Raw genomic sequence first — 573133 nt, 5'->3', positions numbered from 1 at the left:
AATCTCAAACTAATTGACACGGATGACCATTGTTATCTGACGCAATTTTTATTCAATTCTAAATCTGTATTGGATCAGGGGGCATATTAAAAAATTATTTATCCGTAGTAATGCGGAATTTCAGCGGTACTGTTATTGAAAAATTAAAATAAATTTTAAATATCTACGGGCCAGCGAGTGAAAAAAATAAATAGAATATTATTTATTAGTCATATTAAAAAATGAATTAACATTGTGCATAGCCAGGAACTAGTCATTTCATAAATAGTGAATTATATAATAATGACAAATAAAAATTGAGAGAGTATATATAAAAAAATACCTAAGTAAAAATACGACATATTAAGGTGACGTATTGTATTTATGTCATACGTATCATTATTTATAAATTAGAATTATGAATCAGTTCAACTAAAATCTCTATTTTTGTGCAGTCAATTATGTCAGTATTCTTCAAAAATAGGCCAGGTTGTGCTTAAAATGTTAATCTTTGCGCAAACGCCCTTAAATTAGTTGAATGTTTGTTTTTATAGAATTACCAGAAAACTTAGACATTGATACTATTCATTACATTTTCTTAATTTGCCTTTGATGTTTTTTTCCGTTTTTCGACGAAGTGCCCCGGCAAGGGAGGAAGAAGGGAGAACTCCCCTCTCGAAGAGGAATTGTGGCCCCCCCCCGTGCGATCAAACAGGCAATCAAACAGGCAACAGGCCTCAGGCCACGAAGGGCAAATCTCACTTTGGAAATTCCTCCCACCAATTAGGTGGGACTCTCGGTCGCAAACGCGAATGTTTTCTATTCAAGATGGAATCACTGTCATCTTCTGCTGAAAATTTCAAGCTTCGAGTTCTAAAGTTCAAGACCTGTAAGGCTGGTTTTGATTATTTATATTGTTAAATATACATTAGCATCGGTTCTACCATTATGATGTGTGCGCAGGAAGCCGTGATTAACGAGGAAATTGAGATGGCACGAAAAAACCCGTGCACCTATTCAAGCACATAATTTTCTTCACAAGAAATTGCGCCCAAATTTGTTGGACATCGAAATAAATGATTAGGGATGTTTGCTCTTGAAAAATTGAATATGTATGTAAAGGATGTGAAATAAAAAAAAGGGTAATAAAATAGTATGACTCGAGAATAATAACTATAATGGGAAAAATGACTGAAGAAGAAAGAAGGGCACAGATACGTGCAGTCGATAGCCACTGAAGGTTATTGTTGTGACTTTCTGCTGTTCACCCGTTGCTGACTCTTGGTGTTTTGTTATGGCACATTGGGAAACTTAAGAGGCTTGTGTTGGAAACTGGACTTATTTCGATTAAAGAAATCCTGCATTTGTGGAAACCACGAAGAATTAATTGGCTGAATATTCATATATAGTATTTATTAAATGGCTATATCAACCTGCTTAATATTTAAATGCCAAATCAGTTTTTTCCTTGCCCTTATGAGTCGTCACTACTTCTTACGTTTAATTCGTCTTTTTTCTTTTATATTTGATAACATCATGTATAATTATATTTTAAAGACTTACAAGGAGTGAGTGGGAGAATTAATTGAGTTAACTGATTATCTGCATCTCAAGAATAAATCGAATTTTTCCGTGCTTTTAAAAAATAATACATTTTCTTTACACCGAAGAATATTTCGGTAACCTGCCGAGACTTTTTAGTGTAGCTATGAAAACTGAAATTGCATCATGCTTTTGGCATCTCTTGGTGCCAAAAAAGCTTCTAAAGGATAATTTAAGAAGTTTATTGGTTTACCTAATTTTGGTGAAAAAGAATGTTTCATCCTTCATGATCACTTAAGGTATTGCATTACCATTTTATTTTCAAACGCAATATTCTTTAGTTAACCGAAGTTGGTTTTATCAAACGAAATACCCTGGTTATTCAAAATTCCTATTCTGAAACACTCATTCTCTCAAGTGTATAACGGCGAACGAATTTCTCATCTTGTTATGGTGTGGTGACGTTTTCGAGTAGAGTAGTTAATTCTCATTTCGGTGTTAATATTTTCCCAGCCTATTGATATCTGAAGTGACTTTTCTGTTAAGGCTGTGAAAAACAAGGTCCCAATGGGTTTAGTGGTTTTTTGAGTCTCCACGATGTATAAATGGTATAAGTAATTAGTTTTCATTCCCCTGTCTTTAAAGTCCATCGAGGCTCGTAGGTTGTGTATACTATATTTACCGAGTTGAGGTTGATTTTATACTATTCCTGAAAACTACGTGTATTTCGCTTAGCGCTTAGTTACAGCGCACTTCATTAAAGCATAATCATTGTTTTCCACGCATTAGTCCCTACAAATATCTCTACTTTTTCTTCTTTTTACAATTAAAAATTCTCATTTTTTTCTCTCCTTGGGTTTTCCATCTATAACTGCCTTTGACATCCCATTACGCCTTTAGAATCTCCTCCTCCCGCTTTCTCTGTCTTCTTCCGATTTTCTCCAAAAACGTCCTCTCTTCCCCTGACCATGTTTAACTCTTCCCTTGCCTCTCTAATTTCTTCGTCCCTCTTCATCTTGACATTTCCAAAATCTCGATTCTACGGACATCTTCGCCCCTAAATGACTAGGTTTCAGAGACAGACAACGGAACGCTCATTATTCAAGTCATTACCCTTACTTTCTTCGTATATTTTCTACAATTCTCTCTCATCACTTTATTTTTGTGAATTCTTCATTTTCCTGCGTCATTTTTCTTATATATTGTTCGCATCCTAGCATTCTTCAAATCGCTGCTATGATTTGTGACCTCCATTAAAGATTAATATGTAAGTCTCCCAATACCTTGAAAATAATAATACTTCCGTTAACCTTATTTATATGATATTTCACTCTGTGATCGTTTCATTTACTTAACAATTGGTGCTGAACCCTCCTGGTTTAGAGGTTAACCAGAACATTATTATCTGCAAAACTAAGCTAGTTACTCTGCTGCCCGCATTAATTCATGCTCATGCCCAGCCTTGAAAGTCTGCTATTTCTTTGATGGTATGTTAAAATTACGAATGCTAATAGCTTTCTCTGATTCCCTATCTGTTTCTGCCAATACTAATACCCATCCGCCACTTTTGTTACTCAGTGTACAACAGACAATATTCCATTTGTGATGATATAAATGATGTACTCAACCCTGGACTTTCTACTATGCTCGCTTACTTCTATTGCCCACATAAATCAGTAAAGCATCAGGCATGGATTGTTGATATATTTAAACAGCAATGATTCATGCGGAGACCATGCTTGCAATTCCTCTTTGTAATTCATTTGATTGTTCTCTCTAAGTGGTTGTTTTTTGGGTTATCTATTATTTTATAATGAGTATTGGCGGAAATTACCATGATAATACGCCCAATCCTATCCAAACTGCTGTCAATTCATATTAGAGAGAAGGTCTGCCTAATGCTGTCCATCTTCGTGCTCTATTCAAGCAATCTGATTTATTTAGAGCAGAGGTCGCCACACATACAGGTCTCACAGACCGATAAATTTACAATTTTGGTTCCTGCGGTTTACTAACGCGATTTCTTTTAAAATGGTACACATATTTGTAAAATAATGATCATAAAGGTTCCATGATATTAAGAATGAATGGTAATTACACATTTTTGATTAAAATAAAATTTTTATTAGAATATGTGTTGCTGGTTGGTTGAAGTTGCTTCGCGAACTATCAGGGGTCAATCGAACAATGCACATGTGTACGATAGCCCCCAGCCTATTTTCATGTTCTGCACGTGAACCTTAAATCAACATTTTCCACCTCAATTTATCGAACGACTTTTGAAAATCCAACGAGTAAGTAAAGACAGTCCCGCCAGTTCTCATAACCCTTTCCATTAACATTTGTATGTCATTACCGTTCTGGCATCTCCCATTTATTTAAATCTCCCAAACCCAAACGGATATTCACCTATGTCGCTGTTTCTTCTTCTCTGCCGTTTCGCTGATTCCCCTCGGCATTAGATTCACCTACGTATTAAATTAATCATATTATTTCTTACATACTGTTAATTTACTATTTTCCGGATGAGTATTAATGTTAATGCATTAGAATTTTTTGCCTAACGCCTTCCTTGTAAATGATACTAATTATTCCAAACAATTATTCCTTCCATGCTTCCTTAAAACCATGAATAATTCAGTGGGGATATTAGCTATTCTGACTAGTATGTTAGCCTTAATTTTCAGTTGTGTTTTTCCTTCTCGCTAATTAGCATCTTTTAGGTGATGCTATCTTCATCGAAGACATATTCCCTATTTATACACCTATTATAGAGATTTAAGCTTTATTTTCACACAACATTTTAAAGACCTATTTACTATGAATTCAGTCCAATTATCCTTCCTACTTCAAATGAATCTAAATCGGTTCCATTATCAAACGTCGTGCAGTATCTTCCATAGTTGATGTAGTTCTTTTTTTCCATGCATTTCCTGGAAAATCTTTCAACTTCCTGTATAGGGCGACCATTTTTCCCTGTCTCTTTAATTTCTCCACGTCGTTGCGTCGTTCTTTCCGCTACGCTACCTTCGCCCTATTAGTTTTATGCCCCTGTAATATAATTCCTGGCATGCTTCTCCCAAAGTTCGTATTTACGTTCTCCTCTTTCCTTCTGTCTTACACCTAATCGCGTTTCCCGTAACCCAGGCTTCCTAATTCCCTTCGTATTTACCGTTCCTATTGTTTCCATCGTTGCTCTTGTTATCCTTTTTTCAAGATCTTCCCAGCTTAACTCTACGGTTCCCATTCCAGAACCCTCACTTAGAATTTCAACCGATTCTTAAATTCCTTCCTATTCAGTCGACTTAGAGTTTCCACAGTCCATTCTCACACGGTCCTTTCCCTTACAACATCCCTGAATTAAAAGTTACATGTCATAGCAGTTAAATAATTTGAAGAGTCGGCATTGAATTCTTGTAATAATTCGAATGGCTCACTCTCATCCTAAATATACACATAACTATATGGTAATATATTTTTTATTTCACGGCATTTTCCAAGGGAGCTATGCCTCTAGTTGCATTTGAACCAGTTTTGATTGTTCATTAACCCCATCTCTTTCCCTCAGCTTAGGTCATTCATTTTGTCTAAATCGTGCTCCCATGCCTCACTCCGTTATTTCCCTTCGCCTACCACGTGTTCCAATCCATCAAGTTTTTTCTTCCTTAGTTCACCGAGAAAGTAAACATTAATAGGTCTCCAGTATGTGCACCAAAAATATTCTTAAAAACGATGCCTGCGATATGGTGAACAGATATAACAGGAAATCTTATTCTGAATCGGTCTCAAATGGCTGCTCATCATCTACTGTTCCGATGAGCTTTCGAATTTCAAATTGAGTGGTTTGAATCATATCTCTTTGAGAAAATATCAAATTGATTAATTTTATTGGATTTTGTTTGAATTTTCTCGTACGAGTACTTTCAAGATAATTGAATGGATATCGTATTTTAAACGTAGTGTTTGTTGTCACTACATTATTGAATGGATATTATAGTAATAAGTTAAAATATTAAATATTCTGTTACCTAATTTTTAACCCTTGCATCTTCTATTTTCCTTTTTTAGTTTACTTCAGTCTTGACTTCCTGATGGTTTCTTTTTTCCGAAATGTCATAATGTCTTTTCGCCTCCCCAATTTTGCGTGTTATTGTAGTTTTTAATACGTCATTAGCTATATTAATATTTTTATAAATTACGTGAATTATGTTGTATGCGTCAATCATTCATTTTGCACCCGTATATGTTGACCTGAGAAAACTAAAGTAAAAGCTTACGTGAATCCAAATTGTTTACCATGGTTCTCATAACATTTCCTCGTTGTCCCCTCTTTATCCCCAATTTGTTATCTGAATATCATTTCATAATTACACAACATGGACGAATCTGTGGCAATAGCCATGGAACATTGTCATATATAAAATAATACTTTCGATACCTAAGAGAAAAAAAAAAACATTTTGAATCGCATGAATAATGATTTCGTGTTTAAGTCTCTCACGTCGTTACAGGTTATTGATCCTGGTATTGTTTCGTAGCAGTCCTCCAGACCGTATTCGTCTCTGCAAATCACTTTATAGTGGTTTGTGCTATTGCTTTTCATTGTTTGTTACTCGTAAATCACAATTGAATTTCCTTTGAATTACTTCTCTCCTTTTGTTCCTGCAATTGAAACCTTCAATGAATAAGTGTGCCTCTGAATGCGCCCAATTAGTTTTGTTCTTCTTGCCCCTATCTTCCAGAAATCTCTCTCTCTCTTTGCACGCCAATGAGTGGGTGATGAGAATTCCGTCTCGTCCATTGGTCTTTGCTCTGTGGCTGTCAGCGTCTCGGTACACATTGGATGCTATGGAGTGACCGCACAATATGGCGTTTAAATTTCAAATTACCATTGACTTAGAAAGGCAGGACAAGAATCTCTAATTCATTTCCTACTCCTCTAAGACACATCATCAGAGGGTGGGCGTGCGTATAATTGGTAAAATTATCATTTCAGTAACTGAAAATATGTGTTTAAAAACATTTGTTGCACTAAATAGTGTTTCTTCGTACTCTGTCGACCACCTAATGAATAGGTCCCACTCTATGAGGGTATTTGACTCGGTATTTGCTCCCGAATTTTCAAGATGCATGGTTGACGATAATTTCTGTATAAGGTCGCAACTCCAAAAATGCAGCAAAAGAGTTTACGACACTCTCCGAAGTGAAAAAAACCCTCTCGGGTTGATGCTACGTTCTCATTGTGATGTGAACACATTGGTCCTTGAAATAAGAGTGGGACTAAAGATGATGCCAGGTCTATCCTGTTAAATATATGGCTGCTTAACTGAGCCACACCCCATTGACCCGCCATAGACCAGGGTGTGGTGGGCAAACTTCCGATGAGCTAAATCAAACAGTACCAGAAAAGGAGCAGACGTTTTTCAACTGGCCATAAGTTGAACGGCATTCCGGCATCTTTAAAACCTTAGTCGTTTACACTTTTGCTTTCCTTGGTGAAGTTAAACAAGAACTACTCACTTTGAACTCGGTTGCATATATTTCAGGATTGCTAGTACCTGTAAGTTTGACTCGAGACCCGGTGTTGACTTCCACTCATTTATGTACGCCCGATATGTTCTGTAAAACGTATACATTCTTGTATGCCTTACCATTTGCCTAGTGACCAATCATTGTATATTTTCAGAGAAATTTGTTTTGGAGAAAAAACCAAACTTCCTAAAAATAGTGATTGTATAGTTACCTCTCTAGCCGTAGGAAAGAAAAACTGGTAGTTATCAAATGTATTTTTTTTTTTAATATTTAAGTTCTTTTCATTTTCTTTGCTATATTTTCAAGTATTTCTCCAGGAATAAATCACCTTTACAAGCTTAATAGAATTGCCATCTTGATCAAACAGCTTTGAAATTTTGACGCTTGGAGGCGATAGCATATACATGCGTTGCTACGATTTACAAAAGCTCGGCGAAGCACCTCAGATTTATAATGTACCAGGGAGTAGAATAGTTGCAATAATTCAGACTCGCCTACACCCGAGGTCAGGCGTCCCGTGCTCGCTTGTTGTATGGAGAGAACGTTGGAATTCCGTTGCATACGGTACAGGTCTAGCAGAGATGTCTTCGCTCGCGAACACACTCACACGAAACCACTCTCACCCAAGAGTAAAAGTGTCGCAACACGCTGTTTATACTCTTTTCGCCGTGTGCGTGTGTTGTTGGGCGTGTGGATGTGTTCTTTTTAGTGGACGCATCTCTGCAGAGCCTACGTGTACCCGGATTCTTTATACATACATTCACCCTGCCGCAAGCGAGCACAACGCACCTGACCGCGAGTGTAAACGAGTTTTAAATTATTGCTACTGCTATCGTCCCCAGTGCAGAATGAAACCGTGGTGTTTGGCTGCGCTCACATAAATCTCTTCCGTGTTCTGCTCACCACCAATTTTCTCCACCCTTTGGCACGCGTGTGCTTGGCTTAGTGATGCCGTAACGAATCCTACCCGGGACACTTGTGACTGGGCGCGGGTGTCATTTTGACGAGTTGCTTAGCCGAGCGTGACCTCAAACTTCCCCCTGATGCGCCGCATTGGTTTGATTAGATAGGACGCCCACAGCTTGGCTTTTCGATGCGGGGGTGCGGACGGCACATTTCATTTCGCCCCAATTAGGGGAATGCCGTTACGGAAGGGAGGGGGGTGGGGTGTGGAGACCACGCGCTCTTTCGAGAGAGTCTAGAAATCCCACGACTCCCCGTAAAAAGAATGCAGGGAGGTGAATGGCTAATAATATATATAACGGTCCTCTTCCTAATCTCTCTCTCTTTCTCTTTCCTCGACGGGGCATCCTCGGGGCACGGCCACACGGTTGAGAGGGGACTGGGCGGGGTGCAGGGAAGTGAAAAATGCGTGATGGGAGAGGGAGAGAGAGAGAGAGAGAGAGAGAGAGAGAGAGAGAGAGAGAGAGAGAGAGAGAGAGAGAGAGAGAGAGAGAGAGAGAGAGATGAAGGGTGGGAACGAGGAGGAAGGCGGAGGAGGATGTGGTCTCCGCGAGTGCACGAGGAGGAAGACGCTGATCTCTCGGAGGTGCTTCCCCCCTCCCTTCCTCCTCCCCCTCAAAGCTCCTAAGCGTGGCGACATAGATGTATTTTTTCCCTTCCTCTTCTTTTCCGCGTGGAAAGAGGGAGTGAGTGCAGTGGCCTATCTCACCCCCTAAATGGCTCCTTGTCTTGCTCGGGTGACGGCAAGAATGAAGGAGCTCGAGGAAGAGTGAGAGACCGTTCCTTTGGTTCTTTGAGTTTGCGAGCGCTTCCGAAAGGGGGGGGAGGAGGATGAAAAGGGGTGGTTGAGCTGGGAGGGCTCGGCGAAAGGTAGAATGGTGAACAAGAAAGACTTTCCTCTTCAGCATTGCCTTCCCACGTGGTCAATTACCGCTATTCCTTCCTTCGCCGCTCCACCGCCTTCTCCCGCGGAGTTACCACTCCACTCTCCCCCTCTTCCTCCTCTCGTTCCTCTCCACTCGGGCCGCTCCCACTCTCTCCGTCCCCTCACTCACTCTCGCACTTCCTATCCGCTCGAAGGCGCAACCTCTTACTCTCACTCAGGAAGTGTCGCGAACTCGCGTCCTTTTAGGATAATGCGTCGAGCGGACGTTGTCCGCAAGGCTACCCGACCACTACCCTAACCGAGAAGGATGCTTTAAATACAAATTTTGGTACGAGATTGCAATATGCTCATTATTAGCACTCTACTAACGGGTTAGGATACGTTTTTTTAACAGACTCTAGCGCCACCCACTAAATTATTCCCAAGTATAACCCCATAGGGCATATTAGAATAATTCATTCCTGCACTCAAACATCTATTCTAACCGATGCACACTTTTTAGCTCTCTTAAATCCGTTAAAAATGTATTAACTCGCTTATATCCATTATTTTCCTCCCTCAATCTCGCTTTCCCAACATTCTCCCCTCTTTTACCGTCTTCGGCATTCCATTTCCTCTCAGTATTCCCATACCATCCCTTCTCAGTAGTCTAGCACGATCGCGGACAACAGGCATATGTCCACTTGGATTTCCACACGCTATTCGTTAAATAACAGAAATAAGAAGGTGTGATAGTGTCATAAATATGTTTGCATTATGCTCTCGGACATATCTCTACTCAGAATAAGACACGTGAGCGTTTCGCATTTTGAGATTATCACTAATACTTGTATAATGATGTGCCCCCTCATAACTATGTGCCACCTCATTATGTTGACTCAGATTTCAAGTCGATAGATATAATCCTCAATTCATAAACTTGGCTCCTCTGTTTTCGGTCCTTCTTCCTGTTTATTCTAAGGAAAAGATAAAGATCCCTGTCGCGGTATGTTATGAAGAGTTCATTCCACTGAACCAGGGATGAACTTTTCCTGAAAGACAACTTTTTTCCTGTTCTTCAATAACTATAATTTCGGAGTTTTTGAATTTTTTTATTCTAGGGTTTTTGATGGAGCAAGGTGACCTCTTTATCAAGAAAATATATGCTTTTGAATGCCCTAGCAGTACTTCAGCGAAGGATTCGATACCTTTTTCAATTTGAATTTTGGCGTCCCCCCTCAATTATGTGGCTTCCACCCGCAGATGGTGACGCCTACGCCACTCGCAAGTTGCCGGCCAGCGCGCATTAATTTTTAGACAGCTCAACGTCCAATTAGTTTCCCTGGAACGTCTGAAAAAACATTTCCTTGAAACCATTCATCCGATAATTGCGTCCGTCCCAACATTGCATGCGACACACCCGCGTTGACCTGACGAAAACCGCTCCTTCTTCGATGGGTGTCTTTATCCTTGATTATTGATAATCTTTGATAAAATTCTGACCAGAAGCGAGTAAGATTCACGAGTATACGTATTTAAGGAATTAGGCTCGAAGCCTATTGATTCTCGAAGAGAGCAGGCAAAATTTCTACAAAGATTCGTGGCACCTAAGTTCTCTTGCGATACCGAGGGAATTATTATGGCACCAGATTATATTGGTAGATTCGACCACCGGGATGAAATAAGAGAGATGACTTAGTCACAGAGAGATCCAAGTACTATTTCTTCCCTCGCGAGATACGTAAACATTAATAAAATCGAACCCAATAACCTGAAAAAATCGAATTAACTTGAATTCGATGAATTGATCAAGCAGAACGAATATTGCACATATGACTGATGTCCTAACACACCCCGGCCACGCATCAGTACGGTGACTTGCGGGGTATTGTGCAGATGTAGATCCTTGGCCGCTGTTCAGATGTTCAAATTAAATCATGCGTCCGAATAACATTAGATAAAATTTCAAATTGCAAAATAATCCATGGTAAAATGTGCGACTTTAAGAGTGAGCTTCTTCCGTTTTTTTAATTCAAGAGTAGTAGTATCAGGATTCTATTTTTAGCCTATCCGAAAGGATGAGGGCATATGTTCATTTGCATCGAAGGGTCCCTTTCCAGTAAATCGTTGCATCACGACAAGAAGACTGGTACGTAGATGGGAGACGAAACTCCTCACTTTGTATTCGCCGCCGATTGCGGCCCACGGCACAGAAGGGTTGAATAAAGATCAGAATGGGATCACGTGGAGGAATGAAATGGAAGGACAACTGATGAAGATTGACGGGAATTCAGCATTCGATACTGTTGCCTCGAGTAGTGAAGAATAGCTATTCACATCCCAGGCGTGGGAATTCCAAAATGTCTTTATCTTTTCGACGTATTCAACTGATTTAAGAGAGTTAGTTACTTCTTGGAGCCTAGAATCTGTTTGCATAATATTTTAAATTGATATGTATCTAGTAAGTTAAGTCTCTACTTAGGACTCCGATTTTTGAACCTCACTTATAGAGCATCATACTATATATTTCCTCCTTCAATCTTCAGACAAAGGTTTCGCAGAGCATGCTTTGAATGCTTTTTCCCAATTCGAATTTCCTAGCGCATGCTTTGTCTTCTCCTTCGGATTCGTTTCTGATTGATTTCACCCATTCGACGGGTTTCATTCGCTCCCGTTAGCCGATTTCTGTTATGTAAATTCCATTGCGTGTTTTTCAACTTCGTGTATTTTCATTGTTCTACTACAATTCCATTTGATACAGAGAACACCAAAGAGAACTGTGATCACATTGGAAATAGAAGATGTATATTGTTCTACCCTGCCTTCGGAATTTATAGTCGTTCAACGACTCCACTCCTAGATCGCTGAGAGTCTGTTCCCACCTTAGAGAGAACAGATTTAAGATATTCTCTCTACATTTAAGACTCACTTCGATTTTTGTATCATTTGTGTTGTGTGCATTTCTGTTTCGATTGATTTATTTATAGACTTATTTATTAATTGCTGTCGGGGTCTCTCTCACAAATATAGGTATTGATTTTAAATGTTGCTATCACTATGAAATGTATTAATAACATCACGGTGACGCAAATATTTTCATAAAGTGTTGGATGAAAATGTTGAATATAGTTTGCCGAACATAAGGTATTCCTAAAATGTCCTTGATAAGCGGTGAATATCAAATTAGATACCCTAGGATTTTCAAGTATCTCCACAGGTTGTTTACCAATGCTCCTCGAAGATAGAGGACTTTTTTCTTGAGAGAGGCGGCAGGTTATCCGAGGGAATTCCTCCATCTTCAGTCATATAATTAATCTAGCGACTCAGAAATGTTTCTTTCTCCATTTATCTCATATCTAAAAGTGTGCATCGCTTGAAGCGCTTTACATGGATATGTTCCAATTTTATCATACAAGTTGAGAGGTGCATTTTTACATGCTTCCGAGCTGTGGATTGTTCGCTGCAACCACTTATTTTTACATGAAATATAGCAAGGATCGCGAATGAAACTTGGAAATCAGCCAATTTTCCAGGGATGGGGAGAACTGGAAGCGACGACCGCATGTTATATCAACTATGCTGTACATATCACGCCACATGAGAAGGTATAATAGGCGATGCGAGTGGCTAATGATGAAAATTTATCAGGATTGGTTGAGGGAAGGCTAAGGAAAACACAGAAAAGATGTTAGAATTAACTCACCGGTCATCGATGGTAGTTCTTGCAATCGTGGAAGGCAGAGAATGGGGAAATGCGCAGATAAGGATGCCGAATGATAAAGGGGCATGATAGTTGTGATAGAATAGTACGTAAAATGTAGAGAAATATGAGCACGTTAATTGGTCAGATGAAAAGAGATCCCCATCAATCCAATCATATGACTGATGACTATTGGTGCTGATGATAAGGGCCTAATTCATCAGGCGGAGGATGAAGATGGAGCTATCACACAGGTCCGGGCCTTCCCAAAGACATTCTCCGCAGACTTAAGGTAGTGGAATTCATACTCGGGCCACCTCCTTCACCTCTATACATCGACCCTGGCACCTCTCCTCCCCCCGGCCGTCTCCTCCCCTCTCCCTTCCCACAGAGGACAGAGTTACGTCTCGCGGAATGCAATTTGCCAACTCGCCCTGGGGCGGAATCCCTCCGCCGCCGGCCACTTCCCCCCCCCGGACCCCAACTCCTCCCTCGCATTCCCCCACTTCCTCTCCCTCGTGCATTAGTTCCACCCTCCCCCATTTGCACTGTTTCATCCCCCCCCTCCAACAACCCCCTCCACGCCACCTGTTCCACTCCTTCCCCCCGGCCTGGGGGAGGAACGGCGCGAGAGAATTCCCGGCCATCATCCTGCCTTTGGTTTAGCCCCTCTTCCTTTCTTTCTTCCCCGCCTACCTCCCCCGTGCCTCCCTTTCTCAATCTTCTCTTCGCCCTCGTCTTCCTTTTGTAACCCGCGTGCCTTTACTCGCAGGTCTTTTCCCCTCCCTCGCCCAGGCTCATTCCCCCTGCGCCGGCCGGCGCTCTTCCTCGGTCGCCGCCGCCTTCGCTGACGCCTCTTCCCCCCTTCACCTTCCCTCTCTTATCGGGGCTCGATCTGGGGATTTGCGAAATTCTCACGGAAACAATCGCCGAGCGCGCGAGCTATAATTATTTATGTGCTGTGGTGGTGGTAGGAGAAAGAAATGTTGAGGATGATCGCTAAGGGTTGCGTCACGGAAAGCGGATGCTGCGAACAGCGATGGGAAATTGGTATGTTGCGGAGAGAGGGTCGAGGACAAGCAAGACTAGAAAAGTGGTCCTTATCAAAGGCGTCCCTAAAAGTAGTCACTTCGAAGGAAGGTTGCATTGAATCCTAAAAGGGTTTCATGGGTCTGCCCTAAGGACGGAACGGGGCCTTTTTTATTAGCAGAGGTCTCCTGATCAGGAGCTTTGAGGACTAGAGGGCAGGGTTTACGTTTAATGACCGCAGGGCCCAGATTCGATTCCAGGTAAAGCCTTTAGGCAACCTCAGATTCATCCAAGTTGTGATGATTCGAGCTTCCCGGGGGAGACTGCAGGTGGCACACGGAAAATACTACCTTGATCAAAAATTTCCCGGAATTTATTCAATTCAAATAAAATTAAAAATACAAGTTTATTCATCTAAATCTATATTGTCCCCTTCAAAGTAATCCCCATCGACTGCAACACACTTATGCCAGCGCTTGATCCAATCCTCGAAACATTTTTTATATTCGGTTTTCGGTATGTCCATCAGTGCTTCCTGCGATTTTTCCATTACTTCCTCTCGGCTGCTAAAACGCGTTCCCCGTAATGGTTTTTTAACTCGATTGAACAGAAAGAAGTCACAGGGAGCCAAATCAGGTGAATTCGGTGGCTGTTGGATGGTATTTGTTGCATTTTTCGTCAAAAAATTACGAATAATGATAGCACTGTGCGACGGTGCGTTATCATGGTGCAAAATCCACGAGTTTTCTGCCCACATTTCTGGTCTCTTTCGGCGAATTGCTTCACGCAAACGTCTCATAACGCCCAAATAATACTCTTTGTTTACTGTCTGGCCTTCTGGCAAAAATTCATGATGCACTACACCGTTGTAATCCATGAAAACCGTCAGCATTGCCTTCTTTTTTGACTGAAAACGACGTGGTTTTTTTGGTCTCGGCTCATTTGGTGAACGCCATTCACTTGCCTGATGTCTGGATTGCGTGTCGTACTCATAAACCCACGTCTCGTCTCCAGTAATGATCCTTTTGATGAATGTGGGATCGGATTCAGCCTCGCAAATCACGTCTTTTGCGACGTCAACACGGTCTCTTTTTTGCATGAAATTGAGGTCTTTTGGCACCAACTTTGCTGCTACACGACGGAAACCCAAATCATTAACCACAATGTCTTGGGCGGATCCATAGGCAATGTTCAAGTCCTCCGCTATTTCTCTGATGGTTAATTTGCGGTTATTGACCAACATTTCTTTTACTTTATCAATTTTTTCACCGACTTTCGATGTCGATGGTCTGCCACTGCGTTCATCATCTTCGATTGACTCACGACCACTTCTGAACCGCTCGTGCCACTGGTAAACGACCGTTTTTTTTAGAGAATCGTTGCCGAAACACTTTTCCAACATTTCCAACGTCCGTGCGCCACTAAATCCGTTTTTTACGCAAAATTTAATACAAGTTCGTTGTTGCAAATTTAAATCAATTTCTGCAATTGTAAAAAATCGCCAACACACACAGAGATAGATGTACTCTTGGCTACGTAACTTTTGCAAATGTCAAGTTATGACACTAAGATTTAAAGGGAATATCAACAACAGATGTACCAATTTAACAAAAAAAACAGAACTCAAATCGGAACGATGGGAGCGCCACACGGTGGTTATTCCGGGAACTTTTTGATCAAGGTAGTATCTCCCTCTCCCATGCCTACCCTAATGCGTGAATGTCACACGCTTGGGCTTAGTATGAGTGTTGCCCTCACTTCACAAACCAAACTCAAGGGATAACTGTGGATTTGATTGATGATATTTGGATTTCGAAATGAGATTTCATGATTGGGGAGTACATGAGAATGGATTTGAGTAGGAATAGGGGTATATAAATCATAGAAGGTTTCGTTGAGAGGGCGCATTGGTAGATCGTGAGACCCTCAGTAAAGAGTTGGGAAAACGTAACATCTTTAGAAAATTGTGGCTCTTCCCAAGTACTTGAGCATACTCTTAGCGGTTCAATATCACGATTACTAAGAATCATGTAGCCTTTTCTGATTTACTTTTCTTACCTCAGCTTACATCCGCCCACTAAGATACAATAATGGCTTTATTTTGTCGCTGTCGCTCTCTTTACCCATGTCGCGATTTTTATTTGTGGCACAGTTCATGCGCTCCAAAGGTTCGTGTACTGGAATCACATAATCGTGAGTTTCGTATCGCGAAATCAGAAGAATAGTCATTATACGAGGGTCATCCGGAAAGTAGTACCCGTTCGTGCCGCATGAAGTGCTGACGACGCGAGTAGCCGCTGGACGAGGTCAGATAGCTTCAGTGGCTTGTCTGCCTTCTCTGAGCCAAGTTGCGTGACGCTAGCATTGCCTGTGTTGTTTCTGTGATTGTTTACAATGTTTAAAAAAATTGAGAACGCCGCCAGTTGTGAAGTGAGGGCAGTGATTAAATTCCTCAATGCAAGAAACGTTCGCCCATGTGATATTCATCGCCAATTAAAGGAGGTGTATGGAGACAATGTAATGGACGAGTCGTCTGTTCGGCGGTGGTGTCGCAACTTCAACATGGGGAGGGGGAACACACACGACGATGAGCGTTCGGAGAGACCGTCTGTCATTACAGACCAACTGGTGAGCTCAGTTGACGAATTCGTGAGGAACGATCGGCGCGTCACAATTGATGACATCTGTGAGCATTTTCCCAATGTTTCTCGAACAATTGTTCATGAAATTGTTAAACACCATCTGCATTATGCAAAAATTTGTGCAAGATGGGTCCCTCGCGTATCTCAATGAGCTGGCGGCGAAGGACTATGCAGCAGGAATACAGAAACTTGTCACACGTTATGACAAATGCCTTAATTTGCTTGGAGATTATGTTGAGAAGTAGTTTAAAGTATCCTCTTTCAAATAAAATTTTTTATGTTTGTTAATATTTACTTTTGTGTCTTTACTTCACGAACGGGTACTACTTTCCGGATGACCCTCGTAGATTATTAATTCACCGCGAGAATAACGTTGACGCGCAAGCATTACAATGGCCATCGTTAATCTTATTCTTAAAAAAATTTGTAAATAGTAAAATGCTGAAAATGCTCAATAATTTGTTCCGCCATTACTATATTCCTTAGTCCCTTAAATAAATTAAGGATAAATGACCTTTTGTTTTCACAATTAATTCACGGTACTCCAAATTACGACTTGATTCGTGACTGTTATTAGGGTTAGACGAGATAATTTTGATATTAAATGCGTGGCAAAAACCCAAAAATATAATGATTGATTTGTCTTGGGGGTCACATATTACCGGCACCAGGGGTGAGAAACATAATAGTGATCAGCCGAGCCAAGGTATTTATTTGTTAGTTAAAACAAAGCATTGTTTTTGGTTCATTCAAATCAGTAAATAAATGTGCTATTTATGCTACGTTTTGCCAGTATGGTTGCTCATGCTGAAAATGTTGCTGGATGACTCATCTTTTTATCTCATAAGTGAAAGTTGGTGTGTGAAAACCACCAATATGCTCGAGCTTACACTGTACTATTTCTCGGCATGATATCAATTTTTATTTCAGCATCAATGTGAGAGCTGGGACTTTCTAAAGGCCTGCTTCGGGCAGTTCTGCTCTGACACATTCCAACCATAGTACTTCCACGACCCCGCCACCCTCATTTACTTTTTTTATTACACATGTAGCGGATATTCTCCTAGATGAGCATCTTCTCAAATGGATCTCGTATACTATCTGCATATTACACGTACGTATAGATAAATCTGGACGAAATCACACCAAGCCTTTTACTTTTCCATTTAATTTTCCGACAAGTAATCCAATGAAGATTTCCTTAATATGGAGGCGCACAGTACCAATATGTGTACCCCATGAAGGGTTGAGATGAAACAGACGACCAAGTTCTTTTTCGTTCTTAGTACTTAGTTTTATATCGTCTATTTGACTCATATATTGTCGTGTTTCCCTCCAGTTTCGGTAAAAAATCAATTCCCAAACATGACGACAACAGAGTGGCCACCAAAAACTCCTTCGAATATATTATGATTAAAGTTTAGCTTTCTTCCTGTTTTCTAAAATTAAGGAAAAAGTAGTTAATCCCCAACTGATTCAGCGGTGAGGATTTTGTCGAACGTAGGTCAACCGGATTTCAAATCAGGTGGGAGGTGGTTTTTTGTATAATATCGTTAAGCACGCGGTGCAATTAGTATTATACACGTTGACACCTCGCCTTGGTGTTCATAATTGGTAAAAATTTCACCCATGCTACTCACATAAGAGGCCGCCGAAGACACTTATTGAAATACCGAATGCCGATGGCTGTTTGATGGCATGGATTCGCTGACATTGCGATTCCTCCATATTTCCCATACTTAAGTTTCATGACTTGCCGTGTCAAAATCCTGGCCATCTGAGCGCCTCAGTCACGAGAGGACTAAAACTTATTTACGTAGAGTTACTCTCTTTCATTTTTCCAGTCCTAGTGCATACATCTACCCAATACCCCGCAAGCCGCCCCTCGAAAGGGTATGCGGTGGGGTGGGGGTGGACAGGTCACCAACCATACATACTTGTACAAGTATAAGCTAATACACACATATATATTGGAATTATATTACCTTACGTACAAAAACACTCGCACATATACTCGTACAAATGTTTATTTTCAAGTAAACATATTGTGCGCTTGGATTTCACTTTGCGATGCTTGCGTATCGTGCGAGGGGAGAACGAATACTCAAATCTGTCGGCGACGCTATCATTTATTTTTTCACCGTGGTCGAATCCAATATAATTAGGTGTCATGATGGGTCCTCGACTCGAGCGTTCCATATCTTTCTAAAAGTCTTCAGTCTTGCTTGCTCTCTTCGTGTAACTTTAACCTTCAGGAAGGAGAAGTCTACTGGTGCTCAACTGATTCAAACAGCGCATTACTACCCTCTTCTTGGAGTAGCAGGGAATTATGTCTTTGGGATATCGGCTCCCCATGAGGGTTCGAAATGGTTTCATTTGTAGACATACATGTACCTGAGTGTAGCTGGACATGAATCCATTAAAAGTTTGAGTAAAAATAGGAAAGTTACGAAGCGAAATTCTTTAATAAATATAATTTACGTGGATAATTAATTTTCCCCTTGACTATCGTTTTTATGACAGTAGTCTAATATAATACCGTTGGCTGTCTATTGTAGTTATTTATTTCTCAGCCATGAATTTTATTTCGTTTTCCCAAAAAAATGTGAGCAAAACGAAGCAGGAACAACTATTTTTGTGGAAAAACAAGGTATTTTTCATTTCGAAAGAGTTCCACTGAGTGAAGCCCGACACCAATAATTTCACTAAGTTCTTGTTTATACCCCCGTGCCCCGCGAAATTTGTGTTTGATCAGGAATAAATTTTATCCGGGAAAGGTTTTAAGAAAGCCACCGCCTTAATGCATTCTTGATCTGCTCTGTACCAATCATATTGTAGGAATAAGGGGAGAGTTTACGAAGTGAGTTCTTTTTATTTTCACTCGAATTGGTCATCGAACTCCACCTTCGATTTTTCACCCCCGGAATAGTGCTGAGTGGTGAGGCGGAGCTCCATCAACCACCTTCCCAAACCCTCCCTCCCCGCTGATAATGTTTATAAATAGCTTTGATGCGCGGCCCAAGGCATTCATGTCGGGGAAGTCGTTGCAGTCGGAATTCCTCCTGGGTTCAACCGCATTCCCCTCCCTCCCTCTCTCCCGCGCAAGCCGCGAAGGGCACCACGGACGCCGCTTTTATGAGGAGGCGATAGTAAGGAGAGATCCTCACCCTAGGCTCGCGCCCCCTCCCCCTACACTCCTCCTCCGCACCCCTTCCTGCCCTCGCCCTTTCACACGCCCCACCCTCGGCGTCCTTAAATCGCCGATCCGTTTAAAATACGGGGCGCACTCTCTCTCTCTCACTCTCTCCCACGAGGACGCGACTGATATGATCGGAATTTGGAGGGCATCAATCCGACCTCGCGCAGATCAGAGGAATTTTCTCGCCCGATCCTCACCCGTGATGTTTTCTAGAGAGCGTCCTTTTGTCATTTCGGCGTTTCCTGCGAAATGCCTTGGGGATGCGAAATAATCTCGCGAGCTTGTACGCCCGAGGGAAGATAGCAGTGCGATCGAAATCTTTAGAGATATTTTCCTGAGGACATTTACTCGAGATGGAACTTATCATGGCATTCGTGGTTATTTGTGATAGTCAGACCACAGTTTGTCATTTGCGCTACTAGGAATATTTGGATAGCTAGGTATATATCGAATTTTTGGAAACCCAGGAAGGGTGAAGGGAAACCCGGCGTCTTGTCTTGTACTGGAAAGGAAGGCTCCCAGGGGTCCGCAGTTTAGGGTTTAAAAAACCAAGGGGAAATGTACCTTCGAAATGCTCTCGGTACGAGAGTTAAGTATTGGGATACTACAGAAAAATTCGCCACCACCAGAATCCGAAAACTTGCAAAGGGAAGTTAGCACTCTAGCCACCGCTACCAGCCCGATGTTCTGTTCTTTTGTATGAAATTCTGTCATTTATTTGTTGTTAAATATCGTATGTCGTTAAAATAGCGGGATTTTGTTACGTCAACAGCTAGTTCATTGATTTCATGTCCTTAATTATGTCGCTTCTATGAGTGAATATTAGTAAATTCAATTAATTTTAAAGTCTGAACTGGTTAGTAAAATATTAATTAGTAATAGTGAAGTTAGTAATATGTCCCATGGTGTAAAGTTTATCCCATTTGTCGACTTAATGCATTATGGAGTTTTATTCAAAGGAGCAAACATTTTTGATGTAAGGAATATGATGGCAGCTGGGTGACTTTTATTTGCAGCAGAAATATCTTGTTCAGAATTTTAATCACCTCAATTCATGCGTGGCTTTTAATTTTCATGAACCCCTCGTCATTAACTTGTCTTGAAGATCGTCATCTCCATTTTTCTCGGTGTTATTTTGCCTTTGCGAAGAGGTGAGTAATAATGCGAAAATTTCAAAATCAACACAATATTAGCTTAAGTCAAATAAAATTTACAAGGACAAATTAATGCATTTTTGGACATGTAAAAACAGCATAGTTCAGAATCTGTAAATATTCACTGTTATAACTTCTCCCACGTTCTTGCAAGTTTTATTCTTGAATCAAATGACTAATGTCTCCGAAATCTCTCTCTCTGATCGGACTAAATTCTTATTAAAGCAAGTAACTCACTCAAATGCAATTCTTCTCCTGCTCGTCATTTATGATGGATGCATAAGAAATCATCATATCTCAGTAGCGGATAGAATTCAGAATAATCTCGCTTCGTCAAATTTTCCTTGATTTATTCACAGCAGTTCGTGGAGCACCCTTAATTTACAATTTTCCGGTCAACCTTGACCCAAAAATTTAAAAATAGTTTTAGGTATTCGTCCTACAGTCATTTACACCGTTAAATTTGAGGCCATCTTTTTCAACAAGAGAACTTTAATGCCTTTAGCGTAAATGGAGAAAAACATTTCACTCTATTGCTCAAATACAAATGTTTCGCCCCAAAGATGAACTCCAATTCAAACTTGAGATTCCCACCGTCATTAAAATAGAATGTCATTATTCCTGTAACTCAATACTTTGACTAAAGAATGCCTGATTAGCTCCTCATGGAAAATTAAATACTTCTCGTATACACTGAACATTTAAAAATTTCCGAAACATGCATGATTTTGGTGCCTTTTTTCACTTTGCAGATTGAAAGCAAAACAATATTGTCCAACACTACCTGGATTTAAGGTCCATCCTATAAGCCAAACAATACCGTCTGTCTATATCTTCTGACTATGCCAAATCCAACCGTCGATACTTCCCACTATATACCATGCCTCTTGCATCCAAAACTTGATTAAAACCCAAGAAAGTTCACACTAATTTTCCTATTCTAGAATAAAATATATTTTACTTCTAAATTCCGTAAAAAGAGTCGAAAGGTTTTTAAAGTAAACAAACCATGCGGGAAGAAATAAATATCAACGACCGATAAGTGTCCATTTTTGCTGAGGAAAGTGCGTGAATAAGCGCGACTATAAATGGATGCCCACATCCAGAATATTAAAATTAAATACGATCTCTTAAAAATGTCTTTAAATATATATACAGGTACTGTATATAGATACCTGTACTTGAACAAATTTTCATGCCTTTTCTGTCAAATCTCCAATCACTCGTTTACATAAAATCCTTTAAATTACGAACAAAATTTTATCGTTCCAAATTATCTAAATCAGGATTTCTGTCTCAGCTCGTGGATTAACCATCAAAAGTACCGCCACTAGACACGGCGGTCCTCAGCTTAATGCCTGGCTTACTGTCCTCCATCCAGAGTCCGCCACATAAGGAATAGAAACTCCTCCTTCCGCCGCTGCTGGTGGAAAGTCTTAGTAAACCTCGGGGGTTTATCTAGCAGTATCTCAAAAGAGCTTTCAATGGAATGTGAATTGAATTATTTCCATTTAAACCATTGGAAATAAATTGAGAGGAAGAGGTGGTTTCGTATTTCCTCCTTCATTACTCATGGTTATTTCAGAGAGCACGTATCGTTTTGTCGTTTCACGGTCCCACGCGACGTTTTTTTTACGAAAAATTATCACGATATTTAGTCCAGAAACTTCTTCACAATATAAAATATTTTTCCAAGAAATGTGATGTAAATTTATAGGTAGACTTGACATGAAATGATGTATTACGTTTTAGCTGACTCAAATATGGGTTGTGCAAAACTATTTGATTACTCCGTAAAATTAATTGACGATTTACTTAAAACCTAAGATTCAATATGATTGTGAGGAGCAAATTGATATGTCAACAGGTTTGAATTATGTCTCTAGGAAAATTATTCGTAGTAATGAAATCCTACGAACTCATTTAATATACTCATTGGTTTTTCCTACCAGCCAGTATGCTCGAAAATATAATATTCAATCATGTCTGCGATTCTCGTATGTACCGTCACTTATTTTACTGAGGATCATTTGGAAAAGCCAAACATCTTGTGGCTTATAAGATGATTTTAGGAACAATTTTTTAATTTTTTGTTGAGTTGACCTTAATATACTAAGTTCTACTACCTATTTCTATAACTTAAGTGAAAGAAAATATGCTTGAGTAATAGAAACTTTGGTAGCACTATGATGTAAGATTTGAAGAATGAAATCTATAAACAATAAGGATTTAGAAATCCTTATCGGATAGAAATACAATGAGGATACAAATTACACGAAGGCCTAGGCTACCCCAAGAGAACATTTTGTGCATCTTTGCAACCAATAGAAATACCCAGGAATGGACTTCGTAGAGCTGCGAGTGCTGACATTAATATTCTATTAACGATTTTTTTACTGTGGCTCTTTAAGTTTCGACAAGTATCACCACAAATGTAATATGTAGGTATCGGTAAATTGCCGAATAATACAAGAGATTCGAAAGGGCACCACTTTTACCCGGTTGTTTCAGATCACAGGAGGGAACTAATAATCATCATTGTACGCGCGTTCATAATTTGCATGTGTGCATGATTTCGTCCAATCCGTCTTCCCCCACCGCATTTAAGAATTAAACTCCTTCCCCGCAGTAACCCGAGCGACGGCACGTCCGAGAGTAATAATGACTCGAGATATGTACGTATGTTGTTGCTCTCAAAACCTCTCACTTATTACGCGTCGTCGACGCATGTATCGGCTGAACGCGGTGGCCACGCCAGGCGCAAGGGACGGGTGGCCATTTCGAAATGAGGGATAATTTCATCCCTTCGCGGAAATAAAAAAAAAGATGAGGAAATCTTTAGATTCTTCCTTGATCACGACCTTCCTGCGAGGACGCTGTCGTCTAGATTATAAACACCCCGGCAGCGTGCTCTCTTTCGCCACTCCTGTCTCTTCTTCTTCACCGCCACTTCCAGCTGGAGTTCCTCCCGCCTCTTCCCTCTCCTCAACCCTCTCACTCCCCGTCCCATTCCCAAGTCCACGTCCCTTTCAGATGACCTTGACCTTTCTTCTGCGATCGTGGGGAATGGGGAGCTTTCTCCATTTCTCTCTCTTTCTCTCACTCACTCCCTGCACGCCCTTCTTGCTATTGCACTCCTGCTGACGACTAAGATCTCCCTCCTCCTCCTCCACCTCCTTACCCCTTCCCAAAAGCCACTCGCCTGCTCCTCCTCCGCGGTGAACTCGCTCGGACGCAATTTTGATCGGCACCACTGTCACCACCATTCACGGTCAGCGCCGTGCGCCGTCATAAAGTTATAACTAGGTTATCGCATAGTAGGTGTCGCAAGGAGGGAACCTTGATTGGATGTTTGTTTCGACGCCTATCGAGAACAAAATATTAAAATCATACCAAAGAAAATAAAATAATGTCGAAGTAAAAATATTTCCCGTAGGGATGGACTAAGTTGCCCCGGGACGATAAATGATATTAACCCAGGAGCAATGTGCCATGAGACGGACGTTGGGAATTCTTTCGCTGAGAATCACGAACCAGAACATCTCTGGAATTCATGATGACGAAGGTTTTTCATAGCTATTTAATAATTAGTTTCAGACGTGACTCTTGCGGATGTGTCGGATGGGTATTCATTGAAATGCGAACCCGTGTACTTATCCGCAAATCTCCCCATCATGGTAGATCAACAGAGAATGAAGATTTGAATGCTTTGTCTTATTTTTATGCGACACATTGTCGAGCTGCCAAACAGAGCGATACTTCATATTTGGATGCACATTACGAAGACGTAAATTTTGCAACGTTAATTTTCGATCCCGTTGCTTACAGAAAAGTCGAGTTGATGGGGATATCAGCGGCGATTACATACAGGAATTGTTGGAAGTCGCATGAAAGTTTGTGATTGTTCATGCTCTACACCCACAACCAACTTGTACGTGCACCACTACGAGTTCCCAAACCTCTGCGGCCGATCCGATAATTGAAAGGAGTTACCGCCGTGCCAGTAGCTTTCGAGTCGGCGAAAGTCGTTCGAAACGGAATGTTAAAAATCCTAAACAAATCACTATTTACGTGCTTTTTGCTTTGAACTTTAAATAAATAAATGAGAAATTAATAAAATTATCTGTAGTGATTTAGTTCTTGAATATTGAGTGAACTGTCTTCAGCTCTTCTCCAGCCGTAAATCGTACGTTGATAATAGCGTTGAACTTATGGACACGATTCGCCTTCCAAGTTCAGTCGATCTGGCATTCGATTCGAAAGAAATGGAGCAGTCATTAGTGTACTCCTGAGTAATATCGCCTCTATGGAATAATCATATCGACTACTAACATGTGTTTACTCTACCCCTGGACTAGCACGTCAATTTTAGCTTTGATAAAATTAAAAATAAATATTACTAATTAGCCGAAGACTAATTAAGAATACGTTCTGTATCCTGATCATGTAATCATTTAGTGCGTTGCGACCTCTCAAGTTACTCCGAATAGTTTCAAATTTAACACAATTTTCAAATATATTTGCAAGAAAATAAGTGATAACTTTTTTCATGCGTGAAAAGGACCCCACTCATCATAATTTTTTCTAGACTCCCTGTCGACTGGCGACCGCATCTTTGGGTGCTATAAACAGATTATATTGAGTCAAAAGACCTTCTCTTCCCTCAGAATCGTCTTTGGTCGACGGATATTAATGATTTTCCTCGAGAAAGTCAAATAACAGAGGAAAGACGGCTGAGAAGCTTGTTTGCGGGATATTTTGTATCCTATGAAGTTAGCTGATGAAATGTGGTTCGAATTCATTGTGTTTATCCAGTTTTGTAAGCATACAATATTGCAAACTTATAATTACTACGTCATAATCTTCCCCTAGAGAGGGTAAAATGTGCCTGACAATTGGGTGCTAGTGAGCGCTTAATGATTTAAAATTTTATTACTCATGGAAAAATTTGTCGGCTAAGCACTCATGGATGTGTACGAGTATTTATGTATTTCTTAAGTCCAGGTTGATTTTTCCTCCGTACTTGAGGGTTTCACATAGTATTGTGATGAGCTAAGTTATATACACTAGGCATTAAAAAATATTGCGCGGAAGAATAATCATGATAATATAAACAACAGAATGTGGTGGGAAATTTTATCTACCTGAGAATTTATATGCACATGAACTTGCAGGGGCTAATAATTCCACTGACTATAATTTTGGCATTAAATCACAATGGATTCATAACGCATTTTTAATACAATTCTTAAATGACAATTAACAATAGCCATTATTAAAAAGTTACAGCAATTAACATAATGAATTTCATTATTTCAGCGTTAAATAATTTGTTAAGTTTGGGCTGAATTACACGTATATACGTTTGCTAATTGGATGTTAAAACAGAAGAGTATAGCCTTTAAAGGAATCATATTTCAGGTTCTCTTCACCAAATACCCATTATTTCTCTCTCACGAGAAATAATGGGTATTTCTTAACTTTAGTCAGAATGTGAAAATGACTTTTCCAATCTTCGGCTTCAAATTATGACGTCAGATTTTCATTCGATCCACCGGTCCTAGTGTGGAGATTGATTGGAGAATTTTTATGATTCGCAATATATGTTAGAGGTTCTTCATATGAAAATAGTACCTTCAATATTTTGCCAAGTATGTAAAATTTTAGTATGAGGCTTAGCACTAGGTGAACTCTACCATCAACTACCAAACCGACCTTCCGGTTGATTGGTGTGTTTATGGTTTATTTATACATATATTTAATAAATATGTATATATTTATATTATACATATGTATTTATACTGCATATTAATTTATAATATGTATATATACTATTTCGCAGCTTTAGGTTTATCAGGGCAGAAAATTTGAGGTACCTAAAATTGGGAGATGTTTGAAAATTTTCTGGTCCGAGAAGCAAGATCCTACGCTTTGGTATCGGTCTGCGGGCAGTTGGTGGTTGAATGACTGGAGGACACTTGATTGGAGATTCCGTAACTTTTCGCTTGAAACGCTTCGAATGATAGATCATCCGGTGTCGAACATTTTTTGCCGTTAAAAATGATTTCTACCGTTAACACGTTGGTGCTGGTGTGGATCATTTTGGTCGATGTTTTTCACCGATTACTAACTGCATAAGGCTTAGCAATTCGAGATTAGTGAAGCACGTAGAGTTAATTACAAAAATAATTAATATATTTAAATATAATTCTCAATACATTTAAGTAGCTAAGGCTCTCGAGTCACATTCAAAGATAAATTTCCTGGAAGGCACAGTGCAATCGATTGTCACCTTTGGTGCATATCAGTTGTCCAGCATCTTGTAGAAACTATTGATTGCCGTGAACCATGATAACAACCACATAAACCAATAAAATGTTTCCGTTTGTTTATGTACCGTATAGCTTCCATTACTGTAATTTATAAAGAAAATGCATTTTTATAATGAGACGCTATTCCATACGAATTAATGAAAAGAAATATCTTACTATGCCCTGAGGTAATTGGTCTAGGTGAATGCTGTTTTCATGATATTACACGATGGCAGTGTTTTATGTTGAGAAATAGCATATTCATTTCACACAAAGGTCTGAAGAATGCCAAGAGAAATATCTAATGAACAGTTGTGAGGTATTGTAACTAGCAACATGTTATTGTCTCTCGTGTTGCGTGTTTTGAAATACTTGCTAGGTAATAGCAGTAGTGTTGCCATATTCGCACACTCGCGGTATCTATTGTCCTTCATCGAGTTTGAAAATGAAAAAAAAAATCATTCTCGTGGACGTAAAAGTAGATATAAAAATGAACGGCAAGAATTGCGGTGGCCGCAGCACAAAGCGACCCGAGTGCCCGCCACATCACGCCACGAAATCGTAGTCATTGGCGAGGAAAATCGTCCCTCGCGTGAACACGCACGCGTCGCCCCAACGGGGACTGTTTTTCCAGTCAACCGACCCGTAGGAGCGCGAGGGAGAAGCAGAGTGGATTGGTTTTCTGCATGCGTGTCCAATAATGACACGAATGCTAACCGCCGCGTCGTTCGACGTATCACGATCATGAATTAAGGATTCGAGCGAATGGTCAGGATACAAAGAAAAGCTTCCCGTTTGGTGAAGAGTCATTATAAACGAACGAAAAGCGTCACTTATTTGCTGGAAAGGTTGGGAGACGCCGGGAATTCGAAGATTACATGCACTACTTAAGCGTTTGGAAAAGCATACACCATTCGAGTTTAACGCTGACACCGAAGGAATAATCCTAACGCCACATTACATTAATCACTTTAAGAAGGGAAATTGACTGCAGAACCGAATGTTATATATGATCATTTTTATTTTGCACAATTCGAGACGGAAACAGAAGTAAACATTTCTTAAGGGGGAGTAGACTTTCCGAATGTTTTAATCGGCAATCAACAATTATTCAAATAGCCAATGACCTAATAATCCCTGCCACATGCTGTCGTAGCCGTTAGCGGGGTAGAATAAAAATTTGAATTTAGAGAAGGAATGTTTTCGGTGAACGGTTGGATTGCCGTTGAGCGCCACTAACTGACGTGAAAGTGAAACATTTTAAGGGATTGAATTTTTCTCGAGGTGATAATATTTTTTGAAAATATGTACTTACGTATTTAAATTATTGTTACCTCGTGGTGGCATTATTATAATGGTTCCCAAATTGTGCCAATTGACACCTTTGGGGTAAGCGGAACCACGAACCCAATGCTGCACACCAAATGTTTAATCATAGCTATCCACCTCCAGTGCGGAGCCCAACGGCGTGTGAATTTACACATGAGGGAAGGGGGTCAGTTCTTTTCCCTGTGCCGCCTATGGTTTCCAAGGAAGATGATTTGGTACTCGAAAAATGACATCGCTTGAGTGAAACTGAGGCTACGTCACCCGTAATCGAAATAGGGCCCTTCGGTCTGTAGCCAAACGCTCTACCAACCGAACCACCACAGTCTCAACACAACTTTAGTGCAGCTGTATTTTCAGGACGTGGAAAAATATACGGAGCAGATAACTTTTTTGGGCGTAATTTTAAAAAATTACTGCGCAAGAGTGTTAAATCCTAGGTATTTTACTTAAACACTGGAACTACCGTGATTATCGATTACCTATTCGAAATTTTATTCTTAAAAAACAGTGACAGTAATTATGCTTATTCGTATTTACTGAAACATCATAAAAAACAGCACTACTGCATCTACTTCACAAATATGGAACACAATGCAGTTGAAAATCGTACCGATTCTAGTTAGAATCTTGATTAAAGTTAAAGAAATCAGTTCCCAAAAATACGGTAATGATCAATATTCTTTTTAAAGTTTGGCGATTATCCTTAAAAAATCGATTTCGGAGTAATTTTTTGGGCATCGCTTCCCTCTCCTCAGTTTTCCCCGACCTCCCATACCCATTTTCCCATTCATTGAGTTGGGAGACTTTCCTCCGCTGACTAGCCCCCGTTCCTTCGTTCACACGGAAGGGGGAATTCGTCGGGGAAACTAGTTCTTCTGCATTCCGTCGAAAACTCGGCTCGAATGCCATCCTCCTCGACTTCGATGCCAGTGGACTCCAGTCGCTAATGACTGCAATCGCACTTCCGTTTTGGTGCTTGGTTGTACCGGCCAAATCTCCGCGAGAGCACACAAACCCTTTCCCGAGGAGTCATAATGAAGGGTACATGGGGGAAATTGAAAAACAGGAAGATTAAGCATTCTCTCGAAGGCTGGGCGGCAGTTGCCCCCCCCCCTCCTCCGTGACTCTTCACGCTTTCTTAAGGACACAAAGGTGATGCTCAACGAGTGTCAGTTTTGATGCATCGACGGAGTCTGATGATTTTTATGTGTAACCTTGGCATGAATATATCGGCGGATATGTTCTTTTCCATCCAAATTCATTCTCTCGTTTTCGCACGTTCGCCTTAGATTTTTTGTAGCAAATTTTCATCAGGAGGATTTCAGTAAACTTCTACGGGGAAACATCAAGTTCGTTTCACGTAACATAAGATTTCCCCGCACCTCGTTTAATCATCTACGCCAAACTTTAAAGTTTGACTCTGGAAACAACAGCCGATTCTTTCATTAACATTTTAGATATATTTTAAAATTATTGCTCTTACGATAAAGTGCATATACGATACCTGAGGTTGTGTTTTTGTGAAGAAGATCTGCTGATAGAGACGTGACGTAAAATTTATTTGGATGTCTAAAACATTGAGTTTATTTCCTCCAAATGCTGCGAAATTTTAAAATGTTGCGAAATTTCCACGAACATGAGTGGAAAAAAATAGCACCTTGGAAATATCGTTTCTAGGCTTATCGTTAAGGGCGCTCAATATTTGTCGATCCCGGGCCCAAGACATTCCGGGCTGGAAAAAACATCGCATCGAAGGTTTGATATCATTTTATATTTGGTTATCATCATGATAACAAAGAATGAAAAAATTCCGTCGAAAGACCAACATTTTTTTGTAATATTAGCTCATCAAACGATGATTAATTTTTTTAATTAATGCTATTCGAACATGCCAGTTAGTTATTTAATGAAGTATCTGAATTAACGAGTCATATGAGGATGATTAAAGGGTTAATTTCGTTTTTGAACCTCTTCTATACGTTTTCGGTCTTCCTTCCGCGTTGCTCTGTTTTTTTGTTACATATCAGCTTCAATCTTCGAAGCGCTCTGGAAACCTGAGAAAGTGTCTCCCTTTACTGTATCATTTATCTCACTCTTTTCAATCCATGAGCACAGATACTGCTTTCACTGCTGTGACATCAGTCACACGCTATCTCATAATCGATTTCCCCAGCGGATATTACCTTCATTAAAATTACCCCTCTGCTTCATTTAATACCTGCTCTTTATTTTGGTAATGTAACGCGCGAAGGTCTTTCTTTTGCACTCAGAAAACCGGGGATACAGGGTTCGTCCGGAAAATAAGTGTACTGAGCTCAGGAAAAAAAATTTATTACACTTTTACATATCTTAAGCTAATATTCCTCAAAATAGGACCCTTGTGAGTCGATACACTTGTTCCAGCGGCGTTCCCATTCCTGGAACTCTCCCGCGAAGGCATCATCGGGAACCTCTCGAAGACACGTCGTCACGGCCTCTTTGACGGCGTCCAAAGTCCCGTATCGCGTTCCTTTCAAACTCCTCTTTATCTTCGGGAACAGAAAGAAAATGTGGATCATTTTTGCAGTGATCCGCAAGTTGTGTCGCGATTTCCAAACGATTGAGTCTTGGATCATCACTGAGCACTTTCGGCACCAACTTTGCACAAATTTTTCGCATCTGTAATTGGTCCCTAATAATCTCGTGCACTATTGTTTTTGGCACATTACACTGCTCTGCTATCATCCGAACACTAAGACGACGATCAGAGTTCAGTACATCGCGAACTTTTCACACATTTTCGTCGGTGAGTGTCGTTGATGGGCGTCCAGGCCGTGGTTCGTCGTCGACCTCTTCTCTGCCCTCCACGAACATCTTGTGCCACCGAAAGATCATGTTTCTGGACATGGCTGACTCCCCGTAAGCCTGGTTAATCATACCGACAGTTTCGGTAGACGATTTCCCAAGCTTTACCGCAAATTTGATGGAATAACGCTGCTCCAAAAACTTCGGCATCGCGTTCCGTGACGTGGGTCGAGCGTGGAGGTTCGCGTTAACAGAGCTCCCCACTACACCACAGCTCAGAGCCGACTGCCTTTTTCAGCGTCGCTTGCCAACATACCCCCCTCCAATCGCAGCCCGTCAGAGCAGTGCTGGGCGCGCCTGGAGCGGCGGGAAAAAATCAGTACACTTATTTTCCGGACGAACCCTGTAGATTTACAGCTGTTCGGGTCCCGTTCTGCCCTGGACAAAAAGAGTCAAGAACCTGGAATCCGCAGAGAAGAACAAAGAAGAATGTCGAGCTGCAAATCACGATCTTTGAAACAGTTAGGTAGAGCGATTATGAAGGGAAAAGAATATCGGCGATGTCCGTTTATTCCTTCCAGTAAATGTATTCGACTGAGATCGTTGAGGCGAAGCAGGAATTCTTGAGTCGGAAGCATTCGGAAGTTTCTGAATCAGTGATTTTGATGTTTCGGACGGTGGATTCATTTTCGACTCCTTAAAAAGTCAATAAACTCCTTTCATGATTCAACATCCTTTTTCACTTTTCGCTTCTGAGAGGTACCTAATCGAATCATAATCGAAATTGCTGAAATATATCCGAATCTATCGAACTGACTGCGTCAAAAACTTCTCAGCCTTATTTTTTAACTTCAAAAATGCAAGAACTATGCAATTTTGTGGATTTTTCGCGTAGGAATTAATGGAAGTATAATAATGAAATTCATAAGTATTTATTAGGGGCGTTGATATAAAAAAATAAAACCCGTAGGCATTTACCTTTCCGACTTATACGAGAAAACTTTATAATCTACCTTTCAAACAGTGAAGAGCAGGCGATGCTTTATTGGGATTGCGAAGCAAACACATTCTAATTGGGACAACAGTTTTCAATGATTTTCGGCTTACATAATTCAGTTTGATGAAATCCCTCCGCTTAACATGTCTAAGATCAGATTTAAATTATCGGAAACTAAAGGAAACGTCAACGGAAACCATAAGCTTTTCAGCGTCTTATATTTTTTATATTTCGTATTTTACCAATAAAGTATAATTAACTCTATGAAATAAAAGTATGTCTATTAGAGAAAGGTTAAGAATGTGTGTGCTTTTATGAAACTATGTACACTTCTGGTTTAATCCCACCTTAATTGTTTAGAAAATTTATTGAATTTATTGGTGGTTGATTATAAATAATATCAACTGATTTTGGAACACCAGCTGTCTATACTCCAATCAATAACATTCGTGATCCTCTATTTAGTAAATTTAGTATATATTTTTTCTTATTTATCAGTAATTTAACAAATTTTCATTTCGCAAATAACTTACGGAGTGTATCACTTTTATAGTTTTTCCTAATAGGTTCACAATCTCCGAGGTAATTTTTTATTTTATCGTGAGAACACATGAATGCATGAAGTTTGATATTCCCTGGCTTTCTTGCTTTGTATTCAGTAAGGATTGAAAAGATACCATCGATTTGATGGCGAGTAAATGACAACTCGCCCGTGAAATCAATTTATTTCCATCAAACGCTCACGTCACTTCTCACCAAAATGTTAACATTTGCCCGTTAAAAGCGATTTTTCATCGTGAATTAACTTGCGAAACGTCTTACTTTCGTTGACTCCATTCTAAATTCCTTGCGTGCATGGGTTAATAATGCTTGGTTGATAACGCATTCTGCACGACCTATCTCAATGCCTAAGGCCACTCGACAACATGACCAGTCAATTGAAACGCTAAGCTAAAGTTCCTCCTGGAGCTTGGCCAATACTGTCTAGACAGAATTAATTTTCTACGCTCGAGAACCCCGGCACTTTCTGCATTTGAAATCGAGGGGGGGGAATAAAAAAATCACTTTACCAAATTGCATGATGGATGGGTACCAAGAACGTCAACTCGAACGGACTTGGGCCTTAACATTTGCATAAAGGAAACTTGAATTCATGGCCGCCGAGTAATTTCCGTTCTCAGGTGGAAAACGCAAGGCGAAATATTTCACGATTTAACGTTTCTAATTTACTTAACCTCGATTCCTTTGTTCCTCCTCCTTTTCCTTCCTTCCATTATATTCTTCTAAATTTGCGACGTACCGAGTGAGATGTCAGAATTGTCTGTAGCCATGTCCGATTCCATCCTTCTTAACTGCAGAAAATCATGCTTTGATCCACGGAGGATTGAAGAATATGAAATCAGGAGCGAAACGGTCTTTAGATAGAAATTATGTTGGCGAGTTTAAATTACTCGCATAAAAACTTGGGCCATAAATACCCGTGTCGGGTGGTACTTATATTTTACTGGCCATCCTCACGTTAAATCAATACATTCAAGTATTAAAACGCGAGTTCTTGCATGACTTCTTTTGTCAGATTCTTTCCTTATTACCAGGAAGTGACTTTCATGCTTGTGGAATGACTCAGTTTAATTCATGTGCAGCAATAACGCTAGTATATATTTACATAGTTAATGTATCATCTCGAGTGGCGGGATGTTTCTTACGAAAAAGCCCAATTAATTGAAAAGGTACGGCAAGACAAAAGTTGTGTGTAAGGATTTGGAATGACTATTGACGTTTCTCAGCGCGTCAAAAACAAACTATACGGGATAACCCAAACGTTTTATGGCCCAGGATTGATTTTTGTTTTTCAAGGCAGAATTCTTTTAGGCCAATCAATCAAAGACGGACCAATTATTAGTTAATGGTAGTCTTCTTTCAGGTCACGATGGTTGATTTTACTGGCTACGGAAGCTCTCACGGTACCCTCTGCGATATTAGACTCATTCATTCAGGGATGGTGCTGCCACTTCCCAGAATTCTACCTATAAAGCCACGCTGCCTCAATGAGCAGAAGAAATGGTTTCAACCCTGCGCCATCTCAATACCAACGGAGCGATCCCTACCGCAATGCTGTTTAAAAAAAACGCCAAAAATAATGGGTACATAGGGTCCATTAATTAACGGCTATCGGTAGCGTGCCAGTAAGTAGTGTCAATAATATCTACGAATCATAATATGTGATATGAAGTAATAAAAGAAGAGATCCGTGAAAGTCATGGATTGCCCACGAAGCCACGTAAATTCAACATTTTCATGGGACTTAGCTACTTTTAGCATCCTAGATTCACCCAAAATTTCCACAACCTCAGAAGGAGAATACTCTGCTCCATCAGGGGCACAGGGTTTATCTTTGCATACTTATACTACCCTCCGTTCTCTTTCGGGATAGGCAGCGTCAGAAAGCCTGATTTTAATATTATTTCACGAAAATCAACTGCTTCTTATCAATGTCCTCTTTGATACCCTGTGCTTTTCTATTTACTTATTTGCCTACGTCGCATTCACACAAACTCTTCCGTCCCCAAGATATAATTTCCATTGTCTTTGGAGTATCTTCAACGACATTAGCTCTTAGACTTCCTTTGCCTACCTCCTTCCTCTCCAGTTCTATATTCTACTCTTATATATCCGTTTGGTGATTTAATTTGGGGTATTGTGAGACGGTAACGCAACTCGAAAGGGTATATTTTCCAAGGTGCACTTCAGATTTTGGGAGTCGGTGATGTTCGAGAGCCTTACCCAGTGACACAGACACAGGCACAAGAGGGAATACCGTATTCTCCGAATGCCGAAGTGTGGGACCACCGTGGACTCCCACGCAACCCCCGTCACTCCTATTCCTCCGCTTCCTCATTGGAATTCCGAGGACGCAGTTTCGTCAAACGGTATCCGAACGATTGTCGCACATCGTCACGCGTCTCTCGGACCCATCCCGAAAACCGTTGGGTATCATCTTCAGCCTCGAACGGAATTCCAATATTCTAGTTGGCCAAGCGAACGAGGAAAAAAAAGGTCTAAGAAATATTTCACACGACAAAGACGCACATGCCCGAAGTCGTTCTCTTCACGCCATCGAGAAATGGGAAATAACTTACTGGATTGAAAAGGTCGCACTTTAAGTAAACTTCTACGGTTTCCACTATTCTTTGTGTTCGGTGGAGCGTCGGATGACTTAGGCGGGTATCGAGACCACCAATCTGGGCTGAGTGTCCTCGGTAAATGGGGGTTGGAGGGAGATAGTTCGAGAAGAAAAACGTTCATGTTTCTGAATTATATTTTTTCATCGTTTTCCAGAGGCTTCGAAATACTAACCCTCGTTTCTCTTGAACTTGTAATCTTTTATGCACAAAAACCGCAGCAAAAACTCACCCCCGATATGATCACCCCCCCAGATATAATTAAATCTATTAGCAATGAGGCTGCGCTTCAAAGTTAAACACACAGAATTTAGCATTTTAATTCAAAGAAAAAGATATATTTACTCATGTACGGAAAATTGAAAGAGTTTGGAGTATTATCTAAGAACCAAATATCTAACGTTAACATCGGAATCTGAAAGTTTAGACCCTAGTATCACGTGAATATCTTCCCTCTAGAACATAAGACACAGTGTTGAGGAAGCACGAAATAAATCAGTTATATGGTGAAGTTAAAAGAGCCTAAAGTCAACAGAGAAAATTGCATTCTACTCGTAAATGCTTAAAAATATTAATCGGCTGAGGATGTCATTATATGTCAAACACGTGAAGCATTCGTGGAATATTGCACAGTTGCAAAAAAGTAAGCTATTCATATTATGCGATCTCAAAAGGAATATGCTGAGGGAATGTCCCACACCAGAGAATTGGGAAATATATGTTTAATTGTTGAATGTCTCGGCGACCACATTGGTGGCATAGTACGTGATATGGCATCGATAGAAGTGAAAGTTCAAAACAATATCTCCCGAAGTTCTTCAGGATGTATTGGAATGATGCAGCACTTCTACCTGAGGTCCCGGGTCCGAATTCCGGAGGAGGTAGGATTTTCCAGGGCTATCCCGAGACCTAATTGGGGTACTACGTGTAGAGAGCACTTCCTAGTGGAGCACGCCGTCCATCGATTGGGACGATAAACCTGGACCCCTTGACGCCTATCGTTTAGAGGAGGCTAATGACGACACCGGGTTTCACGCCATCCTCCTCCATTTTCTGAACATCCTATCCTGACCAAATTACACACTTACTTGCCAATTACCCCTAATGGCGCGCATTATCTTGGCTTTCGGTCGCCTCACCTAATAACTGCAACTACTGCAAGCGTGTATTGCTGACTTGAGCGAACTAGGTGAAGGGTCCATCACACCTAAGATGCGAATGAATGATTTAATTAATCATGTAAAGGAATAATTCACGAAAGACCTCCGATTGGAAAAAAACGGCGAAACAGAGGAGATCCCTGGAACAATAATTATAATATCTCTCCTCGACGTTACAATTTCTTGAATATTAGAGAGTCGACTTCAGAAGGCATATTTTCCCAATACGCTATTTTGAAGGGGAGGAATAAATAATATTAATTACCGATTGACTTCATTAGTTCCTGTCCTGTAAAAGTCTTAAAATGCATCATCATCGGCAACGTAATGATATTTCCGAAGATCAAAAAAATGTAGGTTAAACAGTAAACGTGAAAGATTTGGGGAATCATATACCATGTGAGACAATTGTATCCTTTTATGGTATGCACAATTTTCCAAAGCCAAGGAAGAGGAAAACAAATAGATAGATATAATATGGTTATGAATGCATGCAACTCCATTAAAAGTATTTTTATTTATAAATGAATTAAAATATAGAGATCACATCCGTGAAAAATTGTTACGGAAAAAACAAAGCGACGTACAATTAGGCATAAAATATCTGAAAGAGAGGTAGCTTCTGGAGATTCAAAAGACTCAACTCCAGATTCGATCTATTACAAATGTTCGATTTTACTTTAAGTAAATACCAAGGAAATAATCCAAGTATCACGTTGATTTCTCAGCTCAAAAAATGATGATAAAATCAAACTGCCAGGGATATGGATTCAGGGATGCACTTTTCCCGTCACACATTTCCGAGCCACGGAACAAAGGAAAGGGAAAACAATAGCATTTTCCATTTCTTTCTTGTAAAATCCATCTATCTCCTTTTCCATCAAGGGTGTCCGTACTACTCCCCCCCCCCCCCCAGGCACACAAGATTTCGAGACTTGAGGTGGATTTAGATGAATGCGCCGTGTTAACTTTCAGCGGGTTGCATTTTAGGTGGGGGTGCTATTTTCCGTCCATCCCCTAATACGCACCTCAACTGCCTGGATCGGAACTTAATTCCGGAGCGTGCAGCCTCTGAAAGATCTCCGCTCAGTCGCAATAAATTCTCTCATCAGGTAGTAGTAGTAGTATTTAGGGGAGGCGACCGACAGCTGAGGTCATTTGCGCCATAGGGGATGGACAGGAAAGGATAAAGGGTGGAGAGATACCCGGCGTCGGCATTAGCCTACTCATAACGAAAGGCGCCAAGGGGTCCGCAGCTTAACGCCCCATCCGAAGGACGGCGCACTCACTCAAAGTGCCCTCCACAAAGCACCTCAAGTAGGGATCGGTATACCTCTGAAAAATATTCAACACCGCTGGGATTTGAACCCAGGCCTTCTGGGTGGGAAGACAGTACAGTAGTTCTCTCTTCAGTTATCTGAGTGTAATTACGGAGGCGAGGAAATAATACATTGTTAACGTATATCCCGACGCTGCAGTGCGTGTTCCGTGCTCATCACGGTCATTCACCGTCGTTGAATAAGCTGCCAACAGAATTATTACTCCCCCTTCAAGGTAATTGAAATTAAACCGACCGCATGAATGCTCGTTTTATTAATCCTCTCTTCCATTCACATTTTGGGCGTCCATAATTTTCACCGTTGCAACTTTACATATTGCACCTCATCTTCTTCCCTGGTGAATTCTCTCAAGACTTCTTTTTGCGCGGATCATCGTTGGGCTTTTATTTTAGGCGGGCAGAGAGGACATGTTTCCGGTGCTAAATGACTCACGCTTTCCGTCTTAAAGGATACCTACCCCACAGTTGACCTTGAGCCGATGGGCAGAGGGCGTGCAGGTTCTTCACCAGTGGTCCACCGAGGTGCCCACGACTTTTGAAAATGCCATTTTCATCTTCAACTATTCTCATCGTCACATGCGTTTCCTACTTTATTTGTGCTTCACTTAGACTAAAATCCTGATTGCGAAATCCATCAGACTCTAAATAAGCCATCTTCCTAGTGAGGCGTTTATTTTTTCACTTCATGGCACCCAAATTGTAGATGATTCCGAGTTCCACTGAGGATTAAGTGATGTATAATGCGTGTTTTATTCGGTCAAAATATCTCAATGCTAACTCGGGACTGAAGTAGTCATCATTTTATAAACAATGCTTTTCACTGAAGATAGCAACATCGGCCATAAGTACCCAGGCTAAACATGACTTTTTTAAAGGAAGAATCGAGGAATAGCTGGGATTGAAAATACATCATAAAAATTTCAATTGATGCATCTAGTTCAAGCGAAGATTTGACGTAGTTTTTTGAATAGTTGGAAGTTATTCGTCTTGATGATAAGGCCACATTAAATAACAACCCGCCTTGCGGAACGAGAATGTACTCGTATTAAGAGATTCCAAAGGCCTAGATTGATAATAATTAGCATGATGATTTATATACACTCTCTTTCGGTAACGCGCTCAAGGCTCACTGATGTTTTGAAGTTTATATAATACGAATTGAAATAACTGCGTAATACATAATACGCCAATTTTAATGATTTTACCGGGATGGTATTGGATCTGCAAAGACTTCTAACATAAATCAAGCTGGCTGTGGGTCTTCCTCATGATTCCTTGTAAATGAGCATTTGAAAATTTCTTGGGATTATCGGAGTTCGAAGTATTGAGGGCCCTGATACTATTCAGGCGGCTACCAAACGCAGAATTGAGTTTTACGAAGAAAGGACCACGATTCCTTGGAAGAGATAGGTGCTTAAAAAAACTTACCTCAGCTTAACCCTAAAACTTGTGCCTTACTATCCCCGATCTCGGCCCAGATTCTGATGCAGTCTATACGTGGAATTCATCAATTCTAATAACATCGTAACCTTCAGATGGGGCTGAGGCATTCGGTTGATATGGTGAGAGCCTGTGCTCACAAGGTTTTTACTTAGTAACCTACGCTTCGATATGTATTCGTGGGTGTATTACCTATTTGAATGCAGTATTTTTCTGTAAACAGTCGGTGAGTTAGTGCACCTGAGTAGATACTAATTCCTTCTCGACTGAGGCTCATCGCGTAATGTTCCTTGCTAAACCGAAGGTCGAGGACTCACATCCCTATCCACAGGAATCGTCTTACTGTCTTCTAGGGTATTTTTAGAATTGTCTAGAAGGTGCGGAACGAACTCAGCTGTCGGATTAATTAAAACCTCCGTAGACGATTCTTGTATTCAATTTCATGGACTCTGATTATGACTTTACGAAGTACGTAGTTAATAAAATGTTACAGCTGCATCTTGGGACTAGTTTCATCTTTGTCGGCTAGCAAAATTTGTCCACTCATTGTATTAACAGGTTTCGTGAATTTCACTCGCCTCACAGCGATGAAGCATCTACCACGGCTACAGCGCGACTCAGCCATAAGCCCCTGGAGCAGTTGGCGAAGAGCACAACGCTTTGTAATGAGCTAATTTAGGTCTGTAATCGTGAAGCTTATGCTATCCTATAAGAACTACGAAGCGCCAGAGAGAAGCTTCGGAGGAAAGACTAGGCTCTGCTATAGGGCTGTGCGATATGTCGGTACATGAAAACCTTGTTAATGTTTTGTATGTATCCACAAGGTCTATATGGGCCCTTGTAAGGAACCGATAAAGCGAGCGACCACAATAATTATTGTCAAAGAACGATATTGACGACACAGTGGATGACGATTGGGACATAGTAATGAGTCTATTATGGTGAATAAAGACGTTGTGAACGATGTAAAATATTGTCGTATGTTCCGGATGTACATCAGATAAAATGGAAAAGTGATACCGCGTCCTTTTTTGTGCCGAAAATGGAGATGGTATATCTATAGTTAATTATCTTATCGTCGATGGATCCTATGGACATTATTGTCGATGAGGGCTATAATATCGGTTTCCGATGAGGAAGAAATTATTTACGTTAGTTGATATCCACGATATTATGAATTATTCTCAATATGCCTGAAAATTAACGCCATCTAGTTATTACGTCGCACTGCTGAGGTCATCGTTTCTCCAATCACGTACGTTTCGCAACCATACTCGTACACGGCTCAATGTCAAGGTCGAAATTGTAATCGCCTGAGATTTCATTTTTTTTCCTCTCCAAAAGATTACCTTCCTGGCGACTGTTGAAAAATTCCCCCGGGGCTTCGGCGTGATCCTCAAGGAACAGGGAAATTCTCTCGGCCCCCTTCCTTCATCTTCCGGCCGCCCAAAAGTCCCCATCGCTGTGGAGTAACCGACGTCCTCGACGAGAATCGTCCGGTCTTTGTGGGTGGCGTAAGCACGGCGCTCAAAGGGGAGAGGGGCGAAGGGGAAGAGGAGGTATTCCCTCTTGCCCTTGGCGATCCCGCCCGAGGTCGTTACCGTCGTTGTTGGGTGGTGTGGGACGAGGCGGGCGGGAGGGTGCATGGGGTGGGGGTGGAAGGAGAGAGTGAAGGAGTGGGTGGGAGAAAAAAGAAGGCGAGGAAGAGGGTTGCAAAGCGAGAGGGAGGAAATAAATTGTACGTGGAGGGCGGAGAGGGAAGTCTGGAGAGAGACGTGCTAAGATGAGTTTTATGGAGGGGCCAAATTGAAATGGCAAGCCGGGGTAGGACGTTTACTTGCCAAGGGTTCGTCGGGTTGAGGAGGGACGAGGAAAGAGAAAAAAAGATAGAGGGAAACCCGGGAGTGCAGAGCGGCTTACATTGGAGGGACCAGAGCCATGGGGTACCCGGATGGAGAGGGATGATTTGCAGTCTATTCACCCGGGGATAGATTGTTTTCAAAAAGTCGCAAAGAGAAGTTGTCTTGTTGCAGATCGATTTCAGTCGATCTTGGCTCAAATATGCTTGAATCGGAAGGCAAATCGTGTTGATACGCTCGAAACCATCTACATAATTATGGCGACAGCTACTCAGAAATCAGCTCAAATAATATTCGAGCAAGAAATCAGTTAATAAATTAAAACCAGTTGCGTTTTAATACATGAGTAATTTACTTTTTGTTCGGATGAAAGAACAAACAAAATGTGCGCTTTGTATTGGTCCGATTTCGTCGAAATAATTGTTTGCACCCATTCTCACGACGGCAATTCGATCAAAGTATCGAACCCGACCGTTATCGGTAGTGAGCTCATATGGGAGTCAGGGAAACGTGAAAGTAGGAGTTCTACTCGGACTCTTGAGTGAGTTAACCATAGTGTTTCATCGCCACCATACACGATTAATAGAATCAATATATTCTCATCGATTCGATGCTGTACCAATGCTCACTCGGCAAAATCTGATACGGGACACTCGAGATGGAATGCGCTTCCTTATGTTAAAAAATTCATGGCACTGACTGCCCGTTCCTCACTTCCTCGTCGACCGACCCTCTTGAATACCGACTGCGATCTTTCACTTTCGAGTTTTCTTGAGAAAGACCATTGTAATCGAGGCCCTTCATTAAATCCCCTCAGACTTATTGGTATCATTTATTTCTCTAACGCTAATCCGAAATGAGACACTTGGTATTTCTTTTCATTGGATCATAGAAATGAAATGTCCAAAAGGAAAAATACTAGGACCCAAGCACCCTGATTGGAGAAAACCCACCTAGATTGGAATGAAAATTCGCGATCTCTCGGTTAACAGATGAGGACGAAGTTTTGATGGTAAATTTCGGAAATTTGTGAAATACTTGAAAGTCTTTCAGTGAGTCGATTGAAGCGATGACTCAATCCTTTTTTTCCCTCGAGTGACGCTCATCGTTGTATCCGAAAGGGAAAAGTGGTACGAATCCACCAACACTCTTCCCCTTTCCCCCTTCATTTCTCCTCCCATGATAATGACTTCGTCGAAATTGGGTCTGTGGCCGCCGGTGGGTGCGATGGAGTGGGGGCGTAGGAAGAGGAAGGACGTGCTCAGCAGAAGATGAGGGTGGGTGCGAATGTGTGAGTCCGGACATAAGGAATTGTTAGGAGTGCGCTCGCTGTTAGCCACATGTGGAGAAAGCGGTCGAAGGTCGAGGTCTTTCGGCGTCTTCGAGGGCAAGGTTTCCGCCTTTCGAGGCAATGGGTGGTTCACCAAGCGTTCTCTCCACGCGGGGTAATCGAGTACGCGTCAGCTGTAGGCGTAGAGAAAAACATAATTCCCATCTGAGTGGATTACTAATGCGATGCGGCGCGCTGTAACTCGCTTGAAATCCTAATGCCTGGGCTAGGAGTAGTACACTTTCTTGGTTTAGCATCAACAAACTCCTCCCTGGAATGGCATTTCGGGATTGCGGGCAGTGTGATAACTGAAGAGCATTAAAATGAAAACTCTCATTTAAGACTAACCTATATATTTTTGAGAAATGCTAGAAGTTAGAGTAGCTGGAAGCACTGAAGGAGAATTGATGTTTTTAAGTGTAGATGGAATGCATTATTATGCTGGTAAAAATTAAGATTTTGGCGTTTTCAATGCTATATTCTAATTTTTGCGCCTCTTCCATTTCTTCTGCAATTCACAAACCAATGGTCCAGGACAAGAGGCTCATCGACTCAAGCAATGACATTGCCACGTAGTAGTCAAGTTCAACTAATGGTTTGGATTCATCGTTAACATTTTAAGTCACTATCTCCAAACTTAACTTCATCAGTTTAAGGGCAAGAAGGAACTAGGAAAGCCTACATCAAATAATGTTGAGGGTTCTTGGCGCAAGGAGTTATCATTGTTTCACCGGGTAATATACATGTAGTTAAATATTTGCTTATTCCGATCAGATTTTCCTCAAATGTCTTATTCGAAGTTCTTCCATACGAAAAACTAATAAAACTGCATATTTTATTCATATTTGACTTGACAGAGATGAATGAATGGCATCGTGACAACAATGTTTCTAATCAACAGTAACACGGGATGTATGGCATCAAAAAATTAGCCATAAGACACTGTAGTATTGTTGCAAAAGATAGCCAAGCGGAAAACAGGGTCGCAATGTCACAAATTGGCATTTGTAAATGGAATGCGGTTATTCAATTTGCGTTAATTTATTAATTTTATTTCATTTGGAGAATATGTATGCTCGTCAAATTCCAAGCAACTGCCGGAGATGCCGCGAAGGTAACTTTTAACGGAGTCATCCGCTAAACGTGAATTACAATGCCGTAATTTGAGAGTGTAAAAATCATTCCCCTTGACTTGGATCCCGCTCAAGGCGATTGATAGTTACACTCTGAAATTGTTGCATTGTAGTGTATACTCTTAATTGCCTGTACTGGTGAATTGCTTGTTGAATGAATGATAGCTAACAGAATTCAGATATCGATAAAAATGTTATTTCTTAAGTTGGGTACGATACTCCTTCGATTGCTAAATACCAGAAAATTTTAACATATTAAGATCCATCGCTCTGCTGACTCCTCCCACCCCAGGAGTAAATGGACCATCATACATGCAATCAGAGGCAGTTACAATCTCATGCTTCAAGTTCATCGAGAAAGATAGCTCTGGAATTCAATTTTCGTATATGAACGCTGCTTTCTGTGTACGAGTAATGCACCCGAGCATGTCATGACCGTGTTGGCCGTCGTCCTAAACTGGAATTAGCAGAAAACACCACAGAACCTGCTGCGCTTCAGGCATCACAAGTTTCGTTTTTTTTTGTAAAAAACTCATCTGTTCATATGTTATCTTAGGATCAACACACTCTCCGCGAGCGTGATGTTTGGTACCCTTCGTAGGGCGTTGCGTTTGAGGAGAATGGGGGCGCCGGGAATTTTAATGCTGGGCAGAGATCTAAAACATGGCTTCCTGTCGGATGCAGGGATTTTTTTAACCTTTAAATTTTTTCTGCTAAGGTGTGATCAACAGCCAGCCGTGCGTTGATTTCTCCCCGGGAAAGAAACCTAGGCCAAGCGCGCCGCCGCTCATTGAAATCTCTGGGAATGTTTCAAAAATTCATCTCTGCAAACTTTTTGGTAACCCTACGCCACATTCCACCTCTTGGTTCCGATTGAAGTGTGGATGCGACGTTGACGAGTGGCATATTTTGAGACACGTAAATCATGCGGGCGCACCTGTGTCGGGCACATTAGAGGTGGCTGCCCCGCGAAAGGAAGAAGAAAATGTTTATGTCCCGAGGCGAAGGCTTCGAGAGGTAGTTAAGGAGTGTTGTAGGGGAGTGGAGGTTGACATACACCCGAATTTAGAGGGGGCTATAGCACGCGGAGGTAAATAGAAGGGTGTAAAACAACGGGTGAAAAAGCCATGTGGGTCGATGCAATGCATCGGGAAGTGGGGGGCGAGGTTTGGGGGGGGGGAGAGAGAGAGAGAGGAAATAATATTTCTTCGGCAGATCATAAAGGGTAGGGTAGGTTTTCCACGAAGTTCTAGTGAATAGAACATTGCACCCAATGAATGTTTTGATGGTCTTGTCCAAAGACATGCCCCGTGATTTTAACCTGGGACCCTCCGGTCCTAGACTCTGTATACGGAGCCGCCCCAACGCCAATATTTTTGTATGCACACATAATATTGCATGTGCTTAGTGCATTTTGGAGCATAGTTCCTCTCACCTTGCTGGGCCAACAAGATGGGAACACGTTGGGAGAAACCAATCTCATCCCGCACATCGTCTCGGAAGCCTTCGTAACATTGAAGACGTATCCTCGCCGTGTGCCAGGGTACATCCGAGCGTGTGACATCAGTACGTATTTTGAATCCCGACTTTTCACATCAAGAACGAGAGAATCGCGTGAGCACGGCCGGCAGGATTGACGGGAGCCATTGAAACCGATTTGTGGTTGAGGACTCGCGCAAACTCGTGGTGGTGTGAACGCGATCCGTGAGTGTAATCGATTGAAGGTGGGCGATACACGCGTTGTGTCTTCGCCGTCATGCCCTTCGCTATTCTCGTCCCGCATCATGCGAGCGGCGTCCGGGGCGCCTGCTCACGAATAGGGGCATGGCGATCTACAGCGCGAGATTAGACGGAGCGTGACAGCCTCGGATCGCGCATTCGGCACCCGCGGGGAATGGAGGGAATAACCGCGATCGATTAAAGATCCAACAGTCGTCCGCGTCCAGGGAGATGCGACCGTCGGCCCGGGGAAGGGGGGGTAAGAGTGGGGAAGCGGTGGGAATTTCCGAGGAGCACGTTTTTCGTCCTGCCGTCTCGATGACATGACACCGGGAAAGAAATCAAGAGGGGAGTGCCTTTGGGAGAAGATGGAGGAGCAGAGGTATGTAGAGGAGGGAAAAAAGAGACTCGACGGGGGGAGAGAGGAGAGGGACGGGGGGGAATGGATGGGTGGATGCTGGATCGCACGGGTGGATGGACGCTGGCGCCGTGAAGCGTGAGGTCAGTCGCGGAGCAGCGTGAAAAAAGGGGCGACGAGGAGTGGCGGGGGTGTGGGAGGGGCAGGGGATATTGTGGGGGAAGGAGTGGTGGGGGAAGAATTTGTGGGGGAATGGGTAGTGGGGGAAGGAAAGAGATGGTAAGAAGACGGAGAAGGAAAGATTGTTGGGAAGAGTTTGAAGGTGGAGGAAGATAGAAGGGTTGCAAGAGTCATGGTGGCACCAATGTGGCTGCCTTAGTAATTGAGATGCTGTCACCGCATTTTCAAATGCCTCATCATTAAAAGAAAAAAATAATTGATTTTTGTGACCCGTCTTCGATCTAATCTGTTCCCAGTCCATCAGGGGTGTGTTTAGGAGGACCACTCGGCGAGAGATCATTTTTAAAGACTCAATTACCTTCGAGAGTGGGAACTATTTCAATTCCCAACCCTTGACTTCGGCTTGAATGATTGGCAATCATTTTATGTCACTTAACTGCCTCGTTGTTTGTTCTCTGCCGTCCCATGTTTTTTGTAATTGCAGCCCTTGATAAACTGCTGTGGTTCACCTTACGAGTTTTTTTTCTTATTATCATTGTATTCCTTACTCTTCTCTTCTTTTTACTAACGCTTGTAAGGAATTCTTCGTTAGTCACTCAGTTTGTTCATTTGGGTTTCACATTTTCTTCGCTACAAATCCTCTTCAACCATTTTTTGCTGACATGCACAGCTCACAGCCGTGGAAACTTTATCGCTCGAGCAGTTTTTATGAAACTGTTCCTGCTATTAAGACTTGGGTTAATCGCTATGGTTAATTAGATATTTTATTAAACAATGGTTTGACAGAAATTCTTTTTGCCTTTGCGGTCTATAAATATATGGTTAAAACTGTTTAGAGGGATAATATTTACCTAAATTCAGGAATTATACGCGTTCGGTCTAAACCTGAAATTTTGTCTGATCTATTTTATGCATCAATTTTTGCTTATGCAGGAGTGCGAAGGTTGGGAATTTTTCTCAATGTAGTCATTTTCTTATGTGTATTTTATACGTGAAATCTACCACACCACGAAGGGTAAATTTGGAGCACTGATCTGGCACTGCGCCAATTTGCAAAATATTTTAAATAAGCTCCTTAAACTGCATGGTGACAAACCTTCGTAATTCAGCGAAGGGTTCATATCTTAGGGAATGTAATTTTTCTTTAGAAGTTTTGCACCTCACCCCCATCAAAGAAATTAACGTAATCATGCAAAACTTTAAAAGTCTACAATTGAGCTGTTTTAATATTGAGTTACGAAGCTTATTTATCTTTATTTTAGTCGATATCCTTGTGAGTGGTGATTGACACAAGTTCTTTCATATCTCCGAATTCATTGACCATTTCCGCCTTCAATCGTCAATCTTAAGATTGGGTGGATTGGCCCGAGGTGAGCGGGGTGCTCGACCGGAGATAATGTTTACAAAAGAATGGGGATCGCAAATGCTCTCTCTTGATCTATCTATCCCTCCCTCCCTCGTATCGTCCGTGATTTTCCGATTGGGTGGAACTCCAAGGAAATTACTTTCCCTTGGCAAGGCAGTTAAAAACTTGAGGTATGACTCGGACTTGAACTCAGGACGTTTCGGCTGCTACCACTACCAGAAAGACCAATGCTTCCAAATTAAATTTTGCGTTATTCAATAAATTCATGTTTCCGACGTAATAGAAATTTACAAATTTTCCGATACACCAAGTGAGAAATTATAATTTATATTTTTGGGCGACATCGGAAATTGTTGGATTTAAGTCTGGATCTTGAGAGCCAAGTGACATTTTACAGTTTCGAGCTCGTTAGAAATATAAGACGACTTTGTATCGAAATTTTCCCCTGTCCTCTTGGCCGCGTGAGAAAATGAAAAACAAAATCCCCTTCGTGGTGAAGCTGTGGCCTCATCTTCTCGAACACAAGTCGATCAAAACAAATAAAAACTAAAGGCTTATTCAACAAGTGGATTGTCAGGAACCTTTTTAGTACACCTGAAGAGGGTGTGGGAAGCGCCTCAGAATAATCAAGTGTGGTCATCCCAGCTGAAGACCCACGCACGAGAAACGCCCACGGAAGACGTAGGGCAGAGTTGATGTGGGAGGAATGAAGGAAGAGCGAATGTCTAACGGGAGAGCACGATTACTGGAGCCGTTATTCACATGAGGAACTGCAATTCATCTGAATTGCGAGAAGATCATATCCATTTGATCAATTAGTTTGTTGGAACGAAATGAGTATAGAGGAAGTGCATTAGGAGAACAATTGTGCTGTACGAGAGGCATTTACCAGGAGAGAATTATTGACGTGACTTCTCCGTAAAATATTGACATGAAGAGAAAGCAATTAAATTTGTTGGGGCTTTGATTTGGAGCGTAGCGTTGTATGGTTCCCAAACTTGGTGTTTGAGGAAGGAGGAATAGCGTGGGTCGGAGGCTTAAGGTGTGAGCATGGGGAAATAATAGAGAATATAATTTAGAGACATAGGAAAACAAATTGGAGTTTTTGATGCTTGGGGTTGGAAGGGAAATATTTGGGAGAAATTTGAAGGAGGTGGAAAAAGTATAGTTGGAGGAGATATTGAGAGGTTGTGGGATGGCTATGAAGGTGAAGGCAGAGATAGAAGCCTTTTTGTTAGAAAAGAGAAGGTTTGAGACGGATTGATGAGGCCATGAAGGAAATGATATAAGTCAGAAAGAGTTAATGTCTTTCTAAAGGGTAGGTCATTAAGGATTGCTCGGCGCTGCTTAATAGTGTCGAGGGACCGTCTGAAACCCACCTCTAATCGGTGGACAAGAGAAAATTCATAATTCATTTTGAAGATCATGTAAAAATGATAGCAATCAAAATGAAGCAGCAAAAACAGACAACTTAGAGCTTAACTATGGGTGCGGGTTATGCCTGCCACGAATAAAATATCATACATACATATGTACATACTGATCACGCCGCTCGTGGCCTTTAGGGGTAGCCAAAGTCAATGAAGCCACATTTAAACTTATTTTAGAAAACTCACTCATATTATAGCAAATTTCCCAGACTGTTCATGTGCATGTATATTTCGACTCCGTCAAATTCATACCATGGTTTCATACATGATCCATTGCTGACACAACCAGAGAACATTTCTTTTTTACTCGTATATTGCCGGTGCATTCCATACACATTTTTATGACCCACTCAATACCCTATCTCACCTATTTTTACAACAGTAATGTGAGTGGGGGTATATTTTTGTAAACCACCATTTTTCATTCGCCTGAGACAAGTATCAATTTTTTTAACGCATTATATACGTAAAATAATTGCAAATACATTTACAGTGTCAAATCCCCTCCTTATCAGGGAACATTTCTTGTTGTGGCCCGTAAATGTCGATTTCTTGTGGGCAATTTTTCTGTGGTAATTTCTCGAAAAGTAATTCCATTTCCAGGAAAAAATGAAGGAAAAATATTATAAGTTCAATAGACTTATTTCTAGTGAAAACTTCGCGTGTTTTCCACCGGGTGGGAGTTTCAGCTGCCGACGTTTTTGATGGTCAACTCAGCCATCGTCCTCAGCGCCAACAATGATCGAGTTAGCCATTGAAACGTCGGCAGCTGAAACTACGACCTGGAGAAAAACCCGCCAAGAATTCAATAGAATCGTGCGCTGGGAAAACATCCAATCTTTGCAGATGGTCATTCGAATAATTTTTTGGTAGAAATGAAAGATTCTTTGTGGAAAGCGAATTCTGAAATTCAATTCGCAGTGGAACAGTGGGATTTGCGCCTACGAAATGATCTTTGGAGAGAGGCCTTTCTCATTTAAAATATATTATTATCGACTGTGTTGGATGTTGGTCAACTTAGCCAGCAGAAAGTGAAAACTGTCTCTAAAATACCACTTTTGGCAACTTAATGTCCGTATTTAATGGTAGCCTTGCCTGTAACCTGGCGTTTTAAGGTCGCGTCTAAGTTGACGATATTGGTGCACTCGTGAAGTCAGTTGTCCTTGAAGTCTCAAAATTGACCTAAACCATAGTCATCAACCTTCAAGCTGTGAGTGAAGATGAAATTTTTCACGCACGGGCCTACAGACTCGAAGAGTCTAAAAGGACGTGAAAATTAAGCATTCAAGAGAGAGAAGGTGAATTATTTATCCAGTTCTATTGTTTCGAAGAGATGGGGACGTCCATAGGGGTCACCGGGATGATCCCAGAAAAACTTTATTGCATTCACCTACATATTTTCGTTATAATTAATGCTTTTTCACGGAATTTCAAATGAACAGTAAAACTCGTTTTACGGCAATGCGAAATCATCAGCTATATTTTTAAGCGGTTTATATCCCGGGGTATGAAGGAGAGCTTAAGAGATTTCCTGATAACCTCCCTTCCCCTACCTCTTCTTCCTCAACCTGCATGCGAGACCCCTAAACTTGTGCCTGATGGTGTCGATACCCATTTCAATACATTGCGCTGTTTTCCTTTACTTTTTAATTGGTTATTGTTTTTCATAACGTGATAATTCTTAGCTAACACGACGTTACTAATCCGGAGACCTTTATTATAATTACTATAATTTTTTGTCTTGCACTGTCTCAGAGAGGAATAATATCAGCCGTATCAGATATATCGAGCGATAGAGACAATATTATTCGTATCGCACAACGACTATAACGTATATCATACGCCTCACGTGTCCACATTTGGGCCTGAATGTTACAATTGACTCACATCGGCTATATTATGTCGTCCACATCGAAATATTGAAAATATTGTCCATATAGTGATACTACATACTACATATTGTGGCTATCAGATGATCTGGTTTTGTCGTTAATAGCTGTGTAATGTAGGAAAAGAAAATTGTCCATCGGGATCTTGTATTTATCGCCCTTCACGATGGGCTCAACTTCATTAAGGGGAAAAGGTTATGTCGATGTCAACTGTTGAATATGTATAGCTGTGAAGTCCACGAGAAGAGTGGCGTTGTGCCGTAGAATGTATGTGCGCGTATGATCTCGCTTATTAACCGCAGTTAGAGAGGAGGTGACCCCCATTCACCGGCCCACGCGACTCCTCGCTAGACAGCCGTGCAGTCGGAATCCTGGCGAAGGGTTCAAGGGAGAGAGAGAGGCATTCGGAAGGTTGCAGGGATGGAAGATCGGGCGATTAAGAGTTTGGGAAGGATTGGGAGTGGGGACGGAGGGCAAGGGAGGGCAAAGGGCCTGGATGAGAATTGCGATATTGTGGGAGGGATTGGGGTTTGAGGATTGAAGGCAGATTCCCTACCCTCGATATTATTATTATGCCTCGACGCTCACGAGGCGTTGGGCTTCATTTCGGCGGGCGGGAGGGATTTCCCAGCCGGGGTCTTCCTTCCAACCCAACCCCTCATGTGCGCCCTCATGGCTAAAATGGAGACTTCGTAAGTAATCACAGCTGTGCGGATTCCAACTGTTAGATCTATGGTATATCTCTAAGATCATTATCTTGAATAAGTTCGATTGTCAAGGTAGAGGAAGGCCAAGGGGCTGGTAAACAATAGGGTGGCATTGGAACCATTCGCACGCGAACCAAGCCAACCAAGGAAATGGGACCTTAGGAATAAACTTGGTGCAGTACTTTTGTGCCTACTTCAACATATTTTCATCGTAAATGTCCCTATGCCGTCTTGAAGAATGGTTTTTTACGTCTGCAGCCGAGCCTCTTCTTCCCAAATTTCATTAACCCGCCCGTCAAAATTTTAATGAAAAAGATGGTAGGAATCTCAAAATATGATTTCTACTATCTAAGCACAAATGCTCCGCGTCCATCCTAAATATCTAATACTCGACTATTTTTCTCTGTAAAATAAACTCTTCTGGGCATTAGGGATAAATATGTATACTCTTCTCGTTGGCTTCTTTTACAATATTTAAATTGATTTATTACTAAAAAGGGTCACAGTAATACTTCCATAATGCTTAAGTTTCAATATTACTAATGCTTCCGACTGATAATCCATAAAATGTGATCATATTGTTTGATTAACCGCTGCTAAGGAATTTTTTTGTTTGGGAAAAAAGAAATGTTCATAACTTGTAAATCAATTACCAAGTTATTTTTATTAATTTATGTCAAAATATAGTCCTAAAATGTAGATGTTTTCCTTCTTCAATTGAAAAAAATACGCAATGGTTTTTTGGCACCTACTAAACAATAGATCACTAAAACTTCATACTGAAAAATACATCGTTGAATGCCACGAATAGAAAGTCGAATATATTGATACTTAATGAATTGATCTCCAAATATAACGTGGGAATGCATTTTTTCCATGTATATTTTTTCATAAAAACAAAAGTATTATATTTCTCAAATACTAATTTTGAAAAATTGCGGTTTTCCTCGATGGTTTAAATGACAAAACTTCCAGGAAATGAAAGTAAAACCATCTTTAGAAATACTTTCATGACATTTTTCAAATATCTTCCATGATGAATATGATTTACTTTGAAACAAAATAAAGTTCTTTATGTTTTATGTGTATCGCTGAGTATTTCATTCTTTTTTGTCTACGCATACCTGCTGTGAGAGATATTAAATCACGAGACTGTTTTCGTGTAGACCGTAATGACTCTTGACGTTTATTATTTTGAACAGCATGTCACATACTGGTGCCCATTATTAACGGGCATGTTAAGAGCATCGTAAAAAGATACGCAGTTGTCCCGAAAGATGTGAAGTTTGCTAGAGTTATGATAACCGTCATGGTGGTGTTGGGCACATTTATAACTGTGCGCCGAAATTCTAAGGCAGATACAAAGCAGTAAAGGATTAGTATTACGCGAATAAAGTATTTATTTCAGTTGAGCGAATAATTTTTATTTACAACAGTAGAGGAAGGCGAGATGTCAAATTTGTAAATGGCTTACTTAATATGAGTCCGAACGCTGTAAATTCTTGGGGGCGTGTAAGTATTAAGGGTTAATTAAACGATGTAACGTTTTTGAGTGCGAAAATGTGTACTGAAGAGGAAATTCGTTTTGACTCATTTGAGACCAAGATAGATGCCATTTTAGAGAGAAAAAAGTCAACCATAAGCATTGATTTTATTCCAAACACGTACAAATCACTTCATGGAGGGAAGTTCGATGAGAAATTGCAAAGAAAGCAAAATAAAAAAATAATGAATAAACACAAAATAATTGGAAATAATTTCAGGAGAAACTCCTTGGTGAGTAAAAATGTGGGCAATGTTCACAGTGGACAAATAAATCATTCGCCCCAACCGGGAAAGTACCTATCATCCCGTTCCACGCGAACGATTTTTTTCACCGTGAAAATTTCTCTCATTTTTGGTGATCACTTTGAGCGGGTCACCTCGCTAAAGATATTGTTTTGCGATATCCTGTATTTTCTTAGAATTTGTCCTTTGTTTACTTCTTGTATGATTTTTACGCTTTTTTTGAGGAGTTTATATGGAAACAATCGAATCGTAAATGTAGAATTCCTGCGAGAAGATATGGGAATAAAGTCTGTTGAGAACAAATGATGAGATAAACTAATTTGGCATATTCTGAAAGCCTGCCGAAGACAAACGAAAGATAAATCGCTGGGATCAGAGGAAGGGAGGGAAAGTGATCGTGCGGGAGGACGGAAAGATCAAGATACGATTCACGAATGGAATGAGTCGAGCGGATAGTGGTTTAGAGTATGAAAAAAAAAGATTGCGCTGCTAATGAAACTAGAAGGGATGCACAGCAGACGAATATTTCGGGTTGATAACTTTTGACGAAAAATGCTTTATTATTTTATCCTAGTCTTCATTGCAGAGTGAAGTTAGTGTATTCCGGCATTAAGATGAACTACGCTGATAGAACCTCTTTTCCTTTGTCTTCGCTGAACGAAGCTGCTCTAATTTGAAAAGCCTTTCTCCCGTAAATGGCGAAATCATGTGGGAAATATGGACATCTTGTCCACCTCATGGGTGATATTTTTGCTCAATCGGAATCGGACCGCGCAAATTTCGTGGCCCCATATCCCGGTTCCATTAAGGCACATACGCGTTGCGAATGCCCTCGAACTGAAAATGCCATTACCTCTTCGGCAAATGGGACAAAATTAGAAATCATGTCAATTATGACATGCTCAGTCTCCGGATTCAATATATGTCCAATTTGATGCGTTAATAATTGTTCGTTTTCAGCCATCGAGGCCAATGATGTCTCTCACATCTTTAGGGTTCCGATTAACTAAATTTGAAGTCGCTGTTTAGGATCCCTGTCACCTCACAGAAATGACAGATTTCACCAGGTTGACAGTATGAGGAAGTAATTAATAAAGTGATAAAATTGGGATCAAATACCTGGTCAAAGCAATTATCTACCCGGAGGCTGGTTTTAAGTTAAACTATAAAGAAAAATCAAACAAGCAAGAGTTCCTTCCTAACGAGAAAGCATCTGGGGAATAATGAAGCACTTGGCGTGGCAAACATCAAGTATGTCCTTTGTAAGTGCAAAGGTTAGCTTTGAGTAGTATTATAGAGGAAACAACTTTTAAAACAACATTATCTAAGTTTGTCCTGCAATAATTTGCGGTTGATGCCGGAAGATAAAGAGGGATGGAAAGGAGGAGAGATGCCTACACCGGCAATAGCCTACTCCTTACAAAATGCAACTTTTAACGTTTCATCTGAACGCTCCGGTAAAATCCAACCTAAACTGTTTGTGTTTACCCAACTGGACATGGACTAAGGGCAGAAGTTAATATAATGCTTTGATTTATGTATGGTTGTATATTATACAACTTATTTGTATTACATTCTCTGACAGTGGGTTAGGTAGTAGGAAGAGGCTCGTACATACTCAATATGACCCAAAACAAAACTAATGCTCAAATAAATTAGAAGTTGAATGGGGATTTACTCATTTAGGGTTACGTTATAAGTAGAATACTGACCTGCTCTCTTTCCCTCGACACGTAAATACTTGGAAAGAACCCGTGGTAGTATGTACTACATTTCTTAAAAAAATTACTCAGTATGCAGGAGTAATGTAAAATAAAATAGATATTTTTGAAGTAATCTGTTTGGATACAAACGGGTACGGTGGGGGAGGAAAGGAAGGGTGCGGAGCAAGTGGAGAAAAGAGAATAGGGCTAGGGAGGCAGCCACTCAGAAAAAAGGTTGCTGAACGCGCGGAGGAGAGCAGCAAAAGCGTAGTCCGCTCTGCCGTTCTTGAGATGCGCTCACTCCATCCCTCTTGGCTCTTCTCGGGAATCCCTCGCTTGGACCCATGGGCTGAACACACCAGCGCCTGCTGCGTGGTTGCAATATTTTCCACCCGCCACACTCTGAGGCTTCCAAATTCCATCCCTTGAATCATCCTGCAGACCGCATAGGCCGACCAGAAATTAAAGTTTATGACCTCACTCGCCGAATAACTCCTTCAAAATGTGGTTTGGGAGTTGACATTTTTCACATTCGCGCAGCAAAGGGGTTCAATTCGGCATCCTCTGCGGTGGTGATTTTTTTTCCATGCGGTGAGTATAATTGACGAGGGCTTTGACCCTTTCGCAACTCGCGAGGAAAAAAAAAATAAGTTTTCGTCTTTAAAAGAGGATTAAAACTTTTGCTGGTGTGTTTCAAAATTTTCCACCTTGTCGTCGAATGCGATTGACTTCTTTTTTGAGTCAGAATGTCAAATTAAATCTGTTTTCGAAAAGTTGTCACATTGGAAACATTATTCAAAACCAAAAATTGGAGTTTGATATTTTGAAATAACTATTGAAAAATGTTTCCCGAAGCACTGTGAAATACTCTCTTTTTGAGCAATCCGAGTACGTTTTTTGGTTCGCTCTAGAAGGGAAAGGCTTTACGTTATAGGCATATTAGCCTATCATTAAATTTGTTAAGCATTTCCTAGTAGCAAACTAGTTCACAGTTTACCAATTAGGTATTGCTAAATGATGATGATTTTAATTATTACTTTAGATTAATAACGATAGTAGTAAGATAAGAGAAAACCATTTACTAATATAACTCTTATATTTTGTGGCCCATCTATATACACTTTGATACATATCGCATCTTATCTTGCTACAACATATCGTTATGGATGCACATATGGACCTTATCGAATGTCGAAAAAGGGTTACAAAATTGAATGCGGAAGAGATTAAGATGCATTCGAATGTCTAAGGTAGTGATAGCTAGGTGAATATTGGACATATGAGGGAAGAAAGAAAGATGAAAGACTTGTAATAAATAGGACTCACAACATAAAGCACAAAATGACCTTTGTGACTTCAATGCTACTGACTTCCTGGTGAAATAAGTTTTCTCAAATGAATATAACCAAGGTGCATCATGCTTTGATCAAGACAAGAGGGAAGAGTGTTCCATTACGTAAAGATTATAATTTCAACCGAGGGCATTAGGCATGATGGAATACGTTTCACATAAATTCTATCGCGCAGGAGGCTTCATTCAAGGTTTATTGCTAAAACTTAGAATAAAAATTCGAAGTTAAGTTAGTTAATCTGCCATAAAAATATCCCAACATAGGGGCGTAAAGGTGTCAACCAACTCCACTTAACCCCCCATGCCTAAAGATCACATTCTCATCGCTCCCTCTACATCATTCCGTTTCATTCGCACTCCCAATTCTCTAAATTTATCTCAAAATGAAACTTATCTAACATATCAATGGTGGGTTTGCGTGATAACCCATTTTGTTACAATTCCACGATCCCACATGACCCAAATCCGTTGCGTCACATTTATATTTTCCAATAAACTGCATTAAAAATATTTGAAGTCTGGTCAACTTCCTCCACCCATGATTTATTTTTTTAAAGAGAGATTTTCCTGTTCCTTTCGCAGGCGCTGCACCCGCAGCAGATGGGCGCCCCATGCGGTGCACCCCTGGGCTACCCCGCGTCCCCTTGGGTGCTGTGGGACGCCGGTCAACTCATGGAGGCCGCTGCTCGGAAGCGCAAGAAGAAGAGGCGAATGTACGCCGCGTGCCTGCTCGCGGGGGTCGCTGTGGTGGTGCTCGCCGTCGCCGGAGTCGCCGGATTGGCCGTCTACCTTGGAGGTGGGCACTTGCGTCCGCCGTCTACTGACCGCGTGAACCTTTCGATCTTTAATATTCGAATATCCCCAGTTTGAAACACACCGTTTAATACGATGTTCAAACGGAAGAAAGAGCGGATAATGAGGTGGCGGGAGGGAAGTGGAAGAAGGAACATCTGAGCAACCTCGCTTTAGGGTTTGAATTAGAAGTACTCCAAATAATAACATTCTCTCTTGTTTAAAATCCAGAGAGACTTGCTTGCGAAAAATGGGAAAACCCAATTTACAAAGATTGCAAAATAACTCTGAAGGTGGACATTTTGATGATTTTCATTAATGTGAATCTGAAACTGTGGTAAACACTATTTTTTTTCAAAAGCACTCCGCAATGCATTAAGACACAAGCAAATAACTAAGTTCTGCATCTTTCCCGGAAGTGTACTTAGTTAGATCTAAGTATCATAATTCACCTCAGTTTTCCTCTGCGCTTACATATCCAATGCTTAGAGACCTTTGGGTTACATTTTTTACTACCATCAACCCTCATTTTTGGACGACGTTTGATTTAGGGATGTGATCGAAAGTTTTGGAATGAAAATTCATTCGACGCTGCAGCAATTACCCTCTCCTCTTCCCTGAGGGAAAATTGACGGGGTAGGTTGTCAGGGTTCGGTATGGGAATAGTGGAGGTAAACTGGCAGGTAAGAGGCGATCGGGCGAGGAGGAAAAAGGATGAGACAAATCACACCTTTCCTTTCTTCATTCTGCGATCCACTCCCCTCCCTAGGAAGGAGATCTCTCCTCATCCCTCTACTCCCTCAATGCCAACCGTCGATTTTCCTACCAGAGTCACTCTCCTCTTTATGGAGCCGCAGTCTTTCTCGTGACCTCCTCCGTTACTCCCCAGCCTCTTCACACTCCCCTCAATACATTTGAATTGTGTTACGAACAGAGGAAACAGAGAAATTAACACGGCAAGTGAGTTAAATCAAAATGAAATGAACGGAATTCGATGTTCCGGGTAGAAACGTGTTAACACGAAGGATTTATACGAATACGGTCGCCTCACCCGTTAGCTACTGCGACTAACATTTGTTGCTGATCTGGAAATCAGGGCGTACAATATTTGAATGAAGCAGTTGTTTTCGCAGTTAATGGATGCCGCAGTGTGCGAGAGCACATCTTATTTGAATCTCGCACTAGGCAGCAGATGGTTGATGATTTTTAGTGCTAATGGCATTTGGTATAGCTTTAGAAGACATTCATGTCTTATTAATTTCTGCATTCAATTCAGGGGAACAGTGATTTACTGACTTCACTGGAGTGGACGCCAGTAGTACGTACATATTCTACCAGCTGTTCATTACTAATCATTAGTAAAGGCTACTTTTATTTTAATTATTACATTATAACTTAATCGTTTTTTTATGCATTCACATTTTAAACTTATATTACCAAGGTGGTGATGATTAGATGAAAACGATCTCAAATTGTTTTTTTCTTAATTCCCCATCGTGTTGCGAGTATTTTCGTGGAGGCTGAACCAATCTCCACCCGTGAAGTACTAACTGCTTCTCGTAATTGAGGAAAACGTGAGAAACGTTGCCTATGTTGTTGGCAGCGATGACCATCAGGAGGGTGTTAAAGCGAAACGATTTGGAAACCTATGGGTGTAATTACTAAGGCGGCAATGTTCCCTCCGATTTGCTAAAGCTTTGACAGCCCAAATTATCAATCGATAGTTTCCGCAATGGGTGTTATCAGTGGTAATTCCTTTCCGCAAGACGTGGAGGGAGGAAAGATTGATTGTGTCCGGTTAAATTACAAACCAGATGTTACCATCGAGCCTCGTGCAGTCATGCATGATTCTGTGCCAACTGCGATTCCAGGGTTAAATATCCGTGACAGAGTTTTCGTATAAGCAAGTTATTTTTTCCTCAGGGCTTTTTTGCATCGTTCCTTGCTTGTTTGGAAAAGACCAACAGAAAATTCTATACTTCCGGGACTTCTGATAGGAAACTTGTAATTACAACGACCCACCACTTGGGCTCATCGATTGTAATAAAAACCGATGCATACGTATCTCGTCGCTAAATGAACCTGGGAATTCAACTTGACGAGGATATACACTTCTGAAACACGTCGCTGAATAGGTAACAAGATTTTCGACCAAGACTTACGAATTATTTTACACATTATGGTTATACGGGTAATTACTGTGCACGAAAGAACGATCGGTGAAGTTAATTTCCTCTAGTATTTCCTTCCCTGGTACGATGGTGCCAACATTACGGTGTGCATCTTATTTCCATTATTTTTCATTAAAGAAAAAACATTTTCTTCTCGTGTAAAGTGTGATAAAATACATGATCTGCCATGGACCATAATGAATACTCTTTTAGCTTTCCAAATTAATTTCTTTTCCGTACTATTTGATTTGGAAATATTACTTACGAATGCCTTCATGCAAATGAAGGTCTTATTTCATCCTATTAATGCACGTGATTGAGGTCACATTTTCATATTTCAATATCTTTTCGGTGTCCGAGATGAATTTGGTTAAGATGGATCTCCTGGAGGCTCATTGATAATTCTCATTTACACTTCTCTGAATGTGTTTCATCAACTTATGGACGCAATATTTAGTCTTCTCTTGAGAGCATTTCCACATGAAAATTTTCCTTAGAACATTCTGCGCATTAATAGGTCAAATCGAGTTATAAGGAGAATGAAGTGTAAACATGAATAATGCCGCGATAACTTCAATCGGGGTCTCGTTTCGGGCTCCTGCAAGCAGAAGTTGAGACCGCTTGTTTATTTGAAAGACCAAATAAGAGTAATCATGTAAAGACAATATTGTATATCCTAGCCAATGTAAATTCCATCAAAGCAAAAACCAATATAGGACATATGGGTAGTCCCCTCTACAATTTACGTCTTGGACGATTTAAGCTTCATCGTAATCGGTGGCTGCTCCGGAGAAGATAGAATGTTTGTCATTTTTTGGAGATAATTACGCCATGGCAATTGATTATTTTTAGTGACTGTTTAGTCTTACATCTTTGCTACTATTCATTTTATATTTATTTGAAATTAGCGGAATAAGACCATGCAATTATAAATAGGGAATGGGAATAAAGTCATTTTACAAAATGTACGAACAATGAGCATAGATAGCACAATGCTTATTTTGAAAGCCTTTAATATTCCTCCGGTGAGCATAAGCAATGATTCAATTTCACATTAAAAATATGATAATAACTAGAACACAAGTCGTGACATGTTATTTTGTCAGAGGATCCGCGAATCCTTGCGATAGCACCAATGCGTGGCACCTGATTGAATAAAATGTTCTGGTAACTTATGAAAATTCATGGAATCAGTTGAATCGTGTATGGCCGCATGCATTAACCCTAAAACAGTAAGCCCGCTTCCATAAGAATATTATTTTCGTGGATGAATCCTAAATAATCAAGGATAGGAGAGGGTGTTTTGCAGACGGTAGGTCTCTTGGACAATTGTTAAATATCAGTGCGAGAAGCGTACACAAAAAGGACTTCACAGGTCTACCCTGATGTTGGCCATGGCTTTTCATGTGACCACAGATACGCACCTTTTCGTGTTTTTTCCCTAGGAAACAAGAAATTCTTTCATAGGAGACGCCCAAGACTGCGGTCTGCCGAACGGTACCTACGATAGTAATTTTGAACTTTTTTGGTTTCCCGCGGCATGATATCATAACGGTTGATGGAGCGATTGCCATTTTCCGTGGAGGAGGCTAGCAACACAATTATTTTGATGGCGGCATCAAATAAATACTGAAAAGTGGTCGATAAAAGTCCGTGGAGGCATCGATGTATGGCTTCCGTAACTTTAAGTCCTTGATGTTTTATTCCGACAAGAACACTTGTCTTACGTTTGCTGTGCGATATATCATTGTATTACTTCAAAAGCTATCACCTCTCCTCTCTTTCCATTGTTTATCTCTCCTGGTCCCTACCTATTGCTTTTGAAAACTTAAATATCAGTGGCATAACTTATTTTCTACTAAAATTGCGGTAAGGAAATGCTATCTCTTCAAAATTTATACAAGTATATATCTCTTGTATGAGGATAAAGACAATTTTACGGGATGTTTTCTGGGGTAAACTATTTAAAATTGAGACTTTTTTTAGAATTATAGAAATTGGATAGGCAGAACGTTTTCCTTTTCCATCGTCAATTGTCTGTGAAGTAAATTACCGAAAAGTCACCTAGATAGAATGATGTTACTTTTCTCGGGGTTTCAAGATCTGTTAGTGAATTTGTTCGTCTCGCTTTGCCCTGCTGCTAACATACGTAGACTCGAATTTATGACAAACACTTTTAGAGGAAGATCTTGGACCCGAAATCCCTAGGTGTTAAACGTATTTTAATATATATAGTCGGATTTTATCGAAGAATTAAACTAAAAACTGATTCCGTCATTGTTTTTCGTGTTAATTGCCTTTTGGGATCGAGATAGGCAACGGAAAAATATTGATCAAGGTGTAAGATGTAAATTAACTCATTTTAAAGCATTTTAAGTATCTTCATCTCAAGACTCCCTCGCAATGATGATGTGATATTCCTCAGAATGTTTCCTGCAGGGAATTAAGACAATTCTTTCATTTGAAATGAATCACAATCTAAATTTATGGGAGTAGTATTTATTTTTCTGTGCTCTTGTAAATACAAGAGTATTATGCAGCCAGCCACAGATTATTTAATTCTACTTTTAAACATTAGCTAATACTAATACATAAAAAATAGCTACTAACAATGTTTCCTCTTTCCCTGTAGCTGTTCTAATGAATCATTAATTTAAGAAACTTCCATATCGTGTAGGTAAAGCGGGAACCTCATAACGGAAACGAGTATATGTTTCGTCTGAGAATGAACCGTTCTTGGATCTTTACATCTGCAGTTCAGTCGTGCAATAATAGAGATTTTAAATGGTAAATTACCACATCACAAGAACATCTAAAGGTGCAATAAATTAAGCGTGCAGTAAATCTTGGTTGCAATGTATCACGTTTCCCTGAATCAGTGATGCAGATTACTAAAAATATCTGAAAATGAGATACGCTCACCAAAGGGGAATTTATTAATCTTCATGGAGGCCCTCAGCGTTGTGGGATTTCATTGTCATGTAACGTTCGAAATATTAATTTGATTTTACCACGAAACAGTTTAAGTTTTATATTCACATATTTTCTCAAAGTTTGAATTCTAAATTTCACTAAACCGAAACCAAGTAGTTGTGTGGAAACTTCACGTCTGGAAGAAAAATGAATCTTTTTTTGTTTTTTTTTTCAGTAAAATTTCTCATTAAATTTATCACCGCTACACCGTACAATTGGTAAACGCACTTCAAAATGAGGCTATAAAAATCAAACTATATATTTTCGGTAATAATGACCGGACGGACCATTAAACACCGCTCTGAGGCTGGGAACAAGGAAGAATGCGATTGCTTGATGACCGTGTCACTTCACGATGCCAATTTTAAGCAAATATTTTTTAAATAACAAAACTGAAAAAAATTCTTAAACGGTTTATTGTGGCCCCTGTCGGATGAAACCATCCAATGGCTATCAGTTTTTGCTGTGACGCCAGAATGAGCGCCATGTCACGCTCACACATTATGCACAGTCAGCATAAAAATCACAATCTGACCACACTGGTCACATCTGATCGCAAAAACTCTTCCACACCAAGGCGATGTAAGGAGTATACGGAAAATAATTTCACAATAATGGAAAACAATATTCCTTTTGAATATCCTCGACCAAAATCTCAACAAATTGTTTAGAAATTTTCATTTTGTGAAAAAAACTTTCAACGATTACGATATGATACAACAAGTAAAACGTTAGTCACATTTTGCTTACTGCATTATTTATAAAAAATCACGCAAGGGATTTTTACTGAATAAATAAACGGAATTTTTTATTCAAAAAAATATATCATAATACAACCGGTTTCGACGCATAGGCGATATCATCAGGTATAGTCGAAACCGGTAGTATTAAAATAAATTTTTTTGTGAAAAAATACCAAGCTCATTTATTCAGTGATCATGAATTTTCACTAAGTAGAGCCTCAAAACCATCGAATTTATCAAATACATTTTTAATCATCCTTCCTTGAGATTTGACGAATGTGGGGGCCCCGAGATAAGGTTGTCCTATAGTATTCATATTAGAAAACATAACGGTCTTGACTACTTGTAAGTTAATTTCTACGCAAAATCCTGGCACTGGATGCTAACTCTCCTTTCTTGCCTCCAGGTTCCCCGCCCACCGAGAGCTCTGCCAACTGGGAGTCATTCCGGAGGGCGGGGGAGGCGAGGTACGGCGAGGAACCGACCACGCATCGTGTGCTCGGGAGGCATGGGGTGCTGGTGAGGGCGGACCCGCCGACGGAGAGGACGACTCCGCCGGCCCGAAGCCCATGGTCCATCCGCAGGGAGGAGAGCCTGAGCCGGTGGGAGGGCCGTGGACAGGGTGGGGGCGACGGAGGGACGCCGGGCGCCATCTCGCGGGCGGACCGGGTAGAAGAGGAGGAGGCGACAGCGGAGGAGGAGGTGGAGGAGGCCGAAGGCTTCGGAGAAGTGGGTGGAGAGGACTATTCCGAAGGCGTCCCGGAAGTGGAGGTGGTCCTGGAGAACGGGGAGGTGGAGCCGGTGGGCGATGGGTCAGAGGCGGTGGAGAGTGTCGAGGGCAACCCGGGGCACAGGTCTCCCCACGCCAGGGCTTCGGACGCGGCGAAGGCTGCGGCGGCTGCTGGGGGGGGCACCGGGGCGTCGGGACCCATCGCGGCCCCTGCGGGCGGGGAGGGGGACGAGGCGGCGAGGGTGCCCACGACACTGGTGGAGTACGTGACCACGATCAGCGTGGTGCAGTCCCCCGTGAGGTCGGCCGCGGTGGACTCCGGCGTGCTCCGGCGGAACGAGAGGAGAAAGGGGGAGGGCGCCAAGTACGCGGGCGCCTCGTCCGGCGGCGGTGGAGGGGAGGATGCGGCGGAGGAGGAGGACGAGAGCGTGGAGGGGGTAGTGGAGGAGGAGAGCAGGAGGGGCGGGGAGGAGAGACGCTACGAGCAGCTTCAGGTGTCGAACAAGGCGGCGTCCGGGGGCGTGCCCGTCTTCAACATCCTCACCAAGATCCTCAACCGAGTGAACGGCAGCAGCGGGATCAAGGAGCTGGAGAATGCGGAGAAGAAGCACTCGGACAACGGCACCATGGGTGAGTTGGCAATTGTGCGGAAGGGTAGGCCGGAAATCACATTTTTTACATATGTCCATGGGTTGGGTGCGCGAAAGTGGGCTTTTGGATTGAGAATGAAGAGGAAAAAATATTCTTTTAAAGTGGTCGGCTCCTGGTTCTCCCTGGGGATAGCTGATGGCGTGTACCACTTCAAGTTGAGATTACTCGTGAGAGTCCTTGGGACGGATCCTGGGCACCTTTTTTCATTTTCGCTCCCATGAGCCTCCATCAGTTTTCTACATTCCTTCTGTTCATCCTGCAGACTCTATCACCAATGTGAATATTGGTGACCACTTTTTCTATTGTAACTCAGTCATTCTGAAGCTAAGGACTTTTTAACACTGGTTAAAACACAGTTATATCACTCTTTCTTATCCATGACTGCTATTTGCAAGAAGGGCTGTGAGTGCATTTAGTAGTGCTAGGTACTGCTGAAAAGTGTACCAAAGCTAATGAAAGTCCATCAAAACTACTTGACTACTGCTAATGATAATAATAATGATATATGATAGATAATGGCGTTCAACAATTGGTATCATGAAAAATTCATCATTCAACATCTTCATTAGACTTGATAATTATAAGCTACAATTAAAAATTGGAAAATTATGGGAAAATATGGACTGGTAAAAAATGTTTTCATTCAATGAAAAAATTTCTTAGAATTGTTAGAATTTTAAGATTTAAAAATCCCCAGAACCCTTGACTTGTCAGAGATTTGTTGAAAAAGAGGTTAATAATATGAATTCAGAGGTCCCTCATGTTTTAGGGGTCCCAAAAAATCACAACTTCACATTCAATTTAACTCCTAAATTATTCCCCCCATAATGGCAAATAATGGGGGACAGAGGTGATCTTTATTACATGCCCCCTCATCCATTTGCAAACTTACCTATTCTGAAAATTTGACACCCCACATCACTTGCACTTTGACAGAATGCAGTGCTGGCGAGTTTCGATGTGCAGTTCTAAATGGAGGTATCATGTGTCTCCCGGGTTCATCTCGATGTGATGGTGCAAGGGACTGCTTCCTTAATGGTGAAGATGAGATTGGGTGCACCTGTGCGGACACACTCCGCTCCAGGTTCCTGCATAGAAAGCTGTGTGACGGCGTGCCTGATTGTTGGGATTACTCAGATGAAGATCAGTGTGGTGAGTAGTTATACACGTGGAATGAACCATACATATGTGCCAGGGGACCCAATAAAGCACCTTATTATGCTGATAAGGAACTATAATTTTTCAAAAATTTGTTGTCTCAGGCGTAACTTTGTGGAATTTGCATAACATATTGAAATGTAATGAAATAATTGACTTTGTAATTCCACACACTTTATTTAAAAACACACTGATGATGACGTTCAACGTCGAAACCTGGGTCGTGTGTTTTTAAATAAAGTGTGTGGAATTACAAAGTCAATTATTTCATTACATTTCAATATATAATTTTTCAGTTCAGGCTTCCTGAATAACATACGAAAAAGCTTCTTCCAAGAAGTTTGTGGCCAGTACCTTGCTCAGGTAAATTCATGGTATGAATTCTGTACAAGCTGGACATTTTTAGCCATCTCATTCATATTCAAGTAACATATAAATAACATTAATTTGCCATTGGTGAAACATTACAGTCAATTTTAATGCCTCATTTAATTATTTTTTTTTAAATTTCTATTCTTCAGTCTGAGTTTGAATAACCATTATTCTAGGTATTTCAACATTTAAATTTGAATAAAAAACTTTTTATGCACTTCTGATTCATAGAATTAAAATTATACTGCCAGAAATTTAGAAGGGGTTTGGGGATTTTGGGAATTTTATGCCTAAACTTGCACAGGTTGATAGACAAGTGGAATGATGTATATTTTCATCTAATGACTGGGCCCAAAGGGTGCAGGAGATTCTCCAATGATTCCATAAGCTAATAAAATTCTCGAAAGGGCCTTTATTATACAGATAGTAGTGAAATGAAATGACCTGCATGGAATGAATCTTAAAAATAACTGGTGAGTCAGTCTTCTTCTTTAATTAAATCAGTATCTTTAAACAACCTCTGTAATTGACATTTTCATGTTCAATTTTAAATAGAAAGGAAATTAATCTTTTCCCAGCCCTGAATAAAGGAGTTTAAATATGCATGATAGCTTTAAAAAAAACTAGGAAATAAGCATTGAGATCTAGGAGTATATAGAAGATAAGCATTACATTAGAAGAAATTAGCCAGAAAGTGGGAGGTACTTGCATTGGTCCACACTAGATGAGTTCACTAATTAATTGTCTTGGTAAATTCCACAGAATGGTGCTCTCCTGGACATTTGGTGTGTGGAGGTGGTGCCAGGAGCTGTGTGGAGCCAGAGCGAATCTGTGATGGAGTGAAAGACTGTCCCGGTGGTGACGATGAATCTCGATGTATTGCCTTGTCACCAGAGGAGATTCACAAGGAACCAAAGATGATGGGGTCAGATGGAAGGAGGTTCTATCACAGGGGGAGCAATTGGAATGGGACGACGCGAGGTTCAGATTATGTGACTGCCTCAATGGTCACCAACGAAGTTTTTCCCTATCGCTCATCAGGTAAGATTTCAAAGCACATTGATTGAGTTAAGAATATGCGTCAATTAGTTAAAAAACTGATAAGGGCGGGAAAGCAACTGAAGAGTAAATTACTTTTTCACAGGTTACCTGCTGGTGAGGAAGAAAGGGGTTTGGGGGAAACTTTGCGTGGATAGTTCTGCGAATGATGGAATGAAAAATCTTAAGGGCACCAAGGAGAAAAGTTGGGGTGTGGCAGATATTGGCCATGAAGTATGCAAAGCAATGACTCACAGGTAAAGAGATTAGCTGCTATGCTCTTCTACATTATGATTATTCTATAAGGGAACATAGAACTTTGCTTTGGCTAACATTTGAATAATTGAAATAAAATTAATTTTTTTCTATAATCACTGTTTATTGACCGGATAGCTAATGGAAGATACATTTATATCCACACCTTGATAGCAAAATGCCTACCCCCTCCCAAACATAAATTCATTCAAATCAATACAAAAGTTTTCAATTATTGAATTATGCTATTTTTAGTGTAAATAATACCTATCTAATGTTTCTAATTATGATTGGCCTACATATTCCTGACTTATCTTGGTTTTAACAAGCCGGAAAATACATTTTAAATGCAAATTTATTGCCGAAAATGCCAAGTTGCCTTAATGGAATCACTTGTCAACGTTCATATAAATGTGAGAATTTCTGTGTAAAATCGATTCTCTTGACTGGGATTCAAACCTTTATCCCTCATCAACAAATGCGTGCTAAACTCATACTTACATAAATTTTATAATGATGAATCTTACACATGCCATGCGAAATTATTTAGGGTTTTTTTTATCACAGTCAAGTTTTGATTATGCTAGAAATTTTAACAATGGAAATATGGCATTCATTTTGTTGTTTTGTACTTATAATTGAAATTATAATTTTTATAGAAAAAAATATTAAGGTGCACTGCTCAATGGAAAATATTTTTATCACAGATATATTTTGAAATAACACCTGCGTATTTTGTTAGAATTGTTTATATGGAGGCTTTGCAACTGATGTAAAAAACCTGATTTAGCAAACAGATAACCTAAAAATGAATGTGAACATGTACAGATATTGTTAAGTCAAAATCAATGTGTGCATGTATGCTTAGAAATCTTGAAAGAACGTTGTTTCTGTGCCAAACAAGTGTGTTACATAAATATTTCACTGTTGATTTATTATTTTTTCCTTTCCTTTTTGAACCTTCTCCATGAAGAGACTTTGAGTTGATAGAACAAGTCACTGATGGTGACCTATTGGAGGGTTCATATCCTGGACCACCTAAAACTCCTTATTATGAACTTCAATCCAGCTCTAGCCAAAACGATATTTTGGGGTAAGCAAAGTCTACCTAGAAATAGAAGTTTAAGGATGCTAAAAAATCTATGGTGAAAAGAGTTCTCTAATTTGTTGTCTGTGCCTCAACCAAGCAATGCTGTACATTTTTCTTTCATTATTTCATCTGCTTTACCACTGCCAGATGCTTAAAAAAAGATATACTTGAAGTAATATGAAATACTTGGTCCCTTTGTAGCTAATTGTCTCATATTAATATTGCTTGACAACAAGTCTAAAAGTACAATAATTGCATAATGGCCTTAATTAATATTCGTCTAAAAATTTATCAGGAGCTATACTAAAGTGCTCACTGAGGAACTGAATATTAAGCATCAACCAAAGCCATAAAAATTGATCAAATCTGATTATAAAAAATAATTCAGCCTCCAGGATGTTGCAGTTAACATAATAAATATGAGTTAAACTGAATTCACTGCCGATATTGCTTACTCATTGGATTTTAAATAATTTCAGATCGACTCAAAGTTTGCAGAGTACAGAGTGCTCTTCAAAGAAAGTTATGAGAGTAATGTGCCGAGATCTTGAGTGTGGGGTCCGTCCCAAGATAAAGGTTAACCAGTGGTCCAGGTAATGACAGTGCCCTGATACTGAAAATTCATATTACATTTATGTAAAATCATAAATCATTTAATTCCTTGCAGCTCCTTATAAACAAAAATAAAATCACATCAGAGAATTGTGGGAATAATTCCACATGATATAATTTCATCTGAGGCTTTAAATGAGTAATAGTTAATGAGAATAAAGTAATTTCCTTGCTCACGCACTCCCTCTGTTTTCTAATTTTTCTATTATAACCAATGAGTTTATGATGAATTCCTATCCATCCTTTGAGAGCATATCAACAACTAATTATGAAAACCTTCAGGTTATTGATGAGCGAGAGCCATAACAATACTTATCCCACATCGTTCCATATATGACTGATGTTTGATCTGCATTCTCCATCCATAACAACACTGATTCATAAAGTTAGAAATCCAAGCAAAAGTGGAAACCTTTGTGCTTTTTGTGCTTTTCCCTCTTCTTTTGCAATGGACTCAGAGGATAGTGGGAGGTGGCAATGCTGCTCCAGGTGCCTGGCCATGGCAGGCGGCACTCTACCGGGAGGGTGAATTCCAATGTGGAGCCACCCTCATCTCTGATCATTGGCTGATCTCTGCAGGCCATTGTTTTTTCCGGTGAGTTAATCAGTGCTGTCACTACATTAAGATGGCTTTATTGCTCTCTCAAGCATATATTCAAGTAATTTTATATGATTAGGAAATACATACATCCAACTTAAGCTGGCCTCATTGGTCAGGTGGGAACTGAATTTGTATGCTAGTGAAAAATTCATTCAAGTGGTTCAAGTCCCCCATGAATACTGTTTGCCCTGGTCATCTGTCTTTTCACGTGTCATCCAGGAAATTGATGTTGTTTGGCCATGTGATTTTTCATTTTGGGGATTGGAAATGACCAATGACCTATTACTAAGATTCCATGGGCTTACAGGCCACCAAAAACATTTAAGCATGTTTTAGACAATTTATTTGCATTAAAATCTACCTACTCATTAGCACCAAAGCAATATATTTGCCAACCCCTTTCTTTATATTTTTCAAACAGTGCTCCAGATGACTATTGGGTGGCAAGGTTAGGCACACTGAGACGTGGCACGGCCCTACCATCACCACATGAGCAACGTCGCCCAGTTTCTTCCATCATTCTTCATCCCAGATATGTTGACGAAGGCTTCCTTAATGACATAGCTCTCTTGAGACTGTCCTTGCCTGTGGAAATAACTGACCATGTCCGTCCGATATGTCTTCCACCAAGAGCTACGCAAATACCTATATCCTCCTACCATAATCCAGAGAGAGTCAGTAATCCTGCAAGTGAAGAAAGGGACCCAGTCCAAATGACCACTGAAGAGGGAATTTCTTACTTGTACGATGAAGCCATTTCTACTTTTCCATCAGTGGTGAACAGTTATGATGGCTTACAAGTGGATTTTACAACTGAAAGTCCTCATTCTCTTCATGATGTGGATGAGTATCCTCAAACAACTGAATATAATGATAGGGGGTTCTTACATCTGTCAAGCCATCATGGGATAGACAGCATGGAGTCAATGCTAGATAGTACCAAGGATGGACTTACGACTACGGGGCATTCGGATGTTAAAGATGTGGAGTCTACTAATTCTAATAAGTTCAAGTTGCACATTTCACAGCCTAATAGAAATGATGGCAAGATTGAACATGATCCCTCCGATATGCTAACATTAACACATTTTGGGGATATTGACCATCTGGACAGTGAAATGTTGTCCAGTTCTGGGAACATCACCTCTATTACAGAATCATATGAGTATGAAATACATGAAAATGAAACCACACCTGATTATATTACAGAGCCAATAACCAATCAAGCTACATCATTAATGTCACAATACATTGGAACACAATCTGTGACTGAGGAGATAGATTTAAAAGACTTAATCAGAGAGGTGTCAAGCCTATTCCTGTCAACCAATTCAAGGCCACTGCAAAACAGCGCAGCTTCTAACAGTATGAATACCATCCATATATCAGATATCAAAGGGAAAAATGGAATAGGTGATGCAAACATAGATGAGTTGACAAAAAGTACTTCAATGCATAGCCATCCTGGAATCGGTTATCTTAGTGAAAATGTACCAACAAAATCCCTGAACTCCTCAACAAAAATTGTTCCAGTTGATTTAGTCAGTCCCACTAGTAGTGAGACAATAGGGAGCACATCTGGCGATCAGACATCTGAGTTTCAAGTAAGAAATCTTTCGGACTTCGAGCAAATCAAAAACAGATATTTCATAGAGCATCCAACATCACATAAGCAGTTGGAAAGCAATGATCCAACCACTCCTACTATGTTGAAATTGGAGCAACCACATGACAAATATTCAAATCATATTAAAAATCCCCATGAAACACCCAATATATTGTTTTTAAGTGATAAATTTGTTGAGAACAAGCATGCAAATAGAACTGCTTCAACAGTTCCTCCTGATGATGGAGAAGAGGGTTCTCAGCTTGGGAAACAATCATCAGTGAAACCAGCCACAGCTGACATCATTGAAGAAATGGCAAAGAGCATTGTAGAGGCCATTGAAGGTGAGGGAAGAGAAAGAAAAACCAGGAACGTGGTTCGAAGTAGGCAAGGAGATGATGGAGGTGATGATGGTATCAGGAATGGAAGACTATGCACTGTTGTTGGTTGGGGACAGCTCTTTGAAGTGGGCAAAATATTTCGTAAGTATTGATCCTTAATTTGAAGAAATTTGGCTCTTTCTTATTTTACTTAATTTTTTTGCTGCTTTACATTTTTCAATTAATTGTGCTACAATTTCCTCTATAATTAATGATATGCTGTTAGCAGTCTAAATCTCCATATGTTGGTTCCTTAACTGAGTTGAAAGTGTACTAAAATTCAGTATGTGGCTAACTCTCAGGGTGGCCTTCCCTTAAAGTATGCTAACCAATTTCTTTCTCTAACTAAAAGTAAATTTTTTCGTGTTCTTGATTCCACTTACTTCATTCATTCATTAGATCATTAGGAAAGAAGGGAGAAATTAAGAAGCTTGTTGCTTCAATGCTTCTTGCTAAGAAGCGTTGCTATGGAAAATGAAGAACCCTTTGAACCAGAGACTCCAGCACATTCTTTAAGGATTGCTTTGCTTTAAAATACCTTCCCTTTTGGCTGTTCAAGCATTTCTTTGTGCATTTCAAATTTAAATTTTTAATACACCATATATTTATAATAAGTGTAACTACCTTCATGTTACATTGAGGTATGGTCAGCAGTATCAGGATTAGGCTACAATAAAACTGGACTGATTCAAATATGTCACCTGGAAAAATAGTATGTCATTAGTTGTTTGACATTTATCTTTATAGCCGCCTGAAGAGCCTGCTGTTCTCATTATTTCAAATTTAGACCATACTTACTAAAACATGAGGAGTTTACCTGATCTAGTAAATTAAATCCTTTGAAAAATTTTTTCTCTGTTTTACAGCTGACACACTCCAAGAAGTTGAACTTCCTCTCATCTCAACAGCTGAGTGCCGAAAAAGGACTGTGTTTTTGCCTCTTTATCACTTAACTGATGCCATGTTTTGTGCTGGCTATGATAATGGTGGTAGAGATGCCTGTCTTGGAGATTCAGGAGGACCATTAATGTGTCAGGTAATTCAAAACCTTTAAATGAGAATTAATAGCCAATGCTTAATTATATGCAAACATATTATGGACACTAGATTATGATATGTTGTAGATATTGAAATAATTTCTGTTCATAATCAGCATTAAATCATGCTTTTAGATTAAAATTATTGATAAAAAATAATAATGGATGTATATTTCTTCACCCTGTGAATGTATATGTAGCTCATAGCAACTAAGACATTTTAATGATTCTTTTGACAATATTAACATAATTTAATTGAAGAAATCATCACTAATTAATTTGGCTCTATATATAATTATATATATATATATATATATATATATATATATATATATATATATATATATATATATATATATATGCATATATATATGCATATATATATATATATATATATATATATATATATATATATATATATATATATATATATATATATATATATATATATATATATATATATATATATATATATATATATATATGCATATATATATGCATATATGCATATATATATATATGCATATATATATATATATATATATATATATATATATATATATATATATATATATACATATTATGGGTTACCGTAGTCCAGGGGGTAGAGCATTGGACTAATGACTGGAGGGTCCCGGGTTCGATTCCCGGGGAAGTCTCTGGGCACCTGCAGCTCCACCCAAGCTATGTGATTTTTCGGGTACCAGATCTTCCTAAAACCATAACCGGCACAGGGAAAGGAACTAGCCCCCCTACCCTGATGTGTGAATTTCACACGCTGTTCGGCTTAGTACTGGGTGAACTCTACCATCACCTATCAAACCAACCTTAGGGTTGATTACTGTGTTTATGGTTTATATATATTATAAATCTCATACATGTATATGTATATTCTTTTTGATTCTTTCTATTTTTATTTGAAATTTTGATCCCCTTCATACATGGATTTCAAAAAATCCTGATATATGTTCATTAAGCCTTGACAAATACTCTTAATAGTAAAGTCATGCTCGTAAACCATGGTCCCATGCATCATGAAACCATATGATGAATGTCATTCACATATAATGGTAAGCGAGCCAATTACCATTCCTGTCTCATCTCTGAAAGACTTAGTAGGTATCAGAAAAAATATTCAGCTTGGATGAAGCTGATGGTTCTCTATTCATCATCAAAAATTTAATCCAGGCCATTTGGGCAGTAGGAGAGCACCCTAACCACTGGACTACTATTCCCATAATCATAATAAATTACTAAAAAAGAATGGTTTAAGGGGTCACTTAGTGGAAGCGATTCATATTGGAATAGAAAATACTTTGCTGTTCCACCTACATACTGTATATTTTATTATGCATGACTTAAGTTGCGACTTACAAAGATGATTGATGCCTGAGGATGACTTTGTAAGTCAAAACTTAGGTTGTACATAGTAAAATGTATAGCAAAGAACTAAGTATTTTCTTTTTGGACTAAAAAAGCTTCCTTTTGGAATCATAGGAACCAGATGGACACTGGTCTTTGTATGGAGTCACGAGCAATGGATATGGCTGTGCAAGAGTAAACCGCCCAGGTGTATACACCAAAGTGTCACATTACATCCCCTGGATGGAGGAGGCGATGGCCAAAGAGGACTCGGCCCTTGAGGAGAAGAGGAAGAGGGATGAGGAGAGGTGGCGGGAGGAAGTGGGAGGAGAGGAGGGGTGGAGGGAAAGGTGGGAGTGGCGAAGGAGGAGACTGGAGGAGCAAGGGATGGGCAAGCACCACTGCCCCCACCGCTGCCCCCTTGGGGAGTGCCTGCAGAAGGCCAGAGTGTGCAATGGGGTGGTTGACTGCAGTGATGCCAGTGATGAACAGAACTGCCACGGGGACTTAAGAGTGGGAAGATGAACCTTTTTGCCTCTAGCATGAGCTGATTTCATAGCACCCTTGCAAAGATGCCAAAAAATAGTGTACATAAAATTTTTATTTATCAAGATTTGTCCCATATTGAGCAGCATGCTAACTGCTACAAAGTGTGAAATTTAGTTCACCTGTTATCTTACACAGGGAAACTATGCCTGCCAGTATTCATTTAAGATTACTGATGTGTAGGGTGCAAAATATTCAACCAATGACGCACCAATCCAGTGGGTTAAATTTTTTGAAAAAAGTGCTCAACTTATCGCAACAAGGCCTTGAAAGAAAAGCTTGGTTGCACATTGATGGCATGTTACTTGATGATTTTTGTATTAATCCTGTGAATAAGGTTCTTTAAATCACATGGCCAAGTCACCAGGCTTAATTAGATTGACAACCAATTGTAAACAGCTATCATGAATTTTTTAGTTCCTGACGACTATGACATAATATTTAAGTAGTTAATGTTCTATCATATGTATAATGCTAAGGAAGAACAGTAGTTCAACAGTAAAGTGAAATCTCCAATATGAGAGATAGGGTAATAACGAATTCCTATGAGTGCTTTAAAATCCATAGGCTTCACTATTCCCATTACATAAAATATGTGCTGTTTGCATAGAAAAATACTTGTGAAATGGCACAGAAAGGTTAAAGAGAGTTGGCACTGGTGGAATCATTGCCTGTGAGGTTCATTTTTAAAGTCATAGATTAGCTAGTAAATGCTATATCTCAAATTGGTTCAACATAGCACTGGAGTAACTTCAAATGTTCGATATCATACTTTTAGAAAAGTAAATGAGATGAGGAAAAATAATGGCTAAAATTTAAATTTAAAGAGCTTTCCAGATAAAAAAATGTCCTCCAGTTTAGTTTCTTATTAAAAAAGAGTAAGAATATTTAATCCTTTTCCAGGCTTGAATTCAATTTCATAATAAATGAATATATTCCTCAAGTGATGAGTCCATCAGAATTATCTTAAGATTAACCAGTCAAACAATTATAAAAAAATAATGAATTTGAATGAAATTAAATGATTGAGTAACTCTCATCTCATTAAATCCACTACTTAATACCCATTTTGTATTCATAGTGTGCAATCTATTTTACACTCTCCTACCTCATCTGGTGTTTAAATTTTCATTTTTCATTATTTTTTCACATGCATTTTTTCCTATATATTATTGGAGTAATATTGTCTATTCACTTAATATGCAATATGACTTTTGATATATAGTATTGATATTAATTGATTCTTTTTTAAAGTTTATTGTCCACCTTATTTGTTTATGTTTGTTAAAGATGATATTAATGTTAGTATTTATTTTTTTAATGCAAGAGAAGCACTTAAGTTTATACATTTGTATAATTTTTCCAATTTATTTAATATTGAATGGCCCTTGCGTTTTAGTGAATAAGACTACAATCCAGTAATGATCTATTTTTGGGTGAAATTCCTCCATTAGGTAACGAGACATATTTGGATGAATGTTCTCTGAGGTAATTAGAAACACAGTCCCTACTTAATTAATGATAGATTTTTCTTGGTGCCCTTTGGTGCATATTGGTCCTGAAGGAGCATAATAATGCCATGAAATCATGCAATAAAGAAATGTGAGAACAAGGGAGTATCAGGGAACAGCATATTAATTAATGATAAGTATTACTATGCCCTTACATTATTACTATGATTAGTTGATTCATAAAGAGGTTTATTGAATTAAAGGGATCATATGGCTGTTTTACATTTGTAAGCATTGCACTGTGAAGCAGTTTTGTAGGTTCTTGAATGGGGTAAGAATATTTGTATTAATTTATGGCATGTTAGTGAAATCAAAAGGGTATCATGAATATATAATTAGTGTATATTTTTAATTTGGAAAGTATGTTTGAAACAAAATGTCCAACAAAATATTGAGGCAATACACTAAGGGATAATAGTGCATCACTCTTATCAAGCAAACTAAATTTGAAACTCGTCACAATATTAGAAAGAAACTACTGCATTATAGTCTTTTAAATGGTTAATTTTTCATTAAATCAGGTTATGCAAATTAATACTATGACATAATAAATCTTGTTAGTATATGCATTTAGCACCAATAAAATCATTTTAAGTAGGGAGAACCAGTTGGGAATTGAATCAAAAGGTGCAATAGAAAAGTTAATAGGAATTTTGAACTTTTAAATTTATATGGTACCAAAAGAATTATCGGAATGAGTACTAACAACATCCTAGAAAAATACAAGTATGTAACTGTGATAATTTCAAATGTTATGAGGTAGCATATTCAAACAATATTCATTATTAATTTATTGTTAAAGAGTAAGTACCGTATTTTCCCATCGATAACGTGAATCTTATGTATAACGCGCATCAAGAACTTAGTAGTTATCATGAATTTGTATAGATACCGCACATCCTTTTTCTCATGGATTTTTGAGGTGAAATAACTGTAACTGTTGGCAGATCTGTAAAAAAAAGAATGTAATTAGAAAGGCATGCTTCCAGACTAATTTATTTTTGCGAGACTCTTTTTTTCTCTTATTTAAATTATTGTGTACATGGGTCTGTAAATGTTTGAATTTTTTTAATTTTCATTTTACATAACGAGCATCGTCATTTTTTTTCGATCATATGAACATTTTTGTTTGTATCGATAACGTGCGCGTTATCAATGGGAAAATACAGTAATTTGTGTATGTATTGTAGACAATGAACATGGTTTTGTATCTTTTACAAACCGGCTATTGAAATTTTGAACATTCAAATCACTATAGTAGGAAAATAATAACAGTATTTCTGGAGTAAAGAGGAGGTTTCTCTTAGGAACATATTAGTAAAACCTAGTCAAATTGATTTCAGTGAAATCAAGTGTAAATATGATGTAAATGAATGTGGGGTGCTAACGAAGGAAAAAGGTTTAAACATAATATAATGACCAATTAACTAAGCAATGTGGGTGATGGGGTTGTGGGGAAGGGGGATTCAAGGGGATTATCCTAGGTTTGGAGTTGAATCACTCACCAGGATACTTGTAAAGTTTGATATGTTTCCAATCTCATTCTGGAAATTTTAAGGCCGAGTTATCATCAAGCATAAAACAGATACGCATATTTGTCTCTGGCAGTGGAAATGCAGTATCCTATGCATTCTATTGAAGGGTATCCGAGGACATTCAAATGAGTTGCAAGTTGCCAAATCCAGTATTGTTCATTATGTCTTCCAAACAAATCCTATCTGGATTTGATTTTCTTAATGAAAGGAAAGCACATAGTTTCAATTTATACATTTCTTATTTCTTGCTAATGAAGTCCTAGACCAAGAGATGGCAAGTCTTGTGTAAACATCATGTATGCTCAAATAGCTAGTGTCCCCGTCTATCATTCAGAGTTGTTGAAGGTAGTTGGCAATTTTAATGGAATCTGTTAATATGCATTTTATGAGGCTATCAGATGATGATCTATGACTCATATGCTACTAATTCCTTCCCTTCCATTATGCCATTACCCATTCAATGTACAGTCCAATACTAATGCAAATATGTAAACTGATGTAGTGTACCAAGTTTACTTCCCCCCTCTATTTGCTCCCACTTACCTGGCTGGCCTGCTAAAAAAATTGACCAACTTCAGTGTGGGTGCTACACTATTTTTGATAGCCCATAGGTCTGTTGATAGATATATTGTTGCTAATTATAATTTAGCTTATATGTATGTTGCGAATACCGAAAACTTTTTAAAATTAAAATGGTTTGTATGATATTGAATAAAAAACTGCACAATAATTAATATTTTTTATATGAATGTTTCCTTACTCTACACAGCAATATGAGATGTAAAAGAATGGTATATGCAAATGGTGTTCTGTACAGGTGTTGATTTAATATGCTAAAATAATGGATTCAGTGATCTAGATTTCATAATTCGCTCCATTGAATTTTCTTCTCTCTTCAAGAAAAAAGTAATACAGAGGTAATGCCATTTTTCTCAAGTTCGTGAACAGGCCACAAACCAATTTTAATGGGTGATAAACTAACACCACAACAATGATGGTTTTACATAATAGTTCAAGAGTATCAGGGCTCTATAGCACAGCAATTTACAATGTTGGAATACATATATTATATCTAACAATGGTAGAAAAATTTTGTTATCCAAATAACATATTAAGCACCTTTCCTTAATATGGGATAACCACTTTTTGAGGATCTTATTAAAATAGTGAGAATATTTAACTGAAAGAAAATTCTGTCTATGTATAAATTATTTTTTTGCAAAAAAAACGTAAAAACTGCATTTTCCTAAACCCTTAAGTAGCTTCACGATATAGTGAGAGGATAAGCCTTTTTGAGGGGAACAGAGGTATAGATGGAAGTAACATTGTTGGTGGCAATAAGTAGTGTAAACTCCACCTCCAACCTAAAACGGAATAGCAAGGCTTGGGGGTTTGCACCCGAACTCTGATTTGCCCGATATTATTCTTTATACGTCATCCAAAAATAGCGTTGGAAGTTATTCTGTAAAAGCGCCAGGCGATATCATCAGCTAATGGCATCGGTCATAACTGATGCCATTCTGATGCTACGGAAGAACTGGGGAAGAGTGAAGTCAATGCCTCCTGCATGACAATACATCAGATGTAAGTTACACAAAAGAAAAACATATTCTTACAATCAATGGCATTGGTTGTAATGATAGTTCACTGCAATTGAAAAACACCAGGCAAGCATTGTTTATGTTCACTGAATAGTTTTATTTGCCTATTCGCCTGTTCACTTTCTAAAGTCATTAACTCATACTTACTTTGTACACGCACAGTTTTCTGAGAGCAGATGCAGACTCTCATCACAATTTAATTATCATGAAGTGTAGCGTCTGATTCAAGAAGATAAGGCAGGTGCGGCGGGATAGGAAATGGAATGCAGTAGCATTAAATGGTTTGAAAAGGAAGGAGTAGAAAAAGGCAGTAGAGGAAATCATGGATGACTGTTAAGAGCTGGGAACTATCGAAGAAAAATGGGAAGGTATCAAGAAAGGGATATCGAAAGCTGCAAAAGATGCTATAGGAACCATTTACGGAAAAAGGACCAGGAAACAGTGGATCACGGATGAGATGATTGCAAAGATGGATGAGAGAAGAACATGGAAGAATGTAAACACAGAGTTCAGCCAAATGAAGTACAAAGGGCTAAATAATAAATTGAGACGGGTAAAAAATAAAGCAAAAGAAGCATGATGGAAAATGAAGTGCAAGGATATGGAAAGTTTGCAGGTTTGGTTTGAGGAAGGGTGAAATTAGGGTAATATACAATAAGGTTAAATCACTATCAGGAAGTAAGAAGGGAAGATCTGTGCTAACAGTTAGAGATAAGTGTGGTAAGATAATAGTTTACTTAGTACAGATCCAAGAGAGACGGAAGGAATATATAGAAGAACTGTATAGTAAAGAACTTAGACCAACAAAGTTAGAAATAGAAAAGGAACATGACGTAGAAGAAGATAGCTTAGGTCCAGGCATCCTAGACAATGAGATAGGCAGGGCATTAAGGGAGACGAAACTAAATAAGGCCGTGGGGGTGGATAACATTCCCGCGGAACTTTTAAAATGCTTAGGAAAATGTGGGAGGACGAGGCAATATGGGCTGATCCATAGTATTTATGACGAAGGAATCTGGCCAGAAGACTTGGTGAGATCAGTTTTAGTTCCTATTCCGAAAAAGGTAAAGGCTACATCCTGTGAGGACTACAGGGCAATAAGTTTGATTTCCCACGCAGCTAAAGTTGTTCTCAGGATCATCAACAAAAGATGAAGAGTAGGGCAAATGAGTACTTGAGGATAATCAGTTTGGGTACAGGAAGGGGAAAGGCATGCATGATGCCATTGCAGTAATGAGATTATTAATCGAGAGGAATATAGAACACTAACCAGGAGGTATTTGCCTGTATCGTAGATTTCGAAAAAGCGTTTGATAGAGTGAATTGGGAAAAACTAATGAGTATATTGCAGAAAATAGGAATAGATTGGAGGGAAAGGAGGCTAATCCGCAACCTGTACATGTCTCAGACTGCTCAGGTGCGAGTGGGGAACGGGGAGTCCGGATGGGAAGTGTTAGGAAGAGGTGTAAGGCAGGGTTGCCCATTATCACCGTTGCTGTTCAACCTGTATGCAGAGGAAATGATTAAAGAGGCTTGGGAAGAACTGGAGGTAGGAATGAAAGTGGGCGGGGATATCGTAAAATCAGTTAGGTTCGCTGCTGAACAAGCTCTAGTTTGTCAGTCAGTCAAGGGGTTGCAAGCATTGCTGAGTGAACTGGAAACTCAGTGTGATAGATATGGGATGAGAATCAATATTAATAAAACAAAGGTTATGCGATTTTCCAGAAAGAAAAAAACAGAGCTAAACATTGAAATAGAAGGGCAAAACTAGAGCAGATAGAACAGTTTACGTATCTAGGAAATGTTTTATACCAGCCTACAGTCAAAGCAGCAGGGACCTAAGGAGAAGAGTGGCTCTAAGAAAAGAGGCATTTACAAGGAGGAGGGAGTTAATGACATGGACATTAAGTAAGGATGTTAAGAAAAGACTTGTTAAAACTTGGATAAGGAGCGTAGCCATGTATGACACTGAAGCAGGTTGATAGAAGTAGACTGGAGGCTTTTTAAATGTGGATGTGGAGAAGAATTAAAAAGGTGAAATGGACCAAAAGGAAAACAAAAGAGGAAGTGCTAGGCATGGTCGGCAAGGAGATGGGTTTGTCGGGAGAGATCCTAAGGAGATAGGAAAGAAGGTTGAAGGGCATACAGGGAGGCACCCAAAAGTGGTAGGACTTATTTTCTCTGGCGCGAACGGAGCGGTGGAGGGGGGTCTGCCTGACAGGGTAAGGTGGAGGGGACTCTTAGCAACAGACCGACACCAACCTCAGTCGTCTGCGGGCTGTCGTTGAGTGAGGACACCGTTTTTAGTGAAGCAGGTTTTTCGTCCGCGTCGAAAAACAAAATGAATCCGAATTTAGAGCAACGTTATTCCGTGAAGTTTTGTGCGAAACTCGGGAAGACGGTAACTGAGACCCTCGATATGATCAAGCAGGCTTATGGGGACTGCCTTAAGCCGTTCCACAGTATTTGAGTGGCACAAGTTGTTTAGAGAGGGTAGGGAGCTCGTTGAAGATGACCATCGCTCCGGACGGCCGTCGACGGTAAGAACCGACACGAATGTGGACCGAGTGAGGACACTGCTGAACACAGACCGACGCTTAACCAGTGAAGAAATTGCAGACCAGTTGGGTCTGTCTGCATCCAACGTCCAACGCATTATTTCACAGGATTTGGCCATGCGCAGGGTGTGCGCCAAGATGGTGCCGAAAATTCTGAGTGTCGATCGACAGCTCCTGGCCAAATACGGCGTTGCCACGTTGCCGCACCCGCCCTATTCTCCCGATCTGGCACCACTGGACTTCTTCTTCTTCCCCCTGATGAAAAGACAGCTCAAGGGACGACGTTTTGACTCGATAAAGGCCGTTCAAGAGGCTTCGACGAGGGTTATCAACGGCATCCCCAAAGAAAATTTCCAGCGGGCGTACGGGGAATGGGAGCAACGTTAAACTAAGTTTGTAGCAGCTCAAGGAGCATACTTTGAAGATTATTAAGTCAATGTAAGTATATCGTCAATAAAATTCTTGTAAAAAAATCAGTCCTACCACTTTTGGGTGCGACCCTGTATATATGTATATATATACATATATATATATATATATATATATATATATATATATATATATATATATATATATATATATATATATATATATATACACATATATATACATATATATACATATATATATATATATATATATATATATATATATATATATATATATATATATATATATATAACTTGGACAGCAACACTATAAGAAAACATATAAAAGAACACTCACACGTTGTTTCTTAATAATTTCGACGGAATTTAGCTCCGACGGAGCAAAATAATCAATCACATATTATGTGATAGTCTACAGGAGGGCCTGGTTTCGATTCCCCGGCAAAGCTCAAGGCTCTCTGGGAACCTGGAGCTCCACCCTAGTTGCGATTGTTCGCGTACCAGATACTTCTGGGCAACTATAACCGGCAAAGGGAGAGGAACTAACCCCCCTACCTTGATGTGTGAATTTCACCCGCCATCAGGCTTAGTACTGGGTGAACTCTACCATCACCTACCAAATTGACCTTCGGATTGATTACTGTGTTTATGGTTATAATCAAAGTAATGAAAAGAATGTACAGCCTATTACTAGCTATCTATCTAAAATATGAAGTAGGAAAGAAAAGAAGAATCATTTCAAAACGTTATGATTTTTTATTAGTCAACCGAGCAAAAAAGACATGCAACCGATTTTCCTGCGAAAGTCTTCAAGTTACGAATTTGAACGACGCGTAGGAATTCCCGAAGAAAAGAAAACTACACTATCCTTCCTCACTAAACGCTATAAAAAAGTATGATATATTAGGGATCAAAATAACGTTATCCAACCGCGCTACGATGGAAAATTGTGATCCAAAGTAGTGTGGCGTTTTATCACCCTCTGCCACAGCTTGCAGGGTACCACGTAGACAGAGAGAGAGAATATATTATGAGTCTGTAACAGATTCGTAGTTCCACATTCAATCAGTTTTTCTTAAATCGAGACGAAGCTAAATTCATTGCTCGTACTCGAAAATTACATATTCCTCCCGGATCCTCAAAATCTTAAAACCAATTTTCAAGATAAAATGCGGATTCGTGAACTACTCGCGTGCTAACCTAGGTTGATTTATTTTACATAAAAAGATACATGTGAATTCTATTTTTAATTCAAAATATTTGTATACATATAGTTCAGACATAACTTCGTTTTCAACTTTAAAAATTCAAACAAAAATAACTCATTGAGTTTCTTTCATTCTTTTTTCAATTAACTCAAGGAAACTCAAAGGAAGCGTGATGAAAAGGAAACTGCCATTGTTGATTGACGTACACGTTCATGCATCAGTTGTGGCACTGTTTCTGCAGATTTCAAGATATTTTTATCATTGATGATACATACTTTGATTGTGTAGTTATATCAATATTGAATATATTGTCTTTGTACTTGTTAATAAGCATATCAAACGTTGCATAATTATATTTTCTAAATTATTGCCATTCAGCTAATGACAAAACAGATGCCTTATATTCTGCTAAAACCATTTTTACATCCTGATAATCTCTTAACTTTTCACATTGAAATTAGTCTGAGGATATAGTTGGAAATTACTGATTGAAAAAATAGGCGTAAAGAACACTGCAAGTTAATCACCTGGAACATAGGGATATTATGAAGATGAAGGGGCAAGGAGCAAGTTCCTTAGCCATTTCTACAAAGAAGAGTCGGTGAACATACATGAAACGGAATGTTTAAGTTGAAGGGCCTTGTTATATTATCAGACCCTTCAAAAACGACATTTGACTAAACAAACCATATTTCGCCTTCCCGGCAGCGGCTTTAGGAAATGCGGTCAAATAATACTATTAGTGGAAATATTTTAACAAATAACATTTCTCTTTTGCTTCTAAATATTCCTTCAACCGAAAAAGTTGAAAATGTGAAATGGCAATGATATCTTTAGTGACTGCGTTCATTACAATTCCCCGGGTAACTACCAACTTAATTAGGAACTGGATATTCATTGCAACAATTTACACCTCGAGGGCATAAATTTTGGTTACGAGCTATCAAAAAATTGTGCTATCAGATCTGTATAGATTTAAATGAACATATGTTTTCTAATTCTCTCAAATCGGGAAGTACTAGCACTGCTCTCAATGTGTTCAAACCTATTACAGATATAATGCAATTAACAGGTTAATTTATTCATTAGGGATCAGTCCGTTAAGTATTCGATAATTCGACACGTCTTCGCGTCCTGTGTTTCAGTCGAGTCTTCAAAAGGTCAACCACATTTTCGTTCACTTGATTGCAAAGTCTAGGAACTGGAATCACTGAAAGAGCGTGAATCAATCTATGACTCGAATGCATATCACAAAGATAAATAGGATAACTTTCCTCTTAGCCACTAATTCTACGATGAAATTGTTATCATTTGAACTTCATCATAACCCCATTAAGTCCAATAATCGTCAATTTATTTTGGTAGTGGCCGTGATGGCCAACAAAGGTGTACCGACAGCGCATGCGTAATAGCCATATTGGTGTTGTGTAGTTTGCGTTTACAGCATTGTCGTTACCGGAGACGAATGCGATCGGGTGATTTTTTCCGTAAAAATGAAATGGGCACGGGGAAAAACTTGTGAGTTGATATCGTTATACAACGCTCGCCCTCACTTATGGGATACGGAATGCGACGACTATCAAGATCCATCACAGAAAAAGGAAGCGCTTCAAGAGATCGCGGACAAATTTCAATGTTCTACTGACGAAATCGAGAAGAAAATATCTTCTATCCGGACACAGTTCATCAGAGAACACGAGATGATCGAGGTGCAAAAGCAAATTGGTGGTGGAGACACTTATTCGCCGAAATGGTATGCTTACAAAAGGCTTCAATTCCTGATTGGGAAATGTGCTGCACGCACAAGTCGAAAACCGAAAGCGCCAGTGAGTAAATAATTCTTTTAATGTAGACATAAGTGCATGGAATCATATCCTTCAAAGGTGCATCGTTTATCAATCGCAATTTCCCTTCTCCCTCTTCAAATAAATTGGCGTCTTGTTTCCCAACGCCAACGAAGAAATGAAAATACATGAGACACACTATATATGCAAGTGTAAATTTTTTATTTAATATGCCCGTAATTGATTTACTCTCGTCATTGCGGTGATTAATAATCCAATTTTGCCAAAAACAAAACTATTATTACATCATATTAATATCATTATTCCCATTCCGGAGCGATCACAGGAATATGTATTCTCAATCTACTTCGATTACTTTTAATTGATGAATTTTATACTGGCTATGGAGAAAATAATTCAAATTTACAAGCAATAAGTACATGGGAACGTATGCCAAATCTTCACTTGCCTGCTCAGTTTCCTTGAGGTCCACTCATATAACATGCAGCTGAAATGTCGCACTATTTACTACGCATCCACTGAGCAGAAAATTTTATTGTTAGTGCCAATTAATGTACGTAGCTTGATCGCCCGCCGAAGCTGCTGGCAGTTGCAAGTAGAGTTCGCCCGAGACTACCTCACCGTTTCGTCGCTCCTCAGAACAGGGAGAATTATAACATCATTATTTATTATTTCAATAGTACTCCCCCAGCCATCGCTAGGGTGTGGCAGGGAATGATTATACACTTGACTACTTTCTACCCAAAATACTTTGCCCTCCTAGCGTAGTGGGGCATACTCTGACGACGAAATGGAAAATATTCACTCCATTAATAACTTAGGGGTTACCCTTGCCCCCGACCTATCCTGTGTGAGGAACAGCTAAATTACTGACTGGATTTTCTATTGTAGCGCACATTTTAACAGTCGCCGTGAGCAAAGTAGTGGAACCACAGTCTGCACACTATCACAGCAGGATGCGTACCGAACGTAGGGGCATTTAGACACTAAGATAGTGGCTCTAGCCATACACACTACCCGACCCCATGCTAGGCTGAAACGTAAGTTACTACTTTCTTGACAGCTTTCGTACATAGATTACAACAATGATGCTGTGACTTACCTCGACCAGTATCATCCCTAAACAACATAATGGAATTGATGGTTTCCGTCGTGAATTAATCGAATCGATTCATATTACAAATGAAAAAATAGTAACTTTTAGATTACAGTGAAAATTTATTACGATACGACCCGGGTTTCGACGTCCAACATCATCATCAGGTGGCGTTAGACGTCGAAACCCTGGTCGTACTGTAATAAATTTTCAGTGGAATCTAAAAGTTACTATTTTTTCATTTCCAAAGTAATACTAAGGAACAAATCCAACTCATTTGTGCCCCAAGTAAAATTCATTTGGAAGTCATGAAATAATTAGTGGTTTGTACAGTCTACTATTTAGAAATACTATTGCAACATTGCCTATAATCGAAATTCAGACTTCAGTGGAAATTGACAAGGATAAGTATTGCACGAGGAAGACCGAGAGACGTACATAGGACGAATTAGGAAGGACATAAAACAGAGAAGGTAGAAGGGAGGGCTGCAGTAAACCAGTCCTAGGATTGAAATACTGAAGGATTACATCCCGAGTATAAACTTAGTTCTTCAAGAATATGTCCTGGTGTTTGCCAATTCATGATTTTTCTACCCTCAACCTGGCTTCCCCACAACATCTTCCTCAACAGCAACCAAAAATCTCTAACAATAAGTGCCTGCTTACTTATGAAGCAGCACATTGAGAAACTGGTTTGTATGAATACCTGTGCAGGAGGGTGGATAAAAATCTTACTTCTGGCCTCAATGCAATTGCTTTCACTTGTGCCAATTTTATTTGGTTAATAGATTCTTGGTAAGAGGCTATGAAAACATTTTTCAAAGATGGAAAATGATTTCACTCTGGTAAGGTGAAAAGTCATGAATCACATGCATGCAATATAAATTCAGAGATAATTTTCATTTCAAGCTGGCATAATAATCGAGAGAAATATCATGGAGAGAAGATAAATTGGGGAATCTCACATTCCTGGTTTAATTTGTAGTCCCATTTCAACAGCATCTTAGAAATACCGATGCTCACTTTAGCCACAAAATATTATCATATCTGAAACATGATTTTCAAAAATTAGACTTTTGAAATTAGCCCCAATACTATATTTCTACTGTTCTCTCGATCAGAAAAAATACCTCTTCTGTTTTCAGAAGTTTTTCATAGTAATTGAACGCAATCACTTACTTCTCCAGTGAATCCATCCCCAGGTTTTTATTTTAAACAAGGGATGAAAATTATAAAAGTCTCTAGTTGAAACAAAAATTTTAAAGTGGCTAAGAAATAGATATTAGTTTACCTTGATTCATGACTAAATCAAGAAAAACCACATATTTTAAGGTTTATTACTTGACTATATCTTAATTCTCATTTGCAGAAGAATTCCTGTATCCTTCTTAAATCTATCAAAAAAATCTTATTTATCACACGTGTATGAATATAACTTGGATATTTTACTGATGTAAAAAAAGACACTTAAATTATTTCTAATTTATGCCAAAGACAGACACAAAGCTTGCGCCAAATAATTTAAATGCAAATGAAATACCACTAGGTACACTGATGCATAAAGTGCAGCATGCACTGATTCTCTACTTATTTATTTCTTTTTAAGTATTAGATGACTATCACAATGCATCTTCTATTTGCAACAAATAAAATAAAACATTGACTGAGACCTTTTAAAAATTCAAAAGAAGCAATAACAATATGTATCTGACAAAATTGAGGTACCATGCTGACAACAATATTATTGAACAAGGAATTAAATTTAATAGACTTAGTCGAATTAGATATTGAAAATTATTTCACTAATTTCTTCTCTTTGTATTCTGAGACACAAACAAATCAAACTGAGGCCATTATAACTTTAAAAGATATTATATAATTAACAATACGTCACAACTGTAGGGAAGAATTAGGCTGTAAGATTTCCCTTGAGCAATTTTGATCCTGTCATGAAAAAGAGTAATGCATCAGTATTCAGAGGCCCATGGGATAACAAGTTTAACTTCAAGTGCAGTAAAGAAAGTTACAAAATATTGCAAACAACTATCCGGGTGAAGATCAGTTTGGGATTTGAAATGGGAGAGAAATGCATCATAGCAATTCAGAGATGAGTACATTGAACATAATCAGTATGTCTTAGGGTGCTTTATAGATTTTGAGAAGGTATTCAATGGTATGGACAAGCTTATTTAAAATATTGCTGAATATGCATGTAGGAGTAGATAGGAGGTGCGGCAACTTATCTGAAATTTATGGGTGAAAGTAGGTGGCATGATGATAAAATCAGGGTTTGATGATGATCAAGCAATAATGAGTCAGACAGTAATCATATTGTTGGGTGCCTTGAAGAACAATGTGAGAGGTAGGGCGTGACGATCAATCACAAGAAATGAAAGTAATGAGATTCTTGAAAAGTAGACAAGTTAAAGATTTAGCTTAGAGGGAATAAACAAGAACAGGTGGAGCAGTTCATGTATTTAGGTAGTATTATATAGGAAAATGGGATTAGCAGTAAGGGTTACCAGATTTGTGCTGTTGAAAGAGGCATTGAGGAGAAGAAAATTGATGGCAAGAAAACTAAGTATTGATGTCAAAATATAATTAGTGAAGACTTTAACAAGGTTCCTAGAGCTTTATGGCTCTGAAACCTAGTCTTAGAGGTAACAGGACGAGTATAAATTCCAAAGAAACTGTGGGAGATGGCACAACAGTGACTTTTCACAGAGTCATCGGCTAATATGCATTTCAATGCAACAATTTCAACGTGTAAAAATCATATCCCTTGACCAGTATTCGAACTTTGAAAATTTCAGAGTTTATGAGGCCGCCTCGATAGCTTAACTTGCTAAAGCACTCGACTGGACATTGAGGGATATGGGTTCGAATCCCAGTCAAGGCAAATTATTTTTACAATCTGAAACTGTTACATTGAGGATAAGTATAGACTATAGGGTTTTGAGAAGTGGATAAAATAAGTTTGACAGTGACGAAGAGAAAAACACAAATTCGAAGCATGGTGGACAAAGAGGAAGTTACTGGAAGAAATCTGTAATGACGAACATTGGGTGGAGGAAGTATTAAAATGCGTACAAGGCTGTGATAGAAGGGAATACACATGGAAAAAAAGCAGGGAAGAGAGGATTTTGGACAGCAGGAGGGTAAGCAAAAGTAATAGAGAAAAGAAGACGGTAATTATGTAAGGAGAACCAAAGAAATTTCTCATGAATGTAGAAGATAATTGTCATTCAGCATCTGAAACCTACCCTTGGTAGATATTATGCCTCGAATCAACATTTTATGACAATTTAGCGACCCAAGTTAATCACAAACTTATTAATCACTTCTTTTCATTAAAAAAAAACCACAGTGAAGAAATTTAGTTAACAATAAACTGATCAGTTTAATTTTTCACAGCTGCTCAAAATACTGGGTTAAATTTCACCTCAACTCTATTTTCAAAGTCACTTATTCAATCTTTGCATAATAATTCAATTCCACAGAAAAAATTTCAACATTTAAATCCTCACCGGTGTACAGGGTGGTTATCGAAGTTATGTTCCCACACCATGTGTATAAAAAATGACATTTTAGAACATAAACTATTGCCTCATAATTTGTGCCAAGCTTTTATGAACTGACCCCTTACTATCTAAACATCATATTTCCTTCAAGTGAAACCCAAACCTAACATCGTCAGCAACCCTTGATGCTCAATTTTTACTTTTCAGGCCAGTTGTCCACTGATCACTGATAAAAAACATAGAAGAGAGATAAAGGATGATGATGCCCAAGAGGGCACTAGTGCAAGTTACCTGCCCACGGTAATACCTTAACCCATGAGTTTTTTACTTCCAGAAAAGAATAGTGCCCCGACAGGTTTACCAGAGCATCATACCTATCATAATCATTTCACCTTTCAGGTTAGCTCGCTACAAACCGATGACACTGTCAAGAAGCAAAAAATGGATGTCCAAAATACCCAGGAGAATGGTGATGAAGAAACTGGAGAAAAGAATGAAGAGGTAAGGATGGATGAGCTTCTCCCATGGCAATCATCATCCCACAGCCAACAACAAGAGAGGGCAAGCCATCATAACGTTCATGCCAGGCAGACAGGAGAAGAGTACAAAACAGTCCACCAGGCACCAGATTTAATGCTCCCATTTACACACCACTCTGATGAATTTTCGATATTTGGGGAATATGTGGCAACAACTTTACGCAAATTGAATGGAAAATACCTGCAATGCTACGCAAGGCATGAGATCAGTGATATTCTATTTCAGGTTGAGGCTCAATATTACAATTCAGGCAATTGCAACAACATGAATAATTTTCACAGAAATACCATTACTTTTCGTAATCCTCAAAACCATCTGGACTTCTCCAATGTCGATACACCAAGAAGTAATAGCCATTGACACCAAGTATTAAAACAGCATCATTTCTTTAGCATGGAGGTTTGTTATTCCTATGCACTGTTATTAGTATGAACATAATCTTGGTAGCTAAGAAATTGATGAGCCTCCATCTATGCCATCCATTTGCTTAAAAAAACATAACATGGCATTCATGTGACTGTTTGGTGCTAATATTACATAATAGGTACATTCCAAACAATGTTCTTTGTTTTAACTTTATTATATATGTTATTACCGTATGGTTTAATGCTCGAATGACTGGCACCACAATGTGCACCTATGCAAGCCTAATTTTAGTCCTTTTAATTAGATGTGCGTGCTGCACGAAAAATAATAAAGATTATTTGACCAAATTGAGATGCTAAGAAATCAAATCCCTATATCTCAAGTAAAGCGGAATACTTCTCTAAGCATGTGGATAACTTCTCCATGCATATGCTTATTTCCAAGATAAGTAATTTTGGAGGGAAAGCTAAAGTTTGGGACTTACCTGGCTCCATAAACATGTACCACATTTCATCATTTTCATACACGAAACAGTATATTTCATGTTCATCATTCTTCAATAATGTCTATGGGGTTATTGAATCAGAAATTATACAACATACAATCTAATATTCATATTAATTTTACCCTATATCGAAAGATATCATTTCAGTTTATAAGATTGGAACCTTTTCTCTACACTTGTCAAATAGGATAATTAATGGAGACCAATTTCCGAGTATCCTTAATATAGTTGGTTCTCATACAGCATAATTTCCGATGCTGTGAATATGCAGGAATATATTAATCAATAATATTATATGATTTCAATGTCACAGATATATGCAATGGTGAGTGAAAGTCATTCAAGCTTCTTTGAAGCAGAATGATGCTAAAGAGTGAGTTTTCTAAACCTTACAACCACATCAGCATCCATACAGTTAAAGAACAAATAATGAAGATCTAGCATTAGTATGAATTTTTTTGTTGAAAGTAGCATTTACCAGTTATCTAAATAACAATGAGATGAAACTAGCCATCCAAATACAGTATTATTACAGTACACATTCTTTTTCATACATTAATGCAAGTTTAATTCTTTCGATTATTTGACCAGGATTTAGATCAATAGAAAACGAGCATATGGGAATAAATATTAGCAGAAATAATGAAATTAACTAATAATTAATTAATGGAAAATATAAACAATTTTAGTTTTCAACTGTTTATCCCTGAGAGTACAGATGAATTAAATGCTACCTTAAACTTTCAACTCTCATGGTAATGCAATTATTTATTCACAGAGAGATATGTTCTCTTCACTAAACTCTTCCCAAAATACAAATTCACATTAATAGTCTGCTTTCTCTTTTACTTGATAAATTATAAACGGATTCGTTGGCAGTGGTTTATGTAATGAAAGGTTTTTCCATATAAAAATAACATACAGTGAGTTAACTGTGAGGAGACTGAAAAATGACACAGTGGAATTTATTTGTTATGTCACAAAATAGTGTTTGAGGCACAGCTCCAAAATATTTTCATGGAGATGTAATATGCCAAGCAATACAATTCACAATATTAAACAAGAAAGCAATTCACAGATTCTCCTCATTGAAATTTCAACAATTTTTTTCACTGATGAACCTGTCAGTCAGACTTAAAGAAACCTCAACAGATAAATAATATTCAAATATAATACATAAAAATCAGTAGATGACAGTTCAATATTATTTTAATAGAAACCTATCATCACCATCCCAGCTACATAGCAGCCACTTTGCTAGACCTAAAATCACCAACACAAGGAAAAATAAAAATTAATCTATGAATTCCTAATTATTAGATTAATTGAAAGTGCTACTAGTAACAATAGATTAATATTAAATTGCTAGTATATTATACCAGTTTTCTACCAAGATATGCCACGACTTCTAACTCAGATAAAATAAAAAAATCAGAAAAAATTATCAAGCAAAAACAAGTTAAGACTTTTTATGATGTTAAGATCATTTTTATCAGAATTGGAAAAGGAACCTTCAAAAAGACGTTATAAGTGGGATTGATATTGAAGGTTTTGGGAGTGGAGGGGGGATGAAAATATCTGGAGATTGGAGTAATTAGTGTCTGATCCCTGGCTCATTCCAGGAATCGATGAGCCAGATTTATGCTATTACTATTGTTTTGAGCTTGAGTGGAGGGATACCAGAATTAAGACACATAGCATTTATCAAAGGGAGCGTTAAATTTGGAGGCGTGCTTTGGAATTTGGAGTATACCAAACAGGGAAGAATTCTTACTCTACAGTATATAAAGGTGCAAGGTAAATATCTGCATAATTTAAACCAGCAGAAAACTTTTGGGCATCTTAAGAAGAAAACATTTGCTAGATTATGATGCTCAGATTAGAGAAAAACCTCAATTGCATTTATGGATGAGTTTCCTTATAAATAAATAGGAGTAAATGAATATGAAAAAAGTGAATAAAAACAGTAATTATCCGAGAAGAGCAATATGGATTTCTTGCACTGATGGATAGGTAGTCTATATTAAACAAAAGTTTTGAATAGACAGAAAAATGGAGAGGAGTTATTTAAAAGGATATAAAGAGCCCAGGTATACCCACTTTTTGTAAGTGAAGAAATGGGGAATTACAGAGGAATCAAGCTACTTAGAATACCAAGGAGAATTTTTCAGGTTAATTTGAAAGGTTAACATCAAGGTATTTCATAGATATGGAGACATTTCCCAGAATAGTTTACTTGGCCACCCACTGCCCATGATAATGAAGAGAAAAATTCTGTTGATGATGAAATTGTTTAGGGTTGAGAATATCATGACTATATCTTGATATCGATGCTTAACTTTTTATAGTAAAAAGTATCTCAAAATTCCAACGGAGTATAATGCGAAATAATAATTAATATGACGAGACAAATTCATAAATTATATTAAGTTACCTGAAGTAAAGTAGCATTCTGATACTTGGGAGTAAATATATTCTATACATACCTAGTTTCAAAGGTGCGAATGTGTATATCACATTCTAACATTATTTGTTATCTCTTGCTGGAGAATAGAGTAATGCAGTAAGTGTAGCATCCGCTTCAAGAAGCGTCAAGTCTCTTTCAGCACCAAGAAATCGAGTTGATAGCTCGAGTTCTTTCAACCTTAACAAGACTTTTGCTCCTCTTACATAATAACTAGAGAATTAGCAAGACACATAAGATTGAATGTATGTTCATGAAAGAACGAACTTTGCTGATATGTGACAGGTAACTCATCCATATTCCACATCTTACCTTCCATTTCTTGTAGGGCGAGAACAAACACATGGAAATTTCCATCCAAAGTCTATATAAAGATCGTCATCCACAATGTGGTAAATAGTACCTTCAACCAATTTTCCTTCGGGATCACCTAGCTATAAATCAAGGCTAATATTAATTTGGAATCATGAAACGTACTTAATCTGCAGTAGAATTTCCAATGCTCCAAGAGATCATTTCAAGGAACTCGAAAATAACATCGTAAACCAGCCACACGTTGTCATTGCACTATCATAGAGAAACTTAACCTAGCTGAAGGCAAATATACCCATGTCGAACTTACGTCAATGAACTTAGAATTCCTTAAAAGCGTACAAAAACTTTCCTCTTCCTCAGGTGGTGGTGTTTCTTTTGCTGTATACTTTTCAAATGCACGAGCAAATCCTCCACGCTCTTCGGCAACCTTCTTATCTGTAATTTTAATGTCCTCAGGCACCTTGGACTGTGCAATTTTGTCAACGTCATTCTTGTTTGCATTTATACAAAATTTCCTGGACAACGTTAGAGATCCACGGAATCTACCTATCAAACACTGAGTAGTGTTCTTCCAAACCTGTCGTAACGGGAGCGCCATATTTAATTTTATCGATACCTGTTTTCAATATCGACCAGCCTGCAACCTCTACGATCAATCGATTCATGCAAGCGTACAAAGAACTTCGGCTACCTGGCGGTAATTTTAAAATTGCAAATTGGTATGCAGATTTGAAAGATAATTATTTAAATATTATTCCGCAATTTAATTGATAGAAACTTTAATGAGAAGTTTAAGAAAACTTATTAAAAACCAACAACGTCATCATTATTAAATATCGCTAATTGTAATGATTAACTTGACAGGTTATGGTATATGTAGATAAGTATGCCCGTTCATAAAAGTCAGATCAACAGAGAGTTCATAAAATTGAGAAAAAAAGAGATTCTCATTACCATTTTTAGTCCTCCAAACAAATGTATTTGTAGCAAATTGATGGAAGATCTTGGAAAAGAGAGCGAAGAAAATATACTGGACTAGTATAATGCCAACAATTAACGAACAGGATTTTCCAAAAGTATTTTGGATCCCTTGTCACCATACGGAGAAAGTTGTAAGTAATGTCTGATTGAACTTCATAATGTTGGCAAATAATAACTTATCCGTTTTCTAAATAAAATGTTGCGTCGCTTGTTTGCTTACCACCCTGCGCCTTAAAATTTGGCATAGTACTGAATTTATTATTCCTGTTATACACTGTGTACAGGAATTAGCACAATGCGTAACACATCGAACCGATCTTCTCATAAAAATGTAGTAAGAAAAAATATAATTCACTGTTCAATAGCGTAAAGTTTCTGTTGCGTTGCCTAATCTTGTGTGCTAGTGTTTTCATCCCAATATTAAGGAAATGTTACTCATATATAAATCCGATAATTCATTTATCTGATGCCTCACATAATATATTTTACGACACACATTTGAGATCACAAATTTTTGATGCACAAGGACTTTTTATATCTAAAGTGGTTGGAAAACTATGGTAATACAACTCAGCTTTACCAATTTTTCACAATCGGGGGTTATTCACGTGGGATATGTCGATACTGCAAGGAGACGGGTTACGACTTTATATTTATGAAACGCTTCTCTTTTCTGAATCTCTACTCCTCATTTCTCTTCTCAGTGATCGAATCTTTGATCCTTGAGTTAATTCTCTTTATTATAAATATTTCTGATCACTTTTCCTTTGTTCTATTTACATGCCTGTTCCATACAGAGTGAACTCTTACTGGCTCTGCTTCCTGTTTTGTGATTTTATACATCTCCCTAGATAACATTGATTGTATGTCATCCGAAATGCCTAATTGGTCGAAGTATTTTTCGTTTTATTTCCATCCAACTAAATTATGTAAAATATGAAGACTTCATTATGATTTTGGATTAATTTCAGTGCATCAATGGAATTTGAAAACAATTGTGAGTTTTCCATAGAACAAAGATCTTTATGGTCGGCTTCCATTTCAAACGGTTTAGTAGGAGCTTCAACTTTCATCGATACTATTATCTGATCAAAATTAAAACAAGTCGCATAGCAAAATCTTTAAGTTTCAATTGAAGGAAAACCGTAAATATTAAGTAATATTAAAGGAACAGTTCCACTTTATCTGACCTATTACTATGTCACTAACACATCAAGTATTTTCACATCATATCAAGCTGTTTCTGAGGAAATTTTAAGGTCCCACCTGTTCTAACGATGAGTAAATTCTTTCCTTTTGGAATACAATATACTAACAGCTTCCCTCTTCCGCATATGGCGATTTTATCTTGTTTGCCATGCTTTTAACGAATTACATACAATTTAAGAAACAATCCTGTGGTTATAAGAAATTCTTCGAACGAAACGAAAAAGGAAATTATTTTCAGAAGGGAAGGAATTCTTCGCAGGGACCTCAGGAGGAATAGAAAACTGATATCATGACGATTTTTTTTAAACCTCTAGAGTTAACTAATTGAATCACAAATTAAACTTGGGTAAGAAATCTGAGGGTTACTATATTGTTTCACCGAAGCTGTTTCATTAGATTCATCCTGAGTATTTTGAAATGCTTTTACAGTAAGGACTTCAATATTAGGACCCGAAGGACTTGTATGCATGTACGAAGACCCTGAATGGTGTCCAATTTTTCTTGCCCGTCCGCGACCTGCAGATATTTCGTAACAAGAACTAATTTGGACAGAATGCACCCACCGAGGAAAGATCTTGGATAAACAGCGTTAGCTGCCAAAGTAATGAAATACCTTCATGGTATGAAAACACCATCTCTTTAATCACTCTGAGGGGTCATATTTTTGTTATTTCTGTCAATGTACATTTTGATGTCGTAGTTGACTGCGCTTTACAATTTCATGATCCTCAATATGGCCCTGAAACTTTCAATCATCTACTAAGTATTAACGTGCAAAATAATTATTCCATTTAGAATAAATATGTATGTTGATTTTCACTTGCAACAAACCGTAGTAGGTATTTATTTTGCATTATATTTGCCCTTGAATGGCCAATAGTTCAGCTATTCCCTTCTCATATCCATGCCAGTATCCCAAGGAGATAATTTTGGGAAACATAGATTGAATCATTTATGAATCAAACACAAGGGTAATTCAATAAATGTAAGTCGCAAACTTCAGCAAGGAAAACGCAGGAGCTCTTACGAATATTTCATTGGGAACGCCTGAAACATTCACCGCACAGTCCCGACTTAGCCCTCAGTGATTTTCAGCTATTTTGGCCCCTTAAAAATCATTTGGGTGGCCGACGTTTTGAACATGATAATGCCATATAGGTTGCTCGTTGGTTGCGATAGCAAATAAAAGACTTCTTTGCTGCCTGATATCAAGGACTTATAAAGAGATAGATGAATGAATGAATGCTTTAATGTACAGGGTAAATATGTAGAAAAGCTAAATAAATTTCAAGAACTTACTTTGATTATTATTGCCTCTATCCAGTTTGGCGAGTTATTCATTGACTCACCCTCATATATGTTTAGTTAGGGAGCCTTCCATACACCAGAGCTCATAATTATATGCTCAATATATTAAGCCCTCGTGACTGTATGTTACTCAAAATTCAGAATATATTCCCAAATATTTAAGTTTGCACAATACTGCATAATCTCCTCGGGGGGAGAGTGTTTTGTGTTGCATGTTTATGTGGTGGTGGAGTTTCGCATTCTTGCTTGTTGTGTCCTGGCTTGCGTGTTGTTGGATGGCTTTAGTGCTGCATCCTGGGATGCAGTTGTTCGTTGGTTTAAGGTATATGTGTTTGCATGAGTGTTGGATGAAGGGGTTTTGCATGAGTGTGTGCGCTGTTGTGGGTGTAGTTTTTCATGTTGTTGTTTTTGCATGTGGTATTGTTCCTTTTTACGGGTGGTGACCTAATACCCCCCGCCACACGCCCTTGTGGAGGCTTGCGGGGTATTCTGTAGATGTAGATGCATTGCAATGACGAGTTGCAGGAGTCTTTGGGTTAATACTGTAGTCATAGAGTCAAATCAAGTGTTCAGTATCCAGTGCTCAGCACCTTGTCCAGGATATCTCATCCCAGAACTTTTACATCTACATCTACATCTACATAATACCCCGCAAGCCGCCGCAAGGGCGTGTGGCGGGGGGTGTTAGGTCACCAACCGTAAAAAGGAAAAATACCACATGCAAAAAAACAACACGGAAAATTACACCCACAGCAGTGCACACACTCATGCAAAAATCCCTTCATCCAATACTCATGCAAACACATATACCGCAAAACAACTAAAAAACTGCACCCCATGATGCAGCACGAAAGCCATCCTACAACACGGAAGCCAGGACACAACAAGCAAGAAATTGAAACACCACATGAAAATGCACCACGAAACACTCTACCCCCAAAGAGTCTCTAAAAGGCAGGGAATGCGACCCAACGTTGCAGGTAGCAACTTTTAATGTTTATGGGGCACTTTGTGATCTTAGAAACAGTTTTTCACGAACAACATGGATTTCCAATTTCGAATTTTGTTCTATTCTCGAATCAACGATTTCTGAGGAGGATCGCTAACGGCCACAGTATATTTGGAGTGGTAAAATCACAAATTTAACGAATTGACCATCCTTCTAAGGTAATTAGAATCCGTAGATAACTGACAACCATTTCTAATTCGCTCAGAATCGAACGAATGCGACCTTAATGTCTCTGTTCTCAGCACATACATGTACCTACCTTTGGGGATACTTACGGCTCATGCTGACTGCGATGGAGTGCTTATACTCATTTTTTAAGGAGAAACATTCAATGCACCCGTGATTTTCAGGTCGTCTTTAAAGGGTTTAGGAGCCGATGCAGACAGTAACACACTTGCAAAAAATGGTAAATATAGCGAAACAATTTTTTATTCAATTATTCAAATTCACATACAAGAAGTAATACAATAAACTTCGTACGTAATTCATATCACTCTACAGTGCTGGTAATGACGTCATCGCCTTCGACGGCATAGCCTATACGCGTGATAATATTTGGTAAACGAAAACTTTGGCAAGGTGAGCCTTGAAATCATGATTCAATGGGCAAGTAATCTAAGCGGGTGGCTAAAAAACTTGGAAATAGGATGTTTAAAGCATCACGCATATTAATTATCTTTTGCCATAAAATCACGCCCTTTTTGAAGCAGTCAGGCTCGCAACATTAACATTTCTGCTTGGAACAAAAAATAATCAAGTCTTTCTTTGGAGGAGGGAAAATTTTTGTTATCGACGAGGAGCATGGCCATTATTACCTAAACGTCGAAAAAATAACACCGTCGGAAGTTTTTTCCCGAAAACTTGGGGAATGAAGGGAAAAGAAGCACTTTGAAAGTTTTTGACAGTCGTTGCGTAAAAATTGGACAGGAAACACGACGGTCAAAGCATCATAATTTCATTCCCGGTGAAAAAATACTTCCATTAATGTGTTTGGGTTTACATTCCAATTCCTATAAGCACTAAGGGAATGAAAAACGTGCTGCGAGTCGAAGGAAAAATGACCCATATGATTCCTGCTCGGTCCCCTTAAGGTAATCCTCCACTTTCAGGCGCCACCGAGAAGTCAATGGGAATGCGGAATTGGACCAAGTTCCCATCCTTCAGCCTCATTGGCACCTGAAGTGTGACATCCGGAGAGGAAGGCAAAGCCTTCGGTGAAGAGAGGCAGGTGAGATCTAGAGGAAGGATTTTCAAATGCGGGAGAATAGAGAGATAGATAGAAAGAGATAGAGAAAAAGACGGGAGAGCATACAGACGTAGAAATTGAGGAAGAGGGCTAACGGGGTGCGTACTCCGCAGAGACCGGCCAATAGGCAACCCCGAGTAAATAAACGTCTACTGAAACGCTAAGTTCGAAACGGAGGTTTTTTTATTCACCTCGCGAGGAACTAAAAAAAAATTCATGCTCACAAGTATCTTCATCAATTAAGAGTTTCTTAGAGGGTGGGGGGCGAATATAAATTCACCCCCGTCAGGGAAATTGAGTGCGCATTCCGAAACTTTCTTCCTTGTTCCGAAGTAAGGCCATCAACGTTTCCACCCGCTATGCCTAATGTTCTGTGTCCCTCGAGGAGAAAAAAGATGCCATTCCACTATTGCACGTCACACAGGCACAATCCTCCCGGATCGAGGAACACTCGACGAACGTCCTGAGAATCTCAGGTCCAACGTCCCGAGACAGCGAAGACAGCGGACTGCTCAAAAACACGTCGCGTCTCGTCGGGTTAAGTCTGTAATGGAATCATTTCGGTATTCATTTAAAATAATAAACTTGAATATATCAGTAAGCAACACACGTTGCCACACAACGGAATCCCGAGTATTTCAACGTTCGGTTTCCCTAACATGATCGCCATGGTACCACACTGGCACATTACCGCCGAAACTTTGGTATAGGCAGGGAATTCCCAGGCATTGGCAATGTTCACCCAGGGTTGGGCATTAGGCCTGAGCTAATAATAATTAATTGACTCGCACTAGCAGGGTCACCGCATCCCTTATGCATGTTAAATCCACCCGCGAATTTTACTCCACGGGCGAGGCACGGGAAGGATCACAAGTAATGAGAGGAAAACTTTGGTATCGGCAAAGGAGAGGAACGAAACCACACGGGGGAGAGGGGGTTCCCGCCGCGAGGGGCCGGGGGTCGTCGAGGAGTTAATCCGGATCCGAGAGCGGCTGACCCCCGCCGCACAGCCGCTCCTCCGCCCTCTCGGACAGCGTCGGCGGGGGCGAGCGGGAGCGCCGGGCGCCGATCCCGGCGCAGGAGGAGGAGGACGAGGACGATGCGGGCACCGCCACCGAGCAGCCCGAAGACGAGGACGACGGGGTCTGCCGGCTGGGGTGCCGGGGCCGGCGTCATGCCCTCTGGGAAACGCTCCGCCCGCCGCTCACGGACACGTCAATCCGGGCCTCGCCGTCCGCCGCGCCCCCGGCCCCGCCACCCCTCGGTACCGACAACCGGTGCATCTGGCGGGAGTTGGCCTGGTGAGCGCCGTGGTGGTCCCACTCCTTCCGGCACATTAGAAGGTTCTTGTACGCCTGGCGGTACTCGGAGCTCATCACCACGTAGATGATAGGATTGATGCATGTCGTGAGGTATATGAAGATGTAGCCGAAGATGTTGAGCACCGGGAGGTCGAAATTGCGGAAAGTCTTCGTGATGGTGATCGGGAGGTAGCAGATGACGAACGAGGCAAAGATGACGAGGATCATCTTAAGGAGTCTGCGGTCCTTGGCCGTCATCTTCCCTGGCTGCATCGCCGATGAGGAGGATGCCCCGTCACCGTGTCCACACTCCGAGTCCGCTCCCCTGGACGGGCCCCGCCCGAATACGGCTGCCACGTGGGACAGGGCCGAGTTAACGGTCACCGCCGATGGGAGTCGGTCCCTCCGCCGCCTACGGTTGTAAGAGGTGGCGGGGGAGGCGGCCCCGGAGGAGGTGGGGGTGGCCGTGCCGGGCAGGGCGCAGGAGGCCTCCGTATCGTCCGTGGCCAGGTCATCTTCAGGATGCGCTAGGGCGGTCCTGCCATCGACGGCGGAGAGGGAGCGCTCCTCCTCCGGTGCCTCTCCCTCCTGCTTCCGTCGCCGGAGTGGGTGCGAGGGCGGACGGAGGAAGGCCGGGGAGGGAGGGGCCTTGGTAGGACGTGGAGCCTCCGGCGTGGTGGGTGATGCGGCTGTCACGCTGCCATCCGCCGCCGTGTCCGGCCTCCCGCCGTTCTCCATGCGGGCCGACAGCCCAAGGGCGGAGTCCTCGCTCGAGTGCGCCTCGACGATCCCTGGCCCTCCCACCCCTGTGGCCTTGCTCTCCTCCCCAGGGGGTAGGGACACCTTGGGGGTGTTCGTGGGGGCCGATGATCTCTCCCCAGTCCATGCGCCCCTTGGCGTGGGGGCCCCGCGGCCGTTCCGGGCCCTCGACTTGATGGCTGTCTTGCGGACGATGTAGAAGATGCGGGCGTAGCAGACGACGATCGCGATGCAGGGAATAACGAAGGCCACGATGAAGAGGAACTCCTTGGGGGACCGATCGTGCTCATCCGGGAGGATGGAACAGGAGCCGATGTGTGGGTCGATGCCGAACCGCCCCCATTCGCCGAGAAGCGTGGGGATGAGGGCTCCGAAACCACAGATCCACGTGCAGGCAACCATCAGGGCCAGAGGGCGCCTCTTGTACAGCCTTTAAAAAAGAAAGAAAGTGGGATTAATCATGTGTGTTAGTGGTTCAATAAGTCAATCAATTGTGACATCAAATCTTTTAGATAATTTATTTTTGCATTGTCCTCGTATTTTCTGTTCTATAGCTAAATGATGCTCTTCCTTTATTGCCAGGGTATCCGGTTGCCTGGTTCTAATAGAACCAATGGGAAAAATTTGCTTTAATGCAACCGTGATAACGCACAATAGTGCTGAGTGAGATTAAATACGAACAGGCATGAGCATATAGTTCTGCTTGAGATACTTATAGGACACTTTTATGCAGTATGCAATTTTAAATGCATACATTTTGATGTAATTGTTATACTTGTAATCTAGAGTTATTTTCGTCTTTCCAGGAAAAACATAGTGCACTAATTATAATCATTTTTAATGTATCGAAACATTTGTTAGGCCAACCTTATTTGTAACGTTAGTTATCAATTTGATAAATTACTCCTGAATAGAGCCGAGGAATGGATACGATCTATCATTTGTATCTATGTTCAGTAAAAAGGGAGAGGGTGCCCACCCGCGAAATATAACTTTACGGGTAACGTGAAATAACTTAAAAGCAAACGTGAGGGAATATCAACAAACTTTTGCACGAAATGAACACTTATTTAAGAAGATAATCCATGCGCTTGGGCACACAGGTGGCAAAAATACGAATCCGATGTGTATGGGTACTTCTCGTGGCAAATTTATTTGTCATTTCCGGTCACTAAAATTTTGTGACCCACCTTATCATCAATACGATGCCTATAAAATAAACCGGGGGAAGGAATGTGAGCCTCACAACGTCGAAGTCGGTGCATCACGCAAGCTCCAGGTCCATATCCAACATGGGCGACTGCCTTCGCTGACATTTACGACGGCCGCCCAGACTTCAATTTATATTAGAGATCTTCGGTGAATAGTGCCACGAGAGGTTCCTCTTCTTCCCCCATTTTCCCGCCCCCCTCTCTCCTTTCTTGGGCCTTAGCGAAAAAGTTTGTAAGGTCTGAGCTTATTGATTGAGGCCATATCTTAATCGAATGAGTGCGGTGCCCAGATGAACGCGTGGGCAAGGCACGGCCTCTCTCATGTTCCCCCTCTTCTCGAGGGGGCGGCGACTAGGCTTATGCGACACTTCGATGTGTCGAGTGGGTATCGATACTTACTTTGATTCAGACCAGCCTACATTAAGTAAAACTATAGTTGAATTATTGTGGGCGATATTGAGGTCGAGGTCGATATTGATGTTGAGGATGACATCAATGTGGTCATCGAGGTGGACTTAAGCAGATATTCTGTTACGAAACATTTCATAAGAGCTTATCGCGTGACTTTAGAGCGAATCATTTACTCATGTTTAGGAGGGATACTTATCCCCGTTCGATTTCACCGTGTCACAGACATTACGGGAGGAATTCGGACGCGTAGAACTCTTCGAAGTTGCTCGAGATTAAATTCTTCATGTTCACACATGAAGAAAACACAACGTCGTAACGCAACATGGGTCAAAATAAAAAAATTCCATGTGGATAAGGCAAGTGTCTTGTTTCATCATTTCTTCTTTGATGGTTTAACAGACCAAATAAACAACAGAAGAGACAACTGGATGCCGTCGGCACGAAATATTTCGTATAAATTTCGGAAATATCCGCACGCTCGATATTGGCCACCCTGGCATGAACATCTAGGGAATGGGTCGACATTGACCTGGTGTCACGTCATGTCATCAAGAAACCGATGTCGCACAGCCCTAGCTGCAACTCACTTTGGATAGAGACGCGGGTGTCCGATCATGACGTATCTGTTGATGGTGATGGCGAGCACGGTGAAGAGCGAGACGGCGACGAGGCCGTAGCGCAAGAGCGGGAACAGCACGCACAGCACGGCCCCGTGGCGCCACGCCCTCTGCCAGAAGGTGGACGTCGCCAGTGGGAGGTTGAAGCAGCAGAACATGAGGTCCGACACGCTGAGGTTGATGATGAACACGGCCGTAGCGTTTCGCACCTGAGAGTGGGAAGGGACAATAGGAGAAGAAATAATTATCAACTGAGATCCGTGACCGAACACGCGTGGAGAGCGTGAACACGCGTATTACTAGCGGCGAAAATAACAGTTTGAAAAATAGTGGCACTTTATAATTTGGTCTTGGGGCACCCTTATTTCTCATAGATTTGCACATGTATGTTAGCTTATTTGCACTATTTCGTGCATAATATTTTTTCCTCAATGTTTTAAGTTAGATCATATTTTTAATTATTCAAGGGTAAAATAAAATTAATTATTTAAAATAGTAAATAATGCATATTAAATAGTTCATATGATATACGTGTATATATTATATAAATAATTAAAAGGCCGTACAAAATTTCGCAATTTTGAATATAGTACGCTTGTTATATTTTTGCCAAAATATATAAGAAGCGTCCTGACGCTGCTCATCGCTATGTTTCGCAGCATTCATTAGGTGTCGCACACACCCTTTTAAGCTGCGGAATCCCTGTTGAAAACCACAGGCACAGATTTCAGACAATTATGGAATGCATGCTCGAATGCTACTTTCACGGAAGGACACGCTAAATTGAGCTTTGTAGCTCTCAATCATAGGACTCAATTCCCGTGGACACACCAAGCGAAATTCAATGCAGATGAATTAAATAAATGAATTGATACCTTCCTATTGGAGGTTGATTTAAAATTGTTGCTGAAAGAAATAACACTGGCTCATAGCTTTCTTAAGAACTTGGTACTTATAAAGCGTTGCATATCATGGATTTAATTTGCCTTCGGACTAGCTAATTCTTCAGCTCCACATTTCATGTCGTTTAAAGTGACTATTCTCTTCATTTCTCTAGATCTACTCTCCACTTCCCTACCACATCACATACTTCATCATGTACCAGATTTCCTATCTTTGTTTTCTACATCAGTCTCAACATAAAACTCTAAAAACCATCTGGCACATCCTCTTTCCTCACAGAAGATGCAGAACCAAACAACGCTATGGTTCATTCGTATCAAAGTCTACTTATATTTTCTCTGCCTCTTTACCTAGAGTCCATGTATCGTTCCTTCTTATTCATTAATACTTCTTCCCTTAACAGAGTTCTTTTTCCAACGCCATCGATACTCATTTTTCCTCATTTTCGTCCAGAGAAATAAACTGTACTCGTATATTCAACGAATGAGACGCAAATATATCACAGTGATATACAATGTGGATATATTTGTAGAATAAGCTGATAGTTTTTCTATTTTATCACCTTATAAATTAGCCGACATCTTCGAATTTATTACTCAAATTTTTGAGAGACGAGAGGACCATCTGGAAGTTCTATAGCATGTCTTGACTTAAATCGCTAAGAAATTTCCCTATAAAGTTACTTAATGTTGAGAAGTTCATTAAATGGCAAGAATACGAAGACCAAAGGGTGGAAGATCTATGGGGAAGATATTTGAAATTTGGTGGTCCAGTAGGCTGGAAATAAATATATATCGCGTGAGGTAGCCGTTTCCCAGACAGGAAATGTAAATATGTGGGAATGAGCAGTACGGATACTAGAGACGCAGAGAGAAAAAGAGATACTATATTTTAGATATTTTAGTACCATGCAAGCCACCGCTAGGGTTTGTGGCATCGAGTGAATACACACCAGACGAATTTTGACCCGAATATTTTAACTCCTACCGCGGTTGGACAAGGTTATTCTGACCCCTTTTCGTTCGTGGAACATATTACATCTTAAATCCATCTATTTTACACTTGGTCTCTCTAATTTTACTGGCATGATCTCTCCTACCGTAGTGCGATGGGGGTAATAATGCATTTCCACATTACTACTAGAGAGACGTAATTCCAATTTATGCAAGAGATTTGATCTATAATGTAACCTTCGCTCCGTGAGTGATTTCCAGCCTAGCTGCTCTAATATTTTGGATACGCTACTAAGTATATCATAACATGTTTTACAAATGTAGCTCCTCTTCGCTGCACGCGATCCAATTCGAATCAACCTAACTTCGAGCGGATCCCCTATACTAGCAGCATATTCTAAATGAGGCCTAACCAGCGAAAAATAACACATCTTTGACTTTTTCTTCACATTTTCCCAGTACTTTTCAAATAAATCCTAATTTATTCTTTGCTCTTTAACCTAATCACAGATCGCAGTTCGCAGTGAGCAAAGTAGAAGAACCACAGCCTGCACACTACTACAACAGGATGCGTACTGAGTGTAGGAACGTTAAGACACCAAGATGGTGGCTATCGCTATACACACCGCCACACTAGGCCGAAACGTAAGTTACTTTCTTGACAACCCTCGTATGAACTAAAGAAACCGTGTTTCCAACAGAGGTTTTGTTTTGATTGTTTGAAACGTTATTGTAGCTAAGAAATATCAAGTTAACCATACATTTGAGTCATGAATTTTTTGTTGTTAGACTCACGGATTAGGCGGGTGGTTTATACGCTTAGAGGAAAATAATGAATATTTTTTCTCTCTACACATTTTGCGTATTTTGTAACTAGCTGAACCATCCTAAATGAAACATAATAAATTAAATAAAAATATAGCTACGAAAATCTTTTCAATAACTCGATAAAATATCCAATTTGAGTTTTTCATTATCATAGGCTATCAATCTGGGTTTAGTTAGTAAGAACAATTGTCCATCTTCTTCCACGAGCCTCTCTCTTCACCCCCTAACGAAAAGACTTCTTCGTCACTCTCCTACGTATTTTTCATTAAAATTCCTAGCACCATCGCTTCCAATACTCACTCTTCTTCCGCTCTTGCCCAAGATTAACGTCTGCAGAAAAGTGAAGAAGAGATGAGGATTTTCTCCGGAGCGGTTTACCTGGTAGCCCAGGTGGTACAACGTTGAAATGCTGACCAAAGGGTTTGGGTTCAATTTCTGGGGACGCCTCAGGGAACCCTAAGCTTAACTCAAGCCGTATGATTTTCGGGCACCAGGTCTTTCTCGGAAGACAGGCGGCGTAAGGAAAGGAACTGGCTTCTCTACCCTTATGTGTGAATTTCACACGCCGTTGGGCTTAGTACTAGGGGAGTTCTATCTACCGTCACCTACCGACTTTCGAAATGATGACAGTGGTTATGTTTGTTGTGCCATTTGCGGTAATTAGGTATTTTCCTGGGATAGACCGTTTTCGATTGGTTTAGTGTGATAAATTATCATCTACTTTTTCCCATCGTTGATGTCACGTTACCTAATTAACAACATTCTTTAACTGAATTTTTTGTGTCCTCTAAGAGGTTTTTCTTATAAATAATCATCATACCCTTGGAAACAGATCAACCTTGTCATTTATTATTTGTTTACTGGGGCGTTACTAGGTTCTATATTCATTCTCGAAAAGGGAAATTCTTTAAAACTTAGTTGTGATAACTTTTCGAATTTCATGGGAATAATCAGGATATCCGGCAAAATCAATATCGGTTTTCTTTGACAACGCCACGAATTTTTCATGATTCACTCCACGTAGATACAAGATATATGATAGCACTTCCGACAGATCAAAAAAGGCCAAAACAACAGTTACAAAGAATCGAATGGTAGGTTTAATCTATAGGAATAATTTCAAACAATGTCTTCACTTATCTCTTCCGGTTAAAAAAAAATCTGCGGACAGATGTACTTAAGACACGGGATAGAAGGCGAAAGCAGCTTTAATATTACATGATTATAATTATTTTGAAAAGAAAAATAGGAAAGTCATTGTGGTAAAATAATCGAAGTACATTCATTGAAGTTAGGCGGGCATAATTATACGGGAAATGAATAGCCAAAAAAGCTGAAATTGCAGGTGATTTCTTTTAGAATGGCCTGCTTAGATTGTAACATGCAGATGATACTGATCGTTCGTATTACCTTGGCAATTTTGCAGTCACCGTTAAAATTAAAGTGATTCTGCAATCACAGTTAAAAATCAATTGCGAGTATAGTCTTTCTTATGAAATCACTTCTGGGTCACTTATATAGAAGGACTAAGTGTGTGGAATTACAATGTCAATAATTTCGTTTCAATATGTTATGTAAATTCAGTAAAGTTACGCCGGAGATAACAAATTTTAGAAGGCCTAAGCTTATGAATCATTTCAATGCATATTTTTATCGCATGCAACAAAGATTTGAGCAATATTTCCCTCGCACGCTTGTTGCCTACGTTTTTGCAGTGTTTTCATCCACTCCGCAAGATTTACGACGTTCATGCCGTCTGCCTCGAGGCCGGTGGGTAACGCCCTTTGCCCGATAACCATGAATCGAGGGATTGAATCCTGCCCGGTACGATTTTTATCCGCATGAAAATGGGTGTGGGATTAAAAAAATGAACGTATGATCTTCATTTGGTGAAAAGAAAATGGTTGACTCACCGACGTAAGAAATGCTACGCAAAACTGTTTTGGAATGACGTTAGCTATCAGTATAATTAAAATAATGATGCATTGCATATATTAATTTTTATGATCAGTTATTTAACAATAAATTCATTAATATTATAATAATTTATAGAATGAAAAATTATTAAATAGCAAAATTAAATAAATAAAAATACATCGTAAAGAAACTGTTTGTAAGTTATAATCATCACTCATTAGTAAAGATAACCATTTTGAAATGGAAGCGTTTATATTTTCTTAAGAATATAAAATGTATTTTAAAAATTGACCCAGGTCAGGCGCACAGTACGGTTTCCGCCATAGATAATTATTTGAAAAATGGCATTTAAACTAACATTTATTTTAATGATTTTCATGGTTACATGCATACATCAAATAGCGTCAGAACAGGATAAGTAGTTATTTATTGCATATTTATCTTTGGAATATTTACATATGGACGACAAAAGAGTTCTTAAAAATGCACTTTTTGAATACCTAAATTTATGGAAGAGGAAATATTCACATACATTAATGTAATTGTACACTTTGCCTCGGCATTATACCAAGAAAAACAAAGTTAAAAATTATATAATCAACAAATTTTCCATTAAATTCATGAATAAAATGTACATAAAACATTTAAGAAAGTTTAATACTCCCTACAACCTCATCGTATAAATTTCCACAACTGGCGGTCCCGCAATAACAAATGGGAGAATAAGAATTTCTCAAATTTAGCGAGCAGGATGTCGGAGCACTACCTCTTTTGAAAATAAAAAACACCGCATGGATCTTCCTATTAATCCTTTTCCAGTTACATGTTATGAATGTTGAGGTCATATTAAAAACTTTAATAACGAATTAAAAAAAGAGCTCGAAGAGTAACGGCAAAGTGTTTCGCGGGAGGAGAAGATCCCTCAGGAAGAAGGCCAATTATAAGAGATGCTCTTAACAAGGACGATGGAAAGAGTTAACTCGTGGAGAAAAGGCCGGGGAGATTAAAAAGCACTTCGAAAGCAATCTGATTTCAAATGGTCACGTTGCTTATAACAAAAGACTAACATCTCCATCTCTATTTCTCACACCGCCCGTCTTCTTACAGGTCCTCCTCAGCCATTCCTCGTCTTTTTCCCTTTTCTCTCCTTTTCATAACGCAAAAAGCCCCTTCGTGATATTACTCTGTTTATCTTTTGTCGCCATTCAAAGCCGCCTTTCCCATTCTTCGCCCTTCACTGCGGCCTTTATTCCCCGCAGATATAACCTCATGGGATTCTCTCCATTCGACACATATTTATTTTTTATCCATTTAAACCCAAGATGGAGTGCATAGAAAGCAATAAAAATGACACTGCTAAGAATAAAATATTCACATATTCTTTACGTTCATCTAAGCATCAATATGATGGGGGAATTTCACAATTGGTTTTTGGGTATCCCGTCAAATATTCAGTAAATACATCTCTAAAAATCGAATGCGTTCGCCAGTTGGATGAAAATTACTTTGTCGAAGACAAGTAGCCCAACTATTTTCGCACAAACATTACTCAAGAGCAATTATATATACTTTACCAGGCAATCCACACACGTGGCCATAAAAGTTTTATTCACGGCGAGAAATTCCTGTTATTTCCAAGCCGGAAAGTTTCATCGACATAAAATAAAAAAAACGGGATGTTCGTAAAAATGGGTTATTGTGTTTTTTTACGCCTTATTCTAATAAAAGGAGGACCACAAGGGTTTCGCCTTTTGTAGAACTCTCCAAAACGACCCTCTTTCCATCCCCGTGAGAGCTTCATGTGAAGGCCTTCAGTGAAATTCATATCACCATGGTCCCTTAGTGCATTTCTCTCGTCCTCCACCATCCGGGAAAGTCAGAAAAGCAGGACGACCTAGATGGTAATTTTCTCCCGACTAAGAGTGAAATGTCCTTAGGACCCCGAAAGGTAGGGAGAAGGAAGGGAGAGAAAATGAGAAATAGAGGGAGAGTGGGAGAGGAGGGAAAGGAAGATGGTTGGGAGGCGGACCAATAGCGAGCGGGAGAGCGCAAGAGGAAATGCCAAGGGAAAGGGGGCAAAGAAAGTCCCGCAGAGTCGGAGAAGGCGGAGCATTTGAATGGGAGAGAAATGGGGTTGTGTAGGTGGACGAGAGGGGGTGGAGTCGGAAGACATAAGAAGACATAACAAGGGAAGGTGGGTGGAATGAATGAAGTTTATTTGTTTGCTCTGGATGCGTACATGGGTCGGCAACCTTTGCGCTCCGAGCGGGAACATCATTGGAAGCCTCGCTGACAGATATATGTAGTGCTTGTAACGAGCGGCTCGATAATACGAGTGAAATTATGATTAGGTGAAATGCCGCGTGTGGTGGGCGATGCCTGCCTCGGTCCGCCTTCGCACCGGCAGCATTACCTTTAAAAAGAATGAACGGAATTTTTAAGGGAGATGTCAGCACGCTGAAACAGCTATCCCTAGGGATAGCATAACTAAACTTTGGAAGTTTACTCGAGTAATATAACAAATTTAAACTGTGCATCTAAGGAGACTACAAAATAAAGGCATGTTAAATACGATTCAATGCGTCATTAATGTAGTTTTAAACAAAGCATTTCGTTCGTGCACTTAAAATGGAGATAATGCTTAATTACGCTTGGTCATTTCTAATAAATCTGATAAATTGTTTAAGAAAAAAATTTAAAGACAAGAATTTGTAATGTTTTACTCATTGTATGAATAACTCCCTCGAGTTCTTCTTGAAAATCACACAATTAATCGATTCTAGGTGATTTCAACTATGATAAACCCTTAAAAAAAAGGAATACATATACAGGTTATGATAAGGAGTAAGCTGCTATAAAAAGACCTAGTAAAGTACCTCGAAGCAGGAGTCGCAGAGTATTCCACTGCCATTCCGTCCCCGTAACTGCGTGGATTTATAATTTTCCATGGTTTTACCATTCGTGTAGTCATTTAAATGACAAGAAGGGGGCATTCGCGTTCGATAAAGCATAGAGCAGCCTTATTTTTTGTGCCTGAAGCTGACCCTAGACTTGAAATATGTCCGCTTGAGTAATGATGGGGAATGCAAAGAAAAGGACATTCGTGACATCAAGAGTGATTAATTCAGGAGTGAATTTAACTTTTTGCTCATATTTAGTACAGGATTCAACCGTCACGCATTTTATAATATAAAAACTGTTGGAGAGAATAATGCATGAATGAGAATATAAACTATTCCCATAAATAAATTAGAAGAAAATGAACGGAGGAAAAGAGGGAGTTTTATGCATCAACACTTGCAAGTAATTCTGGATGCTACCAGGTTAATTACTTATCCCATTATGAAGCACTTCATTGTTGGTAGAAATGTCGATTTTCTAATTCCCGCCTTCTGTTTTGTTCGAAAAGATTTTCGAGGCCACGTGATACCATAGAAATGTTAAACAGTATCATATATAAATTATTTTTCAGATAAAAACTAATAATGTTTTCGGCGTTGGTAAAGTCTTCTCCGCCTATATGTAAGTATCGCAATATCTGAGGAAGCGAGTTCCTCTACACATGCTTAATTACAAATATATTCATATAATAATGACTACAAATTCCAAAGGAACTGCGGGAGATGCCGCAACAGTAACTTTTAACGGAGTCATCCGCTAATGTGCATTTCAATAAACAATTTCAGAGTTCAAGTTTTCACACTGCGTAATTACATCACTCACTAATGATAAACTGGGAATTGATTGAACCGCTCCACCAACTGCCATTCCTATTAGGAAATACTTCCAACGGAATCATGTGACACGATTTGATTAATATGACATTTACCAGATGTGAAAAAAGAGTGGAATGAGTTTCAAATCTGTGTTTGGTGTCAAAAGTTAATACAAAGAACATTTCAACTGATCACGTCAAGGTAATACTTCATAATATCATTTAAATTGGCAAAGTAATATAATATGGTATTTTTACTCGGAATTTGAGAAACTGGATTTAAAAAAAACATTCTTTGCAGTTGATAAGGGTGAAGGATGAAGACTGAACGATTGCAAATCCCACGAATTTTCTAATGGCCGTATTCATCACTTATGGCCATTAGAGAATATTCGCCTCCTTTTGGGCTTTGCAATTATTGATCGTGTTTACGTTGGGTTGAAAACTTATTTGAAACAATACAGCAAATATTTCGGATACACCTACTCAATATTAAGCCTCAATTGAAAGGAACCCATGTATTTGTTTGTTCCTCAAGTCTGACCCTCCGAGTGTGAAGATGAAAGAGTAATGTCAGTTTATTTCAGAAAGTGCATTACTATACATATATGTTGACATTTATACAAGCTATTAACAGCAAACCAACAATATTTTATTAAGGCAATACTCATGCATAATTTGTGAATTCCTCTCCTTATTTAATACCATTAAAAACGATGAACTTAGGGAATGGAAGTATATGGCATCCCTATTCAAATAGTGTGGTTGTGACAGTACGTGTGGTGATCTTCAAAAGAAACTCCCTTTCACTTTTCCCCCAAAAAAATGGTCAATATCTTAGGCGTAAAAGACATCTCCTTCACAAGCACCGTCAGGAATAGGCTGAGAGTCCTGCCGTTTTCGCGGCAATGGAACCACGAGATAAGGCAACGGCTCCGTTTCGAGGCTGTTGTCGTAGCGCTAAGCCACAAACGAAAGTAAAGTGAGATAGGATGCCGGTCTAAGAGATTTAAAGGATCGTTCACCCTCGCAAATATGCGAGGGTAGAGCGAGGAAAGAGAGAAAGCGACTTGTTGTGGGCGGCTTTGGAAATTCCGCTGCTTATACATGTGTGCGTCTGTGTTTTTATTCTGCGGACGGCTAAGGCAATCCATCCACGTCAGGTTTCTGTTATTCCCTTCCTTCACTATTATTTTTTCCTTTCTCCCTGAGGATCCCATCCCTCACATAGGATTAACATTGTTTCCTCCACCCATCTGATAAACATCCCACGGGAAGATTTGACGGGAGACTTGAAGTGGTGAAATTAGGAATTTTGAACATCACATGGCCTTAACAACGAATGTTAACGACACAATTTTCACTCCAATAAATTTTTTAATGGACATCACATAGCCAACTGAAACATAAAGACAATAGTAGCATCGAAAATTTCATCGCTTGAGTCAGGCACTTAGCAGCGTCCGTTACTTATCTGCACGGTTTGTTTAGAAGCTACTTCATAAACAGAAGTATGAAAAAAATGAATAGGCAGCTCGAGAATGATCTGTGACATTTGGAGATCGTGACCAATAAGTTTCACGCAGTTCCCGGAATTTTCTTAGGGTGTGTATTGTGTCTTGCATCAGATCAGTTTCCCCGAAACTTGACCCTGGTGCTTGGAATAATCAACTCGTAAACCACATTGTCTGCGTGCTCCTGTTTCTTGGGTTTAGTCGGTCCCCGGAGAGGAGTTAACTTCTCCGAAATCACTTTGTGTGCTTGTGACGCATTAATGCCATTTCCTTCACGGGATCCCGAAAAACCCAGATATGGCATACTCTTCGTTAATGTGTGCTTGAATTATGTCCGTCGCTGGCCGACGGTGAGAATTTCGTTTTTATGCGCACAAAGAGTCGCAGAACGTGAGTCTATCGTATCTAGTATGCTTGCTTGATTGAGATCCACGCGAGTGGACCCAAAGGGTGGGATTTTCTTTCCGTCCAAATAATCAACCAGTCACGACACTTGACGTTTCATCTTAGTTTTCAACTGACAGAGTTTTGCTTCGTGAATATTTTCGGCAAAATGGGATTTTCACCCGTTCGTTCAACGTTGTTAATTGTTGATCAGAAGGGCTCAGTGTGCTGTAATTAACAGATCGACCAGCTATGATGTGGACACTCATGCAAATGTTCTGTTGGATAAAATACCCAGTCATGTAAATTTGTGCAGCGTCGATCCGCGGGAGAAGGATTGGGGAGTGAAACGGCTTGTCCTCAAGGAGGACCGAAACACACGTGTCTTTAATACACGTGTCTCTGCCGCACCCCACAAGGGTTTTGAAAGGCCAACCGCCCCTTTTGGCCATAAGATCCCCCCCCCCCCTCCGCCTTCACACGATTTACCGAGACCCCGGGGAAATCCAGAGCGAGAACGACACCACGGCTTGGCAGGGACGCCATCTGCTACACTTGGTTGTAAGATGTTAGGAATGAATTTGACCGGTTATGTGGTATCATGTGGAACCACGCAAACTAAAATTACTGCCCCTAGTTTAGCTTAAATAAAGCGAAGGACTTTCACGAAATGGAGTAGGAAACGTCATTGTTACTGAAAGTGGAGCGAATTCGTTGAGATTTATTTCGGAGCGGTTATAGAACTTTTCGACCTCGACAAAGAATGGAGCAGTTAAGTAAATATAACCGCAATTATTTGCATAGATTTCTATTAGTACCGCATATTATCATAAATTCGATGAATGTAGTGAGTGGCTGATTAATAAAAATGCAACCGCGAGCATAATGTTTAATATTCAATTAACAACCAGGGACATGAGATCAATATCCATGCATTGGGCATTTCCGACATGCAATTATAACCAATTACATGACTCTATAATAAAATTGCAAGAGTAATTACTTAAAAGATACAATAATAATAATAATAATAAAGGTAATGATATAGGAATGCTATTTATGCCGATTGATTCTTTCCGATATTCTCGTTGTTTTGATTGAGTAACAGCTAAATGCCATGAGATATTGATCAAGAATTGTTTAATGCTTGACATATTGATAATGACAGTGATTAGCGAATGTATTGAAGAAATCATTGGGTGACTTTATTAAATTTGTCTGACACTTGTGCACAGTGATAAAATAAAAAGGCTTTCTTACGGATTTCCCTCACTTTAATTTGAATATATCTCAACCGTTTTCAATGTTTGCGCGTCATTATCAAGACAAAAAACGGTCTAAAATCTTCATATGCACGTACATGCTAAGTGTATGCACTTGAAATTACACTTATGTGACTAAGAACAAAAGGATATAAGTTAGTGAGAAAGAGTAATTTAAGCTGTTGTTATTATGGGAGGAAGCCAATTGCTGAGGTAATTGGCACCATTAGGAACGGATGGATAGTTAAAGGGATTTTAGGAAGCAGAGGAATGATGCTAACGAATTCCGGCAATGGTCTGCAATTAACGAAATAATCCCAAATGGCTCACGGGCAACGTCCCACCCGACGGACGGAGACCCACACTTGACTATTCACTCGGAATTCAAGTGGGAATTCATTCAACTACTGAGAAATCCACCGCCATAGGATGTCGAAACCTAGCTTTCGGTGTCAAAATCATGCAACACTCAATCCTTATATTTTTCTTTCTTTAGAAGTCATAAAATTCGGCGAACAGTTTTTTTCTAATGCAATGTTCTTAGTGTGATGCATAAAGAATCATGATTTTAATTAAAAAACGATTTTATTATTCATTGAATTAAATTTACATGATAAAATAAGGAAATGTTGGTCTGATTTTGAACCATAAATCATCAAGACTAAGAACAAACTCTCCACTTTAGAGGATTTTAAAAGAATTTGTTTTCGGTACGGAAAAAAAGGATTAATGAGAAAAAAATCGGCTTAAACTAAAACTTGGACTGGTATCAGCACGATTTTAGCTATTTTTAAACAAATAGGCCGGTATTCTACATAGTACAACCACTACCAGATAATGATATTTAATGCATTTAAGTTAGAAACGGGGTTTTGAGACACTGCTGAATGAGAGGTTCCAGAAAATATAGCTGCTTAAAAGCTCTTTTCCTTGTAGCATACCGCAGTACGTAATATCACTTTCCCGTGATTAAAAAGGTATTTATTTAGGACTGAATACTTTTACAGTTTTTCTGCGGGGCTCCCCCATTTACCCTGTTTCCTCCTAGATTTTCATTTCAGGATTCAAGGTGCACTGCGCACCAACACCAGCGAACTCAATTTCCATTTAAACTCCTCACTTCAGGGACTCATATGTTTCCTCCTCATGGGGCTGACTTCAGGAAAACAAATTATGAAACCCCTCCCTTTCCCAATGCAACCCTACACATTTGGGCGGCTGAAGGAAACCAGGGTCTAAGGAACCCCGAGATGGCAGGGAGGGAGGACCGGGCCCCGCCGAACGACCCGCGCGTGAGGGCGTTGCCACTCCCATCGCGGGGGAGGAGATGGACGGAGGAGGGAGAGGGGAAGGGCGCTAGAGAGGCGTGTTGTGTTGCGGCGGTGGAGGGCGGGGGGTGGTCGACCACGTCGCCGTCGCCTTCATTATTCCGACAAGGTTCCGCCATTGATGGAGCGGATCGCTGAGGCTGGGTCGGAAATGGAGGCCAGGGAAGCAATGGGGAGTGAGTGCTGCGATGGGGAGTGGGGTGGAGGATAGGGCTGCGTGATATTCACTTTCCAAAGCTATTGTCGATATAAAATAGTGACATTGCAAAAAATACTTATGAAGTGGGGAGTTAAAATGAAATTCCAGTTCGTCAGTGTTGGTGTGCAGTGAACCTTGAACCTTTAAGAAAAAAATACTCTTCTTTAAACAGAACTATTGCTGAATGGAACCGACTGCCTAGAGGTTTGTTTGAGCTCTTTCCATCCAATGTTAGGAGTTTTAAGAATAAATATAAAGCAGCCACTGGGTGATAAACTTCATTGATCAGTGATTATTATACCATGGTATTTATTAAAATATTGCTTGTATGTGATGTGGACGGCGTGAGAGGTTGTACTGCAAAAGTGAATAATGTGTTAACCGTGCGTGATTTTGAACGGTATATGTATTTGGAGAGTGCGTGATTATAGACGGAGTGCGGCGATGAACGGAGCGTTGTAGGTATTGTGTGAACTTGTGTAATGGTAAAGGGGCGGTTGGTAATCTTAAAATGTCATTGTATATAAGAGCATTTTGTCTCATATCCGTTCTCCTCTTGTATGTATGCATGTGCATTGTAAGAGTTACCGTTGATGAGACTTGAACGTTGCCTCTAGGACGTTTGCCTAATTATTACGAGATTTATATAATAATAAATAATAATAACCCTGTTTTGGAAACCAGTAGGAAACGGGGATGGGGGTAACCCTCGGGAAAAACTGCAGAAACCCTTCTTCTTAAGTGAATATTGAAGTGACAGCGATCTATCGACCTGGAAAGAACCATCGGATATGTGGAGCAACAATGGCGATCGAGCCAAATCGAGTAATTTGGCCCACATCCGGTATATAGAGAAAAAATATTGACAGTATCCTCCATGACGTCAAATTTTCACCATTATCTTTATCCATTTTGAATAAAACTTCGTACTTTGTATGCTTCCATACTTTCTTACATTTCAACACGACCATGGTTTTGACGATTAACGTCATCTTTAGGTCCTTAAGGATGACGTTAATCGTCGAAACCATGGTCGTGTAAAAATATAAAAAATTGTAAAAATGTACAAAGTACGAAGTTTTATTCAAAATGCATAGTAGCCAGTTCCATAAAGTCAAGCCGGAAGTCATCAGCATCATCCATATCATCAATAGCGTCCAAATGGAATAGCTGCAATATAATCCGTAACATATATAGAAGATAATGTCCTTAAGTGCAGAGATAACATGCCCACTGGCGTCACATGAAAGGTCATTTCTTGTGCCTTCAAACGCCCAACTTGACTCCATGTAATATGGTCGACATCCGAAAGACATGAAAATATCCACCACATCGTCACATCCACAATGATTATCGATCATTGATATATCGTTTCCTAAAAATCAAACTTTTTAAACTGATTTAAAAAATAGTCATATGTCGTCGACATGGATGCACATGGACTTTCTCTAGGCTATGGAGAATGAGACTTGTTACGCTTGAAGAGTGTAGATGGAAGGTTGGGCGGACCGCGGATATAACCAAGGAGTAGGTTAATAAATGAGTGAAAAATATAATATTCAACTCTATTCTGCGAAATTCATACATTATATGAAAAAGTAAATGCGAAAATTATTAGAATAGTGCGTTCGCACATATTACCCAATATCATGAAATGGCGAAAAAAAGGGAAAGTATTTCCAGGAAAGGACATAATGAGTTAACCTTGCAAGCGACTCTAATACTTAGTTGGCTAAAGTTCATTCCACATGATGTTCCTATTCCAATTCATATATTTCGGGACAAAATTAATGGTGATTTAACGCAACTAATTAACATAATGCGTATTAAACTATTATATTTGCCTTGTATGATGTATTGAACTCCCTGAACACAAAAGTGGAGATTCAAAGGGCAATCGGGCGTTTGGAAAATCTATGGGAGGGGTAATTACGCCTTTTACTCCCTCCTTTGCATCCTGCCACGGACGGAAGGTACGGGAGTTGTGCCATTTGGATGTGGGCATTGAGGCGAAGGGCTGAGGGGGCGTGCACACGCGGCACAGCGACGCCAACCTCTCCTCGGACGCCCAACATTCCGTCGCAATGTTCCCGCCCGAAATGCCTTCCAATCCCTCCCGGCCCCTTCCACCCATCCCTTCCCTTAACCCCTTTCCCTTCGAGAACTGCGACCCTCATAGACCCCCCTCCCCTATTTCTCTCTCGCCTTCGTGCCACACTTCTGCACTTCCCAACCCCTCTCCCCACAGCGTTCTGAACGGTCTTGGAGGAGGGTTCGAAGGCGTAGCATAGAGTAGAGGGAAGAGAAAAGAAAAGATTCTCCACGATGTTAGAATAGAAAGGAACGGAGTAGGAGAGGAATGCAGGAAGAAAGGAAGGGGAAGAGAGATAAATATTTACTCATATTTACCATTTACACGGAAAGAAACATTCGTTTTCAACTATACTTTGAGGGTTCATTAGCCAGCCGCTTCTGAGCATTAGAAACGTTTTTTAAAGCGAGGGAGTCAGGAAGGATGTGAAGGATAAAGGGCAATAGGGGAAATGCAGGGAGGAAGGAGGAAATGGGAGAGGGTGGGATAGAGTGAGGCATATAAGGTGGAATAAAGGGTGGCATAGAGGGTGTAATAGAGAGAGGTATGGAGGGTTGGATAGAAAGAGAGAAATATGGAGGGATAGAGGGAGCAAGAGGGGGTTATTGAAGGGAAGGAAGAAGGAGGTTGAGAGAGGAAGGGAAACAGAGTGGGAGAAGAGGAAAAGATGGGGATAAATGGAGGGAGAGATAGATAGTCTTTATTTTGGGGTGAGATTGAGACTATTGAGTCTCTTCTCCCGCCTAATCCCTCGTAACATACGAGTATTTACAAGTTTAAACTTATAGATACATTTCACAAAGTATACATAAATGGCAATGAAATTAATAATTAAAATAGGAGTAACATACAGCAACATAATACACATATTGGCTGCCTATTCAGATAATTAATATCGATAACTATAACACAACATACCCACTTCCAATGTATTCACATAATATACACACATATACTAATACATGCATACAATACTAGTAAAACAATATTCTTGGCTATATTTACAATCGCCAATGCAAAAGGTGATGCTCCTGCGAAAGAATAAGGAAGGATATCGAATTGTGTTCACAGCTGGGTTTTTACTGGTTGGTTTTCTGGGAAATTAGTGATTTATGAAGTGCACGCTTGAATGATGGGAGAGAAGGTGCATTAGTTAAAACGGATGATAGCTCATTCCTCTGACGACATGCTCTGGCTGCAAATGACTGGTTGTATTTACTTGTTCTGTGATGAGGGATAACGAGTTTATGATTACTCTGGTATTCAGTTTAGGTATTCTTTCAAGGCTATTGAAGTCATCGGCAAAATTCAAGGCTATATCGCCATAATCAAAGTGAGGGAGAACGAGAGAAGAAACTCTGCTTTTTTAATGTACTGCGCATGACATACTGATATTTCCAAAGGGAGTGAAAGGATTGATTGACAGTTCTATAGGTTTTAAAATATTATGAGGACCATGAAAAATTTCCATCCATAAAGAAAACCAAATTTGTAAATTTAGAGAGAGAGGGGGAGGGACGGAAGAGGGAATAGAGGGAGGGAGAGATAGGAGGAAGAGGGGGAGGGAGAAATAGGGAGAGAGAACTGATCGTCCTTACTACGTATATTGGTCATCTAAGGAAGGGTCGCATGTCTCTCAGATAGGAGGCACGCGTGGCAACCAAGCACCCACACGCACGACCACGAATGACCACACACAGGCCCTGTGTACGGACGACGTGATTCATAGGCAGAAACTGTCTCGTTTCCTTCGACAGTAAGTGAGCGCCGGTTGCACGTGTGAGTGGGTATCCCGAGATGCATGGAGGAAAGGAGAAGGAAGGGGGGTCGGTCGCGCCAACCTAAGGACCACGCAGCCGGATATTCGGGGGAAAAGGAGGAATGATTTAATGCGGTGGGTTAAAGGGAAAGTGAGTAAAGGAGATGGATTGTTTGTTTCCTCGACCAGGAATTGCGGAATTACCCACCCGTTTGAGAAATGGGTGGGGGAAGGAACGTTCATTTCCCGCGCTTCGTGACATATGGAGGCCCGATCCACGCTATTTTCTGGGTTCCTTGGAATAATGCTCGCGGCGGCGGATGCTCGTAGTGTTGAAACTGAAAACGGTATCTTACAAGAGCGGTATGCGAATTTCGGGCCATTTCAACGATGGGGGATTCTACGCACGCATTCAAAGTGTAGCATGAAGATTATTTAATGAATGCCACCACAGCTCAAGGACAATATGCACCGAGATCAGCGGGGAAACATGCAAATTATAGCTGAAGTACATATCAAAAAACAATTCAAAAACCTTTCCTAAAGGTAAGGTATTTTAATTCAGCCAAAGTGGCAATTTATTTACTAACATGTCAAGACTGAAACTTCTACATCAAGAACCTACAAATACATATTATGAACTCGAATTGCAGTTCATCAAATCAAAATCATGGAGAAATATACTTTCTCAACAATTTTTGAGTTCATCTATAAAACTGAGACAAGAACATCATATCGATTTTGAGAGTTAATGCGTGGAAATGTTAATGCAGATTGATCAACGCGTATTCATCGATATTTAACTTACTATTTCAAATATTTATTCGAGTAAGTACCCTAAAATGACAACATTAGCAAAAAATCATCACACGAGCATCTTAATTGGTGTTACACGATAGCATTTCACTTAGATCAGCATTTTAGATGATTATGACATGCAAAGTACAGAAAGAAATAAAATTGTACTTCGGTTATTGTTTAATAATATTTAAATAGTTTAACATTAGAAAATAAAATATAGAGTTTATATAACGGGAATTGTGATTTTCCAGATTGGACTACTGCACACGGGCTGCGTATACATACAGGTAGCTCAGAAAGAATGGTAGTTAAAATAAGATACTGATCTCGTAATATAACCTTCGGCAGCAATTTTAATAATGAATTGAATGCCGACATGAGGGTCTAATAAAATAATCCAAACAATTTTTAATCTATGGCATATTCTAGCATTGTTAACATTTATTTCATCAACAGCCAATACTGTAATTCAATCACCTACCAGTTAATAAGATAATTAAGTTGACCGAATTCATAGACACGAACGGGAATTCTGGTCTGTTATGTTGTGTGTGTAATTATATATATATATATATATATATATATATATATATACGTATATATATAAATAAGTATAAAAAAGTATATATAACTATATATGTAAATATATATATATATATATATATATATTTATATATATATATATACACACACACACACACACACACACACACACTCATGATACATAGGCTGCTATCTTTAAAATCCATGGGGGGAATTTAACCGCGTAGACAGAATAAAATAGCAATTTGATAGACCTCTTGAGAATTTTAGAGTTTGTTGAATGGTGGACCTAGAAAGAGGAGAATATTATGCGATTTAATATCTGATCATAAACTTTGCTACTGCTAGGGTCATATTTCATCGAAAGGTGAACCAAAGTAAGGTTCATTTTCCGTGCTCGAGATGGGATTCGAGCCAGTGAACCTGGGTTATATTTCCTAACGGTTATTCATTTAAAACTTTCTTTCCAGTGGTCCCGGAAATAAGGATCTTTCGGTTCAGCATATTTTACCCACAATTAAACGGCATAAAAGAAAACTATGTAAATGACGACACCACTAAGAACAACGACCTTTTATATTTCCATATCTTTACCACGCGGAAACATTTTTTTATTTTAGAGGGTTAAAAATATATGAATTAGCAGCTAAATTTGGCATCATTATTGAATTTTGCATGGCGTTTAGCAATTTGAAAAATTTTCATGAACAAAATTTGGGAGGCTATTCATATCTTGTTTAGGTATGACAGTATAAAAAATAGGTATCTTTAACGAGAACCTAAAGAAATGTTTAGGCAAAATATTTGGGACGACCGAGGAATGTAATATTCAATTGTTCCCGGCTCAAATTTGTGGAAATTCATGTTTATGAAATGAAGAATACAATGTATCTTTCCCCTGTCCTTTATTTACGTACAACTATTTTCAACGCTATGGAGTAGGGGGTAGGTATAGTACACACATGGAAATAGTATCAAATTGAAGAATTTAACTGAGTTCTAATGTGATATTGATAGAACGCTGAAGTATGGACTCAGCTAAGAACTATGAACACAGTTAACGCCTGACAAGAGGCGAATACACAGGATAGTGGATATCCTTATGATTAGGCAGCCCACGTGACATTCATTAGTAGCCCGGTTGTATTGCGTATTCACCAGCGCATACGGAGCTACTACGCCAGCGTGGGATATCTTCAAGCCCCACCAAATTATCCATTAATACACCAGCTCGCGGAAAATATGTACTATTTTGCAGAGAGTAGTATAGAAAAAAGTCAAACGCGATCAGATGGGGCAAAAAGTCAGGGAATGGAAAACTTGGTAAATTAGAAAAAGATACGAAACAAAAAAGTGTTAATGAGGCGAAAATATATAACTTTGAACGTAAAAACTAACTGTATAAGTGAAAATAAGTTTGCAATAAATCAGATTTTAAGTTGGCAGAAAGAATTAAATGAAAAATGCCGTTTTAAATAAGTATGCTACCAAAACGCAACCAGCGGATGTAATAGCAACTGCAAATGCTTATATATTTAATCGCATTTAAACATCCTTAACTGTAATTTCAAAATAAATTGGGAATTAGCACCGAGAGTAAGATAACGGCAAAGGTTATCCGATTCGCATGATAAATAAATATAATAGTATTACGACCGATGTTAACTTTACGGTGATGGAGTTACAACTGCAGCAATCGGAAGGGCAGCTCCTATTGGTGTCCCACGAGGGAATGAGTTCCTGCGATGGTCACCACTGAATTATGGCCGTGACACTCACGGGGGTTGAATTAGGTTCCCTTTCGCGCTCTCGGGTGATGCGGACGGCATAAATCCGACGTCTCCTCGCCCTAAGGGCACCACTGTTAGGGTTTTCCGCTCGCGGGGTTGGGCGGGGTCGGCAGAGGAGAGGCCACCGGTATGTCTCAGTCGCCGCAAAGCACTACCCTCTCTCCCCCGTGAGTGAACTTTCTCTCCTTCCCGGCGCGAGCAATGGGGGATAGAGCGAGACCCGGATTGCTTTATGGCCACTTAAAGACCTTCTCTCTACGGGCCCCGTGGATTACCCCCGGAGCAAAACGAGTCGCGCCCACCTTCGTTCAACTCTCCTCGCAACTTGACGCCCCCAGACCCCGTAACCGCGGGAACCTTTCAACCCCTCTGATCGCCTCCCCCCCACCCCCCGAAAGAAAAGAGCATCACCATAAAAGGCCTTTTAACGACCGAATGTATGGTGGTGGCTTTCGGAACCTCTCCCCCTCCCTAACTCTGCCATATTTCTCCTTCCTCAGTTCTTATTTTCCTCCACCCTACTCCCTCTAGCACCCCCACCCCTCAACTCGTAGTGTACTTCGAGCGCTCGAGTCTCTCTTCCGTTGAGGGGAGAGACAGAGAGAGAGAGAGAGAAAGGGAGACAGAGAAAGAGAGAGAGAGAGAGGGGAGTGTGGTTAGTAAACGTTTCTTTGGTAGGGATCTCGGTGCTCCTCGTGGTGTGCTATAAAAATCATATTACTCGGGCTCAAAGCAAGGAGAGGGGATAAGAGAGGAAAGTGAGGGAAGTGGTGGATCGCCCCCTTCCCCCACCAAACACGATCCACTTCGCTTTTATAAGCTAATACACTTAACGGGTGACGTTGTGAATTTCGCCATTTTCACGGCAAGTCCTTCAGGGAGGGGACCTACGCATGATTTTCTGTGCCCGAGTCGTAAACTTCTTGTACCAAACGTAAAGCATGCTTGTCGGAAAGGGACAGTTTGGTAGGCCTTCGAATGCCTTGCTTTCAAACTCGATTTATTTTTTTGATGAAGATAAAGATGAAGTCGATTGAGATTAATGGTTATTTCAAATAAAAGGATATTTTTGTGCTATCATTTCAGTATGGCAATATTATCAAAGCGATTATAACGGAAATATTATACCGGAAATATTATCAAAGCGAACCCAAGGAGTAGCAGGAATTTGCCCCCTCTCCGCGGGGGCAAATTCCTGCTACCTGCAACGTTGGGTCCCATTCCCTGCCATTTAGAGACTCTTTGGGGGTAGAGTGTTTCGTGGTGCATTTTCATGTGGTAGTGATGTTTCAATTTCTTGCTTGTTGTGTCCTGGCTTCCGTGTTGTAGGATGTCTTTCGTGCTGCATCATGGGGTGCAGTTTTTTAGTTGTTTTTCGGTTTATGTGTTTGCATGAGTATTGGATGAAGGGATTTTTGCATGAGTGTGTGCGCTGCTTTGGGTGTAATTTTCCTTGTTGTTTTTTTTTGCATGTGGTGTTTTTCTTTTTTACGTTTGGTGACCTAACACCCCCCGCCACACGCCCTTGCGGCGGCTTGCGGGGTATTATGTAGATGTAGATGTAGAAGGAGTAGGAGATTTAAATTGTCTTTTGTCATGTGGTGTCCTGTTTCAATTAAATGCTGTGCCATACTGGAAGGCCATACGTAGAAGGAGTAATTCAAGGACATTCGTTAGTAAACTGACACTCGTACGAACACCATTTTCTTTTAACAAAGTGCTATTTGTTGGTTTAGAAATTCCCTGTAAATTTGAGTAATATATTCAAAAAGTAGACGGCGGACTGTCTACGAAAAAGCAGGCGATTGAAATTATCTTGTGTTCTCGAAGGTTTCGGAAAAAATTTATTTCGGGATTAAGCTACCAAGACTGGCGTTAGCAACTTTCACTTATTCAAAGGCTCTCTTACGCGATATGAAAAGATTTTATCCTGAGCCATATGGGCTTCAAACTTGGTATCATAAACTCTTTAAGAAGAAACTTTATGGAAATCCCTTCCGAGGGAATATTTCGAAGAATTTTGGACTGCAGCATTGCGTAGATGCCTTGAATTTATTACTACCAGTTTCATGACACTACAGCCTCTTCAGGTACGCCCTTGTACTTATCTGAAGATGTTGTAATTTAGCGACAATGATCTGAAGTTCGTTTTATCTGTAAAATTCTCAAGACCAAAATAGCTTGGTTTCACGGAATGGAAGGAAGGGTATAACGCAAAAATGAACATTTAGCAGATAATATTTCCCTTAAAGCTCTTCAAAAATAATGTGCACCGAAGAGAAAGTCATTAGTTTATACCCGATTTTAACTCTATATAAAATGATATTTTTGTGATATTATTTAAATATGGCAATATTCAACGAAACTACTTTCAAAGTGACCCACGAGAAAGCTCAAGGGAGCTCGCTCATGCACTGATACTTATAGGAATACTAAATCATTTAGAGTAACCATGAAGGTCATCGTGATGCTCAATTTATATAATCAACAAAATGGATTACAGCATAGTTTAATCGAAATCCACTTGCTAACACAAATTCATGACCTTGCTTATCCAAAATAAAGAGTTTAAATTATGCCAAAAAGAAGTCCAAAGTACAATCAAATAATATCAGTAAACCGGTAAGTTTAATGCTAAAATATTGGTTCAATAGCAGGCAATTTCAGCAAAGGTAAGGAACTGAAGTGCTCTAAAACATATTATGTATACATATATACCTGTGTGTACGTATATATATGTATGCATATATTTATACTCACAGTTATTTTACACATAATGTGTATGAAGTTAGCACTAGCGAACAAAAACACACAAAAAGGAAAGAAACTCACACGTTTTCGAATTTTCGGTGGTCAAGCCACCTTTCTCAAGGAAGAAGGGAAGGAAGAGAATGAACGAGTTCCATCCTTCTCTTCATTGAGAAAGGTGGCTTGACCACCGAAAATTCGAAAATGTGTGTAGATTTTCTTTTTTGTGTGTTTCTGTGTTTTTATTCGCTAGCGCTAACTTGATATACTTTATTATTCACATCAGTGAGACTTTCAAATAAATTACATATATTCGTTCGAAGGTTTCCGCGGCGATGAGTAGGTGATTTCCACATTTTTCGGGCTGCGTCCGCGTATGTCGTTTAAATGTACAACAGTTTCGCCAGCTATCCTGCTGGCGTCCTCAGGTCAAGGATGAAAAGAAGCTTGTTGTCCCGTCTTATATAGGAAAAATCCGGCGCCAATACCGGGAAATTTCTTGGCCAATCAGGGAACGTCCTCATATTTTCGCGGAATAATTCTTTTCCACGCACTGTGGAGTGGATATCCATCCTCTCTGTTAAAATTTTCTGGCCTTTTAACGATTTCAATGGCCTCTCTGATTATTCTCTGGAAGTATTTTCCTTCTTTCGCTATTATTTTAGCGTCGTCGAAGAGAATGGAGTGTCCAGTTTTCATCCTTGACCTGAGGACGCCAGCAGGATAGCTGGCGAAACTGTTGTACATTTAAACGACATACGCGGACGCAGCCCGAAAAATGTGGAAATCAAATTACATATATATATATATATATACTATATATATATATATATATATATATATATAAACCATAAATACAGTAATCAACCCTATGGTCTGGTAGGTGATGATAGAGCTCATCCAGTACTAAGCCCAACGGCGCGTGAAATTCACACATCAGGGTGCGGGGGCCAGTTCCTTTCCCTGTGCCGCTTATGGTTTCCCAGGAAGATCTGGTACCCGAAAAATCCCGGGGGGCCCGATTTTGATTCCCGGGCCCTCCGGTCAGTAATCCAAAGTTTTACCCCAAGATTACCGTGACCCACACGCACATACATGTAGTTTTGATTTTTCGACGATACGGCCGCCATCGTCAGAATCAGATTGTGATGTGTTTCTGTGTTAAAATGCCTTAATCAATTTATGTATATATATATATATATATATATATATATATACATATATATATATATACATATATATATATATATATATATATACATATATATATATATACATATATATATATATATATATATATATATACATATATATATATACATATATATATATATATATATATATATATATATATATATATATATATATATATACATATACACACACACAAACTTGATAATAAATATATAACGAACTACTGATTTCCTGCGAACGCCATAAGATTCCTAATTGCATAAAAGTAATGACTTTATTCCCTCTCTCGATCGACGAGCCATGTTAGCCTACACTTCCGGATGAATTTTAATAGCCGTACACGTATAGGCACTCAAAAGATGTTATGCATTCACGTCAGCGCCGTCCATTCATCCCAAAGGCTTTCCAATAGGCTTTGCAACTGATTCCGTAAGCCTTTTGCGGGAATGAGGGCGATCGCTTGGGGTGGGTGGGGCGAGGGAGGAGGCTTTGGGTGGGGGGTTAATTTCTCGCGGATGAAACGGGTCATTGGCCGATATTCGGACGCCGCATCCATCCATTACCCGCTCACATCTCAGGTTTCCCTTCCAATCCCCTTTCTCTATCCCTTTCGAGTCCTTTACTACCCCAACCACCCTCCCCCTCCAAAACGTTCCCCAATCCGAGAGGAATCTCAATAGGAATTCACGCTGAGCGAAAATCAGAGCTTCGCGCTGGTGGAGGAGAGAGAGAGAGAGAGAGAGAGAGAGAGAGAGAGGGTGGGGGGGGGCGGGCGAAGGATAAAAAAGAGGAAGCATTTCCGTGGAATCAATCCTCTTCAATTTCCATCCCTTGCTTCCTCCGCCTACCCTCCCAAACGTGCACTCCTTAATCATTCCCGAAATGTACATTATCCCATCCATTTTCTTCCCCCTCCTCCCGCTTCTTTTATCCTTCTCCCCTCTCCTCACCCGGGCGCACCCTGCAAAAGCATCATCAGTATTCCTATTCGGCCCCTTCGTCACCGCCCGCCTAATGAGCTGACTCCCACGGGCGCGCGTGCAACGTGGCATTTTCTAGATTGTCTCGGGTCATTTTTACTTGTCGTTCCTATTTAAACAGCACGGTGAGGGGGGAGGGGAGAAAAAACAAGAATGCGCGAACGCGTCCTATCGGTTGATGCGAACGCACTAGCTTTCCTATTTTTTTCTATGCCACACCGCCGACGCCCCCCTGCCCGGAGGAGCGGCCCTGCATTATTCTTTCAAATAATCCGCCTCCATAGCATTAATCAAGGGCTGCCACGGTCAAGTGTCTGCCGATTGCGAGCAAAAAAAACGCCGCCTTCCCTTCTTCTTCTCAACCGGCTGAATGATGCACACAAAGTCGACTCATTTCGTTCAGTCCGGGGAATGGGAGATTTAGCGTTATACTATACTCGGATAAAGGATGAGGTGGGTATCAGTCAACCGGTGTCACTTGCATAGAATGGCAAAGATATTTGGCAGAGTTAATGTTGTTTACGATAATGAAACCCATCCTCCATCCACCGACTACAATACTAATGTATCCGAATAACTTGCCTTCTAAAAATCTGATAAATCCTCATACTTCCTTAGAAAGGTTTTTTTTTCAACGTCTTGGAGGTGCTTCTATTCTCGTTAATGCGTGTACAAGTTATTAATGCACGATACAACTTCCATGAAAGAAGCCGAGTCGAATAATCCCGAGCTTCAGCAAATTAAAATATCCACAAATAGGGACATGTTTTAATGAATGAATTATGAATAAAGAACTGATGTGAGCCGTCAAATGTAAATTATTATTCCAGGCAAAATCAATGCGATTTTCTCCGCAGGCGGTTCTGTTTTGGATTGCAAAATAGTATTGGGGAAAAAATGTGCTACAATAGAGGAAAATTGGAGATTTGCATTTCTTTTCAGTCGACCGAAAATATGTCAACAATTTCCAATAGTTTAAGAAAAGATTTTCGGATTAGAGTGGAACTGTCTCAATAGTCTCTGTACCAACGTTTATTGTGGGAAATTAAAAAAATTGAAAAATTAACAATTTTTCTATTTTTCAAGCTTGGCGATAAGGGAAATTTCTTTTTAAACCATGGTAATGCAAATTGTATTTAAGCAGGAGACGATTAAAAAGACCAAATAAAAAAATAAGGGTTCTATTTTTGTAATTGTTCAGAATGATCACTCAAATCAAATTTCTTCATGCATGAATTTTTTTCTATTTATTCTGCTTTAATTGTCTTCGACATAATTTCGCGGAACCTTGGTTTTGCCAAATACGGATTTTCTACCCTACAGTGTATTTATATAAAAAATTCCGAGGTGGAAAGGAGATTACGCCATTTGAGAAACTATTTCCGATCAAAGTTGTACAAATTCAGGGAGGCGTTTCAAAAGTTTGTTCGCAGGAAAATACAGCATTACCAATAGAGATTACAACCCATTGGGCCATGGAATTTTCAAATTACTTTCGCGTGCAAAAAGCTTGGGCCCAATCCTCAGTCGACGGCGAGAAAACACCAAAACTATTGCAAAAACGATCATGTTCCAATAGTCGGGGAAAAATATCATCTAAAACTTTGAAGTTATCTCGTCTGCGTTCCCTCCATTCTCTCTCTCTATGCCAAGTGCGTTAGTGTCGAATAAGCACACCACATGGTGGTGCTCCCCACTGTATTAAAACAATCTCTTTAATCTCCGGAGATACCTCACCCACAGCCTCGCCCCCTTGGTTTATGCTTCATCTTTAATAGTTTAATTCCATTTGCATTTAGGTCGCGTACTCGACATGCAAATATTTGCGCTCCGCCGCCACACATCTTCACTCGAAAGTGGCAGTTCCAGCGCCCTCTCCTTTCTCCCTCATCTCCCCTCCATTCCCTCGTGGTCGCTCAACTCTTCCGCCCCCCCCCCAGATCCCACCCCAATCCCTTCGCTCTCCCGTCCTTCCCCCTTAGTCCCGACCCTCACCCCTATACAACTCCTCCAAACACTTCTACCTCCCACTTCCACTCCATTGCCCCTCCATTCGAATTCCCCACCCTACCCTTTTAACTCCCTACTCTCGCGTTTCCTTGCCACTCTCGATCCCACAGACATTTGAAATGACCTTTGTCAAAGTATGTCTAAGTTTTTTTCCGAGCCGTTTTCATGATGGTTGACCTGTTTTTATTAGTTTTCTCTCCCCCATTTCAAATCTGGGCACAATTCCTTCGTAGTAAATTTCGCAGGTCTTTCCAGTCACTTTTACGTGGAATAAGCGCGGAAAAAAAGGCTTAATTCCTTCGGGAACACAAGAGACTCTCTCAACAAAAATAGGCATTGTATCAGGGGGTATTAGAAGCAGAATCTGAAACTATTGATAGACTGGCTTACAACTAACTATCTTCGTACGCTGACATGCTATGAAGCTATTACCCCACACCCTATAGGGTCCTCTGACTAAGGACCTCTCCTACAGGGTCTGATTAGGAGTTGACACTAGTTTGGGAAAGGATCGGTTGTCATGGTTTCGTATTATTTTCCCTCCATGAAATGAATCTGACATATTGATCGGATCAACTGGCGGGTTATCGAACATGTCAGCTAACCCAAGGACCAATGAGTCTGATTTTATCCACACCGAGGAGGGTTAGATTTGTGAGGAAGTACGTCAAATGTAATTTCAGTTGAAAAATGGAATTTCATACCCATTGAAACAATTAAAACTAACTGCCCTACTCTTTTGACGGGCGAATGAAAAGGGAAGTTCAAGTCAAAAGTTAAGCACAAGCCGAATCAGAGGTTAGCGAGATATAAACTTAGGAAATTACTTTGTACGCATTAAGAAATAAAACATTTTTTTCCAGTATGACGTAAATAGGAGTGAAATTATTGACTTTTTTTCGAGGTTCATATAAATGTAAAGCGAGATATCAAAGGAGACGCTCGTATTCTAGCTCTATTCCGTCCAACATCCATGCACGGAATAAATGGAATATGTCACCAATTCCAATAAAAATGTTTAATTGGAAATCCTCGCCAGAATGAATTATAGTAAATGACTCAGTCCAAATGTGACAAACATTTTAAACCCAAAGTTAGTTGGCAGTGATTGCGAGGAGTCATGCCCCTCGTAAGGTCTTGTTTCAGTGGAGGTAAGGCCTCAATATTTCTCGGGTTCAATTACATTTATCCACTTTGACTGAAATTTCCTTCCCATTAGTCCACACAAAGTGGACAGTTTCACTTAATGGAATATTTTATCAAATAGGTCGCTTTCACTTCATATATATGTGTGAACCCCAGCTGCGTCTTATAGAGCGACTAATGTAATGGTTTCATGTTGACATCTGCATCTCAGAATTCCGTCCGATTCCCTGAAATTTGGCATCTCTCACCACTGCGGCGTTTAGTAATATCGTACCGACGGCCTTCATCCGAAACATCAGTTCAAATGTTCTGGTGCAACATATACCCCAAAGAGAGCGGGAACGTGGAGGTTGAGTGGTTTATTTCTCTATTTGTATTGATTCTTACCATTGTTTCTTTATCCTAGAGCTATATAAGTCAATTCATTGAGATTTAATTCAATAACACTGTGAAGACGAATCATTCCTAGAGAACTGATAAAACTGCGACAAATTTCACGGCGGAGAAATAATTCGCCTAGACGAGAATGAGAGGATTATTTCCAACATTTCCGCGCACGGCAGTGGGTGACTAGTCTAAAGTTACCGTCATGGAATTTCCCACAGTTATTTTGAGGGGTGAAAAATTTTGGAGGTGCCTCGGCCACGAATAAAGAGAGCTTCCAGCAACATCCAGATTCAATAAAGACGTCTCTCCAATACGGCCATTCCCATTACCCCGACCCCTGTGCTCGATCACCCTTCCTTTACCTCACTTCCCCTCCCCCGTTAACGCCCACTCCCTCCATCCTCCTCCCCCTCTCCTTCCCACCGCCCGCAACCAGCAGAGTGTGTTCCGTCCGCCCATCTCGTCCTGTGCGTCCACTTCACACGTCACCCTTGCACACAAACGTCAGGCGCAGAGCTTCGCCAGGTTTACGCGATATTTAAGCCCGAGAGAGAGAGAGAGAGAGAGAGAGTGGGAGTGAGAGAGGTCACACCGTCGCTTCGTCAGCTGGACGTTACCTTAGCCGGGCGGAGGAACGATGCCTCCCCAGATGAGAAATTACGTACGGCCGCCGTCGACGCTCGGGAGGTCAACTTTCATCGGAAAACACTCATTGCGAAATAATCTCTCGGCTCGTTTAGATTAGTAGCGTCCCTGTTTCACCTGTCTTCCATAATTTCGGGTTTTTTTTAAACATTGACCTCGGAGCTGAAAATAAATTTAGCCATCTCTATCAAGTGTCTGAAAAGGAACCGACAGGGCGCGCGGGGTTGTCGAACATTAAAATTAAGGGGAAGAAGTTGTAAAAAAAATAGCTTTCGAGGTGCAGGAGTTATCCTTCTGTTTGCGTTGTATTGAGATATGTGCGAAGAAAGACGGATTGCCGACGAATCGGATTGGTACAGTGGATAGTGTTCTAGCTTCTCATTCCGATTTCCCAGGCTTGGTTCCGGATAGTGACAGGATTTTCCAGATCCAGTACCCCGATCCCTACTTGGACGTTATTGTGAAGAGGACATCTCCCTTCCCCCATCCCTTATAACCCTCTACCAAATTACCCACCTACCCCTAATGACCCAAATTACTTCAGCTGTCGGCCGCCGCCTCCTAACAAATTCCACTATGAATCGTTGAGGTTGCCTAATCGGAAATAGTATATCTCACCTTTTTGCCCTTCACTAATGCACCTCCCAAAGAATTAAAGGGCTGGCAATATTTTTTCGATGCCGCAAGCAAAATCAAGTGTGCGTCACCTATAAATTAATTTAATTAACCGTAGCCTTTGTGATTTCTAAGCCGCCAGTCCTAGTTTTGTGGCAATTGTATCACACTGGGCCCTTTAATGGCAGGAATTGACGAACCACTAGTTTAATCAATTGCTGGAAAAATATTTTCTCAGGCGGACCCTACATCCTGGTACCATATTGGATGCTTCGTATAAGTCATTAAAACTGGCATGATCTCCACAAGTTTTAAAGTTATATTTTCTAACACGCATCAGAGTTTGTATTAAAAGTTTTTAAATGCTAATACCATTACGAGCGCTTCAAGTGCAAATGCCATGTAATTTTTGCCGCTTAGTTCAATTTAAAATGATACGCCGAGGAGTATGATAACCTAGCAATACCAAATACCAACCTCTTTCCAGGGTCTCTTAACTTCAATTACTGGGATATTTATTATTATATTTAATTAAAAAATTATATTTTAATAAAAATTATTTTTCATTAAAAATTATATTACATTAGTTTTCATCATCTGGTAAAGTGTTTTGTGAATTCCACGACGTCCGAATTTCAGATAGAAATGACTGAAAGAAAAGAGGTTCTCTAGTCAGGGATTATTTGCGGCCACATTTAACTTGAATAGACGTGAACAGGGTTCATTTCCCATCAATTCAATCCTCAAAACAATGTCACTTTCGTATATGCACAATATTACTAAATGGTATTAATCGAAAAGAGTAAACTCTTGCATATTGCGCTGAGCGATGTGCAAATGATAGAATGGCAATATTTAATTATCCAAGTCGTGCTGACGTAAACTTGAGAAAAATGGAGGCGAATTCGGGAAAAAAGCTAAGCTGACCAAATTGATCGAGCTACATAGGAAGAAACGTGTGTTAATTTATTTGAGAGAAACGTTTTTGTGAGCGGTCCTGATTGAATAACGGACACTCAAATAGATTTCTCCCGTATTCAAGCCCTACCGTGTGACTGTAATTTTATGCTCTATTGGCATGGCCTACTCCATGTTGGTATTTGATTTAGAGATTATTGGCCGTATTACATCCAGCAATTTCTGGAATTGGGTCTGCCCCTTTCACTAGCTGTTGATGAAGGGGGCTGGATTAGTGCAATTCTTTGTACAGCAAATTCATTACCAGTAAAGCAATTTAATTTCAAATCATCCGGATTTTCGTCCCTCAGTCCATGCTCTCGTTGGTATTTCGATTTTTTATTTTATTAAATTTTCATTGGCACCCTTTAGCTCCTTGGGGTATTCAATTGCAACTTCCATCAGATTAATGGCGTCGTCGATAGTATATGTTTATTCGTTCAAATCAATTTTATCATGCTAATTGTTTCTCTCGTTCGAGTATTTCGGCATTGAAATAAATCGAATATCGGCAAACATTAGTCAACCGTTGAGTGACAAAATGTTAATTACTCACATCACATATTCTTTGGCACTTGTGACGGCTTCATCAAAGCCACGATTCAATTTAAGGGAGATGGATCATATGACAATCATGCTTTCGTTAAAGATATTTGTTCAATTTTCCTTCTAAATGTTTTATTGTTTCCAATGAAGAGGTTTAAAAGGACTTTTTTAGGGAAACCACTACCACAGGAAAGAAAGATGTGTCATTCTCTCAAGAAAATACTCATGTGGGATAATATAAAGTGAAATCGTTCTTAAATGTAAGTGAAAGAATAAAGTGGATTAAAGAGGAATTAGCGAGAAAAATGTCAGTGCAATTGAGCTTGTTTTTGCAATTGAGACGAGATGAAAAAGTCCCGTCATAGGGATTTGGCACAGTTGTTGGCGGTATGCGGTATGGTCAAAAATCGTAAAAGCTACTAAAATTCGGCATGCGTTAAGAATGGTAGATTCTCCGCGAATGGGCGAAGTAATTTATTTTTAATACGTATAGAGATGCCTCAAAACGTATGTACATTAGCCTTAGTTCAGGACTGGTCGATAGGAAGCAGTCACCTAATACTAAATTCAGAAATCACACGAACCCGTTTGGACCATGTACGAGTATTCAGGTTGACTCCTTTCATTTTCGGGGAATATCTGTGTCCAAGAAAGGAATACCTACAACGTTGTACAATAAATGAAAACAATTGAGCTACAGACAATCATGCATTGAAAAATATAAGTATTCTTTGAAAAGTGACTTCCGATTAGCTATACGTGATGCAGAAAATATATCATTTCAATTTCGTGCTAATTAGTAACCTATGCCAATTAGGCATGTTTATGGTAAAATAGATTAATATTAGGCCTGTTACATGTTTACTCGCTAGCCTTCCTCCATGTTCTCAACTCATTACGCATCACAAAACAGCCCTTGGTGCTAAAAACTACTTTCATGTCAACAATAATACTTTAGAAGACCAAGTTACTTAACTACAGTATTAATTTCTAAACTTTACGATTCTCCTATATGAATCCCTACTCCATTCGTATTCTTTTATTGGCCCAATTATTGCGTCTGCTTATCCATGCTGCAAATTCCATTCTTAAAATCCATAATTGATCTTGCAATGTATTTGTATCTCATGCCGATAATATATTAATTAAGGGATAAAAATACAAGAAAAATACTGCAAGGAAAATGTCCACTCTTGGAGTACAACCAGCTCATTGGTGAGCATCAGAGTAGTCGGAAACATCTTGTTCTCAGAACTTTTCTCATTCCCCGGAAACCCCTCTCCAAAATTCGTGATACAGAGATAGAACATTATGTTATCCCTGGTATTTGACCTGCCTGGAGATAGGGAGAGAGCTAATAAGGCTCAAACATTTTTTATCGTAACACAACTCGGTCCATTGCTCCATAAATTTTTGCTATTTTTAGCATAAAAAAACCAATTTGAAGGTAAACGAGACATTTTCGCCTCAAATTGAAATTTTAATAACCAAATTCCAATTTTCCTCGAGTTACCTGAGTGAGCGTACCTTCTGAGTTTACTCTGACGATCTATCTGGCGCCCTCAACCTTTCCCCCGCGAATTTTCCCTCAACTCTCCCCCCTCTCCCCTCCCACCGGTCGCTGGCTCATACCTCCCCGGTTCCGTTTCCATTACTCCCCGCCCCCGGAGTTCATGCACTCCGAACATTTTTCATTTCACTCCGACCACCGACTCCATCCATCCATTCCTTTTCATTTGCCACCTCGCCCTTCCATACACCTCTACCCCTCCCTCCACCGAGAACGCCCTTTCCCCGGCACCCTTAATTCATCCACATTTCCGCCCCCTTCGGTAGGTGGCATTCCATCCATGAATGGGGGAAGGGGAAAGCTAGGGCGCGCGGGAGATAGGTGATGAGGGGGGGGGGAGTGAGAGAGTTACGAGAGGCGCGATGAGAGGGGGAGAAAAAACGCAACAGTGACCGATTCAATCGGTTTCGCCATCGTCGTCCGATGGCGTGAGTGATACCGGCGGGGCGTCAGCGCGGAGTAGGAGAAACGGGAGTGGTCGCTTCCGAAAACCATCCATTTCGTCCGGAGGGGGGCGAGTAGAGCGCAGAGGAGCGGAGACAAGAGGTCCCCCCCCACCTAGCTCTCTCTCCCTCTTCTTCCTGGCGTCGGTGGGAGGTAGGGCTTGGTGCCCGTCCTGTCAGCAGTTTTCTCTGGCGGTGCTTAAGGGAGAGGTTATGTTCCCCGACACATATGCCATCTCGCACGGAAAGAGTCGAAGAGTAAGTGGTCGCGGGGGAAAAAAATTGGGGGCGAGATGAATGGAGGAAGTTCCTCGTCTCAAGGTCGCGGCGGTCGAGAAATGGGCCGAAATCGCGAGCCTTGGAAACGGAAAGAATTCAGGAAACTGAAGCGGATGTTCGGTGCCGTCGTTAACGTCGCTGGGACTACGACACCCGGTTTCTTGGGATGCCAGCGCCGGCCTTGCGGCTATTGTTATTCATATTATTAAACCTCTGAAATTATCAAACCTGGCGTGCCACGAAGTGATCTTTATAAAAGGACATATTCAGACCAGTCTATTAATGTTAATAGTGAAAACAAGTGGTAACGAAGTGAGTTCTAAGATTAACTAATTTATTTCTAACAAATTACTTACACCATAGAATTGAAACATGTTATTTCTCAACATACATCTCCCTGTAGACGCATACATTTTTCTCAATGCCGATGCAATGATTCGATAATAGCCGAGAACGCTTCTGAGGGGGCTCTTTTTCCACTGCAGAATTGCTGACGGACCATGACCGAGGCTTCTGGGGTTCGTTGTCACACGACGTTCGATCTTATTTGAGCCGTCGCGCCCATGAACGCCTATTGTATACGCCCAGGACACCGTTACTGCATGTCTCACTCAAATGACGATGCATTTCCGTAGGGATTTAAACAAGCAGGTGGCGAAAATGGATGATTACATGCTCTTTTTTTTCATCACGGAGCAATTTCAATTAATGGAAATTACTTCTCATTCCAGCGGCAGCTATACGAACCTTGTTAACTGAACGGTACGGCTATCTTTGTTTTGTCTTTATAAGGAATGCTGGCGTAATCTAAGCTTGATCACATTTTAATAATACTCCCAGTGACGAGAAAAATATTTCTACAAATTAGAAGTTGAACGCAACTCGCACAATGACAAAAAAATGTTATGACTGTTGGATTTGCGTGTTTAAGTTACCATGCTTTGTAATTTAGCGCTTTATCAGAAGAATAATGACTGTTCCATGCTCCCAAAGTCGGGTTAGCTGGAAAAACTCATTTATTTAGGGCTGATCGGTGATTATTGATAGTAATAACACTAGGACCACAATGAAACGGCTATATAATGAAATAATGTAGCCTGAATGTGCGCCGGCGAAAGGCAGAGAAATGAATAAACAAAAAGCACTAAATGTCCTAAGTGCTATGCTTACATTGCTCTAAGCCATTCTCCAGCACCAAAAACTTACTACTGCTTTTCATCCCGTCCGAAATTCTTCTTCTTTTTCCTCTTCTATACCGTTTGCTCAACAACTCTTCTCTCAGTCTTCACCGTTACATTGCCTTCTCAACCAACTTTCCCTGCACTCTTCGAATGTCTCCATTCCCCTAGCACTTTGGTCGTGTTTGACTTTCTTTCCATCAATTTTATATTCTCTATTCTTCTAGAGACTCACATCCAAGAAAGTAGTGATCCTAGCCATGTGGGATTTCTCATTAAAGAAACCAATAAAGAACATAGTTGGTTGAGTGCACTTCAATGTGGATGCTACTCAGAATTTTTCATGGAACTGAGAAACGAAAAATCAAGGAAAACTGAACACTTTACGCACAATTTTACGTCAATATGGATAAAGTAATCAAGAAGTTAAGTGGATGATTTTGATTAAAAAGCTCTTGGGAGACGAAATGGCGAGTGCGAGTGGGATTGATTTGCGGGTCGAAGGGGAAAGGAGGAGAGAGGATTAGTCCAAGCGTTGATATGGAGTATAGTAGTAGGGCGGCGTCGTTTGGGTAGGATGCTCGTAGATTGAAGGCTTTCACGATGCACGTAGGGGAAGGTTGTAGAAATTGAGTTGGAGGGATATAAAAACAAAAGGGGGAGGTCTAGATTTTTTGGGAAATGAAAGGAGCTTCGTGGGTGGAATACGAAGGCAGCGAAAGCAGCTTGAGTGGCACTTCGTAGTCCCCTCAAGAATGTAATCTTTATGAGAGTCTAAGGTAAACGAGAGAGAGAGAGACGAAGGAAGAAAAACGCGCATGTGAAATTACATGGCAGGAAAAATCGAGTTCAAAATGACACTGGGGAGAGCTTAAGCATATCGAATTTTATCGCTGTTAATATGATATAATGGTGTCGATACGGGTCAAATCGAACGTGATTTTAATCGATAAAATATTGCGCCAGCTGATATATTAATTAATACCTTATAAGTAAAAAAAATAATAATTAATACAAAGGATGCCTTGATGTTTTGGATTCTCGTAGTGTACCTCTGGGATTCAATTGAAGGAGGACACTATACAATAGCCGTGTTAAACCATCCAATTTCAGTTTTAATCGGCAAGAATCAGGCACATTCTGCTCTGTTTCCCATGTTATACTTTCCACTCTCCTTCCGGCCATAAAGTTCCCCTTTCCTCAGTCGTGCCCATTACTTTTGTAGCTATCCGCCTCGCAGTCCTTTTATATCGAGGTTGTTAAAGGGACGGAATAGGAAGTTTTGACGAAGAGCAATGCAGTTCCACAAGCTGACCCCAGAAAACAAGAAATTACGTGAGCTTTTTGAAAGTGATTGCTTTTATAAATTAACGCAAAGCCATTAAATTTCACACTAGATATTCTGCTCACGAATTAGGAACAGGTTTTCTATAGTTTTGTTTTAACAATTAAGGGAAAGGCTCATCAGTGCAAAGTCCTCCGAATAGTTAAATTTACGTATTAAGAGCGTTCATTTACCTGTACAGCGTGATTTTTTCATTAAATTATATCCCTAAAAAAATAACATCCCCCTGAGTTTTAGCTAAGTGTTTTCAGAGGAACGAATCGGATTAGAATCCGGCCCCCGTTCAGTAGTCGAGAGTTCTACTCACTGTGATACCATGCCATAGTTAATTCACTGACGTAAAAACCAATTTTAGAGTTTGCTGGATTTGATTTGCTTGTTAATCGACATGGGAAAAGGATTTGAGTGAATAAGTTAAATGATGAATTTCCAGCTTTCAATTTTTTTGCTATGCCTACGAGGGCTGACCGGAAAGGATCCAGCCATACATTTTTGAGAAAAATATCCTACCTGGAACAATAAGATCTTAGTCCCCTTCGAAGTACTCCCCTTGGGACCTTACATAGTTATCTCAGTGTTTCTTTCACTTTTCAAAACAATCGGCAAATTACTTTTTCAGAACGGTCATCAGCTGCCTCGTCGCATTCCATTTTATCTCGTCAACCGAATGATGGGAAGACAGGGCTTTTGTTTCAGTGTCATTGACGTATGACTCATGACGTATGACCCATGACTCATCTCCAGTCATGTTATTTTTTAGAAAACCTGGATCATTGTTTGCAGCTTGGAGCAAGTCACCTGCAACTACAGCACGAAATTTTCAACGTTGACGAGATAAAAGAAAATGCGATTAGGCAGCTGATGACCGTTCCGAAAAAGTAATTTGCCGATTGTTTTGGAAACTGGAAGAAACACTGGGATAAGTATACGAGGTTCCAAGGGGAGTACTTTGAAGGAGACTCAAGGCCTTATTGTTCTAGGTAGGCTATTTTTCTCAAAATATTGCGTAGCTGGGCTTTTACGGACACGCCTCGTATGCGGAGCTCTTAATGACTTATCTGTGAACTTTTTGTAAATCGCGCATCAAATTTTTTTCCCCTGAAATAAATCGATGTGGGAATCAAGGTACCCTCGAAGCGAAATCGGAGGGGATAGGGAGGTATGCTCTCACATGGGGAGGTGATCGGCCCCATGGCGACGTTCTGCCTTGCTGAAACTAATCCTTTGAGATATTACATTCTGAATTTTTAAAGAGGACGAACGTCCTCTTTGAAATTCACATTAATTCGCCGACTCAGCCCTTAACTAGAATTCAGTCGCCTTGGGAACATTTTCAGCCCATCCATCCAATTCTTCGAGCGATTACGAAAGTTTGAGATCATTTCAGTTGTCCTTGTTAATCGTTAAAACATTTAAAGTTTTATTTTTCGTGAAGATTTTAGAAGTAAACAATAAGAGTTTAGAACGTTTAAGATACCTATTACCCTTGAGAAATTTGAGGAGACGATCAGATGGCGAAACTTTAGCTGGACCGGTTTACGGGTCACTAAACGCTGATCATAAAAGCTTCGACGGATTTGTTTATTTCATCTTAAGACTGTAAACAGTGAGTTTTTTCCTTTGATTCACCCGAGGAAATGATTACACCAAGCTATTTTTTCGTGGAAGGGATCGCCCAAAAACTTTAAGGGACAACAAAAAGCAAAATGCAACGACCGATCTAACACAGAATCATCTCGGGGGAGAAATGGATGTCAAAATCCTATTTTCATCCGTTTTCAAAAATTGGATCCAGTATTAGGTATTTTTTATGACAAATATATTAATACTTCATGAGAAATCAAAACAGAACTTATTAGGTGAGGAAATCGACTGAAATATTGAAAATGAACGCAGCATGGGTAGAATAACGTCGAATTTAAAGACATGCTTAGAGGGAGGAAATGAATCATAGTTGCAGAGACACCATATCAATCGGATTTGAAATTGAAATTCCCGTCCGCAACCCCTCGATATTTATGACATTTTTATCTTGCTCTCATATCATTTAAAATGCTATTTTACATCAGTTATGGCTGGACCAAAAACAGAGAAAGAGAAATGCGTTCAAATGTGACATGAAAATCAGCTGTTATCCATTTTGGTTTATGTACCCAACATGATGTCGAAATGAATGCGAGACGTACGGGCAAAAAAACAAAATGCGATTTCTCGTGCTCATGAATATTTTAAATTTAAGCAGTTATCCACACGGAATCATCATTTGAATTATTAGATTTAAGTTTACCCTTCCAATGAAAAATTTAATTGTCCGATTGGAGTCTAAGGTAGAGCAGACTAAAGGTATCCTTCTCGTTTGTTTAATTAAATGCTAGCAAAATAGTAAAATTTAGTTTAAAAGAAATATTTCCTGTACCTAAAAATGAACTGATTTTTATTTACTGGTAGGATTTAACAGAATTCGTAAAAAAACGCCTTCATTCAAATGGTCAAGAAGTTGTGTCTCTCTTTTTTTCAAGCGTGATTATATTTCACATTAAAATGTGTCTCATCGGTAATTTAATTAATCAGTGGCCAGGCATGTAAACCATAGAAAAGGATTTCTACTGACCATAAGTTTGAAAGTCTCAGTTTGGTATTGTATGATAAAAAAAGTTTACCTTCATAAATGTATAACATAAACATGGTAGGTTAGCAAATGAGATGGCGTCACGAGAAATATTATAAAAAACCAACAGTTATCCGCCATAACAAGTATTTAAACTGTTTGTGAGTATTTTTAGAGAATTTAACTGTAACCAATATTTAAAATAACCACCATTAAAGTAATGATTATTCTTAATCATTGACTCCATGTCAAAGGTAGCATATCGTTAAGAAGCAATATCGGGAAAGAATTAGATATGAGATTTTAGGATATTAAAAGCCATTGACAACTAACTTCATACATAATCTGTCGCATGAGAAGGAAACCCCTGTCTTTTTCTGGTATAACTATTTTATTCAAATTAATAAAGGCAGTCCTATCGGAAACTATTATTTACGGCTACCTATATTTCATTTGACTATAGATATAGGCCCATCGGATTAAAAATTTTGAAATACTTTAAATGCGATGAAAAATCTTCCCTTTCCTTAATAATTCTCTAGGAGTATGTATCTAACATATGTCTCGTTGCGAGAATACATGCATAATATAAATATTATTGGCAAATGTCAGAGTGATATCATTTAATAACTCTTACATCTTCCAAAGAATACTTCTGGTTCAGAGGTGCACGGACAGCGTACTACGTGGTTTCCGATTGAGGTTGTTCGAGGAGGGGAAAAAAAACCCTAAAAGCCAGTACATGATAAAAGTGTGCATTAAATAAAGATTATAAGAGTAAATATGGTACTATTTCTCCATTGAATGCACTGATTTATATCAACACGACGTGAAAATAGCGCTACGTACTTGAATTAACAGCAAGCAAAGTTTACGGATACCGAATTAGAAAACATTACAGTATCAAATTACATTTTTTCACATCTCACATGAGTAATAAAGTAATAATTCAATGTATCTATATCTTTATAATACATTGCGAAAATTCGTGAGTTTACGTTTTCTTGAATTGTTTCAGCATACCTAAATAAAAGCATATATAAACGTAATTCCATTGGTTTAAACCTTTAAAAAGTTTGGAATCTTTAAAAATCGTCGAGAAACGGATAAACCATGCTCAATTTTCTATGGATTCATAACCTACAGAGAAATCTTTACTGATGCAGAGCAGATGCAAATGCAACAAAAATTGTAGAATTTCTGGAAAATTGTTGTCGAACTATGTCAAAGCCCATGTACGCTAGGGAGAACAAAGGAACCTATAGAGATTTTAACATGAAACTGGGATACCTAAAATGGAATTTGTATTTTCACCAAGGTTATCTTGATACGATCAACAACCTGCAGAAAAGCGCAGTCCAGCGATTCGATCAAAATCGTTTCCACGCAGCCAAACGTTTATGATTTATCACGGCAAGAATGCGGACCTTTAAATTGAATAACTTCTGCTAAAATGCCATCCAAGGGAAAAATGGCAAATGAATGCATATTTCTGATAAATATTGGCACCTGATTTCACGCTCTAAATCGCCTTACAAATCAAATTTCGGAAATATTTCCCTGCTTCCTCACATTTTTTACCATCTTTGTTGGAAAGCACTCATTCCATTGATTAACTGATGATGGATTCTCATTCAGAAGTATACGTTAAATTTTAAAGGGTATTTCCTCATAACGAATGCTCTTCCATGAATGCTCTTCTATACTAGCATGCGTTATTATTTTTTTATATAGTAATAATTAAGATATATAAAATTATTTTAGGGATCTCTGAAATCTCTTAGAAAATCTATAAATATACCCAGTAAACATTTTCAAGCATGGTAAACGATATACTTGAATGTGTCGTGAAAATAAAAACATAGCTTAAAACTTGACTCTTTGGAAGAAAGTAATTGTTACACAGGCATTTATTTTTAATGTACAGGGTTTGTCCAAAACATGAGTCGAATAAATCCGGGAAAAAATCATTTTAGATCAAAGTACAAATTACTTAAATTCTTCAAAATAGCACCGTTGTGCATCGACACACATAGCGCAGAAAGGCTATACCAGTAGCGGTACGGTTCCTGGAAGACATCGACAGGGAACCTCGTTCAGGTAACTAGCCACGGCCTCATTGGCGTTATTCTGCGTTCCAAAATGGCTGTCTTTTAAGTTCCTTTTTATTCTTTGGAACAAAAAGAAGTCCGGCGGTGCCACATCGGGCCTGTAGGGTGACTGGGGCAGCGTTACCATCTTGTGCTTGGCCAGATATTTGGTTGCCACGAGGGAGGCTATGTGGTACTGCGTGTTGTTGTGGTGTAGCCTCCAGTTGGCAAAGATCTTCTTCCACTGTTTTACGCAGCCTTTAGAGGACTTATTCGTAAAAGTAACAGTTCACTATCTGTTCATACGGCACAAACTCATTGGGAGTATCGCATTTTGAGACGAAAAAAACGATTATACATATAAACACACTTATTTTTGGGACAGGCTCTGTATTTTAATTCATATTGTTTGTATTATCTACCGCATATTCATGTACGTAATTTTTTTTAATTCAATTATTCAATATTTTTAGTAAGCTACTGAAATTCACGTGGAGAATAAATGTAATTTACATATATCATTTTAAGCGGTTAACATATTTCCCAAGTTGACGGTATGATGGAATAAAACCAATACATTTCGTTCATGCATTTCTTTGGAAATAGACATCTTACTCTTTGAAGTGACTTGGCAATACTTTCAATACCGACACTGTCCAGTGACACTCACTCGAAACCTTAACTCGCAGATACCACGGACGCTTTCGGTAGTTAACCGCCCGTACAAATCTCGGGTACACTAATCCACGCCCCTACCGTCGCAGCCCTTCCAGCAGACCGATCCGGGCATCGTGAGCCCCATGCTCCATCGCATTCCTCGTCCGTTTCCCAACCACTTCTCTACTTTCCCAGGACCAGAAAGATAAGACAGCACCCAGGTAATCCTCCACCCCGACGAAAAGCGAACGCAGGCCGCTACGTTTGGTTGCGGGTTGTCCGACATAACTTTCCGCCTATAAGATCCTCGGGGGGCTCGTGGGCAAATGCAATGAAAAAGAAAAGGATATATATTCCACAGTTTTACGGCTTTGCATGGTGCAGGGAGCAAGTTATTGAGAAATCGATCAGCGATGTCGTGTTTAATAAATTTAAAAAAATTCAATGTAAGCTCTCTAGATTCTTGAAAAATTATCATTGTCAAAATTAAAATTAAATAAACAGAAAAGTTATAAGGGACACTACAACGGGAGCTCGTTTAGTCATGTGAGTAAGGATGTGCAAGTTGGACAGAAAGATACAGTGCATTCGAAAGAATGATACATCGCACTCGATTATACTTCTGATACCTTGAGGGAGTAAGAAGACTCCAGAGTTAAGCAGCAGACTATATTAGGCATCTAAGATAAAATAAAAGAAACAGGCTCCTGCAACGACTAACTTAATATTTAAAATATTGCACAATTCCTGATCACAAGCAAAATTATACTCCCAACATTTTCCATAGAAAGATCATGTTGTGGCCTGCCATTTTCAGTTGCGTGCACATCATAAATCAAATAATTTAATAATCCCCTACAGTGACAAAATGAAATAGTATGTCCCCGACATCCGCCCTTGGGAGGCCCGTACTGTATGGAACTGAACGGCAAAAAGATTAGTGGATGGCGCTGGCCATGTTTGTTCATAAGTCACGCCTTTGTAACCTCTTTTGTTTCCGAGTCAAAAACGGAAGGGCATTGAGGAACGATGTGCGTCTGATTTATGAATTTTCTCCCAGGCTTTGGCCAAGTTTCATAGGGAAAGAAATAATTTTCCTTCATATTTACTCCTATCTCCTTTTCTCTATCTCTCTCTCTTCCATTGGGGCTTTATTATTCCAGCGGTCTCAACATTTCATCTGTTTTTGCAAAACAACACAACTCACTTCTCATCCAAGAGGAAGATTTTGAAAATAAGCGAGTAGGAGGAGTACTGACTCACTGCAAAATGTGAGTTACGATAGTAATAGGAGCAGAGAAGAAGATGCAGTTAAGCCAACCTTCCTTAAGCTAAGACAACAATGAACCAAAACTTATGTCTTTGCTGAAGAGGAAAGAGCGGGGGAACAGTTCAGTTTTCTGAAGGTTCAGTATTTTCTCCTCCACTGTAAATGGACACTGGACTATTGGACACAAATTTTTGAGCAACATTCCCGATTATACTCAAATAGATTAATTTCAATTAGATTTTACATAGCGAGAAAAGGAAGAACCCTTACGAATCCTTGGAGACAAAAAGGAATGAAACTTCAAATTTAGTCTTTTATAATTACTAACTGCCATTGGGCCAAAAATGTCAAAACAATGAAATAAACAGTATATACAAGTACAATTAAACATATATACTACAAGTGGATCGCTGCATGGATAAAAAAACGTGAGAAATTGGGAAGATGAAATAAATAATGAAGGAAATTGCCTAAATGTGGTGTTGGAAAAGATTTATGGAAAACAAACACACACAGGAAGAAATGAGGTTTTCAAAATATTAGAAGAACAGAATACACTGAAATATTTAAATTATTGAAAAAAAGACCGATGATGCACAAATTATATTCACTAAGGAACGTTTCGAGATACTTTTGAACTAAACGTTGAGGAAATGTCTACAATAGGAAAATTAGGAGACATGTACCTTTTGAAAATTAGAATGCATATAATAATTTACTCTCTGAGTTACACAGCGTTGATACACCTTGTGTATTAGACGGGATCTTCTGAATTCATTTCCGAAAATTAACGATTGGTAGCCAAAACTTCCATCTACTACGCTATAACTGTCTTCAAACCTTATCTGCCCCGAGGAATTGCAACACAGGTATATATTTACAGATAAAATGAGGTTGTCGAAAAACCTGTAGACAGTAACCTAGATAGAATCAAGTTTTATCAGAGCAAAATCTATGCATTCAGCACTCGAAAATGTCACAAAGTAATAATTTGCATCTTTCATCCAACGAAACTCGGTTTGAAAAACGGCTAAAAATATTCATATTTTGCAACAGATATCATCTGTATTTTTTTAATTTATCAAAAGTTAATTTATTTTTGAATTTTTTTAAAAAGTTAACGATGATAATTTAATATATTTATACTTTTAATTATGAGGTATAATTACGCTGAACTCTTTTATAATAATGATGAACATAGCTGCAAGGATCAGGTAATATCGCTTCTAGGAATATGAATTATTTTTTAATGGAACTTCCAATTCCGGAGACGCCGAGGGTATAAATTGGGATGAGCGGGACCAGGAGAAGGGCTGATTAATTCCAGATAAAATGGGAAAGTTGATCCGATGTGAAAAAAAATTTCCTTCTGAGTCTGGGACACCTGGCTTGATCTGGTCTAATAAGCAAAACGAGCCTCGAATTTTTCACAAGCACCCTTAACTTGACATATTCATTAGCAATCAATTTTGATTAGGAGAAAATTCCGATTCGAAATTTACGACTATCTTTTAAGCAGAGGGGCGAATCTGTCTACTTCCTCCTGGATTCAAAATGGAATTCTTTCAGCGCAGGGCATGCTTAATATTCGAGGGAAGATATGTCAATCTTGAGGGGAAAAAAGGATATTTTAAATAAAATTTCATTTTTATGCACGCTTGGAGGAGAACTTTAACTTTGTTTTGATCTATTCTGACGGAAATGATAAAACCTTCAACCCTGGAAAATTATGAAATAACGTCTCAGGGCCCACCGAAAGATATTCGCAGGGACCAATATAAGCAGCCTAAGGCGTGGGTGGACACGGCAAGTGTTCTCTTTTGAAACTCTCAGAGACACTCGTTCCAATATCTCGTTCTCTCATTCTACAAGCGAAGGTTTAAAAAACGGACCCAGACGACAAAATGAATCGTTTATAAATCGCCGAGTAGGAAATCATTCGTTTACGTCACCCACTATTTCCGTCTGCTGAATGGAACTAATTTTGCCTTTTATAGTGATATTATTCAAAGGAGAAAACCATAGCCACGGGACGGATGGATGCTAAAATAGAGGGACGTACCCGGAGCCAGAACCATTTTTGATAAGGGCACGAAGAAAAAGTTACGAAAAGCTTTACGATTTGATGGATGACTTAAGGATTCTGTGATCCCTCACTGTTTACTTCCCGTTTTCTCGAGATGGAGGAATAGGATAGGGGAAGGGGGAAGATTTTGGCGCAAAAAAAATTAAGGCTCCTCTCGTGATTCGCCGAAAAAAGCGGGAGGCGGGGGAATAAGGCCACCTTCTCTCTCCCGACACCCTTCCCGTGGGGCCTCAGTGCAAAATAACGAGTCACGTGAGGCAGTAAACATGTTTTCACGCTCGCTTACAGACCCTTTCAAGAGCCATCGATGGCGGATGTTATTATACCGATCTCATAGCCATCGAAAAGTAAAACCGGGAGTGTGTTCGATGGCGAAGGAGAAAAAATGAATATCAAAGGAAAAAGACACCCCATGGGGTCTGAGTCCCCGTCGGAGACAAGAGTCGAAGCCCTGAGACGCCTAAAAGAAGCTTTTTTGGCACAACACATCTGGCAAGAATAACGTCTTCAGATAGAAACACGGGGATCAAGGGAAAGAAGAGAGAGAGTGGTATCACGACAAATTTGTTTTTATGCTTGGAGCTCTCTTTGCTTGATAAGCGATAGTCTTTCATTTAAGATACATGCTAAACCGAATTAAGACAAACAGGTGATCTAACGGCGAACTAAACTTGCACCAACTTCATGAATCCAGAGTGAAAGTGTCAGGCCGGTAGTTATTGGAGAAGGCAAGTACGTGTTGGCGCCGTTTCCCCTATTTGGGACCAGTTCTGGGCAGATTGATAAGGGAAAATAAGAAATTAATCCCCTTTGGTATTACTTTTTAGAATTTCAAAAGAACTACCCTCAAAATATCGTTCCTCATCCTAAAAACGTTAATTTATAAAATAAGTTGGACGTGTTCCATTAATTGCATTCGGTTATGGCCAATAGAGGCAGCTGAATGGTGAGAATAAATATCCAGATAGAGATATTGCATTGCAAAAAAGCATTATTGACTATGAACTGGCTCGGATACCAGAGTATCTTTGTATATTTACACATAATTGTAATATTGTTATGCCAGTTATTAATGGTATTTAGTAACTGCATTAATTCATCATTATCTCATTGAATAAAAATTAGTATAGAAATACTGTCGCATCCGAGCTTCCAGGATATCGTCAATATTCTTCCTTCTTGTACTTCAATATCCCTTTCTGGATACGTAGTCTCTTCTCAATGTTGAACAATTGTTGGTAATAACTAAATGCGTTTATTTCCATCAGTTAATTCCCCCCCTATATTTTACCCTATCCATGCACAGTAAGGGAGGTAGAATATTAGTGAGTGGAGTCCGGGTGAAAGGAAATTCAAAGTCACCCTTGGGTAGAGACAAGGTGCTGCGAAGGGATCATTGATGAAATATGATCGGAATACGATTGAAAATTCACCGTCATCTGGATTCGAGCCCGATCCCATGGCCCTGTACTGGCCGGACGTGACATTTTTTATATTGAAGTATAGATTATTTGGATTATTTAAGGTTTTGATTCGTTGAAATGCTTTGAAGTTGAATAAATACAGTTAAGCTAGATAGACGATACACTTGACTCAATATTTATGCCTAATTAAATAAAATATGAGGATTCTGTTATGTAGCTCTCATGATGACCACCTCGAGTGAGGATATCGTCTCGTAGATGCATCAATGTGACATTTCAAGCATAGTTGTAATGCATGTAATATATAATTCTAATGTGAAATTTAATGTGCGAATGTAAAATGAATGTACGTAACGTGGAAACACTGCCAACTTGTAACCATTTCCTAAATAAATTACTCTGCAAGCAGCCTCAAGGACGTGAGGTGGGAGTCTGGTAAGTCACCAGCAAAACATGCGCAAGTAGTATTATTCCAAGCATACATTGCAATATACAGTATATTAGGTCATAAACAAAATCCCTTTTAGACATACAGGCATATGTCTAATAATACATGTAATAATTGACTGAATCATTTAATACATTTCTTTAAATAAATATATTCGGGTGATTGGTTTCTATTTTGTTATGACTGCGTACAATGCGAGGTAAGAATAAGTGCTTATCTAGCGGTGACGGTGCTTAGGATTCGACAACCGGAAGATGACTCTCCATATGGTCGAATCTACCAATGTAAATTGGTGCCATAATAGTTCCCTTGGATTCGCAAGAAAACTAAGGTGTTCTCTACCTTTATGAAAGTCTTGCTTACCCTCTTCGCGAATCAAGGTGCTCCTAATTGCATGCCTCCAACGTAGCTGCCACGCTTGCTGCCTTCTCACAGCAATATTTAAAAAAAATATGGCGTATTTTCGTTGAATATTTTTCAATTATCCACCCATGGACCCCAAATACTCTCTGCGTATTTAGGGTGTGGCCGAACTAAAGCGAAGGATCACCTCTATTTTATCTTTCCATTATATTTTCTAACGACCTTCCTAATGAAACTTACCGCTTTAAAGACTGACCGCATTTTTCTTCCGATTTGCACACCCCCTGAAAGGTTTGATGTCAGCGTATCATGCAAGTGGTTGACCTGTTCTATATTTACCTTTGTCCCATCTATTTTATAAATCACGTCTTATTTTTCTTTCCTTTTATTCCAAAATTTTAGTGCTGCACATTTTCTGATATTTAATTCAAACCCCATTTCATCACACCATGCCGATATCTGGTCTAAATCGCTGGAGGGTAGCCCGCTATCTCCTAGTGTCCTTATTTCTCTGCAAAATCACGTGTCGCTTGCAAATAATCTCAGAATGCTGATGGCCTGGGAGCGTTTTGTGTGTAAGAAAGATGTATCAATGCTGAAAAGAGTTCTTTACCTGATCCCAGCGCGTCCCTAGCGGTCGGAGTAAAAGCTAAGCAAATTATCTTACTAGGTTAGCTTAGGATTATAGTCTATTAGGGTTAAAATCAGTTAAGACCTGACCTTAATTGATTCATTTGTATAAGGTTCATAGAAACACTTTATTTTTCAAACCGGGCTACTTCTGCTAGGTCATTCAATTGAGACTGAGAGAGAATTTGAGAATGGCTTAGTAGTCGAGACATTTTTCTAAAATTAATTTTGAGTGTGAATCACACAAAACATGATTGTTTTACCTAAAAGTATTAGATTACACAGGTGTGAGTGACTGAGCACAATGTTCTTTGCTGACGTTACCCTGGGAATAATGGCCAATCCTTCGAATATTGGAAAAGTTACTCATTCATTCACGCTTGCGCGGAAGAGGGATGACAGCCTCCACCCACCCATGGATATCGCTGTGGAGAAGGCGTTCCCAAAAGCGTACATAATATAAAAAAAGAAAAATCTCACTGCATAACCGAGAGGGAAGATCTTAGGAACGGTGGGATAGGGGGTGGGGGAAGGAAAAAAGTGAAAACGGGACGCCCTTCCCGTAAGGGGGAGGGGAGGAGAATAAAAAAGGGGCATGGGAACGGGGAGTTGGCGGGAGGGGGGGGGATCGAGGAGGTGGTGGGGAAAGCCCGTTGTGCGGTGGTTTGGGAGGAGAGGGTGTCGCGGGGTGAAGCGAGGCGGAAGGGACGCTTAGCGTTAGGGAATATAGTTTCGGGGTAAAGAGATAGGGAAGACGGCGGGGGATAAATGGGTGGGTGGTAGAAAGGAGGGAGGGGTTGAGTGGGGATGTGGGTACAGAGTAGGGGTCCAGTATGGGGGAGCGGGAATAGTTCAGGGTTTTTATTCTGCGGCGGAGGAGGGCTGTTAGTCGTTACTTGCAAGGGGGAGTGGCGGAAGGAAGTGGCGTGGCGGCCAAGAAAGGAGGGGAAGGTCCTCCCCCGCGCACCACCTCGCCAATACCGCCAAACCCCCTCCTCCCCCCGTTTCCTTTCTTCCCTCCGCGTCCCAATCCACCCCCTCTCCTCCACGCCCTCCGACACTTTCTCCCCTCGGGAGGGAGAGCCTGCGGGGGATGGAGGAGAGGTGGCGCCCTCGTGAGCCAAGTGATTAATGAGGCGTCAAGATGGCGAAGAGAACGGGCGGGGGGGAATCGGATGGGAGGAAGGCGAAAGAGGAGGGTGCGATGAGGTGGGAGGAGGGCACAGGAAGAGCGGAACGAAAGAGAGGAACGGTCCACAGAGAAAGAGTGGGAACGGAACTGAATCGTAGCGCACGTACTTACCTCCACTGAGGTAGGGAGGCAGGCAGGAGGCAGGGGAATGAGGGCATCCTGATTTGTAAACGGAAAAACGGTTTTGATCGGGCAATGTGGGGGTTGGGAATTCGTGGTACCTTCCCCTTGATATACGAGCAATTACACGGAGAGGATTGGGTGTGATAATTACTGTGGATGGCGATTAAATTCATTATTTAAGAATTACCAGGAGTGGTCGGTTTCCACCGACGTCGACTCAGCTAACGATTTAAATACGGGGTGGGAATTATGCGTCATATGTATGCTCTACTGGTAACGGTACTGCAGAATATTATGCAACTGGGATGAATAAACATGTTTCCAAAAGGTGTCCAAAACTTTCAGGAGACATGGGAGAACTATCCGCTCGGAAATAAACGGACATTTGTTATATATCCCGGAGAAATACGAATTTTTTTATTACACTTCACAACCATCCTTTTTGGCACGAGCCATGTGGAAAAAATCATGAGTTACAGGCTATTTCTCGAGGCATAATTGTTTTCAAGAAGCCAGAGACGTGGAGTGGAAAGCCTTTTCAAGCAGTGGAGGCAGCATCTCTGTTATGGGCTTTGAAGGAAAATATAGCACTTTACATAAATAAATAGTACTTTACATAGGAAAAACGCTAAGGGATTACAACCTTTGCAACTCATTATATACAATTTATTCGAATAGTCTTTCTAATATTCTCATATGAATTCTGATCATCTATCGCAACGGAAGTAATTTTGTCTCTCACAACTATCAACTCCAAGATGCAAAGATGCCAATTTAGGGCCGCGACCGTGAAAGTATTATTATTCAGCACAACTAAACGCAGAATACGACCCACATGCCCTAGTTTTTATAATTAGGAGGGGGGGGGTTTCTGCTAGGTGGGAGGCTTAAGAGATTGGCCGACACGGAAAGCGAAAACTTTCGTGACAGACAGGAAGAAGGAACGGATAATGAATGGCGGAGTAAAGAGAAAGATAAAAAGGAATTCGGAGAACTGGAAGATAATGAGAGAATAAACGGAGTACCAAGAAGGAGGCACGGTGTGATTAATGGGAGGGGACAGGAGTGAAGAGGGTGGAACATTAGAGATAAATAAGAAATAATGTCAAGCGTCTTTATGCATGAATATTTACCGTTTTCATAATTTACCTGCCATGATTTAATGTTTATGCACCATCTCACGAGGCATTTCCTGTTTAATTTTTTTTTTATTTTTTAAGGGAAATAATTTCTCCAGCGAGTGTTAATTAAAAAAATAAAACAATTCTTATTACCTTTTGCGATATGCCTCACGCAAAGTGAAGCATTTTTTCATTCATAATGTTTCAGATTTTCATCTACTTAGGGAAGGCTAATAGGAAGAAAGATTTCTGTTTATTGTTTTTAGATTTATATTCTAATGGCAAAACTATAATATGAAACAAATTTTCAACAGTTTTGCTAAGCGTTTTTGAAACTTTTATAATTATTTTCATATAACTCCCGAGATACTATAATTTATAATAATACATGTTAACGGTTATTTGCCAATAAATGATGAAGTTTTGCCGTATTTTGATAGAATAGAGTTGATTCTATCGTTTTTCAACTTATTTTGCGCGAATAATTTCCAATTAAAAATATGCCGGACATGAAATTGTAATTGGCTTGGGACATGCTAAGTTGTACTCCAAATGCCACAGAAATATCTAACTACAACATCCAGCACTATCTTTTGTTGAAAATATTTGGAATATTTTGTAGTCTTTGACCTATTTATTATGTATATGGCTTAGGACAGTATATTTATATATACTGAGACAGTATATTTACATGTAACGGGGTCCATTAGTGAGACTTCCTCAAGAACATGAGTGCTGCTCAATTGTGACTATACTTTTTCAAACTGCCAGGATTGCTGAAGTTTGATTGGTGGCTTCCTACGTGATGTATTTTAATATTATTTTATATAGCATTTCTACAAACGTTTGATCAGCACCGTAAAATTTACGGGGAGAAACAAATAAAAATAAGGACGGAAGGAAAGAAAATGAAATGGAGTAAGCAGCGGGAGGAAAAGGTTTGGAAGAATGAGGGTTGAATATCAGGAGTGAAGCATGTGAACGAATATTAAAGAGAAAGTCCGGGAGACAAACGGCTTTATTAGGGTCGACACTGGGACCACCATCGCGTCCTCTCCGACATTCAATTCGTCATGTAAGACGGCGATAAATATTAGCCGGGTTAAAAAAAATAAAACGTTAAACCAAGCGCAGAAGTGGCCGCAAACAACCAAAATGTGCCGGCGATATTTCATAATTTGTACAAAAAGAACTTTTATGTTCCTCGTTAGATAGATGTATTTTTTCGGAATGGGAGCAAAAAGAATCAGGTAGCAGAGATACCGTCGGGATCGTTGAGTGTGAACAGGAAAAAAATATGATTTCCGAAGATAAGTTGCTAATTTTATCATACAAAACACCCCAAGGGAAACGAATTTATCTTCTCACACGGAATCCGTAGGATACGTTCAGTGCAAAGCCCTAGTTGGGAAAAAACATATCTAGTTTCTATTAGTCTACTTAGTTCCTAAAATAAGTAGGCTATCTCTTTCGAAAACTAATAACTCAAATGTGAAGTTCGTATAAAATTTCAGGCGTTACGTGTTCCAAGTGATGTTAGGTGTTTCTTAATATTTTTGCCAAGTGTCAATTACCTAAGGGTCTAATCAGCAGTGCAGTAATTTCGCGTGTTCACATTTTCTCTTTGGTTTTTTCCAAGACATCTTAATTTTGTAAAAAGTGACAGAAAGATGACAGAAATGAACTATGATGAATAAATTACACAATTCAGAGGAAGATATCCGTAGTAATAAGAGTGCGATAAGAAAATATTTCCTGAGAGAAATGAAGGGACATAAATAAAAATGATTTTGAAAAGGCATGAATAAGAGTCCTCGTTGAATACAAAGCATGAATTGGTTAATTGGTTAGATCATAAGAACTGTAGAAACTGATAGTGAAATATATTTTGATGAACCAAAAGAGTGGATACATATTTTTTTAAATCTGGAGCTTTATTGTTCCTAGTAGCGTTTAGGTACACTGATATATTCCAACGAATTCCCATATATAAGACATAATATTTATTTTTCATTTTTCACCTAGTGAGTACCTATTGAAGTATTGTCCAACATTTATACCCCGACCAACTTTACATGATACTGTACCTATGTGTAGGAAATTGCAAAAGAGCCAATACATATCACATTTATGTGTTTCAACCACAATATCAACCAAATATCAACCATATCTTTTTTCTTACAACGAGGTTGTACTATTTGTGTGTGCCAGAAACATTTTGTTTACGAAACTCTAATTATTTGAGTGTTCTGCAGTAGCTTATCTGCCATGGAAGAGCTTCGGTGTCTTAGGAAAAAAATGGATTTGAAAAGCTTTTACTTCATCAAAAAAGTTAATTCGAAAAATTTCTTAAATTTTAGACTCTGAGACTGCCACATTAATTTAAGATGCCAAAATGTTACACCCCAAAGAATAAATTAAAATCTTCCAAAGGTATGAAAAGTGAGACATAAACATGACAACTGAAGCCATTAGAAGCATGACTGAATATGGCATGTGGCAACGCTAGTATTACCCATGCTGTCCTTTTTTCTTGTTCAAGTTATTAATATTACTAAAAGCATATCATTTGACGCATTTCTCTCGCTCATATCTTTCATCAATTTGGACCGAAAGAACTCTTGATAACAGCATGACTCGAGAGAGGTATTAACAGACATTTTTCATTGGACCAAAGTAATGAAAGGCTAAGAGGATAGGCACATAAGTGGGTTGGCCGTAAAAATGAGGAAGAGAGTATGGGGATAGGAAATGAAAGAACGGTCACTTATGGTGGAGGGAAGCACAAAAGAAAACTCGCAGCGTTGAAAGGTAAAATGAAACCTGTGAAAATCCAGCACGTACCAAAAAATAATATGTGAGCAACAAAATACTTTCTACATTATTTAATGATTTTTTAAATCATGTTAAGTAAGTATTAGTGTCCAAGGGCCAACTAATACGAACAGAGTTTGTTTCTCACTATAAGCGTAATCAAACTTTCCTTCTGATTGCACAAAACTTATTAGCTACATTACACCCACTGCCTTACATATCAGCATTGGATTGCGGGTTAATGTGGACATTTTGTAAGCAACAACGATACCGAAAGCAGCTACATGGGGGGTATGACTCGAGGTATTTTAGCAATTATTTTTAATAATACAATTACTGCAGTCATGGTTTAGTCTTCTAAAGCTCCGTAAGGAAAAATGCCCGGGTATACGACAATGAGAGACTTTCTGCCAGTAAATTTGAATGTGTTGGATGTTGATTAGTTCGCGGTAGCGAGCACTGCGTGGTGACTTCGACTTCTTTCATTTATAAAAGCTTGAGTTCTAATTATTTCATTTCATCCTAGTCTTATAAAAAACTAATAATTCCTCCATATGCTGAGGTCAGAATTAAAACATATTGTCCCATTTGCATTATTACAGCTCGTTCTTTTCGTACCTGGATGACTTTTTAGATTTCCAAAACTTTTTTATGAGGAGGACTGGTATTACACAGAAACTTAATAGGTACTCCACCAAAACCAGGTATTGTTTCATATCCTGAAACGGCTACAAGAGTTTCAATCATTTTTGACCGAATCATGCTTTAAAATGTAAAAAATCAAGTATTCAGTGAATACAATAACATTGTTCATAAAATGTCATGAAAGAATTTGCTCGCAAATTTATCGGAAGAGCACCCTAGTTTGTCAGGGAGGTCATTGCTTTTCTACGTTGTCTACTATATATTGATGTGGACGAGGAAATTCCTACTAAGAAATAACGAAGCCGAAGTCCAGGAACAGTACTGACGCCTCGTCAGGTATAAGAATACAACTTTCTCATATTGTACCTGATATCAAGAACATTGCAAAGTGAAGGTCTCGACATCATCGAAGTCCTTGAGAACTTTATTCCATTTTAAATGCTATTATTTAAAGTTTAAATAATTATTAAACAACAATTTGAATAATTAATAATCACTAAATAAATAATTAATGTTACGTGTAGTTCATCATGCTCCAAAACTGTACTACTTATCAAACAAAATAAACAAGGTGTTCCGTTAAAAGTTTAGCATTTTTACGAAATTTTTCATCGCATAAGGAGCTTGGGAAACCTTGCTCCAATTACTTGGAAACATTCGTCTTTTTCTCTTAATAATTTAAAATAAAATCGGTCGATAAAATGTAAGTCCATTGAATCTTCCTTGAACCCAATAAATACTAAAAATAAGCCCGGTAATTAACCCGAGGGTTGGTTTGATGGTTGAGGGTAGAGATCACTTCGTAATAAGCCCAGTACGGAGTGCGTTAAATTCACACATCACGATGAGGGTGACAGTTCCCTTTCTCCGAACAGCTAGTGCTTTTTCCAGAAAGGTCTAGCAGCAGTGAAGCTAGGCGTGCTCTCAGGTATCAACCCGATCCGATCCTCCAAACCGAATCAACACTCCACTCACATGGGCCACCACTTACGCCTTATATCAAATTTGTACAAGTAATACAGTAAAAATTTTCTCAATAAGCACGACGTGTAACATTCTCATAAAATTTATGAAAAATAATATCCCTTCCCGTTGGTTAATTCCATCACGGACTTGCGCGGGGGCAAGGAACAGAAGGAGGAAAAGCGCAATATCCCAGGAGAGGCTTAGAGAGAACTGCCCAGGGATAGAGAGAGGGACAGGCACCAGAAAAAATATCGAATCAGGAGGCGGTCCCGGGGGAGAAGGTGTGGGAGAAGGGAAGGGGGTGGGGTGGAAGGCGAGCGACGTAAGAATAACACTGGAACGAGAGGAGAGGATCTCGGGGTTGGGCGCATACCTCATATAAAGAGACAGGTCCGGGGCGGAAAATGTTGGGTCGGGAGACGTAGAGGGCATGCGGGCGGTGGGAGGCGCTGGATGGGGGAGTGCCGCCGAAGAGAGGAGGATGATATTGGAAGGGAGGGGAGGGTGAAAGGGGCGGGGAGAAATGGGGTAGGGAGGACTTACTCCGCGTATGTGGGTGGAGATATATGTCGTATGGAAGGAATGAGTTAATACGCTGAGGGTGTGGGGCGCACGATGTCGGCCCGCGTTGGGGTGGGGATTCTGGGGGGAGGTGGGTGGAGGTCGGACGGGAACGGGGGAGGAAGGTGGGAGCAGAGGCCGGATCGGGGACGGGTTGGAGTCGGAGGAGGTCACGGGAGGGGGACTGATGGGGAGAGGAAAGGAGGTTTCGTGGGGGAGTGGCGAAACGTCCACGGGCTGAGGAAAAATGGTTATTGAAAGATAGGGGAGGGAGGAGGGGAGAGGTGAGGTTCAGGGAGTAAAGAGAAAGAGAGCAAGTTGTTTTGTTTGATGGCATCGCGAGGAGTGCCCTAATGCGTCGGCCATTACCGCGGTAATTGGGGTCATCTTACGCCCTCTTCCGGGGAAACTATCCTACTAATACGCGGAATTAAAATATTGCAAATAGCTGGGAGTATAAACGGCGCCGAGGTAAAAAAGAAATTATTGGGGGAGAATTCTCAAATTCTTCAACGTCCGCTTAATTACCCCACAAATTTAAAGTTCAAGGACCGCTCTTTTGCAAGTGGCGTTCCCAAATCCGGAGCACTGTAGTAATATGATAAATCAAATCATTCTCCACTTTACATGTACGTGAGTTTCACTGGCAATCCCACGCTTCAAAATCAGATCTTTCAACATGAAAACAATCAAATAGCGTACAAAATCACTTATTTAAGATAAATTTCGGCATGCACATAGTTTCGGCATTCACCTCTGTGTTGACTTTAAATATAGTCGAATATAAGCATAAAAAATTGCCTAAGGCATTAAAAATTGCATAAAAATGGAAGGCCAAATTCCAGAATTAAGCTACTTAGAAACAGTCATTATTTCCTTGTACGTACCTCAAAGATCTGGACAAAATCTCCAGCCGTGCACAATCCGTTTATTAGTCTTATGACTTAATTTTACGACAGTGAAAACCCTAATTTTTTCATCATAAAGATATCTTGCAGAGAAAGTTCAATATGTTCCGAAATAAAGAAGATTGTGGTATAAGGAGGATTCCTATATGTTTCGAAGATGTACAAGTAATGTGTAAAGGCAAACCATAACGAATGAACATCGACAAAAATTGAGTTACTCAAGTCAATAGATAAAACTTGGGGCGCTCCATAAAAGTAAATATGCAGCCAGAAATTAAAAGGTTTTATACAAATACGTAATGTAATTTTAAAGACAAATACAAAATAAACGAATTTGCGCTATCAGGTCGATTAATACGAAGAAACTGATGGAAATAAATTGAATTAATTTGAGTTTTCATATAATGTTGCAGTGCGGATAAGAAATATACTCTTAAGAAAACCTAGGATTTCACCCTAAAATCACTAAGTACGATTAATTTCTTAAATCCTTTCATGTGCAATCAGTTTCTTTAGAAATTTTGAGTTGATATACGTTTATTTCCATCATACAATGTATGTCAACTATATATTCACTCCTTTTCAGGAAGAGGGTAAATTTTGGGAATGATGCCATTTAACCTAACGAAGTGTAGAATAATTATAAATACTTTGAGTATTATTCTTTTAACTTTACAAAATGCAGATGATTCACAAGTGCTTCGAGTATGATTCTTAATTCCATGTTACTAGCTTTCCGGCATGTAGCCTTGGTGAACTGCTCTTTTAAGAAAAGTTGCCAGTACGAGGAACAAAAACGTATCTAAACCTATTATATTCCTCTCAACTTGCCATTTTCTGTTTTTGTCGACAACTTTCTTTAACTATTCCTGATCATCAATTAAGACGATACTGACATTAAAGGAGCGCCAACTGACTTATTATTTTCAAATGTTCAAAAATATTATAATCAGATGGTAACGGCAAAAAATATTGTATAAGAATTATTGCTACTATGATACTTAAACGCCACTGCGATGAGGAAAAAAATAAAAAAGAAACAACTGCTTTTATCTGGAAAAAATCGCTGGAGGGAAACGGTAGCAAGAATTGATGCTAGCAAAGTCAACGTTTGTTCTGCCTGTATTTAAATAGGAGTTCTTCGACTTAATAATCCATACAATTTGAATTAGATGTATGCACACATTTTAGGAATACAAGATTGGGGTAAGAAATAGCCACCCATAAATTTCGATGTAAATATTACACCAATAAAATAAAAAGAGATATTACGATTTTTCTACAAGCTATCTAATTGAAGTAATAATTATCTATCTAGTAGCATGAAAAAACATTTTTATGGGGATAATTTTTAGCATTTGATGTTGAAAAAATAAAAAATAGTAAATAAAAACAATTCTCCCGCTAATTTGGCACTCTTGGCTCCTGTGTCGGTACTTCAATTATACTTTCACAAAACCTGTTCGCAAGCAACTCGACCACCAAGGCCTCCATAAAAGATATTAAATGGATTAAACGATCCAATACACTAATACCGATTTTGAAGCAGACATGCATTGTCTCAGATCGGAGTGTCGTGCTAAATTTGAGATCAACTGGGCAAGGGGAAGTGAACCGAATTTTATAAATATTTGGCCACCATAAATAAACAGAGAAATCAAGTAAAATAAAACTGTTGGAAAAAATGTTCTCACTCAAAGTACACGATAGTTTAATAACGATTTTAATTTAATAAATGTTTCAACGTGTTAGTGCCAACAGCGACAACTAACCATAATGTGGATATTGAATTGAGACTAAAATATTTTGAGAGAAATATTTAAATTTAATAATTTTATTCTTAAATATGAAGGATATTAAACCCATCAACAAGATTCCATCGAAGAGGAAACCCGTAAACCTGCCTAATTCATATGAATACCGTGAAAACCTTTGCCGGAAACTCGAGATCGAACCCATTCAACATAGGTTAATTGTCTTACAAAATATAGTAATCTCCGAAGGGGAAAGGAATAGTGATATGTACGGAACCAAAAAAGTAGAGCAGAAATAGGAAGTTGGAATAAGTAAGGGAAATTGGGGAAGGTGAGATATTGAAAAGGAATGAACAGTGTGAGGACAGAGAACAAACTAATTGAAACAAACTATCTCATGATTTTTTAAATGCTAATGAATGGTGAAGGAGACGTAAGAATGATGCAGGCTATTTTGAATGGCGATGGAATCCTGACGACTCTGATGAAGGGGGAACGTTAGGCAACCAAGGAAGGGGTTGAAATAGGATAAGTGCTTTGGACGGAATGAAGGAAGGGTGCATTCAGAATTGAACAAGGGCCTATAGTAGTGTCGAATGTTAGGCTATGTTCTGTTAGAAGAGGCAAAGAAATGCATCGTCGTTTGGTATGTGTCCATACAAAACCTGCCGTAAACGGTTGACTACTTACTAATAATAATGAATGGTGGAAATTTACAGAAAAATATAAAGTTAATGATAGGAAGAAAATAAATGTTAAACATGTTTACGCAGCGCTATGACTAATTAATAGAAAAACAGCTTTACAAATAAACATGCGTTACAGACTATTAATATGTTATGTTCAAAGGTAGCTGCGAACATAAATAGAAATAATTAAAAATGTCAGTATTCGGGATACGTGAGTGAAATGAATTACATTAAACATACACTCGATTTACACCAGAATCAGAACATTTAAATTCTATCAGTAAGTTCAATTTCCCTGGTCGGTTTCCAAACACATAAATGTAATTTCATCTTGGTTTTGTTGGAATTTATTTCCGCAATCACAAAAGCCTTAGAAAGATTACGAGTGGAATTAGTAATATGGACTAAACATAATTTTTTTGTCGAACATTGCAATAGACAATTTATCACGCCCTCAATCACCGCCAGGGAGCAGCATTACCATATAAGAAACGTGGATCAATTACGCGCAAAATAGTAATGCCAGCATTTGAACACATTAAAATTAAACAGTTGATAATTAAATCAGGTTGATCAATTGTATGTTCGCCGGAGAAACAAGCCGGTCGTCAACAATTCAACCCCATTATTTTCTTATCTCGTATAATTGAAGATAAGAAAGCAGTTATCACGAGAGCAATTTTTTTCCCTCGCCCACTGGTTACATTTTAAGAGACTTTGAATTAAGACAGTTGCCTGTTCACGGGCAAAAATAAGAGTTAATACACAAATAACCATGATAGTATAATTATTTAATTTATTTGCGCAGGAGCTTTTTTGTGGCGATTTATCTCCGTCTGCTTCCACTTTTTCGTATATTTTATCGGACGAAGAGGGAGAGCGACTGAAGGAGCAAACGTGCCAGTGCCAGTCTGCATTTGGGTTCGGGATGGGAAGAAAGCCGAGAGAAAAGGAAGAAAGAGGAGAGCGTAGGAGGAGGGGTGAGAGCTGAGTAATTAGTCACCCGACTGCGTTAGGAAGAAATTCCCCACTCCCCCCCTTCCCTCCAGTCTCTTTTTAACCCCACCCCATCCCGTCTTATTTAATCTCCAAGGGAACTAAATAAGCAAGGGAAGGAGCAGAGTAAAAAAAAAGTGGATCACCCGCATAGAATTACAGATGAGCAATTAACGGATTCCTTTGCGATGGATAAGAGGAAAAAAATAACGAACGGCCGTGGAAAGGGGGGGAATGGAATGGGTACGTAGGGGGAGGAAGCGTCAGTCAATCATTAGCGGGAGAGTAATGCGTGATGCAACAGCACTCACGATACGCCTGATGATGCGCGCGGCGGCCATGAAGGGCGTCTCGGAAGATACACTCTGGGGTTTAAAGGGAATGAGCACGAGAAGGGTTAAATGGGGGAAAGGGATCGTTCGATCGACCGGCATCCCCCACTTTTTTTTATCATTCCCGCTACGCCCCGCACGGGATTTTCAGCCTTCCCCAGAGCCACCCCTTGATGTTTTTTTTTCCTCCCTCCTCTCCCCTCCTTCCCTATCCATACCCGGCATTTCTATCTCCATTTCTCGCCTCCGCTTTAACTACGCTCATCCTTCAAACGGTCCATAATCCCGGAGACCACCATCTCCAGAGACCCAACCCTCAGCATTCTCAAAGCGCCCTTTGCGCCACTCCCAACCCTCCCTCCCCCACCTACGCTGGACCGCATCTTTCAACAAAACCTGACTCTTTTTTATTCTCTTTTATTCGCCCGCTTTAACCTATAACCATAATCACTCACGGCTCGAGGTTCCTCCGACAATGCCCGATAACTACTTCTCAGGCGGGAGTGAAAAGGGGAAAAAAATTCCCCCCCCACTCTCTCTCTAGTTCTGGCCCTTGGAGAATTATTTTCTCTCGAGGCTAAGCGGCGATGGATCATTCTTAAGCTTTATCGCATCGGGCCACATGTAATCGGAATTCGAGAGTCTCAAGTTTGGTGACTTTTTTTTATGTATTTAGCTCCGCAAAAAAGGGGGGCCTACCAGAACTTCTTAACTAAATCTTGAAATATTGAAAGATTTAGCAATAGAGAGTCAATTCCGTAGGAAGTTATAATTTTCGCCGGAGCTATATCAGGTCCTTTTTTAACACATAATATCCTTGTTTTGATGGTGATATATTTCATGAAAAACCAGGAATTCGGTGAAAATATAAGCCCTGGAAGCATGTAGTGACACTACACTTAATTTGGGGGTGAGGTTCTTTAATGAGAAAAACTAGCTGAAGGCTAAAGAATTTACTAGGCCCCTAGGTTCATAAAAGACAAATATATTAATTTGTTTTATAATTATATACCGATATAATTTATTCATCAAACAGAATTTTTACTATGGACAAAAATCTTCTATAAAAATGAAGTTAATCCAAGATTATAAACCAGATTTTTTTTGCACAAAAACTTAAGTTAAATTTTAAATTTTTTAGTGGCCGCTGAGCGGACTGCAATTACCAACCTTTATTTCTGATCATTAAAATATGATCATGGGAGATGCGTGTACTTTGGTCCATTAAATGTTCTCCAAACTAGCTTATAAAGGTTTATCGCTCAGAAGCTATTTTTGGAAGGATCCCGAGTGTTACAGCGATAGAGAAAAGTTAAAAATAGAACATTTGTTAGACAAGCTTCCAAATTCTGAAGAGAGGTCTCAAAATAGTCTCAAACTATTTTCACCTAATGACTACATACTATGCTACAGACGATCATGAGCGTAAGTTAGAAAAAAATCGATAAATACATTTGCGTTCGGGAAATATATACAGAAAAAACAACTCCTGTAGTGTAAACGGCGACAATGAGGGAACCTCTGTGCCTCCTTTCAAGCGACAAAAAAGTACGTAAATGCCCAATTAAAGCGTAAAGTTGTGGTGCTTAACCTATCTACAAAAATATCTGCTATCTTTGAAAAATATAAACACAATTTAAAACTTGATAAAGTATCGTTTTACCGCTAAGATGAGCGGCATGACGAAAAACGTAGGAAATAATCGAGGAAAATTCTGAAAATATTTCTTTATTACAGTCGGTCACTCAATGAAGTGATACAGTAAAGGAAGCGAAGTTCACACTTAAATGATCCTGAATGTTCTGCGTCATCCAAAGATTTGGGAGAACCGAGCCATTGTAATGGAACTAAAATATTGAAAAATGAGGTATGCCCTTGAATAGAATTGCACTGAACAAAGGACACATTTAAGAAATTTGAGTTAAAATTGAGGATGATATAAAATAGGAAGCGCAGATATGATTTTAAAGAAACAATAATTGACGTCAGAGACTGTCCCAACGTATTCAAAGTGTGTGAGACGCACTCACTGTTCCATCAAAAACACACAAAAATTAAGTACTTCTAATTTGGCTTTACTCAGTAAAATATCAATTAATTTTTCATAATTTAATAATAATATTCATTGCCTTTGACTAAGTCGGTACACAAAATAAAAGACAGAAGAAATATTAGTCCAATATGAATCCACTTAAAGAGTATGTCTTTGTATTTCATTCACAAGTATAAATGACAGCAATACAGTAGGTATTGCAAATGCATCCAAAAATTTATATTGATAAATAAGATCGTTGTTTGAAGTCTAACCGATAAATATAAGAAACCTATTAATATCGCAATAAATATGCACGCACTCTTGGAATAAGATACACTTTTTTACTATCAATGATATTATTCCTAATATTCTTTCAGAAATAGGTATGAAATTCAAATATCTCCTCTGTCATATTCCTAAATCCAATTGGCAATTCTATAGTGGAGTGAAAAGTCGCCCATCAATCTCCAAGAACAGTTTTGAAAACACCAATTTTTGAACGATGAGATCGGTAAAGATAAGATTAGTTGTGCCAGGGTACTTCAAAAGACTGTATGGTGTTACGCAATGGCCGGACAAAAACAAAAAGAATGGTGTTATGTAATTTAAAAAAAACGGCAATCCCAAGCGAAGGGTCATGGAACCTATTGTGGCTGTAGGAAGAGAATTGAGAGGGAATAACTATTTTCTTTCAATGAATTCCCTGATAACTGCTCAAACGAGCTTTATTCTCTTTTTCATTCATATTATAACAGGTTTTTCAAAAAATATATATATTCTAATTATAATAAATATCTCTTCGTTACTCCAAATGTTTACTCCTTATTTCTATGGAAAATGGTACTTTGTTGCACCTACTATTATAATCACCACTATATGAACGAATATGCGAAACAATTTTGCGAGATAAATATTTAAAAATCTCACGGAAAATAAACACTGATTTTTTACAGAGGTTTCCAATGTTGTCCCACTAATTTAAAATCTAAAGGCCGAGTTTGAGGTCAATATGGGTAAGGTTCGATCGAAGTACTCGAGAAAAAATAGATCTGATTCTGAAGAAACTTTCGAAGCAAGGAGGAAAAAAGGTCTCTTAAATGAGTCAAAACTTAAAAAAACAACAAACAAAACAATTACTCAAGTTCATATTAAATAAAATTTTCTGTTTTTAGGAGGTTATCACTTAACGCTTGACAAAAGTGTATCTGTTTTCAATTTGACAGAATGCAATAACTATTTGGCGGCGACGAAAAATGGAGAAGGCATAAAAAATATTTTTCCTTTCGACCAACTGTAGGAAGAGTTTGGACGACTTTCGTGGTGATATCTCGATTTTAATCTCTTGATTCTAAAGGGTGTATCACCTTTAATAATCATATTCACGGACACCAAGAGTCAATGAGATGAGAGAAGGAAAATTGATTTTGACAAATATATAGCACCTATATCGTTGCCATTCAAGATTCCGCAACATAATGAATCACGCTCACTCATATTCATTCGCGGTTCCCCCCAATTAGCGCACGAAAACCAAAACGCGTTTCTCGTATAAATGTGTTCCTTGATCCTTGAAAACATATTTCATTTTATGGAGTTTTCGGAGCTTTTTTTATCCACTTAAGTAGAATTTCATCTTATATCATTTGCCTCGTCTAAACCTTTTCCAGGATCCCGGTCTAGTCTCTCTCCCTCTCTCTCTCTCTTTCTCCTGCACGCACTGCCTAATGTTTCGCTCAATCCTCTCAAAAGCCCTCGGCACAGTTGACTCTCTATCCTATAATCCGGCTCCCTCAAATCGATAGGCCGATTCTTTCATCAATGCGTTTCGATGCTTCTGTGCTGTAAGGAGAAACTTACGGAAAGATTTGGTCCATAAGACTTTTCGTATTACGTCGAGAGTTGGGTCACTTCACGTCGAATCGGAATAATCTAGTGCGTCCTCAGCACACTTCGGATAGCGCTTCCGTAAGCTCTTTAAGCGACAGATAGAAAATGGGAGCGTGACCACTTATCAAAGTTATCCCGCGTCTTTCCATAACGTCTTTTTCATTGCGCGCCGCCACCAAAGGAAAAGTTTTGAGGAAGCTGATGAGTGGAGGGGAAGCAACTCTCGATCCAAGAGGTAGTTTAGAAAGCATCCCGAAATAATGAATCGAATTTTTCTCTTAAGAACCTCCAAAACCTACCCTTCGAGAAGAATTTCCGCGGATCATATATTTGAATTTGACTCCTAGTCTGGAAAAAGAGTTCAGCGACAGTGATAGGATTATGAGTTTAATATCCCATTTGGAAAAGGCAGTAATGAGGCTCAATCAATAGAATACTGCATTGCAATAATCACAGGAGAATATTGTACAGCAGGAGAAAAACTACCCTGGCGAAGATTGTCTTGAGTTTAAGAAGAGAAAGTGGACCAGTGGGGTCAATTACGGCACCATGCGTCATGCAATGAATATTTAGAGAAATAGAAAGGGAACTGAAATATAAAAGACGATTATAAGGATAATGGAATAAGTAATTAGGATAATTGAGTTTGTTTCGTGCATTTCGAGGAGACGTTTGACAAAATAGATTGGATAATGCCATTTAGAACATCATTGAATATTGAAAGGGGATGAGTGAAAGCACAGTAAATATATTTAGAACTTCTATGAAATCCAGACGGAACGAATAAGAATGACGAAGGGTTATTCGGGAAGGGCATTGTAATAGATATGCTTTCTTGGGGACGTAGACTGACGATTTTAAGTTTTGAAAGGTGGAAAATTCTTTTAGAAAATGTAGCAAAATGTTTTTTGCGTGGTACCAAGTGAATAATAGACATCTAACATCAATTTGTAGTAATATCAAAAGGAATTAGATGTTTGAAATACAGAATTCAAATTAAAAAAATTAAAAAATAATTATTTCTTGCATACATGAGCTTAATTTTTATTGTCCTTAATTAGACTATGCATGTGTGCTGCACACTTCCCTATGTCATAAGGAATCTGTTGAAAAAGAACCAGTAACATAGTCTTTAAACTCAATGTTATTATGAATTTTTGAACATACTACCTACGCTCGAACAGCATTTTATACACATTTGATAATGTAAGAGAAAGGGACTCCCAAAAAAATAGAAATTCAACTTTTCCCTGATCTATGATCGATGATTCCCTGATCCCTTCTCTTTCCCTGATTGTTGCAAATAGGTTTAGGGATTTCAACGCGCATGTTCCGACTCAGGAAAATGCTGACATTATAGCTCCTAAATCCATACAAATCTGAGGAAGAGTCCCTTAGAATCTAGATCGCTATTAGTTGCCCACCTCTTGAGAGCCGTAATCGGCAGTGTATTTTTTGTATTGTAGATAAATGCGTTGTTTTACTGTGTAATGAACACTTCTTTGGTGAAGTCCATTTTTAGAATTTACCTTGGGGAATTTTTCCATTGTTGAAGAAGTAAAAAAAGACAAATACGTTAGTTCCAATTAATAAGATTTTGTTTTCACAACCTATGTTTCGATGTTCTCCATTGAGGAACTGTTCTACTGATATAATTTTTTCATGTTATGGTTATCAGTTTCCCGTAAGTTGGGTGTTTTATATTTTAGCCAGTTGATGCTGTACGGGATATACATATTTGATTTTATTTCAAAGTATTGATGAAAAGCACTAAACAGACGTTAACCTCTACCGAGTTTATTCAATGTCCAACTAGTCAAGCTCATTCTTTAGTGGCCTCACGAGTAAATGGCGTGGATAGCTAGTAGTAGTATTTAGGGGAGGCGACCGACTGCCGAGGTCATTTGCACCATAGGGGATGGACAGGAAAGGATGAAGGGTGGAGAGAAACCCGGCGTCGGCATTAGCCTACTCTTTACGAAAGGCGCCAAGGGGTCCGCAGCTTAACGTTCCATTCGACGGACGGCGTACTCACTCAAAGTGCCCTCCACAAAGCACCACAAGTAGGGATCGAGATACCTGTGATAATATTCAAAACCGCCGGGATTTGAACCCGATCCCTCTGGGTGGGAAGCCAGTACGATAGCTCCCACACCATCTCGATCCCCCCTGTGGATAACTCCAGGTTCATTGGGGCAAATAATCACTTTGCTCGAGAACCTCTACAAACACCGTTGATGTCATGCTACAGTTAGAACAAAGTGAATCGACCCAGAAAAACAGCAAACTAGTTCCAAAAACGTGAGGGAATTTTAATTTGCTGCAGTAAATTTCGCCAAAAGACACTAAAGACCAGCATTGTCGGTGCAAAAGATAAACTGCTCGTGGGTTGTTGCGAGAGGAACGTCAAAAACGCACAGAATATATTAGGTTCGACAAAAAAAATTACATGGTTAATACAGATACTTTTGGCGACATATTTCACTCTCGTCATTATTCAGCGCCAGGTTTCCATCGGAACAAAGTCTTCGAATTGTGCCCAAAATTATTCTCAAATAAAATCAAATATGTGTCCGAATGTCCTCCGAAGCTTCGTTATTTCTTGAGTAGCATCGATATCGTTTGGGAGGCATCAGATTTGGAGCCGCGAGATTGAATATGGCGGCGGACCAAAATAGACCACGGTGGATCTCAACAGATTCCTAACGGACCACGATCGCAGGCGGAAGTCGTGTGTCGAGGAACTGTTCTGCTGCATCTCTTCATGTTCCACAATTTGTTGTGTCGTCGCGACGTTAATCATCAAGATCCTACCACGAAAACTGTATCAAGATTATCAGCAGATTCTCGAAATGAAGCGACACTGCTAAGAATTTTTCTACACCTACTAATCTCAAAGCCTGCTATGCTTTAAACATGCCAATCTCCTATTAAAGCTAAGTCATTTGGCAACGTTTGTACATTAAAAAAGACAGTGAGGACACTTCCACCTGTCAGCGTTGAAAACACGGTCTTTATTAAAGATTGAATGTGGAAAAATACTTAGCAGTGCTGGTGCTTTTCAAGAATATGGAACGCTTCCACAGTCTTTTGAAAAAATCAATCTTTACATTTATCAGTAGATATTATTTTCTATCTAATCCCGGATTCAATGTAAAATTGAGACCCCTGACAGGGTTAATTGGAAATGTGCAAGCAAAAACAGGGCAGTGTTAGAAAGAGGGGTAAGACGGGTGTCCCTAATCACCGGTACTATTGAACGTTTATGAGGAAGAAATGCTTAAGGTGGTATGGGAAGTACTGGAGATAAGGAATGGCAGTCGGTGGAGAATTCATGTAATCAGTTAGGTATTATCTTTAACTTAGCCGACAAACCATATACTTACCGAGCTCCAGGCTGACCTCTGGCTGGCGCGAGCTGGTTGAGTTCGGTTAACATATTTTAGTAGCAGACACTCAATCTCTTAATTCTACTTTCTCAACCCAAAACGCTATTCCATACCATACATTCCCAAAGAAAAAAGGGGCAAACCTTGGCGTGCATCCTGACGGCAGCGAATAATAGAGATAATCACAAGGAAGAAACCCCTATTCTTCTGAAATCCTAGCGAGTGGTTTTACGAAAAAATCTGGAGATTCAGGCGATGTTGTGCGAAAACGGAGTCATTAAGTGATCACAATAATGTGTGATTCCATTAGTTAATATCTGTTTGGACCTACGGTTCGCTTATTATAGCATCATCAGATATGTATATCATATGTTCACTCCCCATAACCATCACCCCATTCACCCCACCCCTTCACCTTCCCCTTAGCATCACCCACGCCTTGACCACCTCCTCTCACACACACCCTTCCGTTGGCCACCAATGTGTGTGCATGTGTCCACTCTTACGTTTTCCTCTTAAAGCCTGATCATGCTGAAATAAATGAAACCAATGTCGTTATAAATAAATATTTTACTCGTGAATTACCCATTTTTATGATCTCTTAGAATGATTTTAATTAGCATTATATTATTTCTAGGGCAATTTTAAAATATTATTTTATATCACCATATGGAGCTTATTTAATACGATATTGCATGAGAACCCCTACGGAATTGAAATTGACTTTTATCAATCTGATTATTTGCAGTATGCTTGAGTCAACTTTCCTTGAAGTGTTCAAGCTGAGCGTACGTGAGACCTTGCGAGATGGGCAACGGCGAGGGAGGGTTGGTGACGGGAATACTTTTCAGCCGGTCGTTAAACATCGAGAGATAAATCGGAACCCCATGAAGCGTGCGTCGATAATCGATTGACCATCGCTGGGATGCAATATGACAACACCCTCTTTGGCGCTCGGCGGTAATTAATGGCCTCCGTCTCCACTCTAATGTATGATTGCTGCGGGAGGTGGGAGTGTGCGCGGTTCGATGAGAGAGCGACGGGAAGAGATGAGGGCGATGAAAAAGCTATAAGCGATTGAAGGGTTAATAATCGGCTTTGTTTGGCAGAATAGGAGAAAGGGGGCAATAAAGGGATGACGATGAGGGTAGATGGGGATACTGGGAAGGAGGAAAATAATGGGGTAGGAACGCAGGGACATTAGTAAGCGACTTTATTAGAGCCGAATTGAGGTCATTCTTTTTTCGTAGGGACTTTACAATTGACACAAAATATAAATTTCAAATCGGATATTGTTTCTGAACTCTTTGAGTGGTATTAAATTGGGATTACATCTGAATATTAAGATATTTGGTGGGAAAATTAGTGAATGAGAAATAATCATATTGAACTGAAAATACATCATTCCTTTCAATTTTATTTAAATGAATATATTTTCTCGATGACGTCTTTTAAAATATGAATATTATCACAATTATTACCACATAAGTATAGACTTTGTGAGATATCTAGTTCCCTTTCCACATTGCTTTAATTCTGCACGGCTTTCTCGTTGATATTTGATTCCGTGATATCCGCGGCTATTTTGATTCAGAACGCTGCTAACTTCGTGTTAATGAATGTTTCCCAGTAAGATCAGAGTGGTTAAGTTCAACAAATAAATCATTATATATATATATAAAAATATATATATATATATATATATAAATATATATATATATATATATATATATATATATATATATATATATATATATATATATATATATATATATTTTTTTTTTTTTTTTCAAACACGAAATCCCGCCAAACGGCGAAAAAATACTAATTTATATAGAGACAGATATAAGGAAAAGGGATAGGAACACACATAAAGGACGAACACAGGATAGGTGGGGAAGGCGGAATCATGCAGATCACGAGAGTAAAAAGATTTCCTAGACCGGGATTTGAACTCCGGATCTTTCTGTGTGTCTTGTCTATTTCTCCTTTGGTGGGTGAAACAGCTCCCTAACGCCATCTCTTGGCCAAAGAATCGGAGCACTTGCTTGTATAAAGCATCGCAGATCTCAGGGTAAATTTTCCTGGATAGCTCAAGTGGTTAAGAGCCTCCGCCCGGCAAGTGGAAGATCCGGAGTTCAAATCCCGGTCTAGGAAATCTTTTTACTCTCGTGATTGCTTGATTCCGCCTTCCCCACCTCTCCTGTGTTCGTCCTTTATGTGTGTTCCTATCCCTTTTCCTCATATCTGTTTCTATATAAATGAGTATATATATATATACTCATATATATGTATGATAAATGAGATATATATATATGATTAAACTTCCAAAAAGGAGTAACTTTCTCACATATATATGTATGCTAAAATAATATCATCGACATCGACTTTCTAAATGCCCTTACACTATCCTTGAGTGCATACTTCTCCACACAACAGTAAAGTGAAGCACGGAAGCGATCCCGGATAAAATTATTAGTAGTAGTAGTTTTTATGCGAGGCGACCAACAGCTAAGGTCATTGGCGCATTCGGGATGTTTAGGAATGGAAGGGTGGAGAGATATCCGGCGTCGGCATTAGCCTACTCTTTTCGGAAAGCGCCAAGGAATCCGCAGTTTGACGTCCCATCCGACGGACGTCGTACTCGAAGTGCTCTCCACAAACGACCTCAAGTAGGGATCGGGATACCATTGAAAAATATTTGTTGTCTCCAGGATTTGAAACCGGTCCCTCTGGGTGGAAATCTATCTGCTAGCCACCGCATCATCCCGACCTCCCGTTAAGTTAGTTGCCACGGGAAACATCTCCCGGGAAACGTGGTACCGACATGTACCGGCTTATCTGGCATCTGGATTTCAGGTGCGACTTGAAAATCTCCCAATTTGATGTAACACTTGAATTAGAATTTCAAGGCAGAAAGTTTTGAAGAAAAAATGCATTTGATAATAATTAAAACTAGTGCCGAAAGTGCACAACTATTCCTCTTCAGATCTCTTCAAATTCTCTCTCCACACATCCCCTCAATTGGGTTTTATCATTAAGATTCGTGAGGTATCTGTATATAATAAGCAATTTTTTACAAGCCTCTCTGATGATGAAAGATGAATTAATAAATGAAATTTCAAAGATTCATTAAGAACACGTACACATTCACGGGGAATCTTGGCTTTTAAATTTGATTTTCAATTATTGATTTAATAATAACGAATACTTTAACGAAGTACAAGAACTATAGTACTTTGCCATCTGCGGTTTATAAGACCTACTACTCCTCTTAGAAGCAGGGTTTATATCTTGGGTAAAGCTATGGAATTCCAGAGCCACCCAAATTGAACCAAAGCACTCCAATCAGTCGTCGAACGCGCTAATATTTTTTAGCACTTCACTACAATTTTTATGCCACACGAGAACGCTTTGCGAGTTATAGAACTAATTGAAGATTAATATGACCACCCAAAAGAATCATATTTCTTCATCGACCATCAAAGCGAAAATTGGCTCATTGCTGCAAACAATAAATTGATCGGGTACGCCTGAGTTTCCTTAAATACGGTCGTCCGTTGGATATCCACGGCACTGAGGCATGAAAATGGATTCATAATCATAGGTAGAACGGTAAAAAAAGAGGGTACTCAATTTTTTTTCTCTCGGAAATCAAAAAAGGTTGAAAGAGGCTAGCAGTGTTGATCGCACTTCCAAAGACGTACCCAGCCTGAGTTAACAAGTCTAAACAATGCAGAGACGATGACCCACAATTCAACCGTGTTAAGTGCTGGAAGGAGAGGGAGAAGAAAAAAGGGAACGCAGCAATTTTGTCCGTCAGGGTCGTAGGGAAAGGGTTGAGAGTTGATTAAGACGTAGGAGCGAGGTAGAAATTAGGGAGGGGTGAGAGGGGACGAAAGATGGACGACATGATGGCCGGAAGAGTGAGGACAGGGGCCTGGGGGAGAGGTGAGGAAAGGGAAGACGGTCCATGGGGGGGGGGGTGCGCGGAGAGGAAAGGTGAGGCGTTAAGAGGTGAAAGGAATCGAGGGCCTAGGGGGTGAAGGAAGAATGGAACGAGCAGGGGAGGGAGGGTGAGTTACAGGAGAGGAAATGAGAGGGGACGAGAGACAATATGAGGGGGAAATATATGGGAGAAAAGAGACCCTACCCCCACCGAAGTCGACACGGCCTAAGGATTTTCAATGCACTCCTCCGTTCCCCGAGTTCATGCATGTCGGCAGTTCACCTTGCTTAACAGAAAAGACTTTTGGGATCATTACGCGTCGGGAGCGGGTAAATGTCGTAACGTAGTGAAATCATTGCTAGGGACCATTTACCCTATACAAGTGAGGAAATGAGTTGATGTAGAGGAAAATAATTTGGTCAAAATGATATCTTCTCCTCATTTCAAAAGAGAATTCAAACCACAGATCTCGCAGTAATATATGGGTCCAAAACATTCTATAAGGCTAAGACTTATTGATAAAATAAATCTTTTCTTGGAACCAGTACTAACGTCGCGACAGTAATCAGTTAGGCGGTTCCTACAATTAGGAATGCAAAGGACTGAGTTCAGTGCTGACCTTCAGTGAGTCATGAAGATATTAATGGAATCATATTTTGAATAATTCAAAACTGAAAGACAACTAATAAAGAAGCAATACACAAACGCACCCGTGCGATCTCAAAATATAATCGACTATGACGGTGAATGCTTTCAGATGAGTACTCCATGTGTCGAGAGGTATACCCTCTTACGTTTACGCTGAAGCAATCACAATCCTTCTGAAACTTTCATCATTTTAAACTCTCATTTTACGCTAATTCATTAACTTAGAATTATTAGAAAAATTATTTCTTCATCTATTCCAGGAGTACCAGTTCACACATATTCTATGTCGTTACCTTTCTAAATTACTTCATTGTTACGGGTGTGTGTATACAGGTTTCCTATATATATATATATATATATATATATATATATATATATATATATATATATATATATATATATATATATATATATATGCTTTCGGAGACGTAACACGGAAGTGCCGAATAGTACATTGCACAGTAACAAACAATATAGAAACACAAAAAAAGATCACTCACACGTTATTTCTTGATGATTTCGACGGAATTCTACTCCGTCTTCATCGGAAGATAGAGAAGTAAATCAACCTTTACTTCTCTATCTTCCGATGAAGACGGAGTAGAATTCCGTCGAAATCATCAAGAAATAACGTGTGAGTAATATTTTTTTTGTTTCTATATTGTTTGTTACTGTGTAATCTACTATATATATATATATATATATATATATATATATATATATGTATATATATATGTATATATATATATATATATATATATATATATATATTTTTTTTTTTTTTAAGGTAATCTACCGGTTAAGGTAGGTTTTTTGATGGACACAACTACCAAACAAACATTTTATTATTCCTAACAAAACAAAAAATCCATCATCCTACTCTATATCAGGTCCCTCTTCATCTCTGAGTACTTTCTTCCTCCCTTCATCCCGTCCAACATCCCTATCCTGTTCCTTCCCTTTCCTCGTTTGCCTAACATTCTCCCCTCAATTACAGTCTTCAACATCCCGCTGCCGGTCAATACCCCCTTCAGCCACTTTTCCTGCCTCCATAGGATTGCTCCCAACAAACCCCTCTCTTCGCCCACCATACCAAGTACTTCCTCGTTTGTTTTCTTCTCTGTCCATTTCACCTTCTCCATTCTTCTCCACACCCACATTTCAAAAGCCTCCAGTCTACGTCTATCCTCCTGCTTCAATGACCACGTTTCCGCGCCGTACATAGCTACGCTCCAAAATAAAGTTTTTACGAGTCTTTTCTTAACATCCTTACTCAACGTCCCCGTCATTAACCCCCTCCTCCTTGTGAAAGCCTCTTTGCCTAGCGCAATTCTTCGCCTTACGTCCCTACTACTTTGACCGTGTTGGTCCAAAAAACTACCAAGATACGTAAACTGTTCTACCAGCTCTAGTTTTTGCCCTCCTACTTTAATGTTAAGCTTAGCCTTTTTCTTTCTAGAAAATCGCATAACCTTTGTTTTATTAATATTGATTCTCATCCCATACCTGTCGCACTGAATTTCCAATTCACTCAGCAATGCTTGCAACCCCTTGGCTGACTGACAAACTAAAGCTTGGTCATCAGCAAACCTAACTGATTTTACGAATTCCCCGCCCACCTTCATTCCTACCGCCAGTTCTTCCCATGCCTCTTTAATCATTTCCTCTGCATACAGGTTGAACAGCAACGGTGATAATGGGCAACCCTGCCTTACACCTCTTCCTAATATTGCCCAACCGGACTCCCCGTTCCCCACTCGCACCTGAGCAGTCTGACACATGTACAGGTTGCGGATTAGCCTCCTTTCCCTCCAATCTATTCCTATTTTTTGCAATATACTCATTAGTTTTTCCCAATTCACTCTATCAAACGCTTTTTCGAAATATACGAAACAGGCAAATACCTCCTGGTTGTGTTCTATATTCCTCTCGATTAATAATCTCATTACTATATATATATATATATATATATATATATATATATATATATATATATATATATATATATATATATATATAATATCTTCGAAATGGAACGCTCTTCGGCGACGCAAAAATATATAAAAACACAGATGAAGATTTTTAGAATATAGAGACACAAAGAAAGGACACTCACAATTTGTTATTTGACGTTTCGACAGCACGGCTGTCGTCTTCAGAATGGCGTTCTCGGGGAAGAGCGGAGAGGATGTGCGGGGGAGAGGTGGGGGAAGGAGAGGTAAAGGGACCAATAGGAAATGAACAAGGGGGTGGGGGGGATATGTAGGCAGCCATATGATGCATTCAGTGGGCTTGGTTCAGCCCGGGCGGTTTGAATGATTGGGCCACCCAGATATTCGCCATCTCGCGGGTTCTCACCTCTATTATACTCGCAGATTTGGGAAGGATTTCAATCACCGAAACGGAGAAGCAGTCGTCAAAAGATTGATTGTGGGAAGCGGTGTGAGTAGGGATGGGATAATTAAGAAAGGTGGGAGATTTGGTGGAATATCGGAGGTTATTCATGCGGAGGGGAAAGGCGGTCGTGCATTCGCCCACGTAGAAGGCAGGGCAGAAGTTACAGGAGAGGCGATATATAATATTTTTTGAGGTACAGGTGGCGAGTGGTTGGGAGTTGGTACTGAGTGAGGGGGAGGGTCTTAAAAGATGACAGCATTTGCAGCGTGGGCGGTTGCATGGTGCGGATAGGGGCGGGGGAGAGACGGGGGTGCTTGAAGTTGGATTTGTGGACTTGAAGATGTCTCGCAAGTTCGACGGGCGTTTAAACGGTATATACATATATATATATTATATATATAATATATAATATATATATATATATATATATATATATATATATATATATATATATATATAATGGGCTGACACAATATAACACAAACAGAAAAGAATAGACACATTTAAAAGAACACTCACACGGTAAATTGTTCGAGCTTTCGGCCCTCTCAGAGGCCTTCTTCAAGAGAGACTGAAAATATGCTATTGCTGGAGAGAGGGGAAAGAGCTATGGGCGTGGAGGGGAGTTGTGGAGGGAATGCTGGGAGGGAAATTAAATATGGCGGTTAAGGGTGGGAATTTTAAAGGAACGGAAGGATAGTATGTAGGAGGATTCACGAGTTCTCACCTATATGTTGGTGGCTGAATCAGGTAGGGATTCTAGGATGCTTAGAGCAAAACACTGGGCGAATGAAAGGTTGTGGGAATTGGCGTGTGAAGGGATAGGAAGAGAAGAGAGTGAGGCAGAATTGCAGGAGTACCGGTGATTATTCATTCGGATGGATAAGGGGGTAATGCATTCACCTATGTAAAAGGAAGTGCAATGTTTGCATGATAAAAGATAAATAATATTTTTTGAGAGGCAATTAGCGTGGGAACGAGGTGAGGGGGCTATGAGGGGATGTAGGGAGAGGGGAGTAGGCATAATTAGAGGACAGGTTTTACATCGGGGGCGGTTGCAAGTTGGGGAAATATTGGGAAATTTGTCACGGGGGGGCGCCAAAGGGTTGGTGGATCTCATATATATATATATATATATATATATATATATATATATATATAACACTTAGCACTAGTGGACACAGACAAAAACACAGAAACACACAAAAAAGAGACTCCCTTTTGTTAGTTGTTAGTCTGAAAGAGTCTCTTTTTTGTGTTTCTGTGTTTTTGTCTGTGCCCACTAGGGCTACGTAATATACATTATTATTCACGTCCGTGAGATTTTCAAAAATTGCTATATATATATATATATCGATTTTACGGAAAAACTCACACGAGCGGCACAATAATGGGCTGACACAATATAACACAAATAGAATAGAATAGCAACATTTAAAAGGACACTCACACGGTAAATTTTTCGAGCTTTCGGCCCTATCAAAAGCCTTCTTCAAGAGAGACTAGCTCCGGTGAATACATTGTATTTTTACACTGCATTGTTATCATGTGGTGAAATATTGTAGGAAGAGCTAGCCTATATATATATATATATATATATATATATATATGCTAGCTCTTCCTACAATATTTCACCACATTATAACAATGCAGTGTAAAAATACAATGTATTCACCGGAGCTAGTTCTGATTAATTGGTACAGTAAAAATATATGTCCATGGGAGTAATACACTTTTGAAACTAATCCCACAAAGTTATGACCTCCACAGTTAGTTTTGCTCTAGTTGATGTCTAGATCTGTTTGCGACCTGTAGAGAACGTGATTTTTGCCATAGTTGCCGGATTAAATAGGACTCTAGAGTTAGGGAGAATTTGTGGGAGAAATTCAGAACAAAGGCTAATGCTCTCGATTCTAGTTTGCTTCTCCATATGGTGTATGGCATGAAATTCGAGAGCTTCTCTTTTAACAGAGCTCGGGCCTCGTACACCTACTTTGACTGTTTAGGTGAGCTTAGTGTTACGATTCAAGGGAGTTGGCCAATTTTCTGGGGCAAATGTCTTAAGTTATCGTTTCGAAAAAAACAATGGCAATCCTTGAATTAAATTCTCCAGTGTTTACACTTTCTCTGCAGAACTTCATTTTTATTTTTCCTGTTTATGTGGAAGAATCCGGATCTCTTCCTATTTTCTCTTTCAACTTAACGCTTGGGATATTCAGTAAGAAATGCAGTTCTTGGTTCATACCAAACTGGAATAAAGAATAAATTGATTTGTACCATCAACCTTGCCAGGCAATTTAATTTTCTGTATTATCTCGAGTTTAGACTTTGAATATCGACGGCTTGACCCAAACGTGTTCATCATTGAGCAATCGTATATAAAAACGGCTTTAGCCTATAATAGAGTTTTAAAATTATTATTTCATTCAAATCTCTTGGCTGCTTATGTTTTATTAATTGCGCAAATCAAAATAAGTCGGAGGTGACCAATGGAATGATTAGATGCAGCAAACTTTTCAAAACATGTACATTTTCTCGTACTTCACAGTAAATAACGGACGTGTGGCAGTATGAAGAGGGCAGAATATTGTTGTAATAAATGGAAAAAAAACATTGCAGTATTTCCCCTTCTGAGTGCTACATCATTTATAAACAGGCACGAAGCAAACGTCGCCGGAATTTGTGCTTCCTGTTCGTCGTTTGGTAGTAGAAAGATCTATATCAGCCGCATCCATTTGGACCACACTATCCCCGCGTCCTTTCCCATCAACTTCCTCTCTCCCATTTTTTTATTTTCCGCTTTTCATTTCCTTGGGAAATGAAACGGAAGGGTTGACGTCGGAAGAGGTATTTTTTACTCGGAAAAGTGGAAACCCCGAGGACTGAGGGAGAGAAAAGTTTTCTTAAAGAATAGCGTGTTCCAGGCCCAATAAAAAGGCGCCGACCACCATTGTCCCGTGGAGGCGGCCGATGAGGGGGGGGGAGTGCAGAGAAGGGGGTTGAGAGGAGAATAAAGAAGAACGAAGGGATGAAAAGGAAGAGCGGGCGCACTTGTGAGGGCATAATTAAGGGAAGGGGAGGAAAAGAGAGAAAGGATGGAAGATACTGGGGGGGGAGGTCGTTGGGACGGCAGAGCAACACGTGCCCTTGCGTGGCTCGATGGGACAAATCGATATCACGAACTGTGGGCGCGATAGTCACTGGTGACGCGGAAACATGACCGCACAGTGAAGACAAGGTGAGTGGAGAGTGAGGCATTATCAACGGCTGCCAGAGACCAAGGGCAACAATGCGGTACGGTACCATATTTTTTTCGTTTTCTGTGCCACTGAAAAATAACCAATGCACCTCAACCATACTCCCCGCACGCACCCGATATCGAAAAACATCGTACGGAAATTTTGCACTTACCATTACGTCTTTATACGATAAGAGTACCAGGAGGTAAGTTTGTTTTGAGCCTTAAAATAAATCAAATTTACCAGCTCTGGTAGATTACTCGCGCGAGGGTCCATAAATGCAATCTGTCTGTTCCGACGGTTGCGGCATGTCCACATTTCCAACTTTTAAAAAAATCCCGATTATAGAAAGCTTTTTATTTGTGAACAGTTGATAAAGCATTCAATAATGGAAAGGAGGGTCCGAATTGCAATAAAGGCGACTCCTTGGGAAATCAGACAATAAACCCCTGCTGTGTAATACTCTGGGTCTTCCTAGAAGGCCGCATTCGACATTCAACTCATAAGTTGCTGTGCGAGGTTAATCCCATCACCAACCGAACCAATCTTGGGGCTGCTTGCGTTATTTCCTTATATTTTCTGCATAAATCTTTGCAGGTACCGTGGAACTTGATGTTTGGCATTGGAAGAAAGCATAGTTTGTCACTTTGCGCACCATACGAGATGTCTAACGCCAGTAATTATATGTATACGTTAATGTGAATGCGATCCATGCGACCTGCTGAAAAATATTGACCACATTTGAAGCACTGCTTGTATTTTTATTAAACATGTAGACTTTTAATGAGTTGAGGAATTATCTGAAATCATGATAAGGATACCAATTAGCTTCGAGTTATAAGGATCGGGGAAACGAGAAAATTGATCCAGAAATAATTTATTCCCGAAATCTTTATAATTACACAACCCGAATTGAGTCTGGTATAGATACTGTACAAAATATGGACGGAATAAAGTTAAAGTATCACCATAAACTTTCATACCACGTATCACCCTATAGATTTCAGAGTGAAAAAGTTAATTGCAGTGTCTACTGACTTTTGGACTGGGTATAATTAGAAAACTGAAGATTAATAACACTATATTGGAAATGTCATAAACATTTTGAAACAGTTTATTTCACTCATGTATTATAACAAAGTATTCTGATACCAACATACGTCGAAGTATTCCCTGGTGGCAGTTTCGTACGAAATAAAGGAAGACAGAAGCGTAGCAAGTGAGCTGATCTCATTAAGAAGGAAACTCGATGAACATTTCGCACATTTCAGTTGTAAGCTCCACAAAAGGCACAACTTATTTCATAACCTGGATAGACACGTACATGCAACTGCGTAACGCTCTTACACCTTGAAAATTCGAGGAATGGGACAATATTTTACGGAATAAAATTTCGGATAAATTAATTACAACGACACTTGCGAAGAAAGTTTTGGACTAGTAACCTCTCCGACGTCGGAGAAGCTAAGGAACGCCTGCAAGCAAAATAATATGCGTCAACTACAGACTTCGGATACATAAGATAGAAGGCCTTGACCTGCTTGTGTGAACTTCTTGAAAGTTATCAGAGGAATTTATGCATGCAAATATTTGTTAATTATAAAGATGATTGAGATCATAAAGAATAGAAGTACTTTGGTGAGATAAGAAAAAAAACTGAGAAAGACTCTGCAATTCTATTAGAGGAGAGAGATGAATCCAAGTCAGGTGACGAGCTAAGAAGGGAAGAAAATTGTAATTGAAACCTTTCATCAACAGCGGAAGCAGGATATCATGCATGGAGGAAATTCGTCGTGCCTCTCCCGAAGAGTAATTCAAACTGTGAAGGCCTTTATGAGATGAGGGCAAGTGATACTCTCCGATAAGATCTGGTCACAAACGAAATAATGCGTACACCACGGGACTCGAATGATTAGAAGCATGGCCCTTTGGAAAAGCAGATCAGTGAAGAGAAGGGGGGGCGACAAATTCCGATGCTGTAGAGTAGATCAAGAAAAACAGAAAGGCGAATGGACTGATAAAGTGAGGAACGAAGAGGCAGAAAGAGTGAAAAAGAGCAAAAGTTCAAATGGAGCATCAGATGGAAATGAAGTAACAGATGGATTGGGAATACCTTGGGCCTTTATAAATTTATTAGGAACATCATAACGTGGTAAACAAAAGGAGAGGTCACGTATAGAAGGCCAAGAGACATATACAAGGACAAAATAAAGAGGAATGAGATAAAAGAGATAAACGAACCAAGTCGTAAAAGAACAAACATTCCATTAGGAAAAATGGAGGGCTGCCATCCATCAGTATGTAAGGTGAAAGACGGACGAATGAGTCACATAAATCGATGAATATTTTATCGATTTTCGACGAATACTTCGTTGTTATAGAAGAGAGCACGGTATTTACGCAAGTTCTGTGCCTACAACAATGCTATTTGTTCCATCACAAGAAACTTGTGGACTTTTTCCTTAAAGCGTTTTACTTTTTCTGATAGATGAGGTATTCGTGAGTATTATGCCTATGTCTGCGATTCGGACAGCTTATAGACAGATTATATAATAAATGCAGTGTGCCAAATTAAACTAACATACTAAGGCAGGAAAGGCCACTAAAAGACACCATAATTACGTATTGTCCTCACTAGCCAATAAAACCGCCTTCTTTACTATGCCTAAAAATCAAGATTCCTTGGAACTTAAGAAGTTACTCACTTCCATTCAATTAATCGAAATATTGAAAAAACATCCATGTTTCAAAGTACTTGAAATACGTTTAGGCATAGCACATTATGAGGCTTAGTTAGAAATTACATTAATAGACAGAAAAAATTGAATTGGAAGACAATTAGAGCATAAGGGAAAAGGTAGCAGTCTGCCGAGAGAGTTTTGTTACTCCTGGTTTCCATAAAATAAACTGTACAATGAGAATAGACGAGTAGGTCCTACATTTTATTAGAGCGGAAATAAACGAGGTCATCAGTCATAGTTAAAAACTTGCTCTTTCGCTCAGAGTTTCATTGGGATCGGCAATTTTTCACTTGCTCATCTTCCAATCTCACGTGGTGATGAATATTCGCGTTCATTATGGGGAGCGATTAATATAAACGCTCGGCGTCAGACTGAGAACCCCGCTCGCTAATCGGGAGTATTCGGTGGCGAGGGAATTCCGGGAGTCTTCGTTCGTTTTCCTCACTCTGTTTTCCGCTCCGGGACGGTTGTGACATTCACTTTCCTCGAGGGGTTGATTAAGTATTTGGGTCTAAGGTCGGATTCCGTGGCGGATGGAGGTGGGGGGGGGGAGGAAAGGGAAGGGGTCGCCAAATTTCTAGGGAGCAGGTGCGGCGACATTCCTCTAAAGGAGAAGCGGACGAAAAAGGAAAGTCGAAAAGTGAACAAAAATGTTATCGATGAAGGATTAGTCGAGACAATTACTTCCAACAGATTACTAAAAATGTGTGGAAATTTTATTGCCCCAGAAAATATGTTTTACTTCCAAATGAAATACATTTAGTGGCATAGCAAACTTTCATTCCTTTAGCATCGTGAAGGAGTACCACCGCGGGGACGCCGCCAACCAATGCATGTATTTCGAAACGCTTGGCTTCAAAACTTAACTCGGCGAATCTAAGTTTTTCACATTCTGCAACACAGGCGCAGAAGATAGGATGGAAATGAAGCAGATTTAAACTTGAAATATGCATAATTTTCTGCGACTCTTCAATTAGGAGGCACCACGAGAAGAGGGCGAAGAAGGTTATGAAAACATGACTGAGGATAAGAGGAGAACTAATTTACTCCCGAAGAATCATATCACAATAACAAGCCTCCAAGCAGAAATAATATTCATTCCTTAATTTCATTCACCTTAGCCTCGATCACTTTCTCAAACATTTTGACAAGTTTAGGGCCAAACTACCTCCTGATGATCGTGATGGAATGAACCTTGCAATGAGAAAAAATCTGCAGAGGAAAGACAACAATGATTCAATCGGATAGGGAGGGTCGGCAGACGTAAGCGCAAGTAACTAAGAGGGAACGCAGATTGGCAGGTAATAAGTTGACTCTTGGAGGGGTGCTACATATCACTCAAAGGGTTGGTAGCTTCTGACGATAATAACGATAACCAAACCCTGGAAACCTACTAAACGACGATCGGCATTTGACTTAAATAAGCCAATTTTGGCGAATTAATTATTTTTTAATTAAGTCTTCGTGAAGGAAATGACTGATGATAGTAAGGTTTCCTACCGAAACATCTGCGTTCTTAACGCTGATGCTGTGATCGTGACTCCTGCAAGGGGAAAACACGAGTTTTTCATTAAGTGCGACAGTCCTAGTTCGCTTACTTTTATCCAAATGGCCTTTTTTGTCAGTTTATTGGGATTTAAGTATCTAAAGTAAACTAATATGCCCTAATAGTTCTCAAAAATTTCATTTTAGCTTGTTCTTGGATGTATGGCCCCTATTTAGGGCGGTAACATACCCATCAGGGGAAGATATTTCAAGCAACATTTTTTTTACAAATTTATCAGTTATTCTTTAAACTTCAGATAATAACTTTGATTAACACTTTCTTCGTTGGTTTCAAAATGCTTATTAAAGTGGTATAAGGCGTCTGATCAATGTGGAATGACAATTCTTCTTTATATTTTCATTAAAATTAGTACTTATCTAATAAAATTCAATTTTTTTAAGACGGATCTAAAATTTCACATAGTGGAAATTCAACATAGTATTGTTTTCTAAATCTGTTCGTGCACTCAGAATGGTAAACGATTTTTACATCCTTGATAAATTCTGATTATTAAATTAATAACAATTAGTGATAAAACTGATTGTAAAAAATGTGCACGTAATTTGATGAATACAATATATATTACAGCTAATTTGATTAGATATTAATTCACTAGAAGTCGAGATTTCTTCGGAAATTTTATCATCACACAACTTGTAATTCCGAAATCGATCAAAGAAAATCGAGCTTCTGTCCCCGTTTAATGTGTAAATATTTTCTATGTTATAAACCTTAAAGAAGGGGAAAGGGTTATCATTCTTCCAAGATTCTCACTGTGTCCGTTATTCACGACAAAAATATACGACGGACATTTGAAGAATATATGTCATACATTTTTAATCATGTAAAGTAATAGAGATCTTACCATAATAATATTTTACTGACGCTTCAGTTCATTCTATTTCATTAACAAGCAAATTGACCAGTGTTATTTTTAAAACCAATTAACTACCAAACAATTACACATGGTTCGGACCACCATATCAAATAACATACAGTAACGAGAATGGAAGAAATATGTGAAAGAATTAATGTGAACTGTGTGGCCTTAATGGATGAAAGACGCGGACCATTAGAGAAGCATACGGACGAAAAATGGGAGCCAGCGAATCCTGATGCTGGAATCGGATGCATTGGACAGATAAAAAAAGAAACGGTGAATTATAATGGGGAATCGTAAAAGAAAAAAAATAATGCGTAGTATGGCAAGGAGAAGAGCACGGTGGTTGAGTATATGTATATGAAGACGAAAACGAGATTTTTGGAACTAGACGAAAAGTTATTATATATAATATATATATATATATTAGTATAATCCCGTGATTGAATTAGGTAAAATGTAATCAGCATGAGAAATCCAAAGTCGCCGTGGCAATAATCTTACAAACCTTAAAATCGGGACAAGAAAATTTTTGAACTTTACCCTTCCAGGATCAGGATATTATCTACGTATTCTCAAGTTGCGCGTGGTTATGTTCGATTACTCCGGGATCCGATATTTCATTATGGCAACTTTGACTTCGGGGACGGATGAGAGTTTCTGAATGAAAATGGGGGCGACGAAGGGAAGCGAAACGAAAGATGCGTGTGCGAGTTGGATTCGGGCGAGTTTTAGTTATGCGCAAGCCTTTCTCCAAGATCGATAAATGGTGGAGAGGGAGGTTTGCGTATTAGTTGCTGAATGGAAAGATGAATGGCGCGCAAAAGACGAAGAACATGAGAGCGACGAATGCGTAACGAGCATGGGAAGAAAAACCAGAACCTTTCCCCATCACCACCAGCAGAACCACCACCTCGCTGCGTTGCAATCCAGCGGGGAAAGAACTGGGTCCGGCTTAGATCAATACGCTTAAGGAGGGAGCTCCCTATTATCACTGATCGAGTACCAGTATGTAGATGTTCCAACAATTAATACATTTGTCACTAACAAAATAGTGATGACGATGAGGTGACCAATCTTTTTGAAATCAGTCATGGGAATTTTATACACGCGAGCTACGTGAAATTACATTTTTTTCAATTTTGAAAATGGCATTCTAAGAATGATGAATGCTAATTGTATATAACAATTAATAAGTTACGAGGACGCAGTTAAAAGCAACCTAGCATGAAAGCCATGGAAAAATTGGGACTCGGCAGAGTATTATGAAGAATGAAATAAAATGACCAGCAGTAAGGGCTTATCTGTGTCTGTTCCAATTCTTTTCAATATTTTGTCCTGCTGGTTTTTAACTAAAATAATGTTTCTGATTTATTGTTGTGTTTTTAGACTGTGATTTGGGTTCTGTGCCCTGCTCCTTAATTGTATTTCATCTTGTTATTTTTTTAACACGGTTAATTACTTTTTACAGAGAATTTACCCGCGCGGATTATTTTAGTAAGAGAGTTTCATTCAGTGCCAGAGCAGAATAAAACATCCTTGCGAAATTCTGAGACACATCAGGATGACATAAACTTCTTTTTCCGCACAATAATGACTGCTCCAACATCACATCCACTTGCACGATGTCTAACATCCCTATTTCATTCCACTCACTCTCCCCCAATTCCCTCCAGTAACTCTTCTCTCCTCTGCCCTAACTAATATTTCTTCCTTCCCCTTTCCCTCTATCCCCTCATGTTCCCATTCTCCTCCAAATTCAGAGCACAGAAGTCGCCATTCCACGCCAATTCTTCATTCCATTGGTCTCCAAGATCAAGTTTATGACTCAAAAAGCGCTACGCTAAAAATATAAAAGTCGTCAAATATCTTTTCTTCATCATAACTCCCACATTACCGCGCTAAGTATTAAATTCCTCACATTTTTTTGTTCACTCAAACGATTCCCGAGGCCAAATATATGTTCCTCATATTTCTGCTTTTAGTCAATTGATCGCAATAAGATATTTATTCCTCTTACGCCTTTTAGTACTGTTCTCATTTTTGTCCATATCGTACTACTCGAACACATGCATTTTTCCATTTCATATAATTTCTCCGATTATAATTAATGTTTGGCTTAGGTCATCAATTGGTTTAGAACTTCCTCTATTTTTGGCTTTTTTACGTTCTATTATTCATTCCTTAGTTCTCCTCATCTTCAATCAAAGCATTAAAATCCTCACATTTGAATTAATCAGATATCCACCCCCTTAATTGCTTGGGGAGTAAAAGCACATTCTCTACGAATCAGTAGTTTTTGCAAGATGGACGGCGTACAGATAATAGTCCTCGTAAAATATAGGTGCCTCTAGCAATTGGTCGAGATATTGATCGATAGTATTTAAAGGAGAGAAAAGGGTGACCGAAGGCAGGCCGACGACGTTTGAGCGGCCGGATCGGAACCATTATGGATTCCACCAGGCAATGTCACAGACAAAGCTTAGAAATTTCTTTTAAGCAACGTCAATGGTCAACCTTTGATTCGATGAAAGAAAACTCAAATTTGGCCACATTCGTCATTTATGTATTTTGGATTTTTTCATAAAATTAAGATTCGTTTTACATTATTCTCCTTCATATAGCTATTGTGCCAAGGAATAGGGTTGAAAAAGTTTCTTTACTTTGTTTAGCATGATTCTATCTTCCGCAAAGTACCTTCTTACATACGTATGTTTCCTTTAACATCCCTTAGCATCGTTAAAGGTACACTCAGGGATATGAGTATCTACTCTCGAGATCTCCCGACTCACGTGGCATAAACTTGGAGCAAGGGCATGCGGGTGTCAATGGTAGGGGAGTGAATGAGCCGGAGAAGGAAGTGAGGAGGGGAGCAGGGATGAAGTGAAGGTCACCAAAGGAGCGCCAGACGGCGCCTTAGGCAAATACCACTCACGCCATATAAGCCGTGTTAATTGACAGTCCTGGAATGGGGGTGATTCACGACCGGAAACGCCTTTGTCTCCCGGTAGTAAACCGTAGTGTTTGAAGGCAAGAAAATCATTACAGAAACCTGACGTAGGTCTTTTCCTATGCCACAAGAAAATAATGTTTGCTTTTCTCTATGATGGAAGATGGATCTCTAAGATGGCCTGCATTCTTCACATTGTAACCCATTATCTCGACAATTAGGGTTTTGAAAGAATATTCAATTATCTATTCGTCTATATTAAAAACAACCCTTTTGAGTCAGTTCACGTTACCAAAACTATGATCAAAAGAGTGTCAACGAAAAGGAATCATCACTGCCCAACGATGCTATCGTAAATAGAGGCGTACACCTTTCCAAGGGTCATTGCTTTTGAATATGTCATCTTCAAAATGAAGGCTGACGTACTTTCCAAATAAAGGTTTCAAATATGATAATGTGTATGCATTTTTTAACAAAAAAATCCACGTAACGATGATGAGTTAATAACTAATCACGAATTTAATATTTTTAAGTTTTAAATTTAACTACGGGTATTTTTTGTCCTGGAAATGAAGTTTAAACTGAATAAAATATCATTAACTTCAAAATGTTGAGTATAATGCTCCAATGTTCGGTTGAACACAATAAAACCTACAGTTAAAACAGGAAAACAGCCTGTTACCGCTCCTTATACATCTACACTCAAGGGCGGCGGCTTGCGGGGTATTATGTCTGAATTATATCTGAATTGGATCGGAATGAATGGTGAAAAAATTGTCTTGAACAATAAATACGAAGAATAAACCATAAATACTATTAATAAAAAGCGATTTTGAAAACTTATAAAAAAAAATTAAAATTAGGATTCTAGTAATTAGTGATGGTTATGCGCAGCTAACAATAAAAACCACACACTCTGGCTTCAGGTGGGTTCCGATACTAAATTGTGTTACTCGGTAGATAGTATCATATGCTTAACAGGCTAGCATTGTTGGAGTCAAATGGGTGCAAATCAATGGAAATATTGAGGAACAACTCTAATTTCCTAATAGGTCAACGCGGGTGACGAATACGGAGAGTCAAGAAAAAATACCGAATGTGAATGGTACATAGGAAAACTGTGAAGAGGCTTCGGAGAAATTGAAGAAAGCAGTGATTGAATTTGGATGGTGAATTCTATATTCACGGTTACCCACTTGCATATCCATTGATTTTTTCCCTCCTCCTTTATTTGTCGCCCGATTTTTTTCGATGAAGTATTGCAAGTCAAATGAGAAAAAAATTTGCAGGATCTAAGCGCTGTGATGTTAGATGTAGTCAGTAATCGGGTAGACAAAGGAGAATTAAACCAGCGACGTTTCAAATGTCTGAACAGCATACTTACGAGAGAAAAGGATAAAGGGAAACTTGGGGATTTTAAGAACAAAATGGTCGAGTTTCTGATGAACAAAAAACCCCCATTTTCTATAATATATTCCATCATCATCACGGTTTATCAATCCGATGATTTGTTTGTTGTCGGCTGTCTTGATTTCTGTCATCCTAGACCTTACATTATATTTATTCCCCTCCATGTTTCCTTTAATAATATCTTCAGCAAACTATTGTGTCTCATAGTATGACCAATCACTTTCACTCGTAATCTTGTGTTCTCATATTGTTCTTATGCATAGGCTTCTCTCTTCACCCACTCTTTGAAAGCGTCTTCATTTTTTTTCTATAACTATTCACTTTATTTTCATTGCCATCATCTCTAATCATCTCCTCTCTGCTAAACAGGCCGTATAATTCTCACGCACGTGAAAATTAGACTCATAGTATAGTATAACTCTTTCACAAGTCGCGTACTTATGTCTGTGATAGTACTATTTTCTGTCAGTTGTTGCCCATTCTAATAAATACCTCACACACAATTCCTATTCTGCTCGCTATACCTTTCTTTCTGGTTCCATCAATATAAATTCGGCTGCCTAAACAGCAAAACTCTTCAACTTGTTCCAATATGTCTATTCGTAGTCCGACCAGTGGATTTTCTTCCTAGCTATTTTCTGGCTACTGTTACGAATGGAAGATTAGTTTTAGTTATATCCTTCATTGTATTAATGCTTGTATTAAATTTTAATTTACTGTGGGAACTTATCGTCACTAAATCGCCATGAAAGGTTTTTAGATCAGACGTAACTACCTAAATTTTTCATCATAGTTACATCCTGTAGTGCGATCGCCATTAAAAATTACCCACATAAGACTTTAGTATAAAAATTTCCTACTTTGAACTTTCAGGCTTTACTTCGTGGAATTTTTTGATTGCTCATAGTAAATGAGTTTGTAATTTTCCACAGACTTAAAACGCATTTAATATGGACATTAACATTTTCGTCTAAATTTAGCCGGTTAAAAAAGTAGCAATTTGCTATAGCTAGAGCAAAAATGGAATGCCTTTTTTTCCAGGAAATTAGCTAACTGTAAATTGAAGCTAAGCTCATGTATAGTGTGACACTCCAATTTTATTAGATACTCAAAATGAATCCGGAGGAAGAGGTAAAAAATCCTTGTTTTCATTCGCAGTACAGAGTATGTACATTTTTTCTCCGTGAGCTTTTCATGATGACATAATTTTGGATTGTTATTTAACATCAACTTCTAATTAATTACTATTCCCAAAATTCGTGCCTTGACTTTGCGATGAAAAAAAATACCAAAGGGAACGAAAAACATGGGATACTGGGGGATGATCCGACGAAAATCGTGATCAAAAGCCAAGGGAGAGAAAACGTAACATCCATAGATTAAAACTTTAACTTTTGTTTCCCCTACATGGGCATAAAAATAGACTGTATTCTGCCGTACTTTATGGGTTCATCACCATCAGCATTTTAATCTGAAGTTTCGTTGACCACAGCCCTCCATTCTCCCCTTTCTAACGCTAACTGCCTCATGCCCTCATGGCTCTTCCGCACTTTATGGGATAATGAGTTCAATAAGTCGCCTGAAGACAGTTTTATACAGTATTGCGGAAGGAAAAAATAATTATATTAGTAGATAAAGTTGGAAGAAAAAAACCTTCAGAATGGTTTTGCATCCGACGTTCAGAGATGAGCATTTTAATAAAAGAATATCTACGCAGTTTCAGAGCGAGGAGAGATAAAATAACGCACTGTTTTGTCATTACTGGTAGTGATTGCATTGGTGAAGTCTGTTTCATCTAATGAGCATCTGGAGAGCACTCGATTGCTCGCATCTTAATTACTAACGTGGTGAGCACATTACTTCATTACTTGGTCTTCCGCTAAAGAGTGAGCTTTTATGGGTCGCGTTAGCTGGAAGGCTCCTTAATGGGGAGTCGGTTTACCTTTTCTCTCCTTGAAAAAGTGTTGTTCTCCAAGCATTGGCAGATGAAAATGGCATTCGGAGCGCAGATGAACGGAGGAAATAAAGCGGGAATGGGTCCTCTTAAATTGCCGACTACCAGAGCCCAAAACTAGGAAATACTATATAAGTTCCGAAAGGAGGAGAAAAATTTGTAGAGTTGTGCGCCCTGTGCTAGCGGATTAATTCATAAGAGTAGTGGGTACTTACGCCGCTCTTTGAGTTCAATTGTCTGCAAAAACAATTTTGAAAACTAGCTTCAAGATGAAATTCAGCAAAAGTTTATGGATTTTTGTGCACTAATTAATCCATTCATAAAGTATCTTGAAGACTAAAAATATCGAAAAATAAATAATTAGTAATACGAGATGGAAAATAACTGTGTATGAGAATTGCAAATTTAATTCTACAATTTTAGTCAAGAAACGTGGATTCGAAAAACAACTCCAATGATGGAGTACGGTCGAAAAATGACCACGAGCGACTAAAAAATAATCTACGCTTATCAGTCAAAAGACATTACTTGCTCTTACTTTAATTCCATCTTGCTCACAGTAACCTTCCAATTTTTACTTTGACCGTATCCCTCGTGGCTTCACTTCCTTGGCAGAGTGAAGTATAAAACAAATTACAGCATAAAATTTTTGTTTACCTCACCCATCGGTACAAATATTGGATATTCTTTTATCGAAATTAAGCATCCAAAAGTACTGCTTTAATCTTGAATCTAACATTCACTAGTTTGGCACTAAATCTCATGATGAAACTATAAATACTTGATATTTGTTGCTAAGACAAGCCCTAAGTGGCTTTAAAAGTTGAAACATGTAAAATAAATCTTTTTTTGATATATAATTTTTTTATAGCACTGCTATCGAACAGAAAAACACTGTATTTCATAAGATATAAAGAAAAAACATACCCATCAACAACGAAACTTTATAATAGCTCAAGTGCAAATTCTTCTTTGGAAAATTTCGGCCCAACTTTCAATGGCGCACACCTAATGGAAGAACATGTGCAAGAGAATTTCCGGGTAACACCGGATGTAAAGACATATTCGCCGCTCGATTAATTTTTCCATCTCCGAAGGCATTTGCGATGAAAACACGTTAAAATCCAACCTTGCTCTCAGAATACCAATCACGTCCTCCTTGCCAAACCGCCACGCTTTTACGAAAATCATTTTTTTCACTCGCGGGCGATAAACATCAAGAGACCAACACCGAGCGCACTCGGAGCGATTACGGAAATTATTAACCCATCATCCGAGCTGTAACGTATTGTCCTTCCCTCCTGGGGAATAACTCGAGTGATATACGTTTTTCATTTCGATAGTGAACGAACGACGAGGCGATAAATCTCGCCGGGAAATCATCGAACGGAGAGAGAGAGAAAGAGGAAAAAAAGACAGAGTTAAAAAAAACGTTCTCCTCGATCAATTTCAGTTTAATTCATCCGCCGCCGCGATGGTGGGCGTCGGTGGGACCATCCGGCGAGGCCATTCCGGCGCAAAGACATCACTTGCGACGATTGGGAAAGGCCGGCGTCTCTTGAGTCAACGTCGACCCCAAGAGCGAGAGGGAGAGAGAAGGAGGGGTGCGGCGGGGAAGGGAAGTTATTTCGATTGAACATAACGGCCTAATCCGTCCCTTCCTTCTCTCCTCCTCTTCCCTACCAATTCTCTTATCTGCCCTCTCCTGCCTCGCTCTCCCTTCCACCCTTACTCTTCGCCCACGCGGCCGGATCCTTGCTATACCTTATAAGTCCTTTAATACGTCCTCGGCGATCCGCCAGTCCCCATCCGTTCCTTCCGCCCTCTCCCATTTCCTCCTCCAAGGGCAACTCCGACTCCACATCTCCAACATCCCCTTCCCCCGTTATCCGCACACGCAATTCAAACCCTCCTCCTCATCCTACCCCGAGGGTATTTACACCTCCAAAGGGTTGGTGTTATGGATCGGCGTGTGACGTTGGGGAGGTTAGGGGGGTGGGGTTAATTTTTGCAAACATCTTTTCTAATAAGACGGGACTCGGGGAGAGTAGGAAATCACGTTTGAATTAAAAAAACAAGGAATGTACCACCAGGGGTAAATCAGTCTGATAAGCAGGGCATGCGAAGGTTCTACACAAAAGTGAATCTGTTAATTTGATGGCAATGGGTTGGCCGAGAGATCAATGCGATTCCAAGGCAAAGGAAAATCTATATTAGAACGATTCCCTAGGCATTAGACGATGTTCCACGCATCAAAGTTTTTTTTTTGATGAAGTTTTATTGTTCATTGTATCCCCACCGTAACAAAAAACTCGTCAATCTCGTTCTGCTCGATAAAATATAAGCAGTGTGTCAGAGAAAACCGTAGTAGCCAAATAACATGTACCGCAGTTCTCGAAGGATGAACGTTACAGAACAATAGTGGAATTTCACGATTTCAAGAATATTATTTAGCAACGAAGTTATAGGTATATTAAATCTACGGTTCCCGAGAATAATCTGGAGGACGCTTTAATTTGCTATGAACTTTCTCCACCATCGAGTGTCTTACAAAGACGAATATTTGGGAAAACTTCCCACTTCTTAGAATGATAATGTATGCATCCAATTCACATTCCCCCTTGGTCCTCCCCTTCCGCGTTTCTTTGCATCTTCCATCCCTAAATTTTAACATTCCCTTCACCAAAGTTTTGAAGCTGCAAAAGTGAAAAAGAGAGTGGACTGGTATATTTGTATGCGGAAATACAAAAAGTCCTTTAAATTGAGCGCATGCGCATGACCAAAAGTCGCCTTCCCTTTCAAATCATCCTAATGTCGCTGAAAGTGTGTTGTGCCCATTGCAGTGGAGTTGTAGTTTCCTGCCCAATATCTTAGATAAAATTGGGAGAGAGTATTTCCCTATGCATTTCATGAATGATTCAAAGAATGTATAAGCAAAATACGGGCCGAAGGTCAGAACTGGCAGTATAGACCATTCGGTAGAGCCTCGGTAGAGGTCGGTTTCCAGAGGAAAGTCTACTCTTCCAAGCTATTACTTTAGCAAAAAGATTCAATTAACCATGCAGGTATCAGCCAAGAGACCTTGATAATAATAATATTCATAATAATAGAAAATTAAAATTATCAATATCGATTTCTTTAAATATAAATAGAAAAAAAATTGTTGTTCACAAATTGTAAAACTATTAATCCCATGAAACAAAAAATGAAATTGAATAAATATCCATAACATTCTAGAATAAACATATTAAATCAAAAAGAAGGATACTTCTTTAGTGAATTCATCTTGATTAAGAGATGTACACCTTAAAATCAGGACTATCTTACTCTAAGGATTTTTGAAGTTTTGGCAAAAGTCAATGTCGGACATCAAATGGAAAAATTTGATTTAAAAAATACAAATAAAATATTTTTATCGAGTTTTTTTCTTAAATTTTAGCATTCATTGATGCAAATTCTTAATTAAGATGAAGTTTTATATGCAAGTGGATAATGAACGCAAAGGTACACAAAAATATTCGACAAAATCTTTTGAGAATGGATCAGTAATCGAAATAATTCTGACGCTGATTTCCCTATTCATCTCTTCCACAGTCGACGGAAGGGAGACTCCTCAGCCATTGGCGAAGGAGCTTTCATGTTCTAGGGTCTACACGCCCACCCCGCCGTTATCAGACCCGTGACCTTCTCATTATGTACTTCGGAGGGATAGCGCGCTCCTGGCTGGCTCACCCGCACCCACCCCGACGCCAGAGACCTCTGGACTATTATGAAGTCCGGAAGATCACAAAGACCGCCCACCGCTGATCCGAAGGCTGTTGGGGCACACCAACAAATTTTCGGCCATTCATTCCCCAAACTCCACTCCCGTATCCCCATTATCCACCATGACCCTCCTCCCCCCTCCTCCCCCCTTCCCGCTGTCTTCCGCCTCAATCAACCCCGGACCGCCCCAGGCCTTCTCTCCTGCTTCCTCGACCCACCCTCCTCTCGCCAGTGACCTCCCCACTTCATCCTCCCGCCGTCACTCGAATTTTTCCCCTCTCTATCTCGCCTCTTAACCCTACCCACTCGCCGAAGCAGATTATCCACGTCAGGACTGCCAACTTTCGGACTTGTTCCTGGATTTAGCGAATTTGTTTCCTTAAAAATTTTAGGTGAACGAACAAACTCGATCCTCTCCGTCTCAGCCCTGAAATAAATAGACGGAAGTTGCCTCCCCATTTTCTTTCGCTGAGATTAACCATGGTGATATACTGAAATAATACAACTCCTTGAAAAAAGTCCCTTGTTTGACTCTTATTGATATTTATAAGTAGTCACATTTATTTTGTCTACTGCGCAGCCAAAAATGTTGAATGAAGTATATTCCAAATTAGCCAAAGCACTTTACTTTTCCACGGTACGAAGAGCAATGTCATTGTTCACAGAATTATGGGGATTAAAATAAGAAAAATGGGAGCTGTTCAACCATTTACGGCATTAAAAAGGTCGCTACAACAGCTTGGTAATAATAATTAATTTCTTTTAAAATCCCCTAACCTTTATTAGTTAGGCAGCGGTAGTATTTCTTGCGTTGACCCGAATCGAAGTGTCATTTCAATAGCTCCACACCACCCATTAGCTCTTCATAAAAAGCTACATTAATCGATAAACGCCCTAGAAAACATTAAAAAATATTTTAGTTTTCTATTAAAGACATTTTTATTCAATAAATATTTTGGTACTTCAGATGAAAACTGATTTAGTTTTATTCAAACATAAGTCAGATGGTCCTGAATATGAAATGAATAATGAATGCCTTGCATCTGTGAATAGTGAAGGCATTACAATTAGCACTTTTCCAAAAACTTTTAAATGGACTGGGCATTGCTTTCTATTTAAGGTTTTACCTTTTCTGACCAACGAAAATGCACGATTTAATAATTGATATCAACATATCCATTGTAACAAAAGTTTTTCTTAATGACTTTTGACGGAGAAACAGGGGTATAATCATAAAATCATCTCATCTCAGTTTTTTATTAATTGAAATCGAAGTAGATTTCTTTCATGAAAACGATTATTCTCCCCTTTAAGCATAGGGAAAGAAATAAGAGACATCCACTTCAAAATAAGTCAATATTAAACGCGTGAGTATGCTATGAAAATGGCAAAGGGCGTTATTATCATTTGAAGAAATTTTTGTTGGAATATACAAAAATATCCTTTCTTCACGAAATGTTCAAAAAATTCAGTACCGTGCGAAAAATCAGTTAATTCCGCGGAACCACAAAAGCCGGAAGACTGAGGAAAAATGTTGGCAAACATGTAAACCCCGAATCCTCCTCGCCCTCTGAGGTCTAAAGACCACTCCTTTCCCCTTACCACTACCCGTCCAAGCAGGAAGACCCTCCTCAACCCAAAAAACAAATGCCTCCCGTCTTAAGGAACCGGAGAAATCACTTGAAAACCATTAAGGGGAGGGAGTTTGCGAGACGGCACTCCCACTATCCACCCACCCACTCGCAAGTCTCCCCCCCCAACACCCTTCCACGCCAATTCCATTTCTCGTCGGAAGAAGGAATGGAGTTTTGGTGGTGGCCTCGTTTCCCTACCCTTCCTAGCCCCTCCCCCAGGGGGAGCGGATGCCTCTCTGGAAATTATGTCAATTAGCAACAGACAATCAACGCTTTGTGCGCGCTGCCTCGGCGCAATTCTGCTTCTTACTCCGAGTTGTATGGTGCGAGGAAACTATATACTGAAGGAAAATTGACGGCTTGGTCATACGACTTAGAAAACATACAGCCATTTAGCAGACGAATGGTTTTGAACTGTTACGCAAAATGCTTCCGACTAATGAGATGAATTGTACGAACGAGGATAGAAGATTGGCGTTAAAATTTATTTTTCATTACTCCTTTTGGGATTTTATCGAAATACAATGATAGCTCTCGACTCATTCCGATTATGTCAATATTTAAGTCGCACAATGTAAATTTTTCCAGTAGGTGAAGTCCTACTTTTTGCGTAACGACTGAATTCCTTGCTATGCTTCCTTACAAACATGTAAATCTTTCAATTGGTTGATGCGATATATCCACTAACGGTTGACGGTTTTATGAAAAATTACGAGACATGATGGACGCGTCTCGTAAAATGGCCTCCGTTGTGATTCAAAATCCTGATTTGTTCGTTAGCCCTGAGGGTCCATAAAATATTACGCCTACTGAATAATTCGTTTAGGGTCCAGAGGGAGTATAAGATGCTCGTTGAAAGGATAAAACGAAGGCCCAGATTTATAAACAAAGGTTTTTACGAGGCAAAGTATCGAAAAATGTATTTCTTAATTTAGCGCAACATCTGCAAAAGCCCCATCTCTCCTCAAAGGAGTTTAATTTTAAGATAAGGATGTTTCATCGCCTTCCTAGTTGTTGTCATACCGTAATGACCAAGCCAATACCATTGCGGAGTAGAAAATAATTAAAAATGAAAATAAAATACGAGTAGTCTATACTAATTTGGATGAATACGTCTAATCCAGCAATAATACTTTTTTGGAAAATCAAATTCAAATGTATTAAAGTTGAAGTGTCAGTTAGTCTAGCAGTTCAGAATTTAGTTTTTTAATACAATTATGTCTAATTGAAGTTGAAGTACTGTTGCGTTTTTAGTCAAAATACTAAGTGAAATAAATATTAATGATGCAATAAAAGTCAATTTCGTCCTCCATTTTCAGGCAACCATAATCTTTACACACAAGTATTAACTTTTATATAACTATGCATCTACTTGGGTTTCTCTGTGTATTTCGCAAATTTTATTGGTGCAATGCCTTAAATTGCAGCAGAGCCACCATGCACCCGTCTGTAATTCTTCACTTTACCCATTTGAGACTGACATGAAACCGCGATACGTTAGGTGAACGCTATATCTACGCAAGCAATTAACATGATCAATGCAATAACCAAAATCGTCACTTAAAAGGACACACCGTAATAAAAGAATATTTTATCAGCAAAAATAGTAATTTTCGCTTGCTATAAAGAGAGAGAGTAGACAAACCAACATATATTTTAGTCACGAGAAAATCAATCAGCGGATCATAATGGAAATAAAAATTCAACGGAAATATGTCCAGCCGGTAAGAGAGACATCTTCATAATCATCGTAATTTCACTAATGATATCCGTCCCTAATCGATTTACGCATTTTGTTATAGGACTCCATCTTCTTCTTGGCTTTGGTATAGCTATCAAGGGACTCAAAGCCAATTTCAAGCCCCTTTCAATGCCTTAAAAGAACTTAAAGTGACAATAATACAAAGGCCGCTACACACAGGGTGCGAAATCTATAACAGTAAACACGTCTTGATTACCAACCATATGTATCGGTTACTCGTGAGAAATTAAAACTCTTAAGAACAGCAGGAAAATGAATACCAATACTACCAATAGTATTAGTCAATTAAAAAAAACAAAATATTTCATTAACAAGCATTAGATGATTGGCAATTGACTCGCAACAGCATTAAGTTTCCTAGCGATAATTTGAAGGTGATAGAAAAAAAAGAAATGCTTACATTTTAACCGACAAAAAAGAATGAAATTTTCTACATGATGAGAAATTATTGATCGAGAAATTCGATAACAAGACAAATTGTCGACAGAATTATTTTAATTAGTTTTTCTTAAGTAAAATAAGCCATTTCCGCGATTGATAGATATTCTGTCCAGATATTAGATTAAATTAAGACCTAAACTAATGAAGGCAAGGGAAAAGGGAATTAATTTAACCATAGTTATTCTCCCCTTTGGGGTAAATGTTTACAAAAAGATTTCTTAGCGGTTGTCTAAGCTTGTTGTTTGTTTGTCTAAAATGTCTTTGTGTCCTTCGTGAAAAATGGCTGACTAGTTGATTCAATGCTTAATTAGAGAGTGTAATCCACGTTAATAGATAGGTATAACCTAAATCATTAATAGATATGTCATATTGATTTAACTAAATACAATCATATTAAATGAATAACCAAACTTTTGAATGATTCGAAAAGAAAAAGGTGGTACCGAAACTAAATAATAAAACTAATATAATTTACCCTGCGACACCATTTACTAGCTATAATCAAAGATTTGAATATTACTACAGCGAAAAACACGGTAAATAACTATTTAAAACGTCTAAAAGGATGAAATTTAAGGGTGGTTCCGAATAAATCCTAATAATTTTAGATTGATTATTTCTGTCTCATTTTGAAGACTATTTCCACATTCTGTAAGGAAAAATGAATATCGCAACTTAAGGAGTGATATGAAACTATATCTTTTCAAAATATAACTGAGTTTTTAAACCTGGTGTTTATTTTGCAACCCATCTCAGTCACTTTTTGCGCAAGAGAAAGCCGAATTTAATATTAGTTTTCAACGTTGTTCGTCAAATTTAACCATTCTTAAAACACCGAAATAATACCTCAAGGTATTATGATGAAGGAAGGGAAATATAATTAAATATGTGTGATGTGTGTAGTCAGTGGTCATAAATTGTTACTTAAAACATACAAAGACCCATCAAACAAAAAGACGTAAAAGGAGGACCTGTTAAACATACGCGCAACTATTATAATCTGGAATTAAATTCATTTCCTATGCTGATTTCTAAATTATAAAAAAATACCTTTCAGTGCGAAAACAATTTCTAGGATTGATTTGAGTCACGTCATTCAGTTCTATTCAACTTTATATGTTCTAAATAAGATTTAAATATAAGAAAGAGACAGTTTTTGGTAATACTTCTTCTGTTAGATTTCATCCATGCGAGATTTTCACCCTTTAAGTCAACCAATTGGAAGAGTGCTTGATTTTAAATCTCGCATTTGCGAACGAGATTCGAGGGCAAAAATTAATTTTGCTTCGGAAATTTAATGGAATTGATAAAAAGGTCGATTTCAACACACCGTATCTCATTTTTCTCTCATCTTGCTTTGTTACCTCTGGGGCTGTTGAAACAATTTTCTTCTCAGAGGTCAGAGACATATTGTGTGACTTCAAAAATTAAAAAAAATCGCTATTGAAATATTATACAAACAAACAAGGTAAGCTTATTTTAGGATTATCTCAAATGAAAAAGATCCCCACCTTTCACGATTATGCGTCGAAAGACGAGAGTTTTCAATCGAAGTTTAATCTACTGTAATTCGAAAGAAACTATGTAAGTTCACTTGGGAAATGAGAATTTGAATTAATTTTAATACGAAATCGTTTTACAAATTTCCCGACCTCGCTTCCATAGTTTTGCAGACCTCGGTAATATTAAATTACCCAATCAAGGGGTCGTGCCCACAATCTCTTCATTGCTCAATCACTGCGAAACTTGGAAAGAGAAAACAGAAGTAGCTAATATGAGGTTCCTTATCCCAAATGAATAAATAAACAACTTACATCTCCCAAGACAAGATTATATTCCCCAAGCACGGAGTGCGATATGCATGACATTCTCATAGAATTGAGCAGGAGGAAAAGCACGAGACCGTATTCTGTGACGAGAAAGACAGCCCGACTAAAGGGACATTCACTAACCGAAGAGGGAAAGAGAGAGAAATTTAGGCCTTCGTAGAGCGGGTCCAATCTATCTAAGTGGTGGAGCCAACCACAGCATTTAACTCTAATTTTATTGGTTAGGGTAGAGAATAATTCGTACCAACCCTTGCCACGTGTGAGTTTCCAACATTCGCAACAAAGCAATTCCTTTCGCTGCCATCTATGAATACCAAATAAGTTCTTCCTCTTTTAAAATCTTATACGTAAGTATTCTAAATTTAATAAAGAATTGTCACCTGACTACACTACCGGGTCCTTCGTCCGACACCGATTTCAAATATTTATATTTAAATTTCTGTGCAGGCGTTAAGGATGGGATTTTTATGATAAAATAAATTGCCACAACGGGACTGCTATGAATGAAAATATGAATGTCGGAAGAAAGAGTAAGAAAATACTTTTCATTAATTTGGATTATCGTCACCAATAGGAATCTAAAACAATATAATAATGGAGTTTTTTCATTAATTAATTGGGAAAATCAGTGAGTGGCAACTAGGATTAGGTTTGCTTCGATGGCATAATTCATTTTGCTGCACGCGAACCTATGTACTTAAGTAATTTAAATTTATGTAGGTAAACCGATGAATTTTCCAGGTTAGATTGTGAAGACAGTGGACTGGTCTTAAGGTCTATACAGACCAACAGATTAAATCTCGTACAGAAAATAGAAAGATGTATCTTTAGCAATAATGTTAATAATACAAAATGTGTTATTAGCCCCATCGTACTACTCGTAGAGTAGGAGAGCACATGCAAATATAACTAGAGAGATTAAGACTAGTACAGATAGATTTAAGATGGAATTTTTCCCAAGAACTATAAGTGATCTGAACAATTTTATCCTACCGCGTAAGGGTGGGGCTATATTTCGCGTCAAAAGTAGTATGGTGTTTAATCACCCACTACCACACATCCTAGAAGTGGCTTGGTAGCAGTAGCTGGGTAGTATGTACGTATGTAGCCTTATTTAATTAGCTTTATTACGACCACATTTTTTCTAATAGAGTAGTTACGTGGAAAGCAGAGCACAAATTGGGTCTGAACATGTAAAGTGAATGTTAACCACGATTTTTCAGATTATTAATAATAGACATCTATCTCGTGATTACGGGACTTCTGTCACTTAGTTCATTTTGCACCGTATCAGCAATCTATGAACACGAATACATACAAGGAAGCAGTGTATTAATATTATATTAAGGGCATTTACGCCAATTATACGGATAGTCGAAGCTCTCTCCTCTTTTTCATTGTGGATGACACACCAGACGACATGCCTACTATCCATCCACAGTTAGTTGATATCACGACGTCTAGACGCATACACATATCTAAAAAATTGCTATCATAGTTGTCTACAATAATAGTAAGCAGAAGTACATTTATTTGTGGAGTAGCAATCACAATTTTTTGAGTCAAATCCTATTATCAGAGAGGATAGCTTTCAAATGCATTTTATCTAAACAAATAATCATTCCGGATGCATTGCATTTGGCCATTTCATCACGACAAACCTTATGCAATCGGCTTAATGACATGCGTCGGAAATAAGAAAGGCATTCTATTTCTTAAACCTTTTCCACAGCTGGGATAATGACTCGAGGCTGCTCGAACACGTAAGAGCGACTAATGCACAGTTAATAAGTCCAGCACCAATTGATGAAATGACCGAGAAGGCACTATTCACACGCGGAAAAAGTGAATTGGCGGGCGCGGCTTATTACCGATCGAACGTACGACGTACTCTGCCATCAGAAAACGTTCCCCGAAGGTTCTCAGCAGTGAAGGGTTTAATGGGAAAAAACTGGAAAATCGTCCATTGCAAGCTAGAAAAAAATGTTCTTCGAGATCAAAACCGGTCGGACTCAATGGTCAACTCTTGCTCTCACGCATAAATTGGTGCGTTAGTGGCACGACACGAGGGAGGGGTGGCGATGACGAGAGTCGTTCCTGGTTCCCGCTTGAAGAGGGCCGACGGATGGATGAGGACTGCAGGGGTACAAGGCGTCCGTGTTGCGGGTTGGCTCCAAACGACCCAGCAGGGAGGACGGATGAGAGACACGGGGATAGTGGGGTGAGGGGGATGAAAGGGGCGAATCCGGGAGGTAAGGGGGTTACCCTGTCAGGAGGATAGGGCGTGGGAGGTGGTGCTGGTGGCGGGGGGCGGGGTTAATTCACTGAGTTTGCGAAAACTCCCAGTGGCATCCTTCACTCCTTCACCATTCAGCGTTATGGCCCAGCCGGGCGAGGACGCCGGGCCGGATTTCCCCCGCGTATTTCTCCCGGCCTTTGCTCCTCCCCCCCCCCTCCTAGCCCCAGCGAGACCATGCCCCCCCCTCACTCTCTAACCCGCCTTCCATCTAGCACTCCACACGCCGTTCGCTCGCTCCCCGACGGGATTTCCAATTGTTCCGCTTCGTGCTCGTTTGGTGAGGGTGGTGAGGAGGGCGTTGGGTGGATGGGAGAGTGGGAATTGGAACACTTTAGGGAACGAATAAAAATGAAACTGCGACTCGAGACTACCACACTCTAGTAGGGGATAGCGCACTGCCTGGCCCAGGCTAGAGGACGGCACGGCGGGAGGTTGACTCTAAAAGGTACCGAAACGAATTCAAGCGCAATAGTCACTGGAGTCATGAAATCAAAAGAGGGAGAGATGGGCTCTGATGAGGTGCTTTAAGTTTCCTTCTGGGCCTGATATACATTATTGGCGTACGTACCAACGTAACCAACATAATGAACAACGCATGCATTGTAAAGACAACACTGAAATATTTTGACAATCAAGGAATTTGGAAAACAGACTCCATACTAAACGTAGGTAAAATTTCTGGTTGGTTTAACTAATTAGGATTACAATTAGGTATTTAAAAACGCATGATAATCTTCTCTAGGAGTAGCTACAGGGTTCGTCCGGAAAATAAGTGTACTGAGCTCAGGAAAAAAAATTTATTACACTTTTACATATCTTAAGCTAATATTCCTCAAAATAGGACCCTTGTGAGTCGATACACTTGTTCCAGCGGCGTTCCTATTCCTGGAACGCTCCCGCGAAGGCATCATCGGGAACCTCTCGAAGACACGTCGTCACGGCCTCTTTGACGGCGTCCAAAGTCCCGTATCGCGTTCCTTTCAAACTCCTTTTTATCTTCGGGAACAGAAAGAAGTCCGGTGGTGCCAAGTCCGGGCTGTAGGGCGGGTGCGGCAGCGTTGCCACGCCGTGCTTGGCCAAGAAGTCCGACACGACAAGCGCGGTGTGAGACGGCGCATTGTCGTGATGCAGCCGCCAGATGTTTTTGCTCTGTAATTGCTCCCTAATAATCTCGTGCACTATTGTTTTTGGCACATTACACTGCTCTGCTATCATCCGAACACTAAGACGACGATCACAGTTCAGTACATCGCGAACTTTTCGCACATTTTCGTCGGTGAGTGTCGTTGATGGGCGTCCAGGCCGTGGTTCGTCGTCGACCTCTTCTCTGCCCTCCACGAACATCTTGTGCCACCGAAAGATCATGTTTCTGGACATGGCTGACTCCCCGTAAGCCTGGTTAATCATACCGACAGTTTCGGTAGACGATTTCCCAAGCTTTACCGCAAATTTGATGGAATAACGCTGCTCCAAAAACTTCGGCATCGCGTTCCGTGACGTGGGTCGAGCGTGGAGGTTCGCGTTAACAGAGCTCCTCACTACACCACAGCTCAGAGCCGACTGCCTTTTTCAGCGTCGCTTGCCAACATACCCCCATCCAATCGCAGCCCGCCAGAGCGGTGCTGGGCGCGCCTGGAGCGGCGGGAAAAAATCAGTACACTTATTTTCCGGACGAACCCTGTATGTGCCAGGAATGAGAAAGGTCATCGCGCGATAAATTTTTAGGATACTGTCGGAACTTGGTACATGTTGTGACATTTCGTGAATTTTACACCGGCACAAATATCACAATTGATAACTTTCAATAACCTTCACGTTTCATTTTTACACCTCAAATGGGTCAGAAATAAAATCTTGTTTTTACAGAGAGATTCTTCAACAACGGGTAACAAGTTGGGAATGAATTAAATGACTCGAAAATCGAGAACTTGGGTGCCACTCCGACTTCAACCTTCCATGGACTATACAAATTAAAAGAATACACGACTACACCTCAAATTGACATTGCTTCAATGGATTAATAAAAGGTTAATATAATGAAAAAGTAATCGAGGCGTGCTATTATACATTGATTAGCAAGTGCTGAGATTATACATCAGGTAGAGGAGAACGTTTATGCTAAAAAACACTGCCGTAATTCAACAGAAGGTTATTTTGAGTGAAGAAGAATAAAAAAAATCAAAAAATACCCTGTAATTTTCAATAATCTTTAACGAGAATAAGGTGTTCAGTATTCCCAGTTTTCCGAAGAAACTTCGATGGGAGACTCAACCTTCACGAAGAGAGCAATCCATGGTACAAGAAGATTGAGTATACTTGACATTTTGGGGATTGCTGAGACCAACCATTTTAACTGCCGATCAGAGCAAAAATTGAGACAATAAAGGAATGGGTCTACCGCAATGATTAACTCGTTACCACCTATTAGGGATCCTATCAGCTATTTGGGATCACAACGGAATCAAGTTTAAGTGCCAATTTAATTTTAATGGGAAGGAATCGATGTTATCTACCAATCGTTTAAAAAAATTACAATTTCCTATTTTCAAGGAATTAAAGCCTGACGTCTTTTCACACACCCACGAGGTGGCTCGTAGGCGCATCTATCAACCTTGGGTTGAGATTTCAGCTTGGCATGGAATGTTCTGTGCAACGTACACGAACAGCAGTTCGCTGAGGGCGGGCGCAGTTTCCGGTTTTTTTCAAGATCAATATCCATACAGAATTTTGCTTACGGACTAGTATTCAGCGATGATCATAATCAAAACATTATAATTTTCAGGGATTACTTCCCGATTGACGTACGCTGGTCGCTTTTCTTCCGTCTGACTGTCAATGAACGCAGTTAAGTGAAAATGCTTCCAGTCAAACCTTACCTTGACTTCATCATCCACTCGTTTTGTTTTATTATGGAGTGAAAATTGGGATCCAGAGTCACACGATACGTCTTACGGCATCACGCCATTAGAAAATTCTCAACTTCTCCATGGGATACCCACGGAATCTCGGATGAGTTATAATCATAATCTTACCACAAAGATATACCTTAAGTTGTTAAATATTTTCTGCTCAGGGCAATATGTAACCACATTATATAATGAGTCTAATATGCAGGCTCATTATAAAATGTGCTTACATGTTAGTGATTCAGATTCAATGGAAACTTGCTCTATGGCTGTGTTTTCTCATCAATTCCAGATTATGACCATTCTAATGAGACTTTAGAACCAACACCGGCAATTTTTCAGTAGCATGGCCACAATAGATGAGATGGGACGGACCTTGCGTTTGCAAACTCAAAAACATGGTGTAATCTTCAATTTTAAATGAAATTAATTGGGTGCTATATATACAAATAAAATATATATAAAACGTAAACACAGTAATCAACCCTAAGGTCGGTTTGGTAGGTGATTGTAGAGTTCAACCAGTACTAAGCCTGACGGCGTGTGAAATTCACACATCAGGGTAGGGGGGCCATTTCCTTTCTCTATGCCGATTATGGTTTCCCAGGTTACCCGGAAAATCACATAGCTTGGGTGGAGCTGCAGGTGCCCAGAGACTTGGCCTGGAATCAATCGAACCCGGGACTCCCCGGTCAGTAGTTCAACGCTCTACATATATATATATATATATATATATATATATATATATATATATATATATATATGTACGTATACACACACAAGGTCTATCCCAAAGGTAGTACGACATATTTTTCTCCGGATAGACGGACGGACTGACGGGCGGCGGTTTCTCTGGCTGGGTTCAAGGGAAGGGAATCACAGGAAAGGCTGGAGCCCGGTGATAATTGGCTCCCAGCCTTTACGGAGTGGGGATCATTCGTTTGCGAAACCTCTTTAACTTGGCCTCGTTACGCTTTGCCATGAAGTTGTTATTGGAACAGCGCTAAGCCATCAAATTTTGCGTGAAACTGGGAAAAACCGGGAAATAGACTCATGACATGCTCAGGGCAGCTTATGGTGATAACGGCATGGGTATATCGAATTTTTTGGAGTGGCAAAAGTTGTTTCGGGAGGGTAGAGTTGATGTTGAAGATGCCGAACGTTCAGGACGCTCTTCGACCTCAAAAAATGACGAAAATATTGCAACAGTTGTTAAACAGGGATCGCAGATTAAGTGTTCGCATGGTTTATGATGAACTTGGCTTCCCTAAAACTAATGTGCATCGACCTGTGAGCGAAAAAAGGGCATAAGAAAGGTGTGTGTGAGGTTGGTGCCGAGGTGAGTTCCCTCGGACGAACGAAAGTAATCTCGCACGCGGATCTGCCAAGAGCTTCTCGATCATGCCTCAGCCACTATACAGCCCTGACGTTACCCTAATAGACTTCCTCTTCTCCTGTCTCAAATCCGTACTGAAAGGACGTCACCACGGTTCGGTGGACACTTAACAACTGGCAGTGGTTAGGGAGCTTAGCAGCATTCTGGGCGCCGCGGCGCGCCGCCTTCCAGAAGGTGTGGAAAATCCGCTGGCAGCGGTGTGTGGACGCACAAGGGTGCTAATTCGAAGAATTTTGAGTGAATGTAGTAATTCTGGTTAATTAATTTTTAAATTGAATTAGTCCTTCAACTTTTTGTACAAATCTTGTATTGTCGAAAACAAACGCTCTACAGCGATGTCAAAGATATATATACTGACCCAAAGTTCTGCAACCTCAAAATCAGATCTTTGTAGAAAAAACTAAGAGTAACTTATAAAAAACGGAACGAGAGCTCGGAATGGCTCATAAATTACAAAATATTAGTTTGTGAATTAAATAGGGAAAAGAAAATAGCCAAAGAAACATTCCTACAGAACATAATATCGAAAGATAATAGAAATAAATTTTATAAGTACCTCCGGAGGAAGAAAGACAATAGGGAAAACATAACAGCTTCAAAAAAAGAGGTTGGAACACTAATCGTAGACGATAAGGAAAAGGCAAATGCGTTTAATAGTTGATATGCAAGTGTATTTAAGGGGATGGTAAACAAGATGGATTCTGTAGATACACCCTTGAGTCGGCGAGGAGGCGAAAAATATTAAATACTAAATGTATTAAAATGACGAGCGCGGAAATTTATGAAAAACTCAGGAAAATCAGGGCAAATAAATCAAAATGCCCAGATGGTATTTCAATTGACTTGCTTAAAGTGGGTGGTAGTGTCGTTTCAAATTATATAAATCATTTATTCAATGTTACATTAAACAATAATGTCCTACCAAATGCTTGGAAGGAGGCATATGTTACACCAATTTTCAAAGGAGGAGATAACGCACTAGTTGGTAATTATACAGGTAGACCCTGTAGACCGGTAAGCTTGACATCAGTTGTATGCAAACTATTAGAAAAGATAATAGCTGATTATCTCTGGGATTTGTGGGAGAGTGAGAATTGGTTGTACGGTCGCCAATATGGTAGCAGAAAAGGGCAATCTTGCGAAACTCAGCTATTAGGGCTCTGCCAAGTTATTTCCAACTCTATGGATGCGGGAATAGAAGTGGATGCTATAATAGTCTATCAGTCAAAAGCCTTTGACAAAGTTGGCCACGATCGCTTAGTGCTTAAGATGGGCCGATTACCACTACACACAGATAGAAGACTAATCTCGTGGGTTAAATATTTCATGGCAGGTCGAACACAAAGGGTCGAATTAGGAGAAGTTTATTCTGAAAAAACGAGCTTACCATCGGAATTCCCACAAGGAAGCGTACTTGGCCCGCTCTTGTTTTTAATCTATTCAAATGATCTCCCAGTAAATATGAATTCTCAGATAAGACTTGCGGTCAACTGCCTCATCTACAGGTAAGTCGAGAATGACAGCGACCGCGATATACTGCAAAGGTATGTTAATAAAATGGAGGATTGGGTGACAAATAACGGGATGGATATTAATGTTAGTAAATGCAAATCCACCACTTGTAGTGACAAGGTAAATGGAAAAAATCGGGACAGCAAATTCCTGGAAAACGTCATTCCTAGAAGTGATAGCTGTAAATACTTAGTTGCATATTTACCAAGGTTTTAGGGTGGGGCCTAAACGTGGAGTACATAGCTAAGAAAGCTTTCAAAACTCTTCATTGGGCGATGAGAAACTTCAAATGGGGCATCAGAGCCACAAAGGAAAAGGCGTATAAGACCCTGGTGAGACCAATGTTAGAGTACTCATCACTCGTATGGAGCCCGCACGAAGGACATAATACAAAACTGGAGAAGGTCCAAAGAGAAGCTGCCAGATATGTACTGGGGAAGCATAAGAGGATGGAGAGTGTGACTGAAATGTTAAAAACGCTGGGCTGGGAACTTTTACAAAGTGGAAGAAAAATAAGCAGACGTTGCGGAATGTTCCGCATTCTGAAGGGGGAGAAAGCTTGGGCAGAAAGAAAGAGGCGGGAAATTCAAATATTATAGGGAGAAATGATCACAAATTCAAGGTAAAATGCCGGGCACAAAGAAAATATAAAAATTTTTCTTTTGTTAACAAAGCAATTGTTGATTAAAGTATTTTACCAAAAAAACTATTCGAGCCCTTTTATAACAGGGTAAATAATTTAAAGAAAATATGTAAACAATTTACGCAATAACTTGATTGATATTATGTTGTGTAAAACCATATATATACACACACAGACGCACACGCGCACGCGCACACACACGCACGCACGCACGCACGCACGCGCGCACGCACACACACACACACACACACACACACACACACACACACACACACATATTTACTTAACACAGAAAAACCAAGAGACGACACTCACGAATATCAGACGTTTCGACGGACAGGCCGCCATCTTCAGAATCTGAAGATATCGACCTACCCTCTGAATATGCCCCCCTCAGATAAATAAATATTTGTCTTGGTGACTCTTCTTGTGTCAACTATATGGAAGGTAATTTAATTGGTTGGAACTCGATACACATACTTAATCTCCTTCCACGTTTCAGTCCACAAAGTCAGTCAGAGCACGTTAGAAACTCCATTCCCAGAGCACGAAATTAAAGGAAGCTCCAAAAAAAGAACAGAAATTGACGAGAGTGAGCACGAACGAAGAGTTTCAATCAAACTTGGCTTTTGCCTCGAGTCAAAAGTGACGGGACCAAAAATTTTATTCATTCACCGAAGAAATGTTTCGAAGAAGACTTATTCACCTCAATTTGAAAGAGTGTTTCTTTTCCTCCCTCTCCTAAAAGAAAGGAGTGCGTGGCTTAACGTGCACCTCTTTCAGATTTTAACCCACGCGGAATGAGTTCCCTTTTGGGCTTCGCAAAACCTTTTTCGCGTATCGCTCGACCCGGAAATTACAAAACAACTGCGAACTTTTTTTTAAATAAAAAGGAGAAGCCATTACGTGCATTAGTTTTTGAAGGGGTAGGCCAGGGGGGGGAGGAGTTGTTCGGAGATGAGGAGGGAGGATGAAGAGGAAAGGAAGGAGGAGGAGAAAGAATTAAGGAATAAGGGAGAGAAGGGGAGAAAACTCCGCCTGGGCCTGGGCTCATTTTGCCTCGTTTTTTGGGATGTTAGCGAGCGGTATCAGGAGAAGAAATGTAATGAAAAGGAGATGTATGGGAGAGAAGGGGAATAAGAGGAGGCGTCGGAATGGAAAAGAAAGAGGGGGATGGAGAGAGAACTTGGGATACCGCAAAATGAGGTCGAGGAGAAAGAACGATAGGGTGTAACGGGAAGGTCTGGTAATGCCCTTTAAGTAAAGCGGAAGATTGGCGACAAGAGAGAGGGAGGTTGAGGGGAGAGGGAGAGAGGAAGAGCTAAAGACGGAGGAGGTGTAATTGAACGGCTTTGAGGAAAAGAAGCGACGAGGAAAGATTGAATGAAGGCGATGGAGCGTGAGGAAGTAAAAACAGGGGTTCCGCCAAATAAGCAAAAAAAAGGAAAGATGAATTTCAAGAAAAAGGACACCTAAGGGTTGGAGTGAAATCACATCTTATTCGCAGTTAAGTGCTTCGTTGCGTGCTCCTCAGGAAGTAGGAAGGCTAAGTTAAGAATTCGCGCAGGAGGAATAAATAATTTAAGCGGTGAGTGGTACAAAAATGGTCATGGTTATGAGCACTTTAGGAGAAGAATTTCTCTCGCGATAGAAGAATTTTAAACTAGCGGGGGAATTGATTACAGGTACGCTGTAAAAAGGCTCAGAGGAAACATTAATAGACTTACATATAGCGCGTAGCACTGTGTAATTCCGCGAGCCTGGTGCTTGAGGCGGGAGGATGTGCGAGGATTAAGTCTTTTAATATGTGGGTGAGGAAAAAATGTAGTATTAATGTGAACAGAGAGGAAAACGAATGGTGATGTATCGCGGTTGAGGTTTCCAGATGACATTTGAGAAAGACCGGATTGAAAGTTTGATGGAAGAAACACTGAGAGATAGGTTATAGTTAGTAGATAAACATTTCAATGGGGAAATATCAAACTTAAAAAAGTGGAAGAAGTTATACATAAGTGTAACATAATAGTATACTCGTAAGGATCTGATGTTTTCCCGGCGTATGTAAATGATGAATTCTTCTCGGGGTTTCAACCTGCTTAAGTCCTGCATTGCTGCCTACGTTTCCACGGACGACTCGTCAATCTTCATTCAAACATCAAGACAATGGACGGGTTCGTTGAAACGTCGGCAGCAATGTCAGAACTTAACCCGGTGTAAATTCACAATGAACATTACAGTAATCAAGAAAAAAAGCAATGCCTTAGTATCTGCATTATTAAATAATCTACATTTCTCAAATGTTTCTGAAAAGTATAATTTCTAAACGCAATTCGAAACAAGATATATGATACAAACAAACAATTACCCAATACTACATACTCGTACGTAAAATCGTTACACATTGCATGAAGAGGACAGTAGGAAAACGCTAAGAGAGTTAGGGAATTACGTATTGTGAACGGTGTGATGGTTGGCAGAATGCATGAAAATCTGAAACATAAAATAAGATTGGGAAAACAAGAGTTCAAGCTGAAAATAGATGATACGTAATAATTGTTAGCGGCCATTCAAAACCTTCCTCAAATTGGTTGATCGACACGATGATTTCGTGATCATCAGGCCAGTGTGTTCGCTGATACCAACTGTCATGTGTCCCTCCAGCCCCATTGCGCTCGTATCTCGAATTTTGGGGCGGGACTTTGAACTTTGAGGTTACGGTTCGATAACGTTACTGGTAGTCTTATCTTCAGCACGGGCCCCTGTACCCCGATGCCTCTACTCCTTTCGGCCCTGAAATGCCACACCCAATTACCCTGTCCAAAAAATTAGTGGGTATGAAGTAGTTATATTTAATTTTTTACGTAATCATATCAAATTGGAGTCTGCGTGAAATAATTTTGACTTTCCCAGATGAAATCAATTCCAACAAATTAAAACAAACCTTGAAAATAGGAAATAAAGATATGCCGCGTGGCTGAAGTTGTATCGGCCTTTGAAAAGATTGGTGACGGAGGAGAAACTCCATGAATATTTCCATTATGTGGAATAATTATTACTACACTAAATTAACTAGACTAAATAAACTAAAATAATAATTGCCACACTCTTATTACTATTATACTTAGTCCTCTAAGAGTGAAATGTTCGGAGGTAGGTAACTATTTTCATTCCATTACCACAGAAAAAATCTCAGCGGCCGCTCATTCACAGTGAAAATAAAAATGCTTTTAGTCGCAAGTTAGCTCGACTCTCTACACATTAGGAGAGTACACACGGTAGAGTGGGTGCAGTGAAGTGAGGTCAAAGGTCAGTGGCCCTCTCTTCAACATTTTCGAATGGTAGAATATGACTTCGTTTATAAGCAAACACCCATTTGAAGGTGATCTTTTTCATTTTTGATAAACACGACATGAGGAAAATAAAATCATGAATTACCTCCACTAAATTTAACTTTAAAATGAGGAAAATTTGCAGTCCAGCGGCTGCAGCGTTAATCTGTGGACTTGGATACCTCCACGGAAACTCCATAATAAACCTATATTCTACGTTTTATTTAGGCATTAGTAATTAATGCTAAGTTTTTTTCACGCTGAAAGGCTTGAATTTCGTACAGTTTAAATTCTAGATACACCAGTACTCATACATGTATAACGCATTCAATAAATGTTTTTAAAAACTTGATTAAAGTTATGATAAAACAGATAACAGGTGCCAGTTTTAATTTACAACTCTTTTGATCTGTAAAGTATATGTTTAATTTCTGAGAAAATATCGAAACGCGACTATGCTCGGTGAATTATCCGTTTCATAAGAATTACACGGCTGGCAGCGTACTTATTACGTTGCAATCTCGACCTTTGAGCAGGACTAAGCTTGGGATCTGTCCCGTCCATGGCCGGGCGTGGACAACAAACACGTTTAGAGGCCTGCCCAGCCAGGTCAAAAGAATATGATAAAAGTCCATCTAAAAGTTTTAAATTTCTTTTGAAAAAGAAAAAATACATCAAACGCATTCAAACTTCTCACAAATAGCTAGCCCAGGCACTCAGTTTCCCGAGGTTCAGAAAAACAGCGAAAGATGTGTTCTCGAATAATTAAAACCGACGTGGCTTGTAGCTAATCCTTCCTGCTTCATCTGCAGAGTGCTAATCGTCATGAACAGGATGTTTGAGCAAGCGACTCTTTCAGAGACTAGACTAGCCGACCTTATTTTCTTAGAAACCAATGCGTCCAAGAGTGATTAATTAGAGCCAACCTATTACACCAAAGAATGACTCATATAAGGTTTTTGTCTTCTACTCTCGGATGCAAAAAGAGGTAATTTGACGCAAGCACCAACAAATTGAATATTTATCTATTTTTAAATAAATAGCTGATTTTGAATAATAATAATATTTTCACCCAATAATGGATAACTTTGCTATAAGTATTTGCAAAACATTTTAGATGAGAAAATTACGTTTGAAAATATATAATCAATAAAGAAGTAAAACTTATGTGAAGGATATGAAACATTTCTTTCTCCAAAGCCTCATTCCTAAGTAAGGTTACCCAACTCAGGCCTGCCTAGAAAAAGGGATTAGCCTGTAAAACTGCGGCAAAATTACTTCAAAACATTGACGCATGCAATGAGGAATTTGTAAAAGCCACCGCACTTTCCAGAATATAGCAAGCAAAATTTTACCTCGATCTGCTCTAAAAACGTTTCTCTCTTTGAGATGAAATTACCTTCCATGAGTAAAGACGGAATTCTAGAAGAGAGCCGAGGTGAACCACACGAGCATTGATGATAACCAAGTAATGAACTATTGTTATAAAGTGTTGCTTATTAGTGTGCATTAATTTTGCGTTAAAATAAAATTCACTGCGGTTCTACGTTAACATGATTTGAGAAAGTTGAGAACTGAATCTAATGCGCAATCAAGCAAAGTTTCAATATTCACGGAAAATAATGTTGGCACAAAGTTCACCACATCATGTAAAGCTTGGTTTACAGCTTGAAAATAATTTACCTGAAAATTGTCTGCCTAAGAAAATATGTTTAATTACATAGAGGCTTGTAACATACAAGTATATGTGGCGATTTTTTCCGAGTCGATTTGAATTTGTGACCACTTTTAAAATGGGATAAATTCGTCATTACATCACTGAATAAATGAATGGAATCAATTTGGTGAATTTAATGTTATCCGCATTGCCAATCTGCGCTTATGAATTTCATACGAGATAGTGGAAGTTGGCTTGATTTTTTTCACAATTGTTTAAATATTTATACTACTATGCATCTCATGACCATCATAGTGGCAATGGCAAAATAAACTGTTGATGTAACTTTATTGATAATTCGGGATAAAAGTCAAAGCAACTAAAATTACTTTAAAAAGCACAAGTTAGCAAATGTTTAATTCTGTAGGTGACATAGAAACCTTGGCACCAGGAGATTTTACTCCCCGTTTTCGTGCTAAATGCGCTTGATGGCTAAGAAAATTACATGGTCCTAATACCAACAACCGTTACCGTCAGTTCGTATAGCGATTTTGGCGAAACGCAAACCAGGTTAATTATGCTTACATTGGGCATCAGAAGAGCCAAAAACTGGAAACGCGATGGGCGATATTTAAATAATAACCGGGTGTGTTTTGAGATCACACAGTCAATGTAATTATTTGGTTAGCGCTCGGTATAATTCGCGTTTATATTTGTATACAATAGTTTTACATCGTGTGGTAGATACGATATAATAGATTTATCAATTGCATTTGCTCTCTTTCTCCTGTGCCGACACGAACGTCCATATTGCTCGAAGTGAAATACAAACGTTAACTCATGCAAATTGAGCGGCAGAGTGTTCAACCATTGAAAAAAAGCATTGATTAGTGAAGCGGGGTTAAAAAAAACTATAAAAAACACGCATATCTCTTCTCTCTTTCGTCAAAGTTTTAATTTTCGGAAACAATTTCCGGTGAAGTGAAGCTGTGAATGAAGCGGAGGGAGATAAACTTCCATTACGCTGGGAGGGAGCGAAGTGAGAGGCGAGGAGAAAGGAGAGGAAAAATAGAGTGGAGACAGGAGGGACGGGACATTAGGGAGATGGAGGGATAAGGCGAGATCGGGGAAGATTAAGAAGAAAGGATCGCTCGCCGTGGTGGATTCGGAAAGGGCTTTCAGAGGGGGGAAGGGAGAGAGAGGGGGGAAAGGGGGTAGGGAGGAGGGATGGGACGAGACGGCAAGCAAGCGAAGAGTTTCTTTCCTGCGGGAAGTTGGGCGAGTGATTTTTTGCTAAAGGCACGGACGGCGGCGTCGCTTGAGGGAGAGAGTTCTACCATAGGAAGGGCAGTCGGACTACTTTAAAATGGGCGGAAGACGTGAGGAAAGGATGAAAGAGGTGGGGAGACTTGAGAGGTGGGGGAGGTAAAAAAGAATGCGGGGAAGGGATAGCTGGAACGAGAATGAGACCGGTGAATGAGTCTGGCACGAGGAAATTTACGGGGCCAGCTGATTGAACAGTTGTGGAAATAGGCGTTTCCTTTCTTCCTAGCTTCCTTTCGCCGAAATAGGGGTTACAACACTTCAAACCTATTATTAATTTTACCACATCCTATTACCCACTCACATATGAAATATGAGCCACTTTTAATGTTGACAAACCCCGCATCGTACTTGAGATGTGGACGCTGGTTTTTCGGATCCATTTCATCAAATGCAATTAAGCATTTTATTTAATTTTGTTTTGCTATGATGCATGTTCTAGATTCAGAATTTTGTTATGTAAATAAATTACACATTGCAATCTTTTTGAATCCTACGGTGTCCTCATTTGTGGTTTTTCCTGAGAATGGCGGAGCCATTCAGTAATGTGATATGGTAAATGTTCGTAAAGAATTCTCCAAAAGAGTGGAGCACGAAGCCATTGCAAGAAGGGAAAGGAGAAGGTATCACTTTCAAACGCGAAGCTTATATTTCATGCATCGGATTTTGCGAAGCGTTTCCACAGTTACGAGTCATACATATCCCGTTCCTTATCTTTGGCTTTGTCAGGAGAGAACAAAAGACGAAGGCGATTCGACTGAATTTTACATGACTTAGTATGAATTAGTTAACAAGCAGCGGCAAAGGATGTAATCTATGTCTTTTTCGTTGATCTTCCAACACAGCTTCGTCCGCAAAGCTCTCCCTTAAACTAGCCCAAATTCCTAAGGAGCTCCCAAAAGGGGGATAGGTTGAAGGCTAACGATCTCCCTTCTTTTTGCAAGTAAAATAAGTATAATGTTATTTATCTACTTAATGCCAAACGAGATATTTTACTAATCGTCACCAGCAGTATGTCTTTGCAACCACAAAATGATAGTAGATGAATTAATACAGGGTTTCCTAACAAGCATTTCAATACGTTTCTTAAAACAGCCATGTGAAAATATATTTGAAATTAATTGTCTTAAGAGATCCAGTGCATAGTCCAGGTGATCTTATTATGCCAATTAAATTATATTAATAAGTTTAAGAAGAAACTGAATAATAGAATAACTCACAAAAATATTCTTAAAACCATACAGATTTTGATAAAATTTCTCCAAAACTTAGTTGTTGGGAGATCTCCTAACAAATTTCAGACGATATTATAGCTGGGTAGAAAATCGGACTTACAAGATGTTCGTTTGTGGTCATGGTATCACTCCACAGATATCTAAACTTTATCGTCAATTGTACAAACTCAAAGGCTAATATTTTACCTAAGGCGTTGCCCGGGCAGCTCACACGCAAAAAGGCCTTGGATCAGAGTTTTAGCATTGTTGAGTCATGGCATTGAATTTCACAACAACAGAATTTTCAGTATTTTTGTGTCGCGTTCTATCCCATATCTTCGTTATATGGCGATCGCCTTTGCACACGAAGACTCGAGTCCAATCTCAGGAGTAGAAATTTCCATGCACATCCCATGACAAAATGCACCAATCAATTACACGTTTCCTGGGACAACTAAGAATTAAAATGAAACCACAGTCTATTATGATACAATTCAAATACAAAAATGCACTGCTCGAGAATTGTGCAACAAAAATGTCAATTTCTACTTTATATTTTTCCACTTGAACTCTTGATAAGATGTTTATTTGTAATAAATAAATAATAATTCATGTGGCCATAATTGAATAAGCTGTAAAGGCGCACGTCCAGTTTTCTACATAAATGACTGAATTCAAACGTATGAGCATGAGAGTTAAAATTTAAATGAGTTTAATTTCAGTTCACCCTATTAATATTGTCTTTCCAAGTGAAAATGTTTTGGTAAATATGGAAGAAGGTCGAGATCTCTGGGGATGCTTACTTCTAGAGAATGGGTATTCAATATTATAATCATTATGTAAGTCTGCATCTAAATATGTCTTCCTCAATCTCAAACGACGATGTTGCTTATAAATACAATTTAACATCTCCCACACAGATTTTACTTATGTTTCCGAAACTATATTTACGATTGTAGGCGATAATGTAGTTTGCATAATCATTTCATTTAGTCTAGTACTGCTAACAATTTTTATAAATTTTTGACGTGAATTTCGTGATGAAATCAAGTTTTTCATGAGATTTCAACTGGCCTAAAGAAACACATTCACAAATAAAATTATTGTACGTGGGTAGGTTTATGATAAGTATTTCTAGCTAGCGAAGCGGGGCCATACGTTTCTGCCTTAAATTGTTCTCCCATTGTTCCCTCCCATCCCTGTAATGAACGCGACGGGATAAAATTTCACAATGTGGTGTCTCCCAGAGTTTATTTTTGAATCGCTTGTCGGGACGCCTTCGCTTGTATTTTCTTCCCAGGAATGCGGAGATTTTAAAGAGTGAGCATGGGACTCGAAGGAAAACTGGAAGGCGAGAAGGGGAATTGTGAGAAATGGGCGTGGTCTAATTGCTTTCAGAGACTCAAGTGGGGTTTTCAGCAAAAAAAATCTTTAAGATTCCCAATTACAACAATGGATGGTGAGCTTTAATGGAAATCTCGAGAATTTAAATCTGGGATTGGGATGTGCCAAGGGCAAAAATGGAAATCACAACGGCAAGTAAACCTTTTGAACCACGCGTATAACTTTTTTTTAAATCCACGGAATAAGCGAATACCATGCAACCGAAAAATATAGCGTATAATATGGCATACACCTGAGCTAATCAGTCGCTTGATTAGGTTTAGATAGAGCATAGTCGGGGATGAATTAAATAAAAACGTACCGAAATTAGAGATATAATCATAATTTATCAATCAATTATATCATACGTGCCGTGTATCGAACATGGTCGTAAAGGTATCACACTAAACTAGAATTTGTTTCATGCATATAACTAAATAAACTAAACAAGGTACATAAACGATTTCATTTACCGTATCCGCAAAAATAATCGAAGCCACAAAACCAACTGCCAGGTCTGAAATGTTATATATATATATATATATATATATATATATATATATATATATATATATATATATATAATCACTGTGACCTTCCACGAGCGATCAGCTCACCTGAAAGAATAAAGAGAAAAAATTAAAATATTCACCTCCATGCAAATTTATACCAATCATTTACGTAATTTACAAAGGTATATCACATTATCACATAATTGTATTTTACAAAGGTAAATAATATTATTATATAAAGTAAGCCTTCTACAATACATTGATTTTTAAGTTAGCAAAAAGCTCTACCGTCTTAGAGTTCATCATGGACAGAGCACGAATCCAACATTTCCCCCGGTGAAAGCACCCCTTCGGCAATTCCCGCAATCAAAAATTACGAATGAGATCCGCGGAGAACATAACGAATGAAGCGAATCCGAGGACACGAGAAAGGATGACGGGGGAATCTCGCGGGAAGGCCCTCGGGAGTCGCACTTTCGGTTTCAAGGATCCGTAGAGGCGGCGAGGAGAGTTTACGGTGCGCGACGGTCTTCTCTCACATTCTCGGGAGGGAGATGGAGTCGGGGGAATTGGGAAGAAAGGAATGGGACGGAGAAGGGGTATCTGTAGGCGGCGGAAATGGAATAAAACGAAGACAGAGAGAGAGAGGAGGAGAGGCGGAGGGTGAGGGAGGGAATTAGATTTGGCGGGGTCTGGAGTCGCGAGGGAGGGAAAGGGGTCGCGAGTCAAGGAAAAACTCTTGAGCGTGGGGAAGTGACGGGCAGGGTCGGGGAGGGGGGAAGTGGATGCTTCCGGATTGTGGAGATGGGAAATTTCGTCGGTGACGACGACGGCATGTTGTCGGGAGCATTTGTCTCCAGGGTGACGGGGAACGCGGGGTTGCGGAGGGGGGTGGTTGGGAGGAGATGGGGACGAGAGGGGTGAGAGAGGCGGGGAGAGAAGATGGGGAGTTTCAGAGAGAATAGGAGAACGTCCATTCATTCATTCACATGGGTAAAAAACACAAAGGAGGACGCCCACATGGAGTGGCCAAACGTATTAACTTTATGTATTCCCTTACCGAATTTTTTTTTCCGATTTTCCCGACGAACATGTCCATTTTTCCATGTTTTCTCTCAAATTGTTCGAAATCTCATGATAAATTTTTTGGATCATCGCTTCGGGGGCCACTGGTAATACTGAAAGCGGTCCGAATTTATAATCTCGATTTTCGCCAGTACTTGCCAGCGTCCAACACGAATTAACCGAAAACTATAAAAATTTGCCTTATTGGACATTTCCGATTCCCATGTCATAGTTCTGATTCGCGCGTAACATTCCCAACTTAAAAATTCGATCCTTTTCCACATTTTCCCGATATCTTTGAAGAATTCGAGTGATTCTTTACTTTTTTCCCGTTTTCCCGAATGACTGCCCACTCTGATAAATAAATTTCAAACCGCCGCCCGGTTTAGTCAGGTGACTAACGAAACCAATTCAATTTTCATGGGCTCATGTCCCATGAGTTTTCCTGTAAACTCTATTCGAGCGAAACCTGGACAAAAGAGGATTTTTCTCAAAGTTATCATCAGCCGCAGCCTGCCGGTCAGAGGTAGGTTTTCGACGGAACGCCGCGCTGCTAAACGGTTCACTTAGTATGTCATCCAACATGGCGTGTTGGATGGCATTAAATCTGGAGAATCCTTCATCAACTGCGCCCATTAGTAAAAAAGCAGCCAAAAATATTTCCCATAAGGTGCATGAACCAAAACTGACCTTCCCTATTCCTATAACTAGTCTTCGGGTAGAAGGTATGTTTTGATGAACCCATTCAAACTTAAGCAGAATCGTGTCTCTTAGGGACTTAGCCCTGTACCTCTACTCCACTTCATTACAGTCCTCAATATTCCGTTGCCTCTCAACATCTCCACTACTCACTTTTCCTGACTAATTATCCTTTCTCACAACAGCTGTCTCCTCCCGTCTCCTACCACATCTAGCACTTCTTCCAACTAACATGTTGTGAAATTATAGAGCACCTTGCCCCATATCTAGGTTTACATTAAGTTTTCTTTGAGGTCCCATTCATCAACATCTCCTCCATTTCGAGAGCGTTTCTTCAAAATCATCAGTCAGCTTACATTCCAATGTCGCTTGACCACACACAGAATATGCTTGACAGCGAATTCATACTAATATGTTTACACTTTGCTTTCGCTTTTAATGAAGCTGCAAGTTATTGCAATTCATGAGTACTATATTTTCAAACTTCGAAGAAGATATCGAGATGTTTATTTCCCAAGTGATCGACTCTTAAATATTGACGAGTCATCGTTGATCAAGTGAACGAAGGTGTGTCTACAGTGTCCGTACAATAAGTATCGGGACTGGTTCCGAAAATCAAACTTCATCGCAGTTATCATTACAATTACTTAATAATCTTCAGTCTGCCACTCGTCAAAAGCCCGCTGGGAGTCGGTGCCCAGAATAATGTTGAGAGCCGTTGTCGTCACCGCTTAAATCGCCTCGATGAAGTCTAACCGATATCCTTTGAGCTCCTTTTAAGCAATCCTTTGAGGTAATAACGTTGTCGAGAAAATCTTCATCTTCCTGGACGCAGTCCAAAATTTCTTGCGAAATTTCCACCCGCGACAGTTTTTGTTCCTCGCTCAAGACTTTCAGCCCCAACTTCGCGCCCACCTTCCTCATCGCAAGATCCTCTGTTACAATAGTGTGGACGGTTCTAACTGAAAGGCTGGTCTCCTCACTGGTAAGGGCGATGGTTAAACGCCTGTCAAAACCCAAAATGTTTTTAATTTGGCCACCTGAGCATCGGTTCGATGGGTCGTCGGGCGTCCGACGCGGTGCTCGTCTTCGACGAGCTCCCGGCCTTCCTTTAACATTTTGTGCCACTCAAAAACTCTTGTGCGGCTTAAGGCATCATCCCAATAAGCCTGTTTAATGAGCTCAAGGGTCTCCGACACGATTTCCCGAGTTTAACGCAAAACTTCACAGCGTAGCGTTGCTCGAAGGTGCGCTCCATGCTGTATTCTGGTAAGATATGGGTACGTACGTGAGGGTAATTACGGGTGAGAAATGATGGAAATAGACGGTGATGAGAGAGGAGGGAGGTAGAGAGAGTGGAAAAGAGTATCACCGGCGAAAACGTACACCGTAAAGCAGGAGACATGGAAGGAGGGAAGGCAGAAGTTATTATGGGTTGGCCGAAGGCGCGATAAGGCAGTCGCGAGAAATCCACTAAAATTGGGGAGAATGATAATTGACTCAGGCATTTTAACGGCATCCTTTTCACATTTTTTAAATTTTGGTCCGTGGGGAAATCAAGAGATGGGAATACTATCAGGTTGACGAGTGAGCGTTAACTTGTTGTATTGATTGTAATTATTATTTTTCCTGTGATATACACATGAAATTCGGACAAACATGCCGTTTCAGTTTGACGTGGATCTTATCCTACAGAATAGAACGATTCCAACGTAATAGGTTTCTTGATCATGGTGCTGGATTTAAAAAAATATAAAACAGTATTCAAAGTTTGAGAAAAAGGAAGAGCAACCAGTGACCAAGGAAATCAAAGAAAAAATATTATATAAAGGTAAATGTTTCATTCTGAGAATTTTATAATAAGATATGGAAGATATAGCTAGAATTTTAGTGATGCCAATATTTTATGTTCATGATAGAATAAGTACTCATTAGTAGCCTTTATGAAAGAGAATTTTGTCCAGAGTACTTCACAATATCTATTCCAACCTTAACAAGGGAAAAGCAGCAGCATTCGAGAATTATTGTGCAAAAGGTTGAATTCTCACGGGGCAAGGGTAGTACTTATGATCTTCAATAAAAGCATACAGAGGAAGGTAAATAATTACTTAGGGAAAGAGAAGTTCAGACAGAGGAAAGGTAAGCGTGATGTCATAACAGTTATGAGGTCACTGATAGAAAAAGTAAAGAATATAAACAAGATGTATTTGCTAGCTCCGTGGAATTCGAGAAAGCTTTTGCCAAAGTACAATGGACACAATTGATGAATGCGCTGCTTAAATTAAGATTGGAGTGACGGACGACTAATCTGAAAACAGTACGTGTGTCTCTATTTGGTACTGATATCGCATGGAAGTTCACAATGGTATTAGGTAGAATAGAACAAGAAATAAAGACGTTAACATTTAGTACCCGTTCTTTTAAATGTGCGCGGGGAGGAATTGGCAAGCGATGAATGGGGAGGGCTCGTGGGTACGAATGGAAGAAGTAGGGAAATGATCAAGCAGTTTCACGTTGTGTGGATCCAAGCTTTAGTTACTCAGTCAGCCAAGGGAATGAATAACGCCTGAGCAAATTTTTACAACCAGTATACTAGACATGATATGCGAATCAATCATAATAGCAAAACAAAGGCAATGGGTTTCTCAAGAAATAGAACCGAGGTTAATTTGGAGGATATAGACGAGATCAAGCGGAATAGTCCACTTTTTGTTATTTACGAAGTGTCTTAGATGAGAAATGGCAGGGTGGTAAGAGCATTAAAGGAGCAACTGTGTTAGAACAGGAGATTTTACATAGAGAAGTGAGTTACTGACAAAGACTATTTGAGTTAAGGTGTGAAGAAAACATTCGCGGAAACTTTATTATGGAGCATCTTTTTTGCACGGATCCGAAATTAGACCCCTGAGGCAAAGGGATAAGAGTAAATCGGAGGCTTTCGCCACGCGGGGGTGGAAAAGAATGGAAAAAGTAAAATGAATGGAAAGGAGAACAAACAAAGAAATAGTTGGAAGGGTGAGAGAAGAAGGGAAGTTGTTGTGAAAAATTCTGCAAAGGCAGAAAATGTGTGAAAGAAGGATGCCAGGGGCTCAGCAACGAATCCGCCTTTACATTAAGAGATGATTTAAGGGCACCCCCGGTTGGTTTTGTCACCGCGACGCACAGTTTTGGAATCCAAGGTCTTACGAATACCAGAATGAAAAGGGTAAACTCCTCCCAAATTTATTCTTCCATATATATCCCTCCGAAATTCTTCCGTACCTAAGGCACTTTTATAATGTAGCTCGGTTGAAGTCTCGCGGTTGTCCCTGGCATGGAATTCTTTCCCCGTAAACAACCAGGGTTTTGGTAAGTTGGCCGTACGTGACCGATGTGATTTTGCTGCATAAGTGGGTCATAAATCGTTTAACTCCGGGTCGTAAACTCGTGTGTTTTTTTGTAATTGGATACATCGGGGTAGGTCGCTGGCGTCTGGGTTTCTCGTTCCTCGAAAATCAGGTCGAGGGGTTCAGTTTGAGTGCTAATGTCGAGGTGGGGGTTAATTTCCCCGCGGAAAATATTGTAAGCTTAAATTCTGGGGATGGAATTGCCTAAATGCCTTTCCAAAAACCCCATTAATGTAACAGTAAATGGTGCTGATTGAGAACTTCTGGTATTCAAAGAAGTAGAATGAATTTTTCGTGGACAGATCGGGAGCATAGTGTGTCGCTGTGGTGCGTCTATGTAGCTTACTGTCGACATCCCCGACGAGCAGTGTATTTCCACACAAACTACCACGAGGAAAATGTGTGAAACTTGGGCTAAGTTCTCATTTTTAAAACATTATTTAATTCTCAGAACTGGCATCAAGCTCAGAAGAGTTCCCTCCTTTTTACTTTAAAATGCTCTTTTATTTCGATTGTCTTCTGGCAGTTTTCTCTTTAGTAAAATTCATGCTTAAATAACCTCGTGATGAAGAATTTTTCTTCCAATGCGCAGGCCGCCTACTGGATAAACGTAACCGCTTCCGTCTGAAATTTTAAAACCGTTCCTCCCTTACTTTAGATAAGCCTTGTAGATTCTGGAAGATCGATCAGAATTTTAATTTAGATATCATCCATAGGGTGACAGAAGGCGACGGCGGTTTGGCATACCACAAAACTACTTGGTGGAAGGGGAGGGAAGACTTAGGTTATCCTTGGTGTTCCAGAAGATCCCTTTGATCTGAATTAGGCACTGGAGATCCTGATGTAGGCTTCTGATTGAGGATATTTCTTTAAGAAAGTACAGAAAATCAACTCTGAACTGCAACACAATGATAAAATACCTTATTCTATATTCTTTTCCGAAATTTGTGTACATTTTGAACCTTTTGTGCTTTTATCTTGACGCGTCTGTGCGGAAAAAAAGTCAACGAATTTATGCTGCCACGCTAAGAAAGAGAACTTTCCGCCATATTTCGAGAGGAGGAGCTTATGGGTGCAGAGTAATATTCTTCCAGACAGGATATCCGCCTTGGGTGATGATGGATGACAAACGGAGGGAGAGACGAATAGCCAAATACGACGTTACGTCTTTTATGGACGATTCTTTTAATGAACGGAGAAAATAAAACTCTCGTCAGAGCCAACCCAAAGTGTTCGGAAATTTCCGTGGCGTTCGCAGAAAATATTTTTTTATCTCGCGGTTTGCGCCAAATGTTTCCGTTCAGTGTCGCTAGGGAGATCGAGGGAGTGTGGGGAAGAAGCCCCTCCCCTCACCCTCAGAGCATCTCTAAGTCCATCCCTAACACGTTTGAGTGGGGATGGGTCCCCGAATCGAGCCTTTGAGAGCGCGAGTCAACAGGGTTTACTGCCTCACGAATGTGCAAATGACGGCCTTCCTGGGATAAAAAGGAACGTAAAGTGCACCGTCTCCCCCGGGTGGAAGGTGATCAAAAGAATCGAACGTTCTACAGACGGATGAACATTTCAAGAAGGAGAAGGAGGATTTTGCCGCAAACGCTTTCATTTATTTTTTTATCTTTACGTTCTATCTATCTCCCTTCTGCGCCGCGTTTGGGGACGCCCAACTCCTCAAAACGTTTTCAGTCAAAGAGAGTTCCGACGCCCCCCCCCCCCGAGGATAATTTCCACCGTCAGGGTCTCTGCCTTTGACGATGGGATAAATGAGTGCGGAGCGACGGATGCGCTGGAAATTTAATGCACAGAATACGGTCGCGCGGTAAGAGAGCGTGAAACAAATCAAACTCGTCTCTAACCTGAAACGAACCGCCAGATATGTTTGTAATTTGCAGCTGCTGATCAGAGTTAACACTCGTGCTTTATTTTTAACCTTGGGTGAAAAATCCTTCTCATCCCAGAAAAGGAGGAGGATTTTTCCGTATCGACTTTGCCTAGTAGCCTATAAAACAATTACAATGCGATATATATATATATATATATATATATATATATATATATATATATATATATATATATACATGTATATACATATATAAACACATATGTATACATATATATATATATATATATATATATATATATATATATATATCATTTAGTTTTGTGGTGCCCCGCCCATTACAATCTCACTTTATACTTTACACTAGGGTTGAATTAAAACGGTGATTTGGATTGGGATTGAGGAAATAGAAAATGAGGAAATTTATAATGTATTATGATTACCATCTTATGACAGGTCAATACAAAAGGCTGACATTTAGAAAATAAATGCTTGGAATAGTGGTTTTTACCCTAAAAGGACGGCGAAATTTCTTAATCACAATAGACGCTATTTTTTTAAGCCTTGACACCCTTTTACAGAAAATTGGGTGATGAAATTGAAAACCTGGATGATTATATTCAGAATCAGAATAGGAACTTATGCATATAATGACAAATTATGGCAGATGAATTATATCTGGAATAACTACGCAAAAACGATCGATTTTAAAATAAAGTAATATACTTTAGTTTTCATACAAATGGATTATTTCGGAATCAAGAATCTAGACAAGTTACTGTCTTTCTTTTGGCCATAAGTTAAAATTGAAAGTGATCGGAAATTAAACTTGATTGTGAAATATTATATCAGTATTATTTGAAGTCATATACTTTTCAACAGTATAATTTCATTTTTTGCCACCGAAAGCAAATGTAAAGGAGGAAGTTAAGTAGCATTTTATTCATATGATATTAGCGTAGAGAACAAAATTAATAAGCATTCAATGGCTAAGGAAGGGACAGTTAACATGAACAGTATCGGCTTACGGACTCTTTTACAGCACAGTTCAAATAAATAAGGATAGAATTTTGTAGAGCCTTTTCAGAGGTATATATATATATATATATATATATATTTGGCTGACACAACATAACACAAATAGAAAAGAATAGACACATATAAAAGAACACTTACACGGTAAATATAAATATATATAAATATATATATATATATATATATATATATATATATATATATATATATATATATAATAGACGCAGCAGAGCTTTCAGGGAATAAGGAAAAAAAAACAAATTAACAATTACACGGTCGGTCGTCAACCCACGAAGTCTTCCACAAAAGTGCGTGAAGCATTCCGGTAGAGTTATAAATCGCAGACCGTTCGTCTCGGCTATCTTCCGGGTACTGAGGCACTCCGTGAAGAAATGGGGGAGGGCGGATAGAAGGAGAGGAAAGAGACCCAGCGTTTATTTTTTGCTTTAAGGGTTGTTTGTTCCTCTCCGGACGCCGGCCAAAATTTCATATTGCGAGGCTATTAAACAGTCAGCGCTTTCCGCCCACTTTGTGGAAAAGGGACGTAAAAGCCCCAGGGGACCCTTTGAAAAGTGACACGACGACCAGGAGGGCAAGTTTCCATCATTCGCCGCCGTTCCCCTGGAACACACGTCTGAGAATGCGACTTGGTGAGAGAAGGGTTGCTGGGGGACCAAGAGGGGTGGGAGGAGAGTATTGTGAATTCCTTTTCTCCTCCCAGGCTCAACACAAGGGTTTTCAACGCTTGTCATTTCCCGCGTGATTCCCATGGATTAGGAGTAATCGGGCGCGATCTGTTTAAGAAAAGGAGGCTGGTAGGAATGAATGGTCCCGCAAGGATTAGTCCTGGGCCTGGTACTCTTGAGGTCCTCCGGAGAAACGAGTATGGGGAGCAGGTTGAACCATCTCTTGCTTCCGGGGTTCCTTGGTGAATGGGGATCGTTTTTACGCCATTGCACGCGCCTCTACTTTCAATAAGGTGGAAAATAGAAGGCTGATGGCCTTTCATACAATTATTTTGCTCGTTGAGATCATCATCTCAACGAGCGATTCCGTCTATGTTCATATTTTTCGTACCGCTTGATACCAGGAAGCCACTGTAATACGATATAATTTAGCGTGAAATATCACATGATAATAAGTAACTCGAATGAAAATTACCATATGTTTGCTGAGCCGTTAATTTTTTTTACTCAAACAAAAATGCAACATCCCATAGCAAGAGGCTCTCTATACTTCTTTGTATAGAGCTTTCATTCACTTAATTAGTGTATTGGAATTGAAAAATACATTCGGTAGGGTATATTAATATTTTTAATTGTCTAATTAATCGAAGAAATATGATTATATTTTACTCTAAAAAATTGAGTGAATATGATAATTTAAACAATAAATATATGGGATTTTAAGGTAACCGCTCGAGTTGATTGTACATACTCTCGCATGACTGAAGAGGAATTATATTTTTCGCGGTTATTGTTTTTGTGATAGGAGCCAAACTTCTAGGTATTAATGCACATATTAAGGTAAGGGAAAAATTATTAGTTATGAGAAATGATGGACGAAGAAAACGTTTGAAGCCAACCGGGCGTCAGCAGTCGGATATCCTCAACCACAGGCGGGGACAAATCTTTTTTCCTATTATATAGAGCTCCATATGCACCTTGAATGGCTAACAACACTCGGATAGGGTCCGGATTACGAAAAAAGTTATCCCCCGACGACGGAAATCAAAACCGGATCTTCTGCTTGGAAATCTGTACGACCTCCATGATATCCTGTCCATTCTCTAGAGAAAGTAATTGATCACCGGTAAAAGCAAATAAAAATTAATTGGCTCTGCCTGAAATAATTTCATCGCATGGCTTCAAATTGAGGATTTCGTTTTTTTTAAAGTCCAATTTTATGCGCAAAAAAAGTCAGAAATAGTTAAACTTGTCATTCCAAAATACGCGAAATCTTCTCCAATAAAAATATGTTGAATCGTCGCATTAATTTGTTGGAAGTATTGATGGTGAGCGCGGAGGAGCGAGGCATTAATTTATTCGTGTGCCTTTAAAATAATTCAATTTTCAAAATTTTCTATTTTTAAAATTTGCATTTTTTGAAGTTAATGCATTAGGACATGGGTAAAAATTCACCATGCTGTTCGGCCGATGAAGTGATTGGAAACTAATTGAAAAATGCTACCGTAGATGAACGATGACACCAATCATTTTCAGGATGTACCATGTTTTATTGGATGATGTTAGAATTACTTTCTCGACAGACGATACAGCTTTAGCGTTTATGGAAGGATTGAATATCAAATGTAAATGATTGTTGAATATAACCAAAAGGAGGCAGGAAAATTCGGCGCAGAGTATTTAAAGGGGCGATGGAATGTTGAAGACAGATGGAGGAGAGAACGTCTGAACAGCGAGGTAGGAGTAGGATACGAATAGATACATTGGACTGAATGGAGGGAGTTTGAAGGGATGCGGAATTGATGAATGAATTCATTGTAGAGAGGGATGTCAGGTTGTCTCGATGGGTGAGGCTAGGCAATATGGCGGTGTTCAGTCTGCGTCCATCAACCTCTACCTTTAACGGTGGACAACCATATAACAATAATTATTGACAAATTAAATTGGTGCGATATAGTATAAATAGTTAGGGCAACTCAACCTCTATGTAGTAGTAGTAGTTTTTAGGGGAAGTGACTGACAGCTGAGGTCTTTTGCGTCATAAGGGATGGACAGGAAAGGATGAAAGGTGGAGAGAATTCCGGCACCAAGGGGTCCGCAGCTTATCGTCCCATCCGACGGACGGCGTACTCACTCAAAGTGCACTCCAGAAAGCACCACAAGTAGGGATCGAGATACCTCTGAAAAATATCTACCGTATTCGGAATCCGAAACCTGGCCCTCTAGGTGGGGAGCCTCCATGTGTACATCTTTTTATTTGTACATACATGTATATGTTTATATATATATATATATATATATATATACTATATATATATATATATATATATACACACGTGTGTATACACACACACACACACACACACACACACACATATATATATATATATATATATATATATATATATATACACATTAAAAAAATTCTCCCGTTTTTAATTTTCCAGGGTCTGTACAATAGGTATCGGGACGGGTTCGCTGTAGCCTCAACGGAGTGGTGGGGGTCCGACCGGTCGGCTCGGTAGAGGGGTCCCCCACCACTCAGGCGTACTCGTACTTTAGTTCAGTCACCTCCGGGCATGCGTTGAGACAGGAGGTGGGTTTTCGTGACGTGTGATTGTTTGTGATGTCGTCGCGCCAGCATGGAGCGCACCGTCGAGCAACGCTACGCTGTGAAGTTTTGCGTTAAACTCGGGAAATCCGCGTCGGACGCCAGACGACCGCTCGAACCGATGCTCAGTTGGCCAAAGTGAAAAACGTTTGGAACTCTGACAGGGGTTTAGCCATCGCCCTTATTAGTGAGGAGACCGGCCTTTCAGTCGGAACCGTCCACACCGTTGTAACAGAGGATCTCGCGATGAGGAAAGTGTGCGCGAAGCTGGTGCCGAAAATCTTGAGCGAGGAACAAAAACTGTCGCGGGTGGAAATTTAGCTGCTGAAGAAATTCGGCATGGCAACGTTGCCTCACCACCCCCCCTTACAGCCCTGACCTAGCTCCACCTGACTTTTTCTTTTTTCCGCGAATAATATGGGAGCTCAAAGGATATCGGTTCAACTCCATCGAGGCGGTTCAAGCGGCGACAACAAAGGCTCTCAACAGTATTCCGGGAACCGACTTCCAGCGGGCTTTTGACGAGTGGCAGACGCGGCGAACTGAGTGCATCGATGCAGGAGGAATGTATTTTGAAGATTATTGAGTAATTGTAATGATAACTGCAATAAATTATGATTTTTGGAACCAGTTCCGAAACCTATTGTGCGGTACCTGTATATATAATATAAAATCCCTGTCTACATGTATAGACTTTTGATTTTGAACGAACAATGCATGAAGTAACTTAATGGTCAATACTCAACCCTTTCATCACTACAATTTCTATTTCCACTTCCTTCCCATTGGTACTTTCACCTACAGTATACACCTGTTGGGTGATGTGCGATTTACTCATTCAGAATCCAGGAGAGACAGAGAGTGGGGGGAATGTGAAAGAGGGACAGATGAAGACTTCGGGTGAGGGTGGACGCCCTCGGGAGAGTCAGGGGAAGGGAGTCGCGGAGGGTGTCCAGGGGAGTGCGTGGGTGGTGAGATGTATGCGTACCTGTCACTCCGGAGGGGGCGTGGGTGAGAGAGAGAGAGAAAGCAGGGGGTGATATGTTGGGATTCTATGCCGAAGTCATTTGAAACGGTGACGTCTCAACTTTTCTTCTCCGGGAATCGTTCACTTCAGTGGGGGGGAGAGAAAAACTAATACATCATCTCCAGGAAGGGGTGCGAGACCGCCCAAGTAGCTAAAAAAAGGGGTGGACTTTTCCTGTACGTGACACTGCTCCTTTTTCCTCGTCCTTTTTTTACTATTCCTCATTCAACCGATTTACCACCGAGCCCGTTTATATGACGCGAGCGGTTACGCGGTCGCGGTTATACAGACTGAAATGTTCAATGTCATTTAATAAACGCCTACGCCGAAATATTATTTCACGGTAAAAACATTTCTCCACGAACATGTGGTGAGTGAAAGGTAATCTACTGGATGTGCAGCCATCAGTTTCTTATTATTCTTTTGCGTCATTCTTTTCTTTGCTTTCATTTCTTTTTTTCACTCAATCGGCTAATTATTGGTTACTGTCCTATGATCTCCATTTATTCCTCCCGCCTTCTAACCGTATATACAACCAGAACACCGTTCGCGGATTCTCGGCATCGCATCAATGAATTCATATTGAATCATTCCAATTGATTAAAGCCTAGGAAGCCTGATAGCTGATAAATATCTTAATAAAACTTAGAAATTACATGTCATATCGAACAAAGACGATTGAGGACCGGTTAGCAATGCATCCACGATGTTTTTGCTTTTCTTGATACTAAGAGCATATTTAATATCCATTTAATATTTTTGTGGCGAATTATGTTTTTCATTTTCTGGAATTTCTAATTACATATTTATATGTGGCTAAACCCCCTTAGCTTAAGCTTGTAAGCTTAATAACGCTATGTCGATGTGAGAAAAAGGCAGACGGTGCGGACAGCGATCCATCTATGGGTGCTCATGCCAGAGTGTAATTTCAATCCTCTGTGATGGTTATTCCTCAACCTAAAGCAGAAAAAGTTAGTTTAGTTAAGTATGGCATTTTCGTACAAAGAAAATTTGGATACGCCGAAAGAAAGAAATCTTTGGATCAAAAATGGATTTTACGCCATCTATACTTAATTAGCCTAGAAAATGGTGTTTCAGCTATGTAAAAAAAAGACGCAATTGTAATTTATAAATTTTAATTTTTAGTGAAGTATTTCCAATTCATATTCGGATATTGACTATGACCGATTGCTAAGAATTTACAATAGCTGCATTTTTTTTCAATAACTTCGACAATTCCCATTGTATTGATAGTCTTTCTTTTCTTGGGATGCTAAAAAATGGTAAGTTTGCCAGGTCTTAAGGATTTAGTGCATCATTTGGCATTTGAAGCGTATGCTTGGATATTTTACGAGCATATTTGAATGCATATGTGAGGGTTGTTACTACATCAATACCTCAACACTACCTCCTAACGACAAGACAAAATTGACTATTTGGATTCCACGAAGCACATGCCGCCATTGGCGTCACTCAGCGCGAGGCAATCATGGTCACGCATGCTTTTTATGGCTCCTAAGCTGCCCAACAATAATATCTCCAGCTGATCCATCATCCATTTACGCACGCAAGTTTTAGTCATTGTAACTTATCCACCACGACCAGGGACGATTTTGATTCCTCGATTTTATAGCGAATAAAGGCTATAGTGAGAAGAAATATCCCATCATTATGACAGATTAGTATCTTTCTTGATTTTTTTCCCTAGGACGTCCCTCTCTTCCTCGAAATATTTCCCTGCGTCCCGTGAGGAAGGATTCCGAGGGGCCGTGAGGGAGGTACGCGTTGGACTCGGTCCGCGGCGCGGATGTCATTAGTCGCGATCGGGGTGAGACCGGCCGTGATGAATGGACGATGAAATCCGAGTATAGCGGAGAAAATGGGGGCGTTCGTGATAATCCCCGTCGGTCGTGCACGATTCTAGTAAATTATGGGATCGGCAGAGGGCCTACATACAATACCGCTTCGCGTGGAGTGCACCGTCCATTTCAAGAAGGGCCCCGGATGAAATTGAGCACATAATTTGCGGCGCGGGTACATAAAGGTGCTCCCAACGTGGAACGGACACTCTATCATATTAATATACGCTGCACGAGGATGAAAATGTGAGCATCGTTTTTTTAAAATACGAAATTCATCAGAGATAGGAATCAAAATGGATGGTGGGCGCACTCAACTCGACTTCGTGAATGGAAAAAGTCTAGACACTTCAAGTACTCTTTCAGCCGAGGGATTATGATTTCACGGTATAAGATTATGACAACTGAACAACATATGCATTCGGGTGTTAAGACGTAAACTAAAGAGATGAAGTTTTCTAAAATACAGCTGACATTCTTTATGCCCAAATGAAATACGCTAGTAGTCGACATGATAAATCTAATTCCGAATGAAGCTAATATACGTGCCCAATAAAATAATAAAATTTCATTTAAATTCACTCACGGATCTGCCACTTGCATTTTGGCAACATTAATATTCATTCGAAAAGGTCGACGCAAGCAAGAATGCCCCAAAACCCCACGCCGACTTCATCATTTTTATCCATTAATGACTATGATTCGTGGCTTAAATTATTATACACTTAATTTTGGACCTGCCAAATTTGAAGTAGATTCTCTTCTGTTTCCTCAATCTGTTTTACAGCGATGAAAATGTTGCCTTCTCCATTTTCATTACCTCCGAATTGCGAATTGGCGCGACTTCGAAACACATGAAGAGTACACAAAGGAACGAGTTTAAATATTCACGGGATTGTTGGGTGTGAAAGGTATCCTCGAGGGGTTGGCAATCCTGACGTGATCTCGCTCGCCGTCAGAATAACAGCGTTTATTCAATACGATGCGGAATTTCCGCACGCCGAATTGGTTATAATATTGTCCCTCACAGAGCATATCGGGTGTATTTAAGATCCATCGTCATTAAGGATTGCGGGAAAAATAAAAAATCCCGGTATGATAAACAAACGGTAATTACTTAGGACAGAATGATTAATGACCTGTATGAAATCAGCGTGGCTTATTTTTTTGTCGAGGGGAATTGGACTGGGAGACGGGGAGGGTCAGAGCGAGAGGGTCGGTGCACAAAATCCCGTCGCGGTTATTGAATAATGGATTTTCGCGTTGATTAAATCCTGCGTCACAACAGCACCCGCCCTCTAATGACGACAGCCTAATCCACACACACCAACACAGACGCAAACACATACAGCAGTGGCGAGGAACTTCCTTAATAACATTTTCATTTTTTTTCCTGAACCCGCCCCTGTTTCACTAGGCCGCCGTGATTTTTTTAAGCGGAATCCCGCATAAATATGTATGCCAAAAATGCCGACCGGGATAAGATATATATATATATATATATATATATATATATATATATATATATATATATATATATATATATATATATATATATGCATGCACACACCTACGCATATGCATAAACCGGTAGGTTCACCCGCGTTTAATGAGAAAAATAGGCATCGGCAATGATCACCCCGAGCGTAGAACTTAATTATATCAGTTAATGGTATAAAGTAGAGAGTTAAACCCTTTCTCCTTCCCACTCCTATCCCTCCCAGACCCCTTCAACTCGCACCTCCCCGCGACGAGAGGACCAATGTCTTAACACTCCCCGGCTATTTTCGAGAGGGGGGGGATGGGGTTAAAAAAAAAGCAACGGCATTAAACAGGGAATCATTAATCTCCGCTCCTCCGCCGTGGTTCCTTTCAACTTTGGTCTTCCTTCCCCTTTCCCTTTTATTTACGCCGCCCCACTCTACTCGTTTCACTCTATCCCCCTTGCCAGCTCTTCCTTTGCTCAAAGTTGAAATCCCCATTTCCAGCCTCCTTCGCGGTACAGTATTCCAAAAGGTAATTTTAACAAGGCATAACGTCTTGAAGGATATGTAACAGCTAATACCTTTGGACGGCACTTCGATATTATGGCTGAAGTAAGGACTCAGTGCATTTTGTCGATGCACCTGTAAGTTTTTTTCCCGATAGAACATGGGCCCTTGGTTCATATTCATGATTTCCAGGCGAACGTTTCCCTCCAAATGTCTCTATCGCTATGGATGGACTCGAAAATTATGATAAATCCATAATTTATGAAAGTTAAGACTTGTTAAGATCATTTTCTATACTGATGACAACACTTGTGGTATTTGATATGCGGCGGCTTAAGTGGTTAGCGCGACTGAGAAGAAGGGGTAATTAGGGTGGTAAAAGGAGAAGAAAGGGTGAAAAGGAAGGGTAAATAGAAACCCTGCGTGACCTGTCTTGGCATGGTGGCGTTCTATCTCATAATTGTTATGGTTCATTTTAAATTATCCTTTTTCGCACACTAAAGAACTTTTGCGGATGAAATTGACACTTGTTTGGAACTATTTAAGCCCTAATGAGCCAACAGGCTCGTAAAGAGGTGCTTATAAATAAAATTACATGGATATGTAGCCTGTTGTACCAATTCTAAGGATAAAATGCCATTTTATGTAGTTCTGGACATATGCCCTTCAAGTTGACTAATAGCGCTTAACAAAGTTTTTATTCTTCATGTGAATTGAAAATAAATGGCTTTTCTTCCATTATCAGATTAAAAGGTCGGCGATAAAGTAAAGGACAAGGAGTGATGAAGATAATAAGGGAGCAACCGATGGGATACGTGTTGCATTAAAAAATTATGAATCTGAATGCCCAGTTAAGGGCAGCGAAGGACGACTTGTCTCCAGAAATGATCAGAAGAAGAATAAGACGATATTTCTTTTTACCCTCCGTGATACCTAACTCGTAGGCCCATAAATTAGAGATAGAAGCATAGGGATGACGGGGGATAGGAAGGAAAGTCGTTAACAGTCGATTAATTTAGATACACAAATGAAAAGTTTATAATTTTTTTGTACTCCTTTGAACTACAGAGACTCCAAGGGTCTGCAGTTATTGGCAATCACATACTAAGATTAATGGCAGATTTGTAGGATGAATAATAGAAATAGGAAAATCCAATTGGTGAAAAAGACAATAATTATGAACAATAAGATAATCTTTACGACTGGTGGGAATAAATTACAACTGGTGAGAGAGTTTACGTACTTCAGCAATATGTTGTTGGAACATAAGTATTGTAGAAAGGAAATTAGAAACATGTAAACAAATGAAATATTTGCAAAGAGGAGGACATCGAGGGCCACTTTAGTAAAGATGTACGTACATGGCTAGGGAATTCTTGCGAACGGAGCGCTGTATGATTCAGAAACTTGGTCTAAAGGAAAGAAAATGAGGGTAAATTGTTGGCTTTTGAAAATAAGACAAATTGGTTATAGATTTGTCGGAGGAAGAGTTTGACGGATAAGGCAAAGTGGAAAGAAGAGGTCGCTGGAAAAGATATTGAAATGTGAAGGAGCGATAGGAGGAAAGTGGAGAAGAGATTAGAAACGAAGAGAGTGACGAAAATTTCTCATTCACGAATTCATTCAACAATGCCTATCAACATGAGCTTATAAATTTAGAAAAGAAACCGCTTGAATTTATCCTTGCCGAGTCAACGCTTCATGTCTTGAATCCACCGGTTGACATTCAAAGAACTACACCCAAAAATTTCATTCTTTCACGAAATAGTTTAGGAAAGCTCATCGTGAAACGATTCAAGTATGCCATTATTCACTTCGCGCGATGTTTTCTTTTATAGCGAATCCGGCGCCGTCAAAAGCGTGCCACGAGTCAAATACCGAGACTGAAATAGAAAATTAGAGGGGATGAGCGCGAAAACTGGAACCGGGAGCTCCATCTCGGCTAAAAGGGAAAGCCTAGGGAAGCCAGGCCTTGATTTTTCTTGTAATAGTTGTTAAATAGTTGCTAACTTGTTAAATAGTTACAAAATATCGAGTGTAATATATTAATATTAAAATTAGCCCAAACCTTTGACTATTCGACCTCTCTTGGGTGAAAAACGTACGGAATATGTGGAAAAGCTACAACAAGTTAGGGTTTACTAGAGGAGTACTGGGTAAATATGATGAAAAGATCAAAGAGAAATGTTACCTTTCGTTGGTCAGGCCTCATTTAGAATATGCTGCACGTATATGGCATCCGCATGAAGTCGGACTGATTGCCGAATTGGATCGCGTGCAGTGTTGAGGAAATAGATTTGTAAAACGTTGCGTTGATAAACTTAGTAGCGTATCCAAAATATTAGAGTAGCCAGTCTGGGAACCACTCAGGGAGCGAACGTTAAATTGCAGATTAAAGCTCTTGCATTAAATGGAAGGACATCTCTTTAGCAGTGATGTTGAAAAAGTATTATTACCCCAATCTTATTACGGTAAATGTCAATATAATTAGAGATATTAAGTGTAGAACAGATAGAAGATGCCATTTTTTCCACGAACGATAAGGGATCAGAAATTCATTGTCCGACCGAAATAGGGTCATATTCGGGTCAAAATTTGTCTGGTGTGTATTCACCCCCAGCCACACACCCTGGTGGTGGCTTGCAGGGTACTAAAATAAATAAAAAAATACTGGCCAATATCACAATAAATTTTGTAGGCCATAAGCTACGGTATTTATCATGCATTAAGTACATTATTAATAAAATTTCATACAATCACGTCGATATTGTAATTTTTCAATTTTTAGTCCTTCGTTTAGTCATAACAATTCTACTACCTCCAACACGACTGCCAACCTACCTCACCGCATTTGATCACCAAACATGCTGACAGAAATGCCAAAGTTTCAAAGCGTGAAAATCATTCGCTTATACCGATTCACGTACCCGAATCCCTCCATATCCGGTCGACTGCTTTAACCAATTTGTCTCTAACAATGTGAATTTTTAGGGGCTTTAAAGAAGCAAGGTGCTATGGCGAATAGCCGAGCATTCAATATCACAAGTAATCATTGGGCACGAGCATTGCTAAACAGTCTACGAGGTTAAAAGCTAACGTGTAAACACAAAGGTGTCATCCTATTGACAATTTCAAAGAACTGCGGGAGATGCCGCGACAGTAACTTTACGGAGTCATCCGCTTATGTGCACCGAAATGCAAACATTACTCAATATAAATATCATTCACCAGTCCCGATCAATTCTATCGTGCGAAAAATTTTTACACTCTGAAATTTCTCCATTTCTGTGCACCTACCGGATTACTGCGGTAAAGCAACTGTTTCGGCATCTCCGGTTCTTTGGGAACGTGATAACATTTCCATTCGGCTAATTTGGATTACGGTAAAATAGCCTGTGGTACACGCGAACTGAAATTCTGAGACTTAATATTTTTTATCGTAATACGCGAGGGGATATTTTAGACTTCACACGAAATACCCCCGCGAGCATTCTATCAGGTTCAAGATAATTATGTCAAGAAATGAAACACATTCTCCTCCTCGGATATAGCCATCCCCCAAGTTACACCTGGAGGAATAAAGGAGGGGATGGGAGTGGAAGTCGTCGGGGTCTCTGGTGCTAATGCAAATGGATAACCATATCATCTGCAGTTTCGCCGGCAAGTAGGACGTTTAAAGCGCTCGTTTATGGGGCGTCGTCCTCCTTCGCGGCGACGGCCCCGCTTATAGCAAATAGGAAATTAGGACGGGGAAAATACATTCTTTCCCTCGGCGGCGTTATCCATAGCACTCGTCTCGCTCATCACTCCGCCCTCCATCTCCTCCCTCTCCCTTCGCAGACGAAAACATCCTTCGGTCCATCTCCACACCACTCAAAACTTCATTCCTCGCGACGCGTATTTTCCCGCGCGCATTTTCCCCTCAGGCCACGGCGCGGCGCTAGGGTGCCAAAATGAGGGAGGACCCAAACAGTGTGCGTGCGAAACTCAAGATACCGAATGTTAAACTTCTAAATGACCAAGATCAATTCGTATTGACTCTTTTAAAATATGAGACGGTTAAAACGGAAGACTTAGGAGAGAGGCTATGTTTTTATATTACATTTGGAATGAATTTAATACTCCATACTATCGCAGTCCTCTGTGCTCATCCTAGATAGCTAAGATTGGAGTCGAACAGTGTGAACATCGTTCACATATTATGAGCAATTTTACAAGATTTAAAATTTATTATTGAGAATGTTATGCTTTGAGAGTTACCTACTTCCACTTCGAAAATCTTTAAAATAACTCATTATGTACGGGTATGCCAATCATCGACTTCTTTATTTATTTATTTAAGAATTACGTTGCAGTTAGGCGATGTTCCTGGTGGCAACGGTCAAGTTTGGTCAATGATCACTCTTACAGCGAAAAATACATACGATACATACACACACTAGAAAAACAGATAGGAGATAAAATATAAAGCTGTAGGTCTCACGTATATCTTACAATTCCGTCAATGGTTGTGCGCTTTCCTGCAGTGGTTTTTATTTGGCCAGACTAAATTTGGACATATTTATTTTCCAACGCCAGTGTAAGTAAATAAATTTTTATCATTCTTAAAACCAGAAGGGATGGTATCGAGAAAAAAATTTCACCCCAACGTTGTCTTTGCTTTATTTTTTGTCATACTTTTTTCCCGTAATGCTGAATTCATAAACACTAAATCTTGCAACCAATTTCAAGTTATACGTCAAATATTCCGTGCTCAAATGATTACCCGCCCACGTCAACAAGCGTATAATTGTGAGAAGGATTCATGCGGTAGAAGAAATTATGGGGTATAATTCTTAACCCTCAAAACCATAGGAAGAAGCCTTTTTATAAGAGATGACATGGTGGAAGGAAGATGTAAAACTACTTCATGTTAGACTTTTTCAAAAGTTTGGGGTTGAAAATCAGCTACGTGTATTCAATGTGATTTAATTCGCCGAAATGGTTCCGTATTTCCTTTTTTATTATGATTTTTCTTTCCAAATTAATTTTTTAAATTTACGATACCACTTCCACCCACAAAACGTCACTCTCTAATGAATTAATGCACTGGGGTACGACAAGGTTCCCTGAGAGCTACACGTTTTTGTTATTATCTTCCGTGCCATTAGCGCTCATGAGCATCAACGTGATGCAAAGATCCAACGGAAAATAATGAAGCGTTTGCATGCATTAGGGTTTCCGCTACGGACGGTGAGCATTCCAAAGGAAAGGTCAAAGTAAACATGCCTTGCAACCTATGCCATGCACATTTAGAATTAATAATCTATCTCTGCAGTGTGATTTAATTCCTATCTTATACTCTAAAACTCTCCGACACAGTATAAGCTACAAACGTCCTTGACTCGGCCGCTCAAGGTTCCTTCCCTGCCATTGCTATGACCAATTTATAGCCATGCGTCAGCTGTTTTCTAATCGCGGCGAACGGACGGCTGGCAGCATACCCTTCTCTCACACAGATCTCGCCAATAAACCTTTTTATTTCATCTATATTTATTTTAATTTATATTTTTTTCGAGCAACTTCACGGAAATTACCAAAACTCTGACCTAAGAGACGCTGTCTTCGATAATACAATGGAGTTCAGACGATTCAAAGGAAATTCTGAAGTCTGATCATCGGTGACAACATATACTTGATTCTCGGAGCTGGTAAACATTTAACTAAGGCATGCTAAATGTATTTGAATTGAGCGTATGAAGTATATTAACACATTATCTGTATAACAAAACCTTCAGGACCTTCGTAAAGAATGAAGCTGGCCAGATGTTGATTCCCTGTGTTTTTTTCGTTAAAATATTTTAATTTTTGTTTCAAATTGCGGCTAGTTCTATTCTTATTTGAAAACAAGAGAAACATATTGCTTTGAGCGACTAATGGCACCGAGTGATTTTAACATAGAAACAGTGAAGCATCACAGTATCACTTGATGCAGAAAACCGCCGGAAGCGGCGGACGGATTGCTGTATGGTGTAACCCAAGGCAACCTCTTGTTGGAGAATGCATTTAGATACTTGTGTTTGCATAGATAAAATTACCTTAGTATATGCGCTAATTTGACACATTTGTTCTCGTCTCAAGTATTTGATAATCACAACACGAGGCCAGCGTATATATCAAATTGGAGCCGACTCAACTACGCACAGAGAAGATTCGTCTTCATGTGATTGTTATTCTGCAAGTCACACTGATTTCTATACAATATGATAAAATGTTTTCCCTCGTAATGGTTTTCGTTATTTTCTGATTTTCTTATATATATATACAACCGGGTACCGGGTGCAGATTAAAATAGCTGGCAATCAATGAAGTCAAGTTTCACTCAAAATCGAACTATTTCATTAGAACACGGAAGTTCAAAATTTCACATCAATACTTATATCCGATAACACTTGAATATATTTTCATCAGTTTTTACTGGGAAGGGAACTCACATGAAAAATTATGGCAAAATAATGTACCAGTATGACTTACTCATTCCCGTTTGAGAAATCATTACGCTTGACCTCATGGTATTCATATCTGGGATGACACAGGAAAGCTTACTTTTTATTTGAGATAAAAAATATTTGGAAAATTTTAGCTGTAAACGTTTGCTGTGCTCCGGTTCAAAATTTCACAGTGATATTTGACATGTATCTTTCTCAGCGAAACGGGAAAAAAATCAGGAACACAGCTAAGAGAACTGAAATATCAATACTATCAAAGGCTCCCTCGATCAATAAAGGCTCCCTCGTGGAATCAAACGGGCAGACCCACGCGGAGCGGACCCTCTCCAACGGCTTCATCTTATTATTTTCTGGAAGATGAGAGGACACGAGACGGGAGTGGCTGGACAAAGAATGATAAGTCCCTAGCGGCGGGGATTGCACCCGCGAATCTGTCGTGAGAGCTCTCGGAAAGACCCCGTTTTCCCAATACATTTACGTTTTTATAGAGCGCAGATAAAGGGAGACTCCTATTGCTGGTGGAATACGATATTTTGAAACTTAGGCTTCCCGCTATCTTCGGCTAATCCAGAACGGGTATTTGCAATGCCGAGTTTCATGAGCGTTACTCTTCCACTTAATGGCTACTGGGTGTACTGAACAACGTCTATGACGGGATATCAATAAATACCATATTGACAAAAAAATATTATTCCCTCTGACGAGTTTTAAGGTCAAAGGCAGTTTGGGAAATACCAAAAACGGTTTCTGGCTAAAATATATTTGTTTCATATAATTATCGTAAATATCATCTCTAAGAGTAAACGTCTCTTCGAGTAATTACGAATTACCCAAAAAAATTATCCAGAGAGTATTCTCGCAATTTAATTGTAATTGGTGTCAAATTAGGACTACTCTCATTTGATTTTATGACTGGCCAACGGTATCTGACTTTCGATCGATAATTTATGTGGAATACGCATTTCCACATGTTGTAGAATGGATAATAATCCTTTTAATATCAATTTCCAGGAGTTTTTTCTGTTTTTATGGACTATCGAATCAGTCATGGGCTGACGATGCTAGATAAAATGCCAGCGAAAATGTTATGTTCAGCCAAATGCATCAATAGCGCTGGAAAAATAGTCATTATTAGAATACTGTGATAATAGAAAATGCATTAAAATCTATTGCAAATCATAACTCAACAGTCCCTAAAAGCTACCGATTATGATGGTGTCTAACCTTTGAGAAATACATCCTAATACCTAAAAAAATACATCTAGCCACACTCCACACACACAGGAACTTGCAAATTGCAGACAACAGGAAGGAGATTAATATGAAGAGTAAGCTGATAATGATCTAATTAGTAGCCTTGTTAAGAATGAATCTACTGCTACGACCAATGCTGAGGAACACATGTACCATAGTGAAACCCGTTGAGATCATTGGAACCACAGGCAGAAGATGATTATGCCAATGCCACAAACTGTCGTTCTCAACGTATGGACCCTAACTTATATGAAGTCATCTCATAAATGGGTAGGGGTGGGAAAGCATGTGAATCTCAGATTGCGCCCCAAAACTCTTGGCCTCAGTTCCATATTTGGGAATAAACTGATTGATCACTTCTCATAACTCAGTGGTTTCAACGCATTATTCTATTCAATTTTTTTTGTTGAAGCATCCTTTATAAATCCTACAAAATAAATTGAACGTATATTTGCTATTGACGTAGTTTTAGTCAAAAAGACATCACTGCGATCCGAGGACTGATTTAAGAAAATCAATTGATACAAAAGAGTGAATGAATACCATTACAAAAAGAGCCCAGTCGAGTCCAATGAAAGGAAAAATCAGAATGATGCAACATAGTTACAGCACGGAATACATAGTTGGATAACATTTACTAAATCAACTTCGGTTAAAAAAGTATTTCCTTAAAAATTTAACGACTGAAAAGGGAACAATAAACGTGAGAGCAACCGAAGAATCCACATAGATCCCTTTAACTTGTAAAACAGCCCTTTCCTTCACTTATTTTCCCGTCTGCAGAGATTCTATTCAGTAGAAACTTCGCTCAAGACTCTCTCGACCCCTAAAGGTGAAAGGGCTTCCCCACGCTCCATACCAGGGCATTCATGCAGTTCAATTAAGAAATTAAGTTGACGGCGAGCCACGTGTAGCAAACAACGGACTGTAGATACCTATAGTTTCAACCGGCCGAAAGTATTCAGCAGCATATTTTTAAATAATGTCAACGATGCAATTATTTCTACGCTAAATTGAGTTATTGTAACAAGCAGGATGACAAAGCAGGAACATACTGAAACTCTAAAAGCCAATTTATAAATTGGAGTTAGAAATAGATACGTACCATAGAGAGCAAATATGTTTTTTTAAATCCATACCTAGAGTTCAAAATATAAGTTACAGATTCAGATGTCATATGATGGAACCGTTCCATAATAACAGAGGCAAAGACTTTTACACCAAATTTAGATTTATCAATGAAAAATCATAATACTCTTTGTCTCTGTTATTACATACCGAAGCCTGAAAAAAATTTATACTGCGGTTTCCCACCTAAAGCAGCCACCAGATGGAATGATGGATTATTTAATTTTTTATAAAGAAAAGGTTGACAAGAAGTCCACGCTGTACAAAGTCCCCTGATGATAAACGATGGTCGCGCAACAATCCCGTGATGCAATCTAGACATGGATTAAAGGAGGGTTTCCCAAAGCGAAAGCCGAGATACAGAGGATAGTTCCGGATGGAGAAGGGGATCTTGAAGGGTCTGAGGCGGCGTCGTCGTTTTCCTGCCATATCTTACAGTTCGGCTGCCTCTAAGGGGTACGCAGGGCTCATAAAACTTGGGTCCGCTGGATTAAGGTATTAATGATCAGATACGGTGACGGGGAGAAAGGGTTTCCTCGGCGAGAAGCCATCCTCCCCGGCTGGAGCCTAACGTCTGGGGATTTAATAAGGCCCTCAACGGTCGTCTGTCCCGGAAGATTTCAGTCAACACGTGATTTTATGAGACTGTCGGGGATCATAGCCGAGGCAATCCCCGCTGAAAACAATGACGGCATCTTCAAGCCAAACGGGAGGGCGCAACTCAGTGACTGTACAACTCTTCGCGGGGCCTGATAACCGGTAGAAAGGCGACACATCTGCTCGGCAATTCAAAATGTTTTCGGAGTAGGAAGTACTTACAGCCAGCGCCGAGGAGCGGGAGGAATGAATTCAGTTTGAATTTAAATCATCATAAATAACGCTTGTCAATTTTAAGAAAGATTTTTTCAGGCTCTCAAATCTATTCCCTTTTCAATTAGCCTAATCATTTCATCGTAACTACTCTCCTATTACCGCTCTCATTATCTGATCGCATTCCTCCTTGATTTCCTCAACATTGTTCATCCATTCCTACTATTTAATTTCAATAATAAAACTATCATGCGTCCACCTCTTTTACTTAGATTTTTCAAAAAAACTTTCCTTCCTTTCGCAGACTTTCTAAATTGGTGACTACTTCCGCCTCTTGAATCTTCATTCTTCTTAAATACGACGTTAATCCACTAACCTTATGTGTTTTGTTATAATAACCCATTCTTTCCGAATGACCTCATTCGTGTTCTGTTCATCTGTTTTTAAGTTTCCCTTTCAATCCCTCGTCCCTCTCCGCGGGGGGAAATTCCTGCTACCTGCAACGTTGGGTCGCATTCCCTGCCTTTTACAGACTCTTTGGGGGTAGAGTGTTTCGTGGTACATTTTCATGTGGTAGTGATGTTTCAATTTCTTGCTTGTTGTGTCCTGGCTTCCGTGTTGTAGGATGGCTTTCGTGCTGCATTCTGGGGTGCAGTTTTTAGTTGTTTTGCGGTATATGTGTTTGCATGAGTATTGGATGAAGGGATTTTTGCATGAGTGTGTGCGCTGCTGTGGGTGTAATTTTCCGTGTTGTTTTTTTTGCATGTGGTATTTTTCCTTTTTACGGTTGGTGACCTAACACCCCCCGCCACACGCCCTTGCGGCGGCTTGCGGGGTATTATGTAGATGTAGATGTAATGCGCTGAACATGCAACCTGCAATAGATTGCCTTTCCTCTCCTATGTTTCTCAATTGCACATGAGAAGTTCGACAGATCTACCTTTGAAAATTAGGTTTAATGTCAGTTTTTCAAGCTGCTGTAGTTAAGGAATGATAGCAACTCTTTTTATAATTATTTCTAAACGTTTTAGGAATCTGGTTTCTTAAAATGAAAAACGAGTATTTTCTATTTATAAACGTGAACTTTGCAAGTCAAATATCGAAGTAATATATGTTTATAAATAATATAACATCATTCAAAATCCTAGATAAGACGCCGATTAGAAATGAAAAGATTAAATTCCCTAGTGAAAAAAATGCGTTTGTTAAGGTATTTGCGGATGATAATTCTATTTCCCATGTACACAGGTTTCGCATATTTAGTACTCATTCGTACTTCTTTTAGACATCTATAATTCAGACGAAATGACTGAAATAGTATGGAGACTCTGTGAGAGACACGTCTACATAAAATGTCTCGAAAATAATAAAATTTAGATTGAATTTTTTCCTAAAAATAACAACTTCACTTTTCTTTCACTTCAAACATTCAGGTACATATGCGCCGCCATCTATAAATTTTCCGGGCCAATTATTGAAATTAAAAATGAAAGCAAAAAATGCACATCGCTACCGTCCTCTCCATCGTAGAGTGTAGGTTATTTGCCCTGGGATGAGCCAAACGAAACGCATCGCGCGACGAAAAATCACTGCCACAGAGATAGCGATAAAACTTCCATCTGATTCCGTAAATACGGGTCGCCTCCAGTTAATTCCGAATTCGGAGCGGATGGAAAGGAATATAGGGGAAAACTAGAAGGAGGGGAGGGAGCGTCATTGAGGTAAGATGGATACCACTTAAAGCGTCCACCAAGTCGGGAAGAAGCAGAGTGTGTACTCCATTAGTTCGACCAACACGAACCCTCTTAAGTCATATCAGACTCCCCCCACCACCCTCCTCCTTCCAGCACACCACCTTCGAGGATGCTTCCGCGCGCTATCCTTCACTCGCATCTACACACAACCTCCTCCTCCAGGGGCGATGCGTCCCTCTCCTACCAACCATTTCCCTTTTCTCGTAATGCGTCGGACGGGCCCTGAAGAAGTCCGAGGGCGATCCCATTCGCTCCGGGAACGAGGCGCTTGAACTCGCGCACGCTCTCTCTCCCTTCCGATCCCTTTCCTCTTAACTCGACGCCGTCCCTACACGTTTCTCACGCACTTCCCCACTTGTTTTTACGCGCGTTGCCCGGGAAATGGACGCGACGGGCCCGACAGGACGAGGGAAAGTCGCGGTGGTGACGGGGCGAAAAAGAAATAATAAACGGAGTATGCCCATCGTAGATCTTTTCCCTCCTTCCGGAAACAGAAGGAGCGGAGAGTGGTGACGTAGATCTTACGATCCATTCCGAATCTTCCGACAGCGATCTATTAATGGGCCAAAGTGGTGGTTGACGATGACGTGTAAGGGGTCGAGGGGATTCGGATCGGGGAGAAGAGGGGCGGTTTTACTCTAAACAAGAGAGACGCCTCCAAATATAGACGGGTACTAAAATTACCTTTAAAGCGTCGGCCCTTTTCATCCCTCCCTCATGTTGACTAACGATTGGTGACGCGGGCGAGCAGGAGTTCAACTGGATCGGTGGTCGCGGAACCTTTTTTTCAGCTTTTCTCTCGCCAGCACCTGGCCCTGTTTCGTACAACGGAACACGTGGGGGATAGTAAAAATAATTTGAAGTATTTTCATGGTTGTCGATAAGGCGGACAAAAGGACATTGTTTCAAAGCATGAGTATTGAACATCAATAATAATGCTTCAAAGGTACTCCAATCTTTGCACGGTAAATATCCTCCCCTGAAATGGATAACACCATACTGGAGTGGATTCTTTTCATAAGCTACCGTGTTCCGTGATGAACTTGAATGAATCCGATTACGAGACTTCACGCAACGGCTTTATAAGTAACAGCATTTGAATAAAAAGCTTTCCTACATTGCTCACACAATCCAATGAGTTAACGAATGCCAGATATACTTATTTGTGATGAGGGGGTGGACCTTACCTCTTACTCTGAATGAATTCAATCTATTTCTAATTAAACGAGTAAGTTCCGCGGAACATTTCATTTATGGATGACATGCAGTTTCAAAGAAACTGCGGGAAAATCCGCGACAGAAACAGCTGATTCATCCGCTAAGGCACAGTATGATGCAGAAATTTCAGTGTAAAAATCATTAGCCTTTTCCGGGATTCGAACCCGGAACCCTCGATATCCGACCGAGAGCTTTAGCTAGTTAAATTACCTCCTCTTACTCTCCGAAATGTTGGGGGCTTCAAAGAAATGAGATGGTATGACGAAATGCGGTGCATACATTATCACACGCATTCGTAGTCGTACGGGTTTTGCCACATTCTAATTCTAGGTATCTGGGTTCGAATCCTGGTCAAGGCGAAAGACTCTTACGCCTTAAAATTGTCGTATTGTAATATGCATGGCATGCCTGTATCGCATTTATTTTTTATCTTCTCAAAATAAGGCTTGAGTAGTACATGTATCAACATAAACACTGCTTTTTTCCCTGATAAATGTACAATAATTTACCACGGCCCCCAGATTACGCACATGGAATGAGATAAATTGGAAGTTATTCTTCCTAAGGATCTTTTCACCTAGCAGAGTAAAACATCTTACCCTTTTAGATATTTGAATGCACTTCCGCTTCCCTTCCCCATTTTCCTTTACAATACACAACTCTTCTCCTCCCCAACATGCTCATTACAAACCCCAATCACGACACGCCATTCCTCTCACAGTAGCCCCCTCCTAATTTCCGAAACTCACTAGCCCCCTTCCCCCGAAATCCAGACTTCGATGTAATATATGCCTTGAGGTCGATTTGCATTATATGTAATTCTTGTATTGTACACGATGCTGCCCTAACAGGTGAAACCGGTGGTTTTATATAATAAAATTGTTGGGGGAATTCTACGAATTCTAATTATTTTCACTAAGGAAATATTGGCTGAGATAGTAAAAAAGAAATAGCCTTATTAAGTATATTGAATGAAAATTGTGAGGTATTCTAATTAAAATATTAACAGATTTGGCTTTTTAACCATAATCGTAAGTTAACAAAGTCATACATGGGATGCGACAAGTTTAGAATCAGAACCTTTTAGCAAATCTACTAAATCGTCACATAACCCCTAGCCAAATGATAGAAATCCGCATATGGTTCGTGCGCGAGACCTTGTTAAATGCTCAACGTATTCGATTTAAATTGGTCAAATAAAAATCAATATATTTTTGAACGTTTGTCCGGTATCAGAAACAAATCCACTAATGCGAAGAAATGAGAAGCATTCAATAGAAATCTGTGCGAGCGAAATTCAAAAATCGTTCCTTCATATAGCGATGGATGACTCAAATTCGTGATAGAGTGATCGCTGTCACGATTCTCCCAGTTGAAATCGTTTCTCACTCCGTGTTTATATCACAGACTAATGCCCAACTATTCCCTTTTGAACTCAAAATTCCCGCCTTATCTCCAAAGGGCAACTTCACTCCTTCCTATGGCGGGGATTGGGCTATTGATTTTTATTATTCGCCGTTCCTCACCGCTCTCGCAAGCGCAACTTTGTTCATTTTCAAGAGACCATCCCGACGACGTCCGTGAGACCTACCGCGGTGGGAATCTGCAGGAAATGGGAAATCAAACGGTTCAAAGGAACGGCAGCGGGCGAAAAACATGTCGGGAGGAAGTGCGGAAAGAGAGAGAGGGAGGTTGGCAGGGAAGGAAGGGAGGCTATTGGGTAAGAATACAAGATTGGGCCCGCGACATAACGGGGCGGTGGGGAAGAGGCGGGAGAGGGGGGGGAGCGTGGAAGAAGCGCCTGTGGCAAAAGCGCAACGAAACAGGAACCTGCGATATCCGGGCGAAAGGTTTTGGAGCGCGTCCCGAGAGATAAGGGGAGGTCGTGAAGATGCTGGAAGCACACACGTACACACACAACAGTGCGAGGGAGCTGGAGAGGGAGGGGAGAGGGCATCGAATGGGTAAAGTCACTGGAGTGATGCGAAGGAATCGAACGACAATGCCCGTGGTTCTCCGTTCGCCCACCGCGGGAGTACCCGGTCAAGCGTAAAGGATTTCGACGAAATCTTCGAAACCTTGGCCATTCAAAGCGGGGCTCCGTTATCTCCCCTCTCTCTCCCCCTTCACTATCCCGCCTGACTTTCCTTCCTCTCTTCAAATTCTCCCTCGGAATAAAAATCTCCAGGAAATGAAGCCGCAGGCCTCGCTCAAATGTCCCCCAACTCGACGTGGCACTCCCACAGTATCAAAAATAAAATTTTCATCGCGGAGACGTCCGTTTCGGAGATTTCAAAGAACGTTCGAGATAGTTAGTTGCATCATGATAGTTAAACGGCAAGGAATTTAAAAAAAACAAAATCACCACATTGAAATCTAGTAATTTAAGAAATGGGAATTACGATATTGTGCGGGTCGAAGTGCCGCGGTTGGCTTCAAATGAGAGGGGGTCACAACCACATCTGAGTTATCTTGGGGAATTCATTCGATGAATATGAAACCTCGCCGTGAAGCCAAAGAGAAAGGGAAACAAATAACACATTTTTAGGCGTAACATGGTGTAAATCCTTCATGATAAAAGAAGACGGTTTGCTTTTCCACATTGAATGTTTTTATTACGACCTCGGTTTTGTTACAGCGTAACATCTTCAGCGTGTTTTTTATCATCAGAAAATGAAACATTGGTTAGTGCACAAATAATACTTAAAAAGATAAAGAAAATCACCCCAGTAACAATGAACAGCGTTGAGGAATCTCAAATAAAATATAAATTAACATTACGAAACCTTCTAGAGGAAAAAGGTTTAATCATTATATAAAAAATATTTTTTGTTTTCCATGGGTTTAATCTTAATTTGGTGATAATTATTTAAAACTTAAATTGAAGGTGGCATTTTAAACAAATCCCAGTTTGGAATAAAGCTTTATACCTTAAACTATGAAGCACGATAATACTTTCCATTGTAAAGAGATTGTGAATCTGTCCTCCTCATTAAAGGCGGTCCTCGAAAGACTATTCCAAACTTGAATAATTTCACAAAGATTATGGGTCTACATTAGATCTCTTCATTCCTCTTCTTCGCCAACCCAAGACACACCCTGCCATTACTTTATTCTAATTCTCCTGACAACTTCTCAATATCTCCCTCTCTCTCAGATTTTCTCTTTTGCCTTCCGCGAACTTTCTTCTACACGACTCATTCTGAAACTCTTCCATTAGTCTTAATTTATGCAACCTTCGTTCTCCCTCTTCCCATTAGTACGTGCCCAATCTTTTGAATTCTTTTAAGACATATAGTATACTAATTAAATAAAACATCAGGTGCTAAATACGAGAAATTAGTGGGATTAACACGGTATCGGAAGAAAGCATGTATCCAAACTGCCACCCGTAACTTTGCTAAAGAGCAAACCATTATCAAGAGAAACGGCGCCACGAGTCCCTTGACAAGCGCTCGACCCGACCCCTCTTCACTCCATCACCCTCTCCCCTTCCCCCCTCCGGGTCTTCCCCGAAAGATAAACGGGATCGTCCAAAGAGACGAAGTTATTCACGAGTCGCGTTTACACCCGCCAGGCCGCGGTGAATTTCCTCGCCCCGCGGCGACGCCTGCGGAGTTTCCATCTCTCGTCCGACCGCACTCGGGCCCAAATTTACTGCCTGCGTACGAGAGGGAGGGGTCTTCGGGGGGAGCGCGCGAGACCTCCTCGCCGACATTCTTTTATTCCGAAAGGGCCACGGGCACTGTCGCGTTACGTTACAGTACCGCTCTCGCGGAAGCGTCGAAAAGCTCGTAGGTCGTTATATATCTTTTGTGCACTGCGAAGGGAGGGGGAAGGACAGAGAGAGAGAAAGAAAGAGAAAAAATGAAAATGCCGGCGGAGAGACGGGAGCGAGCGAGGAAGCGAACGTGGAGAGCTTGTACCGGTTTTGGGGTTGTTGTCTGTGAATTACACCGCCCGGGAGCTTTGCTCGCCGTCACTTCCAACGGACGTTGTAGTACGTACGCTTCTACGCTCAACCTCCTGGCGAAATAGGTGAGGACACATCCGCAGCACGCTGGTCCAAGTGTGGGAAATTCCCCGGAAACGAACCTGAGCCTCCTGCCAGGAATGTTTGAGCAGGGGAGTCAACGAACTTCTCCGGCCGAGAGTGTTGCTGGATCGAGATAGAGATTCGCATGTATTTACGCCGCAAGTCCCAACAACAGTCAGTGTAGGGTAGCGCAAGCTAAGCTGGAAGGGGTTGTAGGATCAAGAAGGCATTTAAGGGGTTGGATCAAGAGATAGGAACTTGTGGGAGTTGTGTTGCCGCTACCAAGGCTTTTTCGCACAAAATAGGATTAACTACGGCATGAGGGGTAATTTCATTTTTTAATTCACAGGCACTTACGTTGTCTATTTATTAAAGAGACCACAGAGCTATTGTTTTCACCATCTATTTCCTCTTATTCCCCCAATTTTAAAATCTAGATTCAATATGGGAATGTACACGTAAGTTTGAGTGCGAATGAATGACTTCACTTCAATAAATTATCCACATTCATTGGAAAAATATAGTTAAAATTTATTTTCTCTGATGATTCCATGCAAAATCATAAAATGACAAAATTACCGTTTTTACCTTACCCCAATAATTATTAATGACCACCAGTCGCACCATTCCCGAAAACTTCATCGAAGTCACGAATAAAAATATTGTCGGTCGGATCGAACGGCCTTATACGTGTCGAACGCTGTAAGTACTTCAAAAGGGGTTCGGCGAGAGCTTCAGCTATTAAGTATTTAAAGATAAGCTAACACTTCGTTGGATTGATAAGTACCCTTTACATCACATTTTTTGTACGAGCGACGGGTTCTCGTATCACGTATAACGGCGAGGTGAACAATTTTTCTTGATAATTTGGGTATGACATCGGATTTCGTTCAACTTTTCGCACTCCAGCCCCAAGCGAACGTGTGCCTGAATTTCGACTGAAAATAATGGGTGTGCCATTAGGTCCATTCGCCCCATCTCCCTCCTTTCGTGATTGATCGCCATTTACGGTTATCTTATTGCTGCCATATTTCGATGATGGAGAACAAAGAATATTTTAACATAATCGAGGTTCTGCTCCAGAATAACCCAGAAATCGCTTATTTAGCACAACCGCGTCATTTCTCCTTCACATTGGATTAGTTAATTATCGCGATTATTTGGTTTGGCAATTAGAATTATTAGCGTCCTTCATAGGTTCGTGGAATAAATAATTGAACTGATTTCCTGTTGCCTTCCTCAACAGTGTTTTTATCGTGACACTATCACTCAAACGGCCACTCCCTGTACGCAACCAAATAATATTAACATTATATAATTACAATATTATTATTATTATTTGGTTGTATTAATATAATAAGAATTATATTTTGAATGCACCGATGTATGTTATACATGTAATCCTGGTGTACTAGATATGCGATTGTGAACCAATAATTAAAGTGTTTATGAACAAAGGAATCGACTATACAAGATGAAAACCAAATTTCATATCTCTGTGCAAATGGAAACAATTACCACAAATGAGATCCAAAAATAATATATGAATGGAATAGAAACACTTTTTTAATTAACCGAACAATGATGCCCTCCAAAATGTCTTTCAAGTCTTTTATGTGTGAAATTACTTCACTGTTGACCGTGCGATTTTATATTATTTCATCATTAGTAAAGTAATGCCGCGCATTTATACGTCGCGCAAACAAATCGTGGGAATGGGAAAAAGGAGGAGCTTAGCTCTCTCTCTCTCTATCCATCTCGAGGTTTGTGGGTGAGTGACCGGCTTGCGGTCAACTAAGGCTAGTTAGTTGGATACCTAGGTTAATTCTACACACTGGCACATAAAGCAATGCACCCAAGTTCCCGTTCCAAGACATCGTGTTAGCAAAGAGAGATTTCGCATTTCAAAGAATCCACCGGAATTCCGAAAAAAATATTCCTGTGAAAGAAATGTGGTCTGAATTTTGTAAACTGCCTTTTTGAACAAAGAAAAACAATCACGGAAAAGACGTATAGTATTCTTTCCTTTTTCATAAAAAATGTCTCTCCAGGAGTTACCGCACAAGGGTTCCCTTTTTTTCGTCATTTTGGGGAAAAATTCATTGAATATGATTATTTCCTCGTTTGCTGCGAACCTAGTAAAAGTTACAATGTAAATTCCCTGGTTGGTAAAACTCGTATACTATTTGGTTTAGATGAGTGCTTATATGAGGGACGCTGTGAAACGGAGAGTCCGGGTTCGATTCCTGGTGATACATCTGAACACCTCCAACTACACGCAGGCTGTTTAACCTTTCGTACATCAAATCGTCCTGGGGAACCACATTCGGGACAATAATATGAACTGCAGCCCCATATTACCCAGCTTTTGTGTGGATTTCATATGCTGCAAGGATTAGTAAGCTCTGTAGATAAAACAACCATTTTGGTTGATAACTGTGATTTTTGTAATTTGTTTCATTTTTAAATAATATTTTGATAAACCATATTCAGTTTCATTTAACAATAATATTAACAAAAAAAGACGCAATAAACTACACATACGCCATGAGCCAAGTTAGTGCTTTCGGTCCCTCTGGGAATAGGACCGTTCTGTCTTTCATCTTATTATTTCACAATATGATTACTTTTTCCATCAACGTGATTGATTATGGAAGAATGTATGCGTGGCAGATGTCGATTATTATTTGATATGGCCATTATGAGTTGAGAAAACCAAATATTGACAATATGCAATTATTGACAGTATAATTATACTTGTATATCTCGAACATCCAGAGACTGAAATATATGAACTTACTTCCTATGCAGCTCAGAATTGATTCTAGAGTCAATTTGAGCGAAGATAACACATTTATTAATTTAATAGCCGTCATTACTCATTGGTACAAAATTATTATTTTTTTAAAGAGGCAATAAAATAATTTCAAAAGAAATACTTTCAGGATGCCCTTCTACGTGAGAATTTCGACGTATTAAATTTATTGTTTGGAAAATTTATGGAGTCGAGAACTGGGAGAAGATATTAATTGACAGCTCAAAATATTATAGCAGCTGTTTTTAGCACTTTACATTCTTACGTTAAGAAAGGTCCCGTCGTTGAAACCGCAGGGGATGCAACCCTGGCAGAACCAGACTCCCAAACTAGTTTTTTTTTCAAACTGAGAAATTAATAGGATTTCCTCGGAATTATTATGAGTGACGCACAGCTGGGGAACAAATATTTCCAATCTTTAGAAAATAACGAGATAAATTTTTTTACATTGAGGTTGGTAGTAATCTTAAAATTCCGTCTAGCTGTAATATTTGTCACTGAGTGGGCATTTTTCAAAGCATTTAAAATAATTGTCAAATGAAAGCATTGTGTTTGTAATATTTACTATCGCTCTGAAAGGAGGGTGGCATGCATTAGAAAGGAAGACGATTTATCCAAAGCATTACTCTAATAATAATTAGAGGAGGTAGCAATAAAAGCGCATAAAATGGGCATCGTATGTATTAAATTGTACCAAAAAGATATTGGCACTAACCGTTGCTTGGACAGCGCCGCATTCGAAAAGTCGTAACAGAAATCCTTGAATATCACGTATCATGGACTTACAGAATACACCGTTGAAAAAAGGAAATTAGGACGCGGAAAAGATTTTTGCGCAACGAGGAGATAAATTAGGACAAGTGGAGCTCCTAAGCTCCCTAAGAGGCGGAAATAATGAAAGGAGTACAACGGACATCAAGCGGAAAAATAACTCATGCTTAAAGGCATTTCTAATGAATAGGAGCCTAATGGACTCATAGAAGGTACATACAAGGAAAACTAGCAAATGAAAATATTAGTTCCGCATGGAGTCGGAACAATGAGAGTAGAGGCGGGTTATCGAAAAAGCGAATTGGAGAAGAACATGGGCCTTCGATTCGTAGTGCTGGCGGCGTACACCGGAGATCAAACGGACAGATGAGGAGTTAAATTGAGATACGAGGAAGTATTGAGAACAGATAAGGAAGAAAGTCAATATGGAGCACATTACAAAGAAGCAGATGAATTGGGCACGCCTTGAAACACGATAGATTCGATAGAACACATCTAAAGGGAAAAAATAAAATGAAAGGCCCCTCGAGGAAGACCCTAGGTCGTAATCGGAATAAAATGGGATGTTAGAAAGAATCGTTATCGTAGCGTTATGTATTGCACTGCGATTACATAGGGAGGAACGGATGGTTTCCACCCGGTTGGATTCAAGGAATTATTAATATAATAGCATCCACTACGTAAGTTAACAATTTGGCGCATTTCTCGTAGGATATATAATACATTTTAAGCAATTCAATTGCCGAATTCTTAATTTATTACAGATATTTTTCTTCTGAAATTGGGATTTTTGGGAGTCGCATTATACACCCAGTTTTTTTTTATGGATAAGCGAGGATCAACACTAATATTTAAGAAAATTCCAAATAATAGCTTATCTCGGCGCCGAGAGATTCCAATTTTCTCCGTTAGAATTTCCTAAACAGCGAGTGATATTTTCACGTTTTTAATTTCATGTAACCACGCAATAATTAAATAATGGAAAAATTTTTTAAATAAACGAGGAAAAGCTTATTTCAGCTGGATATTTTGCGCATTACTGGGAAAAAATTATTCCCTGACAACGATACAAGTCATTTCAACCGAAGGGGACTAAATTTAGATCTGCGGACCTGTGTAGGCAGAAATGTGAAGATTAATGGTCCATAAATGCCTAACGTGTTTGAAAACCAAACTGTGAGTATATCTACGCATCACGCTAAACGGCTTTATCAACGAAGGCTTTTACACCTCTGAAAAAATTAACACTTGAGTAAGAAGAAGTAGGAGTCGCTCGATTTTTAAGACCAATGGAATAAGGGTTGAGTTGAGTTTCTTCATCATTAGTTGCACATGAAAAAAATAGAATGCATATTTAGCGCGCTTCCTGCAATTAGTAAATGATACATGATTCGTAGAAAAAATCTTATACCAGACCTGCAAGCTACGTAAGTAATAACTTAAGAAAGATAATTACGATATATTTACACAATGAGTATAGATCATAATGTAAATATGAAGTGAAATCATCATATCATAATCTTTATGTTATTTTCGCTTAATTATAGCTCACTGCTCTTATATTTAGCGTTTATCTTGTAATTCCATAAGAGTGGATTAATTTTAGTTAATGCTTAAGAACTGCTGGTAATGCTCTTATATTTTCATTCATTTCACAGCAGGGTAAGTCAATTCACTCTTCGTTATTAGGAAAATGTGAAATGACAGTTTAAGTGGGCACTGCGAAAATAGCCTCAACCCAGACACCTGAGTTTGTAATAATTCGTAGGGGCTAGGTGCGAGTATCACGCCTCTCCAGACTCATCCATTAACGGAATGGCAAAGAAAAAACTGAAGAATTCGAGGAACGAAAACAAAGATAATGAAATTTATCAAAGCAAATGAACAGCTATGCAGACTTAATTATGTATTTACTGCACGCCATGAATAGCTCAACAAATTAATAGTCCAACAAAATGTTGTGTGAACTAAAGGACTCGGGACAGGTGTCATTCATAAATATTATTAAATACTGCGGGCAAATAAATATTGGCATCGCAGTAAGCATTAAAAATTTTCTGCTGATTCAAACATATACTATGGAAATCGATTGTGGAGATTCAGGTGTGACGTAGTGAAAGGCGGACAAGATAAATACCTAAACAGTCACACTATTCCACTATATTAAGATTTATTATGAACATTATATCTATTATGATAGACTTAATGATGACGAAGTAGCGTCAAAACAATTGTAATAATAAATCTCTATATAGTGGATGAGAGTGATTTTTTAAAAAGCCATCATAGAAATTGATCTTCGCCCTCCAAAATTCACTCTTTATCCATTTTTTAATATTTACTGGTCCCTGTGAATATTCATTATTCCGATACTTATTTTTAAAACAAATGTCTTTTCAAATATGCAATTAAAAACCATCCGGTGTATGACCTTGTTTCTTGGCACTCAGATTAGACGTTGACACGTCGCTACATTAATGTTTCTCATTCACTACGGCAGACTTAAATCTAAACTGGCGGGGTTTGACCGTATATCATTTCCTAGATGTCTTCCACTGAAGTTTCATTAATAGATTAATCGTATGTATACGTTGTTATAAACATGAGCTAATAGCACGAAATATACACCGCGTTCCACTTATTAAGGAACCTACCATTATTTCAAAGCCTTTTAATCCGTTCCTTTCGAGTTTATTTCCACAAAAATTTATTCACAAATAACTCCTATTAATATATCATTTTACATTACTAAATAAGTTCACACACAAACAATATTACAGTTCTGGAGCATATAATACCGTCCTTAGGGATTAATTAAATCTGTAGGCAAGGGAGTGGAACATTCTGCAATAAAAATGTTACAATGTACTGCTGAAAGTTCTTGAAAACCTCACAGATAAATTCATGTTTATTATTTAAGAAAGAGTAAACGCAACGAAGCAAAAAAGTCGTTAATACGACATAGTCATATCAATGTTTTTTGCTGCAATTCTTGAATTGGAAGGTACTGAAATTCTCCATGAGAACCATTTAGTTCGGACTGAAACTGTAATTAACGATGAAACATTGCAACGAATGTTCAAATGAAAATAGAAAAAAACTAGTCCATAGGTTTTTACCTCATCTCTTAATATTTTATGAATGCTTCCGTTCTGGAAATCACACACCCTTCAAGTTATATACCTAGATCACTGCCTCACGCCATCTTTGGAAAAGTGTTTGCATCATCATATAAAATTCATTATGTACTAAGAACAGCTTTGCATGCCAACTTACTATAAGTGTTAACAATAACACTAGTGTCACTTTTCTCAAATTGAATACTCATTTGTGTGCATATGTTCGCATAAAAAAAGGAGTTGTAGTCTCTCTTAAAAGAAAACGAAAAGGAGGAGAAAAATGACTCCGGAGAAGTGATCAAAGTGGCGCTTTGGAGAAAAATTGTGTTCATGAAGGAGTTAAACTCCGGCATTCCCATAGAAATTCAGACCATTCCTCCATCCCTTCAAATGATACTCAAAGACAATATAGATGTCTTTTACACAAGTTCCTTCGGGCGTCATCGTCTAGGGTCCTCCTACATTTTTTTTTCTTGAAATAAGGTTTTCAGACTCCGAGAGAGAAAGAGGAAGAGCATCACCTCTCTAAAATATGTATCCTTCTGGCCGGAGAGGGTATGGCAGTAAAGGAAGACCACGCAGACCTCATTTTATTAGAATCTTTTCCGCTCTCCACTCCGCAAAACACTCCCACGTCCACAGAGAGCTACCCCACCACAGCCGCCTAGTATAAACCCCCACCCCGAACTCACGACCCCCTCTCCGACCCCTCCCCTCCCTCTCTCCGACGAAACGACTTGAATAAGAAAGGAAGTTCCACGACTCCTATATTGGCCCCATCGTAACTCCCTGGATAATAATTTTATTCCCTTCCCCTTTATATAAACCCTTTGGACCATCCGACTCGGGGACGGCGAAAAAAATGGAAGGTGAAGGCGGGAAAGAAAGTCCTAGGGGAGAAGGGGAGGGGGGCAGGGAGACAGAAATGCCACGCATGCGTCGAGTGCGTGCCCGCTTGTACACGCGGACAAAAAAATATTCACTTTTCCCGAAGCCGGCACCCTTTTTTTCTTCACCATCATCCGCCACCCGCATTTCTCTCTCTCTGTTTTCTTATTCTCTCGACATCCTTCCTCCATCCCCATCCTTTTCACACGCCAATCGATGAGCGTGGCGACGCGACGGATGTGATGGATGATGGGGGGCGGCGATACAGGGAACCTCATTAGCCTCTCTTGACGATCGACGAGTGACCATTCTTAGAAAATAGATAAAAAGTATATATATATATCTCAGAATGGCGGTTCCGGGCTCGGGGAAACAAGGGTTGGCTCCAAGGAGGGTGACAATGGGATTTCCCCCTTCTTCCATTCCATCTGGACGAGACCCAAGTGGACCTTCCACGGGCTTCTCGGGGAGGAGGAGGGGAATGAAGAGACGTGGGTGGGTGGAAAGGGGTTAACGACAGGCCAAACTCTATCCCCCTCCACTTCTCTCTCTTTCTCGAATCAGTCTGTCCATCCTCGTGCATTAAACTTAATTCTTGAGATACATTCGGCAATAAAAACTTCCCAAGCAGAAAATTCCCTCGCTTAACGGAAGTAGGACGCATGGGCTACTTGGTCAAATTTAATCTGAGGCAAGTGATCACCTCAAGCTCCCTCGTTACCCGTTCTTTAAGTTTGATGATCCAATTTTTAGGTTTTTTTCCCAAAAGAAAATACATGTTTTAAAAAAATCACCAAACAAATATTTATGGCATTAATCGTAAGTCATAAAAACAAAAGGTGATTAAAATAAAGCCTACTTCGACAACAAACACCACTCATCAGGAAGCACTATTTTGATACGTGTTCATTCCAAAAGTTGGTTTAAATAGACCGGAATAGATTTTTTACAAAATAAGATTGAAAAGGAGTAAATTACCACTTTAAAAATACTCAATGATGTAAAAATACCAATGCAAATTTTCACTGCATTTTTACAAAAATTGAGTGGAAAGATACATAGGTATTTTTACTTGAGTGATGATGGATTTCCACAAAGTTAAGCATCAAAACATCGAATATATTAAAAATACTCCTTCGAAGAACAAACATTTTAAGTACAGTTTAAAAAAACATAACTTAGATGAAGAAGCGGCTGTCCATTTTATAGCATATTATAATATAAGAAGTAATAGCTCGATAAAGACATTAATGAAATGAAAGATGACCAAGAAAGCCAAGAGCAGATGAATAAGAGAGAAAGAATGAAAGAAAAAAAATGTTTGGGAATGCAACGACTTCTGATTCTAAGGAGATCCAAAAGAAATGAGAACGGAATAGTGAGTGCTGCAGCGAACCAATTCGAACTGTTACCCAGTACTGAGGACCGATAATTTAAATTTATTTACTTTTTGTATTTTTGGATAATTTTACCTGCCGCGACATCTGGAACTTAACTAATAGTAAGCTAAGCAAAAATAGTATCTTTAACTTGCTTGCTTCTTAGTTTTTCACTATATAAAACTGCTTCATAATGAAGATCTCATTCAAATTCAGTGCTTTTTGGGTTCATCACTAACTTCACCTTTTCCAACTAATACAGAGAATCATTTCGTTCCATTCAGATTGCCCTAAGATCTCCCTATTTGTCATAATCTTTAAGAGTAACTTATGTTCTAACACATTTAAAAAAATCAAAACCAATCTTCGGATTGTTTATCTTTGGAGAATATTAAATTTGAAAGGTGATTAAAATATGGATTATCCTGGGGTTGAATGTTATCGTGCAAGCACCAAGTAATTAGTTCCAAGCAAATTTAAATGAGGCGATATTTGAAAAGGAACACAAAATTAATGTTAACTTTACTTTATAGTTACATCAATTTTCTCGTTACTCGAGACAAATGGCTGCAATTATATTAGGAAGTCTTGAACCATTGACCATTGAACACAACCCGCAAGTAATATTATAAATGGAAAAATATGCCGAGATAGTAAGGAAGAATACGGAAACACGAGATTATTTGCTACATGAGCAGTTAAGATAAAGAAAGCATGTGCACTGAATATGCGGAATTCTAAGAGAGAATATATTTGAATTTTTTCTGAGCTCCAAGCTTCTTGTCTCAAGTCTTCCTGGATCCAAGGATGTGATCCATAATTTGTTGTGTAATTTCGTGAGAAAAAAATGTTCTATAATAAATACCCAACGTATAAATATTTTGTTACTCTGCAACGCAGTGAATGCAAAAAACCTACGTCCGTGGCTATATATCAGCTTTTTTCTAAATATCTCAGCTATTTCAGCTTTTTCTTTTCCAAAAACAAATTATCTTTCTATTTGAGCGAGAAAAAATAGCAGATTAAAAGTTAAATAGCAGATTTTTCGTTCCATGATCAGAACATAATAAGCTAAGACAAGTTTCCATGAAATATGCTAATATGGAAAAAATGAAATGATATACTACCTTGATCAAAAAGTTCCCGGAATAACCACCGTGTGGCGCTCCCATCGTTCCGATTTGAGTTCTGTTTTTTTGTTAAATTGGTACATCTGTTGTTGATATTCCCTTTAAATCTTAGTGTCATAACTTGACATTTGCAAAAGTTACGGTCGGTTTTCGGTATGTCCATCAGTGCTTCCTGCGATTTTTCCATTACTTCCTCTCGGCTGCTAAAACGCGTTCCCCGTAATGGTTTTTTAACTCGATTGAACAGAAAGAAGTCACAGGGAGCCAAATCAGGTGAATTCGGTGGCTGTTGGATGGTATTTGTTGCATTTTTCGTCAAAAAATTACGAATAATGATAGCACTGTGCGACGGTGCGTTATCATGGTGCAAAATCCACGAGTTTTCTGCCCCCATTTCTGGTCTCTTTCGGCGAATTGCTTCACGCAAACGTCTCATAACGCCCAAATAATACTCTTTGTTTACTGTCTGGCCTTCTGGCAAAAATTCATGATGCACTACACCGTTGTAATCCATGAAAACCGTCAGCATTGCCTTCTTTTTTGACTGAAAACGACGTGGTTTTTTTGGTCTCGGCTCATTTGGTGAACGCCATTCACTTGCCTGATGTCTGGATTGCGTGTCGTACTCATAAACCCACGTCTCGTCTCCAGTAATGATCCTTTTGATGAATGTGGGATCGGATTCAGCCTCGCAAATCATGTCTTTTGCGACGTCAACACGGTCTCTTTTTTGCATGAAATTGAGGTCTTTTGGCATGCTACACGACGGAAACCCAAATCATTAACCACAATGTCTTGGGCGGATCCATAGGCAATGTTCAAGTCCTCCGCTATTTCTCTGATGGTTAATTTGCGGTTATTGACCAACATTTCTTTTACTTTATCAATTTTTTCACCGACTTTCGATGTCGATGGTCTGCCACTGCGTTCATCATCTTCGATTGACTCACGACCACTTCTGAACCGCTCGTGCCACTGGTAAACGACCGTTTTTTTTTAGAGAATCGTTGCCGAAACACTTTTCCAACATTTCCAACGTCCGTGCGCCACTAAATCCGTTTTTTACGCAAAATTTAATACAAGTTCGTTGTTGCAAATTTAAATCCATTTCTGAAATTGTAAAAAATCGCCAACACACACAGAGATAGATGTACTCTTGGCTACGTAACTTTTGCAAATGTCAAGTTATGACACTAAGATTTAAAGGGAATATCAACAACAGATGTACCAATTTAACAAAAAAAACAGAACTCAAATCGGAACGATGGGAGCGCCACACGGTGGTTATTCCGGGAACTTTTTGATCGAGGTAGTATTTCAAATTATTTACTCAATTAATGTTGACAACGATTAAAATTTTGGAAAAGTAAACGTTACGGAATCTTTCAGTTTCAATCCTTTTCGACATGCAGAGATTCCACCAATTGAGATCTAGTATTTATTTTATCGTCAATAGTGGATAATTACACCTTTTTTGAGCACTTTATTTCAAATATTTTATATTCATAGACAAATTTAAGTTATAAAAGTCAGGGTTTCATCTCAAAAATTAAATCAAGTACTAGATATTAAAAAAAAGTATTATCAAATTTAAGTCATTTCTGTGAATATTTTGTAAATTTTAATCTTTCCTGCTTGCCTCATATTCACGATTACTGCACAAGATATAACAGACCATATTAATCGCGGAAATTAGAAGTTTCCTCAAAGAATAAGACAGGAATTCTGGTACTCAAATCAACTGTAAGTGGTCATTCATCTTTCCGTAAGGTAAAAAACTGACTCTCATCTGTTGCGAATTCTCAGATGTTTGCTGCACTTTGGTAAAGTGGCTCGCTCTATTGAGATATTGGAAAATGCGGACTTCGGCTTCCTGCTATATAAAGCATGCTGCACAGATATCCCTGGAAACATGACAAAAGTTGTTTTGAACGAACAAAAAATCGAGCAGATCGTTGAATTGAGAAGTAATCTTATTTATATATGTTGATTAAAATCCCTTCTTGTAACTGCTTTCTTTTGATGAATTTTCTCAACAACTGCAAACAATATATTTCTTTGCAATTTTTAACGGAGCGGCATCTCCCGCAGTATATTTGGAAATATGTTTCTTTCTTAAATAATAGTTGTTTCAATATTAAAATTCCAATTATCCGTTATCTAAAACAAATTAAACCAGCCATAGATCCATTTATAAAACCATAGCCAAGACCATTCTACATAGAATTATCGAAAAGAAAATTAAACAAAGCCATTTTCGGATGGCATTGTTTAATTTTGCATTTTTAATGGAGTTGCTATCCCCTTCTGATGACTGATCTGACTCTTGACTCAGAAGTACTTTAATTTCAAAAGAACTGAATTAATATATTTTTCCAATTTTATAGAGGAAGATTACGCTTTCTTGGTCCCATTTATATTTGAATACAGTCAAAATCCACTTTAAGTCTCAAAACAACGGGACATTTTTTTAGGATACATATTACTGATTTGGTCGCATTGACCAATCTCAATGGACCTCACTTTACCATGAACATTTTGGGAGCAATGGTGCCTTCACCAAAAACTCTGTTTGATACTCAAACGACATTATTCTTGGAACCATTTCTGATAATATATAATGAACCTTTCTGCGCAATGGGAAACAATCGATCATACTAATCGAGAGATGAAAATTTTAGACTAAGTTGACATTTATCTCATGAAAATAGCTTGGTATTGACATCCCCAGCATCGTCGATGGCCATTACGGAGATCAAATCACTTTATTAAATCGTAATAACACTTTTTGAAATTGAGAATCATAATTTTTCAGCTGATATCCATTTATTTATAAGAAAATGAGCCAATAATAATTATTAACACATACACTGGTAACAACAAAAAATTTTCAAGTTATTTCTTAAATCTTAATAACAATAGATTAACGACAAACTAAAAGCTGAACCAAAAAAATAAAGTAGGAGAACTCAATAAAAAATTTCAGCAGATTTGGGCGAGATTTGATGGCTGTTCATCATTATGAGAAAAACAAAATTCCACTTTTCCACCGGTTTATTGATAACGTACAACTTGTTTCGGCTCACAAAACCCTGTATCTGATGTCACCGTCGTGTACCTGATGACAGTTCTGTGAACCTAAACGCGTTGTACGTTACTATAAACTTGTGGAAATTGTAATGTGCAAATTTTGTTTTTCTCAGAGGTTAATAAAGCGTTAATTTTTATATAATCTTCACATATATTTCAAGGAACATTTTGAATGATGAAAAAAAATGTTATCAATAAAATATTTACATATTATTGAGATTTTTACAACACAAAAATAACTATTATTGTCACTTTTAGTCATAGGCCTCTCCACATTTCTTCCATCCGTTCCTTGGACATTCCAAATCCCTTACTGTGCTAAGCTCTTTACCTTTACATTGAGTTAGTACCTGAATTAAGTTTTTTTTATTCTAGCCTTGCAACTGAATAGAATGATCATCAAATAACGACACTCACCATGGTGATTCCCACGCACAGTGGAGACGCACGTGTTATTTAAACGTGTCGTAAACCACGGCGAATTTGGGATGCCGTAACAAACCGACGCGCCCTGCTCACTTTCCCTTCCTTCAAGGAAAACGCTGGGAGAGGGTGACAAGGGCGAGGAACTCGACGATCAGCCGCCTTCCCCCTCCCCTTTAAGGAATCGTCTACTTTACAGCCACGCATCCATCTCTCTATCTCATCCTCCTCACCCTCTCTCTCTCTCGACGGAAGAGCTGTATTATTCCTGGGGGGAGGTAGGCCTCCGGGAAGACCGCTAGGTGGCGGACCACGCCACGGGGTAAAGAACATATTATTCCACTTCCTTCGGCACGCCGGAGTGACGGAATAAAAGCGAAAGGAGCACTACGGTGCCTTCTTCCGCGGGTTCCTGGGGGAGGGGGGTGTGGGAAGAGAATATGGGCGGCGGGTGGGAGAGAAACGAGGGGCGGATGTATATGACGTAATAACCGGAAACAACACGCGGGAGGAAAGGGAAAAAGATGGAGGGGACGCGGCGGGGTTGGTGGCGGATGAAATGGAAGGCGAATGAGACAGAGAGAGCGAGAGAGAAGTAGAAAGAGAGAGAAATAATGAGGAGAGAAGGTGTGCGCGGGGAGGAGGAAGGTCAAAGACAAGAATCGAAAATGAATTGCTCTGCTGGCGGTTGGATGGAAAAATCTGGGGGTGGGGGTATGGTAGCGCGAGGGAGGGTTACGAGAGGGGGTTATACCCGGGGAAGAAAAGAAAAAGAATGAGGAACTGGCCGTTGGTACGTGTTCGAAAAGGGCCCCTCGGGGACATTATAAAAGGAACTGTTAAACGAGGATATTACGGGATGAGGTCGGGAAATGGGGATTTGGAGCCAGGAAGAGGGATTGAAGTGGATTTTGACGCCCCCCCTTCCCAGAGGGGTAAGGGGAGACGGAAAGAGAGTGAGGGGATAAAGGGCAGGGAGTTAGTTGAACTAAAGTCTTGTGGGAGGCGGGAGGACAGTAGAGAGAGAGAGAAGGAGGGGAGTTTGGGAGTAATGGTTGAATCGAAGTCCAGTGGGCGTACGTACGATACGAATGGATAAAGGGGATGGGTGGAGGAACGCGGATTTGAGGTCGAAATGCGGGGGAGGGGGGATGTAATGGGGTTGCTGGTTTGGGGGAGGTGGGTGGGCGGATCGAAGGGGAAATGGGGTGCGTGCGTGGGCGGGGGTAGAAATGGCGAATCGGGGTTGGGCGAATGGGTTGCGGGGGAGAAACGGACGCGGTGGTTGATGGGGAGAGAAGAAAGCTATGGTTGTGGGAGAGGGCGGGATTCGTAGGGGGGGTGGAACAGACAGAAGGAACTGAAGGGTAAGGAGACCGGGTTGTAGATGGGAGAGGAAGGGACAAAATGACGCGCGGAAGATGAATCGCAGGGGGAAAGGGGAGACTTCGAGAATGATATCGGGATTGTTTGCCTTGAAAGATGCATCAGCGGTTCAGTAATTAGTACCCATCGGCGAATTAATTGATTCGGTTAACAGAAGCACACATCCCTCTCTCTTTAACTCTCTTCATCGTGACGGAAATCAAACAGAGAAGTCATGTCATATCAACAGCTATAATGGAATACAAATTGAGGGGTTCAAAATTCTAAAAACATTTCATTTTATTAAAGCAGGGACATGGTGACAGACTAACCGGCAATAAGAGCACTCGTTCCACAATCAGTCCCACAATATTTCAAGAATGTTGATATTTACTTATGAAAAAATCAAACAATATATTTAAAGACCTGCCCCTTCCCTCCCGGTAAGAAATCGCACGTCTACGTTTACCATTTACCTAACGGGTGCTTAAAAATTATCAGAAAATTAAAAAATCTAACAGTAGTTTTCAACCCAAAGGTTGGTTTGGTGAGCGGGCTTAAATCGTACTAAGCCCTACGGCGTATATAGGACAGGGAGGCTGGCTCCTTTCTCTATGTCGCCTGGGGTTTCCCAGAAAGATCTGGTATTCTGAAAATCCCACAACTTGGGTTTAGCAGAGGGTCTCCAGAGGTATAACTCGGAATTGACCCCACAAGATTATCCGGGACCCTCCGGTCAGCAGGCAGACCGCACGCCCACTAGGCTACCGTGCACCCTTGCCGTCGCCTAGCAGACAGGAAATTATTGTGCTATAAAATCAGTCATTCGTTTCATGTTCCTTCCACTATGCAGAAAGCTATGAAACTTCTCATAAAATTCTGGATGTTGAAATAGTTAAAATATTAAATCTCCTAATTAAGGAACGCCATACCCCACCACTTCTTCAACGATCTACTTTCCACTTTTTCCTTAGCATTCCTCGAAAGAGAATTTTCGAACAAAAAGGTAAAATTACTCCACCTGTCTTTACATCGCCTCCGTTTCTTGAAATATGCTTACTATATCGACACTATCTTGTGATGGTTGTTCTAATATCCTCTGGCATCCTTTAGTATATGCAACCTCAAAAAAATCTCCTGGAACATAGGCAGAAATGTACTCGACGAATTTCATACCAGCCGAAACGGAGAATATTGAGAAATGCTATCTGGATTCCGAAATCTAGAGGTGACTTCGGTAAAGGGAAAGGCATAAAACGCACTGAAATTTCATTTATTTATTCTAAAGACGGAAGAGAGAAATACAATGCCTTTATTATGTCAAAATTTTTGTTCGTGCACGGAAAAATGTTACAATATGAATTCCACCAAAAAACTGGTTATTCTAACAGTAAGCTTGAATTTTGGTATTTTGAAAAAATAGTCATCATGAGTTCGACAAATTTTCAGAGATTCAATTACAGTAGAACGTGCGGTTCGTACGTATCATCCGCACTAAATGTGTAAGCTAGTATTCCTAAATCTCACTGAAAAAGTTTCAGAAGTTATATCGCATAAGACTAAAAATAGTAAATACGGTTGATCTAGAGACGTACTTTTGCAACCTGGAGAGGTAAAATTTGTAACATCGGCAGACACCTTTTTCCTATATTCGTGCCTTCTTAACCCTTATATATATATATATATATATATATATATATATATATATATATATATATATATATATATATATATATATATATATACTATATACAGTCATTACTTCTCTATCTTCCGATGAAGACGGAGTAGAATTCCATCGAAATTATCAATAAATACGTGTGAGTGATCTTTTTTTGTGTTTCTATATTGTTTGTTACTGTGTAATGTACTATTCGGCACTTCCGTGTTACGTCTACGAAATATATATATAAACCATAAACACAGTAATCAACCCGAAGGTCGGTTTAGTAGGTGATGGTAGAGTTCACCCAGTACTAAGGCCTATTCGGCGTGTGAAATTCACACATCGGGGTAGGGGGGCCAGTTCCTTTCCCTGTGCCGGTTATGGTTTCCCAGGACGACCTGGTACCCGAAAAATCACTTTAGCTTGGGTGGAGTTGCAGGTGCCCAGAGTGCCTTGCCCGGGAATCGAACCCAGGACCCTCCGGTCAGCAGTCCAATGCTCTACCTGGACTACCGCGACCCACATATATATATATATATATTTCTATATATACTCCCGTCGTGCCGTCCAAAAGATTATTATCTCTGTCTCTTTTCCCATCTTACTTCACATAACTTTCGTATTAGTTTAAAACATACTATCTCTCTAAATATCTCCTTCAACTAACAGTCCTTCGAAATATCTCCAAATATTTCCCTCGTTACCTCAGCTACACTTGAGTGTACTCAGGTACACTCAATCTTACTTATTTCCTCCATTTTGCTTTATCCTAACTCCTAAAACACTATATTAGAGTAATAAATAAGTGTTCACATTTGAGCCCTCGGTAATATATTCTTAAGAGACTCGTTCATCAATTCCTCCCTCGTTGTGAATGTTGTTTTGTTGATGCTATTCGTCTTCTAGTCTTTATAGGCATGCGTTCTTCCCTCTGAAATACTCCCCATTTACGCTAGTCTCTCCCTCTGATCTAAGTTACGGCGCACTTACTTTGATACTTAACCTAGTTTAAAAGATTGAGAAGAGAAAAATAGGAGAGGTGAACACATTCGATTTACTCTGTGCCCTTGATTTTTTAAATTAGAACACTTGAATGAGGGGAGTATTTTATGCACTGCTTGTACACAAGGCATCTTTATTAGAATTTAGTACCAAGCCTGCCTTCTTCATCTTCTTTAAAATTGGAAATATACGGAATATTTTACCTTTTTGAAAAATAAATTCGTGTTTCCATTCAAACATATTTTGAAATTTACTAATTACAGAAAATCTCATAATTTCTGAATTACCCTCTTAAGACGGAGTTCATTTTAAATAGTAATAAATTTTCCTATTCTGTATATTTCCAAAAGGTAAATTCTTTAAACTTTAACGTTGATGTACATACGAATCTGAATTTTCAGAGCTCTATCAATGTATATTGAAAACTCAAAATGGGATTCTTCCGAGAAAATAGTGTATGAGTAGTTAGTATGTATCTGTCTATTGCACGCAAAAACGGTAAAAGTTAAAAACGCTGTGGTGGAACAAATAAATCAGATGTTGTTAGTACAGCACGTCCAACATATGGTTGTCCTTTGTGGCATGAAATATAAGAACAGAATTCTATGATTTACGGCAATACATTGCATTGAAATGTTCTTCTAATTTTTTTTCTTTATGGCCTTTCAAGGTGAAATGAAATCTCTTAAAACATCTCATCTTATAGTGTGGATATGTAGTTTTTTTTAAGAAACCTCTTCTACTGGGGTGGAACGAAATCGCCATTCGCTCTGTTTAGGTAATTCAGCCGTCAGCGACCATGGGGTTTCTTGTATGGTCACCAAATTTAAAAGACCCATAAAAAAATACTAAAACTCAGAAAATGAAAAAAGTTTTAAAGAGTTATCTTTCTGCTTCTCTTGCCAATGGTAAACTGAATAAGAAAATTCATTCCTTTACCCGTATTATGGTACATAAATCCCAAGTTAGCCACACATAGTCGCATAGAAACAAAATATTTTTTTTCCGAGATAGTGGTTTTATGTTATAGGCTATTGTCCAGTCAAAAAAAGCCAGCATTTTTCCACAGGCTCACAAAAATCATTCAGTAATCCAAGAGGAAACGTCTTTTCATTTAAGTCCGTATCCATTTAAACATAGTTTACGCCAGAAATGGCGAATCATGGAACAGTCCACGACGCCCACGAAGCAACAGCTCTGAGCTGGCAACACTGTCGAGGAAGCGGAGGGAGAGGAGCGCGGAAGGAAGGCGCGGATGCGAACGAATGGAGACGGCAAGGATCTCCTTGGGACACACGAGCGAGGTGGAGTGAGGGAGGGAGGAAGAAAAGATTGGGCGGAACGAAAGGGGACGGAAGGAGGAGGAAGGGACTGAGAGGAATAACAAAAGAGAGGATGGAAGGAAGGAAGAGCTGGATTGGGGCTTTTGAGGGACAAGGAAAGAAAGGGGATGAGGAACGAGAGAGGCGGAAAAAAATTAATGTGACGTAGCGTACGGGATCGGGGAGGGAATAAAATGGGTCGGGGGGGAAATGAGGGTGGGAGGGAGGGAGGGGATTAACGGGGTGGCGGGGATGGAGTTGGGAGGATGGGTGGGAGGGCGGGAGAAGGAGGAGGTCCGGGAGGTGAGATACGAGGACGTAGGGACGTCGGTCATCCACCCCTACGCCATTTATATCCTCCTGCGTTTCCTTGAGCCACAGTGGCTGGCTCCGCCCATTGAGATGGAAGGAGAGAGGGAGAATGGGAGGGGGGACAACATAACATGTGGAGAGACAACATAACCTTCCCCAGGGTGATGTTTCAAGTATTTCTATTCACTACACACTCGCACACACGAAATCCGGGAGTTTACATGATTAATCTTGCAAGTTCCGTGGTAATCCATGACTCTGGGTTGAATTTCTCCCGCGGCATTCTTGTTCACACGCATTGACCCTCCGTTTATTTTCAATTTTGGAGGATGGGTGGAAATGCTAAGTGAAAGATGAGATTTGAAGGCTGATAAATAGATTTTTTAAGTGGAAATGCGCCTGAATTCTTCTCTCGTGGCTCTTTTTATAGGAGGCAGCGTTGATTCAAGGGAATAAAGAGATGTGAGTGGTGTTGACAACCTTGATTAGTTGCAGGCACACGAATCGATCATTCATTTGCATATTTTGTGCCGCAGTTCCAATAGTATAATTCATTTCCTCTCATATCATCACGAACCATCTAGAACACGTTTCAGCCAAGAAATATGACAATAAGCTCATTGAGCTACTATATTTCAGATACGATACATACACCAGCGCGGGCGTGAAACATTTCAACTTATATGACAAAAAATATATCCGAATATTCCAGCACGGTAAGCGGGTAGTTACATTATTCTACACTTATTAAAAACAGATTTTTAATCAGGAAAACCCATATCTACTAATGGTTTATGTAAATCACAGAAAGGGAAAAATAAAATGAGTAATACTACGAGAGATTCAGAGGTCAAGTTAAATTAAATGTTGAGGTGAACAGCAAAATGATTGTAATTTCTAGCTGATTGAATGAATTGCTCCCCTAGTCTTATTTGCTGGCCTACTCACGACCACCAATTTTGCCATGAATAATATTTAAGTATTTAAAAGTTTAGCTACATAGTTTAAGCTAAATATCTTTCAATCTTAAACACAGAGAAACTATTTTTGAGCTCTTCAAATGTAACTACATAAAAGTAGTCAGCTAAAAAAGAATGATGTGGACCGAACTGAATACGAATACCTTATCTTAATTAGCTTGGCTGTTATAAGATATATTACAAACAGCAAAGAAAGAATTCAATACTTGACGACATCAGGATGGGCCAATAAGATCTGTAAATCTTGAACAATTGTCTCATTTATATTATATTGCTCAGTGTTCTCCTTAAACCGAACATCATGAGCGTATAGAGCAAATATCATGCTTGAGGTTTTGTTTGGTTCATCCCGAGTCACTGCCTAACGAGAGCAGCAGATGGGTGGAGCCAAGACTCGTGGAAAGATGATAACGGGCAGTGTGGTGAAATGCTAAGTGAAACGCTTTCGTAATCACTCGAGAGCGAAGAAAGTCATGGCCAAGCGTAATGAACACCTAACGGACGTGTTAGGTTAGCGTTGACCGAAAAGATGGGGGTCGAAAGACAAGGTCATACGACGAATGGTGGTGGGATTCAAGCGCTGAGCGTAGATGGGTCAAGGTGATGTAAAAGTGGAGCGGGCAAGAATTTTAATATAGATGAAGGCGAAACACTGGATTCACAGTGATTGCTTTATTTTTGACATAACTGGAAATTATAAATTTCGACAAATTGATAAGAAAAATTAATATTAATTTTCATTGAATTATTTCTGCTTAATGTAACTCTTAGACCTTTGGATGAGTGCACTGCATTTGTTGTGACATTTCCTTATGTTATGGGGATCTGAATTAGTTCAAGCTGTCCGGGAATATAAACAATATGAGAACATAAGAGCAGGTATTAATTATATATACATAATAGATATTCTTGAGCATTTTGATTTCAGTTAACCCAATGTCACCAAATACTGGAATGCATTAAATGAATAGAAAATTTTAGCCATCGGATCATATCAAAAGATAACGATTCGACTGTCGATTTCGATAACCATATGGATGAATCGGGTAGAATCTTTCATCCTGAGCTAAGAGCGGTTTAGAAATCCCTCTAAAAGCACAGAAAAACCCTTGCCGAAAACACTGGCTATTTTATAGACTTTTTTCTCCGGATTTTCCCTTGCGTAAGGCAATGAAATCCGAAGATTATCACCCATTCACTCGCGCCCTCCACACTAAATGCCACCTTTGAACGAGTTTAAATGGCGTAAGTCTTTTGAATATCTTCGACACCATCATTACATCCCTTGGGAACTCATTATTGGTGGCATTCTTCATTTTCATTTCATATTCGATCGTAATTCGACAGCGTTGATGGTCCGAAAACTTGGAGGAAAAAAAGTTTCGATAGGTTACTCTATTCACAGTCTGCCTCGTAGACGGGAACAAAAAGTTATCCGCGCACAGGCAGTCGTCGCTTCCATGGAGATTTCGAGAGGGCGAAGCGGGTCGTGAGAAAACAGGGCGAGGATCATGGAGGTCACCGGGACCGGAGCTTTAGCCTCTTGGGGGCAGCGGGGGGGGGGGTTCTCTCTCTGTCTCACACACACACGCACACACGTCCCACTCCCGCCCATAACGCCAAACCTACACTCGCCCATCTCCCCTGGGGACCCTCCCCTCCTCGGGCTGAACGGCCGCGTTGGCCGTGAGTCACACACGGCGGGGCCCATGCCTGCAGCGGAGTTGGGGCGAATTATGGCGATGCGAATCGGAAATCCATCGACCGCGAGGCGAGGCGACGGCGTCGTCGGCGACCGTGGGTATGCTCGCGATGGCATTTTATCCCGGGAGATATGACCCCCTCCCCTCCCCCCGGCACCACATTACACCCTCCCCCCCATTTCACTGGATGGACCTTTTTTTTAAGGAGTTATTACCACCCTGCGGTCGGGGGATTGAGGGCCGGAGGGAATGTGGTGTGGCGGGAGATGAAGTGGCGAGGTTGAAGGTGATGTGGAATGAGGGTTGAGTCACTGTGTGGTGGGGTGGTGGTGATGTGAGGTAGGAACGCGTGACAATGTTAGAGAGGGAGAGGAGGGGTAGTTGACTTGGCACAGGTATGGGAGGAGAATGAACACGATTATGAAGCGACGTTGACAGATAACTAAACATATTTTTCGGGAAAAGATTTGGGAAAATTACTTTACCATTGTGTGTCAGTAGTTATTAACTTTATTTGGCATCATACATGCGAGTACATTTCCTCTCATTTTCATTACTTCCGTTAATCTTCCCAAATGGAGTCTAATTTTAACCAATATTATATTTAAGAGCGCTTTTATCTCATATGCAAAGTCAATTATGGTAAATGACTGCATATCATGCAGTTTTACGCTTTCCTCTCAATGGATTGCAATAACTTTCCCGATTAAATGTTAATTGTTAAGACTTCATGCAAAGAGAAAGGGATAGTTTGCCAAAAGCAATATTTATAACTTTCTAGCTTAATTTATATTTCAAGTAGATTAGCGAAAAACGAAAGGAGAGAAAAATGACCTTTTTGCTAGCAATAGAAGTAGCTGAATGGCAAAAAAGAAAATTAGTTTTCAGTGAATGGACATGGGGTAGCCGATCAATGTATTTTGCAGCCCATCCACTTCATATTATACCATAATCCTGTTTTACGTTCATATGCATATCATGGAGTGATTTTTAAATGAATAAAATTAACTGTTACGCCTAATATTCAGCAGTTAAAAAGATGATTATTTTTTCATGAAAATAAAGATATGTTACTATTCATTTTAACTTCCTACTGATATCGCTAATGAGATGTAATATAGCAACGATCGGAATTTAAAGCAGAGTGCACTTCGTGCATTATGTACATTACATAAGAAAGACCAATATCACTGTGATTGACATAATAACACTATATTATTCAAGAAATGAGTTAAAATAAAAATGATACTTAAATAGGAGCCGTCGAGGTTATACATTAAGATTATAATTATTCTATGTTCAGAATTATATGCACTACCATGGAATTCTTTAAAATGTGAAAGTCGTCTCCAAACGGGTGATTTTCTTTAAAAGTATTAATGCAAGAACGAAACTCAAGAAATATCAAACCTTTCTCGCCACAAAGTGTAGAAAATATTGCTACGAACAAATGCTCGAATGTTCAAACGAATACAGAACATTTTCTGATCTAGTTCACTCGAGTTAGTGTCGAATACCATAACAAATGTGAAGATACGTCTTTATTTAAAAGAATAACTATTATATTCAATTTTTCCCGGCTCAACCTTGTGGAAATTAATTTTAATTAAATGAAGAATACAACGTAACTTTCCACTGTCCTTTATTTGCGTACAACCGGTTTCAACGCTCAAGCGTCATCATCAGGTACAAATTAAACATCCACTCATATACTTGCGACTTGTTTAATTTGTACCTGATGATGACGCTTGAGCGTTGAAACCGGTTGTACGCAAATAAAGGGCAGTGGAAAGTTACATTGTATTCTTCATTTAATTAATAACTATTTTATCTACACTTTCTCTCATCAAACCCATTACGGCTAATACACCAACAGATTTTTTTTAGATAAGAAACAGTAAAATTTAAAAAAGCATTGTCCGTTTAATTTTATTTCACGCCAAGATATTGGGAAACACCTTATATAATATTTGCGTTGATGAAAAAAAATTATTTTCCTGGTTAGCACTTTATTGCTATTTTATTTATTTTACCCTAAATGCCATGAGGTTCAAGCCTGGCACTTACTGTGCCATTCACACATTAGGATGAAGGAAAAGCTGAATGTCCAAAGCAAAGCTAAGGGCAAAAACATTACGAGAGGTAACGGGAGAATATCAATTGCCGATATCAAATGAGGGGAGAAGAAGAACCTCACACGCAGACAACAAGAAATAGTATTTTCTCCAGGCTTACACATTTAAAAATTTTCGTTGAAGTTAGGCAAAATAATGTGACAGCATAAAATAGCGACGCCAAAACGGACAATGGCAATCAAATTGATTCGCAACACATTTAAAAGTATCAGGATTCATACAAACATAAACGAAGTTTTCATAGAGAATCATAAAATTGAGAATAAAGCAATATTAACCTTCGTCGAGAGAAAAAATACACGATTTTCAGATTTTTTATAAATATCCAAAATATAGCGTCATTCTTCGGTAGGAAATGCCGATACAAGATGAAGGATACTGTTTAATAATGACTTAAGTCTAACATTGATCTTCACCGTATTTTGACAGAAATTAGAAATGAAATACCCACTGTATCTCATTGGAAGTAGGCCATTGGTGGTTTACTTGGGCGCAACGGTCGCTAGAAAGTATAGTGTACATGTACCTGACGTTCCTTCCCGCCCCTCCTTAATTCCTACTTCCCTCCCTCTTTCCTTTCCCTGCCTCGATACTTCTTAACGGTGGAAATGAGGTCGTGATGATCGTTAGCTTTGATACATAACTATCAGTTGCACACTCAAGTAATTTAATCGCCCTTGCCTAATAAATGGGATGATTTCCTCGCCTGTCTAAATTTCACACCATAATACAGACGATTCTTCTTTAATCCGCTCCACGTTCACCAACCAATCTCTCCTACTTCCAGGCCGGTGTGAGTGATGTGATGGATATTGAATTTGACTTCTACACGTCCTGGAATGTAATTAATCCGACAGAGTAAGGATAAGGAACCGAGCTAATTGGGGGCGACCGAAGGATTAAAACTGCCCAGGGACGGATGGGGAGATAAATAACGAAACGATGAAGTTCCCAATTGACTCCCACCGCACGTCTTCGCTTTTCGGGATACATCCAATGAGTGGCATTCCGCAAATTCAGGATATCTTTAAAGGTGCGCAAACGGATTCTCCTCAAACGTTTCCCGACGGATACGATAACATCTCACTCCCTTTAATCCACGATCATTAAAAAAAAATATCATCGCTTCAAATTTAAAAGTTACGGCATTTCTGCTGGCGTTTAAAATTAAAGTTTATCGAAGGCTCGCAGGAAAAAAGTTTTAATGGCAAATTTATGAAATATACCAGTTTAATATCACACATATTTGTCAAGGGATGAAGACACGGTCTTTTCGTCTAAGCACATAAGAAAGCATATTAGAGATATTAAATCCACTTCCGCGAGAGTGTCGACATAAAAACTCGCTTTATTAAAGAAAATGTCGATCTGATGAGTTTGGAGTTAATTTCAATATTGCTTTCCCGACCAACTTTTTCAAGAAATTAACGGATCTGGACAACAAAAATGACGCACTAAACTATTATATGAGAAAATTTATTTCGGAAACCAACTCCAAGGAAATTAGGAATTGAATGACAGTGGAAACCAAGTTTCGGATTCAGTCCAGAGCTAGGAAGAGGAACTGGACGAAGTTGCACGTTCCGAGGGATATGAACGACGACAGGCAAAGAAGCGAGCGGATGCAGAGAGAGACGGAGAGATGTGACCGGGAAGGCGGATGGAAACCTAAAAGAGAATAGAAAAAAAGACTCACGTGCTTTTCCTGCGTAGTCTTACAAGGGGAAAAGGAAGGCACCGCCGCGACGGTAAAGGCATGTCCGGGAAAAATCTAGTGAATGGACTAGCGCTGACAAACTAGGACACGAGCTCCGTTGCGGCGGAAAAAATTCGCCAAAAAAAGAGAGAAAAAAATATTCGCCGTAAACCACGTTGCTGTGTAGACCAGAGAAGCGGGACATAAAACGCCTGATAAGGTGACGGTGATGATAAAATGAATACGGTATTGGGGCTCATGCACCTAAGCAGGGTTCATTCCAGGGGGAGGGGGTGAGGGTGAATGTCGCTCCTGTAAACCTTCCGCACTTCGCACCCGATAATGATTCGGAAGCATTCAGGTATCAACCAACTTTTCGAAGAATCTATCACCATCATTTTAAAATTAACTACGGCAATCCTTGACAGAAACCAGATTAGACATTGGGGGACTGAAATATAGGGGGGGAAAATAGGTTTGGCTTGAGGGGCGGCGGTGCACCTCCTCAACTTTCTCCTGGCTGCACATCTGATGCAAACAAGGTCGAAGGATTGGATTCGGGCGACGTGCGAATGAAAAATGCGAAATAGGAGTAAGCATGCGCGTGTGGCAAAAACATGAGCAGGACGGAACACCCGCGATGCTCGGATATCTCGCGCGAGAAAGTGCGAAATAAGAGTTAAAGGGTTGAGCGAAGGGGGGGGGAGTAGATTGGCAGGGCTGGGAGGGGGAAGCAGCAGGGAGGCGGGGTGGGACTGCCGGGGCAAACCAGCCCTTGCGCCCCGGAGAAGGGGGTGGTAGGAGATTAGTTTGGGATTCTAAATCAAGGACTTAAAGATGCGTCCTCCAGAGGAGGGAAGAAGAAGAAGGCGTGATGCGCTAAAGACGCCTGGTTGGGGGTGGGTGGATGGGCGGGGATGGTGGGACGAAGGGCGAGGGGACGAGAGAGGGAGGGATGGGGGGGGGAACACGGGTCGACTGGCCGTGCCAGGTTACCTGTGCGAATAAGCAAAAATACCCGGCCGAGACTCCCCACCCTCTTAGCCTCGAAAAACTTGCCAGACTGTTTCGGTCTGGCTCTGGCCGGGGTCTTTTTTTAGCACACCCGACTCGACCGGTGGTGGAGAAGGAAAATATTTTCGAAAAAAAATACATATATGTATATAAAAGGCTCCTCCTCAACCGAGGAGTACGTACATGCAACACAAAACTCCCTCCACAAGTTACTCCTTGAAAGGAGGGCAGAGTGAGGAGCGTTGCCCTTCGCATGCGTCCGAGTTGATAGAATTTTGTTCGCGAAGATGAGATTTGTTTTTGAGATTGAACTTTTTTCCCTCTCCTTCTGCTATCCATACGATTTCCTCCCCCTACCCATCCCCTCTCATCTACCCGCTTCTTGTGTTCAAAGTGAGTAGGTGGCGGACGACCACGGTACGTGACTGAACCGTTAACCTTTATGACCGCAGGCTCGATTCTCGATCAGTAAAAGACTCTCGCGCAGTTAAATAAATTAATAACTCAAAAGTGCCTTCTTTTAGTTACCAAAATGATGCTAGATAGCGCGTGATCAAACCCTACCGTGGGGATACATAAAACCAACAGCTAAAATTTATGATTGCTCCGGTGAAATTGTGTCATTGGGCAAACATATATAAATAATGAGAAGGTAGAAAAATAAATACTAGTAATTTTAGAGTATACAATTATACTTATATATGAGTCAAAACAAAATTACGATCACCATCGTATTCGCTAAGGAGCGTTTGTAAAATATCATGCCGTTGACAACAAGGCCCTAGCTACAGACAGACTTTACAGGCGAAATGCGGCGTGATTCCCTCTTGCGGCAACCACAAAAGCTACATCTGCGCCCCATTTGTTCCATTGCTGTCTAATAAGATTGAAAAGTACGAAGCTTCTACTCCCCTTTGAATATATCAGCGAACTTTCTTAAATAAAAACGACTAAATATTGAAATTAAAAAAAAAATTCAGAGCACATGTTCAAATGAAATTGATGTACCTAAATTCTAACCATCAATAGTCTGTAAAAAGTATTTCACATGAGCACGTGCTTCATGCTATTGATTAGAAATATTAATCTGTTAATCTTTGCATACAATTCATGAGCATGAGCTGCAAGTAATATTGTTAATCTTTAAGAACTCGTGCGTAGCGTCGACAGGCTACGCCTGACGAAACATTAATGCACCACATAGGGTATAATATTGAAAATAATAAAAGAAATAAAAAAGGTTAGCCAAAATATCTCATGCTAATGCAGTTTCCTTAAGATAAGTTAGCAAAAAATAATGCATATATAAATTAAACAAATGCATAACAAACAAAATGACAATAAATACATAATAATAATTTAAAATATTGGCATAATTAACAGAAAACAAACATAAAAATAAAAAGTTGACGTGTTCACAAAGTAATATTACAATATTGCTGCATTTTACGAGGGAGAAAAACAAAGTTCTACTGTTGTAAAAGACCTATCCTGGACGAGATTGTTTTCTTCAGTAAAGACAGGACTCATTTAAGCCGTTCGAAAGGAACATTAGGTGGGCCAGTTCTTTTTCCGTGCGGCCAGTGCGATTTCCAAAAACTCGGTTGCACGGCGGAATACTCAGCATGTGTATAGCCGAGGTTTTTGCCGGCATAACCAGTCAGAGACCCTTACGAGGTGACCCTCGTAGGTCAGGTGTCAAACCCTCTAGCCACGAAGCTGGACCGCGTGACTGGTTGAACGGCAGTATCATTCCAGCAAAGTACACGAAACTGGATCACTTAACACGACAAAATTTTTAGTAAAAAGATTTTTAGGAAAAGTCGTGAGACTGATTTATCAAGCCAATACACAGGGTGTCACGCGGGAGAAAAAAATACTTGATATTTCGGACGTGAGACAAGTTGAAAGCTAATAGATTTACGAGAAGGAATGAGTACACACGCAGAAGAGTAGGGGGACCACTAGAAGCGAGCGTACATCTCCCCTTAGACATAAATTTTTGCGTGGCTGCAACTATTCCACCTCACCAACACTTAGTTCCACCACACACCAATGGGAACGCGCGCGCGAGCGCAAATAAATTGTCACCGGGCGACGAACGCGCTGGTCCGGTCCGATTCGACCGGATGAAACAATTTGTCCCATGCAAAATACACGATGCCGCCGGAAATTAGGACACGCTACGCACACCAGATTTCGGGAAACTTTTTTTCAAATCCCCGTTCGATCCGATGACAGTAAATGGGATGGGTTGGGTGGAATAAATGGGGGAGGGGAAAGGAGGAACCCTGTGGGAGAGGAACGGATGCACAGCACCGCAACGACCCTCGCCGCCCTATAAGCACTGGACGGATGGACGACGTGTATGTGCAGATCTATGGGAAGTACGAAATAATTTTTTTTTGCAGGAATCCGACCGAACAATAGCGGTAGTGAGACCGAAAATCATCGGAAATGAATCTTTCGCCACGGTAGTTGTACTCGTCCCACTGTTCCAATCCACCCTTCACACCACACCCAATTCCTGCGGTCATTGGCACAGTCCTCTGTTTACAACACACAAATCGTACCGACGCCCTCCAATTTCTTCTGCGTTCCGAAACTTTCCACAACCTAGGCGGACGGTGCTCCGGTGTATACTTCGTTTATTTATTTTTTCCCTCGGTGGCGTTCCCAGGGGGGGAATTCATCCAATTCGAAATGCTTGGAGGCAAATCCAATGCGTGGCTAAGGCGTCACTCGACACAAACCGCGACATGAGAGATTGGAACGCTTTGTTCAAATCACGAATTAGGTGGAAACGCGGAGTCAAAAAGGGGTGCGACAAATGCGTATCACAGAAAGCTAAACAAACAGCAGAAGTGAATTTTCAAAGTCGCCAACAGGGGATGTTCGAGACAGGACCGATTTTTTTCTAGCAGGGTAGAAGGTACATGAAAAACAAATATCAATCAATTAAAAATTCAAATTACACGTAAAATGGTCGATTATTTAGCAATTACTCAAATAGCCATTATTTAGACAACTAAGATCATCTCATTAACAACCATTATTCACATCATTCCTGAACAGAGTTTGGTCTGCAATCATGTTTCATTTCTACTTAGGTTTTGAAATTTGAATTGGATCAGCAAATTGTAGTTATTCACCAGTATCGCGTATTTAAGATTATCAAAAATCTTCTTTTTCATTTATTTTTAAGATTAGACGAGTCATGCGTAAATCGACCTCTTCTTAGTACTTAATAGAGTTTTCCTTACATGCAAGCATACACGCACACACACACACAGAAATACGTACATAAGATATATAATTACTTCTTATATAACCAGATGCTGTAATATCTTCCCTTAAATTCAATATGTGATTTTGTTCGCGCACAAGCAGCAAAGAGAGAGAAAAGACGGGCTACGATAGATGATAATCTTGACGCTTCCGCGGTTGCTACGGAAGGTTTTGAACGCTTCTCGGAAAGCATGCATTTTGAGAAACGAGAAAAGGTGGGACACGGTGACGAGTCGAGGGTTTTGGGGGCAGGCGTCAAGAGGGGCGGAGGGAACGAGAGCAACGGCGGGGAAGAGTTTTCGAGGGGAGTAATGAGGAGCGGGGCGAAACTTCTGGTCGCGAGCGAGATGGGCGCGATGGAATTAAATTGGTTATTAAAGGGAGCGTATTAAAGGGATGGATGTCGGTGGAGAAGGGAAGGCGAGAGGTGGGGGAGAGGTCGGTTCGGGATCACCATCCCATCCACACTCAGGTTGGAGGAAATAACGACGTAAAAAATCACTTAATGAAGAGAGGAAGAGGGAGGTGAGCAGGAGATTTCCCTAAGGCGATTAAATTCCATTTCGTTTTTCCAAGAGTTTATGAGAAACTCAAGTGTGAAGAAGAAAACTTCGGGCGCATAGCATCCGAGCGTTTGGAGATTTTTTTCTTTTTATCGAGTCACTCCTCCGAGTCTTTGTGGGACCAAGCGGGAAAGATCTTACCCATCTAAAAATTCGTTCCAAAATATTTTTTGGCTACCCTGATAATAAAAATGACTTCATTTCACCACTAGCTCTCGGCCCGTTTGTTATACAATCAAACCCCGCAGGGAGATTAAAGAATTATCCTTGGAATTATGAAAGGTGAACCGATTTTCATTATAATTATCCTAAAACATAAATAACGATGGCGTAGAAAAATGGATTAGAATTCTGTCTTAAGGAATCTGAATAGTTAAAAAAATAACTTTTCATTATTATTTCAAATTAACGAAATCAAGGCGATAATCCAAGGGCAAGGAATAAAAAAGGTGACACATGAACACACGGAGATATCTATGCTGCGATTTGCGTACGACATATCCGCAATTGTAGAGAAGAAATAATAATGGCAAGGATGCCAACCATTATATATAGAGGGGGGAGAAAATCATAAACTCTAGATAAACAAGATTAACGATAAGGTAACGGTCTGCAGTAGAGGAAATAATTTATAAGTAAATCTAGGAAAATACGTACTGGAACACACTGGAAATGGGACAACCGGGCTAAAAATAAAAAAATGCTGTTTTTTTTATCACCCAGAAAAACATAAAACTTGGGTTTAAATATTTTTTTAATTTGTCACTTTGAGTCAATCAAATCAAGTGCCAAGTTGTCAAGCTATATGCTTCTTTATATATCAAAGGATATAATAAACTCTGGCAAAGATTAAAATTTCGCGAAGGAAGTATTCCACCTAGAATTACGCGTTCATGCCATGCGTCAAGAGCTGAATAGAATGAACTACCGATATGCTCCGAGTAGGAGCCCGACATCATTAATATCTGACATTTTTCACCAAAAACAAGTATCGAGAAGAATATTTAATCAAACTATATGAATAAGCTGCGGTAAATTATGAGGTCAGTTTCAGAGAGCTTCAGAAAGAAACCTTTTCTGAGATAGATATTTTCATTATTTGGAGGCTACTCATCATTAAAAATAGGAGAATAGAAGATCCATACTCGGCTCAGAGGCAAGGACGTTAGCAGGGCAGCACTGAGCTAACTAGATAACTTCTAACAGCTTCGGCTTATAAGTAGCCTGGATGGAGGCTGCATCAAAATTCATGAAGAACGAGCACATCTGGTTTCTCCTCTCATACGAGTTTGGATGGATATGGGAAGGAGAAAGAAAGGTTAAGAGGATCGCCCTTACTTACTTACGCCATCAGCCGGTGTGCGTAATCTACAAGATAAAAGTGCCTTCCAGAAACTGAGCTAGGCTCTGGAACTTATGAGTTCAGTCAGAAACATTCGTAAAATCTCGATATAATGCGAGGCGCACATTCGCAGAGATATTAATGGAATAAGAGACTTAATTAATGTCAACAGTCCATAAATGTAGGGTGAAGGCAATTTTCTCCTAATCTAATAGGATATATCCCCATTAGTTTCTTTTGCTAATTAATCCACTGGCGACTCCTCAAAGGTTAATAATATTTTTATCAAAGGCATTTCACCGAGATTCATCAAGAAGCAGTAGCCCGACTCTTTTTAACTTCTCAATAATAATGGGGTCATTTGGGAAAATTATGATATATCTGAGATAGTTTGTAACATACGGATAGTCAGGAAATATATCCTCGTCAGTGGCGGACAGCTAGGAAATATGGAGGGTAGCAGGATACCCCAAAGAAGCATTCCATGATTCATTTCTTTTATTCGCCTCAGCAAGTAGTTCCAAATTACCGTGGCCCAAAAAAACGAATGAATTTAACTTTAACAAAATTATCTTAATTGACTCCAGTCTTCTCATCCCCCCCCCCTCAAAAGTAGAGTGTTTTGTGTCGCTTGTTCATGTGATGGTGGAGTTTCACATTCTTGCTTGTTGTGTCCTGGCTTGCGTGTTGTTGGATGGCTTTCGTGCTGCATCCTGGGGTGCAGTTGTTTGTTGGTTTGCGGTATATGTGTTTGCATGGGCGTTGGATGAAGGGATATTTGCATGAGTGTGTGCGCTGCTGTGGGTGTAATTTTCCATGTTGTTATTTTGCAAGTGGTATTGTTCCTTTTTACGGTTGGTGACCTAACACCCCTCGCCACATGCCCTTGCGGTGGCTTGCGGGGTATTATGTAGATGTAGAAAATTGTGATCAGGTCGCTGATATCGCAGAAAGTTGACTTTGGGCTCGACCCTGTTCTTAGCAGAAATTTAAGAAAGGAGAGATACCTGGGGTCGGATTTCGTACTCTGAACAGCGTCAAAAATCCTTATGCTTTAACCATCCGACGAACAGAGTATCGTGCATAAGTGTGGGCACGATGTTCAAGTAGAGATCAGTCGACGTTTGCAAACCAAGATCCCTGGCTTAGCGTCCATAGAAACCATCCATCGCATCGATACGACCGACCGCTATTCCAGAATTGCGATATTTACGTTTTAAAGATCAATTCCTGTCCATAAACAGCCAAATCGGGATGAACTAATGGAAAAACGCAGCGCGAAGCGGCCCTGGAAACCGTAAGAGAGATCGTGACCGGGAAGGAGGGGGGGGGGGGATGTGGAATGGCGGAGGGAGGGATGGGCGATGAGCGACTTGTTTATGCCGAAAAGAGGAGGATGGAAGGGAATGGGGTGGAGGGAGAGGGCCGGGTCATTCATCAGGAACCATTCATTCGAGTACCAGATGTGCAACGAGAGGGGCGAGGCGGGGCACGAGCAGAAAAAAATAAAGACGTTGCTGTATAAGTAGACCGTGCACTCGAGGGGGTGGAGGAGGGGGGGATGTTGAGAGCGGGAAGGACGACTCACGGCGGCGACGCATGTGGACACCTGAAGGAAGGAAACGGCAGTGGGGAGGAGAGGGCGCTCGGGTGGAAACCGCGAAGGAGGGCGATATATTTTCGAGTCGTTCGTTCGGTGGGGAGGAGTGGGAAAACCTCCTCCCTTCGCCGCTGTCGTCCTCTCCGCTATCCCCCCCCCGGTGGGCGTGGAAAGGTGCCAGCCACGGGGTGGAGGGTGGTCCTGCCCACCCGCCGCCGACTTACTTCTCTCGCGGCGGGGGGTGGGCGGGGGTGGGGACTTCCAACTGAACACCCTCGCGTTCGGGTCTTCGCAGCCACGTCGTCCGCTTGATTCTCACGGGTATGTAAGCACGCTATCCACACCATTGTACGACACCACGAAACCCTCGAGTAGACGGTGTTTTACTATCGGAATTGAAAGAATATTTTTTTTTGTTTCCCATAACACTTTTATCATTGATCACAAAGAGGGTTTCACCCGGACATCAATACGCGGTGTGTTGTTTCGCAGAAAGCTACGCCCCTTTTTTTATGAAATATTTCTAAAATATGACACAAGAAATCGATGCGTCTGTTTTAATACTCCTAGAGGTAAATGCAGCAAATGATTAACCCCAATCCTTTGCTGAAATCCATTACAAAGAAACTGAAAACTGTTTTGCAACATTAATGAGAGAATGTATTTGTTGGCAAGATTGCCTAAGATACTGTATTTTACCCCTATCTGCTACCAAGTCATAGTAAATACGTAAGTTTATATCTATTGTAAACGTTAAATAAGTCCTCAGTATTTTTCATCCTTTTATTTATTTATTTTAGTACCCTGCAAGCCACCGCTAGGGTGTATGGTTGGGAGTGAATACGAAACAGACTAATTTTCACCCGAATATGGCCCTACCTTCTTCATTTGAACATACTCTTATCAAATGAATTTGCTATTATTCCTACCTGACTAATGTCACACGGTTATATGAAATTCCTAACTAAACCAGAGATATGAATTAATTTAAAAGCAGATCAGAGACTAATGAGAGACTATGATTATGTTACACGGAACAGGAGACTCAACTGGGTCCACTGAGTAATGACTGGAAGAATGCCATGTTTTCATTAATTACACCTAGTCATTTGTGTTTCATTGATATGCGCCGCAAGAACTGACTGCGAGGCTGATTGAAAGTATTAAGTTTTTCAACAAAAGACGACATTTCTTACATGGCTCTCCTCTTAGTACCAAGCCATCGTTTAAGAAATTTCACCAGATCTAGCATTTAACAAATACTGCATATTATTTTATAGTTTATTTACTCTTTTAAGTGTTATGGAGGAGGATGGGCATCGCAGTAGGGGCATTAAAAGGAGGCTTGCATTAATTAAAGAAGCGTTTACACCATAGAGGCGGGAGTTGATAACAGGTAACTTTATATGCCCAGATAAGGCTAAGTAAAACTTTAATCAAGGGCATAGTTTTGTTTAGCTTGGATAATTGGTCGTTGAGGCAAGATAATGAGATTGGAGTCTTTCGAGGAGTGGATAAAAATGAAGAAAACAAAATGGACAGAAAGGAAATCAAAAGATTAATTACTAGGCAGAAAAGGGGAAAAGATACGACTGTCGGGAGACATTCGAAGAAGGAAGTGCAAGTAGAGTTTAACAGATACTGAGATCCAATGGGGTGCTAAAGACATTAGTAGAGTGGAAAGGGATGGGAAAGAGAGTAGAGGGAGGAACAGTCAATAGGCATTTTGGATGGAATTAAGGGAGGCAGACAGCTCGCAGAGCCGAAGAATGAGTATTTTATTATGTAGTATGACGTTTAAGGATCTTTTATATTTGGTTAGGAGTACAGAAATATGTAGTGCCACGGTCTACCCTAAGAGTGAGCCTGTAGACTACTGCTTAAAATAGCTAATAATAAATCGGAGTTCTATAAAATATATGCCACATTTTTTATTTGGAATACTCTCCATAAGACAACTATTAAATGTAAATTAATTCAAATTTGTTTTTTGGAGTATTTCCCGTCACTTTAAAGAGAACTTTTCTATATATTGTATACATGTCACAAGAGATCTTTGTATATTTGTTTAATGATGTTTATAATTGCTTATTTTCGAACTAATATTCTTATAATTTTGTCGAAATTTGTATTATTGATGGAGATATTCGTAAAAGTAAGCTTTCTCCGCCAAATTAACTACCTTGAATTGATCTATAATTTTCTTCTAAAATTTAAATGCTATTCGTGACCAAAAATGTAGTTTAAAACTGTTAATAATGGCTTTATTTTTAGGTGTCTCACAAGAAAAAAACGGAGAATAATCCCTATTTTATTAATTAAGATGTTAAACAAGCATACAAATCCGTTGATTATCATGAAGCAATTCCACCAAGTGACACTTGATTCCATTAATCATTACTAGATGGCTAGATTTCTAATTTAGTATCAACAACAAAAATAATTTATTGCAAGCCATCAACAATAAAGACAAAACTCAATTATATGTTTACTAACCAAGAAAAAAGACATATATCACACCAAAAAATCTTGTATTTAGATTATTATAATACATAACGTAGGTTATCGCTTTAATCGCAAATGAAAATGAAATACCACAGTGAAAAGAGATAGAGGTTTTAGTTTTGTTAATTATTCCTATTTTGCGAGACCTATTTAAGTCTTCCGGCAACAAAATAAGTTATTATAGCATGATGCACTCAAATATTATGCTTTAAAGAAATAAAGACGCAAACAAATATTTAAAAAAAGTTTATCACTTGGAAGATGTGACTGTAAATGGGGAAACTTTTAACCATTTACATTATCTTTCTTCAGCATAGACAAAGTACGAATGACGCTCTGAAGTGAAGGCCACATAATAGAAGAAATCAACTACCATTCAGAGAGAATTAATCTAGCCATCTTGAAGTTTAAGACAGTCAAATCCCGAGGCACTTCCAACAAGGCTGCACCAGTTCTTAACAAAGAAACGCTGTTGTGTCCAAGTGCGAAGAGCTACCATAAAGCAAGAAGTGGCAGTAACCTTTTATTGCACTCTACTACAACACCTTACTGGAGGAGGCGGTTTTCGCGCAACATAAAACTCCATCATGATCGTATGAAATGAGTAGTTGCATGCCTCAGACAAAGAGATTATCCGAAAATGTAAAATTATGATGGAAGGGTAGGGATGCCCGTTCGCCGAATTGCATCTGCCTCCGACACTTTTCAACTCTTCTAGAGAGCATCAAAATCACTTAAATGCCACAGACAATAGCTTCTGACAGAGCGCAGGGGTTACGGGTTGGAAACTAGGGTCTGCGTATCTCTTTCAATGGCGTTTTTAAGTCGGCGCGAGAACACTCACAGTTCATATAACGGCTGGGTAATAGTGGCGCTCCGTGGGGTGAAACGTCTTTGTTATGTAACGGGTGCAGTAAACCTACGCTCCCAATGCTCTCGGGGAGGGGGATTCATGGAAGGTAATTTCTGACGCCCGAGGGGAAAAATGATGAAACCTACACGGAGGCGAGCCTAAGACCACCGTTTCAACATTTTTTAACATTTGCTCCATGGGGAAAAAGTCTCTAATGCCGTTCTAGTATTGAGAAGTCATAGATACCATCTTCGTTCAAGAGTCGTCTCTAGAATTGGGAACTTTTGGGTCCGCGGATTTTTCCGAGGACTTTATTCCCCCCACCAAAATAAAATTCGAAAACTACTGAAGAAAATAGACACCTTTTGCTACGGACCACGAGAGAATTATGGAGGCGAAATAACAAGTGAGTCCAGTTCAACGCAAATTATCGACGGAATTAAGAATGCTATTCCCAACCGGCAATGACGACATTTCTCAAACCGGAACAAAAAGAATGGTGAATAACCGCTCGGACTCGTGGATTTTACTACCCCCCTTTTGGTGAGTGAATGGCGAGGAAAACTTAGCTCATTAAATAAAAAAAAACAAAGGAATAATGGTCCGGGATACGGAGAACAAAAAGAAGTATCGAAGAAAAAGAGAACCGAAATCTTTCGGAGGAATACGGATAGTTTTGTAAGGGTCGGGGGATGGAGTTATATCCTCTTTTTTTCCTCATCTGTACCACCCCCGCTTGCTCGACCCTTCGAAGAGAAAGAGAAGTTTCACGATGACCAGACATCAGAAAGCGTGAATTCGAAAATAAAATAATGAAATGATTAAATGAACCGTTGGTTCTTTTTTTTGCTTGTTTCCTTTGACGTCTCAGACTCGGCACAAACAGTGGAAAACTTCCCGACTTCCCCGGATGGGAGGAGGAGGGGGAAGAAGAAAAACGGCGGACGGATGCTGGGTGGAGCGTAAAGAGAACAAATAAAGTAACGAAATGGTGTACGGGATTTCATTCGTTTGAAGACTCGAAACATTTTCGCTGACGCCTCCATCTCTCTCTACTGAGGACGCCGGATCTCAGAGAGAAAAATACGCTCGCCCGGAGAGAAACATTAACGAATGGGCTGAGGCTTCGCAAGTACTTGGAACCTACCCGAAGTGAAGTGCGGGTGTAACATTTTAACAGTCCCCAGCCCCCCGCGTTGCGCTGGGATTGAGAATTCTATAGACAATGCTCTGCGGTCCAGTGGAATTCTCACTTTATAAAATTCTCCTACGATTATCATTATAGAAGTAAAATCAACTGCTGAAAATTATTTGTGTTTTTATCGATAAGATTAGCTCCATTATGTTAGAATGAAAAGAAAGGAATATCAGATTTATTGCGTACGTATTCGTAATAATAAGAACAAAGAAAAAACCTTTTCCATTTGTGCTGTACATGTCAGACCGAATCATGGAAAATCTTAGAAAGATTTTTGCTGCTCATTATTGTCAAAATGGCATCCTAAAATTACAATCATATCATCTACATGATAGTTTGCTTTTCTAAATTTTTTTATGGTAACCTATTGCCGAAATTACGAAATTTCCAAGAAAAAATATTTCTCAATATAAATTAGCTCGTAATTTTCAACTTTAAACACGTAAGTGAAATTGTTCCTTCCAAAAACGATGGTCAAGTAGAATGTTTTCACCTCAGATTATTATGAAAATGTACGATCATTTAAGGTACATTCAAAAATAAAAATTTTAAAATCGTAGGCAAGCTCAAGATGCATAAGTGATTCAGTCAGTTGTTGCAACGAGTCTGAGATTACATTTTTCTAAACATCAGCAGATTTTTTGGTCCATTAGAAATAATATCCCCAAGCTCATTAGAAGATAAAGGGCCGATGGGTGTGTGAAGCACTGATGTAGCGGAAGGCGCTTTCGGAAAGCGAAAGTCTTTTTCTTCAAATCCAATCACACTTCCGATGCTTATTACCACGCCGCTTAGAGTTGTGCTCTCATCAAAGAGGCGCTGCTCATTCAATTTTGCATGAATAATTCCATCATTTCATACTGGAACACTATCGAAATCTTTGATTACACATTCGAATATTTTGCATTAAAGAATACAATACATGATTTATCTGGTCTGATCTAAAATGTCAAGGGGATCTTGATATTGAAGGGATTTGTCGTGACTTATATCAGCGTTAACACTTTGAAATTTCAGCTTCACATTTTTTGGTGCACAATTTTGCACTATAGCTGGTAATTTTGTAGGTTTCCAATGCATAATGTCATAGTTTTGGCCGCGAATATTTTTTCCAGGGAGTTTGAAAGGTAATTCCATTAAACTTGCGCTGACTATTCCGCGCTTCCGTTCGCAGTTTTATCTTCGTCCCGTTTTCTCCTTCTCATCACTCCTCCCCGCCAGATGGTATCAACCCAATGCAACCGTTTTAGATTTCCCTCTCGAATAGATCAACTGGAGATTCCAAACTCACTTTCACGAGACGCTGCAGGTGACTGTACTAGTACCAAAAGGCAAAACTTGTCGAACTTAGTGCATAGGATCCATTACTTGTATATTTATGCCTCGATTGTTGTATACACACATTGCTGGTTTGCACAGTACTTGAATGTTTCGTCAAATGATCTACACTCACATTGAATGTATTAAAATCGTCGTGGTTCTGGTTTTGGCGTTAATCTTAATGGGTGATCTTGGGTATTTTTGTAGCGGTCCCAACTGTATCCACTCTAGTTGTCGCACTGCAGTGCTCCAATAGCTTCTGCATTTTAGCCATTTATCGCACGTTAGTTGACCCGAGGCTTATCGCACAGTACGCAATTTGGCTATGATTGTGCATCGTATTTGTATACGCTCGTGATTGCGTATCGATCGTGTATACACTCGATACAAAATAAAACCTAAGGGCCCCCAAATTTTTTATTCAAAAACAATTGTGAAATATCTTATCGAGTACCCTCGTAAAAGATGTAGCTAGGCATGAAAATTTGTAAGTGAACATGAGTTTATTTAGTATATGTGAAACTACGTATATATTCATATTTATCATTCGTATATCAATCGTATTTTAGTTCTACAAGAATATGGGTCACACGTTATAAACATTAAAAACAAGCACAAAACTAGGTGTATATTTATCAGCGACCTGTTTGAAGTTGTTTTACACAAACTTTTTATGAACGCCATGAAAGAAGAAATGAAGAAATATGATTGAAATAACCATTATCACCTTTTGAGATGATAGGATTTATTATGATCAAAATACTTCCCATTACTTCAATTGCTCCAAACAAGCGGTAAGGATGAAAAAATAAATTAATTCATTAATAGATGTCTAGTCGAAGGAAAACATTTTCTTTTCCTTTTCTATTGATCAAATATATTGTCAGATCAAAACTGGCGGGTAGAACTTAGGCCACGGAATAATCCTTATTAATTGGTTAATTAATTTCCTTCTGGCTCTGAAAATTTTGCCAACTCATCATTAGCTTAATTATAACCCAGAGAAACGGCGCATTCATAATTATTTTTTGTACCCCTCTCACGCCTGATATGAAATTATATTATATTTTTAGTTCTACAGATTCAAAATGTTTCATGCGTTTGATCTGGGGCACTATAATTAGTATACATCAAAGGGAAATTTTAAAAAATTATATTTATTTTAAAAATGTTATACTGGTCATTTCCATGGACCTTCTAAGTAAACATTACATTATGAGGTTCATCCATTGAAAAATGATTGGGTAAAAAATCCTTATCATTTATTACGCAACCAGTTAAAGACTTAGGAACGACTCTACGTGAATTAAACATTAAAGATGGTTTAAATATATCAAGCCGCTGCTGAGAAATGAGTAACACCACTGAATGAGAGTAATGCGGCCAGAAAAATTTAAAAATAGAGCAAGGAACGAGAATTAGCAACATTATCGTAAAAATATTATTCAATTATCGAGATAAAAAAGAATTAGACCACTAATATAAGTTCTTTTTAGTACTTTTAAAGTAGGGTTTAAAATGAGAGTTTGAGAACGAGTAAATCATTTTAGTTTTCTTCTCCCCATGGGAGTCTGCATAGGGAAAAAATTGGAGCACATGTAGTTCCGCTTTGAAGAAGTTTGTGTTTGCCAAAAGCTTAGTAGGAACGTATACTAACAAAATCAAGTAAGCGTGCTACTTCCCACTGATTAAGACTTAACACTGAAAAACACCCAGAAGTTACGTGAGATCCATCGCAAAAACTTTTGATTCAATAGATGAAAAAATAACTCCAAAGGAAAGCTGTCATGACTCTTATAAAATAAATCTACGATTTCGAAAAGGAAACTGAAATAATATGAGGAAATTTATTTCATTTGAGGGCCGATTTAATCACACACCCTCGGGGATATTATGACGTGCTTCCAAAATATCAATTGTCTTAATTTCTTTTCGATATTGAGGGAGTAAGTCCAGTATTGCATTCTATTGGTGGATTGAGAAATGAAACAACTGCCGAATGATCAATAATAGGAAATATTAACTTCTTACAAAATTGAAGGACATCACATAAGTATAAAACAATTATAATTTTGCTCTTACTCTCCTTTTACACCATTTTTCCCACATCCCCGTTTTCGTTCCTTGTCTCACCCGACCTCCATTAACACAGTTCTTAAGAAAGGTAGTTGGTTAGTTGATTGGTGTAAGAGAGAAAACTTCACCAAAATAGATCCATATACAATACTTCAACAAAGTACTATTTAATTTAAAATTATCCGGCTAAGCTCAGTGGAGTTCGGAAAATGGCACATACAGGTATATTCCACGAAGTAAAAGTATAACCAATTTATTGATTCTATGATACCTTAGGCACAGACGGGTGACTCAGTGACATCGGTTGTGTATTGACCCGAGAGTTCGAATATTGCTTAGGGCATGGATTTTGTGAGGCCATGTTATGATTTCATACGAATTAGGTTTAATACGGTGTTCGAGCCCTTTGAAAATCCATTGATATCAATATAAGTTGAAGGGGATATAACAAAAATTGTTCAGCGGTTGCAAAGACTCGACTGTTATTACTTCAGGATATTTCATGAGAACCATCAATAATATTCTACAATTAAATAGAAGTTTTACCCTCTGTATATTCGTACATTGAAGGTAATATTCTCGAGGAGCTGGAAGATGGTTACGCTACAACTGGAGGACATTCTTATGGGTAGTGGTGAGTTTTTTTAAAGTACTAATGCATGCCTACAATTTTTCTTCCACCTTTTACACCGTGGCCTGAGTGCATATCAGTGCCAATGAAGAGAAAAAAAAGCAAATCCCCCCGTAGTCTGCTTCACAATCAACCACAATAAATCCCAATTATACCCCGAGCTTATGAATCGCGAGAACGCTTTTATTTCTTTCATAATTAGGTATTCGTGGTAGGAGCACTCACTCCATATGCCAAACTCTTGAAGAGGCGATGGTATACGCTTCATGGCACCCATCAAGTTGATCTAACGAGCTCACGCCATGACAAATAAAGTAAATATTTTAAACCCTACCTCCCTCTGGAAGCCGTCTCCCAAGGCCTTATTTATCACTTCACATCTACATTCCCGACTTGCAAAACTTCAAGACCTGGCGGTACTTGAAAAGTTACGAGAAACTTCTGAGCTTCCATCCGCTTACTTAAAAGAGAGCTTTGTCATTTCTTACGTCGAGACAGCGTCTTTCTCGCTGCCAGCCGTCAACTGCGACCTATTTCACGGCTTCTCTAACTGTCCTCCCACTAAATCTTCCGCATTTTATTCCCCTGCAAACTGAGCTTATTGCACTTTTTTCCCGGCCCGCCGAATCCAGCGGGGGATTACTTTTGTCTTCGAGGAGGTTGAAGGTATATCCTAAATTTTTCCCACTGAGCCCATTCATTTATTGGCTGGGGTCATGAAGGCAGGCTCCTTCCGGAAGTAGTCGCGGTGCCCATCTCTCAAAGCCACCGTGACAAATAGGCCCTCAAGGGTATTCAGCGATGCGAAATCCCCTTAGAGAAAAGGCCTTTGCGAATTGGCGATTCTCCTACAGCTGCAAATGATGCACTTCAGGATTCTTCGACATTTTGATTTCTGGAAACGTTCGTTAGGTTTTCTTTTCAATCTAATTCGCTTCACTTAGCTCCTAATCTTTCATTTCAGTGGATGCCTTTAAATGGAGTGAACTAACTCAGGTCATTTCTCGCCATAATTCAGAAATGATTAATGGTTTGATCTGAAAGTGTTATTGAACTGAAAACTTTCCGCCCCAGATTCCGGATATCTCTTAATTTTATCATAGCCGTTCGTTTTAATGGCTTCGTAATTAGCTTTTCGACTCGTCTTTCATTGGCTTTTACCAGCAACTCTCTCCTCCATTCAGCCAACTCAGGCCGTGTGCTTCCTATGCGCTTGTATTAAAAATAACACAAAATATACACACAGTCAAGTGCTGATTTTTATACAAACATCATTTAAACTTCTTTTGCATCTGAAGATACCTCCTCCAATTTTCAATCAGTTGTTCTACGAACAAACGAGAGCGAGCAACAAGCTGGAAAGTGACTCAAGATGCGTACCACCAGTGTCAATATCCTATCCCTCAATATGGATCATTCGGTGAATCAGATGACCATCAATAGGGTGTGATAAATACGCAGCGGGCTTGATAAGGAAAAAAGGCTCAGCCGCTGAAATGTGAAATAAAGTGTTCTCTATGAGGGAGAAGGAGGAGGAGGATGGAATGGATGAGTTAGTCAAAAGAGGTGAGTGTAGCGTTCGAGAGTGGGACGTTAGCACATGAAACAACTCCTGTGAATATCAGAGAATGTATTACTCACGTGAACATTTGCATGGATATGAAATATTTTCAGTCCGAGCAAAAATATTACAAATAGATACACGGAACGGCAGTGGGATACTGTATATCATACATCCTTGCCGTCGCCTCTTTGATCGATTGCAACAGTTTCGGAAACGAATCCAGAAAAACTTCGACGGCTTTCCCAAAACATGGTTTAGAAACGTAGGAGGCATATTTGCCATTTTTGACATAAGTAAATGTTAAACGACTTCATGACAAAATGGAAATATGGTTGCCTCACGCCACACACGCATCACCAAGAAGAGGTTGGTTTTAATTCACGAAACTAAAACTTCACCTCTTTAATAATACCTTCCAAAGTTACCCTTCTTGCTTACTTCTCTCGCCTTCGTCATATGCATTCACTGCTTCACACAGGCTCGTCTGTCCAACATAAATTTCAATATTCCTTTCCTTGACGGTCTCTCCGATCACATTTTCCCATGAGTTTCTCATCCTAACCTTTATCTCAAACAATTTACCCTTCTTCTACGTATCTATTTGGTGGTTTGATTCTCATACATTCTCCCAACACGGCCCAACTGGTGCAGCGTACTTCTTTCACAGTTACGTTTAAACTGCCCAATCCATCCGCAACCTTTTCTTCGCCCACTCATTCCTCACACAATATGTCTTACACATACCAAAACATTTTCTCAAGCACCCATACTCAAATGCAATTAGAATACATTTATACTTAAAATAGTATAACAAAGTTTAGCTTCCATACAGTAATGGAGGTATACTTCTAATGCCACTTATTTTTTGACTTAGAAACATTCCTTAAATGAAACAATTAATCACAGAAAAATAGAGATGAAATTTACTTATGGTAATAAAGAATATTAGTCCCTGCGGATATAAACATATGCGATTTCATCTAGATGATAAATAACTTCAGTACTTCATTTTTCAGGCAATTGAAGGGTGGGTACATCAACAAATTCACTTAAGTCGATTCATATCACTTCTATATAAAAATTACAATCTGGCACATGGCGATTATAATATTCCATTACAAAGAACACCATATTAACGGAGTGAATGGCACAATTTCAGAGCGTAAAAATCATTCGCCTTGACCGCAATTTTCAGAGGTTTCAGATTTTCAGTTTTTCATTTTCAGAAAAATTTCAGAGTTTAAGAGGACGCCTCGATAGCTTCACTGGCTAAAGCACTCGACCGGACATCCCGGTCAAGGCGAATGATTTTTACTCTCTGAAATTGTTGCATTGAAATGCAAATTAACGGATGACTCCGTAAAAAGTTACTGTTGCGGCATCTCCCGCAGTTTCTTTGGAGTAAATGGCATTAAACATAGCCGCAATCAACAGATACACATTCTAAATCATAAATAGAGACGTAATTAACAAAAAAACCGGATACGTCAATGGATACTAAAGACTCATTTCAAAATATGATGACCTTGAACAAATTCATTTCGACGCCGTTGAATCCTCAGCTAGCCAAAGATTTCAACAGAGTATTTAAACAAGGGAACCAAACGTCAGGTACTCACTTCACATCCTGAACAACGCATTAAGAAAAATTGCCTTTTATAAAATAAAATGCAGCACATGTCCACTCTTAGACTACATAAAAAAAACTGTCGTTGAATTCAAAGAAATGTTAATGCACTTCATGAACGGCCTATTTGGATTAATGGATGTAAAAAAATTATAAAATATCCGCACCGCTTAACTTAAAAATTATAAAATATAAGCCTCACCGCTTAACAAGATGTAACATCTACAACTACCTTTATGATCTTAAAACAACAAGCCTGTGCAGAATAGTTAGTACATTATTTAACTAGGTTTCAAAGCTAAAGAAAACACAAAAGTCATTTTTAAAATACCAACCGACTTCTCTCGTTTCCTATCAACTTCTTCCTCACTCCTTCACCCGCCTCCAACACAAACTCGCTCACCCCTACCCTCGTATCACCCATCCAACTTGAGCACGCACTTGACGGCGGAGAGTGGCTCTCTGCACTGACCTCTTACCGGGCCAAGCCCTCTAAACACGTTTCTCATCCCGAAGACAGTGACGTGGTTAACCAAAATACTGGAGAATTCCGTCCTCTGGTATTCTGCCAGTTAAATGTAGCCACCTTCCCTTAAATCGAAATGTTCCGACTAGCTCGTCAAGTAAGAGCCAAAAATAAGCTAACTGCGGTAATTCAATCACGACTGTAAGAATGAACCAATAAGTACTCCCAAGTGTAGTATTCCTGATCGACCCATTCGAATGTATGAGCTCATGTATTCATTCAAGAAATTACATTTGGCAATAAGACATCACTATTCACTGGCTTAAGCAAGACCACCCGCCTTACCCTATCGACTTTGAACACTGCATAGACTATTTTGTATATTTATATTCTTTCGCAGTTTTATTACAGGCAATGCAGTTAATTGTATTTCCCGTCAATATATATCGATATAAATATGTTTGCGTATGAGCTGCCATGGTAGCGTTTCTCGAAGTATTAATTCAGATGCAATTGGTTATGATATACGTCGAAGTGGGTTACTAAAACAGCCAAAGGCATATTAATAAATAATTATAATTATATATATATATATATATATATATATATATATATATATATCAGTAGATTAATAGGATATTAGGTACTCTCAAGAATTTTTTATTTTTAAAATAACTCTATGTTGAACTCGTAAGTTTAGGTAAACTTGATAATTTATTGAAATGTAATGAAATAATTGACTTTGCCTGAGACAAAAAACTTGACAATATTAGATAGTTTCAATATACAACAAAAACCAGATTTAATAATAAGACTTGTCAGGTGAAAGATACATTTGTGCACGCGTGCATTTTCTGCTTCAAAATACTTGCAAATAATTATTTTATCCAATCAATGAACTCCTTCCGGTTAATTTATTTGCAATTAATATATGTCATTCGCTTCATTACACCAAGTGCATTAGTGATATTATGTCGACTAGGAATCAATAAATCTAACCGGGTTCCAGTTGACATTCACCACAGAGTTGTGGGAAGTGAACCATCAAATAGCAATATAAATAGTAGTTTCAATTAAATAAACTATAAGTACTGTCGGAAAATATGCCAGGCACTTTACCATCGCTATTTCTCTGTACGCCAAGGCTGCGCACAAATGTTTCCGAACTCAAAATGTAGAACAGGAAATTCGATTGAAAATCTAGGTGAAAGAATTAGTGCGGTGGCTGGTGGTCTGAGCATTCGGACACTGACCGGGGGTTCAAATCAGGGCGATGCCTCTTGGATACCCCGGGTCAACTCCAAGCTGTGTGATTCCATGCAAGCCAGGAGCCTAGGAAAACCGCAGACGTCCAAGGGAGGAACTGCCTCCCATTCACTGAATGTGTAAATTTGGCACAAGAACGTGGCTTTCCAATGGTACTCACTTTAACTATTTTGGGTCAAATGCAAAACACCTTTTGTCGCGCAGAAAACGAACAATAGTCGCGAAAGCCTCTCGGCAATGGCAAGCTCGGCCATCGCAATTTCACTCTTGAGACGAGGCCGGTAAAGGATTCCTCGCTACGAATAGCACGCGGTGAAGTCACTTGTCGTTGACTCGCTATTGGAGATGGTGGGAGAGCACTCACTCATTAACGGTAACTGTGGGGAATCGACGGGAGGTCTATCGTGGATGGGCTAAGATTTGTGTCGAATGGTCCTCAGGGAACAATCGAAGGCAAGTAAACTATTTTTGTTGAAAAATAAATAACTCTTTGAAGGAAAAATGTGCTGCTTAATGAAAGATACTGTAGAAATTTCTATATAATAACGATAGTATAGAGAAAGATAATTCTGAATGGATTGCGAACACTACTATGCACGAAATCCCATGGAAAGGAAATGTGATTTGATACCAAACTACTCTTGGATACCAAAATACTCAACATTTACGTGAAAAAAAGCAAAATCAAAATGAAGGACACTACTTTTACATGGTAAAGAGAAACTATCAATTAAATTCTTATCAAAAATTCAGAAATCATTAAAGATAGTTAAAGAAACCGAGCAGAAAATAATAGGTATGCTTGTTGTGATTTAGATAAATTTGTCGTATTTGCAACCAAAGTACTTCAAAATACCTTCTCTTCCCTTTTATATGCTAATCACAATGTTAATCGCATTTAAATGTACCAACGTGGAAATTTATTTTCAACTTATTACTCTGGATAACGCGACGTTGCATCATTTTTCTTCTCTCTTGTAGTTATCTTCATTGCAAGAGCCTATCGATCCATCCAAATCGGTCGGATTTTTCGCCAGTTTGGGGATATGTACTTCTCTCGAAGCTTCACAGCGATTTCTTCGGACAGGGAATGCGGCATCCTCCTTCACCTTCCACTCCCCAAATCGCAGCTCCGATATGGAGGTCTAAAAACTACGTATATTAATTTAGTAATTTTACGCGACCGAAAAATTTGCAGCCATGTAGAACGTAAATCGCCACCGCAGGAATTGCTTGCCAACCTCTCAACTTGCACCGCAGCCTATGACGGAGTGGATAAGCCGACGCTCACAGTCTGAAAATTGCTCATATCTCCTCACTTCCAAACACAAAAGGATAATATGACTAGAGCATATTATCCTTTTGTACTCGAACCTATTGTATGCATCCTCAGAGTCTCTTCTCACGTCGGCAGGAGGCGCGAATCACAACGACAAATCGGATGCATGAGAACATGAGCTTGAAGCCACCAAGGCAGTAAACCCCAGGATCATCCTCCATATCGGGACGAAAAAAAAAGCGGAGACGGTAGAGTTCCGAACTCAATGATGACGACGCGACTTGAGTGGGTGGCGGTCGTAGTTGGGGCGCTGTGAGGTGTGGGAGGCGACGTTACGGTGCGATGAACGATAATAGGGCCGAGATGAGAGAGGCTGCAATGCCCGAGTCTACGGGTTAAGATCCCTGGTGAGATTTTACATAGACGTGGATGTGTAAGGGGATACATCCAGGTCCTGACGCCATCTCTCGAAGTATAACGGATTTTAAGCCACTGGACTTCCACCCGATAATTATACGCTTCACAATGACTACTAACTCGGTCCGGGTGCTCGCTTCAAAGTTCGACTTGGGTTTGCATTCGGGAGGGGGATATCACTGCCGCAATGAAAAACTTCGAACCAAGTTGGAAATACGAGAAATGGCTTATTCGATGGAAGTGCACAGAATCCCGGAACCTAGTTTTTGAGGACGTAAAATAATTTCATTCAAAAGATGGTTCATTTTTTAGGTATGTTAATCAATTGTTTCGTAATGTAAAAGGGAGCAAAAGGACGAATGGAATATATTTTTAACTAATTTCTACCGGTAATGTAATTAAACGAAAAAAATCAATGCATGATTCTTTTGAGATTAAATTGAGGAGGATTCACGATATTTATTTTCAAATTTAACATTTTCATGGAAGTAACATATCGCTCCACTTCCCTAACAGGAGTCATGATAAGCCGGACTGCACTTGAATAGCCTACAACCAGAATTCGAAAAAAATACGCTAAGAAAGAATAAAATCAAAAGATAATAAACATAACACCCGCATTAAACGACTAAAATTCAAACGGTTGGTTGGTTTTACACAAGTAGGTAGGGCCCACCCCAGGTCGTAATTATTCCACTAAGATGAAGAAAATTCCCTTCCTTTTGTCATCTACAGTTACCTCCAAGTGTATAAATACAAAATTAATACCAAATATTAATATAAATACAAAATTAGGTAATCTACCGGTTAAGCTAGGTTTATGGATGGACAAAACTACCAAATAAATACTTTTGTGACTCCTTACAAAACACAAAATTCAGCAACCTACTCTACATTAGGTCCCTCTTCATCTCTGAGTACTTCCTTCCTTTCTTCATCCCGTCCAACATGCCTATTCTGTTCCTGTCCTTTCCTCATTTGCCCAACATTATCCCCTATATTACTGTCTTCAACATCCTACTACTGATCAATATGCCCTTCACCCATTTTTTCTGCCTGCATAGGATTTCTCCCAACAAACCCCTCACTTCGCCCACCATATCAAGTACTCCCTCATTTGTTTTATTCTCGGTCCATTTCACCTTCTTCATTCTTCTCCAAACTCACATTTCAAAAGCCTCCAATCTACGTCTATCCTCCTGCTTCAATGTCCACGTTTCCTCGCCGTACATAGCTACGCTCCATATCAAAGTTTTGACGAGTCTTTTCTTAATATCCTTACTAAACGTCCCTGTCATCAACCCCCTGCGAAACGCTGCTGCTAATTTGCTCCAAGGGTTTTAACTGGAGACGAATCATGGATTTATGCTTATGACGTGAAAAAAGCTCAACCATTCCAATGGAACCTGCAGCACGAGCCAAGACCGAAAAAAGCGCGCCAAGGTCGGTCGAATGTGAAAGTTTTGCTTACAATTTGCTGCGATTGCAGGGGCGTGGTTCATCATGAGTTCTTGCCACAGGGTAGAACGGTAAATAAGGAATATTACCCACAAGCTATGCGCAATTTGCGAGAAGCAAACGCCCGAATTTCTGGAAGAACAAAAATTGGCTTTTGCACCATGACAACGCCCCTGCTCAGACATCGTTACTTGTGCGCGAATTTTTGGCCGAAAACAACACACTAATGATGCCGCAGCCAACGCATTCCCCAGATCTGGCCCCCATTGACTTTTTCTTGTTCCCGAAACTGAAGAGGCCTATGAAAGGACGACGCTACACTACGATTGACAAGATAAAGACTGCTCTGAGGAAAGGAAGGAGGATCTGAACAAGATCACAAAAAATTATTTTTTGAAGTGCTTCGAGGATTGTAAAAAACGTTGGCACGAGTGTATAATATCTAATGGGGATTACTTTGAAGGGGACAAAATAGATATTCATGAATAAACATATAATTTAAAAAAAAATGCAAAAGTCGCAATATTTTTTAGGACAGCCCTGGTACATACATTCTCGTATGAGTACATACGTACCTGTATTTACATACACACGATGTGTATATGTATTACTCAATTTCATTCATGATACGTATTATGTACATAATTTACCGTGAGTAATGATTCATTTTAAAATGGGTTACATAATCATCGACATTCATTGAAATTAATTTTATGCAGGTGAATTTTTATCTACTAAGTATCAAGCAAATTCACAATCAATACCGGTGTTTGAGTTTTTCAATCAATATCTTATAGAAGCCGGGGTTGATAATAGAAAAATAAACGATAATTCAGTGTCGGGAAGTTAAGACGATATGTGCAAATAAACGAGGAGATAAAAAAAGGGTGAGATGAAGGTTCCTCGCTTTACTCCAAATTAGAAGTAATTTGCAAGGAAAAATACAAATTTATATTTTTTAGATGAAATTGTGATACTCGCTTATTTTTCCAATATTTCATCACATATTTTTCGGCCGAATGAAAAGAGATGGAAGATAAGTCATTCTGCTAGTTAAAGAAGAATTTTGGAATATTATCAGAAAATTCATAAATATTCCTTGTCTCTGTCATGTAACCTCATAAAGTAAACTAATTAATACCTACTACTTCTTCCCAGGTTATGGCGTCAAGTGTCAAGGTAAACTACACATAAATGCATATCTCCAATGCCGGAGAAATAATTTGATTGTTAAGACACAATCTGGATGTAATAGTTTCTTATTTACTGTCTTTTTATATCCAACATTAATGAGAAAATTAAATAATTCGAAAAGTTTTAAAAATTTACCTCGATATAATTGCATTGCTTAATGGATGATATGTATTTAAAAATTAAATGTTTCAGAAGTAGCCAAAGGCGTGGTTTTCAGGGACCGTAAAAAAACTAAATTCTAGCCAGCATTAGACAGACGCATATACTGCGGTCACACATACTTGAGGGAAATGACCTCAACCATCAAAGCTTCACAAACACTTAAAGACACATTGCGTCTGGGGCGGTGTCTAAAACTCGTAGAGAGAGATACAGAGTTCGTGATGTGACATTTTTCCGTTGTTCTTAAGCGTTGCCTATAAAAAACGGCGTCTGTTCCTTACATTGCTGAAACGTATTATTTCGGTGTTTTACAATCCCATTGATGACTCCCTTCACATTGAAAGCTTGGATATGGGTCTGGTAGATGAGGTGAAACAAATTAAAATAGTGAAATTTCATTAGTGTTTCATAAATGTCAATTAATCACCGATGCAACCTAAGTTTTTGTAAATAAAAGTTGGATGCAAGTGTGTTTCATATTTTTCAATCATAAATTGCTTTAAGAGCCTCGTTGAAATCGGGAAAAGTCACTTTACTAACGTGGAGCAAAGCTGAAAATTCACAACGCCAGTACACTAATACGATAAGATAATGAAAATATTACCCACTGGCACATCTCTAAGGTTTGAGTGATGGATTGTTGACCCAATCACGAGCAATCGAAAAGCAGGTTTGATTGACCAATCACCATTTGCTCAGGAAGCTAATTCGTTCGCCCGAAGGAATGTTCAAAGTAACCAAAGGCAAGAGGCCGAGACCAAATTTGACCAATGACGCAAACCTTTGAGGGTTGATACAATTCCGAGGAATCGAACACAGAATTCGATGAGATAATTTTTTATTTGACGGGCTATATCGTGCTCGCGGCCGACTCCGCGGGTTTTATCGAGTACGTCTCGAGACGCGGCGGCGGTTCTCGCTCGTCTCCGGAGGGAACATGCACACGGCCACTTTCTAATCTATCGCTCGGCAAACATTTACAAGTTCAAGTTGGAGAGTAAGAGGCAGCGTGGGTAATCTCTCTCTCTCTCCCCCCCTCGCCTACGCCAGCGTGGTGTATTGCTCGTGGGGAACGGAAGGACAGGACGGACGAGGCGAGGCTTAAGGAGCTCCTTGAACGCAAGACGCGGCACGTTCCGGCGTATACTCCAATTTATTGCGCCGTTAAACTTCGGAATGACGCCACTGCATTTGCAAAGATACGCCGTACCCTGACCGCCAGAAAGTTCCCGCACGCGGTGCGGGATGATACCGCCGCTTCGGAAACTTCAAACCACCGCCAGGATAGCGTTCTTTTTTTTTTCTCTCTCTCTCTCTCTTCGCTTCGCGTACTCGACCGATACGGTGGGAAATAATAATCAAAGGAAGATCTGTCTGCACGGCCATTTCTGAAATTTTTTTCTCAAGATTTTTATTTCCTCGTCCCCTCGAAGCGAGATCGCATTTCCACTGTTATCTGTGCGGTGTGACAAGAAGACTAGCCGCGGCTGTGTTTGCTAAGCTTTCGCTCCTTGCTTAACAATATTCGACGAGTTACGACACGTTGGTTTGAAGTTCTTTCCACCAATCCCAACGGAACGCTTTGGTAGCGTGTGAAAGTGTGTTGTGAAGGAATTTATATTATCAGTGCATTATATTTTCTCACCGCCAAATTCTTGAAACAGAAATTTATGATAAAGTCAAGGCATATACTAATTTAAAAAATTAAATTTAGTACCCTGCAAGCCACCGCTAGGGTATATGGCAGAGGGTGAATACACACCAGAATAATTTTACCCGAACGTGACCTTACCGTGGTCGAGCAATGTTATTATGATCCCCTATTGCTCGTGGAAACAATGACATCTTACATATATCTCTACATTACATATAGTTCTTACATATAGTTCTACATTTATTCTATATTTCTAATTTTATTAGTATGATCTTTCCTATCGTAGTACGAAACATCACTGCTAAAGAGACATCCCTCCAATTTATGCAAGAGATTTAATCTGTATTTTAACCTTCGCTCCGTGAGTGTTTCCCAGCCTGGCTGCGCAAATATTTTTAGATACGCTACTAAGTTTATCATAACAAGGTTCCACAAATCTAGCTCATCTGCATTGCACGAGATCTAATTCGGAAATCAATTCAGCTTCGTGAGGATACCATATACTTCCAGCATATTCTAAATGAGGTCTAACTAGCGAAAGATAACATTTCTCTTTGACCATTTCATCACATTTACCCAGTACTCTTCAAATAAATCCAATATTTTGTAAGCTTTTCCTTCAGTAATTTCAACATTTATTTGCTTTTTTAGCTTCGTTAGATTGTCCTTACGTAACAGCAGCTTCAGTAAGTACGGGAGATGGAGCCAGGACTTCAAATACAATTTAATATAAATCCAGATTTATACATGTTATTTTCAAGAACGAGGAAGTATCGTTTTTCGGATAAAGTATAGACAATGGAAAAATGAATAATTTCCAAAATTCAGAGAATAATGAAGAAGTGCCATCCGGGCACACAGTATTTCTTTTTGGGAAGCCGAAAAGCCATTTGCGGCGGCGTGATGTGATATCGTACCCGTGTGCCCTCTCGATATTTCGACAACTCCAAGGAGGAGGTAATGAATTAATGGGGTCCTGGCCGAGGCGATAAGACAACGACCTCCGGCGACGTCTCTCGATGGTCTATACGTTTTTTTGCGCGTGGAGGAGTTCGCGAAATTAAGTGCCTTCCTCAATCGATTTGGAGCATCCCATATAAATGGTCACGTTCACGTCCGACCCATTTTCCGAGCGTTTTTTCACAGGACGGTGCAATGATATATGATTAATAGTCGTGCAACTAAGCAAGACTGGACCGGACGGAGGAAGGTCCTGGAATACAAACGCCTGTGGAGTTCGAAGCAATAACCTTTCATGAAATATGGACTGAAATAGGAGCGGAGCATGCTGCGCTTAAAAAAAATGACCCAACTCGAAAAAAATATTCTAAAAGTAATTTCCTGGATACAACGGAGGGAAATTATCAAACAGAGAGGAATATTGTGAATAAAGAAAAAAATCGCGTGCGATGGAGCTTTTAGAGCAACATTACACATGCTCGAATGAATGAATATATACATGAAGTGGCAAAATATTGTTCAACGGGATGTTGGGGATAAATTAATTGGTACCTATCGTGGGAGAAGTATAGAATAGATCATAGATATGTATATGCAGTGTATCGCGTAACAAAATATCTTATATTTAAGCTATGACTATGACTTGCGCATGATTATTGGTAGTCAAAACTAAGATTTAGAAGTTACTTCTAATTGGAAAAATCCTTTTAAGTATCAGTTAGCCGAGATATTTTATCATAATTACAGAATTATAAACTTATTTACATCGTTACACGAGTAGATATAAAACAGGCTTTCCTTTCCACCCTCTCAACAGCATCTCACTTGCCCAGTCCCTTATGTTGAGTCCAATCATTGGTAAAAAGGTGTAAAAAGATGTCATTACAACGCCGATGCCTTTCTTGGCCGAGTCCATTCATTCAAATAACATAGCATACACTTGAACACAATATTTATAAATAAGCTGTTAATGCGAAAATACTACTGCAACTGAGCTGGTTCATTGCTTAATATTCGTATTGGAATTAATTACTTCGAACCACTTAGTTGGAATCAATTAATTGAAATTAAGCTTAAAAAAGTGAATGTTGTTGAATTTTTGGAAAAAAGCATTTCCCTCCCGAATGCCTACTACATTGGAAAAACATAAATGGATTGAGTAGACTCGATTAAATACTTAGGCATCACCCTCACTCACGACCTCTCCTGGATGAAACATACAGGGAATATGTGGACAGGCTACAAAAAGTTAGGGCTTCTTAGAATAGCACTGGGTAGATGTGATGAAAAGATCAAAAAGAAATGTTATCTTTCGCTGGTTAGGCCTCATTTAGAATATGCTTCTAGTATATGGGATCCTCAAGTTGAAATGTTGCGGAATTGGATCGCGTGAAGCAAAGAGGAGCTAGATTTGTGGAACGTTGTTTTCATAAACTTAGCAGTGTATCCAAAATATTAGAGCAGCCAGGTTGGGAAACACGGATCGAAGGTTAAAATACAAATTCAATCTCTTGCATAAATTGAAAGGATGTCTATTTCGCAGTGATGTTGATGTATTATTACCCCCATCGTACTACGGCAGGAGAGATCGTGCTAATAAAATTAGAGAGATTAGGTGTAGAACAGATAGATTTAAGATGTCATTTTTTCCACGAACGATAAGTGACCAGAGTAACATTGTCCGCCCGCGTTAGGGATAAATATTTTCTGGTCAAAATTAGTCTGATGTGTATTTACTCCCCGCCACACACCCTTGCGGTGGCTTATAGGGTGCAAGAACGTCAAATACTCTACTTGCCCTCCTTCACAAAGACACACTCTGTAAAGCGAAAACGTGTCTTACATGTGGGAGGAGGAATTATCCGAGAACCGTGACGCAAGGCACTGACGAACATTAAGCGTAATCATAATAGCTGCACGTTCTTAAGAATTGCCTTGTCTTTCTTCCTCAGGAATTACTGGTCATAACATTTCCTAAGTGAATCCACAATTCTCCCCTTATCGCCGTGGCTGGGAAATTCTGTGTGGGATTATGTTACGAAAGGATGTAATGATAATGATGTCAAAACTGTTTATCTGTCACTTAATAGGAATTACATTACCTACGGCGAAGCAATTATCGTTAAGAAAACATATCTCCAATGTTTAAGGTGGATAGTGTTATGCATGATACTTGTACATATGTAGAACCTGCTTCAACGACGCAACGGATAAGTATCTGATTTCCGCGTAACTTCCATGTCTTGGAATCCCTTTCCCAGTATGATATCACTGTGGATAATATCTAAATAGGACGCCCAAAAAAATATTTATAGTTTATTGTGACTGACTGGATGAATATGCATTGCACTGATTTTTGTCGTCCAAAATTGTTAGGAGATGGAAACGATATCTCTCAAAACTACCGCTTCCGACATTCTCGACGGAAAAATAAATAATTCAGATTCAATCAGATTGGAAAAAATCCCATATAGCTTTAGCTTCATCAACCATAGCGAGACATACGACCTTGGGAAAGATATTAGGTGGCGCCGGCCCTTCTACTAATTTAAACGAATTCTGGACCCCCGTTCCCCTCCTCTCCTCGCACAAACTAATCCATAAAGAATCACATCCCACCGATAAAAAAGATTAAAAATCGTTTTCACACTTTCTTTTGTTTCTTGTGCGGGGTTTTGCGTGGAATCGCCAAAAAAATGTAGATCGAGCTCGGGTTGCGTTGAGCTTCGAAATTCTTCCTTCATTTTTCGCTTCTGCGGATGACCAAAAAATAAAAACGCAATCTCCTTAGGGCGGCAACGCTGGTGGAACAATGATGGCTGCGACAGGCCGCCGCATCGGACCACGGTTGAATTAATACGGCGCCGCGGCGATCGGGGTAGGTAACCGTTCCGTGACGGGGGGTGGGGGAGGATGGGCGAAAGAGTCTGACAAATGTAAAACGTTAAGAGGGGCGACATAGATTCCCTTCCTCCCCCCTCCATCGCCCCTTTTGCCGCTGCCATTCGTGTGACGGATGGCGAAACTAGAGGTTAGGAAGGGAGGTTCTTCCTCGTTTTCGGGGCGACCATTCGTTTTGATTTCCGGCCGAATTACCGCGTGTCACGTGAGCCGGGTTGTCCTGTATCGGGGTGGGAAGTATCCCTCTCCCGCGAAGGCCCTTAACTCCGCCGAAAAATCTCCTAGGGGAGGGGTCCCTTGCCACGCAGGGGGTTAAGGGGGTGGACCCGTTCCCTTTTCACACCCGCACTCATCATATAGCACTTATCAGAGAACTTGTCAAATTCGCGTTTTTCCGTCTCGGGATTTATGGCGCGTGCGTGGTATGGAGTTTCATTCGACGAGTCGCCGGGCACACAAGAAATGAAACGCGGAGCCCCTGAGAAAAGTTGCGGTCTTGGGGGGATTATTTTCTCGCCGTGAAAGTCCCACATAGATCACGTTTTCAGGCGCATACTTTTGACATGTATCGCAAATATTTCACCGTTTCCACGACCGAATCATTTAATAATACTAAAATGCCACAGCGATGCGGAAACCATAAAAAGGAAACACAAAAAACTGTTTTGATTGAGGGAAAAATCGCAAAAGGGAAACGGCACCGAGGATAGATGTGAATATAGCTAAGTGAACGTGTGTTATTCCTCTGTATTTAAACAGGAATTCTTTGAATATATAATTTATTCATTTTATATTTTCATGTGTAAACATTTTAGAAATACAAGAATGGGGTACGGAATAACCACTCATAAATTTTGACGTAGATATTGTACAAATTTGAATAAAAAGAGAGATTGAGGTTTTTTTGTAAGCTAAATGTACGGGAACAAGTTCCTTTTCTAATACCTTCCCATGCTACCAGTAATATCAACAGTATACATGCTGCAAATAAAGAATTCAAGATGTGTTTATCACAAAAAGGAGAATGTAGTCAAGAGCATTTCGTGGGAAAAAGGTGATAACTTAGTTGAATCACGTGAAAATCCCAGTGGACGCATCGCACGAAAGATTAGATACCTTAGAAACGACACGACATAAAGGGAAGTGAACAGGCAAGTCTGGAATCGAGAGAATGAGCACAATTATTTTCTGATCTTGAAAGTATGAAATACGTACGTGGTACCTAAAGGAAGTTTTAAGTTGGTTAAAAAAATTATATCAGAATTATTTGGTTGCCTGTTCATAATCCGGCGAGCTATTCCTCTATTATAATATCAATATGATTACATATCGTGATATTTAGCATTCCTAATCCGTCCTGTGGAATAATAAGATTGATTTTATCTCTCTGCATCCTTGATATAGAGCTATAATATTTTTATTTCGATCTCCTAATAGAAAAATAAAATGGAAGACATCTAGAGAATGAGGAACTAGATAAACAAATGTATTCGTTTGACTCATCATTTTTATGTTTCTAGTCTCAAAATTTTGTTGGCCAATGGTTAGACCATTGGAAGAGCAGGTTCCATTCTGGGTGGCACCTCTGGGCACCCTCAACTTCACCTAAGTTGTACAACTTGCCGGACACTAGATCTCCCTCAAAGAACTAAGACTTATAATGCACAAATTTCGCATGCAGTAGGACTTAGAAAGATAGATAAACGTCTTTATTCGGCCGAATTTGAGACTATAAGGTCCTCTCTTCCATTTAACCCTTAGTAGCAGTAGATTTAGGGCAGGCGATCGACAGCTGAGGTCATTTGCGCCATTAGGGATGGATGGGGCAGGAAGAAGGATGGAGAGAAACCCGGCGTCTCCATTAGCCTACTCTTAACGAAAAGCGCCAAGAGGTTCGCCGCTTATCGTCCCAGCCGACGGACGGCGTACTCACTTAAAGTCGCATCGAAAGTAGGGATCGGGATACCACTGAAAAAGATCTGCCGTATCTAGGATTCGAATCTGGGCCCTCTTTGTGGGTAGTCAGTACGCTAGCCACTAGCCCCGATTCCAACCTTTTAGTTGATTAATGTAGTTTTATGCTATCAACACTCTTTATTTAGGATGTAGACATAGCTTTAACCTCAAATAAAATAAATATTCACTGAAAAATGAAATAATTATGCCATTTTGATATTAAAATGTAATGAAATAATTATCCTTTTCATTAGCCAAAAATTGTCTTCTTTTCACATATTTCCGCTTATTGATAAGTAATACACTTTTAATAGAGGCGTCTTCGTGTCGGAGATCAGAGGAAAAATTGCTGTCGCGAAAAACAACACGACTCAAGTCCTGTCGGTACGTTTAAAATTTAAACAGCTACAATAATAATTTAAGTGATTTGGATGCGTTCCAAGTGCAAAATGACATTCCAAATCGCAATTAAGTAAAGTCAATCTCAAGGAAATCACTGAAACCTATATGCATTCATCCTTATAGGCAGATGCACACGCTGCTCGTGGAAATCTGCGCTGAAACGTAAGTAGCTTATAATTCACTTCACCGCAGGGATGAGCACACAAAGGGCGCATCCTTCCGCTTACCTCGTGCAGGAAGTCTCTGAGGTGATGTGAAAACATAAAATTGCTTGCTTTCAGTAGAATTTTATCTAACGTGGAAGAGGATATTTACGTAATGCCGTGATGTGGGCGCGACCGGAATCAAAGAATAGGGGAATAATTGAAAACAATTCTGTTGGCGTTTAGGCGGGATTGTGCAATACCAGTTGTTGTCATGCGTAAACATTTTCTATCTTCGGAGTACATTTTCCAAGAGTCATCGTTCAGATGAATGATTTAATATCACGAGAAGACTTAACGTTTTAGGGTACCTTGCGAACGCTGAAGAAAGTAGTATCTGTCAAAATCTTAATAGACTTCTTTGCCGCCCGCGTTGTGAAACTTCCTCATTCTATCTATCCTTCCCCTCGTAGATTCACTCTCGGCTAAATTAAACGGTGTGTGAAATTAAGTACATGTACAGGCAAATCGAAAAAGTCGAAATTTTAGAATTACGTTGCGGATAAAGTAACACTTTGATTATTTTTTTCACCAAGAAATTAGTGATCGCCCTTTCAGTTAGAAAGCAAGAATCAAAACTAATGCGAATATGACAATTTTGTGGAATCTTTAGATTTAGTTTCCGGTCCGAGAAAGAGAATGCATTCAGGGTCACTAAAAAAACGTTCAAATTGTGCAAATCAATGGAAGAGATATTGATGCAGCAGGAATTATGGTATTAATTTTTGTCGCTTCAACCTTGCAACAGGCCTATTTTCGTATTTCTAATGGATTTAGGCTAAATTTCATGCTACTCAGGATTCATGACACAATTCAAATCTATGTTCTAAGCACACTTCCATGTGGAGGGATAGGGAATTACAAGTACTTTCAGCTACGTTCAACAGATTCAGGCGAGATGTAGTGGAAGTTCATCATTATGAGAACAAACAAATTTGCATTTATCTACAGTCTTATTGGTAACGTGAACCGAAACGCGTTGTACGTCACCAATAAACCTGTGTGAAAGTGCAAATTTGTTTTTTCTCATAATACTTTCAACTCTTCTTCCGAGTTTAGTGCGACTCCGCATTTTCATTTTGAATCCTTTATTCTTGAATATTTTCTTGCACCGCTTACGTGGTGAGTTATTTAAACATCGATTTCTGATAATCATACACGAATCATTTCCCATATATTTTGTTGATAGCTCAATTTTCAACGGGCCATTTTGATATGAATACATTTTCTAAGGACGTCTTTTTAATTGGATCTCGATTCTAACATTCTTCCGAAATGTGTTCATCTACTTCTACATATTACTCCACAAGCTGCGGCAAGGGCGTGTGGCGGGGGGTGTTAGGTCAACACCCATAAAAAGGAACAATGCAACACGCAAAATTAATACATACATGCTAAACTATACCCATTCATGCAAACATTCCTTCATCCCAAACGCATGCAAACCCATACACTATTATCCAACAAATAATTGGTTTCCTGAAATTAATTTTGCAAAAAAATAATGCATGGCCATTGTGACATAATTAGATTCAACATAAAGCTGCAGATTGGAAGCCCTATAAATCCTACAGTTTTATCTGCGGACCAAATCTGTTCACCCAATTCAAAATTAAAATAATTTTGAAAGGCAAATGTAGACTTTTCCGATCTTATAAATATCCTGCGACTAAGGACGCTGCATACGACATGAGCACGGAAAGCTATATTTAAGGTGAAATTCTAGCTCAGAAAAAGAAAGAAAATATTTTTTTCAGGTGAAAGGTGAAAGTGGAGAAGCTAACCTTTCGGACGTGATCGCGTGGACTGAAACATCGTCCATCAAACTCAAGGTTTCCATTTCGGGACGAAATGCTGAGAGGACCGACTCGCCACAATCGCGCGCACTCCAGAAAATAAACACAATTCTCACGCTACTCCACATCTGGGTTCATAAGTTATCTAGGTCGTGCACTAGAAAAGGACGGAAGTCTAGTGATAACACCTAGAACACAAAGTTTACCATTTCCGCTAATTTCACGGAAGATAAAACTTAGTCATTGCCGCTTCCTCCGCCTTTATAGTTTACAATTCTATTTCCTCTTCCCTTATTTTCCTTCCCGGGAGCCGCATTACATTCATGATCACATGCATTTAGCCAGAGTAAATTTTAAAAGAATGTACATGCAGACAGCAGACGCGAACAGAAATCTCAACTCCGCCGGCATTGCGCCAGACACGTGGTGTCGATGTTTTGAGATGTACAGAGGAAAGAAATTCTCAGAATAAATCATAATTTATACTGTAATTATAGCCAGTGAAGTCGATATCTAAACGCAAGATAAACAACCTCCAAATAATTTGAATATCCTAATAGTTCATATAGATGTATATGTCGCCGAATGTCAAAGACCCCTAGCTCTTTTGCCTTTGTTATTCGAACAGAATGAAAACGTGTGTAAGAGTGACCTGATCCGAAGGAAGATCTACATTGATTTCAATCCTCACAATCCGCCGTTAAGGATGTGTGAACATCAATATTCGGATGAAAGCGAAAGAAAAGGTGGAGAAGGACATCTGTAAAAGGGATATGTTTTTTTATATAGTACTCTTTCTTTCTAGACTTGTCATGTTCCTGATTTTTGCAATGGAATAATGAGTCATTGGGTCCATCCAGGAGTTATCTGCCTCATGTTGCTGTTTATGTCTGACTATGCGGTATATGTTTAGTGTATTACCGTGGATTTCTAAGAAAGATAGCACGACTGACACACCCCTACACTGATTCCATGATTTCAGGCTCCACTGTGTGAAAGTTCATGCTCGTGCAAATAAGGAACAGACTGAATTCAGCCATTAAATTTCATCAGGTAAAACTAATTTCAACGCTTCGGCGCCATCACCAGGTACTGGATATCGGATAACATCAGGGACTGGTACAGGGTACAGTATCTGATGATGACGTTGAATTGTAAAATGGTTTTTTTCTGGATATAAGTCAGTGGACGAATACAATGTGTTCCTTATTTTCATGACCTCTGCATTAAGTCAAATCTGCCATCGATCTTCATACCCCTGCAAAATCCCAAATGAGATTTTGCAGTGAGGCCTTAATTTCTTCCAGAGCAGTTTGCTGTGGGTTGGCTGAATTCCTAATTCAATTGCTGAAATAGCACCCAATTTCTCGCAATATATTCTTAGGCCTATTCCAAAATCCATGCTGAATCGGCCTAAGAAATCAGAATTTTTCCTTTACTTTGCCAAAACAACGTTCTCCGCTTATGTGATTTACGTATTTTTTTTGCCAAGAACGCCTAAAACACTCCCGGAGGGATGTGACATTCGTGTATTTCACGCGTTCACCAGCTCGCTGGAACGTCTGTGAGAGTTCAAATATTGAACTGTTTGACGGCTTTATTAGAACTATATTGCTACACAATGCTTAGATGAACTCTTCGATTATGAGAGTTTAATGGATGTGACATTTATAATTAAACTACGTAACATTTTGGTTAAGAAACGAATTTTGGTCTTCGACCCGGGAGTTCCGTCTATGCACTTGTTAATGGGAAGTAATGGAAGTAGAGCGAGGCTAAATATCGCGTGCAGAACACTGGGGCGTGCACCATATGTGTAAAATGCAAATGGTTTGGCTTATGAAACACTTTCTACATGTAATCGAGGAGGAGGAGCCGAACACATTGTTGATATCAAGTGATGGATGGAGACCGTGCATTTAATTGATATTCATAGGCGATTTAATTGTGGCCAGTTTCGGGAAGACTTTCGTTGCAGTTAAATTTAGATTTCCTGCGACTGTCACGTGCAGTTTATCTATTGACACGCGAGGTGAAACTCCTGGTCCCTTTTGCACACATGTGCAGGGCAAGGCAAAAACAGGGGAGGGGTAGTGACGAATATTAGACAGGAGAGGGGGAAGGCAACTGCACCGCCGAAATGAAACACCCATTCAGGGCACGAAAGCCGTTGACTAGAATTGATTTTAAGTCTATGGGGTTATTTATCATCATTTGCCATAGTAAATATGTATTTTTTACTCCTGAAAAGCTAACATGTAAGACAAAGGTTCAAATGGAGGAGGGAATGAACATGGAAATGGGCAAAAGTGTAATAAATACTAGTTGCTAGTTAAGTATAATTCATAACAAAATGAGAACAATTTTACATGATATTATGAAAAGTATCGTGAAATATACACCACACGCGTCATTAATGACCTGAAGGACTTTCACGACCGATTGATTTTTGAAAAGTGAGTAAATGCATTTTACAAATAATACAAATTTATATTAATTTCATTTTAATTACACATTACCCCAAATGTCACCTCTAGGTTGTCTGGCGGGTGTGGTTACACACCAGAATACTTTTGAACCAAAATACTTTTCCTCCTAGTGCGGTCGGACAACGTTATTCTGATACCTTTACGTTCGTGGGAAAAATGACATCTTAAACCTATCAGTTCTACACTTAATTCCTCTAATTTTGTTGACATAATAACCCCTACCGTAGTGTGGGAGCTAGGAGCTAATGGGAAGGTGGTGCCTCTCGATTTCATGAGGCAATTGGAATGATTCCAAGGTTAGGGAGGGGGACAAGGTATGGTAAATGAAGGGGGAAGTTAGGGAGGTTGGAGAAGGTGGCAAAAGAGAAGTGTAAGTCGACTGCGTTAGCAAAGGGAAAAGAGGCAAGATGTAATGGGTCCTTGGTCGCTATTCATGATATTTGTATTGTTCTTTTTAATGTGGATGCATTCAAAATAGTCTAGCAGGTAGTCTGGGGCATTTTTAGTCTTAAAATGGGGTTAGTAATAAATTTTCAGCATCATTGCTAAAGATACATCCTTCCAATTCACGCAAGAGATTTAATCTGTAATTTAACCTTCGCTCCGTGGGTGATACCCAGCCTAGCTCCTTTAATAACCTTGGTACGCTACTCAGTTTGTCATAACAGCGTTTTGCAAATCTAGCTCCCGTACGAACGGAACTACTTTTTAAAATTCTTTATGAGGTCATTTACTTATGAACTGTTGATGCAAACTGCATTGATGAATCTTCATATCTGTTCAAACTGAGTTGTCATTTTATTGAAACTATTGAGCAATATTTTTATAGAATATTTTCATATTTATGTCTTTTTGCATGCATATTAAGACAAAGAGGGTCTATCGTATAGAATTTACCTATAAGATGAAAAGGAAAGAATACATAAATCAAGATTGGTCAAATCAATTGAACTAAATAGCCTGATGGTGCTAATGGTGCTAACTGAAAAGGCACACGTAGGCATGATGTGAAAACATAACACTAGAGAATAGCCAACAAGTGCTACAACCATACATAATGTATGCATGATGTATAATCACGCAACTGCAGCGAAAAAAATGGCTTGTAATAAACACTTATTTGTGTTGCACTTCCATCCTCTGTAATAGATGGCCAACTTTAAAGTCGATACTGTTGTAGGGATTTCGAGTTAGGCTTCAGGAGATGTCCAAAATCAACAAATTTCTTATAAAAATTTTATGATCGACGTTTATTCGCGGTTAACGCAAGAATCGTATTCACAATTATCCAACTTTAGATGTATCACTCAATCTCTCAGAAATAATAATTTTTCGTGGGAAATTCGATCTTACCATGACGGATGAGAAAAACTAAAAAGGAAAATCGATGATGAAACACGAAATACGGGTTTGAATTCCAGTCACTGATGACGTCAATGAAAGAACATGTGGGAAATGGAGAAACAAATAGAGGAGAGATTAATGTGAACAGGGGCAATAAACAAATCAAGCAATTAATTTGATTGGCTTACCCAAGAAATTTGTGAGGGATCAAGATTTCAGTCTATAAGTAGACAACCTGTAATTTGATGAAACCATATTTATGATTTGTGTGATGCCTTATTGATAAAACCGTTGATTTCCAACATCAGATGTAGGCGAGAATAACTGCATCAATTCTCTCAGTAACATTGAGAAAGTTTTAACATCGATAAAAGCAACCGACTCCCTGAAAGGTTTCTTTTGATGAATCTTCTGTACTACAGGCATTTAAAAAATGTTAATTCTGTCACAAAAATGTCAAATACTTACGATGAAATCGAACGCGAGAGCTTTAAAATATGATTAGATGCGTACAAAATATAGAGTATTAATTTTGATTAAAGCACTGGATATGAAAAGTCATAACTCGCTCAAAGTTATAGCCAAAAACCTCATGTTTCCTTACGATCCGGTTTATTTTTATCATTGGACAATTTCCGCGCATCATTAACCAACATGAAAATCATCAAATGTTCCTATTTTCGCCGCACTGTGACCATGCTTCAATTCAAAAGGTATGGGCACCCAGGTCTAACGAATTCCGATCACGGCACCTCCCGGCTTTTATTTCGTCGATTGTCGACTTTCCCCAAGCCACCCCAAAGAAAACCTTCCGCGGACAGAAAGAACCTCTGGTCGGGGCAGCGAGGCACATGTGGATGACAGCGCGGGATTTTATGCCCGCCAGCTCAATCAGCGACCGGATCCCTCCCAAGCACAACCACCCTTCGCCCTCCCCTCCCCCTCGGGCACTTAAAGGCCAGCTCACCCTTCGCCACGTGCCGCATCGGACCCTGTGGGCCGAGGGGGGTGGGTGAGAATGCCCGAGGGGGGAACGTAGGAAATGGAAAGGCGGAATCGTAAATTCTTCTCCTGAGGGCGCCATCTTTCTCGATTAATGCCACCACTCCACAGATTTCCCTCGTTTTTTTTTAGAGTTGGAGGGAGGCGGTTGATTTGGGAATGAAGGAAGGAGAGGCAACTTCGGTGGTGAGGACGAGTGTCGCTGAATTTCTCCGTGAGAGCCCCAGTCATCAATCTCTCCTCCTCGCTCTTCAACACTCCACACTTTTCCTCCCGCCTCCCCTCACTCACCATCCCTTCTTGCCACCCCCTTCCCACCCACGCCCCCCCCCAAACCAACGCGGACACCAATCCCGAAGAGCATTCGTCGTTCTTCCGAATGTTTACGGAGTGACGTCCTTCCTCCCTCTTTCAAACAATTTTGAGATGGGGAAGAGAAGACATAGCGAGAGAGAGAGAGAGAGAAAATGGGGATGGGGTAACAATGGCCCTAACCCACGTCCCCACAAATCCTCACGTGACCCTTAACGTGACGTCACTCATCCTTCCCAACCCCTCCCTCCAACAGCGAAAAACCCTTTCGGTTTGTTCCGTGGCATGCAGAACATCAGCGCCCTCTAAACAGAGCTATGGGGGCGGCGGTCTACGCAAATAAATATAAAAGGCATCGCGCGCGTCACTACAGGGGTATTGGGGGGGAGGGGGCGGACGGAGTGGTTTGAAGCTCCGGGGGCTTAAATCAGACGTTGACCGGTCGAAGGGGTAGAAGGGGAGGGGCGACGGGAGGAACAGGGGTCGAGGAAAGGGCACGTTGAACGAAAGGGAGAATTTCCCGGAGAGACCAGGCTCGGAAGAGGGAGCGGAGGGATTTGTGGGTAACTGTTATCCCGTCAGGCCGAATCGCCGCAGTGAAAGTCAAGGAATGTTTCGACGCACGCTCCCGACGCAGATCATGGAGTAGAAGAAACAGAACGGTTGATCTCATAGATCAAACGAAATCTTTGATGTGATTAAAATTTGATGATTAAAAAAGATTTGGGTAAAATGATTTGACTTTGTTTTTTATATGCGATAGGATATAGGAAGACACTAGAGAAAGTACGAGCAACTGCTGATTGGTTGTTGGCAGTACGTAGTGTCTGTTTATAAAAATGAAATTTAAGAATGAACACTTCCCAAAGTTATTTTATGGAAGTGAAACTTGAGTATGAAGATGGGGGGATGTTTGGCGGTTGGTTCACTGATGGAAGGGAAAAAGAGGGTGGGAGCTGGGAGGTAATGGGAAGGTGGTGGCTCTCTATTTCAAAAGGCAATTGGAAGGATTCCAAGGTTGGGGTTGGGTTTACAAGGTATGGTAAATGAAGGGGGAAGTTAGGGAAGTTGGAGAAGGTGGAAAAAGAGAATGGTGTGAGTTAACTGCGTTAGCAAAGGGAAAATAGGCAAGATGTAACGAGTCCTTGGTCCCTGTTCATTCTATTTGTATTGTTCTTTTTAATTTTGATGCATTCATAATAGTCTAGCATGTAGTATGGGGCATTTTTAAAAGTTTAATGTCGTCAATTGTGATGTCCTTCGGAGATCACATGTTGGGCAACAGAGGATTTGTGAAAATTCCCTCGTCTGAAACCAGAGGCATGTTCTTTAAAACAGGTGACGAGGTTTCTTCGGCTCTGTCCGATGTATGAAGAATTACATTGTGGACATGAAATTTGTTATAAACCAGATTTGAGAAGGGGTTCTATGGGATCTTTAGGGTTTCCAAGTAAATGTTTGAGTTTGTTATTGGATGAGAAAGAGGGTTCGTAGTTGTGTTTCTTGAAAATGGTTTCTAACCCTTTGGTAGGTTGTGGGTGGAATGGAAGTCTTACGCATTTCTTTTCATTGGGCTGGGATAGTGTGGAGCTGGTTCGGATTAGTCTTTTTGTTTATTTGTTTTGAGTATTTTGTCGATAAGTTGTTCATTATAGCCGTTAGATATGGCGGTCTGTTTGATGAAGTTACGTTCTTTTTGAGAGCCTGCTTTTCTCAAGAGTACATCTAGAAGACGGTTGTGGGTGTGGTGATCGAAGGAAGACTGATGAATGCAATTATTAGTGTGGCTTGGTTTCCGGTCAATATTGAATGAAAGCTGACTATTATTTCTAGTAACCAGAAGGCCAAAAAAGGGGAGTGACTTGAGATTCTAAACTTCGTATGTGAATTTAATGGATGGTTATTGGTTATTAAGGTCCTTGAGGAAGTTATCAACTGAGCAGGTATTTGTGTCAAAAATTGCGAAACGTCATGGATGTACCTGTACCAGGTGATGGGAAAATATTTAAATTTGCTTCAGCTCTGTTGCTCGAAATTGGACATAAATAAATTGGCTAGGAAGGGGGAGAGAGAGTTGCCCATGGTAGTGCCAAAATTTTGTTTGTGGAAATGATTGTTGAAGTAAAAGAAATTTTGATTCATGATTAGGTTCGTTAAATGAACATATTCATTTAAGGTTTCTTTCGAGATTTGTATTTCTGTGTGATTGACGGGTCCCTGACATAGATGGAATCCTTGCAAACCCTGGACGAGTGAGTACTTGTGAATCGCAAAGGTCCCTGCTTCAGAACACACCCGAGTGATTGAATGAATGAGCGAAAGCGTGCATGCATCCTCTTCATAATTTTGTACTCATCTGTGTGATTAACGCGTCACTGGCATAGGAGAAATCCTTGTAAACCCTGAACGAGTGAGTGAGTGCGATTCACAAAGGTCTAACACACCCGAGTCATTGAATGATTGAGTGGTCGCAAACATGAACTTGAGCCTGTTTCTTTTTAATATTTATTTCAATTGCTTTTCATTCCTGAGTGAGTACAGCCAGACACTGGCATAGGAGATATACTTGCAGACCCTGAGTGTGTGAGTGAATGCGATTCACAAGAGTGACTATTATTCCCTAACACACCTTAGTGATCGAGTGGTTGTAAATATGTTTTGTTATTTATTAGTTTTGCTTTTTTTGTATGATTGAGGTATTCGTGGGCCACTGTTTTTCAAACACACCCAAGTAACCTAGTGTGTGCTCCCTATCTTTCCCCTTACTTTTAACTTCGTTTTTACCTCCCCCCTTTACAAATCTAGTGCCAATCAAGTTTACGGTCTCGGCTATTTCATTTTTTATTGCTTCACGACTGTGGGCACGTTCATTTTATATTTACATCGATTAAGTGAGCCAAAATTTCCTAGCTTTCGCGCAAGATTGGCAAAGTACATGACGATTCGCGAAAAAATAAACCTACCCATCCTTTTTTGAGAGAAACACTTGAGTAACTCATTTTTAATTCGAAATGCAACGGAGGAAAGGTTTCCATGTAATGTGATCCCAATGCGTGATACATTCCTCTTTGGATAACTTTCAGCAACCAGTTCCTACAACCACATCTGAAATGGGGGGAAAATATTGAACGACAAAAGGTCACATGGTTAAACCGATCATCAGAATGGACGAAGGGGCCAATGCTCCACAAAGAATCCCCACTAGTACGTTCCGGGAAATCCTGCATGAATTGTCTTTTCTACGATTTTGTTTTAGCCAATGTTTTGGATTCAATACATCTACCCACAAAGGGTTTACCTAGTTGTTTTTTACCAAGGATTTCCTTTCTTCAAGAAACATAAAAATGCTTTATTCCTCACACAATTGAACCATTGGAAATTGCTTTTCATCGAGAAATTTTATGTAAAGGCTTCAAATTTTTACATAAACATGAAAAAGCCAACGTTGCAAAAATATAATATAAATAATCCGCAAATAAAAAATGTACAAACCCTAGGGTAGCATACTGATTATTTGAAATTTCCAGATTATTTAGTGATTATTTTCAGACAGTTAAGTATCGCAAAATGTTACTCAGGGACTTATGTTTTGTTTTGAAGTCAACTATTGGTTGAGGTTTCAAGCCAAGACTGACCTAAAAATAAGTCAGGCGAGTTTATTTCAACGAATAACACTTTTTCCCGTTCATTTGTAGTTCAACATGATGACAATTATGGTTGATAAAGAAAAGAAAATTCACGGAAGATATCTTGCCTTCAAATGTCAGTAGATAAATTCAGGACAGTCAATCTCTGTTCAAAAAAATCTCTTAGAAAACAAATTCTTCTCCTCAGTCTACTTATCAATTACACGTGCAAGTGAAATGAGTTACTGAGCTGAAAGGATGAGTAATGTACCAAATAAGTCACATACTAATTTTTTATTATATTACTGCCATTTGATCACAAGGATTCCTACCGAAATGAATTCAATTACCTTTTAACACAAATCACCAGATAAATAAAAAGCAATGAATCGGGGTAAAAGAAAATTACCTAAACCTTTTAGCATCAGCTGGCCAACCAGCCATGACCGAGTTTTAGCCAACGTTTTAGCTCTCTTGGTGCAAGATATTCACTCACCAACTAATATCGGGTTGAATGTGTCTACAAACTAAACAGAAAATAAAATATTCTATACGCTATGGATCAGCTGAAGAACTGTGAGAAAGTGATAAAATTGATTCTCTACGTGAAAAATTATCGAAATGGAGGATGAAATAGGGCAATACATAATGCTAACAGAACAAATTTCGGAATATTCGGAACAAATAAATAATGGAGAACACCGAGTAAAAATGATATAAATGAATTAGCTGGCAATATCGAGAAAATTAGATTTAGAGTTACAATTGTTCGAGGCTTAGTTGAGTTCCAGGCATTAAAGATGCTTAGATACCATATTAAACGTTCCTTAGCTCTATTTCTGATACCTAAGAGCACACTTTGTAAGGTTTCACGATAAGAGAACACAACTTTCATCAAATGTTTCTTTACTATTCACTTAGGGTGAATTTCTATCGCAGCGTTCAAATGTGAACGAATATTATTAAAATTCAATTACGAACGACTATTTATAAACTTAAGTTCTCATTAGTCCGGTATAATTTACTCTCAGCGTGTCTTTAGGTTGGCGAATCGCATTTCCCATTTCACATGCTTGCTTTGTTTCACTTTTTCTTCCTGCTGCGGAAAGACGGGGAACTTGGTCAATTTTTTATTCCCCCGACTTGATATGCATAACATCTTTCGCAATGCAATCTACATTGTCAATTTATTTTATGTGATGACCGACATTTAACTTTACCAAAAATTTACTGTAATTAAAATTTGATCTCCGTAATAAGTATACCATTACCAACACTCTCTCGAATAATTAATTTTACATCAAATATGTGCATGCACATGTTCTCAGACCCAAACTCTCTCAAATCTCAAAAAATAATTGGAAACATTTCAACTCCTGTAGAGCATCGACAGGTTGAAGCTTGACTATCTTAAAAATAAACTGACCCAGCAGTCACAACGCGTCCAATCCTCACCCTAGCACCGCCGTCTAAAATCATTCCTGCATTGCTATCCTTTCGTCGGTATTCTCTTTCACATTTGGCCCCAGCCCTCACTCGCATACACCGCGCCCAAGTCCTTTCTCTTTAAAGTTGAGAGTGTCAATTCCCTCCTATTTTCAATGAATCCGCGAAAGTTTCCGCCTTTTCCTCATTGCAAAAATGAACTCTTTTTCAACTTTCGGGTATCTTCTGCCGGAGATATTCGTCTAGTCGTTTCTTAGCGGTACTCCTGTGAACTCCTAACTTGGCATTGCACCAACTTAAGCACTGAGCGCCGGAATGAACGATCTCTGTGAGCAAGTAATTTCATGAAAAAGGTTTGTTAACTTTTGGGAAACTCCATGAAAATGAACTTATCCCGAGTTCAGCAACTTTTTTTCTCTTAGGTATTACAGCCACAGCCGAGTAGCTGCTGGTCAAACAAAACTTCGCCTATTTCTCGTCCCTCTAATGCCTTTCCTTCATGACCTTTTCCCTAGTTCGTTGGCACAAAATTACAACAGGGTTCCTACTTGAACATATTTTGCCAGTAGACCGAGATAAACCAGTCTTCCCTGCGTTGATTCAAACGATAAATAGGTGCTTCTTATTTATTCAATTTAAGGGACACTACTTGAGGATCCTAACAGAATTATAGGCGTCAAAATATGTATTCTACGCGTTGAAACACAACACTATTTTAGTTAAGAAAAATTTTCAAAGAACCTCATCACTATATGTGATAAAATGCGGAAGGTCGAAATTTACCGCAGTCATGGAATTGAATTTTCAACAATTTTCTAAAACTTAATATAAAAATTGGGTTTAGAATAACTGAGGTATTTTTCAAAGCGCAGGGAAATGTTTTCTGAAAAATAATTGATGTTAACTAAGACTTCCCTGTAGGGAAACTGGTGTCATTACACCAAAAATTTCCTTTGATAGCACACATGCTTTTGGCTAGCTTACGAGGCAATGTTTGTTCAAGGTTTGTGAGCAGGCAAGTCTGAGTGCCATCTCTCGCGCCTTATTAATCAATTATCGTCTTCTGGCTAATCGAAATCCCTTTATTTCTGAGGATTTACCATCAAGTTAAAGGAAATAGACAACGAGGTGGGAAGTTTGAAGACCTAAAACAATTTTTTACTGTGAACAGTGGCTGGTGAAAAAGAGAATTCAGTATGATGTGAATTATAGCTTAGAATTAGAGCTGTCTTATTTCCTATAGAGAACCACGATATTTTGTAATGGTTTTTTGGGACCGTCGAAAATAAACCTCGTTGTTCCGCAGTCGTTCCGCAGAAAAAATACACAATTGAGATATATTTATTACCCGTTACATTCAAAACGCAAAAAGGTAAGTAAAACCAAAAACGCAAATAGGAAAAGAGTGTTTAGGGAATGCTAAACGATAGGCCCAATGCTCGTTAAAAAGGTGTGAACATAGGAAATGAGGAAGGATAGGTAACGAAGCCACAATAAAATTGGTAAATTTTAATCTGAGAAAGGAATTAAAAGTGCAGAATATTTAAATAATCCTTTATTGTTTCATTTGCTCACTTCCGATAAATACTTATGGGTGGGAAAACATTTTAATTTGTTGCTGCAACGTTGTGGGCACACTTAATACTGAAGGTTCCATCACCACCGACCTAGGAATGTGTGTATTTTACGCGTATTTACTAAACAGAAAAAGGTCGGAATCGAATGCTTGCTCAAAAGATGTTAGTTTATACGCAACACAGTCCGGACACGAAACCCTTTTCAGCGTTGATTAAAAAAAAGTTTGACCTCACGTCCAACGTCATGAATCAAATCAAGGAATTTGAGATATAAACGATGGGCTTCTCGTGTAGGGAATATATTTTAATCGGGAGACCCAGTTGCGTAGAGGGAGAGGCAGGGACTGATTGGTATTTGACATCCAGAGGGGAAATGAGGTAGGAGTGGGCAGGCTGAGATGGGGAAGGAGACTTGAAGGAGATTCGAGCGTGGAGGAAGTATTGGTTTACTGCAGAAAGGGAGTGGGGGAAATTAAGGAAGATAATTGAGACCAAGCAAAATAGAGGAATTAGCAATATTGGGAGATTCAAAGGTTTTCATTGGGCGGACACATGAGTGAATTTACTGAACTACTTTTTAAAAAATGATCCCACCATTATTTTGACGACATGGGTCACTAGCGTATAATTGCACGCACACATATACACATCCAGACGTGTCCGTCATAAACTTCTTATGTGGGGGTGTGCATATTAATATATATATATATACTATATATGTATATATTTATTTATTTATTTATATACATATGCTGCCCAAATGTTCGACGCACATCCTTATATATAGACGAAAATATTTTAGAAAAGGTTAAAAAAGTTGAAAATAACTCACTTTAATACTTCGGCAGTCACCCAGCCACCTTCATATATATGTATAAACTTGGACATCAACAAACAATATAAGAACACTCACATTAAAAGAACACTCACACGTTATTTATTTATAATATCGACGGAAGTTAGCTCCGAAATTATAAAGTAATTACGTGTCATTGTTCTTTTTATGTGTTCTTATACTGTTTTTTGCTGTCCAAGTTTTTTATTCAACACTTCCGTGTTACTTCGAATAAATAATATATATATAGAAATATATATAAATTATTTGATATATACATATATTATATATGTATATATATACATATATATACATATATATATATATATATATATATATATATATATATATACATATATGTGTCCTTTCTATGTGTTTCTATCTTTAAAAATCTACATCAGTGTTTTTACATATATGCATATGCATATATATATATATATATATATATATATATATATATATATATATATATACAGATATATATACATACTATATACACACACCCACCCAAGCAGTTTATGACGGAAATGGCTATGGATAAAAAGTTTAAAATTTCATATATTATTTTTAGATCCTGTTTTATACCTCATGCTTTGGCGTTTGGAAACCGTTCCTTCACTATAATAGTTTTAGAAAACTGCATGGCCACATGCCTCCTTGCCCAAAATAGTACTCGAATACCACTGGTACGTTTTCTCTCACGTTTTCTCGTCGTAATGGTCGAAATTTTCGCAGAATGTTCCGAGCGACAGGTACCGACTCCATCTCTGCTCAGTTTTAATTATGTTTGGTGACACATTTCCAATTTTAACAATGGCAATAAGTTCACTTTAAAACTAAATCACGCATTTTATAGCATTTTCTACAACATTGTCGGTGATGTCATCCACAAAAGCCACGATAAGATTCCCACGGATAGCACTACAGGATGCACATGAATTCACCAAATACTTACCTTAAAGCGCCGTAATACAATGTGTTTCATAAGGGACCACCAGTTATCTCCTCCATCTGCACCCTTGAAAACCCACCCGACCGATAAAGCCTATTGTTCGACGTCGTCATGTCCCCCATCCGTTCGAAATACTCATCTCGTGATGAAATTTCGCTGCTTTCCGGCGCATCACCTCTTCGTTCCCGGAGCCTTAATTACTGACCCAAAAATTTCTCCTCGCAATATCAGACCGCTGCTGGCCCTGTAATCTCCTTTCTTCCTCGACCATCTTTTCACTTGCGCGCGCCCTTCACCCAATCCGAAACCTAATCCCACTCCCCATGTATTAAGTCCCAAATTTCTCCCCATAGCGAAGGGACCATCTCTTTTTCCCCCTGATTCCCTTATACCCTATCAGAGTGAACCTTGACCCCTTTCTTTTCTTGTTTCTTCGAAAACCTTTCTGCCCACCGCCTTTCTCTAACGTCAGGCCCGATATCGCTTTATATTTACCACACACATTTTTCTCCGGCGGAAAGAGATTATCAGGTATCCGCTAAGTGATTTCATCCCGTCTTCATTGATATGGCTATTCTGAAGCCACTTGACAGGCGGTTAGAAGTGTGTTATGGGTATATACGTAGTGTACCTATCGAGTCTAGTTACCAGGATGATAGGATAAACGCAGATGATAGGGTAAACATCGATATAATAAAAAATGTTAAGCTTTGAGAATGGCAAATGTTGCCGAGATCATGGTGAATCAATTTTTAAAACAGTGTGTGATTTTTACGGATCATCAATTTCCATAATTTGTTGACAATATAAAGTAATTCACAGCTATGTTTATAAGATTAAAAATAAATACCACTATCGTGAAATCTTAAAATGGAAAAATAAGGACGTTTTGAATATGTTTACGTTTTTTTCAAACAAATATCCTTACTGAAACTATATATATATATATATATCTAGCGAACAGGGGAAGCCGCGGGAGGGAGAACTTATTCCCCGCCGAAAAAATTCAAACCGCAACCTTGGAAAACCCATCCATACCCCCCACGCTAAACCTAAGTTGGCACATCAATAACAAAAGAACCTAATAAGCCCCAAGGGCTTGTCAGCAGGGGCTCATATCTTACTTGGTGTTCGTCGCGAAAATCGCTTAAGTCTACAATCGATAACTATTATAGCCCACAGTTCTAGTACATATAGTATTTGCTTATTGTACATGTACTTACAAATGAATACAACTTTTAGAAATAACAAGTGACAGAGTAAAAAAATATCACAAGCAAAAACGCAAACACCAGCATTTGTGTCTTCATACACTCGATTGTACATCTATATGAAGATGTGTGCATATTTCATAATTATTATTTACTGCTTAACATTTAGAACCATAACACAGTCACAAATAACATTCTTAATCACTTTAAATGACTCTTACATCAATCTGAAGCAATCATGAACACATTATTTTTATTCGGAATTTATTTAGTAGATTCCTTTGTATTATGGATTGGAAAATATAGACACAAAATATTTCCCCTATTATTTTATTTTCACTGCCCGACTTTAGTCTCTTAGAATCATCTTGAGGGGATGGCCTGAAGATTATTAAAGGAGATGAATGGCTTGTAGTAAAGATAAAATATTATTGGACTCTACTTAATTATTGTTTCTTTCAGTTCGTTTTCCAACACTGAAAGTTTTAATAAAACTAATCCCGCGACCGCACGATTTGCCATTATGCGGATATTAGATATCAAAGTCACGTCAGAGGTAGTATCTTAAATATTTGTCTTTTTAAACTTCTCCTTGAAATGTGATCGTTTATTGGTGTACCTGGTAATTAGGGGATTTAGTGTTCTAATTTCGATCATGTTAAATGTTTTTTGCGATGGATTGACGGTATGAATATATCGAAGATTTAGTAAAATAATAGAGCTTAATACATATTATTTCAAAATAAACCTATTAAACAATTACACAGGCCCTTATCCGTACTTTTTCTCTGTAAATGTTGATACACACATAATATAAACAAATTATCACAATAGAAACCAGAAATAAGGCTCGTTAATGCATACTGAAAATAGTATAAAACACATAGCTATGCGCGTAGCTAGTAACAGATTTTTTTTCTTCCAACTTTCCTTGCTAATATATCATCATATCAATCTATTAACAGAGTCCGACAGAATTCTGTCCGAAGAGGATTTTTTACAAGACATATTTTAAACATGAATATGTCTGTCGCAAACGCTTTCACTTAGGCATAAGTAAGAGACTACATGATCAACGTTCGGAACGTGTTTCTGTTTCTCTCGAGCAACAACTTATTTGGAAAATTAAAATAATATTATATAGATGCCCAGTGGACAAGATTGACGGATCATTTCTCCTTATATGGTACATCCTTTGAGAGTTTCCCCGAAAACCAAACAATTCAGGTTTCGTATCGCGCTGTAGTGTTCAGGACCTGATATGTGAAATTAAGGGAATCCCAACACATTAACCCAGATTCTGGAATATTTCAAAGGGGCGATCGATAATATGAACTCAAATTTCAGCTTCCGTATTCCCTAACGGGGAGGGTAAGGAAATAGTGAAAGGGAAAGGACGGCTGGAGTGTGGGGGAGAGGGGAAAGGCGACTGTGGGATCGGCAGGGGAGGACTGGAGGGGAAAAGAGGGCGTGATAAGGAGATGGGGAAGGAGGATGGTGTGGGGTTTGCAATCCAGCATACTTGCGGTCACTCCTCTTCCGACCTCCGCACCCCTACCACCCACCCACCGAGCCGCAATTACTCGTGTGCCATCGAGAAGGAGGAGGAAGTTCACGCGGGTTACGGGAAAGGGGTGTAGTATAGGAGAGGGTGTGGGGTATTAGCGGAGAGCGGGCTCATTCTAGAGGGTGGGGGACTTGGAGGAGAAGGATGATGCGAATCTCACGGGAGGAAGGATGAGAGTGAAAGCACGTGGGAGTGTAAAGCGGGAGGGGTTCTTCTCCCATTCGGAGAGGAGAGAGGCCGGGTGAGTAGGGTGAATGGGGAAGGGTGAATGAGGAGCCGCTTTAAGTCGATTCGGGGCGCGGCGGCGGCGGTGGGTAGTCAGGCACTATTGAGACCGCCTCTTGTATTGACTTTGGAGGACCCCTCCTCGACTCATTAAGGCTCTCGCGTGGTTGGATGCAATCCGGAGGACTTAAAAAGAGGGGCGAAGGGGCGCCAGGGGGAGGAATCCAGGGGCTCGGGAGTGGAAGGAGTGAGCGTGAAGGGCAAAGGGGAAACGTTGAGAAAGGAAATAGTCGGAGGCCGAAGCAAACGGGAAGACGGAGAAAAGAAATCACCTAAACAGAGAGAGAGAGAGAGCGTCTTAAATGGTTCCTCCGGATTAAAATGGCCCAAAACGTTTAGTTTAAGCCTGAATTTTTGTTTTCGGAAAGGAAAAAAAACCTATCCTCCACGGCCGAATGGACGATCAAAGCCACCCATCAAAGAACCCCTTCTTTGCGTAGGGATCAAGAGGAAGTGACCCGAAATCTGTTGCTGTAGAAATTGAAAGTCTTCGAAATCATGGTTACGATCGGTCCGACGCTCTGAAAACTAACTAGCGTGCATAGCCCTCGTCTATCTCTGACGTCGGACGAATGCTATCTTTGGCTGAGATTAGTCTCAAGTTCGTGAAGCACTCCTTTTGAATTTAGAGTTCGTGTTTTGTTTTTTTCGTCATTTGCCAGTCGGAAATTACCGGTCGTCCCTGCCACAACTGATTGGAATAGTAAACTTCCGTTCATTTATATTTCATGTACCTGAGAGTGACGCCACCGGGGGCCCGTATAACAAAGACACAAGTCAGATTCAAAGAAATGGGGAAATGCCATGCAGTTATATTTACATGTATTTACTTATTATTTGCTCAAACGGAAGGGCGCAGATGTTAAGTAGGTAATCATCTTCCATATTCATTATGCGAATTTTAAAGTGGTATATATAAGAGCATCATCGTAGCATCAGCTTTCAGAAGACTTTTATGCCGACTGATTGACTTTGAGAAACGGATCCCGGGCGGATGCCTATTACTGATATTTCCTGCGATAGATATCGTGTAAATGACGTCTATTGCCGCATTTCTGTATCAAGACGTATTACTCCACCCGATTCAATGACAGAAAACAGTTGACAACAGTGAACTTCTTTTCAGCCAACAGGTATCAAACAATCCGAGTATCTGTGCACCTGAGTATCTGAGCATATGCATTAAATTATATACAAACACACATTTGCAAAGACATGGTTAGTTAGACCACAGAGAACAAATCCTTGGGCTAAATTTTTCTACCACTACCATGAATATTTTCGAGATATTTCTTTGATCTGTGCATATCAAAGCAGTGGATAGAGGGGCTGTATAATTTTGACATGGTCCCTATGATTAAGCACCAGGCGTATTACAACCCATATCGCTATCACTATAATGGACATTCAAATGCATTTGGTCTTGAAACCTCTTCGCCCAGATTTCTTCTTTTTTCTCTTTCCCTCTACAACTTGACTTGTCAACAATATTTATTGACTCTTTCTTTGAAGTACCATGCGTGACACTCAGCATGAAGTTTCTAACGTGATGATCTTGAAGCCATTACTTTTCCTTGAGGAAAAAATTCAAACGTAAACGTATCTAAGGTTTTTAACGCAATTAAATGTTCAAGATAACTAATAAATAATTCATTAATGATACAGTAGTAATTGTACTTAAGAATGTCTCATTTTACAGTTCCATACTGTAGATATTTCTAAACATCCATCATGTAATGAACTAATTTAGCGTTTTATAAAAAATAATTTACACTAAGATGCATAGTCATGGTATGTACACAGATAATTTAATGATATTCTCACAACAAACGCAAGTAAATCGGTAGGCTTCGGTTTACAGAAACTCTTGTAATAGTTAATCTCGCTCAATGAAAAACCGATGACAAGGCAGCAGAGCAAAATTGAAAGTCACTGAGCACATGCACACTTCATAATTAAAACACATCCTTTTGCAAAAGAGCACACTCCCCCGTTGTTTCCACGAGCACGCCCCGGACGTGAGCAGGAAAGATTAGTCGGGAACACATGGTCCGCGGACGTTTCCAGGAATCCCCCTCGTCCGACAGAACGCTAAAGTCTGCAAGGAAATGAGGAAACGCAAGTGGAGGAAACGAGTTTTAACGATGCGTTATGTAGGAGACGAAAGATTTCCACGTGTGCGGGAGGAGGGAGGCAGCGAAGGAGGGAGCGATGAGTGTGGGGAAGGGGTGGGGTGATGCCGCACGACCCTGAGAGAAGGACGGCGGCACGACGTGGGGGAGAGGGTAGAGGAGAAAGCGAGAAAGGAGGACTTTCAAGCAAGGGGGACATGCGCCACCTGCGAAATGGAGCCGAAAGGATGAAAGATCCCCACTCGGAGAAAGGAAGTATGACACGACGAAGGGAAAATAGAGAAAATTTTATTCCGGGGTACCTATCTATATCCTGAATTTCCAATAGATAGACGATGACTAACACGGCGTTAAATGACGGAAATATATTTGTTGGTTCTGGTTCGGAATGAGATAATTGACAATATTACGAGTAAATCATCACATAATATTTGATATTTTCTTTTTAATTCGGTGTAATAGGCATTTGAATAGTTCCTGGGATCAATGAAAGTCAACTGTCACAAATAATAAAACCATTATCATTGTTAATGAATATTCTCAAAATGGTTTCCAGTGTCCTCCTTGCATGGTTCTCAGCTGATGGCAAGCCTTATTATAAAATAATTGTAGTATTTGACAGTAATTTTCAATTTTGAGTAATGCGGAAGGGAGAACAACTTTTGTTCACGAATTAACGTTTTGTTGTTACAATATAGGCAAACGGGAAGGAAAAACCAAGCACGTTTTCTTGTTTGTTGGTGGTGGTCAGAGGAAACGATAACGGGCACTTCTCGGGCAAGATCCTGAGTGACGAAGCATGATAACGCCATCTCGAGCTGATTTGTTCACTGTCGGAGGGATGAGCAGCAAAAAAGAGAATGGAAGGAGTTTGATTCCAAAAGGGTGAACTTCGAAGACTGCCAACAACGGCTGACAAAAGAAGAGAGCTGGGGGGGGGGGGGGTTGCTCTTGGAGAGGAAATCAGGGAAACAGCGAGCACGTTGGGTGGAGAATGAGTGACGGGAGAAGTGAGAGAGGGAAGAGGAACATCAGTTTGGAGAGATAGAGGTGGAAGGAGGGCGACGGAGGTGCACTCCCTGCGAGTGTCACTCCCTCACTCTCTTTCCCACTTACTTTTCCATTTGATCTCAAATTACTCCTCATTCACGTATATTTTCGGAAGGAAATGCACCATTTTCAAAAACATAATTGATTTGGCAATGCTCCATTCAGACTTGTTTTTCAATTATGAAGAAAAGAGGCGTCGTGCCTTGACGTGAAACTAACTCGAAATGTTTCGCGGCACTTCTAACATCATTCGGGCAAAGATTTCGGTAGCGACAGACTGTTTCGCCTATTTATAATTCTGCGGGTTCCATTTATTTTTACCGGACGAACAACCAAAGCGGTGCTCAGTTTGAGGGATCTTTGGTGGGAACCGGCAACATTTCCGGGCAGCATTAATATCTACGCCAGCATCCAAATTATTGAAGTGGATGGCAAGAGATAGTCAATGATGATAAGCCCTAGAATTTTGTCCTTTAAGTGCATAAAACTGGCAGAGACATAAATTATAACTTTAAAATAAAGCATTACAATGATATCGCTCGTATTAATGCCGCTAAATTAAACAATGTCGAAGAAAAATAATATTTACGTCTCATAAAAAACCCCCTTATAACAAAGTACACTGTAATATAAAATATATGCCACGATTGGATAAAAACTGCATATTTCCTACCTTTAAACCATATATTTGATATTCGATATCGTATTTTATACTCGTAGCTATAGCCTCAATCGGAGTTCGCTAGTGATTTTCGGTGAGAGTGAAGGCAGACAAGTTTGTGCAGCAAAATAATATTCTGAAATAACAATAACATTAACTATATATTTCACGATAATCATTTTAAATGGGAAGTTACCACTCCCACCGCTAAGTTTTAGCTTTACCTGGCGAATTTTAAGAGTATTTCGGCAATGTAGGACATTTTTGATTTTGATGGAATTCGGCAATCTCCAAAGAGGTGAATTTTCCTCCCTGAGGACACAAAAAGTTGGAATAAAAGTTTTAACTCTTTTATACGCATTCCTTAACTGACCAAATTTTCTGAGCTACAAGGAATATAAAAACCCATGAATCCCCGACACACCAGAGACTTCCTTGAGGAACATCAGTCTGTATTAGCACAGCGGCTGAGGGAGGTCTGCAATAGGTTTCTGTGGCGGAAATACCTCAAGTTTGGCGGAAGAGCACCAGCAATCGGTAGGGATGTTCAACCCTGCATCCTCAAGGCTCTATGAGGTGAGCCGCCGTAAAATCGACAATTTTAGCTTTCCTCCGCAACTTTTACCCCTACATATTTACTTCCTTTTCAAATGTCTCCTCTCTCCTATCATTTGGGACATAAAAATGTTCTCCGCTGCCCAAGGTTTTCCAATAAAGACGGGCAGCAGTTCTACAAGAAAAGATTTTTACGCTGCATACAAGGCCCTAAACAGTTCACTCGCAGCCTGAGCGATGTCTACAGTATTTGGAGTGGGGGCAGACATTAGGCAGGTTTGGAAGAATCAAATATGCCGGCTGTCAATGAAGGAACGAATGGGCAAACATTCATGTGGTAAAACAACTGGTATTATTCTAAAGACTCTTGTGAAGAATTGAAATTCTGGGAAAGGATGATATTTGACAAAAACACACACTGTAACTTTTACGTGGACCTTTATCCGATTACCTTTACAAAATAAATTGAACGGGCACAACTGTCTAGACGGTATTAACGAAAGTTGATTGCTGTTGGGTGAAGAACTGTGAAGAACTCTTGGTTTTCGGCGTCATCTTACCAACGCGTTATTGAATACAAGATGGGAACCCTTAACCCTTCGCCGTTAGCAGTAGACAGACTAGCGGTTTATGTTAAGCATGATGAGATCCACACAATCACTGCACTCTACTGTTCTCGTAAACCTTGCTAAACCTAAACTCTCCTACCTACACCTACACTTGGATCTATGAATCTCGGTCGAACCTAGAAAACGTACTGACAAAAAATAAATGTTATGGAACTAAATTGGATATCCCAGAATCTGAATTTTAAAGAGTGATATCAAGTCAATACTTTGACACTGCTGAATTTTAAAAATGAAAATTTTACTTTCCTCCATGTTTCAGCCTTGATTTAAAAGTAAAGTTACAGAGGCCATTGAAATTGATAACACGAGTCGAAATTCACTTTTTACATGAATTTTCTATGAGCTGTTCAAAGAAAACATTAGATGAGATTTTATCACTTTCGTGGAAACCTTTAAAATTGGAAGCCACGTATTTACTTCGTCAATAATACGGCACATAAGAACTACCGTGATGAGCGCCCTATGAGAGAAATTACCCAGAGAATCGGTTTTCAAATAACCGCGAAGGTAAAAACCTTTTACGAGCTGACATACATCTACACCACCACAAGCGCGTGTGATAGTCGGATTTCAGAGCAAATATATCAAACCTTAAGACAATGAGCATTTCGAATTTCCTATAAATTTTCCGTCTAATTGTTTTCCATAAAATTAATATCGTATTAACGCAAATATGAGCCGATTCATTTAATTTCAATGGCTAGATTTCACAGACTTCATGAAAATTATTTTACCAGGGAAATGATCGTATAAGAACCTACTTAGGTACGTCATTGAATCGCCTAAAAAACAGGAAAACGGGATTCCAGGAGTATTGTGAATACACAAAGTTAACGCTCGGCCAGCTCCTTTAATAACATCTAATGAGGCTGATCTTTCAATGCTATGAGATTATTTCTTTCTAATAGCATGACGTACATACGTGCACCACTTGATTAGCTTAATGCTGTTATGAACGGCGCCCTTACGTCCGGCCCTTACGTGGCCTCCGGTGTATATACAGAAAACGTTAAATAGATTTAGAAAGGGTCGGATGGGGAGGGCCTGGGAGGAATGCGCTGAAGTGCTGAAAGGAGAAACGAGGAAACGAAAGGCAAAAAGATTTCGATTGCTGGTGAGTGTTCGCGCGTGGGAGAGTGTAAGAGTTTCGAGGATGGGTTGGGTGAGGGAAGTGAGCGGGGGGTGGTGGGGGACGCGGTACAATTGAGAGAAGAAGTTGGGAGCTGGAAAAGAGAATGGCTTCGATCGGATAGGATAAGGAGAAAGGAAAAAGAATAAATTCCCTAAGCCAGGCTGAGAACGATAAGGCGTTCCTTTAAACGATGGACGCCAGTGTTTTGTGCGCCCAACTGTGAAAACCGAAAATGCTACGGTGCATCGAAGATGAGCGGTTAAAAAAATATACATATGTATGTTTGTAATTATATGTATGTACACACACAAAAATACATATGTACATTATGTACGTATAATTTAATTTATAATATAATCAATAATAAAAATATAATATAATTATTAATATATATTTATATACATATAATTCATAATTATAATTTATCGTAGAGGAACTTACTGTGGTGTCGAGTTCCAGGTTTTGTTTTGTGAGGAGATGCAGGTAAATGTATCGATGTATCGCTGCACTATTGCGTAGGCTGTGTCCATCCAAACCCAACTAAAGCGGTAGAATACCAAAAATATGAATATATATACATATATATATATATATATATATATATATATATATATATATATATATATATATATTTTTTATATGTGTGTGCGTGTGTGTGTGTTTGTGTGTGTGTGTGTATGTTTGTGCGTGTGGGTGTATATATACAACATTTATAAATTTAATCCTTTATTTATACACATTTTCATAAAAGGTAGGCCAAAAAAGTTAGTGGTGGCTACAAGATAAAACCTATGGGAAGGAGTGGTAGAATTATTTGAATTTATTATGAAAATAAATATGGAATTCAATTTTTATCAGCCGGGAGAACGTTCATAAAATATTTTTTTTCTTTTTTCTTTTTTCTTGTTTCTTGATTTCAAAGTTCACATGTAACTTCCAGAATAAAGTTAATTATATTTTATTATAGGTATAGGTTATTGGTATTTTCTGAAAATATTTTGATGTAGTATGCCTACATTAATTTTCCGCGCAAAAATGCTTACTATAGCATTTAAAGTTGTGCTTGTATGACCAACCGCACTTGATTTTAGTGTTTTACCCGGATGTTTAGTTTAAAAAAAAACATGCACCAAGGCCTATTTTTAATGCTTGGTCAGTGAAAATATCATTAATTTTTAGGAATTATTAAACAAGGTTCTTTCCAGGTGTTTTACTTCGTAATCCCATTTCAAGATCTCAATACTTCAATATAATAACTATGGGGATCATACTGAATTATGAGTTCTACCAGTTCCCACCTAACTACCAACAATTGCTCTTTAGTTTTCATAAATGAAGGGACTGAACAAAGTAAAACGTAGAGTCTTGACTTTAATATCAAAAGTAAAAAAGGTGAAAACTACATAGCAATATTCTTATGGCTCGCAATTCATGTACCGCCGTAAAGCTAAAGTAATTTGCACAATGGTGGTGATATTCTCAGCAAATTCTCTTTCTGTTCCAGTTAGATTTGCAATATACGTATGAGTAGTACATATATTTCAAGGGAAATAGGCAACACTGGGTAATTTGGAAGCGACGAAAGCCATTGTTCCTTTTGCATTAAGATGTCTGCCGTGAAATGGTGGTGTTTACGCATATCTTGGCCATCATGGCGTTTTTTTTTCGCCGTAACTTACAAACGAGGACAGCGTAATCAAATGAAAGGACCTATCAAAAGGGCCGTTACTAAATATTTTGGCTCACTTTCGTCTCTTACTGCGGAGAAAGCAAACGATCAGAGGGCGAGGAGTCGACGCTCTCTGACGTGCCAAGCGATTTGCTTTTGCGAGCCTCGGGCCCGCCATCAGTGCCCCCCCTTCCCCCGCCAGGAGGGCGACGGGCAAAAGGGGACGGGAGACGGGGATTCGCGGAGAAATTTTCGCAGTAAATCGGTCGCAACGACCGAACTGCCTCCCACCGCCAAACGTCGAAATAACGCCATTTCCTGAACGCATTTCGCACAATCGAACAAAGAATAGACGATAGAGGGAGGGCTTAGAGGGCGCTAAGGGGGAATGAATGGGGGAGATAGAGAGGGAAAACAAGACGGATAGATACGGAAGAGGGTGTAATAGAATGAGACGCTGAGTGCGAATGAACTAAAGGAACGAGATGAAGGACGATCCGGAGGGGAGAGAGGTGGTGGGGACGGGGTGAGACGGGGAAGGTTGGGGGGTCTCACTCAAGACTGCGTTCCACCTCTTTATCGGAGTCATGAGACCCATAGCTCAAGGTGTTATGACCCGTCGCCTTGCATCGGAAACGCTCTCGCCGCACAATGGCCGATGGATAATGGGCATCACTATATGCCACCAAACGGATGGGACGTCGTCCCATCGAAAGGAAAAGGAAGTAGCAGTAGCAAATGTGGCGGCTTTGTGGGTGTGACATGGCTGCAGAAGCCATTTCTGTCAGATATTTAGTGGATGTGGGTAATTACTGGAATGCAGGAGGAGTGGGGAGGAGAGGGAGGAATCACGTTGGCCTAAACGGAAGATTTTTCCTCCCCGTCCCCCCCCCCCCCGGCGTTGAAGTAGGGGCCTTTACATGCTACGGAATCGAACATTGATCCTCTGGATGGAAAATCAAGACCCACGCTAACGGGTTGAAAGGGAAGGTATACTGAGCCGAAGGCTCAACAAAATATATTTAAGACGATAGTGTGGAAAATATATAAGAAAAGGTACACTGCTTACATATACTCTTGCCATTCATGGCTCCTCCTTCCGCTTAACCAGTCCGTAATGGGTTCTCAGTTTTCAGAAAATTAAAGGTATAAATCCGTATATGTAGTAAAATTGTGCGCAGAAAGAACCCACAATTGATCTAACTGGAGTATAAATAACATGCGTACTACCGTGTATGAACTGGCGAAGAAAAATACGAATTCCTACGAAAATAAATAAAATTCTAAAATAACGAACGAAGTCGGGTAAAAAAGCTTCCATGGCAGGTTAATTGTTTTACTCCCCATATTTAGTTTATCTTCATCTTTTTTGAAGTCCTTTATTTACCTAGCGATTAGAAAGAGCTCTCACCAAAAAACCTTGTAATAGCACCCACTTAATACATCCTCTTAAAATCGTCTGGCTTTAGATTCACTGAGCAGACATGTCACCAGCCGAACACATAATATAAGTTTGAATCAATTTTCGGTGATGTGTCTTTGTGGAATTTACCCATGATGATTGAAAAAGCCCTTGGTAATTTTTCGAATTATTTCTTCAGTATATATTTAATAATCTAGACAAAAGTGATATGCATTTATTGATATGTAAAACTGCAATTTTATAACTATTTTGCTATTGGCCATGCTGACAGGAAGTTTTAAATTCGGACTTGGAGATCTTTTAATGTTTTCAAAAACACAGTCATAATTCTGTGTATGCTCAACTTTTGAAGGCAAAAATGTGGATTATACAAACCTGTATGAGGCTTTTAACCATGATTTGAATGTTTAAATACAAATACATAAATGAAATTGTTTCGTCAACTCATCACCACTTTTTTATTCTCCGTTCTTCCCCTCCCCTTAACTTAAATGAACCCTGAGAGTTGGCCTTCATTTTACCCAATGCCTTATCCACGTTTTCTAATATCTGAAGTTGAAAGGCATAAACTCAAATGTTACAGGTCATATTTAAGTGAAATTCATCTAAACATTGTTTTTATAAATTGAGACATGATTGACTTATTATTTTTTAGCGAATTCAAGAGGAAAAGAAAGGATTTGTCTGACGGAATATGCAGTCATTCATTTGCCAGTGGTTAGGTATTCCGATATGGGCTTCATTCCAAATATAGGTATCGTTTCACAACGAATTAAAAGAATTTAATTAGACAATAAAAGAATCAGTCAAAAACAGTAGCATCACGACTTATGTAAGCAACGAGTCAAAAAATAGTAGCATATTAATGTTTTGCATAAACTAAACATTACGATACTACGGGGATCGAGATGGTGCGGGGGCTAACGTACTGGCTTCCCACCCTGAGGGCGCGGGTTCAAATCCCGGCGGTGTTGAATATTTTGCAGAGGTATCTCGATCCCTACTTGAGGTGATTTGTGGAGGGCACTTTGAGTGAGTACGCCGTCCGTCGGATGGGACGTTAAACTGCGGACCCCTTGGCGCCTTTCGTAAAGAGTAGGCTAATGCCGACGCCGGGTTTCTCCCCACCCTTCATCCTTTCCTGTCCATCCCCTATGGCGCAAATGACCTTAGCTGTCGGTCGCCTCCCCTCAAAACTACTACTACTACGATACTACTATTTGCTCCTTAAAGTGCTACTATCTTGCAGACGCAAAACATTGTGATGCTACTCATGCATATATATGTTGATTTATCGTATTTGTATTTTTAAATGTTTTGGTTAAATATAATTCTCTTGCCTTGTAAAATTCTATCTTAATAAGTTATAAATAAAATTTAAAAAACAAATTATAAAATAAGTTACCTTAAATTTGATTCTGTTCCAAGAAACTATTCAGAATATGATTCAAATATTGTTCCCTATCGGAAGGCCGAGAATGAGTTTTTACATTTAGTGTAAAAAACCTAAATACTCTTTACCGTGTCCAGCTAAAGCGAATGTTATGTCTCTCATTACGAAAAGGTTTAATTTTCTTAAAAAGTATCTAACTTACGATTACTCGTATTTAAAACATTCCGGAAGAAATTTCAATAAAGGTTTGAAGAAAAGAAATATGTTTAATGTAATGGAAGAAAAGTTACCGGCTTTTATCGGTTATCCAATAAATTGAGTGATAAAATAAAATAACACAAAATCATAAAATGGGGCTGGCATATTGTCCAGCAAACATCCCTAGGGTGTCATTCGAATTGCCACCACTCGAGACGATTTTCCTCTTCGACATATTCGGTTAGTGCCCACGGCAGAAACCAATTCACACAAAGCCCTGGGCGCGGTGGATAATTTCGTCACTGAGAAACATCGAAAACAGAGCGTGACCGGTTGACTGTGTGTAATGCTGGGGGACGATTGTCTTCTGTTTTATTTTCAGTGCATGCAACGATTTCACACGATGACACTGCAGTGCCTCAACAGTTTCCACGTTACGGGCACGGAGAGTACGAAAGTGATCGAAAAATATAATTCGTCGAGGGACAGATCCTTAACGCGTGCGAATGAAAGACAGCACGCAATTCTGTGTTCAGGAGTCATCCATGAAATAAAATTAAAAGTTACGTACGCGAGGCAAATCCCCAGCCGAAAAGTTCGACGATGCTGACACTCTTTCACGACTGCAAAATTTATTGAATCTGTTGCTCTAAATATTTAGGTTATTCCGTCTCAAAATTCGCTAACTAATAATTTTTATGAGGACACAAAAAATTCTAAAATTTATTTACAGGATGGTACAATCACTGCATTTTCATTTGCTCATGGACGTAGGAAAATCAGAGGTCAAAGAGAGTTCGCACTCGGTATCGTGGCTTTTATCGGCGTATTATCCCGTTTTTTGCGTCAAAAATTCGCAATTTATTTCAGCGGAAAAAACCAGAACAGAATATCTTTATGGAACCGTGTTAAAAACTAGTTGGGGAAAAAGCTCCTTTTTATGTACATGTTGAAGTCCACCAAATATTCTGGGCAAATATTTACATAGCGGATGGTTAGAGGGAACTAATATGCGAACAAATTTGCCCCTTCTTCTGTAATTGTTAAAGCTTTGGGAGAATTTAACCTTAACTAATTTGTTCCTGAAATTGTATTTTATTCAGTTAAAATATCTTGTCAGATATTAAACCTAACTCAGTGTACGTTTTTCATGTTTATGCTAAATAAATGGGTCCCATTTATTTTTACATCGGAGTATTTTTTATCTTATTAATTGAGGACATTAAGCATTTTTATTAAAGCTTTTTATTTTAAAAAGATACCGAATAGAAATTAAGAGTCGTACGCAATTCTAAAATTTTTGGAATAATATAAAAATAAACCATGTATACCCTCTTCCTGGGGAACCATAGAAACTCAGGAAAACATACTAGGAATCCAAATCACAATTTATAGGAGCATGGAAATTATATCCGATGATTAAACTCACCAGGTCATCAACTGCTGGGACGAAGGAGATAGATGGTCATTGCAGGTGATACATCAACCCATAAAGTCACCAGTACTAATATTTACAACAATGAACATGCGAGGTTATTTTTTTCTCTAATTTTTACAATGACCCGGTTTTCTCGTGCACGCCGGCCCGTTCTGAGGTCGTGGTTAGAGTTTCTTCCACCTCGGGCACGTACGATAATGGATTTTCATGTGTTGAAACTGCGGTGCCGTAACTCGACTACTCCAATATTTTTTACTCTTCTTTCAAAGAGTCCCCGCGCGAAAAGCGGAGAGGAAAAGGTGGGCGGACCCACGCACGACTCGTTCACGTCTGCGCCCTCCTCCGTGATGGGAGTCCCTCGTTGAGACGTGATCCATCTTCCCCACGTCTTGCGTCGTATCCTCATCCCATTCCCCACCTCAATTCATTCCCCCACCCCAGCCCCCACAAACCACCCCTCAGGTGGTACGCCACGACAACGAACGAGAATCGGCCGAAGGGTGCGCGAATTGAAAAATACATCTACTCCAGGATTTTCGCGATGGAGAGCGATGGCTTAGTGGGCTCACTCGAGGGCACTGATGGGTTGTGGGGTGGGGAGGGGGGAACAGACAAATGGGCGCGGTCGGGACCCCTTGGGGACGAGGGAGGACGGAGGGGAGGGGATTGAGCAGGTTCGGCGGCATCGGGGAGGTAGTCGGGGGATGATGAACAAAAGGGGGACGACCCCGGGAGGGTTGGAGGTAGGGACGACGAGCGTGTCGATTTTTCTGAGCTTTTTATCTTCGGTCTGGAGAGCGGTGTTCCGCCCGGGACCGATAACGTCCTTCGGCATCAAAAGCCCGTGAAGTTAAGTCGGTATTGATAACGGCAATGAAATCTGTCTTCCGCGACTTCCGCACGAAATAAAAGGCCTCCCCAGCGTGCACTCGGTCGGAGGGAATTGATGACCGGGAGAAATATATTGCATCGGCTAACTTTGGTGTGTTCAATTTAGGAGTGGTTGTAGTAATTTTGCGTGTTCATGGTGTTCCAAAGGTTGAGAGGTCATATATGAATGACATCTAAATTCTTTAAAAAATATTACTGACAAAACGAGGCACCACTCCGGTGAGGGTGATGTATTGAGAACGGAAAACCAATGCCCGAGTTTCAGGGTCATCGAGCCTGCCGATTTAAGATTTTCCGGCAAACACATTACCCAACGGATCCCTTTTAGGATTGTTTTTTTTTCATTATGACAACACTACAATGCATCGCATATGACTATTCGGAAAATAGAATTGTGACACAAGAACCATATCCGGAGAATGCTACGTGCCTGCACTTATGGGTTACCTCGCACTCAACGAACGTCCCGGGGCAACTGATGACCGGGTCCCAGGGCAGATATGCATGCAAAAGCTCATTTAAAATCAGGTATGTGGAATTCATCGTTGTACGGTCTGGACACATGAGCCGAAAGGAAGGAGGATGCCTCATTCCAGATGGCGGCTTAGTGGAGGATGGAAAAAGTGAGTTATGGGCTAAAAAGCGTATGAGGGAGTATTTTATTTCGATCGAGCGGAAGGTATCTGAATTGTAAAGGCGGAATATTAAAAAAATATGAACGGGACTAAGAGTATGATACAACGCAAGTAGAGTGATGGAAAGGAAAATATTTCGTGAGTTAAAATTATAACAGGTAATAGTATGGCGAGAAACGAGAATCGAATATGTCAGGTGACATAACAGAAAGCATCATAGTCCATTGATGAATTTTCGTCCAAGGCGATTTTTAATACAACAGTGACTTGGAAGATTAAAAAGAATTATTGGAATTTATTTGGAAATCTGAAGGGTAGAAAATATAAAATTATATAAGGCGGCATGAAATTCAGTTTTAACATAGAATCCAATACACTACTCGCAAAGAAAAATTATCTGTCATACGTAAATGATTCAACATGAACTGCAGTCACGGGTATAATTAAAAATCTAAGTTTTATCCACTAAATGATTTACTATTACCCATTACTAATGTACTATATGTTACTATAATTACATGTACTACTTTTATACTTAAATATTTACCAAATAAGTGGATTTGACTAAGTTTTTTCATCGTCTTTATGATGGTAAACTGCCGCAAAATAAGGCCAGAAATAGCATCATCCGTTAAGACGAACTATAGTGTTTAAGTCATTACCTTTCGATAATTGAGCATAATTTATATAAAATCTATTTCTAACTACGTTGATACAGGTACACAGAAATGTGCCTACTTCACTTAGGTTTTAAGTGTGTAACTTTAATTTTGTAATACCAATTTTCCATTTATTAAGGACCAAATCGACCAACATCAATTGCAACGATTTATCGAATTTTGATGCCTTGCTTGACCACTCGTAGTCATCCGTAAATGAAAATCTTCTCGCTTCATTTATCACTCAAGATGATAGTTAAAATGCTCTTGAAACGAGAATCAATCAATAATATCCTCTCGGACTTTAAGTTTGATCACCTTTTTATTGAGAATATCATGTCGAACATCATTAATTAGTGTTTGATGATCAAAGCTCTTTAATCACCGAGAGCATTTTGGAATCAGTCCTACGTCATGCGACGAAAAAAATGTTACTAAGTCACGACTGCGAGATGACTGACGGGTAAAGTCACACATCTCCACTCTCCACACTTCATTTAAACCACTTCAGACGCCTTTTTCATCGCAGTGTTATTTCCTCTCATCATAGTTTTCTAAATTTGAGAGATACAGGGGTGGAAATTGAGGACGAGGCGCGACTGCGAAAATTCAGAAGTGACAGGTAGGAGGAAGACGGCGACGGCATACGGAAAGGAAGGAGCTTATAAATCTACATAAGGCCCTGAAAGCCAGCTCAGGGATGCGGGGGGAATGTTAGGTCGCAATTCTAATTCTACGGAGGAATGAAGGGAAGAGCTTCAGGGAGATAGAATGGAAAACGCCAAGGAAGCAATGCGAACTAAACAGAGATGAATCACCATCTTGGAGAGCGGCGAGAGATGTGGGGGATATAAATACCTACAGATACGTCGGAATATTCCGACTTTGAACAACGAAAGCAGATCTTCGATTCCGATGGAAGAACTTTCTATTTGTGGTTCCAGTATGCATGCAATTCAAAATAATTGGCCAGAAAAATCTTTTTGTAATTATGAAGCCGAACCGCCGTAATTTCAACCAGAAATTACGATTGATTTTCTCGTAGGTTGACAAGTGATGGCTCCTTCATTATCAAATTATTGTCATAAATTTTATAAAAATAATAGAACCAGTATACAAGTATATTGGGGTAACGTGAAAATTAGCCTCATAGTTAACAATGAAGCGTACTTCAGGACTATTAGAGTGTATTAGATATTATCAGAATTATTACCGTATTTCGGTAACGCTCTATTCCATTAGCAGGAATTAAATCAGCATATTTCATAAATTTTTTACTTTTTGATAAACTCATAAAGTATGTATTGGGAACAATGAACTGGTAAATATCCATCAAGTAATACGATATTTATATGTTTTGCCCATCGGTGATAATCCAAATTTCTCGAGAAACAACTGTGCTTCACAAAAAAGGCTCATTGAAATTAAAAACTGAATAAATTTATTCTTAAAAAGTATAGGAAGCTCAGAATATTTCTTCCGCCGACTCGGTATGCCCTTATTACATTTGAAACCTAATTTTTTCTGCCCGGTGCGAGGAATTTAAACCTCGTGTGCAGTATATTGGCAGAAGGGAAGCAGTAAAAATGAAAAAATATACCTCCCACAATTACAAGCTGAAGGGACTCCGTTTTATTTCGTACAGTTTAATACTTCGAATCAAATTCTGAAGAAAAAGGAAAAAATTCGTATCGCCGAATGTACAAATCGATGGCCTTCCGAGGGTATATTTTATGCACAAACTTTTTTCCCATATTCAGCAGGCGATAGCTACGCTCATCGCCCGCCTCGGGTAACATAACCGACATTTATTCACGAATGATAGGAAGGAGGGGCATGTTAAACGCAAACGGTAGGAAACCAAATCAGGGCAGCGGACATAAAATCGCGGGGGAGGCGACGGTGCAGTTTCATTCCGGCGTCGACGGAACGACACGGAGAATTCAAAGCAGGAGAGCGTTGAATCACAATTACTGCACTTCCCCTTCCATAGCCGTGCCGAAAAGTTACGCGGGGAAAACAGCCGAAGCACAAAGGCTGCGGCGTGGAACGCGGCCAACATCCGTTCGGTTCAGGCGTCTCGCGCGGACGCTGAAGACGGAATCCACCCGAGCCAACACTCCGAGGGGATCTCCGTGGATCTTCCTCTCGGCTTTCAGCACACCACGTGGACCACCCGACCTTCGCGGAGTCTCCCGTCTCCTTTTCTTCTCCTTGCAACAAGGGCGAGGACGTGGAACCACCTCCTATTCCTATTCCAGTCTCGCATCTCACGAAGAAGAAAGAGGGGAGAATACGATATGGGATGGAAGGCGAGAGATCGCGTTAGGAAGGGACTTTTCGAGAGATTGGTTTGTTTATGGAGGAGAAAGGGGGTGGTGGACCTTCCCTCCCGCCCGACTATGTAGGGGAGGGAGAGGGTGAAAGGGAGTCTGCCAGGGGCTTGGAGGCAGGGTAGAGAGCCTGACTGAAGGGGTCGACGCGAACTACATGAAGATTCTGTTGGAAACGGGTGAGTTGCAATAGAGTGTCGGGAGAGGTGCGATAAAAGGTGCGAGGAATATTGAAGAGAGTCGGAGGGAGCGGAAGTGGTTTGAAAGAAAGGGAGAAAAAGCGAGAAAGGGAGGGGTTAGGGGGGAATTTAGAGTGACGAGGATTGCGATAAAAGAGAAGGAAATGCGTTGAAGGAAGAGAAGGGTAGACGCAGTGAGAGTGGGAATGAGAATCAGGCGGGGAAGGATTGATTGAGTTGAAGAAAACACATGTGGAACTCGCCACCGCTACGTGGAATATGAATATAATGGGGAAGGTAGAGAGCCTTGTCGTTGAAATATTATGTTCCCGAAGGAGTCACTCGGTAGCTATATTTCTCCCACATCGCTTTGTCCTGACAAGGTGACACGGTGGTATTGGAAAAAGAAAAGACAAGTTCTTGGTTTCAGAACCAATATTTTTGCCTGACACGGTCTCCGAGAGGCGTGACCCAAGAGTTGACAAGATATTAGGGAATTTTTCTATGCATCCTTATTTTTCGTTCCAGTATGTTATTCTTTTTAAAGAAAGTACCAATTCGAAAAAAAATGAAAATCAAATTACCTTAAAATTTACAACTTCTGAAATTTTCCATGGAAGTTTTTAATATCCATATAAAAAAGAAAATCGTATGACGCATAAAAAAATGTGATATTTGTGACACATTTTCTGCGAAATAGTGGGATTGTTCTTTTTCAGTGGATCAGGATATTTTATATTGGCGTTATGCTATGCTCAATATTGAACTTTACAATACTGGATTTTATGCAAATTCTCTCGGGATATTGCTGAAGGCAAATAAAGTTCAAATAAGAGAGGAAGAAGAATTGTGAAAGACTCAGTGCAAGTAGTGCGTCTTGCAGCCCTTAAAATACAGGCATACATGTGCGTATGCCCGAATGTACGTAATGGCGATTGAAACTGTACACCAATTCGTGATTTCTTCGAATGAATTGACTAGTAGACTTCCCCTTGACAAGCTTCTTTCACTATATTATAATGAACGATAATCTCTATCATAGTGATTCTATAAGTAGATTTTATAATAACTTTTAGAAAAATCAAGTGTATTTTAAAAGCTTCAGCAAACTGATTCAGATTCATGCAGAGATTACGATCTCCAAAGTAGATTTGAGAAAACATTTAGCAAATAAAATTTACAAATGAGAGTCAATGTATCTAATGTACAATTATTACGCATCCAAAGGCAAAAATATATTCCGTCAACAATGGAGAAATATTCCAGGGAGAGAATAATTCCATTCCAATTTGAAACATATTCGAGATAAATTCTATTCAACCTTACAATGAAGGTAATTTCATCAAGATGTAGTAAACACATATAGTATACGTGTGACGTTAGCAGAAATATCTTTGATGAGTAAATTATCTTAACTACCCCCGAGTTGAAGCAAAAGCTCCCTGTGTTGATGCTGCTATTGGTTTGTTTCGAGGGAAAACGTAAACTTCATGAATTGAAAGCGTAAAAATGAAAAAAATACATTAAAAATTATCTTCGTGAGAAGAAGTACTACAGACGCTAGAAAATGGTTTATTGAAACCATGAGAGGAGCTGAATCTTCCTACTGTAGCATGATCAGTGAGACCGTAATTATTTAAAGCTTAACACTAAAGTTCGAAATACAATAGTAAATTCATTTCCTTTAGGCTGGAATAGGATTATATAGATTACTCAGCGTGTACAGAGAACAAACCTCCCATTCTCACTCAACATACATCGTTTTTTAAGCAAATAGCAACCTATGTTGCATTCTCTAGATTTCTAACTTGAGCCGTGATATACAGGTATATACATATACTTCTTTTATTAAATCTAAAGGGTGAGGTTTGGATTCAATTTTTTACGTTCTCTGGCTGTAAAATATGAACTTTGATAGGGCATTTGTTAAGGTGTATTGACTTTTTACGCTAGTAACTTTTGTCAAGTTACATTTCTCTCGTTAAGGATTATACATCTACGTGATAGTCGTTAGAAAAAAAATCCATGCGGCCATTGCGCAACAGATGACATGGTACAGCCTGCATTTATTATTCATATTCATTTATTGCATGAGTATTTCCATTTAAATAATGAGTAATGGGTTTTGGCCAATACGATTAATTAAAAATATCTCAGGAACGTTCAAAGCAACGAATCGAAGGAAAAGTTTCATGGAGTAATTTTAACCAACGTATATTATAAGGTACTTTCCCAGCATTATTTAAAGATGGGAGTTTAACCATGATAAGTCATCTTGATAATGGATTGAGCCTGAAGAAAACTGTGTAAAAATATCATTATTTTTAATTGAATGACTATCAAAAAATGATCCTGAAACCACGCCTATTTCAGAGGAAGCTCTTCAAGAGCTTGCATTGAGATTTCAAGAATATGCCATTTCGATTAAATTTCTTTTATTTGTAGTCCAAGGTGAACTCTAAAACAGCCGTAACGTCATAGTTTCAAATATTTGCGCCTCAAACCAGTCGAAAACAATTTTTAGGTCACATTTTACAAATTAATAAGAACCTCATAGTGCTTAAAAACTGTCAGTTCCTCCATCCATATTAAAAGAAGCACGCACGAATGGGCGTTGCATTAATTTCATCTCTCATTATCACGACATGGACTAAGGTGACACATTAACTCTTGCAATCACGATAGAACCTCCTAAAGAAAATTATACACACCTACACTTACGGAATTTATAACGAATTTCACGCGATATAATGCTGCGTAAAAGGCACCACTACGAACCACTGTGGATCATTAAAAAAAATAAAGGCCTCTTACTTACGATAATAAATTTCACTGAGACATTACTAGTCAGCCGGAATGACAAAAAAAAAGTACTGGTAATTGATGCACTCACATTAGCCTGGTTTACTTCTGCCGTGCGTGGTTCACCAGTTCATGGATCTCGTATTGCACAGAAGACACGAGCAGAGGCGGAGTGCAGTGATCTTTCGAATCGTATCACACTGTGACTCTGACCAAAGCTTAGTTAACGGGGGAATTGCGTGACGTTTCGTTTCGCCGTGCTAATCCCACAGAGACAGAAAAAGAGTGCCTAGATACCACTAATGGTTAAATTCCATTGTCTCGCCGATATATCGTTTGTTTAATGAGCCCAACTTTTACTCCCTTTTCCATTTAGACGTGTTTGCGTGGGGGGAAAAAATGAGAACATCACATGCTAATCTCTCAGCGGATGAGGACAACAGAAAAGAAAAGAGGATAGAATTTTTACTTTCCGCAAATGGGATAACACGAGATCACTTTACATATCCATCCCTAACACGCCATTAACCCTCAGCACTATGAGCATTACTTCTCTTTAAATAACCCCTATTCAAGCGTAAGATGATCGCTCCCACAGGCACCATATGGATCCACTAGAGATTTACACCGTCCGTAGAAAATTATCCTCTATAACTAAAATCTTTTAAAGATGAAGTTCTTTGCCTATAAAATCTCCTTATAATAGAGTTTATACTCTACCCTACTTCATGCAAATAATTTTTCACTTACTTCAAGATAATACGGATTGGAAGAAAACATTCTTTAGAACAAATAAGCACCCAGTCTAAGTCTGCCATCAATTTCTTTCTCTGTTTATCCCGAGTTCTTGACTTTTCTCCTTTGTCCATGATCTGAAGAAAGAACCAGAGGAAAACCAGAGTTTTATGGGAAAAGCAAGCATGGCGGATAAACGCAACTTTACGTCCCTCGAGGTCTGGGGATTCCAATTGAGAATACTTCCTTAGGGTTCGTAATCTTACGTAAGCTTTTCTCGATTTAGCCACTTAAAGCTGTCTGAGCTCCCTCAGCTCAAGTTCACTGGAAGGTGAAAGGGAAAGCGTTTTCTTATACTTCACGATGTCCTTTATGACCCACCGAATTTTCATTACCACTATTTTTGATTAGGAGTACCTGGCTTTGAGCCACGGGGATCATTAAAGCTCGACGGAACGTTCTATCAGGCCATGAGCTAATGAAAAACCTGATTCTAGCATTGGTACGAGGGAATATGAAATTTAAAAGTAATTGAGTTTCTACGTTTAATTGAAGCATTGCCGGTGCATTCTGCGTAGGTACAAACATTCTTTTTATTACTTTCAAACTGAACATACGTTATTCTCTTTCCACATTTTACTCAATACGTATGCATCAAAAAGCACCGAATGGGACTAAATGAAGGGATGTTGGGATCCATCAGTTTCATCGTTCATTCGAGTGATGAAGTGTCGCTCTCCGACGATCAAGGTTTTCTCCCTCCATGCCTCAAGGACAAGAAATGAGTATATATCCTCCGTTATCACTAATTAACGTCTCCAAAATTATTGAAATAAGAGTATGCTGTACATATATTTTATTTTGGACATTCTATCCAACGATCTCGCTCATGGCTTTCAGCGGTGAGATGAAAAATAATTGCACTTCTAGCAAAGAATAGTATCGGCAATCGCCTACACATGAAAGTTATTTATTCCTTCACATGAGTATTATCGAACCCAATGTTTATCGCGTAAAAGGTGACACAGCATGGTCTAAATTAAATTATTCTATACGATAAGACAATTTAAAATTTACACTCAAAAAGAAACATTTACAGATCGAAAAATTGGAGGATCACTGTATCATGAACAAAAGACTTTCTAGAGACTCAGAATCAATTCAATTAAATTACGCACATGCTCCTTTCTATCGTATAGCTCCACAAAAAAGAGTGAATAAAGAAACAATCTCAGTATCGATATTCAAGTCTTTATTAGGTGAATGTCAGTGATGATTGATATCGATATAATTAGTTTGCCGATTTTCAAGCTTTCATTGCTTTAACGCACGCTGCAGTTAAAGAGCTTACAACTTGAGGAGAATATCCGCCGGACTTTCTTATTTTCTCGACATAATATAATCGATTTTCCCCTGGCGGTAGCATTGGTGCAGGAGAAAGAAAAAAATGGAGAGGAACGAAAGAGAATTGATGGATTATGTTTCAGGCCGGTCACGTCGCTGTTGGACATCGCCATTGTTGAAGGGAAATCTCCCTGGGAGATGAGGAACGGAGGAAGGAGGAGCAAGAGGCCTCGGCTTCCTTCCGCATCTACACACGTGCCATTGATTCGGTTGAATTGATTCATGGGCTCCCAAGCCATATTGGCCGCGGCCATCCGATTCGAAGAGAGGATCTCCCGCCGGCACGGAAGAGAAATAAAAAGAAAATCCTGTTATTGGATTGCGGTGGTAGAAGGAATACAAAATCCCATAGCGGTAATATGATTTCACCGAACGAATCAGTGACTCTTAAATGACGGAGTATAATCATGGTCATTGATTCACAGTGAATGAAACTTTAAATAAAGATAAAACTTTTATCAAGGGATCAGTGTTTATCCACTGAAAATTCACCAGACTAGAGATGTATTAAAAGGTATTTTCTCTGTGAAAAACTCTTTATTTCTATCGATTTAAAAAAAACGTACTGAAAAAGTGCCATTCGCAACTCTTTACCTTGGCATGCTAAACTGAAAAATAATCTATTTCCATACCGCGTGCAAACGTAATAAATAATTGAAACGAAAACGTATCCACGAACTATGTGCGAAAGTAAAATAGCATGTACGTGTAGCGCAATTAGATTTATGACAAGCTTGAGGACTATTCCTTCGAAAATTCACTCAGTAAAAAGAATAGAATTACTCTTCCTAATCACATTATCAGTCCTCTCACAATGTATATGCATTTTATAGGAATTTAAAATGCAGCACATTTAAAAAACTCGTTTCCTTAGTGGCTCGTCTTTCGATGTTATATTTAATCATGATGCCACCACCAGCTATGATTTCCCGCTTCACTACAGATGGATTTTTCTTTTCTCCAATTTTTCCAGTACAAAGAACCGAATAACATTATTATATGTTATATTAAGTTTAAACCTTGAGTTATTCCATAATAAATCGTACATTTTATAATATCCATCGTAGACTTAATCGTTAGAACCACTAGATTCTCAGTTATGAAGCGAAAAATGATTTTTTGAATGGCACATAAACTTAACGAGGCAACAGTGAAAACTTGTCATTCTTTTAATTGCGTACTAAACCTTTTATCTTGGACTTCTGCCGCTGAACAATCGCAGGTCATATTGATGGGGACTCTAAACATGAGGAAGTTAGCTCGTTCTGTAAGTTAGGTCGTCATTCATGGTAGTCAGACGCCCTCACAGAAATCCGATGTGAAAACGGCGGAAAAAATTGAAGTGTCACAGGAAAGGATTTTATTCCGGCAAGCGATTAGCAGTACAAAATATGCTTTAACAAATATCTCAGTAGGTGTTTAACCCTTTCCATGAAACCTTTAAGCACGGCCGAGCGAATTTGGTATTTTTTCATTCTTTCTTTTTCACATGCTAGCGGTTTGCCATGAATAGGTCGTTTTATTTTAAGCCCTTGGTCCCCGGTTGTAGCATAATGGAGGAAATGTTTTATTTCGGTCGTTATCGTTAATTTGAATGAAGATTGTCGTTGAATATAAAAAGCCAAATACCTACATTTTTATCTTCTCCGAGGAAATTTGGTCTTTAAGAGGGGTAGTCCCTAATGAAGAGAGAGGTTTCAGCGTGCATTATTATACGTAATTATCCAGCATTATCACCGAGCGAGGATTCTGGGATTGTTCTCTCAGAGTTGCCCAAATTACTGGTCTGTCTCACAACCCGTCAGCCCCTTTAATTATATCATAGATTAAATAAAATATATTACATAAATTAAATCAAGTAATTTTATGCCTTCCTCTATAATTTTCTCTCATCAGGTTCATTCCATTTAGCTGATAAGCAAATGAGCAAATACAGTATCTCTTTTCTTCTTGCTTGTCCTTTCCCGACTTTCTAAACCCTTCTTTACTTGTCACCTATTGAGCATGTTTTGTTTTCGGCTTCCACCTCTAACGTGAATTTCTATCGATAGCAACCCTTATTTCTCATATGAAACTTCCGTATAGCCTTCCCTATATCCTTATCTATATCCTGGCAAATGTAAAATTGATCATTTTTGGTGCATTATTTGCAATTATCATCAATCTTATACAAATAGGTGATGATGGTTACAGCCAACGTGACAGACGGGGTTAAATGAGTATTGAAGGAGGAATAATCGAATTAGGTTGGAAAAATATGAAGATATTTTATATTCAGTCTTGTAATATATGTTTTTTTCCACTTAATTTGCTTCTTTCATCTTAAAGGCGAGGACGTGTTATTATAAAATGAGCTAATAGAAAGGAATGCTGACGGAAAGAGACCACAAAACAACTGTTTTGAGGAAATATTTGCAATGGATTGACTCCAAAAGATTCGTGAATCCTCTTGGTAATATTATAAAAGATGCATTCCATCAAACTGTGGGCTTCCTTGACATCATTCTATTTTAAATCAAGCCCTACTCAATCACTCTGCCGTGAAAACTAAAGGCTTAACATTTTTTTCGGAAGTTAAACAGGAAAAGGGCTAAAGATCGCGTGGGCCTTAGAGTAGTCGTGGGGCAAAGAGTGAAAGGCCTGGAAGAAATAAGACATTTGGATGTTCGGTAGGGACTTAATCTCACGAGATGAGGTCGTTCTCCCGGAGAGAAACGGAAATTTTAACACACGCATCCCCCAAAAATGCAGTGATTTAAGCTATACTTATCAGATTTACTCTTCTTCTTCTTCATTACTCGGGCTCTAAATTCACCAAGCAGATTAGCAGACTTTAGTTAGAATTACCGTGCCCACCCAAATATGGATCGCTGAATCCTGCCCTAACCCCTTCCATCAAGGCCGTCACCGGCGAACGATAAATATTCCGTCTTCCAAATTTTGCCCTCGGGTCAGAAGTTTTTTTTGTTTTGCAGCATGCACTACGACCCATCATTCGGAACTAAAAATCCTTCTGACGGTGGAACAGAGATTTTCAGTCTAATACAAAAACAACAACGCATATCGCTCTTTCTGTCTGGTAAACTCTCCGACCGTGACACTTCCATAAGGTGAACGAGAAAAACACCCGAGTGTGAGAGAAACACTAAGCTGCTGGTACATGATTTGAGTGCACAAAAAAATTTCGAGTGCATTTTCCAAATTACGAATTCCTTCCACAGAATATAAGGCAGCTCTGGACTGAACAATTTTTCACACTTCGTAGAAAGTTCCGACCGAGCATTATGCTCCAATCCTTCACTATGGTCAGAGGCTTCAATGAGGCAATAGTAAGTGGCATTTTCTCTTCATTTTTATGGAACCTTTGATAAATAATTAAAACTCATTCATTATCTTGGTAACTTGACCACCATTGGAATTAGTGGGGAATTCATCAGGTCCTTCTCTCCGGGCACCAGACGAGGTTGCGAGAACAATTGAAGAAGAAAAAAATCTCGGTCCAAATGTCGGATTTCATTCCCGGTATTTCTCCTGTGTGTTTTGCCCGTATTTATAACGCGAGTATTACCTTTTTGCACTTTAACAAAGAGTGAAATAAATGAAAGAAATGATTTCTTCTCAATGGGAACTACTAACAGCTGGTATTTAATGACGCCATAGCATTTTATTAATTGAAATTCGTGCGTGTATTACTAGTTGCTTGACACTTTCTCCCCATGCCATATTAATACAATATAACTTATCCCGAGGCTGTATAAGTAAATTGATTGGAATTTAATTATTTAAAATTTCATTGGAATTTAATTTATATAAAAAACCATAAACACAGTAATCAACTCGAAGGTCGATTTAGTAGGTGATGGTAGAGTTCACCCAGTACTAAGCCCGGCGGCGTGTGAAATTCACACATCAGGGTAGGGGGGCCAGTTCCTTTCCCTGTGCCGGTTATGGTTTCCCAGGAAGATCTGGTACCCGAAAAATCACATAGCTTGGGTGGAGCTGGAGGTGCCCAGAGTGCCTTGCCCGAGAATCGAACCCTCCGGTCAGCAGTCCAACGCTCTACCCACTGGACTACCGCGACCCACTAATGATTAAATACGGTATATATATATATACTACCTTGATCAAAAAGTTCCCGGAATAACCACCGTGTGGCGCTCCCATCGTTCCGATTTGAGTTCTGTTTTTTTTGTTAAATTGGTACATCTGTTGTTGATATTCCCTTTAAATCTTAGTGTCATAACTTGACATTTGCAAAAGTTACGTAGCCAAGAGTACATCTATCTCTGTGTGTGTTGGCGATTTTTTACAATTTCAGAAATGGATTTAAATTTGCAACAACGAACTTGTATTAAATTTTGCGTAAAAAACGGATTTAGTGGCGCACGGACGTTGGAAATGTTGGAAAAGTGTTTCGGCAACGATTCTCTAAAAAAAACGGTCGTTTACCAGTGGCACGAGCGGTTCAGAAGTGGTCGTGAGTCAATCGAAGATGATGAACGCAGTGGCAGACCATCGACATCGAAAGTCGGTGAAAAAATTGATAAAGTAAAAGAAATGTTGGTCAATAACCGCAAATTAACCATCAGAGAAATAGCGGAGGACTTGAACATTGCCTATGGATCCGCCCAAGACATTGTGGTTAATGATTTGGGTTTCCGTCGTGTAGCAGCAAAGTTGGTGCCGAAAGACCTCAATTTCATGCAAAAAAGAGACCGTGTTGACGTCGCAAAAGACATGATTTGCGAGGCTGAATCCGATCCCACATTCATCAAAAGGATCATTACTGGAGACGAGACGTGGGTTTATGAGTACGACACGCAATCCAGACATCAGGCAAGTGAATGGCGTTCACCAAATGAGCCGAGACCAAAAAAACCACGTCGTTTTCAGTCAAAAAAGAAGGCAATGCTGACGGTTTTCATGGATTACAACGGTGTAGTGCATCATGAATTTTTGCCAGAAGGCCAGACAGTAAACAAAGAGTATTATTTGGGCGTTATGAGACGTTTGCGTGAAGCAATTCGCCGAAAGAGACCAGAAATGTGGGCAGAAAACTCGTGGATTTTGCACCATGATAACGCACCGTCGCACAGTGCTATCATTATTCGTAATTTTTTGACGAAAAATGCAACAAATACCATCCAACAGCCACCGAATTCACCTGATTTGGCTCCCTGTGACTTCTTTCTGTTCAATCGAGTTAAAAAACCATTACGGGGAACGCGTTTTAGCAGCCGAGAGGAAGTAATGGAAAAATCGCAGGAAGCACTGATGGACATACCGAAAACAGACCGTAACTTTTGCAAATGTCAAGTTATGACACTAAGATTTAAAGGGAATATCAACAACAGATGTACCAATTTAACAAAAAAAAACAGAACTCAAATCGGAACGATGGGAGCGCCACACGGTGGTTATTCCGGGAACTTTTTGATCAAGGTAGTATATATATATTTTTTTTTTTTTGGTGGCTATTATTCAGGTATGCATGCCACCAAGCAACCATAAGGAAGAAGAGGTCGATAGGATATACGATCAGCTAGAGGACATGATCGCGTGTGTTCCTGCAGGGAAACATTTGATAGTGATGGGGGATTGGAATGCGACGGTAGGCGAGGGAAGAGATGGTGACGAGGTGGGGGACTACGGTTTAGGCACGAGGAATGACCGCGGGGAGAAAGCAGTTGAGTTCTGCAGGAGACAGGGGCTAGTCATCACCAACACTTGGTTTAGACACCACAAAAGACGCAGGTATACATGGAAAATGCCAGGTGACGCAGAAAGGTATCAGCTAGATTATATCCTGGTTAGACACAGGTTTAGGAACAGTGTGATAAATTCACACAGCTTCCCGGGGGCGGATGCGGACTCTGACCACAATTTAGTGGTTATGAAATATAGCGTCCGTTTCAAAAAGATAAGGCAGGGGCGGCGAGTCAGAAAATGGAATGTAGAAGCATTAAATGGTTTGAAAAGGAAGGAATAAAAACAGGCGGTAGAGGAAATTATAGAGGATGGTAAAGAGCTTAGTACTATCGAAGAAAAATGGGAAAGTTTCAAGAAAGGGTTGTCTAAAGCCGCAAAAGACACTATTGGAACCGTTAACGCTAAAAGGACTAGGAAACCATGGACCACGGATGAGATGATTACAAAGATTGATGAGCGGCGAAAATGGAAGAATGTAAATACAGAATTAGGCAAATTGAAGTACAAAGAATTAAACAATAAATTGAGGCGGGCAACAAATAAAGCAAAAGAAGCATGGTGGAAGACGCAGTGCGAGGATATGGAAAGTCTGCAGAGGAAGGATGAAATCGGTGCGCTGTACAGCAAAGTTAAATCTTTATCGGGAAGTAAGAAAGGGAGATCAACGATAGCAGTTAGAGATAAGGCGGGTAAGGTAATAGCTGACCCAGGAAAGATCCAAGATAGATGGAAGGAATATATAGAAGAACTGTATAGTAAAGAGCTTAGACCAACAAAGTTAGGTAAATTACGAATTCCCCGCCCACTTTCATTCCTACCTCCAGTTTTTCCCATGCCTCTGTAATCATTTCCTCCACAGGAATTTTTCCACCTCCATACGTTGAACAGCAACGGTGATAATGGGCAACCCTGCCTTACACCTCTTCCTAACACTGCCCAACCGGACTCCCCGTTCCCTACTCGCACCTGAGCAGTCTGAGACATGTACAGGTTGCGGATTAGCCTCCTTTCCCTCCAATCTATTCCTATTTTCTGCAATATACTCATTAATTTTTCCCAATTCACTCTATCAAACGCTTTTTCGAAATCTACGAAACAGGCAAATAACTCCTGGTTGTGTTCTATATTCCTCTCGATTACTAATCTCATTACTGCAATAGCATCACGCGTACCTCTCCCCTTCCTAAACCCAAACGTATCATCCCCTAAGTAATGATTTGCCCGACTCTCTATCCTTTTGTTTATGATCCTGAGAACAACTTTAGCTGCGTGGGATATCAAACTTGTTTTCCTGTAGTCCTCGCATGATGTAGCCTTTACCGTTTTCGGAATAGGAACTAAAACTGATCTCACAAAGTCTTCCGGCCAGATTCCTTCCTCATAAATACTACGGATCAGCTCATATAGACTCTTCCTCCCACGTTTCCCTAAACATTTCAATAGTTCCGCGGGAATATTATCCACCCCCACGGCCTTATTTAGTTTCATCTCCCAATGCCCTTTCTATCTCATCGTCTAGTATGCCTGGACCTAAGCTATCTTCCTCTACGTCATATTCTTTTTTGATGTCTAACATTGTTGGTCGAAGTTATTTACTATACAGTTCTTCTTTCTACTCCTTCCATCTCTCATGGATCTTTCCTGTGTCAACTATTACCTTACCCGCCATATCTCTAACTGTTAGCATAGATCTCCCTTTCTTAATTCCCGATAAAGATTTAACTTTGCATATATATATATATATATATATATATATATATATATATACATGTATGTACATATGTATGTATATATATATATATTATGTATATATATATGTATGTATATATATATATATATAATATGACGTTGTATCTCCAACAATAAAACTTTCAGCATGTCCCGATTATGAGTGAACTTCAAACCATGAACAATAATACACACCTATATCCTTACTAACAAGTAATTTAGTTTCACATTCTTCAGTTGTATGGAAAGGTTTATTCAACTCTTGTTTAAATGGAAAGGGAAAATAAAACCTTTTCTCATGTAGATCGGGGAAACTCGAGGCTTTATTAGATCTTGTTCTTCTTCAAAAGTGGATTTCATCCTCACAAGTGAAGCCATTGGTCGGATATGGAGGGTAAATGTTGAATTTCAATCTTCAAAACGAAAATCATATCGATGATTTAAGTCTCACAGCTTGGCTCCTTGAGATTCTGTTCAAGTATTACTATTTACTCGGAAATACGAAGGGGATATTCTCATTATTTGAAATGTCTAGGTATTATTCCATTTCACTTTATATTTATGCCATTTCAAGTATTTTTCTAAGTGTATAATCCGAAACAAACGAGCTCTTACGACCCATTTCTTTCTGCTCACTATCATTCCTTGTAAAAAAAGTCTGCGATTAAATTAAAGCGAATGAATCACTCAGGCTTAACAAATCTACGATTCTCTAATCTAAGACTTCAAATAGCGAGTGGGTTATGGAGTTGAGCACGCGATATCAATTTTTTTTCTTTCCAGATATCCCACGCGGCTGTAGAATTATATTCACATATTTCCAGGGTAGTTCTAGTTCCTCACAAAAAATAGCATTTATTTCAACTCGCGGTAACATTTCCATAAACCCTTTGTCACCCATGGATAATGGAGCAATGTGAAGATGTCAATTTACGGAAATATATCTCAATTATGTCCACTTAAAATTTTGTGTAATGGCTTCTGTGCTCTTCAGTTCTCCTATAATCTCTGATATCCAATTCTTCTACGTTATTTCCGCCATCATATATATGACAAGGAATAGAAAATAATCTCAACCCATCACTCATCTCAAATAATCCATCAACTTAGAGATAACGTACATTTTTTTTGCTAAGAGAAAACTGAGACGCAGAAAAAGAAGCATATTAAATAAACAATCAGACATGGAATTAGGTCTCAAAGAAAACAAACGGAGTATCGAGGATGCATGGTATGCCAAAGTCACGCACGTATAGGGTCAATCCTCCATTTCTCCCAAAGGTGACCCTTACCGGTGTACAGCAATGGTTTTTTTAGACTCACATAATTACACACACTTAAAAATGTCCAGATAATATTTAAAGTTATGAGATAATCTTAAATAGGCATATAAATCAAGGCGTTTAGTTCTATTTAAATGAATTTACAACGAGAAAGATGGACATTATTATTGAATGAAAAAAATACTGCTACGAGAATATGAAGATCAATAGAACTGGTCAGAAAAGGATGAAATTATTTTCCCATTCATCCTCAAAGAAATAGCATAAGTAACATATTTAAACTACCAGTAAAATGCGCACATAAGAAATATTTTGATGTTATTGTTATACGAAAAAGCCCTTTCAAAATGAAATTATATTCCCTAATGTTTGCCATCCAATTTCCTTAGTAACTAGTTTTTTTCAGAATAGCCAAGGATTAACTCCGCCATGCAAGCACATTGGCTTATGGGTTCCTCTACTGCCACATTGCCCCAGAGCTCTGATTTTCAAACCTGAAACATGCACACGGAAACATTTTCGAAGAGGGATTTTCGGGAGTCTTTATCGGGCCCCGACACATTTTCTCGGGCGAAAATTTAGCTCTCCCTCCACCAGCCGAAATTCGATTTCCATTCGCCGGGAAACGCGTATGTTTAAGAGGAAGTCAATTGCCTTCCCTCGTCCATTCAAAAAGCTCCTAACTCCCACTCCCCCTTCCCCCCAAAAAAAATCTGGAGATAAAATGCCGTATCTCATTGCCTTGGGGGGAGGGGCGAGAAGGAGAACGGCGGGGGGAGGTGGAGGAGGAGATGGGGAGAAGTAAAGCCCACCGCCCCATGGAGTGGTTTGGAGTGGGGAAGGGGTGTTTGTGCGGTGCTCGGCGAATTCCTCCCTTCGCCCTCCCTCTCGCGCACAAATCCTCTCCCTTGGACCCTTAACAATGCCTGCCACTGGTACTCCCACCCTGCCTTGAACAACAAGGTACAATTCAACTCAACCCCCCCCCCCACACACACTCACACATACGCAATCCAGAAGCCAGGCTCCTCCTCCTCACTGGGTACGAGATACCTCGAGCGTCTTTAACGTCCTCACCAGCCTCCTCTCATTGCTACCGCAGCCATTTCGCCCGGTTTCTTAAACCCGTCGAATGGGAAGGGTGGCCCGACCGAGACTCAAGCTTCCCCGTCACCGGGCTTAATTACATCCCCGTTAGCTGTCTACTGAGAATCTCGCTCTCCCTACCTTTCTCCATTGAGGGAGAGAGAGAAAGAGAGATTACGTATCTCTGGAGGCTGGCTCCACGAGGCAGAATCCCGGGCGGCCTTAACGTTGTTGCCTCAAAAATCTACAACTTAGAAGGAAGTGATGTTTACATCCCTCGCGCCTGGAATCCTTTGTTCTTGAAGGAGTTGGGTTGGATGCCATATTGTTGCGGTCACATGAATGTCTTCTTATCGGTCGTCGTTTCCGCGTTATGCAAGAGAGTAGGACTACCATGAGGAGTTGCACTGGTATTGAGGATAGTCCAAGATACGTGCCACGATCTGAGAGCCTATCAAGTAGACCTGGGAATCAGTTTAACGTTGAAAGCCCTTGTATCAAATAGCGGCTGATCATCTACATTTATTGGTCATAGAAAATATTATGTATCACCGTAGCGTAAAATCTAATTCTAAAAAAACAATAGTCACAAAGGCATTGTAATCTAGAGCGTAGGGATCAGAAAAATATTGGTCATAACCTGGACATTAAATAACCTTGATTATATAAGTTAATGTTAATAAGTGGTGTTATTTTGCATGTATGTGTTGATTTTGCATGTGGTTGTGTTCCTTTTTACGGGTGGTGACCTAACAACCTCCGCCACACGCCCTTGCGGCGGCTTGCGGGGTATTATGTAGATGTATATGCAGATAGAGATATAAGTTAAGCATTCTTAATTACCAGCCTAAAGTTTATTCAGACATGAGTAAAACGTCCAGCCTTAAAGTCGTATTGCACATAACCATGACAGAGTAGTTTTAGAGAAAAGAAACGAGGAGATTTAATTATTTTGGACGCGTTAAGAGGGGAAATATACACTACCTCCTGCAATTATTAAAAGATTTGTTTGCACGCAGAAGATGAGAAATATTCAATGTTTGAATATCGAAAGACGAACTAAAATGCGATCAGATTGTCAGTTACGGAACTTATCGATGCGTAAAAACGTAGCAATCTCTAAGAACTCTCGATAGTGAAATTAGATATTTCAACCCGCTTAAAAAATAATTTATACTCGTTTATAATGGGTTGATAAGAAATGTGTACCATCCAACTGCATGAGAATAACGTTTTGAAAGCTAACACCCAATTCCGTACTTTAGTTTCAAAGAAAAACTTAAAAAGTTTGGAACGCGTAATTCATGCTCCAAGATGGAAAAAGTAAAAATTGATGTATATCAGTTACCGTTTGTGGATGTGTGATTTATGCTACCACCCAGATATTGTTATGCCAACAAATTTTGAAGTTTCTGATGACATTGAGTGGGAATTAAATATATCACTTATTTGGATAAATCAAATGCAAAGTTACACCGGTTAAATTTGCATTTAATCCGACCTAGGTTTCAATGTATCGCATCATCCCCTAGTTCGGAATTGAGGAATTTAAATTGTGTAAAATTGCATTTAATTCATTCAAATGACTGAAATAGAATCTCTTTCAAAGGCTTTAGTGGCGATTCCTCGATCGTTCCATCTACGTGTATTGCAAGTTTCAATCACAGTATGCCAATTTTGGGCAACAGAATTTTAAGAAGTCAAATCAGGGTTGTTGACGCCTTCATATTTGCGTACAATCGAAAGTAAAGAATGCTCGCAAAAGAAATGACTGCCCATTTTGTAATATGGATCATCAGATGTATGTAGGTTTATCAAGATATGTATGTTTAAACAAAATATACAAATGGAGAAGACGGTCACGCACTCACCGTACCCTAGAAAAAAATATTTCGAAAAATTATCTTCAATTACACGGAAGAGAAAATCTACTACGGATGAAAAACCTCAAATCTAGGCATTTTTAAATCAAAGTCCGAGTAAATGTACTGGTAGAAATTCATTAAAATAAAATAAATGTGGAATCCTCAAAATATCATGGAGCCGGATAGGAAGTTACAACAGAATTATGACACTTTGAACAATTAAGTGATTTTCCTTCATTGATTTGCTTCCAGTCATCAATCATCTCAATTACATTCATGATTACACGTGATGGACGACATTGAGATCGTATTTTGGAAAAAAAGAGCGGAGATTTAGATTATTTAAAAAATACCGTTAAATCTCAGCTAAATGAACCACATCAAAATAAATTGAATATGTGGGCGGTAAATTTGTGAAATGCAAATTCGCTCAATAATTAAACACATTCGGGAATGTTTCCAACTATTAATGCAAATTACTCACATTAGTTTCGATGCAATCAAGTCATCATCTTCAAAAGCTAAGATAGTCAAAGAGGTTATTTATTTATAGCGGGACTTCTTATTTATAGCCTGGGAAAATTTGGTTAGGATTGGGAAGAGGAGGTTAGTTAACGCATACAGAGGGAATTGGTTAAAATTTTCAAAACAATTATAAATTTACAAAACCAAAAACATCAAAAGCCATCGAGTTTATTTGTATCAAAAGGTTGGAATATCACCAATTTTTTTTATTCGGTAAGGGAGAGTTCTAAAACTCCATCTCTAATACCCTAGCGAGATGGTCTTGGAGCGATTGATTTATATACTGAATGTATACGACTTTAGCGTGGGATAATGGATTTCCAGCTATATACGAAACAATATATATACATATTATATATATACATATTATATATATATATATATATATATATATATATATATATAATATTTAGACGGCACAATAGAATACAAATAAAATAGAAACACTTAAAAGGACACTCACATGACTCTGAGTGTTACTTGAAGGCCTCGGAGAAGGCCGAAAGCTGAAACAATTTACCATGTGAGTGTCCTTTTAAGTGTTACTATTTTATTTGTGTGTTCTCTTGTGCCGTCCAAATATTATATATATATATATATATATATATATATATATATATATATATATATATATAACGTAGGTAATGATTAAATATGTGGAGACCCTAGTAAGTATCATCCCTCCCAAACTTTTCCAAATGAAACATTGATCACACAGAGTGTAATCTTTCATCTGGATATTGTTTTCCTTAAAATGCATTAACTATTCACTAGCGGTCAATGAAAGAAAAGCGTTATCCATTGCGAATTATGTTGGACAATGCTGCATGCATATTTCCTACTCCTTGCATCTGTGGTCCTGAAAAATGAATAACCATGATAAGCGACTATTACCAAGATAAGAGACGCATTCAACGTGATTATTTCCCAATGTATGGTATATGCCACAAATCACGATTGCATCACATACCGGAAACTATTTGACAATTTAAACGATGAAATGACGTAAACACATCAGTAGATTCGAGCACATAGGTTCCCGGTTCAAAGTGAATCACGGACGCAATTTGCTGCGTCATTGCTCTTCGCACCCTTCTCTTGAGCGCATATCTCTCCTCCTTCCATTATACGAGAGCAACAGTCCTTCAACTAATGATTCGCCGGTTTTAAATAAAACGCATTCGATCTGAGTACTTCCGGGATCGCATTCCTCTAAAATTGGCAAACCGAATGCACATATTTCTATGGTAAACAAAAACTGAAAAAAAAACTAGCACTCACAAATTTTCCCTAGATACATGGCGCGGCTCTTCCGAGTCAAGGTCTTGAAAATCTGCAGCCATATGAAGTGAGCCATCGTTTAAATTTAGTGAAACTAAATCCATTGCCTCAAAACCTTTTGAATCAACGCAAGAATAAATAAATGTCATAAGATTCCAGTCCACGGGCGACAGATATTTTGCATTCACATTCTATGTCAATCCAAACAAGCACAATGAATAAATAATTTAAAGCACATTACAAATTCCATTTGATACCGAAGTATTAAATTGATAAAAATAAATTAAGAATTGAAATATGGCATTAACACACATGAATATAATGTGGAATGTAATTAAGTCAGATGAACACTATCGGAAGTCAATCGGAAAATGATGAATGTTAGGCCAAACGTTATTAAGGGATCACATAAAAGTGATGATTTTAAGACACATATAACTGCACAAAAATTACTTTTTTCAAATTGAATTATGTAAATTTTCAAAATTTACAATCTTTTGCTGGCGAAAATCAGTATCATTTCAGTGAATAACGTCATTTTTAAGTAATTACGTTCATGTTGCATTTAATAGTAAATGGAATACGATGCTGCCGGGATCGAAATTCATCGAAATTTCCTAGGTGCAATTCGAAAATTAATTATTTGACTGGACTATATTTCATGTGATTTTTTAAAATCAACGCGGGAATGAATGAAAATACCTCTTCAGTTTCAAGCAAAAATACTCAATCCCACCAAACAACAAATTTCAGGGGAAAAGGCCATAGAGTTACAATTGCATTCTAGTACAAAAAGTTGCTACGAATGGAGAAGGGCGATGCCTGTTACCAGTGCCAATGATTTATCTTTGTTTTATAATATCAAGACCAAGGGGGACCCAACAAGTACACTGTAATCAAATGTGTCTATCTCAAATACGTAAGCGATAGAAGATCGGAACATTGGTACATAATTAAATTTTGTTATTATCCAGTGGCTCAGGGCGATGACCGAGCAGGTGATCGTGTTTAGGACGGCCAACAACAGAAGGGGAACGAAAAATCAAGACCGAGACACCGAAGCTGGTCTGTGAGTGGACAGCAGGCCATTGTTCTCCAAGAATAGCGGATGTCGATTCATTCCCACCGGATGACCAGTCCGATGTTCCTCTAGGAGAAACCTCTCGGGAGCGTATCTGCTACTCTGGCTTCGTGCTCCCTGGACCCCCCCCCCCAACTCCCCTTCCTCTTCCACTCCTCAACTAACCCCCTTCCACGGGCATATCGGACCGGCGAGGGTTTTTGAAGCGGCCCTCCCTTGCACTAGGAGAGAGGGAGGGAGGGAGAGAGAGATGGGGCGGCGTGTGTGTGATACAACAGAAATAGAATCTCGCGCAACAACCGTTCGGCCGGGGTTAGAGCAGCATGCGGGAGAGGGTGGGGGGATCGACCGGAGTGGACCGGGTAGGAGAGGGGAAAATTGTAAAACGCGACCGGTAATAATAACTGGTATACTCTTTTTTGGAGGACAAAGCGGAAGGAATAGGGATGACATAACGCCAAGGCCAGCGACACTCGAAAAAAAAAAAAAAAAAGTTCCGGAAAACAGGGAAGCGACGGGAAATTCGGCGAAATTATTGCGGTGAGGAGTCCGCTACGAAACTGTCGCCGCTTCTGAAACTTAATTAAGTTCGGCACCTAGAGTTGACATGAATTTCGGAATATTTTTTCCCCTGTCGAAACCACTAACAATACGATATTATGTTTTCGATTCGACGCAACTGTTGATACTCTCACGTTTAGCTGACTCACTTGAGAAAATCCATTTCCGTGACTTATTCGCTTAAGCGCTCCAGCCTGCGCACTTTTAGAGGATTGCCTTCCGATTACGATCCAAAAAATCTTGGATTTATTTTGTATGCTTTTTTGCAAAACATTTTTCAGGTCTTCCCCATTTTTGGTAGAATTCAAAACTAATCACCATAGCCGATGACAACACACTTTTTTGTTCAAACCTAAAATGATTATATCACCAATTAAAAGTAAGATACAAGTTCTAACTAAAGAGATTTAATCTACACTGATATGCCGGTAACTTCCAACTATTTAAATGACTGATAATTTGACCAACGCAGCCAACAATGTCTCTCATAGATTATATGCACAAAAATAGGTTGATCTATCAATCACTGAGTGTCCTGATTGTGACTGTAAGGATTTCTTAAGCGGTTTTGTTAGTGGAAATATCCTCAGCCAAAGATTAGAATGCCACTTTTTTTCCATTAGGGATATGAAATTCCAATTTAGTTGAGATCTTCTTCCCGATAACATTCTTTATCAGGATCAAATTCATTATCCAAAAGTATATCGTAAATACTTTTCGCCAGCGCGTTAATGAGGATGTGCACCAAAATCATACGTCAATGTGAAGTACCAATTATCCTACAATAATGAAAAGTAAAGCAAAACAAATGAATGGTCCCGAATCTGTTGGATAGTTAACATTTAATGGTGATGCGTCTTGTTCAGATGAAAATTTAACTGAGCCAATACATTCATAATTGAACAATTTTTAAATACTATCATTTTAAACATATAATTTAGAACATACCAGTAATTAAGAGCATAATATTTGGGAAAGAGCCATAAAACGCAAACATATATAAGCAATTCAAATACAGCGGCAAGAGGGCTCATTCAAAAGAGAAATAATTGCGAAATCTTTTTCTGCGTCAAAAGGAATCAAAAATGGAATAATTGCAAGATATGGCCCAAGAGAGCGTTGGAAGAAATGCGTCTAAATGGGATTCGGATTTTTTTGTCCAATACATTTTAACTTGACTGCATACACTGATTTTAAGTCAATAACCGGATGGATTTTCATATTAAAAGATGAACAAAATTTTTACAGAACGAATCTTACCTCTGTGTAAAAAAGAGGTAAAACAGCTTATTATTTATTCAATTCTCCCTTTACCTAGATGTATTTCATAGGGTTTTATCCCTCTTATATTTTATATAGAGCTCAGTAAATCGTTTAAAAATGTGCGCGTATTTTGCTTTGTTTGGGGCCTTAGATGCATGATATGACGACGGAGCATTCACCAAAGTTAATGAATGGCAAATCTGGCCGCTGACTCTAGTCACTAATGGACTATGTGGCAGAAGCGGGAACAGATTTCAAAAGCTAAGCTAAGCGAGCTAAGAAAAATAAGTGGGAGAGATTCAACAGGCAATCCTAAGTGTTTTGCGCAATGTGCCCTCCATGGAAAAAAATTAGATTTTCTATCTTTGAGTCCATTTGAAAGGAATGTCCTTACCAACATGAATCATGTGCTTAAAATTTGACTTACTCCTGAAGACTCCCATATGTTTTTCCGAACTCAGCCACGTAATTTAGACTCGGGTACTAGGCAGTCATAAACTAAATTGTACTTTAAACAAAGGAAAACGACATAATAATGAATACAATAACCAAAGAATGACTTTAAGACTTGAAGATGAATTATAGACCATTTGAAATTTAGGGAAACGAGATTATTTTTCTCACTGTTAAACCAACTAATTGAATAGCTAGGTCACTCAAATCCATATAATTCGTAAGAGACTGGAATGAATTCAATCCAATAAAAATATGAAATATTTATTTTTTAGTAAAAATTACCTTAATATTCCTTTACGAAGAGAAATTTTCAGTGGCAAAATTTTTGGCACCATTCGGGACTGTCGAAATTAAAGCTTCACATACTGTCTCTATTCCATTTTCAAATGTCATCCCCCCTCCCCCCCCCCCATAGCTAGCAGCAATTCTTGGAACCACTGATATTATTCACGTGGAAACCAGTTACAGCTTAAAACGTGATCGATCTCCAACATCCTGGACGATAATCACCCGGGTAACTTAAAGAGTGGAAAGATTTGGCCTTCCTAAAAATATGAAGAATGATCTGGTACTTTCCCGGCGAATAATGTTTTCCAAGATTATTCGGGTCTCCCACCGGGTCCACGTTCGTAGGTTTGCCGACGTTTCGATGGCCGAGTCGTCCATCCTCTTCAGGGCATGATGACGATGCCCTGAAGACGATGGACGACTCGGCCATCGAAACGTCGGCAAACCTACGAACGTGGACCCGGTGGGAGACCCGAATAATCTTGGAAAAAATTCCTAAAAATATGCTCGCCTACGGAAATAAAATTCATCATGCGCGAATGGATTGAAATAAAAGTGCCTCCAACATTTTTACACATTTGGGGAAGCCTATTAAATTATGTCCCTTCTTATATCCATACAAATGGTTTTTCTTAAATCTGGAATCATTTTGGAATCGACTTTTGACTTTCCCGCCAAATACAATCACGAAAATAAGAGCAAACACGCTGGAAAACAAAGCAAATCATATGAATTAGGATAGAAGGTTTTCGGAAGGGGCATCAGAGAGTTTTGGATTAAAGAAGCTTAGAAGGACGGCAAGATATCATCACGGTGGGATGAAGATTAAAATTTCTACCAGGATATCCGTGCATAGTAATATGTATTACACGTAAAAGATTTCTATGAACATTGATGAATTTCCACAAAAACAAAAAAAAATTCAATATTATATTTTTTTAGACTCCTGTCTAAAAGGTGCTTCCTTGTATTTCTTAGAAATTTGGAAATAAAAACTAAGTTTACCGAGTAGTCATACTTAAATTCGATTATTTTTTTATTAAGCTTCGAAGGCAAATTTCATTAAAAGCCTCCTCCTTGTTGAGGAATTATGATTTTCAGAATAATTAAAAATTTCCCCTATCACATAAAAAACTTGGAAACACTTTGAAATACTTTATGAACCTTTTTGAAGCATTAAATGGAATAAAAATTCGAGCGCGGACCTTCTAAAAGTGAAGGAAAACAAAAAGAATGACTCCCCTTTTCTAATCACTGTAATTAGCGCAGAATGAACTCCTTCCACTATTGCAGATGTGGGTCTTTATTTCTACGGAATGCAAGCGTGCACAACTCAAACTTGTTTTCGTTCCCTCTCTAAGTGGGCAAACGTTGATAATTCTCATCAAACTTACGAAAACTGCGACGAAATCACAGGGTCGAACTGTATAAGACGTCGGATCTTAGTACTATTCGTACTCGGAATGAAAAACGTAGCAGCAGGTCGTTAGCTAACGGGAATCTCTCGAGTCGTCTATGTTAACGGGGAAATATCTCTGGAACCGTCTTACGTGCAGTAGTCGCATTATCGAGCACAGCAGTGTGCGCAAGATCGAAGCCCACGCGAGCAACTCTAAATCTTTTGGATACAACTGTCAAAATATAAAAGGGGACACCAATCCCTCAATTCAATGACAAAACGGTACCGAGCAAGTAACCAAAACGATGGTCGTCTACTTACGAAGCCTGCCGCTGTGTAGTCCACAAAATTGAAAATGATATCAGGAAACATTGAACTTCTTTCCTCGCCTCAGTTTGCTATTACCCTATCAACATGATCCGCTACACAGTTCACGATCCGAACAATTCTATATTTTTTCATAACAACTCGTGAACTCGAAAATTAAAACAATTCCAATTATGTATACCCTGAACTCTAGAGAGAGTAACAAAAAACGAGGAAACAAAATAATATCCAATATAATATTTTATTTTTACTATTTGGTAGTCTACAGTTTAACGTAGGTTCTGGATGCACACTAATGCAACACAACTACAAACCTTCGCCTCAACCAGGACACAGCCGACCCCACACTTCAATAAACCCTTCTCCGATTCCCTAGATATTCCATTTCCTTTCTTACGCCTATCCTTTCCCTCTCCCATCCTCACTTGCCCGGCTTTCTCCCATCTATCAGTTTTCAGTACAGTCTAAAATCAAAATGTCCTGCAAACATAGGATATTATTATACGATCCCTCCTGAGGAAAATCGATGATATGGACATTATAGGATTCCGAATTCAATTATCTCATCATTACATCGGAATATCACTCAGATTTGTATATACATACTTTTACGCCAAGCTCTTCATATGCGTTTTAGTATGTAATACGAAAGTTCACAGAAATATTATACCTGTAGGTATAAAGCTAAGAAATCCAGGGCGTAAGTTGTTTTCCCTCGGACTTTTATCTCCAAAGTAATTATTGAGGGAGCAGTTGAATATGTTCCTAACCCATTACGTTCATGAATTTTGATGGTTGTTATTTAAATAAACTTTGCTTTCAGAAGAAAATAAATGGAGAGCCTTTAATAGTATGGAACCAAGATAAGCTTTGATTATTTGATTTAACCATTATTTTCATTCAGCTTTGAGCTAAAATAAAAATGTAATTTAATTAAAACAAAAAAATATTCATGCAACACCAGAATTTTTAAACTACATAGCCATGCGTATACCCAAGTACATATAAACGCAAGAGAATATACTCTTTTGGGAAATAATACAACGTGTTGTACTTTTGCCAACACTTCCAGTTGTAATGGGATATTCATTTGTAATTGATAAGAATAAAATTTGTACGATCCTCACAAGGCTCAGTAGTGTCTTCACTGGCACTATCCTTGCTGAAGGCAGAAAAATTGAGAGTGGATAAGATTTCAAAAAATACCTTCGAATTTTTATTCCAATAGAATAAATAAGTCTTTCTACGAACAATTAATGCCTAAGATAAGGTAATGTAAATCATAAAAAACTTGCCAACAGCTGAATGTAAAGCGCAATCAAGTTAGCTCTAAATAGTTTAATCTCAGCTTTTATTTTTTCGTTTGTAAAATGACTGGAATTCGATTAACAATACTGCATTGAATATAATAAAAATAAAACATATAGAATACTACCAAGAAGTGGTTCAGTAACAGAAAATCCATCACGACAGTTTGTTTGGTTAGTTCTTGGTTGTTTAATTTGTTGGGCGTGAGCTGAGAGCGTCAACAGTGGGCGAATGTCTGCTATAGGGTTCCTCAAAAGCTGTTATTCAAGAAAGAAAGAATATTTCAGAGCTCGGATGGATATTTCGTGTTAAACGTCCCGAAAAATGCTTGAAATAACACCGGCAGACATTCGATTCCACTTAGCTATTCAAATGCCACGAGGAATTCCAGAGAGAGATGGTAAAAAACATATTTAAGCTTCATGGACCGCAAAGGTGTACATTACAGGACATGTAACTCACATCCACGAACTATTTCGCACCATGCGAGGGCTAGAATGACACGGGCAAATAATCGCTTCACGTAACGGTTCAAAAATTCACGCGAACTACTTCATGTCGACATTTTTTCTGAAAATTTCCATTTCGCCTCACATTTGTAGAAAGGTTTATCCTTAATCCCCCTTCAGTTAAAAAAATGGCGTTCACGAATAGTAATAAATAAAATTAAAATCCATGAATGGAAAAAAACAGTTTATAAATTGAAAATATAAACCCATGGCTAGGTGCCTGTGCGTCGTAACGTTTCTAACATTAGTAGAGTCATAGACTATAGAGAAACTGAAAAACAAACCCATCATTGTCACAAAGTGAACAGGTATAAAAACAAAAAAAGTGCCTTTCAGTGTAGTGAGGATTCTGCCGAGGTTTGTTTTTGTTGTTTGGTACATTAAAAATTAGTCTCAAAAAATTATTCATCTAAAGTTTCCACGTTGCATGAATAGTTCCGGACCAAAATACAGTACAAAGATGTACGGAATGGTCGTCCGAGAGAAACTGTAGGCGCTACGAATCGAAAATTACCGGACGTTTAATTTTATTTCCTGCAGTATTTATTTCCTCCAGTATTTTCCATCCGTCGAGTTGGTTTTGTTTACTTCACACCTATCCAGAGTGTCCCATAGTAGAAAAGAGACTGTGATACCGATAAAAACATTGAGAGAAGGGTTTAGCGAAAATTGCCACAAAGAGAGTCCTCAGATCGTACATAAATGACGTAACCCAGTTGGTCACCGAAGGGATCAGATCAGAATTAAGTTATTATGATTTTTAATAAAGTCTTTATTTTAACTAATTTTGATGTTACGTAGAGGTTTTTATTCTACCAATTGCACTAACTCCATAGTGTAAAAAATATTCTAATTCTTTTTCAATGATGGATTCACATAAAAAACAATATTATTTTTAAATGAAACAGTTTCTGGCGCCACTTGGTGGAAATTATTCATATTGAAATTAAATTTTAAATACTTCGCCTTTCCAAATAAACCACTTTTATTACGAACTAGGTATCGTTATGGTATAACATCATCAGGTCAAATGATGTTGATGATGATGTTATACCATAACGAAACCTAGGTCGTAATAAAAGGGTTTTATGTGGATAGGCGAAGTATTTTAAATTTGATTTCAATATTGTTTTTATTTTTCTGTGCGTCTCATCATTTTTCTTCGGTTTGATATTCAGAGAAAGATTATTTACGTAATAATTTTGGCTACTGTAAATATTTTCTTTTGATTTTATCTTTAAGGTCACCAAAGATGGTTCAACTTGTCCATTTTTATTTTTCCATCAAGGTATCGATGGTAATTTTGAGAATTCCGATACGACTTCAAGCTGAAGAGTCCAGAAAATTATTCTCTCAATTAAGAATGTCAGCGATGAATTCCCTTCTTAGACGGCATATATATGTGCATATATATATACACACATATATATATATATATATATATATATATATATATATATATATATATATATATATATATATATAAAATCTTCGAAATGGAACGCTCTTCGGCGACGCACAAATATATAAAAACACAGATGTAGATTTTTAGAATATAGAGACACAAAGAAAGGACACACAATTTGTTATTTGACGTTTCGACAGCACGGCTGTCGTCTTCAGAATGGCGTTCTCGGGGAAGGGCGGAGAGGATGTGCGGGGGAGAGGTGGGGGACGGAGAGGTAAAGGGACCAATAGGAAATGAACAAGGGGGTGGGGGGATATGTAGGCAGCCATATGATGCATTTAGTGGGCTTGGTTCAGCCCGGGCGGTTTGAATGATTGGGCCACCCAGATATGCGCCATCTCGCGGGTTCTCACCTCTATTATACTCGCAGATTTGGGAAGGATTTCTATCACCGAAACGGAGAAGCAGTCGTCAAAAGATTGATTGTGGGAAGCGGTGTGAGTAGGGATGGGATAATTAAGAAAGGTGGGAGATTTGGTGGAATATCGGTGGTTATTCATGCGGAGGGAAAGTGCGGTCGTGCATTCGCCCACGTAGAAGGCAGGGCAGAAGTTAAAGGAGAGGCGATATATAATATTTTTTGAGGTACAGGTGGCGAGTGGTTGGGAGTTGGTACTGAGTGAGGGGGAGGGTCTTAAAAGATGACAGCATTTGCAGCGTGGGCGGTTACATGGTGCGGATAGGGGCGGGGTAGAGACGGGGGTGCTTGAAGTTGGATTTGTGGACTTGAAGATGTCTCGCAAGTTCGACGGGCGTTTAAACGAAACAGAGGGAAAGTGTGGGAATAAAAGTGATGTGGACTGAGTGTTATTGATAATTGAGAAGAGGTCACGGATTAGATGTTTAATTTTGTGTGTTCCGGGGAAGAAAGTGGTGATAAGATTAGGGCATTTTGGGCGGTTTGGTTTGGGGAGGGGAGTGTATTGGGTTGACGGTTTGAGGATTTTACTATTTAGTAGTTTTTCAGGGTACCCACATTTTCTGAGAGATTCATGCAGCTGGTCCAAGTATTTCTGTTGGGAGGGGGTGTTGTTGCAGAGACGGAAGCCACGGATAGAGAGTGAGAATGGGATGGAGCGCTTTGTGTGAGGTAGATGGCAGCTGTCGAAATGAAGATATTGTTGCTTATTGGTTGGTTTAATGTGGACTTAGGTGTGAAACGTGTTGTTTTAGAGGTGAATGTCGATATCTAGGAAAATGATGTTCGAGTCGAGAAATATTATATATCGCCTCTCCTGTAACTTCTGCCCTGCCTTCTACGTGGGCGAATGCACGACCGCACTTTCCCTCCGCATGAATAACCACCGATATTCCACCAAATCTCCCACCTTTCTTAATTATCCCATCCCTACTCACACCGCTTCCCACAATCAATCTTTTGACGACTGCTTCTCCGTTTCGGTGATAGAAATCCTTCCCAAATCTGCGAGTATAATAGAGGTGAGAACCCGCGAGATGGCGCATATCTGGGTGGCCCAATCATTCAAACCGCACGGACTGAACCAAGCCCACTGAATGCATCATATGGCTGCCTACATATCCCACCACCCCCTTGTTCATTTCCTATTGGTCCCTTTACCTCTCCGTCCCCCACCTCTCCCCCGCACATCCTCTCCGCCCTTCCCCGAGAACTCCATTCTGAAGACGACAGCCGTGCTGTCGAAACGTCAAATAACAAATTGTGAGTGTCCTTTCTTTGTGTCTCTATATTCTAAAAATCTAGATCTGTGTTTATATATATATATATATATATATATATATATATATATACACACATACATACATACATACATATTTATATATCCGGACTACAACCTTGACGTGGTGAAAGGGCTTCTGCGTTCCGATGACCCCTAGAGCTGTGCTGGCGGGAGTAATAAAAATTGCTCCTGGTAGGGTCACCCATGCCAATATAATAGGTCGAAGGTTAGGAGCCAGACGAAAGGTAGTCCACGCAGCGTCTGTTCCTCAGTGAGGCGGCTGCAATGGCGTCTGACCCCAGTGGGGCGGCCAATAAGTGATGGTGTCACGTTAAAAACACTATTGAGGAAGGCAACGGGAAACCACCTCAATTATCATTCCCAAGAACAATGTGATGGACAATAGAGATATTTTGAGTCCTGGCAACCACGGGGCTCGGCCCAATCGGCCGTGTGTCGTGCCCGGCAGCGGGGGAGGCAAGGCTTCCGCGGTCGTCATCCCACGAAACCCTTGCAAGGGAAAACCAGCAGCAGCAGGACAGAAGACGCAGGAGAAGAAGACCAAATTAGTTAGAATAGGAACGTGGAATGTTAGGACAATGATGAAGACAGGGAAATTGGAGAATGTTAAGCGAGAGATGGAAAGGGGAAATATAGATATTTTAGGTCTATGCGAGGTGAGATGGAAAGATAGCGGGGATTACTGGAGTGATAAGTATAGAATAATATATAGCGGTGGGGACGAGAGTCAACGAGGGGTTGCCATAGTATTAAATGAAGAGGTAGGAAGAAGCGTAGTCAACATAGAGCAGGTAACGGATGGAATACTACTAGTGGAGATAAAAGCAGAACCGACGAACTTAGTTATTATTCAGGTATACATGCCACCGAGCAACCATAAGGAAGAAGAGGTCGATAGGATATACGATCAGTTAGAGGACATGATCGCGTGTGTTCCTGCAGGGAAACATTTGATAGTGATGGGGGTTTGGAATGCGACGGTAGGCGAGGGAAGAGATGGTGACGAGGTGGGGGACTACGGTTTAGGCACGAGGAATGACCGCGGGGAGAAAGCAGTTGAGTTCTGCAGGAGACAGGGGTTAGTTATCACCAACACTTGGTTTAGACACCACAAAAGACGCAGGTATACATGGAAAATGCCAGGTGACTCAGGAAGATATCAGCTAGATTATATCCTGGTTAGACACAGGTTTAGGAACAGTGTGATAAATTCACACAGCTTCCCGGGGGCGGATGCGGACTCAGACCACAATTTAGTTGTTATGAAATGTAGCGTACGTTTCAAAAAGATAAGGCAGGGGCGGCGAGTTAGAAAATGGAATGTAGAAGCATTAAATGGGTTGAAAAGGAAGGAATACAAACAGGTGGTAGAGAAAATTATAGAGGATGGTAAAGGGCTTAGTACTATCCAAGAAAAATGGGAAATGATCAAGAAAGGGTTGTCTAAAGCCGCAAAAGACACTATTGGAACCGTTAACGCTAAAAGGACTAGGAAACCATGGATCACGGATGAGATGATTACAAAGATGGATGAGCGGCGAAAATGGAAGAATGTAAATACAGAATTAGGCAAAATGAAGTACAGAGAATTGAACAATAAAATGAGGCGGGCAACAAATAAAGCAAAAGAAGCATGGTGGAAGACGCAGTGCGAGGATATGGAAAGTCTGCAGAGGAAGGGTGAAATCGGTGCGCTGTACAGCAAAGTTAAATCGTTATCGGGAAGTAAGAAAGGAAGAGCTATGCCAACAGTTAGAGATAAGGCGGGTAAGGTAATAGTTGACGCAGGAAAGATCCAAGAGAGATGGAAGGAGTATATAGAAGAACTGTATAGTAAAGAACTCAGACCAACAAAGTTAGACATTGAAAAAGAAAATGACGTAGAGGAAGACAGCTTAGGTCCAGGCATACTAGACAATGAGATAGAAAGGGCATTAAGGGAGATGAAACTAAATAAGGCCGTGGGGGTAGATAACATTCCCGTAGAACTTTTAAAATGCTTAGGAAAATGTGGGAGGAAGAGGCTGTATGGGCTGATCTGTAGTATTTATGAGCTAAAGTTGTTCTCGGGATCATAAACAAAAGGATAGAGAGTAGGGCATATGATTACTTAGGGGATGATCAGTTTGGGTTTAGGAAGGGAAGAGGTACGCGTGATACCATTGCGGTAATGAGATTAGTAATCGAGAGGAATATAGAACACAACCAGGAGTTATTTGCCTGTTTCGTAGATTTCGAAAAAGCGTTTGATAGAGTGAATTGGGAAAATTTAATGAGTACTATATATTGCAGAAAATAGGAATAGATTGGAGGGAAAGGAGGCTAATCCGCAACCTGTACATGTCTCAGACTGCTCAGGTGCGAGTGGGGAACGGGGAGTCCGGTTGGGCAGTGTTAGGAAGGGGTGTAAGGCAGGGTTGCCCATTATCACCGTTGCTGTTCAACCTGTATGCAGAGGAAATGATTAAAGAGGCATGGGAAGAACTGGAGGTAGGAATGAAGGTGGGCGGGGAATTCATAAAATCAGTTAGGTTTGCTGCTGACCAAGCTTTAGTTTGTCAGTCAGCCAAGAGGTTGCAAGCATTGCTGAGTGAATTGGAAATTCAGTGCGACAGGTATGGGATGAGAATCAATATTAATAAAACAAAGGTTATGCGATTTTCTAGAAAGAAAAAGGCCAAGCTTAACATTAAAATAGGAGGGCAAAAACTAGAGCAGGTAGAACAGTTTACGTATCTAGGGAGTGTTTTGGACCAACACGGTCAAAGTAGTAGGGACGTAAGGAGAAGAATTGCGCTAGGAAAAGAGGCTTTCACAAGGAGGATGAAGTGGATGACGGGGACTTTGAGTAAGGATGTTAAGAAAAGACTCGTAAAAACTTTGATATGGAGCGTAGCTATGTACGGCGCGGAAACGTGGTCATTGAAGCAGGAGGATAGACGTAGATTGGAGGCTTTTGAAATGTGGGTGTGGAGAAGAATGGAGAAGGTGAAATGGACAGAGAAGAAAACAAATGAGGAAGTACTTGGTATGGTGGGCGAAGAGAGGGGTTTGTTGGGAGCAATCCTATGGAGGCAGGAAAAGTGGATGAAGGGGGTGTTGACCGGCAGTGGGATGTTGAAGACTGTGATAGACGGTAGAATGTTGGGCAAAAGAGGAAAGGGAAGGAACAGGATAAGGATGTTGGACGGGATGAAGGGAGGAAGAAAGTACTCAGAGATGAAGAGGGAACTGATATAGAGTAGGATGATGGATTTTGTGTTTTGTTAGGAGTAATAAAATATTTGTTTGGTAGTTGTGTCCATCCAAAAACCTACCTTAACCGGTAGATTACCTTAAAAAAATATGCATATTGGTGAAAATGACCAAGAAAAACGTGGGGGTGGTAGTTACTGACTTAAAGAAGTGATGGAGGAATTGACGTTTCAGCTCTAGATTGCAAAGCATTGTCACTCTTCCGCGCTACCCCATAACCGGTCGGGATATTATCATAATTAAAATAGTGAAAATGTAAATTTTTCAAACCTGGCTGGCAATAAAATGACGTCAGCCACCAAAAATGACATGAGCTCATGATTTTAGAGTCAATCTAGGCACATCAGTAATAGAAGCGATGTACTATCACACCATCGATGTCGTTACCTACTACGTTTACCATACTTCGTACTCAAGATTGTAAATGGACGCCATCCATGAATGGTTCCAAATACGAGAGTACATTGGGTACCTACCCGATCTCTCCGTACGGGATGAGCTCGGGAGAGGCAAGGGTTTTCGAAGGAACGAGAATTAGCTGAGTCGGGCCTCCTCCTGACTCCCTCCGACACTTCGGGGAGAGGTGAGTGTGTGTGGGGGAGAGCGAGAGAGAGAGAGAGTAGAGCGGGGAAAGGGGGTTGAGTGGGTGGGAAGAGCTGAGCACGGGGCGTGAGGGAAGGAGTGGGAGGCAAAGATTGGTGGGGAGTTTTTCGCGGCTATTATTAGTGTTAGGGCCTGGCGGCCCTCATCCTCACCCATCTGCACCGCTTGTTTGAAAGACGCCCCGGCGTTTATTTCAAAATTTCCGAGGGAGAGGTCGCCTCGGAAGCGTGCTCCACTTTACTCGTATGACGCGGGCTACTCCAGTCAATGCCCCACCCCCTCGTCCCATCCCCCCTTCAAACCACTCCCCCCCAAACCTTCCAGATCCCGCCTCCACCCCCTCCTCCCAGGCGGACCGCACTTGCCTCCACCACGTCCAACACCCCTTTTCTTCGGCAGCGGAGGAGAGGTGATTTTCGCAGGAAAATCATTTTCCTCATCCCCTCCTCTTTTATCTTCCCTGCGTTGTTTCATGAACCCCGATCACATCCCCCACGCAGAAACCCCTCCGTACTCATTATCTTCCGAGTTGCAAACCCATTTCCATCCCTAACCCCTTTATATTCTGTGGTTTTTTACCATGCTGGACTGTCTGTAGGGTTCGAAATGGTGGGGGAGGTTACTTCCTTTACCTCTCCATCTACAAATTATGTTTTCTCTCTTCAGAACAAGTCTCGAAAATTTCGGGCTGGAGGTGTGTTTTCAATGTTGTCGGCGTGATTGACGACGCGAAGGATATGGACCGATGACGTCACGAGATAAAACGGCGCATCTCCAAATCCTCGATCTGAAACGTCATACATATGTAGCTTCACCGTGAAATTGCAATGCCAGGCTAACCAACTAGAGATAGGTGATCAAAGTTTTAACTTGAGAGATGAATTAATTGTTATTTCCCTGGTTTTTGGTGGAAGAGTCTCCGTCTAATACAGGAGGAATATCAGGAATATACATACATATATATATATATATATATATATATATATAATATATATATATATACACACACACACACACACACACACACACAATGTAACCTTAAAGAAAACACAGAAGTAGTAGTTTTAAGGGGAGGCGACCGACAGCTAAGGTCATTTGCGCCATAGGGGATGGACAGGAAAGGATGAAGGGTGGAGAGAAACCCGGCGTCGGCATTAGCCTACTCTTTACGAAAGGCGCCAAGGGGTCCGCAGTTTAACGTCCCATCCGACGGACGGCGTACTCACTCAAAGTGCCCTCCACAAAGCACCTCAAGTAGGGATCGAGATACCTCTGAAAAATATTCAACACCGCCGGGATTTGAACCCGGCGGTGTTGAATATTTTTCAGAGGTACTAATATTCCAGCGTTTGAGTGACGAGCAGCTGAATTGGAGACTGGATTTTTTATGGAAAATTCCATAGCATGACAATCCGAAAAGTGGCTAATGATAAATGACGTTTCCAAACATCATTTGTAGTACTTATGAGCTACTTACCATATTTTCACATTTGCGCACTTTAACCTGTTGCATCTCCACCTTAAATTTTTGGATGTTTCCCTAAATAAATGACCTTACCTTACTTAGGTGTTAACGGAGGAATTCCGCGGAGTTTGAAATTATTTTATTTATTGTCATAACCAAAAAATCTCTTTTACCATTCCCAAGAGTTGTAAATTAGTCACGAACACAGGCCTACTTAATTCACTGCGCCCAGGCAAACGTATTTTGGTTAAGCACGCGAAGGACCTGCGGCAGCGTATACTAACTGTACTCAGAAAAAACAACGCCGTTTTTCTATCTTCTCTCCCTTTATAACCGGGCTTAAATACAACTTCAATCTACATCTTTTATATTCATACCAACCCATTCATGCTCTCACCAGCTACTCCATCCTCGTAAACCAGGCTCCGTGGCGTTGATCCTCAACAGATTCGTACTTAGCTGCTTTACGTGCATATTTTCATCATCACAGCATCATTTCTCATCTCCTTGCTTAACCTCTCTTTAATTACAATTACATAATTACACTTTTAGCTCACTTTTATCCTCTCCCGTAGCCTCACCATTATTTCATGACTATTGTAAGTTGATTAATCAGTTATTTTATTTTGTTTTTTAAATTTTTGACAAAAATTTCACCACGCATCAATTTTATTTTAAATGGTTCAAAATGTCCATGGCTACTTCCTCCAGGTATAAAATGATAAATTTTTGACTTCGCTAGATTGCCATCAAATATTTTTTCTCGTTCCAACAATGGGTTATTCGTTAACACTATATCATTTCTTTTACTTTCTGTGAAACAAATTATATGATATGCAATATGGGTGTACACCATGTTCCTTCCCCTTTCTCATCTACAGAGCTCTATTAAGTTTTAACTCCACTTGTATTCAGCTGAGGGGTCTACTACGGTACCTAATATTGTACATTCCTACTGCTCACGTCTGGGTTCGACCCCCGGAAGTGGCGGGCTACTTAAGGCATTTTGGTGCCCACTTTAATACCGTGGAAAAGTGGACTTCAACTTCCTCCTCCTTCTCATTCCGTTAGGGCGAAACACATGCCTACGTGCTCGTCATTGGAAAAAAACCAATTACCTTTTCTCCTCACCCTTTTTACCCATAATTCATATGCAGCCAGAATCGCCTACCTATCCTATAAAGTAAATACAATTGACTTGCGCACCTGGATGAAACTAGAATCTAGTCATTTTACGGAGATGACTAAAGGAAATTGATTCGATTCTACGTCGTTAGTGGGCACGAAAGCGCTCTGGGGGAGGCTCTCAACCAAATTTACGAGGGGGGAAACAAAAAGGCAAGATGGGAATCAAATGCAAAATGAGGAGGAAAATTTGGGGAAATAATAACGCATGCCGAAAGAATAAAGTCAAGGAAATTTGATCATGCGAAGAGGTTAACTTTTATTTCTCCAATTCACGAGGCAATGAGTGCTGAGAGCACAAGTGCTGTTTACTTCTATTCTGGGACATCAATTCTGCAATCTCCCTGGGGCACAGTTCCACTTATGCTTCAACAGTAATTGGTTCGAAAGTACTGTACTCCAATGGTTACTGACGATCATCACTGTTAATTAGTCTTCAAATCGAAACAATTTTGAGGGACACAGCGAAATCAAATTTTAATGTAAAATGAAACTGAACTCCCTTGAAAATTTCGCATGGAACTGTACCGATATAAGGTTATCGAACCGACTGCTCAAATCAGTCGAATCCATATCGCGGTTTTTCCCAAATTTTGCGTTTCGCTCCCTCCACCTTGGATTCGGCGAGCACGTTGCCCACCGGCGGCCAAATCTGTTCGGCGAGGCCCATTGGATACATTTCGATCCTGAGTCTAACGATTGAATCATGGGCGTGGACCCACTCGTAGCGTTCCCCTCCAAGCTGCTCGAGTATTCCGCGTCACGTTCTCACCACCCATCACCACTGCAGCAGTCCCTACTACCTCCCCCTCCCTCCACACGCCCCTCATCGCATCTCGATCGTGACCACGTGCTACCTCTCACGCTTTTACTTCCCCCCTCCACCCATTGCCCCCAGTCACTGCTACCCACCACTTCCTCCCTCTCTCCCGCGCCCGTTTCCTCCCCTCCCGTTGAACCTTTCACCGCTTGTCTCACGAAATAGCCGCAACCCCATGCCATCCTGCTCGTCTTACCGTCTCATCCACCGACTCTTGTCTTTCGAAAGTCGCGCTCGGCACTTCGTCACACGGGTTCAACTACCAACCCCCCACTATGACCTCCCTCCCCTACCACATACACCTCCCCCTCCCTCCTTTGATGGGACCCCCTCCCAATAATTCGACCAAAAGCTATCCTCAACGACATCTTCTAGTTTCTTCCACCATCAAACTAAGCTAGTGCGATCCCGGAAGGGAGTTTGAAAAGGAAATTTACAAAGATATCAACGTCGTCGATTTCACTTTGGAAATGGACGATATTATATAACCTTATTTGCATTACAGTTGCACAACATTGAAGACTCTGATTATTGTAAAACAATATATCATTGAGGAGTTAAGCGGCGATACCGTATGGAAGGTTCATTCCCGTAGTAGATTCTAAGACAAGCTTCTTCAGCAAAGATAGGAAGAAAATCCTGGCAATGAATTTAATATGGAGCGAGGTTTTGCACGATACGGGAAGTAGTCTTTCGAGCAAGAGGATAAGCGTTTACTGGAGGCTTTTAATAAGTGGCTGTGGAAAACAATGGAGAAAATAAAATGTATGAATAGGAAATCAAACAAGGTTCTAGGCGTGGTTGGAGGAAATGAAGAAAGAAAAAAAATAAAAAAACTCTCCCAGGCTGCTGAGAGAAATCCTATGAAGAAGAGGTAATGGGATGGCAAAGAAAGTCATAGAGGGGAGAATGCTGAGAAAGCGAGGAAGAGTGAGGAAAAATAATTGGCATTTTGGATGAATTTTAGGGAGCTAGAAAGTATTCAGAGCTTAAGGACGAGATAGTGTAGGCCTTAGTATGGAGTTTAAGGATAATTTGTGGCATGTTAGTAGGGGCTTAGAAGTAGAGTAGCGATTAGTGCCTGGGTCCACCAAAAACCTACCTCTAACATCAAAAAAATCGATTATTAATAAAGCGGAACTTGGTTGGGGAATATAGACAGACCAAAATGCCAGTAAGGATTCATTTTCACACACAAAAAACATACGAGGGTCATCCGGAAAGTAGTACCCGTTCGTGAAATAAAGACACAAAAGTAAATATTAACAAACATAAAAAATTTTATTTGAAAGAGGATACTTTAAACTACTTCTCAACATAATCTCCAAGCAAATTAAGGCATTTGTCATAACGTGTGACAAGTTTCTGTATTCCTGCTGCATAGTCCTTCGCCGCCAGCTCATTGAGATACGCGAGGGACCCATCTTGCACAAATTTTTGCATAATGCAGATGGTGTTTAACAATTTCATGAACAATTGTTCGAGAAACATTGGGAAAATGCTCACAGATGTCATCAATTGTGACGCGCCGATCGTTCCTCACGAATTCGTCAACTGAGCTCACCAGTTGGTCTGTAATGACAGACGGTCTCCCCGAACGCTCATCGTCGTGTGTGTTCCCCCTCCCCATGTTGAAGTTGCGACACCACCGCCGAACAGACGACTCGTCCATTACATTGTCTCCATACACCTCCTTTAATTGGCGATGAATATCACATGGGCGAACGTTTCTTGCATTGAGGAATTTAATCACTGCCCTCACTTCACAACTGGCGGCGTTCTCAATTTTTTTAAACATTGTAAACAATCACAGAAACAACACAGGCAATGCTAGCGTCACGCAACTTGGCTCAGAGAAGGCAGACAAGCCACTGAAGCTATCTGACCTCGTCCAGCGGCTACTCGCGTCGTCAGCACTTCATGCGGCACGAACGGGTACTACTTTCCGGATGACCCTCGTAATTGGAACACCATAAAACATTAGGAACAGATAGGTATACCAATTATTCCCAAAAAATAATCTATATTAGGTCTAAGAACTATATCTATGGGTGTTTATTTTTTATATTCCTCCACTAAAATATTTCAGTTTTTTCCGTATCATACTATTAATTCGAGAAATACATAGATTGATTACGATAGACAGTATTATCGAAGTACCGGTAGTTGATATTACTTCTTGAGTTACTTATATCAATGAGCTTGTAGCCCATTACCCTCAGTGTTGGCACCTATCCCACCGAAGTGCTCAAGGTACCACACACATTTTTCGTCGCCCAGCGACACAACGCCCGATCATCGCGGTCGACACATCGCAATATCGCACAGCTCAACGACCCATGCGCCCAGTCTCCCTCTTGTTCCCCTTCCTAACACCCATCTCCCTCGCGCCCATTTCCCCCGTCCTACCCCCGGACGAATTTTACTTTGCCGCGGCGGTGATTTGCATGCAACTAAACGCCCACGCACGCACGCGCTCCAATCTCGCTCGATCCCCCCCCCCCAATCCCCCGGGGTCTCCAACCGACCGCGCACGATATTATTTCCACTCCACTCTCTCTTTCCACCGCCCCGACGTCATCCGTGGGCGAGAAGGAGTACGAAATTACTGACCTGAGTGAAGGACGATAGACATGCGGAGTGCCCGGAGATTCGTCGCGGAGGGTGAAGCAATGAAGGGTTCATTGACGTGCGGAATCATAAGCGGACTGATCCCGCTGAGATACTCCGTAAATTTTCGGGGCATGACTCTTGAGAGCTGGGACCTAAAGCTTTAAATTTTCGAAAAATTTCAACTAGAGTGTGTGTGTGTGTATATATATATATATATATATATATATATATATATATATATATATATATATATGTATATATATATATATCTATATATATATATATATATATATATGGACGGAGCTAAATACTATAATAATAAATTAATTAATTCTTTAATGATAATTCTTTAATAAGACTTCATTTTGTAGTATAGTTTTTTATGGCGCAGAAATATGTTAATACAATCAAGATGATAGGCGTCAATTGGAGGCTTTTGAAATTTGGATGCGGAGAAGGATGGAGAAGGTGAAGTGAACAGAATCTGATTTCAGGTTGTGTTTTTGGTTAGGCAAGGCTAGTTAATGCATTGTTGTACAATTGCATGGGTTGTTTTCATCCAAAACCTACCTTAACGGAGAGAATACCCATAGCAATTATGTAAATGAGTATGTTAGGGTGTGTATTTATATATATATGGCATATATTAATCGCATATATTATTACATAATAAATAAACACTAATATGTTATATATTAGTGGGTCGCGGTAGTCTAGGGGGTAGAGCGTTGGACTGCTGACACGGGTCACGGGTTCGATTCCCGGCACTCTGAATTCCAGAGACTCTGGGCACCTGCAGCTACACCCAAGCTATGTGATTTTTCGGGTACCAGATCTTCCTGGGAATCCATAACCGGCAAAGGGAAAGGAACAGGCCCTCCTACCGTGATGTGTGAATTTCACACGCCGTCGGGCTTAGTACTGGCTGAACTCTGCCATCACCTGCCAAACCGACCTTCGGGTTGATTACTGTGTTTATGGTTAATATACATATACATATATATATATATGTATATATATATATATATATATATATATATATATATATATATATATATATATATATATATATATACAGGGTTCGTCCGGAAAATAAGTGTACTGACTCCTGGGCTGGGCGCGCCGCTCCAGGCGCTCCAGGCGCCCCCAGCACCGCTCTGACGGGCTGCGATTGAAGGGGGGTATGTTGGCAAACGACGCTGAAAAAGGCAGTCGGCTCTGAGCTGTGGTGTAGTGAGGAGCTCTGTTAACGCGAACCTCCACGCTTCGACCCACGTCACGGAACGCGATGCCGAAGTTTTTGGAGCAGCGTTATTCCATCAAATTTGCGGTAAAGCTTGGGAAAGCGTCTACCGAAACTGTCGGTATGATTAACCAGGCTTACGGGGAGTCAGCCATGTCCAGAAACATGATCTTTCGGTGGCACAAGATGTTCGTGGAGGGCAGAGAAGAGGTCGACGACGAGTCTTCGAGAGGTTCCCGATGATGCCTTCGCGGGAGCGTTCCAGGAATGGGAACGCCGCTGGAACAAGTGTATCGACTCACAAGGGTCCTATTTTGAGGAATATTAGCTTAAGATATGTAAAAGTGTAATAAATTTTTTTTTCCTGAGCTCAGTACACTTATTTTCCGGACGAACCCTGTATATATGTAAATATACATACATCTGCCTTTAGTTTCTTCCGTCCGTAGAAGGTGTAATGATGATGTAATATATATCAGGCACAAGTATTTCCATTTGCAATTGCGTCTATCACATTAAGATCTAGAAGGCGTCATGCCCAGTGAAATTAGTCTAATTGTGCGCTGATCCCAGTTTCATTAGTATATCAGTCTTAGTATCTATCTTGACATTTAGTATGTTTTCCTTCAGTATTTTGCCTACCTACACAACTACTTTTGACTCAATCGCTCTCTTATCATTCTCTCGAGCAATGATGGCTATATTTTTATTTTTGCGCTGAAACGAGGTTCCATGGCCCACGCAATGTATTCGTCTCCAACCTTTTTCATCATTATTTCCTGTCTGCCGCGTTTTCCTTTGAAGACGGCAGTTAATAAGTTGATGAGGGAATTGCCAACTGTCTTCGCTTATTGCTGCACTAATTAGACCTTCCTGGTGACATAGAACGGCGCAGACCGCAGACACAATTTATTTTAAATTTGCGTGTGAAGGAAAACTATTTTTTCGAGTAAAAATTCACCCATCAAAGAGCAGCCAAGGCATTTCAGTTTTTTCTAGTATATAAATAATCTTCCAAATTTTTAGCTTGGAGAATTTTCTCGTTATCCTAATAACAAAATAGGTTGACGACGCATTGAGCCAATTAAAACCGCATACTAATATAAAAATTTGGTAAAAGAGATACCTGAGATGTAATTAATGTAAAAATTAAAATTTATAAATGATTAAAATTGTACGAAAAAAGTAAGAAATAAAATACTTCCGAGGGATGGAAAATGTTCAGAGCTCATCATAACCTAAGGACTTGATCCTATAAATGGGAAATGATGTATCCAGTGACATTCACTATGCCGTCACTTCATTCCTGTGCAATAAAAAGTAATATTTAAAAATGAAATATAGAGTTCAATGGTAATTTTGGGTGTTAAAGACAAAACTGAGTAAAATGGAAAAAATTTCTTAAAACATGTCCCATACGTACGCCAAAATTATATGAATAGCTAAAAATGTCCATGATACTATTAATAAATAGACACGCCAAGTGTCATTAATGATTTTGGTGTAGACAATTACAAATTACATGGCTGGCTTTCAATAGTTTTTCAATCCACTCGCAGAAACCTGTTGTGCGATCCTTTCCGTCAATGTATTAATTGTCTCAAACATCCGGCGGATTGAGATTAATTTTTGCGAGGTCCTGGGGTGCGGGTCGTTCAACCTTCCCCACGGCGTCTTCTCTTCCGCCCTGCCTTCCGAAAATCTTCCGGCGCAGAAAATTTCAATGCATCTCCCCCACCGAAAGTCCCCCTCTCGCGTGCTCGCCACCAGTGTGGCAACGCTCAATCATTATTCAACCCTTCCGTGTCCTATTCCTCGTCCCCGCGCATAAAAATATCTAGTTCGTCTTTCTCTCCAACGGGGAGACGTAATTTCGAGCGCAAAACCTATCTCAAAGTCAATAACTTTCTATTACTGTCGTCCCCTTTCCGTGAAAAATTAGGTGTTTCCGAACTAACACACCTCACCCCAACCCCTTTACCATGCTGCCTCGAGGTCTCTCTGGAGAGCAGTAGCGGAGGCTTGAAAGGAATACACGTGACGACGGTAAGAGGAATGAATCGAGCACGGAAATGTTCCATCTTTAAGATTCATCTACTCCAGGAAGGTAAAGGGGCACTCATTCATTCAGTACGTTCTAGGGTATCCTTGATCAAGCATCATTATTCATGGTTAGAATGGGCATTCTTACGAATACCACCACCCTGTGGTCTAGAAAAGCTAAGGGAATGAATGACCGCGAAGAGGGAATTTCACCGTATTCCTGAAGTAAAATGGATTCTTTGCTAATAATCTCACCCATAACTATCTTCGGAAAAAGTGTGGATTATATCAAATCATATACACAAATAGAAGAATGAAGAATCATATCATATAGGTTGCTGGATTGTGTTTTGTTAGGAGTCACAAAATATTTATTTGGTAGTTGTGTCCATCCAAAAACCTACCTTATCCAGTAGATTATCCAATAATAATACATGCATATCGAGTGGATTGGTTTGGCTCAAAAGCTGGGAATTTCCCTTGGGTGCATCATTATTATCGGGTGGCGGTTGCTACTGATATGCTTAATGCTTGCCGCTCGCTCTAAAAGTTGCAAGACATAATTTAGACCACGTTCCATTAACGACATTCAACTCTCGATCGGCAGAAATTTATTGGTTTTATCAATGTTTCCGTGTAGTTTACGAAATTCAACAGTAACAGGCGATAACATTGTCAAATGCATTGGCTTCACAATGCCCATTGAACATTAGCAGCATACTACTTCGTGTCCTGGCGCAATTAATCAGGTGCACCAAGCAAACAAAAAATAAGAATTGGAAACATAAAGAGCTGAAATCTGGATTTAGCATCCGGGGTCCGCTATCGCCATTGGCATCTTTTTAAAGGAAAACCGATTTTCGATGATATAATGTTGATAATGAGACATTAATTTACTATTAATCGATGGGTTGGACTGCAAAGGAACGTAAAGTAAAAACCTCCTGCTCCACTTAACTTTCAGTCGACCTGTCTGCCATTGCATGTCATACAAGATTCTGTGATAAAATCACTGAATGCGTTATTTTTGGAACTGAGAAATTTCGTCGCAAACCTAATTTATTGCAACCGGAATGATTTTACGTTCTAAAGATTGGTCTGAGGCATTTTTTCCTTGATTCGTTGGAGGGAATCTTCTCCCCGAGGATATTAAGAGTATTTTCATTCGTCTAAGAAATCATAGATATACGAGATATTATTGAAATGTGAAAAATACTAATATTTCAATTGATATATAATATATTTATCAGGATTTCAAAACAGTAATAATAGTTTTAAAAAGAGATCATGAAATACGCCCAGTTTCAGACATAGGGCAATAACATTCATGTAAACTTTATTAGCTTACACTTACATAAATTACTATCTGCTATTTCTCCATTTGACATTTTTCCTAAGAAAAATTAAATATATTTTAATAATAACGTGGCATCCATCGTTATAGCACGAATATGAACTATTGTCAAAACTTTCAAATTCAAACTGTCACAGCCAACACTAAAAAATATTCAAGCGAGTACAGGCTGACTCTTTCTTTGCAAAATAAGCAAGAAGGTTTCCAGCATAGGCATATCTAAAGTGCACAATTCAACATCTAAAAACATGAAGATATCCGAAGAAATCTTCAAAGATACATTGAGAACATTTTTTTACGGAATTAACATTTTGTTCTCTTTCCGTTTTATTGATACAATAACGTACTATTCTACATTTACTAAAACACATAAATTATGTTGACGTGGTAGTTTTTCATCATTTAACCATCGATATCTGCGAAGGAACCATGTCGTAACTTAAACCATCAATTCGCGTTTCACCTTGCGTGATTTCCGTTGAACCTGACTTGTCGAATAATTTATTTATTTAGGGCCACTATGATTGAACAAGAGCTTGGTCTAATCTCACGAGATCTAATCTTTTATTCTTCTCCCTCACTGCAGGAAATAAACCAACATTCAATAGAAAATTTGTCTATCGCCCTTCTGCGAAATCATCTGAGCAATTTCCTCGCGGAGGCGTCGCTTTATTCCGTCCCGCGTCTAATAGGTCAGCTCGGATGAAATATCGTGACTGACACACGTTCGCTCGAAATTAGCATTCGCTTGTATTTTTTCCCTCTCTACAAAATGCCTTTTTGTTATTCACCCTCCTCCTTCCCCCTCACCCACCCCCGCAGACATCAAAACGTCTGTTTTGCATCACACAACGACGTAGCGTCAGACAAGGCGGATGGATAGGTGGCGAACCTTGGCGAGCGTTCAGAATGGGTTCCGTGTGGACCTATTTGGGATCGAAATACAGCCGTCTTGCACGCTATCTCGGATGAGAGGAAGCTAAGGGAATGAAAAAAAAAACGAATGCTGCAGTCACCACACGAGCAAGATGCGTAGCCGTGCGCCTGAGGAGTGAGTTTTCTTGGCAGGAACTACAAGGGACCCGAGGTGTTGGATCGATGTTAGGGTTCCTAACGAAGAGCAGCACGGGTCGTTAGAATTATTTAATGATGAAGTGAAAAGTGTCAACGAAATGATCTCAGATCTGGTCTGAGATTTATGGGAGAAGAGATGGGGTATCACAAATCGCGGAGAGATATTTGAATCGGGCGGGTTCAAAATTGGAGGAAAATCAATTCATCATAGTCAAATATGTATCATAACTTTCCGATTGGATAGCGTATGCCAAATTAGGGATTTGAATCCACCTTGGACCCTGCTATCCGTATGACACGTGGCTGCTCCTACTTCAAGTATTCCACCCTTAATCCAAGTACTCAAACCACTTTATTAGCAGACATCTCTTACCAGTGATACGCTACCTTTCATGAACCACCTGGACAACTTGCTTACGCATATTTTAAGCATAAGCTGTAGATACCTAACTTAATTATTCTATACAATGCTAATAAGTTACTGAGAATAGATTAAAGCGGTGGCTACTGATTCGAGTGCGTTCCACAGGCCTTTGATTGGAAAAAAGCCCGAAGAATCAGGTTTCATGGAGATGGCGGTTAATTTGAACATTTGATAGCGCAGAAGTGTGGTTTGAAACTTATTAAAGATTATTCCTATTACATTTTCCAGGTCATTGCAACGCTACAAGGATCAGCTGAAATATTTAGGAAATACGGGTGTGTATCGGAATCATCACTTGTGAGATCTTCGTCATACCCCATAAAGGCCATACTGCAGCATTAACGTTTCAAGCACGGCTTATTAATTATCAAAATCGAGTATCTATACATATATATATATATATATATATATATATATAGTTATATTAAGTTATATTCCACCAAAACGTCATCAGCTTGATTGTATACAGTGATAAAAACAACTATTTTTACGATATTGTGAGGTTTATTATATTAATTTAAGGTCGCAGCAGTAACCTACGAGTTGCCGCCCGAGATCCGTATTTAACCAAAACCTGGTTAGAGCATTAAGGGCTTTGTTCCATATCTATTCATTTTCTACATCTTTTACCTATGATTATATGGAATTATAACAGAGTGTGCGTAAGTAGGGCTGAGATCTGAACTTCACTGAACTTAAGTAACGTACTCATTGGCTTCACACTGAGTTGATTCTCTAACTAATAATTTTGAGCTAGTTTAGGGACAAGAGAGATATTCTATTGGAAATGGCAGACCAAAGATGAGGTATCTTCGAAATCTGGCGCTGGATGTGAATGCTCAAGATGTGATCGACAGATTGAGGAATAGGAGGATTGAGGATAATTGAGGAATGAGGTGTAAGGAAAAACATAAATCAAAAGGTCAGATGGACGAAATGAAAGATAAAATTGCCAAAATATGAGGCGTCATGGGTTTGATGGGAACAAAAAAAATGGAATACCCACTAGAAAAAAAGGACGGAAGGAAAGAGGAACACGAAGGCGAAGGAACAAACGTGTAGAATAAATAAAAAGGAATGTAGGACGGTTCTTAGAGAGAAAAAAAAGATTTCTTTTGGTAGGAAAGAACGGTGACATAATGTAAAAAAAGTCCTTTGATATGAAACATTTGCGAACGAAAAACGTTGAGCCGGGAAAATTCTTCAAAATAAGTGACCACTTTCCGAATGAAAAAATGGCTCCATACTAATTTTCTTCATTTGCTACCGAAAGGACATTGAAACGTTTTGTCTTGGGTGGGGGGGCAAAAATGGTAGCGGCCTTGTAACTCAGTCCATCCATTTTTTGTCATCATACTTTTCTCACTATTCACATCCCCATCGCTTCTAATCTTCCTTTCTCAGCTGCTTCTTTCGTCGATCTCTCAAAGAAAAGTAAACCCTACACATAAGTTTTTAAGAATCGCTTCCTAATGCCTACCCTGAGGCTATTTCCCATTAGAAGTTATTTATGAAAAAATCTTTTTGTGCTGGCGAAGTTCTCGTTACCATAACCCTCTTTCTGCTTCTTCCATCACTGAAGATCTGCGTGAATAGCAAAAATCTTCCACTTGTTCCATCCTATATTTACCTTTTCTTTTCCCAGCATCATCTTCCTTGCTTCTAATACACGGCACTATTTTAATTTTATTCCCGTTTATTTTAAAAATCATTGTTTCATCCTTTTTATCCTTATATAAAACAGGGCTCACGTCCTTGAGAATTGAGAATTTCTCAGCAATTTCTATTTTAGAATAATTTGTAAGGATCTCCTGTCTCTTGGAGGGAGGCTTGGGATTCGGCTGGAGCAGTCTGATAACAGAGAGTAGAAATGGAGCCATTTTGAGGGAAGAATTATGGGGATGCATTTGCATGGAATTAGGGATATATCATGTCATAAACGATCTTTTGGGTATATGGAGGAAACTATCATAGATAATGAAAACAGTTCATTCAGGAAAAAGAGCGAACATTAAGGACGACCAATAGGAGATAATGTCTTTTACATCCATAGCAGGGCAAAAGCAGTTGGCATCACGCACGAAGGTAAAATAGGGGCTTACGTCAGGGATGACGAGTAGCGTATGCAAAACAATTCCATGAATATAACCGTAAAAGTATTATTGTACGTAAAATCGTGCGAAAATAAAATAACTCGTGAACAATTAAGTAACAATCAAAGTTAACGTAACATTTTTGTGATTTAAAAAAATTTGAAATATAAAAAAAATAATTACTATTGAGTAATGCCCTGTTCCACTAAATAAAAGAAATGAGAATCACGAACTCTTTAATTTACAAGGGAACTTTTAAACCTGTGGTATGCACAATGCAATTAAATAGGATATGCAATAATGCTTCATGCTGAAATTGCGAAGGGATCCACAAGTGGTAAAAACTTCACTAGTAGTTTTGCGTGAATAAATTCTCATCACGACCTCGTTTCATTATGAATCCATGACTATCGAAACATGCATTTCCAAGGATTCTCGTTATGTAACCAAGATTCATTTGGTAGGCATATCTTGCTGATAAGACATCACCAGACAGTACATTAACCCCACCTTTTGACTTGTGAATCCACCTGTACTTCTTGAGGTGTAATACGGTTCAGCGAAATATAAAGGGGCTAATGATATGGCAACATACGAGAGAAATACCATAAAAAACTGTTCATTACTAGAGGAATTCGAGTGAATTCTTCGTGTGAATTCTTCGTGTTAACTCTTGTTAAGCGTGCTTTCATTTCTCTTTCTGAAGGATTTTGGGCAATGTTTGTGTTCTATTGTCTTCTCCGGTAGTTCTTCAAGTAATTTGGTCCGTGCTTAATTCATGCAATTGTTTAAAGAGTGGAATATATGGATGGGCTGCTGATCTACGTATATGTAACAGAATCCAATCTCACCCTCTAATACATGAATCCCTTACCTTTACATTCTTAAATCGTTTTAACGATTAAAAAGCCGGATGCTCAAATTTATTTTTGGGAGTGAGGTCAACGACGAACATCATTCAATCAGGGAAAAAAAGGAACTCGACTTTTCCCAATTATATCCGCATCCTTTTTTCCCGAAAGGAGGCAACCGAAATTTACGCACCTCAGTAGGTATTCATCGATTATTCCATTAAGGGTAATCTATCATTATCCTTTACTGCTTCAACTAATTGGTAGTTATCCTTTTTGGTAGCATACCGATCTTCTTGCTATTTACACTTTTAATTGGAAAATTCTCATTTTTCTCTCCCTCTCTCCACCCCCCCCCCCCCCCTCCTGGATAATTTATAATCGTGCTTTCCCACTGCAGCAGGAATGTGTGAAACTTGATGGAAATTCTACCATGTCCCTTATAATGTAAAACAGACGGTTGCAGACGGGTGTGAATAAATCAAATAGATGGACAAGTACCATGAATTAATGGATCATGGCGCATTTGAATTGAGCCTGATCATACTTATCATAGGATGATGCGCAACACGTCGCAGTTTTATATTTTGCGTTCGGGGAACTTCATCAATTGCCGGAAAAAAAACCTCGAAGCTATGTGCTTAATGGAATAGAGAAAAATTGGTTCGCAGGCTCAACTATTGAAGTTTTTCTCTTAATTTAAATGAAACGTGCGATGTTCCAACAGAAGGATGACCCCATCGCGTAACAAGTGGGTCAAAACCTTTGTCGATGCCGTAACGGAGTTAAAGCGGCCGTTGCTAAAAGGTCCGCAATTAGCAAATATTTTGAAGTGGCGCCGTCGCTGTCGGCGCAATTAATAGTAATGCTTGACTCACCCCAGGCCACCCCCACCCCGTTTCACGGCCTCTGAGCATGAAGTGGAGAACCGAGTGAGCGCCCAACGCGCTCACGAGTCACTTGGTAATGTGTGCATGGTGTAACATTTCTCACGAATACACAAGGGCTCCTCCTTTCAAACCTTCCTCCATCCCCCCACCCTATACTTCCTCGCTTCCCCCACCATCCTTCTATTCTCATCCCCATCCCACTCTTTCCTCCCCTCTGTTTAAAAGGCTATTATTACACCCAAAACGCGCGTAAGTGCGTGTGCCCGCCTGTCTGATGCGTCGTGTGAACTCTTCGTGACTTGAGTGTTTCCGAGGTGAAAAGCCATTATGCTCTTTCTTCCTCCTCCCCTCTACCCCCCACTCCCCGACGCAAATATACCGCGTATCCCCTTACGATGGCAGCATCGTGTCACGTAGGTAGAGGGCTCTCGCCCGCTCGTATTTGTCACTCGCGTTTCCGCGTCTCTTCCGGAAGATATCGCTTCCTCGATCACGGAGATATACCCGCAAAATTGCCCCTCCCCAACGAGCCCCGAGGACGTGAAATGCATTCCATTTTGGAAGATGATAAACCGTCGAAGATCTGTTGGGACACTCTCTCGTACCCCCTGGGCCGCTGTACTGATATGGACGGGCAAACATTTCAATTCATTAATTTCACCGCGACGGCAAAGTAGGAATACCCAATTGTAACGCAGCAATAATAATAATAATAATTGGTATCTGCTGGGACGATTTAGTTGTATGGCTGTATTTCCTACGCCATCCCTCGCCTCATCATCAATCGCGCAATCAACATTGAGAATAAATTTCATCATAAATAAAGGAAATACCGCCGAAAATAAAATGGAGAAATGTTTGCGTTGCATAATTATTTACATGCGCAAGGAAGACGTGAGCACACGTGTCGACACACACAAGAATTGAGGAGAATATGCGCTCGATTAATTCCAGGAACTTGGTGAGCTCTCTGGAAACTTTAGCGGAAAAGGCTAGCCGAGGAACTTGTAAACTTCCGCGCCGCAATATTCAAAAGATACTCGTAGAGTGCTTTTAGCGCTCTATTTGTTGTCATTTTCCCGCGCGCTATTTTAACATCATTGTGCTTTAAACGAAATATTATGTTATGCGATAATATGTTAAAGATTTACTTCACACCTGGTACATTCTAATTCGCCATAGCCGATATCATAAGGACGACTAATGTAAGACTCCTGGGATAGTTTTACATCGTTTATTTAATAAAGACACTTAACTCTGCTATTTACATGACAAATTTATGGACGGCGCGAACTCCGAGAGCTTTGATTAAATCACTACGAAACTCATTTGGAGAGAGTATTCAGCGACAGTATTATCTGATATGAATTGCTCTTGTAACTCTTTCTTCTTCCAAATAGAATTACTGGAAAATGCGCATATTCTGTTTCTGTTTATAATTTCTCATTTTCATGATATTGCTTCATTTATCTGTATTTAGTACGAGTATTGCTATGGCATAAATTATAGGATTCACTGGTAAGTTATTTGGGGTCAGATTTCAGTCTATAAAAGATGATAAAAATCCGTGTTATACGAATTTTAATCTCCTAGTAGAAGATTGAATTTGCCCGATCTGCATGGGGACTCTCGTTTCCCCCAATCAATGTCCTCAGAAGTGATATATGTATCATGAGCGTGAATATGGATATAAATTGATCGGTATGACTCACGGATCGGATTGCGTAGGTATCATCAGGAGGTTTTGCCACGGGATTAGAAATAATATGTGGGTTGCTCCTACGAGTAAGCAGCTTATTTACCATTCACAGCGGATATATATAAATATAGGGATTTATCTTTAGTACATAATTCCTACTTCTTCGGAGATTAAAAGATGGTGGCCCACCGAGGATACTGCGCATTTCCATATCTTTCGTTCCTCGCAGTGCATTGCGGCGACGTTGCTTCTTACGTTCTTGCTCAGGCATAGTCGTACGCCCCGACCTCTAATTGAAATTTACCTTAAACATTAGCCATCATACGGGAAGTTCAGAGCAGAAAAATCATTTGCCTACAACGGGAATCAATGCCTCGATTTCAGGCCAACAACTTAAATTAGTTAAGCTGCCAAGTTCTCACATAAAGAATTGTTTTGTGTTATATTACTTTCTGACATTGTGTCTACGGTCAATCGTCGGAACATCCTGGCATACACCGTAATTTCTGTGAATTACACATCCTGTTATCATTAAAGAGAGGTAGTAGTCCAATGGATAGAGCGTTGGACCACTGACCGGAGAGGCCCCGGGTCCGATTCCCCGCCTCTGGAAACACTCAGCTTCACCAGAGCTGTGTGATTTTCCGGGCGTCAGAACTTCCTGGAAAACCACAGGCGGCGACGGGAAAGGCCTCCTACCCTGATGCGTGAATTTGGCACGCCGCTGGGCTTAGCGTACACACTAGGTTAGCTCTACCCTCGCTTATCAAACTGACTTTTGGTTTGATAACTGTGGATGATAGTAAACAATGTTTTCAGATTCAAATTGACTGCTATTCACTCACAAAATTGACACATAAATTTTACCATGCACGAGTAGCCACGTGGATTAAGGTAATTATGATTATTAGCATTCTGTATCATATTACATCCGGATATTTTGAACTTCCGCATACGATTTTTCCTACTGTGGACGAGAGAGAACAGAACTCTATGAGTCTGATCTATCTGGCAGTCGATTTCCCTCAACTTGCTGTTAATAGTCTCGTCTACAAATATAAGAGGGGGTTGGAATTATTCTCCCTGAGTCATAAAATTCAACTGAAACTATTACCTTTTAGCTCTTATTTTACTACCTTGATCAAAAATTTCCCGGAATTTATTCAGAAAATTAAAAATACAAGTTTATTCATCTAAATCTATATTGTCCCCTTCAAAGTAATCCCCATCGACTGCAACACACTTATTCCAGCGCTTGATCCAATCCTCGAAACATTTTTTATATTCGGTTTTCGGTATGTCCATCAGTGCTTCCTGCGATTTTTCCATTACTTCCTCTCGGCTGCTAAAACGCGTTCCCCGTAATGGTTTTTTAACTCGATTGAACAGAAAGAAGTCACAGGGAGCCAAATCAGGTGAATTCGGTGGCTGTTGGATGGTATTTGTTGCATTTTTCGTCAAAAAATTACGAATAATGATAGCACTGTGCGACGGTGCGTTATCATGGTGCAAAATCCACGAGTTTTCTGCCCACATTTCTGGTCTCTTTCGGCGAATTGCTTCACGCAAACGCCTCATAACGCCCAAATAATACTCTTTGTTTACTGTCTGGCCTTCTGGCAAAAATTCATGATGCACTACACCGTTGTAATCCATGAAAACCGTCAGCATTGCCTTCTTTTTTGACTGAAAACGACGTGGTTTTTTTGGTCTCGGCTCATTTGGTGAACGCCATTCACTTGCCTGATGTCTGGATTGCGTGTCGTACTCATAAACCCACGTCTCGTCTCCAGTAATGATCCTTTTGATGAATGTGGGATCGGATTCAGCCTCGCAAATCATGTCTTTTGCGACGTCAACACGGTCTCTTTTTTGCATGAAATTGAGGTCTTTCGGCACCAACTTTGCTGCTACACGACGGAAACCCAAATCATTAACCACAATGTCTTGGGCGGATCCATAGGCAATGTTCAAGTCCTCCGCTATTTCTCTGATGGTTAATTTGCGGTTATTGACCAACATTTCTTTTACTTTATCAATTTTTTCACCGACTTTCGATGTCGATGGTCTGCCACTGCGTTCATCATCTTCGATTGACTCACGACCACTTCTGAACCGCTCGTGCCACTGGTAAACGACCGTTTTTTTTAGAGAATCGTTGCCGAAACACTTTTCCAACATTTCCAACGTCCGTGCGCCACTAAATCCGTTTTTTACGCAAAATTTAATACAAGTTTGTTGTTGCAAATTTAAATCCATTTCTGAAATTGTAAAAAATCGCCAACACACACAGAGATAGATGTACTCTTGGCTACGTAACTTTTGCAAATGTCAAGTTATGACACTAAGATTTAAAGGGAATATCAACAACAGATGTACCAATTTAACAAAAAAAACAGAACTCAAATCGGAACGATGGGAGCGCCACACGGTGGTTATTCCGGGAACGTTTTGATCAAGGTAGTATATCGTGTATATCATCTACACATATGCTTCCAGGGGCTCCCACGCAGAATATTGATAAACTATGAGAAGCTCTCTGTTCCTTTAAAATGATTTTTCATGAAATGGGCAGATTTTCACAGTACCTTGTCTAATTATGTATTATAATTAGGCCCTTCTTCGTCGGGTCCCATATACTCAACGAGCATTCACGACGAGATCCAAAGCGAATTACACTTCTCCTTAACTTAAGTTGTAAACCATTGCATGCTCCACAATTTTTGATGGCCTCAAGGTGACACACCGTAAATTCATCAAGCTTTCAACCGACCCCACGAACACGTTGATACCATTTTCTTAATGAATTCGCCCATATAAGTTGAGTGCGAGAAGTTTTGTTGATATGAGAACTGAGAGGTTACCTTTTCGAATAAAAATCTTCTTCTGTTCGAGTTGAGAGAGAAAACATATTTTACAACTTGGCATTATTTGGACCAAAGTAATAAGAATTTTTTTCATTTAATTTCCCTCATTAACTCATCTAAAATTTCAATAAATTCAGGAGAAGTGTGGCAGGTCCACCTTACGAAAACACTTATTATTTTTCTCTCAGGAATATTTAATCGCAGAAAAAATCTTCCGCTCAAATATTTAATGTAATTTAATTTTAATTGTAATTGGTTATTAATAAGGTTTGGGTAGTCTAAACACGGTGAAGATTCAAAATCCCTTTATGTTTCAAGTGGAACACTCAACGAAATTAAAATTGGTTCTGAACTAGAATCATAGATGGAGCTCGAAAATGTATGGTCCATCAAACAAACCTATGAAACTTAATCATTAGCAACCTCATGTATTTAAGGCAGCGACCCGTTTCCCAACTACCTACTGTTCTTGAGTGTTCATCCCATTTCTATTTGCGAGGTCGAGAGACTCGCTCTGTGTTCCCCGTGCTCCATCTTGTACGGTTATCTCTTCCGGAAAGGGCTAGCTCAAAGGTTAACCTTAATGCAACGGATGCAATTACCCTTAAGGGAACCGTAGAAAACACTAGGTCGGGCATAATCATTGCACTCTCGGTCCGCAACTTCCGGAGACATATGGTGTCGACCCAGTCGCGACAAAAGCGGCTATGGTTATCAGGCAAGAAGTCCTCAGGAGTGATTGATGAAGCCACAACCTTAACATCGCTACGTGTGCCCACTTTATTTCTCACGCTAAATTAACTTTGAATGAAGAAATGGAAGATTTCCCGAGTCGCGCAAAAATTTTACATTCAAATGTAATTTATAGCCGAAACGATGGAAGGATGCATTCATGTAATTTACGCTAGCAAATCTCACCATGGTTATCATTCAAGTCTTTTGGTACACATCTTACCAGTCCTTTTACTTAAAAACCCGAGCATAAGTATTTCTTTCTGCTTTTAAAAGTGTAAATGTCAAAGGAGTAAACTTGATTAGATTTTTTTAAATAGAAATTGATATTCGACCTATTAGAATTTATACTCGAACTCACTTGAACCACAAGGAGTTATGATTGATTGCAGCGAGCATTAATATCTCATCTTTCCAATACGATTCTAAAAAACGAATAATACGAGCATATCGGGCTACACTGTTAAAGATTCTAATGATATTTTACGTATTTTATAAAAACCAATATAATTCCTCTTCGAGACAGATCCATGGATGCCTAAATGATTTGTGAAAAATTTGAATCTGGGAAGTTAATAATATTTAACATATTTTAAAAGCGTCATTTATTCATACAAACCATTTTAATGTAAATGTAATGATCAATATGAATTTGCGACTCGGAAGCCCACTCACTTTAAAATGCCGTTAAGAGTAATGCCTAAATTACTTTATAGATTTACACAATTATAATGCGTTGAGATTAGGAATACGTGCTTCTTTCAGCTAATAAAATTAAGGCAAAATTCCATCCTGCTAATATCTTCGGATAAAATAAACAAAGCGGAACAGTCATTTGCTGGCGACTAACACGTTTCGATGATCCGAAAAAACATTTATTAAAAAATTAACTTCGAAGGCGCTCATGAAACCTCTGAAGAAAATAAAGGAGTACACGAAAATGTGGCGGGACGTTTCCTAGGACTGCATGCACATTGCGCGGCTCATTTATGACGGCGCGTCGGGCCGAGAACATGGCAATGGAGATTCGGCGCACCGATGGAATGGCCCTAGGGCGATGGAAATGCAAAAAAATAGGTCGGGGCCAGCCACGAAAAAATCGCTCAGAAATGACGAAACTTGAGCATTCAAAAGCCTCCACTATCTCACCTCCCCGGGCGCATTACCGAAACGAGATAACGACAGTATGCAACGAAGGAAGGTATGCATCGGATAACATTTGCCTGATTTACCTTTCCCTCCTTCATCCTCATCACCTCTTACACCTCTTCTCCTGCCATCCCCTCATTTTTTTAGGTCCATGCGCTTTAGCGTCCCGTAAGGAGTCACAGAAATGACACTTAGACGGTACATGTTTCGAGAAACAGCGGGGCGGAAGGGACGGAAAAGTAAATGAGGCCGCCTTTCCAAACATGAATGATGAAAGTGCCAACTCAATTTCCTAATCTGTTTAGTAAGTACCTAATTTCAACAGAAATCAGACACTTGTTCCTATTTACCTCGTTGCACAGCAAACCGACGAATTCATTTTTAAAATTAAGTCTCGCCTAGATATTGCCTTAGACGTTGACGTCATCTTTATCTACCCTTACCCTCTATATAGGTACTAATGCTTATCTTCTTGCAGATTTCCTGCAAGTAACTCGCATTTACTTCCGGAAAGTATAAGTCAAGAATACTTCTAATTGAATACATGGCTCCCCAGGGATTATAGCTGTCCCTTTTAACTTGAGTTCTAAAATATAGTGTAAATTATTGCTGAAAGTAATCTAATTTTAATTAGCTAATACACGGTAATTAAACGTTAATAAACACGTTGCATTCTCCCCACATGAAATAAAATGTTCGGATTCAATTTGATGTCTGTATATTATCTAAAACTGAGAAAGATAATTTGTTTTCTCGAGGAAACAATATATTGTATTTTATGAAGGAATAATGATTTATTTTTAGTAATTTACCAAGACAATGGTCAATGACTGCGTGACTGAAAATTGAACAATTGATCTATGACTTCATTACGCTGACTAGCCAGAGCATATAACAACAAGCCATAAAAAATAATCACTGCATTGCTGTAATCGTCTAAAATACATCCTTATAACAAGTACCTACTGAGAGGACAAATAAATGAAAAGCCACCCCGTGTAACGTACACCATAATAATAAGAGACATTTTAGGAGTAGCCCCAATAACTGGGTAATTATACTCAAAAGGTTACTGCCCATCCACCAAACAATTTACTCCACGGAAATGGGAAGCTTATTCACTAATCGCCGTTGCGGTCTTTTCTCGCCATATGTTGGCGTTACGTTCACTCATAACCAGAAGTGTTCTCCGGGTTATGACTGAAATTTTCTGGCTCCACCAGAATTTCTCTCCGACTCTGGCACCTTTCTTGACCCAGCACACGATTTCACATCACACGGAGGCGGCGGCGGCCGCCGTGGGGCCGTTACGACCGACAACCCAGGCGACTAAACCGAGAACCGGGACGCGCATTAACAGCATTTTTTTTCCTACGGCATAAACACGACCCTAAGCGTTGATTAAAAATACCGGACACTTAAAGGGCGGCTTACATGCACACTCATAGCGGGCGGGCGGTCTCATTGGCGCCGGATTGGGGGACTCCCGTCTCGACTAAACGGCTTGGCCGAGTCCAGTGATATTAAATTCTTGCCTGAGGTTTCTCGACCCCATATATGTCCGGCGAGGCCGCGGTGGCTTAAAAACCTTTACAATGCCTGCCAGAATCCCACCAGAGGGGCACACTGGGGTGGAGGGTGGTTTCGGCTCCGCGGTTGCAGCGAAATGCCTTGGATGCAGAAACGTAGGGAAACAGGATTCTCATGGCCCAGTTCACGGGGACAAGTGAGCATCGGAGCGCGCATGTGAGAACGCGGTGAGGCAGAGGAGGAGAAAATGAGGGTGGCAAAAAGAGGGATAAGTCTGATACGCAGAAACACTGGGGAGATGGAGGCACAAACGTTAATTGTATGCACATGGAGAACACATCGCCACGCATCCGCCGAAGTGAGCGTGTTGCGACAATTTGAACATGTCACCCTCAGTAAGTGCCCGAGATCATGCATTCATTGATCGGCAAAATTATCATTTGTATTTCATTCGTTAGATAATTATTCTGCCATTACTGGATGCGCTGGTTTCAGTTCTCCATCCTACCTCATCGAATACTTAATTCTCTTACTCCCCTAGTGTTCCCCTTACAGCTCACTTCAACGAAAAATTCTATTTCATTCATACTCATTACTGAAATATACCTCCAGTTACACATATCCAATGGAAATAGTCTCAGGTTGACTCAAACAAATCACTTAAAACTTTCTAACCAATAAAAATATCATTCCTAACACAAGGAGCGATGCGTCTATTCAAAGAACGATCTTCAATGTCGCCTCAGCGTAGGAAAAATTATTTGAAAACAAAATTAAATCAGCAATGATTTTCTTTTGAGCTAATAAAATATAAGGGCGATGTTAAGAGAAACATAGCTTCTTTGGATAAAAATTTTCAGCAAAACATCGAAATATGTTTTTGAAGACGACTCGTTTCGATGGACACTTACCAAGCATATCATTGTCAAGTTCCTTTTAACACGACGACTCTGATGGCGTAAAGAATGCACAGAAACGGGTCGGGAGTGAATAAACTTCATCAGAAGAAGAATATAAAACTTCATTTCGACGTGGATCAAAGATCAAACCTGAAAATGTTGTATCTTGTTTTCTGCACTTTAACAATTAGGTAATAAGTCAAATGAGTGTTATGCTGGAAGTATGGATTCGCCAAACATTACGCACGGAGTTTTCCATTTGGACTACGACTTCTCGGTAGGCATGGCAAATAATATGAGTGGGAGAAGCTTTTTTTGCGGCACGAAATTTCAGTGACCTCGCCAAGGGTGGGAGTCTCCTCGCGGCTCAACGCCTCTGGCTAACCAACAATGCGATGGCGTACGAGGGCAATGGAATAAGGACAAACGCTCGCGACGGGATTCGGAAGGCGCACGGCGGAAGTGATTAATGGAGTGGGGGGCTCAGAAGGGATTAAGATATGGGAGGGAGGGAGGAGGGGTTAGTGGGCGGCTAAGTAAGTGGGCGGAGGAGAGGGGACGAGGAAATCCTCTCTCTTTCTGCCCCTTTTACGGCGAGCGAGTACGGGAACGAGGAACCTACTACCGAGGGCGCAACCGGGAGAGAGAAGCGGAGATGCAGAGGGAAATTACGAGGGAATTTAGCCAAAGAGCCCACTGCCTGTGCGGCTTCTAGGTGATACAGCTCGTCTCGCTGATAGTCGGAGGTGAACTCGTTAATTTGGGAGGAGAACCCCTTCTTTTTTTCCCGCGCTTAGAGGAAACAGCTAACGTTCTCCCATCTCCTCCGCTCATGATTTTTAGAGAACAACGTTGGCTATCAAAGCAGTAGCTGAGATCGTTGCTCCGAGACATCAAGGGGCCGGAAACTCGGCACTTTTTTCTTAAAAAAAAAAAAAATTTCCGTTTCCAGTAGGTAATGTTTTTGGATGCTTGCATTACCGTTATTCGAAGAGAAAATGGTGGCTGGCTGAGTCTAATTTACTAATCCATCCACCGTAATATTTAATAAGTCATCGAACTCTTGGTGTTCCGCAACCAACATTATTCAATCCGTAACACTTAACATCAGCGACAGACGTGCGAGTTTTGAATAGCAAGTGAAATACTGATTCACTTGTCGGCCTTGCAAGGCAATCGGAGTAATGACTGTACAGGTATATGACCGATTTACTGGCAGGACATCATTAGTGTTTCCTATGATATCAAATCTTCCTAAAAACTGAAATATCAAAATAAAACGAACCGATACAAACCGAGGATACTGGGTCATTAGTAACATACACGAAGGCAAAATAACTTTAGAACGAAATCAATTGCTACTAACATCCTATTGAGCATTTTTGCACGTATAGTATTCTAACCGTCCTATCAAAATTGAATTTAAAATATTTTTAAAATTATTTTCCGATCTATTTATGACGCGATCAAACAAATACTTATAATTCCTAATTCAATATGGCTTTGTTTTTCCTCCCAGGACTATGGTAAACTTTTGCGCTACTAAATATTTTCCAATTGATAACTTTTACCAGCTGCATTTCGATTAAGCCATTAATTGTCATATTTAATATTGAACCTGGTTTTCTCATAGCATTAAAAAGTTGAAACAAATGAGTATGTTAAGGAAAATAAAGTGATAAAAAAAGACATGATGGTTCATGATGTAGCGAGGGAAATAGGAAAAAATGAATCACTGCAGATAATCAATTTTCTCAATGAACAACTAATTAGGAATAAATGCATAATATTATCGATCAATGACCTCAAGAACTGTAAGAGTTGCCCGTTGCGCCCTGAGAACACCTCGCCGCATATTCTCTTCCTAGATGGATGGCACTAGAAATATTTTCTTCCAATTTTGTATTCCGACACTATGAGCATCCATTGCGTTCGAGAGTGATATTTGTGGCCTGGGAAAGCTAATCAAACGTGGTAAGCCATTATCGTAAAATGGTTGATATGCAGTGGAACATAAACGCAACGGATATCCAATTGCGGCAGTATGTTTACGTGATGATCCATCAAGAGGGCAACTCCGAACGCGATGCACCACGGGAAATACCCGATAGTCCACGTTTCCACAAACCCCATTACCATTAATAATCATAGGTCAGGCCCATTTTGTGTTCATGCAACAATTTGGCACTGGACTTACATGGGCATAACAGTGTAATGAAATAATAATTTAAAGCAAATTGTTTAATAGAAGGCTCCGCCTAAGGCCCAACAATACACATTCAATATTATCGGAAGGAGAAATTTGTTTTTGCAATCAATCGTAGTTTATAAGTAATAAATTGTTAAGTCAGTTATGGCTTTTAGTTTTAATCATATTCAAGTCACATGACCTGTATTCACCTTCTTTGATGATTGCATTAATATTGAATGGATGTATAGGGATCGGGATGGTGAGGTGGCTAATATACTGACTTCCCACCTTGAGGGTTCGAGATCGAATCCCGGTGGTGGTCAAATTTTTCAGTGGTACCCCTATCCCAACGTGGGGTACTATGTGGAGAGCACTTTAAGTGAGTTCGCAATTCGTCGGATGGTACGATTAACTATGGACCCCTTGGCGCCTATCGTTAAAAGTAGACTAATGCCGGCGCCTCGTTTCTCTCCATTCTACCTTCACTCCCTGAACATCCTACTTCTACTAGAAAACCCACCTATTCCTCCTGGCGCAAGTGACCTCTGCTGTCAGTAGCCCTCCACCCCCCCCCAATAAATACTAGTACAACTACTACTTGAATAGACATTTCATTTAAAAATGGTATTTGACGTCATCAAAGTCCTGGCACTTGAATGTGCAAGTTAAGGCATTGGATTTTCGCTCCAGGATGTACGAGTATTGTCTCAATCTCTCGGCACTCGAAATCCTTGAGAAGTGAGAAATTTGACACTGTGGTTCTACGGGAGAAAATGATTCTGTCGTCATTAATATACCCCTCACTCATCTGACGTCACCCTCAACCTATGGACAGATTTTACATTTTCTCATCTTTACCCTCAACCTTCTCAACCTCTTTATGTTGTGATGGCCAAATCGATTTCAATGAAACTATTTCTTGTGGCACGTGTAAAAATTAAAAAAAAATCCCTCTCGATATTCAAGGCAAGGAAAGGAATATTACCCCGGCAATTATTATAATGGGTATGGCGCATCAATGGAAATTAGACTTCCCATTTTGGAAAACCTAATTTCAACGATACACGAAGTCGAATCAAATTAGTTCAAGTCGTGACCATGTAAAAGGACGGAATGATCGGCCAATTGATCATATCTGGAATATCTAGCAAGTATGAAATAGACCAGGCACGAGATTCATAGGACTAGCACTGGTCAATAGATTCCTCTGTTTAATGATATAATTTCGTATATTCTCATGTTAAAGACATAAACATGCCTTTTTATTATCTTGCACGTTGAAGTAAACATCTTTGGCTTCGGACACGACTCTACGCCCTCATGGTCATGACAGGTTTCCTCCGTGAGATAAAGCGCTGAAAATTTGCACTTATCTTCCACCACATCCATTTTTCGAAGAGATCAACTCCCTCTAGAAAATGTTCCTTAGCTATTAAGTCACAATCCCTACCCTCAAGTCCACCACAAGAGAACTCCGCTAGCGAAGTCCCTCACGTGACCAAATTATTTAAGTAAATAAATCGATTTACCCATAATCGAGTCCACAAGAGCGTGCATAATGCATTTATTTGTTCTCTCATTTATGAAGCGAACGCCGAAACAACTCCGCCAGCCAGCGCACCTCAATATCTTGATCAACTTTCATCGGCATATGTGTCTCGATACGCACCTCTCTAACATTACCGATGTTTATCGAAGATAGTCTATCTATCAGCCCCAATTCTCGAGAATTTCTTCTCTTCGAGCACTTTTCTCTCAAGAAAAAACCCTCTGGCGTCACTTCGGCAATATTTTCATTTGAGAAAAATGCTCTTTGGCGGAGCTTCGGTTTGGTGACACTGTTCCAAACTGGTTTTGGACTTGTGACCCAGAGAGAATTAAACATAGGCGGATGAGATACCTTGTACGTTAATTCTGTCAATTCTTTTCATAATTTTTCTTGAGAACTATTCGGTGATAAGGGCTACGTGGCAAAAAGAAGAAAATCAAATTGATGAAGGCGTATGCTAACACACTGTGAATGGAACCATCATTATTGCACGTCTCTTTCTTAAGAAACCATATATATTGGTGACATTCCAGTTGCCCATTTACTAATATCTTGTTAATATCCCATTGACATCTTTAACTCTTGTCGTGACATAATTCTCAAAGATTTAAATGCTACACATTCGGAGATACGTGAATAATTACCAGAATAAAAGTAATGTAATAATTATTCAAACGAAAATTCTATTTATTGCCGATTCTTGACCTATGCATTTTTGCCCGGTACAAACTATTTCGACGGCTAAAATTTGTTAAATCGTACTTTATCTGAGAACAAGAAATTTTGCCCTGTACAAAATCCTTAGCGTGACATCCCAGGGGGCTAGTGGAAGGGTGCCGAGTTCAAATTCCGAACTTATTGGAAAGCCTCAGGTTGCCAGGAAAGGAACTTCAATTCTTACTGCCTAACTGTGAATTCCAAAGCCCATATCTCTATCTCAGTTCAAGATGAATTTTACCCTCACCAATCAAATCAACTTTCAAAATGAAAGAAATGCTGAAGTACCTATATATTAAATCCCACCGCATAGTTCTCTTCTGAAGCGAGTTATGTAGGCCGTAGCTCAGTTCAACTTTAACAAAAGTCACCCTTTCCCGTTAAAGTAAACGCGATTGGTGGATGAATCACAAGGTAGATATCCAAAGAAGAAGAATTCTTTGTGTTAGATAAGTTTAATTTTATCCTTCTTAAATATTCAAGCGGTGTATTTTAGTTTCAGGATTTCCGAAGGTAAAACACAATAACTAATCCTATGGTAAAAAAACATTCATATTCAAGGTGGAATTCAAACTCACCACCTTTGCTTTGAGTTTTAGCTGGAGTATTCATGGCTAACGGAACCCAACTCGTATACTTCAGCATTATATTCAATGCTGCAAGGAATTCCGACACACAACTACACGAATCCAAGTAGTTAGGGTTTCTCCAACTGATCCACAGTGAAAATACTCTTTGTTGAAAAGTGAGTTTTTAATTTATTAGTACTAATAATTCGAAAACAATGCTTTTCGGCGGTTACATCGGATTTATCAATGATATAAGATTAAAGAAAATTACAAACACCCAAATCCTCGGTGGGGAAAACACCACCTAGGTAGGAATTGAACGCTTGAATTTTGGGTTACCGCCACCGGGGTAACGAATTAAAAAAATTATTTGTCTAAAACCTTCTTTTAGAATTTAAAATAAGTAAGTCAGCTCCATCCCCGTTTTCAACTCACCCAATTACGATTCTTCCCGCGAGCCGTGTGAATAGGAAGTGAATATTCATCCAACTTGTAATTGGGTATTTTGTTATGGTAACCACATTTGTTAAAGCGCAATAAAACGTAATCGTATTGTTTTTTTCTTATTTTGAAAATATTTTTTACTTACCGGTAGTATTTTTGTTTTTAGATTAAGATGACTAACCCAAGAGCAATTAAATTAAAATATTGCACCTCATTTTTATCATTGATAAAAGCAAGCAATAGGGTTAAATGAAGTTGCAAAAAACGCATTGGCATTCATTGAATTCACTTTCCTTGTATTATATTATGAGATATCTTTCCAAAAATTATGATAAATTGTGAAAAAAATCGTTTAAAAATAGAGATGCATTGCTTTCAGGCAGCTTCTTTTAGATGGCCATGTTTCATTTTATTAGAAAAAAATGCATCCCTCTCTCTTGTAAATATATCATATGACTTACTCAAAGCAAATTATTTAAAGGGGAACGGTCGTATCCTCCTAGCATAAAGTCAATTAGGGAGATAGGCCTGCACGAGTGAAAGTTCAAGGTGTTAGATTTTAAATCACAGGCCAAACGAACAATATGAGCAAGTGGATCGAGGTTTTAAACAATATTGAGGGATTCAAAAAAGGGAATTCGAAGCCTTCATATTTAAAATCCAATACCTTAAGCGAAATAAAACGGAATTGGAAAATCGGGGAAGCGTAACTACAGTAGGTTCTCCTCGGAAAAAGAAAACTGCAAGTTCCCACGGGCATATTTCCCGGCCGAGGAAAAAAAACCTTTCCCCCATCCGTTCTGCCATGCATCCGCCGTGCCCCTAAACGCAACGTAAAAATGTTCGAGTTCTTTGACTTCGACTGCCTTCATCCACCGCCGCCGTCGTTTGATTCATGCGCGGATTAATGCCCTCACTTCCCCTCCTCCCTCCCGCATATGGCAATACATTACTCGGCACTTCGAAATAACCCTCGGTGGACCTACCCCGCGCTCACACACACACACACCAACATGTGCACCACACGAGTATACGCGGAGGTATATAGGCCAAAGACCCTATTAATATCCTGAAAAATAAGAAACCAAAAAAACACCGACGAGGGAAGTATGGCTACGGGATTATCCACTATATGCAACCGCCGGTTCTCTATTTTATATACATTCAACCCTCCCCCTCTGCCTCCCCCTCTCCCCGTCTATGCCGACGTTATCCCAGGCTCCCCGTATGGAGGTGTAGTCCCCTCTCTCCCACTCTCTCCTTCCTCCCTCCGGGCGATACTCCCCTTTCCACGCACCATGGAACACCCCATTGTCGTTAGAGGGGACAAATTGCCTTTGTTAATTCGCCGGTTTGCCCTCAATGCCGCTCGCGCGCTCATAGTTAGGGTGACCACGTTGGCAGCCTCAGAAGTTCAATCCGATCCCCCTGGGGAAGGTGAAACAAAAGACAAAAAGAAAAATAAAATAAGGATCCTATCACGGTCTTCGTCAGACGTAATCGAGTCTCGATGCCCAGCCTCGTTAGACACGACCATACTCCAGTTCTCGCAGGAGGTGGTCGTCTAAAGATTTAACGATACTCCTACTGCCACACGTTCTCAACTCTCATACTCTCGGCCGTATCCTCTCCATCCTCATTAGAGTTTGTCCCACCCCCCTTCCATCCACCCCATTCAAACCTTATGGTTTATCTCCCAGAACTGTCACCATATATTATTAAACTCGATCTCCTCACTTCGATACTTAGCGGCTTTATGGGCTCGAGCCCCCTTGGTTCGCCCCGCTCCATCCCGCCTCCCCCCTCGAGCGATGCCCTCCATCCTCCTCTCGTCCGCCACTCTCGTTCTTTATTGCGACCAGCGGAATGTAAATGCGATCTCCTGCGGGGACAGGAATTTTCGTGGTTTGGTTCACATGCGAGGATCATCAGCGGACTCCAAACCTGTCCATGAGAAAAATCGAGGGAAACAGGGTCTGAAACTCACAATCAAATCAGCGGAATGACACTAAATACGTTCAAAAAAACGTGTTGAGTCGTCTCTGCGTCGTTTACGTCAGGGAAAAATACTGCCACGTGTTGATCGAAATCGACGGTAGTTGTGGAGGAAGTTGATAAAAAAAAATTGCGACATTACATGCAATTCCTCGCTCTTTCGTCTTGCTTCCCACTTAAATTCCACATGATGCGCGCCCTGTCTGCAATAAACCTTCACAAAACAACCGACTCCCTGAGGCGAAAAGCAAAAAAACTGAATTTCTCGTTAAGTTACTGTCTTACTAATTCAAATTCGACCAATTCAGAAAACTTCAATTGTTTTCATTACTGAATTCGCGTCTTATGCTGCTCCGGGAGCGTCGCCATCGGAAGTAAAACGGAGAAATATAACGTTAAGACTGAGTTGAATTAAATTGGCCTCTATTTTTGTCGCGCACCTCCTTTTTCGAGGTATAAAAATGACGGAGACGACGTAGGATGGAAACGGAGTGACTTTGTCAACTGAGCCACTTTCACGTTTCATTTTCTTCTCTGGGCGCAATGGTGCCCAGCTATTCGGACACGGGAATGACTCCCACTGACCCGATGAAAATGTAAGAGCTAGGGTCGAAAGTGTGATCAATGAAAAAAATTAGGCATTGCACTTAATTGGGACAAGATAGAAGAGGAAGGGTGGCTTTGGCATGCCTGCGAATGTCCGAGGTAGTATAGTGGCGAGCCCAGTGATGTCCTACCAAAAATACTGAGGCGACTTGTCTACACGTAATGACTAAGGGTGAGTACACTACTCCCCTTTTGGACACCGCCTATTGCTCAAACGAATCCGAGTGAAAATTCAAGAGCAAAACAACACGAGTGTGGGGAAGGGAAATTTACGGAGAGGGAGGAACAAAAAGGAAATAAAACAAAACAAGAAGAATCAGAACTGTATTCTTGCCTTTACACCAACATTTGCGTATTTCGACCCGACAAATTGCGATTTCAATGAGTAAGGTGGGCTGGATTAAGACGGTGTAACTCACACTAGAAAATATCTTGCCTTTGGTGAGTCCACACATGCGTTAAATTTTCACAAGGTACCATTTTGGGGGAGTGGAGCATTTTTATATATTTTAGTTTAACCAATTAGGGCTCTACTGCAAGAAGTTGCAATTTCCCTCACTAGAGCAACAACGACAGCATAGTAGGAGGTAATAGATCAAATTACCAAACATTTCTTTTAAATTAACGTTTGTTGTGTTATCCTTTTAGGGGACGCATCGTAGACTGCCTATCTGGATCCTCCCCGGTAATTACGTACTGTATTTTGTTGCTCCCAAAGCCGAAAAACATATCAAAGGAGTTTATTTTCTTCTTATTTCCGAGTGAACCATTAAACATGTCAAAGTGATGTTTAATGACAGTAAGTATCGTGAGGCTCGGCGAGGAGGGGGTAAGTACACGTGGGAACTCGCGGTTGAATCATCGACGATCCCTCCAGAGAAATGCGGCTGGGGAGGATCGAGCTCCGTAGGAGCTTTACTTTACTTTTACGGCTCCGTAAGGATAAAACGTACGACAGCGGTATCCTTCGGAATGCCCTTGTATTTCCGATGATTGCTCCGGACAGGTGCAACGGCATCTCACGGAGAAGGGAAGGCGGGGGGTGGGGTAGGACGGGCGAGAGACTCATTATGCCCGCGAATGCGGTACTCTCATTTACAGAAAGAAAATGAAAATTCTGATCGCAATATAATTGACTGTCATCTCGATAAGAATCTGAATTTTAGTTTTTTTAAGGTGTCTTTCTATCCTAAGTATCGCCGCTATGTAATTTTTTAAGCTGAGTCCTGAAATTTCCATCAATTACTCGACTTAAATCATTGTGACTTCTGCCTAAAGTTGACACTCAGGAGTACTGAAACTCAGATTCGCTCCCTCACTCTCAGATCTCGGGGGTCTCACAAACTGCGACTTTTACAGAAATAACAGCAAAATATCTGCGAGAAAATATAATCATCGAAAGGCTTCAATCAAACGCGATCCGTGTGATGTGAAAAATAAGTGCAGGAGATGATATCCATAGATTCAGACTAACAAAAATAATATGTTCGCACAATATCCTTCTTTGGCAATGATGCTAATTCCAACACCTCAAGTTCATGCAATTAACGATGATAAAAGAAGATAGAGAAGGGTGCAAATTAAATTTAATAGAGCACATATGATATCTTCAAAATCACTCACATAGGATACAAAAATTATAATACGTACGAGCATTGACTTCTAACTGGATAGATGGGTCGAATTTTGATGTATATCTCAGCATAAAAGAAAAAAAGTATGTGTTCTGAGCAAGAGAACTGCTCAGAAGCTCGCCCACTCGCAACTGTAATGCGGACACAATTGGTGCCTGGTTTGCGACGAGATTCTTAAATGAAATGAACTTTTACTACTCTAGGAACACTGAACATTTAATGCACGCATGGAGATTAACAGAATGGTGTTTTTTTAGCGCATGAAACCAAGGGGAAAAGAAAAGGAAAGTTTGATATAAATGAAGGAGAATAAATCGAGCCATGAAAATAGTCGTTCCGTTTGAGTCAAGGGATATATCATCATGATCTATTTCATTACATATACCAATGGGCGCCAGCCACCGAGAAATTTTAAGGACGGTAAAGAGACGAGGTGGACAGAACAGAAAAAGGACTGATGAACTGGCTACACTTTTCTTATTTGAGCATTTAAGATTCAAATGTAAATCATGAATCTAAAAGTTAGACTGGGTTCAAAATAAGTATAAAAATGTCTATTAACGTTTAAATTACAGATGGCCATATATGCCCAACGGCTGATTAGGAAATAAGTATGTCTTGAAAGTCGACACTTGCAGGACATCAACGGAGTGAATGGTATAGCCCTCAATTCTTACAAACGCAATTAATTTTCTTCCATTATACTGATTAAGCATTATTAGCGATGCTACATTGAAAATAGACCAAATTTGTCTCGGATAATTCTGAATGTACTTCGCATCCTTATAGCCTCAAGGAACAGTCACCCGGCCACGTATGAGGCCACATATTCCTCAATGTACAATTACAAGCAATTACTATTATACCTTTGCGTGAATTAAGCAAGGGATGAAATGCGAGGAGATCATATTATTCGGGGAAATAGTAATTAGAACATCAGATTCTTATGTTAAGATACGAGGTGCGGGATGACATATTAATGAAGGAAAGAGAATAAATAATTTTATCAAAGTCGGTGACTCATAAAATAAAAATTAGGAAATGGGAAGCTATAAGGAATGATACCAACGCAAGACGGAGTACCAACCGGAGGCAGAAATCATATTGGGTGACTCAAAGGAGATTGCTTGAAGTCAGAACAAACTAGGAGCTTAATCTTGAAATGTACACGGCGTGACGATGATGATTACTCACGGTATATCATGAAGATTTAGATAAGCATGATAAATTGGACGTTTTCGGCACGCGTCGCAGAAAGTGGATTAGTGTGTGGATCTGACATCGACCCTTGAGCCAAAAGGCAAAAATTTGCTCGGTCAAGGGATATAGGTTAACTGCCACGATTTCGGCAAATTTTCTGCCATTCGAAGCAATTTTCGAAGGGAAATGCCCAATCACGCTGCTTTCGCCAGTGCTCCCAATACAAACTCACCACCACGGCTCGCAGAGTTACGGTAATTCTATACCGATACTGAAAATTGCTCTTTTTTTCCATTCTGGCAACCATAGTCGATTTTGGAATTTGTGTCAGGTTAAGTAATAAGGAAGTAGTTTATCCAAAGCACGAAACACCACAGGATTTTTTTTAAATTTGTTTCATATTCAGGTTAGATAAAAACACTTCGACATTTCAGCACTCGTTTTTGTTGACTGAATGAGCTATTTTGATAGTATAATTAGTATGAAAATGCAAAGCACTGAAAATTTCACTTTCGAAGATTGAATCCGAATTTCTGGTGGAAAACAAAAGCAGACCTCAATTATTTTTTTGCGAATATTGATTTAGTGCTTCTTTTAGTATTTTTCTGTCGTGGTGATACATTGTTTCCTCACGCAGATTTACTATCCTTACGTTTACAGCTGAAAAAACCTTGTTACATTAAACACAGTTAATGATTAATAAATGAAATGGCAGAAGGTACATTTTTCAATGTAACAAACACCAAAGCAGAAGGAAAATATTTTTAAATAATTGATGTAAGAAACAAAATGTCTCCTATTACTTCGATAAAATTCATTTCTCATAAAACACCTGGCATTGCATGCCTTCCATGTACAATTGAGTAGTAAAAAAAACCCTCACTAATGGGAATTGTTTTATTTAATCATACGCCTACTACATGCGCGTCAGATGTTTGTTTCATTACTCTTTTTACTTTCTACGAATGAGAAACATATTATCATGCATGGTATTCTGGTAACACCAAGAAACTAACTGACATCCCTCTCAGGTGTGTTAATTCCAACGCCCTAGTGTATATTGTTACGTGGACTCCACTCTCACCTATCAAACCAACCTTCGAATTGAATACATAAGTGATAACTTATTATATAAATTAATTATCATCTAGTATGACACAAGTTTTAGAATTCTCACTGAAATAGTAAATCAAATATAGCTTTATTTATTTTCAAATTTAAAATAGTCAGTTTATTCACAAGGCCTTTTGATGACTGGCGTCAATATTAGGAACATCCTAAAACAATAACACTCAAAAGTATTTGCATAAAGATGACGCTAAAGGTCGAAAGGTGTCATTAATATACACAATATTTAGAGTGGCAAATAAACTAATGTTTTAGTTTATTTTTGTAATGGAAACTTCAAAGTTAGATTTGAACTGTCCACAGAAAAGTAGATATGACAATAACTAAGTCGACAGCTGAAGCAATTCTGACACCACGATGGAAAACTAAATCGCTCGATACGGGAAAAGCCAAAAGATTTGGGGAATAGTTTGACAACAACGAAACGTGCCTGGTCTCCCTAATTTGGACGCACGTCATCCCAAAACAAAAATCAACTTAAGTTAAATGAACGAAATGTCTTCGCAAGGCTGAACTTTAGACTAAGGCGCGAATCTGTTTCGCTGTACACACTTCGTAGGCCAGCGGCTACGGAGGAGGTCAAAGGATACTGAGAGATAATCCATAACACTCTTAAGACATAAGAAATGAAGCAGAACTGAATTGAAACAAGAGGGCAAAAACCAAACCCGGAAATAAAACGCCTTTGTGCAGCAATTCGAATAGAAACGCCGGGCGAGGGGAAATAAAATCACCAATACAACGACAGCTGAGAGGGATATCTGTTCTGTACTGACCCATAACTCGTGAACCTCGAGGCGTGAACCGTTTCCACGAGGCTTCCGAGCACGACACCGACCCGACATCATTTGCCCTCGCGTCCATTTTGAAACTCACATCGTGGATCCCGCCGAAAACAATCGAAGAAGGAAAAAAAACACAAAAGTAATTTTCCGCCGCACTCCCTCCGGCTCTTCCCGTGGGAAAAAAATGAACCATGGCGCATTGTAATACCTTATATTTCCGGTCTGAAACGCTCGCGCACATCCGCACTTCCAAACACACACACATAAACGCACAACGGCAAACACAAACATATACCGCATTTCGGTCGCCGGTGTGGCGGCAGTGAGAGAGAAAGAGAGACATCTCACGTTTTCATGCACCGCTGCACTTCCGGATACTCTCCTCCGTTAGCCAGTTAGAAATTATTACGTCGGCCACCTTCTTGTATTGACCCCTTGCACCCGCCCACATTTCGAGCGAGCGAGGACATCCTGGTAGTACCCATGCATATGCATTGAGAGAAATACATCTTCTTTCACATTGATCCTAGCAACAGGCACATTAATGACTTCCCCGCCTGAGCATTTTACGAGACTTACTTCAGTAATTCTTTCAGTAATTTTGCACAGAAGATTGTCTCAAACGACAAGAAAAACCTAATCATGCGAGATTTATGAGCACTATCTACCTATAGAGAGAACACGGGTTGCAGTCCTTCCATGAGCATTTATGCAATTTGGTCCTCTAATAAATTCTCCTTAGCCGAGTCCACGATGCAAATGACCGCACGTAGCCTTGGAAAAACCTTGAAAATAGATTTAGCTCCAGCAAATATTACGAAAATTAAAACAGTGGATTATTCACGAAAAATAAAAACAAGGGAGTCAGGATGCCACCAAAAGGATACCGAGTTCCAACCCTGGGTCAAGCTTCAGCTCTCTGAAATGTCCAGCTCTAATGAAATTCAAGTGGGATACCACGTGGAAATGGAAATCAGCAAGTGGCACTATGGACGGAACAGATCGGTTTGTCCTGAATGCTTTAAATGCCTAAGGGTTTATTGTTTACACTGGATGAAAACAACCTCGCCCAACAAAACCAATCTTCGGATTCATGGCCCATGATTATTACTGCGAAGATTAATATCCAATTATTACTAGAGATCAGTTGATTTTTTTCACTCTGTAAATAGAAAGTTTTCATGAAATTTCTAAAACATTTCGCATCAATAAGGATAATCAAACACTTATTTTATAAATTCCTACACCTGACTTTTTCCTGATTTCCGTGAAGAATATGAAACCCTTTTTCACCCGAGTGTTAGGAATTTAGTTCCTTATTTTTTGGACATTTATTCCTCAACGCTGCACTTACTAACAGCATAATGAAGTCAGTCACATTCTAGTTTTTGCCAGGGCGTACACACGCCATGACCTAATTAAAACAAGAACTGATCTCAATATCAAAAGGAACGTCGTTTACGTCGGGGATCCGCGACTGCTATAGCACACTCTAGATTCGTACATAAAATTCCCGAATTATCAAAAATCATCTTCTTTCCTATTGTTTCCCGAATTATTCATTAAAGTAAATACGTTATTTCCGACTTTTTCAGATTTTCCCGACGGAGTGTCGAACCTGTAGTACAGCGGGGTCCTTGACGTACCAATCGTGTAACGAGCATTTCAATGGAGTTTGGAGAATATATGAGAGAATTTTAAGCATGCATAAATTGTATGTACCAGTAGACAACCTTTAATACACCAATCACCCTGAAAATTTATTTGACGCCTTATTTGACAAAACGTAATCAAGGACCGATTTTTTATCTCAATTTTTTTTACTGACTCATTAGGCATGCATTGGTATAATTGAAGTTATTAACATCCAATTTGGGCAGAAATCATTCGCTCTCTTTCTTATTATCCAGACTCTCCCAGGAAACAGGCCTGTCCTCTTACAAGGCTGGCAAGATGATATTGCCACAATCAACAGGATAACATCTTTCTCTCCGTAATTCTCATTCCAATCATGGGAATATGGCCTGCCGTCATTTCCATCAAATTGCCCGCCCAGACTGATGAAGATGAACGAGGGGAGCCGCCTTTGGGGGGTGGGGGAGGATCATCATGGAAGAAAGGGAAATTGCCGGAGACGAATTCGTTGAAGCGATCCCCGGGGTTTAATGGGGACCGGGGGCCTGGAAGGGAATGAGAGGGCGGCTGGGCGAGGGACGAAACAAGGTGTGGGTCTGGAATTCGCGAATGGCGGAGAATTTTAGAGGGAATGTGAGACGAGAGGGGGGGAGCCAAACCAAATAAGAAAAAAATTAAAGAGTGCCAAGGTCTTCCTGAAGGGACCTAAGAAAGGCTCCGGCGGCTCCAGGGTGGCGAAAGGTTTTTGCTACGAAAAGAGTGAAAAGAATGAAGGACGACAGATGAAAGAGAGAGAGAGAGACAATGAGTATCGGGAGAAAATATCGGCAACCAATTTGACATTTGAGAATGATGAAAAGGACGCAGTGAAAGGGAGAAGGGGTCGCGGAGAGAGGGAAAATGAAGCGAAAGAAACGAAGGACGAAAAGCGAAGGAATTTCGGCGTTAAAAAGTCAGATCGCTTCGAGCAATAGGGGATCGAACGGACCGAGTGACTTTTCTCCTTCCTTTTTTATTTCCTCTCGTTTTGCAGCTTCCGGGTCTAAATTTCTTATTCAGCACTGTCCTCGAATCGCAAATGACCAAAAAGAGCGACTCCGGAACGGAGTAGACAAAAAATTAGCTAAAATAAATGGTACCGTTCGCCATATTGGATTTTTCATGCCATAAAAATGTATGCGCACGCCTATCAACTACGATAAGCTCCAGAAGAGAATAAAAACCGTCAACTTCTAGAGTTACGAGTCTCTCTTCCATAAAAAGGGAATTTGCACAACGATACGGCTCTGTCTTCGCTCTCACGAGTTTCTTGCCATCAAGTCGATCCCAGGAAGAAGAACTCAACGGAAACGTTTTAAAATTCAATAATATTGTTCTCCTGAATTTTATATTCGACTATCCTGAAGCGAATCAAAAATACCGGAGTGTGATTAACATTTACACATATTTAATGCGCAGTTTTTAGGAAAACCCAAAACAGGAAAAAATACTGGAAAATAAAAGTTGCCCAATACGTTTCCCACGACTTCTTCCAGTTGCCAAAGATGAGGTTTTTAAGTTGGTTTCATTTCGTCAAATTCTATAACTTACCAGGCGTACATGAATGAAACGGACTTGAAAAAATAAATGAAGTTCACTAGACTTGTTAGCCTGGCTATGCATGTACCATAACACTGTGACTTAGTGTCGAACTTCTTAGGGATTCAATGAACAAAGTTTATACAACGCTCGTATTATATATTGGGTTTGAACCCGTGACATTTGGGCTAACGGGCGAGCGCAAAACCTACATGGAAACTCAGTGGAAATTATTTAATTAAAGCACAAGTTTCCATCATAATAAAATGAAAACAAATGTCAATATCCACATAAGTGTGCCCGAATTAATTGTGAACATTTACTTGTGTTATCCGTTAATTGAACTAGCCCCTTTGAGCACAACATAAATCAACGACCCGAGAAACTGATATCATCCTAGTGTTTGGTCCACCATTGGAAAACTGTAGTAAATATATATAAATTACTTCACGCGTTTGTATTTGTGTACCACATTATCAACACAGTAAAACTAAAAATACTTTTTGATAAAAATTTAAAACTTTTTTTCAAATATTTCAACGCAAAAAAATAAATGATAATGTAATATTTCAAATACCGTTTGGCTAAAAAAATCGACATCAGTGGTCGCGGGGCGGAGCAAGGGGTGTGCACAACTGTTATGGCCCAATGATACAGAGTTTGAAAACGATATCTCAGAGAGTAGAATGCACGAGGGTGAGAAACGAGCATAAAACCACTCCATTTTTCCGACGCAATTAGTTACGCCTCCTCCACGTACCTAAGGATCCGTAAAATTTCGAATGGGCGCGTGATTATCGGGAACGGCAGTCTCGCGTGGGAGAGTTTTCACGCGCCCCTACTAGGCAAGCATCGTTCCCCCAACCCCCCCCCCCCCGAACGCGCTCCCCTCCGTCTCCCCACGAACCGCTTTTAACGCTCCAGCTACCTAGAAATGGAACGGACAAGCGAACTCTTGCACGAGAAACAAAAACGCATTAATCCGCACCGGCGGAATCAGAAACCGGCGCACATCGCGATCCACCCCCGAGAGAGGTTAACTTTGCGTGACTCGGGGAAGGGATAGATGAGCGGGCAGGGGGGGCGTTACCAGAAGTGACGTCCCCATGAGATGGATTCCGGGAAATACACGGAAGAAGGAAAAAAATAAAACGTCTCGCAGAGAGGGAAAGTAGATAGAGGAGACGACGAGAGTCAACATGGGGTGGGCGGGGGGAGGAGAAGGGGGTGAAGAGGAAGAGTAAAAGTAGGAGGGTGAAGAGGATTGAGCGAAGCAAGCCGTGAACTAGACGATCTTCGGTGAAAGTCTTTTTTTTTCCCCCCTCTCCCAATCCCATCCCAATTTCGTCTCCGGGCTACGCTTGACCGTATTCTCATGCTTGGCCGCAATTGTATTGGAGAAGAAAGAGGAGTGTAGGAGTGGTTGAATCTTTTCGGAAACCAATGGCTTCTGACAGCGTGTTTTATTTACGGCCGGGAAGATCGGAAACGGGACAAACAAAACTATGATGGATTAACCACTCCCATAATTTCCCCTCCCTCGTGGAGCTCTCAAGAGCTTAAGAAGGAAACTGCAGATGGGAGGGGGGGGGGAGGAAGGGAAAGGACTTTCGACGAAACTTTCCATCCTTTCTACACTGCAGTCATACACAGGAAATTTCCAGAGACTCCCTGACGAGCGCAACGGAGCGATTTTTTTTATTTAACTTTTTCTTTTTTTTAAGTCCTTGAGTACGGTCTCATTTTGATTATTCCTTCTTGTATTTGTTACCAGATGATGGTGTCATCTTTGTCATTGCCCTGGGCAGCCGGTTTGGTCTATTGTGAAAATTTCATTTCCCGCCATCTACGAAAACTAATTGCATATGGCGAAATTACCAAATTTTTCTAATTTTCCTTCTATAGCATTTTCATCCACAACAAATCTTCATTTTATTACGCATCTACTACAATCTCTACTTCAACTCATTTACTGTAATAAATTAGGATAATCGAAACCGACTTATGGATTTTCCTGCTCATATCATGCTTTACATTATTCATATTTGCATTTAATTCAATATATTATTAGCTCAGTACCGTTATTATCCTTCCAACCTCCTGCCTTTCGACCGTACTATCATTTCATTAATAACCTTAATTTTATATGATGTCTTGCATGTTTCATTAAAATAAACCACGATAAATTCTGTGAAGTTTAATTATCGGGTAAGACGTTGAAGTAGATGAGAGAGGATCAAGAGAGTGAAGATCTCACTTAGAAATATCATTATACGCAAGGGAAAATGCCTTAGCGTTTAATGAGCTAGCCATCCATAAAACCCTTGCTACGCTCAACAGCTCAGATTCATTACTCCATAATATGAAGCGGTTTATGCATCCATCCCTAGCTCCTCGGAAATACTTGAGCAAAATTTACAACTTTTCTTGAGTGGCGCCCTCAAGGAAGCTGAAGCCTTAACGAGATTTCTGGAAGATACAACATTCAAATTTGGCAAAACAAGAGTGTAGCTCACCAGCCAAGGGATTAACACCCCTTTCGGCGTTGAAAGGGAAGACCTGATATGTGTTATGACTGGAGTCTTATTTTAAATGTACAATGACTCGTTCGCGTAGCGCTAAGAATATTGGGGATTCCCGCGGCCAGAGAAATGAAAACTAATTCACTGTGATGGGAAGGTGGCACCGCTTCCATTTAAATTGGAATTCATTTCTAAAATATATGGATGTGTAGTTGCTCCTCGATTTCAGAGAGGGGATTTTTGTGAAAGGCATCAAAGGAATTGGTCGAAATTGAACGCAAATATATTAATTCCAATTAACTTGATTAAAGCTTATAGATGATTATTTCTGCCCTAATTACAATTTGATCCTGATTTTAAAGACGCGTTCTAAAAATTTAAAACTTTCCATTAGACAATGCGAAAAAATAATCATAAACGAAGTAGACACGCAAGCTATATTTTTATAATAAATCTAATATTTAACGTTTTGGTAAACAGCAAGTGAACATTGGTGAAATATAATCTAGCGGGCGAAGTCTTAAATAAGTTTTTCTAACGGGAAATCGTAATAATGGATTAAAAATATATATTTCATTCTATTAATTTACTCAAAAACAGCTTTCGTCTTGTGGAAATTTTGCCGCCATATAAGGGAGCGAATACATGTATACTGACTGCATTAGGAGCAATACGTGCAGTTAATGTTTTGAAAATTACTCTCAGTCTTACAATTATACGTTGATTAGTAAGTTTTTATCTGAGAATTTTTTATGAAAGTAACTGAAGACCATGGAGCTAAACTTCTTTGGCACCATTACATCCTACGGGAGTGTGCTAGCGTGTTCAAATCTTATTGTAACATACGTTAACGCTTTGAATTGGTCTGATAGGTTTTACCTTTGGAGTACTTCAAATCAATGTGACACAGTATTTTGTTCCATATTTTAGTTATAATCAGTGGCTAAGGCGTTACCGAGAGCATATTGTCACAGCTGCCGAATGGGATTCTCACGGGTTTTGAGTAAGTAATTAACCCATTCTCCATTTACTTCGCAATGGCATTTCCCATTTAACTTTTTAAGTATGAAATAATATTTTACCATATCTCAGACGAAACCATATAAAATATAGTATGCATTCTTACTTCAGTAGAATCATGATTGCTGCTTTAAAACTTTGTAATCACATATTAACCGCAAACTACATTAAATTAACGAGGGCATCCTATGCAACCCGAGCATAATCGACCACATTTTGACGTCATACACTGCATTTGTGTCTTTATGCACCGCACTAGAGTGATTTTTTTTCCTTTTTTATTGCTATTTCCTCGGGTGCCTATCTCTCTCCGGCAATTAAAGTTAGGGTGCTCTGGGCGCCAATTTCACAGGAGTGATCCCGCGTCCGTCTTCCCATTCTCATCTTTCATCCGAGGCCCCGCTCGCTTTTTTCCACGGTCGCACCGAGCAGCACCACTGCTAGAGAGTCAGCCAGATGTTTTTACGGTATAAAGCTGTAGTCGGGGGAGCGCCGAACTCCTAGTCCTCCCTCTCCCACATACGAGAAGAAATAAGAAAAAAATAAGAACAAGAGTCGGGAAAGAGCACGTAAAGGGGCTTTAGCTCGCATTGCTCCTTGGTCGACTCAATTCTTTGAGCCGTTTATTCCCCTTTCGACGCTGAGAGCAGAGGAGTGGGATCGAAAGGAGGACAATATTATTTTTTTTCCTCCGCTCCTCCCCCCTAACTTCGAAGGACGTAGGAGGAACGGTCTGTTTGATGGGAAAGGAACGAGCAAAAAAAATACATGATCCCCCCCCAACATTCTCCACGAAATAAAACAAGGAACAAGTCAAAAACCTCCTCCACCTGTAAGTAAACAGATTGCTTGTCAATAAATTCGGCGTTTATTTTTATTTCAATTTTCTGCATCACGCCTCCGTTGGAATATGGGAATTGTCGGTCCGGATTGTGAGCTCGGAGGATGTATAAATACTCCGTTGGCCTCTCGTGGCATAACATCCGGGATACAATATAAATAACAATCCCATACCAGAGAGAAATACGATCCTTACCCATTCTAAACCCAGGAGTATATATCGCAAGAGCTTAATCTCCGATAACAACTGGAGGCACTGCTGGACTCCCAAAGGCCGAAGGGAGAATGGTGGGCTTGGGAAGCATTGCAGAATGCTAATGCGCCCTCAACCATTTTATGAGGGCAGGGATACTTTAACCGAGGCTACCTTTACCGTTAACATTAAGGATTTTTCCATGTTGGTAAAATACGTGATTGCAGGGAAAAATTATCGCTCATGAGCTGGGATAAAAAATGGAGATTGAATTTAAATATTAGAAAATGTACGTTAATGGACTTGTGAAGCAAAAGAAATGGTAAAAGACAGTGTACATAAAATAGACGGGGTCTAGGAATCCGTATTAGAGAAAATTGTCTTAATTAGACGAGTATTGAACAGAGAAATTCATTCTTCCTCATTATGCCAAAAGAGTGCATTGAATGTTCGTATTTATAGTCCATTAGAAGGAGTTACTAAGGAATGAGAAACAATTCAAAGATATGCGAGATATATTTTTTGATTCGATGAGAAAAATTATAGACATTATAGAAACTGGAGAAAATACTAAGGAAATTAGGAAACCTAATTTTATAAAATCATTCAACATTACGCATGGTACCGAAGAAATTGTTAGAAGTACGGAAAGTATCTGAAACCTAACAAATTAAGAGTATCATGAATTCTATGGTCTCGGGCTCAACTTTGTGGAAGTTCATGTTCGTTTAAATGAATATACTTTGTAACTTCCACACAATTTTTATTCGTACTACCGGTTTCAACGCAACGGCGTCATCATCAGGTACCTGCGTTAAAACCGGTTGTACGAATAAAAATTGTGTGGAAGTTACAAAGTATATTCATTTAAACGAAGAGTATCATATTTGCTTTATTCCTACTTCCTCTTCTTAACCCCGTATCCGAAACATGAATGATTACTACACATTTATTGCGTGTATTCAGGTATAATATACGCATAATGCACATAATTTTGCTAAGTAATTGTATTTCAATTTTTCCAAATATTGAATTAACCTCGCTCAGTTAGCAATATTCAATATAGCATTGCCAAAGCAGGGTCATTGAACCTGTTTGCCTACCGTGCTAGCGATGAGCTATTCAATTACCTTTTGAATTCAATTGCCAATTCGAAGCGCATACGTAGTTATACATGACACCCAGCAACATAATACCTCCAAACATAAAAAATATACCAAATATATGCCTTCTACATAGTAGGAAATAATAAATGTATAAATCAAAGAGAAATAAGCTACTGATAAAAATACAATTTGGTGTACATGATAAAACAGTAGCAGCTGAGATGTAAGTCAATTGTTCCGAGAAAAGTACTTTCTCAATAACACTCACTTCAAAGAGTTTTGCCGTCGCTATATTGGAACTTACTTCCAATAACTGTATTTCTATCTGAAAATGAAATTGATAAAAAGAGTAAGAAATGAAGAAGTACATCGAAGAGCGGGTGGAGAGAGAATCTTTTGTAAAACACTTGCAAGAAAAAGGAAACTAACTGGATAAAATCCTGATGCACGATAGTTAACTGAAGATCATAATTGAAAGGAAACATTGGAAGGAAAGAATAACAGAGGAATGCCAAGGATGTATTTTGAAAAGAAGTTCATGGAAAACGTCGGTGCAAGGATTTATGAAGGAATGCAGAAATATTTAGGGGATACGAAAGTCAGGACAGTTGCTACAAAATAATCATTGGATTGATAACCAGTTATCATATTATGATTCCAAATTACTTTTATTTCGAAACATTTTCCATAACACTTTATTGACTCGCTAATCGCTAATCAAAATTCTCCTACTCCATGATTCTCAATTAGATGACTCATCGTAAAGAAAATTTCAGACAAGGATGAAGACTTTTTACGGGGATAATAGGCCTGGGTGCATCCGAAACCATTTCAAACGCCTCCAACTGGGGATTTTTTTGTTGTACTCTCAATTTAGATATTAAATCAGAATGAACTCATCAAAAAGCCAGATGGCAAATGGTACTGCTTTCGTGATCCAGATGGTCGTCAGGGTACGTAAGTATATATGATAATCAAATTATATATCAGCGCATTCAACTGAGAACTAAAAAAGGATAAAAAAGGCAATCCCCATGATTTAGCTTATTTTTGAACAAAAAATTTGCGCGGGATTTTGAAAGGCATTTGAATTCTTCCATTCAAATGCCTTTTGAGACACTCATTTTTCCTAATGGGAAATATGTTTTCATACGTCAAAAACATTGCGGACGAAAGAGAACACGTAATTCATGATTTTTTCTTGAAATATGAATTGTCTACAACCATTATTTTTCTGCCCTTTCGGTCCCAGCTGGTATTCATTTCACTCCTGTTCTACTTAAATCTCTGACACCATTGTGACCATTATATTTGTACTTACGACAAAAAGAACTTGGAAATTTAGAGCAAATAATACGTGTTTTTCTATGGAAATACGGATTGTTCCCCAACGGTCGCACCATCCCCCACCCACACCCCGCCCTTCCAGCCCCTACGAGAGTTCATTTCATTACAGCACCACTGACTCTGAAGCCATTGTGGCCATCACCGTTTATTTTCATTCTCCGATATTCCAGAGGAGACCGCGATTTGAATTATTACGTAAGCTCCGGCTGTCAAGGGTCATCCGCTTGTCATCCCACAACAAGAGATCTTGTCAAGGGAAAAGAGGAAGCAGAGGGACCTTCGGGGAGGGGTCACGGGGGTGGAACAATTTCTCGGTGATCTCCCGGGGGAGAAGGAAAAAATCCCGCGGCTGCTCCGCGATTCCCACAACTTCTCCCTCCTACTGCCCCTCGTCTGCGAAGAGCTGTCTTGCAGTTTTTGCTCATTTCGGAAGGGACACGGGGAAGAGGAGGAACGGGGAGTAGAGAGGAGCAGGACGGACGGCGGAAGACGCCGAATGATACCCCGGAACAGATGTCCCAACCCTCCTTCCCCACATATGACTACGTATTCCCGCGCAAGACGGGGAGTTCCTGAGGAGCGGGAGGCGTCCTTGCCGCCAAAAGGCGCCCCTAATATCGCTCGCCTACGCACTGCGGCCCGACTGAGTTCTCCTGCCTTGCTGCCCGGCCGTGGCACTTGAGGCGGTGTCGCCACTACTTGCAAGGGCTCCATTCCAACGCTGACACAGACGCTATCCGACATTTCTCTCGGAGAAGCGAGTGGTGTCGACGAATACCAGCAAATATGCATATACTAAATTAATATCGAAGGTTTTCAGATTTTTCAAGACAAGTACTTCAATAACATTTTAAACACGTCTTTTGAATTACGAGCTCAATTTTAAAGTACTGCTCACGCAGAGAACCATCCGGAACTACGGAAATAGTGCCTATCGCATCTTACAAAATTTGTCAAGAGTTCCTCAATTCCTCCAGGTTTTCAAAAAGGGGTCGATCACGTCTGAAATCATTGTTTGGAAAGGGTGCCTGTGCATGCAGCCGGAACATTTGGAACGAACGATATTGAAGAGCAGCGTAAATATTTAGCCTCTTTAGTTTTGAAAAAACATGCATATTCTTCAACGAATAAAAGCTTTTCTGAATTCATTGAAACCTAGATTTTATATCAGAGTGAAATCATGCAATTCCCAAGTAGTGGGGACATGCGAAAAACAACGAAAAGGAGACCGAGCAGAAGAATCGGACGGTGTAAGTGATGGAAAAGCAGACGCCAATGTGTTCACCCAATGCCGCGATATGAAAATTTATAACTAAATTATAAACTTCCACAAAACCTTGTAGTATCAATTGAGTTATCCTACAGCTAAAGCCGTGTAACAACCAAAAAAACGTTAGCTACCAAAAGTGGGTTTATAAAAGTGGGCCTCGGAGTTATCTTACAGGCTATTTTCATGCAAGTTGCACCACAAATTTTGTACACATACAAACGTCTAGGAGATGAATTAGCAGTGGATTAGTAAATAAAATAAAGCAAATAAAATATATAAACAAGTTAACGAAATAAAATTGTCCTGGGGTGGATAGAATTTATTATACGTATACATTGCTATTATTTATTTTAATGGCAACCAAAGTTCTAGCGTATAAAACACATTATAACAGAGTAAAAAATAATACATCAGGACCCATACAACAAGTATATCATCGATCGACAATGATGTAGTCGCTACAGTGAATTACATGATCTAATGCAAATTACAGATGCCTCTATTATATTCCGTTATATTGGGTTGGGGGTCCCGCCAGTATTTTGGTCATGTTTCCTCCGACCACCTCCCTACCCTCAATCTTACTCTGAGCGAGATCACTCGAAGTGCCGAAAAAAAATTTTATTTCCAATTGATTTCCGTAAAAGGTAACGAGGTCGGCCCGGAGTTGTATACTAAGAGTATTAAATGATAAGCACGAAATTCGAAATGGATAACATCAATAAATAAACTTTAATTCCTACCACTTCATCTCCTTGACGTCGTCGTTCTCTGCACAAAGTCACCCATTTAAAGAATAGTACCAAAAGAGCACATGGACGTTGGAGACACCACGAGTCTTGCACAGTACTCGCTTGTTACACTAGATGGAGAGTACCACTATCGGCTGCGATCGTATCGAACGAAAAAACTGGGTATACGTGCGGCCTGTTGAAAGAATGGTGCGTTGAATAGCACAAACGTGCAGGATTGAGTCAACTGCTGGAAGCGACACTCCAGCACCTGCACGCCATTGAAGTGCTTTGAAAGTCCTCGCCGCACCTTGAGGATCGCGTCGTGGATTCCTCTGGATCGTTACCATGAATAGCGCCAATATATACGTGTATTATTTTACACGTGCACTCTACATAATTACCTTAGCCATGCTATTCCATCAACTAAGACTGCCTCTCGATGGAGGTGAGGGTTAGTCAAACAAAAATTAAAAGGAGTGTATTTATAAAAAAAAAGAAATCCCTTGATTTAATCATTATATTATTTGATCACATTTCTTATTTAAGTCGCTTTTATTATTTTCGTGGGTACCTTGAAACAAGATCTTTGGATTTGATTCCGACTTCCCATTACTTAATCTATCGCGTCATTGTGCTCTGTAATAACGGTACTAATAGAAAAGTCAATCGTAGCGACTGCATTGTAAATAGATTTTCATAGCAGATATTATATATATATATATATATATATATATATATATATATATATATATATATTAGCGTAAAACTTTAGCGTAAATTGACTATCCTATGAAGAAAAGAATTTCATCGAGTACTAGGTTGTACGCATAATTACAAAACTTTTTGCCAAGCATAAAACATTTATTTCCAGGAATAATGACAATCAAAAGGCGTTTATAAATTCTAATCTCTTGTAATTTGAAAACGCCTTGAATTTTTAAGTGAAAATGTTGGTTTCTTCGGCAACAGTAATTTATCAAATTCATACTCTCGTTTTAGTGGGAATGATATTTTCCCACGGGGACTAAAACGGATGTCTACCAAAGCAGGCGACTTCTAAGCACATCATATTCATGACACAATATTACGGAGTATTTAAAAGTAATTATAATGTGCAGTTCATATTACAATGTTGCGAATTAAAAACAAAATATATTTTGATATAGTTAAAAGAAAAATATATCGAATCTCTTTTTTTCGCCTTCTACATTTCTGTGTTGTGCGTTTTGGCTGTATACCTGGCAGTATAAAGGTCAAATCAAGCTGAGATGAAACCTAAACCCAGGGGACTTTGTGAAATCAATCAGAACTCAAGATTTCGAATCAAGTCATGAAAATGGGGGTAACTACTGAGGCCAGAGTCGACGGTCCGCACCCTTTACGAAACTCCCTACCCTCACTCCCGCTCGCTTTTGAAGCACGTCCGCCGATCGAGGGCCAACCCTTCCGGGTGAGAGACCTCCGATATTCGTGGAAACGGTGGAAAGGAGATTTTTTTCTGTTTTATTTTTATTGCGGTCTCCTTCCTTTCCACCTCGACCCCATCCTCGATTCGCGACAGCTATCGCATGTGCAAGAAGGGTGGATGGAAGTCGAAGAACATGGGCGGTGAGGGGTGGTTCAAGTGGGATGGGGCGAGAGAGAGAGAGAGTCAGAGGGCAATCGGATGTGTGGGTGCTGGAGGACTTGAAATCGTCCGGACACGGGCATGGGAAGACCCTCCTCCTGGGACCCCCAAAGTCCTTCCTCCACCCCCGTTTCGATGCGATTCCACAGGCTGGGGTCTAGCATTAAGGAGACGTTTTTGCGGTGGCGCGTAACTGAGCCGGGGGAATTAGTTTCCGAAGCCCGGCGAGGGATCGGGTAGGTAAACTTCGCGGCCGAACTGGAATTCGTCGTAATAAGGCCGGCGCTGGAGCTGTGCACCGTTTTCTCGCCAGGGAGTCCGTGGACGTAGGAGAATAGAGTAGTTTTTTCATCAATGGTGCGTGCAGGTCTTTAGTCCCTGACCGGAGAAAGCACACTTGTGATTGTGGCACTTCCAGTTTAATTTCTCCCAGTGGTTACGCATAGTGTTTCTCTCAGGAATATGGAAAAATCCACTAGCAGTCTTAAAAAAAAGATGGGTAGTGATCATAACTTAGTGGGTACGTAGTCGACTGGTAGAGTTGACCATTAAAAATAATGTCAAAGTGTATCTAAATATCATTTACATTGAAATTATTGGTGGTTCATTCACAACCTTTCACGAGAATAAATATTTTTGGTGATTTTATTGTTGTCTAGTTACAACAAAACAATTTAACATTGGATTAATTTTTAAAAGAATGAGAAAAACTTACGTATATCTACGAATATTCCCGCCTAAACGATAATTCCGATACAGTACAGCGTGCAGCAGCATAACTTTCTGATTAGCATTTTATTTGTCAATCAAATTAGCAAATTATGATGCCGCTTGTACCTCTTTCATCTGTCCCCTTACAGGTATATAGTAGGTACCAGGTATCGTCAATTTTCATGAAAAATGAAGATCGGCAATTCAATGGCGAAAACTGTAAAGAATAACTCTACTATAATTATCTCAAAACCATGGCCCTACCCTTCCACTTTGGACATCTCTCACCAATGTCCTGAAAAGTCTTTGACTTTTATGTCCCCATAAATAAATGACGGTATCTAATAAAATAAGTGTGAAATAAACATAAAACTCCTAACGGCAGTACCGTCAGTTTGAAGTAAAAAAAACTTAGCTCGGAAGAATAAATCTGGGGCACTTAAAAAGGTTTAAGTGGACGTGGGAGGAGGATAGGACGGCGAAATATTTTCCTATTGAGACGTATACGAGTTCCAATTATCGAAGAGAGCCCTCCCGCGACGTATTAAAGTTGAGCCGACTCCGGACTCAGGCCCACCCGGAAGACACGTCTAAAAACCTCGACGTCGCAGCACGTCACAATGCAAGTACGGCACCATTTTTCTAAAACCCTCACCGGCTCAACCCTTCTCCCAAGCGAGAGCGGGGGGGGGGAGAAAAAAAGAAGACAGGCGAAACCCGCACTCCCCTCTCGACAGAAATGCGCCACACCGCTTACGTCGCTCTCACACCCACCCCGGCCTCTCTTCTGGCACAGGCACCCGTGCCCGACACCCTCATCCTCTGTCGGTGTCCTAAAGGCGGCGAGTCTCGCACGGAAGGGGAGAAACGGGAGGAGAGAGGGAGAGAAAGAGGGGAGCTGAGGGGAGGAGGCAAAAAAAACGAGAGGAGCGGGCATAAAAGAGGAGGCTTTCGGGCCGGGGTGTATAACATAAAGATTGATACAGTGGAAATGGACTATCGGTGTATAAAACGCATGAGAGAATCTAGTTCGGGATAGATGAAGAAATGGGGAGATTTGGAGGGAGTACGGAGATGCGGAGTTTATGGCCGAATCATTTACGGGCACGGAGCGCGGGGGGACATCGCGTAGAATGCCAAAGGTGGGGCCGGGAGACGTGGGGAGGGAGCGGGGATCTCTCCTTCCTCCCCCCTCCCCCCATCCCGAGATTAGACGACGAGAGATAGTCTTCCGATGGCCCGGAGTCGTAAGGGAGGACTGGGATGGAGAGGAGGGCGGAGTGGGTCGGACCGTGGAGACACGTCCGTGGAAGGTGGAAGGAGATGGAGAGACGGTGGGAGGTAGAGGGAGAATAAGGGGTTCCGAAGGAGGGCCTGGGTTTGAGGCAAACGAGAGAGGTTAAAGGGTTAAACAGATGATGGCACTTTTTTTTGCTGAGGGCGGGATTGGGAACAGAATCTCCGCGATGCCATAGGCCCATTCTCATTTACTGACGCTTTTAAAATTAATGATCGTCTTCCGTCGGCAACTCCTCTGATTCCCCTGAAGGCTCCCCGAACTATGAGTATAGCCACGATGACAAAAAACTACTTTTTAAATACCTCGATAGCGGCGGTACTTTTAGAAAACGTAGCATTTTCTCTCGGATCGTCCAGATGATACGTATCAGCGGGGAAGGATCCATTCGAGGGCCTTCCGGGAAATAAAATTTGCAAGGAAAAACCATCCGATGTCTCTGAGAGCCGTTTCCTTGGAAATGAGTTCGTTTCTTATACCTTTCTTACTACCAACTGCCAATTTACAAAGCATTGCGATGTCTCCGTAGATAGATGCTAGACAAAGTGCGGGGGTCTCTAACGCCGTCTGCCAATGAATATCCGCTATTCAGCTTACACAGAGCTGGAAAGAGACAATTTGTCTGAGAAAAGGAACAGGCTCCATCGCAGAATGAATTCGGCAGCTGAGGTCATGAGCCCCAATAAAACAGGGTAGAATTGCGGTGCAGGTGAAAAAATATAGCTTTAGTCTTAGCGCAAATCTAGTCTAGGTATGTTTTTGGTGGACTCACGGATAAAGCGTTGCTCCAGGCCTAATACGACGCAAGGCATCAGAAAACCCTATTTCACAATTAAGTATTTTTTAGCTTCGCAATTTTCCATCCCCCTTCATTTCGTTCAATATGCATTGTGCTTTCCTGATGCTACCTCGCTTAAAAAACTTTCTCCCATATATTACAGTTGCCAACGCTCCATTGCTTCTCAGTATCTACTGCACACATTTTTCCTGCCGCCTGCGAATTTCTCCCAGTTACCTGCAGTCTCCTCAACCATCCACAACACTTCGCTTGCTTTCTTTTACGCCCATTTCATTTTGTCTATTTTTCGCCAAACCCATATCTCGAAAGCTTTCAATCTACCCTTATACTCTTGTCTTAGCAGCAAATTTCGAAGATAGACAAAACTATTGCGTCCATGCTCCACCATCTAGCATACCTTTACTCCCAATTCATTTCAACAGTTCCCTCCTCTTAGTAAAGGCTGCTTTATCTAACACACACACACACACACACACATATATATATATATTAAATTTACATATATTCTTGATCTTCTTACTGCTTTTCCCATTTTCGTGAAAATAATTCCTAAATGAGTGGCCTTACTGCTCTAATTTAGGACTCTCAGTGACCCAGACTTAACCTTATCATTCCATTTCTTTGCCCCTAGTTTAAACACTTATTGAAATAAGGCCAATATATGAATTAAATGGCAAGATATCAATGAATTGATTTGCGGCATTGAAAAAAATATAATTAAAATTTCAACAAGGTTATGCCACTTGAATTTAGGACTCTCAGTGACCCAGACTTAACCTTATCATTCCATTTCTTTGCCCCTAGTTTAAACACTTATTGAAATAAGGCCAATATATGAATTAAATGGCAAGATATCAATGAATTGATTTGCGGCATTGAAAAAAATATAATTAAAATTTCAACAAGGTTATGCCACCGTTATGTGTAATTCAAGTATCTAGGTGGGGCATTGGAATGCCAAGGACATTTGAAAAGAAAGATCACTCTTTCTTGATTCTAATATTCTACAAAAATTCACCAAAAACTTTAATAATGCTCAAAACAACAAATTTGAAATAAATAACAAAATCTGTATTCATTTTTCGTAAAATGTTCCTTTATGTTCATAAAATCATAAGCCATAACAATGTGTTTTAAGCAACCATTGTATGTAATTAAGGGTTTTAATTATCCAAAATAGCTATCTTCCCTAACTCTCGTCACGGCTTTACATATTTAATAAGGTAATCTTCCTTAAATTTGGTCACAATTGTAATAAATTGAAAGCTCTAAACTATATTAATCAGTATAACCCCGATTAGTTTCCTATACAGATAAACCTTATTCACTGTAAACTTAGTCACTTACGAATTATGTCAGCCAATAGCAATGATACTAATAGTAAATTAAAATATATTTTATTTTTGCCACATTTTTCATAAAATTATGCAAGTGCCTAGTTCATAAGTAAATAATTCTCAAAATATATATCTCGAGTTTACGGCAAGTACGTTCGTTGAAAATGTGTAGAAATGTGTCATCTTTTAGAATACATACGGAAAATTATCAAAAGAAGACCTCATATAAAATTATAAACTACTGTATAAGGTAAATATCATACGAAAGCGACCCAAGTATGCATTGGATATTTACAATTTTGTGGAAGCATGCAATTGTTTCAGGAGACCGCTGTAAGTAAAAAAATTGAGCAGTAATAATACAAAAATCACCGTTTTCATTTACAGACTGATCCACCTCTATACCTATACAGCACAGATGCATTAAACACAGTACGAAAGTGGTACGAAACTGAAGGCCGGGAAGATTGCTCATCCCCTTCCTAGACAACGAAGAGGTCCTCAGGGTGTGAGCATGGCACGCCTACCCACCAAAGAATGATGATTACGTTTTAATTAGATTCGTAGGGTAGGAAATATGACGAGATGACTTCAAAGTTAACGACACTCCCAACTGGTTGTAGTAGCTGATTTGGTGAGAGATTGTAGTCGGAAGAAATCTTGACTTGAGATGAACACCGAGCCACGCCCATTTCAGAAACCGACGACATTTGACCGGTCAACTTTTCGTTTCGGTCAACATGATTGTTTACATGAGTAAACCGGTTAATTTATTTGGGGAGCATAATGAAAAAAAAAGATGCGGAAGGACTGACTTGGATGGGATGTAGAATTATACAAATTGTCCAGGGGAAGTGGAAGATTAACAGAGATGCCACTAATGGAGTTAAAGCGGGGGGTTAAAAGGGAAGAGGAAAGGACAAAGTAGGGGAACGAGGACGAAAGAGTGCCATTAAGCAGTCACGGCCTATTAAGGACGGTGACAATTTTATCCCTTTATTCCTTCATGGCCTTTCCCACGCCTACTTCCTTTCGCCGAGATGCTGAAACTAGAAATTTTGGGAAAGAAAAAAACACGAACGTGAAATTCAATCGACTGCCTGAAAGCAGACGCCGTGCACAGGATGCCCTGGTGGCATTATGACTCCTTCACTTGTTTTTTACGCCATCGCGTCTACAAGTACTCAAATAAAGGGTCTTACCATTTGAAATGTCATCAAACATACTATTTTCGGAAATGGGTTTCAGCAGCTTTAGACGCTTCCAGGCTTTCGTAGGCCAACGTAAAATCTTCGAAGCGATTCTAGCCTGTGACCGTTTGGTTTTGGCTTTGAGTAAATAACTAAAATGCCTGTCGTCTTTAATTCAATAACTATTTGTCATGTAAAAAATAAGTACGTCTGACGCGTTCATTTATTTGTCATTTTTTCAAGATATTATTATTGAACTAATTAAATAGCCTCACAACTATTAAAACATAATTTCGATCAGCAAATTTTCTGTTCAAGATATAAATCTAATGAATACATTAAGTTAATTATTATAAATATTTATCACTTGATGAGCATATATACTGATAAAATGTATCAGTAGCAACCATTACTCAAGCAATGACTAGAGTAATATATTTTGTTCATTGGAATCTGAATCGTGACCTGATATACCATATTTTATTTCCAAGAATTAGTGTATATCATGTAAGTGGAACCGACTTCTATTGTCATGTTTTCCACTTTCCAGAGGTTTGTTTTGAAAACAACCACTACCATTAGGAATTTAATTTCCTTATTGAAGATATTCCCTTGGATTTGGGTCAATTCCTAATCGAAAGTATTGATAATCGTGATGGCACACAGGAAAACAAAAATAAATAAGGAAATATAATTAAACTCCACGCGATAAGGTGCACTCAACCGTACAAATTCATATCGTTCCGGATATGAGTGGCCAATTTCTGACTTGAGATTTTAAATGCAATGCCGCCGCTCTTCGACATTTCGTAGTTGCGGCTCCAAGGAGGAAAGAAAAACCAACTCCTTGCGATTTCATCAGTTGCACACACAGTTCCAAAGGGAGTGAGACTGGAATGGGAGGAATAATTAACAAACTATAAACTCTGCTTGGGAGAGGTCCGGATATTAATTTCAATCCCTTTCGAGTAGGAGCACGAGAGGAGATGATGCGATGGTAGAGAAAGGGATATCATAGTGACTTCGTTTAAAAAAAAACCCACGGGTCTCGCCTTTGTCTCACGTTTTCCGACCCCGCACTCCCCGCGGGGCGCACTGATTGATGGCCCTTCCGGTGCACCCAAAGTGTCGGGCGAAGTTCCGAGTCGTGAGCTTCGAGTGCGGCGAGTCGAGAGCCCGGTGGATCGAGGCGGAAGTCAGGCTGGGGATCAAACCGCGTCCTCCCTGGCGAAGAGCCAGGGGACTCCTCAAAACCCTCCATCCAGTTAACCGCTTCCCACATTTACTCGTAAAACCTCGGGTGGGGGGAGAGTAGGAGGGGGAAGAAAGAAACGATGTGGCAGGAAAGGACAAAGTAGGGTGCGGTGCCTGAATTTGTGCACCACAATGAACGGGCATCGCACAAAAGTTTTGGTAAATCCACGTCGAGATGTAGCCGGGTAACATCACCACTCATCGCATCAACCCTAAAAGGGTGTGTAAGTTATAATAATCTTAACAGTACATCGATCGATCATATCGACGGTGTGTTCGCTCCAACAATCGATGCAGCCTCACTGTATTCTGCGTGCATCTTAATAATCTCGATATGGTTTTTACCAGAGGATCGACGTTGAACATGGAATATTTCCAACGATATTCAAATGTCAGCCTTCCAATTAAATACCAATGCGTTATATTTCATTGCTAGGAGGCTCTAGATCCATCTGCGATACTACATGAGCGTAACACATGTAGTTGAAAACATAAGGACACCATACAGCCCCAGAGAACATGAATGTATAAGACTGATAAAACGTCTTCGCTTTGGAGATATTGACAATCAAATAACCCATTCTTCCACGAAACGAAACCCCTTCCCAAAAACGCACATATTATACTAAATAGGCTCACATATTGAAATGCTAACATATTGAAATAATATTTACTCAATACTATATATACCCACAATTGTTGAAAAATCTAAATATACGAAATGTGTTAAAAAAGTAACGGGAATTTCGTCTGTCTTCTTCGATTTCAACGACATAGGGTACATTGAGTTCTTGCCACAAGGAACGATCGATAAAGAGTCCTACTTAATATTTCAACGCCGTTTGCATGAAGCAATACGAATAAAACGCCCGTATTCGCGACGAAACAATCCATGGCTTTGCACCACGATAATGCTTCTTCGCTTCACTTCACTGCTTGATCGTGAATTTTTTACCAAAAACAGATCTTTAATGATATTCCCCCCTTCTATATTCACCAGACATTGCCCCGTATGGCTTTTTACCTTTTCCTAAAAATAAAAACGGGCCATCGGTTTACAAGCATAGATGAGATTAAAAACACATTGCGGAGAGAGCTAAACGCTATACCAAATACCGAATTCCAGAAGTATTTCAATAATTTGAAAAGCGCGGGTATACTTGTATGTATACAATGTATAATGGGGACTACTTTGAAGGAGACAATATTGATGTAAACGAATAAATATAATTATTTCTAAATAACTAAAATTTCCGTTATTTACTGAGCATACCTCGTTTCTACAAGTAGTAGCAGTTTTTAGGGGAGGCGGCCAACAGCTAAGGTCACTTCCACCTTTAGGGATGGACAGGAACGGATGAAGGGTGGAGAGAAACCCGGTGTCGGCATTAGCCTACTGTTAACGAAAGGCGCCAAGGGGTCCGCAGTTTAACGTCCCATCTAACGGACGGTGTGTTAACTCGAAGTGCCCTCCACAAAGCAGCTCAAGTAGGGATCGGGCCACTGAAACATATCTGTTGCCGCCGGGATTCGAACCCAAGCCCTCTGGGTGCGAGGCAAGTACGTCAATCACCGCACCTTCTCGATCCCCTGGTAACTACAAATCTGGGATAGCCCAATGTAGGAAAACACCTCGAAAGAAGCGATCTGAAAAATCTGGGAAGCGTAACGAGACAAGTTAACTGTTAACTGTTCACTGCTCATTTTCGCATAAACGAGTCATTTAGCAATGAATAAAAAAATGCCGCAAATTGGAGCAAAATCTAAAATTCGATAAATGGCAGAATTATTTGAAGGTTAAAGGGGTGGGCCTAGTGTGAGTGTGCAGGAAACTGTGGGGAAGTAAAGGAGGAGAGAAATCCGGCGGGGTAGTTGAGGCATGAAGCAGAAATGACAAGAGGCGGAGGGCAAGAGAGAGAAAGAGAATAGGAAGGGGAGATTCACTGGCGGTGCGCACCAAAGTATGTGCGTGGAGAGAGAGAGAGAGGTTCGCGGAGGGAGCGAAGGAGATGAGAGCGAAAAGCCTCGCCGCCGTCGCGTGGGAGGAGATGAGAAAACGTTTCCCTCCCCCCCAGATCCTATCGACTGTGCGGGGAAATTTCGACCCCATTTAATCGCGACTGCATCGGACCAAGGCAAACACTTAACTTGCCCCCGTAAGCTTCCTCCACTTTGTGTCGATGTTCATTTGAACAGTGGTTGAACCCAGATTAGGTCGCTTGCGGTATATGTACAAGATTACCCATCTAGTTTTTAGTCTTCTCATTTTATTTAGTATTCTAATTTAATATATTTTAGAATACAAATATGCTAAACTTAAGGACTTCCTGAAAAAACGCAATGCTAATTTCGCTCATAAATTCTTCCAAAGATTTTTAAAGATATCGAAATCAAATAAAGGGATAAAATATCAGGAGCAACCGGAAACGATGAAAATAATAAACAGATATACGTCTTAAATGAGAAGGGAAATATTTTATGCGTAACTTTAAGACCAACCCTGGATAAAAACTTCCATCTTTTAACTCGATATTTTGAGCGCTTGCTCAGTATCCTTGGTCGCATCCTAAATACTGCAAAAAATCGATTTTATAATCCAGTAAAAATACTCATAGCACATAAACAAACTACTTAATATTGCGAGAAAAAAGAAATATTGACACAAAAGAATAAAATCGTATTTGAAAAACCATCGATCAGAAGACATCCACAGCTGCGGCGGCAGCTGGACGTTAAGATAAATTGAATGCAACGAATACTTGTCGAAACATTGAGATTAACTGTAGATTGATACAGCATAGGGGAATAAGGTGTCCTTAACCTTATTTTTATAGCTTATTCGGAGATTTTATTGCCCTCAGTTCTCTCCGTTTTTTTTTAGGGTAGATCAAGTCACTCGACGAAAGTATCTTGAACCATTGGCAGGTAACATAAATATGGGCAGTTTGAGAAATATGACGTCCAAGTGAAAAAAAAGAGGCGTCGAGAAAGCTTCTAAATGAAAGCATTGGCGCCAGAGATATGAGCCGGCGCTTTGAAAGCCCATAATTTCATCGCTTCAACCGAGAGCGACCGATTTTTCATGTGAAGCGATATTTTATCACCCGCTTTCTTCTTCGACAGCATACAAGGAATGAATGAATGCAACCGCAGATTCTTCGTCACTCTATTATGTTCCGTGAATTGGTCGGCGGGAGAAAATATTGACTCTTGGAGGATATCTCGCCCGATCACGAAGACATCCCATGGGCTAAAAATCCTCGGGATTGTGTTCCACTGTATAAGGATATGTTAAAGCAAGGGTCGCCATATAAGTATAATTATTATTATCAGTAGTCTACCGAGCTAGGATAGATTTTCGATGGACACAGGCACACACATCTGTACTTCAAAGCCCAAACTAACACAATATTAAAAATCCTTAAGCACCTTACCACACACTACAATAACTTATTTTGTTCTATAAACCGCCTAAACATGCAGAAGGCATACATTCTACCTCCCATAATTCCGTTTGAAACTCTCATTCTTTTCCTTCCTCTACCTCGTTATATTTCTACTCCTATTCTTTTTCTCCTCTCTATTTCCGTCTTCGGCATCCTGTTGCCCCCCACTATCCCCGTCATCCACTTGTCCTGCCTTCTCCGAATTTCTCCCACCGACCTTCTCTCTTCCCCTACCTTGCCGAGCACTTCATCGTTTTCCTTCCGGCAAATTTTTGTTTTTTATACTCCTCCACATCCAATCAACGCTAATCTACTTGCCTCAAAGTTCAAGTTTCCGAGTTGTCAAAGTTATTTTTTTCATTTTAAAATTTAATGAGGTGTCACAATTTTAGCCTAAATTATTTCGTATTGGCGTCGACCGAGTTGATGACGGTACAAAATTATTTAGAATCAAATGACGACTCGAAATTTCTGTTAAAATGCATACGTACGATACTTCTCTACAGCATTTGGGTAAATTATGCTATTAGAAACTTGAAAGTTTGGTTTGAGATAACATTACGATATTTTTCGGGGGTATAAAATTCGAAAAAATATATTTCCTCCACTGTAACTTCCATATCCAAGGAATAAGATATAATAAATATTCTAGAACCTAGGTACTAACCGGTTGAGAGCCCATTACCAGAGCCTAACCTCAAATCAATTCCACCTGATCCCGATATTGGATTCGCGGTGTAGGCTGTAGCTACGTATCGTATTCAACCGTGAAAAAATTACTGAATAACCTAAAAAAAATTCTGCTAAAAAACTTAATATCACAACTTTAATTTTAGTCACCCCATTCAATATTTCCTAATTGGAACACCTGGTTGCTAGGGGATCGGCACTAGTAGCTCGAATCTCTAAATAGTAACCTTAGGGAAAAGCTTGGATAAGCTACTTAGAAGAGACCTCTTTTTGTGCATCTTAAGCCGTGTGGTACAGTTACGGATGATTTGAGATGCGATTGAACGATTATAACCGGAACTAGAACCGTTCGAGAAGGTACGAAACTATTACATGAATAAAAACATAATAAGTATGTCACTCTGTTACAGCCCCTACCGTGCTCTCCCGCGGTAACTATTGAATTCGCTTAATCCAAGCAAGTAAAGCTAAGAGATTATTGACATCCCCGAACATGATGATGCTGACGAGGTTGGGTAATCAAAAATATTGTGAGAGATGAGTAAAGCCCTTGTATACAGACACAAATTTATCGATGCCTGAAGTATCTTCTACAGTAACCATTACATAGTCAATTATTTTTTCACACGTTAAATATGCCCACGAAATTCACTGCATGATACTTTCGTTGATTCCAATTCTTAATTTCGCATGGAATAGGGTAAGTTAAATGGAATTTTAGACAATGGTACTAAAAGCTTAAATGACAATGGTTACATTCTAAATTAAGACGTGTTATCATCAGGGTGAAGGGATGAAAGACCATAATGGCATCATTATGCTATGCACGTACTACCGTTTCCAAACGTCGGTATGTAGTCAGCGGAGCTCCGAGAAGTGGGGAACGGTGAAAACGTTCCTGTTGTTGGCATTGAATGGCTGGCAGGTACTTGGGCTGCGATAGTTTGACGTCGCTCTGAGAGGTCGGAGTGCCTGCCAGCCATTCAATGCCAACATAACCAAAGTTTCCCCATACCGATTTACCGCAGTACCTTGGCAAGCCAACTAAACACTAATGATGTCTATGCCATCAAAGAGCATGTAGGCGTTACCGCAGCAATTTCCCAAAAGGCATTCGTTTCTTTTTTTAATTCAAAATTTTCGAAAAGATGGATCACCATATTCAGCCGGCTCCGAAGAGTGCAAAAGAAGATAATCCTTAGTCCCACGTGTCTGAAAGCATTTTTTACGACTAAGAAATTTTTTACACCGAATTTTTCCTGACACATCCTCATCGCACCACCTGTGTACCACGGAATCCCCTATCACCTTCTCCGCAGAGCCCTTTGGTACATACCATAAATTTCGGGACCGCAAAGTGTCATTGTCCGAAGAAGGATTTCAACCCCATTATCAAAAGGTTATCTGATGCAGCTTTATCAGCATTAAAAAAAGCTAGAATTTTTTTGAGGGAAGAAGGAAGATTAAAGTCGACTTGAACATGAGGATCGAGCGGACGGGATGAAGGTAGGAAAAAGGTCTTTGGGAGGAAGGGATGGGAATATTGGAGGAGGTGGAGGAGGCTTAGATGGTTGCGGGAAACTTTGGTGGCAGATAAGGGAGTTAAAAACTGTAGAACAAGGACGAAGGGGAGGTAGCAAAAACTCGCCGAGATGACGAGGAACTGAATGCCCTCCAGCAGTCACCGGCGATGATATCTTTACGAGGAGGAATCAGAATGAAGCAACTCAATTTAAATGAAGCCTTGAGAGACGTAGAGAGGGCTACTAAAACCATCGCCGCGGCATGTTTGAAAGATAGATGCAAGCACATACTGACCCCCTCCGAAATATCCATATTTCAAAGAGCACTCGGACACTTAATCAAAACTAGTGAGTAAAATTCCAATCTTTGACCATTTTGGCAACGTTATTGATAGCTGAAAATGGCAAATATTCGTATGATTTATGAACTATTAGCTGAAGGGCCGGATCTTTCTCTGTTGTGATTTATCAGAATTATTTTTCGTCTTTTGTCAAAATAAAATTTTATTTTAATAAATTGTTATTCTAATAATACACAGCAATAATAGATTCCATGCAATCGAAATGGGATAAATAAAGACATAGTGTCGGCCAAGCTTCGACAGTACTTCCCGCACAATCTGGAACAAGTGGGCTAAGAAACATTCTCGCAAATAGTTTTTCTTTAAGCTTGATTTTTATTTCTTCGAAGTTCATTTTAGGGTTTTTTGAGGATCTTTCAGTTTGTATCTTGCGTTAAGACACTTAAAGTGAGTTTTTCTGACATTCAAATAATTAATTCCACATTGTTCCTGCTTAAAACATCTTACTCATATAACAAAGGTATGAAATACTGGTTTAACGGTAGGATACGCAAATGATATGTAGCCAGGGTAGTATATCCTAAAAGAAAACTACACGGCGCTTGGTTTAGTTCGTTTCGTGATAATAAAAGACACAGACTCCGTTTTCTATATGCATATTCAAAATGTACTTTACTAATTTTATTATTAACTACATTTCATCTTCTATCTCCACAATTCGGTTCAAGAAGCAAAAAGTAAATTATTCGGGCATTAGATACCATGACAAATCTAAAAAGCAAGCCAAGAAAAAGAAGAGAAAGCCATTGGAGGAGATATATTTCATTATCTGCTAATGCTTCCCTTCTTACTTTTGATCGTGAAATCCAGAAAGGAAAAACAAGGTTCTGAAATCTATTGGTCCAGCGGTGTCATTTATTTTTTTTACTCTGTGATGTCGAAGTGTCTCTTATTTCTTAACACTAATTTTTTCAATTAAGCGTTTTACAAACTCTCACTTCTTCAAAGCATGTCCTACCAATGTTCCTTTTCTGAATGGTTATTAAATATGCATACAAGGGACGTTGAATAGTTTATTGCATTTTCGCTGAGGGATTGCTGAATCAATTTGGTCGTGATTGAACTCAAACCATCTATAGTTAAGTATTACTTTCAGTTTGACAAAAAGTGTTAATATATTTTCATTAATTCAAAATTCTTATTGCTTATATAAAAAACATTGTCTTACCTGTTATTATCTTTTATTTTGATGATGTATGCATGAGAAGACTCTGCTACATCTCGCATGATTGTTCGTCCTAAATCATAGCTGCCCGCTAAACTATAAAGTTATATCAGTGTCGATTCAATTTTCCTTCACTAAAATTCCAATATTTTGCATAAAATATGCATGGTCTCAACTAAGCTGAATTAAACATTTAAACACGACGTAAGTAAAACATTTCCTCCAAGAAGTTTAACTTATGATACATTACTTCATTATATTAATAGAAAAATTCACATATCCACTTAATGATCTTATCCGATACTTTTATCCAAGACAATCAACGAAATGTGCTCGAAAAATAAGGAGAAAATGTACAACCGTTTACTCGGTTGTCTGTTCCTTTCATTCTTCTCCCAGTGATGGGAGGAAGCTTGGACCATATCGCCAAACAGCGAAAAAAAGGGGAATCCATCCTCTGCTGAGTTAAAAACGACCCCGCGTCCTTCCCAACAAGTCCCATCGCGATAGATCGACACACACGTTAAATTCAAATATCACCAAAAAATATTGAAAATAAAACACACCACGACTCGATCGGAAAATCATCAGGAGCTGTCTGTTATCAAATCTTTCGAAACGGCATGACGGATGGGGTAGGTGTGCGCCGGCGGACTTTCGCTGCTCACGGTGGCGGGCGTCTATTAATAGGAATTAAAAGAGGTCGCCGCGGAATCCGAGTCATATTTTTATCTCCGCCACTTTACAAACCTTTTCGATCCCTCTCGCAAAATGAGAGGACGAAGTTTTACGGCCCCTTTACCTCTTTGCCACCACCGCTGATGTCTCTTTACGAGGGAAATTGTTTTACGACTTTAATCTGGTTTCGCACATTATCACCTTCCGAGCGCACGCGAAAACTATTTGCACCCGACAATATTCGGGGTGGATGAATCGAGATTAAAATTTTCTGTGGGAGCACTGATGATTGTCAAGCATTCCCTCATCCGGGAAGAAATAAACGCTGGCGACAATAATCCATTTTTTTAGGTGGTGCGGGGAATGGGTTGGGTTCGCAGTTAAACCTATCGGAAACGGAGCCGGAAAGGGCGATGCAAATAATTCTCCAGACATTATTCTCGCGAAAGAAAAGGTGACGACTCCACGGGGTCGATGAAAAATAATTAGTTTTCCCGTGAAAATGATTGTCGTCGTCCTGAAAATACAGCGCTGATGCTCTTCACATTAAAGGCGATGTAACGGGAGGAAAGACTGCGGAAGGGGCGTACGGGAGGGAGGATTAAAGGGGGGGGAGGAGATGGGAGGGAGTGGGGCCGATTGGAGGACTGGCCATCCCAGGTAAATCCAATTATCCTTAGGGTCGTCGTCGGAAGTTCGATTCCATTCATTTTCCAAACACGATGCCGCGACGAGGTTGAAGGTGTGCCACCTCACTCACTCGGGCGGGTGCCGTGAAAGAAATAGACGGGATGAGATGGCGCGGAAGGGAAATGGATGCGACTCTCTCACGCTACGGAACGACCGGCACTCGAACATGCGAACTATCATGAGTAGAATAGCATGTACTAGAGAGGAACGGAGGGGATACTATCGTTAGGGCGCCGAGGAAGAGGACAGGACGCATTATCCAGAGTGAAAACTGAATCAAGCTTATGGAAACTCGAACTCAATGAGTGTAAGTAGAGATGCGATAGTGGGCACCCTTCTGTGATGAGCTCTGCCACAGCCTATAATTGATTAAATCGTATGTCTGGGCAATAATATTATCATGCTGAATTCTGAGGAAGCATCTGTACACTTATCAGCTCGATGCATTGTGCGTATCGTTGAGTTATCATTCGATATGAAAACACGAAAGTTCCGAGGCCAATTGTATTGTAAATTTAATTAACTTACGGCGTGTGAAAATAAATGTTGTGGGAGTGACGTTCCTCATAGAATTTCTATTTAAAGGTTCCTCCCTGCGCATTAATTCCTTCCCAACTCGAGCACTCGGCTAAGGACATTCAGCTGCATCCACCGTACTCTGACATGGGAATCATACACTGGAAACTTCTAAATCTACTTGGCATAATATGTCCTCCTGAATTTCCTCCGTCTTCTCTTCAATCCACTATTCACTTAGCGGGAGTTTATAAAACAATCCAAAGAACAAAATGAAATCCAAATCATGAGCAGCAAATTTAGAGCGAAAGTTTTTTTATGGGCAATACACCAGATATAAAATATTATGATGATCCACTCAAGTACTAATTTTCATATCCTTACCATGTGTTGCATAAGTAGAGATAGGTGTGAAGAGAACACGACCGCGTCCACGTCAAAACAAGTCCTTGAAATTTATGATAAAATTATGGAATAAACCCAGCGATTCAATTTAAAAACTTTTATAATTTTCCATTGGGCATTCATAGTATGCGCGTCAAAATTTTCGCAGGTACGTTCCAGTTTGGAAGGAGAAATATTTTGCGAAATGTAATATCTAACGGTAAGAGGGTTTTATCGTCAAGGCATTTCCCGAAAATATTTAAGTCCATTCCTTTTCTGCCGTTGCGTAATTTAGAATTTGGCACACATGGGGAAATTAATTCTGTTGGAGTTGAAAACCAACTGAGACATTGAAAGAATATATGAAAGAACAAATAATCAAGCTCTTGCTCACCATTTATTTATTTTCCTTACATTTACTTTTTACAGTGAACGTAGCCAAAAATGGAAACATCTTCAGGGGTAAAATTTCCCAAAGGCAATAGGCAAACGGAAGTAAGTATATGCCAGCGTCGAATATCCAAGCGTGGAGTCCAATGAAGTTACTCTGAATATTGTGCATTCTGGTCGCACGGGTTATTTAATGATGGAGGCTTTGAGAAAAAGCGTTTTGGAATATGAAGATATACCCGTGTGTAATCTAGAGAGCCGAATGTAATCCAGAGTGGAGTGGGTAACGAATATTCCTTTGATTATGGAAATCCCGAAATAATGAAAAAACTCCGTTTATATTGTCGAAGTTAAACCTGACGTTATTTAAAAGATATTTTTAGCACGTAAGACCTAAGGTGCACAGTTTTTCATCATCGGGTTCTTGCGTCAATACAGAATCCATGAAAATAATAATAATAAATGTACGGCCTTGTGTATTTACTAAGAAATTCAGATGATCCGTTTGAACTGCATACAATTATTCTACTGAAGTTTCCGCGAGTTTTTCTCCAGGCTAGAGTTTCAGTTGCCAAAATTTCGATGGATAACTGCGCCATCCTCCGCCTCCACGAAAAATTGTCATTTTTTTACTAATCAAAGTTTATTAATTAATTGAATAATCAAATTTTCCCTCAATTATGAGCAGACAGTTAATTCATGAACTTTCTAAATCCTTTGGCATATAATGCATAACCGAAAATTATTGGATGTTAGCCTTAGTACCTCAAATTACTCCAAAATTGTTGGATCTCTATTAATGTATGGATTATTAATTAATAATATTTTGGAGTATACTGAATATTATTTTATGCATCCATTTATATAGAAGATTTTTTAAAGTCCAGAGGGGTGTAAGTACTCGTATAGTGAAATGTGTATTTCCAAAGCGATGAAGTTACACAAAATGAGCCAAATGTTAAGCAGCAGACAAAAAGAAAAGCTGGGTATCCTGGTTGAAATATACATGCAATACCTTAAGTATGTTTTGAGTAGGTCAAAGGGGAAGATGAAACCATTAGAATCAAAAAAACATTTACGCCCGTGAATTGGGGTCGGAAGAATCGCATTTCCCTAAAGTACAATATACTTAATATTATCCATGAAGTGATTTAATTCATTATGGTTTCAATGGCTTAATTTTTACGGTGGAATTGCAAGTTGTCTTAAATTTCATCATTGCTGTAATTGTAAATTGAATATTTTTCAAAACAAAAAGTCCTATCCCGACACTCAACAAAATGTCACGAAATTCGACGTTCAACGATTTTCTCAGCTCTTGCGAGGACAAGTGCGCATGAAGTAACTGGAAGAAATTAAAAGAGGTCGGAGAGGAGGATGAGGAGAAGGAAAGGAGCAGGGGGGACGGAAATGAGTTCGTGAAAAAAAAGCGCGTGAGGGATCCACCGTGTCGCGTGCGATCATCAATAAAACGGGCTGGCGGCGAAGCTAATGGCCGCGGCACGCCTCAAAAACACCCACGCCGAGCCTCCTGCGCTTTTTGAAGTCCCCCCCGGAGCACTTGCTGGACTCTCCCAGTAAAGGGGAGGCGTGCGGTGCCGGGTTCTGCAAAGGACGAATGCCCATTCTCTTCAACCGTCCTCTCTTCAACCGCCCTCTTTTCAACGCGTCAACGGGAATCATGCAAGAATTGGTCCTGTGTCAAAGCCACACCACAAACGGAGGACAAAGTGCCGTCCAAGAGGCGCACTGTCACTCTATTCACGTCGTTATTTCCGGTTTCTCATTCCTTGTGGATTGAATGATAAATTGAGTTAACGCGAGGTCTGTTCCGTGCATGGACTGTGTTATCAAAAAATGAGTTCATCCTTCCTCACGGTGATTTCTTCTCTTTTTCAATTTCTGCAGATTGACACCGGCGAAACTTGAGGGACTTTTGTGGGAATTTACAAGGAGAAAATTTTCATTCACCACTTTTGATATTATCTCTTTTCCTTGGAGGTGTTTTATGAATGTGTTTGCAGTCTAACATATCAAAATCATTTGAAAAATATTACTTTTAAATGTAATGAAGCAGACTATAAACCGCTTCCAAAATAAGCTTCCTTGAAAAAGGTACATCATACAACATGGCTTTCTAATACTTTATTTATGTTCCAAAGCTAATGGTTTCGATCAAAGAAATCCATTTAAAGTTTTTACATCTATATTTACATAAAATACGTGCGACAGTTTATGTTCCCAGTTTGAATTTGAAAATTATGGCGCACACCAGATTTTCCTAGAATATTTTTTAATTTTTGTAGGTCTAGGTCGTGACTTGAACTTCAGTAAGCATATATTATTTCTTCTCCAATTTTTGGGATCTGTGATTCATGTTATTTTTCAGAGGAAGGAATCAGTTCTTCCTTGAAACTCTTCAAGGATTCGATATGAATCCATTGATAGGGTAGTTAAACATTTTAATATCATTAAATAAAATTATCTTTTTGGGCGTAATTTCAGCAAGTTAGAATTAGGCACATATCCACTGGTTGAATAAACTTAGATCGCTTTAAGCTTTTTTTTAATGTAAATATTCCAAATATACAAAAATAACTTGCCTATTACAGCTATCCACATCAAACCTTTCTATGATTACGGTTTTCAGAACCGATCGGTTCAGAAAATTTTTCTACCTTGAATTTCCATTGCCATGAATTGCCTTTCATATGAATCTTATAGCATACTGTACCACAAAATACAAGTAATCCACCATCTAAATATTTTAGAACCAATTTATCCAAAATGCAGATATATTGGAACTTGGTGTACTTGAATTTTGGTAACAAGAAAGAAAGAAGAATATTGCATGCGCAGTGCATTTGGAGTATAGGATAATATATTCTCTAAACCAATAAAGACTTAAAATTGATAATTTGAGCAGTCATGGAGACGCGATAACGCAACTTTAAACATACCAGTATATCATTTTCAAATGTCGGGTGATTCGTCTAATAAAAAATTAATATTATCTGACCGAATCTTTCGGTCTGGTGAACTACCAGTTATAACGGGCTAAACCCTCGGTCAGCCAAATAAATTTCTCATATTAGTGACCCTCCAAACATTTTTACGTTATCTCACATCCTTGCGCATGGCTACACGTAGGGTGCTGCTGTGGCATTTCCCTCAATATTATTCCCTATGGACACCCATCGCAACCCGTAGATTAAGAACTAGTTTTACTAGACGGAAGCCGGGAGTATACTGATAGGAACGAAATCCGTTTTACGAACGAATACCTATTAGTGTACCGCTCGCATGCTACTCGTTAAAACAACCGCTCTCTGTGCGTTCATCAATTTGAATAGCTCAAGAAGCCCGTAATTATGGCAGCGTAATCGATTGAATGAGTTATTTTATAAATGAGATAAAAAACTCCATTGTGACTTGTTCTGAAGAGATCAGAACCAAATTCCAGGGGATATTTTCTTTGGTAGGAAAACTCAATTGTATGGGATATTTTATTTGTAGGAAAGAATTATTATTTCGGTTTGTGGGAAAGAATTATTGCGTTCTTCGGTTATGTGGCATCAAGGAAGGAAACGGCAGGAAATAAACGAAAGGAGATGTGAAAGGCAACTGAAGGGGAAAAGACAATAAAAGGAGAACCACGGATGCCATAAAAAGCGGTAATGCAACAAAGCAGTCGTGTCGAATGAAGGCGAAAGAATTTAAAAAGGGAGGAAGCGTGGGAAAGCGGAACGGGGAATACGGTCGCCACGAGATCGAAGACGTAAGTGGGAAGAAATATGATCGCGAACAGTTACGCTGAGAAAAATCACTTGCGCAATTGCCTCTAGAAGAGTTACAGAAACGAACCGAAACCCCGACGACCACCCTTCTAACCGAGATGAATTTATACGGGAGGGTAGAAAGAAAAACAAAAACAGAATTAAAAATCTCACTTTACGACGCTTTGGAGTGCGCACAAGAGAGGATGAGGACGATCAAAAACCAGATTTAATAATTATGCTCCCATCGGCGGACTCATTTGTGTCACCTAAATACAACCAGAATGGGGGATGAAATGAAACGGCGTGAGAGATTTGTCGGGGTTGGTTCAAGGGCTGGGGGGCGTTGAGTGGAGGAGCCCAACGGTGGAAATTTATGAAAAACAGGGGCGAAGCCGAAAGAGACGTTGGCGTGGATAGCAAAAAAAATACACAAGCACATTAAATGGACAGAGAGAGAGGGGAAAGGGGAGAAAAATAAGAGCAAAGAGAGAGAGAAAATGACACACTGGAGCAGGTTGAAGAGGTGGAGGACTGGCGAGGGGAAAGGTGGAGAAGGAAAATAACCTCGGCGGGAGTGGTAGTCTGAGGAGGAGGGGAAGGGAGAAAGGGGGAGATGTTGCGGGCAAGAAGGGGGAGGGGGAGGAGGGTGGTTCACTGCCATGCGAAAGGGGGTGCAACCACCGTGATGGGCAAGAAGAGAGGTCGTTTCGACACGAGCACACCGGTTTTACCCCTAGTTCGCCCCGTCTGCTCGCGAACTCTCGCAGCGTGCGTGAGAGAGAGAGTGCGTCTACCACCCCCACGTCCCACCCCCGCAAAAGGAGAGGACCGAGGAGGAAGGGCAAGGTAAGGGATAGTGCGGTCGGCCCGGTAGGTGGTGGTGGTGCCCCAGGTAAGGGTTTGCCTGGGGAAGAAAAGGGGACCGACCCCGCGGAGATCCACTCAATAATCGAGGTTGCGCAATGCTCAAAGGCACCGATGCATCGAGAGTCGATGCGTATTTATCGTCAAATATGACGATACCGCCCACATGAACTACTATGTACGCAATTTGGAAGATATTCTGAACGCACACAAAAGCTGCGTCCAGGCTCGTAATTTAGCCGCCTAAATCGCTCGATTTAGGGTGGACGCCATCTTGTAGGGTGTCCAAACTCGTTAAGCAGCAAGAGGGCGCAAATTTAGGCGCCTATTTTGGCCCCTGGATTTAGGACGCAATAAGTGTATCCTAAATACACCATATTGGAACCCCATAATTCCAAGCGCAAGAAGCGAAACAACTAGGAGAAGAATAGTCCCCATGGCGAGTGTATTATATCTGTTGGTCACAATAATATTAGTTACTATATTTCTTAAAGAGTATACTTTTACTCGTTGAAAAAACGAAAGCTTTACTAACGCGAGGTTGGAAAAGGCAAGAGAAATTTGGTAGCTTCCGCATGTATTTAGTTTAATTCTTGTAATAACTTTAGTGTATCAATTAATTACAAGTTATTATTATCATGAATCCAACTAAGTAATGATAGGTTGTTCGATAAAGACTTGCAAAAAGAGTCACCGTTTCAGTACGTAAGCTCACAAAGTAATAAAACCAACCAAAATGAAAAAGCGCAGACGATGACTAATTGTAGGATAAATATTTAATAAATACTAAGCTTAACTTATAAATATGAAACATTCAGCAAAAAAAGTACGCATGAATATAAATGAATTACACACGGAAAAAACATAACTTAAAACAATTATTGAGAAGGATTAATGACCGAAAAATTACCCGGGAGTAAAATACCATATAGTTAGATAAAAATTTTAAAATCATTGAAATTTAATACTATCTGACCAAATAATTAAATCAAAAGATAAAACACGGTTATTCTATGGAGTTAAACATAGTCCGATTTGATAAAATGAATAGGAAACTAGTACCAACAATCGCCCAAGTCACTAAGCTAAAAGCAAGAAATGGAAAACTTTAATAAGAGACTACCGAATGAAGTGTAAAGTGAACTCAGAATTACGCAAAAACCATGACGCGGTTTCGCAACTACACACAAGTGCTTGCAGAAACTACCTTAAATATCAAAATATTTACATTTGAAAAGCATCTGTTTATTCCGTATTCTTAGCTACATACGATATCTGGCAGTACTACTGTGTAGGGTGCCCAAACTCAAGCTGCCGCATCATTAGGCGCCTAACATTGAGGCACCTAAAAGCAAACTCCATAACGAGTCTGAGAAAATCAAAAGAAAAGAACATATCCAACACATTCTATAGGATGACAGCAGAAATGCCGTCCATTTAGTTTATTGCTACATCGATTTTCCTCCATATTAAGGGAAAATAGCGATAAGTCGATTAATTATAGCTATCTCTATATTTCTTGTAATCGACGGACGATATTAGAAAATGAGATTTGTAGAGGCCCAGACGTGTATCGATTGCGATTTTTACTATGCGCGTGACATTGCGTTGTGATATCGAGCACCGAAGCAATATGCATCGTTCTGTGATGTATATTGAATATAGACCATGTTTCTATGCATCATAATGCATTTATACATAGCTCCGACTCATTCGTTCTCCCTCTCCCGAATCCTTCCTCTGAACGTGGAGAAGCCTTCTTAGAATCTCGACGTTTTTCATAAGAAAGATACTCTCCATTCTACTTCAAATCTCCATAGAAATTTTTAGATTCGACGATCCCAAAAATGGAATAGATAGCCATCTGGCGAAAATTCAGTTCGAAGAATCACATTTACCACGGTAAACGAACATTCACAATTACACTGCCATGGAAATCATCCATAAAGTTAGTTCTGATCGGTTTGAGTATTTAACCAGGAATAAAATTATAAGACGTGAGAAATTTCCTCTTCTAGGGTGGAAAGGGAGGAAACAGATTCCTTCCCTATTTCATTCATTTGTTTTTCCATCAAAGATGGAGTGAACGAAAAATCGGACTGCTCATGTGTTAGGTGCAGCTACTGAAAAGCATCGCCCGGGATTCGGCGGTCTTCGTTTCAGCAGCCGAACGCTCTATCCATTATACTACCACACATTGCTTCGATGGTCGCTATCGAAATGCATTGTCACCAGAACATTGCACATTTCAGTCGATGCACGACTATAGATGTATCTGCAATAATCATTTTCGAATATAATTCGTCGATATAAGAGAAATATCGAGATAGCGACGATGTAACTAATTTCCGATATTTAACTTGCACATCGAAGACATCGTTAATAAAATTAATATCGTCCGTATTTGATTTGGACTACATCATCCGTTGACAATGTAGCCAAATGCATCAGGAGTAGCATCTCTATTATCGTCCTATGGATAATTTTTGCATCGTTATCTTTTCCATTTACATTCATAATAACTCCTAAATTACTCACGTAGAAATTTATAACGTAGATATTGTCAATTTATTCATTTTACCGACCATGATTATCGTCGTTCGATAGAAATGTACGTTAAAATTATCCGCGTCGACCTCTTCGTGAAAAAAGGCCGCCATTGGGTCGATATATGGTCACATTTCACAGCCCTAGACACAGGAATATAGTATAGCGCAGTACGTGAGGCCGGACAATTTTTTTTATGTTCGAGAAACTCCCGTGCACGTGGACCCCGCAGACTACCCCGCCCCATGAGAGGGAGTGGACCCCGATGGATCGATGCCAAATATAGGTGTTGAGGTACACCGGATCACAATTTTATCGGTATGAGAAAATACACGTCCCGCGTCGAAGTGAGGAGCATGGAATATGTAAGAGGCCAAAGATAGGCCGAGGAGGATGCTGCGGGGAATGCGAACGATCCTTGGGGTGGGGCGAGGGTAGCGGGTTGAAGTGCGAAGTTTCCCTCTTTGTCTAATGATCTGATATGTAACTGCCACGGTAAAAGCTGTCACAGTTTCCCTCTTTGTCTAATGATCTGATATGTAACTACCACGGTAAAAAATGGTAATTCTTTAGAAATATTCCGAGCTGTGGCTGTCAGTGACAAATGCATCAGCACACCACGTGCTTCCCAGGGTCCATTTCAATTCGATCCACAAATCTGTCAGCGTTGGCCTCTCTAGCACGACTTTTGTATAAACGGAATGGCGCTGGTTATAATTCTACATGAGGTATATATTTGCTATTTTTTCTCGTCCAACTTTTGATTTCCTCGTTGTTGTGTTTACAATGTTAAAATGCCCAAGATGTCAAATAAAAATCTGGCCGTTAACAGAAGACGATAACGTCATCATTCCTTAATTTCTGAGCCCAGAAATCTAACATCATTCCTATCGCGATCGCGGATCGCTTAAGTCTTTTCGATAAGTACATGATCGCCAAAATTGCTGCGGATGACAATCACGCCACCACACTGAAAAAATATCCACGACGAGCCCACGTTCTCTCATTTTAGCTAAACCTAAGAAAGGAATCACCCACGGGGCGAGAAGTGGTGTTGCGAAACGACCCTTACGAACCCACGCTGCAGTTTGTAAAAAATCCTCTTAGGCCGAAGTAATAGAGAGAAAGGCCGAGAGTTATGCTGAAAGAAATGCAGGGGACGTGCGATTTCCCGTAAACAACTGCGGTGCCGAGGAAGGAAACCGCTGAGGCATTCCGCTTCCACCCAATGTCGGCGAGGAAGGGAGCGTGGGAGGAAGGTGAAGGTACCAGCACGGACGGGGACCTCGGGAAAATTTGAGAATTTCGAGATCGCAGTCGGTGGGATGCCTGCGGGAATGGGAAGGGAACGGGGCGGGTGACCGCCAGGGTAGGCGCAAGGGGGACTCTTGAGGGCGGGGGTGCGTGAGGTAAAGGCTTGCACGGAGCGCTCCCCCGCATCTCGGGCACCGGAATTCATCACGCCATAAAACGAGGGCGGGAGTGGGGGAAGAGAAACATCCCGGCCGAGCACGGCCTCGCGGCGGGTCGGACGCGCAAGTAATCTGCAAGACCCGAAGGGAGAAGGTGCCGCCGACCCTGACTCAAGAGGGATGGAGACGGCGGAGGGAAAGTGCGGTTCGGGGAAGGAAGAGAGAATGTGGGGAGGCGGTGGGAGAGTAGCGCGGGCGGACGAGGGCGCGACGGGGCGTTTGCAGTGCTTTCGGGCGAATTAGGACGAGAGGAGGAAGTGGCTGGCTGGATGGAGCTGGATTGCACCCTATTTTGTCGGAATCTCGGCTGGATTCGGGTCCTGCAGATTTGTGGGCATTGTCAAGAAGGGGAGTGGAGGGTGGGGGGAGAGAGAGAGGACTAGAGTTTCGGTTCTTCTCCGGTGGAAGGAGAGGGACGAAGACCGCGAGGATGTAACGGGAATGAATGGGAAGCTAGGAGCGGTGGGGTTTCCCACAATGGGAGTGCACTCGGAGGAACTGCTTCGGGTGCTTTTTGTGACATCAAAGTGCATAAATTTGCACTTCTACCCAGGGGTGTATAAATCTACACATATCCAGGAAAGAATCCGTCCAAACAAAAGTGTGAGCTACTTGAATAATAAAATATTAAAACTAGGTCACGCTTATAAATATTCAGCCCTTAGGGAAGAGGGCCTTAAGTGTAGAAACGCGATCTTGAATGAAATTGATTAAACCCATAAAACTACTTAGATAAAAGAGAAACTTTGCTTGTACGAATAAGGTTATGAGAGAAAGCCTGAATAGATTAATTATGACCTTTATACGAAATATATTTTAAATTCCACTTGCCTTAACAGTCACCTTGAATGGACTTAAAACGATATAACTTTCTTTGCACTTTCAAGCCACGTTTTTACGTTCTTGCGTTGTTATGAAGTCCATTCTACGTAATAGTTTCCCGTATCTAGTGAACAAAAAGTATTTCACTTGAGATAAGATATTGAATTCTTAACCTGGAAGCATAGCTAGAGGGGACGATGTGTGACTGCAAACATTGAAGTGCATTCTGAATGTTAATGATGACCTTCCGAATTTCAGGTTAAACAATCAAAAATTTTCATTCGTTAATAGTTAACAGGAATGAGACCAAAAAAAATCAAACCGTTATGAATGAAAATGAATGACTCATTCCCACACCTATCGTAAAATTTCTCCACACGAAATTTGATAAATATAACCAAATATTTATATTGATTTCTCTTGCACATGCTATTAACATGGAAATAATCCACACACACCCTAGCGGTGGCTTGTAGGGTACTATTTCCATGAATAAATAAAATACCACCTTTAGAGAGTGTTCTTTCTTGAAATAAGCTCTTTGTCATACCCGCTTATAATACCATCCTGGAAACCACCAAACGGTTAAACAAAAATTACACCTAAAAGCGCAATTAAAGTTAAAAATGAAGGAAAGGGCTTTTTTTATTAAATAATGCCAAAGTTCAAAAGGAGCACCTGTCATAGTCAGCTAACGTACATAAACCCAACGAGCGGCAATGCCTCTCATACCAAGCCAAATGCTTGACATTTCTCTGAGTCACAGAAGGACGGAAGTACTGGGTAGGAAATGCCCCCATACAAAACATTCGTTGTTCACACAAGGAGCGACCAGAGCAAATTAATTCCCCTTTTGTGCTCACGATATCTTGATGCCCTTAGAAACTAAGAATCTTTCTCTTGTTTGTCACAATAGTCCCTTAACGTTGCGCTCGCGATGAATATAGGAGATGAGAATCCGAATGGAGAGAGGAGGATTCAAAGTTTAAAGGCCCAGTGAAGGAAAAGATGCTTTTCAAAAGTTCACTCACTACACATTCCCTAGTAACTCGGAATGATGTTTCCAGACTTCAAGTGGGACGGGAGACGAGCTTATGAAAACACCTCGAACCCTGCGACTGAGCAAATGTTATCCGAGTTAATGTTAGCCATGTATGAGCTCACGGGAGTCTACGGAATCAATATACCCTACATATGTGAAAGAGGTTCATTTCTTAATTTTTTCTCATCTGTGGAAATAATGTTTTTTAAAGTTACAAATACATTACCTCACTTATCATATCTGATTTTCAGATCACATATGGGTTACTACACTTTTTTACTGCATTCTAAATTATTTTTTCAAACAAATCTTTTTTAAATTTTCTCGTACAAAGAAGATGGAGCTAGTGGAAAGAGAGCTGCGTATAGGTGGACGAGCGCATTAGAGAAACTGTTATGTAGCGTAGTACACTTGGCTTTAGCGACAAGAGGATAAGCGTAGTCTGAAGGCTTAACCCAGCCCCGAATTCATCAAAACCCTACATTGACCGTTAGACTACCGTTAACACTCGTAACAATCCACCATTATACTAAATAGACTGGTAAATTGACTCGTGGGTTTCAAAGTAGTGTTCCCGGTTGCCTTTATTTCAATGAATAGATCCCTGTTGACGGTAGAAATTCACGGCAAAATTCAATCGATTCCTACCTATCCGACGAAAAGTTCTATAGCACTGACACCCTGTTGACATTGTCATTTGAAACTGAAAAAACATCTCATAGCTCCACAGCTAAATGCCTTGAACTTGAATGAAATCCTCCTAATCAAATCTATTAAGATGGACTTATGAGCCTAACAGCTGCTTTCGGGAGTCCGGGTTCACGAGTGAGCACCTACCGTCAACAGATGGCTCGAAACAGATGCGCGGTCAGGAGTCCGAATGGAATTGCGCGTATTTTTGCCTCGACGGTGGAGAAGTGCTTATGGGCTGTTTACGTCCCAAGGGCCACTTTTTTCCGAGTCTCAAAAGACGTTGATGGATGAAAGAATAACAAAGATGAAAGGCGGGAGAAGAGACGTTCCCTTCAACCAATGTAAAATCAGAACGATTCCATTTACGTGGATATAAGGACCCCATTACAACGAATGCAGGAGACCAGATGATTTATCGTAGTCTTTTCAAATAGCTCATTCTAGAGTCTCCACTAACTCTGACCGAACTACTCTATCGCCGAAAATAGAACACAAGTCGTTTATTCTTATTTTCCTCCGCTAAGCTTTACTAAAGATTCTATATTTTTAGAAAATAGTGCAAAAATTAAGAACAGTAAATCTGCGAATAAATGTTCTTCTAGCCAGTCAACCCGATCGAAGAATGAAAAACTCCTGAAGAGGACTATTTAATTTTCAATACAGATGAGAAACTCAAGTTTGTCATTGTCAAGTCAGAATATTGCACACCAGCGAAACGCAATTTTTACTTTTACTTTTATAAAAAAATCATCCCTCCTATAAATCGTAGATGGTGCCATTTTATTTATTTTGCAGGAGGACCAGAATACTTATTTTTGAACGCTTCATGTCCGAGTGTATATTCTGGCTTTTTCATCGAGAAAAATAATTGAAATATTCCAGGAGAGCCTTCAGTTCCTGTTTAACTATTTTACCCTTTCATTTCCAAAAGTCAATTTCTTTATAATATCAAATATTAGCTATTACAATTTCCCCAAAGATAAGGCTCCATTTCATTTTCACCATGTTCTATTCGTGAATCCAAGGAAAAGAGGTATCAAACTTTCAATAATTAATGTTGACCACACGTGACGATTAAGTAAAAAGGTATACATAGTCACTAATTTCATTTTTTCATGTTGCATAATCTAATACTGCAGCTGCTATTTTCAAACATTACATTCTCGGCTTCAATGGAATGAGAACCTAATATACCTTATTTAAGCCTCAACCTCGACTCCATCCTCTGCTTTCAGCAGCAAGCATTCACGCTAGTAAGATAATATTTTTGAAGGTTGCGTACATAAACAGAGGAAAACATCATCTAACCCACCACCACGAAACGAATAATAAAATTCGATCCGTACATCCTACCTCCTGATAAGACCTGACCATTTCATTCGGATAACCTTAATGCGAGCGAACTCACAGATATTAAGTGGAAACAGTGGCTCGGGTGCGGTTCAAAACAAACGCACAGAATAAGCGGCGGCAGCTAGAGAAAGGGAAAAAAATCCGGCGTGAAAGAAAAAAATAGGAACAAAAAAGAAATGCAATAAACAACCCGCTTAACGACCGGGCATAAAATTCGATAGCGCGAGCAAAAAAAAACAAAGGTGATGGGGTAAAATACATATAAATTCGTACTTTTTTTGATACCCTTCCCAATCTCTTTCGATTTTTTTAATTCCGTATAAATATTCTTTCGCCTTTCCCTCTCGCTGGGAGTAGAAGAGACCTCCCCACAGTGATCCCCTGGGCCAGCTCCTGGATCATTAAGGACTTTCAATTGGCAGGGTGCCCGGAGTCTCCCAAACGTCCCACGCCCCATTCTCCCTTCCCTGCCTCCCCCCATCTCGCACCACACCCACTCTCCCGAAGGGGGAGGAGAGCAGGGAAACACGGGAGGGAGGGGAGAATGAGGTCCGGAAGGATGAGATGGAAACTGGCGCGAAAGGTGGAGAGAAACGCCGAGGAGGTCCACACACACGCGCGCAGCCCGCTTTCGGTTTCGATTTGGATCGGCGTCCCATCTCCACGGATGTCAAGTCTATTATCCGGATGCCAGATCACACTAATTCGCCCTCCCCGCCCGCCAACCTCTTTTTCGAGGGATACGCCCACCCTTAAAAGTCGTGCCGTGAGCGAACATTCATTAGCTGAAAACGAATTTCTTGGTCCGCGATGTTTAGAAATGTTTCTGTATCCTGTGGTAACGCATGCATGGCCACACGAAGATAAAGAAGCAAAAATCACTTTGTTTGCCGGGTAAAATGGAAAACTGAAAGAGTTGATGGCGTGTGCTAGAGTAATTGGATATTTATTTCTCTTTCGTCGCTCGATCAGGGAACTAGGTACTTCAAAATTAATATTGAAAACAATTTTTTATCATCTACAGTCAAGTGAAATGTCAAATTAGTCACCTGGAGATGGCAAAATTATTCGAAAGTCATGCCGCGGAACCGTTTATTGTGGAATTCAAAAAATTGTATCTTTCGCCTTTATCAATTACAGTCGATAAAACGTCGTTACTTGATGAAAACCGGTCAAAATTTGAGTTTCTATCTCATGAAAAATCTTGAGGAAATCCTGTGTCACATTAGAGGAATGCATAAGTAACAGCCAGGTCAGAGTTCTCGCGCCGTAATTTTATTCGCCAATCAAGCCCCTTGAAATTGAAACGGTATGAAAACGAAATTTTCAAAAGTAAGAGAGTTAAACGAAAGATTTCAGAGTTTATGGGAAACACAAACATACGCACGTCATTACTTCTCTGCCCTTGGACAGCGAGCAATTCCCTTTACTGGTGAATGTTCTCCATTCGCCAGTGCAGGGAATCCAGAAGGTGTTTGGCGTCGTCTACCTTTCCGCAGTTGCCACCAAAATATACTTGAGGTTAATCGAACCAGCAATCCCTTTTTAAAATATCAAACGGGCCCTCTATCCTTTCCGCACACTTAACCGTTCTCCCTTTCGCCGGCTCCCAAATAAGAAAACGCAATCGACCCGAGGCACAGATACTGAGGCCATTCGAGGCGGGGACATCGTTCCTTCTTGACGAGGTGTCACTATGGCGCTTTTATGCATGTCAAAACGTCTCGCCTAAAATATGTAACTGTCAATGGATGCATTACTGTCTCATATCTACGACATAGCTCTTCTTTAAGCCTCCCTTAAAACTAGCAAAGAATAAGCCTCGGTTATTTTTTCATAACATTCTGTCAAGAGAGATTGTAACTTAGGTTCTGCGAACAAATATATAAATGGAAAGAAAAGGTAGGGAGTTTAACTCAAACTATAAGAGCCTAACTCTATTAAATAGCACTCTTAATTCTTTGATCTTCATCATGCCTCATCTTAATTCTAGAATTTTTCTGATTCTTCTGACTGAGAAGGTGAGTGGGACACCTCATTCTGAAATTCTGAGTGTGACACACACCTTATTCTGAAATACTCGTTAATTTCTAAACTATATCCACGACAGGTAGATTTTATTTACTCTTTGCAGGTTCAACTTCAACTTTGATTTCTATTTTTTTGTGACAGTTTCAACGGTATCGGGTGAAACCAGTGAATCCACTTTACTGCTGCAACCGTTACAACTACGAAGAAAATCGAGAGGCATCCGACCAATATTATTGTTAGCGATAACTATGGAATATAAGTCATTAGCTCAGAAGAAATAATCACAGTCCCCTATGCAAATATGCGCAATAAACAATAATTAGAATAAACTCTAAGGGTAAAGGAAAAGAAAAGTGAGAAACATTATCTGAAGGAGTGCAATATTGAATGATAAACATCCAGTTCCAAGTTGCATAAGACGGACAGGGCTACAGTTTAAATAGATCTTAATAGGACAAATACGTTGGGAATAAAACTTTGGTCATTCATGAAAATCAATGAAATACCCACTAGAGCCTGGAATCGATCATGACATGATAGCCATTTCAGAGAGAAATTATTTACCTACACCTATTGCTACACAACACCGGCAAGAGCGTGTGGCGGAGGATGATACATGTAGATCACCAACCATACAAGCAGAAATTTTAGTTCATGCATGCACTTTAATGTGTCTCAACTAATGTACCAAAACACCCCCATAAAAGTATCGGGACCCTTTGCTAAATCCACCCATAGGTGATCATCTTCACATTAACAAACCCGAATGTTGTATTTGAAAGGTTTAGGGAAGGGTTCACGTCGAAGTACACCTCACGGTTAGTGAAATTTGTGCATACATTCGTTGTGGTGTAATCTATGCCGACTAAATAACTTCCTCGTCTGCTAAACCAGAGACCACAGGTTTGATTCTCCCTAAGATTTTTACTGCGGGTTTATGGTGGTATTTGTCATGTATCCACTCTTTGTATATCGTTAAATTTAAGATAGGGTCTAATGCCCATAATTTTACCGTTAAATAAATACATCATTATTATTCAGGGTTGGGAGTTTCCCTTCCTTTCATGTGCCAACATTTGTTTTCCGCGACGTTCTACTCCTAGCATAGTGCATTGGTCTTACTCGGAATTTGAAAGTGAGAAATCCTCCAGACAGTAGTCCAACGTCCTACCAAGATCTACCACGCCGGCAATGGGTCTCGTAGTTCATTTTTAGATCTTAATCAGACGATCGGATCTCTGATGCGGTGATTCAAATATTGTTGGTCAATTACATGTATTGTTTAATGTAGAATCTACATTATGGAATCCTACCACTTCATCAAGTCTCAAACTGCGAATTAAATTTACTCTTTGAGAACGATGATACAATTTTTCCCACATATCTGGTTATCATATCGTATCTTTCAGAAAATACATACGCTGTTAAGTTGAAAACTCACGTTGGCGTTTTAAAATTGATATTTTCTCCGGAGCGCTAACGGCTGTTATGAGATATTTGGAAATAATCCATAATCTCTGTTCTTAGCCTATGAGTTACGCACTGTAATCACGAACGACACGGCATTTCGGTATTTTAGAACGTATAGCTGTGTAAATTTGAATCTCGAACTGCCCTTAATCGCAACATTTGTCTCGGTTGCGTGTAGAGATTACCACGATGGATTTCAGAGTACCCTCGCCTCCTACCTTCTCCCGGGGCAGATATTGCCCCTGTGCCCAATACTCACACTTGACACGTTCTCTTTTGTGAATCAACTTTGTGAATCCCCATACTCCCACTCCCGCCGAACATCTTATTCTTTCGACTACCCGCGGAGAGGGCCGATGTGCCTCATCCAGTCTTCTTTCTTCGTCTAGCGCCGAGGAAGGGAAAGGGGAAGATGGATCGGGTCGGGGAAGGAATAAAAAGAGAAGAGAGGGAAAAAGATGTGTATGTACACACGCGATGAAATAAAAGAAGCTGTTTGGGACGAAATTGGAAGATACTCCCGGAGGGGGGCTTAAGATCGTTCCCGAGAAAGACTTCTCGCCCTTTGTGTCTCACAAACCTTTCCCACCCTTCCCCATCCACCGCATTCACCCCCATCCCGTGGAGTGAACATTAGGAATGCAAGCGCGAACGTGCGTCACGTCCCGCCTTTCTCTCTCTCTCTCTCTCTGCCCCCTCACTCCGTCATGGCAATCTGGTTCGAAAAGGTAGGGAGCTTTGTTGGATCTGCCGATTGATTCGACGGTATCTTTTTATACCCCGACCCGGTGACTACTCAATCTCGCCCTTCCCTTTTCAAGAATGACTTTTCGTCCGATGACATCCCTAACTCGATCAACTTCCCCTTTCAGCCCTTTATGAGATGATGCGTCTCAAGGGTATGGTAACAAATCGTGCGTCTATATTTCGATTAATACTTCCCTCAGTCCCCTTGGGGGCAACAAAAAAGAATTTAGCGAGATGCCAGATTTTTAAATGCGAACTATAAACCATCAGGCTACGGTATTTATCTTCGCATATTTCCTCTCCACATGCGGTTTATTTTCCAACTGGGACTCCTCAAGCGCTTTCATTTTCCTGTCGTATTCTTCGCCCACGGTTTGTGACTACGATGTCCCCAGATGGATTGAGACGAGACGTAATTATTTTTTGCCGGCGTTTTCCTGGAAGCGAATGAACCCAGATAACTTGCTTTCTTGTGCGGAAGGGTACGTGGACATCCGGTTTTACCGCTCATTTTTATGAGCTATTTTAATCCTCCTTTAAAAACCTTACGCACATTCTCTTTTATTGTGGCGGCGGCCATTTAACGCGGAAGTAATTCGAACGATGACGCATTCAGGATTTCTCACACTGACAAAACAAGTATGTGAGACGAGTAAGTTGAAGTTTGAATGGTTTCCGAAATTATCCCTTTTTTCAATTCATCTAATAATATACTGAATCTCATCAATTTTAATATGAATACGCAATCGAATGTTTTTCATTATTTCAATAAGGGTATTGGAGTCTACAACATTTACTTAATGATTAATATCACATGGAGCAATATCAATGAGGCTGAATGTGTTAATAAATAACTGACTGAATTTCAGTTAATAACTTAGATAAATAAATAATGCCACAAACAAAAATAAAATATCAGGCACGACAACCTGAACTTCCGGGAAAAAATTGAAAGGGTACAAATAATCAACCAATTACTCCAAACCTAGCCAGAAAATGTTGACCCAACACCACTCATCCATCATACACCCCCGTGGTGACTTGCAAGGTAAGATGTATGGTAAATCAATGCATAAGTTAGGTAAACTAAAGCAGCAATAAATAAATCCTGTTTCTCCTATTTTTTATTCTTATGTTAACTTCCACAGACAGACGAAGGAAAAGAAACAGTAGAGGCAACATAAATTATTCGACGTAGGTTCTTCAACTGTCCTTAACATATGCATTCATCATGAAATTAATCTCTTAAGATTGATCTTTTAAGCAATTACGATTGCAGTATTAATGCGATTGAAGTATTTACCAGATTTCCATGTTTTATGAAAAAGACTATTGCAATGTTTTCTCGTCATCATATTTTGAGCTCTGAGAACCATTAATTTGATAATTGCTCGTAATAACATAGGAGTATTTATCAATCAAGGGTATTACATTTCTGCGTACTTTGGTGACAAAGTGTAAAAGTTGATCTTGGCATAAAAGCAATAAATAAAGGAATACTGTAATGAGCAAGTATAAAACTTGCTCGTTACAGTATTGCTTGCCCTGCTTCGTTGATTTCAAGCTTCTTCCACCACCCCTCGCCTCTCTCTGAGGGGGGGACGACTACGTCGCCTGCAGCGGTGTGTCGCATTCTCTACCAGTGTCTTTTGGGGCGGGGGCCATGAGTTGCATGTCCATGTAATGGTGAAGTTTCCCCTTCTCATTTTTCAGCTATGTATTACCTGCCTTGCTTTGGTGAAGGCCTGTCGTAAGGGTGGTTTTGGTTCGTTTTCATTCCCTTTTTACGCATAACATGTAACTTTTTAGGTGAATTAACCCTTGTTTTGAATTTGGTCTTCAGGTTTGCACATTATTTGATAGTTTTTCAACTAATATTTTTCCCTTTTCCTTTCCTATCCCATATCCTATTTGATCACTTACCCTTCCAACCTGGTGCTTTGCTACCCCTGCCACACACTTTTTTGGGGGATCGCGGGGTATTTATGTCGATGTCGAAAAGACAGAAGGGAAAATAAGTGTTGTCAGAGAACCATTCAAGCCAATATGAATATTCTGCGCTAATTCACTACCCCAAATTAAATAAATACTGGTAGCAATATGACACAACAACTATAGCCACGAGTATTAAAATGCGACTTCCTACCGTAGAAGCGCAGCGTTAAGGAATAAGTGCATCACCCCAGCCACTAACCCTGTTCCACTCCTATTTATTGTCTGTAGGCGTGTGCAAATTTGCTCGTCATGCTGAAAGCGATCATGGATGTCATAGCTGCAGTCATTTGAAAATAACTGTAAGAAAATTGGAATTATGGAGCTACCAATGGTTATTGCTCAAATAATAGAAGATAAGGGTGATATTAGACCTTGTGGTACATACGACCAATGGGAAATGTACTGACTTTTTCAGGCTAGTACAAACTATTTTGTGATTATTTTTTAATTATCTTAAGTAATGCGCTATTCACCATGCACTGTCGTCTTCTTCCTCAACCGGATAATCATTTCCTGGAGAAGGATTTATCTTGCACCGCATATCCTTGACCTGTTTTCCAAAGAATTGTAATGGTCGGATAAAGTGGGATCTTTCCCCGGAAAAAACCACATCAACTATTGTATAATAACCGAGATGTGTAGTTACTGCTGTGACTGAAACTTTCGTTCACATTTTGGATAAAGTTAAGACATCAACAATGGGTTATGAGTTAAATAGCTTCCTAGGTTTACGTTAAATTCCAGCGCAGCCTAAAGGAAGGTAAACTTAATTCTCTTACTTTTCAAAGAACATCGCTCGTAGTTGAAATATGTCGGTATATTAGGAATCACATATTTCTTCCGAAACTGTACAACCAAAATATTATTTGTGGCATATAAAAAATTAGATGAGTATTAATATGTTAGGCTATGTGAAATCTCTAAATATTTTGAATAATTATGAAGTTTATCTGCAAATCCCATCAGATTTCTCCATGAACTTGTTCGTTCTGAAAAATAGTTAAATATTAATCTCTCAGATGATGTTTAGTGATTGTGTGGAGTAAATATGTTGACCCTTTTACCAGTCTATTCTATTAATAGCAACTGGCCTGAGGTTATATTTCGCAAAATTCAGCAGCTCGAAGCAGATGTCGGCTTCCATTTCGCTTTGGCTCGAAATCTTAACATGTGGATCCGGAAATGGATTACAGATAACTTCAGTCAAAAGTCGATCTGGATAACGCGGGAAGATAAGTAAATATTTTTTCTCCGTCTTGCCCATAAATAAAGTTGAGGAGATAGAGGAATAAGCAGCACTGGTTTCCAACTGGATTACTTTATATTAAAATTGTTTTTCGGATGAATAATGTTACCAAAGAAATGCAAGCAATCTTACCGCATCGGCAAAATTAATGAGACTCGAACGCAATACGCACAAAACCAGGCATAGTTCGTCCATAAAAAATCCAGCGACCTTCACATCATTTCATTTTCAACATATATTCATCGGAATTAACTTGTAACAGAGGGACCGCTGTTTTCAAACATTCGTATGACATTAATAAATATTAAGACAGGCGACTAGGGCAGTGACACGAGTGATTATGAGCGATAATGTGTGGAGAATAAATGATCTGAATCTGATTACTTGTTAGATTAGTGTGATTATATTTTCATCATTATGGGATTTCGAGTGCCATCAATGAATCTCCTTGTACTTGAAAATGTCAACCAAGCCGTGCCATCCCAGAACTGAAAGACAACCCGATGTACCGAAAAGCATGAGTCAACCAAGTAACAAGACACCCATTGAAGACAGCCGCCCACGACAAATTCATAGGCGCGCTCGCTGCATGGATTACCATGCTGACGTAATGCACTTAATGTTTTCCTACTGGGGGAGTTCAGCGATTTATTTTGTTTTAAATTCACATATTTTTCTAAACAACATCTCATGGAGTGTTAGTGATGAAATATTTGAATTGTCTTAATTATCTACGTCTGTTACACTTAAATATACCCAATTCCGTACCTTAACTTCATTCGAAATGTGGTATGATCAACAGAAATAATCTCCTAACCAAATACTTTTTCGATTACGTATTGCGTCTATGACAGACAATACATAATTTAGTAAAGTTTAAAAATTCTTAACCTAAATTCAGGATTCCACCGCTTGCGAACGTTTTCGGACGCCAGGGAAGCTTCTCAAAATGAACGAATGACGAATATTTCAGTTGAATTGGAAAGGTTAGGCACAAAAGAGAGAAGTTGAAGAAGAATTATGAGTCCGGATAATCTGTAAAGAAAGAAATGGACGGGTGGAACGGGCAGGTGTGACGGATTAAAAAAAACAATATAAGAATGAGAATGACCGTCAAATCTTAAAACCACTCTCGAGCAAGAGGAGATCATCCGTTTTCCAAGCACAAAAAACTCCAAAGCCATATTTACCACTCGCTCGGTCGGCATGCATCTGCGAGGATTACGACACTAAGCGTTCGACTGCCCTGTGGTCCTTATGCTCGCGTCGGGCGTCCCAGAGCTGAAAGGGATTTCCGGAAATTCAAGCGGTGTTCCATTCGAAACCCATTTTCCAAATGCGAGCGAAGTGGCCTCGCTCACCCGTCAACGCCGCCTGCGTCCGCATTATTTCGTGTGCGTGCAGAGTTTCTTCCTCTTCCCAACCTCCCGACCCCACCCAATTCATATATGCCTACGCTCGGGGACGAATATTGCATAGAACTAAACCCTTGTCGGGCTCGCTTCGAATCGCCCCGCATCGTTTCTCACCGCACCGCGTTATCCATATCGCTTCCCGCAAAAAAGAAATCGAGACCACGTCTCACGACGCATTCCGAACTCCCTATCTTCGTGCGTGGGTCTAATGAGAGATATCCCCCTTGTATCGCCAATAATTGGTTTGTGTGTGTATATATCTATTTATAATTTACATATATATACTATAAATATATATGTAAATTAATATATTTTGTATTGTAATTTCTGTAATTTTTATTGTAAATTAATAAATTTATATATTTTGAAAGCGTTTTGCGTTTGAAAAAGGAAGTTATGTTTCCGCACCCTGTATATATACATAATGGTATTTTATTAAGATATTTAAATTATAGATCAACGCTGATATTTATTGTGTAATTAGTATCACAAATATTCCACTTTAAGAGAAGGCATTTCAATTTCTCATAGGCCATGTACGAATTGATGAAGTCTCATACCTCTTTCCCTCAAAAAGTCCCCAGATCTATCCTTACTTCTACAAGAGTAATATCAGAACTGTAAACCCGCAACCGCATAATTTATTCCAATTGAGTTGATTTAAGTGCTGTGACTTTTCGCATCAATGCAGGTCAAACTACGCAGACCCCAGTCAAGTTTCTGGATCCTCCCCTTACAGTAAATATGATGCATTGTGTCCTTTTTGGTTTAACTCTAGCCGTTTTTAACTCAAGAGAAATCAGTCCCAAGTGTTTATTAAAAATTTTCCGGCAATGGGTTTTCATTAGGCCCCAGATAATTTGGCCCATTTGATGTGAATATACATATATATAGAATATTCCTACGATGTGCACGGTAGATTTCACTAGAAAAACGTCACCAATTCACTTAAGATAGATTCTAGGTGAGCTACGACCGCCGGGGAGGAGCCCACGCGTAGGAGTGCTTTATCTTAAAAAATACGTATTCCTTTCAAATTTCAGGCCTCTAACATCTATTCCAGATTGGACGCTTCCGAAAATTTGAAGATCCAGGGGGATGGGTGGGAAGATCATACCGTTGATCTTGGTATTATATCCCAAATATCAATAGCTGTACATTATTAGTTTACTTAAAAGAGGCCTTCTTTCAATTTCAACATACACATTTATTACGTCATTGCATCTCAAAAATTCCATTTTAAGAGAAGATATGTCAACAGGCTCCGTACAGATGGAGTATCGGGGGGGGGGGGAATCTAGGACGGTTCCAACCGGGGGGGAGGGGGTGGAGGGGACCTGCCTACATCCGCCCTCGCTTCCCTCCGTTTAATAATGTCGCGACGGAGCGGGGGAGAGTAGAGTTCCTGGGATGGCGGAGAAGAGGTTTTCATTTCGCCGGGTGAGATGAGGACGCTTCTGTTTCGCTCTCCCGGCGTCCGAGGGGGGAGAGGAGGGAGGGCGGGATGGAGATTTTGAAATCCGTGCGAAAGGAGCAGTACCCAATGCTCCAGCCAGGGACGCTCGCGATGGGGGGGGGGCGAGGAGGAGGTCGGGGAGAGGTCATCCAAACGTTTTGTCGACGGCCACGAGCGCCCGCGGCGAAATAAATAACCCTCTACTGCACGGTTTCCAATTCGGCGGACTAGAATGGAGGGTGGTACGTTAGAGTGGGGCAAAAGGCAAGGCAAAATTAAAAATAATTCAAAGCATAGATTACCCCAAGATGATAGATGTAAGTGTAAAGGACTGTGGTAAAAACCGACAGAAATATTTTCTTCGCAACTACAATGAGCGACTCAGAAGCTGAAAATATTGTGAACAAAATTTGATTTCTCTGCACTAAAAAAACTAATCTATAATAATTATCACCGTTTTATCTGACCTAAGCAATTTACTTAGTGCATTAATTAGTATAGAGGGGGGGCCGCCATGTGCAGTGGGGCGAGGGAGGGAGGAGGGAGCCACGGGCACTACGATCGCGAGTTCGAAATCGCTGGGCTGGTGAGGGGGGGGTGGCGGGGTGGTTAGGAAGAAACACAACTGAGGGGGCAATGCTGAGACAATCTACCCCGCCCCACCAGTGCAGACGTGACTTCCCCTTATAAAGGCAAGAGAACGCCTTGAATGCCACTCGAGCACTCGAGATTCGCTCAAGAAAAGGGTTCATTTTTCCGAACCAGTCAGAGCATAGATAAAATCCCACCTGTTTCCTCAAGTAATATCACCAAACGGATAGACAGCATTGCGAGATTATTAACTAAACCTGGGATGAAAATCCATCAATGAACTATGGCTTTCATGCAAGACTACTACAAGGACTAGAGCAAGAGGTAATAGTTGATACCAATCCTGACCCAAAAACCGATCCAAAACCGAGTTCTAATCGGTTACTAAAATAATTTAAACCATATATTAACACAAGATGATAAACCTAAGTGAAAAGGATTGTGGTAGAAATCTTCAGAAATATTTTCTTCGTAACTCCGACTAACTTAGACACAGAAGCTGAAAATATCATTCTCAAAATTTGATTCCACTGGACTAAAAAACTAATCTATAATAATTATCATCGTTTTATCCAACTTAAGCATTATACCTTGTGCATTAATTAGTAATGACTTATTTTTTTACCATTAACTTCAATGTTAAATTTTACTAAGTAGTATTTAAAATATAACTTTACCGAAATAACGATTCCCTTTCCCATTTATTCGTTCGCAATGGCCCATTCTAACTCATTTGAACCAGAACCCCTGAAGTAATTAGAAGGATAAAAAATATCTTGATAAAAAAGGCTTTCCGATAAAATCTGATCTAGAATTTGAACTTATTGTTTCCATACCCTCAGCGTATTTATCCAGCTCAATTAACACTATGATTAGAATACGGCCATCTTATTTTTCAGGGTGTGACCTAAATTTTAAGATGTAATAGCTTTCCCTCTCTTTCTGCCTTCGCTGATAACGTCAAAATGTTTACAGCATGTAACGTTAATGATGATAAAAAGAAAGCATTGTTTTTATTATTACTATGTTATAAACCGATATATTATATTACCATTAACTGCTTATCTAAATGATTAAAAGAGGTTGTTCAAAATCGACATTACAAGTTAAATTTGAGACTGAATAAATCAAAAGTCCAAGTTAAGAGTTTTCTGAAGAAAAGTCACTTAACTTATCAGCGAAATTCATAAAAGAATTCTGGCTGAAACAACCTCACCCATGCATACTTATCTTTTACAATTGAAGTATTACACGGGAATATAATAGTCATAGCAGGAAATAACCTTGATTCCGGAAGCATAGTATTTCGGTGCGCGGTCCTCACCGCGTCACGAAGATAACGATTGCGTGCGCGGGACGGTAGTGTTAATTAACATCTCTGAATGTCTAAAGTTAAGGATTGATCATAAATTTCAGCTATAAATAGACCTCTCTGACTCCAAGGAGATGCGTGCGTTAACTCATGAATTGCACACCTCTAAGGCATCATAATTGAAACGGTGCATCTCAAATCTTTTGATATGCTTCCTTCGTAAGAAGCCTTTCATACACGTCCATTGAACTTGGGCGAGCGATTTGGCGCTGCTATTATAATATAGATATATCACGTGATACCCTGCAAGTCACCGCAAGGGTGTGCGGTAGGGACTGACTACACACCACACAATTTTTACACAAAATACTTTTCCCCAAGCGCGGTCAGATTCCAAGATGCCATTCTGATCCCTTATCAATCATGGGAAAAAATTGCATCTTAAATATATAACTTCTACACATAATCTCTCGAATTTTATTCGTATGATCTCTCCTACTGCAGTACGATGGGGATAATGATACATTTTCAACATCATTGCTAAGGAGACATCCTATCAATTTATGCAAGAAAAATCTGTAATTTAATCGTCGCTCCGTGAGTGATGCCCACCCTAGCTGATCTAATATTTTGGATGCGCTACTAAGTTTATCATAACAATATTTTACACATCTAGCTCCTCTACGGTGCACACGATCCAATTCGGCAATTAATCCAACTTCGCGAGGCTCCTACATACTTGCAGCATATTCTAAATGAGGCCTAACCAGCGACAGATAACATTTCTCTTTGGCCTTTTCATCACATTTACCCAGTGCTGTTCTAATGAATCCTAATTTTTTGTTAATGTGCCCATATATTCCCCGCATGCGTTTCACCCGGGAGAGATCGTGAGTGAGGGTAACGCCTAGGAATTTAATTGAGTCTACACATTCCATTTCGGTGTCCCCGATGCAGTAGGCGTTCGGGTGAAAGAATACACTTAATTACAAAGTTACACACAAATTAAACTCTCCTTGCCGCAAACCAGCTAATTTTTCGCACACACGAATAATAAACGACTGCTATGCACTTTACTCTGTAAAAGAATAATATATTAATACAATAAAATATAAAACACTTATCGCTACAGCTACAGAACAGCCATTAGTCGGTTACAGCCACTACACAATTGGATCAATGGTAAAGGACATGTGTGTGGGGGAGATTCAAGCCAGAGCTCCCTCAGACACGTCCTTTCACGTCCACAGCCAAGAAAGTTTTACATATTTAGCTCCTGTACGCTGCACACGATCCAATTTGACAATTAATGCAGCCTCACGAAGAAACCATATACTAGGAGCATATTCTTAATGAGGAAACTAGCGAAAGATAGCATTGCTCTTTGATCTCCTCGTTAAATTTCAGAAGGCTAAATTACAGATTAAATCTCTTGCATAAATTGGATGGATGTCTCTTTAGCAGTGATGTTGAAAACGTATTATTAGCCCCCTCATAATTCGCTAGGAGTTATCGTGTTGATAGAATTAGAGAGATTAAGTGCAGAACGATAAGGGATCAGAAAAACATTATCTGACCGCGATAGGGTCATATTCGGGTCAAAATTAGTCTGGTGTGTATTCACCCCTGTCACACACCCTATCGGTGACTTGCTGGGCACTAAAATGACTAACCTAAATTCTCGCGTAGCAAAACTCAAGTGTCAAAGCCGTTTCCGTCTGCAACTATAACGGTTTCCACAAGATAAACTTTAAAGCCATTTCCACCATTCTTTCAATAATTCGTCAACATTATGACGAAACTCTTTTCTTTAGTTTGCGTAAATAATGAACACATTACAATGCACTAAAAACTAATAAATTTCCAATATGATCACAAGGAATGTCAATGTTGAAGTATATATTTTTGGGAAAATATGTATTCTATTTTATAATATGAGAAGCACGCTTTATAGTCTTCTGATTTCGCAGACTTTTCCGGGAAATGAACATAAGGGCGAAATACCAAAATAACCCTGGTGACGCTCGCATACAAAGTTATTACGCAGTATATGGCTGTTACATAAACGACAATTTGCATTGCAGTATTATAGATAAAAATATTTTCTAACGCGATAAAATTAAGGCGTTTTATAGTATAGTATAGTATAGTATAGTATAGTAGTATTCGTATAGTCAGTATACGAATAGACCCGGGGGGGGATCGAGATGGTGCGGGGGCTAACGTACTGGCTTCCCACCCGGAGGGCACGGGTTCAAATCCCGGCGGTGTTGAATATTTTTCAGAGGTATCTCGATCCCTACTTGAGGTGCTTTGTGGAGGGTACTTTGAGTGAGTACGCCGTCCGTCGGATGGGACGTTAAACTGCGGACCTCTTGGCGCCTTTCGTAAAGAGTAGGCTAATGCCGACGCCGGGTTTCTCTCCACCCTTCATCCTTTCCTGTCCATCCCCTATGGCGCAAATGACCTTAGCTGTCGGTCGCCTCCCCTCAAAACTACTACTACTACGAATAGACCACAAAAAATAACATAAATTAAGCAACATTGGACCACGGTCTTTCGTACTACTAACTACTATGAATGCGTAATACAAATAATTAGCCTTGAATTGACGTATGAAATTACACTTGAGATAAAAAGCATAATAAACGCCATCATCATCTCTCTGCGCCTACTATGAAGACAATGACCCCTGTGGAGAATCCCTCTCTCCACTGACACATTCATTAGTGCAAGGAGATAAAATGAGAGCATTTCCTTTCCCAACTGTCTCCGCGAACGCTTCCATTTACAAGCAAGGCTCGCTCTCACTGATTTCCCTAAATGGAGGGCATTTACTATGAAAGAGGCCTAAATTAAGGTGACCACTTAGCGTCGGCTGAAATACCTCCGGAGAGCTTTTTCTCCAGCCCAAAACCAAGTCAATGCCCCGCAATGATGAAGGCACTTATGGTAATTAGCCTCCTGAATTCTAAGTATTTAATGCCGCAAACTAAACATTATTAATAAGAGCAAGATCGGGACGACTATCATGGAAGTTGTCGATCATGTAAGTTTTGAATAAAATGTAAATTCTTTGGTCAAATTCAGCATCACATGTCACTTAACTATGATATAAGATTAATGTTTATGGCAGACGTTTGACAGCAACAAATACCATTTCACTTCTTGCGAACACGCAAGTTCCGTTAAACGCACGCACTATGCCTGTTTTTATACAATTCAAACTGTGAGCATTGATAAATTAGGGGGGAAAATACATGATAAAGAGGTGCTTCAACGTTTATCAGGAGAAATGCTTGTCTTTAAACAAATTGCAGCGAAGCGGCAGAACTGCTACTGTGGAGAGATTCGTTATCGAGGATCGTTAATGCCACATTCCATCTCGCGGTATAGTAAAATCCAGGGTTTAAATTATGGAACGTTTCGATCGTTATGTATCCCGCGATATGGCATTCAATCAATTCAGAGATTGTCACTCTTTCGCCGCAAACATTAATCTCCCACTTAGGGGCAAGGAGTGCGATATTTGACAGCAACGGACGGCATTTTACTAAAAACGTATCGATCGAGGATAATATAGTATCACTGGTCATGGAAAAATCGCTTCGTTCGCCCGATCCCTTTGAATCAAGCTCTAGCTTCCGTTCTAAACCGTTCCGCGGGAAGTGGGGTGGGAGAAGAGTTCCAGACTGAGAGGGGGGGGGGATTGGGGCCGAGAGGAAAGGCGGAATGACGCCATCGCCTCGGGATAAGATTCCCGAGAATCGGACTTCCGCAATCGGATATAATACCTTTAACGAGAATCGCCCGTTCGCATACCCGCTCGCTCTCCCGGTGGGAGAGAGAGGACCAGCACGCCCCGCGGAGCGAGTTCGGTGAAAGATGCTCCCCGCCCTACGACCAACCTTCACCCCCCCCCCCTCCCCCTTCGAGGGGACGCAGTCGGAAGGCTATAAAGCGAACATGAGATATTGGAATGCGAGCGCAATGCTCCCACTCACACACACAGAGGAGCGGAAGGATGATGGGTAATAGGACATGGATGGAATGGCAGGGAGGGAGAGAAGGATAGAAAGGCTAATAAGGTCATTGGATTCGTTATACAAACTCCCAAGGTGGATCCTGGCCTGCTTAGGATGTGCAAAGGGAAAGAGGGACACAAATTGGGGGGGGGGGGAATTTCAAGGTCTTGCGGGAATGAAGGAAGTCTTGACACTCCCTCCCTCGCTCGCTCTACGTCCATATCCTCGCCCCTTTCTCCCTCCCCCATCACGGCCGTCTCCGGAGAAATATCCTTTCCTAAGGAGCGCAAGAGAGGGGCGGGAGGGGAGGAACCACTTGGTGAATGGAGAAGGGCATAAGAGGGGAAAGGGTGGGGGAGGCGGTGGGTGTCGAGGGGAGGGTATAACGACGAGGGGAAGTGTCTCAATTACCAAAGCGGAGCCGGGGAGCAGTTACGACGAGGAAAGGGAGGGTAAGAAGGGAGTGAATTAGGGCATCGGAGAAATTGAGCGCTCTCGTTCGCGCGTATACCCACCTACCCATCCTACATCAGTCGTTCCCTTCACCCACGAGCAAGAAGAGGGCAGAGAGAAATGATCCCGTGCCACGTCCCGAGCGAGAGGCGAATTACGGCCTCTCGGTTTATCCATTTTTTCCTTTAACACTAACCCACGTGTCCTTTTTCTTTACTCTGGTCGCGAAGCATTTGTTTCCTTTCCCCTCAACCCTCCATGTCGTCTCCCCTCACCCGTGGCGGACGGGCGAGAATTTGCGCGATCGGTGCGCCGTGTGCGGTCGCGTAAATTTTTCCCGCCAACGGCTTCGGTCACCGGTGAGACCGCCGCATTGGGCCGTTCGCGGCGGGGCGAGGGTTGGGGGAGTGACATATTTCATTAAGCACGGCGGGCACCACCGCTACTGTTTTCCGGGAAATAATTGAATCTACGAAAAATATAGTGTGGGTGGGGGTCCCATTAACAAAAATTCCCTTCGCCACCGGGCGCGATAGCTGAGATGTGATGTGGCCACCGGCGCACGAAACAAACGTTTCGGTGAGTGATTAAAATTTGCATGGAGTGCACGCGGGAAAACAATTTAAAGGCCATACAAAACATCATATATTACCACAATCTACAATTTATCTGCTGCTACTCTAGGTACGCTCGTTGACCCCCGCAAAAAATAGTCGTGACAATTTTCACGGGAAGAATAATCAAGTACGAACGTTTGAAATAAAAAATTATATCATTAATCTGGTTTTGTGAGAAAATTATGGAGACAATAAAGGTGGGCAAGATGATTTAGGTAATTATCAAATTAAACCAGACCCGAAAGTGAGTGCAAATTGGTAATTTGACCTATGAACCTACATTCAGACATTCATGGAATTAGTTCCAGGGTAAATTCTCTTTTCCACCTAAGATTTCCCATAAAATTACGTCTTCTCGCAGGCTAAACACTCCATAGCGCTTTATTTCAGCAATTGCGTAAACTAAAATTTATCTTATCAGTTGCGCTAATACATTTCAGCATTCGTTTTCCCTACACTGAAATGAGAGAGTTATACGTATTAAACAATTTAGGTCTTGTTTCAATGACAACTTCTTGAAATGATAAGATATAATTTATAGAATTTGAATAGATAAGATAATGATTTCGAATGTATAATACGATATTTTCTCAGAGAAACGATGAGATGGAATAATAATAATAATAACAGGAAGTACAATTTGCTGACTTCTTTGTTGGTATTTAAAAAGTTGTGTGTGTAAGCATTCACGTCGAAATAATTGAAAATAATATTGTCACTATTTTATTTTCAGTATAATTTTGAAAAACAACCATTTTTTAATAATAATTTTATTGTTTTATTACGAAATCGATGTATGATTTGATTAAATATGTAATTAGTTCATCGGTTCCTTTGTGAATATGAAAGTTATTAGCTGGCGATTATAATTTACACGCTGACACACCATTAAACATCGCATCCTTAATAAAGTCATCGAAGCCTGAATTGTCGCGGCTAATTTTTAATGCCAGGATCTCCGTCGAAAAAACATGCAAGACTAACGGTATTATGACTAGTTGTAAATACGATAAACCGTGACTGATTCCGTGTGCGAAAGACTGTTTGATGAGAGGCCAGAAACATGCAACATAAAAAATGGGACTCACGAGAATCACATTAAGAATATTTACGAAAAAAAAACAACCCTGAGAAGAATTATTTTTTCCGGAGATCGATACGAACACTTTGCTCGCGCATTGATGCGGCTCCTTTAAGCCACTCCGATATGCTATGGCAACTGGGCTCGTAACTCGAATTAATTCGCGGGGAAAGTTTTTTTCGACGACCTCGTGAATGGCATTCGACGGGGAGCGCATGAAGTGGGGAGGAGGTGCGCGGGTCGCCGGACGGGGAAGGAGGCGAGAGCGGCGGAACGAAGAGGCGTCGGCTTTTTCGAGGGCTCCTTTAGTCGTTCCATGCCTTGCACACAAACACTCTGGAGCGCGCTCACACACACAGGCGAAGTCGGGCATTATTGATGGAGTATCAACCGCGAACAGACAAGCGGATCTCCTTCACCTCCGACGTTTAAATCATTACGCACACATAAGAGCCATTAATGTTTCGGAAGTAGTTGCTTTATTATTTTGTTTATTTATTCCTGACAAGTATCTAAAGTCATCATCCCCACTCCCGCACACACGATACGAAAAACTGAGAACATGCCAACTCTAAAGGCCAAGTTCTGTCGTGCCCGTCTCTTCCTTTATCTCTCTCGGTCACAGCGTGAAACTATTGAACAGATTATCGTATCGTATTATCATCGTGCCTACCCAGTTGCCATTTTTTTAACTCCTACGAGTACGAGCGATTATGCAGTGGTCCAAAATAAAAACGCATTTAAAGTAATCACGGAATACAAGACATAGATGACCACTTTACAACCTAACCCCCATCAATGACTTCGATACTCAAAATTTATTCTTGCTGATATGAACTGACACATAGCTGACATGAGCTCAGGCAGTGGCTTCTATTTAAATCTTGCGTTCAAATAAAACGTTATCTTTTTTCAGGTGATGATGACATAAGCCGTCAGGGCTACGCTCGATGAACTAAAATTATAACTAGACAATTTACATCGTGGTGTTTTATTATGGATATCGAGTTTTTATCGAGTGACGCATGGATCATTTTCTTGGTATACACCTAACTCCTATTTATGCTGCTACACATCTCTCGAAATAAATGAGATTTTGTCGAATAAACGAATAACTCGAAATATTGACGCGAATCAATTCCATATTTTTTCACTCTTTCGTAAAGTTACGCATACTCTATCTCGAGAGGACCTCCAAAAAACACCTAAATATTTTTGTGACCACAGAACACATTCAATTTTTGAGCTTTCCGCTTTCGTTCAGAGGAATGAAAAGAAACCCATACGTTTTCCTCCCTTTTCTGGAGCACTCTCATGCTGGTTTCATATATCATATTGCACCATAAACGATTGCTACTACAGCAGGCGATTTGTATCAAAGCAAACTGGTTCTAGAAGTAGAAGGAAATATCGACAAACTTACTAAAAACTTTCCACTATAGCCACCGATTCCGACGTCGCGATGAAAAAATTGGGATTTTTCTGTAACAGCAGAATGCTGGTGATATCTACAGCATCAAATTTAAGGCATGACGTTATTATTGGCCGAAAAAAATCGCTACGAACACTGATAAATATCTACTTGGGCGACAGGCTTGTGCAAGGCACGCACCCCAAAATCCCTCGGCTGCATTTACATTGGGAATTCCATGCGGGTTTCTTCCTTCCTAGATCCCTGCATTCGGAAACACAGTAGGCGGTTTGAGGCGGGCAATGGGATCGAAAAACGACCGACCCTATTCACATCGGTAAAATACGCGAGTACCCCATCGCGAGATTTTTTTTCTGACTGGTTCACGCACATCAATATCATTCGTCAAAAAACGAAAAAGAATCGAATGCATTCGCTCACGAAATGGTTACAATGGGTCGGGAAAAGACCGAACAAGCACCGCACCTAGCTCTCTCTCTCTTATCATCGGAAGTCGTGAAGATGACCGATGCTCGCATTTTTCCTCCTCCCCATATTTCCCCGTTTCGCCATTCCCAGCTATTTCTCACAGATTACCCAGTCTTCACTGGCGCATCTACACCTGTCGCTCCGTTTCCAGTGAATTATTATCGCGATGTTCTCCACAACCCCTCCTTATTCACCCTCCGGGCAAAAAAAAACAGAAAAACAAAATAAATTTCGCCACGCGAAAACTTGTTTGTTGGTCTTTTTTTCGGGTCGGCTCCCCTCCCCCGCCCACCGCCCACTCGGCCTGTCGGGCCGGGTGAAATAACGCTCTGCGCTATTGTGCCACGGGTCATATTTTCACCCCAAGGAGGGGACCATTCGGTACACCACTCAGCGTGGAACTTTGGTTACGATCCCGATAGGAGTCCAGTCCTGTTATTTGTCGATGTGATAACCATGACCGATCGAGTGACGGAGGAGGAGGATACGTATGTCATCTATAAACTGACCCGATAAGGTGGATCCTGATATTCCACATCGTAAGCGATAAACATTTATGGAATGAGGGGGGGAATTCGCCGTCAAGCGCTAGGAATTCGAAGTTGGAGAGGGGGGCCCTGTATCAAGCTTTTGTCTTGGCACCTAAGGGTAGAAGAGGTTGCGATACTTCGCGCCTTAAACCCTGGGGATTAATACTGCTTGAAATAACCATGGCTGCAATGGGATATTCAACAATATTGTGCGAAATGAACCTATAGGCATGCAGATACAGTCCTACCCCGCCTGTGAATTACTAAAACATTATTTTTATCCTTTTTAGGACAAAATACCAAGAATAATTACAAAGAAATTCAATTGCACATTTCACTGACTTAAAATTCGTAAATAACCGCAAGGAAAGAAAATAAAAGCCGGTCAAAACTAAACAAACGATTTTCGCGAATTGTTACCCCGGGAACTTCGCGCTTAAAATGGTCTCCGTAGTCGTGTGATCATTTCGTTCCAATTCCAAACATTTTCTGGATTTCTCGGTCAAATGTTGTTTACGGCGACAGTTTCCGTCATCAATGAAGCCATTAGAAAATTCGTATCCATGTACTTTTTCGGCGTATTTTTAAAATCATCATTTAAATACATTATTGAAATCAGATTTTCAGAGTTGTTAGGAAAATATGTACGCATAATGTCTACAAGAATTTAATGATAATTTATGTCAATGTTTTTACGACTCTTCTTTCCTTTTGTTACACATAGAATTGGTTCCCTCGTGTTAAAATATCTCATGAATCCTGTTATTACTATAGTCAATTGTCTTTTAATCGTGGGTAAAAATCTAGTGCCACACGCCTCTATAGTGCATTTCAGGTCTCAATTTGGATTTAGACATCATTCTCAGCGCTGTCTCACATTTACGAGATAATTTATGAACTTTTTACAACCCGTCGTCTAGTTTGAATAGTAGGAGGGTGGAAAACTCGTCGCAACTCCAACGGCGCGTGAAATCACGTCTTCCTACCAGGGGGACCAAGCCCCTAACCCGTTCCGCTTATGGTTTCCCAGAAAAAATATGGTACCCTGAAAATCTCAGAGTTAAAATTCAGCTGAGGGTCTACGCACGGGAGTCTCACCTTCCCATGACTAAACCGTCAGGCAGTCGAGACAGTCATCCAGAAAACCGCAGCTGTCAACTCGCTGTAAAAGGCGAATTGATATCATTTTTCAACGCAATTACGTTCTTTGAGGATGACGGCCGTCACACCGAATGGAATTAAAAGTTTGCAGTTTCATACCAGTAAGTTATAGCATAAGTAGGGGTGACAACTAATGGTGTAGTGGTCTGGTAGGTAGAGCGCTGGACTCCCTACCGAAAGGCTCGCATTCGATTCTAGACGACGTCTCTGGGCACGATTAGTTTCCCCCAAGTTGAGTGATTTTTTGAATGCCCGAGCTTGCGTGGAAACCATAGGAAGCACATGGAAAGGAACCGTCCACCCCCCCCTTCCCTGATGTGTTGATTTCAAAAGCCGCTGGTGTAGGGTGTATTGGGTGAGCTCTACCCTCATCTATCAGAACAGCTTTAGGGTTGATTACTGCGGCGGCGGTGACAACAGTCCAAGAGAGGTAATCTTAACCATGTAATTTTCTCCGCTTATAAGGACAATGAGGAAATATGATGAGAGGGTAAAAATACAGTACGTACTATTTTTCTTATGGCATGCCACACTTACTTATATCACTTACATCTACTATTCTACTTAGAGCGTACTGCTAGTTCATGGGACCAATATGGGCTAGGCTTGATACATGTACTAGGTTAAGAGTACATAGTAGAGCAGCAAACAGAGATGTAGCATTGGTTAAAAAAGAACTCGTTAGAGAGAAGAGATAGTAGGAAGAAACGGGGCAGGAATAATTCAAAAGTCAGTAGTTATATTTGCATATCAATATAAAGGCAAAAATATTCGAAGGTAACTTGATGAGTATCCCTATTGAAGATGCTAAGATGCATTACTATCTAAAGCGTAATGTTCAAAGTTTGATCACGCATAAAAGATAAGGGAGTAAAATTGTAGGAATGCAATTTTAATATACAATTTCGGCGCGCATGGAGAGGGGTCATACTAGTTGTAATAAGTCGTTCAGATGATAATTAGTTAATCGTTTGCAATGGCGTGGAATTGCACCCTTGCAAAACCCTACAGATGCATTTCATCCATTATTAACATGTGGACTTGGATTGAGGACTGGCGGATAATTTGAATATTAGGGATTGTATGTAGTCGAGGAAGAGAGGAGATACATTCCCCGTCACAATTAGTGTAATCCTAACGAATGGCGTCAAGTCGTTCATTGCTTAAGAAATGCTTTATTCATCGTAAGTAGTGTTGTACTTGAAGTGCCCCCAAGCAGAATGCGAGTTGAGATCGGCGCGAGATTCGCTTCCGTACAGACTCGACCTCGGGCCCTCAACCGAGGAGGCAGTGCATTCATTGGCAATGGAATCGATCGGATCTCCGTTTTAATCTTCCTTCCATATGCGCAACATGTACCTATTGCTCCAAGCCTTCTTTAAAGCAGCACCAATTAGACAATCGTATTGGAATTATAGATGCCAGCGTTCCCTGGCCCTGTGAAAGAGAAATATGACCGGAAAGTAACAGGGCGGAAGGGTCTAATGTAATCAATTGATTATTAATCGCAGCCTCGATGTTGACAATGCTTCCTCGTTCCGGTTATGGGAGAAAAACTATTGAGCGTGGTCGATCTCATAATTCGTTATTTATTCAATCGTCACGTGTGCTAAGCCCTTTGTTCGCTATGCGCTCCATGAATAGGTACAGAACGCGGTCACGCCCGTCCTAAGACGCACCCAAATAGGGTACGAAATGATTTCGGAACGACTGATGTGATTTTAATCCCATTGTTCTTCGTCCTTCTTCATTTATACAACCTATTCGAAAGCCCCATGAAGAGGTGTGATAATTGAAAACCGATGGCTGAGGATCTGGAGAATCTCAGCTCATGAGCTGAAGGGGATAAACTCCGACAAAAAAAGAAGCATTGAATTAATAATTCTAGTTTGTAGCGTGGTTTTTTATGAACTTAACGTACGGATTTATTATTCAAGCACTTTTATATTTTTGTATTGATACAATGATAAATTGAATGTTTTAGAATATGTGTATATCGTAAGAATAAACGAACATGCTGCAGCTATAACAACAGAGATATTGTTTCAGAGATGTAAAGGATGGTTGTACAAATGTAAATGTGTAGGATATAAAAAATATGGCAGTAAATCCCTTTTCTCTCAAACTGAACCAAGGAAGCAGTATTGTCATGCATGATTCGTTGTCAAGGGCGATTTCAACTGTGGTAACCGATAGGGGTACACGAAAAACATGAAATAATTCCTCTGCATTTGCCTTTTTTCAACAAATGGCATTACAATATTATTGATTGGAGTCAAAAACTCGTGATACGGTCTATAATAAATATATGGCACGTGATAAATATAACAGTTTCAGGTTTAACTTTGTGGAATTCCTTCATTATGAAGGTAAAAAGAAACTTAGAATTACCACCAAAAAGATTTCATATTTCACGACCATGGTTTCGATGCTGCGCAGCATCGAAACCATATTGTGAAATATTAAATCTTTTTGGTGGAAACACTAAGTTTCTTTTTACCCTCATATGGTACCTGCATATCTAGTGAAAAATATCAATATTGTTAATAATACAAATAAGGTTGAAAATTTGGAAAAAAATATTACCAACGGAATTGGGTAAGTCGACAAGAGAATAGACTCTAAACTTATGACGGAAGTTCATTTAATTCTGTCCCTTACATGCCATAACCTTTTTTGAATGAGTTCTGAGAAACTTGTCAAACAGAATTCCGAAGGAAGATCGTCCATCAGAGAAGCCGTGAACACCTCATAGCATCATCCCACGTCGCCTCCCACGCGTTCCCAAAAATAGTGCTCATTCTTCGCCGAGTTTTATCTTTCCTAGAAGTTATCACCGACTACTCAGGACGGAAAAAAATGCTCCGATTAGTGCGATAAGCTCGATAAGGGACGGAAGTGAAAGGATTTTTTCCGCGGGCACGAAAGTAACTCAGACAATCCCCATCAGTTCTTACGTCTCATTTATGCTGACGGCGTGCGTCGGCCACCGAAAGGTGGTGTGACTGGCATGAAAGCAATCCCCACGGGAATAAAACAGCGAAGAAAGGGGAAAGGGAAGAAAATGATTGAAGACAACTGCAAGCGCTTGCACCTGTTCAAACATCCGGCACGAATTCCAAGCGACATAATAGAGAGTGTTTTAACTTGGATGAATCAAGTTACTTTTCATAAAACAGTGCAGTATCGAAACTTTATCCCGTGAGTTTTTATTATTATAATTAAACATTTTCATTAAATTATGAGAGTGATAATCGTCCTTTGGGAATACTGGGGAGAGGAAGTCACCTTAAGAAATGTTCAACTCAAGTGTATTGAATAACTTCATCTTAACGGACTTGCTTCATCGTCTTATTGAAAACATCAATAAGATGATTTTTTTTTACCCATCCATTGGTGTCTTAAAAACTACAAGACACACTTGCAAGTACTATATTTCTTCAGCAACGTTAAAAAACAACGCGCATAGTTAAGAAGTTCTAAATTTATTTATTCGATACATTTGCGTGCGTTTTAAAGTCTTTTCCCTCAGGAGAACACATTAATGAGTACAAATGATAAGGACTTACAGCTGTTTGTTGACTGTTGACTATTACCTGACTTTCTTTGGCAAAACGTGTCGTGGAAGCCCTTCCAAAGTAGGGTGAGCCCTTCGAGCTTTCATTAACGTCTTTAGTTTTAATTTCGCCAGTTTTGGTGAGTATAATTTCGAAATTTTCACCGTTCCCAATCGTTCTACTCAGGTGAAATCTGCTGCAATTCCATCGTAACCGTCATTCTCGAAATAAGCAAATGCAAAAAACTCGCAGAGAACACCATTCATCACCGTTAATAGCCTGCGGAATCCCGCAGAAGAGTTTGCTAGCAAAATATACTCCATAAGTGAAACAAATATCCATGAAAACAAACGCAAACGGGTGCTCCGTTTTCCTTTCGGCCTACGTCACGATCGCAACAGCGAGCAAAAACCTTGGCAGAAGAGTGACTAACGATGGGCGACTAAATTCTCATCGAGGGCACTCGTCTTAATGGAATGGGGACCGCGAAGCCAGGTTCATTGGCGCACGGAAATGGCGCCGACTCCACACCCACCACGTGTCTCGGGGCGTCGACAAATACGTAACAACGCGGGAATTCTCGAGCCCGCCCTTGGGAGAAGCAAACCGCCACCTTTTGAGAATGTCCTGGGAAACCGCACAGACCTTTTCGACGTTCTAGCCACAAGCAGAGAGTGAGTGAGTGGGAGGAGGGGGCAAATATGGGGAGTAAATGAAGGTGGCATCGAGAGAGGCTTCTTTCTCCTAATTTACACTCCTAAATCTCATATCCGATAGCCTATCACATTTTGTTGTTAACTGCTTCCATAGTTGCTGAGGTTCTCTAAGCTCACTTGACCCTCGCTTCAGATCGTTTGATCCATTAGATAGTTCTCTAACGGTCACCCTGAAAATGATGCCGCGAGGTCGGGAAGAAGGACGTCCGCAGATACTGGGAATTTTATTCAGCCTTGTCCTAGACCATCAGCTGGAGGCATTCGACTGAAGTTAACTTAATCGAAATACAATAATATTAAGTCCCTGTCCAGGCGAAAAAAGCTACCCTGAACCAATTGCATAGTTACTGAGAGTACAGTCAAATTGGTGAAAATCCGGTAAAACTAGCTTAAAACGATCAAGGAAGTAATCACTGAACTCAAAATACAGCACGAATAAAATTCATCGAGATCATAAGTTTGTTAAAACCTTTAACACCGAAAAAATATAGTAATACGAAAATAATCAAAATATTTTGGGACGCAACTAGATAAAGTTGAGCGCAAAACTCACCTGTTATCGTTAACGCAAATTAAATATGTCAACAACTCTCTATGAGAGTACGCGACGCGGAAAATATTGCGGAAACCAATCGAATTTAGTAAAATGCTTGTCTTCCAAGACTTGCACTTACCTTTTTGCAACGGAAGAGCGCCACGATGGTTATGAGGTTGCCCGGGATGCCGACGAGGATGAACAGTATGCAGCAGGCGACTACCAGGTCGAGGAGGACAGAGGGATATCCCACGAACAGGTTCTCGTACTCGTCGGCCGGCGATGTCGCCGAGGGCGGTACCAAGGAGGACGAGGACGGCAGGAGGGAGGCGTCGACGGAGGCGTCGACGGCGGGCGTCGTCGCGAACCCGATGAGCCGCAAGGCGTCCTCCCGTGGATCCCTCGTGACCTCCATCTGATGAGTGGATCCGGACACTTCCCGACTCAGGGCGTTGGCGGGATCGACTCACCGCTCCTATCCACTCGGGTATCTCTAACCTCACACGGCCGCAGCACCGCCCATCTTGGGAGCGCAGAAGCAAGAGGAGGAGAAGAAGAAGAGTAGGCTCTTACTTCACGATCTCGAAGAGGCGAAGGAGCAACCGAGCCGGCTCTACGAGAACCCGCCGCCGCTTTATCTGCCGACGGAATAGTAAGCAAACATCGCCGGGTGCTGTGGCGTGCCGACCGCTGGGTATTCCCGGGCCCCTAGGACCGTCGCTGTCACCTCCCCCGCCGCAGCCAGTTGATCCCCGCCGAAGACTTCCGTGTGTCCAAACGAAAACAGTACCGAGGGCTCGGCCATCGGATCAACGCGTGACTTTCCGGTTCGTCCAGGTGGGTTGGGGGGATGAAGAAAGGTGAGAGAGTCTCTCCACTAGGTATGGCGATATCTGACCCGTGTTGGCACGAGAAGATGATTGAGGGAGGGAGGGGTGGGGAAAGAGAAAACCGTTCGGACAGGAAAGATTTTTCGGCGTCCGGGGAGGCGGGATAGGGGGAAGGGAGGGAGGGGAATTATTTATTTTCCTTCCTCAGGAGGGGATCAGTGAACTCACGGATCCAGGAGTCGCGACCCGACTCCCGACCCCATCCCCTTCCCCGCGAAAAGAAAACAAAAACCTACGACAAACTTTCTTCGGCCCGGCGGCTGCCGGCCGCGTCCTCCCCAGCACCTCCCTCTCGCCGCGGGAGGAGAATCGGAGGCGCCCTCCGAGGAATCGCCTCGGCAGCTGACGGCCCTGGAGGAGGAGGAGTCGTCGGACTGGGAGGGGGCGGCGGGAACTTCATAGCCGGCGACGGGGGCGGGACCCGGTCGCGGGTCGCATCTCGTGCCTCCTCAGTCCCGGTCCTCCCCACGCGTCCACGGCACGGAACGGTGACCACTACCCCACCGGCACGGCGGTGAGGCGAGAGTCGGGGGAAAGACGGAGGGCGGAGGGAGGGAAGAAGGTGTGAGTCGTGTGAGGAAAATGGGGATTACAAAAATTATATTGAAAACCAATGGGAACAAGGGGGTAAGGGTGGGTGGGGGGAGGGATGAAGATGAAAGCCAAGGCAAGGGCGATGGTTTTTGAGATCGGTACGAGTGGAAGAAACAAAACTAACTGCCGAGGGAGCGGAAACCACGGAGTTCCGTGAGTGACCACGCCTCTTTTGAAAAAAGTCAAAACGAGAAGCTATGATTCCAAGCCGACTGACCGGAGTGACAGCGATTACGAAGAGAGGGAGGCGTGCCCTTTCCCGCCCGGCGCCCACCCCAAACTTCTAAGTCCTCTCTCTCCGCTCGGAAAGCTCGAACGGCGGAGTCCCTCGGCTTTGACGGGCGAGCGCGCTCGCGGAGGGAACCTCGGAGAGCGAACGACGCGACGTAACTCCGTCGGAGGTTGCGCGAACAGTGCCGGGTGATTCCGGGAAGGCAGGAGAGTGTGCGCGCGTGTGTGTGTGTCTGTGACTGTGTGTGCGAGCACGCGTCTTCCCCACACTCGCACCACAGACTGCGTCGGTCTCCCCCTCCTCCTCTCCCGCTCTCTCTCCCTGCCGCCGTCTATCCCTCTTTAAAAAAACCTCCCTCACTCCATGCACCACCCCGACCCCCCTGGGCCCCCTCTCGCCACACCTCCGCCAGGGCATCCTCATCCCCGCCGAACCTTTGGGTACACCCCACGCACACACACACGAACACACAGGCGTCCCTCTCTCTCTCAAACGGCGCCCCCTCCCGCCCCCACTCTGTCATGCGCATAAGGAGCCCCATCCCTTCGGTCCCCCCTCCCTTCCTCGAACCCCCTTCCTGACCTCTCCTCCTCTTTCCCTCCTGCTCTCTCTCTCTACCTCCCTCCCTCCCTCTCCCTAAACTCCCCTCCCCACCTCCCCTTCGAGTCTTCTCAATCCACTCCTCCCACTCTCCTCACGTGCCATGCATCCCCGTTTATCAAACGTTTTCTCCTCCCCTCCATCCCAACCTCTCTCCTCACTCTCACCGCTCATTTTTTTGTTATTACCTCTCCCTTTCAGACACACTCTCTACGCGCACAAATGTCCACGTTCGAAGGTGCATTGACTCTCGGAATGCAATCCAAATCTTGCGCATTTTGCCAATATCAATCTTGTAAATTTCAACTTATTAGTTTGCCAATTGAAACATTTTCATACGAGTGCGATCAGAGTATATAGATGCTAGAAGAACCTGTCTCGCTCTCGGTTCATGGCGCAGGTGTAGAGCAAGATATACAGTAATGCAAAACACCGAATTCAACAGTTTCATAGCGGCCTTTTAGGCGTCAGTATAGTATATCAACAGTGCTGGTCAGAAGCTATTTCCAATCTCTCTCCTACCATACGTAACACGCCTCCTTCGTGGAGGTCTCGAAACGTCCACATTCAAGTAAGTAAAGCGCATATATTCATAATTTTTTTCGTTAATGGTCATTTTTATAATATTTTGCAATTGTTTCATTTAAGAAACAGCTTCTAAGTACATTAATCGACTTCCTCTCTTTTTCTCGAAGCACTTCTCGTCCTTTCGTCTCTTCCTACTCTCCTCCTCCTGCCCTCCCCACCTCAACAAGTGACATGGGTGGGTTGACGCCAAGTTCATGTACATGCTGCTTTTCTTGTAAGTCTAACAATTAATTGCTAAGATCTTATTTCTTTCCCGAGAATTATTTCCCAGCTCTTCAAGAATAAAAGTACTATATCATGTTCACTGTATGATTTTCACTTTTACTGAAACTTTTTTCAGATCAAACCAGGCGGTAATGTTCATTTCCATAAGTGTTTGATAGTGCATTATTAGCAGCAGCAACGATATTTAACTTGTATTTGACAACTAGTCACATTCTTTTTTGCTCACCGACAACTTTTGGTTTAACGGTCAATCGCTGTTTCCATTATTTTACTAGCTGGGGCAATCCTCACAATCACATATATCAAACCGATTCGTTCGATTTGGTAGGAGAGGGCAAAGCTGGCCACGAACCCATAGGGCGCATGAAACGTACATTTTCACGGAAGTAGGAACCAATTTCTTTTCCCGAGCCGCCGTTTGATCTCCCACCAAATACAAGGAATAAACAAAAATCACACCTCTTCGGTTTTAGATAGGGTTTCCCAAAGGCGTCATCTGAGAATCGATCTTGGAACCTTCTGGTAATTAACGGAGCGCACTACTCCCTGGACTACCATACTGTCCGAAAGAATCTAATTATAACCACTTTTGGGTAATCTTGTAAGCTTTCTGAGAGTACTTTGATCAAAACTAACCACTCATCGTTCAAGTTGCTGTTGCTTTTTTGTATAATAATATGTTACAAGTGCCTGCTCAAATGTTACACGTATCTGCCCAATGAGGTTTACCTTCAGCGAAATAATCAATTAGTAAAAGATCATCGAGGACGATGTTTTTAAAGTTAACGATCGGCTACAGTACCGAATGTATGCGATCGCATTTGGCATACAGAATATCACCGTGGTGCATCATTAAAATTACCGATTTCTTTTACAACTGATAAAACACATCGTCTCCCAGATCGAAACATGAGCATATCTACAGAGGTAGCCATCATATAAGTATTTTTCATTTTCGCATTTCACAGTATTACAGACCATGGGGTTAATTCCTGGGCTACCCCGCTATTTCTAGTACAGTGTAATACTTATAAAAATTGTGTCGCCAGATTTACACGGGGCTGCACACACTGTGTGATTACTTCATGACTATTTGTTTTCAGTGAAGCGGATAATAACTACAAGGTTGTTTTAATAAACGAAACGCACCTTGATACATTAAATTACTGGTTTAAACACTCTGTAATAAGTTTATTTGACATCCAAAACGTGATAGAGAAACGGAATGAATAGTATTCAAGTCAAATAAGGGCATCGGAAATTCAAATGCTAATGGCTCCTTTGGCCAATTTAAGATCAATTTCAAGTTTGTTCACTCCGTATTACTGATCTCCGGAGCTCGCGTCGTTAAAATGTCCGAATCTGCTCGTGAATGGCGGATTGAGCTTCAAATATTTAAATTGAGGAGAATTTACGAACAGGAGGACAAAGAATGGGGCAATGAGCAAAGAAATGCAAAATTTAATGGAATCTGCGAAAGTAGGTTACGCGAACCCTTTGATACATCGGCCCTGTCCTCACCATAAATAGGCTAACATAAAGTTACTTGTGCTCCTTCTCTGGATGTAATAAATAATATCAAGGAGTTATGATGTGCTTTAGTGTGAGTGAATTAATGTTAAAGATCATTAAAAACTTCTGGAATCCCCTTCTCACCCAACCACGATACTAGAAATTGAAAAACTCAGAGGGGGTAAGGAAAAAGGATTACGCACTTGGAGCCGTAACTTGAAAAATATTAACTTTAGAGGTATCTTATTTCAGGGAGGAACTTCAGAAAAATACTCATCTGGTCCATGCCTCCTTTTTTTATAACTTTACGTGACTATTTTTGCTCTAAAATAATTTTTAAGGCATCCACATGAACAAGAGCGTACATTAAATTGGATTTTTTTTAGCACGACGACACCGAAAAATAAAATAATTTTAATTATCAATCATGATGATTAATTAACTGAAAACTCGCCTCTAAATAATGTCCCCGAGATTCGGATCCATTTGAACTCCGATATCGCTGTAAAAAGAAGACCACTCATTTATTTCGTTTGGGGCATTAAACCGAATCTCCAATTTCTCCCTACTTCTTTTTTGAATCGGGATTACTCGGAATCAATTGGACTGGATATTTATATCCTTATAAAACTTTTTCTTTAAATTCCAGAATTTTCAACTCATCTTTATTCATGATTGTTCGAATGGCATAACCTGAATTAAATGTATGGAGTATCATTGAGGAAAAGAAGGGCAATTTGTGGTGGCCCTTCGCTCCCCTTAGGGGTTAGCTTAAAACAGTATCATAATATCATTGAGTTTATCCTCATTTCCTCCAACGCTTGTTCGCAAAAGAGCAGTTTTAGTTTTTTACGTAGCTAAAATATTAATTGTTGCGTTTTTTCTACCTTTTTATCGTGCAAATATCTGAAATACGACCCGGCGCTGAGAGTTAAGCTGTCAACCCAAATGACCATTCGATCATCATTTTTCCGCCTTTTTCAACTCTTTCCTTCGAAATACACCTTTTCACTACTCAATGAACATTAGGCAGGTAATAAAACCACCATTTTAGCAGAAATATTATTGAGCCTAAATATCACTACATCCGCATGAAGGTCTGCGAAATACGCATGTCCTTCTTCGAAAGCTTTGAGATCACTCCGATCTCTAAATCTATCTTTTATAGCAAAACTCATTATTCACGCCAACCCTCTTAATGAAATATTGAAATGAAATATTTTATTTTGTATTTCCACACACTTTATTTAAAAAAACACGACCCAGGTTTCGACGTTGAGGGTCATCATCAGGTACGTTCAACGTCGATACCTGGGTGGTGTTTTTTTAATAAAGTGTATGGTATTGCGAAGTAAATTATTTCATTTCATTTCAATATGCTATGCAAATTCCATAAAGTTACGCCTCAGACAACAAATTCTCCTAATGAAAATTCGAAAAATTTAAATCAATGAGGAAAAATAATGCTCAGGAGTTGTTTGGCGTTTATGTTGAATATTTACTTTTTAATCTTCGCCCATTTGTGGTTAACTAAATTATTATTTAATTTGTATAAATTGTCCATCCAAATGAAGAAAATAAAATTCGCATTCTTCATTTGAGATTAATACTTTTACAGTATTATGACAGCATGACAGTATTATGCCTCAGCTCCATACCTAATCTTACAATAGGTTAAAAAAATCTCGAGTAGTTCAAACATTCCCAAGATAACAAACAAGATATAACAAAAAATAAAATATGCCGGCCTCGATGACGACGGATGATTCCGTAATGTTTGTTAATCTGCAGGTCGCGTTTTCCAGTACGGTGTAGCGGTGTAGTTTTCATTCTGCCTAGGGAATGAGGATTTGCGATCTTCCTATTTTATGATACTAAATGCAGATAAGATACGGATACCGATTTCCCAAATGAAAAATATAAATGTTATTATCTTTCCCTAGATTTTGAACGACTACGGAAGTAAAAAAAACACAATTCAATAAATATTTTCTTTTTTTTCACTTCCGTTCTTTCTTTCCAAAGGTTCATTATTTATTTTCTTTGTCATTTCATCCTTTCCTCCGTCCAGAGGCTTATGTTATAAATTTCTATCTTCTGTAAACAATTACCTTACAATATCATTGTCAATTTAGGAATTATTAATTATTTCAACCTTATATCAACTCGTCGTCATGCTATGCGTCTTCGTTCAAAATGATGCCCAATGGTAATATTCAAAACTCCACAATTCGTGACTCAAGCGACCGTCCAAGTGACATTTTTCTATTCGTACCTAGCCACAAACGGCATCTCCATCTACTCGTACCTTCCCATTCGCCGTCTCATCGCCCCTCTGTTCGACAAGCTTCTTTATTACGAGAAGAGGCTCCTGATTGCAAAACATTTTGCCTATGCAAATGAAATTTTGAATCAAACATTAAAAATACACAGAAAAAACATCAATTGTGATGGCACTAAGATAAAATGTTGCTATTATTTTTTTGGCAATCCTGATACTGAACAGATGAGGTGATACTACTGTGCAAGGTAATGTACTATAGCTGACACATACGTGTTTTTCAGTGAGTTCGGCTGGAGAAAAATTAACTCACAGTACATTTTTGGCTGTTCATTGAGTGCGAGTCAAAGAAATGTTTATAATTGACTTTAATTTAAGTCGTGTGAATCAATACGATTCGCAAAGAAGGAATTGTCACAGCTCAGATCTTGGGAGAAGAAGTGCAATTTATGTGATAAAGGAGATGGGACTAGTAAATGTAATTATCACAGATATTGCAAAAAAAACCCTCCCCGGACTACAACCTTGACGTGGTGGAAGGGCTTGTGCGTTCCGATGACCCCTAGAGCTGTGCTGGCGGGAGTAATAATTATTGCTCCTGGTAGGGTCACCCATGCCAGATAGGTCGAAGGTTAGGAGCCAGACGAAAGGTAGTCCACGCAGCGTCTGTTCCTCAGTGAGGCGGCTGCAATGGCGTCTGACCCCAGTGGGGCGGCCAGTAAGTGATGGTGTCACGTTAAAAACACTATTGAGGAAGGCAACGGGAAACCACCTCAATTATCATTCCCTAGAAAAATATGATGGACAATAGAGATAATTTGAGTCCTGGCAACCACGGGGCTCGGCCCAATCGGCCGTGTGTCGTGCCCGGCAGCGGGGGAGGCAAGGCTTCCGCGGTCGTCATCCCACGAAACCCTTGCAAGGGAAAACCAGCAGCAGCAGCACAGAAGACGCAGGAGAAGAAGACAAAATTAGTTAGAATAGGAACGTGGAATGTTAGGACAATGATGAGGACAGGGAAATTGGAGAATGTTAAGCGAGAGATGGAAAGGGGAAATATAGATATTTTAGGTCTATGCGAGGTGAGATGGAAAGATAGCGGGGATTACTGGAGTGATAAGTATAGAATAATATACAGCGGTGGGGACGAGAGCCAACGAGGGGTTGCCATAGTATTAAATGAAGAGGTAGGAAGAAGCGTAGTCAACATAGAGCAGGTAACGGATAGAATACTACTAGTGGAGATAAAAGCAGAACCGACGAACTTAGTTATTATTCAGGTATACATGCCACCGAGCAACCATAAGGAAGAAGAGGTCGATAAGATATACGATCAGTTAGAGGACATGATCGCGTGTGTTCCTGCAGGGAAACATTTGATAGTGATGGGGGATTGGAATGCGACGGTAGGCGAAGGAAGAGATGGTGATGAGGTGGGCGACTACGGTTTAGGCACGAGGAATGACCGCGGGGAGAAAGCAGTTGAGTTCTGCAGGAGACAGGGGTTAGTCATCACCAACACTTGGTTTAGACACCACAAAAGACGCAGGTATACATGGAAAATGCCAGGTGACTCAGGAAGATATCAGCTAGATTATATCCTGGTTAGACACAGGTTTAGGAATAGTGTGATAAATTCCCACAGCTTTCCGGGAGCGGATGCGGACTCAGACCACAATTTAGTTGTTATGAAATGTAGCGTACGTTTCAAAAAGATAAGGCAGGGGCGGCGAGTTAGAAAATGGAATGTAGAAGCATTAAATGGGTTGAAAAGGAAGGAATACAAACGGGCGGTAGAGAAAATCATGGAGGATGGTAAAGGGCTTATTACTATCGAAGAAAAATGGGAAATGATCAAAAAAGGGTTGTCTAAAGCCGCAAAAGACACTATTGGAACCGTTAACGCTAAAAGGACTAGGAAACCATGGATCACGGATGAGATGATTACAAAGATGGATGAGCGGCGAAAATGGAAGAATATAAATACAGAATTAGGCAAAATGAAGTACAAAGAATTGAACAATAAATTGAGGCGGGCAACAAATAAGGCAAAAGACGCATGGTGGAAGACGCAGTGCGAGGATATGGAAAGTCTCCAGAGGAAGGGTGAAATCGGTGCGCTGTACAGCAAAGTTAAATCGTTATCGGGAAGTAAGAAAGGAAGAGCTATGCTAATAGTTAGAGATAAGGCGGGTAAGGTAATAGTTGACGCAGGAAAGATCCAAGAGAGATGGAAGGAGTATATAGAAGAACTGTATAGTAAAGAACTCAGACCAACACAGTTAGACATTGAAAAAGAAAATGACGTAGAGGAAGACAGCTTAGGTCCAGGCATACTAGACAATGAGATAGAAAGGGCATTAAGGGAGACGAAACTAAATAAGGCCGTGGGGGTAGATAACATTCCCGTGGAACTTTTAAAATGCTTAGGAAAATGTGGGAGGAAGAGGCTATATGGGCTGATCCGTAGCATTTATGAGGAGGGAATCTGGCCGGAAGACTTTGTGAGAGCAGTTTTAGTTCCGATTCCGAAAAAGGTAAAGGCCACGGCATGTGAGGACTATAGGACAATTAGTTTGATATCCCACGCAGCTAAAGTTGTTCTCAGGATCATAAACAAAAGGATAGAGAATAGGGCCAATGATTACTTAGGGGATGACCAGTTTGGGTTTAGGAAGGGGAGAGGTACGCGTGATGCCATTGCAGTAATGAGATTATTAATCGAGAGGAATATAGAACACAACCAGGATGTATTTGCCTGCTTCGTAGATTTCGAAAAAGCGTTTGATAGAGTGAATTGGGAAAAAATAATGAGTATATTGCAGAAAATAGGAATAGATTGGAGGGAAAGGAGGCTAATCCGCAACCTGTACATGTCTCAGACTGCTCAGGTGCGGGTGGGAAACGGGGAGTCAGGATGGGCAGTGTTAGGAAGGGGTGTAAGGCAGGGTTGCCCATTATCACCGTTGCTGTTCAACCTGTATGCAGAGGAAATGATCAAAGAGGCATGGGAAGAACTAGAGGTAGGAATGAAAGTGGGCGGGGAATTCGTAAAATCAGTTAGGTTTGCTGATGACCAAGCTTTAGTTTGTCAGTCAGCCAAGGGGCTGCAAGCATTGCTGGGTGAACTGGAAATTCTATGCGGCAGGTATGGGATGAGAATCAATATTAATAAAAAAAGGTTATGCGTTTTCTAGAAAGAAAAAGCTAAGCTAAACATTAAAATAGGAGGGCAAAAACTAGAGCAGGGAGAACAGTTTACGTATCTCGGTAGTGTTTTGGACCAACACGGTCGAAGTAGTAGGGACGTAAGGTGAAGAATTGCGCTAGGCAAAGAGGCTTTCACAAGGAGGAGGGAGTTGATGAGAGGGACGATGAGTAAGGATATTAAGAAAAGACTCGTAAAAACTTTGATATGGAGCGTAGCTCTGTACGGCGCGGAAACATGGTCATTGAAGCAGGAGGATAGACGTAGACTGGAGGCTTTTGAAATGTGGGTGTGGAGAAGAATGGAGAAGGTGAAATGGACAGAGAAGAAAACAAATGAGGAAGTACTTGGTATGGTGGGCGAAGTGAGGGGTTTGTTGGGAGCAATCCTATGGAGGCAGGAAAAGTGGATGAAGGGGGTGTTGACCGGCAGTGGGATGTTGAAGACTGTGATAGAGGGTAGAATGTTGGGCAAAAGAGGAAAGGGAAGGAACAGGATAGGGATGTTGGACGGGATGAAGGGCGGAAGAAAGTACTCAGAGATGAAGAGGGACCTGGTGTAGAGTAGAATTTAGGGTTGTGTTTTGTTAATAGTCACAAAATATTTGTTTGGTAGTTGTGTCCATTGAAAAACCTACCTTAACCGGTAGATTACCTTATATATATATATTGCAAAAAAATAATGTATCGGCAGCTGGTTTTCCTGATGGTAGGGTAATGATTCGGACTTCAACGCGTATGCACCGCAGGTCTCTGTAGCTGGGAGAATTTTACAGTCGGGTTCACTTTCCTATCAAATGTGAAAAATGGTAACTAGTGTGTTCGTAAGCCTCCTTTCCCCTTCTTCCAGTCACCACAAATCACCAGTTTGGTTATTATAATCCCGTCTTATACAGCAGGCAACTGTTTTCATTCCCTCCTGCTCCGATTATTTCCCAATGACTACACCCTCAGCTCGCTAACAAAACTTGGGAACCATTGTTTACGACTTGTCACCATAACCCAGAAAGACCATGTTTCTGGTAGCTTAGGTTCCCTTAAGTCAAAGAAGTATTCACAATGATATATATATATATATATATATATATATATATATATGCTTTCGTAGACGTAACACGGAAGTGCCGAATAGTACAATACACAGTAACACACAATATAGAAACACAAAAAAAAAGAAGAACACTCACACGTTATTTCTTGATATTTCGACGGAAACAATCCGTCTTCCTCTGAAGATATAGAAGTAATGACTGCTGGAGTAGTTGAGGTGAGGGGTGCGAGAGAAAGGGAAGGGGGACAGGAGAAGGGGAGAACGGGAGGCGAAGGAGGGGTGAGGGTGGGCTTCCACAAAGTAACAATATATATATATATATATATATATATATATATATATATATATAGTATATGCTTTCATAGACGTAACACGGAAGTGCCGAATAGTACAATACACAGTAACACATAATATAGAAACACAAAAAAAGAGAACACTCACACGTATTTTCTTGATATTTCGACGGAAACAATCCGTCTTCCTCTGAAGATGTAGAAGTAATGACTGCTGGAATTGTTGAGGTGAGGGGTGCGAGAGAAAGGGAAGGGGGCCAGGGGAAGGGGAGAACGGGAGGCGAAGGAGGGGTGAAAGGAATGGTTGGGGAGAGGAAAGGGAGAGGGAAGGGGTGGAAGTAACAGTTTTAGGCCACTCCCATCAGTGAACGACATTGAGGCCCGGATGCTGATAGGCCATACAGATGTAAATGAAAGCCAATTCAAGGGTTTTTAATTCTATAGGGTTATCGGATGTGGGAAGGGACGCTAGGACGGAAACATTGTAACACTGGTTGAAGGGGGTATTATGATGGGAAGCATGTTTAGGGATGGGGAGACCCGCGGACGGGGAGGAGGGATTGCACGAGGCGCGGTGGTTGTTAATCCTAATGTTAAGTGGTGTGGAACATTGGCCTATGTAAAAGGACGGGCAGAGTTTACAGGTAAGAAGATAAACAACATTCTTGGAAGTGCAAGAGGAATAGGGGAAGGGCGGGAGAGAGTTGAATGGTGGGATGGAGTGGGGTGGAGTGGTGAAAATAGGGCAGGTTTTGCATCTTGCTCGATGACATGGAGTGGGTATGGCTCTGGGTGTGTGAGGGGATTTTGAGAGTGGCCTGGTGGATTTGAGGATATCTGCTAGGTTGGCGGGACGTTTGAAGGTGACAGAGGGGCAATTGGGGAGAAGGTTGGAGGAAGTGTTGTGATTTTTGAGGATGGGGAATAGGTCTTTGAGGATGACTTTGAGAGACTGAATGCCTGGGAAGTAGGTCGTACAGATTGAGAGAGGCTGGGAGTCTGTGGTTGACGCCAACGCTCCAACGAGGATACCCTGATTCTCTCCTCCATAAAAAAATACTTAAACATTCCTACACCCCCAAGACTGCGAAGAATTTTCGTGGTCCTTGGGAAGAGCAAGGTTTGCAAATACTCAAGTCCCCTATTATTTGGAGGAAAAAAATTTCGAGGTTGATAGTTCATAAGATTTTTCCATTTTCCTTATGCTTTATCATTTTTCTTTCCGTTCTTTAAACAATACAATTTTCCAGCGAGGGCTAGATGCCTTAGCATTGTAAGAACAATCCAAATTCAACATTTATATAAATACAATATGCATACCAGAAGAATAGTATTCTCAGCATTCTATATCATCATAAATAGCATACCCTTTAATCCACGACGGCGTGTGGCAGGGGGCTTTAGATCCCTGGGATTCAACAAAATTGAATTTTGTCCTGAAATTTTTTAATTGAAGGCTCACAAAATGAAAAGGAACATAACCATGCGATATATAACCATAAATGCTTGAGTGTTAAAATTCGAATGTACTCTGATGATCATTAATGATGTGGTGAAATGTCCAATTGTCAATTCCGTCGGGACTGTAATATCCTTTCAGTCTGCGCGCCCTAATCCGATTTAATGTTAAGGCATGATGCCACCAGTACACTCCGAGTGCCCTATAAGTTTCTAAAATTTTAACTTAATTTGCACTGTCTTACCTACTTATTAGTAGAAAGAGTATCTTAGTACTCGTCTCTCTAAATGCTATGCAGCACTCTGTGCTAATCGTAATAAGCTCGAAATGGGTTATATATTGTAAACTAAAGTGTATGTACAAATGAAGAAAATTGCTGACAGCATCATTGAAAACATATTTGCATAGATTTTGATAACTTAATATGCTAGGAGGTAGATGAATAAACTTCTAAGATTTTTATATGGAATTAAACTTTTTGCCAGGCCTTTTATGAATGTACTGTACTGTATTTTATTGATTAAATGTCCAATCCCGTCACTCTCACTACCTAGTCAACCACGAGAGAATGTTTTTAATTGATTCAGTCCCTTTTTTAATCTTGTGTAATCATAAGGTTAGTGAAAAAACTTGTTCCGTCGGACACAATTCATTACCACCAATCAATTTCTAAGCTTTTCTGTTTCATTTTTGAGCTATAAGTTTTTTATTAGCCTCTATGGGTATAAAATAAAACACATTATAGCTACTAGTATAACTTATTATTTATCCATTTAAATCGTAAAATGAGGTTAGGTGAATTTCTGAGAGAAAAAACAGAAACATTGTACGAAAATTATGGTTTATTTTCACTTGCTTACTGAACGCACTTGGGAAAATTTAAGCCAGTTTCTTAGTCTAATTACCTCAACTAGGTATTTTGAATTTCGATTGTTGACTTCTTCTGTGGAAAGAATTTTAATAAAAACAATTACATTCCTAATCTCCAGCAATGCACCGCGCGTATTATTCGCAAAATTCAACTCACGCTGGTACGCCTTTTCCTTTACATTTACGCGTACATTGAGAAAGGGGATAGGATAGGAAGCGGTGGATTCCAGGAGTGGTCGGCAAATGAAATTTCGCAATTTATTAATGAACTTTCGAGGCATATAACCTTCTCGGGATGAAGTTCTCGTGGGCCGACTATGAAGTGCACTCATTATTTCGTATTGTTCCGTTGATGAAACGTTGATGCCTCGACAGTAACCCCTTGCAGGCCACCATAACTTTCAGAAGGCCAGCTAAGAGGAGGATATTTTCCCTTTCCCAGAGGCGGATGAAGACTACGGGTGCCAAGGCCCTATGACGTTAGCTCTAGTGAACATTACCTCTGGGTCTTCATTTTCCTCTTCCTAACGCCCGTCACTTTGGAAATTTGCTCCTCCAGTGTCTTCCTCCCTCCGCATCCTCCCCGCCTGGCCTCGCTGCTTGTGGATGGGCATCCCGTTACGAAACCAAGGGTTCGATGCCAGGCGATGAAGGTTTTTTCCACCCGCCGCTCGTATCGTCCTCCTTCGGAAAGGAAGAGGGCTCACAGTAAATTCTCGACGTAGGAGGTTGGGGAAAGTTTTGTGGGCCCTTAAAGTGTCCCTCAAGAGTGGGGTTATGTCAGAGTATATCCCTTCCTTCCCTATATTACCTTCTCCGTCCGATTCCCGTAACCGTCGCCAATCTTCGCATTTACGCCGTCTCTGCGGGGGCATTAAGTGAAACTTTTCGCACGCGCGTGCAAAACCTACGCGCTGTCCGAAATGGGGCGTGAAAATTATGGCTGTGCTTAAATTAATGAAATCCGTTATTTCAGCCGACAACATTCCTTGATTTTAAAAACGACTCAAGAATGAAGGGATAATTTTTGGTACAAGAGACGGTTCCAACGTAAAGTGAATTGGAACCACGTTGCTAAGTTCTCTACCGTTCTAATTGTTCTCTACTTCCCGTAATACATGGGCGAAAATAAAACTGGTTTGAAAGATAGAAAATAGAATTTGGATACATTAGGAAAGAGCCAAACGGTTTAGGTTATCATGGACAGAGGTAAAAAAGCAAAAATCAGTCACATTAGGAGGGAGACGGGGGTATTTTTAATTTAAACATTTATTAAAGAAGGGGGATTGGGAAGGTGCGGTGGCTAACGTACTGGCTTCCAACGGAATTATGGAGGCGACAGGTCTTTTTCAGTGGTATCCCGATCCCTACTTGAGGTGCTTTTTTGAGAGCACTTAGAGTGAGTACGCCGTTCGTCGGATGAGACGTTAAGCTGCGGATCCCTTGGCGCCTTTCGTAAAGAATAAGTTAATGCCGACGCCGAGTTTCTCTCCACACTTCCTCCTTTCACATCCATTTCTAATGGCGCAAATTACATTAGCTGTCGGTCGCCCCGACCCCTAAAGATACTGCTACTTACAAAAGAAGGGTTGGGATTTTCGAACAAAAATTTAACGGAATGGAAAAATGATACAGGAATTGGAAATTGAGAAACACAAGAAGTAGATTTAAAAGATTAGCTTAGCATAAAGGTGTGAGTAAGAATATTAGTAGAAGCTATGCAAGATGCATGGCGGAGAAAGGTGGATATTTGTGAAGCAGGATGAAAATCGCTTGGAAGCAGCAAATATGTACGTGTGAAGGACATTGACAAAACCCGGGTGGAGTGATATAAATTCAGAAGCTGAAGTTTTCCAGTGATAAATAAAGAAATTTAAATGAATGTGGAATCCAAAAAACACAAGTCACCGAATAAATTTTACGACAGAACAACTTCCTAAAAAAGCTCTATGATTGAAAAGTTTTGCTTAATAAAAGGTAAGAAGAAGAAAGTGATTTTAACGGCGATAAGAGCAGTGAAGTGGGTAAAACCTCTCTATATTGAGAAAGTTATAGAGAGTGGCGGGGTAGATAAGAAAATACCTGCAGGGATTTAATTTAAAAGATGATTATTGATTAGTTGTTATTTGATATGTCCTGATGAATATTATTTTTAATTTGACTTTCATGAATTTTGATCAATGAACTGTTATTGATTACATAAAAATGGACTCGATATTCTTTTGCTACATCGATAATTACGATAAGCCATTGATCTCATGTTCCACACTGCCACAGACACAATATTTATTCAATGCGGTGTACTTTCAAAATCTTCATGATTTTACGCACCGTACAAATAAAAAAACAGTCGCAGAACTTCCTCTAATGTTCAAGGCACAGGAAGAGCAAAAATGGCTCCCATTTCTAGGCATTAGCCGATAAGGCTGAGGTCCTGGGAAGCAAAGTAAGACTACTTGAGTGCATAATAGACTTGTGAGCAGAGTAAATACATAGTAGAGGGAACGATGAATGATAAAAATATATACTTCATTTATTTTTTTAAATAATTCTTGACAACACAAATAAGCGATTACCCTTAGATTTGGACTGATTCAGACGAAATTTTTGAGATTAGGCGCACTAGTTTTTTAGAGTTTTCAACTTATGTCTTCCGTCGAAAATGTTGCACTGATAGAATTAAACCAAGATGAATCTTCTCTGCATCAAATTCTTCAAGTTGAAATCCAAATGGCGGTTTATCCTCAATAAGTTAAGGCACACGTTCCGTGCAAAGAGAAATGACCCCCTCCTCCCTCCCACCATTAGCCAATACGGATCTCCCTCCGCCCTTCCCACCCGAGAGGATTAGGTGGGATGCTGATGAATGTAGACATTACGTGTCCTGCTGCCAGCAGTGACTGCCAACCACCTCACGCACTGCTCGGGCACGGCGGCAACACTTGCTGCCAAGTGGCTCCGCAGTGAAATTGATCCCCGATAGGAACTCCTGAGCTCCTGCCTGCATTCTCCCCCTCGTCGCTCCCAACATATTAATATGCACCGGCTTGAAACACACGTGGGGTTTTTCCTCCATCTGCCACAAAATTTAGGTTAACGCCTCGGAAGTTTCTCCAAAAGTTCAACGCAGGTATGCTCGTGATAGAGGATTCTCATTCGCAGCCAAAGGTAAAATGAATACGTATGGTACGTCTCGTAATTGATATACAAATAGAAAGTTTGGCACAACAGAGACTCCATGTAATAATGAAATATATGCACTTACGAGCAATATTCTGCGTACATTCGTTTCTATCTAAGTTTTCCAGGATGGTAAGTAAACTTGAATGAAGTCGCTAACCAAAGCAAATGAGATAAAATGTAGGATTAGGTTAAAGAATCCCAGGCAAACCTTCAAATTTAATAAGAGACAGATACTCTCTTCTTCAGAGGAAAACACGTTATGTGAGACTTTGCTCTTTAAGTGGCCAAAAAATAATTATCCAGGGATTTTGAAATTTTACCTACCTACTATTTTACTCTATTCTTCAATTTATAATCTCCTTCGCCTGGTTATCAAGGTAGTATTAATACTTCTCAAAATAGCATCCAATTAAAGTTTTTGTTAATCTCTAATATAAATCAAAGTGCATCCTTGAAATAATGTCCTCAATTGTGTGTTTATACTCAGTAACCACATTATGAGAGGAAATCCAATTTAAACAACAGCGGTATTATATAAGAGATTTCCGTTAACTTTTCATGCATTGATTGAATATAAATAGTTGGGGATTTCAGAAAACTATCTTATTTAAGCAATACGGATTGCTTGAAGACAACCAGCGAACGACGCGCAAATGCCCAATCACTTAAGAACAAATTGCAAACCGTCCATGAGCGTCCAAGACGACTTCGTTACTAATTCTAGTGATCAGCTCGATAGGTTTCAAATACTCCTATCCCCTTTCGCCCTCTTAAACTCCCGGTCGCTTCCTTTGGATAAATGCCAACCACTCCTACTCGGACCTCACCTAACCCCTTCGGGCCCTGCCTCTTTCCCAATTTCCACTCATGGCATTCCTCTATAATGTATCCCACTGTTGCTCACCAAACCTCGTAATCTTCCCCCAACCTTCATTATTCAACTCATCAATACTTGTTCCAGTCCTATACCTCCCTTTAAGATCATTAAACTAATAACCAAATTAGCTGATCTTTAGCTATTTCATAGAAAATTCATTTAAGTCTACTGGTGTTATGTACACACATTTATGTGTATGTATGTATACACATAAATATGTCCTTTATATGTGTTCCTATCCCATTTCCTTATATCTATTTCTATTTGAATGCGTATTTGTTCGCTGTTTGGCAGGATTACGTGTTTGAATATATATATATATATATATATATATATATATATATATATATATATATATATATATATATATATGTATGTATGTATGTATGTATGTATATATACATATATATATATATATATACATATATATGTGTGTGTATATATATATATATATATATATATATATGTATATATATATTTATATATGTATGTAAGTTAAGCAATGCCACTCCGCTCCAGAAATACATGGCCAATCAGGTGACGGAGACCTGGTGAGACTAGCGCAGAAGGAAGATGTAAGGAAATAAAGAATATAATCACCAAAGTAGCAGATAGCACCTCGTGAGTAAGGCGGTGTAATATAGCTCACAGAATCAATAATAAAATACAAGAATCCAAGAAATGAAGCTGAGAAAACCCTTTATAAAATTTTGTCGAAACAAGTCGCATGAAAGTGAAAGAAGGCCAAGGAAGAGTGGATAGAAACCTGCTGCGAGGAACACAATGACGAGACGATATAAAGAAGGGAAACAGCGGAGCTACTTATAAACTGGTGAAGATACAATTCAGAGAGAGGAAAACAGAATCTCACAATGTTCGAGATGCTAATGGAAAGATAACAATAGAAAAAGGGGACGTGAGGAAGAAATGGAAGTAATGCATTGAAGTACTCCACCAAGATCCCAAACCACTTCACCGTAACTTAATTAAAGAAGAAATCGCGATAGAAGGAAACGAAGGAGAACCGAAAATACAGACAAGGGAACTCGACAGAGCCGTGAAACCTCTGAAAAACAACAAGACACCAGGATCACATATAAACAGGGAAATAATTAAGGTAGCCGGGGCAAAAGAAGCATGTCCTCTTTAGAATAATCAAAGACAGCTACGGCAGTGGACAACAATCAGAGGAATTGGAGAAGAGTGGGACGATTGCAATTCCAAAGAAACCAAGACGATATAAATGCAAAGAATACTGAAAATTGATCCTTGAATCTTACGCATCGAAAATACACCTCGAATATTTAGCCGAAGAATAGAGGAAAAGACGAAAGAGTGCCTCATGGAAAATAAATTCGGATTCAGGATAAACCGAGGAACGAGAGAGGCCAGGCATTTAAGGAAACTTAAGGGTACTGACCGAAAAAATGCTACAAGGAAACAAACCATTTCCACCAGGACAATAAAAAAGTATCACTGTCTAAACTGATAACTTTTTCATGCAACGTTATATGATATACGTTAGCAATATTTTATGGAAGCACAACATTTGTAGCATAAAAAATGCAAAATATGTTAAAAATGAGGAACTCAGTGTGCATTGAATGTTATTCGAGGGATTTTGCTTTTCTTGTTGTTTCACGTGAAGTTGCTATTAGCAAATTAAACTGTTTTAAATATTGTGATTTTTTTCCCCAGTTCGTATAGTTAGTTTGTACGAGGTCATGAGCTAATTAGAAGTAAAATAATGACAGGATTAATGAAAAATTGACTGTAATATATAGACGACAGCAGTATCATAAAAAAATGTTATATAAGTAGCGATGGAAGAGTGGTGAAACAAGGGTTTAATTAAAATAGTAATTGAATTGACCAAGAAAAAAATGAAGGAGCTCTTCCAAGGGTCTTTAAAGTGAGACAATTTTATGAAACACACAGAACGATGATTAAATTAATTGTACCTTTAATAGTAAACTCCCTAAATGGCAAGATGTATTGAAGCGAATGACTAAAGATGAAGACAAAGGATAAATTGTGAGAGGAAAATGATGGAGCTCAAGGAACTTCGAAGGAACGAAGAGGTGAGAAGGTATTTGGATATTCCACTGAGTTAATAAAAACCAATTATAAGGTTGATGATTTAGGGTGTAGGTTCGTATCACTATCGTATAGTTATTGTGAGTAAATGGGTTACGTTAGACTATTCGATTTCAGAACGTATGACATTTCTATCTATACCCCCTGTATTGCCTGATATAACGCTATTGTCTTTTAGAAGACCCTCCTACTCACGATCCTTGCGATGTTATTTTAGAAAAGTGTGCTTTCTTTTTATTCACCCGAGTCAGTGCTCTCCTTCCCCGGCCGCCTGTCTGCAGGATGAAACTCCAAAGCCCCGAGAGTCGATTCCATCAAAACTTCCCTAATAGTTTCCAGTTCTCCCCCGACAGGGGACGCCCCACGCACGATTTCTCCAAGCAGGACGACTTCATCAAGTCTTTCGCAAAACGGAATTTTATTTAGTTGAAGGGAGAACCCAGGATAACCCTTGAATACCCCCTCCAATGTTTTAAAAACTGATGGAAGTGCAAGTTATGCCTCAAACGAAATTTCATTTAAATGAAGATTAGTGATTTGTACAATAAGAAGGGGCCAGTTGCCCAACAATTCGTCCACTCTTCTTTCTCCCTCTCTTTATCCTCCGTCTCTCCTTCTCTATTTCCTTCGCATCTCTCTCCACCTCCCTCCCCATCTTCCTCTTCTTCTTCCCCTATTATCCATTTCTCTATCCCACCCTCCCATAACTCCTCACCCCTAGTCTCCGCACCCATTCTATCTCTATCTCTTTCCTCATTTTCTCTCTCTTCGAAAAGAGAGAAAGAATTTCATTGTAGAATATCTCCGTCAAAAGAGGTTTAAAAAACGAAAAGTCCCGTGCGATTCCACGATCTTCTGGATTGCAATTCACGGTGTTTTGGCCTCTTGAAGCCAATGTGACGTGACACGACGAATTTCTCTCTTCAGAACAAAAGAACATCAGGATCTTTCGGCTTATATTCGAACTGAATGAGAGGTTTTACTCTGGGACAAAACGGATTATTTTGGTGACTGTCAACTGCAAAAAACCATGTAAATATAATTTGGTCTTTGGATTCTTCTCCAACGGAAAGCTGACAGTCATCTTTGGATCATGTTAACCCTCTCAGTACGTAACTTTATTCCAATTCATAAAACAACGGTGGTTGGGGTAATTGTGCTTAGAATCGGTTACGAAACCTCGCTTTTTCATGGACTGCTGGAAGAACAGATATCGAATGATAGCATAATCGTTCTTTCATGTGATTTAAATTAATACGACAGCAACGGGAACTGCAGAAAAATTGAACAATGGATATGAAAACCCAACTGGAATATTTTATGCTGAGAAGTGCGTTTTCTCCCAGTCGTAACAATGTGAATCCCTCCACATTTCGACCGAATATATGCAACACACCCTCTCTGATGAAATCAATTCTCGAGGAAGAAAATTCGTCTTTATTTTTGGCAGTCGGTAGGCTGAATCGACCCATAATAGTATGTCAAGTCCGTGGACTAAAATTTCACTCATATTAATGCGGCTTGACTACTGTCAAGCGGGAAAGATTTTCCCAACCGTGAGCAAAATTCTGCTGGTATAAATTGAAATTATCTTCAAATATTACATTTCAAAGGTAGTCTAAATGTATACAGGATACGTGTACTTTGAGCACCGAAAGTGAAATGGGAACAATATATTGAAAACGCGAGAATGGATTGTGACATGGTGGACTGCCAAAAATGAATATTGAATGCTCTGAAATTGTGAAATTGTACGTGAAAACACTGGGTTTGGTGAATTAAAGGTCGCGTTTACTTGTACAAATAAGTTGCAAAATAAAAGGATTATTCGAGGAAAATTAAAAGCTCAGAATCTAACGTATGGTGTCGCAAAAAATATTAATGATTTGAAAAATTATGTCAAAGAATGTAAGCTGAAAATTCTAATGACCGAACAGAAAAATGCAACGCTTTAGTGAGGGAAATGAGCTATTTTTTAAATGTTTATTCGGCTCAAATTTTCCTCCAATCGAAAATTTTGAGGAAAGTTATTTTTTCAAAAGACCGGATACTTCACGTATAATTTTTAGTCCATAATTGTTTTTGATAATTTACTCTTAAATATTCGCGCAGGTATTCATAATGTTATTTTACTATTATTGTTTTGAGTAAAAATTGCTTTTAATTCAGTAAAACTTCATATTCATTTTTATTGGAAATAAAAGGTGCTACAACTCAGTTTTCTTATAGGACATAGTACAATTATAGATAAAAGTTTCAGGGCAGAAAGGGGAGCTGAAGAATGACCGCTCTAACCAGTGGGAAGCGACATCTCATTGGCAGTCGGAACCGTTTCCGGAAATCGGAAAGAAGAGCGGAATATTCATTAGGGAATAAAATCAATCGGCTATCAGTGTGAAGAGATTCAATTTTGAAGCGTGCATTCCGTGTCGAACAACCGAAGCCAAATGAATGTCGGCAGGGTTAGTAAGATGGGCAAATCACACGCCTGCTAACCCGTAGGTCTAGTGTTCGAGTCCCACATCGGACATGATTAGTGCGCGAGTTCCGGTATTTCAGCCCGTGGAAAGCAGCCTGATGAAAATCCTACATTGGCATACTAGGAAGCGAAGGAAATCTAACATGGTTACCCAACTATCTCTCTATCATCAAATCTGTTTAAAGCCAATCAACTCTTTTGGATGAGATATACAATACGTAAAATAGATAGTCGTAACGAGGTGCGTCCCAGTCCTAAGATCACCCAACGTTTTTCTTGGGACTGAGCGTTGGGGCTGAGCTTAAAATACGCTGGCACTCTTTATGAATACAAAACATAGATAGCTGTGCTGTACAGCTAATAAAATTAATTTTGCTTCTTAATTAGTTGGTAGCCGTTTTCATTACTTAAAATGGCTTTGTTTAGTGCACAATAACAGCATGTAATAATCCATTTTATACCCTCGTGTGCTTAAAAACCCATTGGAAATCATCGTCATTAGAGTAAGACATGCGGTAATGTCGTCATAAATGTGAAAAATGTACGTTTTTCTGGTCTCCAGGGAGATTATGTAGAGATTAAAAAGAAGTTACAACTTTCGAGCTGTGCGTAGTTTGTCAGAAAATTATTAGGAGACCTTAGAACTTGAATTTACCTCGTAAATTTGTCGGTCTACGAGGGATTATTACCAACATTTTAGATTAAAGGGTTTTTGATTTCGAATGCAACGATGAGATTGCAAGGGAATCGATGTTCCACAAAACATCAACCAATAAAACCAAATCCTAATTTTCATCTTAAATTGAAATAAAAGTATATCGCCCAAATAATCATAATAACAAATAGTAGAAGCCTGATTGTTGAAAAGGTGAGGATAGTGGTCACCCTGGACTTAGCCCGAGGCGTGTGAAATCCATTCATCAGGGCAGAAGAGCACAGTCTAAAACAAGCAATTAAAATATAATGAAATAAGTATATCAAACCGTATGAATCGCGAATGATTACCAGCAAAGAAACGCTTTAAGATCCACCATCCATTTTAAGTACTTGGTCACCCCGAAGCTTGTTTTTGATAACTTAAGGTAGAGCACAATATGAACTAACCTTGAGCGAGTGGAATTCATATATTAGGGCGGGTGGGAATTTTTTCATAAGTTCAGCTCTCTCAATCCCTTTCCTCTCCCTGTGCCACCATTCTGTTTCCCACGACGCCCTAGCAACCAGAAAAATCTCAGTTTGTATTATCTCTCGCGCATTCGAACATGGGATCCTACGATTAATGTAACGAGGATAATTTACCAACTAGGCTAACAAGCCACCCGAAAGGTAGGTGTATTCGAAAAGTTGTATAATAATTATTTTTATATATTAATATCATTATATTTATCGTGCATTAGTTATATATGTATGTAAATGCAGAGATTACGAAAGTGATTCCTCTCTCACAGTAAAATTTCACCCAGTTGGAGCCAAACCAACTTAATCGACGCATTAAATCACTCCTGAACATTAACCTTAACGTGAGAGAATTAACATAATCGTGACAATGAATGAGGCCTGTAACAGTTTCAGACAAAGTTGTGTCCAGCATGCGGAAAATTGACGAAAAATAGACGACTCATTTCAATTCATCAATCTGAAATTCATGTTCCCCATGAAATCAGTTTTTTTTTTCAAAGCGATGAAAATGAAATTTGTGGACGCATTCCGCAGTTGCAAGGAGAGAAAAATTGTTTATTTTCATCCCTTAAACGAATCTTGGTCAAGTCCGGAAATAATTATTATGAAAACAAGTTGATCGATTCAGAGTTCGGCGGAAATCTGATGAGCGGAATGAAAGAGACAAATCTCATCTCTTTCACGCCGAACTGGAATCAGGGAAAGAAAAGTGACCCTCACCTTCGTGACTTCCCGGCATTGGATAGAATTGTGGCCGCTGACCTACTAGCCGTGAGTGCCTTTAGAAGCCAATGTTTCCCTCTACCCTTCCACCTCTCCCTCAATTCCACATGGCGCTTCCCTAATACACTCTCCAATCCTTGAAGGAACAAATTCTCTCAGCAGCCGGTTGTCCCCTCAGCGAATCAACATGAATGGAGAAGGATCTCTGAACCATTAAATGAAAATGAAATGTAGAGGGATTGAACGCACCTTGAGACATGAAGCCATTCGTTCGAAACAAGATTAGGGAAATATAGAAGACGCGATACCCACCAGATTAGAACTCCTTCAGGCGAGTGATTAAGGAAGTAAGGAAAATAAGTGACGAAGGGGAAGGTGTGTTGTGATATAAGAAAGAATGGAGGAATTTAGTAGCAAAATGCGGACTGAAGACAAACATTTGAGATAAGCAGATAAGCAGTTAAATATCATCAACAACTGTAATCATATAATTGCCATTGACCCACATTCTTCTCATTTTTCGAAGCTTTTGTTCCAATATATTGCAACCGTGGCATGCTCTTCTTTATGCTGTTCGAATTCGGGTGGATGAATGTTATTCAGCCGCAGACAGTCTTCATTGCAGGCGCTCGAAATCGGGAAGTCTCCTTCCTAACCACGAGGTATGGGGGTTTCCATGCACACCCAGCCTCTGCTTACGCTGATTGGTCGCCTTCCTATCACAAGGGCTCGCCACTTATCACGGCGAATCACGCACACCCCCGCCGGGGCATTAAGGTGAAGAGATAAACCTGGTGGCGTCGGCATCGCCCTAATCTTGACGTAAGGCTCCGACGGGAACTTGCTACTCAATCTTCCTTACGCTAAGACCGATGCGCGTCGTGCTCGAATGTTCGCGTTCGGGAAACGATCCGATCCGCCCTTGTCCCTTACGGTGATTGAACTCGGGAATCTCCGGTAAACAAATCGCTCCTTCCGTCGAACCAGGTAATAGAAATTATGTACTGTTTCCCGTGACGTCTGGACGTTATTTTTTTCGATTCAATCCCCTTTTTAATGGAAGATGTTGTTGGTAAGAGGAAAATTCCTTGGTGATACTTGATTCAGGAGAGAGAATAAGGTGATGATAACCTCCAGCACCCAGGAGAAATTGCCAAAAAGTAAGGGGCTATGATAAGGATGTTCAAGTGCTACGACGATAGAACATATATTCCCTTCCTTTATTGTATTTGATGAAAACTCATGAGTATGTTACTCTAAGGTACAACACCTATTCTTCTCCTCCCCTTCCTTCACCCCTTAAACACCCTTCCTCTCTCTCGTCCCTTTCCTTCTGGTACTTTAACCCTACCCTTTAAGGTGGCTCGCGGGGTATTTGTGTAGAATTAGATGTATTCCTGAATCGGGGTTGGAACCAACGACCTTTCTTTTTACGGTAAAATATCCTGCGCACTAACCGGATGTATGAAAAACACTTTGTTTTTCATTGCGAGACTCATAATTACCCACATATTTGTGGTGTTTAGCGTTGTTGCGTGCAGATATTTGAAAGCATTACTCTTTTCTATTTGACTCGGTTTTTTAAGTGTCGCCTGAGCTATTTAAATTACATTGAGGAATTTGAAACACAATATTTCAAGCAAACTGAATTTTAAACAACCGTATTCAAATATCCAAATCAAATGCACATAGAGGACTCAAATTTTCGGATATAACTATCGCCAATATGAATTCCTTCAAATTGAATTGATTAGAAATACAGCAAGAGAATAAGGCACGATGCTCTCGGGGACCTATACCCGACCACCTAGCCAAAGTTACTTTTATATTTTAATTTTGAAATTGATACCATATTGACATTAGGAATTATATATTTATAATTACACACTACAGTATTTATTAACAACATTTGCTTAAAGGCTCTTTGCGTCATTTTTTTAAGGAACGAGATTGAAAAGGAGTTTAAAAGTTCTTGTAATGTTCACATAAGGAGCCTGCTGAGGGTAATAAATGGTGCGGGACATGTCCCATGTCTAAACCACGGCATTAGAATTTGAAAGTTTTATATTACATAGTGTAGTCAGATGACTTGTAAATCAATCTGTAGCTTTGAGAAACGAGCCCCATGTCGGGAAGTGAAGCTAGAACTCACTGTTGCCGATTGAGTGCGACGACAATCTAATAATCAAGAAGAATAGTCCTTTCATGCAGAAATATATACTCATTAAAATTTTCGTACTCATTTTAGGAGGCGAAGGGAGAAAAAGAATATGCAAATTGGATGAAATTACTCGCGGTAGAAAGTATTCAGAGCTAAAAAGTGAGTTGTAATTTGTAGCAAGGGGGTTATGGACCTTGTGTGTCGCGTTAGTTAGGACCTACGAGCACACTAGCGTGAAGTGCCAGGAGCCACAAAAACGAGCCAATTCTGGTAGAACCAGACCACAATTACTCGTATCAACTCGAAGGTTAGTTTGATAGTCGAGGGTAGAGCTTATCTCGTGCTAAGCCCAACGGCTTGTGAAATTCACACATCAGGGCAGGGGAGCCAGTTCTTTCCCTGCACAGCCTATAGTCTGTCCAAGTTCTGAATCCCGAAAAATCACACACCTAGGATAAAGCTGAGGGTGACCAGATACATCCCTAGTAATCGAACCTGGGCCATCCGGTCGGTATTCCTACGGTCTACCCATTGGATAATCATGTTCGTTTTATGAATATTACTTCATTAATTAACATAAAATTGATTATACATCGTGAAGCATGTGAATATAAACCGACCAGTGTCAGCCTAAAGTTTATTTTGAAAGGTGTGGTTAGAGTTAAACCAATATTAAGTCCCAAGGCGTATTCAATTCATAAATTCATGATAAGAAAGTAATCTATTTTCTCTACCATCCGCGGCTACCCAAATAATGATTGTACAGAGAAAATAACATGGATTAGTTTTAGCTGGAAGTTCCAAAGGACATGGCCCAATTAAAAAAAATAGGAATTCTAAGTTTTAAGACGCGTGTGGTGTTCATTGGATGGTATTTTTTGTTCAATCCCGCAAAACTTTAATTCAAGAATTGAGTAAAATGCAGGAAAAGATTGCTTTGCTCGCGAGAGGACGTACGTCGTCGCACGAATTCCACAACACCTGGAATAAGTGACATGGAAACAGGATGACTCAACGCTAGATTAAAACTTTTACGCAATCACCAAGACGGAAATGGTTAGGCACTGGCGAAAATAATAGGATGCAAGTTATATTCTCAACTCACTTACCTACTACGCACTACCTGCCACGTCCCCAAGTCGGTAGATTACTTCCAATAATACGCATTTCGATTAAGTCTTGTAGGAATTCATTCATCCCCATTTGACGTGATTGAGACCAACGTCCAACTGAATGACGTTTGCCGCGGTGTTTTCTGACTTTGAGAGTACAAAGCATTTCAGCGGGGTGAGGAATCAATATTTAAGATTTATCGTCCGATGGTAAGGTTTTATGGTATACTGGGGTATTATCGTTTTCTTAGTGTTTGAAAAGTATTTTGTGTCAAAAGTAGTCTGGTGTGTGATCACCCCCTGCCACACACCCTAACGGTGGCTTGCAGGATATTGCATGCATATATGTAATAATAATAATATGGAGCGGAGCGAGTTCAACGCTTTAATCCCTAGCTCGAGGGACAGATGCCCAAAAAACCAGACGGTACTCGAGTAGGAAGAGGGAAGCCAACAATAAATCCAGTCACCACCAGGATTTGAACCCATAACCAAAGCCACTGCATCAACCGATCTTCTCGTTTACGCAACACAACACTAGAGAATGATATTTTAAGGATTTATTTTGGCAATGACTTGACGCGTAGGTTTAGGGTTTTTGAAAGAGGTACGTACATTTCTTTCCCTGACAAAATAATTCATAACTTGCCATAAACTGGTCGTGATTAATTTATGTTTGTGCCCAGTCATTGGCCCTCCGAGTACATATACGGGTATAATTTGCAAACTCTTCCGATCAAGGAATTCGGACGTGCAAGGACCCATATGGGGAGCTGTGTGCGAATGTTCATTCTCCATGGGACAAGTAAACCGCTCTTTAAAAAAAGAGGGACGCGACTCTGCAGCCTTCCTCGGACATTTTGTTTTCCCCACTCCTATCCCTCCCGCTGCTCTTTTGTTTTACGAATTGTCCCAGTAGTAGCCATTTCCTCCGCACTGGTCCATTTCCCAATTCTCATAAATAAATAAATATATAATTTTCCCTCTCCTCCCGCCGCCTTCTCTACATTTCCCTCTTTATCCCCGCTAAGCTCGCCTAATTTATTTAGAAACACAATGGCAGTCGGGATTTCGGGGGCCTCTGGTTTGTTTTCCGTGCTCTCGCGAGGGAAATTTATGCCAAAAGATAAATCGCGAAAATAAATAAGCATGCGGCGTTGAAAAGGAGGTGAAATTGATGGAGGAAGATATGTCGAATGCTTCACCGGTTGACCGAGTGCTTATGCGCTAAAATTGATAATCCCCGGGAAAGAATTAAATGAATCGAGGATAAGGAATTGGATTTTTAAAGTAGGTAGATGGAACGTCAAGTTGAGCGAATTTTTCAGTCCTCCGCCATATTAATTCTTCTTCCTCTTTCCTCAACCATTTGTTTTTCGTTTGCCCCCCGGTCACGTCTCTCTCCTCCCCACTAAATACGTATATGGAGGAGCAATGCGCGTCGCAGGGCTACCCACTACACGTTGGGGGTCGTACTTCAGCTCACGCGCACGGAAATCAAGAATACGATGTCTTATTGGAACAAGAAAAAAATGTACAGCGTAAGAAAAAATTAATTGACACAAGAGAGACGAGAATTTATTTTACGCGCTGGGAGGAGTTCAAATGAGTTTTGTTGAACAGGTAAAATAATCCGGTTTTACAATCGCACTCGATCGACCCGGAAAAAAATACAGAATGCAGCCAACTTCACCGTAAAATAGCTTTATCAAGCAATATTGGAAAATCATGTGCGAGAAAAGTGATGAAGACTTCTCTTCGTTCACTTCAATGTGTATTGAAGATGTCGGTGAGGATCTGTCCTAAAAAACTGGTATGAAAATTTGAGTAGAACGTACGCTCGAATCGGACATAACTGCCACGTAGGATCACTGAACGCATTTAAATGCCGCTATAACATTTGAGACCAGCGCCTTTGAAATTACCATATCATATTTTAGAATGCACTCATACCAATGGTGATTCACTTGTGAGAGGAAATGATACAAGTGCCGCACTGTGTTGCCAGGCAAAAATGTCGAAACGAAACGAGACCAGAAAGGAAACGAAATGAGAAAGACGTCGTAGAGGAAGTTTCAAGAGCTCGTTCTTCCCTCGCACTATTCATAACAGGGAATAAAGAGAAGGAAACAGTAAAATAACTGTCTCTCTCTCCCTCTCTCTCTCTCTTCAGACATCTTCCGATACTTTTTATGCCTGACGTCTTAATAGTATCTCTACCATTTATTCTCGAGGCAGCTAACGGGTATTTTGTACATAGATGTGGAGTTTCAATTGATGGAGGTAAATGGTCAAATACATCACGGCGTGACCGAGCGTTTATTCGTCATGACAAATAATTCCTGGGAAAGCTATTAATGAGTCGAGGATAAAGGATTGGATTTTCAATATAAGTATCCGAGTGGGAAACTGAGTTGAGCGAGAATTTCAGCCTTCCTAGAGGGTGTTTTTGTTTTCCTCTTTCATTTTTCTTGTTTCCTTCCCTTTCGTGAAAATCTCTTGTATTTCTGGTATCTAAAACCTCGAGGTGCGCCGCAGTGTCTTATGTATAGTGTGCGGTAGCACTTTATCTCGTGCGTATGGCGTCCAAGCACGCGATATTACTTATTTCAAAACGTAAGGCTTATTTATATCCAAGTTTCAGTACCTACTTTGACACTTGTTTCTGCTTATTATCTTGCAGCCATTTTACGACTCTTGTTGGATCACGACTTACTGAAATTTTCCCAGCAATAGTCACCGGTATACTCACTAATTCATCACATAGAGCGTCTTTCAAGCTAATTCGTTCATACTTTAATAATTTCACGTTGTTTGGTTATCTTACATAGCCACTTCAATGCAATTTTCATGAACGGAACAAAAAAATCACACAAAGCGAGTCTAAAATTCACTTATCTCAATCTAAACTTTTTATTGGGATATACTGTGAATCCCCTTTCGTTGTCCAATTAGTTTGCCTATCCTCTCCGTCGTTAAACCCTATTTCACATGCTCAGCTGTGATGTAGCGTATGCAGTTGATTTTCACAAGAGAACGTCTTAGATTATGGTAAAAATGGCTAATACGTGTGAAGTAGCATTACTATATAAATATCTTAGACTCCTACGCATTCGGATCGTACATATCGCCCAACCTCCTACAAATCCTAAATGTCAGTACGAGAATGTTTAAAAGAGAAGAAGAGTATTCATTTGATAATCTTCAACATCACTCAATGATGTTGTTTGATGTGTCTGCTGATATGGGTGATTAAAGGGAGGATCATAGGGAGGAAAACAGTATAGCCGAAGTGACTATCTTTGTTTGATCTATGGACACAATAGCGTAAGCAGCTAAATTTCATATTCATTGAGCCATCAGTGTGCTCTTCACATAAGCCATCAGTTAATTAGCGGAGCCATTGACAAAAGGGTACATCCGCACCTCTTATATGTGATTATTATTGGGATGAAAGAAGAATTAAGAGCATGAGATATGAGATTAGAAGCCAGTTTATGGCTTTCAGCTGAAATACGCTAATGCCATCGACGAGGTAGCTTAATTCCGACGTCGACATTCTTGTTTCAAAACTTTCCTAATTGACTGAGTTGTGTCTCACAATGGTAGCACAAGGCTTAATCAAACTTACTTTATACAAATACTTATTAACTTTTCGAAGCATTTTGGCATTCACCTACTTAATTTATCCGTACAACCCGGGAGTAGGGAGGGCCCAAGGGAGGAAAGAGAGTTAAATACTACTATCCGGAATTCCTTTATGCTCAGCAAAATTACTTTCTTTCTCAATGGATTGAAATTTATCTTTAAAAGCTGTCCTTCATGTAAATGGCGTCAATTTTACGATAGGTTCAAGGTCATTTTTATTTTTTATCGATTACAATAATCGGGAAAAGTTTTCAAAACTTTATTACCAGTCCATCATTCACTATTTTATATGTAATTAATAAACAATAGTTTTTAGCTAGAAAAATCTAAAATTACATATTATTAAAGACGTAGATTTACACGCAAACTCATAACTGGCTTTTGGTGACATTATCGTCTTTTTAAAGATTGAATTGATTTAACCTGCATCACCTCGCCATTGGAAACAATTTTTTTTAAATATCAAAGTTTCTTCATTAATGCCGAGGAAAAATTTTGCAACGATTATTTGGTTTATGTTTAAAACCACATGATAGAGCCTTAAATATGAGTTTTAACACATCAATAACACTTTTTGAAAAAATAAAAGTTAACTACCTCTGACAAATATATAAGACTCTATCGACCTTCTGAAAGGCAAAAGATCAATCATGACAAGCAAACGAAAATACATTTAACATTCCGTGTGCAGCAATTAGGTGATATAAAGCAATCTTATGGGATAAAATGTGACTATTTAAGGCTTTGTCATGATACCGCCAAAAATCTTCCTTTCTCTTTTCTGTTCGGCCACGCTTGAAACCATCTAAGCACATAACACTTAAAAGGATTAGCGTTACTCCCTTTTCTTTGAAAAAGAAACGGGAATAAAAAAGTGCCTTCTGCTTTTCTTTTCGTTCATTAATTACTTCCTTTTCGTCTGGGATTAAGCCACGCGAAGAATAAACATATTCAATATGAATCCCATCTTTGTATACAGAAGTAAAGTGTGGCATTAAATCGTCTTGTTTTCTTCTCACTCTATATTTATAACTTAGTGAAACTACAACATGTTTTCCGAATAAAATACTCTGAAAATGACGCGTTCCTTTCTTTCTCTCCCTTCTTCACAAACCAAAAGAAATATCTCCAAATGCTAATTCGTGCTCCCAATCTCTTTCCGAGTACCTTCATTTAAAAGAGTGGAATTTCGAAATAGTTCATTCCAAAGGTTTCGCCAAAAGAAGGAAAAGAAAAACAACTCGAAGAGGGATTTATGCACCAGATGGAGTGGACCCCCTTGTTTGGCACCTGCTCCTGGAATTAAGTGCATCCACCAATCCACACTCGATTCCTTCTTTCAATTCCATGAGCTAAGCTCCACAATCATTCTTTTTCTTGGGCCAACATCGATTCCTAAATCCGGTCGTCTCTTTCATGCATCGAGGACGTTCGTAACCTCCATTTAATGCATGCTTGTTTTCCTTTTCCCAATCGGAAAAGTCTACTATTCGCGCTCTTTCAATCCCGCCCGCATCGTTCCTGGTGCTCGCACACTTTCGTTTTTCCGCCTTCTTCTAGCATCCACACGCATTTCACAGGATGGGCGGATCCGCGCCTAACATCATATCGCCGGAGCATACAAATTACGAAGGAGACCCCAGTGTGGTTCAAAATAGTTCTTAGAAATTGGATTAGCCGGTTCCGATGACAGGAAGACGAAAAAATACAAGTGATGCCAATTTCTTTCATCCACTGGGCATCCATTGTTCACCGATTCAGCTCTGAGCATGATAACAGCGCAAAGGTGATGTTCAAAAACACAGATAATCCCTCTTTTCTCTATGTAGACGACATAGGTATATTATTCAATAGATTATTGCATGAATTTCAACACGTTATCATATACCGTAATACTGAGGGATGGAATTTCAGAAGTAAAGAATTTCTAACCTCAGAGAATTTATATGCAATACGGATGCTATTTTGTTTTGGCGTTCCGCGAACGATGGAATTCCTATACACTGAGCCTCATATAAGCATTGAGTAGCAATAACTTCTTATAGCATAGGGGTTATATGGAAGAAGGGGCTGTCTAGTCTCAATATCGCCAAAATAAATACTTATATTATTATTATTATAATCCCTGTTTTTATTTTTTCCTAATTTTGCATTATTCTCGATTTTGTAAAAGTCAGTTTTTTAGGCTTAGTGGTTACGATTATTGAATAAGAGATATTTTTAGATTACGTAAGCGAGAAAAATCACAAAAATTGATAAAGCTGAAAACTGTGTAACGAAAATTCCTTGCTCAAAAACGGAAATGCCTCTCCGGAAATACCTAAGCGTTTTCCCATTTTTTTCACGGTAGATGGTTTTTGTTTTCGTGGATTTTGCCCGTTCTTTCGGTTTCCCTGACCAAAATAATCAATCATCGGGTGAAATATGTTACGCCGTTCTGAAGCTTCTGTGGCATCGTGTTCCAGTGTTGTTTTCTTTTGGCTTTGTCTCGCTAGACTTCACTAGCGGGGCGAAGGAAATAAAAATAAAGAAAGCCTCGCCCTACGAGCAAGGGCGATTAGTCTCATGGCCTCCGAAGTAAATCAAGGAAGTTGGAAGTTTTGAGTGTGTGCGCGCGTGGGATAGAAGTTGATGTCAAGTAAGTTGGAAGTGTGTGCGAAACTGATCACGCGTTCCTTCCCGATTATTTCCTGTCCAACGTTCTCCAATACCCGTACCCTCTTATCCTTAACCCACATTTTTTCCAATCTCCCTCCCCGATCACTGTGCCTTTCTCAATGGTTATACACTTCGGCAGGAGCACAAATATTCAGTAATAATTAAAATTTTGCTTGGGCATTTTCTGCGATGAAATAGATAATCTACACGCTCCAATTTAAAAAAATATGGGATGCACAATATTTCATATTAAGAGTATGCTGAATTCTTGGAAGATGGTCATTAAGGAGGCTAGAGTAGCATCCCGTTAATTATTAGCTTAAAGCCACGGAAATTTTCGAAAGCTCGGGTTACAGAAATACTGAAAGAACTTTTCACATTAACATTTTCTTTCCAGCCATTGATTCCTTAAGGCGATGATGATCTTGGCAACTTTACGAAGTGCTCCCGAAGTGCCTACGAATATATTTCTGATTTATATTCTGGATCTTTGAACCGATTTAAATGTCTTCATTGCTTCACTTCCCACCATTAAAATCACCCACATCTGCCATGATTCATCCTTGGATTTTAAAGTTAATATTTTCTTAGTGGTATTAGGCTGCTAATTAGACATGTAGGACCAATTTTACGCCTGAAATACATTAATGTCTTACAATATCTAATATTCCAAAAACCGCAAGGCCCAAAAACTAACCATAGCAACCAAACCAAAATTTTCTGATTGGCGTGGAAGGACTTCACTTAGAACCAGTGCTCTTACCATGTGGCCTTAATTCCACACATTTGTGTTTAAGGGAGTTGGTTCCCTTCTCCGTAACTTCGGTTTCCCACTTCTATTCAAATTCCGTAAAACCGCACGCTTGGATTTTTAGATGTCCAAATGCGTCCTCCGATATTCGAACCCGTGGCCTCAAGGGCTCTGCCCACTAGGCCGTATCACACGGGTCAAGTTTTCGTAGGCTCTTATCATACAAGACTACCACTAAATCGCACGTGGAATTATACTAAATTGAGTGCAATTATGACCAGTCGGAAGACAGCCAGCCTCACCCAGCAGCAGTGTACAGTTGGTATTATAACGCAAATATGAATGGGAAATGGAATAGTAAAAAATGGCACAGAAGTATTTATTCGCCAAGTGAGGAGTTAGTCTCAATCATATGTAAACAATCCAACGAATATGCAAGGATACAAACTTATTTGGACCCAATAGGCACCGGAGAAGTTCCCGATCGTCACACTTTCAATTTAAAAATAATTCTCACCAAATTATGAATAAAATAAATGCATACTTGCAGTGTGTGCATGTGTTATGAAAAATCACCCGGATAGATGGCACTAAGATCTGTCTGTGTGCATATGATTTTACAGTGAAAATAATGAAATATCAATGATCACAAGCTTTAAAATAGGACTTATTTTCCTCGAATCTGCTGAATTTCACGGAATGAAAATTGATAAGTATGCCTTCTTTTTTGCTACTTTAGGAAATATTACCTCACAGAAGGTTTTGCAGAGTGCCTTGTTCTTACAAAACGCCTATACCTACGTCATACTTCGTGAAACATCACGCCCCCTACCCTTATGCTACAGTGAAATTAATTTCAAGGAATTATAATAAAAATGAACGCAAAATCTATGTATGAGAATGGATGGAATGTTTGAACTTTTTTTTAACATGATCGTGAATTTTACCAAGGAAGAGTGTAACTTTTCAAACCGACAGTAATGGAGTCTTATTTCTCTTATTTAATCCGGATGTATCATATTTTCAAGAATTGTGGGTTATTAATAATATTAACTTTGGCGTCAGGAGAAAACTCGAATGTCCTGTGACCTTCTAAAATTCTGTAATTAGTGTAAGTCAGCATTTATCTAGGTTCTTAAAAATGAACACTACAGATGAACCTCAGACACTTTTCCAATGAGGCAGATGTAAAAATAATACTTCTCCTTTAATTTTTCATAACATACTAAAATTGGGAACCTATGAACCGAATTTCTTTAAGTTCGATCTTCATATCCTCCAAATATTTCTAGATTGCAAGGTTCCTTGGTCGAAAGTAAAAGCAACTATTCAGTAATTACATCAACACTGCCCAATTTTTTTTCAATTGTTTTCTATATTACCCATTTCTTTTACTTCGATGGGTTATTACCGTGTATTTTTACATATGCACTGTGTAAATGACCGAACCACCACTCCCTATGAACTGTGCTCAAAGAACTACCTTCGGAGATAAAAATAATTCCGGAGGCAAATCATTATTTACGTATAGTCTATCCTCGTTCTGCCCGTTGTTCCTTGACACACGTCCGCTTACGTCAAGGCAGAGGAGTCCGCGTTTGAGCCTCAGTTGAATTCGCTCGTCCGATAGCGCCAGCCACGCAGCAGAACCCAAGAGAGAACATGCGCGGAGTGTTTGGGAAATGCCCGAGTGTGGTGGGCAGGAAGGGAGGAGGAAGAGGAAGGAGAGTCAGGGTTGACCGAGGAGAGGAGCAAACACAAGCAAGGTCTGCTAGAGGTACTTGAGCATGAGAGGTCGATCTGTAACTGGCCTGAGGGCACGGTCTAAACTAGTTTGCTCCGAGTTTAGACTCACACAGTTTGTCTGAGTAATTCCCTTGGCCTTTGGTTTGGACTTTGTAAGGGGTGGGAAATCCGGCACTCGAATATCCTCTTGAAGAATTTATAAACCAGATCAAAAAGTTGCTTCCACATCCTTTTATACGGGGGCAATCATATTATATTCTTCCGCCATTTCCGGGCCTGCGATTTAAAAAAAAACTTTACACGCACACATCCCCGTATGCAAACGATTGCATTTGACTCAAGTGACTGATAGAATACGTAAAAGTGGCTCATTGTGAAAAATAATTTTCTGAGGAGAAACTAGACTAGAAATTTCACTTCGCTATGAAACGCCATTAACGAGAGGTAGTTGTAACTTAACTATTTCTTCAGCCCTTTAAATGCTCTAACCGCCTTTGTACCATACCAAAATTCATCTCATGTTCCTCTGTTATTGTTTGTATGTGATGTGGACGGCATTTTGTATGTGACGTGGAAGTTTGTTTGTATGTGATGTGGAAGTGTCATTGTATGTAAAAATACTTTGTCTCTTATCTGTTTTTCTAGTGCGTGTATGTATGTAATTTTCGTTGTAAGAGTTATCTTTGACCAAACTTGACCGTTGCCACCAAGAAAATCGCCTAATTGCAACGTAATTCTATGATAAAAAATAAATAATTTAGTAATTGGGAAGTAATATCTACCTAATTGATAATACGGAAAATATCCGTAAGTAACTGTTGTCAGTGAAAAAATCATTCATATTATCGAGTATATATCTACAGAGAGAACCTCACCCGAAGAGGCATAGTTTGTTGAAAGTTCCTAGCACTTCGACTCACCGATGGGCCTCGAACGGAGGGAAACGTGCCGTTTGGGGAGGAAGCCGGCACGTGAAATGAGCCTTATCCCTCTGCTCTTAATGAGAGGGCTTGGGATCTAAAGACTAGGGGTGTTGTCAATATTTACTTCCACCCTCACACCATTTTCGCAATAGTTCTTCAAAATAGAATCGCCCACAACGAAAACGAGTTTCAGCGCACATGCCAGGAACTTCAACTCAGCTAGCATAACGATTATTACTCAGTTATACATGTAGTTCAGTGTCAGATAGGAAGTTGTTTCCTAGCGTGACGTCCGGTTAGCCCGCTTAACCGCACGAATGTCCCTTCAATTCACACAGGCGTGGCACAGAAGGCGTGCTTTAACCTCCTTGCAGAATGCACTGCACATCAAAAGGCGGATGTTAACACGAATCATGCATCCTGAGTTCAACTACCGAGAACACACAAGTAATATTTCCTTAATGTCGGTCCATCATTTATTTTTCGGTAAAATGACATTTATTATCCAAAATTCCAGGTTTATGCCCAAAAATTTGTCAAGGATTTTTCTCTATCTGGTTTTCTTCGGTTTTGAAATAAATGAGCATAATGAATGAATTAATGAAAAAATTAGAGTATTAAATTTCTACGGTAACACACAAAACAGTCATTCTATAAAAATTATAACATTGCTCAGTGTGATAAATGTGGTGACCACGACACCACGTTGCAGGTATGACGTAAGGGCTACAAACTTTTGCATCGTCAGGTGTTGCGGATGTGTCACCCAAAAACCAAGAATTAAATCCACTACTTCAATCTAAATGGTCTGCACTTCACGTAGGATAAAGAATAATGCTAAAATACATTAACCAACATTCAACTTCGAATTCCAGGAAGCCCTGGTCCAAACTAACAACACCAACCTGCCCCCCAGCGTTTTCACTAAACGTTTAATAATGTGCATCATTCAAGCGGGGAAAGGCTATCGGTTTTCCAAGACTGGAAAAACGAGAAATAAGTCATCTAAGCGTAACAGGTAACGACTCCACGCAGGTACTCAAAATTCGTTGCGCACGAAGAGGTTTTTTTTTCATTGCCACCACTCTTCCCCACAGTCACGTATCCGCTATTTTTCCGACACGGGAAACCGCAGCGCGTCTGCATCCACGTAAGTCTCCTCAAGATGCTGCCGGGACTTGCGCCAGTGGTGTTTAGGACACCATCCGTAGATGAAGGGGAGGAAAATCAACGAAAGGGGAGAAACGTTTAAATATTTTTTGTTTCCCACTGTTAGTGTAATGAGGTCAATTGTGGGAGGGAATATATAATTATTGTATCATATTTTTCCAAAATATATGCAGCTAAGTTTATAACTATTATCTGACCTGCTAGGCACAGATTATTTCTTCGATGGCGCGTGCAAAATTGCGAGGTTATTCATTTTGGCATGGATTTAATCTAGCTTTTACGCATCCTGTTTCCATGTCACTCATTCCAGGTGTTGACGAATTCGCGCGACGACGCACCGCAGAGCAGTCTTTCCCTGTAATTTATTCAGTTCTTGAATCCACGTTTTGTGTGATGTAACTAAAAAAACATTCAATGGATCACACGCGTCATCAAAGTGGACTACCTATTTTTTTAATTAGGTCATGTCCCTTGATACTTACAACTAAACTTGACCTTTGTTATACTATATGTACAATCATTGTGTGGGCAGCCGCAGATGAAAGATAAATTAAATATCTTCCTTACCCCGTAATAATAAATTGTATACGTTAAGACTTAATATCAGTCTAACACTACCCTAACTTTTCAAACCAAACTTTGGTCGGAAACTGTTCGGTTTACAAATACATGTACAAGCTTTACTATACATAATCCATTCTTTGTTGATTAATTAAAATACATTTATAAAACTGGAGGAGCGTGGCAGTCCAGTGGGTAGAAAGTTGAACTGGCGACCGGAGAGCTAGGGTTCGATTCCCGGGAACGCTTCTGGACACTCTCAGCTACACCCAAGCCGTGTAATGTTTCGGGTATCAGGTCTACCTGGGAAATTCTAATCGGCACGGGGAACGGAACTGGCCCCCATACCCTGTAGCATGAATTTCACGTGCCGCTAGGTTAAGTAATTGTTGATCTCAGCCTTCGCCTTTCAAACCAACCGACCTTAATATAAACCAAACTTCGGATGGATAACTGTGGTTGGTTTACATTAATAACTCGTACGGATGTTACAGTATAAAAATGTGATTATAGGAAAAGTACTCGTATATAAATGAAACAAATTACAAAGAATTGAAATAGGAACCAGAAGGTTTGGATTCAATTTACATGGTATATATGAACATCAAGAAGAAGAAAACTCAAATTCTTGTGCGTGGAAGAGAGAAGCTAAATGCAGAAATCACAAATCGAGGGGTGAAACTAGAGCAAGCAGAATCCTTCATCTACTTGGCCAGCAGTATATCATGGGATGGAAGAAGTTCGACCGACATCAAGCGAAGAATAGCCCAAGCTAAGAACGCATTCATGAAAAAGAGACAATTACTATGTTAAAAGAACCTAAGGCTGGAAGCAATTCGTCAAGACTTTCGTGTGGAGCATGGCGCTCTATGGTTCCGAGACTTGGAACATCGGAAAAGTGGACCACCGAAGAATAGAAGCCTTGGCAGCATGGTGCTGGAGGAGACTGTTGAAGATTAAATGGACAGATAAACGTAAGGAACGAGGAAGTACATAGAAGAGCAGAAGAAGTTAGGACCATGTGGAGAACTCTACGGCAAAGAAGAAATAGATGGATTGGACGCACATGTAGACACAATGGATTCATTAGGAAGACAATAGAAGGGAAGATCCCACGAGGAAGACCGAGAGACATGTACATAGGACAAATTAAGAAAGACGTAAAACAGAGAGGGTATCAAGGATTGAGGGCATTGGCATTAAATATAGTAGAATGGAGGGCTTCAGTAAATCAATCCTAGGTTTGAAATACTAATTCTATATATATATATATATATATATATATATATATATATATATATACACACACACATTCAAACACGAAATCCCGCCAAACGGCGAATAAATACTCATTTATATAGAAACAGATTTTCTTATAACTTTTCCTTTTATCTGTTTCTATATATATATCGATTTCTATAAATCGATGTAACTGTGAGTGTATATATATATATATATATATATATATATATATATATATATATATATATATATATATATATACACACTCATAGTTACATCGATTTTATAATTGGGAATCGTAATGAAATAATCGATTCTTGAATCGCGTCGGAATCGCCAATCTCAAGTAAACAGGTAGCCACCGCGAAGTCAGTGCCAGAGAACAGCGCGGATGGTGGCGGAAGAAGAGGACGAAAAAGTTCCTCAATTGAAAGCAGAACGAGGGGAGATTTTCCCCAGTACGTAGGCGCTTAACTCCTCTGCGTTCCATATTCTCTCCTTCCCTCCTCCGAGCTCTTCTCTCCCCGGGCGGTCCCCTCCTATTCCCATTACCTTAGCTCATTCCCGCGCCCATCAACCCCCTCTTCCGCTACATTCTTTCATTCCTCCAGTCGTCCTTCACTTCTCTCCCGCCCTCTTTCCGCCACATTTTTTCTGCCTTGTCCTCGCTCCTTCTTCCCAAACAACTTCTACCCTTTATCCTAACTCGTCCACGCCATTCCTTTTTCTCCCGTATTTTGTTCTCTCTCCGCCAAAGAACCAGACTTGATTTACCCAACTGAGACAAAGGTTTCGCGAAAAAAAGTGAGTGAAGATGTTTTGAACTTTTTACATTTAAGCATATTTTTGTTCTATTCAGGACACGCCCTTTTTTATTTGAAAGCAGGCAAAAGCAGACATACGAGTACAATGACAAGACATCTTAGACTTTGTCACATTACAGGATGGTGAATTATGAACTTGATTTCCCGAACGATTTTTCCCCGATTTTTCCCCTTCACGTTTTTTTTAGTCCGACTAGGATTTTTTTATGGCTCGTTCCTCATTGTTTTGCATACCTTTGACATCATTGAAGTTTTGAACGTGATTGTAGTTTTAGTTCTGCTAGGGTCTTCCCGCGCAATGGACCAATTAACTGATCTCACAAAAAAAAGGAATAACATTATAATCGAAAATTTCCGATCCTCATTTCTTATTCCCAAGATTTCCAAAAACCCGTCCCTTTCCCCCAATTTTCTCCGAAATTTTTAATGAAGAGAGTAATACCTGACTGAGTCCTTGCCTTAGACCAAGTCACATATTTGCCACTGCAGAAGGTAATGGTTTTCATTTTGTATTTTAGAGTGGCTTCTGGAGACAGTTATTTATTAACCCGAATCGTGATACTGTACCCTCTTCCCATTGATTCGCAATGAACGTCCAAGCGACGCCGATTAGGGTAGCTATGTTGGAGTGGAGTCCGAGAGACTACTCTTGCAAACTATATTCAAAGATTAACTGCTAGCAGAGTTATCAACCCGAAGATGAGCTCACGATGAACCAAACTTCAACGGCTTGTTCGGGCTGAGCTCTGGGTAGAGGGAGCCAATTCGTTTCTCTCTGCCACAACCGAGTTCTGATATCCATAAAATCTCATCATTCGGATTTCACACATGTTTTCCGGAGGTATTACCAAGGGTTTGATCCCTGAACCATCCGGTCGGGAGTCGAATGCTCAAATCGGCGATGATGTTCAAGATGACGTTAAGTATGGGCTTATGCAACTGTGAGTGATGCCGACATTTTATTGATCCGCCCAATAAGTGAATATGTGTTCGTATTTGCCTCATTTGTTTTAATTTCAAGTACACAAATTTAAACGAGATCAGTTGGCCTGGAAAATTCCTTTCTTATCTGGATGTGTTTTTTGCTCTGCAGCATTAAAACATTTTGTGGCATTGTTAAGATCGGTGGCACTCTGTCTCGATTGACAGTACGGATACATTAAAAAAAATGCATATAAATGCTATCGCGCGGAATAATAATGGCGAAGGGCATAAGATATTGGACAACAACGCCCTCCTAAAAAAAAAACCTTAAGTAAATCTTGGTGATGTCAACGATATGTTCTCAACTTTGTGCCAACAACTTTAGAGAATGGTGGTTAATAATAAACAAAGAAAGTGCAAAAAAGGTTGATAAGCAACAGGAGGACCTACCCTAATTATTGTGACGGGGTATAATGCAAGTAGGGGTATCAAATACAGCTCCAGAGATATTCATGGAGTTCATAACGAATTGATACAAAACGTTATTAAGAAAGGTCTCATGGAACGCGACAGACTAGTTGTTCGTATGATTGGCACTGGCACTTTTAAAGGGAAGATTGCGGAAGTACCCAGAATGATATATGTTCACATCGGGTGAGTGCCAAAAGAGCAAATGGCAAACTACAGTGGGAAAGGTGGTAAACTAAAAGAAAAAGACATCTATAAGAATAGATATAGAGAGAAAAGGCTACGAAAGGCATGTATGTATCCTTCATCAAAATTGTTGACGTTAACAATATGAATTGAGTGAAAGTGAACGCAATGGTGCGATATGAGATCCAACTGAAGTCAATGAGCCCTGTGTTAATGTAGGTCACATCAGTGAAAGCGAAATAATACGTAATCAACAAGGGCAGACCAAAACCACAGCGAATAATTTCCAATCACGATAAAATATCACTCGGACTAAGAAATACATGTATAAATAATGGCTAAATACACCGACTCCCTTCAATAAAATCATTTCTGATACTATTAATCCTTTAAATATAAGCACTTGAATGTGAAGTTTCCGAGAAATAACTTTACAAAATTAGAAATACTAACATAGATCAAATTCTGCTATGATATGAACTTGTGAGACTGAAGGAGGAACGAGAACGCCATACCCTACCTGTTTGCAAAATGTTTTCACAATTTAGTCGTTCAATTTTCAAAAATGGTGGTGTACAGGGATCGTCCGGAAAATAAGTGTACTGATTTTTTCCCGCCGCTCCAGGCGCGCCCAGCACCGCTCTGACGGGCTGCGATTGGAGGGGGGTATGTTGGCAAGCGACGCTGAAAAAGGCAGTCGGCTCTGAGCTGTGGTGTAGTGAGGAGCTCTGTTAACGCGAACCTCCACGCTCGACCCACGTCACGGAACGCGATGCCGAAGTTTTTGGAGCAGCGTTATTCCATCAAATTTGCGGTAAAGCTTGGGAAATCGTCTACCGAAACTGTCGGTATGATTAACCAGGCTTACGGGGAGTCAGCCATGTCCAGAAACATGATCTTTCGGTGGCACAAGATGTTCGTGGAGGGCAGAGAAGAGGTCGACGACGAACCACGGCCTGGACGCCCATCAACGACACTCACCGACGAAAATGTGCGAAAAGTTCGCGATGTACTGAACTCTGATCGTCGTCTTAGTGTTCGGATGATAGCAGAGCAGTGTAATGTGCCAAAAACAACAGTGCACGAGATTATTAGGGAGCAATTACAGATGCGAAAAATTTGTGCAAAGTTGGTGCCGAAAGTGCTCAGTGATGATCAAAGACTCAATCGTTTGGAAATCGCGACACAACTTGCGGATCACTGGAAAAATGATCCACATTTTTTAGAGAACGTTGTTTCGGGTGACGAGACGTGGATCTTTGAGTACGACCCGGAGTCGAAGAGACAAAGTGCGGAGTGGCACACCCCATCATCACCCCGTCAAAAGAAAGCTCGCATGAGCAAATCTCGGATCAAGGCGATGCTCATTGTCTTTTTTGACAAAAGGGGAGTCGTCCACTACGAATTTGTACCTGAACGACAAACTGTAAATGCTGCATTTTACGTCCAAGTGCTCGACAGGCTTCGAAAACGAGTCGCCCGCGTCCGGCCAGCGATCAAAAACATCTGGCGGCTGCATCACGACAATGCGCCGTCTCACACCGCGCTTGTCGTGTCGGACTTCTTGGCCAAGCACGGCGTGGCAACGCTGCCGCACCCGCCCTACAGCACGGACTTGGCACCACCGGACTTCTTTCTGTTCCCGAGATAAAGAGGAGTTTGATATGAACGCGATACGGGACTTTGGACGCCGTCAAAGAGGCCGTGACGACGTGTCTTCGAGAGGTTCCCGATGATGCCTTCGCGGGAGCGTTCCAGGAATGGGAACGCCGCTGGAACAAGTGTATCGACTCACAAGGGTCCTATTTTGAGGAATATTAGCTTAAGATATGTAAAAGTGTGATAAATATTTTTCCTGAGCTCAGTACACTTATTTTCCGGACGAACCCTGTATGTATATTCGTACCTATAGAATAACTATGCAGCCAAGGTTCATGATTTTTCCATTATAACATAGAAATTAATTTAGAAATTGCGTGGTTACATATTAAGGAACTAAATCTAACAATAGCAACATCGTATCGCTCCCTAAATGGCAACTTTAATATATTTTGTAATATTTATATTACAATATATTTCGTAATATTGTAACTTGGCATTGCAATGAACAAACTATGTAGGTTCTATTCAATAATGCTGCTAGTTGGTAATTTATACGCTCCAAGAATAATTATAGCGTACTTCAAATCAATCTTCTCGGTTCTTTTGGCCTTCATCTGGCTAACAAAATTGAAACTCGTAGGAGATCACGATAATCCATCTTCAAACTAGAATACAGATAATTATACTTGCACTGCTGTAGATTATTATACATTTAATCATTTTTCTCTCGTATATTCCACAAACATGGGTAAAAAACGTTGTAGACCCGGTAAATGGAGCGTTTTCTTTACATTAATAACAACAAATGGCCTAAATACAATTTTAATACAGATTATCTTAACTTAAATGGGAAAATTTTGGTCCCAGCAACAGTACTTTTTCAAAATTCTTTATTTTACATACATCACTAGATATCTATTATGAGGAATGTTTTTTATCGGCAGTTGTCAACAAGGGTTGTTGCATAGGAAAAAACTAACTAGTTAAACGATGAATTCAATTCAGTAAGAAAACAAGTTTGGCAATTGCACTCAATGCTCAAAGTGATTTAATCTCCATCCTTAGTACCTAGAAAGAAGTACTTGTAAATAATTTATAGATTTAAAATAACTGGTGAGAAAAAGAAAGCCAATATATCTTATATAGTATTTCAATCCTAATAGCCAATAACGGGCAGGATGAAAAGTGATGAGGAATGAAACCCAAAAGAGAGTCAATCCTATGTAACATACGTATCATTTGATGAATTTAATAATTGTTTTATCTCGACTATAGCATTTTTAACCATGTTTAATGCTCCTGGTGTTGTTCCTGAGAATTTTTTTAACACTCTATACGTAAATAACAATAAATTTAGAGGAAAATAGTTTTACCAAATGATATTGTTATAGCCGATGGGGAAGCTATAAGTTCAAATAACAGAGGCATGCACGGATACTCTTAGTGAAGGAAATTATTGGATATAGGCCATTCAAATTCATTTATAATGGCTATCAGTGGTTGAAATTAGGTTTGGTGAAGTTTCTGATTCCATTGAGTACACTAAATTTATTCCTAAATGAAAAACGTGATAGAAATAGTATGACAAGCCCCCGAAAGGTATAATTGGTACCCGTGCACCTAAAATCTTAATAGAGTGCAATGAAATCGCAATTGAGCAACTATTTTTCAATCAACTTTTCTCTTTATCATTTTCAGTTTGATTTTCGTTCTATAAAATCGATTACAACAGCAATAACATTGGAATAATAGACATAATAAATTCCTTTGAAGAACTTAAATACATGAAACTAGATCCATCCGATCCATTCTAACTGCATTTCTGACAATTTTTCATTAAAAAGTGAAAATAATGTGGTAGAATGGGATCTTCTCATCATCTAATAAAATCATATTTAATGAATTGGCAGAAACGTGTGTATCATTGTGAAATGTGTGCAAAATTCTGTAATGTAGCCAATGATGTCCCCAGGAATCAGTGCTGGGTCTTTTTTTTTCTCACAATGATAAATGTGTTATTCAGAAATGTTAATGTTAACTGTGATGCTATGCTCTTTCCAGGTGACATTAAATTTATTAATTATTCAAATCAGTTAGATAAAGTGAAAGTGTTGTTGATTGAACTGTCGTTTCCTTAAAAAAATGATTCTCTGTCAATGATTAAACTTATACTGTACGTTAACTTTGGATGAACATACCAGGGTGTCAGTAGTAAGCTGTTTAAAAGTATTGTATATTATGAGAAGAATGAAGCTACTCATAGCAAATATTTATCTGTATAAGTTATTCCTTGCAGCTTTTCACCCTCGCATATTGTAAACCCATAAACCGTGGGGAAACTTAAGTGGTGTAAAAAGTACTGGCATTAGAAAAGTTTGGTGCTACAAAAAAGGCTGTGGGATTAATTAAAAACGATACCGCTAATGACCATTGAAAACAAAATTTGGTTATAAGTAGTATTATGACATTACATAGCGAATTATGTTACACCTACTTTTCCATGTGAAAGAAAAATATTTATCAGTGAGATCAGATTGGCACCAATATTGAATAGGAATTAGAACAAAAATTGATTTTAGGTATAATGTTCTAATAGTCTCAAAAGGTTGACCTATTTTGGATTATAACCGTTCATTTACATAATACCCCGTAAGCTGCCGTAAGGGCGTGTGGCGGGGGGTGTTAGGTCATCACCCGTAAAAGGGAACAAAATCAACACATCCATGCAAACCTATACCCACAGTGGCGTATGCATTCATGCAAAAATCCTTTCAACCTACACGCATGCAAATACATATACCATGAACTAACAAACAATTGCACCTTAGGATGCAGTAAGAAGTTTATCCAATAACGTGCAAGTTAGAATTTGAAAAGTAAGATGCGAAATTCCACTACCACATTGACATGCAATGTACAACGGTCTCCTCTCCTAAGGGCACAGGTAGTGTGCCCCAACGCTGCAGGAAGCGGGGGGGTCCTCCCACAGAGAGAGTCGAGGGATGGAAGGGGAAACTTAAAAACAGACAACGCAGAGCAAGCAATACTGAAAGAGCACTACATTATTTAATGGCATTCTACTTCGGTCATGCGGGAAGGGTTTCAAAAACAAAACACCCGAGGTCAGTGAAAAAGCATGCAATTGAGTAGAATTTTTTCCTAGGCGCTGAGGGTGGCAAAAACATTTTTGCTATCTATAAACCCTACAGTTGCCACCCCGTATTGTCCGTGGGAAGAAGGAGTCCTCGAGTCTGCTAGTTCTGGCATATATTTCCCGAATTTCATATGCATAGTCCAAGCGACCGATATACGTTAGAGTGCGAATAATTTTCAAGACCTCGGTGCTGAAACATGTGGATCTGAATTTATTTAGCAAGTTCAATATAGCATTGAATCGTATTTCTTCTAATGATTCCCACCCCAACTCCAGAAGCATTTCAGTGACGCTTTTCGTTTTGATCGTAGAGTTTTGACCAAAACGGGCTGCCCGGAGTTGAACCTTCACAATTTCCCGAATGTGGCCTTTTCAATCGGATCCCATACACTACGTGCATATTCTAAATGAGGCCTTAAAAGAGCGTGGTAACAACGTTCCTTGACCTTGGAGTCACTTCTGCCAACCATGTGTCTAATAAATTCCAATTTTTCATATGCTTGCCCGCAGATTTTAGTGGGTCCTCCAAGTTGTCTTTAGTGATTGTAACACTTAAGTATTTTACCGTATCAACTACATATAGATCAACAAACCGTTCAAAAATACCTAGAGAGCTGTAAATATGGAATATCTGTAGAAGAATAATTTGATTCAAATGTAGAAATCATTTTTAACAACATAAAACAACTGTTCATATTTATATACACAATTTGTCTCTTTTACTATTACTGTTATACTCAAACTTAGCGATACCTATTGTGGGTAGTACAAGCCACCTATTAGTAAATAAATTTATTATTAATTACCATGCCCCTTGTAAAGAAACATTTTTATACACTTCTTTTGAAGGAAAAAACGAAATGAAAGAAGCGCACTTGATGTTACCTTAACATCTTTCCGAGTTCAGTGGTAGCAGGTTTAAAATGGAAAAATAAGTAGAATGACGCAACATCTGGAGCGGACACTCGAAATGTCCACAAGTTCTTACTCGCGCGTTGAATTATCGAATCATTTGAAATTTTTTCGGCTAACAGCTATCACACGAACGCAAACGCCTAATTTATGTGCTTTGGGCTGAGTTTTACGTCACCGCGAATGAGTGCTTGCTATTTTTTTCTCCTCTCTCAACCAGTTCCTGCCGAAGACGTTGCTTCTTCTTCGTCTTTCCAAAACCTGGTTTCGGGTATAAGGAACAACACAGAGTGGGAAAGGGGGAGATTCGTGGGTGGAGGAAGTTTTTCTTAGGGAACTGAATATGACGGGAGCACCAATACAATGCGTCTTTTATTCGCAATCCCTTGCGCTAGGGTGAACCGAGAGGTCTGGGGAAGTTTCCCGTAGATAACGCGACCCTCCGAGCATATCAATTGGTGATTCATTTTTTTGTTGTGCGAGTGGGAGTGGAGGGGGGGGGGGTTTATTTTTTCCTCGCCAAACGAAGTGCTTGTGACGCAGAATACTAGGATTCAAATTTACATTTCGTTCTCACAAAAGTGCATAAACGATGAAAAAAAGGGCGTCGTCTTCATTCCCTTGGCTTTCAGAAGCTCATGGCCACGTAGTAATGAAGTGACCCTTATCGTTTTTTTTCTTGGACGAAAGAACTGCTATTTCGCCCAAAGTATTATACTTATTTCCACGGAGCGAGAAATCCTATCTCTCTCTCTCCCTTATCTAACCTAATAATTCCCCTTTAGGACCGACCCGGGGAATGGCTTAAAGAAATCGTTTTTTTGTGAAGCCGCGAGACCTTTATGGTTAATTTTTTTTTTCTTGCAGGCCACTGGAAACGGCGGAGAAGAGCGTGCGAAATTATTTTTTTCCTAGGGTACACTTCTTGAATTTCGAGGAGGGAGAAAAAGGTGCACGTTGTTATTTAAAGAGGGGAGAAGAATCACAAGGGTATTCTCTTGGTAAATCGGTGGCATGGCTGGTAATATTCTCACAAGTCCAAACACTGGATGCAGCCGAAACGCAGTGTTTTACGTAGAGCAGTCATTCTAATGTAACTCCCAGTCACCACCAGCCTCGGCTCAAGAATTCAGATACAAATGTGGCTTCCGGTGGTTTATTTACACTCCATACTAATAGCAATACATAACTACCCAAGAGGTGAAAACGAATGCTAGCATTTTCTGAAATGAGACGGAATAAAACAAAATACTTTTGGATTTAATCAATGCTCATTATTGCCTTGATCAGGTGGACACGGATCCCGAACATAATTTGTGGATGTGCGGAAATGTTTAAACATATCAACCCATTTGTAAAGAATTACAAACACGGGAGTAGATATGCCATGAACTTAATCCAACTCTGCTTTGATTTAAATCTGTGTTAAGCCTTTTAAATAGAAGTGTATAATCACCTCAAGAAACCCATTTTTCGAAATAAATAAAAATGTGCTGTTTTAACCGACTATGAAAATGAAACCACGCGGTGGATTTGGCTGAAACTTTTACCGAAGTCTAGTGAGAGATGAGGATTACAAAAAACAAATCTTATCCAATACTAGGAGCACCAGCTTTTGGATATTCTAAGGCATTATTGAACGCCCCACGAATTACGTCGTCAGTATTTTATATAACCTTTATATTATTATTCAACTAAACGCATCTGTTCTGGCACGCTCAGAGAAGTATTTTACGCTTATATACTGTGGCAATTGTAGCCGCAGTATAACGTATTTCCATTATTTGAAGTATTTAAGAAATTTATTGGAACTAATATTTTGGTAAAATTTTTATCAATTATCATTAAGCAGTTAATTTTGAGCTTGCAAGCCTGGTGTGGAATCACAATCCATGCCACACACCGTCACGGTGTGTGTTAGGGGGTGGGACTTCAATGTAAATTTAAATTCGTGACTAGAGGACTTCCGTCCTTCTCTCTCCAAAGTTGTCGTCAAACATACCTTCCTCTCGTTAAAATAAATACTTCATAAATACAGTAAATCCTTTTTGCACTTCATAAATTCCGTAATTTACGCTCTCTTGGATGGACCCTAAATACTTTAGCATATTTACTAATGGGCTGAACCAAGAGAAAATTTCAAGTATTCCTTAATTTTTCACCAAATTTTTTATCCAGTTGTCAAAGTGAAATCGTATTTTTTCCATAGAAACTGTACATTCTTTTACTGTGTTTGTATTGTGAGAATTTATTGGCGAGTTATTCCTACGCATACTCGTACATGACGTGACGAGTTGAAGGTTGGTAATCCGATTCCGTCTATTTTAGATGCAATATCATATTTACTATTTGCGTTGCAACGAAATTTTATCACGGTATATTTGGCGGCATTTTGGTTGAAACCCCATTCTTTAAACAAGTCCCATATAGACCGTCTAAATCACGGAAGAGAGGCCCGTAATCTGCTGAGTCCTAGTTTTGCACGTATATCGTATTATAGCGCCGCCAACAAATGATCTATCTATGCTTTTTAGGATTCGCTGAAACTTATCCCGCTATAGCATATCGAGGATATATGGGAGCATAAAACTTCCTTGCGCTGAAAACATCAATTTTGATTCTGTACCATCGAGTACTACTTTTACTCACAGCAGGATAAAACTCCCCTATTACAGTAAGTCATATCTATCACACCATGTAATTAAGTCATTGCTTTAAAGGACCTGATTTTCCAAGATTTTCTTGAATTTTCAAATACTACACAATTTTGTAACAATAAAGTTTCTCAAAGCTAGAATTCTTTGCATACCAAAATAATAAATGAACCCGAAGATTGGGTTGATAAGTAAGGGTAGAGTTTACCTCATACTTAGCCCAACGGCGAGTGAAATTCACACATCAGGGTAGGGGGGGCAGTTCATTTCCTCGTGCCGCCGGTGGTTTCCCAGAAAGATCTGGTACCTGGTATCACACAGCTTGGGCGAAGACCGGAGAGATCAGAGACGTCACTCAGGATCGAAACTTGGCACAGGCTTAGTCCAGTGGATAGAGCACTGGGCCCTGTGCTCTACCCACTGGACTACCATAACCCTCAAGTCACGCTAATAGTCTTCTAAAAAGAGTCGCATGAGTGATAGAGTACTTTCAAGGCCACATAATGTGTAACGTAGACAATAAATAAAGGTTTTCGGATTGCATCGCTATTGATGCACTTTGCTATACGAGTCTCTCTGGCACTCCACCTGGAATATCAACGACGGAAAGAGTCGTTCCTCAAAATAGATCAACGTAAAATTAACCCGGAAACATCGGAGCCATCCCCAAACCACCGCGAAGACCTTCGCGGCAACATAAATAAAATCTCTGGCACATTTACTGACGTTATATAAAATTTAATTAACAAAGTACAACCTTAAAATGTACTTAAATCTGTCAGAAATAGTTCGAATTTTTGACTAAATGACCTGTGCTTTTCATAGACGAATTTTTTTAATAAATATATTCTCAAATTTCATAAAATACATTGGTTAAAGGCGTCGGTTTAAAATTAACCCGACACTGGAAAAATGTATGAGGAATGGATATTTCATATATGACTGAAATACATGGATAAATGTATGAGGAATAGATATGTATGCTCATATTATTCTGTAACAATAATTGGGGATGATTACATTATCCTATACATCGAAGATACAGTATTTTTTAATTGGAACCTCAAATGCCAACAGGAGGCTCTGACAGAGAGTATATTTTGTTAGCATAACTCAGTAGATGCTTGAGAAACTGGGTAGGATAAATGACTAATCAGCGTACAAAAATCATATAAAGAAATAAACAACGTAACTATGAATGCTGGCTAACTGGAAGTTGTTATTTTTTTCGATTGTATAAAAAATATTTTTCGAAAGCATAAAAAATATTAACGTATGAAACTGTACTGATCCCCACATTGTACGGACGTGATATACGATCTCGTATGTATAGTCAGGCCGGAAGAGCCACTAACGTCGGCTAATCGGGGAGGGTGTAGTACCGAGGTAATTTCATTGCCAAAAATAGGATGAAGAATGAATGTGGGTGATACGAGACGGAGAATTGGATGTGCCCATAGTTGACAAGTGCGACAAATGTCTACAAATGCTGGTTTGGATATGAGGAGATGGTAAATTGTGGCTGAATGACCTAACATGTGTGAAAAAGATAAATGATCTTAGGGAAAGGGATAGGATTTGGGTGAATATCCTGAGAGTCTCCTCGACCATAGGAGACTCTCGGGACCAAGATGCATTAGATATTTCGCCAACAGCATAGCTTTCATGAAACACTATATTAGTATCACCAAGGGACAAGAAATAAGTAACTACGGGAATGGAAGAAATCTATGCAAGGGAAAAAACCAGCTTTGTTTTCCTTTTCGAAATAACCCAAGCTCAGGCTTTTTTTATTTGGGCCACGCCTAAAGGGGACAGAAAAAGCGTTGTACGTGAGCGCTTCTTTTCTTACATACAGAGTTTGGCGTCACTAATTTGCTCATCATACATTGTAGACATTTCTTTTCTCTCGCGAATCATTTAGTAGAAGCTCTGTGAAACGCATTTTAAAATGTCGATCTCATACTTTCTGTATATATAAACCATAAATACATCATCAACCCCAAGGTAAGTTTGGTAAGTGAGAGTTCACCCAGTACTAAGCCCAACGGCAACATTGGGGTAGGGGGGCCAGTGCCTTGGTGCCTTTCCCTGTGCCTATTATGGTTTCCCAGGAAGATCTGGTACCCGAAAAATCACATAGCTTGAGTGGAGCTGTAGGTGCCCAGAGAGGCTTGCCCGGGAACCCATATATATATATATCAACTACTTTTCCAATCAACTACTGTTTTGTTTTCTTTTTACCTCGATGTAGTTGGCTTCAATAAATAAGATTTTGCGCTTACTAGAAATATGCCCATAGGGTTATCCTTTTAGTTTCACATAAGACTTTGAATATCATCAGTTTGGTTCCTGTTACACATTCTTGGGCATTAAGCATGAAATTAGCCTTTAGATCCTCATTCTTATCTTTTAAAATGCTTTCAAAATGAGGAGGATGTAGTTCTTCGCTGCCTCAATGCCTCTAATCTCGCATCTTCGTCATCGCGAATGAGTTAGTATGGAATGTACTTCCGCCGTTACAAAATATATTTAGAAATGATTACCAGGATCGTTCGTAAATTTTGACTGCAAATTCTAATAATTAATTTCCAATTAATGCCGAAACCTATTAACAATCTTTTAATGAAATGGATATACTACGCTCATATTTGTTCCCCCTCGCAACTGCTATTTCAATTGAGGTAAATGTACATTACCTGTTATTTTAATTATTTCCATATTAATCAAAGTTAAAAACTGAACTCCTTTCGAAAAAAACTTAAAAAGTGTTGCATGTGGTTTCAACGCCAGCGCGTCAATATCAATTAAGCCTTTCATTTGGATTGCGACACGATAGTGTTGAAAGCAAGGTTTGCACTTCTTAATTTTTTTTGGAAAATAACTCGGTTGTTAAGTTTCATTAACTAAAATTTACTCGCCTACTACATTGTGAACACCGAAGTGGAATGTGTAGACTCAATTAAATATCTAGGCGTTACCCTCACTCACGATCTCTCCTGGGTGAAACACATGCCGGGAATATGTGGACAAGTACTCAAAAAATTAGGATTTATTAGAAGAGCACTGGGTAAATGTGATGAAAAGGTCAAAGAGAAAAGTTATCTTTCGCTGGTTAGGCCTCATTTAATATATGCTGCTAGTATATGGGATCCTGACGAAGTTGGATTAATTGCCGAATTGGATTGCGTGCAGCGTAAATTAGCAAGATTTGTAAAACGTTGTTATGATAAACTTAGTAGCGTATCCAAAATATTAGAGCAGGTAGACTAGATATTACTCACGGAGCAAAGGTTAAATGACAGATAAAATTTCTTGCATTAATTGGAAGGATGTCTCTTTAGCAGTGATGTTGGAAATGTATTATTACCCCCATCGTACTACGGTAAGAGAGATCATGTCAATAAAATTAGAGAGATTAAGTGTAGAACAGAGTATATTGTATATACTGATGCCAAAAGCCGCTGATTTAACTACTGTTCTTTAGGACACTTAGCAATTATACCGAGAACTTTGGAGGAATCAAGGTTTCGAGCCACCATTATAATTCAGTAAATATTCCTATGAACGGAAGGAAGAATAAAGTTGCGAGCGATTATAATCATTTTCTCGCGTTCTTTCGACCATAGTGCTCATATTTTACCGCCGAGCGGGAGAGATACTTTTTAAATGAATAGGTGAGTTTGTAAACGGTTATACTGTTTGATTTGATTGATAAAATCTTGCTATTCACATTTAAACCCCATGATACTATCTCAGTTTCTTAAAAATAACTCACGAAAGTATCACAGCCATTATTATTAAATACCCAATTTCCAGAAATATGTGAAAGTAGCCGCACATACTTTAGTGAGCGCTTTACTCACAAGTTTTGTGCTACATATGAAATTATAATGATCCGTTCGTAAAAACGATTACTGTGGAGGTGTAAATTTCGTGAATGCACGGAAGTCACTTTTTTCTCGGAAATCTCTTTCACTCTATGAAGGACATTTCCCTTCTCTTATGAAATTTTAATTTTTCTCCACGACTAAATGTAATCTCTTTGAGTGCCATGATACACACACGATCCTGAATACCTCCTCCCTTATAAATTAAAACAAAATTTAATATTAATTATCAACATTCTTTTGAAATGTGTGCCCTCACAGTATTTTCATTTCATTTTTTTATAAAATCCGAGTAAGAGGTTTCTCCTCCGTTCCAAAATTTCCCCATCCGTGCTTTTCTCTCTAATTGCCGTTTTTATTAAATTCCTCACAACTTATAGGTGTCATGTCTGAAATATAAAGAATGTCGGTCGAGTTGAATCATAATGATATAAGTATCACTTCAACGTCTTATAAGTCCGCTCTCTTGCCATACGATAGAGAATCCATTCATTCTCTATCGTAACAAAAAATACTATGGGAGGATTCCTCTCCACGTTGCCAAGATATACAAAAAAGAACAAAATGTTCATTATTCCTGCGGCTTATTTTAACATTTCGATCTCCACAGGTTATTTACTCCCACTGCCCACTAGAATCTTTAAGGTAAATACACCTACCACCATCATAAATATTCAAATGTGAAAAATGGAAAGGAGACATTCAAATGATGAAAAACGGCAAGCAAAACTTGGGCATCCCTCATCTGTCACTATGGTCTTTTAAGTGAGAGTCCTCCTTCATTTCCTGCCTTCCTTTACGCAATATTAAGCGCCTATTCCGTTTCTCGTTTACCTAATGAGCTCCCTTCCGTCACTTCCTCGAGCATATGTACTTCCTTCAGCCTTTCGACATTTCCGCAACATCCCTCGTCTTATTCCAAACAAACTGCGGAAGATACCGCAACAGTGACTTTTAACGGAGTCATCCGCTAATATGCATTTCAATGCAACAATTTCAGAGTGTAAAAATCATTCGCCTTGACCGGGATTCAAGCCAAAATTTCAAAGATTTTAAGAAGACGCCTCGATAGCTTAACTGGCTAAAGAACTCGAACGGACATTGAGGGATCCGGCTTCCAATCCCAGTCAAGGCGAATGATTTTTACAATCTGAAATTGTTGCATTGAAATGCCTCAACAATTTTGCATATTTCGCCTAATGACCCAAAATGTCACAATTTCAAAATTTCCGTAAATATCCCTTTGTGTAAAACCTCTCCATTACTTCTAAAATTACCAATCGAAAATCACCAGGCTACATTATCTCCCTTCTCCACGTCACCGAACTGCAAACAGTTACGCTTCTACATTGTTTCAATAGATTTTTACGTACCTCCCAGCTAAACTCAATTTTAATTTATTCCTTTATTGTTGATTTTCTCTCGCCAATATCCGCCTAGACTGCGTCTTCCGCCTTAAATTAATCTCCATCTTTAATATGAAAAACGTTCAGCCCGCTCCAATTCTTCTCCTCGACCTCTTGAAAAATCTAACGGACTTATTTTAGTAAATCATATGAAACCTCTGGAAAATTATTTTATAATTTCCTACTTCTTTTCACGCCTTTTCAATTTTTTTGACAAGAATATAATAAACAGTATTGAGCACATTTACAAAAACATTGATTTAAGTATACCTCCACATTCTATTCCTTGCAAGTTCCATCGGAATATTCCCCTCCAGCTGCAAATTTATCATCCTCCACTCTCTTCAGTTATTTCCACGCCTGCATAAGCAGGCGTCTACAATTTTTCGCAGCAACAGGACACTCCTTGCACTCAGAATTACTCAAATTCATGTCGTGTTTGCATATTTTTAGCAACCCTTCACGAGGCTCGTCCTTTAACCTCGGCTCGCTGCTTCCACACACGAGCAGATCATCGGCAAGCATTAGCATTCTGAGCGTTCCGCCCAATCTCTTTACTTCCTCTCCCTCAACACCCCGTGCATCCCGGAAGAAGACACAAAAGAAAGAGGACCACGATACACTCACCGCCTCAAAACAGCCCGAGATTTATTTCTCGGGTTGGCAACCTTTTCTTGCATCAGGATCCTCAAAATTTTAACTATAACGCACGTCATAAATAAAACAGGTCTCCCTCGTCCTGTGTTATTATATAACCCTATTTTTTTTTAGCAGTCTCACTTGCTCCACGGTCGCTGCATTTCATCAATCCACCTGTCAATCGAGCTGCAGAAGACCCGATGAATTAGATGCAGATTCGCACATGTCCGTCTCTTCCCGATCCGGGGAAACAAACTTTCGCAAACTTTTCCGTGAGTGGAACACCTCGGTTTTTCATTCCGGGGAAAAGCATGAGACATAGTAATATTTCTTCATAAATTGATTTACCGCCTGTCAAAAAAAGGTAGAAAGGTATTTTCGCTGACGATTCTATCATAATGGAGAATGATTTATGGTTTCCCTTCAGCGATGGCAAAATTCAGCCTTTCGTTCTTGTTCTCTTACCTCAAAAACCGTTCTACTTCAATTTTTTTAGGCAACAAGGCTCAATTTACATTTTTCGTTAAATTATTTAGCCAAATTCTAATATTAATTAGTTATTTCCATAATTATCACGGGTTATCAATTCAAGGATTGAATTGTAGCAGCTCTCCAGACTATCCTTTCATTTTCGTATACATGTATCTATAGATGCATACTGATAAAGATGAAAAATATTTCATCTATATCTATATGCAATCTATATCTATATGTGTTTTGGACGGACATGTTTAAAGTAGTAGGGACGTAAGGAGAATAATTGCGCTAGGCAAAGAGGCTTTCACGAGGAGGAGGGAGTTGATGACAGGGACGTTGAGTAAGGATATTAAGAAAAGACTTGTAAAAACTTAGACATGGAGCGTAGCTATGAACGGCGCGGAAACGTGGCCATTGAAGCAGGAGGATAGACGTAGATTGGAGGCTTTTAAAATGTGGGTTTGGAGAAGAATGGAGAAGGTGAAATGGACCGAGAAGAAAACAAATGAGGAAGTACTTGGTATGGTGGGCGAAGAGAGGGGTTTGTTGGGAGAAATCCTATGGAGGCAGGAAAGGTGGATGTGGGGGGTATTGACCGGCAGTGGGATGCTGAAGACTGTAATTGAGGGGAGAATGTTAGGCAAACGAGGAAAGGGAAGGAACAGGATAGGGATGTTGGACGGGATGAACGGAGGAAGAAAGTACTCAGAGATGAAGAGGAACCTGATATCGAGTAGGATGCTGGATTTTGTGTTTTGTTAGGAGTCACAAAATATTTATTTAGTAGTTGTGACCATTCAAAAACCTATCTTAACCGGTAGATTACCTTAAAATAAAAATATTCTATACGCACACGGTACCCTCCAAGGGGATGGGCGCGTGTGGAAAGGTGACATATCTTTAAAATAACCTGGGAGACCCTAAGGAATTTAGAGCAACATTTTTGCATAAAATTCCACTTTAGAGTAGTTTGAATGGTATTGCTTGCCGTATGGCAGCTCACTTGCAAGGTCTTCCAATATTTAATCCAATAGTATTATCAGCTCGTTCATGAAAATTTCGAATGGAATCAGGATGCTTTCATTCATATTTTGTCCAATATTTACAGCCTGATGTGAGTCTGACACCTGAGTATTTTCCTGGTGGATCCCTAGTGCTTATGTTTTTTTCCCTCTGAGCATGTATAGGCTCGAGGGTGATTACTATATTTACCCCAAACATTTATTCACTGCGTGTTTTTTTTCAGATTTAAAAGGTGACTCCACACCGGACACTGAGCAATATGCGAGCAATCGTTATTGTTGAGAGGCCACATGCTTTACAATCCTTATCGTTAATTTGCATGCATAAGAAGTTAAAGTCTAAGTTAGCGAATAACCTAACGATATTGGATATTTCAGAATTAAGGGACAAAAGAGGATAATTTTTAAATTTGATTTGAAATATTTGATCTCATTATTAATCAACTTACGCTTTCGGTCGTCGAGTAAATTGCGACCCCATTCTAATATTTGGTCATTCCATATTAATTGTTTCTATGTAAATTAATTGGCGTGGGATACTTCAACTAAGGAGTTCTACAAAAATATAAGATTATCGTGTCAGGAGATTTTTTTTCTTCTGATGATGAATGAATAACATATTTGGGTTATGCAAGGTCTTCTCCGTCGGTAATAATATTTTGTTTGCAAAAATATTTCAACAATCAATAAAGCGACTGAAATCAAGAAAGAACCAGGGGATCGCCTTTAATGTCACTCCCCGTAATACCTGTACCTCGGTAATTTTTAGAATGGTCCTTTCAAAATAAAGTAAAATATTCGCCGTATTATAACAGACGAATTTCATTGAATGGAACCAAATGCAGGTTATCTAATCAGTCGATCTTGGCAATTTCTTGACCGTCGAGGCGCTAATTAAAATGTTCGAAGAAGAGTGATGACTAGAATGAAATTATTTCATCTTAAAATTTACACTGATCGAAAGGCAGTCCTTCGGGAGCTCATCTAGCTGAGGCCAACCCATTTACCCATAGATTGAGTGATCACATGGGTATCGAAAGGAATTAAATGCGATTTTTTCAATTAATTTTCACCAATCCCTAGAGCATACACCCGAGTCATATTCCGGATTTAAGCTAGATGCTTGGGTTCCAGGAAGAGTTTAGTCTTCAGGCGTTGCTACCACTGCCATTCAAGATTTGTGAGACGAATCGAGGAAGGGTGGGTATATTTTAAAATGTTGCAACTGTCCTTACCTACCCCATTCACCGCTATCCCAAGCGTCAAACAAACTCGGTAACGGGAAAGACAAATATATGGCAGTGTCTGAACCTTGCGATTCCAGACCAGAACAGGGAGAGAGGCCCCCTGCGACCGGACAGCAGAAAAATTACCTCCAATCGCTCCCAAGTCAATGCGATTCCCAAACCTCCCTCCCTGCACATATTTCAACGTATCCTGTCCAATCTCAACCACACCCCCTCCCCACCATTTTCATCATCTCCAACTTTCACTTCCTCACCTTCCTTCACGTCTCGGAGAACTCCATACGGGGACGAAAGGGAAGAGGAGAAAAAAATGATCACCCTCGGAGGCAGCTTTGTGGTGTAACATGAGGGATGATTTTTTCGATTCACACCTTATAAAAACCCGTGGACAGATTGAAGGATGATTCCAAAAATTCCAGATAATCGGGATTTGTGTCGGGTGAACTCTACCATCATCTATCAAACCGACCTTCGGATTTATTACTATGTTCGCGATTATTTTTGCATAAAAAAGAGCTCAAAACATAAAAGATATTTGTCCTTGATTCCCTTTAATTCTCATTTATGGCGGGTTTCCCGAATGGGAAGAAGGAATGCGGCCGAAGCGATGATGAAATGCACGTCCCGTTGCCACTCTCTACCCAATGGCGACCAATCGAGTCGTCGTCATCGGATGTGTGATCGTCGCTCGGAGGGTGAGTGTAAGTCCACTCCGCGGCCCGAAGGCCGAGGGCACCTTGAACATCTATTCCAAACGCAGCGTGGCGCGCAGGGAAAATAATTTCACTGACCACGCAGTGTGCTCGTTAAGTTATTCACTTCCGGGAATACTGCTGCATAATGGTATGAGCCAAATTACGCAGCCGTGATTGAAAATGATTACACCCATTAAGGCGAGCGGTAAACGGCTATAAAGTGGAAAAGGTCTCACAAAAGTACCTATTAAACACACTCTTTTACGACTGCACAGAAGTACATAGCGATTAGGTGCCTGCATAAAGTCATTACGAGTCCTCGAAAAATTTTGTGCCATTTAAAAAAATCCCTGTTGGGCCTATCGATCCTCTCATAAACCATTGTAATTTACAGGAAACCAGTCACATTATTTATCTGAAACATTAAGATTTTGTATTGAAATAAATACTAGTAATAAACCCAATGAAAACTTATCAGTTTAGATATTACTATCATTTAACTGGATGATCCACGAATTATTATATCAGATTTTACCTTTGCACAGCAGCAAGTGCATTATTTCATATCTTGCTAACTACTAAAGTAGGTACTAAAGTTTATATAAATTTATACCCAAGGTTTTAAAACCGTACGTAGGAAGTCACACTAAAATAATTGCTTTGGTTGGAAAAATTACCATCCCAATTTCTTCAAATTTTTATTTTCATAACTGTGCTCAATTAGAGATACATTAAAGGATAGCTCATTGCTTGAATTATCATTTTTTAGGTTTATATCGCCTCTCTATCCAATAATTTTCTTTAAGTGTACTTTTTTTACTAGCTAATTTTGTTTATTATCTTTTGTGATTACTTGGGACTTGTGTGCCACCTGACACTCTATCCGCACATGTAATTTTTAATATTAATAAGAATAGCTGCCATGGGTAATTGTGGACTTCAACGGCTTTAAGTATTAAATAAATTATTAGATAACGTTAAAATGGAAATGAGGAGCACAAGAAATAAAAATCAATCAATAAATGATGGAAATAACGACGTCAAAACTAAACCTCATTTGTGGACTTTTTCCGATACTTACTTTACATGATCAAGTAACTGGCTGGTAAAAGGCTGTTAACATCATTCATTTAGAAGATGCGTTGTAACGACATGTAACGAATTTGATTTAATGTATTTCTGTTATGCTGAGGTTCCCTTTCTAATTTCATTTGAGGGGTTATATTTTTTAAAAGAAGAGCTCTGAATAAGCGAAGAATATGCGCATCAGCAATTAAGGAAGGATAAATGGAAACGGGTTGCATATAGATATGGAAAACTTGCTGTTAGCAACGCAATAACTAAAAGATTAAATTAAGTAAAACGGATTGTTTTCTCGAATTTAAAAAATTCAACTCCCTACCACCTCTTTAATTCTGATGCCTAAGTTCGAAAAAGGCTGAGCTTTAAATGAATTTTGATTGCAATTATCACTAGAGTAATAAGCCACATTCTTTTTCAATTTCTTAAATTGTGTTTCTAGGCAAATTAGTCATTTTGGAAGTGAGAAGCATTCTATTCCCCACATGTTAATCTTTGAGACCCAACGGAATAGAAGTAATCACCGCGTCGCATTGCGATCACACCCTTATGGTTTTTAAAAGTATTTTTTCCATTAGTTGAAACGGAACTTCTGCTTTTCCGTTCCATTATCCTTTCCTAGCGCTAGTTAAAATTATCCTCCGTAAAAATCATCCGACACTCGTGCGATTCTTTCACCACCTTTCTCTTCATCTCCTGGACTCTTTCTCCCAAGACGTCCGAGGCATTTCTCAGCCCTTTCCGACCAGCAAACCGATCCAGCTGCCCTTTCTCCTCTTAATTACTGGAAACTCAACCCTATTCCTTCTCAATCCGCGCCAGACCCCTGCATTTGTCACTCCATTTACCCGACTTTTTTCTCCGCTTCCTTCCTCTGCATCGTTTCAAAAGTTCCCACAATGGAACTATTGCCAATTTTCTCGAGGCACATTTTTCCGTCCACAAGATTTTCTTCAACTTGGGAACCCAGAGATAAAAGGAGGTTACCCGTCTGTTTATGCACACTTCTCAACTCGAAAAAAATTATTTGGATTCCATCTCCGATTTATAATTGGGGCGTTAATTATTAATGTACCATGTTTAAAATACTCCCGTTTGTTCTTTCAGTCTCCACTGCTTCAAAACTCAAATGGCACATCCGAAATATTTGTCTGCCAAGAAAATAATAGATTAAAAGCATGCTCATATGGGGAAAATCACAAGTAAAAGGCTCATTTTGACAAGTGGGATCGCAAGGTTAATATTTCAATAGAAATATTAACCTTGCGATCTAACCTTAAATTAAACCTAACCCTTAATTCTGGGTATGGAAATGCACCACGATAAAAGTCACTTGAGATGGAAAGTTTCATTTGCTAGCAGACAAAATCAATAAAAGGGAGGTCTGACTCAAAATTTCGCTCAATCAAATTTATCTTTGAATACGAATTACGATGCATTAAAACGATAGCATACACAATTTTGCTAGCTCATTTGTGAAATACCATTAGATATTAGTGAAAGCTTCAACATCAGAATACATATTCCCTCGTTTCATATGTATATTTTAAATCAAAACAGAGGAATCAAGAAGCGATATTTGATATTTTAAGAGAGGGTAAAATAATTGAAGTGGTAGAGAAGTAGTAGTAGTAATAGGGCATGAATTACTGGAGATGTGACTAAGATGATGGTAGAAAGAATGAATTGTACAAAATGTGAACACGGAAGTAGAAGGAATCAATAAGGAGGGTTGCGTCCAGCAATGATAAAGAGCAAGATATGAGAGGAGAATCTACAGAAAATGGAAGCGAACAAGATAACTGGAAAAGATAGCGCTTACGAAAAATTTCTCAAGGGTTGAGGTAAGGTAGTCCGGCCAAAAAACTTGGTTTGGTCAATGTTAATTAATCAAAGAGGGAGGGATAAACAGTTTGTGATTATTGTTGGATCAAAAGTTGAGTATTTTATGGGAATGCGGTAGCCAACATCAGATTATTGTACAACGGACCAAAAGGCTATCTTCGTGAAATTCTATTTCGGTTGACGAACAGGGATGGGATTAAATGATAATAATGATGAACGCCACGTCACCAGAGAGAGAGCGAGAGGGCAGAAAAAGGGGAATAAAAAAGAAATGCAGAATATAGAGTATTTTCATTGTCCTTTTCGAGGATTTTAGACAGACAGTTTGCACGAAATATGGGTTCTACTTGCAATAAAATGAAAATTTGCGGATAGTAGGAATCAACAGGATTGATAGGCGATCCAATTCGAAACCTCCATAAGAATAAGACAGCAAAAATAAGTCTAGTGAATTATAAATCCGCATACACAGATTTATAAAGTAGGAATGTAGGAGAAGGTTTATGGGGTCCCGCAATCCTTAATAACATGTGCCATGGAAATGAAGGGAGCGGTCTAGGAAGGGTTTTATACGGATTGAAAATCAGCTGGAAGCTATTTATATATTTTTGTTGATAAGGTATTAATTTTCATTAAATGAAAATTCGCTCCAGGAAACGCTCCCACAACACGAGAACCATATTCCATTCGCGGCAGCACTCGAAAACCACCTCAGCACAATCAGCCAGATTTTCAGAGGCATGTTGACCCCATCGCAGGAATGTTGTGAGAAGTACGGAATAAAGACGAAGACGAGGTAAACGAAAGTGAAGAGAGTAAAATGCAACGACTACGAAATTTAAAACTCATTCGCCTTTACATTTTGGATGTGCTGCATTTTAATGCACATAAGCAGATGACTCCGCCAAATTTAACGTCGCGGCATCTCCCACAGTATTTGGAAAGTAAAGAGAATAGTTTAAGATAGTAAATTAGGAGGGCATAAAATATAAGGGTGGAAAAGCTCATGCATTTAGTCTTTGATTTGTACGACATCGGGCAGAGTAGAAGGGAAAGGCGGAGCAACGTGCTATCAAAAGTAGCATTTACCGGGGATGGTGGGCACTCAAAGATAATATTGCACTCGACTTAAACAGGCAAGGGAACATTGTACATATCTGATCATCGAGAAACAAGTATGAGCTAGTTTAGGGATTTTTTTGAGATTGGAGCGGAGAGAGAAAAACGAAAAAAAATAAGCAGAACAGAGCGGAAGAAAGACGAAGAAGTTGGTATAGGCTGGAGAAGAGGAAAAGTTCGAGGAGGAAGTTCGATGAAGGCAGCAAAAGTGGATTAAGGAGATATCGAGAGACTGCGTAAGGAGTCTGTGATAAAAGAGAATATTTATGGGGAGCAGGAAAGAAGTCAGAAAGTAAAATTTATTCGGGATCAAATGAATATGAAGGCCAGTAAGCTAGGCTGAATAAGAAAAAATACACGGAATATTTAAGTTTTAGTATTATTCAAAAATAAGAAGCGTGATTTTTTCACCAAATTTGAAATTTAAAACAGTAACTGAAAGGCTTGATGGCATGAAAAATCATTACCTTCCCGAATAAAATCTCTACTTTAAGGAAATTTGCCGAATTCAAGTTTTCCTGTTACTTTGACATTCGCTGTCGCTTCATTTTTTTCTCGATATAAGTCAAGACGAAATGAGATGTGTTCCCATCTAGCACATTTTCCTTATTTGCTTTTCTCTCTCGTTTCATTAATTCTCATCCATCCAATGCACTGCGCTCTGTGCGGTGACAATTGCCGACATTTAATGAAGAAAGAAAGTTTAAGTGCTAGAGACAACACACATAAGGGCGAAAGTCGGAAGGGGTGACTTTCCCTTTTTAATACTCGCAGGCAGCAGCAAAGAGACGGAATCCAGCTTCCGCTGACCTTATCGCGTCAGTAAAATTGGAGCATGCAAGGGTCGGAGTGGAAATGACGCAGGGGCCAAACGCGGAAGAGGCCTTTAGCTTCGCCCTGCACGCATTCACAGACCCACCTCTGGCGTTATCGGGCGACTGCGGCGCCCGCGGCCGAGATCCCAACTCCCCTCCCATGCCACAGCGGAGCGGCGAAGCTCGCGCGGATGGAGGGAGATAGCGAGCGGTTCGGAGACGCACCACACCACAGCGCTGGCGTGCCCTCCCTCTCGTCCTATCCGTGAAGGTGCGACACGAGTGGGCACACATTTTTAACCACATATATATAAAATCCGTGCTAATTTCTTTCTGCTCTCCCCTTTAATGACACGATCCGAGTTTTACCACGAAAGCGCGCACTCTCTCGAGCTCGATTCGAGTGGCCGTTGGACGTAAGCCATCCAGAAGTTCTGCACTCACCGCTGCGTGGCGCGAGGTGGGTTGGTGAAGACCAGTGTGCTGCCGACTGATTGTGGGCATTGGTTGTCTCTCCTCCGGGGTGGCTGGGGAAGATAACGCGGGGATACGGCCGAAAGAGCGGTCTGTTTGGTCTCCCTTGTTGACTTCTCATTTGCCGAGGATGTCCGATGAAAACTTCTGTGAATGCCTGAGGATGCACGGAGCGTTTCATTAGCTTGCGTCAGAGAAAATGCTAAATTCTGAAGAGATAAGTTATTTACCATGGCCTTTACACCAAAGCCATTTTTTTAACAATATATTTTTTGGAACTGATTATCAAGGCACATTGTACTGCAAGGCATTTATTGCCGTGGTATGGTCTTTGGTTTGGAAATTTTTCTCACGAAAAAATTACTTTTTAACCGATTTGTTACAATCTATTGCTTGAATCATATCATCAGGGTATTTATTTATTTATTTGGGATACATTGCTGTTAGGCGATAAGCCGGGTGGCAATGACATGATATAACAAACAGTAGTCATTCTTAAAACATATCACAGTGTCATTAAATCATCCAATTTAAAACGAGGTAGGAACACTGAACGGAAAAATCATTCCCCCTCACACAGGTAGGGGCAAATACTCCATCGAGAGCAAAAAGTGTTTGAAAGGATGAAATAAATTATGCCTTAGCTTCTCAAGATGAAGATTTTACTTCAAGTCCTGGTGGTGAAGAATGTGTTCTGGGGTGTTTCGATCCCTATCTGGATCGTTATAGCAATCAATTGCAGTATTTTTCCACCAAAAAGGGCAGTAAACTATGCATAACCTGGAGGATTTAGTTTCAAATGCCGTTAAAACAGGTACTCTTTCTCCACTTACTCAAGCTCTGGTAACCTCTAATACTCACCTAACCTTAGTTATGAAAGTACCTTAAGAATTGGTTAGTCTACGGTAATGACTTTCCAAATAACAAAAGATGATAACATTTACACAACCAGCAAACGATATTAAAGGACGCAGCAATTTATTCTTCATATTGTGTATAATCTTTTATAATTTGCGTAAGAAAAGGTTCAAGTCAAAAATTTCCATGCCGCAACGGAATTATTATCTTATGTCCAAATTAATTTGCTAGCGTGGAAACTAAAGTATATAATGGAAAACAAAACACTTTTGCGCGGTAATCTATGTATAATTAAAAATGCAAGTCGCAACGAAGGCATGTTGCGGGGGTTGTCAGATCACCAGCCATTAAGGCAAATGTTAACTATTAGCTTTAGGCATCAATTAATTTCGGGAGGTTTGAATTGCTAAACGTGAAGTTGCGGTCACGGTTTGTTCGAGCAACAAGGGATTTCTGACATCTGCCTGTACGGCCGTCAAGTTCTCTTAACATCTCGTAGTGGTCACCCTTATCAGTGCAAGACTAAAATTATTCCTTTTGCGTTACAACCATGAACTCAAATTTTAAGTAGCCGTATAACAGTTCTACATTAACATCTACATCTACATAGTACCCCGCGAGCCGCCGCAAGGGCGTGTGGCGGGGGGTGATAGGTCACCACCCGTTATTACAAATAAAACCGCATGCAAAACCTACCAATTCATTACAATCTACGCACACAAAATCGTATATATTCGGGAATAATCCTTTTCAAACCCAAAAACATGCACATACAAAATATCAACCAACACACACATGCACCTACAAATATACCTCATATCTACGCAAGGTTTAATCATTTTCTGACTTGTATATTAAATGTTTTAATATTTCTATTGTGACTTAGGTTTCTCACTATTATGATTCCTGATTTTTGGGGGAAATAATGACTATTTGTATCAATCTGTACTGGAATCTATTTTTCTTATCTTATCTTACGGTCTGATCTACCTAAGTAGTGTGGGGTCATTATAATTCCTTTAGTGTCTTTGTCGAACTCGTTTACAGTTTGGATGAAAACAGTTCCAGTCGTCCATGTAATCATCGTGCTTCCAGTGGCTCCCAAACCTGGAATCGTAATCATATTGATGGCGGCGAGCTGAAATCAGGCAAAGGAGTGGTGAATACGTAAGAGAAAGGGAAAAGATTAAGCCCATCAGCGAGCACATTCTTTAACGAAATGAAATAATCATTTTGTCGTCAGAGTCAAACGGCGTAACCAAGATCAGTGTCTTGGCGTAGGCAAGGTGTCCTAACGCGGCGCAAATGCGAAATATTTAGCTTTCGAAAGGGGATCGAATTTATGAACTGCGTAATATAGTGGGCTACTTCCTTAAGCTGAGGACCTCGGTTTGGCTCCCAGCATTGTAGTATTTGTTATTTTTTACTCCAACTTTAAGCGGCGGATCATGTGGATAGCACTTCAAGGGCAATAGCACCATTTGCCGAATAGAAGTTTCAACGATGGACGGACCTGCGCCTTTATGAACACCCATGATTTCTTTGTTATTTTCCGTCACCTTGACTCATTTCTCACCCCCGACTACCTCCCCACCACAAAAAGATACAAATAACCAGTCATGCTTCTCCCGAAAAATGGTAGTACTTCAATTTGTGCTTCGGAGTTCTGGAGGGTATGCACATTTTGTGTTCCCAAAGTTCCTGCATAAATAAATGGAGGACTGGGGGTAGATTATACGTTTGCGGGACGGCTCCTGCCATTGAACTCTCTTTGGACATTTTTGCATTCATTAAGCATTCTACCAAATCACAGGGGGCGTCGGAGAGTTAAAAATCCTACTGTTTCCTGAAAATTTTGAGGAAGGAAAAAAATCCTGGATAATCTAAGCCCTTCCCCTATCGCTGCTGCTCTAATCTCTGATATTTCCGACCCTCCCCGGTGCAGTATAAAATAAGCATTCTCTTCCCCGGCTACTTCTTAGCTTGCCTAATTTCCTCCGTTTCGTATTAAGGCCAACTGCTTGAGGCAACCACACCGACGTTCTGTGCATGTCACCACCCCTACTTAGTCCATCCCTCTCTCCCCCTCCCCCTCCATTCCAGTCGGAAGAGACAATTTGCTCCAAGTGGACCCGCCCCGTATCCATACCGGAACCAAGTCCTTCGTGCTAACTTCCCCAATTTGGGGGACGTTCTGATGGGTCGTGATTGCGCAAAAACGAAGGCGGATGAAACTAACGAAATGTGATTCAGCACTCATGGGTGTGCAGAAGTACATTTTGTTGCGTTTAGTGCAGCTTCCTTGAAATCAACTTCCCGTCATGCAATTTCCGTTCCTGCGGCTATGCCGCCGCGGTCGTGACGGAGATCGTTGCATCATTCTTGTTTTTCTTTTGGAGCTTACGGTTTATTATACATGAATTTTTAGGTGATACCTCGTGGAACTTTCCGTTCTTGATATTCTCCAAGCTCGCTCTTGCCTTCAGGTGGATGGATAGGAAGGAGGTCTCTTGGGCAATGATCTTGAAAACGCATTATCGCCCCGATGGAACTGTGGTGTGAGCGACCATAAAAATTAGATTACAGAGTTCAATTATAGAACCGACAGATTTAAGATCTCATTTTTCCCTTGAGCGAAAAGGGATCAGAATAGTGATAAATGACAGCGCCAGTGGTTACCAGCAGCTCGTTTTGCATGTTTAGATAAGTTTTTGGCACGTATGTGCCGCAGTGTATATAAGGTTAGTTAAAGCTGACTCCCTTACTTGAAAAATGCTGCATTTTTTGGCAACTAACATTTAAGCGAATCTTAACATTGATAATGAATGTAAGCTGTGGAATCAACCCCTGAGAAACACCTTAGTAGTGGCTTGCAGTGCACCATGCAGATCAACACTATTGTCATGGCAAAAATATGGTTGTTACAAGTTTTTATTGCGCTATCTGTAATTAGTCTTACCCTATGTAGTTTTTCATAAATATCAACCTATACTCCTGTTAGTGTCCGATTGAAGCATTTTGCCCTTATCTATATATAATATTAGTTCACACTCATTTTTGTTTCTCTAGTATATTTTCAGAAACATAAATTTAATCATTCTCCTCATCTTCATTTACAATTTTCTGTCACGCTTTTCAATAATGCGAAAAACTCCAAATGTCACCTCTGTATACAGCTGAGATCAACCTGCATCGAAGCCAATAACTTTATACCGATTTTTAACAAAGCTGATAATTTTCTTTCAAAAGAATGGTACCATTGACGTCCTAAATGAAGCTGTTTCACTATCTTTACTTATATATATATATATATATATATATATATATATATATATATATATATATATATATATATATATATATATATATATATATATTTATAAATATATATATATATTTTCATATATTATATATAAGTGCACAAATATTTCCTTGACCGGGACTTGAACCACGGATCTTTCGACTTGCCGGGCCGATGCTCTAACCAATTGAGCACTCGAGGAAAAGTAACTTACACTTAGTACACTGAAATCTGCGGGGTGTATAATGCAACCTAGTGCCCCGAATCATTGGCCAGTAGATGGCGTTAGGGAGCTGTTTCACCCAACAAAGGGGATAGACGACACGAGGAAAGGATAGTAGGTAAAGCAATCATACAACGTCATAAAGGATAGGAACAGTGCGTTTCGTGGCACGCATAGCCAGAATTAGGAGACGAGCAACATTGGCCAAATACACATTCAAACACGAAACCCAGTCGTATGACGAACAAATATTCATTCGCATGGAAATAGATATAAGGAAAAGGGTTAGGTACACATATAAAAGACGAACACAGGAGAGGCGGGGAAGGCGGAATCGAGCAGATCACAAGTGCAAAAATATTTCCTTGATGGGGACTTGAATCGCGGATCTTTCGACTTGCTGGGTCGATGCTCTGACCACTTGAGCTATCGAGGAAACGTCTCTTATGCGTTTATGTTTTCACATATAAAAACAATTTCTGATACAATTGCGGTGGGTGACGATCAGCGCTTTCTTCTTCCTCGTAACAGTTTTATTTGCTCTCGTAACAGTATTCATTATTATTACGTCTACATTATATTCAGGTGGGACCTGAAGATGATGCAATATATCGAAACCGGCCGTATAACAAATCAATATCTAGCGGAAAATTGTTATCATTTGTTTATTATAATGTTTGATTCCCATTTCCTGCCAGAAACTACGCAATTTTATTTATTAGTTGCTGTTAATAATACTCATTTCTTTATATTAAATATCGGAAACATATTTAGTAGTTACGAGGAAAGCGAGGCAAAGCTTTTATTCGTATGTTGATTTACATTACGCAACTAACCACATTTAATATATGCAAAGTTCCATTATTTTATTCAATACTCGACAAAATGTTTGTCTCCTAAGATTAAACAAAGGCGAAGAAATAATATTTTCCCTCATACCACTCAATTTCGCGCTCAAAACGAATTGGTTGAGGAATCTAATATTCGTATAGTAAGGTCGATCTTTTACGGAAATTGCGTAACTGCTTTTGGACGCTTGTTCTGAGAAACTGCAGCGAACTCCCGCACCCTATGTTTATTACAACACTGCGAGGAGATATCGCTGTGAAATATCTCGCCATGAGGGGAAAAATACTCAAAAATAAAATTTGAAGAAAGCGCACTTTTGTAATGATGTTAGAAAATGGAGAGATGTAGACGAGAGATAACTAGGCAGTATAAATCACACTTCCGCTGAGGAACTTCCTCAAACCCTGCTTGGCTTTCACTGTATCGAAAAATATTTTTGAGGTTCCCCGGTTGATGGGAGAGAGGAGGCGCATTGGTAGGCGGTAAGGGTTCCCCCAGAAATCGCATCGATCTTGTTCTCGGCCACTGGTTTGTAAAAGGCAAAACACTTAAAAGCATTGGAAAAATAAAACATATCCCAAATCCACCACTCCTACGGTTTGCGGGAGCCGTTTCCAAATGCTATTGTCACGGAAGGGTGAACACCCTCGGTCCAGAAAATATGTTCGCTCCACCCAACGCACTCATTTGAAAGAAAAAAGAGAAGAAAAATTACCCGGAGGCAGAATACTGAAGGTCCCTTCAACGCAATACATTATTTGCGACATCCGAACGACCCTTATGGAATACGTTCCACAAGCACCATCGGCCAACGCTGGTGTTTCCATTGAATAGCAAATATATATTTTTTAAAAGTTTTACAAAAGCACGCAATGTAAATGTATGCGTTATCTGAGCAGAAAAACGAGAATTAATGCCAAAATAAAAAAATACACAATTAAAATATCATAATAATGCATCGCCCATAAACTCTACAGTATTATTCAGTTCTCCTTAATTTTTAGAACAAACGCTCATTTGCAGTCTATTATTTTCCGCTTGAAAAAATCTGCAATAATTACTAAGAAAGGATGAGAATGACGTAGTACTTGATTTACACAGCAAATGACGAGCCCATCGATGGCAAAACAACTGAAGGAGAAATTTCAACACCTTGCATTATCATCTCCAAATTCTATTGATGTTTTATTATTTAAGCAACATTTAATTTTTTTTCTAATTGGCTGTCTCATTAGTATTTCGGTTAATAGTTCACTTTCTATTCATTATTTTACTAGTCAAAATTTCAATCAAGGCAGATCGTAAATAATTTTCAATCCTGCGCAAAACGGCTAAATTTATAATTAATCGGAACGTAACTATGGGAACAGGAGTTATTCCGGATTTTCACCCTTCGATGCAAGATAATACTTCACGGGAGTTCAAGTGGGCGAATGAAATTTTTCCTGCATTTTCCCTACGAGATAGCTTTCAGTGTCCTTATTTATCTACCAGAAAAATCATTTGCGTTCACCTTAACCGGAAGTAATGCTACATATCATTGATCGAGCCATGTAATCAATGACTACATCACACAAAAGAACCTTAGCCTTCTTCAGAGGTCCAAATCCTTGAGAAATAATTGAAAATGGCTGTCAAGGAGAAACCTAAATTTTCATCGCTAATTCGCTTTCTCCCTTTGAGCACGGCATCAGAAGGGGCCGAACCATTTGACGTCAATCAGACTCGAGGTACGGCCCAGCGATACCGAGTAGAATTACAATATTTTAGATAATTCATCGGAAACGACTCCCACAAATTTCTCGACTTTATGTCCTTATCACCTACTCCTTTGAAACCGTTGGGCAAGCTATTACGGCTATTATGGGACGATACATTTGAGATACCATATCATGAAATATCATGTGATTTCAAAGAATAATATTTCCGTGAATTTTGCGACACCATAAAAATGTGTGCCATAAAATTTTTGCGAAGATGTCGCAGTGAAATTTCCATATTCTGTGCGAATGATTTATCATTCCCAGGAATTTTGAGACTAAATTAAGATAAGAGGCGTGATATAATCGGCTCTAAATTTACACTTACATTTCCATTGCGTAAGGCGAACGCTCTCTTATTCCCTGAGTGTCAGAAATTCAGATAAATTCTTCATCCGGTTCCGACCCATATCCGATATAAATAAAAAAAAGAGGACATTTTAATGGAACCTTTTCCTTAGTGAAAACAATAAACGTTTCTTTTATCTCCTTCTCTTTAACGATGAAACGCTGGTATTAAATGTCGTGATTGATGGGTCCAGTGCTCCCGTGGATCTGGGAGTAAAAATTTTAAAAGGTTGGCATAAATGGGGGAAATCACCAATTCACGCGACCATTATCCCGGATTGCCCCGGCACAGCGGGAAGTCGGCGGCAGACGTACTACCTGGCCCGCGAGATCTACCTCCCTCACCCCCACCCCCACCCTACCTATTGCTGTTTTATGCGGTCGCCAGCTGGCTTTGGGCCTAATCACGCCTATTTTGTAAAGAAAAACGTAAATAGAGATAGCTCTAATGTTGCATAGGAGTGGTTCTCTTCGGAGACAATGAATGCGCCGCCTTCCATTGTTTCCCTTCACAATGCCGTCATAACAAACCCTAGAGAAATTACGGTGTTTATGAACGTACACATTGCCACTAATTTACGTTGAACAGAAACAGATGTCTATTCTTTGAGATACCTTCTCAATCAGCAGCATATTCGATTAAAGGATCTGGTTTCTCGATTGAATCATGCTACGTAAAAAAATGTGCGTTTAATACTAAAGTACATATGTGCATACATTGAGGTATGGTGTGATTTGAATTATTAGTCTGCAATGAACTTATAAGAAGCATTATGTGTAGTATAATTTTCATTTAAATTCACGATGAATATTAAAATATTAATAGCTACGCCTGCTGAAAATAAAACTAAATGAAGATTGTGGGAATAAGTAAGGAATAGAATTTAAAGTTGAGCCAAAGGAACACGATATAATTACGGAAAAATGAATACTGGAGGTGGTATGTACTTGTAACAAATCATTAATATTACAAGGTCAAGCATGCAGACCTTATTTCTGTAGCATTAATGACTGCGGTGCAGCCTGCTGACACAAATCTTTCATTTCGTAGCATGCATTCACCGAAATGTTTCATTTTCCAAATTTGCCAAATTTAAAAAAAAGTCATTTTGCAATCGCAATCGTATTTCATACCCAACGATTTGTAGATTAATATTTCCGCAAATATTTACTGCCATCATCATCTATATTTGCCGCTTAAGTTCAGAGAAAATCCCTGAATATCTCCGCATTTCACACCAAGAAGGGTTCTCTTTCGCCTGTGTCTGAAATTACTTTATCAATATTCTTATGTGCACTCAAATAAAACTGATTGCTTTTCACAAAACTACTTCTGTGTTATTCACTCCTATTTCCATATATTTTGTTTTATTTTTTAACATTCGTGTATTGGGATGGGATATTTTTTTCCCTGCCACCAGTGACTGTGTAATAACGCAAGCAAAATAGCGAAGTATCGGTTTACCAAGCAATGACTCGCTCACCAAAACGTATGACGGTGATCCTTTTCTTCGGCGAGATGACATTCGGATCCATTGGACATGTGTTATCTGTGAGTGTGGTCCTCGGTTGACTTTATGGGTCTGATGAGCAGCAGGCGGAAATGGTCGCATTCGGAGAGCGAGCGCCGTGAAACGTTTCCCATTCGCCGTGCGTGAACCACACGAATATCCGTCACTCAAGCATACACACTTAAGATTACATTAGGGAACCTAAAATCATGACATTTTCGATAACTTAAAGGTAAAGACATTCATAAATTTACGGGAAGAAATATTTCTGCGATGCCAATGCTACAGATCATTCAAAAGACTCCCTTCGCAGAACGCTAAGTCTTCGTTATTTGTCTGTGGAATAGTAGGATATTATGGTTCATAACCAGTTTTAGGTATAGTCTGAGAAAGCCTCCGTTGGATACTAAAATATATTAGTGAAGAAGAAAATAGGCAAATGATCAATGAATTAATTTCAAAATAGTATTAATATACGTTGAGTTGTACTGTGTACAGTGTACTGTGTATCGCGGCTCCCGAAGCGGAGCGAGATTTAATCGGAAAATGCATTTATAAAATAGCAAATAATAGAATAATGAAATCCCAATTCATAAAAATTCCAATTTCTACACTGAAAACATAGCATTCCTGGAGCACAAAAAATACTTAGAAGTTTTAAGAGAAATCACATGACTGGTCCATTATTTTTTCATTTATCTCGTTTGGGGACGCAAGAGGTTTTATTTTGTCTCAGCCAGTTGTTTTGATGCCAGTCATAGGCTGGTTCATTGGCCGCAGTAATTCAATGAGTTTCTTTAAAATATTACGGAGACAAAAGCGGCATGCCTCCCCATTGTACTCACCCGAACTCACTTGAAAGCGTACGAAATCATATATATTTAGGTATCCCCTGATTTTTGTGTAGTATCGCCAATTATTATTTCCTAAACGAGAAACGGAAATCAATGTGGATGAATCTAATTATATTTTTAAAGAGATATATCTGAACAAACAAGTTTAATGTTTTTACCGAGACAATAAATTAAAGGTTTGAAAATGGAAGGTTCTACATCGCTAAACCCAAAAGATCATTCGGAGTAATGATCATTCATGTGACAGTGGGTAGGTCACAAAATAAATAGATTATTGCCGGAGTTCAAAGCAAATTACAGTACACATCTGCAGTGATGACGGCGTCTCAGCGAATATTTTCCGGGACGTAAGCATTTTATAGAATTCTGCAGAAAGAGAATTTCAAGCTGTGAACCGACCCACAGTGGCGGTTCTATCACCGCACATTAAAGGGGAAAGGGCGAAGCGCTAAGCCGATTTTACCTAGAGTAATTGGATCGCTTACTCTTAGGGGAAACTTAAATTAACCTAACGGATATTATGACAATCATTCTTACAGGATGCAATTACCGGCAGAGGTTAGATAATAGCGGTGAAGTTTATACACTAATTTATTAAAAAGGATCAAATTTATCTTGGCTTTGACACATGTCGCTGATATATATTTTATCACTCCCGAGATGTTCCTCTCAAGGCTAAAGAAATCCGTGTTGTACTCAGCATAATTACGTAATATTTGTGACTTTTTACTCACACAGATAACATACGAGGGTCATCCGGAAAGTAGTACCCGTTCGTGCCGCATGAAGTGCTGACGACGCGAGTAGCCGCTGGACGAGGTCAGATAGCTTCAGTGGCTTGTCTGCCTTCTCTGAGCCAAGTTGCGTGACGCTAGCATTGCCTGTGTTGTTTCTGTGATTGTTTACAATGTTTAAAAAAATTGAGAACGCCGCCAGTTGTGAAGTGAGGGCAGTGATTAAATTCCTCAATGCAAGAAACGTTCGCCCATGTGATATTCATCGCCAATTAAAGGAGGTGTATGGAGACAATGTAATGGACGAGTCGTCTGTTCGGCGGTGGTGTCGCAACTTCAACATGGGGAGGGGGAACACACACGACGATGAGCGTTCGGAGAGACCGTCTGTCATTACAGACCAACTGGTGAGCTCAGTTGACGAATTCGTGAGGAACGATCGGCGCGTCACAATTGATGACATCTGTGAGCATTTTCCCAATGTTTCTCGAACAATTGTTCATGAAATTGTTAAACACCATCTGCATTATGCAAAAATTTGTGCAAGATGGGTCCCTCGCGTATCTCAATGAGCTGGCGGCGAAGGACTATGCAGCAGGAATACAGAAACTTGTCACACGTTATGACAAATGCCTTAATTTGCTTGGAGATTATGTTGAGAAGTAGTTTAAAGTATCCTCTTTCAAATAAAATTTTTTATGTTTGTTAATATTTACTTTTGTGTCTTTATTTCACGAACGGGTACTACTTTCCGGATGACCCTCGTACTTGGAAAAAAGCTTCGCCAGCCTGAGTTTTCGGAAGTACTGCAAAAACATTTAATTCTTTTCTACTCGGAGAGTATAGGATCATCGCCTTATAAACAGTAGTGATTCAATTATTGAAGGTTCCAGGAAATGGATTGTGTTCTTCTGGTAGCATAACGTAAGTTGGCCAATATTTCAGAGACGACTTGAAAACCACTAATGCTAAATTTGTTGGCATCTATCAGCAAACTCTCCTTATGAATTGAAATGTAACTTCTGGGGACAATAAAATTAAAAAATTGAATAAATAGCCAACTTAAATGGTATATTTTGAAGAGTTCAATTCAGCTGAGATAGGTACCATCATTATGAACATGAATTCATGAATATTCAAAAATGTCAACTTCCATTCAGGAATTACCATTATGTTTAATTTTGAACTAACTAACTTCATTACCATGTGTTTTCCATATAAAATAGTCGAATTTTGATTACGATATGTCTTTGAAAGGATTCCTATGCTGTTCTTTAGCAACTTGCTAAAAACAAAGTACCTAGAAAATATGATGAATCTGAGACACCATTTTACATTTCGATTGGAAAAATAAAGTTTCTGCTTATGTAATAAAATCACCATTACTTTTAATACAATGTTTACTGTTCCATGATACAATAAATCCTTCTCGCATGACTTATAAAATTAAAAACGATAAAACGAATTTATATCACGATAAAATGTTGAAGCATAGAAAACATTTTTTTGATCGTTCCTTCATGAATGTCTGCCAAGAGAGCCACGTACGTAATTCATGGTAGGGCCGTTTACTCCTTTATGAGGGTCATCTCTCAACTCAAACCGCGCCAATCCCTGTTTATGTTTCATCTCCAATCCTCAGGAAATTAAAATGGGTTGGTGGAATCTCAAGGAAGAATTTAGAGACCTACTTGAGTTGATCTGTTTTACTTTATGAGCGAATGCATTCAGAGGCAAAGATCAGAAATCGATGGAAACACATTATTCACATAAGTTTTCAAATACAGCTGCAGACAGTCGAGGGAGATCCGACCTACGAGAAAGTATGGAATGGAGCGGGAAGGAACGTGACACGGGGAATCGCGTGAGCTGAAGACTGTCTCGCAGTGTTAGCGGAGAGAGCATACTTCATGTCAATTTGAAGTCAATCCATTAAGATGTCACCATTTATGACCATCGTGGAAATTTTAAAACGTATTTCACAGATAATCTTTCACTTTAAGCCTAGAAAGTTAATTCTGAGGCGAACAAAATTTTCAAAATAATTAATCTTTATTTCGATCCCAAAAATTAAGGATCATCCAGAAAATATTTTTTGTAGAAATGTAACTTGATAACGTTTTTGTACCAGCTTTACAATTTGCAACTATTAGAGCAACTACGGATGCACTCTTTCAACCAATTCCTCCATTCACCTCTCACCACTCTCGGGGGAATATTTGACTTCTTTCCACTCATATTATTTCCCTATTTGCCGACCACAGTGGTGGCGGGAAAACGCTCCCGTCTGCCAAGCCAGAGGTCGGGGGTTCGATTCCCATCTAGGTGGATTTTCCTTCACCTAGGGCTTGGATGTTTTTAGTTGTCTTCATTGTAATGTGTAAGGATTAGGTGGAAGAGGGGATTATGAAGTCTCGATCTCGCCAAATAAAGTCATTAAATCCAGAAAGCACGTTCGCCATCTCTCACGGTAAATTAAGTAAGATATATTTCCGTAGCACTTTTCAGACTTATCTCTTAATTAATGTTTACTGTATTTACTTATTACCTTTCCCCCAAGCGTAGAGTGACTGTTAAAACATTTCCAATTGTGATTGTAAACCAAATGAACTATTTTTAAAATTTTAAAAAGCCGGCCAAGCAAAAACACAAACAAACGAGCACGAAAGAATTTTTTAAAAATATTTCCAAAAAAATCCTTGGCATCTAACTGTATTCTAGAACGTTTTCCAAAGGGTTATTTAAATAAATAACCACAGCTATTTAAAGAGTTTCTGGCTCCAATAGATGATTCCTTTCATTAGACCGCCAACCCTTCTTCGTCAACGTTGAGAATGGCATAAAAGCAATTACAGTCGCGGAATTTCTCTCAGCAAATTGAGAATACCTCCTATGAGGAATCTCTAAATAGCTGCGACTTTCAACACACACAGACGAGATTTGACTAGACCAACTAACTGACTAAAAATTTAGGATTTTGGGGAGCCAAAGAAACAGATTAATTCAGATTTTTTTAAGTTCTCTGGGTCAGTTAGGAAAATCCATGTAAAAGAAACTCATTTTTTTCATTTTGTAACCTACCTTTTGATAAAAAAATTACATAAATCATTCTATCGTGACCAAAGCTTGGCAATGAAGACGAAGGGTCGAGTTAGGAAAGGGTCGGCTTTGGCAGTATATATGTATGCATATACAGGGTTCGTCCAGAAAATAAGTGTACTGATTTTTTCCCGCCGCTCCAGGCGCGCCCAGCACCGCTCTGACGGGCTGCGATTGGAGGGGTGTATGTTGGCAAGCGACGCTGAAAAAGGCAGTCGGCTATGAGCTGTGGTGTAGTGAGGAGCTCTGTTAACGCGAACCTCCACGCTTCGACCCACGTCACGGAACGCGATGCCGAAGTTTTTGGAGCAGCGTTATTCCATCACATTTGCGGTAAAGCTTGGGAAATCGTCTACCGAAACTGTCGGTATGATTAACCAGGCTTACGGGGAGTCAGCCATGTCCAGAAACATGATCTTTCGGTGGCAAAGATGTTCGTGGAGGGCAGAGAAGAGGTCGACGAGTCTTCGAGAGGTTCCCGATGATGCCTTCGCGGGAGCGTTCCAGGAATGGGAACGCCGCTGGAACAAGTGTATCGACTCACAAGGGTCCTATTTTGAGGAATATTAGCTTAAGATATGTAAAAGTGTAATAAATTTTTTTTCCTGAACTCGGTACACTTATTTTCCGGACGAACCCTGTATGTGTGTGTGTACATATTCAAAACTGGGGTGAAAGTATAGCGGATTTGGATATATATTTTACAAATGGGACATTTGCGTTACACTTGTTCATTCACTTTTCTTCGCATGGTTATCTCAGGGCCGCATCCACGACCCTTTTGTTCAATACTTGTTGCATTGTAATCAGTCTTTCTCCTTCCTTTCGCCGTCTCTCTCTCTTCGCCTTCTTCCTTCCTCTCTCTTCCGCCCTCCCCCATCTCTCTCCTCATATTTCTCCCAGTCCTCCCTAACAACCCACCCTCGAAGAGATTTCGCCCTCCTTTCCGCTTGCTTTCCTCCTCTCTCCCTATCCTTATCTCCTACTCCCTTTTTCTCTTTCCGTTCCACTCTCATGGGTAACAAAACCCTCGCCATCCACACCGCTCCCCTCCAACCCCGCTCCTCCCCGCCATGCTATCTCTCTCACTCCCACATAGGCGCCACAGCTAACCCACTTCGCTCGCGAAGTCCGAATATGAACAACGCAATGCGATAGAATATGGAATAATTTTCGATTCAACTACACCACGAAGAAAACAATGGCAGCATCTCTAATTAAAAACCGGTGTCCCTATGCGTTCGCCCCACGCACACGTAAGGTTTGAGCGATAGTTTAAAAAAATAAATAGCTTTTTTGCCTTCAAATTTATTCCGAAGGTGCAACCGGTTTCAACCAACTGGGCATCGGCAGGCGAATATGATTTTATCAGTTGTTTTCCCCGTAGAAGGTCCTCCGTTCCGCACCTCAACCCCCAACTCCACCGCGGACCAGGATGCCTCCCACGCCCCCTTACCCGGCCTATTCCACCTCCTTGCCAAATACCTGTGTTCACACACCATGGCTTGCCACCCAGAGGTTTTTTCTGAAAATTACTTGCGGCGCCAATGAGACAATCACCCTCAGAATCAAATCCACTTACCCCTCCTGTACTGAGGGTGGCGTTACCTATATAGACTTTCATTTCATTCTCATCATACGTTGTGCAGTACGAATAAATTGTTGGAAACATGGAGTTTGGATCCAATAATGGATATTTCCAAAGATTATAATTGTCCTTTTTCTTTTTTGACGGTCGCAACAATTGACGGTGCTTGAATTAGCGACAGAATTTCTCGGGGAAATGCCGAATCATTCTGATATTCAAGAAGTCCTCACGACATGGTCATCACTGTGGCGTTTGATTACAAAATCGAGAGTCGATATTTAAAATGGAATATCGGCCTCACCAAAGTCACACCGCAACGCCACTATGCTATATGGTGGCAGCATGGGCACGGCACGTCGCAGTCGATGCCTGGCAGCATTGCACATGCGTACCTTCTCGCCGTCTCTCCCGTTCCGGTGGCACCCACGCCCGCATCACTTGCCTCTTCACTCCCATGCCCCATCCCATTCCACCTCCTCCATCACTCCCTCCTCCGACCTTTGCCACCAAAAACCGCTTCGCTCCAATGTTTTCATATCGATCTTCCTCCACTCCTCCTCCCCACAATACCCGTCATCTCCTCCGAATCCTCCGCGGTTATCTACTATCCACACCCCTTCCCCAAGCGAGTACCCCACACACGAAATTCCGGTGCTATACCTCCCTCAGCTTGGAGCCACCCCTTTTAAAGTTCCCCCACGCCATCCAATCCCCAGAGCCACTTACTCTCTCCTTCTCGACGTTTCACTTTCTCTCTCCCGATCTCCTTCCCACAGACACATCCCTTCTCATCCTTCCCTTCCGGTCCCTTCGGTCACGCGAGTTTCCAATCTTCCTCCTCCTTCCCTTGTCCTCATCCGCTTCTTCCCGACCGACTACCCCTCCGCCCCCAACAAGCCGGCATTCAAATGATATAGCAGCGGACGCCTTCCGAAACTCAGTTCCCCGTAAGACGAAACGTGCAAATAATCATGTTGCATGCGCGGAAGAGAATTCGATACGAGGAGAATGAAAGGGGGTGGGTAATGTCCGGATTTGCGGCCAGCGGAGACCGGTGGAAAACCCTTTTTCGGAGAGAACCCTTTCGAGAGCGGAGTGGAGAGGACGACTGGTATTCATGCGAAGCGAGCTTCATCTTCATCCTCTTCATTTTCGCAAACGCCAGCCTTTTTTCGTTCCGACAGTAACAATCGAGGCAAAAGACCGCCTCGGAGTCAAAAGTGCGGGACTCGTGCTCAATATGCTCCCGCCTTTTTTTTACGACTTGCCATTCTGTTGCGTAGCCATTGCTTATTTTCTCGCGGGTATATACTTAGGTCGTTTCGGCGGGAACATTTCCGAAATACCTCGCTCGTTGGAAGGAACAAAACGATTTGTTTTAATGCTTTATTTCTGCGTCAGACTTTCTATTTGGTATTGTCGAATTAACGTGAGAGTAGACGACGGACCTCATTGGGGAAGAGAGCATCACGAGGTTGAATTCCATCGATAACGAATGCCGCAAATACAAATACAAATTGAAATATCAATGCAGAAATAGTCAATGGCCATTTATTTATTCCTTCAAATATGGGGTTCAATGCTTTCATGCGTTACCACGACGTGCACGTTCACGTTCTAAGGTGTCCTGATATTTTTCAGACAAACAACTTACACCAAAAACTTGAAACTTCCGCAACTTCTCAACATACCTTCCCTGCAGCCTAAGACGTTTTTCACAACTTACACGCCATTCTTACATGGCTTCCGAGAAGGATTCCGTGCGAGTGCCTTTTTTCCACCGTAAAAACCCAGCAGTTTGGTCTACAAGGCTCCCTGGGTTCCTCATCACAATGCATTCGGCCTTATTTTAACTCTCTCAACCAAGAGCGTACACCTTTCACATCCATAACTCAACGTAGTATGCCTCACTCAATTGACGATGAATTTTGATGTTTTTAAACCATCCAAGTTGAGTAAATTGATTAAATAATCTTCTTGTCCACTTCATAATTCCATTTTAAGTATTGACAACGCTTCTAACTCTTGGGGTAAAACTACGAATCCTGCGTAATTTACATTGCACCCTTCTATGTTTATTTCATATAGAGTGCCCGCGTATTTTAAGTACAACAGCATCTCTCTATCTATTTGCAGCAATAGCAGCAATTATGAGGGAGGGAGACCAACGGATGAGGTCACTGAGAGAATAGGAGGGTAATTTGGTCAGTTCTGAGAGAGAAATTGAACGCACCTTGTACTTGTGGTATGTGATAGTTTGCAACCAGAATGTCATAAAGGCTTCGCTCTTCCGCTAGTATTTGACTGTGGGAAAAACAATGCAACCGTCTTCCATTTGTGGTGTCATACCATGAAATTTCGGCGAGTTTTTATGCGAGCTCCATGTCGGCGCAATTTGTGGGCGGCAGTTCCCAACGCGCTGCCACGCCTCGTTACAATGAGCGGATCATGACACAAAAGGACCGAGGGGAAAAAACCGTGGAAATTGGATAATGTGGAGGAGAAAGAAGCTACCTACTTAAAGGGCGCGTCATTATTGCCATGGCTGTCACGAATGGAACACGTGAAGCAGATAACGAGAGATGTGAATACGGAGGAATGATGAGACTAGTTTGTAATGGGGCGGAGTGGAGAGATGATGACTGTTTTTACACGACGCGTTCGGTGTACATCAGCAAAGGGATAGTGATACCGGAAATGTCAGCGATGGATCGGTAAATTCAATCGCGTCCTAGAAACTATAGCAACAGTAGAGGGTGCTTCACGGTTCTCCATTTTGGTACTGTAGTACTTTTAGTATCTTTTACTCTATGCTCTTCCCTCATTCACACACGGAGCAATGAGACTGAGAAAATATTTTGATGAATGTGTTCTTTCATGGATTTTCTTCAATTCTTATGCCCGCTCACGGCATTCAAATTATCTTTCAATTTGAAAAATAAATATTATACACAATGCAAAAATAATCACGCCAAGAATCTTTTATAAATAAGGAACGACGTAATAAAGTGAGAGATTTAGTTTTAAGAATAATGGAATCTGAGAAAACAGTCGTTTCACCCTGTGAATTAGCATTACATGTTTAGATATGAGCACGAAAGGACAAACATCGGCACATTAGGATTTAGTCGGTAAATCCTTCCATTTTATTTCCATAAAAAGAAACATGCTTCTCCGTTACCCTTGTCATCGCCATCCAATAAATGTCTCCTATAAGACTGAAATTTCCAAGCAAGTGTTCTCACTCCTGTACTTGGATTCGAACGAAATGACTCCGATAAAGGAGTCAAGAATATAGGCCTTAGCATCTCTTTCCATGCGGCAAATGTCTGCCATCTAAAGAGGATTTCGAGAGGGTCACTGCATGGAAGATAACGGCTCAATTTCGATTTCGGAAGGATTTAGTCGCCCCATTTGAGTAGCATGTAAAGAGCAAAAATCCCTGCCTGAAGACCTTTCGTAACGGTTTGGAAAACTTTGGCACCAAGGGGATAACATGAGATTTCAGAAACATAAATACGTGCATACAAGAACGAGTTATTCATACGGCAGAGGAAAATATTCTGGTTAATTTGGAAACCTTTTCCGACATTTTACACAGTTCGAAAAATATTTGTTCACTTCAAACTTATCCTATATATTAATTTGTTTTATGCTCCTAGGTATAAATGTTAGAGCATTTTTAATTAGATTTCATCAAGACTTTTGCTTTTTTCGGCACATTTTCAGTGTTACTCACTTTGAACCGATTTTTGCTGACGACATGATAGTATTAAATAATTTGCTCAAATCATAATCAATCATCCTCAGGATTCATGCAGGGTTCATTATTTCATCATTTATGCCTCCGTTTACGTTAATTTTAAATAATTTATATGTAACCATAACACCACAGTTATCAACCCGAAGGTAGGTTTAATAGGTGAGCTCACCAAGTACTACACCCAACGGCGCGTGAAATTATACTGCACATATCAGGCTAGAAGGTAAAGGTTGCCCAGGTACTTCTGGTACCCTGATAAAAATGACAGAGCTTGGCTGAAGCTGAGGGAGTTGAACCCGGACACTCCGGTGAGGAGTCAAACTCTCTACCCAGTGCACTACCAGACCCCATAATTTTGAGGTAATCATGTAAAATTTTCCCCTCTGGGAAGAAATACGGGTGGATGAATGGAAGTAGATGTACCTACAGGTGCTTTGGACGAAAATGAATTCATAAATGTTCACAAGAGGTGGATTTTAATAATCTCTCACATAAATTGGC

The 573133-nt window shown here is 40.0% G+C and overlaps 2 protein-coding genes across 2 annotated transcripts; both read right to left on the bottom strand.

Moving 5' to 3' along the window:
* Positions 1-90277: 90277 nt before the first annotated feature.
* Positions 90278-94089, bottom strand: mRpS28 (mitochondrial ribosomal protein S28). Its single transcript, XM_071585523.1, has 4 exons — positions 93799-94089; positions 93489-93610; positions 93199-93389; positions 90278-91975 (listed from the first exon to the last, which is right to left on the bottom strand). The coding sequence occupies exons 1-3, from the start codon at positions 94087-94089 to the stop codon at positions 93239-93241; spliced, it is 564 nt and encodes a 187-aa protein (XP_071441624.1). The 3' UTR covers positions 90278-91975; positions 93199-93238.
* Positions 94090-100416: 6327 nt separating this feature from the next.
* On the bottom strand, positions 100417-488778 carry LOC139688096 (G-protein coupled receptor moody). Its single transcript, XM_071585521.1, has 3 exons — positions 488139-488778; positions 103514-103752; positions 100417-101734 (listed from the first exon to the last, which is right to left on the bottom strand). Exons 1-3 carry the CDS (start codon positions 488412-488414, stop codon positions 100417-100419), a joined length of 1833 nt encoding a protein of 610 aa, XP_071441622.1. The 5' UTR covers positions 488415-488778.
* Between the last annotated feature and the right edge of the window lie 84355 nt (positions 488779-573133).

This window comes from Hetaerina americana, unplaced genomic scaffold (assembly GCF_022747635.1).
Source record: "Hetaerina americana unplaced genomic scaffold, ioHetAmer1.1.p SCAF_2, whole genome shotgun sequence".
NCBI lineage: Eukaryota > Metazoa > Arthropoda > Insecta > Odonata > Calopterygidae > Hetaerina > Hetaerina americana.
This window is presented reverse-complemented; position numbering and strand designations above follow the sequence as displayed.

Coding starts and splice junctions, on each gene's coding strand:
- mRpS28 (XM_071585523.1), bottom strand. CDS start 94,089: ATGGCGCTCCCGTTACGACAGGTTTGGAAGAACACTACTCAGTGTTTG. Junction 93,611..93,798: donor GGAATTCTAAGTTCATTGAC/GTAAGTTCGACA, acceptor CTTGATTTATAG/CTAGGTGATCCCGAAGGAAA. Junction 93,390..93,488: donor CGCCCTACAAGAAATGGAAG/GTAAGATGTGGA, acceptor CTAATTCTCTAG/TTATTATGTAAGAGGAGCAA.
- LOC139688096 (XM_071585521.1), bottom strand. CDS start 488,414: ATGGAGGTCACGAGGGATCCACGGGAGGACGCCTTGCGGCTCATCGGG. Junction 103,753..488,138: donor CGCTCTTCCGTTGCAAAAAG/GTAAGTGCAAGT, acceptor TCCCACTCTCAG/GTGCGAAACGCTACGGCCGT. Junction 101,735..103,513: donor CACCCGCGTCTCTATCCAAA/GTGAGTTGCAGC, acceptor TCTTTTTTAAAG/GCTGTACAAGAGGCGCCCTC.